The 569,481-nt window shown below is 39.7% G+C and overlaps 6 protein-coding genes, 1 non-coding gene and 1 pseudogene across 9 annotated transcripts; 4 read left to right on the plus strand and 4 right to left on the minus strand.

The window, feature by feature from the left end:
- Nucleotides 1-30,466: 30,466 nt before the first annotated feature.
- Zfp36l2 (ZFP36 ring finger protein like 2) lies at nt 30,467-34,720 on the minus strand. Its single transcript, XM_076833380.2, has 2 exons — nt 34,387-34,720; nt 30,467-33,863 (listed from the first exon to the last, which is right to left on the minus strand). The coding sequence occupies exons 1-2, from the start codon at nt 34,435-34,437 to the stop codon at nt 32,445-32,447; spliced, it is 1,470 nt and encodes a 489-aa protein (XP_076689495.1). The 5' UTR covers nt 34,438-34,720; the 3' UTR covers nt 30,467-32,444.
- Nucleotides 34,721-36,575: 1,855 nt separating this feature from the next.
- On the minus strand, nt 36,576-349,784 carry Thada (THADA armadillo repeat containing). The gene is made up of 38 exons (XM_076833305.2): nt 349,682-349,784; nt 346,670-346,769; nt 346,291-346,385; nt 345,137-345,267; nt 340,803-340,951; nt 340,657-340,689; nt 340,368-340,416; nt 336,863-337,050; nt 334,769-334,863; nt 331,940-332,160; nt 329,859-330,550; nt 327,601-327,752; nt 326,612-326,767; nt 325,558-325,680; nt 321,658-321,781; nt 316,560-316,711; nt 313,124-313,334; nt 309,757-309,892; nt 309,344-309,480; nt 306,711-306,869; nt 304,605-304,762; nt 296,203-296,312; nt 279,104-279,236; nt 275,869-275,982; nt 267,211-267,333; nt 255,718-255,809; nt 204,698-204,787; nt 203,423-203,554; nt 175,339-175,507; nt 133,251-133,366; nt 110,971-111,065; nt 86,720-87,099; nt 85,885-86,003; nt 85,394-85,466; nt 79,630-79,783; nt 76,247-76,378; nt 40,365-40,534; nt 36,576-39,295 (listed from the first exon to the last, which is right to left on the minus strand). Exons 2-38 carry the CDS (start codon nt 346,743-346,745, stop codon nt 38,969-38,971), a joined length of 5,766 nt encoding a protein of 1,921 aa, XP_076689420.2. The 5' UTR covers nt 346,746-346,769; nt 349,682-349,784; the 3' UTR covers nt 36,576-38,968.
- Nucleotides 158,639-158,773, minus strand: LOC143380846 (small nucleolar RNA U109). The gene has a single exon (XR_013088719.1). It is a non-coding gene; the product is annotated as a small nucleolar RNA U109 (small nucleolar RNA).
- LOC143379922 (ATP synthase F(0) complex subunit C2, mitochondrial pseudogene) lies at nt 333,928-334,153 on the plus strand (annotated as a pseudogene).
- Nucleotides 349,785-376,030: 26,246 nt separating the features above from the next.
- On the plus strand, nt 376,031-487,045 carry Plekhh2 (pleckstrin homology, MyTH4 and FERM domain containing H2). The gene is made up of 30 exons (XM_076833037.2): nt 376,031-376,059; nt 383,427-383,556; nt 408,943-409,005; nt 420,724-420,873; nt 421,989-422,072; nt 422,887-422,968; nt 426,763-426,948; nt 428,822-429,777; nt 432,574-432,649; nt 434,123-434,217; nt 434,850-434,994; nt 435,278-435,414; nt 435,506-435,616; nt 435,778-435,864; nt 437,197-437,355; nt 446,661-446,741; nt 451,179-451,358; nt 452,716-452,824; nt 453,758-453,870; nt 460,209-460,388; nt 462,459-462,556; nt 463,867-464,044; nt 464,949-465,104; nt 466,555-466,652; nt 473,369-473,510; nt 477,702-477,847; nt 478,887-479,016; nt 481,567-481,653; nt 484,264-484,401; nt 485,411-487,045. The coding sequence occupies exons 2-30, from the start codon at nt 383,434-383,436 to the stop codon at nt 485,594-485,596; spliced, it is 4,476 nt and encodes a 1,491-aa protein (XP_076689152.2). The 5' UTR covers nt 376,031-376,059; nt 383,427-383,433; the 3' UTR covers nt 485,597-487,045.
- Nucleotides 487,046-491,704: 4,659 nt separating this feature from the next.
- Dync2li1 (dynein cytoplasmic 2 light intermediate chain 1) lies at nt 491,705-521,193 on the plus strand. The gene is made up of 13 exons (XM_076833122.2): nt 491,705-491,813; nt 493,668-493,785; nt 498,109-498,143; nt 501,276-501,345; nt 503,906-503,994; nt 507,829-508,015; nt 509,109-509,177; nt 509,754-509,831; nt 512,357-512,433; nt 512,991-513,061; nt 515,776-515,873; nt 516,300-516,392; nt 520,899-521,193. The coding sequence occupies exons 1-13, from the start codon at nt 491,806-491,808 to the stop codon at nt 520,959-520,961; spliced, it is 1,056 nt and encodes a 351-aa protein (XP_076689237.1). The 5' UTR covers nt 491,705-491,805; the 3' UTR covers nt 520,962-521,193.
- A 2,898-nt stretch (nt 521,194-524,091) lies between these two features.
- On the minus strand, nt 524,092-548,144 carry Abcg5 (ATP binding cassette subfamily G member 5). Of its 2 annotated transcripts, none has more exons than XM_076833653.2 (13): nt 547,999-548,144; nt 547,222-547,343; nt 542,420-542,556; nt 542,254-542,352; nt 539,805-539,937; nt 538,247-538,386; nt 537,348-537,477; nt 536,694-536,907; nt 536,388-536,593; nt 535,321-535,459; nt 529,396-529,581; nt 525,261-525,373; nt 524,092-524,285 (listed from the first exon to the last, which is right to left on the minus strand). In XM_076833653.2, the coding sequence occupies exons 1-13, from the start codon at nt 548,142-548,144 to the stop codon at nt 524,092-524,094; spliced, it is 1,959 nt and encodes a 652-aa protein (XP_076689768.2). The 2 variants fall into 2 exon arrangements, with proteins under 2 accessions (XP_076689768.2, XP_076689769.2); XM_076833654.2 differs by having other exon boundaries at nt 524,092-524,281; nt 525,257-525,373.
- Nucleotides 548,145-548,523: 379 nt separating this feature from the next.
- On the plus strand, nt 548,524-566,862 carry Abcg8 (ATP binding cassette subfamily G member 8). 2 transcript variants are annotated; one of them, XM_076833419.2, is made up of 13 exons: nt 548,524-548,586; nt 553,957-554,061; nt 556,095-556,251; nt 559,166-559,404; nt 559,912-560,044; nt 560,136-560,405; nt 562,682-562,844; nt 562,933-563,016; nt 563,977-564,176; nt 564,642-564,718; nt 565,309-565,576; nt 566,510-566,637; nt 566,725-566,862. In XM_076833419.2, exons 1-13 carry the CDS (start codon nt 548,524-548,526, stop codon nt 566,860-566,862), a joined length of 2,025 nt encoding a protein of 674 aa, XP_076689534.2. The 2 variants fall into 2 exon arrangements, with proteins under 2 accessions (XP_076689534.2, XP_076689535.2); XM_076833420.2 differs by having other exon boundaries at nt 553,960-554,061.
- Nucleotides 566,863-569,481: the final 2,619 nt, after the last annotated feature.

Here is a 569,481-nt window from a genome sequence, read left to right on the forward strand (position 1 = left end):
TCTAAGGGGATCCCAGCTGACATCTATTTGAGGCCCACACCTGGTCACAAGGGCCCAGAGGACCTCCAGCAGGTGGAAGAGGTGAGGCCAGGGCTTTCTGACCCCAAGCGGCAGTGACAGTTCCCACCACCCTGGCAGCTGCTTCTCCCAGTGAGGGGCAGGGCTCTGTGCCTCCCAGGATCCTGGGGATCAGCCTGGGCAGCCCCACCTTGGGAACTGTGGGCGTGAGTGCCTCCAAGGCCCGAAGCCTTCGGGAAGGGGAGTGGGGAAACTGGGAAGGACTGGGTTGCCTCAGATCAAAGCAGGCTCTCCAGCCTTTGATTCCCGACAAGAAGCCTCTTTGGAGCTGAGTGCAGTTTGGGGCTGGCTGGCCTTGGGGCCTGGGGAAAGTGGTGAGAGGCCCTGGCCCGCTCTCCTTTTGCATAACAGCTTGGCTGCCTAACAAAAGGGCCGGCCTTAAAAGGCTGATGGGGCTGTTAAAAGCTTCCGGCAGCAATGGTTTAATTGGGGGCGATTAAAGTGTCCTCCTCAGGAAGGCCTGCCCTTCAAAGGCCAAGAGGGCCAGGCTCCCCTGCCCTCAGCACCTCTCCCCTCGAGGAGGGCCTTCCCCCAGCCTCTCCCCTCCCCCAGACTGGGCCACCCCACTCCCTGCAGACCTAGGAAGCTGGTGGACAGGACCCTTTGGCCAGCCTGTCTGGGGGGATTCTGTCTGGGCTCCTGGACCATCAGCACCATTTGTCCACACAGTTTGGTCTTGTGGCTGAATCTGGTGTGGGCAGGAGAAGAGACTGAGCTAGACACAAACAGGAGCGGGGGCCACTCGGCACTCTGGCTGCCTCTCCCCCAGGACACCCAGACTGGCCCCAGGCCCCTCCCTGAGCTCCTGTCAGCAGCCTTTCTCCCCAGGGCCCAGCCTGTCTGGAACTTCATGGTCACCCTTGGGGGTCCCATCTCCTGCCAGACATGAATCTTCCAGACACCTTCCGAGTGTACCACCTGGGAGGTGTTGGTGATTCAGAGGTAACCAGACGAGGACGGGGCTGTGGGGGATACTGAATGGGCAACAGCGATAGAAGGACGTGGGGCAGATGGGACAGTGCGAGGCTCGGGGAGCAGAGGGGCAGGAGAGAATTTCTGGAAGCAGAAGGAGCCTGGAGTTAGAATGCAGCCACCTCAGTTTGGCCCATTTGCCAACCCTGAGGTTCACAGAAGACCACAGTCAGCTCTGCTAACAGACTCTGTCCACCCAACCAACCTGGGATCCTTGGGAGGGGTAGTGGGCGAGACTTCCCATCCAGTCTGGAAACTGTGGCTCTGTGGACATCTGAATCAGAGACTTCCCAGAGCTCCCAAGGTCTCTCCAGTTCACCTGTTGGCCTAACTGAGGGGCTGCTTAGAGTGCCCCGCCTTCCTGTCTTGTCCACTCAGGTCCAGCCACAGATAGAAAGTCCAGGGCCTTCTTTCTCCCTTCAGGGAGCCATTTCCTGCAGCATGCCCTGCTCTCATCTTCCCACGGGCTTTGTCCAGCGCCCATCTAAGACGGGGATGCTACGGGCAAGGGTCTCTGGGACTTCCACACTCCTGGGTCAGCAGGGAGGGAGGGAAGGGCCATCCTGTTTTCAGGGTGTGGGAGAAAAGCAAGGTGGAAGCCGGCTGGCAGGGAGGCTCAGGCTTGAAGGCCGGCTGCAGCAAGCCTCCCTTCTGAGTCCCCTCTAGGAAGGTGTCCCTGACTCTCCCCGCCACCCTCCCGACAGCTTCCCTATCAGTCTCAGGAATCTACCCTGACCCTCAGAAGCACACGCAGGGCAGGTCCAGGTCAGCAGAAGCCCTGGGAAGAAAAGGGGGAAAGCCCTGCGGCTCAGGTGCCCTGGCTTTGATTTTGAGTGATTCTGCCCCCAGTTTGGCTGCTGGTCACATCTGCAGCATTGGGGCTGCTCACAAACCAGCAAGTGGTGTGGCAGAGCCCTCGCAGGGGTCTGGCTCCCTCACAAGGATGCAAGAGCAGAAGAGCAGGTAGCTGAGGATGGCTGGGAGGCCTGGCCCCACCCACTGACCCTCCAGCCGTGCCAGCCTCACCCTCTAGAGAACAAAAGTCCTCTAGAGAAGGGGATCCTGCAAACTCACCCCCTCCATAGAACCCCTGAGCAGATCCAGGGAAGGAGCCCGTCCTGCTCACAGCTCTCCAGGCCCCTGTCTGCCTCCTTGATTACCCACCCCCAGCTCTATGCCTTTACTCCAAGGGGACCAACTCTCTTTGCCCAGGATCAAGGGGATTCCCGGGACAGAGGACTTTCAGTTTTAAAACCTGGACAGTCCCTGGCACACCATGCTGGTTGCTCAGGACCGCGGGGCTTCCCGGGTTCAGCACTAAAACTGGGAAAGCCCCAGGCAAAGCAGGACAAGTCGCTCACCCTATGGTTACCCCATGGGCTGGCCTCTGCCCCCACTGGTTCCCTGAGAGCGTTCAAAGGCCACGGCCAACCTTAAATGCTCCTCTCTTCCCTGTCCTGTGGGGGTGATGGTAGGGTAGTGGGTGACTGGGGCTCTACCCCGCTGACCTGGAGGGTGTGGCTAGTGGGGAAGGGGACAGAGAAGTCAACCGCAGTCTTGGAACACCACCCCAGCCTGCTCCATTGTCCCACCTCTCTCCAGCCAGTTGCTGGGCCGGTGCGCTTTATCACTCCTGGCGCTATCTGGCCACTGTAGGAACATCCCCTCCTTGCCCACCCAGTTCTGCCCCGACCCAGATAAGCCGAGGGGCCACCCTGGGAAGAAAAGAGGCAAAGTTGTGACCTGGCTCCTCCCCAGCCATGAACTTCCCTGCCTGACCCTTGGCCAGACATTGTCCAGAGAGGGAGCAGGGCATCCTGGACCAGTTCCCCACCACCGGGGGCAAGGATGGGGACCGGCCTTCCTGTGTCCACAGATGAAAACCCGGAGATGGAAAAGGACCTGCCCAAGGTGATGGGCCAAGTGCATAGACTGTCAGGGCAGGTGGGGCCTGGGCAGTCCGCCCAAAGTCTCTACGAAGGGGCTTCGCGAAGGGAGTGCTTGAGACCAGCTAAAGAGACCAGACCACAGAAGATCTAGCGTGCCCCCCTTCCGGCTGGTCCCAGGCCAGTGTCCTGCCCCACCCCCCAGCCCAGAGCTGTGGGGCCCCTCTGGTGCAGGGCTCTGTCCCTGGGGGGATTCTGCCTGGGATGCTCCCTCCAGCGAGGCCTGCTCTCCCTGGGCCCCGATGTCACTGGAGCCCGACTCCCGAGCCCCCAAGGCTTCCCTGCTCCAGGGCAGCTGGCACTCCAAACCCTCCCCCTTCCCAAACACCACCCCATCCTTCAACCAGACAGCGGCTGTGGCCCAACCATGCCTGTCCTTTCCGCCTCTGCTTGCCCTGGCCACTCCACAGGGAAGGTATCCCTTGCCTTCCCCTGGGAACTTTGGGCCCCTGCTGGTGCTTCAAGGGCCAACTCAAATGTCTTTCCCTTCAAGAAGCTCTCTTGAATTGCCCTTCTAACAGTTGTAGTACTGATTATTGGCTGGGTGTCATTGAACCCTCACCACAATCACCAGCAGTGAGGACTTAACTATTATCATCACCATACAGACAAACTAAGGCACAGAGAGGTCAGACAAAAGGTCCAAGGTCACACAGCTGGAAATGGACAGAGGCAAGATTTAGTCTCTAGACTCAGGATTCAGAGTCTGAACTCAAAAGCACCAGTGACCTGCCCTGGTGGTATTTGTACCTTCTTTAGGGACCCTTCACCCTGGGTGATATGCTAGTATTTTATTGCCTGTCCTGGCTACAATAAATTAGAAGATCCCTACAGCGGGGATTGGACATCAGGACTGGCTTGTTGCAGGAGTCTTAGCGCGTACCAAGGGCGCTCACAGAAGTTCCCCAGGCCCCATCCCGCCTGCAGAGGGAGCTGGGGAAGAACTTCTCAGGAGCCACTGCCCGGCTTCTTTTGGCTCTAGGGATCTGGGCCAAGCCTGAGCTTCAGATATTGGTGGGGTCCCCAGAGGAGGGCTGGATGCGAGGGGCTACAATAGCTGCCCAGGAGTTCCCTGTTCTCACATCCCTCCTTTCCAAAGACTACCTCCTGCAAGAAGCCCCCAACAGGGACTGCCCTGTCCTTATGGCATGTCCCCTCCTACCTGCCTCCTGTCCTATCTGGGGCTATGTCTAAGTCGCCAGGTCCACTCTGAGCTTCCTGCCTGCAGCTCCCTCACACCGCACTGGGTCCCAGCTGGAACCTTGGCTGTTTAGGGGTGGACACCACATCTTCTTGACATGTCCCCAAAGACTTCAGGGCCCCAGAAGTCTCCCATCCTCTGTGGGTGTGGGTTTAGCTCAGAAGGTACAGAGCCTGGGCTGGGCTGAGCTATCCCGTCTCGGGGCAGGGTCTGGCGGGGGTGGTGGGTGCACTCAGTTGGTGCTTATGAGTGTCCCCACACTGGGATGACTGTGTGCATTGTGTGTGTGGGTGGCTGGCTGCTTCTAGCGAGTGGAAGTCTGAGTCACATGCGCTCTTACGACAGACCACATATTTGGACAGTCTACTGATATGCTGGACTTCATGTGCACAAACGCCACCCCCAGCCCCGGTACATGTGAACTTGCATGGCACCAGGCCCCCCTCCCGCTCCATGCCCAACTCCTGCTCATCTCTCAGGAACCTCGGCTTGCCCCCCGCACCCTGAAGCCTGCTCTGATCTCCAGCCCACACGGTCCTCCCACCTCTCATCCCGCTGACCCCACAGCCCTGACCTGCCGACCTTCCTATCTTGTTCTGGTTCAGGCCTGGAGCCTGGTCACCCTTGCTCCCTGAGGGCAAGGTTGACTCCTTTTCAAATTACCCCTTTGGCCCAGCTTGGGACTGGAGACCCAGCCTTGTTCATAAACAGTTTACAGAATTAAACTCCATCGAAAAGAACTGCATTTCAGTGAAAGGAAACAGGGTGGCTTCAATTTCTTCTTCTTTCGGGGCTGTCTTACAGTGACTCTGGCTGTACTGTAAGTAGTTTGCTATCTCAATCTTCACTTTAGAAAGTACTTCCTTATACACCCACATCTCATTCAAACCTCATGACGATCCTCCACGCTATAAATAATTGTCCTCATTGCACAGATGAGGAAACTGAGGCTCAGGGAGACTTCGTGATTTGCCCCAGGTCACGTGGCTTAGCAGGAGGGGACCGGAACCCTCATGCCTGAATGGACACCACCCCCAGCCGCTGGCCACCAGTAAGCGCCTCAGGGCTGGAGGGTGATCCTGGGGCCTGGAGGAGATTCTTTCTGATCTCATACTTTCTCCATGTCCTGAGGTCACCATGGGAGAGAGACATACTGCACTAGAGCCCCCAGGACCAGAAGTGACCCCACCCAACCAGTACCCCCAGTCACAGGAGAGGCGATGAGATCTGTGGACATTGTTCCTGGCCTGTGGTTACTGATTTGACAACAGCCCCGTTCCTCCCCAGCCAGCCAGAGAGTTAATGATTAAGGAGGGGATTAAATATTAACCACCTGTCGGGCCATGGCGTAATGTCTCTGTCTGCACCTAAAAATACCTCCCACCTGCTGTGGGCCAGCCCTACACAGGGCCTCTAAGCCCCTTGCTTCTGGCCACCTCCTCTCTGTGCACCCACCTGGGGCCTTGGCCCTGATCTTGGCCCACCTGGTCCATGCTACTGCACTGCCCCCCCATGTCCCTGCACACCCCCAAGGATATTTCCTGCAGCTTGGTGGCTGCAGGCCACACCTCTGGAAGCACTCCTGGTGGGCTCTCAGGAGGAAGACCTAGCTGTTGTGTGTTTCCTGGGACTTAGGGGGTCACATTCTTCGGTGTGAGCAGTTTGTGGGGGTTCTCATTTCTCCTACAGTCATTCTCCACCTGAAGACCCCTCTTGAATCTGCAGGCCCCAGGCCCCAGCACCCCAGGGTTCAGCCACAGGGGGGTTATTTCACTGAAGAATCACAAAGGATCTGCTCATCCCCCAACAAGCCATTCTTTCTTCTGGCTGTTAGGACCTAGGAAGCTTCTGAGATCCACCCGGCCCCAAGCACTTGCAAGATCTCTGCTCCACCAGCTTCTCTGAGCCTGGCAGATTCAGGGCTGCACAGCTGCAGGAAACTGTGTCTGTTAGAATGGTCCTTTGAAGTTCAATTGCTCAGCCCCTGTGGCCTTCGGAAGGCTGGGGGCAGGGAGCACCTTGTCACACCCAAGCCTGTGGCCAGCCTTGGGTGAGCCTGCTGGTACTGGTGGTCAGCTTCCCCACAACAGCCACCGACAGAACCATACAGGGCTCGCTCTGCCTTTTTTTAGAAAAACTGAATTCTTACTCAAGTCCCAACTGTATTTATGCTTTTGTCTCTGCTCTAGGGGAAGCCCCGAGTGACTGAGTTTGGGCCTAAACTGCCCCTCCTACTCTCTTGCTGGACTGCGTTGCTGCTGCAAGCCCAATGACACTCATCATCAGCCCTGTTTGCAGATGGGGGAAACTGAAGCTGGATAAGGTCATAGGACTTGGCCAGTTTCAAACAGCCAGGAAGTGGCAGAGGCTGGTCTGTCTGACCCAAAAGCCATGCACAATTTTAAAGAATAGAATGCTGTCCTTCCCATAGCCACCCCAACTCCAGGCTCAACTCTTTCCTAGCCCTAGCTCCCAAGTGCAAGGGCAGCTCTGGACTGTCATATGAGTTTTTTTTATATGTGTGTGTGTGCTGGGGATTGATCCCAGGGCCTTGGGCATGCAAGACAAGCCCTCTACCAACTGAGCTATATCCCCAGCCCTTCAAACCTTTACTTTTTATTTTGAGACAGGGTCTTGCTAAGTTGCCCAGGCTGGCCTTGAACTTGCAATCCTCCTGCTACATATCCTGAGTCCCTGGGATCACAGGCTTGCACCACCATGCCTGACTTCTGTCACCTCTATTGATTCCTGAACACTCCCTGGTGGGGAGAGGGGACTTCAGTTTTTAGGTAGAGGTGCATCTGTCTCCTCTGCACTGAGCATGTGGCCCAAAGAGACCCAGCGTGGAAATCCAGGGCTCTGGGTGGGGCTTCTAACTTCCCCTAAAGGGAAGCTCATTACTTTCAGACATTTCCTCTAAGCTTCTTGCAGAGACTTCTAGAAGGTCCTGTTGCTTTCCTTCTCCTTGCAGTGTAAATCATCTTAGCAGAACAGGACTGAGCAGAATCAACATTGCACTGTGGTTTCCTCACCCTATCGCTCATGTTTACAGATGAGGAAACCGAGGCCTCTGGAGGTCAAGTGCTTGCTAGCCAGGTGGCTCCCTCCTGAGTTCCTCAGGGCAGTGATGGCACTAAGGAAAGGATGGCCTCCAGATGGCACTGATGGAGGCACCCAGGCTGACATCTAGGATGGCCACAGACCCTTGGCATAGACTCAGAGCTGAACACCCAGCTCGTCCTTGGGCAGGGTTCTTCTGCCGTGGCACCTCTGCTTGGACCACTGCTCCCAGAGTTCAGCTCCCCTCATTTGTGACAGTGACCCCCCCCCAGGTTTCTCAGACCTGGGAGCCCAGTAAACATGTACTTCTTAGATGTAAATACTGTTCAGATCTCCTACCCCCAACCCACTCTGCTCTCAGGACTCCCTGCAGGGAAGAGAGGGCTCTTTCTGTCCCCAACCCACATAGACTCACAAATTCAGGTGAATCAGGCAGAGCAGAGAAGAGGGCAGCAATGCCAAAGCCCATGTTGGTTTTAACAGGGGATGTTGTTCTTATATTTGCATCTCTTAAGCATACATTTGCATGGACTGCTGTGGACGTTTTCCATTTCCCAAAGAGCACTGACAAGTAACGGATTTGTGGGCCCCAGCGCACACCAAGCAAGGCTCAGCAAGGTCTCCCAATGCCCTGGCTGGGTCTCAGGACCTCAGTCCTGGGTTGAGGGAGAGTAGAAAAGGGACAGAGCACTGAGTCCATTTGCAGCAGCCGCTCAGGAGTAAGGGGATGCAGCAGCGCCTGGACTGGGGTCAGCAGAAACCCGGGGGGCCTTGGGCTGCCTTCTTGTGGCAGAGGCCACACTCTGTGCACCCCCACCTGCAGGCAACCACCCAGCCAGGCTGAAAGCAGGGGGCATAAAAGGCCTAGGGCATATCAAGGCACAGCTCCTAGGGGCCTAATGTGGAAGGACCCCCCACCCCCGTGCCCCTCCTAATAGGATGGACCTAAGACAGAGAACCTAAGAGGCACAGAGCCACTAGGTGCCGTGGTGCACACCTGTAACCCCAGCTCCTGGAGAGGAGGAGGCAGGTGGATGACTAGAGCCCAGGAGTTTGAGGCCAGCCCGGGCAACTTAGCAAGGTGCTGCTTCAAAAAAAAAAAAGTGTGTATATGGGGGGGGGGGGCATGGTGCAAATTCAAAGCAACCTCAGCAAATTTAGCAAGGCCCTAAGCAATTTAGTGAGACTGTTTTTATTTTTTAAATAAAATAAATCATTTAAAAATTATTTTATTTAAAAAATAAAAATAAATACAAATGTCTGGGAATGTGATTCAGTGGTAAAGCAGCCCTGGGTTCAATCCCCAGTACCCCCCACCCCACAAAAAAAAGTGGCCAAATAAAGAGACACTGAGGCAAGACCTGAGAAAAAGGGGACCCAGGAGAAGGCCCAGGCCCCGGGATGTGGGGGTCCTGTTCTTTAGGAGAATGACATCAGAGCCCAACACTAGTTGCCTTCTCACCATGTACAGCAATTCTCCAATTGTTTCCATAGAACCTGAGAGAAGATTCTAGAAAGCCAAGGCCCTGGCCTGGTTCCACACCTCTGGCTGGTAACTTGTCCCTCTCTGGGAGTCTTTGCTTCATAACTGGAGAGCAGATGATTTTCATGGGCCCTCCCAGGACTGACATTCTGTGCCACCCTAGCCCAATCTAACTTCCCTGTGGTCAGGAATCTTCAGTGTCTACCTCAAGTTCAAATTCAAGCATTCAGGATCTTTTGGATCTGGTATTATCTAACCTCATCAGTTACCCCTCCTGGTTCCGATAGCCCAGTAGGCCCAGTTCCTCCCTGTCTGAATCCTTGCTCCAGCCTCTTTTCCTGTCCTCACCAATTGCCTCCTTCTGGAACATTTGCCTGCTCCTTCAGGACCAGCTTCATGAACCTGGCCCAAGCCTAGACAGGCCCAATGATTGGTTTAATGCTCTGTTGATTCCATCCTGAAATTTTCTTATTTTTATTTATTTCTTTTATTTTTGGGATGTGTGTGTGTGTGTGTGTGTGTGTTTGTGTGTTTGTGTGTGTGTTGCTTGGGATTTAATCCAGGGCCTTGCATTGCACATGTTAGGTAAACGCTCTACCACTGAGTTACATCCCCAGGTCCCATGCTGAAATTTAAAAAATTTAAGCAAAGAGGCCCAACTTTTCATTTTGTATTGGGCTTTGCAAATTATGCAGGTGGCCCTGCTCTCTCCTTCCGTGAACCCCCTCCTCAACCCACTTTCCCAGAGAGGTCTGCTGGAAGAGGGCCAGCTCTATGGGCCCATGGGGAAAGCACAGAGCCTCTATATATGACAGGGCCCAGGACCTATGTCACCTGGGACAAGGGCATGGGGACTGTCAGGACTGACATTCCCAGAATGCCCTAGTCTAAGGGAGAGGCCAAGAGCTGGCCAGGAAACCCTGGGTCTGTGCCAGGACTCCACAGGGGTGGAGTCAGACCCATGCTTTGGGTCTCACCCTTGGCCTACCTGGGACCCTTCCTGGGAATGGTGGCAGGAGATATGGCTCTCCTGGGGCTGGAGAAGCAGAAATTGGGTACCACTCCCCCAATAAAGTTCCCACTTCTTTGTACTCCCAAAGTCAAGCTTCCCCTCCACACCCCACTTAGGGCAGAGGGGAATGACCTCACTGAGGTGGGATCCACGCCAATGGTTCCCTTTGGCTTGGACCCTGAAGTCCCCTCCCTGCCCTTCCTCCTGGCCCCTGAGGGTATGTGGTCTGGTCTGCCCTGGGGCGGGGCCTGCCTTCTCTGTCAAGTGAATCAGTTCCCCCACCCGCCCCTCCAGGTGGGGCAGTGACCTCAGCCTTTGCTCATCCAAGGAGCCTGACTCAAGGCCTGACAGGGCTAGGCCCGCAGGTGTGCTCCTGCAGACCCCAGGGCCACAGAGGCCTTGGGTCAGTCCTGGACCCCAGGGTTGAAGACCATCCTAACCAGACTTCTGGTTCCTCCTCCCAGCACCTCTGTGACCATAGCCCACCCACGTCAGTACCCACCTGCCTGTGGGCCTCCGCCATTGGGGCACCCTTCCCAGCCTCCTTTGCCAGGCTAACTCCTCTTCCCCTTGAACACCTGCCTGGAGAACGTCTCTCCCCAGGAATCCTCCCCTGACCCCGCCTTCCCATGCCGCCTCCCACGGTAGGCATGAGCGCAGTGTGAGCCACTTCAGGCTTTCTGGTGGCAGGTGGGGCTGTCATCCACGCACCAGGACTCCTGTCAAGTCTGGAGCTGGGATCAGGATTGGGGGTGGGGCAGACAGTGAGAGGCAAGTGGGAGCAGAGGACGTGGCTCAAGTAGGGGGCCTGACTGCCACTTAGAAACTGTGTGTCTGTGAAGCTGGGCCCAGCTGGACAACGTGGCTCACTCCTTCTGCAGATCAGTAAGAAGGTCTGTCTGCGCAGGCTATGGTGGCCAGGGCAGAGGGAGGGGGATGTCCTGGGCCTCTGCTGACGGCAGATGCTTTCTTCGTGGAGGCCAGAGCTGGACAAACTGACCCCTCAAGACCTCCAGGTCTGAGGATTTGAGCATCCAGTGATTAAGCGATTACAAGCTGAGGCTGCCTCCGGCGCCCGGCTTCTCCCTCCCCAGGCTGGCAGCCCCCTGACCCTCGGGTGCTCTCCCTCCCACCAGACCAACTGGCTCCCAGTTCAGTTGCAGAAGCGGCTAAACGCTAAACGTCTCTCTGGAACCCAAACAGGAAGCTGGGTAGAAGGAGGCCAACGGCCTGGGGATCTCTGAGCCTCCCCCAGGAAACTGTGGGATGGGAGGGATCAAAGCTGGACTCTTCTCCTACAGCCCCCATACCCCGAGCCCACCAAGCCTTCTCACTTCCTTATTCTCCAAAGCAAACAAGCACCTCCCAACCCACCTCCCCGGTGGTAGGGACCAGAAAGGGCCCTGGGGAAAGTGTCTAGAGGGGACTCTTTGGAACTCTCCCTCCTGAATTGTTTTTATGACTGTTATATTATAATTTGAGGTGGGGCTGGGGATCGAACCCAGGGCCTTGCACATGCAAGGCAAGCACTTTACCACCAAGTTACATTTTTCAGGCCCATTATTATTATTTTTTAAAAAATAGACATTAATTTTTATAGTTTTAGGTTCACAGCAAAATTGTGAGAAATGAAGAGTTCTCCTACCTCCCTGGCATCAACAGCTCCACCAGAGTGTCCTTTGGTTACAACCGTGAACCTACATTGATGTGTCATTGCCACCCACAGTCCATAGCTTACAGTAGGGTTCAATTTTGGTGGTGCATGTTGTATGAGTTTGGACGAATGGATAAGGACGTGCCACCATTATAGTATCACACAGGCTGATTCACTTCCCTAAAGATCCTCTGTGCCCTACCCATTCCTCCCTCACTGATCTCTAGAAACCAACATTTTACCTCCTTTTCACTGCCTGCATAGCTGACCCTTTTCCATATGTGACTTGGCTGCTATCATATAGTACAGAGCTTTTTCAGACGGGCTTCTTTCACATGATAATAGGCATTGAAGCTCCTGCGCATCAGGTCTTCTCACGGCTTGAGAGCTCATTTCTTTTTAGCACAGAATAATATTCCATTGCCTGGATATACCACAATTAATTTTATACCTTTCACCTAATAAAGGACATCTTGATTGCTTCCAAGTTTTGGCAATTATGAATAAAGTTGCCATAAACTTGTGTAGGCAGGGTTTTGTTTGGTTTGCAGTCTAGGGATGGAACCCAGGAGAGTCCTACCTCTGAGCTATATGCCCAGCCCTGTTTATTTATTTATTGGTTCCAGGAATTGAACCCAGGGGCACTTTACCACTGAGCTACACCCCCAGACCTTTTTATTTTTTATTTTGACTAAGTTGCTGAGGCTGGCCTCAAACTTGCAATCCTGTGATCAATCCTTGCCTCTTGCCTTCAAAATAGCTGGGATTACAGGTGTGCACGAGGGCATCCAGCAGTGGGCAGATCTTTGTATGAGCATGTTTGAATTCATTTTGGTAAATGCAAAGGATTTTTTTTTTTTTTTTTTTGTCATGCTAGGAATGGAACCCAGAGCCTTGCACGTGCTAGGCAAGTACTCTGCCATTGAGCTACATCCCCAGCCTGATTGCTGGATTTTATGATAAGAGTATGTTTCATTTTATAAGAAACGGCTGCTAGGTGTGGTTGTGCACACCTGTAATCCCAGCAACTTGGGAGGCTGAGGCAGGAGGATCACAAGGTTGCTCCCAGCCTCAGCAATTTAGTGAGACCCAAGGCAACCTAGTGAGAACTGATTCGAAATAAAAAATAAAAAGAGCTGGGGACAGGGCTGGGGATGTGGCTCAAGTGGTAATGCGCTCGCCTGGCATGCGTGCAGCCCGGGTTCGATTCTCAGCGCCGTGTACAAAGATGTTGTGTCCGCCGATAACTAGGGAATAAATATCAAAAAAATTCCCTCTCTCTCTCTCTCTCTCTCTCTCTCTCTCCTCTCTCACTCTCTCTTTTAAAAAAAAAAAATACCGAAAACTGAAAAATAAATTAAAAAAAAAAAAAGAGCTGGGGATGTTGCTCAGTGGTTAAGCGCCCCCATCCTGGGTTAAATCCCCAGTACAAAAAAAAAAAAAAAAAAAAGAATAAAGAATCTGCTAAACTATCTTCCCAAAGTAGCTGTATTGTTTTGCATTCCTACTAGCAATCGATTCCTGTTCTTCTATGTCCTTTCCAGAATTTGTGTTGCCATTGTTCTGGATTTTGGTCATTCTAATAGGTGTGTGGTGGCATCTCATTATTATTTTATTATTTATATTTATATTTTGTGGTGCTAGAGATCCAACCCAGGACCTTGTGCATGCTAGTCAAGTGCTCTACCACTGAGCTACATACTTAGCCCTTTGACATCATATGTAACTAGGGAATTGCAAATTAAAATTTAAAACAGAGCTGGAGATGTAGCCCAATGGTAGAGTGCTTGCCTAGTGTGAATAAAGGCCTGAGTTCATCCCCAGCACCCCAGAGCGGAAAAACGCATTAAGAGTTCATACAATATTGATGGGTCACTTTTTGTGGGGATCTGATAATACTGGGAACCAAGCTTGGTCACTTTTTTTGGGGGGGGGTAGCAGGGATTGAACTCAGGGCACTCGACCACTAAGCCACATCCCCAGTCCTATTTCGTATTTTATTTAGAAACAGGGTCTCGAGGGCTTGGACTGGGGCTCAGCAGTAGTGCATTTGCCTGGCGTGATTGAGGCACTGGGTTCCATTCTCAGCACTGCATGTAGATAAATAAAATAAAAGTCTAGGAACAACTAAAAAATAAAAATTTCAAAAAAGAAGAAAAGAAACAGGGTCTCACAGAGTTGCTTAGCGCCAAGCCTCTGCTGAGGCTGACTTTGAACTCGTGATCCTCCTGCCTCAGCCCCCAGAGCCCCTGATATTACAGGTGTACTCCACTGTGCCTGGCAATCTTGATCACTTTTAAGGCAAGTTTTTCCTCAAAGAATCCTGAGATGGTACTAGCTTCATTCCTTCTCAGCCCCTTGGAGGTCATACACCCAGAGGAAGAGATACCCGGATCTAAGGCTCTGTTCTGTAACGGCTCCCCATTGGCCTTAGCAGGTCACTTTTCCCAAATGGGACCTCAGTTTCTCAGCTACAACGTGGAGCTCTCTTCCCACCTACCTACCCACAAGGGAGGAGTCGAGACTTGGCATGGTGGTCAGGAGTTGGTGATCGACAAGAGACAATAGCCTTCTGCATCTGTGCTCTGCCAGCAGCGACTGCAAACCGGGGAATACAAGCAGCCAGGACCGAGGAGAGAGCTGGAGCATCAGCCCCAGGTCCCCCATGACAGGCTAATGGGCTGGGGTTCCTGCCCCATGCCCCTGCCACCGGGAGACAGGAAGGTTCCTGTGAGATAACAGGAGGGTAGGACTCAGGAGAGCACCTGGCCACCATCCTCAGCACCAGCCTGGGGCCAGACATTCAGAAAGCAGGACGGGCAGGACACACAAACTGCAGGCAGACAGATGGGGGTCTGGCTCTTGCCCCCAAATGAGGAGCCAGCTCTCTGGGAGTTCCACTCTTGCAGGAAAGAGGCCTTGAAGCCCATGTCCTGACCTGGCACCCTCAGGGACTTCTCCAGCCTCCCAGTGGGTGCAGTCCCCTTCTGGGGTCCTCTAGCCTCTTGCACCCAGCCAGGCTCTTCCTGCCCTCAATAACAAGACCCCCCGACAGAACCATACCTGGCCCCCCTCACAGGTTTTCATTACCTCTTTCCTTTTTGACATCACAGAAAAAGAACAGAATGGCTCATAATCCCATATAACATCTGTTGACATTTAAAAAACAACAATGATAGATGCACATGTAAGACAGACCAAAGAGAAAGGTGTGAAGTGAAATTACACTTTCCCTCGCCCGTCTCCCCACTTCTCGAAGGTGACTGGCTAACAGTGTCTGGTGTAGCCAACCAGAAGAAAATTGTCCACGCCGGTACACATGCACGTGTGTCTGCTAAGAGGGTGCACAGGCCGAGTCCGTCCTAAGTCCCCCTCACTGCCTAGACAACCCTCTGCCCAGCTCTTCAGACACAGCCATTTCCTGTCCTCTTACCATCGACATTTGACAGACATGCAAGGTGGACTGGTCCCCTGCACACAGGCCTCTGCAGGGTGACTGTCCTCTGCAAGAACGTTTCGTCTCATTTTCTTTTATTGTTTGCGAAAGCATTTTAGATGCTCGCTCACCTCTTTCCTAATCACCCCTGGCCACCTCTGGGCTGGAATTTCTTTGGCCCACTTCATAGTCCAGAAATCAAGTTGCCATTGGCCCAAGGCTGGCAGAGAGAGCCCCAGAGGCAGAGAGGCCTGGTGGCTTTGGGCAGGGCCCAGGCTTTCTTAGAAACTCAGGTTCTGCCTCTGTAACACAGGGTGAGCTTTCCCCCTTAAGGTAGAGATCTTTTTTAACCCCTGCAGCCCCCTACCCCCAGGCTGGGGATCGAATCCAGGGCCTCTAGTCAAGGGCTCTACCATTGAGCTACCACCCCAGGCTGGAGGTAGAGATTTTAAAAAGGCAGAATGGTCTAATAAATGCGCTTCCTGTACCCTTCTAGAACTTGCTGGCCATTTGATGAAATGAGACAAAACTTTCCCACCTGGATCTCCAGAGGACAGGAAAGGTGGGGAATAAGAGATGAGACAGCAAAGGCACAGAGAGATTGAGGAATTTGTGCAAGGTCACACAGCTCAGAAACCCAGGATGGAAGGCAGTCAGTTCCAAAGGCTGCATTCTGGAACGCTGGCTGGCTGGTGATGGCCGTGGGGAGGCACGACCATTCAGGAATGTCCAGAGTCAGAAGGGCCGGGCTGGAGGAAGCTGGGTGAGAAAGGGCAAGGGGTGGATGGGAGCCAAGGGAAGCCAAGGGACCTCCCAAATTGGACAAGGTACACGAGAGCACTATCCACACCCAGCGCAGGGCAAGGGCCCTCAAGTGCCTCAGCTTTCTTCCCGCTCCATGGAGCCCAGCACCAGGAGGTTCTCTGTGGACTCCAACTTTGTTAGAAGTGACCACAGGAAGGTTGGCAGGGACAGTGCCAGTCAGGGACTTAGGGGAGGCCCTGACATTATATAACAACACTGTTCCAGGCCAGGTGTGTTTTCTGTATTTTATGTCATTTAATCCTTGTACTACAGACTATTTTACGGCAAGCCATTGCGGTTCATGGACATGTCTTCCCTTCCCACCCAAGAAGCATGAGGGTAGGACCACATGGGCCCAGAAGGCAGGTGGAGAGGGAACCCTGGGACCCAGAGCCTCTCAGCCCAGCTGGCTACCTCTATCCATCAGGATGCGTGGTCTACCAGTGGGCCCATGGACACAGGGTCAGCCTCAGGCCCCTCTCCGGGGCTCCTCTTCCTGCTGCCCTGTACCTTGTCCCAACCACATCTCTCCCTGGAGTCCTCCTCCCTTTCCAGTTCTCTGGTTTTCACATACCGGCCTGCCTGGTTTGGGTCTCTATGTTAATCTTCTCTCTCCTCCCCTTCTATACACAGGAAACAGCCTGCTTGGTGATAACTTCTTCAAAGTATTCTCAGGGAAGAACCCCAAGGTCAAGGGGATTCTGAACCTTCAGGCCACTTGAAGCCCCCGAGGCAGAGCCTGGGCTTCAGGGTCGCCGGGCCTCACTGGGCCTGAGAAGCCCACCTGGGTTACAAGACACCTCCCACCTCAACCAGGGCTCCCCTGCACAGGCCTGGCTGGAGTCACACTTGGAGCAAAAGACTCTCATGGTCAAAAGAAGAAAGCATAGGCCTCATCTCCTGCCCTGGGGCAAAACTGCTGGATACCAGAGCCCCGCTCCCAGGACCTGGACCGGTCACTCCCGGTCCCTGCAAGCCCACGGCAGCCGGCCCACAGGGTTTTCCTTCTTCCTCTGGAATTGGCTTTGGCCTTGAGAAGGGGAGAATGATAGGGCCTGGCACCGTCTGCATGGGGTGTCAGAGACGAGAGGCTGAGCTGCGGGCAGGTGTAATCTCCGGAGGTTTTCTGTGAGAGCGGGCACGGTTCAGCCCAAGGCCTTGGAGGGCACTCAGCGCAGGGACACACAGGCAGGGGTGAATGTGCAATGGCAGGAGTGTTTGTAAGCACAGAGTCGGGCTCTGCTGAGCCCCTGGAAGGCTGGCTGCGTGGCCCACTTAGTACGGTGAGGTCCCACCTGGATCGCCAGCGCCCAGCACCACAAGAGCAAAAGTATCTGGGACACTGTAAAACAGACCTGGCCTGCCGCCCCCGGCCCTGCAGCTGACATTTTAAGGAAAACAGACAACAAAGACAAATAGGTAAACTGTGTTGCATGTTAGATGGTGACAGTGCCACAGCGCCCTGGGGACAGTAAGAGAGAGAAGGGGTAAAGACAGAAGGGATGGGCAGGCACTGAACGCTGTGGGGCTGCAGAGCCAGGGGTGCGGCCTTCCCCTGGACACCGGGTGTAGAAGCTAGGACTTGACTGTGAGCAGATGTGGGTGAGATGACAGTGACAGAGTGGGGTTTAGGGTGACTTCCCCACAGTGCTGCTCAGGTGGTGGGGTGGCTCTGGGTGCTAAGATGTGTCTGTGGCCCCCAGAGCAGGCATTGGTGGGCCACTGGGGCAGGTCACCCTGAGGGTAGTCTCGGCTTCCCAGAGTCAGCATGGGAGGGAGGCCGTCCAGTGGCACCTCCCCCTGGGAGAGCCAGGCCTGTGGCCCTGTCCCTGCCACCAGAGGGAAACCCAGCATGGAGGGAGATTGGCAGACCTACTGCCCAGCACTCGGAGCCTGTGCCACGGTGGGTGTCATCCTCCTTTAAGGGGACAGAGCTGCCCTGATGCTGCCTCCTCCCAGAAGCTCTCCTGGTTAACCCTTCCCCTTACTGGGGTTGAAAGATGACGGTGCCCCTCTTCTGAGAGGACAGTGCCCAGGTGCTGAGTTTTAGTTTTTTTTTAATTTATTTTTTCCAGTATTGAACCCAGGGGTGCTCTGCCATTGTACTACATCCCTAGCTCTTTTTATTTTATTTTGAGACAAGATCTCAGTAAGAGAACAAGGTTGGTCTAGACTTCACAATCCTCCTGCCTCAGCCTCCCGAATCGTTTGGATTCCAGGTGTGTACCACTGCCCCAGGCTAATCTGAATTTGTCACATTTTATTTTGGTTTTTGGTACAGGGGATTGAACCCAGGAGTGCTTTACCACTGAGCTACATCCCCAGGCCTTTTTTATTTCGAGACAGGATCTCACTAAGTTGCTGAGGGTCTTCCTAAAGTGGCTGGGGCTGGCCTCAAATTTGCCATCCTCCTGCCTCAGCCTCCCAAGTTGCTGGGATCATAGGTGTGCACCAATGAGCCTGGCATCAGAAAATTTTTAAAATCTAGACAGACATTCTCCTTCAATTGACTCCATCACCTTTACCTGCCCTGACTTGGAGAAAAATCCTGGCCTGTGCAGTTAAAAGTTGTAGGCTAAGAATCAACAATCTGCAGTTTCAGTCCAGGCCCACAGGATCTCAGGGAAGCCATTTCTCTGGCCCTCAGTTTCCTCACCTGTAAAATAAGGGTAAATGCTTGCCCTAATCAGACCCTGGAAGGGGCATAGCCACAGCAACTGGCATTTATTGATCCCTAAATGCCTGCTAGGCACTGAACCAAGCCCACCACAAGCACTAAGTCTTGTAACCTCTCAGTAACTTCCTGGGGGAAGATATAGTGGCTATTTCCATTTCACAGACGAGGAAACTGAGGCTCTGAGGGGTCCACGAGTTGCCTAAAGTCATATAGTTGTGACTCCAGAGGCGCCGTTCCTCACATACTACTCTATACTCTTCGTTCACTGAGGTTCTGGTGATCAAATCCAGGGCCTTGCACATGCGAGGCAAGTGCTCCTGGGACTGCAGCCCTGGCCCCATACCCTATTGTTCTGAGTAAAAGATTCCAGTCAATTCTGTTCAGGCAGTTATTCAATTAACTAGCAGTTAAAAGGCAGCAACGACTCAGACTCACCTGGACTCACCTGTGGCTTCCAACTGGCTCTATGCTGGGGAGGGTGGGGCTGGGGTGGGAAGAGGCTCCTGCCTCCAAGAGCCTGGAGGGTGGGGACACAGGGCTTAGCCCTGAGAGGTCATGGACACAGGCTCTGCCAGCAGCCGTATGCAGGGTGTGGCCGTGTGATGTGGGCTTGTGACTGGATGTTCACTCCCGCTCTCTCGCTGGGGCTCTTGCCCACCTAATCGCGGGAAGTGTGTTGGGAGGTCGGTGTGCAGATGACAAGCCAGAATGAAGACATCTCAGGGGACTAGGCTTGGCAGCGTATGCTCCATAAATTGTGGCCATTATTATCCAAATGGATAGCTGGAGAGCAAGGGCTGGCTTGCATGGCCATTTCCAGTTGTGCATCCAGAGGCTCCTCAGGAGGGCCGAGCAGGGAGCCAGGCCTCTGGCCTGCAGTGGAGGGTGGGGCGGGGTTCTTGGAAGAAGCAGCCTCAGGTTCAGGGCTAAAGGGAGTTGGAAGCTGGCTGCAAAGCGGGCACCCGGCTGGGCATGGATGGATGAATGGGAGGTGCAGGAGAGAGAGTGAGAGCAGCTCTGAGCCCCTGCAGAGACAGGTGAGCCTTGAGGGTCACTGCAGGAAGAGGGGCTCCAAATGCCAAGCAGAGGCCTCTGGGACACAGGAGGCCTGGAAGGAGAGGGCCGCTGTGGGTGAGGACGGCGGACACATAGCCCACCCACCGCAGGCCAGGAGAAGTCGGTAGACCATGGCTGGGCCTCCTCTTGGTCCTACCCTGAGCAGGTTCAAGAGCTGTGGACTTGCAGTCCTTGTAGAGTGCTTGTGACCCTGGCCCAGGCCTGAGGGCCTCCTTTGTCACCACCCCAGATGGCCCCTAGGGGCTATGGCCGTGGGCACGGAGGATTAGAAGGGCCTCGGCCTGCCTGAGGTGCAGCAGTAAGGGAGGCCCCGCATGGGCTTACATTTTCCCTCCTTTCCCTTCTGGTGGCCAGGAGGTTACACCATGGTGGTTTGCTGGCCCCGGGGAGCGCTGGCATTACATAACGCCCGGCACGGCCCCCCAAAGCAGGCTTACACTCTCTCTCACATACCACTGTGTGCCAGGTCACAACTGCATACAGTGACACACACAGACTGTTTTGCACGCTTACATACACATTCACACACTTCCTCAACGGGCCCTGCTGTGGTCCCAGGTCAGACAGGTGGTGGCTCTCCCATGGATTCAGCAGGGGCACCTTCCCACCCTCCTCACCTTGGGCCCCAGGATCCCTGAGCCCAGTGGGACTGACCCAGGCCTGTCCCAGGGCTCCCAGGTGACAGCCCCAGACTTTGTGCCAGCCTGGGTGGTGGACAGCTATAGAAGAATCTGAGAACAGGGCGGGGAGGAGGAGAAAGCGCCCTTGCTTATGTGGATTTCAGGAACTCAGAACAGGCACACGGGGGACCAGAGGGTGGACATGTCCTCTGAGGCACAGAAGGTAGGGGGTATTGAGTATAAGACCTTTGGAGGGTTGCTAAGATGGCAGGTTTCAACTTTTAAAGGCATTCACTGGAACACTAGCTTCCCAGAGACCCAGCGATGCTACTCCTAGGGATTCTTCTGATCCTGACCCAGGGGTCTGAGTCTGTGGCTGTCATGCTGGGAGACCCTGGGTGAGTGTCTTCCTCTAAGGTGTCTTTTCCTCATCTGTCAAATGCAAGAGAACAGAGCCCATCCCAGAGGGAGGCTGGTTTTGTTGGGTGAAGTTACTGGGGCCCTGCTAGGTGCCAGGCCTGGGGGCTGAGGGAGCGACTCACTTGCTTTGAAGGAACTTACAGCCAGACAGAGACAGAGCCATAACCAGCCATTAGGACCACGTGATTTGGCCCCCTACAGGCCTGAACAGGGGCCTAAGGTGGGTCTGGTGCGGTGGGGGCGGGGGGCAGCTCTATCTGGGGGTGAGATGCAGCTGGGCTGGAGGCTGAGGGAAGAGGTGGGGAAGGAGGAGCCCACAGGGTGGGGGACAGGGTCGGGATTGTTGGAACTCACGGGCAGGTGAAGAGCAGTGAGCTTGGGCAGGGTGGAAGTCCCTGCCGGCTACCCAGCCCCCACAGCCGTGTTGAATCTTGGATGTGAACCACAGTGAGGGGGGCCTGCATGGTGGGGGCGTGGCCACCTGTTTAGAAGCTCGTCCCAGAGGACCAGCCAGGGCTCCTGGTTTCCCAGGTGTCCAGGTGAGAGCTGGGGAGGCCAGCATGGCAGAGAGGAAGGGGGCAAAGTTAGGAAGCAGAGTTCAGATCATGGCAACCTGTGAGGGAAGGGTGCCAAGGGTGAGAGAAGAGACCAGAGGAGGCAGGTGCGGGCATGGGTGATGGGCAGACGTGGTCTTCTGCCTTGGGAGACTGGGATAGCTGGAGGGGTTGACCTGAGGAGCCTCTAGAAGAGCAGGGTCCCAGGCTGCTGGGCAGGGCTTCGAGGTCCCATCACATGGTGGGTGGCCAGGTGGAGCTCCGTCCCTCCCCTTCCTGTCCCGGGTGCATTCAGTCTGTAGGACAAAGCAGTGGTTTGGAGTATTGTAGATTCTCTTGACTCATCAAAGGCATCATGGGTGTGTCCCAGGGCTTCCTGCAGGAAAGGACAACTCTTCCAGGGGTGGATGATGGGGGCCTCCTTGTAGCAGTTGACATTTTCTTTTTGCAGTGCTGGGGATCAAATCCAGGGCTTGTACACATTACCACTGAGTTATACTCCTAGCCCCCATGCTGTTTGCATTTTTTTGGGGGGGCGGTACCAGGGATTGAACTCAGGGGCACTCCACCACTGAGCCACATCCTGGCCCTATTTTGTATTTGATTTAGAGACAGGGTCTCACTGAGTTGCTTAGCAACTCACTTTTGCTGAGGCTGGCTTTGAACTCACGATCCTCCTGCCTCAGCCTCCCCAGCCACTGGGATTACAGGTGCACACCATTGCGCCTGGCTTGCTGTTTGCATTTTAATAGAACATTCTAGACTTGGCACTTTTTGCCACTCTCCACGAGGACAGAAAAGTTCTGTGCTTTTCCATGCAGTAGCCTCTGGCTGTCTATGGCAACTGAACACTAAGAGTGTAGCTAGCGACCGAGGAAATGAACTTAAAATTTTAATTTTAGTGAATTTAAATAGCCACCTGTGGGAGTTTGTCATGGGACCCTCCTGATGCCCCTCATTGGGTGTGGGGGAAAAACCAAGAAAAACTATGCCACAGTGTCTGTAGGACCGGGTTCTACTCTGACTGCCTGGTTATGATAACCTTCTGAAACAGGCCTCAGCATTCAGGGATGAGCAAATCAAGGCCCAGAGGGCAGTGCCACCTCGCTCATGGTCTTACACCTGGTGGTAGCAGAGCTGGCCGGGACCCCCAGGAGTGGCTCAGGCTGCTAATCACTATGCTAGCCTGCACAAGTTTCTGATGTGGGACCCTCAACTAGGCGCTCTCCGAGACACTTCACGCCCAACATCATATTCTGAATTGCCCCAAGCAATCAGTGAGACCGACCATTTTAAAATAAAAAATAAAAAAGGGCTGGGAATGGGGCTCAGTGGTTAAGTGCCCCTAGGTTCAAACCGTGATGCCAAAAAGAAAGAAAAAAATGGGAATAGTAAGAGGCCCTAGTCTAGAGAACATCCATTAACATAGGTAAACTCTAGGATATAATAGGAACACCATAAAGAGCAGCTATTAGAAATCTGCTTTTATAGGGGAATGAACCCAGGGATGCTTTACCACTGAGCCACATCCCCAGTTCTTTTATTTTGAGACAGGGTCTTGCTTAGTTGCTGTGGCTGGCCTGGAACTTGGGATCCTCCTGCCTCAACCTCCTGAGTATCTGGGATCATCATGCCCAGCTGCAGCCAGTTAACTCTTGCTGACCACTGACTACTTCTAGTACTGATACTTCTACTACTTAATCTTTATAACAACAACAATGGCTTAATCCATTTTTAAAATTAATTTATTTAAATTAGGCATATATGACAGCAGAATGCATTTTGATTCATTGTACACAATCACAGCACAACTTTTCATTTCTCTTGTTGTACCTGATGTAGCATCGCACCTTATGTGCAGTCATACAGGTATTAAGGTAATGATGTCCATCTCATTCCACCATCTTTCCTGCCCCCACGTACCCTCCCCATCCCTCCCTCCTCTTTGCCCAATCACATTTTCCTCATTACCCACCCCGCCCGCCCCATTATGGATCAGCATCCACTTATCAGAGAGAACATTTGGCCTTTGGTTTTTTTTTGTATGATTGGCTTACTTCACTAGTATGATATTCTCCAACTCCATCCATTTACCTGCAAATGCCATAATTTTATTCTTTTAAGGCTGATTTAATATTCCATTGTGTATATATACCACAGTTTCTTTATCCGTTCATCTATTGAAGGGCATCTAGGTTGCTTCCACAGTTTAGCTATTGTGAATTGAGCCGTTATAAACACTGATGTGGCTGTGTTACTATAGTATCGATTTTTCACATGAAGAAACTGAAGCTCAAAGAGGCTGTGGACTGGGGCTGGGATTGTGGCTCAGTGGTAGAGCACTTGCCTGGCATGTGTGAGGCACTGGGTTCGATTCTCAGCAACACATATAAATAAATAAATAAATAAGAGGCTGTGGACTGTGCTCAGTATTGCCCAGTGAATAACAGGCAGGACTTGGGGCCCATCCTCTCTTCTGATTCCAGAGTCCCAGCTCTTCCACTTGTGACAACTTTCTGGGATCTGGGCTATAAGCTCTAAAGGCGACCCCCACCCGGGTGATGGCATTTGAGGGGGAGAGTTTGAATTCCTGGGCTCTAGTGACCTTTCTGCCTCAGTCTCCCAGGTAGCTGGGACTACAGGTGTTCTTGGACACTGCCTGGCTTGAGGGCAATTTTTTTTTTAATTGAAAAATTTAATTTAAAATGTTGAACTAGGGCTGGGGATGTAGCTCAGTGGTGGAGTGCAAGGCCCCAGATCACTATAGGCACCCAAACTACCCATGCAAACAAAACCAAACACCAAAAACAAACAAAAAACAATGTAACTAAAATATTTAGAGTCGGTCAAAAAATAATATAAGAAATCATCAGTGTAAGCCTGAAGTGGTGGCGCTTGACTGAAATCCAAGCGGCCTGGAGGCTGAGGCAAGAGGATTGTGAATTCCAAGCCAGCCTCAGCAACAGTGAGGTGCTAAGCAACTCAGTGAGACCCTGTCTCTAAATAAAATACAAAACAGGGCTGGGGATGTGGCTCAGTGGTCGAGTGCCCCTGAGTTCAATCCCAGTACCAAAAAAAAAAAAAAAAAGAAAGAAAGAAAAGAAAAGATCAGTGTAGAAATCATTAACCCAAGTATATGATGCTCTAGTGGGAGTATTAGTGGGCACAGGGCAGGTGAGAGATCTTGGGGGGCTGGGCCTAGTGCCATCCTGTGCCTTGTGCTCTGCTCTCCACCCCAGACCTCCTCCGTCCCTCTCTGGAACCATCCCTTGCCCCCAGGCCTTTCTACCAGCTGTCCCTTTTGCCTGGAAAGCATTCCCACTGCCCTTTGACCTTCTTCAGAGGATTCCTGATTGTCTCCCTTACTACCCTGTCCTTTCCCATTAGAGCCTGCATTTCAGCTTTTGAGTGTGTTTTTTTGAAAAAATGGAGATAGAATTCACATACCATCACCTTTATCAATTAAAGTATGCAAGTGTACAGATGTTCACATCATCCCAAGGTTGGGTAACTACCACCATGACCTAATTCCAGAACGTTTTCAACAATCCAAAGAGAAACCCTGTATCTATCAGCTGTCATTCTCCATTCTTCCCATCTTCCAGCCCCTAGCAACTGCTAATCTACTTCCTGTTGTTATAGATTGCCCCTTCTGATTGTTTCATATCAGTGGAGTCATATAATATGTGGTCTTTTGTACGTGACTTCTTTCACTGAGCATGACACATTCAAGGTTCACCCATGGTGTAGCACAGGCAGGTGTTTCCTCAGTCTTCATGACTGAATAATATTCCATTGTATGGAGATACCACATTTTGTTTATTTTTAATTTGTTAATGGACATTTGGGCTATTGTGAATAAGTGTACAAGCTTCTTATGGGACATTATAAATCAGATTATGTGGGGGAGATGGTATTAACAACATAATTATAACAACTGACATGTCACTTTGAAAAACAGTATGGTGGTTCCTCAAAAAATTAAACACAGGGCTGTGCCTGTAGCTCAGATGGAGACACAGGCCTAGTATGAGGCCCTGGGTTCAGGGTTCAATTCAGCTTTGAAACACACACACACACACACACATACAAATTTACCATAGGTTTAGCAGCAATTCTACTCCTAGGTATATGCCCCAAAGAACTGAAAGTACATGTTTAGCTGGGCACAGTGGCACATGCCTGTAATCCCAGTGACTCAGAAGGCTGAGGCAGAAGGATTGCAAGACTGAGGCCAGCCTGGGCTATGTAGTGAGACCTGGTCTCAAAATAAAAATTAGAAAGGGCTGAGGATGTGGCTCCATGGTTGAGTGCCTCTTGGGTTCAATCCCCTGTACAACAAAAACAAACAAAGCAAATGTTCACATAAACACTTATACCCAGACGTACACTGGTACACTCTGAAGCAATAGCCAAAAGGAGGGAACAGCCCAAAGGTCCATCAACTGATGAATGGATAAACAGATCGGAGCACATCCGTGCAATGGAATATTACTCTTCAGCCACAGAAAAGAAGGAAGAGCTGACTCCTGCCACATCATGGGTAGATCTTGAGAACATTCAGCGCACTCCACGAAGGGCAGGGATGACATCTGTCAGCCCACCTCTCACCCACTAACCGGGGCATTTACCAGACAATCAGCAGCTATTTGTGGGATGAAGGAAAAGTCCAGCCAGCAGACCCGGCAGTGTGCCCCTATGTGCTCAGTGGGCGGGATCCGCCAGCAAGTCTGAATCACACCATCTCTGGCCCTCTGCAAAGCGTGTCCTGTCTCCGCCCTACAGCATCTCTGATTGCCATCTGCGTAACATGTGGCTTTGGACATATGTCAAGTCCCACCCAACTCTGGGACTTGGTGCTGGCCTGGGCGTCCTGTAGGTAGGTGCTCAGTACAGTCCTGGTACATTGGCCTCCCTGGACCCATAGCTTCAAGGGTAGCCAGGCCAGGGAGCGACACCAGGTAGTGGAGCATTACCAGGTGACACCCCCCAGCCAAGCTCCCCTCCCCTGAAGCGCAGCCTCTCTGCTCAGGTTGTTAGTGCTGTGGGAGGGGGCGGGGTGGGGGAGATAGCAGGTTTCCAATGACCCCGCAGCAGCCCCTTCCCCAGGGGGCAGGACTTACTGGCTGCCAACCCGCCACCAGTCTCCACCAGTCTCCGCTGGGGCAGGCTGGAGAGGGATTTAGAACACAAGACCCAGGCCTGTATTTCAAAGGCCAGGGGCCCCCTGCCCATAAACCCAGCGGCTGAGCCAGTGCTGCCCCACAGCTGGCCTGCCTCCTGCAGAGGGGTCACTGGGAATTCTGGGTTTCATCAAGTATTGCTGGGCTACAGAGTTTTATTTGAAAATAATTTTAATTAGCCGGAAACTAGGAGTTTAATAAATGGAAAACAGAGAACTTTCCAAGGCCACAGCTGGGAAACACTCGCTTTTTAAAAAAAATTCCGCCTGGCTTCCCAGGCCAGCCAAGCACCCTGACAGAGTGCCAGAGGAATCCACAAGGAAAACAAAGCTTATTTTTAGAGAAATATTTTAAACTTGGTTTTGGAGAGCTCAGGAGTTTTCTGGTCTGTCTCGAGTCCTTAATATCTTTCCTTCTATTTCAGAGCTCTTCTCTGGGCACAAGAACTCCTATCTGACGAGAGCTATTTCTGCCCAGATGAAAATGTGTCTAAAAATGTCCCTGTAGACAGCAAGGGCATATGAAGCCTGTCCTTGGCAGGTGTGCCCAGCAATGAAGGTGGGGGGCCTGGGGGCTCCCACTCAGCCCTGTCCTGCCACCACCCAGCAGGAAGTGGAAGGCAGCCTGGCAGTCATTTCCAGTTTTGAAAGCAGTTTTTAAACTTAAAAGAGGCCTGCTCGGAGGGACGACCTTTCCTCTGGAGATGTTGGTAGGTGAACCCACACCCCATACAGATACACCTCCACACCACAACGGACCAGACCCAGACACAGCCTACCAACAGCTCCTCACTCCCCACAGGCTCAATACCTCCCACTGACAGCTACACACAGGCACACCCAAACCCACAGCAACAAACTCACACACGTGCACCTACCCACACATATACACACACCCCTGCATACAGTCCCCAAGCCCCCATCCTCTTTTAATATTTATTTTTTAGTTGGACACAATATCTTTATTTTATTTATTTATTTTTATGTGGTGCTAAGGATCAAACCTAGGGCCTTGCACGTGCTAGATGAGTGCTCTACTTCTGAGCCACAACCCCAATCCCCCCCACTCCTTTTTTTTTTTTTTTTTTTTGATATCAGGGATTGAACCCAGGAGTGCTCTACAACTAAGCCACCCCTGCCCTTTTTATTTTTTATTCTGAGCCAGGGTCTTACTAAGTTGCCCAGGCTGGACTCCAACTTTTGATCCTCCTGCCTCAGTCTCTTCGGTAGCTGGGGATCATAGGTGTGTGGCACTGTGAATGGCTCAACTCCCACATCACAACAAACACACCACACCATGACCCAAACAAATATGAGCACCCACAGACCCCACACCCCAATACCTACTCATACAAGACACACTAATACTCACAGATCCACACACACATCCAGACCCTGAACCCACAGATCCTCACACCACACAGACCCCACGCACATCAACACCTATACACAGAAGCACAGATCCACCCACCATCCTTCCTGCATACACTACACACAACGGGCCACGCAGTGTTTTTCTTGAACACCTGCACACAGCCACACTGCAAACACTGGGCACCCACATGACAAGCACCCAGATACACACAAACACACCTCCCACACAGCCTCCCGCAACAGCCCTCTCCAGAGACACATCCCTGCACACACACACACACACACACACACACACACTAACACACTCGTGCAGGGTCCAGCCTACTGTTGGGAGAGGTTGGTGCAGTGGCTTCCTGCGCCCGCCTCCTTCCTGCAGGTCTCTCCTCCCCGCAGGGCCCGCTTGGGAAAGGCCTGACGGGCCACCAGGCCCTGGCCCCGCCCCGCGCTCCCCGCCTGTCCCCCTCCCCCTGGCCCAGCCAGCCGCTCCGAGCTGCGACTGCCCCATGGCCTCAACTCTGAACGCTTCCCCCACCCCGCCCCGGAGTGGACAAGAAATAAAAATACTGGGAAATGAGGTGACAATGGAGAGTGGTTCTGGGTCCCTGCTGGGAGGTAAGTCTGACCAGCCTCAGCCCTGCAGCTGGGCAGCCTCTAAGGCCTGTGCAGAGACCCAACTTCCGGTTTCTGGTAAGAGTCTACCCTCAAAAGCAAAACTGGAGCACAGCGGGTGCCCGGGACGGTTCCTTTCCAAGTGCGCCCTGGGGCCGGGTGCTTGTTCCTCCTTGCACATGCGCACCCTGCGATCTTTCTGCGACCTCCAGGCCGATTTCAACCCTGAGTGCCCTCGTGCTGGGGCGGAGCTGGCAGGCAGGACCTACGCCTGCTGGCCTTTCCTGCACCCGGAGCCCACCAGGCCTGGCTCTTATCCTGGTTCCTGAGCCACCGCAGGGCTCACAATCCTCCATCTATTCCCATGGGACAGTGCACAGCTTTGGCCTCTCAATGGCTTTTTTGTATTTTTTTTTCTTCCTTTTACACATCTAGCAGGAGATTCAGACAGCGTGAGGGGTGGAAAATATGTACACGCATGCGTCCTTTCTCTGAAATAATTAAGAAGGTGGCGCACACCAATTGGGCAGCTTAAAAAAACACCTTCATCTTCCAACAGCCGGTAGGAAATGCCACTGTGAAGACGCTGACCACCGTCACCTCCTGGGCTCCTTCTCACAAATGACCTGGATCTTGACTCAGCCTTGGAGCCAGTTAGTTTTAGTTCCATTCTCCAGTCCCTGATGGGAATGCTGGTTTGTCCTTACTTGCAAGTTTTACTTCTACTTCCTGAATTTACAAGAAAACTGTCCTGAGGGTGATGAAGCCCTACTGGAGCCGTGTTTGCTGTTAATTCCAGCCGCTGCAGAAGGACAATGACCAGTACCCTCCATTGATATGCAGTGAGAGGAGATTTCTGAATGATCCCCCTAGATTTCCACGCTCCGCTGGGTGAAAATACAAAACTTCAGATGGGCTTTCAAACAGACCAATTTTTAAAAACGAATGGGCCTTAGCCAATAAGAAATCTAACATTGCAGCTCATCAGAAGTACTTGTTCAGAAAAAGAAGCCTGGGAGTGAAGTGGAAACAAGGCCTTTGAAATGTAGCTTGGCCTAAACAGCACCACATTTTAGAAGTTTCCTCCCCATTGCACATTCTTTATGGTGGAGAGGCCAGTGAGCTGCAGGGTCTTCACCCAGTCTGAGCCCTCTTTGGCCCCAGGCTTCCCCTCCCCTCCCCTGCCGCTGAGGCCCAGCATCTGGGAGAACTTTGAAACTGCTCCCCGTCCCCTTTGGCAGCGTGGGCCAAGCACCAAAACGCTCCAGTGAACACCAGCGCCATCATCCTTAACACGAAACAGCTGCCTAGGCCTGGCGCATCCACCAGACGCCCCCACCCCTCCTTGCTCAGCTGTGAGTCACAAGAGACCTTGGCTAGTGCAGAGCCAGCGAGAGGGGATGCACGCCAGAGGGGATTGGTTGATAGACCCCAGCTGTTGATAAGGCATATTGCTAAATGTCTTACCTACTTTGGAAAAAGTGTCTGATTTCTGTGTGCACGCGTGGGGGGGGGGTCCACAAGAAAAAACATGATTTATGAACTTGAGTTTGTTTTTAAAATGATTGTTTTAAAGTGACTAGGAAAAAAAAAAAAAACTGGAGTCACCATAGTAAAAGTTGTGTTCAACTGTTTAGAAAACCAGCAGGAAAACTGATGCAGTCTTTTTTTCTAGAGGCCTGGGTTGAATTTGCTTTCTGGCCTCCTTATAATCATCCAAAGCACAGACACTAATTCCTTTTGCTCATTCCCAGAGGAAGTTGTCTGCATAAACAAACACCATCCAGATAGAAGTTTAACCTGCCTAATCTTCCCTCGCCTCCTCTCTCAACAAGGACACAACTGGGCTTTCCAAAGTCCAGGCAAAGCCTCAGTTCTCCAAGCCAGGCCTAAACTGCACTTCTAGCTCAGCACTCTAAGGCCCTTTGGGCCACCAGCGGGCAGGAGTCCCAGAGAAAAATCAGACCTTCAGCTGCCACTGCACCCATGTGATCCTCAGGGTGACTCACAGGCGGGCCACACCCCTTGAGGTCTCCCGCCAGGCCCTGCCACTAGCCAGTTAGCCAACACTGGGATGCATCTTATTACTAGGGAACAGCTAACTAATGCCCTTGACAGTCCAAATAACGTTTTTTTTTTTTCAGCTGAAAGGACTTGCTATAAAATAAATACACATACAAGTAAATGTAGGCTCTTTGAGCCCTGCCAGCTGCCCACATCCTCTCCCCACCCTCTCCACCTGGGAGACTGCCTGACAAGACCATGAAGCTAGACCCTTCTGTTTAAAAAAGAAAGCTGCTTTACACATTTTTTTCTTTTCCCAAAGATTTTATTGGGGGAAAACTACAAAACATTTACAGTACAATGTTTACAGTCACAATTTGTAGTGAACTGATTCCCCAAAATATATTACAACTCAAGTTGACTTATCTTGTTACATTCAAAAACCTACTTCTGTCAAAGTAGTCCAGAGAGTACATACATAGTGCTCCAACTGTACCTACATACAAACTAAGCTACTACTCATTCATCCGATGTCCAGGAAAGCTTGGGAGACATTCCTGCCTTTCTACACACATTTAAAAAAAAAAAAAAAAAAAAGTACAAGTTTTGGAATTTTCTGTAATTAAACAAGGCATATCATGTACTACATACCATTTCAGCACTAAGAGGTGGCCTCTTCACTTTATAGCTATATAAAAAAGTGGTAAAAATCTTCTCCTTTTGTGCAGTTGAACCCATCCTACATTCAAATTCTCTCAAGCACTAATAAACAAAATACTTATTTGGTTGAGGAAGATTTAAGGCAAGTTTGGGCCCTTCTGAAGGCACTGTGAGACTACCCCCCCATTATTGCTACATGTCTTTATACCCAAGAGTATGTCACAGTAGAACTGGTGGAATCAGCAAATACATTTTTTTTTGCTAGTTTATAAAGTTGGAATTAGAAAAGTATGCCACATGTAAGCCTGATTGCAAAGTATGTGGCCATTCTTTTTTTTTTTTCCTTTAAAGTTGGATAGGCTACAACCATTTTACATTCTAAGAAAACTCATAAGATATTCCTCAAACTACTTCCACAGCATCAAGATAGATTTCTGTAAAGAAATCATGCAATCTTTCGAAATTTACGTAAACAAGGAAAGAAATTAATGAAATAAATATTACATACAATCTCTTAAATTAAGATTTTTTTTACTCATTTACAATAAAATAACCAAGTGAAGTTACAAAAGGCATATATTACTGTGAAAAGAACATACACTCCACATTTTGCCGATTAATAATGGCAATCATAATTTAACATAATAAAAGAATATATATCTATTGCTTTTCATCATACTTGATAAATACAGTATGAACAAAATTTTCAATGTATACTTTTCACAAGATAATAAATAAGTTAAATAGTTTTTTTTTTTTCATATTGAGTTGTGGTGCAGTGGTGCGAATCAACTCAAAACAGCTAAAAATTCAGCAGTTACTCCCCAACAATTACAAACTAAGCTCTGCCCAAGGCTTCCAGAGAGCAGACAAAAATGGTCCTAAACTAAACTTCCACTAAGTGGTGGTAATGAAACCAGTATGAAACTTTGGAATGCAAGGGTTTGTCCCCCTCCCCCAGACATATATCACTTTGTTAAAAACAAAAAGCAAGCAGACAAACAAACCCCTCCCCCAGAAAAACCTATAGGGCTGAGGGCTACTATCAAGGCATATTCTTGGCAGAATATTGAATTCTAAAAGCTTATAGTTTAGCAAGGTGGTGGCTGGCTGGTTTGTTTACACTGGTCTGAGATAATTAAGAACTTCTTTCAAGATAGGAAGTTCCCACATCTGGACTCTAACTAATGCTTTTCAAGTGAAGAGCTGGAATGGTGGTTGATAGCTGCTGGTGCTGGGCTGATTTTTCCTAGAGTCCCAAATTCATTGGAGACCTAAAAATGTTTTAAGTGTTTGGTTTTTTTTTGTTCTTATTCGCATCACAACTGCCCTGTTGTGAATATTTTGTTCATCAATACAAAAAGTTCGTTGGCATTTTTTGCTCAACAAGAATGAAACTCTGTAATAATAATAATAAAAATAATAATAATAAACAAGGGAAAACCGAAAAGGGAGGGGGTCCCTCCCAGCACAGAGTTCGAGTCCAAGTGCTCGGTGGGGCCTGCAAGTCTTCCTGTGGCTTTGTCATCTCACCCCGAGCCCCCACCGGGGGAAAGAGATGGCGAGGGCGCCTCCAACACCCCAGAACGGTCTTTCCCCTCCTCACTGGCGCCCTCTTGCCTCAGTCGTCGGAGATGGAGAGGCGGCTGAAGATGGGCAGCCGGCGGCCCGGGTCGAGGCTGGGAGACTCGGAGCCGCTGAGGCTGCCGGAGCTCAGGGAGCCGCTCAAGTAGCTGTCGCGGTCCGACAGCGAGTCCGGGGGGCTAGGGGGCGCGTCGAACACCGGCGAGTCAGACAGGCGGCGCGGCAGCTGGAAGCTGAAGGGCGGCGAGGGCGGCGCAGCCGCACTGGCAGGGAGGGGCGCGCTGGGCGGCGCCGGGGGCTGCGCGGGGGGCGCCAGGCCCTGCTGCTGGCTCCGGTAGTAGGCGGCGGCCGCGGCGGCGAAGTTGTGGGTCTGGATGGCCAGCGGCGTGATGAGGCTGCTCAGCTCCGGGCCGAAGGCGAAGGCGTTGTTGGCACAGGAAGCCGAGCAGGCGGCGCACGGGGCTCCGGGCGCAAGCAGGTCCTCGGCGCCCCCGGTGCCATAGAGCAGCGCAGCTGCGGCTGCAGCCGCTGCCGAGGCGCAGCACGTCGGGGCGCCGGAGGGCGTGGAGGCCGCAGAGGCAGAGGAGCAGGAGGAGGCGGAGGAAGAGCAGGAGGAGGCAGAAGAGCAGGAGGGCGGCGGAGGCGTGCGCGACGTAGGGCTGTCGAGCAGCAGGGGCGACTCAAGGCCCCCAGGGGGCTGGTGGTGGCCGGATGGGAAGCCAGAGAAGCTGAGGCTGTGGTGCAGCTTGGGCCGCGGCTCCCGCGGGAAGCCCAGGTGCAGCGCCTCGCGGGCACCGAAGGTGCGCAGGTCCCCTGAGGCGCCCCCTGAAGGCGCAGGCCTCCGCTCATCCGCGTTGTGGATGAAGTGGCAGCGCGGCCCGTAGGGGCAGAAGCCGATGGTGTGGAAGGTGCGGCATAGCTCCGTTTTGTACTTGGGGTGCCGTGTCAGGCTGCGCAGCTCGTGGAAACCGTGCGCGAACTGGCACTTCTCCCCATACTTGCACGTGCCGCTCTCCTCGAAGGGTCGGCACAGCTCCGTCTTGTAGCGCGTGGAATTGATCTGTGAACCGCCGCCTCCCTTTTGCTGCTGCTGCAGGTGCAGGAGGTGCTGGCTGCGCTCGCCGTTCTCACTGAACGAGCGGTCCCGGAATTTGTTCTCCTTGTTGAGCAGCGCCGCGCCGCCACCTCCCCCCGACGGCTCCTTGAGGGGGCCGTAGGAGGCCGGGCCGCCCGCTGCCGTGTTGCCGCAGCTGCTGCCGTTAGCGGCGCCCGGGAACTTGGGCGAGCAGCTGCCCGGGCTGGGCGCGGGGTGGGCGAGCGCGTGCAGGTTGCTGGCTGAGTGCCGTCGGAGGAAGCCAGGCGTGAAGCTCGAGCTGGGGGCAGCGGCCACCGGCGTCCCCACGGCCTTCTTGTCCAGCATGTTGTTCAGATTGAGGTTGGCCAGGGATTTCTCCGTCTGCCGGGGGGAGCGGGGAAGGGGTGAAAATCGGAAGAAGTCCTGGGGCTGCAGATTAATTAACTCCCAGCCTGGATTCCTCCCTCCATTCCCCCCCACCCTGCGGATTTCGACCTTGCTTACACCCATACACGCGCAAAAGAAACCAAGTTCACGCTGCGAGGAACGAAGAGTGGAGGACGCCCACCTGGGCTGCGCTGGGTTTCGACATGTGATCCTCGGCCCATGGGCCGCTGGGGTGGGGTGGGCGGCGCAAACACAGTCCGGGAAGCCCTGGGCAGCGTGGCCGCGGCCGGCTCCGGAGAATCTAAACAGCTACAGCCGCTCCCTTCTTCCCTTCCGCCCTCCTTGCGCCTTCTCCCCGCCCACAAGGCGCTAGCACACACTACTGCAAACTCCAGGATTTTTCCCAACCCGAAAAGTCAAGGTGGAAAAGGTCCTCCAAAAGCGGAGGTCGGAAAGCAAAGTCTGGGAACTTGAGGCTCTTCTGCCTGCCTTCCTCCCTCCCCGCTCCCCCGCGTACCTTGCACAAGAAGTCGATATCGTAGAAGGCCGACAGAAGTGTGGTCGACATGTTTCTGGGTCCTGTAATGGTCGGAGCTGCAGGCAGGGTGGTTGGGAGGAGCCCTCGGGGCGGCGCGGCCGAGCTCGAGCCACGACGAATAACGGGCGAGGGGCGGGGAGGGACCGAAAGTTTGTTGGGGTCCGAGAAGAGAGGGAGAAGGAAGCAGCGTGGACTGGGCAGAGGGTGCCCTGGAGTGCGGAGTGGGGGGAAAGGAAAAGAAGCAAAGAGCGCTCCTTGGCGCCCCGGGGTGCCCGGCCCGCCCCCCCGCGCGGAGCCGACGGCAGCTCGCGGACTGCTGGAACTCCGCGGCCCGCGAGCGCGCGCCCTATATAGAGCCCAGGCGTGCAGCAGCGGCGGGGCGGGCGCGCCGGGGGAGGGGACAGAACGATGACCCCGCCGGGGTCTCCAGGCAACGCCGCCCGCCGGCTGGCGGACGTCAAGCGCCTTCCTGGCCTCCCATTGGTCGCCGCCAATTTTTTTCCTCCGAGGGAGGGGGCGGGGAGGCCTCGGGGCGGGGCAGGCTGCCCGGGCGCCGGGGCGGCGTGCAGAGCTCGGCCCATTTGGGTTCTGCTGGGTGGCGGCGGGAAGATACTTCTCTCTCCGCCTCTGGGGTTTCAGTGTTGGAAAGCCCCAGCACGTTCAATGTGGCCGGGGTTCTGCAATTCTGGACGTGTCTTTCCCCGCCCGATCCTGTTAGGCTGACTCGCGCAGCTTTTATCTCGACCCTCGGTTTTGTACTGGGCGCGGGAATTGCAAAACGCAAGAATATTGCAACCGTCCGCCTGGCCTGGCGGGTTGGCAAAGGGTGCCCGGGACAAGGGGCAGGGGCTTTGGGCTTGAGTCCCTTAGGTGGCAGCTCGGGCCTGGCTGCACGTGGAGACTCTGTGGGGGTGGGGGCAGTAGCGGCCACGCGGGCGGCTGCCACAGCAGTCTAGCCCGGAGGAGTCCGGGCCCGTTTCTCCGCCCCTCTCCCCGCCCAAGCTCTGTAAACAGGGCTTGAGAGCCCGGGCCTGCTGGGCTGGGCTGAGTGTCTGAGGACAAGGCGCTGGCTTTGCTAATCACATCACAAGACCTTGAGCCTGGGCCAAAGGCGCGGAGTGGCGCGGGGCGTCCGGGGCGGGGGAGCCTACTCAGAGGACAGGAGGAAAGCCGGGACAGCAGTACAGGCATGGAAGCGACTTCCTCTACCCTTTCAGTCTGCGGGTCGGTTTGGTGTTTCCTAACCCTCTCGGGGATTGGGGTACAGCTGCCGGCCAAGGCTTCCTGCCCAGCGTAGCTTTGACCGGTCGCGCCTTCCAAGTCCTCTCTCTCCCCGGTCGTGGGGGTCACAGTGCTCCGCCTTAGCTCTGTGCGGTCTGCAGAATTCCACAGCGGCAGCTCCGCGGCCCAGGTGGGGGCACCCAGTGTTGCCTACCGCAGCCCAAGAGCTTGCTCTGGGAAATGTGCTTTGCCAATCGGCCCCGATCCAGACCTGAGACGGAGCGGACACCCCCACCTAGCGCCCAGCGAGGCTAAAGCCGCCAATAGCCCTTCTCTGACGATCTGGAGTCTGGTCCAGGGCACTTCTCAGTACCAGCTGCCCCAAAGCTGGAGACTGGCCCATGGATTCACCCACTTAGGCCTAAGCTGAACGGTCCAGGACCTGCCAGGGAAGGAACCTTGACCCACAACCCCTTCCTAAATTGACCTTTCTAGTCTGCTTGTACTGGGTCCATTCTGCCGGTTAGTTATCCTGGGATGGAAGGAGGCCTGTCACTCAAGGAATAGGAGTCCCATGTGCTTGTCCCACCTCTGTAATCCCCTACTGCTCAAGGAGCTGGAGTCCAGGCAGGACTGGGAGGACTTTAGAATCAGAAATGTAGGGTTGGAGTTCAGGCCTTGTCCCTAGTATCCATTGAATGGTCCATTGAATCACATAATCTCTTTGGTACTTAGGTTTCCTTACTTGTAAAACAAAGATAAAAAAGATAAAATTCTTTCTTTACTCATCCCTCACCTTTGTCAAAGTGCAAATGTGATATCTGTAAAGGTGTATAAAAGACTCAGAAGTACAAGCTATCTTATGTATTAAAACAGATGGACAAAGCATGCCAATAGAAAAAGCCAGGCCTTGGCTACCACAAGATGGATGGAGGTCTATAGAAACATGAGTACAGAGCCAGGGGCCACCCAAATCTTGGACCCTAGAGCTCAGCACCAAGAGTAGGAAGTGACAATTGGCAGAGGTGACTTCTTCACTCTTCGCACCCATGCTGCACTGGCCTCCAGACAAGGGTGAGCTGCTTCTTTATTCTTTGTTGAAATGACCACAAGCATAAGAGTTTGAGAGCCCGAGAGCAGTCTTCAAGGTTTCTCTGGGAAATGATCAGGAACGTGTGGAGCAGCCAGTTAATTCCCTAGCTACTGATATCAGGTTAATGACAAGATTTCAGATACAAAACCAGGGGAAACATCTGTCCCTCCAGCCCTCCCAGACTGGCCATAGCCAGCCAAGACAAAAATCTGATAATTCCCAGTCAACAGTGGTGAGAACACCCACTGTGTAGACCTCGTAGGATTCTAGAGATAACATGTAAACATGTTCTGATACATGCTGTGGTACGGAGTACCTGCTAGTGGGAAATATTTTTACTATTACATAACTGCTTTTATTTCATTTCAAATAAGGAAAGGAGGAGTGCTGTCCTCTGCCAACAACCTGGGCTTTGTTGGGTCCCTCTCAGAATTATTCTCCCATGGTCATCACCAAATTACCCCAGCAATCCCTGACTTCAAACCAACTCGGCCTTAGAACAAAAAAGAAGTATTAGGTTGGCAACTCTCCATCAGGTGTGGGCTACATAGATGCCTAACTAGGTAATTAATTCAGGATCACAAAAACCACATTTGGGGCTGAATGGCAGCAAAACCAACCAGGGAATTTCCTGTTCTCTTCAGGATGGAACTTTGGATATGGAATTGACTTCTTTACTCATCTTCCTGCAGAGTCCTTTCTCCATGCTTCTAGCAGGGCTTTTTTTAGGGTTGGATAGTTTTCTCTCAGAGAAACAAATTACACTTGAAAGCGCTGCTCTTCTGCCATAAGAAATGGCCATATTGAACTCTTTCCTCTCTAACCTGTGCCTTTAGACCTTCAATAAAATTCTGTGACGACTTCCCTGAAAAGTATTTTTTTAAAATTCACAGGCCCTAAAAGTTTATATACTATGATTCAAACTAAGGTGGATGGGGCTGTGATCTCAAGATAACTGTGGGTAACACTCTGAAAGTGTAAATTAAAAATGGCAAGCCGATCAAGATACAAGACCAGCAGCAAAATGTATGCAAGAGTGCCACCTGCTGGGTATCTGAGGAAGAGGACTGGGCTGGGCTTGGAAAGGCAGAAAACCTTTAAGGTTTCTAGATTAAATCATTGAAATGGATAGTGTCTGCTGGCATCTTAAATGAGAATCTTGTTACTGCCACCAAGCACATGATGGTAAACAGTGTTAAGCATAAAAATGGAAAAATCATTTGGTTTGGCTCTCCTTTCCCTGTGTTCCTTCTAACAACCAAACTACAGGCTTTCACAGGGTGGCAAAATCAGGTTCCCTAACATTAGCACATATTTTGGGGAGAGATAGAAGGGACTCTCTACGACTCTTTTAATAATTAGGATGGAATGTGTACCACTTCAGGACTTACACGTACAGATAATAAAAATAAATTATTTGCAGGAGGTTGATTCTTAATTCTCTCAGGATCCAACATTTGGAACATCTTTTTGTTTTGCTAAAATGGAATAAAATTTAGAAATCTGACCAAATGGGCTATTTTCCAACTAATCCATCCCTACATACAGTACTCTCCCCCCAAAAAAAAGAAAAAATAAAAAGGAGGAGGGAGTTATGTGTATATTAGAACTCAATTCTATGTAGTCAATTCACATAGAGGGCAGCTATGGCTGGACATTAGCAGTCCTGGGGGACAGAAAAGGCTAATTCAGGCCTGCAGGTGGCCTGCACCTGGGGACAGAATAAATATTCAGTGTGGTAGCCTCACTTCCTACAGTAGCTGCAATAAACTAGGCTGCCTTGAATGAGTGAACTGAAGAAAAATCTCCCCTGTAGGAAATGACAGAAACCTAGACTTACAGCCATGGGGGAGGTATGAAGGGAAAACAGTTGAATTTGTTTGACGTGTTTCTGCAAGCCCAGACTCACAGAAATGGGGCAGGCATGAAGGGAAAATAGTTGAATTCATGTTTGACACGTTTCTTGCAGATTTAGAAGAATATTGGGGATTGAATCTAGGGCCTTATGCGTGCTAGGTAAGCACTTTACACTGAGCTACATACCCCAGCCCTTAAAAAAAAAAAAGTTATTCTTTTATTTTTATTTTGAGATAGGGTCTTGCTAAATTGCTGAGGCTGGCTTCAAACTTGCAATCCTCCTGCCTCTGCCTCCAGAGTGGCTGGGTGAGCACCAATGTACCCAGAGCCAAAAGCTGCTTCTGTTCTTAGTAGTTAGCCGACTGGCTTCTGCAGGAAGGATTGTGGCTCTCAGCACAAGGGGGCTTCTCCTTCCTTTCCTTCCAGAAAGGCCAGCAGCCTCAGGCCAGCTAATGTCCTTTCTTCCTGAATGCGCAGTCTGGTGAACTCCACTGTCTTCAAAAACTCAGCAGTGGGTGGAAGTTCTCTGAAGAGCTGAGAGAGGTGGTGGCGCTGCTCTGACACTGTCCTCTGCAGGTGACATAGCCTCTCAGAGCTAGAGGGAGGCCACCTAGACTTGCAAAGATGGAAGAGGTGTCTGCAGAGGTATTTCACAAAAGTTAGGGTCTCAGCCCAAAAGTTGACTTCTGCTTTTTCAAACAGGTAGTCTTCTTCCTCCTGTATCAAATGAAAACATCCAAAGTCAACCTTAAGGGGAACGTTGATGAATCCCAGTCAGACCAAGCAGTGCCCTGCCAGATGCAAGAGGTATGTCCCTTCTCCCACCCAACAGAGGGCCCACTCCCACCTGTCAACACCCACACCCTCACCACTTGCAGCCTTGAAGGTCACTGTCTATTTTCACTCCTTGTACTTCTCCACCACAGAGGAATTTTCCCCCCAGACTTAACATGACCTTTGATAAAGATGTGTTTGTAGTTCAAAGCCAAGATATTTTGGGGGCCTGATGCTGAAAAGGAGACCTCCACAAGGGAGTAGACCCTAGACCTTAAGGAACATGGAGAAATCAGAAGAGGGAGGAAGGTACCTCTTAGCTGCAGACAAAAGGACAAGGAATTACCAAGCTCAAGACAGCAGCCTCTGAGTATGAGACCTGATTTCTAAAATGCTGCAGATTTTCAAGGTCATTTTATCACAAACACTTTATCACGGTCTCCACATTTCCCGTAAACAGGCTGCTTTTTGAACTCTTGGCCTGCTGTGGATGCCAAATTGGCCAGCAGAGTCAGACACTGGTGTCTGGTGAATCTCCGTTCTCAGGATACTTTCGCTGCGTGGCTGGGTCCTCAGTTTCCCACCTGAATCTGCACCACGCCCCCACACACTAGGTGAATATTTTCTTTAAGCAGCAAGTTCCCTGGAAGGACCCCTAATTCTCTGGAAATGCTTCACCCCTAGATCTAACTGTGGGGAGCCCCACACTAACTCCAAGGCTGACTAATAAGCATGATTCATAATTATACTCTCAGCATCCAAGTAACTTCTTTCAAAGTTCCCTCACCAGCTTTCCAGAAGGCTTGCCACTGGAATGCCAAGAGTGAGTGTGGGAGTGTTCCCAGTGTCCCCAGCAGCACCAGCAGGCAATCTCCAGATCCGTCCCTGCTCTGCATTCAGCATTCAGAAGCACACTTCAGCAGCCAGCTCACTAGGCCCATTGAGCCTCTTAGCGCCAGTGGGTTTAGGACACTCAGGCCCACCTCCCGGTGCCCTCAGTCCCCAGGATTACCTGGTGTGTGCTCTCCACACAGCTCACAAGGTCATCACCCTCTCCTAAAAGCCATCCCAGCAGGATGGGAAGTCCAGGAACCAGCTGGTCCCACTGCTGAAGCAGGTCACACAGGACAGCCAAGGCCAAAGTGAGAGCTATGGAGGCATCCACCTGGCAGAAGGCAAATTCTGCAGAGATGGGAGGAGAGAGCAATGAATGAACTGTTTGGGGCCACCATGGGGGATCTTTCAGGACTCTGAGAAGGGTCTCAGACAAAATCCCTGCCATCAGCTGGGCAAGGGAGTGGGTAGATGTGAATCCCCCCCGAGTCCTACTGTCTACACTGCTAGAATGAGCCATAGCTGTACCCTGGCATCTCATGCCCCTATTCCCATGTGGACAGAATTAGTTCCACCTGCAAAACTAGACATTTCTGTAAACAGATGGCTGTGTTCCAATAAAACTTGTTTATAGACATTGAAATATGAATTTCATGTGTGACAAAATATTATTCTTTTGATCTTTTTCAACCATTTAAAAATGTAAAAACCAGTCAGGTACAGTGATGCATGCCTATAATCCCACCTATTTGGAAGTTGAGGCAGGAAGATAGCAAGTTCAAGGCCAGCACAAGCAACTTAACAAGACCCTGTCTCAAAATAAAAATAAAAAGGGGGCTATATATAGCTCAGTGATGGTAGAGTACCTCTGGGGTCAATTCCTTGTACTATAAAAAAAAAAGAAAGTAAAAACCATATATAGCTCAGGGGCCATTCAAAATCAGGTGATGGGTTTGATTTTGCTCATAGTTTGCTGCTGTCTTGGAGTGAATTTGTGTTTCAGACCCTTGACTTCCTGGTTTCCTGAGGGCGGGTGCTGAAAGAGTAGAATGGGGTGTAGAAGGAGGAAGTGAGGTCCCTTGTGAAAACCATCGCTTACTTCACAGTTTGACCTCAGACAGTCCTAAATATGGAGTTGCAGGAGGCCGAATGTTGACACTTCCTCCAACTCTGCCTCTCCTGTCCCCCACTTGACAGTGGGCTCTGCAGATCCCTCCCACACCAATACCTGCCTTTCAGTCCAGACCTAAGCTCTTCCAGATCCACACTTCCAATCTTAGCACACAGTCCTGCCTCTGACCATCTTGCCTCCAACTAGACCTGCTCAGCACACAGGGAGAAAGCTGAGAGTTGGAGTAGAGAATAGATGAAGGCTTCCCCAGGGTATTGAACCAGGCTTACTGAGGTGGCCCTACCATGGGCCTATGATGTGTCAGGCCCTAATCAAGTGCTTGATCTTCAATCCTTCCATCATCTATGTTGTTTTGTTGGTACTGGAGATTGAACCCAGGGATGCTTGACCAGTGAATGCTAGCTACATCCCTACCCCTTTCTGAAACAAGGTCTTGCCCAGGCTGTCCTCAAACTTGGAATCCTCCTGCCTCAGCCTCCCAATTAGCTGGGATTACAGGTGTGCACTATTGCACGTGTGTGTGTGTGTGTGTGTGTGTGTGTGTGTGAGAGAGAGAGAAAACACAGAGAGAGAGAGAAAGAGAGAGAGAGAGAGAGAGGGAGGGAGGTATGGATATTGAAGCTAGGGCCTTGTGCATGCTAGTCAAGTGTTTACCACTGAGCCACATCACCAGCCCCCAACATCTATAAACTGGGTATTAACATCTTTGCTTCACAGATGAGAAAGCAGGGTTCAGACAGGGTAACCCACTTGTGCAGCCATAGAACGCCAAATGGCTATAAAGAAATCAGAAAGGATAACAAGTTTCATGGAGCATGGAAAGCACAGACTTGGAGGATCCGCATCAACATTCCAGAGATGCAGGTTTTTATGGTGAGATAAACAGAGTGGGTGACCATCAGGCAGGCTCAGGACTACTTAGAAGTCACAGAGCAGAGCCTAGATTCATGGAGGCAGCTAAAAGGATGGATCTCACTGTCCTCAGAGCCTTTTAGTTCTCCACATTTCTTGCTCTGCAGCAATCCTTGGAAACAGGATTTAAACTGGGAAATAGGAAAACAAGAAGAAAAGGAGGGGGTGGGGAAGAGGGGGCAAAAATGCATTTTGGCTATAGGTTTGAGCCATGTGTTGGTCAGCCTTTTCCTACAATCTAATCTCCATTTTGATCTCTAGCTGATGGCCTGTGTAGTTTTCAACTGGTTGAGAATCTGCATGGAGAGGAACTCTTTCAGACCTCTAAAGAACTAAAACTAGAGTTCAATACAGAGCAGATGCTCAAAACATACCTGCTTATGGCTCTGGATACAAGAAAATCTTTTCTTTTTCTTTTTTTGGCACTGGGAGTTGAACCCAGGGGCGCTTAACCATTGAACCACAACCCCAGCCCCTTTTTTATATTTTATTTAGAGGCAGGATCTTGCTGAGTTGCTTAGGGCCTCACTAAGTGGCCAAAGCTGGCTTTGAACTCACGATCCTCCTGCCTCAGCCTCCCAGGCTGCTGGATTACAAGCGTGCGCCATGGCACCTGGCAGGAAATCTTTCCTTTATCCCACTTGATTTAGATTCAGCACTGGCATGGAGACTGGCACAAAGAAGGCATTCAATAAATAGTAACTAGTATTATTCTTGATAATAAGAATGCTTTCCTCCTCCTGGATCTTCACTTGCTTCTACTGCCCCATCCCTATTTAGCCAGGGAGGAAGTGCTGATATGGGCAGGTTGGGAGCAGGTGCAAGTATGTATTGTTGGCGGTAGTGCTGTGTGAATCCACCTCAAGGCACAAACTACCCCTACCTACCCTGCAGGAAGGCGAGGGGAGAGCTGCCCTACCCAAACACGATGAAGGTGTATTTGCCTTGATCACTTTTAGTCGTTAAAAAAAAAAACAGGGGCTGGGGATGTGGCTCAAGCAGTAGCGCACTCGCCTGGCATGTGTGCGGCCTGGGTTCGATCCTCAGCACCACATACAAACAAAGATGTTGTGTCCGCCGAAAACTAAAAAATAAATATTAAAATTCTTTCTCTTTAAAAAAATAAAAAAAAAACAGCCGTCAGCTGGGGGCTGTATTCTGAAAAAAGTCTACAGTATTGTGGAACCAGCAGTAGGTCAGCTGATTTTAAGATCTTCCAGAAAATTCTACCCTCTGACTCACCCCTCCCACGCTTTCCTCCCCCGCGCCCCCCCACCCCTTAAGGCAAAGACTGAAAGCTCTTCAGGGAAAAAAAAAGTTTCACCCACCAGAAAAATCAGTGCCTGCAACTCAGGCGACATTCCCACTGGGTACAGAAGGAACACATAATGGTGACCAGAAATGCCACCAGGAAGGCCAGGCTGCCACGCTAGCCCCTCTTGACAGGACAGACAGTGTTCTTCACCACTTTGTCATAAATCATGTGTCGGGAGGGGCAGGAGAAGGCAGCTGAGGTGATGGTGCTGAAGTGGATTAAAATTAGCCAAGCACAACCATGCAAGAGGAGGAGGGAATGAGGTGGGACTGGTTGGCTTGAGATCACCTGCTTGAAGGGCCAGGTGCATCCCACAAGCTTTCTTGTTTACAGCCTTGCCCAGGACTAAGACAGCTCAGTAGAATAGCCTAGATCTCTATTAGCAAGTGCCCTGAGAAGGGAGGCTGAAAAGGAGGGCGAGGGACTTTCACTTACACATGCACTCCCCCCAGAGAAACAAAACAAGCAGCCAAGCAACACGTGCATTTCAAGAATTGGCTACGGTGGGGCGTGGTGGCACACTCCTGTAATCCTGACGGCTCCGGAGGCTGAGACAAGAGGATCACAAGTTTAGAGCCAGCCTCAGCAAAAGCAAGGCCCTAATCAACTCAGTGAGACCCTGTCTCTAAATAAAATACAAAAAAATGGCTGGGGATGTGGCCCAGTACCCCACCCCATCCTCCCACAAAAAAACCCTCAAAAAAACAAAGAATTGGCTATGTGTCCAAAATAGCCAAAACAATCCAGGAAAAAAATGGAGGCTTCACACATTTCCTGATTTCAAAACTTACCACAAAGCTTTGGGAATCAAGAAAGTATAGTGTTGTTTTTGTTTTGTTTTGTTTCAGTGTGGTGCTGGGAATCAAACCCAGGGTCTTGAGCATTCTAAGCATGCTCTTTACCAGCACCCCAGCTTGCAGTGTGGCACCGGCAGGGGGATGAACAGTACAGATGAACAGAATGGAGAGGACCGACATGTAATGTAGATGAACGGAACAGAGAGTCCAGAAGCAAATTCACATTTACAAATAATGTTTTTTTTTGTTTGTTTTTTTTTTAATTACTGGTGATTTAAAGTGGGCTCAGTTGGTAGAGTGCTTGCCTTGCATGAACAAGGCCCTGGGTTCAATCCTCAGCATCACAAAAAAAGGAAAAAAGGATTAAACCAGGGGCACTCTAGCACTGAGCTACACCCCCCAGCCCTTTGTGAAGTTTTTATTTTGATTCGGGGTCTTGCTAAGTTGCCCAGGTTGGCTTCAAACTTGCAATCTTCCTGTTTCAACCTATCGGCTTGGTCAACTGATTTCTGACAAGGGTGCAAAATGAGTGAATTGGGGGAGAACACTTTTTTTAACCAGTGGTGCTGGGACACTGGATATGTACAAAAAATGATGCTGGGCTGGTGCAATGGCGCACACCTGTAATCCCAGCGACTCAGGAGGCTGAGGCAGGAGGAGTGCAACTGACCTACAGTCCTCCTAGCAAGTTGTCAGTCTCAAAAAATAAAAAGGACAGGAGCACCTCGGGGACAGAGCTCTTGCCCAGTGTGCGTGAGGTCTTGTGTTCAATCCCCAGTACTGCAGGGGAAGAAAGAACACCTGATTCTAAGGACATGTGGAGATGCTCTCAGACTAAGGCCATTGGTCAGGTCTCCTTCCCAATCCTTCCCAAGGGAGGTCAAGTCAGCACAGTCAATGGTGAGAGAGTGGTGATGGGCTGAATCCTCTCTGCCTGCAGCTCTGGAGAATCCCAATTTAGTGGAAAATCCCTCAGCTTCAGGGTCTGGCCAGGGAGTAGGGTGGCTCTGCCAGCACCACGCACCCATCAGTCCAAGCTTTTATCTACCCGCAGTATTTACTGGTCACCTGCTGTGTGGGGATACTGTGAGAAACAGAAGGAAAATCCTGGTCCCTTTCCTCAGAGAGTGAACAATTTAGTCAGAGGCACGCTGACACATAGGAAGTGTCAGGAAACAGTTCAAGATGGTGCGTGACAGAGACTAATTATACCATTAAGAGCGGTAATGAAAGGACAGAAAAGGAAACAAAAACGAAAACAAACTAAAGAAGTGGGAGAGGGAGGAGGCAGTGCTTCATGGAGGGGACACAGCCTGGCAGGGTACTGGAGGCCCAGCACAGCTGGGACAAAAGTGAGGAGCCCAGAGGTCCCACAGCAAGGACACGGGATCTGCACGTGGAGAGGAGTATTTGCGGGCGGGGGTGCAGGCTGGGGGAGCGGACAGGCTGGGGCAGGCCCGGAGGCAATGGGGGATCAAATCTGAGCATCACTCTGCCTGCTTCTTCCTCAGCAGAGTATCTTCGGGTTTCAGTGGGACCTTTCCAGAAGACCGTAATTTCCAGTCTACTCCATAGGCTTTCTCACTCCCCCTGGACAGGGCACAAACTTGCATTTTAATTAGCCATGGAAAACAAGCCTCTATTGGTTCCCCCTCCTAGGGATGTGGAAGCCCTTCTGTCCCCACCTCCCCTGCCCTTCACCCTTGAAGCCCAGGGTTGTCTGCTGGGGTTCTCAGGGCTAAGGTCCAGAGCTGGATTCCCAGGCAGCCCACCAGGGAATGCACTTCATGTCCGAACCATGAAACGCCCATCGCAACCTCAAAAAGAGCTCCCAGATGGCCCAGCCTAGAGACAAATGGCCCAGAAGAAGTTTGGTATCCTCAGTGGAGAAGGGTGGCCCTTCCGGCTTCCAAGAACTCAGCAGAAAGTTGGGGTGGGGGACTGTGTGTGTGGGGGATGGGTATTGGTCTTTGTTCTTTATCTGAATATTTAAAAAATGTCATCAGAGAATGTCTGTGCCAGTCAGAGGTCTCAAGGGCAGCCCCAGTCTCAGCATGCAGTGGGCCAAGTGCCCGGGTGTGCTGTCCGAGGACTAGGCTCACCCACTTGATGCCGAAGTCTGTCCCCTGGACGACAGCAAGCTCTCTCCCACTTCCCTCCTGACTATGGTGTTAAGTGCCCAGGGGACGCAAGACTGGCCCAGGTAGACCCCCTTCCTCCTTCTTTTTGGATTTTAAGCACTGAAATCCACTATTTAAAATAAAGGGCATGAAGAGGCAGAACCCAACCAAACACAGGGTTTCTCAGACCCCCAAGGGACCCATCAGAAGCACGAGGACAGGGCACAATAGAATTGTTTGGTCTTCACACAAGTTTGGAACAGTTCATATGTTTGACTGTTTTCAAAATTAGAAAATTTTTTATAAAAATCCACATTTATATTATTTTTTCTTTCAATTCTGGGAATTGAACCCAGGACCATCCTAGGCAAATGCTCTGCCACTAAGCTACACCTCCAGCCTTCAGCACCTTTTCAAATTTCAGAATGTTAGTCTAGTGTCCCTAGGTCTGTGCAGAACAGAGCAGTGGCCGTGCCCTGCAGCAGGTAGGTGCACATTCAGTCTGGGAGGCCTACTGCTTGCCACCTCATTATATGCAGGTTTGTTCCTTTTCTTGGTCCCTTGGACTTGCGAGTTTGTGACCCCTACTCAAGGGTACTGAGGAAGGTGTCTGCTCTGCACCAGCCCCTTATCTTGATAGAGGAGAACACTAAGACCCTCACCAGGTCCTCCCTGCCAGCCCCTGCCCTCTCCCTCCAACTTTCTGGACTGGTTTATAGGCACCTCACCCCACCCCACCCTACCCCCGTCCAGCACCATAACAGCCCCTTCATTAAAGTCTCTTGCGGTGAGCAGCCTAGCAGGCGGGTGGATGAAACTCAGCATTCCCCAAGAAGGGGAGGCCAGGCCTTCAGCTGGGCCAGATATGGAGAAGCTCATCTCTTTGCCTTCCTTTTCTTGGAAGGTGTCCTGTAGCTCACCCATCCCCAACAGCCCTCTGGGTAGAGAGGTGAGGTGCAGCCACTTCTGCTAAACAGCTTGCTACCGAGCCCTTTCTGCGCAGAGGTGGGAATGTGTTTCCCAGTCTGAGGGAGGAGATTAAAAACACTATCATTTGAAACTTTAAAAATATTTTGGAAAAAAAACCTTTCAACTATTAGGAAATTTGCTTTTTCTTCATTTTCTTAGTTATTTTCAAATGGAACAAATGGCCTAGGTTCTGGAAAGTTCCTGTAGGCCTAGCTCCCAAAGGATGAGATTCCCCACAGATGTGGTTATATGCCATAAAATCTGTGCCTGTCTGATGTCAACATTTTTCCTGATTATGAAAGCAGAACTACCCTAGAAATCCTTTGTTTTTATTTTAAAGACAAGATCATTTAAATTTTTTAAGTTAAAATAACTATAATTCAAAAAATGTGGGTCTACCTCAAATCACTGAGTAAGTAAATATATTTTTTTTCTAACTGATTTAAAAAATGGATACAGCCAATATGAATGAAAACAAATATACACTTCATAGAAGCTAAAAGTGTGCACTTCTTATCCCATAGGGCAATATTTTATGGAAAAGGGACTGATAAATTAAATTACAGCTGGTTAATAGTACACTTGGCTAAAAGCTTATAAAAATACTTCGATTTTTTTCACTTCCAGCCACACTGAGGAACAATGAATGGATTTAAACAACAATCATCCTCAAGTGACATTGCCTGCTAAAAAGCCCAGGTCCTCCCAGGGCTCACTGCCTGCGCAGCTCACCAGCTTTGAGCCCTGTGGGGTACTTCACCCCCCAGTTCTGGGTACACTCATTGCCTGGAACACCAAGCACGGAGCTCTAGGGGGGGCTGCCCAGATCCCCCAACACACTGGAGGGACACGGAGGGTGGTGGGAACGAGGGTCCTAAAGTATAACTGAAAACCAGAAATTTTAATTAGAAACATTCAGGAAGATAATTTTTCTCTCCTGAGGACTTTACCATTACCATCTCCCAGCCTTATATAGAATCCAGAAAGTTCCCTTATAAGTACCACCACGATTTTATAGCTTTAAATAGAATAAACACACTACACGAGTAAACCAAGGTACAGTCATGGGTCCCTTAATAAAATGGACATCTTCTCAGAAACGAATCTCTAGGCAATTCTGTTGCTGTGCAAAATTTATAATGTATTCACAAAAACTAAGATGGCTACAATATCACTAGGTGATATAATCTAAGAGCCACTGTCAGCTGTCACTGTCTGAAACATTGTTATGTGTTTTGTCACAAAGTGATTTTTTTCAGATGTATAAACAGTGCTCAAAATGTTAAGTGCCTGCATTCTCCAAGTTTCTGGGAATTTCTCTTCTCTTTTTGTGCTGGGGACTGAACCTGTGGCCTTGTACATGCTAGGCAAGCACTTTTACCACTGAGGTAAGAAATTTTCTATCTTTATTCCCAGGCCTGTCAAGGCCCTTCCTATCTGTCCCCTGTGACCAACATTCCCCAGTAACTGCTCTGGAATTATAGTCACCTCCCAAAGGCCTGGGAAACCACCTGTGGATATGGCCCAAGGCTGCTGAAAGTGGGGGCTAGGGTGAGGGAAGAGAGTGTGGGGAATACAACACCCCCCCCGCCCCCCCGCTTTTGGGACAGTACTGGGCAGTACTGGGAATTTAACCAGGTCTCATAAAATTGCTGAGCCTGGCCTCGAATTTACAATCCTCCTGCCCCAGCCTCCTGAGTCACTGGAATTATTGGTGGACACCACCACACCTAGCCAAAAACCTCTCTCTCTTTCAAGAACAAGCCATGGAAGAGAGAACAGAGGCTGGAGGGCAGCCAGACTGGGTTTTCAGCCCATTGAACGGGGAAAGAACAAACTGCTGCAGAATGGCTTAAATTGGGTGCTAAGAAGAGCCTGGGTCTTCAGCATTGTCAGGCTCTGTGCCCATCAAGGAGAAAAGCTTTGCTCTCCTAGTACTGTCCTTGGCAGCGTTGAGGCGGGTGGGGTTGGAGGAGGAAAGAAGCAGGTTGTTTTTGACCTTGCCATGAATGTTACTAGTAAAAAATAATCAGCACAAAACTAAACAGACAATGGCAATAGCTCATGATAAAATTCACAATAACCAAAGAAGTCATTTTGTTAATAACACTAAAAATTGCAAATACTGACAACAATACCCAGGTCAAGTGTGACTTGGTGGAAATAAACACACACACAAAAATAAAACTGACAAAGTCTAAAACTGGGCATGGAAAAATTCTTTTTTTTTTTTTTTTTTTTGTCATTGGGGATTAAACCTAGAGGTACTTCATCACTGAGCAACATATCCAGCTTCTTTTAAAAAATTATTTATTTTGACACAGGGCCTCACTAAGTTGCTGAGGCTGATCTTGAACTTGTGATCCTCCTGCCGTAGCCTCCTGAGTTGCTGGGATTACAGGTGAGTGCCACCAGGCCTGGCAGTCAAATTCTTATTGACTAAAAATTTTAGTCAATTCTTTTTTTTAAAAATACTTTTTTAGTTATACATGGATGTATTATCTTTATTTTGTTTATTTATTTTTACGTGGTACTGAGGAGTCGAACCGTGCTCTATCGATGAGCCACAACCCCAGCCCTAAAAATTTTAGTCAATTCTTATTGACCAAAAATAAAATCTTCTTCTTATTAAATTTATACATAAAAGAGTTGCTACTTAAGAAAATAAGGGAGAACCTGAGAAAGGTTTAGCTGCTCCCTTTAGAACATGGATTAAGGAACTAAATTGGCCTGATGGAGTTTCACTGAAAAAGAATTTCTTGATGAAAAGTAGTTGCACCAAAAAAAAAAAAAAAAAAAAAAAGAAGAAAAAGCAAAGTAGTTGCACCACCCTCCAGGTCACAATGGCAAGGTCAGCCACACTGCAGTCATCTTGCAATGTCTGTGGCCTGAAGACAGGAAAGGAGGTGAGCCCCACGTGTGAGTGGCCCATGCTGGAGCAGAAGCCGCCTGTCCCCTCAGCCCTGTCCCTCTCCTCTGGGCTTCCCAGTCCTGCATTCCTTCACCCCTTGGCAGTGGGTGCAGCACCATGGCACTCTCTGGAGCCCTCTGAAGCCTCTGCTACCTTCTGGTTTGCCTTCACCCCTCAGCGGTATCTCCTCCTCTGCCTTCTCTTCTGTGTTCACGGTTCCCTGTCCTGATGACAGAACACCCGACACACTCTCTGCTCCACCCCCATTGCCACTACCTTGGTTCATCCTCTTAATTCTTCCTTTATAAACCACAGTGGCCTCCACAGCAGCCTCCTGGCTTCAAGTCTTGTCTTCCTTGACTCCGAGCTCTCCCCTGCCCTGTGATAAGGGTGGCCTGTGAAAGCAACTCTGACCTGATTGTGCCCCGGTTTAAAAGCCCTCAGTGGCCCCACGAAGCCCAAATACCCTTCCTTTTTAGCATGAAAGCCTCTTTCTGCCTGGTCCCCTGGCCCTTGTTGTCACAGGAATAATTAAGATCATGGTTCTTTGCCAGGCATGGTGGCACACGCCTATAATCCCAGCAGCTCTGGAGGCCAAGGCAGAAGGATCCGAGTTCAAAGCCAGCCTCAGCAACGGTGAGGCACTAAGCAACTCAGTGAGACCCTGTCTCTAAATAAAATACAAAATAGGGTTAGGGATGTAGTTCAGTGGTTGAGTGTCCCTGAATTCAATCCCAAATTAAAAAAAAAAAAAAAAGATCACAGCTCTCTGGAATCAACTCCCCCTTCACTAGTAGACTGCTGTTCTAGCCACGGGCACTTGGGGGTACATATCTTCTTTTCATCCTGGGCTGTTGAGCCCCCCTCTCGCTGAATTTGTACCCCTGCCTCTAGTCAAATCTTTTCTAGTGGCCCCGAATCTTCTCAGTGCTTTCTCACCCATATCCAGATCATGTTTCCACTGATTACGAAGATCTCCTTAGTGACCTTATTCATTTTCAGAGACTCCTGGTAGCTCAGCCTTATTCTTTCAGTTTCTTTCTAGATCTAGCAGAGGATATTCAGGGGTGCAGGGATGGGGTGGTTAGTAAATGCCTGCTATTCCTTGTCAGAACAGATCTAGGGCATAACTTCAGCTCTGCATAGTGGCACACCTGTAATCCCAGCAACTCAGGAGGCTGAGGCAGGAGCATTGCAAGTTCAAGGCCAGCCTGGGGACCACTTATTGAGACTCTCTTTCAAAATAGGAAGGGCTGAGGGGCTATGGTTATGGCTCAGTGGTAGAGCGCTCGACTTGTACGTGCCAGGCTCTGGGTTCGATCCTCAACACCACATTTAAATAAATAAAATAAAGTTATTGTGTCCAACTACAACTACAAAAAATAATTTTTTTTTTTAAATTAGAAAGGGCTGAGAGTGGGCACAGTGGTACATGCCTATAATCTCAGTGACTTGGGAGGCTGAGGCAGGAGGACTGCAAGTTCAAGGCCAGCCTCAGAATTTAGTGAGACCCTAAGCAACTTAGAAACCCTGTATCTCAACATTTTTTTTAAAAAGGGCTGGGGATGACGCTCAGTGTTAAAGTGCTCCTGGGTTCAATCCCTAGTATTCCTTCCTTTCCCCAAAAGGCTGAGGATGTAGCTCTGTGGTAGAGTGCCTGGGTTCAATCCCCAGTACTCCCCAACATGCACACAAGCAAGCTCCCAAAAGACATAGTCCTCAAAGACTAACCCTGAGAAGGAATAGGTGGGTGGAGAGATGAAGGGGTTAAAACAAGAATGAGGGCAGGAGGTACGTGGTACAGCACTTGCTTAGCAGGCATGAGACTCTGGGTTCAATCCCCAGCACTGCAAAAAGATAAAGGAAAAAAAAAAGTGAGGCCTGGGCTCACACAAGGACAAGATGCTGAGGAGGGGGATGACTAGCTGGTCTGTGGGGCCATCGGGTAGGGAACCGCTGCTTCCTATACCTCTTCACGTGCAGTAATAAAGCAGGACAGTTCACTTCTGAAATCACTTGCATGCCAGCCTCGGATGGAAGTAGAACTTGTGAAACAGAGGAGTGTGCAGGGAGCAGAGATGGGATCACGAAGCTGCAGAGAGCAATCTCTTCACCCGAATTGCACAGGCCCACTCATCTGGTTTCCATTTCCTTGCCGAGTCTGTTTTATAGTTGTGCTTTTTCATGAAAGCTTTTAAGGGAGGCTATTCCCTGACATCATGCGAAAAAAATGTTCAAATACAATTGCATTACAGAGCAGCGCTCTTGGAAAAGAAGGCAGCCACGAAGCTGGCTGGTGTCCTGTTTCCTCTCCTTTAAAGCCATTTGTTGCTCTCAGCTCTCAAAGAGAAGTCCCTGATCCCAGCTTTCCTGGTCCCTCTCTCTGTCAGAGGGGCACTGAACTGAGAAATACTGCAGAACGTGTGCTCCCCAGACAGGGGGATGTGGTGGGGCCTTTGGGAAGCTGAGTCCAGCCTGGCACCCGCCCACAGCCCTGAGCCAGCCTGTCGGCCACACATCCTTAAGCCCAAGAGAGGTGTCAGGGTCTCCTTCCATCAGCTTTCTCAGCAGCCGACCCTAAACCCCCTTATAACTTCCCCCTACCTCAGGCCTCATTCAGACTTGTCCTCAGGCTCAGAGGAGAGTTTTTCTTAAAAGCTAGTATGGCCAGGACTATGAAGGGGTTGGGAGTGTGGCTCAGTGACAGAGCACAGGTTTAGCATGTGTGAGGTCCTGGGTTCATCCCTAGCATCCAAAACCCCCAAAACCTATTATGTGAAATAGTTCTTTTCAATCAAAATTTGTTCTTTTGTGAGCATGTTCTTTTTCTTTTCCAACCTTCAAGTGTTTCTTCTTCCTGGTAGAAGCCACCAAGCTCCTGACTTTCCAGTCGAGGCTGTTGCTTGTTGTCCTCAGTCTCTGCCAGGCACAGTCCAGCACACTCCTGTGGCTGACAGCCTCTCCCCTTCACTTGACATTCTCATCCTTTGAAGTCCATCTTAATTTCCCATTCTTGTTTAAGCTGAGCTATAGGTGGGGCCTTCTCAGTGACTCAGTCACCCCCCGCCCCCCGCCGCCCCTGTCAGTGACGTCAACTTCACAAAGACGTCCCTGCCATTATCTGGTTTCACTCTTCTTCAGCCTCAACTCCAACACTCTCCCATCTCCAATTTCGCTCCACTCTCAATAACCATTCTGAGGTCTGAGAACTTGTCATTACTTATAATCATCTTAACTCCAGTTTCCAAATTCTGTTTTGTCATTGCTTTGACGTGAACATCCTCAGCATCACCACTATTTATCGAGCACTTATGTGTGAGGTACGATCGATCATAAGTGCTTCAAGTGTATTAATTACAATGACCTTTTAAAGTAGGTTTTATGAGCCTCATTTTATAAATGAGGCACAACAGAGACGCAGGCTAGGATCTGGGATAGTTTACTCACCATGGCTCCCGCTGCACAGGGCCCCTCTCACATCCCTAACATCACTAACCTTCTGCCCCTTCTACCAAATGCCCCTCCACATGACCCTGACCACATCCTAGACCTCGCTTCTCTCCCTGGCCATTGCTTGTCTCTCTCTACACATCCCGGGCTCCCAGGGCTACGATACTTTTCTTAGCCCCCAAAGCCCTGGTCGGCCTGATCTGCTAGCAGGCTCAGCAGTGCTCTGTCACCACCTGTCCCCATTCCATTCTACTGTTCTATTCACAGTTTAACCTCGGAGGGATTCTTGCTACCCCCTGGCAATTCTATCAGACTCTTCTTGTGTTTTTCAGTGGCTCCTCACTGGACTCTGGAACTGATTCTCCCTGCTCTGGACCCTCGTCCTTAGCGCTCATTGTGACTGGTAAGCTTGTCTTCTACAGAGGACACCCGACAGGAGCTCAAGCTTCCGTCCTTCCTGACTTCAACATGTCTCCAATGATTCCTTTGAAACATTCACTGAAAGGCAGGGCAGCATCTAGGAGGCGCTGTTTTAGGGCAGTTGGGGTGGGGTGGGGCGTGGAGCCTGAAGATACCTGAGAAAAGGGAACTGTGGCTGGACAAAGGCCAGGGGAGGCCGAGGTGCTGCCTGAAGGGTATGCGGAGGCACAGGAGCATCTTTTTACATGTGTGCTGAGGAGGGAGGCTGAGAAGTCAGCTGAGCTAACATGATGGTCTTTTATTTGGGCACCACCTGATTTTATTTATTTACTTATTTTAAAAATACCTTTATTTTACTTATTTCTTTTCTATGTGGTGCTGAGAATTGAACCCAGTGACTCGCACATGCTAGGCAAGCGCTCTACCAACTGAGCCACAAACACAGCCCACCGCCTGCTTTTAAACTCCAGGAAGCTGGCCTCTAACCTGCTCTACCCAATCTTCTCTCAGCTCTCTCTGGGGAACTCTTCTTGGTCCTCATCCTCCGTGACCTGGTTTTTGCCACTACTTGGAACAACTGACCCACCTCCTCCCTTGAGAGTCTTTCCCTTTGTGGGTTTCCAAGAAATGGGACCTCTTGGCTTTCCTGATGGATCTTCATTACTTCTTTTGCTAGCTTCCCTTCCATACCATTCCCATGGCCTACCAAGAATGATCCCCACCCTCCAAACCGTCCACGTATGTCTCTTTTCATTCACTCATTCTATATATTAATTAAGGTCTACCATATGCCAAGCACATGGCAGCTATTAAACTGCAGTTGAATTAATGTTAATGCATAGCTCTGATCATGTTTCTTATTTGTTAAAAAATCTTTATGGGTTCTCGAATGCAAATGATATCCAGATTCTTTGGCCTGGCATTTCAGGTTTTAGCGGACATCTGTTATTTCTGCTGCTGAGCTTCCATTCCCCCTCCTTTGGATAGCTGGACCCACTTTCCCCCTGGAGAAGGTAGCCTCTCCCCACCTTTCAGTCCATGTGTTTTGGTGGGCTAACCCTACTCCCACCCCAGGCATGGGCACCTGCCCCAGGGTTGAGCCTCTGAGATTAGTTCAAGGAATGGGCCTGAAACCCAGCTATAGCCAATAACATGCAATGGCCTTTACCCACACAAGACTTGCATAAATGAAGATGTAAAGGCCAGGGCTGTTGCACCTATCTTGAACTTGATGGGAAATGTGAGCTTATCTGAAAACAGAGTCAACCTAAGAGCAGCAGGGAGAAATGGCAAGAAACCAGGTCTTTGGGATACTATGGGACCCTTGAATTATGCCATGTCTGAAGCCAGCCCTAGTCCAGGATTCTCAGTTACATGCCCCTTTGTGCTGAAGTAGGTTGGGGTGGACTTCCTCCCATTTGTATCTAGGAAAATCCTGCTTGGGGATAGCCCACCCAAAACACATGGACTGAAAGGTGGGGACAGGCTGCCTTCTCCAGGGAGAAGCTGGGTCCAGCTATCCAAGGGAGGGTGAATGGAAGCTCAGCAGCAGAAACCACAGATGTTTACTAAAACCTGAAATGCCAGGCCAAAGAATCTGGATATCATTTGCATTAGAGAACCCATAAAGATTTTAACAAATAAGAAATACAATCAGAGCTATGCATTAACATTAATTCAACTACAGTTTAAAATCCCAGGCCCTCCATTTCCCACCCAGCTTCGTCTCACTCTTTTCTACTCACACACCTAATACTTGTGCCATTCTAATTTACTCCTTTCCTGAAAAGGTCTCAAATTTTCTGCAATGCTCTCATCTTTCCCATGATTGGCCTCTGAAATTCTGCCCATTCTTTAAGGCTTGGCTCTAATGAACTTTCCTCTAGGTGGGCATTCTTCTCCAATGTCCCACCATGCCAAGCGTTTATTGGACAAATGAGCTGAATGAACACAGACACAGTGAACTTTGATCCTGGGTTCCTCCAACCAGATACAGGGGCTTGGGCCTCTGGCACACACGGTCCTCAGGGCCTGGACCTGTGTCTCCATCCTCCCAAAGGTCAAAACCCTTGCTTTCCATCCCACTGGTATCATTTCCCAGACAGCTTTCCTTGGGATGATGGTTTTTAGGCCAGATATTTAAAATAAAACATAAAGTCCCAAACCTCAAAATTAACAAAGGGAAATGAGGGATTTGGCCATTAAATAAGTATGGGTGATTTAGGGTTAAACAAAAGGAGAGGGGAAAAAAAAAAGAAAAGCTCAGGGAGGTGGGGAGAGGGAAATATTATATGTAGCCTTTCTCCAACGCACTCACAAAACAGGCACCACACACAGGGAAGCAGCGCATTCCTCCCTGAAAGCATGTTTAGGTTTAAGGTAGGTGCAGGTTATTTTATATACACATATAAATATCCTATCTTTTGTTCAAGGTGCCTATTTGCTCTCCACAGGGACTATTATGAACACAGAAAACTGTTCATTGTTAAATATGGCATGCTAAGTGGTTTTGCTTTCTGGCAAATCTCCAAACCATAATTATTAGGGGACTAGAGCTGCTGAGGAATTCTTGGGTTACAGGAGGCTTTGATCCTTCCTGCCTTCTTCCCTCCACATGAACTTCCACGGGTGTGGCTGATTCCCATTGTTCTCGCTGCTGTGGTGTTGCTGTGAGGGTGAAGGATTGAAGAGAACTGCAAGGTGACAAGGGGCTTGGGCCCCCCAGCCACAGCTGAGGGAACAGTCTGGCTGAATCTCTCTGCCTTCTGGAGCCCTAAATGGCTGTAACCAAGGGAACACACAATCTCAGTCCAAGTATCAGAGCTGGAATGCTGTGGCCTCTCATACTCAGTTTTCCACATGCTCTGAGAAGCTCAGGTTCTTAGCCCCCCTCATTACCAGTTTCCAGCTGGGGCTAAACCTCTGTACTAACTGGCTGGCAGGACCTCACTGGGCCAAAGGCAAGGGCTCTAGTGGGTGTGGCATGCTGTTTCATTCCCCTCAGAGGTGACAGAGCAGATCCAAATTCTTTAAGCAACTACAGCCATTTGGTAAGCATAGCCCTCAAATTCATGTGGCTACCTCCTTTACAGGTTAAGATACTTCACCTCAGTCACAAACCATTAGGTCAAACTTTTTTTGGGGGGCAGTACTTGGGATTGAATCCAGGGCCTCCTACATACTAGGCAAGTGCTCTATCACTGAGCTACATCCCTAGCCCTTTTGATTCTTCCATGTTATTTTGAGACAGGGTCTTGTTAAGTTGTCCAGGCTGGCCTTAAACTTGCCATTTTCCTCCCTCAATCTCCTGAGTGGCTGGAATTAGACACATGTGCCATCTAGCTAACAGTCTATTTTTTGACATTTGTTTTTATTTCTTATTATAGATATTCTGTGAGATAATTCATTACCCCCATTTTATAGATGACAAGACTGAGACTAAGAGAATGAAACCAACTGGTTCAGGATGAAGGTGACTCCTGGTTGCCAGATCAGTATCCTCTTCTCCATGATAGAAAACACCTCTCTGGCTATGGGTAAAGGTCCCTGTATTGGTGGGAGACAGAGAAACAAAGGCAGAGAAATGGGAGAACAGAGAAACATCAGAATTCCTCAAGGCAGCCATTAGAAACCAGAGGTTCTAATGTAGAGGAAGAGCATAGAATTGTCCAAACCCTACCTGTTTGGAGGAGGGAGCCAGAATGAAGTGTCAGCTGTCATTGGGAAGGGCAGAGACTGAAAGTAGAAGGCCACGGGAGCCCTAGTCCTTGGCCCCAAACCATGCTTCCCTCTATTAGAGCTGCTTCTGGCTGGTGAGTCAGGTGACCAATCATGATGTGGAGAGAGGTGGACGGCCCCGAGTCGGCCTGGTCCAATCCTAACAGGCTAGGCATCGGGCAGTGCAGGAGACTTCTGAGCCCTCTTCTTTGATTGGGTCAATTTAGTGGGATCCCCTTCTGGCCCCCACCTCAATCTACCCTACTCCCCACTTTCTCCAAAGGTGTCTATTCTAGAAAGATGAGCATGAGTTTGTTCCAGATATGGGAGACTTTTCTTCCCACTCAAGGTGAAGGTCAATGAGTCACATGGCTAAAAATGAATTCAAGGTCACGTTTCAAAAAAAAGCAAAATACACACAAAAAGTTAAATTCCCCTGCTATTTAAATTGTGGCAAGGAACACAAAACCTTATTTAGTAATTATAACCAACATTCAAATATGTAAACTTTAATTACATGTTCTGGACCAGTGAGAGCAAAATGAGGAAAAAGGAGGAGAAGTGAGGGTGGGGGAAAGCCACAGACTAACCGAGAACTCCAGAGGCAGGAGGGAGGCCCAAGCTCAGAACCAAGAAGACAAGTGAGGAGGGCAAAGGGCAGGCATGGGGGGCTGGGAGATCCTGGGACTGCGTGCCCCAGTCGTATCCTGGACAGTGCTTATTAGTGAAAAACTACTGCTTACAACTCCTCCTGATCTTTATCCTCAACCTTCAGATGCTCCCAGGGAACAGGAGAGTCAGGACAGCTCACTGGAGAAGGGCTGCTAGGTTAAATGCAAGATGCTGAGTTCCCTTTGAATTTCAGATAAACAGCTAATAACTTTTAGCATAAGTATTCCCAAATACTACCTGGGGCATGCTTACACTAATAAATTATTCAAAAACTTATTCATTGTTTATCTGAGATTCAAATGTAACTAGGTGCCCTGTGAATTTTCCTTTGTTCAGTCTGGCAACCTTACATAGGAGATCAGACCATTCTTTGGACTACAGCCCCAGTGACCAGGCCAAACTCATATGGGGGCTGTGGGGGGTAGGGGAATCAAGTTAAGGTGACTTTTAGAAATAAGAGAAGGAGAACAGAGAATTTGCTAAGTGGGATGGAAAGCAGCAACCAGGGGACAGCAATTCTCATGATTTCCCCCAAGTCAGCTATTCTCTCAGCCTAGACTATTCCGGCCCCCTCTCCCTGCCAAGGGTTACAGAGACTAAAAACAGTAACCACCAAGGCTCAAGTTGGGCCTGTGTGGGACCCTTGGAAAATTCTGGATGTTTTGTGGTAGGAAGTGAGCTTGTGGGAGCATGAAGAAATGTGCAATGCCAAAATGAAACACCGTCCCTAAGTCCTAGGGTGTTTAAAAAAGACTTAAACACAATCTTAACCGCTACAACTTTCTGAAGGACAGGACTGAGTCACTTCACCAGCCACGGTAGAGGGTATGAAGCTGCCCTTAGCTTGCAGCCATGGGTTCCCCCAGCACTGGCTAAGCAGGACCCACAGTGAGATCGACAGATGTCACCACTACTTGCTAAGGGGCCAAAAGAAGCTGACTTGAGGCTGCTGCTCCCAGTCAGTGGAGTTCTGGTCAGTGGATGCTGACTGGGGAAACCTGGCAAGGTTACACACTGCAACAACTGGCCACATCTGAGACTGCATGTGATCATCTGTTCCCAGCCAGTCCCCACTACTGGCTCTGACTGCATGCCCAGCCAGCTCATGTACTTTTGCTCTGCCAGGACCCTGTAGGCAGCAGAAAGTAGAGTGCATAATAAAGCTTTCTAGACGTACAAAAAGTACTATTTATATATAACCTTCATTATGGCTAAAGTAGAATCATTCCAAATATTCTGTTCTACTTTTTTTAGGCAATGATATATCATGAATACCTTTGCACATTTGTTCATATAGATTTTTAAAAAATACTTATTTTTTAGTTGTAGGTGGATATAATATCTTTATTTTATTTTTATGTGGTGCTGAGGATCGAACCCAGTGCCTCACACATGCTAGGCGAGCACTCAACCACTTGAGCCACAACCCCAGCCCTCATATAGATTTAATCCTTTTTTTTAACTGGTGCCTGGTGTGTGGAGGAACGAACATTTCTTAATCTAATCCTTTGATGGACATCTAGGTTGTTCCTTCTTTTTCTGTTCTAAACAATATTGAAATGAATAACTTTATACATATTTCTTTGCCCATGTGCACAAATATTTTTATAGGTGAAATTCCTAGAAGTGGAATTACTGGCTTAGTTGGTGTATACCTTTACAATTTCCATATATAACATTAAACGCTCTCTAACAAAAGACCAATTTAAAGTTCCACCTGGGTCTGATCACATCTGCTCCTCCACAGCTGTCACAATCTGCCAGAGTGCAATCTTTCAATTCTGAGTCAGTAGGATATGAGGAAATGGCAGGGAACTGCTATTCTTCTTGGCATTTCTTTATTAGTAATAAAGATGAGCACTTTTTATATGTGTACCGTTCATGTCTATTTTCCCTGTATAAAGTACTTGGTTTTTTATATTTTGCCTCTTTTCCTATTATCATCATCACTTATTAATTTCTAAAGACTTCTTTGTATATTGTGGTTAACAATTTAACTGTCTAATATGTCACAAATATTTCTTTTGAGGACAGCATCTATTAAATATTTTTATTTTATTTTTTTGAGATGGGGGTCTGGCTGTTGCCCAGGCTCAAACTCCTAGGCGCAAGCCATCTTCCTGCCTCAGTGTCCTCAGTAGCTGGATTGCAGATGTATTCCACTGCACCTAGTTCATCTACTTAAATATACATACATACGTGTGTGTGTGTGTGTGTGTGTGTGTGTGTGTATCTATTTTTTGTACCAGCGATTGAATTCAGGGGTGCTTAACCACTGAGTCACATCCCCAGCCCTTTTTAATATTTTTACTCAGAGAAAGGGCCTCACTAAGTTGCTTAGTCTGGCTTTGAACTCACAATCCTTCTGCTTCAGTCTCCTGAGCATCATTACAGGCATGCACCACAGTGTCCAATTCATTACTTAAATATTGATAGTGTTTTCAATGTTTGGGCTTCAAAGGAGTCTTTAATTTTTGCTTTGTCACTGGCATAATATATTTAGAAAATCGTGCTCACATAGCTAAGTGATATTTTTATTTATTTATTTTTTGTGGTGCTGGGGATGGAACCTAGGGCCTTGCCCATGTAAGGCAAATGCTCTACCACTGAGACAAACCCCTAGTCCTTATTTTTACTTTAAATTTCTAGTGTGCTTGCAGTTTGCTCAAAAGGTGGCCTAGAAAGATTTCTATTTTATGGCATTAAAATTTTCTTGGTGATCTAAAATATGATCAATTTTTGTAAATGTTATGTGCCTATTTGAAATGAATAATTCTATTTTGCTTATAGAGTAAAAGGTTTACACTTCTCCAAGCTTTTAAATAGGATATTCAAATCCTTTGTAACTTTATTTATGGTTGGTCTACTTGATCCTTTAAATTCTGAAAAGGGAAAGTTAAATTATCTTATTATTACTATGATTTCATAATTTTTCCCAATATTTCTTCTAATATTTTGGGGTAAATTTTGAAGTTATTTGGCCTGTTATAGGATTGGGACTCTTACAGCTTCTTTATGGATCATTCCCTCATCACTATTCAATGCTTCCCTTCCTACCCATCTTTATACTTTTTGTCTTACATTTTTGTTTAACTGATATCCCTAGTGCCATCTACTATTATGTAGCACTGGAATGATTTCACACATATAAGTTGCTATATATTTTGGTTTTGGAGTGTCCTTCCTACTGCTTTCCAGAATGAGAGGTACATAGCTTGAGAGCTCATGGGAGGACCTGGAATAAATGTGCACTCCTGTTAGGAATTTGACATTAAACCTTATTGACACCTTTACATGTGAGGTACTGACAATAATTAAAAATTACCACCATGAAAAATTACTAACACACCAAGACCTCATGGGTCATCATATGTCCACTATGGTAGTCAAGCCAGCTTCACTAAAGAACTGCTAGTAGGAAGGGACACCTTAAATTTTTAGACTTCACTTTCCACAGAGTCCTGCTTCCAGCCTAATGGCGCAGTTAGACCTTAATGATTCTGAAACTCACTACATGGCTGATGGATCTTGTCTAGCAAGTGTATTCCCTGTGAGGGTTGTGCATGCTTTTTTCTCCCTTTTATGGGGGGCTGGTGCTGGAGAATTGAATCAAGGGCCTCACATATGCTAGGCAAAACTGTCTATCACTGAGCCAGGCCACTCTCTCTCTCTCTAAGCATTAGGAATCTATGGAGAGTCCTTTTGGTATGGTAAGAAACTGTGACTTGTGAAATCATACTTTAATCATCCCCTTACTTCCTGCCATATGCAATACCATTTCTTCCTTCTTTACGTTTTCATTTGCCTGGAATGGTTTTAAGTGTCTCTTTATTCCCAATGACTGCATATTACGTAAGGTGTATCTCTTGTATCAAAGTGACATACAGCTGGATGTGTCCCTTCAGTCCTTAGCAAGAGCACTGTAGGTAATGTGCCCAGCCCAAAAGACCACATTTCTTTGCACATCCTGCAGCTCAGTATGACCGTGTTATTAAGTGAGAGCTAAATATAGTTTCATGGAACTTGAGAGGGTTAAAGCTCTTTGCTGTTCTCCTTCCTTCTTATCATCAATAAGATGGCACAGCTAATACTTCTGTTGGCCCCCTGGGACCAAGAGGCCACCTTGAAGATGAAACTACATACCAGGACAGTGAGGCACAAAGACAGAAGCAGCCTGGGCCCTCATGACTGAGAGCTACCAGCCAGCCTGGCTCTTCTACTGTGTCTAAATCATGGTTTTACTTTTCTGTTACATGAAGACATCTGGATTCCCAGAAGAGACATCAGATTTTTTAAATTTTAAAACTCAATCTAAAAGTTATTGTCTTCTTTTCTTTTACTTTCCTAAAAAGTATGAATTCCTAATTACAGGTATATTAGTGATTATTTGAAAATGCTAAATAAAGTCAGGCACGGTGGCTTTTTAGTTTTTGTCCCTCCTAGGTTCAATCCCAGTACTAGCAAACAAACATCTATTATGATCACATGAAACTTGAGGGAAAAAAACAAAGCTAAACAAGCATATTTGAACAGTTGTTTCCCAAGAGCATCCTTTAGGATCTTACCACTTCCAGCAGGGTCCCTTGACCGGCTGTATCAGCATTATCTGGGAGTTTGTAAGAAACGCAGAATCTCATGCCCTATTAGGCCCAAGGAGTCAGAATCTCATTTTGACAAGGTTCTCAGGTGATCTGGGTACATTCTCAAGTGTGAAAATTCTTGCTATAGGGGGTGCTCATGTCCCCTCCCTGCCAAGAACCTCTGAAGGCCCCAACAGAGAGGGAAGCTGTTGGTGGGACAGCCTTGGCCTCTGACCGTCTATCTGGCTCTCACCTGTCTAGCGTTTTAGTTTTTGTTCCCCTCACCCCCATTTTCTAGTTTTCACCCTGGACTACTTACAGGTCCCCTAGGAGCCCACCCAACAGCCATACCTTCTTTCCCAGTTTTGTTCTAGGAGCTGATGCACCCAGCTCCAGGCGATGTGTCTGGCCCCATCTCATTATCTGTTGTAGGTCTATTTCCATAGTTCAGGTGGCCACATTCCCTGACATGGTCACAAAGGCATCAGTGATACATGCTGAGGGCTTGGGGGGACATTTTTTATTCCTAGATAAAATGAACCTAATGATTAGAAAAAATATGTCCCTGCCCCTTCCTAATAACTAAAATGTTGGCATGATATCTGAGGTTCAACAGCCACCTTGTAACCATGAGGACAGGCATGAGGTCAAAAAGCCAACATGCAGAGGATGAGAGATGGGGATGGGGAAAAAGGGTGGAGTCCTTGACTGAGTCTGTTTATCTCCCCCCAATTTCTTCTTTCTCTTCCCACCTGCTCCAAATTCACTCTTCCTTCATCTCTCCTTTAGCTGGTGTAACACAGAATTGAGGTACATATCTGGCCCATTAGCTACAATATACTATATTCTTATAGTAACAGCTCAGTTAAGGCTTTCATTATAAATATCACTCTTGTCTTCCCAAATCTCCCTACCCACCAAATCCACCATTCTAAAATAAAACAGTGGGTTTTAGTTCTCTGAGACTCTGAAATTATTTTCCCTCATGGATAAGAGCCAGCTTGCCCGTGACAGGCAAATCCACCCTTGTTTATGTCCCCCCTCTTCAGGTGCCTGGCCCTGAATCCAGTAGGCTATGTCATGGCACCTTGCCTATTGGGGACTAATTTTTAAAAAAATTCCTGTGGTTTCTGGGGAGTGGATGTTGTGAAATGGAGTGAAGAGAACTTGAAGTCTGAAATTTGGTGAACTTTTCCCTACCCCTCACATGTGAATAATGACTTGCTGATAGATGCAGCTTTTTCAAAGATGAAAAACAATCTTAAGATTTATGGACAAGTCTGTTCAAAGAGACCCAGTGCTGTTTGTAGCCAAGGTGGAGAGGGCAGGAGATTCCTAGATCTATTCTGGGCTGGGAGGCAAAGAGGGAAGGGAGGAGCCTGGAGCAAAGAGAAGGCCAGAGGCCCCAGCAGGGGCTGCAGGGGCTGGAGGGGCTGGGAAGGCAGGCAGGAGGACCGGGTTAGATTTCTTAGGCCCATTCCGAGTGCCACAGTAAAGTGAATGTGACAACGACACACCCCCCCACCCCCAGTGGTGGCTGTGAATCAGACAAGGAACCGGCCCTGCAGGCACTATGTTCCCATGCTGTATACACCTGCACAGGTGCTGAGGGAAGGTGGGGGCTGGGGCAATGGTATGTGCAGGGCTGAAGGAACATTTTATCTTAAATTGGGAATTCTGCTTCTAGGAATCCTGAGCCCTCACTGTGTGCTTGGGAAGGCACCAGAAAAATATTCCTGCCAGATTCTCAAGAGTCAAATCTAAAATACTTGGCCAGAAGCCTGCTCACACTCCTGCCCCTCCCTGGAGGGGGGCGGGGCAGGGCAAGGCTGCTGGATGCTGCCTGACACAGCATGTGATGGCCTCCTGGGTCCTGTGGGTGCAGAGCTAACATTTTTTGAGTGTGGATTTTATAACCACACTTTCAAAGTATAAAAATAGAGTGTGAAGAAAAACAAGGCTCACCATCACCACTCTGCTGGAGAGAAAGGTTAGAGAAATAATAAAATCATTTTTATTATTATATTATAAAGTAACCAAGTTGAAAACCTGAAGAGCACCCGCTTTGGCAAGGAGGCTCCAGGGCCAGCATGGAGCAGGGCCTTTCCTTCAGCCCACGACAGCCCAGCCGGGCAGCTCTGCTTCCACCCTTATCGCCTGCCCAGGGAGCTGTTTCTGAGGGAAGCCTCCTGGCCAGTGTGACCATCTGTAACAAGATGGCCCAGGCAGGAGAACTGAGAGAAGCCCACGCAGGCTATGGGCTGAGGTACCACTCAATTCTGCTACCCACGGTGTAACTTGAAACCTGAAAGCAACCTCAATCTTTTTCCACACAGAAACTGAATCTTCTATGTCAGGTTCATGTATTTTCCCAAATGTCATTCCCTGCCTCGACCCACATACCACAGAAGAATCTAATTTTCTTGACGGTAAGTTATTGGGAGTTTTCCTCAAAGGTTCTGTCATTTGGAAGAGATTAAGGGATATAAGGGTGAGAATTTGATTTCTTTCTTTCTTTTAACTTTTGAAAAAAAAAATTAACATCCCTGCGACTCTGAAGCAGAACCCCTATGTTCTATAGCTGGCTTTTCCAAGAACAGGGGAGATTCACTTTCTGGTCTGGATCTGGGAAGCCCTGCCAACCTGTTCTGATCTAAAGGCTTATTGCTGCATCTTCAGGCCCTGGGGCTTGCTGGGAGGCTGGGCAGGGAACCCCAACCCAAGGGGAGCTGCCCACCCCCAAACCCAAGATTCATGTTCAACTTCAAATCAAACCACTGAGCTACAGAAGATATGTGCCAGCCTGATGCGAGTCACTCCAGAATTTACACACCAACTTGGTGGTGCTGGGGGCCTGATCCTAAAAAACCTGCAGTATGGGTGGGAGGATGAGACGCCTGCTCAAGAAACAACCTACGAGCTGCATACGGAGGGTCTGACAAGGGAAAAGGAAAGCCTGGGCCTGAAAGGCTTGGTGGAGAAGGATGGCCTGGGGCTAGGCCTTGAGAATCCGGAAATACTTAGGAGAAATGACCAGCATGGGAAGACAAGTCCTGGGAAGAGATCCAGAGGGATGGGCAAAGCTTACAAAGAAGATGACCTTGGACTCCATTCCCACTTCCCCATTCTTGGTCCCTCCAGTGACTGCCAATTTTCCATTCTTTAGATTCCACTAGGTGCCCCTCCCTCCCATTAGGGTTCTCTTTCTAGTAAGTTCTAGGTATGGGTAATGGAACTACAAGGGTTGTGAGTGAAGCTTTTGCATTTTAGGTCATGTGTGTGGTCCTAAGAAATGGAACAGGGATTACAAAACAAACTAATCAAGTTAGAACTTTTAGATCAAAATTCTTATTATCTATTAATGACTATTTCCTTTTTGTATAAAACTATGTGGTACCTCTGTCCATGTGAGTTGATAAATAAAAAAAACAATTTGGTGCAAGTAAAGGAAAACCTGTAGATTTTAGGTGGTGTAACACCTCAGAAGGCAAACTCCCAGCCGCTTAAGGCCAGAGTCGCTATTTTACTCATCTCTGAGTCCCCGCAGTTAGTGTGTATATAGTCAGCACTTTCAGGAGTTATGTTGTGACAGTCTGAGTCTGAAAATCATGTGTCCAATTCCAATTGGAGGAAGAAGTCTGGAGGTGAATGAACTCAGGCAGGAAAAGGACCAGTTGACTGTGGCTGGAATATTCAGGAAGGGTGCTCCCTTAGGGCTCAGGCTTGGAGTTGGGCCTGGGTAGCAGAGGGCTGCTAGCCAGCAGGCTTCTTTATCATCTTAACCAAATCAGGGGTGCACGAGAATGGGGGCCTCTCTGGTTACCCTTGATGGAGTGGTCACCTAACTCCCTAAACTGGCAATGTTCAAAGAGGAAAACGGCTGCCATAGTGAAAAGAGAGCCCTGCTTCTGGCAGGGCCTGGCTGAGCAGAGGGAAAGCACAGCAGAGGAGCGTGGAGGCTTCGAGCAGGAGAGCGGAGTGACCAACAGGGAAGACAAAACCCTGCAGCACCAGATGGCCTCAGCCCCAGTCTGTGTGTGGGCTTATCGCCGCCCATAGAGGTCAGTCACCTTGGGGCCAAGGAGCTTGGCTTTCAGGCACAGCAAAAGTACAGGCAAAATGATGCAGAAATGACCTGCATTTCCTCGAAAGGAGCCTGTTGTCGTCTCTCTGGAGCTTAAGTCACTGGGAGGCCATGGAAACAATCCTATCACCCCAGCAACAAGGCCCAGCCAGGGTGCTCACTGGTGCTCACAATCTGCTCCCAGATTTCAGATGTGAGCATTAGTCTGCATCTGCTTTTGCACGTCATGGGAACCAGCTGCCAATGACGCACTTGCTGAGATCTAGGTGAAGGTGAGGGGCCCTGGCTCCGTAGGAACAGTGACAGATGGGAAAGGCACTGTGGTGTGTGGCACTGGCACTCCACTGAGACAGCCCATGGCAGCTGGTGGTGGTGGGCAGAGGGCAGGGAATACTGCCTACCTCGACCAAACATCTCTGCTGAGGGAATGAGCGAGGAATCAGGTCACTCGCCCCTGCACAACCACGGTGCCCTCTCACAGGGCAGAGCCAGAGGCTCACTGGCAGTTCTAATTACAATTCCTAACTTCCTGTGCTTCCTCCACTGGAACCCTCCAGATAGTAGAGAGGAATACAGACAGAGGCCCAGGACACACCAAGGCAAGCGAGTCTCAGGGTTAGCCTCAGGATGTGGCTCCTGTGGTTTTACTGCTGGAGATGCTGGCTTCACAGCACACTCTGTCCTCCCATGCGATGCTGCTGGAGTTGCTCCAAGTCCTCTTGGAGGCAATATCTCGTCTGCCCTCCTTGCACCTGAGTTCATTCCTCCCAGGAGCCTGGACTAGTCTCCGTGTGTCGCTCCTTCGATGTGAATCAAGGGTTGGGGCAGTAGAACAAAGTGCTGCACTGGGGCTCTTGGGATCTGTGCTTTAGACCTCATTCTCCACTAATGATGTGACACAGGGGATCCTTGACCTTTATCAGGCTCCAGGCACCATGCCATAGATCAGAGACTCTGATGCTTAGAGGCTTATATGGTTCCCTAACTCCAGGAAAGAACCTAGACAGGAATACAGCAGATTTGTGTAAGAGATGTGCTCGCTCTTGCTATGATGCCTCCTGACAGCTCTGTTCCCAGTTGTTTCAGCTGGGTCCCCACTCCACTTTCCTGGGTCAGACTCAAGAATCTTCCTTCAAACCCAACAGTGGCATTAGAAAACCTCCAGGGTAGTCAGGTGCAGTGGCACACACCTGTAATCCCAGTGACTTGGGAGGCTGAAGCAGGAGATTGCAGGCTCAAGGCCAGCCTCAGCAACTTAGTGAAGCTCCAAACAACTTGGTGAGACTCTGTCTCAAAATAAAAAATAAAAGGGGATGGAGTGGTTAAGTGCCCCTGGATTCAACTCCCAGTGTGAAAGAAAGGAAAGAAGGAAGGAGAAAGGAAGAAAACATACCTCCAGGGTCACCACTGGCTTCTAGTTCCACACCTGGAGGTTAGTTTGCACTTCTCTGTCTTACAAGAGGGGCTGGAAGAGCAAGGTGTCTGTCACCACAGGGACCTGAGCTCCAACTCTGGTGCTGACACTAACTTCCACAGGACCTAGGGCCCATTACTTCGACCCCATCATAAAATAGAGAAAAGCTTAGAACGTCTCATAGAATGCTGTGGGATTACAGGAGGTCTAGTAAGGCAGGAGCATCCAGGTATGGAGAGGATGCATCTGACCCCTGCGCTGCCACTGGCCTGCTCAGAGAGGTTACGAGACTTCAGGCAGAAGCCCCCAGAGGAAGGGGCCACTATTTTCAGAACTGCTGCCATTTCCCCAAGTCTTCCAGATTGACTCATCTGCACTGGCCCCTTTCCCCTGCTGGGGGATTCCCAGCGCAGCCCTGTGCCAGGTGCATGGACCCTCCTGTATGAAACTCTTGCTCAAGAAATTCCATCCTGTGTGAGACAGCATGGCATGACGAGGGAGAGAAGGATTTAGTTTAGGATCTGCCACTTGCCCAGTCTTCGCAGACACTCAGTCAGGTCCTCGCTGAATTACTGTTCCAAGGAAGAGGTAGGGCCTAAGGTAACTGGTAGTAACCTGCTAGAACCAGGATCTACCACCACAGGGCAATTTCATAACAACTCAGACTCCTAACAGCTCCATCCCCATTGTCCCACAAGTCAGTTTTAAAAACACCAATCTCCTTATTGTGTTCAACTACCTTGATTGATACATTCTTCCATTCTTCATTCAACTAATCACCCAACAAGTGATTTTATTTTTTTTTTAAACTGAGCTAGCTATTATATGCCAGGAGCTGAGAATAAAGCAGTGAACAAAATTGACAAAAATCTTACTTTCTTGGAATCTTTATCCTTGCGGCAGAAGTCAAATAACAAATCAACAAGTAAAAACTATGCAAAGAATTAAATCAGCAGGGTGATTGGGGTAGTTACTGTGGTCTGGGTGGTCAATGCGGGTGCTCTATGGAGATGATCCTGAAGTCAGATAGGAATGGTATGAAGGAATCTGCAATGCGACACTAGGAAGAATATTCCAAGCAGAAGGAGCAGCTATGGCAGAGGCCCTGAGGTTGGAATGAGCTTGGTGCACTGGAGAACCTACAGCCTTCTGCGGTTCCCTGAGCAAGAGCAGGGAAAGAGTGAGGCAGGGTCTAGATGGGGTGAGGGCTGGGTGTTATTCTGAGAGCTGGGCTTCTCTCAGTCAGATGGGAAGCCAAGAGAGTGCTGTGAGCAGGGGAACAGCTCCAGCTCCATCTGATTTATCCTCCAGGACAGCCCTCAAGTCATTAGCTCCAAGAATAGTGGAGCAGGCTGGAGGTTTCTGCAAAAATCCAGAGGATACATGGTAGCCTGGACGCCTGCACACAGGTGCTGTGTAAGTTCTTGGTGACTGAATAGGTGAATGAATATGCTCATCAGATCACTGTACTCCACCACTGAGCTACAGGCCCAGCCCCTGATCACTTCTTGCTTTGTGGGGCGAGGGGATCGTGGGTCATCTAGGTGGGAGTGAAAGAAGTCAGGAAACAGTTTAGAATTTAAAAATAGGCACAAAGAATTTTTTTTTTTTTAAAGAGAGAGTGAGGGGGGGGCGGAGAGAGAGAAAATTTTTTTTTTTTTGATATTTATTTTTTAGTTTTTTCGGCGGACACAACATCTTTGTTTGTATGTGGTGCTGAGGATCGAACCCGGGCTGCACGCATGCCAGGTGAGCGCGCTACCGCTTGAGCCATATCCCCAGCCCCAGCACAAAGAATTTATGGAGGTAAATAAGTTTAAATTATTGGAAGAAAGAGGAAGTTAGATCCGATGGGGAGACAGGACACATTCTAGTGGAATGGTTAACTTTTCTGGGCCCCTCTTTAGAGAAAGGTACCTGGTACGTACATAGAACCGAGTCTGGTGCTGAGATCTGGCACTACAGAACAGAGGGGCACTTTAGAGAGTATCTGAGTAGATTAGGAAGAAAGTGATGGCAAGGCAGAGGGAAGAGAGAAGTGGAGATGCTTGGAGAGCTCTCTGGGGCCTGACACTGTGAACTGGCAGGAACAGAACAAAACATGGGGCCTCCTGCAGGTCGGATCTGGTGGGCAGCCTTAGAGGTTCCAGGGTGGAACCATCTGTGACTCAGTACAATTCCTCACAGTCTGGAGGCTTTGCTGATTGAGTTGTCTCATGGTGGGGCCATGTGAAATGTCACAGTGACCCAGCACTCCCTATCTCTTTTCCTAGGCCTCTCTCCCTGATTGCTCAACAGTTGGAGCATGTGAGAAGTGCTCATCATCTCACACTGGATCACAGATGTGTGGGCAACAATGTTGCATGTATGTGTGAGTGTGTATGTGTGTGTGTGTGCGCCCATGCAGCATGCACATAGTGTAGGGGTGTAGGTGGGAGAAATGCACCTGGGGGGAACTGAACAAGCGTTGGTTTTCTTCCCACTTCGCCTTGCTCTGGCCTACTTGTGACTGGACGCAGCCTTTGACACCACCTGCCTTCTGCCCTATTCTCCTACCTCAGAGTTTCATACTGTCCTCTCTGTTGTGTTCACTCACTCTCCACCTCTCTGCTAGGTTTCATCATTGTTCCCGAGCCTCTATGCATCATATCATGCCAAGCCTGGAGGCTCCTTGGATGTCTCCTAGTTAACCCAAGTCCAGGAACCCAGTGGCCCCAGGCTGCCTCCCTGGCTTTGCAGTCTGAGATGTAAACCTGAGAGGTAAAATGAGGAGGGGCCAAACTCTAGAGCTGCAAACTCTTGAACTGACAAGACCCAGACAGTGATCTAGAAAGCCTGCCACGGCAGTGTGCACGGATCCATGCCAGTGGTGCCTCCTGAACTAGTTCTAGCAGGAGCATCTGTCTGCTTGTTCTAGAGCTTTCTTGTTACAAAGGGCATGCTGAGTCTCCTTGGGGACAAGCAACTGGCTGGGGTGAAAGATTAAGTCATCAACACAAATTGTATATCTGCTGTGTACCTAATAGAAGACAGTCTCTATAAGCTCGTGAGCTAGTTAGAGGTAGAAAATGAAATGAAAGAGAAAAATGACAAGTGATTAGGAAAGCAAGGGCTATTTGGGATGACATGATGTCCAGAGTTATGGTGGTTCAGAGAAAGGGGAGATCCTGGAGGGCAGAGGTGTCATGGAGGAGAGGGGATATAATACATCACCACCAAACATTCCTGTGGGGTAGGAGGATGAGCAGAAATTGAGTATGACTAAGGGTCTGCAGGAAGATGGGATCAAAATGACTTGAAGCCTGTACTCCAAAGAAAAAAGCCCCATGTGGTTATATCTGTGTTTGTGTCTCTTTCTTCTCCTTTCCTCTCCATCTTTCTCCAAGTCTTTTATATTTTTTCATAAGAAAGTTTCCATTGTGAAGTCAACCTTCTTGAACCTAAACACTGACACTGGGTATGAAGTCTGCAGCCCTTTAAAATTCCTTTTTAAGTGGCTTCTTCTTTTTATTTTTTAACCTATATCAGAAGTTGTTCCACAGATTTCCCCCCCAAATCTCACAAAGGGAAAGGGAGACATGGAGGAGGCCATCTGGATCGGGTGGCAAACTCTACCTAAGGCTGAGAGGGGAGGAAAGGGAGAGCCAGTGCTGGGGAGGGAGGGGTTCAGGAGGCCGGCCCCTCCCTGCCCCATCACCCACAGCCTCTCCAGCTTCCAGAGACCCTATGCCCACACAGAAATGTCTCCTAAGAGAGAAGAACACACATTTAGTGATTTAAACTTAAGTATTGTCCAGATTGTTTGTTCCCCCCATGAAAGCCCTTGTTCAAACATACTCTGACATTAAACCCCATGTGGCACATAAAACAGGTGTGAGTGAACTGTTTGGGTGGAGAGCATAGCCTCCTCTATTTATTTTTATGTGGTGCCGGGGATCAAACCCAGTTTCTCATGCATGCTAGGCAAGTGCTCTACCACTGAGCCACAACCCCAGCCCCATTCCCCTATTCTTAAGTCCTAGAAAGGCCATTTCTTCTGTCCCCTCTTTGTAGCCTCTGTGACTGTCATAGAGGGAAGAGGTAGGCTGGGAGGGCCTGCTGTGGGTCTCCCTTAACATGACTGCCAAGGCTGAGGGAGCTTCAGATGTGACAGAGTGGTTCACAGGCTGTTATTTTCACACTTCCAGGTGGCCCATGTAGGGTGAAGCATGTACACTACACCAGGAGAACCAGCAGGAAAAAAGAACAACAACACACCCAACACGTCCATCCCCAGGAAGGCCATTTAAGCACTGAGTTATTTTCTTTAAGTCTTCTAGAATCATTAACCAATTCATACTACAAATCTATACCTAGAGCCACTGTGTCCAAAAATATGTGCTAGGCGGTGCAGTGTAAACAGGTGGAGTCAATGTTGGCTCTTCTACAGGTCGTAGCCAGTGCCCACTGGGACCAACTACTAACCCTGGTAAGGAGCAGAGGGGCCCTTGGCTAGCTGGGCTGTGTTCTGGAGAGGACAGGACAGAGCCTGCACACTTTATTCTGTTTACACTACAGATAAAGGTCCCCGTTTGCCCTCTCGATTTCCACTGTGATCTTTCCAAGGCCTAAAGAGTATTTTGTCCCAGAGGCTAGATTGTAGTTCAGTGGTAGAGTGCTTGCCTTGCATGCATGAGGCACTGGGTTCAATCCTTAGCATCACATAAAAATAAATAAAATAAAGATATTATGTCCATCTACAATGAAAAAAAAATTACAAAAAAAAAATAATAATAATACTTTGTCCCAGATCACAATGCCTTATAGCCTGAGTGCCTTTCCTGGTTCCTGGCAATTTCACTTCCTGGAATGCCACAGCTCAACATCAATGCCAGAGGCACAGCCAGGTATTTCCCTGGGTGCCTCCCAGGTTTGAAGGTTTGAAGCCTTGACTCCATCTCATGCTTTCCTTCTCTCTCAACTCCCATGAGCAGCAGTCTGCTGAGTTTCCCCCAATCCTGTCACAAATACATCCTCCCCTCCCCATCCATCACCACTGATGGCAGCTTATGAGGATTGTCAACACCACCTCTCAACTGGTCTCCCTTCCCCTTGATTCCCTTCACTCACCACCAGCCATGATCCATCTTATACCTGGCTCTTAGAGGGAGCTCCTTCAACACATGCATGTTACTCTCCTGTTTAAACCCCCTGCAGCCTCCTGCTGCCTACAGATGAGGTTGCAGCCTAGCATTCAGTTTTTCCTTCCCTCCTAGCTTTACCTCCTGCTCCTCTCCTTCAGCAGGCCCCAGCCAGGCCTCTAACCACACATGTCCACTGGCAGCTGCTCCATCAGCTCCCAAGTCCCCCTAACTCCCAGCCAACTCTAGGTTTGGCGCAGCTTTGCCTTTTGTGTTGTTTTGCTCTCATCTGTGTCCCATTCAAAATTCCTTTCTTTGGACAGCTCCACTCTCCAGACCCTTTCTAGACCCCACAGTGAGAATCACCCCACACCTCTCCCTGGTCCCCAGGCAGGCCATCAGTAGATGTTCAACAGCAAAGCTCTTTCTTTCTGTATCCAGTCCCCATTTACTGTGTGGAGGGCTCCTGGTTTCTTTCTTTGGATGGAAAGTAAGAATTAATTTAATTTTTTCATTGCAATTTTGACTTCTCAAAGAAGACATTAATTATTAACATAATTTAATCATATTGTTTTACCATTGTATGTACCAAATCATTGATCTGTAGGACAAAATAAACAGGTATTTTTATGGTATTCAAGATTTAACAGGATAACTTCCTTGGACTATCAAAGAGAAAAACTATCAGCAGTGCATTCTACAAAATTCTGGTATGCTGAAGGATTGGGGAAGTTACTGTCAGTTGCTTCATACCCTTGAAATGCTAAAACATGACAATACTGCAAATCTGGCAAATCAGCTGGCTAAACCATCAAAAGTCAAAAATCAGGGGTGATTCTCAGTCCTTAGCTATCCTTCTGTCTAAAGCAGAAAGATTCTTTTTTTTTTTCCTTTATTTTATTTACTTTTTCTTTTTTAATGTGGTGCTGAGGATTGAACCCAGTGCTTCACATGTGCTAGGCAACCTCTCTACCACTGGGCCACAACCTCAGCTCTATAGCAGAAAGATTCTATGCTTAAGAAAATCAAGTTGTATTAAGGAACTTGAAAAAACTCTGAATAAAATTATTAGAGTAGTAGGGAAAATATTGCAGGTTAAAGATTAAGAGAGAAATCCACTCTGACTTCACTATGAAATTTACCCTTCCATCTTCAGTGGAAAGGGCCCTAGGGAATGAGTATTATGTTCCACCAACAATTTACTGAGCACTCGCTGAAAGCACTCCAAGGAAAGACTGCAGTGGGAAAGAGGAATGAATGGGGATTAGCAGAATTTTAGATATGGAGGAGGTCCATTAGGGGCTGGGTGGAGGGATATGGCTTACGTTACTGGAAGCACCATCTGAATGCTTTCCTAGCAAGCAGCAAAGCTGGGCCTGCTAAACCTGCCCTGAAGTAGTGTCACTGAGAGATTATGCAAAAACTAGTTTCTTCCTTAGATGCAGAGAAATGCACCTAGGCCATTAAGACCAAGGACTCAGAAGCGGACAAGTTCCCACAGGACCCTCTAGGGAACACGGCCCTGTGTACTGCCTCAGTGAGCAGCCCTTGCCATGAGGACGCAGGGCCCTACAGGGCCCATGAATGGCTTCTTCCTCTCCCATTCAGATGTCCATTAAGGGGAACTTCTTTGTTCAGTTTGTGACCCTTTGCCTCGAATGGTCTGACCTAGCCACCTTTCTGGACATCCAGCCCTAGGCAGAGGGAATCCAAGTCCACCAAAGCAGCCACTTTCCTAGATAGCCACTTCCAAACATGTGACCCTGCTAGTACTCTACCTGCTTCCTGTCCCTTCCACCCAGCAGCCCCTTTCTACCCATGGGCGAGTCCCCTTCTGCTTCTACGGTGTACAGACAAACCCAGACCCAGGGCTGTGACAGCTTATGTTGCAGATATGAGCCCCAAGCTACCCATCAAGGCCACTCTTCTTCCAACTCCCCTCTTCTGCCTCTGGGGTTAATGTTGTTACCAAATCAGGAGCCAAGACACAAAGAGGAAAGCTTAACTTACATGTGTCTGTCACATGTAAAAACTCACGTAGGAATAAAAGGATGGCTCTGTGATTCCTGGGTTATGTAACCACACACGTAATAAAGACCTGGCTTTATTTAAAACAGATGACAATGTAATTAACAAAAGACCAAACATTGCTTATTAAATTTCTACTTTAGGAAACAATTTTTTCTCTAGGATGTTCTAAGCAAGGGTCAGCAAATGATGACTAGCAGATCAAGTCTGGGAAGCTGCCTATTTTTGTAAATAAAGTTTTATTGGAATACAGTTGTACTCGTTTGTTTACCTATTATTCATGGCTATTTCCCCATTAAAGTGGCAGAACTGAGATTGAGACTGAATGGCCAACAATATCTAAAATACTCACTTTCTGGCTCTTTACAGAAAACTCTGTCCTAGAGCAATAAGCAATGAAAAGGATAAGAACGAGGTACCTGTTGACTGGCAGGTGTTTTCTTGTGACATGGCTGTCGTCACGGTCTCTGTGGCTGCATCTCTGATAGCTTGCTCTTCACTCTGCAGGAGGGTGAGGACACACCTCCAGAGAGCAAGTGTGTCCTGCAACTCTAAGGAGATCAGAGGGAATTCAAATTACCTAGAATGCAGCTGGCAAGTAGGTACCAATAAGGCTCAACCCCACGGTGGAGGAGAGTACATGGAATGAGCAACAGCCATTCCTTTTTTTCTGGGGATGGCAAGATAGGAGGACCTGAGAATCGGACTAACACTGGGATACAGAGGGTCCTAATGGAAATGTCTATTTTGGGGGTGGGGGTGGGGCAGGAGTAGGGGCAGGCTTTCTGGAGGCAACTAGTCACAGGTAAGACTCCTGGAAGATACTGCCCGGCTGACAAAGGCTCTAGTCCCAGTTCTCCCCAGTGTCATGATTGTCATGACTTTATGCACGAAAAGTGCTTTGGGGAAACTAGCCCAATGTTGAAATGCATCAATTATGACCACAAAGTGTTAATCGAGATTTTGCTCTGGGCAAGCATGGTGGTGCATGCCTGTAATCCCAGTGATTCAGGAGGCTGAAGTAGGAGGATCACGAGTTTAAGGCAGGCCTTGGTAATTTAGCAAGACTCTGTCTCAAAATAAGAAATAAAAAGGTCGGGGGGAAGGTGTGGGTCAATAGTAGAATAACCCCTGGATTCAATCCCAGTACCTAAAAAAAAAAAAAAAAGATCATGCCTTGGAGAAAGAAAGAAAAAAGTGCAAGGACACAGGAAAAACGCACCAGCCTATGTCACTTGTATGTGGGGCAGGGGGGCGGGGGGGAGGGGGAGTCCTCTTGATGCTGCCATTCCTTGGGGTACTGACTCTGCTGGTCAGCCTGTGCTAAGTGCTGCTACGGATGGTATCTGCCCTTGAACAACAGAAAAGAATATGAAGTCCAGGACACAAGGCCATGAGTAGTCATGGAGGAAACAGGAGGCAGTGACTTGCAATAGGGAAAGATCACAAAGGACTAACTGAACCTGGGACAAACTTCACAAGGACAAGGAGAGGTAGGCAGGCCTCACAGACAGGACCCCTATCCTGTAGGCAGAGCTGTGTGGAGGATCTCAGTGGAGAGCTATGGCAGACCACCTGTCACCTTCTTCCTGCAACAGGAAAGCCCTCCTGTCCCAAGAACTCCTCTTGGTACACCCTCTCTCTCATCTGTCCACAGAGAACCTGCTATCTCAGAGCTGCTGGCACTTTAGTCAAACCAAGAGCACAAACGGCTCCATTTGGGGTTTTGTTCTCTTTCTGTTTCAGATCTGGCTTTAAATTTTACTCAGTCTTTCAGAGTTGAGTAGCTTCCTTTTGGGTGGTATGAGGTTGAACCCAGGCTTGAGCACACTGGGCGAGCACTTTCCCATTGAGTGGCCCCACCAGCCCTTTACTCAGTCTCAGAATCCATCCTCTGTCTGCAGGGTCCCTACCTTATTAACTTTTCCCTCTTTAACATGGCCATCTATATTGCTAAAATCCTCCCCTCTTTAGTCCATTTCAACCTGTCCTCATACACCCTTGGTCTCTCTAATCAGTGCCTGTTTTTCATGTTCTCATATGCCACCAGCTACCACTGATCTCCTTCCTCATTTCTATAATGCTTCACTCCGCATCAGCAATCCATTATGAATCAATAGCTTTTGTCCAGGACTCAATTCCACACAGGAATTCCAGGTTATTCTACACAAATTTGGCTGCTGAGAATCAGGGCTAGAGTAGCCAGTTACCCAGAAAATGTACTGCAAAATGGTATTAATCTTATTGGAGAAACTTGACATCCATGCCCTATTTTTTGTTTAAGAGTTGGGGTCTGGCTATGTTGCCCAGGCTGGCCTTAATCTCCTGGGTATGTCACCTCAGCTTCCTGAGGTGCTGGGACTACAGGTGCATCTCCCACCCCCCACTAAAGTTTATAATCCTTTGTTCATATTCCTCTGGGTCCAATGACTAAATCATTATCACTGAAGGTTCCCTCTTAATCCCCCTTTGGGTATAAGAAAAGTGCCTAGATGTCACTAAGAAGACGGGAAAGGATATTAAATAAAATTTTGTCTCCTAGAGAGATCCAGGGATATGAGACACCTCATTGTTCTGAACTCGAGTGACATTCAAGATTTGAATTTATCATCTAAAAACCAGTTATTTCCTTTTTTCTGGAAATCTTTCTCTGCAACTATACTGAACACTCCTTGGAGGCAGGGGCCATGTCTTACTCTTGAGGGCTGTGCATAGATGCAGCAAAAAAAAAAAGAAAGAAAGAAATTCCACAAAAAGATGGGAAGTACACCAGAGCATGGCAGCATGGCAATACAGGATTAACCACGGCAGGAGAAGACGGGGCGAGGACTGAAGCATGGCTTTCCTCTGACTAAACCCTATGTTTAAAACCAAACCAACATAATTAAAAAGTTAAAACAGAACAAAAAGTCCCTTATGCTTTTCTCCTGATGATTTCCTCAAGTTTGGTTTGCTTCAACAGCGTTTACATGATTATTGCTCTTGAGGCACAGTGGGCAGCAGGGAGGAAAGGGACATGGGGCAGGGGGTGAGAAGGTGGCTACTCACCAGCTAGGACCCATACATCCATTAGATTTCAAAATATCTCCCCTTCCATGTCCCAAGGACACTCCAAGTAAATGCTGTGAAAGAAACTAGCAGCCTATCTAGTGGCTATCTAGTGGAAGTCACCTGGAACCTCCCTAACCTCAACAGCAAGCCCTGGGACTCTACTTCCTGATGGTCTTTGGAGCCTGTCCTCTTCTTCCTTGCTCCACAGCTTCACGCTCACCCTGTTTCTCACCTAATCATGGAAGAGGCTTCCTGGAAGAGGGGATGGTTGGGACGAGTCTTGAAAGACAAAAGCTGGTCAAGCAGTGGTTTGTTGATGGAGAACGGCTGACGCCAAGGGCCTATGTGGGGAGTGGGGACAAGGAGGCAGGAGGGCTAGGCCATGGGCGGCACAGGAAGGCCCGTGGAAGGTGCTTAGATTTTCTCCTGAAGGCAGTGGGAACCCATGGAGGACTGTCAACATTTCTGTTGGCTGGCGTTGACAGAAAGGATCACATTTACACTTCACACAGACCACAGAGGCTCTCCGGACCTCCACGGAGAATGGCTGGGAGGATAAGATTGAAAGAAAGAGGACTAAGAGGCTGTAGGTGAAAAGTGACGAGAGAACAAACGCAGGGGAGGAACACACGGGAAGACGTCAAGGCCTGGATCACGCTGCCACTTGTCACCTTCCCTTCTCTTGTAGCCTGGAGAACCCACCCATGAGTTCATTGAGTCTGGTACAACAGGCACCCTCCTCGACACTTACCAAGGACGGGATGGGGGTTGGTGAGGAAAAGTGGTGCTGTGCTGGTGAGGACCCCAGCAGCGGCCAGCCTTGATGCTGTGGGGAGGCGGTCTCCACAGGACAGGACGACCAGCTGGACCCACTGCTTCAGCTCGGGGGCCATCGAGTTCCTGCTCTGAAAGCACAAAAGGTACCTATCAGCATCCCTGAAGGGGAAATCATGGGCTGACGTGGGAAGAGGGGAGAGCTCCACCAAACTGCTCTGCAAGCACCTCCTACCTCAGTGGAAAGAAGAGTCTTAGTGGTTTTCTCTACCAACCAGGCAGATCTAGACAAACCCAAGGAAGCAAATCTGACTTGTCTTTCAGAAATGTAGAGTCACTCTAAGGAGACAGCAAGTTCCTTGAGTCTTTTCTGACGTATCAGGTTATCACAACACCAGTGTATTAAACAGCTAAAGACCAACCTTGTGAGGAAGACTGCAGCAGCAAAGAGCAGCTTGCTGAACCCAATAACCAGATATCCCTCCTATTTTTAGGAACAGAACCCAGATTTTTGGCTGGGCCTGTGGGCACCCACCCAAACACTGTATTTCCCAGCCTCCCTCATATGTAGAAACAACATGTGACTACATTCTAACTCATGGGATGTCACTGGAAGTGGTGTTTGGGCAGGATGTGCCTTAAGAAATGCCCATGATCTTTGCTTTCTGGGGTTCCCCCTCCTGTTAGCTAAATTGGACAAGATGGTTGGAGCTGGAGGAACCATCTGGAACCATAAGATGGAAGCCACATGTTGAGGACAGAAGAACTTCAAAGTAGAAAGGCTTGGGGCCTAACACTGTCAAGGCGCCATACCTGTTTCTACCTGGGTTAAGCCACAGTGTTTATGAATTTCTGTTATAACATTTGAAAGCACTATCCTAACTGATACTCTGTTTAAACAAAGACCCATTGATGTTAATAGTAACGGCTTTATCGAGATATAATCATATACCATGCAATCTACCCATTTAAAATGAACAGTTCAATGAACTTTGGTACATTTCTGAAATATGTGCAGCCACCACATTCTATTTTATTACTACATGTTTTGATACCTTGGGGTTTTATTGTTGTTGTTTTGGTACTGGGAATTAAACCTAGGGCTTTGTGCATGCTAGGCAAGAGCTCTACCACTGAGCTTTATCCCTAGTCACCTCCCTACTTCTTAAAAAAAACATTTATTTTTTAGTTGTAGTTGACACAATACCTTTATTTTATTTATTTATTTATTTTTATGTGGTGTGAGGTCGAACCTGTTGGGAAAACATAACGGCAGCCGCACCCCAGAGAAAAACCCCAGCATGGCGTCTAACAACTCTCCTTCTCTTCTTTGCTTCTTTCACTGGCGTGAAACGTTCCCACCGGCACCAATGTTCAAACCCTGCAGGTAGGAAGCCTTAGCCCCAATTAGAATTAACTTCTTAGGCCCCAGAACTGACATATGGAAGAGCTTGCCAATAAACCGGCGACCTGTTATCTACCTCAGCCCCTGCTACCTCTCTTAGACCTATATAAACACACAGCCATTTGTAATAAAGTGAGACCTCTTTGGTAATCTGTGTCGTGTGGTGCAGTGTTTTCGAGTCTTACAGAACCCAGGGCCTTGTGTGTGCTAGGCAAGCACTCTACTGCTGAGCCACAATCCCAGCCCCCCCAACGTTTTTATTTTTTTTATTATTATTAGTTGTTCAAAACATTACTCAGTTCTTACATATCATATTTCATACATTTGATTCAAGTGGGTTATGAACTCCCAATTTTACCCCGTATACAGATTGCAGAACCACATCGGTTACACCTCCACGTTTTTACATACTGCAGTACTAGTGTCTGTTGTATTCTGCTGCCTTTCCTATCCTCTGCTATCCCCCCTCCCCTCCCCCTCCCCTCCCCTCCCCTCCCCTCCCCTCCCCCTCCCCTCCCCTCCCCTCTTCTCTCTCTACCCCATCTACTGTAATTCATTTCTCTCCCTTGTTTGATGTTGAGAGCCACAGCCAAGTCGGAATGCGCTTGGCATTGCCAGAAGGAGTGGTTGAGAGGTGATGCCAGCGAGCCATTAAGATGATGATAATTAAGTTAAGCTGGGTATAATTGCTGTGACTGGATGATGCTGGATTGGGGCAGACTGTGTATTCAGTTGTACATTAGACCCCTGCTGTCTGGCCATAGGGTGGCTCCTGCTGCCTTGGGCGCCCGCTTTGAGTTCTTGGCGCTTTGAGTTCTTGGCGGGAGTTTCCCTGTAGAGTTCCCGAACCGCAGGTGGAGTGCTGGTGGAGCTCGGGCAATAAAGGAGTTCCTGTTTGAACCTACAAGTGCCTCATGGCCGCTTGGTTATTCGTGCCCAGCCAGACTGCGGCAGTTTTTTTTTTTCCCTTTCCCCTCACTTCCTCTTATATGTAATTCTGTATAAGAATGAGGGTCTCCTTCCATTTCCATGCAATTTCCCTTCTCTCTCCCTTTCCCTCCCACCTCTTGTCCCTGTTTAATGTTATTCTTCTTCTCATGCTCTTCCTCCCTGCTCTGTTCTTAGTTGCTCTCCTTATATCAAAGAAGACATTTGGCATTTGTTTTTAGGGATTGGCTAGTTTCACTTAGCATAATCTGCTCTAATGCCATCCATTTCCCTGCAAATGTCATGATTTTGTCATTTTTTAGTGCAGAGTAATATTCCATTGTGTATAAATGCCACATTTTTTTTAATCCATTCATTTATTGAAGGGCATTTAGGTTGGTTCCACAGTCTAGCTATTGTGAATTGTGCTGCTATGAACATCGATGTAGCAGTATCCCTATAGTATGCTCTTTTAAGGTCTTTAGGGAATAGTCCGAGAAGGGGAATAGCTGGGTCAAATGGTGGTTCCATTCCCAGCTTTCCAAGGAAACTTTTTAATATTTATTTTTAGTTGTAGTTAGACACAATTTATTTTATTTATTTATTTTTATGTGGTGCTGAGGTTTAAACCCAGGGCCTCACACGTGCTAGGCAAGTGCTCTACCACTGAGCCACAACCCCAGCCCTATCCCTGCCCTTTTTAATTTTATTATTAGACAGGGTCTTGCTAGGTTGCTCAGGCTGGTCTTGAACTTGTGATCCTCCTGCCTCAACCTCCCAAATACCTGGGATTACCTGTTCAAAGCTGTATCTTGCTTTTTAAAAAACAGTTTAAAAGTTTTTAACTGATGCATAAAAATTGTACATGTTATGGGGTACCATGTGATGTTTCAACACATGTATACTTGTGTAATGTTCAAACAGTAAATGTTTCTATCTACTCAATTTTTGTTTCTATCTATTCAGTTTTTGAATGCCTTCATCACCACAAAGACAAACCCTGTGCCCTTTAGCTATCACTCCTCCATCCTCCATCCCTCAGCCCTAAACAGCTACTAGTCCACCTTTGGTTTCTGAATTTGCCTTTTCCAGAGATTTCATGTAAATGGGATCATTCAATGAGTGGTCTTTTGTGACAGGTTTCTTTCACTCAGGTGAATGTTCCAAGGTCCATCCATGCTGTGGGATAGATCAGTACTCCAGTGCTCTTTATGGCCAGGTAATATTCCATTCTGCGTTTATGAACATTTGGATCATTGCCATCTTTTATACTTTGTTTTCTTACTTTTTCTAGAAAGAGAATTGTTGTTCTAGATGTACTGCTTGCTATGGTTTGAACGCTTCCTCTGTAAGTCATGTTGAAATTTAACTGTTGTGGTGACATTATTATAGGAGAGGAGACCTTTGAGACATGACGAGGTCATGAGGGTGGAGTCCTCTAACATGAATGGATAAGTGTTGTCATGTCCAAAGTGGGTTAGTTGTCTCAGGAGTGGCCCTGTTATAAAAGTGAGTTCTCTCTCTCTTATTTAAATACACCCAAATAAACACTCTTTGTCACATGTTCTTTTGCCAAGTGATGCCCTCTGCTATGTTATGAAGCAGTATGAAGGCCCTCACCAGATGCCAGTGCCACATTCTTGAACTTCCTAGCCTCCATAACTATCAAAAATATTTATTTTTATTTTTATTTTTGGTGCTGGGGATTGAATCCAGGGTCTCACATATGCTAGGCAAGTGCTAGACACTGAGCAATATCTCTAGCTATCTTTTTTTTTTAAATAAACTACCCAGCCTTAGGCATTCTGTTACAGTAGCAGAAGACAGTGGACTAAGACATTGCCTCTACTAGCTGAACCTCTTTAAATATTCAAAATGCACCTACTGATTCCTTTGACAACCTGTGGGAACTGTGGGACTAAACTGATGAGCACCTCAGACCCTGAGGAAGCTGCCAACTCCTGGTGCACAGAGAAACTCAGGTTTTCCCAGGATTTTTTTTTTTTTATGTGTTTCTCTATAGTTTTGCCAATTTTTCTCTCCCTAGAAAACTCCCCCAATTTTCATTAAAAAACACTCCATTCAAGTACCAGCCAGGATCTTTAACAACTGGCTAAAGTAGCACAGATAAGAACAAGGTCTCTGCAGACTTGCTAAGCAGTCTGATGACTACTTTCTTAGAATCTGATGTTTTCTTCTTTTAGGCCCTAATTTCTTTAGGGAATCACCTCTTTTCCTACACTCGCCCTACACCTCCTGACATGTTTGTTGGCTTTTTGTACCTCCTGGTGACTTTCATGATGCAGCTCCCTAGCCTGCCTCTGAATGACAGGTCCAGGGAAACTCTTCTCCTGCTCATTAATTCTCATGCTCTGGTTTATCTCTGCCCAGCCCCGGGCTCTCCGAACTTAACAACCTCCTTCTATGAAGTCTTCCTCAGCTCCCAAACTGTCCCTTCCTCTTCTGGGTTCTCACAGCCCTACCTGTGCATTTGATGTGATGACTCAATGCCCTCTGTCTCATTAGACTGCACCTCTAGTCTCTGTCACCCTTGCATCTTCAGCACCTATCTTGGTAGTAGTTTATTGCAGGGACTCAGAATGCAGGGCTATGCCACTCGTATTTCACTGTGGAAATGTGTAATCAAGATTTTTTATTTCCTTTCTTCTTTGAGATGGGTTCTCACTATGTTGTGAGGCTTGCTTTGAACTCCTGGGCTCAAGCCATCCTCCTGCCTCAGTCTCCTGAGAAGCTAAGACTGGGTGGTATGCACCACTGCACTCAGCTATGACTAAGATCTTTAAATGTGTAATTTTATTGCAGTATTGGCCACTATGCGTTCATTATTCTGTGATGGTTACCTTTCCTGTGTGCACCTAAGTATATATACGTTTGTCTTAAAGCATCTTCCCAGGAAGTTGTTTTGCTTAGTTTATTTCTAATTCACCCCCAAAGCACATGTGAAACAGGTGAGGCACACTTGGGCCTCCATCCAGAGCCTGCTAGGCCATGTTCTGGAGGAGCATTTAAGCCTCAACAATTTATTTTCATTCGTAGTTCACTAGATTGCAATTCTAAATATTCTAATTGACTTGCTTATTCTTCTTTAAATGGTCTAGTTACAAAAATGGGGGAAAACAATGGACATGTGTATATTGGGGGAGGCTGTGTTACATTTGTGGACTCTAATAAAAAATACCCAAAACAAGAGAAAAGAAAGGTGGGGATCAAGAAGCCTTCACTAGTAATTCCCCGAGTGAATAATCAACAGGAACAATCTTTTAGTAGAGGCCATGTACACAGGTCACAGTAATTCTTCCTGCTAGAACAGTTGACTTTTACTGCCACCATCCGAGTAATTAAGAGCACAAAAACCCAGGCCCTAGGACCGGCACAGAGTCAGTCTTACCTCCTCACATGTCTGCAAGTGGTAGGCAATCACTTTGGAGGCAAGTCTCAGAGCCACACTCTGTATTTCAGATCTGGAAAGAGTAAGAAAACACACACACACAAATTCAAATCAAATATATTTTATACACCCAGATAATTTCTGCAGATAGTTGTGATCCATGTAAATGTGAACATTGGATATGTCCACCTCCTGGCCATACAAATGCCTCTCGAAGCAATTATTCATTACTTTTTTTGTGGCGGGGGGGGGGGGGGGGGGGCGGTGGTGCTGGGATTGAACCCAGGGACTTGTGCATGTAAGGCAAGCACTCTACCAACTGAGCTATATTGCCAGCCCAACTTTGGTTTTTCACGTAAAACTCTGATATCATTTGTTGCTTGAAGTTTAGAAAGAAAGGCAGGACCTGACCCTTAGGCCAGGAGTGTTAACAGGTTCACCGCATACTGATGGGATCATAACATTGTATCTCCATTGAACAGGGGGCAAACCTCTCGTTGGAAGCAATATCCATTGTCCAGGTCAAGAACTCCTTTGGGGTTAGGTGGACACAGCGCTCTGTCTGGGGAAGCCACTCACTGAGATCCATGCAGTAGAGAATCTTCAGTATCTGTGTGAGCCAAATCCATGGGGGGAAAAGGCAGGGAGGGAAGGGGAGGGTGGGGAGGGAGCGAAAGAGAGAGAGAATATATTCAGGCAAAAGACTCCAGCTGCTAAATAATAACTGCTTGTACCAATAAGGAAGCCTATCTTTCAAAAGGCTCCCAACTGACCTTTTATTTCCCTGTAAAACCTCTGAGGGACTGAGGTTCTATGAAGCAATGACAAACGTCTGGTGACTCATGATCGGTGCTAGATGCCCAGATTGCTAGGCCAGGGCCCTTTACTTTTGGTCATGTTTCCCAGGTGGCCAGCTGCCTCAGTTGGCATGTTAGCAAAGATGACCTCTGATACACTTATAGATACAGGTAATATATAGATATAGCTAGTTTTTTTTCTTTCTTTTTTTAAATATATATTTCAGTTGCAGGTGGACATAATACCTTTATTTTATTTCTATGTGGTGCTGAGGATCGAACTCAGTGCCTCAGGAATGCTAGGCGAGCACTGTACCACTGAGCCCCAGCCCCAGCTATAGCCAATTTTCAATAATCTGTTTTCTAAGCATCCCAGAGGGACTTGTTTTTGGTGTATCTATGCTATCAATACCACCATCATCGACTACATTCTTAGTACCCTTCTATGCATTACCATACGAAGAGTCCAAAGCCATCTTCTTCCTGAAAACGGGGAGTGGAGGGAACACTGGTCCATCAGAGACTTTACCTTACAGAAGCATTCTGGGTGGTTCTCGTTCATTGCCAACAGCAGGAACTTCTCTCCCATACTGCACAGCAAGGATGGCAGTCCCTTTTCTCCTGGTCCAGAGGCTACTGATGAGGACTTTTCCAACAGGGATTCCAATGTCAGCAAGCGAACTTCAGGAAAGGAAGACTCTAGCAGCTGTGAGAAGGTGACAGGAACACCCACTGTCTGCTCTTTGGTCTTGTCCAGCACTGCCCACATTGCACTCAGGGCTAATTTGGTGAGGCTCTGGAGATACTGTGGCAGGCCTGGCACCTTGAAGGTACAAGGGAATCCTGTCACTAGCTCTGATCCCGAGATGATCCGTCTGACTTCCTCCCAGAAGCCAAGACTCTCCAGAACTAAAAAAGCAGAAAAGGAAAGGGAAAGAGGTAATCATCTTATTCAACTTTCCACAAAAGGACACTAGAGAATAGAAGGCTCTCAACCCACTGGGAGGGATGGGATCATGGAATATCCTTCCTAAGTAGATCTCATAGATACTATGTAATAGGCGCCTAGCCCACTAGGATTTGGATTCTGGGCCCAGAAGTGATTTCTACTTAAGTAATTCCCAATTATCCTCCCCAAGGGGACAAAGGCATTACTATCTGAAACTGTGCTTCTGAATCACTCCTTGGCATTCAATAAATATGAACGCAGCAACCTTCTGAATCATTGAGCCTCAAAGATGACTAAAAAGTCCAAACTTTTTCTCAGAGCTCCTCTACAGCACCTCTTTCCAATCTTCTATATTGGGGTTTGGGAGCTTACAGGCAGCTTCTTCCATCACTAGATGGACCTGACATACAGTTCTTTTTGGAATTTCCACTCGTGGCCTGATTCTGCATTCTGAGGCTCCCAAAGAGCACTGTAAGCATCTGATTACAATGATCACGCTCTCCTCTCCTCTTCCTTCCTCCCTGCATGCTGGGGCTCACCCCCTCTCACTATCCAGCTGCATTCCTCTGGACAGGCCTCTCCTCTCTTCAAGTATGACCCACAGAACAGAGTGTGACTCCTGCATGGTCTGTCCAGTGGGACTACTAACTTCCCTTGTTCTGTACACGAGGCCCCTGGTCACACCCTTGACTCGTTCGGAGCATTTAGCCAGCTGGAACCACAGCCCTTCTTGTCTGTGCTCTGCTGAGGCGCTGAGTCACCCTTCTCTCACCTGGCACTCCTGTACATAGGTTGAGACTTGTTTTCTTCATTGGTTTTAATCTCAAGTATATCCCTGTTAAATTTTATCTCCCTGTTAAGTTTTATGGTCTGCCTTTTTGTTGTTGAGAGATTTTTGTATTTTCTGTTCTGATCAAAAAACAGTATCCTGCTTCCTATGTGTTAGGTGCTAAGTAGAATAAGAATGAGATCACAGCCCTCAAGGGGTTTACAGAGAAAGAGAAATGCATGAACAGATGATTCCCATAGGGTGTTAAAAACGATAGCCTGAGTCTCAAGAGGGAAAGAAGAAGAGAATGTGTTGGAACCACCCAAGGCAGAGGAACCTGAGCAAAGGCTCAAAGGCATGAACCAGAAGGGAGCAGGTGGGAATTACAGGTCCCCTGAGAGCACTGAACATACCAAGACGGGGAAGAGCAGGAGATGAGGCTGGAGAAGACACATGAGGCAGGATGCAGAGTTCCTCCTAGACCACTTGAAGGAGCCTGCAGGCAAGGGAATGCTTTCAGCAACAAGGCCAGGTGAGGGGTTCTTACTGCTCAGGGGGCAGTGCAGCAGAGAAACGATGAGGGCCCAGAGGAAGGAAGGTGCTATGCTTTGAATGTCCCTTCCAGAATGCATGTTGAAATTTAACTGCCATGCTAATAGTATTAAGGGGAGAGGGCTTTGAGGAGGTGATTGGCATGAGGGCTCTGTCCTCCTGTTGCAGGAGTGGGCCAGTTATAAATTCACCCATCTCTTACCCTCTCCCTTCCGCCATGTTATGACATAGAAAGATGTAGCTGGATGTAGCCCCTGGGTCTTGGACCTTCCAGCCATTTGACGGGAAAGCTGAATAAATTTCAACTGTTCATATTTTACCCAGTTTATAATATTCTGTACAACAGCAGAAAATGGTCTGAGACAGAATGGAGAGAGAGAAGGAAGATTTAAAGCACTAAAGGAGATAAAATAGGCAGGATTTGTGGCAGTGGCTGACTCAGGAGAGGAGTCTTGGGCAATTCCCAGGACTTGGTTCTTTATATAATGAAGTCATCATCTAACAGAAATTGGGGAAACTTCAATGTCATAGGCATGCGATAAATACCAAAATCAAATTACTAATAATGTTCACTGGGTCTGGTGGAGGACAGAGGCCTGGGTGAGTGTTAGGGCTGGTTCTGTGCCTGCCCCTGCTGCTGACCCCACACTGCAAGCCCTAATCAGTTCATTAACCAGCTCTATTGGTTCCTGTCATTCTCCATTCTCCAATGGTCCCATTCTGCCCTGAGTTTTATCTATAAGAATATTAGGACTGACTTCATCAGTCCTAAAATTTAGATATTTCATCTATAGTATTCTCTGAAAATCCCTAACTTGCAAGTCTATCCCCAAAGTTAATGAGTTTATCCTATAAAGGCTTCCCAGGGAGTGTTTAAGATATAAATTGCTATTTCTATTCATCATCACAGTGTTACTCAGTGAACTCCGCTGACTTTTAGAAAACTATCACAAACACAATAGAATGTAAAAGATGAAGCTAACACTTGGAAAACTTATTTGAAATTTAAAAATTACACAGGCTTGTAGTAACCCAGGAATTTGAAATATATAATAAAAAACATCAAATTTTTTCAAAAAGGAAGTCTAGGAGGCAGAGTGGGGACTAAGGCTGCAATAATGAGGCCCATGGAGGGCACCGTCTGCCACCTGTAGTTGTAGATCTGCCCTCAGTTATTAACTCAGACTCCATAAAGTCCTGGCTGGAGCAGGCGGCAGTCACCCACCAAGCAGCAGGAGTGGGGATCCTGGACCTTCTTGTCATCTTCATATTCAGTGCCTAAAACTCCCAACCCCATTACAATGAAGTCCAGAAAAGAGACTCCCCGTGGTTTCCTGTCCTTCCCACCCACTGCTGCCTGAGGACAATCCTACATTAAAAAGGAATTTCATTTGTTTGGTGAAGAGTCAGGAACATGGCTCAGAGATCTGTTCTTAAAAAGGTAATTAAAACCAGGAAAAACGGTTTAGGCCATTCTGGATGATTTTTAGAGGAAAGTGTTATCTGAAAGACATGTTTTCATGAGGAGTATATAGTCTGCTGTACTCAAGAGCTGCACATCCAGACTCAGGGGCTTCCTTTGGGGTCTTGGAAAGGGAACCACACCAAAGAAAAGCAAAAAAGGGAACAAGCCCAGGAAGGTTTCTTGGACATTTCTTGATCTGCACTGCCTGTGAACCCAGTGTGAACATTAACTGAGCACATGTTATGTACTTTGTGAGATATACAGATTCAGAATGGAGAAAGAATGATCTGTTGTCAAAGAGCTTTAAGACTAAGAGAAGGATAAAAGCCAAGAATAAAATAATAACGAGAAGATAACTATAAAAATTATAAAATGCTTAGTGACCTAAAAGTGTGAGTGACCAAACTTAACATTTGTTGAGTATTTGTGTTGCCATCCATTATTCTGTTATTATAGAATATTGTATACCGTTACTTAATGCAGTGAATAAACATTACTTTAAGAACTGATATTTGTTGGGGCTGGGGTTATAGCTCAGCAGTAGAGCGCTTGCCTTGCACATGTGAGGCACTGGGTTTGATCCCCAGCACCACATAAAAATAAATAAAATCAAGAAAGATATTACGTCCCATCTTTAAAAAAAAGAATTGATATTTGTTGTGTGTTACTCTGAGCACATTATAACTTATTAATAACTAAGTAGGCTTTATTTTTTTTTTTTTCTTCTTCTTCTTCTTTTTTTTTTTTTTTGGTACTAGGGATTGAACCCAGGGGTACTTTGCCATTAAGCTACATCCCCAGCCCTTTTTAGTTTTTATTTTGATATAGGATCTCACTAAGTTGCTGAGGCTGGTCTTGAACTTGGAATCTTCCTGTTTCAGTTTCCCAAGTTGCTGGGATTACAGGTGTGTGTCACACTTCTAGCTATTATTCTCATTATTATTTACCTATTATTCTTTCTTATTCCTATGAGGAAACAGGTTAAATTACTTGACCACGATCATAAAAAGCCTTGTTATGTAAAGTGAATACAAAAACTATGAGAAAGACCGAAATGAATACAATGGGCACTTAATTTCTATTGGAAAGTTTTAAAAAGGGCTTTCAGGGTTGGGTGTGATGGTATAAGCCTATAATAATCCCAGCTACTTGGGAGGCTGAGGCAGGAGGACAGCAAGTTTGAGGTCGGGTCTCAGCATTTGATAACCAAGTCCCTGTCTCAAAATTTAAAAAAAGACTGGGGATATGGCTTAGTGGTAAAATCTCCTGGGTTCAATCCCAGTACAAAAAAATAAAAAAATAAAAAGCAGGGCTTTCAGGAAGGAAATTTCAGATGGGTCCTGAAGGCTGCTGGGCGCCTGGCTGGAGAGCAAAGGACAACTGCTCCTGGGAGAGTTGGGAGAGAACAGACCCAGGGAGACCTTCCAAAGGTTCTGAGGAATTATGTGTCAACAGAGGAGCAGCAGGAGAGGTTAGTCCCGAACTGTAGGGTAGAAAAATTATCAAACAACATTCATTTGGGCACTTTCTCCAAGCTGTGGCTTAGAAAAAATATTCTCTGTTGTGCAACACTCTGACCCAAAGAGATGCCCGAGAGCAGAGCTTCTCAAACTCGAGTGTGCACTGGAATCCCCAGAGGACCTATTAAACCAGACAGCCTGGCGTTTGCCCAGAGTTCTCTCACTTAGGAGGTCGGGGGTGGGGCTGAGAACACACATTGCTTTCTTTTTTTTTGGTTTGAGGCAGAGGATTGAACCAAGAGCAAGTGCTCTACCACTGAACTACAGCCCCAGCCTTCCCTGCCCCATCTTAAACAAAACAAAACAAAAACAAAAACAGACAAGGTCTTGCTAAGTTTCTGAGTCTGGCTTTGACTGCTTCAGCCTCCCAAGTAGCTGGAATTACAGGTGTGTGCTACCATGCCCCACTGGGAACATGCATTTCTAAAGTGTTCACAAAATATCTGCTGCCCCAGGTATTTTACAAACTGCTGTCTCAACCACACAGTCCTGAATCCCACTCTTGTACATTCTGATTCAGTTGGGTGAGACAACGGTCACTTTAAGAAGCTGGCAAGAGGTTCTGGTTTCCACCCAAGCTGGGTACCACAGTCCTGGGGGATAACTTTCTGGGGGAGGGGTGTTGGTGGGTTCATGGTGAGCATGGGGTTGTGGTTCCAAGCAGAGCACTGCTGATTTCAGCCCCGTCTCTCATAGTACAGAAGAACTAGAATTTCACCAAGCACTGTTTTTTCCCACTAATAAAAACGCCAAAGGAGGGATAGTCACCAAGACTGTAGAAGAATGAGCCGGGCGTGGTGGCACACGCCTGTAATCCCAGTGACTCAGGTGGCTGAGGCAGGAGGATCACAAGTCTGAGGCGAGCCTCAGAAACTTAGTGAGAATTTGTTTCAAAATAAAATAAATAAATAGGGTTGGCGGTGTAGTGCCATACTAAAGCACCATTGGGTTCAATGCCTTGTGCCACCAAAAAACAAAACAAAAAATCCAAAGCAAGCAAAAAAGACATTAGAAGGAATGAACAGCACCATAGGGAGTGGCTGGCCACAGGCAGCCATGGGGACGTTGCTCACTAGGTTCTCTCTGAAGTCCTAGAAGTGTCATGAACTAGAAAAACCAGGCTCTGCTCTGGTGGGAACCCCAGAACCATGCCCACCATACCACAGTATGCAGTGTGGGGTCTCTAGGTGGCCAGGAGGCTGGAGGCAGAAATGCCCAACATTTCACCATGAACAGCTGCAATGACTGACAAAAGAAGTCTTGCTCTGTTCTTGTGTAGTGGCTCTCAGCCTGGGGAGCACATTAACTCCATCCAAGGGCTTTAGAAGAGTACTTATGATGGGGGACACTTAATCATATCTCTAGGGTGAGAACACAAGTCTGGTTTTGCTTTTTTTTTTCTTCTTTTTTTCTTTTTTTGTACTAGAGATTAAACCCAGAGGCATTTAACCACTGAGCCACATCCCTAGTCCTTTTTCTTTCTAATTTTGAAGCAGTTGCTGAGGCTGGCTTTGAACTTGAGATCCTCCTGCCTCAGTCTCCTGTGCCATGTGCCCCCATGCCTAGCTGCAAGTCTGGTTTTGATGCAACCTAGGTCATTCTAGTGTGTAGCTGGGACTAAAAGCAACAGTTACTGTTCAGTGACTCTACAGGCAGACTCAACTAGTGGTTTCACAGCCAGGATTTCTCCCTGGTGAAGCAATGTTTGCCTCTGCCATATCAAATACAGTTCAAAGTCTAGATAACAGATGGTACTTATTTTTGTTTCTATGAGTGCCTTTTGTCTGCAGAACACAAAGAAATGACATTAGTTCCTCAGTCTGAAGTTTAGCAGCCTTCTTCTGTAGCAGAGAGTCATTTCTTTTTTTTTTTTTTTTGAATTTTAATATTTATTTTTTAGTTATCGGCAGACACAACATCTTTGTTTTGTATGTGGTGCTGAGGATCGAACCCGGGTCGCATGCATGCCAGGCAAGCGCGCTACCGCTTGAGCCACATCCCCAGCCCCAGAGAGTCATTTCTAAACTGTAACTTTTCCACTTATAATCTCAGCTTTGAATGCTTTGGGTTCCTTCTTTCTTGGGGAGCCAAGGGTTCCACTGAAGGCAGCAAGTTCCTCTTGACTGGCCCCACTGTATTTTTCCTAAGTTAGGATGTTTCTTGCAAAGCCATCCTGGTTGGAGCTGTTTTCAGACCTCCCTGTTGGGAAAGTCTTTTCATGTTCCCACCAGTGCAGTCATCTCAGTCACCCAAGTATGTGTGACTGATTCTAAACATCCAATCTGATTTCATTTTTGGAATTTTTTTTCCCCCTCTTTCCTAGAGCAAGTATATTTCTGGCCTTCAAGGGAATGGCTCAATGGCTGGATTCACATGGGCGGACAATACCTCCTACTGTGTTATGTCCTGGTTCACTGGAGAAATAATTCCCAATAAAATGTCATAAATAATGTGGCAGACATGGATAAGATGCCAACATTTTATTTTGTAAAGTAAGGATTTTAAAACCCGCTATATACTTTCACTAAAGAAAAGCTATCTTACCTCCAAAGCAGGAAATGGAATACAGTATCATCATAAAGGACAATTCTTTTTTGTTTTGTTTTATAGTACTGTGGATAGAACCCAGGTTCTCACACATATTAGGCAAGTACTCTACCACAGAAATTCAACCCTGTTCCCTTACCCCCTTTTTTGGTACTGAGGACTGAACCCAGGAATGCTTAATCACTAAGCCACATCCTCAGTCCTTTTTTATTTTGAGACAGGGTCTTGCTAAGTTGCTTAGGGCCTTGCTAAATGTTCGAGGCCATATCACCTCATAATTATGGATACAGTGAAGTTACCACATTATAGCGGTTTAATTTAGGGTGGATTTAATGAGAGAGTGAGGGGAGGGGAAAGAAGAAGTGGGGAGAGAAACACCAGTTAGAAGAAAAAGGACAATTTCCTCTGGCATTCACATCTTAGCAATGTCCCAGAGAGTGGCTGTGTCGTCACCTCAGACCAGAGGTTCTTGAACTTTACCTGTTCATCCCCAGCGTTTCTGATTCAGTAACTCTGGGGAAAGACACCCGCCCCCACCATCACATTTTCTAACAAATTCTCTTGTTGTGCCGATGCTGCTGGTGCAGGGACCACACACACTACAGAAGGCTTTACCTCAGACCATCTGAGATCATCTGAGCTGCTCAGTACAAACTCCTTGCCGCACTCAGTGTGTGTAATTCTAGTGTCTAATACACCATGGCCCCTAATCACAAACCAACCCTTCATCTAGTGTTCATGCGCAGAGCCTCTGAACCGTATACAGTGCCTGGTCTTCGCTGATACATCACTCACCAAGACAGCCCAGCAGTCTTGTGCTGAACTGGCCAAAATAAAAAGGGCAAGAAGAAAAAGTGTCGGGGTCCAGAGTGACATTTTCTTGGTCCCAGCAGAGATGACTAGGGGCTAGGCTAGGAGTGGAGGGACAAAAGCCCTGGGAATCAGCAAACTTATCGTACTGATTAGCAGCAATCCATGTCTATGAATGAGAAAGAATCCTCCACAGGATTGCAAAGGCCAGCCAAATACAAAAAAACGGTTCCACAGCTATGAAATAAGTCACTTATGAGGATACTGTGCAAATGACAATGATATTGATGATGCCATTCACCTGCCACTGAACTTTAAATCTGTCTGACTTTGAACATGCTGTTCCCTCTGCCTCAAATGGACCAACCAGCAAACACATGAATTCTGTCCTTCAAATACTGTCAAGACTCTGATTCTCTGATGCCAGTAGGTCAAGAAAACTTTGCAGACAATTGTTCCCAAGTTTCCTGTTCTCTCTCTACCAGCACACCGCCCTCCTTGAGAAAGTGGGGTGAGAAAAATCCAAAGCAGATTTCCCTTGAAGCGGGAAGGCCCACTTTTTCTATTTCAAAGAATTGTAGCTCTGGTCATAGAGATCTGTAATCAGATCCAGCAAAAAAGTTCTTATCTGAAATGGTTGATAAACTGGTTCTAAAAATAATCACAGCTGATAATTTGTCCCCTTTGTGAATGTTAATGACTTATTATGCAACTTCTTAGCAAAAAAAAAAAAAAAATTATCTGAGGACAAGAGGAAACCATAGGAACTACAACAACAACAAAAAAACTAACTGATTTAATAAATCTTGGCCTCTCCTTATCGAAGGGAAATTCCATTCTTCTATTTAATCCTCTGCCCTTCCCAGTAAACTGTAATCCTGACCCCAGGGGCCCTTCCAGTTACAAACACGCAGAAGGACCTGGTAGAGGATTCAAACCATTGTCTCCCCTGGAACAAATCCTGGTTGTTTATTTGTTGTCTACTTTTGTTTCTAGTTCTCTGAACCCCTTCACTGTGGCTTACACAGGTGTGGCCCCTGTACACACCCCTTTGAAAACACTCCCTCTTCGCCCAGCTGCTGGAATAATCTCAAAGGCGTGTATTTTCAAGCACTGGATTCCTCATCTGCTGAAGGAGAACATGCATCTGAAAATATTATTTGAAGACTATCTTTTCACTCCATAAAATAAAAGCACAGCCCTTTTGGCTTGGGAGATGGTGATCAAGAGTTCTGAAAAGATTTGGGGAGGCTAAAGATGAGCTCATCACGCACTGGGAGGGACCAACATTTTTTACTTTTTGCCTCTACGCACCACCCTATCTTGGCCTTTGCTCAAATAAGAGGGAAGTCAGGAAATATTGTGGAGAAACACATGACCATACAAAAACACAGACATAAAGTTACTTCTCAGCATTATACAGCTTCTGTTTCTTTTAGTGACTTGCTCTGAAGGGCAGGACTAGATATAAAAAAATTTCCCCACCATGCCCACCTCCCCATTTAATTTAACTTCTTGCCCACAAGACTAGACTTTCTTTGACACCCTCAGATAATCAGATGTAGCATGAAACTAACAGGAAGGCCTCCAGCTGGAGGAAAGGAGTTCTTTGAAATCTTCCTTATTCTACCTAATTTTAAAAGAGGCTAGGACCACTCATCTCAGTCCCTTGCCACTGCTACAGATGACAGTTCTGGGAGTGCATCTGGGCTCTGGGGTCTATACTTGAGAAACAGAATCTAAGAAGGAAGAGGCTTCTGGCACTGCTGGACTGCAAACCAACATTCAGCAGGAGTGATGGGCAGGGTGCAATTACAGACGGTAAGATACAATAGAATCTGGGTGGACTTTTTGTTAGAAGAGAGGAGTTAAATAAATTCTGCACAGTGAGCAATGGTAAGTGTACCCGGTACTATGATTTGAATGTCCCAACCAAAGCTCATGGTGAAACTGAATCCTCGTTATGAGTTATTAAGAGGGGAGAAATTTAATGTGACCCTGGTATTTGGAGGTGGGGGTCTTCGGGAGGCTACTGAGGCCCTAACCCAATGGAATAGTGGCTTTATAAGGAGAAGACCTGATAAAGCAAGGAGAGGCCTGAGTCAGGAGGCTGGGTCTCACCATGTGATGCCCTTGTATGTGATGATATTGCAAGAAGGCCCTCCCAGATGCCAAGCAGATGTTGGTGCCATGGTCTTGAATTTCCCAAACAAGGTAATGGAAGTAATTTGTGCTCTGCTCATGAAGGATTAACCACTACAGGAATTGCCTTCTAATATAAACAATTAGAAAACCGGACATGAGCGGTGTAGGACTGAAGATCCTTGAGAGAAAAAACAAACACAAGCCTTACAACTATCCCAGCCTACTACAGAGAGGCATAGAGAGGAGGAACCCAGAGCCCAAGGTCCAGTTCAGTTGAAATGATAAAATGACAACAAATCAGAATTTGGGAAGAGACAGCTGGAATTGGTGAATAAGGGGACCCTGGACATCTGGACATCTGCAGAGCAAGGAGCCCCTTGACTCTTTCAGCTGGATACTGCTATACATGCTTGGAGTGAAACTCCTTAAGGCTGGGGAAAGAAGAAGAAAGCAGTGGGCTGGACAATTCCTGAAGCTCACACAGCTAGGGTCACTATAGTTTGGTTCTCTGACCCAAAGTACAGAACTTGTAATACATCAAGGGGCATCAGGTAGAGAATTTAATAGGGTCTTATCTTATTAATGGATTTTAAAAGCCTCCTATAAAGATTGAACCCACCTAACAAAACTTAAAAGCACTTCTTGGATGGTTCCAACAGATCCTAAGTAACTGTGTGCCAAAACAAGTCCAACACTTTAAAGTCATAAAACAAAATCCAACATATAAAAACATAATTAAATTAATACTGACATTTAATTAAATATTACCAGTGTGCAAAGAAGTAGAAAAACAGGACCCATAACTTGGAGAAAAATTAACAAAAAGGAATGACCCACCCAGAAATAACAATGATGATGCAATTAGAAACAAGGACATGGAAGCAGCTATTATGAATATGCTACACCTGGTGAAGAATCTAGAGAAAATTAAAAATGAAGAGAAATATAGGAGATATAAAAGAACATAAATGAGACATCTAGAGATGTACAAAATCTTAAATAATAATACACTAGATGAAAATTAGCAGCGCATTAGACAATGCAAAAGAAAAGTGAATTTGAAGATAAAGAAATAGAATTATCAAAATGAAACACAGATTTTAAAAAAGAACAAAAAGAAACCAGGGCATCACTGATCTGTGGGACAAATAAGTTACCTAATTTAAGTCAGGTACATGCCTATAATCCAGGCTGAGGCAGGAGGGGTGTTAGTTCAAGACCAGGCTCGGCAATTTAGTGAGAGCTTATCTCAAAATAAAAAGAGCTGGGGATGTAGCTCAGTGGTAAAGCTCCCCTTGATTTAATCCTCAGTACCAAAACAAAACAAAGAGAGAGAGAGAGAGAGAGAGAGAGAGAGAGAGAAAAGAAAAAAGTTACCTAATATTTATGAATGAAATCCCTGAAACAGAGGAAAGTGGGAACTGGACAGAAGATTATTCAAAGAAATAATGGTGCTGGAACAACTCAATATCTATATGCCAAACGGTGTGTGGGGGGGGGACTTCAAGGATATCTCATGACAACATGAATATTAACTTGAGATATTTCAGAAAATCTAAATGTAAAATCTAAAACTATAGAACTTTAGAAGAAATCATGAGACAACATCTTTGTGACTTTGGGAATAGGCTCAGAAAGACTCATTAACTAGGGCAACAAAACAGCAAATACATACACAAAAAATAGATCAACTGGATTTCAAAATTAAAAATATCTGATCTTCAAAAGATACTATTTAGAAAATGAAAAGGCAAGCTCAAGACAGGTAAAATGTATTTGCAGAATATTTATGTGAGTAAAGAACTCTTACAACTCAATAATTAACAACTCAGTTTAAAAGAGATCTAGTTGGGCATGGTGGTACATGTGTGTAGTCCTAGTGAAGGCTGAAGCAGTAGGTTCTTAAGAAGTATGAGTTCAGCCTGGGCAATTTAGTTAGATCCTGTCTCAAAAAAAAAGAAAGAAAGAAAGAAAGAAAGGCTGGGGATGTAGCTCAGTGGCAGAGTACCCCTGGGTTCAATACCCAATACTGGGGCAGGCGGGAAATACAAAAGATTCAAATAGATATTGAACCAAAAATAGATATATGTAGACAAGTATGGCACATGAAAGATGCTTAACATAATTAGTTATTACGCAAGCGCAACTTAAAATCATGCAACATCGGGGCTGGGAATGTGGCTCAAGCGGTAGCGCGCTCGGCTGGCATGCATGCGGCCCGGGTTCGATCCTCAGCACCACATACAAATAAAGATGTAAATAAATAAATAAATAAATAAATAAATATATAAAGATTTTTAAAAAATCATGCAACATCAGTATGTACCCAGTAGAATAGCCAAAACAAGAGGGATAAGTCCAGGAGAGAAGGTGGAACAATTGGACTTCTGGTTCATTGCTGGTGCAAATGCAAAGTGAAAAGTGCTTTTGCTAAACATTTTGGCAATTTCTAACAATACTGATGTATTCTTACCATATGACCCAGTAATTACCTTCTTAGTTTTTTTTTTTTTTTTTAAATATTTATTCTTTTTTTAGTTTTCGGTGGACACAACATCTTTGTTTGTATGTGGTGCTGAGGATCACACCCGGGCCGCACGCATGCCAGGCGAGCGCGCTACCGCTTGAGCCACATCCCCAGCCCCACCTTCTTAGGTTTTTACTCAAGAGAAATTTAAATGTCTGATCAAAGACTTCTATGTGACTATTCAGAGCTGTATTATTGAAAATCTCCAAAAAACAGAAATAACCCAAACGTCCATCAACTGGCACGTTGTAGTAGTAAACTAAACATATGATGAAATACTATTCGGCAATTAAAATGCCATGATTCATGCCATATGAACAGAATGAAGGACAAAAATCACATGATCACCTCAGTAGACACAGAATAGCACTTATTCAAATTCAATATCCTTTCATAACAAAAAAACCCCCCAACAATCTAGAAATAGAACCTGATAAAGGGCATCTAAGAAAAACCCATTGCTAACATACCTAATGGCGAAAGACTGAAAGTTCTCCCTCTAAGATCAGGAACAAGACAAGGATGTCTGCTTTTGCCAGTTCTATTTAACACTGTAATGGAGATTCCAGCCTGAGCAATTAGGCAAGAAAAATAAATTTAAAACCATCCAGATAGGAAAGGAAAAAGTAAAAATTATCTCTATTGCAAATGACATGATTCCAAATATAGAAAGGGACTCTAAGGAGTCTATAAAAAAAAAACAACAAAATACTATTAAAGCTAATAAACCAGCTCTATAAGGACATAGAATAAAAGATCTATAAATAAAAGATGTGCATGATGTATATAATGAAATCTATAAAACATCATTGAAAGAAATGAAGGAGACTTTTAAATAAGTAGACATCCTGAGATCATGGACCTGAAAACACAATTTTGTTATGATGTCAATACTCCTCAAATTGATCTACACAGTTAACACAATCCCTATTCAAGGAATTCAGCCAGGTGTGGTGGTGCACACCTGTAATCCTAGCAGCTTGAGGCTGAGATGGAGAATAGTGAGTTCAAAGACAGCCTCAGCAAAGGCAAGGTGCTAAGCAGCAGACCCTCTCTCTAAATAATATATAAAACAGGGCTGATTATGTGGCTCAGCGGTTGAGTGCCCCTGAGTTCAATCCCCAGTACCAAAAAGAACAAAGCTGAAGAACTTAGACTAATTTCAAAAGTTACTACAAAACAATGGTAATCAAGACAGTGTGATCCTGGCATATGCACAGACATATAGATCAATGAAACAGAATTAAGAATCTAGAAATAGGGCTGGGATTGCGGCTCAGTGGAGGAGTTGCCTAGCATGTATAAGGAATGAGTTTGATTCTCAGCCCCACATACCAATAAATAAATAAAATTTAAAAATTCGTCAACAACTAATAAAAAAGAATCTAGAAATAAACACATAATTTATGGTTAATCAATTTTTTGACAAGGTGCCAAGACAACTTAATGGGAAAAGAATACTCTTCTGAACACAGAGTGCTAGGACAAATGAACAGTCACATGCAAAGGATGTGGATGGACCTATCATACCAAATATAAAAACTAACCTACAGGGTGTGCAGTGACACGTGTCTATAATCCCAGCTTCTCAGGAGGCTGAGGCAGGGGAATCACAAGTTTAAGGCCAATCTTGGGAATTTAGTGAGTCTCTGTCTCAAAATAAAAAATAAAAAGGTCTGGGGAGGTAGTTTAGTGGTATAGTACTTTATCTGGCATGTACGAGGTCCTGAGTTCCAACCTCTAGACCACAAACAAAAACAAACACAAAACAAAACAAAACAAAAACACTTCAAAACAGATCATAGAACTAGGAGCTAAAACTTTTTAGAAGAAAAATTTTTAGAAGAAAACATGGGTATAAACCTTCATGATTTTGGATTGGGCAATAGCTTCTTAAATATGACATCAAATGCACAGCAACAAAAGAAAAAAACAAATACAATGAATTTCATTACAACTAAAACCTTTTGTCCATCAAAGAACATTATCAAGAAAAGTGACAAGCTGGGCATGATGGTGCATACCTGAAATCCCAGCAATTGGGAGGCTGAGGCAAGAGGATTGCAAGTTGAAAGCCAGCCTCAGCAATTTAGCGAGGCTAAAGCAACTTAGCAAAAAATAAAAAGGGCTGGGGATGTAGCTCAATGGTTAAACGCCTCTGGGTCGATCTCTGGTACCCCCCACCCACCTCCCAAAAAAAGAAAATGACAAACTAGCATGGTAGTGCATACCTATAATCCCAGAGCATACTGGGGATTGAAGCCAGTAGATCTCAATTTTAAAATTTATTTAAATATTTTTGAGATACAGCTGGGCGTGGTGACACACATCTGTAATTCCCAATGACTCAGGAGGCTAAGGCAGGACGGCTTCAAGTTTCAGGACAGCACAGGTAATTTAGAGAGTCCCTGTCTCAGAATACAAATAAGAAGGATTGGGGATGTGGCTCAATGGTAAAATGTCCCTGGCTTCAATCCCCAGTATCTCCCACACACACAAAAGAAGAAAAAAAAAAAGGCAAGACAACTCACATAACAAGAGAAAATATTTACAAATTGTGTCGTTTATAATGGATTAAAATTAGAACACACTAAGAACTTTTATAATTCAAGAATAAAAAAGACAAGACCAATTAAAAAAATGGGCAAAGGACCTGAACAGACATTTCTCTAAAAATTAATAATTAACATTAGAAAAGATGTTCAATATCACTAATCATTAGGAAAATGCAAATAAAAGTACAATGAGATCCACTTTCTTCACATGTTGTTAGTAGGCATACAAGACAGTGCAGTCGCTTTGGGGCCAATTTAGCAATTCCTTAACAAGTTGAAATTAAGAGTTGGCATTTGACTCAACAATTGCACTTCTAGATAAGTATCAAAAAGAACCGAAAGCACAGGTTTCTACAAAAATTTGCCCATGAACATTCACAGCAGGATTATTTATAATAGCCCCCAAATATCCATCAACTGATGCAATGGATAAACAACATGTGATATCTAGAGCCAAGGATATGTAGCTCAGTGGTAGAGCACTTGCCTAGCATGTGGGAATGAGGCTTTGGGCTCACTCCCCAGCACTCCAATAACAACAAAAAGTGACATCTATACAATGGAGTATTATTCAGTCAAAATATTATTATTATAAATATTATTCAGTCAAAAAAGAATCAAGTGCTGGTTCATACAACACCATGGCTGAATCTTGAAAACAGTGTTATGTGAAAGAACCCAGACATGAAAGGCCACAAAGCTACGATTCCATTTATTCAAAATGTTTACAATAGATTTTCAAAAACTACATGGCATGGGCAACTAGTTTCAGATTATCTTTGATGAGGGGCTAGAGTGGGTAGAGGAAGGGACATTCAGAAACACTGAAATCACAAATGTTCTGAGATCCTTGCTGGAGTGGAAATAAGGTTTCAGGACATGGTTCTGTCCCCGATACAGACACTAAGTCCAAGATACTTAGTCCAAGTTAAATGGTCAGTTGGACCAAGAGTCAGGAAAGCTCAGCTTTTTCACTAAACAACGCTGTGACCTTGAGGAAGTCAGTTAATTGCTTGAGTTTCCATCTACATGTGATTAAATGATCTCTAAAATTCCAAGAATTGACAGCCTACATATCCTGCATCATCAGGTCTAGAATTAACAAGCAACAAACACTACATTACCTAGCAAGCTAATAACACCCTATATTATTTGGACTTCCAAAAGATAGCCAGGAATCATCTGCTTATTTTAAGAGCTCACTGTTCCTTGGGTAAGACACTTTTTGACAGAAGTAATAGTTTAGATGGACAGTCCCAATGTTTTGGAGAAAACCAACTAATTTATTGACAACAAAGCTTTTTTAAATTTTCTTTTCTGAAAATTTCATGGCTACAGGCTCAGAAATTTAAGTTCCTAGAAGACTCTCCTTTTTAAAAAATATTTTAAAATTGTAGATGGACACAATACCTTTATTTTATTTACTTATTTTTTATGTGGTTCTGAGGATTGAACCCAGTGCCTCACACATGCTAGGCAAGTGCTCTACCACTGAGCCACAACCCTAGTTCCCACTCAAGAAGACTCTCAAAAATATGTTCTCAATTCCTTTCTATCTCCCACCCAGAGCTGAAAGAATCACACCAACTGTGTCATATTAAACACATCTGCATTCAACACTGATAAAAGTGCATGACTGAGGAACAGATAAGAATTGTTTTCAATTTGTTCAGATGGAATTGGTTAAATTTAACCTAATTAGACCAAATAATCAAAGCAGGTGTTTGTAAGTTGCCAATGTTTTTATTCTCTGTAATTGTTCGGCTCTATTTCCCAAGAACTTAAGTAAAGGAAGTTAATATGTCATAAAAATCACTGACCTTACATTTATTCATGTCACACATATATTATTCATGTTCTAGGCAGTACAAATACAAGGCATTGTTGAATACTTCTCACAGATTTAACCATTTAACCATGAGCAACATCTAAGCTGGCCTGTGGGAGGGATTATGTTACCCAACTTCCATTATATAAATACAAGCAGTAATAAGTGAAAGCCTGTCTTCTAATCTTCTCCTGATCTACAAAGCACACTCACTTGGCGTTTAGACTATTTAGGGATTCTGACTTCACTCTCAAGCTGGTCACTTTTAAGGCATTTAGAGAAAAAATAATAACAATAATAAAAGTTACATTCCAGTTAAAACAAAATGTTTATTGCACTTGGCAGAGTGATGGGATCTGAACTATAAATCCCAACTAACAAAGAAACCACAAAACCAGTCCCCAGCAGCCTGGTCCTGGGAAGTGTTTTGTGTAGTGGCCGTAGGTCTACAATCAAAAGGAAAAAGGGCAGGTGGCTGCCCAGAGCAGCGAGTATTCTCTTTCTAGTAACATACTCCAGTCCCAGCTATGCTTTCGTATTATTCTACACACCCTGGGGATGGGGAACAAACGCAGGCAGGAAAGGCCCCATGATTTATAAACTCCTGTAAAGGGGATCCCTCCCTGAGGCTTGGGGCTTCTATGGCAGGGGCAGAAGCCTGGAAAGCTGGATCCATGAGGAGAGTGACTGGTCTTTCCTGATGTGGCATACTTGGAGAGCTCAAGCTCTGCCACCTTAGTACTCATGTGACAGAGTTCTCTCTGCCTCAGAGTCCTCATGTCCAAAATGAAGGAACACTAGTACCCCCTACTCTTCATTAATGCACATAAATATGTGACATATGTTGAACTTGGTGGTGCTTGGCTCAAAGAATGCTGGCCATTATTATCAACTCCTTCAAGGAGGCTGATATTGAAAACAGTGTGTCCTGCCAGTATGGGGTACATACCTGCAATCTCAACTATCAGGGAGACTGAGGCAGGAGGGATCACAAGTTCGAGGAAACCATGCCAACTTAGAGAGATCCGTCCTCAAAATAACTTTAAAAAATGTTTTTGAAGACTGGGGAGGTAGCTCGGTGATAAAATGCCCCTGGATTTAATCCCCAGTGGGGAGAGGAGACGGCGTGGGGGTAGTTTCCTTGTATAATGCAAATCTTTTTCCAGTTAAAAAAATTTTTTTTGAGGGAGGATACTAGGGATTGAATCCAGGGTTGCTCTACTACTATAATACATACCCAGCTCTTTTTAATTTTATTTTGAGACAGGGTCTCACTAAGTTTCCCAGGCTGGCTTCAAATTTGTGATCCTCCTGCATCAGCCTCCTGCTTCAGTCTCCTGAGTTGTGTGGGCCACCTTGTAAGGTTAGTAAAACATTTCTATGAAATTGTTATGTCATTTCTTCATTTCTTTTGGATTAACAAATCCTCTTCAAGATTCATACTTCAATGTGTCACATATACATATAATTATAAAAGAACTAGGTTGCTTAAAGTTTGGAGCCTTGGAGGAAAAAAAAAACAACCCACTCATAAACTCATCAAGAGAGTTTCAAATGAAAGTCTGAAAGTGTAAGTCAGTATAACATTTGTTTAAATACTTGGTAACTAGCTATGAAAATAGCTATGAAAAACTCAAATTTAAGGGTATGGGCATAGATAGAAAGTCCATCTCTCAGAGTAAAAGAGGTAAATATTTAGTCAAGTCTCAGAGGGTATTTTAGTAGGTAGATATTTCAATGGAAAATTTCCGATCTGGGAGCAAATAACTTAAGATGGATTTAAAATTAGAATGAAAGCTCTCTGTTTCCAGTCCCTGCTCAGGCCTGTAACCCAGCCCGAGCGTCCTGTGGTGGACTTTTTCTCCCTCATTCTCCGACTCCAATTGGAGACTATAATTTTCCTTCCTGCAGGAAACTGATATATACTGGTGACAGCTGGATGCAGAAGAGGAAAAAGAATACAGGGGACAGAAAGTCCTTGTGGGTTTAAATCACTTTTAAACTCCAAACAAACCCCCACATTTGGACTTTTCAAAACCTAGTTAATGGCTGAGGAAACCTCAAATGATTGGGAAGTACTAAGATAAAAGTTTGAATTACACAAAACACATCATTATCGTAAGCTTTTCTAATTATCTTCCCTGCCTTTTCCCTTCACTGTGTTTTCCACTGTTTATGCCCCCAGCCTTCAATGTGGTTCTGAGACACTTTAGAGGTAGGAATAGCCTTCTAAGGTCACTTTCAGATTAAGGTGTGAGAGGCTATGGGCAGATTCTCCTTCATGAAAACAGTTTCCCTGCAATTATTACTTCATTTCTTTGAGAATAACTAGTCCCCTTCTAGATTCATATTTAAATACCTAACATCTAAATGTGTACACACACACACACACACACACACACACACACACACACGAAACAGAATTATTGCATAAAGTTATGAATACAAAAAATAGGAGGAAGTCCTCTATAATCCCACCTATTTTGAGAGGGGTGGGTACTGGGGATTGAACCCAGGGGTGCTTTACCACTGAGCTACATCCCCAGCCCTTTTTATTTTTTACCTTGAGACAGGATTCCCACTAAGTTGCTTAGGGGGCCTCACTAAGTTAGGCTAGCCATGAACCTGTGATCCTTCTACCTCGGGCTCATGAGACACTGGGATAACAGGCATGCGCCACCATGCTGCCCGGCTAGAATCCCACCGTTCTAAACAACTGCTTTTAGCACTGTACTGCCTTTCCTTCTGGTCTAGTCCTCCACTCTCCATGTCCCACCTCCCAGGGCCCCCATACTGGTTATCACAAAGACTGGGTAAATCTCCCCGATAGTTGGTGAATGAATTTTCAGTTATATTAGAGTGCAAGAAGCTATAGGATGAGGGTGGAGAATGAAATGCCACCACCTTGTCTTAAAAACCACATGATCTCACTTTCTGTTTTATATCCTTCAGTAATCTCCTTAGTCTACAGAGTCAACTCCAAGCCCCTTAGACTGTGTCCTGTGAGGCCCTCCAGGAGTGAGTTTCTGCTCCCTAGCCTCACCTCTAATCTCTCTTGCCTGGCATTGAACCTAGCACTCAGACACCCTGTCCTAGTTCTTTGAAGGCTGTGGTGATCTATGCCTTCTGGTCATGCTCCCTACCATCAATAATACCCACCTGCTCCTTGCTCATCTGGTGAATCCCTGCTTATCATCATCGAAATCCGCTCAACCAATTCCTCCTCTAACAGCCTTCTTCTCCTCCCAAGGAGAAATGACTTTTTGCTTTAGTGCCTCAAATGTATCCCACACATGCTTCTTGAACAGCATCTATAATCCCTTACTGTGTTTATTTAAAAGCACAAGACATATTCCTCTCTAGTCCAGACAGGTGCTCAACATATGTTTGATGCTAGCTAGCATATCTCATGAGTGAAAAAATAAACAAGAAAAAAAGAGATCTTTTTCTAGATCAGTTTGAGGGGCAAGGGCATCCCTCATCAAGAGGATTCCAGACAATCTATGCCAGGTGTGCAAGCATTTCTTCTTTCCTGAAGATGCTTAAACTATGAGGAGAACTATAAAGGTGAGGGTTGAACACAGTTTTGCCAGGCTGCAGGGGACTGTATTATACACACAGTTTCCAGCTAATGATAAAGAATAATAAGAGTAGCTATTTTTATTGTGCACTTACTCAGTGCCATGCAAAACTCATTTGTACATAAGGGTTTATGCATATAGTTGAAAACCACCCTAAGATACAGATTCTATTATTATCCCCCATTTACAATGGAGACAAAGTGTCTTAAAGAAGTTCAAAAAGGTCGAAAAATAAATGGCAGATCTGGGATTCAAACCTAGGGATCTGGCTTCAGAGTCTGTGTGTATGCTTCCTACTCTGTGGTGGTAGATATATATGTGATTTATAAACATGCACACAAAATTAATTATCTCATTTGAATTCAGAAAATAAAGTCATATATGATTGATGCATGAGTTTAAATCAAGACTTGTAACTTAATAATAACTGTACAATCCTAAAAACTGAGCAAAATTGCATTTTACCCAATCAGTTACTAACAAACATATTCAGTGAGGGCTTACTATGTGCTTGGTTGGGTAACAAAGACTATAGGACATGGTCCATTCTTCCAAGGAGCTTAATATCATGACATTATTTTGAAAGCATACTAAAATCTACACATCCAGACAAGTGATCATCTGATTTGGGGAGATACTTATCTACTGCTCAAACTGCCTTTGGAAACAATTTATGAGACATACAAGAACAGATTTCACTACTTTAAGGTCACAGCTTATTTTTATCCCAAGGAGTGCTCTCCAACTTAATCACTGACTTACTTGACATTTAGTTAGTTTAAAAATCTAGCCCAAACTCAAAGGATGAAAACTTATTACTACTATTCATGCATCCCATGAATACACACATTCATATAGGTAGATATAGCTTCATGCACACTTATCCTGTAGTATGAGGGCAATTCCCAAAGTCTAGTGCTGTCCAATTCAATATAGTGTAAGCCATATATGTAATTTGAAAATTTATAGTAGCCACGTTTTTCTTCATCAATAATATTACTTTAATGTGACATTTTGGTTTCTGTGATAAGTTATTAACAACTTTTCACATCTTTCCATTTGACAAAGTGAAATTCACATATTTTAACAATAGTTTTGTTTTCCTTATTCTTTTCATTCTAGTAGTAATCACATTTCAGGTGAAATTAATTTTGATTATATATATATATATATATATATATATTTTTTTTTTTAATAGGAGGAAAAGTATATTTGAGGGCTCACAGTTTCAGAGGTCTCAGTCCACAGATGGCTGATTCCATTCCTCAGGACTCATGGTGAGGCTTAAATTTTAAAATTTTAATCTGATGTCTAAACATTATTTCTGTAATATCTAGTCAATATAAAAATTATTGATAAATTTTACACTTTTTTCACACTTGGCCTTGGAAATCTGGAGTGTACTTTGTACTTCCAGAACATCTCAGTTTGGACCAGCTGCATCTCAAGCACTCAAGCGCCACGTGTGGCTAGTGGCTGCCTTGTGGAAAAGTACAGAGCACATTCAGAACTGTGGCTGTCACCTAGAGTCAGGGTCCAAGTGCCCATTCCCGTCACAACTTATTCTGCAAATAAGGAAACTAAGAGGAGCAGCGTGTGCCTGCAAGCTCAATGCTGCTGAGGAATGAAAGACCATTTGTGACCACATTTAACTGGGAATAAACTTCAAATAAGATTAAGAGTTTGGAGGAAAGAACAATTTAAAAAAGCCAAATTTGGGGCTGGGATATAGCTCAGTGGTAGAGCACCTGCCTGGCAGGTATGAGGCACTAGGTTCAATACTCAGCACCATATACAAATAAATAAGTAAAATAAAGGTATTGTGTCCATCTACAAATATATATATATATATATATGTATTTATATATATATGTAAATAAAAGCCAAAGTCATCCCCACAGAGCCCAGCTTATCAGGAAAGGATGGGAAGGTATTTTATAACACTCAAAGGTTCCCTCTTCTAGATAGGAATAAGGTGCTAAATGAGCCAACAAAAACTCAGTTCAAATCAACTAATGATACAGTCAACTACATGACTCTGTCAGGATCCCACTGGATAGATTTGTATGCAGGTCCTTTAGATATGTAAACAGATATGTATTATAAAGCTACATGAAATTTGGACCTGATATATACAAACACCTTACTTGGTAACAGCTGTATAATCTCTTTATAATCTATGGACTGCAGCTAATCAAGTGTACAAGTGGATGCAATAATCTCTTACAGCTAGGGTAACCTATAATTTATTATGCAAACCTGGACCCACTCAAGAATAAAATGGGGACACTATTCATAACTATGCTGGGACAAGAGGCATAAACCAAGACTGGTTTTTTTTTGTTTGTTTGTTTGTTTTGTTTTTTAGATGGAGTCTCACTATGGGATTACAGGTGTATTCACCATGCCCAGATCAACCGGGATTGTTTTATAGCTGTAAAATTATATAATCCTATATTACTGAATAGATACAACAACTGCCCCTATGCAGGGAAGTGCAGCTGAGGAAAGTCTAGTGTGTTCTTATTACCTCTGTATGGCCAAAGGGGCTTTGTGGGCTAACATACATGGATCTCCGTGAGGTGGTTTCACACTCCCACTCCAAACCCCCTATAAAGCATTTTAAATTGGTTTGAATTTGGGAACAGGGTTCCATATGGACAGAGCTGGACTTTGACAGCCTGAATGTATTTACTGAAGACAACAAATCACTGACAGACTCAATGTAACAGAGGAAAGGCCTGGCCTGCTTGTACTCAGAAACTTACTTTGTAATCGAAGCCCCCTTTAGACAGGCCTAATCAATTAGAAGAGGCTGATTTTAACCAGTTGCAGGCTCATTACCCTGCATTCCAGTTTGTGTTGATGAAAATCAGTTTCAGTCTGTGGCCTGGAACTCATGTACAGCACTTCCTGTAGCCTCTTATATAAACACATCAAAAAAATTTATTTGGAATTGCCCTTCTCCCTTAAAAAAAAACACAAAACACTTTGTGAATTGTGATTAAAATAGTACGCTTGCATGTGGGTCTGGAGCACATGCCCAGAAACATACATGACCTAAAATCACAGAGGATTTCAAAGCTTGAGGCAGCAACTGTGACATGCACCAGTGTGTAAGGGTACACTCGAGACAGGAGTGCAAATGTTCTGGCTCCAGCATCAAATGAGCCAGCTCGCTTATCTCCATAGCACGGAACAGAGCGAACAAGTCATTGAAAAGGATAACCTTTCAAAAAAAATGCATAAAACAGGAAAAAGTCAAGGTCTGCGAAACACAGAGGGTATCTGAGTAGAGTTCATACTCTTCTCTGAATGACCAAATAGAAGATATTTAACAGCAAACTTCCAAGTAAACAAGGACAAGTTTCCTTGAGAATCTTCTAGGAGGGAGCCATATGGCACTGGGTTGAATTCTGACGGATGGTTGGTCTTATTGAAGTAGGTGGGAGTGTGTGGTGGAGCTACTCAAACCCAACCCACATTTCAAAGACCTGTGACCATTCCAAAATGATATAACTATGAATCATACCTGGTTGGTTGCCCTTTGTGGCTTTGTCGAGGCAGTATGTCAACAGCAAGATAATGTCAATATATACAGCTCTGGTCACCAAACATGGATTTTGCCTAGAAAGGTAAAGAACAGAAAAAAATTGATATTTTTCTCTCCCTGAGGCCTGAGTCACAGGAATAAGAAAATGGTGTTTTCTCTCAGGTGCATCAGGAGGCTTAGGCAGTCATGGCAAATGCTTAAAATAAGATGGACGACAACACGAGGTAAGCAAATGATCAATTCAGTGAGAGTCCAAGAGCTACGGTGGAAGCTGGGGCTGTGTGTGGACCAAACATATAAAATGCTATGCTCTGGTTCCAAACAAAATAAGTGGAAATCAAGCAAAACCCAAGATCCTAACCTAGTTCGTTGAAAATGAGATGGGGCGGGAGAGATGATATTGTATCATCCCCCTCTTGTTTGAGTGTGAGTGTGGTACTCTACCACTGAGCTACATCTCCAGCACTTTTTAGTTTTTATTTTCAGACAGGGTCTCGTCTCACTAAGTTGCCTAGGCTGGCCTGGAACTTGTGATCCTTCTGTCTTAGCCTCCCAAAGGAACTTTTTTTTTGAGCACAGTGCTTGAAGAGCCCTGGCTCCAAGTTATAGTGATCAAGGAAGGGGCCAAACTCTCTTTGGTGTGCTAAAGATCTGGCAAAGGTGGTGAAAATATCACTAGGTCTGCCACTTGTGTGATGACACCAAAATTGGCACCAGTTAGTGGATTTCCTAAACCCAACCTTCTCATTCTCTGTAAATTAACAGTTTTACCATTACTCTAAAGCTTATTCCCACCTCTATTCTTACCTGCCCACATCCTGGAGCTGGCGTATATTCTGACATGAAGGCCTGAAGCAAAATGGTCAGGTGGGCTCTTTGTTGCTGACCTGCCTGCCCTACCTGAGCCCCAATGACTTGTCCATGTACAGTATCTGCTGGCTTACTGACTCCTAACTCCCCAAACTGCTAGTTTACCTGACACCTCAGGTCTGGCCTAAATACCTATGATTAGCTATTTTTAAAACTTAGTTTTAAAAAATAGGTAACACATGTACACAGTACAAAAAAAAAAAAAATCAAATAGTACAAAAGGGCATGCAGTGAAAATCCAGTCCCTCTTCCATGACTCTCTCCTTTGCCCACAGTCTGTTTCCCTTAGGAAACCACTGTTATTACTTACTGGCTGATCCTTCCAGGCACTTTCTATTCATTTATAACCCACTTGTTTATCTTTACATAAACGGTGGTTTACTACATACTAAGTTCTGAGCATTACTGTTTTTCATTAATATGCTTTGGACACCATCCTGTTAGGGACATAAAGATTTGCCTCATTTTCTTAATGGCAGTAAATACTCCATTTCATGAACTTATCTGTCCCTTTTTGACAGAATTCAGACTAAGATAATCTTCTACTGAATACAGTGTTGTAACAAATATATTTGTTCAATAGTTTTGTGCATATGGATATATCCTCACAGGAAAATTTCCTAGAAATTGCTGAATTGAGGTATCTGCACATTTAAGTTTTTCACTGACTTTAGTAATATGTTTTCTAAAGAGGCTGTACCAATTTACATGTTTGTCAACAGTGTCTAAAAGTTCCAATTTTCCCACAATCTGGCTACCACAGTCCATTATTAAACTTTATGACCTTTGCCAAGATGATAAGTAAAAAACAATTTCTCTTTGTTTTAAATTAGAATTTCATTAAGGGTGATGTTGACTACCTCTTTATATACTACTTCTTTCCCCCTCCCTTTCTTTCTTTTGTTGTATGGGGATCGAACTCAGGGGCTCATGCATGCTAGGCAAGTGCTCTACTGAATTATACCCCCAGTCCTTTTCTTTTTATTTTGAGACAAGGTCTCATTAAGTTGCCCAGGTTGTCCTTGAATTTGGGATCCTCCTGATTCAGCCTTCTGAGTAGCTAGGATTACAGATGTGTACTGCCATGCCTGGTCTTCATATGCTCTTTGTGGTGCTGGGTACTGAACCCAGGACCTCGCACATGTTAGGCAAGTGTTCTACCACTGAGCCAGTCCCCAGTTCTCTCTTCAAATACTTTCAAAAAAAGGATATTTGAAAAAAAATTTTTTTTTTAAATTTAAAAAAAAAAAAGGATATTTGAGGGCTGGGATTGTGGCTCAGCAGTAGAGCACTCACCTAGCACAAATGAGGCCCTGGGTTCAATCCTCAGCACCACCAAAAAAAAAAAAAAAAAAAAAGGATATTTGAACTTCCTTTTCTGTGACTTATATTCAAATCCTTCATTGCTATTTTTTCCTGTAATGATTTGTAGGACCTTTTTGCATATGAAGGATATCTGCACACTTGTCGCATATGTTGCAAATGGTTTTTATAGTTTGTCATGTTTTTATAATTTCTTTACCAATTAAGAAGTATTGTTTTATGTGTCAAACATATTAATATTTTTATATCTTCTGAGTTTTGTTATGACTATAAAGTACAACTTTTCTCTGATATTTACACCACACGCACTTGTGCGCAGACACACGCATTTATATAGATAATTTTTTTTCTTGGTACTGGGGAGTGAAGCCAGGGCCACTTTACCACTGAGTTACATCCCCAGCCCTTTTAATTTTTTATTTTGAGACAGGGCCTCACTAAATTGCTGAGTCTGCCATTTAACTTGTGATTCTCCTGTCTCAGCATCCCAAGTTGCTGGGATTACAGGTGTGCACCACCATGCCCAGCTATATAAAAATTTCTAATGCCCATATTGTCTTCTAGTACTTTATATTTCCACTTAAAAACTATTTGCAACTTCTATGTTTTCTTTTTCTTTTTTTTTTTTTTTTTCAGTTTTCCAATTCTTAGGAACAAGATGGCTGTGAAATTCGCTGCCTTTCTGAAGAAAGCCTGGGCCAAGGAGCCGGTAGTTGTGTCCTTTGCCATTGGAAGTCTCTCTGAGTTCTGCCCCCACTCAGCCCCTACACCAAGTATGCCATCATGATCAACAAGGCCACACCCTACAACTACCCAGTGTCCCTCCAAGATGATGGGAACATGCCTGATGTGCCAGTGAGCACTCCCATTGACAGGGAGGAGGCACCTTAGCCTAATAAAATGTGACCCACCCCCCAATTTTTTTTTTTTCCAATTCTGCCTCTTCCTTTTGTCTCTCTCTAGTTCCCCAGGCTTTTCAATCATAACCTCTTGCTGTCACTCTCCCACCCATTATGGAAAGCCCACCATCTACTAGAAACTTCTTTGATGATATCATTCCCATTACTGGGCCTTCCACTTTTTTTTTTTTTTTTTTTTAGTTGCTCAAAACATTACAATGATCTTGACATATCATACATTTGATTAAAATGGGGTATAAATTCTTATTTTTCCACGTGTACAGATTGCAGGATCACATTGGTTATACAGCCACGTTTTAACAGTTGAGAACTTCCCCTCCAAAGAAAGGGCCACTCAGGGAATAAAACCAAAAAGCAGAGGGCTGGTCCTGGGACAGAGAAATGGTGAGCCACCAGACACCTCACACAGGGCTAAAAACATGGCTCCAGAGAGCAGGTGGAATGCCTCCTGTGCATTCAGCTTTGAGCTGGCTGTGATTAGGAGACACACATGAGATAATTTCTGGCCTGAGAATTTTGTCTACTTAATGGAAAGAGCTTATGAAGATATAATTCCAATTGAGCAGTGTATGATGGGAAGAATTTAGATTGACAAAGTTGATAAAGAAGAGCATTTTGAAAAGGGGCAACCGATGTGGGAAGGAATGCGTTTGGCTTGTCCAGGGACTGATGGACACCAGCCTGGGTGGACTAGAGAATGTGTTGAGCAGGCAGGAATAAGAACAGGGCAGGCTAGGTTCCTAAAAGATGGGCTACTTCACACTGATTGGATGCTCCTCGGTGTTGTTATTTTCTGCCTGCCACCACATGACCTTCCACAGTCAGCTTATTGCTCAGGATGTTTTTCTGTGGAGCCATATGGAATAAAGGAAAGTTTGTGGGAAACTGGTTTGTCTTTCAAGTTTGATGATGAGCCTGGTTTCCATGAGATTTTTAGTTAATATTTAAAAAATGTTTTTTCCTAAATGAATAGAAGAAATAAAAGTAATAAAATCTTTGAAGTCCCCTGTCAGGCTGCAGTGTTCTGCATCTTTCCTAGGTCTGGCACATGCTGGCAACCTCACTAGCCTTGTGGCACACCTCAGGGACCGCTCCATGACTGAGAGGCTTCAGGCCAAGTCTGCTATGATCAAGAGGAACACGGGAGGCTCCCTCACAAAACTGCTGCTCTCGAGCCCAGGAGCCGAGGATCTGGGGCACAGTGGAGTCCATCCATGACTTCGGGATAGCCCAGAGAATAATCTGGCCTATTGCTCACCCATTCAAGGCTCCACCCTCCAGATAACAGGACTGTCTAGAGTCACACAGTTGGGTTTTCTCTGGACTGGCTTCTATGTCAGGAAAATAATTTTTTTCTCTTGCTATTACTTGGTGTTTGTTCTAACTTGGAAACGGTACACTGTGAGTTCAGGGTGAGCCAGAGGTTTGTTCTTGGTCTGTCGAGCCACTTTGATGATGGGAATAAAATCCCGAGAACAGCAAGCCAGCTGGACAGGAAACCAAGCCACAGGGTTTTGGTGGGCTTGGGGATTTTTTTCTTTACCCCCAAATGGAAAAATCCTGGCATGGGGCATAGTATAATGAAGATTTATAGTGCCTGAAAAAAATCAGAAGGCGTTAGGGTCCAACAGACAGGCTGAAAAACAGCATATTAGTGGCTTTAGAGTATGAGGAATCAGGTATGAGGACCAAGTTTATATACATAAAATGGAACGAAGGTCTTTTTAAGAATCTTGATTTCTTCCACTGTTTTTTTTTTTTTTTTTTTTTTTTTTAACATTTGTCTCTTGACAAATATCTACCCAAGAACTTGGTGAATAATTTTGCCCTGGGAAGTCTCTATATTTCATTAAATGTCCCGCCCTCTCTCCTGGAAGTTGGGGGAAGCAGAAAGCAGGGCAGAGGGCAGGCCTCCCAGCCATGGCCACAATGGCCCTAGTGTCTGGAGGGCAGCAGGAGCTCCTGGGAAGTCTGTGATAAATTATTCACTTCTCCTGTCCCTTCCGGAATCCCAGTGGCTGCAGATCTTTTTAAACTGGGGCCTATTCATTCAGAAAACTTTTATTAAGAAGCTACTGAGAGCCAGGAATAGTGCCAGAGTTTGGCAATATAAAGATAAAATGATTCAGGGACAGTAGTCACTGCCCTCAAGGAACTTAGAGTCCTGAATAGTGTTTTTCCAACTGCAGGTTATGATTCATTTAATTAGTTATGAAATCAACTAGTGGGTGGTGACCAGCATAAGAAAGGAAGGAAGAAAGGAAAGGAGGTAGGGAGAGAGAAAGGGAAAAAAGAGGAAAATTAAACCAGTGTAGCAAAGTCCTAGGGGTAAGCACTATTTCATTAATTTATTTGTTACATACAGGGTTTCTATAAAGTCCTTGCCCAGGGTGAATTTTTTAATAAGTTATGTATAAATAACTTTAAACAAGATGTAAATAATTAGTGAAATACAACAATTTTAGGTAAAATTTATTTTTTCTTTTCTAGGTAATAAGTCACATTACACTGGATGGTATCAACAGAGTCATGCTTGGCATCCAACATGATGGTGGATATGCTGAAAGGTAGTATTCCTGAAATTAAATATGATAAACTTGGAGAAATTCCCTCTCTGTTGCAATTTTTTGAAGTTTACATATAGCTATTACTAAAATAGCTACATATAGCTATTATATATAGTTATTACTAAAATCTATATAGCTATTTATATATATATATATATATAGCTATTACTAAAATCTCAAACTGTGTAAGACTTATTTCATGGGACGATATGTGTATTTAAAGAACATAAACACACACATGTTCATCTAGCCATATGTAAAAGGTATTTCAATTGTTGCAAATGGCTGTCAAAAAAACATTGAAAGCCACTAACTAGGTTAGCAAGAGAAGCACATAACCACTCAGGCTAGACTATGCCAGGTGCTCCAAGGAGGAGACAACAGAATAAAACTGAACGATGATGGCAGAGGAGACCATTCTGTTTGTCTAGGGAGTCAGAGGCCCCAGGGCAGATGGAGACTCAGAGGAGCCAGGGAAGCAGGTCACAGGCAGTGACCCCAGCAGTGGAAGCAGCAGGTCTGAAGATTTGGGACATGACAGGTTTGGGGAATAATAGTAAGTGCTAAAGGGATATGGTATGGGGAGAGACAGGAGGAAATGATACAGAATGTGTGAACAGAGGCCCCAAATCAGAGAGCTTCTGAATGATTTTTAAGAGTTCCAAAAGTTCCAAAGGGTTTAAGAGTCTAATAGGGCCTCATCAGCTCAAGTCACATTGGAGTGCTCAGGTGCCTGTTTAATATTGTGAAGGCTTGCCAGAGTGGTGGTACATGCCTGTAATCCCAGGGACTGGGGAGGCTGAGACAGAAGGATTCCAAGTTCGAGGCCAGCTTCAGCAACTCTGTGAGGCCCTAAGCAACTCAACAAGACCCTGTCTCAAAATAAAAAATTAAAAGCATTAAGGATGTAGCTTGGTAGCAAAGCCCTTGGGTTCAATCCCTAGTACCAAAAACAAAAAACAAACAAAATATGTTGTGAAGCCTTTGTGGGCTCCTGGAAGAAACAGATGATTCATTCTGGATACAGCAAACTTCCTGAAGAATTCACTCCCATACTCAGAAGGTCAGACACAGCTGACCTAGACTGCTAGTGTAGACTGCTGTAGACTGCTGGTGTATGTTAAGTTCTAAATAAAGAAACCCAATCTGGACTTCAACAGTCAGGGCCTGGGTCACTCTGGTCCCCAGTAAACTACTCCCCTACAACACTGATTAGAGCCATGATTCACTTTCATCAATCCAGAAACTTAGTGAGAACCCTGAGGTATCATTCTTGAGGTGGGAAACAGAGGAGAGAGCAGGGTTCTGGCCTTGTAGTCTTATGGTTTGAGGGCATGGGGAAGGATGTATGTGGAGGAAAACAAAATATACATAAAGCAATCAGAAGGAATTCCATGGAAAGGTCTAAAGACATGGAAGGATTTGGGCTGATAAGAGGAAGGAGAAGGAATTCTAGATATCAAACAGGTAGCCAATAGGCTAATGGCTTGAAATGACTCTCAGTCTTGAGACTTAATAGGGGCTCATCACAGCCATCTTCTGTAATCAAGGCTCCAACACAGCCCTTAAAGAACCAGAGGCACCAGCAGGGTCTAGCCTGGGCGCCAGCAGAGAGCAAAGGAAGCCATATCCGGGGCTTTCAGAACACCCACAGAGATGGGAGGAAGCCACAGGGAAGAGGGTAAGGGCTGTGGAGTCCGGCTGGGAAGAGGCAGAGTGGGTGCAGGAGGCAGGACGAGGAGAGGGAAAAGTCTAACACATGTTCCTACATGCTGTATGACTCCCCCTACTTGACACATGTCCAGCCACACCATGCCCTGATTTAAAATGCTCCTCAAAGCCTGTCCTCCAGGGAACTTTCCCTGACTAACCAACAAAAACAGTCTCGGAAGACAATCTGAACAGCTGACTTGACCCCAGATATTTCGCTGACCATCCTTTGGTCTCCCAGAGACCCCACAGGCCATCTTTGTAGTGCTGGCAGTTCTGGTCATTGCAATGGTGGCTCTCGACAGAGCAGACGCTGCCTCTCATCCCATTTGGTTATAAAAGGAAGAGCTGCTGTGGTCAGGAGTTAGGAGGTCCTTCTTTGATGCAGGCCACATTAAGTCAAGTAAACGTTGAAGTGTAAATTAAATTTTTAAAAAGCCCCTCCCCTGTTCTGATTTCCATTTTTACCACAGCCCCAGCCAAGTTACCATCATATGGCATTCCCGGAGAAGCAACAGGGTATTTGTTTAAACCAAGATGCCAAATGGTCATGAGTTGTAGAATATGTATTTCCACACAGGCTGTTCCCTCTACCGGAACAGTGGGAATTCAAATCTGTAGGCCGGCCAGCTGGAGGCAGCATGCAGGGTCTGGCAGGCTACCTGGGCCTGCACATTTACCTCGCCCTCACCAGGGGAGGTGTGACGGCAGGGCTGCATTTTTATGCTGGGCTCCAACAACCACCTAGCCTTCCTTGGTCTGGAGCTTTGCCAGTGTTTATACGCCTGCCCTCAGGTACAAGCTGCCCTGCAGCACTCGTACCTGGATTTTCCTTTAATAGTGAAGCCACCCTCCATGCCCTGCTCTGATGGTGGACCAGTTTCCAGGGAATTCTCTATGGTCACCATGCACAAAGAGAGCCACGAGCTGTGAGTTTTTCTAGAAAGAGAGCAAAGGCCTGGTCCATGCACTACAAATGTATGAGCTTCCCTCGAGAAAGCATCTTTCTTTCCAGGGGGTGGGATCCACGGGAGTAGAGGGCCTTCACCCCTTTACCAGACTCACAGGGAGGCATTCTGCAAGTCCCTCAGTCTGCAGAAGGTACCAGGGTCCCTTTCCCAGGGCAGGGCCAAAGCCATGGCCCGCTCTGTATCCCCTAGGAATGCCACTACTGCAGAAGAAGCCCAGAGCCTCAAGCCACAGCTTCTCCTTTTTTCCTTCATAAAGGCTCACCTGCCTTTTCAGAGAACCTCAGGAGCCACCCACACCCCCAGAGGCCCTCATATTTTTCCATCTTTCTATTAGGAATCTTTTTCTCATTAATGCACTAACACTCAAGCTATGTGCAGAGAATGATGAAAAAGAGACCTTGTGTGAGGCTTGGGATTTGTTCAAAGCCCGGGGAAACTGTTTTAGAGGGTGTATGTTTTTTATTCCTTTTATGAGAGATGCATGTTTCCCTCCCTCTGTGACTTGTTTAAAAATAAAGTTTAATATGCTGCCAGAGAAATTGCTAGTTAATAACTTAATAAGCTATGTGCTGGGAATTATGGGGGAAAAGTAGTATCCAAGAAAACTTTTATTTACAGTTTGGGGCTTGGAGGATATATAGCGTCAATTATTACACAGAATGTTAACAGAGGTCCCCTTTCTTTCTAAGAGCATAAAAAGATAAATAGGTGAGGAGAATGGAGCTTCTTGATGTTGCATGAGAAGCCTGGAAACATCAAGGTGAGGATTTCTCACAGCGTGCTCCATAGAACCATGGTAACATGTACTTGGCACATGCTTGGACCTCAGCCCCATCAGTAACAGTAATCATGATCATAATAGTAAACTGCATTTTTTTTTACTAAAAGTCTTATCTTCAAAAATATTTCTATTCTATTTCATTTAATCTTTATAAAATTCTTAAGAGGGAGGGGAAATAGGCAATATCATTCCTATATTCCTTTTTTTTTGCAAATCATCAAAGTTGTTCAGAGAGCTCAAGTGTTCTATCCAGGATCAGCACAAAGCCAAGAACAAAATTAAGGTTTTCTAGACACACAAATTCTATCTTTGTGTCCCCAACACAATCAGATGAAAGGAAGATACTGTGCCACGCAATCACAGCATGTTAGTTTGTACCCACATGCTCTGGTGTTGTGCCTGAGAGCCAATCTGGGGAAAAGCAAGGCTCCAAGCACTGTTGCTCTGGTGATGATCGGCCCGAGGGCCTGTTGCAGCATGCTGATGATGTTGATGACAAATTACTGCCGGGTACAGTTGTGCACACCTGTAATCCCAGCAACTCAGGAGGCTGAGGCAGGAGGATCCCAAGTTCCAGATCATTCTGGGCAACTTGGCAAGACCCTATCTTTAAAAAAAAAAAAAAGATTGTGGGTGGTGGTGTTACTAGGTATTGAACCCAAGGGTACTTTGCCTCTGAGCTATATCCCCAGCCCTTTTTTATTTTCAATTTTGAGGCAAGGTCTCTCTAAGCTGCTCAGGGCCTTGCTAAGTTTCCAAGGTTGGCTTTGAACTTACAATCCCCCTGACTTTGCCTCCAGAGTCACTGGAATTACAGTTGTGTGCCACCATGTCTGGCCCTGTCTCAAACTTTAAAAAAATAAACAGGGCTGGGGCTGTAGTTCAGTGTAGAGCACCTCTGGGTTCAATCCCCAGTACAAAAAACCAAAACTTGGAAACATATACTTTCCATATCTGTGTACTCTTTCATGCTTTTACAGCCATAATTTACTATGTCTTCTCCATCCTCATGTATTTCACACCCACATTTTAGAGCTTTCTATTTTACAGATGAAAACTCAGGACTGAAGACAGATAAGACCACACCATGCTAGTGGGCAACTCAGACCTGCTGACAGCAAGAATACTCTGCCTCTTTCAACGTCAGCACAGAGTTGTTTTCAGACTAGAGGCTTTCCATTCACCAAGCACCTCTAGAAGAGACCCTCTGCATAGTCACTCCAAAATACAGAGCCCACAGGCTGATGGGGGCCCTCTCTGGCTCAGGGAGTCCTGGAATGGCCCCTAAACTTTTGTGGGATGGTGTTACTCCATGAGGCTGCAGGTCCATCCAATCACTCAGGAAGGCTGGGCAGCAGGGGTAGCTGAAGGAGGGAGAGAACAGGGAGCTGAAGAGGGCCCCTCTCCAAGCTGCTCCTTTGGCCCATTCACATAAGAACAGTCCATGTTCCCCACAAGCCCTTCTGAAGGTAGCCTAAAGCCTGACCACTCAGGAAAAACATATTAGGGCTGAGTCAGCTCAAAATGAGGGCAGGGACATGTTCCCACCAGGTCTGCACACCGCCAGAAAGCCTCGGTCAGTTACTAACCTCATCAAATGTACTATCTTCAAAGGATAACTGCTGCAAACAACTGTGCAACCCAGGAGAACTAATTTACTCTCACGTTAGAACTCAGAACCTGTTGGCACAACTAGCTGGTCAGATCCTGTGGTAGTCAGCCATCTGTGAGTGGATTTCTTTTTTTTTTTTTTCCCTAATATTTTTATTTTATTTATTTATTTTTAGGTGGTACTGAAGATCAAACCCAGTGCCTCGCACGTGCTAGGTGACCGCTCTGCTGCTGAGCCCCAGCAACAGCCCCTGTGAGTGGATTGCTAAGGAAAGAGGATCTGGAATAGCTATTTTGATGGCAAAGAAAACTGACGCTGAGTACCCTAGCCAGCAAGGGCAACTACTGAGGGAGGATCCCAGGCAGCTCTGGGGCACAGGGTTGCAGGATTTTCTAAAAGGATGATCAAGAAGCAGAAGAGGGAAGCAAGTCAAACAGCAAAAAAGCAAAGTTGCTATTTACATTCCAATAACTTGAGCCACCTCTTGGGCCAGCCACACCTGCCCCCCCCCCACCCCGTGTCTAATTACCTCTTCTGCAAATATTAGTTTGGATTAGATCTTTTTTTTTTTTTTATTATTAATAGGGAGTTGGAGTGCTTCTCTTAGTCCCTTCTGAGGCTTCCAATGGGAAGGAAGTCATGTAGGTAGGTCTCCTGGCCCCGATCCCAGCTTAAACTGTATTTACCAACTCTACTATCTTCAACATCTCCCATCTTGAATTTCCACAAAAGTTTCTGTTTGAAGAAAGAATTCCACTGGGTTAAGTGACTCTAAATTCCCTTTCCTGCTATAAATTCTAAGGTTCTATGGTCGTATTAGCAAGCTTAGGAAGACAAAAGCGATGTGGTCTCAGGTACATACAAGTGTCTCTATTTCCATGACTAGTGGCCCAAGCAGATGACAAGGACTTCCAGGTGACCAAGACAGGAAGTGGGTAGAATGCTACTAGGGAGCTTCTGGTTGACCACCAGGAAAGAATGAAAATTCTGTTGACCAATGTGGGGCTGGAAAGCCTTAAAGCCTCTCTGGGCAGGTTCCATGTACGCACACACAGCATCCTCTCAGCAGTATCTGCCTGAGCTTAGTACTTCCTCTTCTCCCTTGGCCACACTCCTCTGGCTGACACTTAAGGGCTGACACAACGGGTCTTGTATCAAATCTTGCACTGCTCCCTAAGCACAGCACCTCTTCTTCACCTTTATCTCCCTGCGGCCCACAACAGACCCACGTGCACTGCCTGCAGTATGCCACGCTGCACTTGCTGTATGCTCCCCCTGGGGACCTGCTCTTTCGGCATTGCTTTTGGCATTTCCAAATCAGACCCTTGCTCTAAGGCCCAGCAGCTCAATACTGAGAACTGAGAAAGTCTTCCCCATCTCAGTTCACACTCATTGCCCCACCCCCAAACTCTTGTACTTATTCTATATACTTCTATTTGTGCTTCACTGTTGGTTAATCATTTCATAGGAATAAGCTCTCTTCTCACCTCAAATCTGACAACTGAGGCCCTATTACGGCTCCATTATACATGCCTAATGTGCTGGCTACCAATGCTCAGCTCTATTCCAAGATTCCTTTTTTGTATCTGGGCAATGAGATCTTAGTGCCAGGCTCCATCCCAGCATCACCTTCCTCATTATCCAATCTAAGATTACTTTATCTAATAACTACCTCTCCCCTAGCCTTTAAAGACTTCCCCTGCCTCCTAGAAGACTTCCTGGGCACCTCTGCCCCCACGAGCTGGCACTTATTTCTCCCTTCCCAGCTCCTGTAACACGCTTTGACTCATTCCAATATTTACTAAATTCTTACTTGTTCATAGCTAATTAAATCTGTACCTGTCCTACTCACATGGTTTTTCAAACACAGACGCATTGCTCACCTTTCTACTCCCCACTCTGCCTACTACCTTGCTTTGTTCTGTCTGTGCATCTGAATTGACTTTAGTTCACCAGGAAAGGCTCAATGAAAGTAAGGAATGTGCTGATTTACTCAAAAGATGGAACAAGTTACATGCCAAAGGGAAAAAAGTATCCCACTGCATGAGGGCTTCACACAACATTATGAGAATGTGCTCAGGACACTAAGGCAGCACTTCTTGTGAGCTAGACAATGACAACATTGTCCGAATTTTCCAGCGACAAGACCCCTGTGAGCCAACAGCCCACAAGGGAAGGAAGATGTTTCTGAGCTTTCTATTGAATAAATTAAGATTTCCAGGTTAGGGCTACAGATTTCTATATTTTAAAAAGTTGAGGGCACTATTGGGGGTGAATTCTTGGAGTGCAGTTGTATAAAAGGATTTTGTGTTTCTCGTTGTGATATGAAGAAGATTTGACCTTGAGCAACTTGCTCAAAGTCTCAGTTTAACATATTGATCAGTTTTAACTGATTTTACCCAGACTAGTTTCCATGAGCCCAGGCTGTTGATGGGTGGGGGGTGGTGTGCAGAGAGAGACAGAGAAAGGAAACTAAAAAGCAAAACACAACCACCAGCAATGCCTGGAAACTTGCTGTGTGACTAACCGTCCCTGTTGAGACTTGCTTCCCTGAAAGTTTTGGCAGGGACCACAAATGATAGCCTTACAATGCCACATCATCTGAATATTTTAACAACCCTCCTGGAAGGGATTCTCAGCAGTGGCATGGAAGTGAAACAGCAACCTGTAGCTTGGCAGAGGGCTCAGGCTCTCTTTATTTCAAGTTGTTGCGAAAGAAGGACCTCTTTCTTGGGGAAGGAAAGGGTCTGGGAGGCAGGACAGATTTGGGAAGGTGAAATCAGACCTAAGCCCCAGTATTCTGCCTGGGAAGTGAATCTCTGGTGTGAATAAATCTGGTGGTTAGAAAATAAATGCTGTCTTCAGCTGCTGGAGAGCAAAACAGAATCCTAAACCAGATCTTCTGCAGCTGGCCACAGACCCCTTAGGGAAGAACCAGGATTGCCACACAAAAGCAAGCCTGGCTCTGTCTATAAGCATATTTTCTTTAGGCATTTAAATCCATATGCTCTCAAGGGGCATACCACTCAGCTTGCAGGAACTGGTACGTAACAGAAAAGGGAGAAAAGATGGAAGTGTGGATAAGGGGTGGCCAGGGGAGGAGACCAGAAGGTGGCTGGAAGCACATGTCCTGGGGAGAAGAAATAGATGAGGGGCACAAAGAAGGGTGAGGAGCACTGGGGGAAAGCTCTGAGGAAGTAACTGGATCACACGGTACATACACAGCCTGCAATTTAGAATTAACTTGGGATAGCAAATTAGACTTAATGCAGGGTAGCAAATCATTAGGTCTTTGGCAAACATTAGCTCCCTGCCATCATCTATTCCCTTCATGAACACTATTTTATTCAAACATTTATTCCCAAGCATGCTTTCCTAGTAACCTTGGGACCCATTCTTGTATTCCTGAGAGGCTGTTTTTTCCACCACAGTATCAGACTGTTAGTTTCCAAAATGATAACTGCCCACTGCATGCCAACAACACACTGGTCCTATCCCAGGCACTGAGGCCACAGGGATGGCTACCTGGACCAGGGAATGTGACTTCCCCTTGACAGCACTCATGCCAGGCAGCTCCTCAGTGCAGGTTATCTCAGGTAGGTGAGGAGAGAATGCTGGACGGACCCCTTAAGTAACCTCAGACCTTCTCCTGAGCTCCCAGATGCAGCCCCAATCCCTGAGGAACGAGAGCATAAGGGTGGTAGTATTTCTAACCTCAGGCTGCACCATCAAAGGGGCTGGCCCTTGCTCCTCAAAGTATTTACTGAGTCCCAGGACCAGCGGCAGTGGAGTCAATCACATAGGAACTAGTAAAAAAAAATAAAAAAAAAAAATGCAGGCTCCCAGGCCCCATCGCAGACCTAGTCAATAGGGGTCTTCATTTTAACCAGATCCCCAGGGCATTCATGGGCACTTCTTCTTCTTCTTTTTTTTTTTCCCTGAGAAGTACTGTTCTAGCAGATGCTGAAGTTATTGCCATTCAAAGCCTTAACATAAAAACTGTGGACAGATGAAGGCAGTGTGGTCCAGAGGAGTGAGTCCCACAAAGAGCTGGGAGCTCAGTCCCAACAATACTAGCAGTAGTCAGGAGGATCTTACTCCTGGCCAGCTAGGGGAAATGGACAAGTCCCCAACCTCCATGGCTCCAGTTTTCCACGTGCATAGTACTGGGAGTGGATGACAATAAGCTGCACGGTTCTTTCTAGATCTAAAATTCCAGGTCTATGAGTGTACTTCAGAAAACTCTAATTTTCTGCCCTCTTTACAATGAAGTAGTGGTTTTAATAACCAGGCACAGTGTTTGATATAGCATGGCATATGGCAGGGCTTAAGAAATAGTTTATTGAATGTTACGGTTTAGATATTGGTGTCCCCTGAAAGCTCATGTGTGAGAATGCATGACAGTTTAGAGGTGAATGATAGGATGATAAGAACCTTAAACTAATTAGCAAATTAATCCCCTCATAGAAATTAAATGAGTTGTGGGCTGGTAGGGTGTGGTTGGAGGAGGTGGTTCTTTGGGGACAGACATGCCTTTGGGGTTTGTATCTGGTGAGGAGAGCTGCTCTCTGCTTCCGGGTGCCCTGCCCCAGCTACTTTCCCCTGACATCTGCCTCGCCTAGGGACCCATCTATGGACTGAGACCACAGAAACCGTGAGCCACAAAATAAATTTTCCTCCTCTAATTGTTAGGTGTTTGGGGCACAGCAATGAAAAAGTTGACTAAATCATCGAATAAAGTGACATAGCTATAGTCCCCTCTATTCAAGCTTCACCTGAAAAATGAAAATGTGCGGTGAGCTGCCGGGATAACCACCAAACCAGAGTATCCATCAGGGTTAAATGACACTTCTGAGGGCAAAGGAAGCAACTTAAGATATCTAAATCCAAAACTCTAGCTGGGCATGGTGGCACATGCCTATAATCCCAGAGCTTGGGAGGCTGAGGCAGGAGGATCATGAGTTCAAAGCCAGCCTTAGCAAAGGCTAGGCACTAAGTCAGTGAGACCCTGTCTCTAAATAAAAAATACAAAAAAGGGCTGGGGATGTGGCTCAGCGGTTGAGTGCCACCAAGTCCAATCTCTGGTACACCCAACCCCCAGGAAAAAAAGCTCTCTGGGGTGGGGCCTGGCATAGGTTTAAAAAACTCTATCTAGAAAATTCTAACATGCAGTAAGAATTACTGCCTGGAGTAAAAACTGACCATCAGCCAACCTGGTACTTGATAAATGCCAACACCAATAGTTACAAATTCCTATTTCCAAGGGAGCTCAGCAGGGAGCAATGGTGGGGACAGTGGTAATGCATGAAGAGTATGCTCCATCCAGAGAGCTCTGGCCCACCGAGGCCAGGTGGCAACAAGGGTCTGATGCTGCCAGATCTTCTAGTTTTTCAAAAAAATTGAATATATTGATTTATTGTGAAATTTCTTGATCAGAAGAAAGAAAGAAAAGAAGAAAGGAAGGGAGGGAGGGAGGGAGGGAGGGAGGGAAAGAAAATTAAATCCTGTACAAGCCAAACAAAGTATATGCATGTTCAACGTGATCCAAATGCACTGACAGTTTGACCCCTCTGGCTGAAAGTGCAGTCTGCCCAGTGCTGAGCAGTACCTTGTGCAGAGCCTGGGGGAAGACCCCTTATTGGGCAGATCAAATAAAACACAACACTTCTCAAGTATAGCAGTGACTGTGCTGTGATGCAGGAAGCAAAATTGAAAGAAAAAATTACCCACGCTTGTCTGACTTATCTGTTAACTGAGGACAAGGTGAAAGGCTAATTAAACTGGGTGCTGTATATACAGGGTTTCCTAGGAAAGTTGATTTCTTATACTAAGAAAGTTCTGAGGAGAGTTCTTGAAATAACATATACCAATATCATCATACAGAGAAAAGCAGGCATTCAAAAAGGAAAAGTTTCCTTAACCTAATTTTAAAAATCCTTGTTAAAATTTTAGTGCAGGTCTCCCACAACATTGTTGGTGGAAAGATGAGCTGAAATTTTCCTTCTGGAAAACAATCTAGCAGTGATATCAAGACCTTTCAACATTTTTGTGTCTCCCAATCAACTTATTCCACTTCTGGAAAACAAGCATGAGACAATCACGTTTACATGCACACAATCACCACAAAGATTTTCATTGAAACATTATTTACAACACTAAAATATGGGGCACAAACTAAATGGCCAGCAATAAAATAATGGTCAGGTAAACTTAATGACTGATTATTCAGGTGACAAAAATTTGCTGCCTTCAATGAATGTTTTCAAAGATTTTCTTCACTTGAAAACTGGCAAAATATTTTATTTTAGGGTTGCACAAGGGAATAAAAGCTAAGAATTATCACAAAAAGTCAAAACAATGAAAAGCTTGAAGGAGTGATATGGTAAAAAGGCTTTATGATTTCAATGTTTATCATTCAATTTTTAAAAATTATAACAAAATATAATATAAAAATTGCCATCTTAATAATTTTTAAATGTACAACTCAATGGGGGTAAGTGCATTTATACTGTTGTGCATCCAATCTCTAGAATTCTTTTCATCTGGTAAAACTAAAACTCTACCTCCATTAACTAGAAGCTCCTCATTTTCTCCTCCCCCAGTATCTAGGAACTAACAACCTACTTTCTGTTTCTACGAATGTAACTACTCTAGGTACCTTTTATAAGTGAAATCAGACAATATTTTTTTCTATTGACTACCCTAACCCATGTTGTAGTTTGTTTCAGAGTTCCCTTCCTTTTTCAAGCTGTATAATATTTCATTTTATACATTTATACATACGTGTGTGTGTATACAAACATACATATATATATAATATTCTGTTTAGTCATTTATCATTTGTCAATGAATACCTGAGTTGTCTCCATACTTAGACTACCATGAATAATGTTGCTTATGAACATGGCTATATAGATATCTTTGCTTCCAATTTTTTGGTGTATGTGTCCAGAAGTGGAATTGTTGATTATAGTAATTCTATTTTCAATTTCTATTTTTAGTAAATGCCACCATATTTTCCATAGTAGCTATACCATAGAGTTTTTAGTAATAATAGTAATGGCAAATGCTTTCATGATACTGTCAAGTAAAAGAAGGAAGCTGTAACTTACACATACAGTCTAACCTTAACTATGCAAAAAAAAAAAAAAGATATAGGAAAAAAGATGAAGTAACTACATAAAATTGTTAGCCAATAATAGTGGTTTCCACTGGATTGTGGTCAGGAGCAGATTTCTATTCTCCTTTCCGAATTTTGCACTTATTTTCTGTGTTAAATATATGCTACACTGATGATCAAAAAAAATTGAAAAAAAGTTTAGTAGAAAACTTTTGGTCAACACATCATACACTGTGCTAAGTCAGAATAGTTTGTTCAGTTCACTAAGTTTATTAAAGGGAACACACAACATACACACACACACACACACACACACACACACACGACCTTTTTTTCCCCTTTGATAACCAAAGAAGGAAACACTAGATAATTAAATTCATCTCTCAAAATTTTTAGCCCACTATAATATTAATCCCAGCCCTCAACCGAAGTCAGCCTGTCTTTTCCTCCTCCTAGTCCTACTTGACAGGGCTTTTAAAAGTCTTTCCTGCTCAGGCAGGACCTGTGATCCGGCTGGGACAGCTGACCTGGAATCTGCAAACAGCAAGGCTTGCAGACTGTCTACCTTTGGGGACTGCGCAGAATTCTCTTTCATGGGCCCCCAGCCGCTCTTTCCAGGCCAGTGGCTGACCCTTATTCTCACCGAGTCCCTGGCCTGGGTCAGCTTAGTTTTCTTTCAATAGTTGGTAAATTGCCTTAGCACCAGGGAAGAGACAGTAAACTAGATTGAGGAGGGAGGGATGGAGGAAAATGGGAAGGAAGGGACTTGAAGGATTAATGAGCTGATTTCCATAAAGGCTTTGACATCTTGGGGTGAAAAGCAGCCTGTAAGAGCAGAAATCCAGTCCTTTCCTTAGGCCACGTTGCCAGCTGGCCATTCATCACCCAAATTCCCCAACAGCTCCATGGCTATTGCTCAACCACCTCATATAAATCCTTATTAATCTTGCAAAGTCAAAATACCAAATACACGACAAAAGTCTTTATGTGCCCTCAATTTCAGAGTCAAAATTTAAAAACTGAATTGGTGATCCCATGGCTCCAATGAATTTTTTAAAAACCTTTTCTGGGAATAAAAGGACAAATAAATGACACATCCACTAAAATTTTTGTACTTATTGGACTGAATGAACTGAGGCTAATGATCAAATAAATTTAGGAGGAAAAAGGTGTTGGTGCTAAAATTTAAACGAACATTTTTTTTTTTGCCATAATATCATTTTTTCATAGCTTATATTAAAAAGATACAGAAAATCCTTAGTGGGCTCAAAAGAACATTTATTCTTCTTTCATGTGTAAATTTCAAGGGACATAAAGAAGCAGTGGAATTTGGAATATTCTGCGTTGTAACATCTTCATGGGAAAGGCAGGTGAAGGGAAGATGGGTCTGTTTTCAAAGGGGACCACTAGGACCTGAGTGGGTTATCTGAGCATGGAGCTAAGTGGTGTAGACAAACACCTCCTGAAGCAAGATGCCCTAGGGACATGGCAGGCATGGGGCAGGCTGATGCTTCATCACTTGTCCCCAATTCTATAATTTCCTCTTCAGGATCATCAGGGTTATCCTGTCAATGGTGTAGACAATATTGGAAGACGGATACAAAGCTTTGGAATGCATTGTGCTTTAGCAGCATGTTTTCCTTCCAAACTCTATTCCAGTCTCTAAACACATCCTGACTAATGCTGGTAGAAGTGAGTTGGGGAGCAAGAGGAAGCTGGTGTTAGGAACCATCCAGACCACCCACCAAGTGGAAAGTTCACACTTGGATAATAGAGAGTTGACTGTACTGGAAACAGAAAGTGGCTTTCCTGGATTCTGGGCAAGGAAGGTAGAAACCCAGTGAACTGCAGTGATTCATGCCTTTATTTTCTAGGGCATGGAGAAAAATCAAGAGAAGGGTGGGGGACAGTGATGATGATGATGAGAAGCCCAACTGGAGAGTAATAATAGGGGCCACCGGGAAGGCTTATAAAGAAATTCCCCAGCTGAACAGGAAGCTGGGGTGACTCTGTGAGCCAATGCCTGGTGGGTCACTACTCCTTCTCCATCCCAGGCAACAAGAAAGGCTGGACTCAGGAAGCAGGTGGGCAATGACCTTCTATGAGACCCATGACAGAGTAGCAAGCTAAGGGGCCAGAAACTTCTTCGCTATAGGACTTTTTTTTTTTTATTTTAATATTTATTTTTTAGTTTTTGGCGGACACAACATCTTTGTTTGTATGTGGTGCTGAGAATCGAACCCGGGCCGCACGCATGGCAGGCGAGCGCGCTACCGCTTGAGCCACATTCCCAGCCCTTCGCTATAGGACTTTAAGAACTGGAGAGTTTGGAGGCTTGGGATAGTTCTGGCTGGAAGGAGGGTTAACAGGATGATTTCTGGAGAGCCCCAACTTCCTGATCCCCCCGAAGTAATAGCTAGGAGGATCTGACCTGTTAATAGGTAACCAGCTGAGTACAAATGTGACTACAAGTCCCTGTTCTCCCAGGAAATGTGTTCTGGGGGAGCTAAGAGTCCACTGAAGGCAAATAGGACAAGGCTGAGGGGAAGAGTTTATGGTTAGGCAATTTTTACCCTCTAAATAAAATGGAGAAAACAAAATTTAGATTAAAAATGAGAGATTCAACATAACTTTGTTGGCATTTTAGATGCTAGAGAATTTCCCCATCAACATCCCTGTCCAAAGCTATTGCTGGTCAATCACTAAGGCCTGCTGTGTGGGATATCTGCCAATGGCTCCCCTTCACCCAAGCTTCCTTAAGGAACTTTCACTGTGGCTTCTGCATGTTTCCTCAGCCTTATTCTGTGCCACATGGGAAGGCTAATTTTCTTATACTTCTTCAAACCTACCCTGCCATTTCAAACTGCCATAGTTCTGCTTATGCTATTACTTAAGTCTGGAATTCTCCTCTTTGCCTTGGCCATTTGGCATAAATTTCTTCTCTTTCTTTCTTTCTTTTCTTTTCTTTTTTTCTTTTTTTTTTTTTTTGGTATTGGGGATTGAGCCCAGGGGTGCTTAATCACTGAGCCACATCCCCAGCCCTTCCTTTATTTTTGATTTTGAGACAGGGCCTCACTAAGTTGCTGAAGCTGGCTTTGAACCTGCAATCTTCCTGCCTCAGCCTCTCAAGTCACTGGGATTACAAGGTAATGTCACAGTATGTGGTCAATTTGGCAGAAATTCAAATCATCTCTTGATGGTCAATGTCAGCCCTCCCTGCTTCCTCCTCTGGGCTACTCCTGTACCACATAAATCTGTCACTTAAAAATGTTGAATGAAAATCATCTACTTACATATCTTTTACCTCTGGTGGCCCTTAAAGCCAGAACGACTTCTCTCTGTGTATCCCCACCTCTCCTAAGACAAAAGTTGACCTGTAGCCTTTGCTTAACAATATTTTCTTGGACCAAAATGATCTGTGGGCCTTATGCCACCCATTACTTGATTTGCCATATAAGGTGGGGGACCTAACGAAAGTAAAAAATAAGCACATTTTTTAAAAAAATAAAGAAGAGAGGCTGCTCTCTCAGCAGACTGCAGCATGGAATGTGGTGAGGAAGTGCGTGGGTCTTCTCTGGACCCAGTTGCTGGGTACTTACCGTCCTACCAGTATCAGGTACACCAACATACATTTGAACACAGTGTTACAGACAACACTTCCTGTATATTAAATGCAGAATTCTTTTTATTCCTTCATCTTTCACATACAAAAAGTATTAAGTTCCAAAATAAATGAACAACGGCAAGGATGAAAAAAAGAAGTAGCCCCCTTCTTTGCCTTGCACTGTCAGGCTATCCTAGTGCCCACCTGAAAATGGCGACTTCCCTCTCCTGTTCCTATCCTTGCCCTAGGATATCTCTCTGAGCTTCAGTGCTGCTCAAGTCTGACATCAATCCCACATCTGTGAGCTGCCAGGGTACTTAAGAGTTTGTAGCACATGATTGAGAGAATCACTGTCTTTCACTGTTTATTTCTAACACAGGGCACATAATGGATATTAGCTACTTGGTGGGCAGTAAAAATCCACATTATGGGCTGGGGCTGTAGCTCAGGGGCTGAGGCTGTAGCTCAGTGGTAGAGCGCTTGCCTCACATGTGTGAGGCGTTGGGCTCGATCCTCAGCACCACATAAAAATAAATAAATAAAGATATTAAAGAAAAAAAAAACTACATAGAGTAGTAACTCAGCAATTTTAGAAAAATCGTCAGGAAAATATTTTTCTTCTTTCTTTACTACAACCCAAAGTTCTACAAGGATACATACTCCAGTAAGTTTAGAAAACTCATGCCAATGACTTTTAAAACTCTCCACAAGTAGATAATGGCAACTTTCGAATGTGCTGCTAACCCCAATAACTCCTTGCTAACGTGGGGTTTTAACATACCTCTTTGCCAGCCAGAGTTTGGCTTTGGTACAAACAGTGATGTCAGTCAGCTCCTGAAGAAAGTCTGAATCCGTTCTGTGTTTGGAGTCCGTGTAGGCTTTTAACAAATGAAAAACCTAAGCCAAGAGAGAGAAAAAGCAACATCCTGCTGTGAAAATGTATCTTTCCTAAATGCTCAGTTCCTCCCTTTAGGTTTCCTCCAAATACTCCCCTTGGAGAAAACAGACACCTGCAGAATGTGGTGCTGCTCTCTGCAGAGAAGTATGTTGATTTTGGAGGAGGGAGCAGTGGTGTCAAACCTGCAGCCTTGACCCACAGTTGTGCTCTGTGTCCCTCACACAATTCCAAAAATTGGGACTATTCTGTGACCACACAAAAACTTATTATTAGAAACAATCTATCCATTTATTTCAGCAAAGAAACACAAATATGTCAGTAGTTTTACATGAAAATAAAATGTGCATTTTCAAGTCAGTCTATTTTGAGTGTCCAAACTGGTTTAACACTGTGGGTTCATCAGAATAGTTTTGACTAAAGGAGCAGGCACACCAATGCTTGCCTTTGCAAATATTGAATAATGATGTTTGGAACGAGATTTATGTGTGTGTGTGTGTGTGTGTGTGTATTTTTTAAAGCAGAACTACCCTTAGAGGTCAGAAGTGGGGACAACAATGCAGATGTGTACCCCCCAGCCTTACATGACATTATACACTAGAATTAAACAGAGCAAAGCAGGTCCTGTTGTCTCTCTGGTGCCTATATTTAGAATGATGGCCATAGTTCCAACAGATAAGTGACAAAGGCCAAGTGCAAGTGTGTGTGCTCAATTCACACTCAGCAATGACATCCACGAAGCCTCTGAGAGGAGTACAAATCTGCAGGGAATGAAAGAGAATAAGGGGGTGGGCAAGAGTCTTTGACCTTAGCTAGTGCCAAGGAGAAGGATACAAGTCAGAGAAATCCTTGGTTTCAGCTCCTTTATCTAAATCCAGGGGAAGAGGTGGGTGGAGGAAAGCAAGAAGAGATAAAGGCACCAAGAACTTTGAAGCCTATTTTAATGGTATTTGTTTTCTTTCCCTATTCAGATCCTTTGCTGGAGCTGCAGATGATTTTTTCTAAGTAAACAGAATCAACTTTTTCTTCTTTCCCACCTGCCAACAAGAGGCTGGGCTGACGGTAGTAAAATAATTGAGAGTTCAATATGGAAAGGAGTTACAAGAAATGTGAGAGGCCAAGATAAAATAGATCAGGTCAGGAATAGCGGTACACCCCTGTAACCCCAGGAACTAGGAAGGCTGAAATAGGAGGATCATAAGTTCAAGGCCAGACAGGGCAATTTAAGGAGACCCTATCTCAAAATAGGGATATAGCTCAAAGGTAGAATGCTCCTGGGTTCAATTCTCAGTCCCCCCGCCGCCCCCCCACAAAAAAAAAAAAAAAACCAAAACAACACAACAAACAAATAAAACCCCCCAGAGCTGTCAGAACCTTGCTGGGTGACCTGCCAGGTATTCTGAGATCAGACATCTGCAATCACTACCAAGAAATACATGCTGAGCACATTCTGTTTGGAGAATCAAAGTAAGTTTTGATTACTCTGCTATATGTTACTACTATTTTTTTTTTTTCTGAAACAGAAGTAACTGTATAGAAGAATGCACACAGTCCCAGTGTGGAGACTGGAAATGCTTTCTCTAATAAAGGATCTGTTATTTCAGAAGCAACAGATCAGATGTCGATCCTTCACCACACCCCCGCAGGGACCCAAACCACCCGGCCTGGAGTCTGCAGAAGTGGGTCTGGCTGGGGCTTCTGTTCTTATGTGGTAACTGCCAGAGGGAAAAATACCTCCCTCAGCCTCAACCCCACTGTCCTGAAAGAGCTGGCACAGTCACTGGGCCTTGCTTTCTTTTCTCCACAGCTGCACAAAACCAACCACCAAGGCTTTTCATGGTGTCACAGGATTGTAATTAATCAGCAGACACCAGCAAAATACATGACTTTGGAATTTACTTGTAAAGAAAGCTGTGAGATTTTCAAATGCTTCTCATTTAGAAGCAATCACTTCAAAAATAACTCCTGATGGATGTTTAAACTTAGTCCTATATTTGCTCACCTTGCTTGGCAAAAACAAGACTGTTTTTGAAACGCTTGGTAGCTCTGGTTTAGGAAAATCAGCCTACAGGCCCATCAGTTCTGTTACCCAGGGTACAAACCAGACAACAATTGTGATCCTGGTTATTCATCAGGAAGGGAGAGTGATCTGTTTCCATGGGTCAAATGGAGAGAGAGGTACACTTAGAAGAACTGGCAGAAAGAAGCAAGCAGAGTGACAGAGCAATATAAATGAAGCACAGAATCAGAGCAGTCACAGAGGAAATGGAGTAGAAAGGACAGGGAGAAGAAAAACAGAGGAAGGGGAGAGGGAAGAAAAGTTTTAAAAGCAAATGTATTAAGTAAGTTAGTAATTTTTAGATAATATTTTTTTCTTTAAGAAAATTAATGAAAATATTTGAACACACAACCACCCTCACATGACATTTAGTGTTGGGTTCAAGGAAAAAGAGGCCATCTTTTGGTGTGAGGTCCAGGCATACAGCCAGGCCTCTGGAACTGGGATCTACAGTGAGATCCAGGCATATTAGGTAGCTCCAACCTGAAAGGTCATTTGTCCACCAGCTCTTAAGGCTAGGCAAGGCTACTCCTTCTCCTTTTCCCTCTAGCCTACAGTTCTGATCCAGAAGAACTTCTGGGCTAAGAGCATGGTTGGGCCCAGGCCTGGGATAATTTGCAAACAGCCTGTATCCCATACTGTCCTGAACCAAGCACAGAAAATCCAAAGCTGCTAGATCCAAGGTGGAGGGTGATTAACTGAACACACATGAGAACTCTGAGAAGTTTGGTGGGGTTTGTTGTTGTTTGGTGACACTGGGGACTGAACTTAAGGGGTGCTCTACCACTGAACTATATCCTCAGACCTTTTAATTTTTACTTTGAAACAGCGTCTCACTAAGTTGCCCAGGCTGGCCTCCAACTTTTGCTCCTCCTGTCTCAGCCTTCTAAATTGCTGGTTTGCACAGCTGCATGACCATCACTTTCTCTTTTATTTTATATCTTTTTATTTATTTATTTATTTTTGGTACCAGAGATTAAACCCAGAAGTGCTTATGCACTAAGCTACATTCCCAGCCCTTTTTATATTTTATTTTGAGACACAGTCTTGCTAAATTGCTTAGGGCCTCACCAAACTTGCTAAGGCTGGCTTTAAACTTGTGATCCTCCTACCTCAGCCTCCTGAACCCCTGGGATTACAGGTGCATGCCACTGTGACAAAAAAAGATTTTAAATGGTATCAAAATATCGGCATTGCCAACAGAAAGAGTGAATCTTAACATAAACTATGGACTTTGGTTAATAATGATTATCAATATTGGTTCATTAGCTGTAACGGATGTACCACTCTAATGAAGATATTAATAATAGGAGAAAACTGGGGTGTCCAGGGAGGAGAGGAATATATGGGAACTTCCAATACTATCAATTTGATTTTTTGATAAATCTAAAATTATTCTTGAAAATAGTCTAGTCATTAAAAAACATACATGTTGATTCAGCTTGGGGGACCACCAAGCATCCTGTGTGACAAGAGCACAGCCAGGGTGTGCAGAGGATGGTGGGGTCAGACTGAGAAAGTACTTAAAGGTAACCTGCTGGGATGAGCATTGCCCTGTGGACAGCAGAGGCCTCTTCAGAGAGCACTTCAGTGGGGGAGCTGTGACCTGGAGAGGAAAAGTCAGTGGGTGTGGAGGGCCAGGACCACAGCAAGAGTCTAGACAAGAGATGGGCGCATTGAAACCAGGGCTCAAGGCCAACAGTCTGTGGGCTGAGGCTTTACTTGGCCCCTACAGTACTTTTAAACCAACATTTATGAATTGGGAGATCACATCGAAATCATCCTGATTCCCCAGTTCTTTTGGAAAGTCAAAAGATCTAGCTGTAGCTGGCCCACCTTCTTGCTGGCTGACAGTCACCTGGCTATAGCTGAGCAAAGTGTGGACAGAGAGGGCCATGAGTTTATCCTCACTGCCCGTCTTGGCTCACTTAGCTACCTGGCCTGAGCAGGGCTCTCATTTTGCAACTTTCCCATCTCACCCACCCCATCTCAACTCCAGCAGCAGTGGATTCAGAGGAAAGGATCCATTCTTCTGGGGGCTGCAAGGTAGGGCTTGACAACTGCTGTAGACACGGAGCTGAGGGGCAGCTGGTGAACCAGGGGCATCTTTCAGGACCAGGTTCACAAGAGAATACACAACAGGTCTGAGAATGAGGGAGGGGACTTAGAGTCTGGCTGGGAACATCAAGGTTATGGCTGCTCTAATTAGGGCAAAACCAGGAATTCTTCTGTGAGGAAAGGAAGCTCAATTAATATCAGAACAATAATAATCAGAACAAACAGAGAACAGATAGTTATTACCCCTAGCTACAGCATGCCCCTCGGAGAAGGGTGAGGGGTAGACTTAGAGTTGTCAGCAAAAGAAAACAAAGAAAAGCTTTGTTGCCTTATGCCCAGTCACAAAGAGATCAAAAGTACAGAAGACCAACAGCACTGTCCATGACTATCACAGGCATGGGACGGTCAGCCCTGCCTTGGAAAGGGGTGGTCACTGAAGAAGCAGGAAATGCAGAAGGGGGCCAGAGAATGTGCTGGATTTCTTGCCCCTAAGACACAAGGCTCAATGAAACTCCATGTGGAGAACCTGGAAGTGGTTACCCTCTGTCCCCAACCCTACTCCAACTCTAAACAGAGAGAGCCAGGTGAGCCCCAGGCATCTGTGCAAAGCTCAGGGTCCACTTGGGCAGTACAAAATCTTAAAAGCAACTCCAGAGAGCAAAATATAAGGCTCTCTGAATAAATGCCACAGGCTTAAAAGGAGTCATGAGGCAGTTCCCTGAAAAAACTCACACTGCACCAGTAAAATATGTCTGGTTTATGCTGCTGGACTAAAATAGTGACTTGTGTTAGACAAGATCGAGATGATATATGGCTGTTTGGGAATGCAACGCTGAGATGGGTTTTCCTCTTCACCAAGCATGGCTTCCAGGCAATTTTCCCCCTTATAAAATCAACAGCAGCTGAGCTCCAGAAACCAGCGGGATCCAGCAATAACAGGACAGTGAGACAGGCCATGAAAAAGGCTAATGCCAGTAAGAAAAGAGATTCTTGTTTCAAAGGCTAGATCTCTATGAAGTGAATGAACTAGAACCATTAGCAATCCCAAACTCTTCAAGATCAACCAGTCCCTCCACTTTTGGAACTGTATTTTCTTAAAAGCAAATTCGATCTTTTCCTTTTGCAGCATGCAGACTGTGAGTGCGTACTTCTGACCCTATCACATTCAGCCAAGTATAAAAGTCCTGTCTCTGCCTTTCTGCCTCTTCTCTCTGCTTTGCTCTAACCCCCCAGCTAAGTCAGTGCTGCATTTTTCCAAGCTCAGTGTTTACACAGGGTTTTATTTCGGCTGGTAAAACATCTGTATTTTTTCAGGGACTTAAATAAATGATCTATGCCGGGAATGTACAGTATAGGGTGATGTCAGGCACCCTTTTTTTCTCGACTCACTGGGCAGAACAGGCAAACATTGTTTCAGCCTGTAGTTGGGAATGTGAATATTTATCCCGTCGACTTAATTCATACAAACAGAACTAAAGGCAGGCAGGCAGAAGTATTTTATGGTTGTAAGTCAGATTGCAAGCTGTGGGTGGGGGGAGGTTGAAGGAGGGATCTAAACTTTCTAATTCACAGAAACATGCCTAATCACATAACTGCTGAGAAACGGATACAGCAAAAGTCATTTAAAAGGCAGATCTATGCTTGCACAGATCTGTAAGAGAGAGAAAAGTTGTCTAACCTATATGTCATTTCTAATCATAATAAGGTAGGTTAGGATTTACTTTCTGCTTCAGGCATATCAATCAAATCCCAGCCCAACTGTGTTTTCTCAGGAGCACCCCTCTTGCTACAGACTTCCAAATTCAGGGCAATGCTTGCAAGGCATATGTACCTGCCTATGTCACAAGAACAGAGAGCTCAATGTCCTATTTTTTTATTGACAGACCAACTATTACCAGTCTTGAGGGTCAGTGTGGGCTACAGACAGAACCTTAAGAAACTGGAGCCCCTTGGTCCAGTTATTCCCTAGAAGAAGGACTTAGTGGGCATGTGCCACCCACACTCACCCACCAATTGAACATTTCACCAGGGCAGGCCAGGAAGCATTTCAAGTGGTTGCTCCCTGTCTACCAGATGAGACCACATCCTTAGGAAGGTCTTGGTAAGTTCCAAAAAGATGACTTCACTATATTATGTTGATGCTACCAGGAAGAGGACACTAATTACAAAGTATAATTGCTTCCTACCTGACTCTGGCTGGGGGAAGAGAATTGTAGGAAATAGGCCATAAATATCTTTAAGGCCTAAAATGTACAAAAATACCAACTCTGTGAGAACTGAGCAAATCACTTTGTGTCTCAAATCCACCCCTCCTTTCCAGAACATTCCCACAGTCCTGTTCAGAATCCAAAAGACCTTGTACCTAGATGATGAGAACAATCTAATCTGGCAGGTCTCCCCCTCTCCCACACAGATTTTACACACAGCTGTCAGAAGTTCTAAAGCCAAGCTCAGAGGTATCACTCCCAAGTTCAAAATCTGTCAATGACTTTCAATCTTCTCAAGAACTTACTGGGAATTGAAGATTCAACTAACCTTTCTGGTTTCACTTCCTGTACATTCTCTATTGCATAAAACCTGTTCTAAGGCCACAGGAGATGATTCCCCATTCCTGACAACCTAACAGCTTTAGAGTGAGTATATATTTATCTTGGATCATCTCTGGCCTGATGTTTCAATTTTTCAATACAATTAGGAGTCTTGTCACCCAGCAGTAGTGTCAAAGGCCCCTACACTGACATAAAATTGGTTCTAACCAAAGAATTTCTAATTTCACTTATGAGAAACTATGTATAAAAAATTAAGTTATATTTATTTGCAAAACAAGGCTCTGTTTAGATTCCTTAGGCGAACCCTTTTCTATACTGGCTAATTTATCTTTACTGTCTATCTGGATCTTCAACTATTGAGTTTCCTTAAAGATAGTACTGAGATCTGTAAGGAACTCTTTGATGTAGCAAACTTATTAATTAATGAAAAATAACAATTTGTTCAGTCAAAACACAACACAGAGCTGGGTGCTATGGCTCACGTCTATAATCCCAGTAGCTTGGGAAGCTGAGGCAGGAGGATTTCAAGTTCAAAGCCAGCCTCAGCAATAGCGAGGCACTAAGCAGCTCAGTGAGACCCTGTCCCTAAATAAAATACAAAAAAGGGCTGGGGATATGGTTCAGTGGTCAAGTTCCCCGGGTTCAATCCTCAGTACCCACTCCCCCCAAAAAACAAACAACACAGCAATGCAGGAGGGGGTAAGTGGATAGAAGAATAAATGAAAGGAAATTAGTCAATAATTGATCACTGTTGAAGCTGAGTGATGGATACACAGGGATAATTATATTACTTGTATACACTTAAAGTTTTCTACAATATGAAGTTTAAAATATTCAGAGAGGGAAGAAAAGAAAAAAACAGTAAAATGTATGTAAGATACAAAGATGAAATTAATAAAGAGCTATGATCTTGTGAAGGAAATAAGAAATGTGCATAAATAACTGAAGTTTAAGTGGAAAAAAATATAAGTGCTATAAGATAGAAAATACAAGGTCCAGAGATAAACTTGCTGGAAATTCTGCATATAGAAATAGGATAATGATAAAAATGACATTCAGGCTGTAGAGAAAAGACTGATTTATTCAAGAAAAAAATATTAAAACAACCAACCAGTCCTTTGAGAAATAATATAATTGGAAAACTACCTAAAGCCTTGTACTGAGATAAATTCCAGATAGAAAAAAAAAGAGTCCAATGTAAAAAAGAAACTACAAAAATGCTAGAGAAAAAAATGTTTTACAATCTTCAGGTAAAAAGGGTTTTTATGAAGAAGCTGGGTGTGGTGGCACACCTCTGTAATTCTAGCTACTGGGGAGGCTGAGGCAGGAGGATCACAAGTTCAAGGGCATTGTCAGCAATTTAGAAGACCTTATCTTAAAATACAAAATAAAAAGGGCTGGGGAGTAGCTCAGAGGTAGAGTGACACTAAGTTCAATCCATAGCACTCCACACAGACACACAAAAGAAGAAACCATGATGGATACAAAGGATGTATGGAAGTGTAAAAAGCACTGAGTACTTCTGCACACCAAAATCTACTGTGAATATTCAATAGTGAAGGTAAAAACTGGGGAAAATATTTGCTGATTCCTTATCAATAACAAAAATAAAGTTAAATATGGCAGGGATTCTAAGAGTTTTTCAGTTCATAGCACGTTCAGTACCTCAATAATATTTTCATGGTGCTCTCTTGGCCAAAGGAAATACCTAATAGTTTCATTAAGTAGGTATATCCAAACAACCCAGTAAGTATTTATGCCCTTACAAAGTAATGGTTGTTTAAAAAAATGATACACAAAAGTTAAAAGAACTTATGTGTATTACTTCATTCTTAAATAACCACAATACTTAACTCATGGGACCTGTGTGCCTATTGGATACTTCATAACTGCCCAAGCCTTAGAATCACTAGATTATACCACTTTAATTTCTGTTCCATGTTGATTTCTCGTGGCACTTGCTTTTTATCACAGTAACTATCAAATACTCAGTTTTACTACTATCAAAAGGAATGTAGTATAATTTAGAGTTGTTAACTCTAAATTACTTCAAGTCAGTAGTTCACATATCATCTGACAGATGGCAAGTGTCACTGTGCTTCTCCCCAAAATTTAAAATATCCCAAGCCTTGGCATACACTTTGGGAACTGCAAATATTTAGCAAATAATATAAACAAACAATTCACAGATGAAATACAAATAGCCAATAAACATGAGAAAATGTTTCATTATTGTTTAAAGAAGCACAACAATGTTTTTTTTTTTTCCAACTTATAAATTTGGCACAGAATCTTTTTTTTATTGAATGGGTAAGACCCAATTAATATCTGGATAAGAAAATGAATACTCATTCATCATTGGTGGGAATATAAATAGGCACTGCCTCTTTGGAGGGCAACCAGCAGAGCCATGTTGTTGCATACACAATGTGTCCCCCATGGTACTGGGGCAAAGCAGCAACCCAGAAGTCTAGCAGTTGCCATCAGAATGGAAAACACACTCTTTCTTCAATCTTGCAATATCTACTTCTAGGAGTTTATTTGCAGACATCCTTCCAGGGGCGGACTAAGATACAGATGCTCAAGGATAACCTTCAGCAACACTGGTTGTATCAGGAAAGTTTAGAAATGACCAATACAAAACCAGATGAAAACAATCATGGGATATTCCTACAAGTGGAGCCAAACTAAATAGCCATTCAAAAGAAGTGTTGAAGATATATATGGACAGAACTGGAAATATCCCCAAATCATACTTTTCTTTTTTTGGGTTGTGGAGGAGGAAATGTGCTGGGGATTGAACCCAGGGTTGCTTTACTACTAAGCTACATCTCCAGCCCTTTTTAATTCTTTTATTTTGAGATAGGATCTTGCTAAGTTTCTGAGCATTTTGTTAAGTTGCTGAAATTGGCCTCAAACTTGCAATCCTCCTGCCTTTTACCCTCCTCAATTGCTGGGATTACAGGCATGTTCCACCGTATCAGCTCCAAATCACACTTTTAAGTGAAAAGACAGGCTGTAAGGCACTGTGATCTCATTTTTATTAATAGTGGGGGGTAGGATTCTTATATTCAATGTTTCATATTTTTGTAATTTAGAAAGCTTTTACAATAAGAAAATACATTATTTTAAAATCTTTTCCTTTGAAAGAATTATACTCATTTTATTTGTAAAAACAGTAATCTGTGTACATTTCCTTCAGCTTATTCCAATAGTATAATTCCTTATATTAGTTTATATCAAAATTAGAAAATGAACAGGAACATTACTGTTAACAAGGCTATGTATCTTATTCAGTTTTCACCATTTTTTACACGCATTGTGGCAGGGGATAATTTTATCCAGTGTATGGATTTGTGTAAGTTCTACCACTATCAAGATACAGTGTGGTCCTATCATCACAAAGGAAGAGTATATTACTTTTGGAACAGAAACATTCATATATTTCTTAACTTCATTTTTAGAATGAAAATCCACATACTAATTATTGGGGCAGGTGGCTGTGTGGTATTTTTCACCAAAAGATGGAATTTTCAAAGCATCAGTACAACGAAGATCTCATGATATTGCCAAGGCATCTCCCTGGTGTCCTCCTCTGACATCTCAGTTGCAGCCCTGTGGCCCTGGAAGGGCAGATCAGAGGAGAAGAACATTGAGGGGAGAGAAGGGCTGCCCCTGGTGTGGACACGCAGCAGCATTCTCGAGAGTGGCAGTGAGATTTTCAGCGAACAAGGTCCAAGGACATGTAAAGCTATTAAATTAATTTGCACTTTCCAGAATTTAAGGCAGCTATAAAATTTGCCTTGTAAAGAGTTTTAATTATGGAAAATAGATGAGCATTCAGCATCTGGTCTTCAGGCTGGTAACTCACATTATCTGAGCTGTCCAGAGAAAGGGTTTGGGGCAAAAAAAAATTAAAAACCTGGGCCTGGACTGTGGCAGCCTTGGAGTCTGCGGGCTTCCTGTGTACTGTGGTAATGAACAGACTCCTCTTTTTGAAAAATGAGGATGAAATTTTTTTTTCTTTTACTCTTTCGGTTGCAGCTTATTTCAAAGGTCATCAAAGTAAACAAAAGGAAAAGACTGTGAATCTTTAAAAGTCAAAAAGTGACAACTGTTTATAAAGTGTTTATATTTTCAAATGGAGGAAGGAAAAAAAATTATCCCTCTAAGCCCTCAGAGACAGGATTGGGTGGCCACTCCACCCCCCTCCCTACAGTTTGTTTGTTCATTTGCCACTCAACACCTCCAGCAGCCAGGAGCAGGAACATCTGCTGTGTCCATTTTGTGTGGAATTATAAGTCTACTGGATGGCTGGAGTTTGTGGAATACACCCTTCTGTGTCTCAAGTGAAGGCCTCTTGTCGCTCTTTTATTGATAACTGTACCTCCCACAATCCTGCTGAGCTATGTGACATCCAACATCCCACAGACAAGTTGCAGTAAGGTCTTTCCAAATCCTGAGCCCAGCTTCCTAAGAGGGTATCATTGTTCAGAGAATGGCAACTCTGTAAGATCTAAACGAAGCAAAGGGCCAGTGAAATCAATCCTATGAGCCTCCTTCGATCCCTGAGAGTGATCAAAACCTCTTGACTCAGGAGTGTACTTAGCTGAGCTGACAATGAACTCTGGGCAGTCATCATGAATGAGCTTCTAACTGAACTTTGTAACCGTTACTAGGCATACTGCATGATAACAAACCCCACATGGTATTAAAATAATCACCTAAAAGATACCTTTTACATCAGCATGCTAAGCGAATTAACCAAAGTGCAATTCTCAGTCTACAGCAAAGACTTCATATCATTTCTCCTCGTCCATCAGGGCTCAGCTCCCCAACTCCCTCTGCAAAGTTCTCCCTGACGATTCCAGGTCATGGCAATCTTTCCATCCTCTCATCCCACAGTATTTATTATCTGAACCACTCATTTGGCACCTAAGAAATGTTGCCTTGATTGCTATTTATCTTTTTAAGTAAACCATGCTGTTTTATCTCCTTACATAGCCTTGCCGGAATGCAAAAGTTTGTTGATTTGATTTTAAATTTAAGGCAATTACCTTGCGGGCTGAGATAAACAATACTTGCAAGGCAATAGTTAACTCCATAGTGAAAGTAAACAATGAAACTCCTTGCAAATGGGCTGGTGGACAAGGTAAGATGCCCAATGAATGCAAGTCTTAAGACTGGATATGCTTGTGATAGACCATCTGCCTGTTCCTCCTCACCTACTGACAGGCCATGTGATTTGTGTGAATTTATCATCTCCCAAACTCATTTGAGGAAACTCAGAATCTTTCCTCTAAATCTGCTCCATCGAGAACACTGATGCCTCTATGAAACCATTCTCCCTGGAGCTATTATTTGTTGGACACACAGCTGAGTAAAACAATGATGTCACTACCCACCCACCAATGCTATGAACCTTTTTGGACTTTCCTTTTTCACTATATTGCTGGAAGGTTCTGAGCACCAGGTTTGTAAAGTTCAAAACTGTTACGGATTTTCCCTTTAAACAACACTCCCCCCTCCCCGGGGACTGACAGCAGTGGGACAAGAGGACGTTCTTGGTTTCCACCAGACTCATACTGATAAACTTCAGTCTTTAAGTCAGTAACTGTACCTCTCGGGGATATCTGGCATTGTCCAGAACATTTCTGAGAGTCACAACTGAAAGTGGGAACTACCAGCACATAGTAGAGGCCAAAGATTCTGCTCGACGCTCTACAAGGCACAATACAACATTTCGGAACAAAGAATTATCCAGCCCAAACTGCCACAAGCACTGAGGTGAGGAGCCCAGGACAACTGTCAGGTCACATGCTTTGTAACCAAGAGTAGGCTAGTGACCTTAGAAAATTACTTAACCTTTCTGAGCCTTCATTTTCTCACTTATAAAATGGAGCTAATAAGACAACTCATCTAACAAGGATGCTGTGAAGTGCTTTGTAATTACTCCTTAAGAAATTTGTCTACCGTGTTAATGGATGGTATGCTCTACGTGGGCAATTTGCGGCATCTCTCTGTGTTGGCATCTCTCCTCACTCCTTCTAGCCATCTCTTGGCACTGTTCTTTTAGAATCTTTCCTATGCCTCTGAGTACCTACTCTTCTTGTTTTTTGTTTTTTCTTTCCTTTTTTTGTGGCATGTTCCTTAGCAGCACTTACTTTCCTTAGTGGTCTCTGATGATTTTTCCAGAAACTATGCTTTTTGGCTAATCATCTTACCACACTTCACAACAATGACAGATGTATGGCAAAGGCAAATAATTTTTATCCCTTGGGTGCTTTAAGAAGTATAGTCCTTATTACCAAGTTTGCCCTTTTTGCCTTAAAGCTAATTTTTCAGTGTTTGTGGTTTACATCTAAGAGTAAGTTGTGCTGTTAGATGTCTCAAAAGAATAATTTGGTGATTCTTGAAGGTATTAGCTTTGTTAGTTATGATCCTCCAGAGGTTTATCCTTGATAGTCTCCCAACTGCACATGTTCTATAAATTCCCATCTTCAGAGGTACAGTTTTGAGCTCCTTTGTGTTGCTTTGAGAGGCACACTCTTTTAAAATAGGTGAAGTAATGTAAGCACATTCTTGTTTTCCTAAGTATTTCCCAAGTGACCCAAATCAGGTAACACTTTAACAAATGCTTCAGCTTCCACTTAGGTCATTTCCTGGGTGAATCTGGCCAGTTTGCCCTTGCTTTATTCAAAGGAAGCCAAGTATCTTTCCTATGTACATTAGTCTCAAAGAATGGATAGTTGGATACTTATAAAATGAATTTAGGCTTATGATCACACATTATAGTGTTATTTTTAAGGTGTATGAATATGTATGCATGAACCATGTCTCCACAAAAGGAAGAATCCTGGTTATCATGAAAAAGTTGTTCACTCAAGAAACCTCTGAAGTGGTAGAAGGGAGAGAGAGGGATTTCTAACCTGATCCAGAGGGATGCCTTCAACTTCAGTGGTCAGTGAGCTACTTTATCATCGGGAAAAGAAATGTACAGCAGCTGAGCATTATGAGGAAATGAGCAAGGTGCCCACCAACAAGGGAGTCTTGGTTCATAAGTTTGTGGACTAGGTACGTTTACCCTTCTAGAGAGAAGCATCTCTGAGGTCGAGGGAGGGTGGTTTTCATCAGGAGGATTCCTTTTCCTCATAGTCAAGTAAGCTTTTAATGTAATACAATAGACTTGAAGGCCCAGCAGAGCTATTAAACTGATTTCTTGGGATGGGGATGTAGCTCAGTAGTAGAGTACTTACTTAACATACACAAGATCCTAGGTTCAATTCTCAGTACCAAAAAACCCCACAAGAGTAAAAACCCTGACTTCTCTGAGCTCAACTCTATTAGCCTAAGCAGAGTTTACATACTCAGCAGTACTCACATTTGGGGCTAGATGATGCTTTGCTGTGGGTGTTGTCCTGTGTATTATAGGATGTGAGAATCATTGCACTAAGCACTCTAGCCTGTATGCACCCACACATGACAGCCACTTTGGGAAGGTGGCATTTAGTACAGTTTCTGTCCTTATGAAGCACTCATTCACTCTGCAAGTATCTGTTGACATTTGCTTGCGTGCCTTCTAAGTAGAATGAAGAACAAGTATTGAGGCCCAGGAGCAAGAAAAGGCCTGGGGATTAGAGAAAGGCCTTTGGGATTAGGGTTGAATAAAAGGAGGAAAACAGCAAGGGGCGAGACTGGAGACGTGGGCTGGATCAGGTCTTTTTGGTGCTTATAAACTATTGTAAGAAAGATGATTTTAAGTGTGATGATAAATGACAAAAGGATTTTATACAGGGAATTAAGTTAATCTCACCTGTTTTAAAAAGGCCCTTCTGTTCTATATAGAAAATAGGTTTAAAGGAAGAAAGAACAAGCAGTGAGGTCAGATTTGAGGCAAATGCAACTGTCTGAGGAAAAAGTGAGCATTGGAAAAGAACAGCAGTGTGGAGGTTGAGAGGAGAGAAGTACAGATACTGGTAGATGAGAAACCACGCTAGAGAAAAGGGAGAGATCAAAACGTGATCCCCAGATTTCCTCTTGAGAGGCTGGGTGAATAGTAGTGCTATTTACTGAGGACCAGAAGATCAGTGGAGGGCCAGGTTTGTGGCTGGGCCAGGGGTAGAGTTAGATTACATTTGCTCAGATGGATAGATACTGCCTCCTGACCTAGAGGTGCAAGGAAGATAATCTTATGAATTTATGATTTATTTAAGGAAACAGCATACATCCTACATGGAAAGTAGGGTCTACAGCAGTGACCAAGGTAAATATTATATACAGTTAAAATCAGCACTGAATCATATTCAAGACAGCCAGAGACACTAAAGAGACAGTATAGTCCCAATCTCCCATCTCCTGTTAACTCCAGGGCACATACTTACTGAGAGAGAAGGGAATATTTAAACTGCTAATCCTTTTCTCCCTTTTATTTCTTAATTTAGTGCAGACTGAACTAATTAAATATGTTCTATGCAATCCCAATAAATGCAAAATGAGATTAATTTCACTTAAGAAGTAAAAAATACCAGCAAGCAAAAATTACTGTCCAACAAGTTGAACACAAAACCTCAGGGGTTTCAGTTAGTGAAAGTTCTGAGGAAGGTGAGTGAAGACGGAAAACTCACTACCTAAAGGTCATGGAATTTTATTAGGAAAAAGTCAGACAAGAGAGGACCTAAAATTACATACATATTATTAGTAATTTCCCTTTGTGACCACCTGAATCTCCAGTCTCCAACTACTTCTCCAGATCTTCAAACAATTTAAGTGGAAAATGTAGGAGGTTTAACTGTTTCAATAGGATTGAGATATGAAGGTAGGGCGGAGAGGGGTTGGAATCCACAACACAGTACCAGAGGACAACTGGGAAAGCAAAAGTTTATATATAATACTTCCTAATATTGGAAGAATTGGAGGCCAAGAAGCAAACCACCAGGATTTCAGTGAAGTTACCATCTAAGTAAAACAGGAAATTAAGATTCCCTACGTTTCTATGGACAACAGTATGATGATTCCTAAAAACATTTTAAACAGGATTACCACATGATCTAGCAGAACAGTTTTTGGGAATATATCCAAAAGAACTGAAAACAGGGTCTTGAGAGATAGTTGTACACCCATGTTCATAGCAGCAATGTTCTCGAGAGTCAAAATGTAGAAGCAACCCAAATGTCCCATGACAGATGAACAAAACGTGGCACATACATTCAAAGGAATATTATTCATCCTGAAAAAGGAAGAAAATTCTAACCCATGGTACAACATAGATGAACTCTGAGAATATTTTGTAATATTAAGTAAGACAGTCACAAAAGGACAAACACTCTATGACTTCATTTACACAAGATATTCAAGAGTATACCAGCTCCAAGGCATGGAAGGTGGAATGGTGAGTGTCTATGGCTGAGGGCAGGGAGAAATAGGGAATTGTTTTTTTTGTTTTGTTTTTTAAATTTTTTCCCTAGTTGTAGATGGACACAATATCTTTATTTTTACTTATTTATTTCTATATGGTGCTGAGGATCGAACCCAGGGTTTCACGCATGCGAGGCAAGCACTCCACCACTGAGCCACAACCCCAGCCCAGGGAATTGTTTAATGTGTACAGAGCTTCATTTTTTGCAGGATGAAAAAATTTATGGAGATTGGCTACATAATAATAATATATGATTGCTTTTTCTATTTCTATGAAGAATATCACTGAGATTTTAATAGGAATTGCATTAAATCTGTATAACGTTTTGGTAATATGGCCATTTTGACAATATTAATTCTGCCTATCAAGGAGCATGGGAGATTCTTCATAGAAATAGAAAAATCAATCATGAAATTTATTTGGAAAAATAAGAGATCCATAATAGCTAAAGCAAATCCTTAGCAAGAAAAGTGAAGTGAGAGGCATCCAATACCAGACCTTAAACTATGCTACAGAGCTACAGTAACAAAACAGCATGGTATTGGCACCAAAATAGACTTGTAGACCAATGGTACAGAATAGAGGACACAAAGATAAGCTCACCAAAATATGGTTATCTCATACTAGACAAGGGTGCCAAAAACATTCACTCAAGAAAAGATAGCCTATTCAACAAATAGTGCTGGCAAAACTGGAAATCCATATGTAGCAAAATGAACTTAAACCTCTATCTCTCACCTTGCACAAAAATCAACTCAAAGTGGATCAAAGACTTAGGCACTAGAACACAGACCCTGCATCTAACAGAAGAAAAAATAAGCCCAATTTTTCACCATGTCAGCCTAAGATCTGACTTCCTTAACAAGACTCCTAAAGCATAAGAAGTAAAATCAGAATCAATAAATAGGATGGATTCAAATTAAAAAGCTTCTTTTCAGCAAAGGAAACAATAATATGAAGTGAGAGCTTACAGATTAGGAGAAAATCTTTACCACATGCACTCTTGATAAAGCATTAATCTCTAGGATATATAAATAACTCAAAAAACTTAACACCAAAAAAACAAATAACCCAATCAATAAATGGGCTAAGGAACTGAACAGACACTTTACAGAAGAAGAAATACAACTGATCAACAATGTATGAAAAAGTTTTCAACATCTCTAGCAATTAGAGAAATGCAAATCAAAACTACTAAGATTTCAGTCTCACTCCTGTCAGAATGGTAATCATCAAGAATATAGGCAACAAGGGGTTGGGGTTGTGGCTTAGCAGTAGAGTGCTTGCCTTGCATGTGTGAGGCACTGGGTTTAACCCTCAGCACCACATAAATAGATAGATAGATAGATAGATAGATAGATAGATAGATAGATAGATAAGAATACAGGCAACAATAAATGTTGGCAAGGATGTGGGGAAAAAGGTACACTCAGGAACTGCAAATCGGTGCAACCACTATGGAAAGCAGCATGGAGATTCCTCAGAAAACTGGGAATGGAACTACCAAAGACCGAATGTATTCTCTAATATGCAGATGCTAATTCACAATAAGGTGGGGGGCACTAGGGAAGAATAGCGTTACCTTAGATTAGGTAGAGGAAAGTGATGGGATGGGGAGGGGAAGTGGGGCTAAGAAATATAGTAGAATGAAACAGACATTACTACTGTATGTGACTACATGAGCAATATGGTTCTGCAACATGTACACAGAAAAAATGAAGTTATATCTCATCTATGTATGATATATCAAAGTGCATAAATGCATTCTACTGTCATGTATAATTAAAACAAAAAAATTTAAAAAAATAATATCAATATACTTAACTCTACTGAACCGTAAACCAAAAAATGGCTAAGATGGTAATTTTTTTGTAATATGTACTTTATCACAATTAAACATTCAGAAAGATTTTTTTTTTTTTTTTTTGGTACCAGAAGTGCCCAGGGGTGCTTAACCACTGCACTGAGCCACATCCCCAGTCCATTTATTTTTTTATTTGTTTGTTTTGAGATGGGTTTCACTAAGTTGCTTAGGGCTTTGTGTAGTTGCTGAGGGTGGCTTTGAACTTGTGATCCTCCTGCACAGCCCCCCAAATTGCTGGGATTATAGGCATGCACCACTGTGCCTGGCCATTTAGAAAATTTAAAAAACATTCTCTAGGGACTGGAGTTGTAGATCAGTGGTAGAGCACTTACCTCACAAGTATGAGGTACTGGGTTCGATCCTAGCACCACATAAAACCAAATAAAGGCATTAAGTCCTTAATGCCTTTAAAAAAAATTCCCTATGATTTGATATTATAATACTGTATTTGATATTATTTCTGAGATGTGTTTTGGATTCTGTTTATAGAATTCATCTATTAAAAAGTCTATGGATGAACTACACATTTACTTTAGATTAACCAACTGATACTTTGGTTCCTGAGTTAAAGGCTCTTAGAAGCCCATTTTGATTTTTTTTAATCCCTTACCAAAGAGAAAGAGAGAGAGGAAAGTTGAGAGAGAAAGGCGGGGGGAGAGGACAACAAGTATAAGGTGCTGATTAAAAAAGAGGCAAGCTAGAACTATAACATCTATAACAAGAGGCAAGCTGGAACTATGCAGTAACTGAGGGAGGAATAATTCTCAAGTGATTCTGAGACACTGGAATGTCTGCGTGGACTGAGAAGGCCTGCTCTATTGCTTTTCTAAAATCCATTGTTTCCCACCTCTCTACTACTATATTGGGGGCATGGCATACAGCAAATCTTCAGGAAAGTTTTACTGAAAAGAAAAGGAAAGGTCTCCATTGCAGACTTTAGAAGATGTGGTAGAGACTCTTACGATCAGTATGTCACCTGCATCATGTTAGGGAGATACAAAAGTTTATTCTTACATCACACACTTGTGCTGAACCATCAACTTTTCTTGCCATACAGAATCTGTCTTCTCTCCGCTCCCAGCTAAGAGCCTTCTCAACCTGTTCAGCAGCCTGCCTCCATCATCGCCATCCGCACCACTTGTTACACAGTTGGTAACTTCTCTCCATTGTCTTATGTTGAAGTCTGCTCAAAATTTTACAACTTAACTCACCACCTCCACTCAATATCAAGGCATTTTTTCTGCTCTTCTTTATCCTCCCAACAGTCATGCAACCTAAAATCGTAGGTCAGAAAACCTTGGACTCCAATCCTCTTACTTTCCTTTCTAGTTCACTGTCCACAGCAAAGGCACCTCTTAAAAAGCTAAAACGGAAATAATATTTTCATCCTTTTTCTGTCTCTCAAGATGAAGAAGTCATAGGTCCTGCACTGCTGACCTCCTTGATCCTCAGAAGATGTGTTGTAAGTAATTATAATTATTTTTGTTCTCTTGGTTTCATTTCTCACAACTCTTACTTCATGCCCCTTGATCGTGACCATGAAAGATTATGTTGCTAAACTGTTCACTCTGTCTCCTGCTTCCTCCACTCCTGCCTTGGAGAGTCCTGCCAGCTGCCCTTTAAACTTGGAGGAGTCTCCTCCTTGCAACCGCCAAGCTAATACCAGGAACTATTTCAAAAGCTTCCTCCTTACTCATGTCTTTCCGCCTGCTCTCCACATGAATAACCAGCAGCACACCCTCCCTAGAGCGGGATGGGTTTGGGATAGAAAGTAAGTGATGAAATGAAATCCAGAATACTTTTTGTCCACCAAATTGCTGAAACTTAGAAATGTCAGGATTTTCTTATTTCTCTTTTAACCTCAAAGGAACATTTCTTGCTGATATGTAATACTCATCACTTGGGGATAAACCTGTTATTCCTCGAATTTGACACAAGAATCACTTGTCTCTTATACTCATTTTGCACACTGAGTCCCTCTCTTCCACTCAACTTGCCTGATCACAAGAATCACCTACATTGCCAATGAACAAGGCAGATTCTGAGGTCCAACCTCAGACTGCCACAGTCAAAACCTTAGGAAAGAAGCTTGGGAATCTGTATTTCAAATAATGCCCCAAGTGACTCTTGCATTGGGGAAGTGTGGGCAAAACTGACAACCTATCAAATCTCCTATTTTTTTCAGTGTCCTAAAAACCAGAGGCCTGGATCATTTAGGCCACAAAGATCCTGCCTGTTCCAGTCATGCTGAGTAAAAACTTACAATTAATTTGCACTTGAAACCAATACTTTGTAGCTGTACAGTCTAATTTTTCTATTTAAGGTCTATTGGTTATGTCTCCCCAGTCAAGCTTTAAGGTTCCAGTGATGAATTTATGCTCTTTTATATCCATCTAGTGCCTAATTAGTACAGTCTTGAACATTCACTTGGAACTCAATTAAAATCTTACAGATTGGACAGTAAAGGCACCATCCAACTTTATTTTTATTCTTTTGGCACTGGGGATTGAACCCAGGGGTACTTAACCGTGAGCCACATCCCCAGTCATTTTATTTATTTTATTTTATTTTGAGACAGGATCTCATTAAGTTGCTTAGGGCCCTGCTAAGTTGATGAGGCTGGCTTTGAATTTGTGAACCTTCTGCCTCAGCCTCCTGAGTTGCTGGGATTATAGGTGTGCATCACTACCGCCAGCATACCCATCCAACTTAAAAAAAAAAAAAAAAGATCTAAAAATTCCATATCTTTTTCTTGGTAATGTTGGGGATGGAATCCTGGACTTTGCACATGCCAAGCATTTAATAAGAAGAATGAGAATAAAAACTTAGGGTTTATGTCTTGGCCTGAAAGAATAAGGCAGTTAAGTGGCAATTTGGCCAGATTTCCAGAAACTGTTTTACCTGGTCTACCTAAATTTCTCAGACCAGAGTCAACTTCCTTTCATCCCCATGGATTACTACCTTGACTCCGTGCTCTTCACCATCAGGCTAAACTCGGTTAGCAGTTTGCATCTGATTGAGCATTATGAAAATTTAAGCAGCAGGCCTGTTTTCAAGCAGGGACATACTGGAACATCCTTCTCAGAAACAAAAGTTTCATGTGGAACACTGCAAATGTTCAAGAATACTTGGTTGAGAGTATACTTATTGAAAACATGAAGACTGTTCTAGATTAAACATCAGTGAATTAAATCAAATGAAAAGGAATGTAAAAAGTGAAAGATCATCCTTATGGAATATCCAAAAGATAAAGTTAAACAAATGACAGGAAGTCAATTTAATCAAGAACACTTAAAAACAAACGTTTCAATGGGGGTATATCACAACTATGTTCAATATTACATTTTTCAAAAGGATAAAACCATTCTCTATTAAGCTAAAAGCTTCAAATGTAAATAATGAATAGCCCATTTGATGAGATTCATCCCCGAAACCCAGTAGATTGCAAAATCAATGCACAAACGAGGCTATTAATAAACTCCACTTCCCATCAACCTCAGCACGAGGTGAACGAACAATAACAAGTTAATGTTTTCCAGTAATCTTTACTGTGCCATTTAATTGCCAGCACTCAGGCCAAGGTAAACTCGACAGCACAAAAGAGCTAGCATCACCATCAAAGAACAAGATTAAGGAATACTACATTTCTGCTTTGAAGTGAATGCTGGAAAACATGCCCACAACACATTCTTTTTCAGTTCTGCACTTTCAATTGTGCCAAGTATTCTATGTAGCGATTTGAAGGTAGATTTTGAAAATATTCCTTTGTTTTTAATTCATTATATGCTTTAGTCTTAGAAGAACTTTTAAGATAAAGAACATCCTCTTCATAACTATTATAAAGAATGTAATCCCCCAAATTATCAGAATTCCCTAGCCCTCACCATGATTCCCAAGGTTTTTTAAAACTCAAATACAATTTAAAGTGCCAAATCTGAAATGTACAGCTTGATGAGTTTTAACACTAATTACACTTGCAATAACCCAATAAATAATTCTATTACATAAGATTGTTACATCACGTTTGTTTTTAAAAGGATATTAAACATTCTTTTGAACTGGTGACTAAACAACAGAATTCCCACAGTGGCCCAACATGTTAACCGGAGGTCCTCATTGTTGATAAGATAAGAAATAGCAGTGCTCGCTTTCTGTAAGGAGAGGGAACGAATCTGCCTCTTTATATTAAAAAATATCCAGGAAAAAAAGAAAGTGCTCTTACAAAAATAAAGAAAAAATAATTAAAAATTGTGAATCTTCTGCTACAAATGGGAGAGGTCACAGACTGATCTTCAAACTCTTTTTTTTTTTTTTTTTTGATTCCTTTGTTAATGCATTCCTGAATATATCAACTCTTTGGCAAACAAAATAAACTAAACCTTCACAGTTTCCCTGACTAAAACTGTTTTACTGTCTATGAACTGAATTACATCCGTCTGTTTGCCAAACCTCCACACACAATTTGGCCACTTAATTGCTAAGAGGGTCTGCTATCATTTCCCTTGTCTGGTGTGCTAAGAAATCACTTGTCATTTTGCAGCTATGTTTATGGGTTAACTTTTCCCATTGTTTAAATGTCTACCCTCACACACAAGCCAGCAAAAGATTATAAAACCCAGGCCCAGCACTCGCAATGTATCCTGGATTTCTTTCTGATGTGTTGCGATAACTCCACCCAAAGTGTTGAGCTTTTGTCACCACTCATCCAAACACATTCTCCCATCTTTTGGCCACCTGTTGTCACCCTCACAATATAAACTTCCTTGGTAGGCTACAATGACTATGTGCTCAGCTAAACAAATGTACCCATCAGTGGTAAATATCTAAAAACAGTAACACTTCTGGCTAAAACAAAGTAACAGGGAAGAAAATAAATATGAATGCATGAGAAATCTATTTAACAAAATAAAACTATTAAATCTGTTAAACAAAAATAAGTTTTAAAGAGCCAATAGCTTATTACTTAAATATGGTTGGTAATATAAACTAAAATGAGGGGCTGGAGGTGAAGCTAAGTGGTAGAACATGTGCTTACCATACAGGAGGAGGTCTTGGGTTCAATCCTCAGCACCAAACAAACAAACAAACCGAACACTAAAAAGCCCCAAATGTCTGTCAAGTAATGTTTCTGTTCAGAACCTAAAGACATTTAGAAAATTCACTTATAATGAGTAGCATGGATGAAGGTAAATTTTTAGGCAGTTATAATATCTGAATTACAACACTAAAACAAAATTCTAAAACAGTAAAATTCAAATTAATTAGATTTCTTCTTTAATCCAGAAAAATCTCACTCCTTTTAATGATGTAAGAGCTGAAGAGGCCATTAAACCTGGAGTTCTAAGGTCAGGGGTTTCTACACTTGGAAAACTTGAATTATAGGATGTGAAGGTCCCCAAAGTTCCACCAAATCAACAGCCAACAGAGGGGTCTCTACAACTTGAGTTCTCCTGTTCTGCTCTGCAACATTCCTGTTTCATTTCACCAGAAAGAAAACAGGCTATCTAAACTGTATTTTAAAGTGGTCAAAGCCGGGCATGGGGCACTCACCTGTAATACTAATGGCTTGGGAAGCTGAGGCAGGAGGATCACGAGTTCAAAGCCAGCCTTAGCAACTTAGTGAGGTCCTAAGCAACTCAGTGAGACCCTGTCTCTAAATCAAATACAAAATAGGGCTGGGAATGTGGTTCAGTGGTTGAGTGCCCGAGTTTAATCCCTGGTACCAAAACTAACACAAAACAAAAAAACAAACAGTGGTTGAGAGTTTACTACCAAGAGACAAAAGTAGAGCACTAACCTAATATGTACTTAAACTCCCCATTAGTTTACCCTAGACACACTTATTTCTAACGCTAGAAAAGCAGAGGAAAAGAAGAAAATAGTATCGTATCCTTGAATTACTCAAAATATCATTAATCTATTAATTATAGATTAATGCTATTTTGAGTAATTCACTCACCCAACAATCCTATATTAAGTATTTATGGTTAAATGCCATGTGAACATACAAAGGAATTGTGAGAAGTTCACATAATTTTATTTGGTTAAAAAACCAAATTAGACAATATATAATTCCTAAATTACAAATGATGATTCAAGAATTAAAACAGGATGAGATGACGGGAGTCTGTGGTGCACGCCTATAATCCCATCAGCTCAGGAGGCTGAGGCAGGAGGATTGAGAGTTCAAAGCCAGCCTCAGTAACAACAAAGCACTAAGCAACTCAGTGAGACCCTGTTTGTAAATAAAATACAAAATAGGGCGGAGGATATGGCTCAGTGGTGGAGTGCCCAAGTTCAATCCTTGGTACCGAAAAAAAACCAAAACAGGGTAAGGATATAGCTCAGTTGATAGAGTTGATACCTAACATGCGGTAAGGTTGTGGGTTCAATCTTCAGCAACACACACACACACACACACACACACACACAATTAATTAATTTAAAAAATTAAAAAGCTCAATAGTTTCAGTATTCCTACCAAAATTTTGAACTTCAACAAGATTAATGGGGGCTGGGCATGATAGTACACACCTGTAATTCACAAGATATCTATTTAAACAAAAGAGCAGCTAGTCTTTCCTTGAAGGTTGAAACATTCTTTCCTTGAAGGTTGAAAACAGGTGCTGTGCCTACTTAAAATGTTATTACTTAAACATGGCTGGGCACACAAAACAAAACAAATCAGAAACAACTTGGGAAGCTGAGGCAGGAGGAGTGCAAACTCCAGACTAGTCTAGGGAAGCAGCAGACCCTGTCTCCAAAAAAAAAAAAAAAAAAGAGTGGGGGAGACTTGGGATGTAGCTCAGAGGCAGAAATGTCCCTGGGCTCTAACCCCAGGCCTGCAATAAACAGAATAAAGTAAAAATTAACTAGTTAAATAGATTAATGGGGGGAGGGGCTGGGCAGGTAGCTCAGCAGTACAGTATCTGCCTAGCCCTGGGTTCAATCCCCAGCACCACAAAACAAACAACAGCGTAATAGAACTTTCTCTTTTTTTGGTACTGAGGGACTTGAACCCAGGGATGCTTTACCACTGAGCTACCTCCCTAGCTCTTTTAATTTTTTACTTTGAGATAGGCCTCACTAAGTTTGCTCAGGACTTTGCTAATTTGCTGAGGCTGGCCCCAAACTCGAGATCCTCCTGCCTCAGACTCCCACTTCACTAGGATTACAGGCATGAGCCACCATGCCTGGCCTGCTTAGTCTTTTGATGCAACTCATTATTCACATCCAGTAATTTCTATTTTACATCTAAAATTATCTTTTAGTAACTGATTAGGTTAAAAAGCCTATAATGAATCTCTACTGTGAACACTTTGTTTTTCTTTATGTAGGAGAAATATACTACCACTCAGCCTCTACTGTAAGGCTGGCAGCCCTGAGAACCTCTTTGTTAATGTAGTATGTTATGGATGCATTCCTGCCCCTGAAGGAATGAGGGGCAGACATTTCCACATGCAATATTGTGAACATTTTGGATTATTTCCTTTTAGGCAGTTATCTAGAAAGTTAGGTAAATATTGTATGTGGCTCTATACTGATATTTGTGTATTTAATGCCATAGCATATTTACTACTTAGTTATGTTTTTCAGACATTTTCTTGGCAGTGGAGATATTGAGGATAGAACCCAGAGGAGCTTTACCACAGAACTATCCCCAGCTCTTTTAATTTTTTTATTTTGAGACAGGCTCTTGTTAAGTTGCTTAGGGCCTCATTAATTTGCTGAGGTTGGCCTGGAACTTGTGATTCCCCTGCTTCAGCCTCACAGGTCGCTAAGATTATAGGCACACACCACCATGCCCAGTTCATCATGGAATCACTGACAAAAGGAACATTCCAAAGCACGTTGTGATCCAACTCTCACTGTCTCTTGCAGGGTAGGTGGGTGGGCATTAAACCCTTTTTTAATTTGGAGAAAATTAACATTCAAATCTCTATTAATATTTAGTTCCATCAAAAAAGCTGCAGTATTTTTATTGAGCATCTAAGAGAATCAATGGAAAACAAAGGATCTTTACAAATGATATTATTATAAATAAGGTACAGTCTAATAGAAAAGTTAGGAGTAGAGGCTCTAAAACCCTGAATCTAGCTGTATAACCTTGTACAAGTTATTTAGCCTCTCTGAGCTTCAGTTTAAATAGTAGTATTCACTCTTTAGAATTAGGATGAAGATTCAATAAGCAAATACATATCAGTGCACATAAGTGATTGACATAGAGTGTGATACAAGTGATGACTAATATTATTATAAAGTGAATGCACAGAAGTCAATCATTTTTTAAAAAAAGACAGCACAAGCCACAAGATAAACCCACCAATCACAAGTACCCACTGATAACAAGAAATGTAAAAAGAAATATGCACTCTACATGAAGAAAATTTTAAAATGTAATGCAACTGAGGAACACAAAAGGAGACAAATCTCCTTTCTTAATTAGGACAACATAATAAAGATGTTACATATACTATAAGTTAATACATTAACTTAATCATGCTAACAAAGAAAAATGACAACAGAACTGAGGATCAGGATTAGACAAGTTGATTTAAAGTCCATAAGGTACAAGAAAAGACAAACAATGAGAGAGAATTAATTCCTATCAAATTATAAAACATAAAGCTACTGTGAGCAATCAATACATAAAGAGATAAGCTCACAAAAAAATCTAGAAAACAAGTGCAACTACATATTGAAATTCAGTGTAAGACTATGATAGCTTAAGGTACAAGATTTATTTTCCAATAAATAATCACAGGACTAAAAAACACCCATACAATAGCTGTCCATTGATTTTTTAAAAATTTCTCTCTATATTCAGTAATTTTCATATTGTTATTTTAAATTCATCATTATAACAGTTACCATTTACTAAGAAAATGTACCAAGCCAGCCACTATACTGGGAATTTGTACATATAATAACAAGTCTACTCTTTATAGAAACCCTGCAAATTATGTGTTCCCCTAATTTTGCAGATGGGCAAGGTTCAGCTCAGAGTCTGAATGACTTGCCTGAGGTCAAATATCTAGAAAACGCGGAAGAGAACATCACATCCATGTTTTCCTGGCTCCAAAATCTTTTCCCACTATACTACCTTCTATCCACAAAATAATCCGGTTTGTTGACAAAACTCTTCAATCAGACAAACAAAAACAGTGCCAGATTACAGACTGTACATTCCAAGCAGTTACCATGAAGTAACTGTAATAAAACACAGTATATTCTTTATAGGCTTTTAAATTTTAAAATGGTAAGTATACTTAGGATCCCTATCTGATTTATACTTTATCAGGGTAGCTTCTTGGTATTTCAATTACTGGAAGACATTCCAGATGAACTACTTTATATGAAATTCTTTCCAAAAGAGGAGAGTTAATGTGAAGTCAGCATGAACCTCAACAAAATTTTATACCAGGGAAAATTTTGTAGCTGTTTTCATTTTCTATACACAAGGCCACAATGTGGGAAGCTAAATATCTGTATGCCAAAAGAATATAATGCTGGTTATTCTGACCTTCCCTCTGGTGGGCAGTAAAACTCTTGAACTTCTATTTTTGGAAATTGAGGTGTCCCTTTAATCCTGTTATAGAACTGCTGACAGTGGTAAGAGAGAACAGGCAAATTAGCCCCCAGCCTGTACCAGTAAGGTCTCTAAGAAAATGAAGAAAACAAAGTAAAGCAAGCAAAAAGGCACTCTGCAAGAGAATTTTGTGAAATCAGTGTCAGTGTTCACAACCCAACACAAGAAACACCACCCCACTGTAAGACGTTTAAATCTAAAACGGGCCCCTGAAGCCAGATCAACATGGGAAGCCCCTAGAGCCAATATTTATAGCATAGTTACAATCTAATCGTACCTGTAGAAAACAGAATGGCCCTTCTCTATGTCTATCCTCTCTAGGGATTCCACACATACCCAGCAAACCCTCTCCTGCTTTATTTGGTGTGTAAAGATACACTTCAGAAAGCACACACCTTCCTCCTGTCTTGCTACACATAGACTATTGGGGTACAGGCACTGTTGCATACACCCCAGAAGATGCTCCTCAAGCAGCTGAGACAATGGAGCTAAGATCTAAAACACACGAAAATCATTGCTTTTCTAAAATGGTCTCCAGTTAGCTCAATTCATTTTCAAAGTTCTCTTGATTCTGAAAACAGAATTAATGTCCCATTCCCAAATTAAATTTGGTGTCTGAGATTTACTAGAGCACTCTCAGATGATGATAAAGACCCTTCTAAACATTCAGCTTCAGTTACCGAAGCCTACATGTTACTGAACACAGCCTAATTCTGTCTCAGAAGCAAACAACAATACTTGCTTGGAGTCAACCTCGAGGCCTCTGTGGCTACTTTACTGAGACCTAAATGCCACACTCAAATGAAGAGGCTTTGACCATCTGACACACACAGCATGGTCTTGTACCCTCACCACTCAAAGGGAGAGAGGTCTACAAGTAGGCTATGCTAGAAAAAGAACTTGTCCTAAGAATTAAGATTCATGGATTCTGGCCCCTAACTGCTCATGTGACTTCATATTTAGCAAGTCCCATAGGAGCCCCACTTGTGCCACACACTGTGAATTTAAGTGGTGAGTGGACTACTGTAAGCAGCCTAAAGGAAGTTAGGTCTCCAAAGACCTCTCTCCTCCTTCATGGAGTCCACAGCTGAAAGGCCACCTATGGGTTCAACACTGTGACTAGAGTGGAATCATGTCAAAGACGTGGTCTGTAGTGCTGAGTCAGCGTAGACACAGCATCTCCACCGAGCTACCAGACAGAGGAACTGAAAATGCCTTTGGCAAAACCCTGAACTGTTCAGAACTGTTTAGGGTCTGTGAGTAGTCCTCTCCTATCTGAATATTTAATATGCATTCATATGTGCCACTAACCCAGACTCCGAGGGATTGGAAATTCAGTCAATAATGCTCAACTGAGGTCTTCCCCCCTTGCTTTAAACACAAATAAATAATATGTTTTAAATAGAAAAAAAATTATTAAATATGTACAGCTCAAAAGCAAGAAAGGAAATCTCCAAGTACCAGACACAAAGAAGGAACTCAGAGCCACAGCAAAGAGTGATAAATGAGGTAGAATGACCCATGGGTATTAGATCCTGAGCCGGGAACCCACACAAAGCTTGCAGCCATGAAAAACTGCTCTATTCACTAGAAAATGCCATCAATTGGCCAGGGGCCATAGCAAGGAATCCAGTTACCCTTTGGGGCCAGAGGTGGATAACTGGTTTCTCATGCACAAGCTGAATTCCGGGTTTGAGAGGTGAGTATGCAGTATGAAACAAACTATCAGCCTAACACCGGACTTGACCTGTGAAACCTGCAGGGAAGGCCCTAAAAGATTAAAGGCAGCACCACCTCAGAACTGCCTCCACCTTCCAGTGCACAAGGAAATGCCAACAAAAGCGGCTCCTGGAGATGAGCTAAAAAGCAACTGCAACCCTCAGGAAAGGCAGCAGACAGAACAGGCAGAACTCATGCTCTGGGAACTGCAGGAAACAACTTGGAAAGACTATAAAATCAATGTGTTTAGAATAGTCAAATGATTATGGAAAGAATGAAAGCCATAAGCAAAAAAATGGAATTATCCTGAGGAAATAAGGGGCAGGTTTTGGGGAAAAGTCTAGGCATGGAAAAAAAAATCCCTTCGTTGCAGATAGAAAACTCCATGGTAGTGTGAAACACTCCTGTGTGTCACTAGACACAGACAACTGAAAACTAGAGGACTGTCACAGATCAGAGGACTCTACGGAGACAACCTGAAGATGATCCTGGAATAGGAAAAGAACATTAGATGAAAATCAGTAAAATTTTTAAAAAAATGTGTGGAGTTTAGGTAACAACAAAGTTACCAATTGCTTCTTTTATTGTGACAAATGTTAAATTGTAATATAAGATGGTCACAGTGGGGAAACTGGGTGAGAGATATACAGAAACCTTCTGTACTATCTTTGCAACTTGTTGATACATCTACAACTATTCTAAAGTAAAAAGTTTATTTAAAAAGAGACAGTGACCATCAGATTGTATATAGAAACAAAACCAGATATATGCTGTTTATAAGAGACACTAAAATTAAAACTTAATGAGACAAGAGAAATGAACATAAAAAAGATGAAAAAATATATCAAGAAATATTAAATAGAAGAGTTGGTTTACATATGAATTTTAAAATGACAAGATTCACTGTGACCAATGCAATGGTATCGAAAGTTTAATTTCTGAAATGGATGTGTGGTCGGAAATTGTACATATCCATTCATTCTGGGCATTCCTTCAGGAGCAAGAAAGAGTAAAAATTAGAGAAGCAACAAAGGGAGAAAGTGAGGACCAGGGGAAATTAACAAAGTAAATTATACATTGACCCAGAATAGGCAAGACAATAATCTTAAGACATATAGAATACTAAGGCCCTCCTCCTTTAATCAGGCCACGAAGAGCCCACCACTGCTCAGGAATTACAGGTAGAAAGGGACTGGTATTGATTTTCTCTAGAAATTTTCACATTATGCCCTTTGGATTGGTGGGTGTGGATTATATTACATCACTAAGTCACACTCAGAGTTTCCTTTGAAGAATATGGGCTCACACTTGTAGGACCTTAATCTTATATATACACAAACACAAAACAAAATCATGAATTTTAATATAAATTACTACCTTGTATCTCTGTTCTCTAAATATACATCAGAAAATAAGACCTGATGACTATTTAAATTTCCTCTTAAATAAAGTGGTCAGTGAACACTGCTTTTCAGCCTAAGAATGGTTTTGGTAATTGGACAAGTACGTATAACACATATTTGAAAAAAATCTTTAGAAAGCAGGAAACTGATACTGCATTTCAGAAACACATTAGATTTAAAATTGCTATGTATCCTGTAACCCAAGAAGAAAGGAAAGGCATAAAGCTTACCTGCTATAAATGAACTTAAACTAACATGTAAAACCTGTCTTACTGTCTACAAGTAAAGAATTTTTAAAGGCAGTGAATAAGGGGAGAAAAGTCAAACAGCACATGCCAGAGATCAGTTAATTATACTGATCTCTTTGAAGATTAACAAAGGTGATGGAATTTTCTGGCACTTGTAAACTCTCCAAAGTCACAATAAAAAAACCTGTTAAATCCATTTGACATAAAAAATATCTCCAAGCAAACAATTTTAGACCCCTTTTTAGAAATATGATTCTCAGGAGGTTAATGAAAAATATTCCCTCTCATCAGAAATTTCACTTTACAGTGATTAAAAATGTATCCCAAATAGGAAAATGACTGAGCTCCTCATGAACACAGAATTACCTATTCAATACGAGCACAGTCCAGTATTAAAACATCTGATACCTGTACACACCTAACAACTGCTCCAATCCAAGCATATCACACATATCACATTCATTAATAAGAAAAAAAAAGTGGAGGGTGAAGCAGGAAGGCAACAGTCCACCCTTATCTGGCAAAAAAAAAAAAAAAAAAAATGTGAGCATTTGTGAGGGCAAGTCCTTACCTCGATTATCAACCCAATTTACACGATGTGAAGAGGAACAGGAAATGCATACTACTGACAGCAACTAGAGGAATTCAGGTAAGACTTGATTATTTTTTCTCAAACAAATGTCTTGATCCCAAACAGAAAGATTCCATTGCAATACATGTAGTTATCCCTCTCTTTTAAACAAAGGAAAGCATGCTCAAAAATTATCTGACAATTTCTAAAAGTTGTATAAGGATGTGGCTTTAAAAGCCTTATTTTTTTACATATCGTAACATTTTTGAGAATCAAGTCACAAACTTATTACTGGCTTACAAGACATTTTCAGATATAGCCCATCCAACATTTAGGAATAAAAATAAAATTAATATAATTACAATTGCCACCATGTATTTCTAGATTTATTCTCTAGTTTCCTTTTTGAAGGCTAAATCTGGGAATCTGGAGAAAGCTTTGTATCTAACACAAATTTTGATGTCATGGATTTAGTTTTCAGCAGAGCCTCTGTTCTTAGAGGAGATTCCTCACAGCCTCTGCTCCAACTGGGAAAGGCTCAATGAAATAGACAACAATTGCACCAGGCAACACATTGGTGTCTCAAGTACAAGAAGTGAGAAAATTCTAATTGTGTGTTACTTTCTAAAGTCCCCTAGGTAAACAGAGCCTAGAATTTTTACTATGCTCCTGCAGCCTGGGGAGGGCAGAACGAAATTTCAGCTACGCATTGTGCAAGTGCATCTGAGACAGGCTGGGACAGGACATGAAGCAAACTCCAAGCAGCTATGACTTGAAAAGAAAGCTTACACATTCACAGCACTTGGGTGAGGAGAGCAGCTGGGAAGGGTCAGGAGGGAGAGAGGGACGAAGGAAGAGCGTGACCTCCCTGGAGCAGGAACACCCCCAGGAGAACTCCCTTTGTGATTTCCAGTCTGAGTTTTCTGTTTCCTCCTCTTCTTTTATTTCTGTCCGTAGTTCCTTGAAGCCTGTTGAGCCAAACCCTGTCCCTGGGTCAGGAATGGTTTCCTTCATGACCATGGGTATGTTTTTTAAAAGACTGCATCACACCTCATCCCACAGAATGATGGAGAAGATCAATCCATGGTACCATGGAACAAAGGTTCTCAAGAGGAGGCAATTCTGCCCCACAGAGAACCTGTGGAAATATATGCAGACATTTTGTTGTTGTTGTCACAAAGCAGGGGGTGAGGCTACTACTGTCATCTAGTGGGGAGATGGTACCAAACACACAACACCCAGGGCGGGCCACCCACAACACGAAATGGCAGCAGTGCTAATGTTGAGACACTGCCACAGAAGACATGGTGAAGGGGATGGAGATACAGTAGAGAGAAAAATAAAACTGTCACAAACAATAATATGGTTTAAAATAGGAAAAGAGTTTTATTACTTATTTAAAACTTTCTTTAGGCCCATATGCTCATTTTACTTTGGCCATCTAGGTTACTGCCAAGTTACCTGGCTGCCAATTCCATGGCTACCCTCTACCATAGTACTTTTAAATGGCCAATCAAGTCCTTAATAACTGGAATACACTGGGTGCCCTAAATAAATCCAAGCATTATGGAACAAGCATATACATTTGGAAATCTCAAAAATGCTATACCAGTAAAAACAGTGAGATATTACTTTTTGGCTGATAGATTGGAATATGCTAAAATCATACAATACATAATATTCTGTTATATTTTCACTAGATGGGTAACCATCAAAGAAATTCCATCACACACCATCAGACATTTATTTTATAGGGATTCTAGGAACTGAGAAGACTGGCAGTACAACACGGTGTGATGCTTTATTCTGTTGTGTTTTTAAAGTACATTTTGAATTATCCTGGGTCATAAAAAGCCTCACACCTATAAGAATAAGATGGGTAAGAGGGCATGGAAAGCAAACTTTCTGAAGATGAAAAAGAAACTTGGAAAAGTGCTAGATTAATCTACTCAGGAGGATCCTGTATCTCCTTCTACTTTATGAACTTCAAACTTCCCCCTTGGAATGGTAAAAGAGTCCTTTGTCCAAGACAGTGTGACAGTGTTCCTTTCCTGATTCATCAAGTTTCTGATGGGGTCTGAGGGACAGGATGTAATTCAAAACAAAACAGGTGCAAGGAATAACAATCTGATAGGCAGGAACTCTGCTCTTAAAAACTTGAGCTTATCTTGGCTCTTATGATCTTTAATATGATCTCCAGGAAGGCAAGGAATATGGTGACTCACCAGAGGAACCTCTTTCTGATGCATGTTAACACATAAAGTCAAGTGCTGAAAATTGACTTACCTACTCACACATCAAGAGAAATTCTCATATTTTGCAGTATTATTTTGGTACAACATTAATTTTCCTAAAACATGTTTGTGGCTCACAGAACCCTCCTGAACAGGAGTGAAAGTAGTGATGGTGGTGGTGGAGGCAGTAGCAGTAAGGGGTAATAACAGCAACCAGCATTTGCAGAGCATTTACTATATGATCTTGCTAAGCACAGTACAAGTATTAACTCATTCAATCATCCACCACATGAATGGTTTTGGGTTTTTTTATATTTATTTTTTAGTTGTAGTTGGACTTAATACCTTTATTTTATTTATTTTTATGTAGTGCTGAGGATGGAACCTAGCGTCTCACACCGTTGCTAGGTGAGTACTCTACCACTGAGCCACAATCCCAGCCCCTATGAAGTTTTGTTTTCCATTTACAGAGGAAGAAGTCAAGGCACAGACATTCAGTAACTTACCCAAATGCAGCTAGCTAGTAGCAGAGATGGAATCTATATAAGATGAGCTGATTACAGAATCTGTTCCCCAAAAATGAGCTCTTTGAGCACATGCTCCCAGCACTTAAGCACTTTTTAGTTTAGATATTGTAGACTACTTACCAATAGCCACTTTGTTTTATTTAGCATGTCACTTAACAGTATGAAATTTTAAAAAAGAAAAGAAAGATAATGCTAACATAGTCTTGTCCATACATGAGCATCTTTTGTATCCACTTTCATGCTATGCACCTGCTTTCATGCTATACACCCACAGTCAGGCTGTGTGGCCTGGCCTTTGTAGTCAAGCTGACCTGCACCCACCCTCTAACTGCATATCCTGCTCTCTCCAACACACTCCCAAACCTGATAGACTGGTTTGCTCAGGGCCCCCTACAAACACTTCTTGATGTCCTTTTTTGGGGGAACAGGTACCAGGGATTGAACTCAGGGGAGCTTAACCACTGAGGTCACTCCCAGCCCTTTTTAATATTTTTTTAGAGTCAGGGTCTCATTGTATTGCTTAGGTCCTCAAGCTGCTGGGATTACAGGTGTGCGCCACCGTACCCGGCTCCTGATGTCCTCCTGGTGCTTTACTTCACACCAAGTCCCTTATCTCGGCAACAGGATGTAGTATAAAGGTTTATCCCAGGACCTAATGTCCTCATGAAGCCTTTTCTGATCACCACAGCCCATCCTGGGCTCATTTCTTAGATGTGTGATTGTGGCTGTGTGCTCAGTGTCAAGAGTTAATTTTCTATAGCAGCTCACAAGTTTCTAGAGGGGAGAACATGTTATAAATTAGCTTCTCTTTGTACTCTACATGGCACCTGGCACAGTATTATACACTTCATAACCACCCAGTAAATATTTGCTAAATAAAAACATAAACCACATTTACTCTGCATCTCTCAGATCGAGGTAAAAGAGTTAAGATAAAGTTTATCCTGGAGAGCAGAACAGGTGATGTGGTGGCTACCTCCTTTTCTGCCTGAGCTCATCAGAACCAAGGAAGACTGAACTGACTCACAGTGACCCTAAGGGAAAGACCCTCAGAGAGGCACCAGGAATCTTGGCCCCTGGAGCACTGGGACCACTTTAGAGAGTTCTTGAGTTTAAAAGTAATGGTGTCCTCCCTGGCCTTGTTTAGCCCTACCAGTTGGCACTTCTCTATGGTAAAGACAGTCTCCAATACACACAAGCATACCTGCTCACAGATGTCCATAACCAACCTAATTTCAGGAAAAAAAGATATATATCCTCCCAAAGTTTTCCCCTGTCTTTTGGTGGAATTTTCTCAGAATCAATCTTTTCAACAGTGACCATTCTTCTCCCTCATTTAACTTTGCCATCTGCCCTCTTCTTCCACTTATTCCTGAATCCTCTTACCAACTTACACCTTACACTTGTTCTTGTCCACAGCAATTGTTACTTTACAACAGACTATATAATTTACCTATTATATTTACTATAACAAATTCTAGTGCTTTTTATTATATCATCATTACTTATTGTCTGTCTCTCTGCTGCTGAAATGTCAGCTCCAGGAGAGCAGTGATCTTGAGAGCACGGATCTACCTCTTGTTCTCTGATGTATTCCAAGTAGAATAGTCCTTGGCACACAGCCGGTGTCACCAATAACTGCTGGAAAGTGACTAAACAGAAGATGTCAAATTCCACTCACTCCACACCCCGAAGGCCCCAAGAGAGAGTTACTCTGCCCCGAGAATATTCTTTTCCTCATCCAGAGAAGCAGCATAGTAGAGTGGTCAAGTACACAAGCTTAAGGGCATCAAACAGTCCTGGGAGAAAAATCTCAGCTCTACTTTCTACTGATTATCCTTGAAACTTTGGAGACATCTCACAGATCTTTCATCCTTGTTGTTCACATCAGTGACATGGGAATAGCACCCATCTTCCAGAAGAACTTCTGTAGGTGCTCAATAGTTCATACCCTATGTTGCATGGTGTGCTCTCTCTCTCTCTCTCTCTCTCTCTCTCTCTCTCTCTCTCTTACTCAATAACAGGGAGAAAATATATTCTCTTCTGTCACCATTCAAATTCTAAAGAGTAGCAAAGTCCTGGGGAAACACTGACTGGCCGTCCCCTAGGTTCCACCCTTGCCTGATGCCCTGAGTTCCAAGCATGACAAAACAACAGGAGGGCACTGCCAGTGAACAATGACCATACAGGACAGCCAATGCTTGGGAACTGGCAGCCAAGAGCTGTCTTTAATACCCCAGGAAAGCTCCCTAAGTAACACATGCAGAATAAAAGCTTTTGGATATTTTTAAGGAAGGGATTAATTCATCTTCAAAAGTAGCATTTTAATTAAAAATGACTTTTCTGGGCTTATATCCAGTAAGGACCATATTGCCAAAAGGTAAGATTTAACAAGGTTTGTTCTTTCTTTAATTTTTTTAAGAGCCCAGTGCTTCCCAATCCTTTTCACATCAAGACACACGCAGGAAATAATCTTTCTTGAGCACTCTGGGATAAAATGCATGAGGGTGCTTGGACTGTCTGGTGTCTCCACCCGATAGGCCACACTCAGGCTCCCTGAGAGCTAAAGAACCAAAAAACACCTGGGCACATGAAGTCCACTGCAGAGGCTCTGCCTTGGCCCATCTTGGACTGGGGACTTTCCCAGCAACTTAATATTTTTCTCCTTTCATACTAACTCAAGTCTTCAAAAAGGAAGCGTGAATCTGACCACTAGTGACAAAAGCAAGCATTTCCATTAAATTATGACTCATTCCAAAGGAAAAAAGCAGTGACAAGCAAACCATTTATAACTTACGACATCAGCATAATTTCATGCTTTTTGGTTTTGATTTTCCATTCTGAAATTATATTTTCTGGGCATAAAACAAACAACAATGGACCAAGACCAACATCTAAGTGATCAAATGGAATCCATCAAGTAATGTTCTATTTCTGGACAGCTTGAGCATTTTATTTTGTTTCCCAATTTTGTACTTTGTTACAATGTAAGGTGTCTTCTATGGTTACACTTTTTAAAGATAGAAATAATAATTCTTTTAAATTATACTTCATCACGAGTATGGATGCAACATTAGTAAAAAACTTGTCTTTTTTACAAGTGTGCTTTTGTTTCCTTACTCAAGAGACTCCAGTAAAGTTTACTCTTAAGATTGCTATTCTCACTGATTTTCTGTTTGCTTCTACTATTTGTGTCTGTAGCAGAGAGTGAAGGCTAGGTAGTCCAATCCCTGCTTCATGAACAGGGACTGCCATACACAAGTTGGTCAAATCGTCCTTCCTTTCGTTTTATCCAGGGTTCTGCTTTTCTTTCCATAAAGGTAATATCAAGATCTTTCATTTCAATTCGCATGCTATCTGTTGGCCTAGCACTGCTGTTCCCATATAAAGACCCTCCCTCTAGCCTCACACACAGCTACCAAGGTGTTCCAGACTGAAGCAGAAATGGCCTCAGTTTCAGCCTCCTTTTACATCTGATGCCTTGCCTGGCAGCTTTATCTTTTGCTTCTCCTTCATGTGCTCCCTGGTCACTAGAGCTCCCTTGGCTTCTAACCTGCAGCTCCCTATACTGGAAGGTAAGAGTTTCAACAGCAAGCTCCTTGTGTCTCACCAGCACCTCGAACAGGGTAAGCATGCCCTGTCGGTCAAATGAAATTCAAATTCTATCCAGTTTCTGGTGGCCTCATCAGCTCCCACATCCAGGATCCATAATTCCTATCACTGCCCAAGTTGGAGAGATTTCATCAAGCCCTTGGGATTACAGAAGATGTGGCAGCTTTGGACTTGGCTATAGCCTGGGTGACATGGGAGGATTCTGTATTTCCAGGCTAGGAGTCTTAAATGAAAGAACAAAGAGAAATGAGGACAAGAGCAAGGGGAGGGAGGACACAATGAGTCTTTTCCCAGTTGTAACTCCTCTGGGGGTCTGTCACTTGCAATGTCCATCTCTACAGCACTGATGGACCAACTTTGCTTCCAGTGTTGAGGTGGCATATCACACTGGATTTAAGGAAACCAGTCAAGTGATAAGCGATAAACTAGAGCAGAGAAGTTTGCCTTTACATGGCACCCTCTCATTCTTCTCTCCATTTCTTCATTTAGAGAGACAGAAACAAAGGATTTGATGCCTTTCGTACTACCTTGCAGGACTTCTAAGAAGATGGATAAAATCACATATGTAATTCACTTGAAATACAGCTGCCCAAAATATTAACTTTACTTCTCTCTCTCTCATTTTATTTTTATTTTTCATTTTTTTGGTACTAGGGATTCAACCCAGAAGTGCTTCACTGAGCCACCTCCCCAGCTCTTTTAATTTTTTATTTTGTGACAAGGCCTCACTAAGTTGTTTAGGGCCTTGCCAAGTTGCTGAGACTGGCCTCAAACTTAAGACCTCCTGCCTCAGCTGCCTAGTCATTGGGATAAGAGACATGTGCCACCATGCCTATCTATTTCTCTTAGGGTAAACTTCCCACATGCATGAGCTTTGGTCATCTGAAGTCCATCCATGGCTAATATGGACTGGTAGCCAAGTAGGCAGCATTGTTGCTCAGCTGTACAGGAAAACAGAATCTTTTCAACTCAGAATTCTCAAAGTGCAGAAATCAAGGCTCTAAGTTGAAGAGGGAAGAAAAAAAAAAGAATTCAGTTGTTTAACATGTTCTGTTAGTGAAAACTGAGAAAATGTAATACAAGCATTAGAAGAAAAGTGTAGGTTATGTTTGTACCAGCAAAAGGAAGCATGGCACTGGGAGGACTATTTGGATTAATTGAAGAAAAAGGACTCCTCTTACTCAGCATATCCAGATAAATGCAGAAGTGGTTTTTTATCTGCTTTTCCACAAGCTATCAACTGCATGCTCTACTATGCCCATGATCACCTCTTATGTGCTTAAACCATCAGAAAAATAACCAAAAGAGACAGGAAATGAGTAAACTCAAACTTTTCTATCAAATGTTACACATTTCTTTATGAAACACTAAAATGTGAATTAAATACACAAGAATCAGAATAAATCTTTCTCATGATTATTGACCAAACTCTTTCTCAAAACAAGAGAACTTTCTGAACTCCAATATGATTTCTTGGGAGTGACAACTAACCTAGTAATAATGTCCCTGACATGAAGATTTTGGGCAATGGAAACAGACGGTTAATTCTACTTAAAAGAGAGGGCAGCCCTGCCAGTGTTATTTCCAAATGAGGTAATGTCCATGGCTCTTATCTAGCCTTTATTGAGATTTAATGTCATTTACCCCTGGCTCTTACAAACCTGCTGCATAATCTCACCTTTTCTAATGTGCGTTATTTCCATCCATTTCAACATTGCAATTATGAACCTCTGGTTTTGAAAATGATTAAGAAATGAATCCCACATGTTCTTTTCTTGCATGTCCTATAATTTGAGTCTGTCTTTCATAGTCCCAGAAATTCAGAGATCAGCACATTTCTTGTTTTCAGGGTATACTATAGAAATACTCTGAGGTTTGATATATTTATGTAAACATTTTCAAAGAAGTCAAAATGTATAATTCAAGAAAATGTTCTGTGAAAGAATTTGTTTTCTGATTACAAAATGATTTCCTGCTCTTGAAAAAACAACAATTTTATATTTACTTAGCTGGCTCTGAAGGTCCCATGGAGATGATCATTCCCTTCAGTGCCTAACATCTCTTTTCCAGGTGCAGACATTTACTGGTTTCTAAGGCAGCTACATGGGGAAGGAACACACAGCCAAAGAAAGGAGAGAAAAGAGGCTCCCTGATTTAACCCTTTATGCTTTTCCCATAAAGAACCACAGGCTGAAATAGCTCTTACAACACAGATGTGACACCTGAATGGACACGACAGAAAGACCTGGCACACACCTTTGACTTCCTTTTTTCAACAAATCTCGATAAAGCCAGGAGTCTGTTTGACAAACATGAATACAATAGCTAACACCCATACGGTTGGCTATTTTCTAACAAGCTCCAACATTTAGGAAAAAGGGCAACAGCCACACAACCCCAGATTAGGCAGTCCAGAGACAGGGTGACAGATCACGTTTGGTTGCTGGACAGACTAGTCAAATAGCTAGAATGCTGGGGGTGAGGTGGAGGGGAGACTACTAGGGGAGGAGGCCCATGCATACAACAGTGAAAGAGCAGAGAAGTCGCAACTACACTACTGGCAAAGTTCATCCAAGAATAGTCCTTCAACAAAGAAAGTCTGATGGCTGATCCCCTGGACAATGTGGCCTTTCCCTCTAGCTCTGCTGTGGTATGCACTTTGAAAAGCTTCTTCTGCATCTCTCATTATTGCCAGCCCCTTGTCCTCAAAGAGGCAGCAAAGTATAAGGGACCTAACTTGTAGGACCGAGCAAATGGTGATTTTTGGGTCTCTGTGGCCCGTCTCCACAACTCAATGATTTCCAAGAATATAAAAAAGTCCTGAGATCAATTTAAGAATCACCACCCTTGGATTTCAGTCCTGCCTAAAGGTGCAGTTCTCAGATGGGCAATGATGCTTTCCCTGACTTCCCCATGACAAGTCAGATGGCCCTGCCACAAGCTCCCCCAGCACTTAGCACTCTACACTGTGACTGCCTATTTTCTAGTCTTTTTGTCCTTGTCTCCTTCCAAGCAAGGAAGTCACTGTTCTGTGACAAGGCAGTGTGGAGTGGGCATTCACTAAATACTTACTGAATATGTAAAACATTCACAGAAGACAGGTGAGAAGACAGGTCTGTTTTGCATTTTAATCTAAGTGAAATTAGTTACTAAAAATTTTATTTTTCATTATAGGACAGGCTCTTAAAATTATGATAATAATGATTATCTATATATCTTATTCGTCTTCACAAAGTCCCTATGACGTATATGCTATCATTACCCTAATTTCAGAAAGGAAAGTACAGATGGCCAGGGAGTAAAGGGTGGGTCTCAGATTTAAACCCAGATAGTCTGGCTGCAGAGTCCCATGCTGTGAGCCTCTCTACACACTGGCTTCCATGTTAGCAGTGTTATAGACCTCAGATTTATAACTTGTATTGGGATCTCAAGGTCAATCCTCAATTCTTCTCACAAACTGAAAACATGATTTCAAATTTAAATAGCCCCTACCCTTGCCCTTGTGTGAGTGAACACATGGGTCATGCAACATTGCCTGTCTCCAAGACAGGGTTTAAATAGGACAGTTTCAATAAGAAGTCTATTTCTCATTCATATGTTGTGCTTAAGTTTTTTCCAGAAGAAATCTTAACAGAAATAAATAAGCTTGCATATTTATTCAAAATAAAAAGTTTCTTCTGTAGCATAGAGAAAACAGGAAAGAAAGGATTGATATTTCCAGGTACTATGGCTCTGTGCCACAGGGCAAACTCTCTCTGATGTGCATAACTGTCCCCCGTGACTCTTTGGCTAGCCTGTCTCTCTTAAGGAATGCTCAGTTTCACCCTCAGTAGGGAGTAGTAGCTCAGAATGCTCTGAAGGAATATTTAGTGGAAAAGTATGTTGTAGAAAACAGGGTTTAATTTAATGCAAAAGATAATCTGCCAGAATCACAGTGTAACACTGTATCCATGTTTGGAATGAAAAAAGCATACCGAGAGACAGGTAATCTCTCAATAGAAATAAGTTGTACAGACAGAGTTAAAAAAAATCCTGTATATCAAATCTTCACCTGCTAATGGTATATGAAAAACTAATGTGCACCTTTGGGTACTCAACAGAGGTCACACAAAGTAACTTTACTCACCTGGAGAAGTGCCCCATGAATATGGTTTTGCCGAAAACACTGGTCAGTACAGTTGGGGAGTGTGGCCAACAGAGTTCGGATGGTACTAGGAATCTGGTCTAGCATAACAAACGGGACCAAGGCACGAGCTGCCATTTCACGGGAGCGGTAGATAGGCGAGTGACCACACCTGAGAAGATAAGGAAACACAAGACCATTCAGTGCTCATCTCTACATCTGTGCCTTTGTATATGCCAGTGCTGTACCTAGAACAACCCAGGAAGTGGGTTGGCTGTAGCTGCTCCTTATCCCAAATGATGTTTTTTATATCACACTTATTCCAAATGATGCTTCCTCTGTGTTTGTCTTAGTTTTATGGGTGACTTTGCTTTTGTTCAACACAACTTTAGCATTGTTAGCTAGGACTTGCCATAGTGGACTTCTCTCTCAAACAATTAGTCCTATGATGCTAATAACTGTGTACTTAACAAAAGCAAAGTCATACGGGGTTTAAATGTAGATAGGTTTTAGGGATAAGACAATAAACAGATAGTAGCAAAAAATGGCTTCCTCCTCAATAATGAAAACAATATGTACTGGGCACTTAGTATGAGCAAAAAGCACTCTGGTAAATGCCAATGAAAAATAAGATCACCACCAGTATTTCTGGGGAGCCCATGCTCTGGTTGGTACGATTTGAAAAGCTGACCAAAGCACAAGACAATATGGGAAAATGATAAGCAAGAAATTGTGACGTTATGCCTATAGGAAGTCTGGGGAGGAAGGGCGGGAATCAGGAAAGCATGATTCAAGTAAATGAAAAGAAAACAGGACAGTTGTATAAAGCAAGGGTTGAAATGCCCATAGGTAGATGTGTCTGGCTCAAGTAGAGGCTGATGAATAACAGTGGAAGGCAGGGGTGAGCGGTGGGTCAGGCCACCCTGGGAGTGCCACAAATGCCAGACCCCGTGCTCTGAACTTACTGTTACGAGGACAAGAGATGGACCGCACGTTACTACATCCTTGCCTTAAATCTGGAACAACTGGTACTTTGAGATTCTACAAAGGTCACTGGAAAGACAGGTTGTCTAAGCGCCATTTGACTCTGTAAAGCTTAGAACCTAAGAGGCCATAACCATTTTGCAGAAGCTGTGCACCGAAGAGCCTCCACAGACACAGAATTGATTATTTGAGAGGGGAGTACAATATAGGTCCTAGCTTAAGTAAGTTCTCTCGACTTCGTGATCTTTCATCCAATTAAAAAAAAAAATACAGAAATGTCTTAGATGCCAAGGGCAAGGGTGGGAAAAATCAGAAGGTGGTAGACTCTACAGGGGAAAGGGGTAGATTCTCAACTTTCTTCAAAGGAATTCTCAAGAAATTTTATTCTAAGAAGAAACTAGGAAGAAAGGAAAAGGAGGCACAGGTGGAAAACAGTTTGATTTTTTCCCTGAAAGGGTAGGTGTATCAGGAAGTCCACAGGCAGTTTCAGGGAAGGGAAGCACCAGTCTCACATCATACCATGGGAAGACGCTGAGAGCTAAGGTTCTAGAAGGTAGCTAGAGAGTTCCCACTGGTCTTTGACTAGGTTCTGAACACACACCCATTTTCTCCTTATTTTTCCTTTAAAATGATGAAATGTTTCGTTTGTAATTGGCAAACACAGTAAAATGTTTGCTTTGGCCTATGGGGGAAGAAAACTTCATTTGACAAAGAAAAGAAAATACTCTGAAAATGCTTTGAGATTTAATTAGCAAGTGACCTCACTCAGCACAGCACAGTCATTTGTCAGAAGCTTCCCTGGCTGTCCTTCCCCACCCGTCCCCACCCCTCCAACGCACACACTCTGTGTTATAGTGTGTTTTATGTTACCGAAAGGGCTCTTGTATATAAATGTTTCCTTTCAAATACAAATAACTCTGACATGGTTACAGATGTTTAGTTTCCAATTAGCAGTAACCCTACACTCAAGAATGCCCCTCCTTTTGCTCCTGACCTTTTGCAAATGATGATTTCCCAAAGGAATCTGGCATCCATACTGGAGAAAGAATGGAAAGTGGGAAAAGTGCCAGAACTTTCTGCTTTCAGATACCCTGTACTAGGGTACTCTCTAAACCCCATAACCAGGTTAAAAAACAAAACAAAACTGCTCAAAAGGTAATGTAATTGCCAAAGAAGAAAGAAGCCATTTTTTAAAGTAGTATTTAATTAAATGACATTAATTATAAAGCAATGATTAAATGTAATTTCAAACTTCCTTCTAGTACAAATTGTTTAAATGGAAGGTTAGATGATAGTTGAATTTACACATATATGTATACATAAACACTAAGCAAAAACACATTTCCAGGTTACCATTTTGCAAGCTATTGAGAGGAGGGAGCCGGAGTAGTGAGAAAATTTAGAACCTAGTGACTACCAGGATAAAAATTTAGAACATCTGGGTTTTCACTCTGCTTTGGACACTGAGTTTTTTGAGTTGGCAAGTTCCAGTAACCTCTGAGTCTCAGTCCAGTTGAGAGGGGTACAGTAATCTACATCCAGCTCTCTGATGTGCTCTCCAGGGAGCGCTCCAAGAAGGTGCTTTGGAAACACAAAGTTGTTTCGATGCACTGTGCCCATGGCTTGCCAAGTGCTAGCACACTGCTGAACTGCTGGCCTCTAGGTAGCCCCAAAGAGAGATTTAAGATCATGGAGTAATTCTACACTGTTTTAAAGAGATAAGACAATAAACTGATGACATGAAGACAAACAGGTTCTTTCTTTGGCCTCTATTAACAATGATGAGGAAGAGTTTCCAGCCTCTGTGTGTGCTGCAGTGCTGGGAGTTGAACTCAGGACCTCACACCTGCCAGGCAAGTACCACTGAGCTACATCCCCTGCCCATCTCCAGCCTTTCTGAAAAAAAGGATACTCTCCATCTCCCAGACTCCACTTCTTCTGTAAAGTAAAGCAAACAAATTGAGGTCTTAAAGGTCATATCAACTTTTATCATTGTCTGAAAATCATTTCCTCAATAGCCCTGTGTGTACTCTAAGCCCGTTCTGGGCATCTACAAAGCCTACAAGACATGCAGATACTAATGCCTTTCAACTTCTAGTCTCTCACGCCAATAAATTCATTCCATGTTCACTTTATGTATTTATTTAAGATGTGATTTTGCGATGTTGCCCAGTTTGGCCTTGATCTTCTGGGCTCAAGTGATCCTCTTGCCTCTAGCTGGGAACACTGGCCTGTGCAACCACACCTGGCCCAATGTTCATTTTAATCACATATTTGTTATCCTGACATTGTGTGACAAGAAAAATGATGTATTTTTAATTACAATACTTATATTCTGCAATTGTATAGTTCTTGGCAGTTCATGAGATGCCTGTATACCTGTAATCTCTTTACTATGCAACATTCCTGTAGGACAAGAGGGAATTAACAGGTGAAAAATAAGACAAAACTCAGGAAGGTTAGGTAGACCCCCTGCCAGGATGTGTAAGCAGCAGTGCCCAGGACAGAATTGTGATCCATGGCTCCAAGAAAGAGTTCCTTGGCTACCCCAAACTGTTGTTCACACCAGGAAGTTAAGGAAGCATAAAAGTATCTACCAGATATCAAAACACACGCTCATGCCAGGGGCAGTGGCACTCACTATAAACCCAGCAGCTTGGGAGGCTGAGGCAGGAGGATCCAAGTTCAAAGCCAGCTTCAGCAACAGCATGTAAAACACAATGCCTATCAGACAGGTAGTGATCAAAAAGTGGTAGCTATTATCAAATCTAGTAAGTGGAATAATGTGAAAACTTAAAACCTCCATTAACATATATACACTCTCTCTATTTTTCTCCAGTGTTCTGTCTCAACAACTGTCCAGGAAACAGCCCTGCCTGTACCAAAGAGGCTCTTCATGCTTACTACACCTACCCTTCTCCCACTTCACCAAACAAGCTGCAACAAGGGGCAGGAAGCTGGGGTTTCTTTGGCACCTACTGACTATTCTCTGGGTTCAGGGTCCAAATCTATTTTCTGTTGATTTTGGTGATATTCCACCAGACTTCTTTTTCATGTGGTTTAAATCTTGCAATGAGAAAAGCATGTGCTTTTAAAAGCATGTGTATATACATATACATGTATAAAAAAGAGAAATACTAAAAAAAAAATAAGTTTGTATCTAGTGAATGTGAAAAGGCAGTCATTCTCTGTGTTTTGGTATTATTAACCATGTTGCAATTCCGGGCATCCCTAAAACCATCCTCTGCATTCTTGGAGAATACAACAATGGTCAAGGTTGCCAGATTCTCTACTTGTCCTTCCTAGACCCATTTTCAAGTCATCGAAAGATCTACCACCACCTGAACTACTTGCTCCTTTCCTGTAACTCAAAAAAGTTGCATTTACTGTAATTGTGCACTCTGCACAGCTCATGAATTTCTTTATTTAAATATATTTCTTAGAAAAGCAGTGGGTTCAGGACTTTTCAAGTTTGATTTTCTAAAGTCCTTCATTTGGGTATTAAGGGGAAAGTAAGAACAGTAGAGAGTACTGAGCTAAAAACTGTACATCTCCAGAAGTCTGGGTGGAAAGCCTTCTAGATCTAACAAACAAAATAAAGCAAAAATTATTACGCTTTTGGGGCTGGGATTGTGGCTCAGTGGTAGAGCACTTGCCTAGCACAGGCGGGACCCGGGTTCGATCCCCAGCACCACATAAAAATAAAGGCATTGTGTTGTGTCCATCTACACCTAAAAAAATAAATATTAAAAAACAAAACAAAAACAAAAACAAAAAACCTATTATGCTTTTGAGGTAGAATGTTTAGTTTAAATCCCTGGACCTACCAAGTAGCTCAAAAGTAATACTGCTCTTTAAAAATTAAGACTCTTTATCATGTTAAAACCTTTCTAAAGTATACTTTTATGGCAGTGACATTTTATGCTGACAATAATAAGCCATGATAGAATATTTTAAAACTTCAGTGCATGACCGATTGGGACAAGCTAAACAGCAGCCTGGGCCTTAGCAGATGCATGATTTTGAGGCCACCTTGACTCTGGCTCTCAGTTACCAAGGCTTTTGCCCAGGCTGATCTGCCACAGAATGTAAATTCTAGGCTATGAAAATGGGAGCTGCCAGGAGCTGGGAAGTGGTTTCCATCACCTTGATATCTCTCTTTCATTTTTAAAAATTAATTTATTTATTTCAATTGGGTATATATGACAGAAGAATGCATTTTGATTCATTGTACACAATTGCAACACAACTTCACATTTCTATGGTTATACATAATGTAGCATTACACCATCCTACAAAAACTGGGCACAGCACTCAGCCACATAATGTGGCAAGGACACAAGGTCACAGAGATAATGGCTGCTAGCATTCATGCCATTCCTTTTAGTGCAAGGAAATAAAGTAAGGGAATTTTTCCACCAAAGAAAGGGAAAGGTTTACAGTGTGGTAGTTATTTTAAAAAGCTTTTGGAAGGATGTGCTTTAATTATTTAGAATTACAGCCAGGGGCTGGGGGTGTAGCTCAGGTGGTAGAGCACTTGCCTAGTATGTGCAAGGCCATGGGTTTAATCCCCAGTATGGGGGCTGGGTAAAAAGCCACAAAACAGAATTACAACCAGGTATAGTGAAACATACCTGTAATCCTACCTATTCAGGAGAATTATGCAGGAGGATAGCAAATTCAAGACCAGCTGAGGGAACATAGAGAAACCTGCCTCAAGCTCAGTGGAAGAGCACTTGCCTAGTATGCCAAGGCTCTGGTTTCAACCCAGTACCCACCCCACACTCAGAAAATCAGAATTACTAATATTCCTTCTCCTTCTTCTTCCTTTTTCTTTGTGCAGAATTGGGAATTGAACCCAGGGGCACGCTACCACTGAGCTGCATCCCCAACACTTTTTGTTGTGTTGTTATTGTTGTTTTGCAGTAAGGGGGATTGAACCCAGGTGTGTCTTACCTCTGAGCTACTTCCCTGCCCCTTTTTACTTTATATTTTGAGACAAGATCTCACCAAGTAGCCCAGGTTGGCCTCATACTTGTGAACTTCCCACTTCAATCTCCTGAGATTACAGGCATGCGTCTACCATGATGCCCACTGTGTCAAATATTTCTTAAATAAATGAAAGGATGCATGATTTCTGTATATTAATCCCTTGTTACTCATTCTTATCAAAACAGAGATGAAGTATGAAAATTATGTTTCATTTAAATTTTTCATCATTTTTTGCCTAGATAACAACAAATGCAATTTGAAAATAAATCCATTGGTTATCATGGGGTGATACTTTCAAGTATTTTATCCCACTTTTATATTCAGATAAACCCTATACAACAAGAACACAATATTATATAAATATATGTTGTTTTTTCACTTTAGTGGGAACATGTACAAAATGATGAGTCCAAATAAAACATAACCACAACCAAATAAAAGGCCTTGTACTGATTTCTTTCTGTCATGACTGTGGATGTGGAATCCTTTACAAGCAACTTATCCCACTAATTCCAATGGTTAGAATTCTTGTTTGCAGACCTCACTCACAATGAATTGACAGCCTAAATATGTTTTCTACCAATCTAATTAGTCTTTAACAAAACAAAGCCTTACAGCTTTATAAAGTACTACCTTTTAAAAGGCAAATTAGTCACAGGACTTTGAGCCAAAGGCATCCACCAAATTGTATACTTTCTTCAAAATATAGAACCCATATCATACTGGGCTAGGTTCCACAAAGGATTTGGCAATGTCCCCTGCTGTCCTCTATCATCATTGATCACTTCAGGTCAAATTACCCTTCAGTCACTTGAAATATCAAATTTATTTAGAGAGAAGTTCAAAATGCCTGAATAAAAATCTTTAATATTTCTAATGACAAGCAAAGATAAACATAGGTCAGAATCTTCATGGGCTTAGGAAAAAATAATAAGTCATCAGCTTTAAGGGACTATTTTGGTGAAGTGAAACCTTCTCATGAAGCAGAAACACATGGTTTCCTTTGTGTCTCTTTTAAGTGAGATTACTTTTGCAACATCCTCAAATTAAAATATTAGTATCTAACAATGTAGCCAGAGGCAAGTTACATAATGTCCTCTCATATTCCCTTCTGTAAAAGGTTATTTTAGAAGAAGTGATCTCTACAGTTTCCTTCAATAACAAGACCCTATAAATCAATGGACATTTAAACAGTCCAGGCAGATAGCTATCTTTTTTTTATTCTCACATATCTTTATGGTCTCTCTTGACTTGTTCCATTGCTTAATCTCATAATAATATTGATGCTGATAATAAAAATTTTATGCCTAACACTAACCATACTCAATCTCCCTACCGTTGGAGCCAACATCCTCCAGTTTGGGCAATCTGTGGAGTCGGAGAACAAATGACCAGTGTTTTCTACATACAGGAAAACCCTTCATTAGCTCTACTGGAATCCTGTCATTAAAGCACCCCTGACTCTTCCCATCCAAGGGCCACAACAACCCCAAGTCCTTTAATCACAGAAAACCTCCTCTCTAGAATCTAGTTAATTATTTTACCTCTACAGAGAGTTAAATTAATCTGTCCAATACCGTCAGTAAAAACAATGATTGGTGTTACTGCTGGATGAGAGAAATTTGAGCATTTCTTTTAATATGATTGCTCTGTAGAGATTGCAATTTGTTTTTGCTGAAGTTAATTAATGCCCCTGAATGACCTTCCTCATGTTTCGTAGCAACACTTCAAGCTAAAATCAGAAAGAATGACTTTTTAAAAACCATAAAGTACATGGAAAGTCTTGAAAAATCCCGAGAAATTGCACTTTTTTTTTTGGCCTGGAAAAAATAGCACAAAAGAGCAAGAGATACTAAGATGTTAGCAAGAGACCCATCCCAGGGAAGATATCTTCTCTCAAATGAAAACTTCAGTTAGGTAAACTGAGTCATATTTCTGCATGCCTACAGTATCCCAAATAGACTACAGCCAGCCCTTTTTAAAATAAATCCAGGAAAAGTTTTACATCCTCCTTTGGTTGACCCATGCCCATGTTTAGACTGCCACAGTCAAAAAGTACTTCCTTCTGTGTAAGTAGACTCCTTCTTGCTGTAATTTAATTTTGTTTTTCTGGTTCTACATGCCAGAGAAATAAATGAATCTATGCCTAAAAGACTTGGTCCCAGAATACACTCGAAATAAGAAAACAAACAACCCAGTTAAAAAAAAAATGGGTCAAAGCTCTGAACAGACACTTCAGCAAAGAAGATATATGGATGGCACATAAACACATGTAAAAGATGCTCAACATCCCCAGTTGTTTGGGAAGTTCAAGTTAATACCCCAAGTAGACATAACTACATACTCACTAGAAAGGCTAAAATGAAAAACATCGAGCACACGAAGTGTTGGCTAGGACATGGAACAACTGGAACTCTCATACTCTGTTGGTGGGAATGTAAAATGGTACAATCACCTTGGAAAACAAATTGTTCAGTTTCTTAAAAAGTCAAACATACACCAACCATATAGTTCACCCATTCCACTTCTGTATGATTACTCTAGAGAAATGAAAGCATGTCTAGAATAAGACTTGTACATGAAATCTTCATAGCAACTCATTTATAATGGTCCCAAATTGGATACAACATAAATGTCTAAAATGGTTGAGTACATAAATGAACAGTTGGGTACATAAATAAATATATGGTAGATCAATATGATGGAATTCTATTTGATGATAAAAAGGAAAAAAAATCATGGGTACGAGTAACAAACGGCTGAATCTCAAAATAATTAGGCTGAGTGAAAAAGTCAGACAAAATAGAACGAGCACTGATTGATTTCATTTACATGAAATACAAAGAAGTGCAAGTTAACTTAGAGTGACAGAACCCGGAACAGCCAGTGCCAGCAATGAGGTGGCTGTGTAAGGATTACAAAGGGTGAAGGATATGTTCACTATCTTGACGATGGTGATGGTTTTAGGTTGTACATAAACTTATCAAATTATACATTTTAAACATGTGCAGTTTATGTCAGACCTCACTGAAACTGTTCTTAAAGAAAATCCTATCATATCCACTAGAAAAGTTGAGGTATAATCCTGTCTTGTTTTCTCTTCTCTTCCTCTAGCCCTATCTCTGGAACATCCTGTCTTCTCTCCCTCAGATTAAACAAGCCCAGCTATTTCTTTTAAACTTTTCCAACCAGAATTAACTTTTCTTTGTGCTCTCTTAAAAAATCAAATCAATAAATACTTAAGTCCTAATAATCACATAAGAACTAAAAACCAAAAATGTTTTTAGGACAATGTTCTGAAGCTTCCACATGCTCTCTTCTAGACAATCTCAGAGAGATTAAGTAACTTACCCAAGCTCACAAAGGAAGTGAGTGAACAAGCTGGATTCAAAGTCAGGTGCCTCTAACTCAAAAGCCTACACTAGGGGCTGGGGTTGTGGCTCAGTGGTAGAGCACTTGCCTAGTACATGTGAGGCCCTGGGTTCAATTCTTAGCACCACACAAAAATAAATAAATAAAATAAAGGTATTATGTACAACTAAAGAAAGAAAGAAAGAAAGAAATTAAGAAAGCCTACACTAACTATTGAAACTGATGCACTCCAATTCTAAGGCATTTTTACCATCAAAGAACTGAACAATAATACATATTAAAAGAAATTCAGCTGTATTACTTTTAAGTGTACATACAACTCAAATTATTCAACCAAGAGATGCCAAATCTGATGGACCATCTTCAATAAACTCATCTGCATTTGGTAGTACAATTTTCCATGTGAGCTATTAAGGTAAAACAGATTTTCTCCTCTTCTTGAGTAGATTAAACCAGTTTTATATATAAAATACCCCCCCAAAGTTGCCTTTTCTATAGCAAAAAGGTAACTTTCAATTCAAACCAGTTTGAATCATCCCAAATTCTGAAAAAACCAAGCCAAATCAGTGACTGTCCTCACTGGATATAGTCCAAATGAATGCACAATGGAGACGGCTGTGCAAAGTCCAAAGATGAAACAAAACTGAGCACACACACGTACCCTGTCACTAATTAAAAATATACTAGTGTTACAAGTATACAGTTTCAGTGGTGGTGTTATCTTTGTTCAGAAGCATGGTACATTATTGTAAAGCTGAAGCTATCTAGCATTTAATTAAGTTACTAATTATGGGGAGACTCATATTACCTTCAAGTCTTTTCCTGGATTGTGACCATGCCTTAATGTATTAATTTCATGGTGACTATATTTTAAGATGGGGCACATTTAAATGCAGAGTACTGGTCACATTCTCCAAAATGTCCACATGGTAAGATTTTAGCTATGTATAGTTTGAGACACTTACTAGAAAAAAAAAAAATCACCGTTAATTCTCACTCCTAATTTTAACAGTCAAGAGATATTTTACATTGCATTTTAAGTATAAGTTAGCATTCCACAGTCTTCACCCAAAGTACACATACAAATATCAACAGAAACAAAAAAATCATTAAGTGACATTCTTTATTTCCATTTGTGTCCAATCAACTAATAAATTCAGCCTTAACGCACTATCATCTTACTCCCTAACTCTCCTCTATGCCTATCAGAAATAAAATAAAGTCAGTGATGAGTCATTATTCTTCAGTCATGCCAAGGCCATAACCTTTGACCTAAGATTACAAATAAAGTGCTATGTGTGAAATTCAATACTGTTTAACTTTTGGGTGTTGAGGTCTAATAAATATAACATTTCGGAAGAAAATTAAAACATTCTGGATCAATTCCATTCATTTTCATGATTTCCTCAGTAGATTTCTATGGCTTTGACTAAGTTTGCTAGTGTGCAGATCCGGGATAAACTGATGAAGTTTGGCATCATTTAGTTTATAATCTGTATCACCAGTTAGTACAAGGCACAGAAATGCTCACTCCCCTACGCACTTCAAAGTACTTCATTTATTATCTAAACAGTTATTCTGACAAAACCATTAGTCAAGAAGAAAGTAAAGAGATCTTATTTTTTAAACAACGCAACTTTCACACCAGACTGCTTTAACCACCCATGCTATTTCTGGCAAAGTTTTTATTTCCTAAAGAATACATCCCCTGTCGCCATTCCAATTTTTTCTTACCTATGAGAAGGCCAGGGCTTGTTTTTAATTAGTTTTCACTCAAAGTGAGCTTTTATATATTTCAAGATTTACCTTAACTTTTCCCTAAGTCCCTCATTTTTCTAGCCTCTTCTAAGGAAATACTAAATTTAAATATGAGCAAGCGCCTGCAAAAATCAAATTGACTTTATCAGCTAACTTCAAGTGATGACAGGGATGAACCAGGAGACATGCACACAAGGTAAAAACAAGACACTTTTTACGTTGGAGCTCTGAGCGAGGGCTTTTGCAGTTAATAAGAACTAAGTTTCATGATTTAGAATGAGGTATATTCTCTTATTTGCTTTTTCTTTCTTTTATTCTTCAAATTCGTACTGCAGGTATATTACCAGATAACATGCTTGTAGGATTTTGTCTTATGAAAAACACAATGCTCTGGTCTTCAGAAGCCCACATCACCAGTGAGCTGAGAGGGTGGGTTGAATTATGTCCATAGTCTTGTTAGCAAAGATGGGTTGGGCTGCAGACCAAACCGAATAAGACAACATGAGTTCAGATATGAACTTGTTTAGTAAAGAAACATAACTTTGTCAACCATTTTAGCCATTTTTAGGAATACAGTTCAGTGGCATCAAGTATATTTACTAAAACTACCAAGTAGTATTACTTTAGATTCAACTGGACTCCGGCCTCAATATCTGGATATACAGTCAATCACTGGTTGATGCTCATGGCTTCACAGAGATAAATGCCATTCTATTTCCAGGTAACCTCCTCAATATTCAGAGCCAGAGCTCAATCAGCACAGTAGAGTTGTCTACTGAGGTGAGGAATGGGCTGCCCAAACCAAGCATTTGTCTATTTCCTTCCAGATGGAAGATAGAAACTTTGATCTTCTCTTCCTTGCCATTAAGCAAAGAAGGAACCCACTATTCCCTGACCTTTGGGAGTTTTGCAAACTTCAGACTGCAGTTCAGAACACAGACAAGAAACTGTCCAAGAAAAACATGCCCCAAATGAACAGGATATAAACAAAGCTGTAACGAGGTAATTAATGGTAGGGACTTGACTCCCCTCACTTTGCTTCTCTGATAACAATCTGGCATTTTATCAGCAGCGTCTTTTATCTGGAAGGATTCACTGTGTTCTGCTGCCTGGAACTATTCTGGGAGGGGACAAAGACACGCTTTCATCTTGGAAAGGAAATGGAACTACATCTAGAAGGGGTAAGGAAGAGTCAAAGCCGTAAAAAGACCTCAAAGTCTTTCTTTGCCAGAAGGGAGAGGTAAATGGAAAATAGGATGCCCTGTTTCCCTGAAAGCATAGAAGCAAGTTCTAATGGGAAAGAAGTCACAGAGTCCTCAGCCAGGCCACAAGAGTGATGACTCTGTGCTTCCCACCTTTGTTCCAATTCTGCACCTTCTCCCCATTGTCATCTAATTATCTTTCTTTCAAAACCAAAGAAACTTAAACTAATTTATATCATGGCATAAGTAACTAATAATAACATAAAAGTCATTTACCTCCCACTGTGATGTCCATTTTCTTAGAAGGGATGAAATCCAAATACTAAAAGAATAAAAGTCTACCTGAGTCTTTAAGACCTGGCTTACGACGAAGGCTACATCTGAGATATCTGGGTGGGGAGAGGGCACTGCCTAAGATTTCTCAAGTCATTTCACACAGGTTGTTACTACATTGGGCAGGGTGTGTGATAAAGGTGGCCCTGGTCAATGACTAGAGTGGGTTTGATCTGGCCCCTCTAATGGTTTCACTTCTAAGGGAAAAGGGAACTGCTATGGGAAATTAATTTATAGTAAAGAATGACCCCTGGTTTCCCCTCCAAAACATGGCCTCTCCACTTAAATCTCATAACAAGCAGCCATGGATTGGTTATGGAAGAACTTGGGATAAATAGGGCTTTGAATTCCCTATCCTATTTAGGCCTCAGGAATATTTATTCAAGGTTGAGCCAGGGTATCTGGCCAATTCCAAACCCACAGCCTGGGGTTTCTAAACCAGAGTGTGGATTGCCCAGTGACACTAGTTCCCTTCTGTCAGGCTGAGCAGCAATCCTGTGGAGTCGCCTATGTTCATACTCAGGGCCCTGGTGACAATTCTCAGTGCTTCAGGTAAGGAGTAGGGTATAAAGAAGTGGCTCTGCTGGCTGGCTTTCAACAGGGAGTTCTATCAGGATATGGTATTCTAAGGTTGCCACTTTAGAGATGTGTTCAACCAGGTAGCAGAATGCTGATCCTTCTCTAGTCTTTCTCCTATGTCCAGTTTCAATCTCCTATGAATTAAATTCTTAAATATCTTAAATCATGTAGTTTTTATAAAAAGGTTAAAGAAAATAATTGTATTATATTAATTATATAACACTGAAGCTTAGCAAGAAAACCTGTTTCTCTTCACTAGATTTATACAAGTTATAGAAAGTATAACTTTCTATACATTTATATGTATATATTTATACAAGTTATAGAAAGTAAAACTTTTTGTTTAATCTACACCGAAGTGGAGCTGCACCTTCAACTCTCGTTTCACAAGAAAGAAGGATTCTTTGGGGGAAAATAAATAAATAAGTAGCCCGGCAAGAACCAAACCAATACTACTCACCCATCACCCACACAGACAGCTCAATGGACTCCCTGGATTCCTGTTTGAAAATAGTTTCCGGCCACTGCTTTGAAAATTATTTCTTTTCTGTGTGACACATCCTTCACTAACAATTCAGCTTTTCCTTGGCTACCTAGATATATTTCCATAGTTTGTGCCAAAACAGATGACTTCTTCCTGTACAGTTCTAATAATCAAAAAGGAGCAGATTTATTTATAGAGCAGCACCTTTCATACAAATATATACTTTATTAATGCTCTCACTTTATATACTGAGCAGGAAAATCTCACTAATGGGGTCATGCCTAATTTTGATTCTGAGGCTGAACTAAAATTTCCCTATGGGGACTGGGGTAGTGGCTCTGTAGTAGAGTGCTTGCCTAGTGTGAGGCCCTGGGTTCGATCCTCAGCACCACATATAAACAAAAGCATTGTGTCCATCTACAACTATATATATATGATATTTATATAGACATATAAAGTTTTCCTATGGGTCTAAGAGTTTTCATCTACAGCTGAGAGAAATCTTTGATTTCTTGGAGCTGGTAGTCAGGGCACAAATGGCCTAGCCAAGTGTTCTCCCTGCTGCCAAAAGCCTCAGAGGAGCCTACCTCGCCCTCAGTGTGCCCTCACCTCAGGTTGGTGAAGGAGGAAAGTGGGACTAAGCACAAGGAAAACTCAAAACTAAGGAATCAAAGGAGGTTTTAACCACTTCATAGACCTTACGGTCAGCCAAATGCTCCTGTCATGTATCTGTCAGAGCAGTTCCCCAAAGTTACTACCTGCAATTTGGAGTAACATTAGTAATTTAAACACATCACTGATTCAGATTTGAGTTTTTCCAAATCAGTTCAGAATTACCATATAAGAAAACATGGGCGATTTTAAAAAATTTCATTGATAGCCTTGTGATTCTATTTTCTTTCTAAGAGAATAAAAACAGGGATGAACAGAAAGTTACTTATATGAAAGTACTTTGTAAATTTCAAATTCTACATAAATTTTTGTTACTATTGTTTTTTTCTTTCCTTTTAGCAACTCTGGAGATTCTCAAAAATTATGTAAGATTTCAACAGTGGAAACTTAACATGACACACTGAAGACAGATAGGAAACATTTTCTAATGGTTTAAAAGGTATGCATAAATAGCAACCCACAAATAATCTCATTAAGGTTTTATGCTTCTTAGCCTCAAGCCACATTTTCTATTTACTAAGACACTTATAACTGCAATGACCCATGATTTCCTATACTAAGGAAATTTTCTTTTGTAAGAAATTCTCAGTTATTTCTCAACAATCTCAGAACTTCAGTTAAGCCAGTTTTATTTAGCAACCTGTTACAACCACTTGGACCTAACTGCAACTTTTTCTTCTTTTTCTGTGGATTTCAGATTAGAAAAAGAGACCACTGCCAATGCAATGCCCAAGGGGGCAAGTATTTCAAGAAAGCAAAGTCTAAATATTTGTTATTTAAAACCACAGGTTAACTCTGGCACATGGAGAACTAGCTTGTCTTACATCACAGAGCATCATGGATAGTTAGTGGAAGGACTTGCTATGGGGTGAGGAGTTCGGATAGCCAAGACAATGGCAGATGGGTTCTGGAGTCAGATCACCTGGATTCAAATCCACGCCTTATCATTTACCAGCAGACTGAGGTAGGGCACATTTCTAAATTTTCTTCTGCCCAGCCTTCGCCCTCCCTCAATAATAATAACAATGATAATAGGCTCACAGTGACTTTTGTGATGATTAAATGAGTAAGTATGTGTAAGGTTCTAAAACAGTGCCTGGCCCATGGTAAACATTTGCTAATTGTTATCATTAATCACTAATTAGGATGAAAAAAATCAGAGTACAAAAGATAGGGACAAGAAGTGTCACAGCACATCATGACAGAACCCTGGGTCTGACTCAACACTGCATTTTTCTAGTGCCTGACACTTTGATGTTCCCAATAAATATCTGTTGAGTGAGTGACTCACAGTCCCTGACTCCTTCGACAGTCATTTTTTTACTGTGTACACATTAGATTTATTCCTTCTGGACTCTGGAGTGTCATCTGTTTTTTTCTATCTCCAAAGAAAGTTACCAACGCCTGCCACTTGCTACCTCAAACTGATGATAATCAATATAAGAAAAAAAAAATCATTTCACACTCCCTAAAGGGCTTTGGGAAGAAAATTATATATATATATATATTTAAAGACAAATGCTCCTTTGTTATTGAGTAGGCAGGAGGGCTGGGGGTGTAGCTCAGTGGTAGAGTGCCCCTGAGAGGAACAGTGCCTAGCAGGCATCAGGCCTGGGTTCCATTCCAGCACTAGAGGGACAAAAAAAAAAAATGAAGAAGAGAAAGAAGAAGGAGGAGGAAGAGAAGGAAAGAAAAGAAAACTGAGCAAGCACGAACATCAGTTACGGTGGAGAAGCCTCTGTGAGTCCAGATTCCATCATTTTCTTTGGAGAAGGGAACTTCTGGCCAGGTGGATGGAGTGTGATGTCAGACATTACATGTGATGAGGAGAGGACTGGATGTTCAGCCCTCAGTGTGCCAAGGTAACTGAAACTGCTAACTTATGGGTGCCTGTGGCACAGGCAGAAGAAGCTGTCCAATAGGTGGTACATCACTATAACCCCAGTGATTTGGGAGACTGAGGTAATAGGATTTCAAGTTTGAGGCCAGCCTCAGCAACTTTGTAAGACCCTAAGCAACTCAGTGAGATCCTGTCTCCAGTAAATAAATAAATAGATAGATAAATAAATAAATTAATTAATTAAATAGGGGGGTGGACAAGCTTCATTTGATTTTATGAGTTCCAGATCTAGAATTGACTTATCAGTGTAGGTGTGTGGCAACTCCAGAGTGCATAAGAGCGGAAAAGAAATGGGCTGAGGGCAGGACAAAGAGGTGCATCAATGTCTGAAAGGCAACAGGAGGAAGCAGAAAGAAGTGGCCAGAGAAGGTCACTGAGGAAAGAGTATCATATGAAAGGAAGTTTGCAATAGTGTCAACTCCAGATACAAACCAAAAAAGACAACTGTAAAGCATCCAATTGCTTTTTTAACTAGGAGGTCACTACAATTTCACCTTTCTAGATACAGTTTCAGCGCAGTGGTAGAAGGAGCTGGCTGCAGTAGTCTGAGGAATGATTAGGAGGGGAGGAAGTAGGAGCCTATGAACACAGAACTTTTTCCAACATCTGACCGCAGAAGATGGACTGAGACCTCTCTTCTCTTTCAAACAAGAGATGAGACCCAGGATGTTAGACAAGGGCACAGAACAGGCCCTCAGTAAATATATTTAATGGTGATGAAGAATGGTCAAAAATTCAAATGAGATGAGAACACATGGTAAAACAAATGCATATTAATGCTGACCTGTGTCCATTTACTCTTGTTCTCTCTTTCATGAGAGGGGCCCATCCAATTTCATATATATTTTACACACTTTCATTTCATGTAGTCATGCAATAGTGCAAACATTCTCCAATGCCAATAAATAAACTTCTTGATCATAAACTGTTAGAGTCTGTAAACAAGTCAGGATGGTGCCTGGCATTTTGCCAGAGGGAATGGTTTGTGAAGTAATACCAGCGAGCCATTAAGTGTGGAGATTCCTTATTGGTTGACTGCTGTATCTAGTTTATGTTAATTAGATAAGCTGTGTGGAATATATATACCCCTCCTGTCCTACAATAAACGGCTTCCATTCCTGCTGTATCAATGTACACAAGTTGCTCGTCACCCCCCGGTTAGTCTGCTGCAGCCGGACTGCGGCAATAAACATAAAAAAGAGAACATATACTATAAAAAAGAGGATGTCTGTAACTGGCTTGGAGGGAGACAAGTAGCGGAATGTCTCAATGTTCCAGGTGAGTGAGAAAAATAAGCTAAGGAGGAACAAGCAAAAGCATGCAGGTCACAATGCATCTAGTCCAGCCATGTGACTAATGAAGCTTGTTTTAACTAGATTATAAATGAAGGAGTCCCTGCTTAGCTGAGGTTTTACTTTCTGCAGTTTCAGTTACCCATGGCCCAAAAATACTACGTGGAAAGTTCCAGGAATAAACAACTGATACATTTTAGTTTGTGTACCATTTTGAATAGCATGAATAAATCTCATGCGACCCGGCTCTGTTCCACCAGAGGTGTGAGTCAGCCCTTTGTGCAGCATATCCATACTATAGATGCTACCCACCTGTGAACAGCCAGCCACCTCACTTATCAGACTGACCATGGCAGTAATGAATGCCTGTGTTCAAGTCATAACAACAGTGATGCTCGCAATTCAGATATGCCCAAGATAAGCTGTAAGGTGCTTCCTAAAAAGTAGAAGTTCTCAACTTAATAAGGAAAGAGAATAATCAGGTTGGTGGTAAGATTTATGATAAGAACAAATGAAGTAGTCCCTGTGAAACTGTAAAGAGAGAAAAAAGAAATTCATGGTAGTTTTTCTGCCACAATTCAAGTTACAGCTATAGTGTGTGGTATTATAGTAACAAATACGTAGGATCTGGTACTTTATAGTTTCAGGCACCAGTGGGGGTTTTGAACTTGTCCCCTGAGAATGAGGTTGGGCAGGAGGATCTACTATAGTCTAGCAAGGGTCAAGACTCAGAAGCAGAGTAGAAAAAACTATGCCAATCAGGGAAAGATAACTAAAACATACTATAATGTTATTTTTCCATGTCTTCATTTGAAGCCTACTATAATTAATCTTTGCCTGCCTATTTATTCCCTAATTCATATTCTGTTTGAAAAGAAAAATATACATATATATCTTCTGGACTTAAAATGATCCCTACTACATAGGATAAAAAATCTGCATATTGTTAGCATTTGGAACTTGGTACTGTGAAATCCTTAAGTTAGAATTTAAAATGCCTGCTGAGCACTTTGTCTACTATTTTTGAGAAAATATTTATGGCCAAGAAAATGACAGTTCCTTATGGAAAAATATTGCTAAAACATTTAAAAATTTTAATATTACTAAATTGAAACTTTCCCCCTTTACTATTCAGTATTCCCACAAGAGTAAAATGCCATCTTTGGGGCAAATACTGGTCTTATTCCATATCAACGGTTTCTCCTGTTAAACAACAAGCCATTTATTTTGTGAATTTCTTGGGTCACCCATGGTTCAAGTGGAAGCAAAGCTCTTTATGATGACTTCCAAGTTATGAATCATAAAGCTCTATCACAATCTCCCCCTTGTTGGGCCCCACTGTCTGCAGAGTGCATGGCCTGACTTTGTTCTCACATGAAATTACCATGAGTGACTTCTAAAAGTCCTCGAGATGGCAAGCTGAATTTTCTTTTTTTTCCCTGCTCTGCTACTTGAGGAAGCTTTCTGGACTTTCTGGAACCCACTAAACCTTATCCTTAGGATAGATATCCTATAAGGAAGTGGTTAATATACATGGTCAGGCCTATAGGCTGTTGTTCTATCTCACCAGCTAGACTGGATATTCTTTTGAGGATGAAGACATTTTTCTTTACTTAGCATTTTGCCCAAGACCTAACACCACTAAGTACACAAGGAATGTTTAGCCAACAATCAACTGATTGGATTCTAACTTTTAGAGTGAATGGCAGCAATAGGCCACAGATTATCATCATTGTCAGAAATTTCACCTAAGAATGAGATTGTTTGCAGATCAAATCACTTGTTCTAACATGACCTGAATTGGCCTGTTAAAGTAACAGATAACATTTAAGAAAAGCTGGTCCCTACAAGTTTTGTTTTTCTAGCTTGCTTTGTCAATGCATTCCATAAGAGGTGAACTCCTCATTCCTCTTGCTCAAAGACATACTTAGAAAAAGGTTTTAAAGAGATCTGGCATCAGAGGTGAAATTAGCTGGGCCCTCTCTAGGAACCGAGAGGGAAAAAAAAAATTGGTGACAGACAACAGAGTATATTTTTATGCAAACAACCATAGGATACAAAAAACATGATTTCATTTCACATGCTTGAACCTCAGCTACTGCTACATGGAATTCAGAAGGCCACAAGCACAGCTCTCCAAATAAAAACTAGGCAGAGCCACAGTAAGGAGGCAGAGTAAGCAGTTGCCCAGTGTGATTCCACCAACACTGGGAAAGAACCTTCCAAATGCTGCTTCTATGTCTTCTTTATTTAAGTCCTAAAATGCCATCACAAAGTCTCATGGGTTTATTTCAAATATATGTCCCTGTGATACAATCAGCCTCAAAGAAACTAACACTGGGGTCATTGACATGTCTGTGAAAAAATAAATAAATAAAAGAGTGGGCACAACTTAGTCTATAGGCAAAGAGGAAAAGTGAGCAACTGAAAACCCCTTGAGCAGAAATGAACATCTGCACCTTGACATCTGGCCCAAAGCCTGGCCTGGTGTCACACAGTCACACTACTTAAACCAAGAGGTCAGGGTTTCCAGGCTGATGAGGTAGCAGGTTCCTTCTTTACCAACAACTCTTAGCAAATGAGGATGGTGTAGGGAGACTCATTCCCTGTACCCTGTTTCCCTAAGCCTCCTGGAACTCAATGGTAACCACAGGAAGGGTGGAGTCTGGGAATTCTATGCTGGGTGGAGGAGGATATTCTACATTAACAGTACTGGGAAAGCCCTATTCTTGGGTGTTTCTACTTTTGTAATGGGCAAGGCTTGAGGACTCTGCTACTCTCTCTGCAGGTTATCTCCGTTCAAAAAGTTCCTCTGGTAAGTTTGGACCACAAAGAGTTATCTATTTCAATCAATTCAGAAACGCATCTCTAACTTCTCAAAGACTCAGATGTTTCTTATGCTTCTCAGAAAACAAATGTGGCTTAAGCCAACATCTGGAATAGAGAAAAATATAGCAACCACACACACACACACAAAAAGATAATTAAATTAATAAGGAATGCTTTTCAGACATAACATCACATAGGCCAAAAAAATGTTTTCAGAACAAAGTTATAGAAGTTATTTAGAAGCTAAATTTAGGTGAATTAATTCCTGGAGGGCACCATTTAGGAGCAGATCACCATAACCTTGCAGGTCACGTTAAAAACTGCACCCCTTTCTTTGGGAATCTGAAGATCCATTTAAAAATCTGCAAAAATGCATCAAAAGTTTAAAGGGAGATTCTATCATGTAATTCACTGCCCATTCAGAATCTACTAAATTCCGAGTGGTTCCACTGTTTTGAAATAAGACATCCTAAATAGATGCCTTGGATGGTCATCTAACCCAAATACAGACACACTGCAGAAATCCTTCAGAAAATATTCTCAACGTATGATCAGTTTTCCTCAAACACTATGGACAGCTCAGCATTAGGAAAATTTTTATGTCCTTGATGGAGAAGGCTGACTTTCACAGAACTCTTCTTTATATTAAAAGCTGAAATCTCCAACTATTTTATCGAGAAGGAAAAAAAAAGAAAAAGAAAGAAAGAAATTGTGTGCCTTCTTCCATATGGCGGCCCCCTCAAGTATGTAAAGACAATCATCACGTTGCCTCTAAGTCTTCTCCATTCTAATGATTTCCAGATGTTTAGCTTCCTCCTTATGTTGATCACCTCCCCTGGATAAATATTAGTTTATCAATGACCCTTCTAAAATGGGGATCCCAGAGCAGAATAATAAACAGAATAATATGGGGTTTAGTTTAAGCAACAGAGTTCAGGGGAATTATTGCCTCTGCTATCAAAAAGTGGCAATTGCCACACTACAATTGTCACAGGTCACAAGGAAATCCCATTCCACAAGACTTTTTTGTTGTTTACTTTTCATAAAAACTTCTATGAAGCCAGATATCCCTCATTTTGCATGTGTATGATTTTTAATTGAAAAAAATCAGAATATGATACATCTCTATTAAATGTTATCTTGATAGTCTCAGCCCATCAATCTAAAGCTATTTTGAATATTACTTTTCAATTATGGACTATATCAGACATATAAACAAACAAACAAAAACAACACATCACAAATTAAATGGAAACTAGAGTATATGGCTTCTCAATTGAACCCTTCCCCTCCAGCCACACAGAGGTAACGGCCACAAGGCTGAATTTGTGTTTGTCATGCCTATGCTTGAAAACTATTTTGAATTTCTATTTCCTTGCCTGTAATGTTTACTTCACACACAAATTTGATAAACATGCAATCTAGTCTGTTTTCATTTAAGTAAATCAAATATTAAATAAAGCTGCACTGTCTATATCCACCAGCCTAGTAATCCCATTAACAATGAGGTGACTCAGGCATGACTTATTCTTAGGGAATCCTTACTAGTTCTCAGCAAGTGATACATTTAATGATCCAGTCTGATATCAACACAACTGGTTTGGTCATTAATAAAATATTTCCCTTGCTAGTGAAAAATCCTTCTGTAGGCCTCAGGCATAACATTCCCATCCTATACTTCCCTCAAATTACTGACATGATTCTGGGCTTACTTGCACCTCATTTATCTGGGTACAGGCATGTGGTCTCACTCATAGGCCATGATGTCTCTTTTCTAGCAGTTTACCTATATCTGGCTTCAGGAGTTTCTAGTTTATTAGCAGAGACATGCCAAAGCAGGATGAAAAAGTCTGTTCTCAGATTTTGAATGTTCCCAACACAAAGAAACATAAGGTGGTGGATACGCCACTTACCCTGATCTGATTATTAACTCTGTATACATGTATACATGTATTGAAAGGATACACTGTTGCCCTATGTAAATTACATATACACATTTATCAACTGAATATTGAAGAAATATTTTTAAGAAAGTGTCCTCTCTCTCCATTATACTATCAACCCCTTCCTCTCTCTAAAATTTTTTTTAATAAGCAAACTTAGGAGCACTATTTCATAAGCAGAATTATTTATTCCCATCACACAGATCTATAGCCGGAAGCACACGGGGCTCTCCTGCATGAGTCTTCCATTCAAGCTGCATTAATCTGCGAGGATTTTCCCACCTGTTTTGGCTTACTTATAATTCTATGATTTTAAACAGAAAAAAATACCCCCTTCTCCTACTCTTATCAATCCAGGCTTCTCTCATATGGCTCTAAAACATGCAGCAGGGGACAGAAAGATGGGCTTCCACAGGAGTCCCTAAAAAGCAATCAGGGGAGAGAAGTTTACAGTCCAGGAAGGTCTCAGGTCACAGGCTCATGAGGCCAGAGCAGACCTAGGAAACAACCAGGCCAATATCTTAATTTGACAGAAAAGGAAACAGGGTCAAAGAGGGGAAGTCACAATATAAACAAAATGTCAGAGCTTATATTAGAACATAATACTCCTCAAAAGCCAGGTAAAATATGAAACTTATCAGGGCCTCTTTCCTACATAACTAGTAACCAGTGGGATACAAAATGTGGCTCTAATATAGTAGGACTAGGAATCCCTTGTGTACTTCAGAGATATACAACTGCTCAGACAAAAAGTCACAATTTCAAAATTTGATTCATTACGTGACTCTGTCTAGCTCTGCATCCAAACCTGAACGAAGTATAGAAAGGTACCACAACCCACAAAAAAACACAGAAACCCTACAACTATTTCTGTGTGCAAAGAGATTAAGATTTACTTGAAGAGACTAAGCACTGAGCATGACAGCATGTTACAGTTGTGATGAATGGCAAGAAAAGAGGTTTAATGACAAAGGCTATAGAGGAGAGGAAGTGATCCGGAGCTGAGATGGACAGAAAATGAGGACTTTTCTGACTTCCAGCTCAGCAGTGCTGTAACCACTCTCTGCTTCTTTATTTCTCTGTAAAACAAATCTTGTCCTTTATTTATCTACAAGGATGCTGGGAATATGGTCGATAGAAATGTGATGTGCAATCTTGAAGGAGAGTTTCCAGTGTTACAATCACAAATAGAAGGAGAAGTCAGCTACTGTCTCCTGCAAAAGTCCCAACACACTACCGTGGAAAATGAGCTGTTTCACTTCATAGCCTGGGTAAGGACTAAGGTGATAATCCCTGAATTATATAACTTGCAAAGAAAACAAAACAAGAGTCAATATTATTTCCCAATGCCACAAGCTTAAAAGAATCAACTCTTTTTTTGGGGGGGGGTTGTAATCTTGCAGAGGTTTTGTTTTTTTTTTTTAACCATACGATTCATTTTTATTTTTTTTAGTCATACATGACAGAAGAATGTAATTTGACATATAATACATACATGGAATGTACATACATCAATCATAATGTCTATTCTATTCTGCTGCCCTTCCTATCCCCCCTACTCCTCCCCTCCTCTCCCATCCTTTCTCTCAATTTTTATATTCCCACCTTCCTCTCTTATAAGATTGGTATGATCCAAAGGTTCCATGAAATATTTTTAAAATACATAAAACATGTATTTTTCCATTCTTTGTCAGCTAGATTTTCATACTTCATCTAAACAAGTTTCTACTACATAGGTCCCTATAGGTAATTCCTATACCATGTGTTTAAGACTGTATTGCTATTTGTACTTTATATTTGTCAGAAAACGAGTAGATTTCACTGAAAACTTCTTTAAAAGAACAATGACTAAAATGGATTGTGAAAAAGAGGTGCTGAAAGTCATTTGTAATGAAAATAAGCCCAAAGGTGGAGTGCTGAGGGTGGGAGGGAAGACCTTTTAAAAGCACCCACAAAAGCAAATGAAAGGCAACGACAGAGTTTCTCCACAGATATTAATCAGATGCTGCAATTTCAGTTTTCAGCAACAGAGCCACTTTCCCAACTGCCCCCGCTCCCTCAAACAGATCACCAGGCTGTTGTAGAGAATAAAGAGCTTTGTCCAAGTGTCACAACTAGTAAATGGCAGAACCTGGACAGAACCCAGTCTTTTGAGTCCTGGGTCTTTGCTCTGTTCAAGACTCCAGGATCCTAGGTTTGGGGCATATGTGGTTTCTTACAGTTCTTCAAGGGAAACTTGAAACTTGCCTGTGAAAAGGAATTCAAAGATGCATGTCAGGAGACTTTTTAGTCTCTGAAAAGACTTCTAGTGTCTAGAAAGCCCCAGACAGTGGGCACTAGTGAGCTGTGTCACAAAGCCAGTCACATTTCCTTTGAAAACATGAATTACTATGCTCTGTGGCATTTCAACTGAAGGGTGAATAGTCCTAAATCGGCGTTATCACATTAATATGGTAAAGGACTTCGGACCTGGATCCAGCAAAACATCAGGCACATAAAATACACTGGATTAAAGAAAATTTGTAAACAAGATGTTGGGATTAATATTATTATTTCTACCCTAAGATGTTGTAACAATTATAACTGTGTGCACACATGCACACACACGCAACTAGAAAATCCAAACCAGAGACTTCTAAGATTTCAGTCAACAACAACAAAACCCTTAAGCTTGGATATATTCTTAAATGTGGAACAAAGGACTAAAAATACAAATGGTATTTAGCAATGCAGAGAGGATAGAAATAGCAGGTAAGCATACATAAATCAAGGGAAATAAAAGCTGTTGTTAGGCTTTTATTCATCTTTGCATTGTAGGATTCACTTTAGTAAGGTCAAAGCAACTGTGCAACTCCCACTAGCTGAAAATTTTCTCTTTAGCTAGATTCAGAGTATCCTTGAGTCTAATGAGAGCTCTTCCAAGTACTTATGTTCCCATTAATGATGCTATCAAGATAAAACACCACCTATTTCCTATGTGTACATCCATATTTTCAGCAGCTACCCCAAATCAAAACTGCCCAGTCTTCACCAGAACCACAAACATTGCTTTGGAATAATAGGAATCACAATCAATCTTTTATATTCTTAATGAGTAATGTTCTCTGAGGTCATTAAATCAAATGTGTGCAGTTTTATCAAATTTGCTATTTTTTAAAGATCTACTTATAGTTCATCTCCCCAGTGAATATTTTAGGGTAGCATAGATTGTTGCTATAGCAAATTGATGCTACTCAGAACTGGGTATTCTAATTTTAATCTAGGCTCCTTCCATTTACCACAGTAGATGGTCAAGGGACAAGAATGTATTTGGCCATGGACCACCATCCCACAGACGTGTGTCTGATTACATATGGTTGATCAACCCAATCAACTAACCTTTAGTACTGGAAAAGCAAAATGAGGAGCAATCCCACCAATGGATACACCCTGAAAACGACCTGTATTCAGATGCAGTGACTGGGGACATAGTCTTCAGTGTCTCTTCATTGTATAATATTCAAGCCTCACAGGCACATTCAATGTGGCTTAAGTGCATGGCAACTCAAAAGGGAGCTGGTTATTTTGGTATAATAGAAAGAGTACATATAATACTCCTGACAAAGCCCTGCACTCTTGGGTTCAAATTTCAACTCTGCAACTGGCTTACTCTCTGAACCTCAATTTCCTCGATGGGAAAAATAGGAGTGAAAACTCCTCCTCTAGAAGTCATGGTAAACAAAATGCCCAGTGCCTGGCAAAAAAAAAGCAGGCTTTTTTCTAATGACCTCTCTGCTCAGAATACATCTTTGCTTATTCTACACTCCTGAGTCAAAATCTACTTTTATAAAACTCCTTAAATAGCCTAACCAAGTACATCCAAGTATGACCCTACTCCTGTCTAGTTTATTAAATGTCTCCGTGTACATGACTCTGATGATGTTTAATATCCCAAATGTAATCTTGCTACTCAAAGTGTGGTCCTTAGACCAGCAGTATCATATTACCCGGAAGTCTGTTTGAAAGGCAGATTTTCAGGCCCATCCCAGACTCTACTGAATCAGAATTCATGAGATTCCCAAGTGGTATCTTTATAACTTAAAATCTGAGAAACATTGCTTTATGACACATGTACCCTCGATGAATCCCAGCCTACTGACCAACTAAGGAAGCCATTGCAGAGCTTCTCCTCTGGTGGTGCACTATAAATCTGTATTCAGGCAGAAAGCAACTATTGACTACAACATTTTCATCAGGACAATATGATTAAAAACTTCTTACTTTGTGTCTTTTTAGTTTTTTTTTTTTTAAAAAAACACACTAAGTACAGTAGCTCCAAAGTAGTATTTAAATTTTCTATATTAATGCAATTTTGTTGTATATAATATTTGGTTTGAAGATAATAAATAGTACGTGCATTCTGATTATATGTAAACAAATAAGTTTAGAAAGATATTTTTAACAGTAATTTCTGGCTTCCAGGATCCAACACATCATAGTCTGATATTAAAAAAAAAAAAAAAAAAAAAACTCCTGCAAACAATGTTTTCAACACAGACTGATGACCAAGTTCTATGGCATATTTTTGTTTCTAATGTACACTGGGATTCTCTGCCTTTCCCCGTTACATTAACTTTCTAAAACTATATCTTGGGTTTTTTTTCCCCCAGATAGTCATAAAAGGGAACTTGAAAGTAAAACTGACCACCCAAATTCCTAAAATGAATCACCAAATGCTGGATGAGGGAGACTGGTAACTTTGTGTATCAGGAAACAAAACCAGCTTGAGTGAGTCATCTCTGTGATCAAAGATAACAGAGCCACAGCCAGGGCTTGTTGCAAACAAATGGCCACAGCAATCACACGTCAGAATCTCATGTTTAATGGTTTCTCACATTAAACTGCGTAAGTCAGCTCTGTGAAACCGGAAGTGGAACCCAGAGCACCACATAAATAATAAACACACTCTCTTGAGTTTGGTATTCTTATCCTTCTGCTCCAAGTCCATTTCAATTTTCAGTGGATACCATAAAATGAAGTTGCCGTTTTGTCAAGAAGTAAGCAGAAAGGTAAAAATTAACCAGTACTATAGGCTTCCAGAGTGTTTCTCAAGAAAATGTGAATACTTTTTGAAGGCCTGCTTATTGTGGTGTTTAATCCAAAATGAAAACTGGGGCCACGGGCTCCAGAAGCAGGAAAGCCTGTTTCTGAATTCCATGCATATTCTATGTTCATGTTTCTTTTTCAGGCACTCCAAGCTTGAAGGAGATGAGTGGGAACTTGTACTACATGGCATTGCCATCAACAAGCCAGCCCTGCATGCCCTAGCACATTCCTCCAAGTGAAGAGCCAGGTGTCCTGATGTCCTCTTGAACTGCTAAACAGGGGCTATATGCCAGGAGCAAGTCTGCACCATGCTGGGTGAGCTCAACACAGGGATAATGCAAACACCCAGGCTATGTTTTTCAAAAGAGGTACCTTGTATCAGTACCACACACCCATTAGCAGGCAGGTCTCCAAGGAAAACACTACTTACACAGTGGGTGCACCCATGAGAGAAGAACCTTCCGCTGAAACACTGGAGGGGAGTCTGGGGCGGGGCAATAAGCCTCCTGCTCCTGTCTATACAAGATCCCTCCCAAGGTAAAAAATAAACTAATTAATTAACATCTCTTATTATATAATAATTTCTGAAATAAAAACAAACTAAAATATCCTCACAAAATTCCCACGACCACCCCCACTATTTTCACGTAGAATGATACTACCTCATAATGAAGGGAACAAAAGGTGCCATGCTGAGAGCAGAAGAGGTACCATCCATCGGGGAGGGGTACAGTCTCTCCAGCACCAAAAGTAACAGGAACATGCTTGGGTGACGGTCCAATTGCCCCAGATCACTGGAAAAAAAAAAAAAAGTGGTTGTACACAAAAGATCTGAACTTTAAGAATTGAAGCACTATCTTCAAACACTTTCTCATTAAGTAATTAATTCTGTATATGAAGTGAGACTCTTTTGAGTTTTTCTTTTTTTTTTTTTTTTTCACTTTTTTCTCCATTCATTTCTTATCTTCCTAGTATTCATCAAAAGGGAAAAAACTCCAGGAAAAATCAGGGATTGGGCTTTTGCACATGATTTTCTTCTCAAAGTCAGTCATTTGCTTAAGCAGAGTCTACTGCTCTGAGTATGAAATGTGAAACTTTTGGTGTCCAAATGTATTTAAGGCATGAACATACTAGGGCCAAAGTCTGTCTGCACAAACTACTAATATGAGGAAATGTATCATAAACAGAAGAAAAACTCATTGATATAATTTTATTTTCCTATTACAGACTATTTACATATATTCACACGATACGCAAACACCCCTGGCAGAATACAATGGCACATGTTCTAATGTCCATACTAAAAATCCCACTACCAGGGATAGGGTGTGGTTGAAAGGGCAACGATGAACTTCTCTATCTGCCCTGATGAGACTGGAAGCCCTCTTTTTTGGGGTGGTCTGGGGGGTGGTACTAGGGGTTGAACTCAGGGGCACTGGACCACTGAGCCACATCCCAAGCCCTGTTTTGTATTTTATTTAAAGGCAGGGTCTCACTGAGTTGCTTAGCACCTCACTTTTGCTGAGGCTGGCTTTGAACTCGAAATCCTCCTGCCTCAGTCTCCTGAGCTGCTGGGATTATAGGCCTGTACCACCGTACCTGGCAGAAAATAACTCTTAACAGAAGAAATCATCATGGGCTTCTGAAAAACTAGTTTCTATGTAACACTGAAAGAGGATTCAATTTAAGAAAATTTGACATAAAACAGGGTTTTTAAAATATCAAATATAAAAACAGGATTTTACATAAGTTTTCAGGTACAAATCTACTATCAAGAGCCAGGCAACATGATATAATTATAAAAAAAAAACATTTTTTAAAAAACTTTCATTTATAAGGAAGAAATTCATTAAAAATTATTGCCTAGGAGAAAAATCTTGATTAATAAAGTACTTCACCCCCTAACTTTACTTTGCTGCACCCTTTCATCTTTTTACCTGTCCACTGTACTGGCTACAGCTTCCAGCTGTTTGAGAAGGAAGGGATAGAGTTCTGGGAAACGAGAGAAAAACTCTCTGCCTGTCATTCTGTGGAGAAAGAAAAAAGATCAATTACTATCATGTATTTCCCCTGACCCATTCCCCTTACATACACTTTAAAGAACAATAACAAAGGTCATTTGTTTGGATATTTAATGCAAGTTAAAAACAAAACCTATAGCAACTTAAATTTAACAGAAATGATACATATAATTTTGACTTTGGACATGTCTGGATTTGTGAACTTCTAACTCCAAATTTAAGATCACATTTATTTATTTATTTATTTAGAGAGAGAGAGAGAATTTTTTAATATTTATTTTTCAGTTATCAGCGGACACAACATCTTTGTTTGTATGTGGTGTTGAGGATCGAACCTGGGCCGCATGCATGCCAGGTGAGTGCGCTACCACTTGAGCCACATCCCCAGCCCAGATTACATATATTTATGAAAATTTGATACTAAGTCTGTCAGGAAGAAATACTTAACATGTGAAAATGCCAAGTTTGAGCAATTGATTTGGACTATGTGTACAGTCAAAAATCTGATGGATGCTGACTCAGCTTTGGTGATAAGGGTAGGTTCTAGAACAAGGTTTCCCAACCTTGGTACCAATCATTTTGGACCAAATAACTCTATGTTTTGGTGGGCAGTGGGGGGCAACATCCTGTGCACTGAAGGATATTTATGTCCTGTGCCCTGCAGCCTCTGTGGTCTCTACCAAATAGATGCCAATAGCATGACACTCCTCCTTCCAATCATGACAATCAAAATATTTCCAGACATTGCCAAATGTAGTCAGTGAAATAAAATGGTCCCTGACTGAATGGCAATTATCAAGAATATAAGTAACAATAAATGTTGGTGAAGATATAGAGAAAAAGGTACACTCATACATTGCTGGTGGCACTGCAAATTGGTGCAACCACTATGGAAAACAGTATGGAGATTCCTCAGAAAACTTACAGTGGAGCCACCATTTGACCCAGTCATCCCACTCCTCAGCATATATCCAAAAGACTTAAAATCAGCATACCATAGTGACACAGACATATCAATGTTTACAGAAGCTCAATTCATAATAGCTAAGCTATGGAACCAACCTAGGTGTCCTTCAACAGATGAATGGATAAAGAAAATGTGTTACATATACACAATGGAATATTAGTCATAAAGAAAATGAAATTATGGCATTTGCTGGTAAATGGATAGAAATGGATATTATCATGCTAAGTGAAATAAGCCAATTCACCCAAACCAAATGTCAAATGTTCTCTCTGATATATAGATGCTGACTAACAGTATTCAAGATTTTTGCCCATTTTAAAAACAGGTTGCTTCTTTCCCTTCTTATATAGTCCATAAATATGCACTGCATATACTTTCTCCTAGTTTATAGTTTGCTAACTTATTTTCTTCCTAATATCTTTTGATAAGTAGAGGTTTTTAGATATTTGGTAAAGTCTAATACTTTACCTTCTTTTCCTCCCTTTATGTCTCATGCTTTTCATGGCCTAAGAAATCTCTGCCTACTTCAAAGTAAAACATTTTTTGTTTTCTTCTAGAAGCTTTATGGTTTTAGCTTTTTTGTTGAGGTCTACGATCCATCTAAAATTAACTTTTGTGTATAGGGTGACAGAGAAGTCAGGTTCTTTTTTTTTTCCCCCCTGCACTGGTATATCATGTTTTTAAGGAGATGTTCCTCAAACAGGAGAGGTGTGCTGTGCTCATGGCTTAAAAGATTTAATATTATAAAGATGAAATTCTCCCCAAGTTGATTATAAAGACAATGCAATTCCAATAAAAACAGTAATGTGTGTGTGTGTGTGTGTGTGTGTGTGTGTGTGAGAGAGAGAGAGAGAGAGAGAGAGAGAGAGAGAGAGAGAAAGTGATCTAACAAAAGCAGATTCCAAAATTAATATAGACACACCAAGGGATAAGAATTAAGATAAGCAAAGATAATTTTAAAGAACAAGGTTGGAAGACTCACCAATCAGATAGCCAGAAATATTAGAAAAGTTTAGTAATTAGGACAGTGTGGGGACAATTATTAAGCCAATAAAAAAGGATCAAGAGCACAAGGACAGACACACACACGAAAACTTGATTAACGGAAAAGCTGATACTACAGATTATAGAAAAAGATGGTATGGTAACAGATTATATAACAAAATTAAAATTGGATCCTGCCCTCTTACTATATATAAAATTAAATTCCATTGAATTGAAGACTCAAAAACAGCCATAAAGTAAAATAACAAATAATAAATAAAGTTTTTTCCCTATTTTGGAAATTTATGGCTCTGTCCTGATTATTCCTGGCCTGCTTCTTTTTTTCCAGTAAGGACATCCTGAGACAGCCTAGTTGGTACATCCTCTGCATACTCTAGCCAAACGGTGCCCAGAAGACTCAAACTTCATTCTGTTCAACCACATCTGAATTCTCCCGAGGCTGAGTTCTGTATCATAAGATAATAACCACTTTTTTGAGTACACTGCTGATTCATTCCTTGATCCTTTGGTGGCCCTTGTGGGATAAAGTGGAGTTTTATAAAAGTTTCTTGCCCCTCTTGTACCTGACCATTCCAGACAAAAAGCCTTGCTGCAGTAGAGAATGATGGGGGAAAGGTGAAGCTACGAAGTGGGGCAGTTGATTCTCTGGAGGTAGAGGGAGAACAACTTTGACACCTGGGAGGGGAACATCCCTGACCCTAGAAGATACAACAGAAGGAAGAATGCCAATGTTCTGTGTCATTTGAAACTGCTACAGGAGAAAAAAAATCAGTTTCCAAAAAGAGGAAAAGCAGAAAACAGACATCGTGGAAGAAAAATTTTAAACATAAGCAGCAAAAAGAAGCATCCTCTGTAAAGTCAACTGTGTCACACCATATAAATTCCTTGCTGGATTTAGAGTAGCAGGTACAGACGCAGACTGTAATGAAAAGAAAGTGTAGGATTCTCATGCATATAACTCAGAACACAAACAGAAACTCTGTAGCTGGCACTTATACCTATATTATGCAATCAGGAATAATAAATATCTCTTTTAATTTTTTTTAGTTGTAGTTGGACATAATACCTTTATATTATTTTATTTATTTATTTTTACGTGGTGCTAAGGATCAAACCTGAGCCTCACACGTGCTAGGCGAGTGCCTTAAAGCTGAGCCACAACCCTAGACCATAAATATCTTTAATAATTAAAAAAAAAAAATAAGAAAGAAACTGCCCCTACAGCCTTCCTCACCTAGGAAAATGCTCTGCTATGTTTCTCCCACACTGTTGTGACCACTTTAAATTCACCTGCTGGGTCTGTCATCCTCCATCTGCTCACAATTTGACTTCCTTTCCCCTTAACCTTACTGAAAAATCTATCAAAAACTGTACATAATGGCCCTGCCTCTAATGGCTGACCCTTCTATGCAAAACACCTGTCAAAAACTCCAGATGTCTTCCCCTTTTCTGAGGCCACCACTCAAGCACTGTCTGAGGGAGGTGAATGCCTCTCAGCTGGTGGTATAACAAAACAAGTTAGACATACCACCTACAAGCAGTATCTCCAAATCCAAAGACTAGAATTAATTACTTGGACTCACTTATAAACTCTAAAGTTTTTTGTTGTTAGAGCTTGTTGTTAGGTAATATTGGAAGGATCCTGGAGAGCTACAAAAAGTCCAAATGCTATCTTTTACAGGGGCATCATGCATGTCCTGGGATTGTATTTCTTTTTGAAAGCAGGCATTAACTTGCCTCACTCCTCAAAATATGCATCTTAGGCGCAGTTGTAAAAGACTTTCAAATGTTTAAGGGAATGCCACCAGTTGATCATGTAGCCCTCCAATGATTGTGAAGATGACTTCAAAACAAGGCCATGCTGGTTATTCACAGAAGCTTCCTAAAGATATAAGTCACTCAATTTTTACACATACTACTATGAGAGTTCTCCAATTAAAAAACGTGTTTTTTTAAAAATTAAAAACCAACATATTTGTCATCTGACTTCAACTGAAGTCTTCATTGTACCTCAGCTGAGGTCACTCAGGTTTGCTTCAAATCATGAACAGGGTTCTTATGGATGAAAAACTGTCCTTGACTTCCAATTTACAGGTTAAGACAAACCCTGTGCAATCACTAATACATTTTAAGCTATCTGGATTAATGCCTTGGGTTAAGTGGAAAGGTCAATACAGAAAATTCAAGAGAAAACCAAAGACTCTGTTGGCTTATTAAATTTGTGAAACTGATTGGATCTGAGATGCCGGTAGGCATGGTTGATGTTATACTGAAAGTTGTACTTATCCTGCTGCTTGGAGCCCTGTTGACAGTAACCTAAACTAAATGTTGTATGAGATAAAATGAATGGGCTTAGTCCCAATTTGTCAGTCAAATTAATCAAAAGAGCTGACAGCATGACGTACTCATGGGAAAATTCTGCAAAAATCAAGATAGTATAGAAATGAGGGATGGATAAAATTGAGAGAAAATTCTCCTTACTACACATCTTGAAAAGTAAGGCAATGGCTACTTATGTTTTGGACTCTATTCAAGGATGTTTATGTAATGAATAGCCTTAGGAGACAGAATATCTCCATCTGGAGCAAAGGGCAGACATGTATACTACCCATTATAAAAGATTTTGGTTCCTTAACTCTGAGATTGACTCCTGTGATGCAACCTACTGAGCATGCAGGTATTTCCTGTCTCTCTTCATACTTCCTGTGGTTACTGGAGTTCAGGACACTAACATAAAATTGCTGACCATATGGTTACTAGAGGCTGCTAAGACAGCAACTTAATATTATGGAAGTTAAAATGAAGAAAATTAGTAATTAAAGCACTTTCCTACATTCCCTAAAAAACCTGCATTATATACGAACAAGTAATTGATGAAAAATAGTTCCTTTATAAAAGAATTCTGCCAGGTGCAGTGGCCCATTCCTATATTCCCAGCAACTGAGGCAGGATTTCAATTCCAAAGCCAGCCTGGACAACTTAGTGAGATTCTCCAAAAAAAAAAAAAAAAAAAAAAAAAATGAAAAAGGTCTACAGAAGTAGATCAGTGGTAGAGCACCCAGTACTGGGAGGGTACGGGTAGAGGGGCATCCAGCTAATAAATGTTGAAAGAAAATACAATTATACAATCATCATTTTACAACACCTGATAAAAGAAAAAAAAAACAAACTAATGAGTTTCTAGGCAGAGATTACCGATGGACGCTAAAACTATTAAGTGAAAGGAATTTTGTAAAAAGATCAAGATGACACAATCTGCAATAAATCCACTGATCAACCTCAGCATTACTAAAAATGCCATATGCAACTAAAGGGTTCATGAATTAGGAAGCACACATACTATCTATAAAATATTTTGGGTACAGTGGTGCACATCTGTAATCTAGCTGCTCCTGAGGCTAAGAAAGATCTACAAGTTCAAGGCCATCCTCAGCAATTTATTAAGACCCTGTCTCAAAATAAAAATTTTAAAAAGGCTGGGGATATAGTTTAGTGGTAGAATGCCTCTGGGTTCAAACCCCAGTACAGTGAAGAAAAGAAAAAAATTTTTTTAAAGACTAAAAGTGATGTGTGGAAGTTGTTTTGGTTCCTCCTCATCCCAATAAATCAACTGTAAAAAGATATTTATAGAACAAAAGGGAAATTTTGAATATTAAGGAATAATAATTCTTTGTTAGGCATGATCATGGGATGGTGGTATTTCTTCTTAAACTTCTTTATGACTCATTAATACATAATGAGCAAATTTACAGGAAAAAAAATGACATGGATCTGCAATCTCCTTTATGGGAAGGTAAGAAACGGGGGAAATAAGATTGGCAAAATGTTGCTAACTGCTGAAGCCAAGTGATGAGTATGTAAGGGTCAATTATACTACTCTCTTCATTTTTACATATGTTGAAAATTCTCATAATAAAACTGTTCTTAATTAAAAATAAAAGTCAAGTCACAATTAAGGAGATAATTTATAATAAATGTATCTAAGAGTTACATAATCAATACCCAAAATATATAAAGAACTTTAGGGAATCAATAAGCAAAAGATGAACTCAATGTAAAGATGGACATACCTATCGAAATCACAACTCACAGAAGGATCTCTAAGTGCACTTGCCCAATAGAAACTCTTCATATACAACTAAAAAGGTCAGTGGACATGTCCTCTTGAAGAATCAATTATTAATGTCTAAGGGAATAAGCCACTTCTTAGTTGCCTGGTATCTCTTGATTGAGACAGAAAAATAAGCAATTGTACATGTGCAGATCATATGATTCTAGCATTTTGATTAAGAAAGTGTCCTGATAGGTAACTAGCTCTGTTGAACACAATACTGCCATGAAAAAGGGCTGCAGAACTACTACTGAAGATTGAAGTCATTAAAACAACTAACTCAACTAAAACAGTTGAATTAAAGCTAACTGTCCCAAATAGTAAATTAGTTCATTCAGATACCTTATCAAATATTTACCAACTAGCTTATCTTGGAAGATATATATATATATATATATATATATATATATATATATATATATATATATATAGAGAGAGAGAGAGAGAGAGAGAGAGAGAGAGAGAGAGAGAGAGAGAGAAGGTATATTACTCAAAGGTAAACATTTGGTGGATATTTTAATTATTTTAGAAGCTAAGTAGGATTTTGACTACATTTTTTCAAAAGTACACAGCTGAATCTCAGTATTCATGGTGGGTAGGTTTATTTCAGGACCCCCACAGATCCCAAATGCATAGATGCCTTATATAAAATGGCATAGTATTTGCATATAACCCATGTACATCTTTTTGTATTCTTTAATTCATTTCTAGATGATTAATAATACCTCATACAATATAAATGTTATGTAAATAGTTGTTACACTGTATTGTTTAGGGGCTAATAGGAAGAAAAAGCCTGAACATTTTAGCACAGATGCATTTTTCCCCAAAATATTTTCATTCCATCCTTGGCTGAATACATGAATGCAGACCTTGTATATACAGAGAACCGACTATATACTGTTAAAATCATTGTCACCATGCTAGATGGCATAGGACTTTCAAGAATTAACTATGCACTTATCAGTGTTTAAAGAAAATCAAAATTATTTTCTAAAGTGAATTTTAACTTTACCTGAGCACTCTGAGAACACAGGAGGTGTTCATCAAGGCTACCATTCTTAGGTTCCTCCATCCTGTAAGAAAATGCTGACCCTATTTCTGGTTCAGTTCACTTGAAGGACCAGGATTCCATTTTACTACAAACAAAAGGGCTGAGCTCTGTGTGCTTGCCAGGGAGCATCATCTCAACTCTGCATCTGCCAAAAGCTCCTAAAGACTTGGCTAAATATTTACATACTGTGCTGAAAGATATGTAATATTAACAATTCTTGTGTATTATAAAAAGCCCCAAGAGGTAGAGGACAGGGGGATATTATTATCTAAGGCACTTAATTCAAACTTCACTCATCTATAACTTTCAAATCCAAAAGTCTACAGCACCTTGAATACAGAGCTTAGAATGATAATCTGCTAATAACAGATTCCAAGTAACAATGGCTACATTCGTTTTTATGGCCACACTGAGTGCAAAGTCACTACTTACAATAGTGCTTCTTTGTGGACGTGGTTCAAAGGTTTGGGGGTGTCTATAAGTCTGCTTTTTTTTTTTTTTTTTTTTGAACAAGGATTTAAAACCTAGGAAGATTACCACCAAGGGACATTCCCATCCCCTTTTTATTTTTTACTTTGAGATAAGGTATCACTATGTTATTGAGGCTGTCTACAAACTTGCAATCTTCCTGCCTTATCCTCCCAGAGAAGCTGGAATTATAGGCAGTGTGACCATACCTGGAGACAGGTCTGTAATACAGTCTTACTTTAAAAGGCTAAGATCATGGTACCATTTTAGGTCATATATGAATCTTTCTCCTCTGAATCCTGACTGTTGTTTTTCACTTGCTACTTAATTAAAATTATCATTAGATTGTAATTTTCTCACAAAGGTAGCAAATATTTTTTAAAAGTACCTACAAGCTTCCTATTGAGCACTGTGCTAGATCCTATGGGAGATAACTAACAATATAAGATAGTTACTGCTCTTGGAGCTTAAAATCTGTTTAGAAAACAAGATATATATGTCAGGGTCAAATGAATGATGTTTATAATAAGAGTTCAGAGTTGGAAAACATATCATTGGGGGTGAAAAGGTTAGGGAAAGTTTTGTGGGAAAGAGAGAAAACAAGATGAGCCTTGAAATACTAGTAACAATGAATTAAAAACAAGATAAACAGAGTGGGTAGGCCTAGTTGGATGTAAGACAAAAGGACTTTGTGACAAGAGAAGGTAGAAAAGGTAGACTGGCAAAAGTTTCTTAAAAATGTGAATGCCAACCTAAGCAGCTTCACTTATGTTTTACTGGCTTTGAAAGTTTCCTTTGTAAAAAAAATTCTAGTTGACATAAGAGTTGTACAAATTTTATGGGATACAATGCAATGATTCATTACATGTGTACACTATGTAATGATCAAATCAGGATGATTAGCATATCTATCCATCACTTCAAACAAGTTATTTCTTTATGATGAAACATTCAAATCCTCTCTTCTAGCTATTTTGAAATATGTATACATTATTTTAACTATAGTCATCTTACTGTGAGATCACATACCAGGACTTATTTCTCCTATCTAAATGTAAATCTGTGCCTGGGCTGAAAAGTTTATGAGCAGGACACAGAGAGACAAAGAAGATGGACTAGGCAGGGAGAGAGTAGAAACCTGCTGACCCAACAGTCACTCACTAAATGTTTACCTTGCTACCTCAACTATGGCTGAATTTCTGAAGAAGACTGGAACTCACACTTCCTCACGTCCCTCCTGATACACAATACAATATTACATAAATGCCACTGGGCCAGAAAATATTTTGGCAATAAATGAATAAATAAAATTAGAGAAGAAAAATTTTCTAATATGGTGGATCTCAAACCTATCCTTCAATGCCCTTTTATTTCTCTCAGTGACTGTTACCTACCCAGTTGCCATCTGACTCCCCAAGTCAGAAACGAAACGCCCCATGCACAATTAACCAGGAAATCTTGCTGCTTCTACCTCCAGAGGGTCTGTTGAGTCAACCTCTCTCCCTCCTTTACTGCTGCTGCCCCAGATGCTATAATACCCTTTTTGCTTCCCACCACGGGCTTCAATGTAACTCTGTTGTGATAAAACACTAGGAAGGAAGCCAGAGAATGATTTGGGGGTCATGTTCACTCTTACAACAACTCACTCTTTGGAGAATAACCTTAATCCTTTTTGAGGGCAGTACCCCCAAAGATCTCCCTCTAAGCTCTACCTCTTAAAGGTCCCACCACCTGTAAACACTGCTGCAGTGAGGTCCAAGCTCCCCACACATGAACCCCTAGAGGACATGCTCAAACCATATCCAAACCATAGCATCTGGGTTAGGTACCTGTCCTTGGTTTTGCACTGCAACCTGTGCTCTCCCCATCACAGAACTTGCAGCATATCATACACTGAACTTCCTCTTTTTTTTGTGTATTTATCCCACCAGATGATAAATTGTGCCCAGGCAGAGATTCTAACTAATCTTTTTTCCACAGTCTCTCGGATACTAAGTATGATGTCCAGTTCACAACTGTTTCCAATGCAAACTTACTGCATGAAGCAAACAAAAGGACAGAGTCCTTAAGACAGACCAAGAGAAAGGAATTATGATGAAGATGGGAACAGAATAATTTCATGAAGCTCACCATTAGCCACACCTAATGGCATTCAGAATCATCATTCGAGTTAATAAACTGAGTATCCTGCCAGGGCTTGACATTTTCTTAAACACAAATAGATAAAGCTTGTCTCACTGGTTTATAAACAGTTCAATTTGAGTTCATCCAAATAAGCAAACAGACTGATGTTACCACCACAAGATATAACAAGCCCTGGGGGTGAATTCTACAGTGACAGCCATTTCAAACCTGTTTATTTATATGGTCAAAACTAGTTCAGCAGCTTCATGAAAACAATAGAAGTGATAACCAAAAGGGAAAAGCTAAACCTCTGTAAGTTCAAGCTCCCAGGAAGAGAAAAGACAACCAAAAATTGTAAATGGGATAAACAGGCAGACATAGGTGAAAACACACAAGCCAGGACACAGGGTGAGAATAAGGCAGCTTTAAGTTGAGAATGCCAGACTGTGCAAGAGGTGCACAAACCCCTAACCCCCCAGGGAGGATACACAGGCACAACGGGAGGGAGGACTGCTGGGCCCAGGGAATCCCACCCAAGAGTATGACTATACGTATGAGGACAGATCAGACACCCCACACCAAAAACGCTTCACTGCCATATTTTCATCTGGTTATTCAGAGAAACTACAGTCACAGGAATAACCTTTAAAAAAGCTTTCATAAAATAATTTCTGTCCATAAAGGAAATCTACGTTAGTGAAAGGATCTATTTCAGGAAGAGGGCTGCTCAGAGACAGTTTTTATTACCTGAGACACTGCTGATCTGCACACAAGACAGTCTTTATTCACTATATAATTTCTCTCTCACCTGCTATATTTGTTCCCATCTCCCCAGAATCCCTGATCCCCTGTTCCTCTCTGGAGCTTGGGAAACTTCATAAGTTTCGGGTATCTGGCCCTTCTCCCAGTCTTATATTTTGAGGGACTCTCATATGTATATGCACATAATTAAAACGGCATTTGTCCTGCTAATCTGTCTTATGTCAATTTAATTTATAACCCAGTTAAAGAACCTAGAAGGGTGGCGGTATCCGTTCCTTCCTCCTTTACAGGGCTTGGGGGAGTATGGAAGCTACATACAGAACTCAGCCTGCCTGGCATAAAGTATAAAGTGTAGGGAGCAACAGTGGCTGTGAGCTTCACCTCTATGGCACCCTCCACCTAACCTGTTCACCTGATTCCATAGTGCCTCACTAGGGCCTGGAACAAAGCCAGGAAGGAATAGAGATTCAATGAATCAATGAAAATATGTGCCTGACACCATTTTAATTTAAAAACCATATTAAAATAATTCAAGCCCCATTGTTCACAAAGGGAAAATTAAATAAAGAACACTGCGAAGAAAAATATAAACTCCCCCTAAACTCACCACCCATTAGCCACCAGTCTTATGTTTTGATGTCTGACCATCTACATCCATTTCCTTTTTTATATTGTTCTCTAATATGCTTTTTTCACACTTAAGAATAAATCAAGAATATATTCCATGTCCATCTGAACTTCTTTTTCAGAGTACCCTCTATGTGGTACACTCCAGGTTTCTCCAAGGTTTGCTTCAAGTCTTCACAGGGCATCAACCCCAGATATCAAACCAGGACTCACCCCATCTTGGCTAAGTCATGTATGGAAGGCAGTTCTTACTCTGGCTACATTTAAAACATCCCTTTGCACATGCCACATATAATCTTGGTAAATGCTAAGAGTCTAGTTCTTGAGTTTTATGAAAGCATCTGACACTTGGCCATTTTGTTAGACACTGGATCCAGAATACAGTCTAACAGTCTAAAAATCTTAAATCAAGCTTTGATTTCTTAGAAACCTTAAGATCGGCCATAAACAGAAAAAGTTTAAATGCCAGAGGTATATGCTTCATAACAAAAGCGTTTTTTGATGAAAACAATTATGCAATGAAAAAAACAAAAGAATTTGCAAAATGTGTTAAGGAAAAAGAAGGTATATCCACCCCTAGTCCCTATGTATACATCCCACATCATTCTCAATCATCCCAGGAACCAAGATCAATGGAGCAACTCACAAAGATACAAAAGGAAAAAACTAGAGAAGGCAAACAAAACCCCGCAGGCATGAGGAACTGCTGGGGAACAGCAGCAAAGGCATAGGTGTTGCCCAGCTTTGAAAAGGACAGGACTTATTCACAGGCCATGGAGCAAACACCATAAATCTAGTCATTAGACGGAAACAATGGCTAAAGGCAAAAACCTGGAGCTTTTCAGTTGGTGTTTCAAATGGGAACCAAATAAACTATTAAAACGGAGCAACTCCCTAGATTTGGGCCAATAAAACCAACTCAGAGGACAGAAATCAGCAAAAGGGCCTGTCTCCTTGCCACACTGATTGCTGATAAAATAGCAAGCTCATCTTAAGAAAAACAACATCCCCCAAGTGGAAACAAACCTACAAAGGAAGACAAAGCACACACAAGCATTTCAAAGGATATGATCAAATGCAAAATAATAAAATAGAAACAACTCATAAAAGAGAAATCTGGCTTTGGAACCTCTCCAGGAGGAACATCTCTGACTCTGTTCTTGGAATCCTCTCCCTACCTCTGACTAGGCTAACACCAGCACATATTCCCCAGAGCAGCAATGAGTAAAAGAAGGAGTGAATAACGATTATATAAGAATTTTTTTTTAAATGAAATGAAACTGAAAAGAATAATTAGAAAGAAATCAGGAATCTCACAGTCAGAATCTCATACTCAACAAAGCCCTTGGACTAGAGATATAGCTCAGGAGTAAAGAGTATCACACACAAGGTCCTGGGTTTCAACCCTAGCACCACAAAAGCAAACAAAAAACCAAGTCCTTGTACCCAAGCAGTGGTTCTACCAGGAAGTCCCTTTATTCAGCTATAGGCAAACCATGTAGGAAGCTGAGGAAAGGATCTGCCCCAGAGCCTCTAAGTGCTGACTGATGAGCTGTCCTCCCAGTCTCTTCATTTCCCCTCTAATCCTCTGCAGACGACTGAGAGATTGCTGGACGTGGTGAATGCTTTTGTAACCCTTCCCTTTCAGAAGCTGCTCTCAAGATGGGGAATTTCCAAATGGCTAAACTGGCTATCACAATACCATATCCAGGGAGAAAGTGAAAGGTTTTAGTTCTGGAAGTGCTCTGCCATTTGCCAAGGAAGTAACTGGTCCAGAAGCAGTCCTAGAAACATATTTGCACTCACTTCACTGGTAGCTGTTAATTTTGATACAGGTTCTTGCTAAATTGCTGGGGCTAGCCTCAAACTTTGTAATCCTCCAGACTCAGCCTCCACGTCACAGGGATTACAGGTAAACACCACTGCACCCAGAGAAAACATGCATCTCTTAAATGCCTCATGTGTGCAGGTTTCTATTTAGGCAGTTTCTATGGATTTTTTTCTCACCAGAAATTATTTCTTAGAAAATGTTTCTTGCTGAAGGGGCTGGGGTTATGGCTCAGCGGTAGAGCACTTGCCTCACATGTGCAAGGCCCTGGGTTCGATCCTCACCACCACATAAAAATAAATAAACAAAGAGATAGATAAATAAATAAATAAAGGTATTGTGTCCAACTACCAAAAAATATTTAAAAAAAAAGAAAAAAGAAAGAAAGAAAATATATTTCTTGCTGAAGTCCATTTTCTAAACAGTCTGTTGTATACTTTCTGGAGATAACTGGCAAATTCCTACCTTCCCTTGTATAATCCTCCTTATTTATTTATGTATTATTTTTAATGGTGCTGGGGATTGAACCCAGGGCCTTGGGCATGCGAGGCAAGTACTCTGCCAACTGAGCTATATCCCCAGCCCCACAATCCTCCTTTCTGTATGTTTGTTTCATCCCTGTTCCTCAACTTGGGATGCCTTGTGATCTGCTCTAATCAACAGAAAGCAGCGGAAGTGACACTGTGTTAGTTCTGGCTTAGGACTTAATAAGCATGGTAACTTCCGTGTTTATCCTCTTAAAGCCCTATCAGTCACCAGTCACTGATGCCCCCAATTCCAGTTCCAGCCACATAAGTGTGAAGTCATCTTGGTCTTTCCAACCTTGGTTGAGGTCTCAAATGAATGCAGCTTCTGAGTGATTCCGTAGGTCTTCACACACTGAAGAAACCACCACCACCCCCAGCTGAATCTAGTCAGCCCAGAAAAATATGAGAAATCATAAATTGTTGCTATTTTAAGCCATTAAACTCAGGGATGGTTTGTTATGCAGCAATATGTAAGTGAAAGAGTTATAAAACTGAAAGCATTGAGTTAAACTCCAGGGAAAAGTAATAATAAATAAAAGAAAAGCTGATAATAAGGAACACAACTCCAGAGGCCAGCAGTCTTAAATCGTATCAATGGTATGAAAATCAAGGTGTCAGCATGACACCTTTGGAGGCTCTACTGGAGAATCTTATCTTTACCTCTTCCAGCTTCTAGCATCTGCCAGCATTTTTTGGCTTATAGCTATGTTAGTCAGCTTTCATTCCCTGAACAAAATACCTAACCAGAACAACTTACAAGACAAAACATTTATTTTTGGCTTATGGTTTCAGAGTTTTAGTCCACAGTCAACTCAATTGTTCTGAGCCCAAGGTGAGGCAGAGTATTATGGCAGAGAGGTGTAGCAGAAGGACACTGCTCAGCTGATGGCAGCCAGAAAGTAGGGAGAGAGCAGGAGCCAGGGACAAAATACATAATCCCTAAGGGCACACCTCTAGTGATCCACCCTCTGCAACCACACCCTCTACCTGCCTTTAGCTACCACCTAATAACCCAAATGATTAATCTATTGATTAGTTCACAACTCTCATAATCTGATCATTTTACCTCTGAACATTCTAGGATCACAAGCTTTTGGGGAACACCTCATATCCAAACCATTAGAAGTTGCATTATGAAAGGTAGCAGAATACAACAATACACTAATATGCCATTATGTAAAAAGGTGAGTGTGTAACCGATGTGATTCTGCAATATGTATTTGGGGTAAAAATGGGAGTTCATAATCCAATTGAGTCAAATGTATGAAAGATGATTTATCATGAGCTTTGTAATGTTTTGAACAACCAATAAAAAAAATAAATAAATAAACTAATTAATTAAAAAAAAAAGAAGTTGCATTATTTCAATCTCTGCCTCTGCAATCATGCCATTTTTTCCTCTTCTGTCTCTGAAGACTCCCTCTACCTCATGTCTATAAGTGATTACATTAGGGCCCATCCAAATTATACAAAAGAGTCACCTGCTATGGCTTGGATATAGTTTTAAAATATTACCCTCCAAAGGTTCACGTGTTGGAGATTTGGTCCCAATGTGGCAAGGTGGGAGCTGAGACACTGTTTAAGAGGCGGGGGCCCTAATGGAAGGTCCTAAGGTTATTAATATTAAGTAGCTGCTCCCAGAATTCATAAAACCCTGAACTCTCCTGAGAGTTGTTATAAGAGCAAGCCCAATCTCTATACCCCTAATCACTCTCTGGCTTCCTGTTTGGTGATGTGATCTCTGGCTCCCACACATGCTCCCTACCATTTCATGCTGTCCACCATTAAGTCCTCATCAGAAGCTGAACCAACTGGGCCACCTGAACTTGGACTTTCAGCCTCCCAAATATTAGTCTGCCTTAGGTATTTCTTTATAGTAACAAAAAATAGACTAATACATTACCCTATCTCAAGGCCCTTAAGTTAGTTACATTAACAAACACCCCACCCCATCTATTCCATACAAGGTAACGTTTACAGGTTCCAGGAATTAAGACTTGGTCTCTTTAGGGGCCGTTACTCTGCCTGTCACAACTGCTCAGACAAGAGTTAAGCACAAGAATGAACATACTAGTTTAGTCCAAGGCCGTTGTTTTCTAAAGCTTTAAAGCAATAGACTACTTTACTCAAATATAATCCCAATAGTTAAAAACAAAAATGAAATAATAAAAAAAAAATAAAACTCTTAAAAAAAAATGAAGAGAGGATTCTGGGAAGATAGCTGAGTAAGAAACACCAGGAACTTGTTTCCTCAGACAACAAATGCACTGGCAGAATGTATCTAATGTAAGTATTTTGTAACTCTGGAGTCAACCTTAAGATTTGGAGAGTAGTAAATTTTGGCCAATTTCAGTTCACAGCATTGTAGCACCTGCCTATACACCAGTCTCATGGCAGGCAACTGTAGAACTTCTCTGGGAGAGCCTGCACAAATTTATAGGAAAAGAAGAACTCTGTCCAAAAATTGAGGATCCATACTGATTACTGACAGATAACTACTCTGATTTTAGAGACACAAACCCATGGGCAGGCAACCATTGTTGTAATCCTCCCCCAACTTAATCAAGTTCCTCCTCCTCTGATAGAAGAAAAATCTAGGAGATTTAATGAGCCAGAGACCTTTTTCTTTCTTTTACTAACCTACCCATTCATTTTTTTCTACCCATTCATTTTTCACTTCTTATCCTATTGAAAGTCGGACATTTAAAAAAAGCAACCACATATACAAGGAAATTTAGAAAGTCACCACACACATCCAATAAAAGGTGCAGGTTGAAAAAGAACTGAAAAGAACTTAAGCTTATACTTCAGGCTAATCTCCAGCACAGCAACAATAAAAACAAACAAACAAAAAATCAATACATTCTGGAGAAGAGATAGAATCTAATTTCTAGAGCTACATTATTAGATTTAAATGTCCAGATTTTAAAAAAAAGAAAAATTCCAAGAAACAGGAGAGTGTGGCCCATTCAAAGGAAAACAACATCATCACAACAGAAACTTTCCCTGAGAAAGACCATATAGATGGTGGGTTTGCTAGAAAAACCTTAAAACAACTGACTTAAAGATACTCAAAGAAGGGCTGGAAGTGTAGCTCACAGGCAGAGTACTTGCCTAGCATGTGTGAGGCACTGACTTCGATCCTAAGCACCACATAAAAATAAATAAAGGCATTCTTTCCACCTACAACTACAAAAAAAAAAAAAAAAAAAATTAAAAAGATGCTCAAAGAATCACAATATCCTGCTAAGCGAATTAAGCCAATCCCCAAAAAATCAAAGGCTAAATCTTCTCTCTGATAAGTGTATGCTAATCCATATGGGGGCATGGAAAAAATGGAGAAACTTTGGGTAAAGAGGAGGGAAGGGAGGGGTGGGAAGGAAATATGGGTTGGGAAGGATGGTAGAATGAGATGGACTTTATTATCCTAGGTACATGTGACAATACATCATGTATATATATGTATATACATGATGTGACTATACACACACACACACATATATGTGACAATACATCATGTACAATCAAAAAACTGAAAGTTGTGCTGCAATTGTGTACAATGAATTCTACACAATCAAAATGCAATCTGCTGTCATATATACCTAATTAAAATAAATAAATTTTAAAAATCTTAAAAGGACTGGGAATGTGGCTCAAAAAAAAAAAAAAAAAAAAGATGCTCCAAGAATTAAAGGAAGACATGAGCAAAGATAAGAAAATGATACACTAACAAAATGGAAATATTAACAAAGTTAGGAAGCTAAAAGAAATCCAAAAAGATATTCTAGAGCTAAAAACTATAGTAACCAAAGTGAAAAATACATTACAGGGCTGCAAAGACATATTTGAATAGGAGGAAGAAAGATCAATGAAACTGAAGTTATGACAATTGAAATTATTAAGTCTGAGAAGCAAAAAGAAAAAAGATTTAGGGAATGTTAACAGAACCTCTAGGACCCATTGGATACCATCAAGCAGACCAACATATGGTTTGTGAAAGTTTCAAAAGGAACAGAGAGATAATCTGAGAAAAAAAAATAGCCAAAACTTCCCAAGTTTGATGAAATACAAACATAAAAGAGGCTTGAAAACTCTAGGTAGAATGAACTAAAAGAGAAACATACCAAGACACATTATAATCAAACTGTTGAAAGACAAAGACAAAAAGAGATGCTTAAAAGTAGCAAGGCAAAAGCAACTCTTCACATCACCACGGATCCTCAATAAGATTACCTGCAGATTTCTCATCAGAAACTCTGAAAGCTAGAACACAAGTGAGCTGATGATATATCCATAATAATGGGATAAAAAAACTGTCAATCAGAAATCACATATTTGATAAAACTATCTTTTAAAAGTGAGAGAAAAATTAAGACTTTCCCATATAAACAAAAACTGAGTTAATTTGTTACCACTAGATCTGCGCTAAGAGAAATGATAAAAGTAATCCTGCAGGTTGAAATGAACAGACACTAGACAGGAACTTGAAGCCAATAAAGAAATAAAAATCTCATTTATAAAAGCTAGTATTTTTGTTAGTTTGGATTGTAACTTCACTTTTTATATTCCACATGATTTAAGAGACTAATACATTTTTAAAATATATTATTAGTTTAAAAGTCAGTATTATTCTAACTTTGGTTTGTAACTTCACATTCTGTTTTTCATATAATCTGAGATTAAGGTACACATACACGTACAAAACATCTATGGCTTTGGAAATACAATGTATAAAGATATAAATATGTGATATCAGTAACTAAAAGGTGATGGGACTAGAACTGCATAGAAGCAGAGATTTTGTATGTTTTTTTGTTTGTTGGTTGGTTGGTTGGTTTAAAGGGGGGGGGAGAGAGAGAGAGAGAGAGAGAGAAAATTTTAATATTTATTTTTTTAGTTTTCGGCAGACACAACATCTTTGTTTGTATGTGGTGCTGAGGATCGAACCCGGGCTGCACGCATGCCAGGCGAGTGCGCTACCGCTTGAGCCACATCCCCAGCCCTGTTTTGAAGTTAGCATATAATTTGATATAAATTCATTTTTCTTTCCTTCCTACTTGTTTTCCTTCTTTTTTTTTCTTCTTTTTTTAAACAGTGCCAGGGATTAAACCCTGAGTCTTGTGCATGCCAGGCAAGCACTCTACCACCGAGCTATTGCCCAGTCTAAGGTGGTATAAATTATATTCAAATTAGAATATTACAATTAGAATGTGAAATGTAATCTCTTTGGTAACTACTAGGAAAATAGTCATAGTACATACAAGAATACACAAAAGGAAAGGAAAAGAGAAAGAAAACATTTCACTATAAAAAACACACAAACATGTAAGACAGTAATGTAGGAAATAAGGGACAAAAAAGCTATAAAACATGTAGAAAATAAATAGTCAAATGATACAAATAAGTTCCTCCTTACTAATAATTTACTTTGGGGGGTACTGGGGATTGAACCTAGGGGTGCTTAACCACTGAGCCATTTTTCCAGCCCTTTTTTATTTTTGAGACAGGGTCTTGCTAAGATACTTAGGACTTCACTAAGTTGCTGAGGCTGGTCTTAAACTAGCTATCCTCCTGTCTCAGCCTCCCAAAGCACTAGTATTACAAGTGAGCATGCCTGGCTAGTAATTACTTTAAGTGTACATTGATTAAACTCTCAAACCTAAAGAAAAGAGACCAGAAGAATGGGTTTAAACACATTATCCTATTCCACGTTGTCTATAAGAGATTAACTCTAGAGACACAAACAGATTGTAAGCAAAAGGATGAAAAAAGATATTCCATGCAAGTAGTCAGAAGAAAACAACAGTGGCTATAAATAAGCCAGTCACAAAATGGACAAATACTGTATGATTACACTTACATGAGATTCCTAGAGTAGTCAAATTCACAAAGACAAAAAACAATGTTTGTTACCAATGGGGTTGGGGTGGGTGAAGAGGAAATAGGGAGTTATTGTTTAATGGGGATAGAGTTTCTTTTCACAAGATGAAAAGAGTTCTGGAGATGGATGGTGGTGATGGCTCTACAACAATAAGAAAATAATACCATAGAACTGTGAGTTTAAAAATGGTTGAGATGAAGGGGTGGAGTTGTGGCTCAGCAGTAAAGCACTTGCCTTGCATGTGTGAGGCCCTGGTTTGATCCTCAGCACCACATAAAAATAAATACATAAAATAAAATTATTAAAAAAATGGTTGGGATGGTAAGTTTTCTATTATGCATATTTTACCACAATAAAAAGTATGTGTTAAATTAAAACAAACAAACAAACCAAATCTGTTCTGGTTGAAGCAAGTTTGAGGTAAGCAATCATCAGTTTGTTCTCCCTCTTATTCTTAGCCCTGAAACTCCACCTTGAGCTCCAGAGGCACAGTTTAGAGTCTGAAGGCTTAAAGCAGTCCTTAGCAAGAAGAGTGAAGCAGGACGCATCACTATACCAGACCTTAAACTATACTACAAAGCTAGAGTAATAAAAACAGCATGGTATTGGCACCAAAATAGACATGTACAAAGTACATGTACAATGGTACAGAACAGAAGACACAGAGACAAACCCACATAAATACAGTTATTTTCATACTAGACAATGGTGCCCAAAACATACACTGGCAAAAAGATAGCCTCTTCAACAAATGGTTCTGGGAAAACTGGCAATCCATATGCAGCAAAATGAAATTACACCACTATCTCTCACCATGCACAAAGCTCAACTCAAAGTGGATAAGGGACCTGGGAATTAGACCAGAGACTCTGCTCCCAGTAGAAGAAAAAGTAGGCTCAAATCTTCATCATTTCAGATTAGATCCTGACTTACTTAACAAGACTCCTAAAGTGCAAAAAATAAAATCAAGAATACTAAATGGGATAGACTCAAACTAAAAAGCTTTTTCTCAGCAAAGGAAACAATCAATAACATGAAGAGAGTGCCCACAGAGTAGGAGAACATATTACTACACTCACATCAGATAGAGCACTAATCTCTAGGATATTTAAAGAATTCAAAAAACTTAACACCCAAAAAAAAAAAAAAAATGACCCTTTCAATAAATGGGCTCAGGAACTGAACAGACACTTCTCAGAAGATATACAAGTGATCAATAAATATATGAAAAATGTTCAACTTCTCTAGTAATTAGGGAAATGCAAATCAAAACTACTCTAAGATTTCATCTCACTCCAGTCAGAGTGGCAATTATCAAGAATACAAACAATAATAAGTGTTGGAGAGGATGTGAAGAAAAAATACACGACTGTGAATTTTTCTTCAGTTTCTTTTGTTTTTCAAGATCCTGCCCTAAGCCATATAGGTATTTTCACTAAGGCTAATATTAATTTGTCAATTCACATTTTTTCAAATGAGGGGAGGTATCAGTACAGACTCGGTCTTCAAGGAACATAGTAGAACTAAAAAATCTACTACTCTAACCACTAATCATTAGGAATTAAGTGAGCCTTCTAAGATAAAAATACAGGCTGGAGGGAAGTGCAGGACTAGAACCCAACTCTCCTGTTTCCCAACCCAATCACTGGATGCTTTAGAGTTTCTGTTCCACAGGTAACCCAAATGTCCCTGAGAAAGGAATCTGATTAACAAGCAGAGAACACACTGTGACCCAGACAGGCTAGTTTTCAAAGGAGCTCATGCCCCCATGGTTGGGTCAGATAGCAATCTCTCCACTTCTGTCAATCAGCGTGGTCAAGTCAGAAAAAACTCCCCTACCTGAGCCTTCACTTCCACGCACTGAGCCAGGACCACCCACTGAATTCAAATGCAGAAGATGAGTGGGCAAACTGCCAGTTAAACTAATCTGAAAAAAAAAAAAAAAAATCTACTCATCTGCTCTTACAAAGCATTTTCAGAGATCACTGGACCACAAATAATTCTGTTTGGTCCAATAAGTCTCCTGTCTCTCCTGTATTCAAATTAAGAAAATCTTACTAACACACTAGAATACCTCTAATCACCCTCTGCCTCCCCTCAGCTGTGCAAATCGAACCAGAAAAGAGTGTGTACATTTGTTCTTTTTTGGGCTCAATGCTTCATTTTCCCCAGTGAATATATTTTTTTATAAATCTGGGGATATTCAGGCTGAGGGTATTTACAAGGAAAATAAAAAACAAAAAAACAAGCAGTCACCATGTAAATGTTACACTCCTAATTAATATACAATGTTGTCCAAATCTAGGTATGATGTCATGTCCAGTGTAGATATATTTTCTCAAATTCACAACTAAAAGAAATAAAACTCAGAATATTAAGTGTAATTTTCCTCTGCTACAGACCAGTAGGAAAAAAGTCCCCATTTAGTGGGTGACTATCTCAGACTGTAGGATTTAGTCTTCCCTCTGAACAACTGCCTGGAAGTACTCAAAATATGGGATAATTTTCAACAGACTGGCTGGATCTCCAGACAGAGAGAAAAGCCAGCATTTGGCAGAGCTGTGAAAGGAACATTTTGGACATCTTAGCCATTTGTTTTTTGGAGAGCCAGAAAACTAATCTGGAATAAGTATAACTCATTATTGTTATTATTATTAAAAACCCTAACCTCTGGCTCCTGGGGCTGGCAGCAGGAAGCATGTTGGTTTCTGTATAAATGCAAATAAAATTTATTAAATTAGACATTCCAAAATCAGGGTCTTGAGTTTAGTGTTCTCACGAATACTGGTTTTTTAAAAGTACTCTGAAGTTAGAAGGCTGCCATCCCTTTGCAGACCCTGAAAAGCTATCTGCTTGGCCAAAAAGCAGCCTGTACATTGAGGTCACACAGAGGCAGTCTTTCCACATGACTGGGAGCCATTCCCTTTCATGCATTTTTCTCAGAACAGCCAGATCCAAAATCAAAATCCTTCAAAGGCTGAGGCTGTGTTTGCTACTTCAACTCCCATCTCCTATAGCACCTAGAAGAGGATACAGACACAGTGCACACTAACTACCTTAAAAAAAACAAGTGGAGGAATAAATCAGGTTTCTTCTTTCCTTCTTTTTAGTTATATTCTAGTATTTACAATTAAAATATGCTCACTTAAAAGAGCAAAGCACAATGAATCAAAATGCATTCTGCTGCCATATATACCTAATTTAAATAAATAAATAACAAAAGAGCAAAACACAAACCAGAAGTAAAATAAATCTCACATGTCCATTACGGACCTTTTGTACATGCACATAAAAACATCAAATTATACATATAACACATACTATTGCTTTAGGAGAGGCAAATAAAGGCCAATTGAACATATTATTTGGCAACTTATTTTTTATTAATATTTAGATACTTTCCTCATTTATGTCTCAAAAGTAGAAAGACAAAGGTATCATTTTCCTTGTCCTTAATTTAAATGAAAACTTTATCTTCAAGTTTGGTTTTTCTGAGCATAGAAAAACAGGAAGGAACCCACTTGTATGTCCTTAGAATTTTGAAGGCAATGCTTCATTAATTTCTAAGTCCACTGCTGTTTGATCCTTAATTATCTGGATCAATGTGAATAATTTGGGTTTCTTTCCCCCATCTCTCCAAAATTTTGGAAATTTCATGATGAGATGTCTTGACGTGATTCATTTTTCATTCACTGTAATGGGACTCCTTCAGTTCTAGGAAGTTTTCTTGTGCTATTTCTTTGACAATTTCCTACTCTCACTTTACTCTTTTTTGAATTCCTGTAAGCTGGATGCTGAACTGCCTAAAATAATTTTCTAATTTTTCTCTCCTAATTTTCTCATTTTTTCTCTCTCCCATGCCCCCTCATTCAATCCCTCAAAAGGTACAGAGGCATTCTCAAACCAAATTTAATTTAACCCATATGTTTTATAGTTTCTATAGTTAACTTTGATTTCTTTTGTAATTGGAAAAAATATACACTTTTTTTTCCTTTCCATTCTCCATGGCATACAAAAGATAATGGTTTATAGAGCACTTTCACATCATTTCACTCACTCTTCACAGCAATCCTCTGAGATGAATTATTATTATTCTTGCTTGGGGTTTTTCTTAAGTTAGCATAAAAAGTAAGTTTTACTCTTCCACCAATGTATTAAAATTTTTATTTGGGCTATCGTGTTTTTTAAATCTCCCACACTTCCTAATCTTAGATTGCCGTTTTAAAATTACCAATCTGTCCTATTTCATACAACTAATTTCATCTAATCTGAGAATATTACTTTTTTTTTAAAAAGTTTTCTTCTGGTTCTTAAATGTCTGCTTCTACTTAACTCTTTCTCTTTTAATCACTATTTTCCTTCAATTAGTGATTTATAATGATAATTGATAATCGTAATTTATAATTGTGGCCACAATTTCTTGGTAATTATAGTCTCCTCTCCCACGACCCCCACCCTATGATACAAAGTATAATTCTGTCAGTTAAAAACAGAAACATATTAAGTGCTATAATGTGTCAAAGAAAGGTTAGAAAGCAGACCAACAAGAAGAGGACCCAAATGAAGACCACCTGAATAAGCAATACAGCATAAAGGCATTCATTCAAAGGATAAGTTCTGGTTTATACTTGGCCACACAAGCTTTCTACTATGTGAATCTAAAGAACACTAATCTGAGCACAAAATTAAAAGATTTTCCCCTTCTTTCCAATTCGGCCATGACTCCAAAGAAATGCAGACACAATAGTTACGAAGGAGGCAGGAAATCCTTCTAGCTAACCAACTTTTACATACTGTTCCCCCTGGTCAAAATGTTGACCACGCTGTGGTAACTCTTTCTGACTTTCTGACCTTATTACTAAGACCATCAATTATATTCACTGTTATTTGAGCAGAGGAACTGCTTGAATTCCAAATGTCTACTCCACAGTGGTATTTAACCTTTCCCAACAGAGACTCATTGAACTGGGAGTTTGGTAAAATGTTTTACCTAAGCTTGCAAAGATACTTCCCAGTAAATATTTGAAGTATATAAATACCTCCAAGTAGTCTTAAAAATGTGTAAAACTTACCAATGTTAAGCCAGATACCCATCTTAATTATATAATCATACTTACAGTAACATAACACCATGGGTTCAGACAAAGGTAATAATATGTCACATAAACTAAGGTAGTTCAAATTCTATTTATCTGCCTACATTAAGCCTATTTTAAATGGCAATTTTAAAAACTAATATGCACAGCATTTTATTTTAGAAAAGGCTGCTACTATACCATGGAATAAAATCTAAAACCATGTTCCATTGATTATTTATTCTGTGGTAAAGCAGGAATGAGGAAACACAATGTTGAAAATGAGCAAGGTTTGGAATCAGCCTTACCAGAGGAGTACTACTCAACTGGCAGCATGACCTAAGATGATTTATTCACCCTTGTTAAGTACCTTTCCATATTTTTTTTCCTCTATAAAATGAGAATACTCATGGCTACTTTGTGGAATTACTCTGAGAAATGAGTTAATACATTCACAAATCTAACATTATTCCTTCTCAACAGATTATAAACACATTGTTCTTTGGCCTTGGCTCCTGCTACCCCAATACTTTTTCTTTTCCTCCCCACTTTAAAGAGGAGATGAAAGGAATAGAGAAATTAGTATAAATCCATTAAGGTCAACACATTCTGAGGCTCCAGGACCCAACAGTACCACAGAACATAACTCACTTGTGCTCTTGCAGTACAAATAGCTTTTAAAAATGAGATGCAGGTATTGAAAATAGGATTAAAATGTGGGTTTGGCATAAAAAAATTCACATAGTATTCTGAATAAGTTAACACCTATAATTATCAGGAATCAGAAACTAAAATTGTGTGTATTGGGGGGCGGGGAGAGAATGCGCCAAAGGCCAGGAAGAAAGCTATAAAATAAGATAGACAGCTCTACACTAGTAAAAAACCATGGTTAGAAAATACACACACACACATACACTCACACACTATATGTGAGGTGATTATGAGAGATGAAAATGGTAGTAGGTATACAATGCCGTTTTCACTCACATACTACAAGAAAACAGCATTTACTATTTTTTTTTTTTTTTTCTGCAGAGGGTACTGAGGATTAAACTCAGGGGCACTTGATCACTAAGCCACATCCCCAGACCTATTTTGTATTTTATTTATTAGACATGGTCTGCTGAGTGTGCCTCACCATTGCTGAGGCTGGCTTTGAACTCAATATCCTCCTGTCTCAGCTTCCTGAGCCACTGGGATTACAGACATGCACCCGGCCAGCATTTACTTTTAATGTGCCCACTCTAGCAGTAAAAGTGGACACTTCCATAACTGAGCATACACACAAATAGATGCAAATACTTAAAAAATAAGGATAGTTCATCCTTGAAAAGGAAATCATACTTCTCATAATTATTTGTAATTACAATGGATTGACTAGTGGTTGAGTCTATACTGAAACAATTTGAAGTCACTCTTAGCATTTTTCTAAAAATGTCTTCAAATTTGCCAGAAAACAGGAGCCTACAAAAATGATTGATATAAAGACTAAACAAAAATAACTAATTGGGGGAACAGTTACTAATAGTTTTCACATGCAAATTTTGGCATCCATCTCATTTTAAATTAATTCCATTAAACTGGTGTTTCATAGGTCAGAGGATTTTATGACTATACACCAAAAATGTTGTTTATAAAGCCATTTACAGGGAACTGCCCACAAATATTTTCTAACACATTTTTTCCTTTTGTCCAATTCAAATTGTTATTACTTCATTTTTTCCTTTCTTAAGTCCAATTTTATTCTAATTCCTTTCCACTTCTTTCCTTTGCCCTTCTACAAGGGGTAGACAATTATAGTCCATTCCATTCTTTCTGGAATTTATATAGCACCAAATTACCTTAATCTCCAAGTATACTAGGAAGAGAATGGAAGGAAAAGAAAAAGAAACAAAAATAAAAGAAAGCGGTAATAGGAGATAAATACCCTTACATACACACAAAGCCTCACTCCTCTCTGCCTTCCTCCCAACAAAAACAGAAAAATAAGACAGCCAAGGTTTATTTATAGAAAGCACAGTGTAGTTGAAAATACAGCTGAAGAAGCTTCTCTGAATCCTCTGGCTTAATTTACATAAGGTTACTCAAGTTCGTGGATTGGTAACAAAAGATGTTGCAAGATAAGGATGAATCAACAAAGTCATCATTAAAATATTATTTTAGTTTAAGGACAGGCTATATCCTATGTTTTGACCTAAAAGACATGACTCACAGAGTCCAGGATTCCCTTTCCTTTCTTCCCTGAAATGTGAACAAATTAAAAAATAAATAAATAAATAAAAGGAGAGGGTGCCCCACATCTAGAGTCTAACACCACTTGAACGGTGTTTCAATTCTGCTATTCATCAGGGCTGTGACTTATATAAGTCACCTAAGTTCTGAGTCTGTTTCCTGTCTGTTAAACAGCAATAAGTGTGCTAATGTAACTACCCCTTTAGTAGTATCAGATGAGGTAAGAGACTAGAAGGAACTCTGAAATCAACCAAATTCTGCCAAATCTGCTTTCCATCTTTCAAATTCTATTCATTTCTTCTGGTCCCCACTGTCAACTACACTAATTCCAAACATCATGATGTTTATCCTAACCTACATCACTGGTTTACAAATATCTGGCCACATGTCAGCACCCATTTATGAGGAAAATAGGAAAAACAGGGCAATGTAGTAAATTTTGTATAGAGCTAAAAGTATTTCCACTTGGATACCTAATGTTTATTTGAGACTCAGTAGGGAAGGGGTAAGTTTGTAGGTATAGATAAGTTGTGTCCTTTATTTTGTGAAATGACTGACAGATTTTTTAAAAATATTTATTTTTTAGTTGTAGTTGGACACAATACCTTTATTTTATTTATTTATTTTTATGTGATGCTGAGGATCAAACCCAGGGCCTCACACATGCTAGGCAAGTGATCCACCGCTAAGCCACACCCCCAGCTCTGACTCTGACAGTTTTTACTCTCCTTACTTAACAAAAAAATTGATCTTCAAAATTAAAAAAAAAAAATACTGATGCACAAAATTCCAAAATCTGAGTACCTTACTCAATACTGTTCTAACAAAACCATCCACGTAAACAAATGGATGTCTCCAGTCTTCAGCTTTTACTTCCCATCCAGCTACAGTGTATCATCCATGCAGCCTTCAAAATTATTGTACTAAACAAAGCTAATCCTGTTATACCTGTGCTTTGAAATACTTTCTTTGCTCTCAGCTAGCTGACAAGGTCCTCTGTTCACCTCGGGCTGTCCCTCTTTGCATTGTGCACACCTCGTCCCCAGGCTTTTACACAGAAGCAGTCACCCCCACCTTCACTCTCTTTCCCAGTCAAACATTTCCCGGCCTTCCTCTCTGCCATTATCTACTTCTTTCTCTGGGTGTTTTCCTTGATGCCCCAGACCATTCCCATGTGCTCTAACATCATTCCCACATGCTCTCATGGCAACACTTAAATCCTTCCTTGAAGACCTTCATTCATACATTTGACAAATACTGAACTTCTGCTCTGTGAGACCCGGCCCTTGGTGCTTGAGATACAACAGGGAATAAGACAAAGAACTCCTCCCCGTGGAGCTGATGGCATTCTAGTAAGAGGAAGCAGACTAGAAATTAACGTCAAAATAATAACAAAGAAGCAGAATATCTGGTGATTGCTCATCATTATATCCCAGGAACCTAGGACAATGCCTGGCTCCTAGCCAGTGCTCAAAAAAATACTTACTGAATGAATTAATACAGCAGTGTGAAAAGGTGCTATGTGAATGTGAAGTATTGTCTACTGTATGGCCTATGAAAACCTCTTCTCAGTCTGGTCTAAGCTTTCAGAGGCCTAAAGCATGCTGTGTCAGTCATACCGGGCCATTCACTACTTAGACTTGGTTTTACAGTTGGCAAAAGTCATAATTTTACCAGTAATTTTCAGATCAAATGAGTTAAGCACTGAAGTCTCGAAAGTCCCAACTTGGCATACTGTGCATCTTCCTCAAACTCAAAACACGAAATTAAAAGAAAGCCAATTCCTTATATGATTTGGACACCAGAATGCTGGCTTCATGCTATATATAAAAGGTTAATACTGGAAAAGTCAATAACTACCTTGAACAAGGACCCTGTCAGATCACTGTCAAGGCCTAATCCCACCTAAGTTATCACCTGCTGAAGTAAATTAAAGTCAAGAAAGTAAACATTTAATGAATATTCACTTGCCTTTGGTCCAAGAAAGGTCTTAGAAATAAGCTTTCCTTTAATTAAAAATAAAAATAACCCAGAAAGCTGAAATAAGATCTGAGGAACACTCAACACAGGTCAGCCAGTCAGCATAAGAAAGAGTTGGCAGTGCCCAGGTGAAACTGCTCCAGGATGTGACTGTAACACCATTCTGTTCATGCAAAGATTTGGAAAACAGATTTTCTGGGCAGAACTGGGGCCTAACATCTCCACTACCAAGTTCAAAGCCAAAAAATAAACCTGGTACAAAGGTACCCGTGGTTCTGAAAATAGCTCACTGTCTTTACAGACTGCAAATACATCAAGCCTTGGGACTGAGACACGCACCAATCCATCAACCAACTGACAAGCCAGTATTGTGTACTATGCTAAGTGCTCTGAAGCATAGTCACACATATAAGAAAGACATAATTCTAGGCCTTAAGGAACTTTAAATCAAGTTTACAAAATAAAACAGAAATGAATGGAAAAACAAAAAAATGCAAACCAGATTGAAAGGCTGGCATGCTAAGAGCCAGAGAAGTGGTAGACTGTTGCTCTGGAGGCCAAATCAATTGGGGAGAGCCCAAAGAGGGATGCTCAGCAAGGCTGGTTTCACAAGGACTGGGACTCACCAGGATGTTTACAGACTGAGAAAAGCAGAGAAGAGGCCCTTCCTGTTCTAGGTGCCCTTCAGTCTTAAAGGACAGTTGGGAATCACCTCTCCCTGGGCCATGCAAAGGCTGAAGGAGGAAGAAGAGAATGTGTGGAGAAGGGAGAGCCTGAGAACACTGCTAAGGCAGAGATGTGTAAGGCAGTCAGGGAAGGTGGGGAAGGTTGCAGCAAAAGACTCTGGTGGAGAGCAGGCCAGACTGTGGAGACCTCAAACTCCAAATTAATGAATTATTTCCAATTACTGGTAAGATACTTGATGTTGTGGCCCAGAAGTATCACAATGAACTGTGTTTGGGACTGCCCTAAAGAGTTTCATGTAAGTCTACACTGCCCACACGAAAGAAGTAGAGTGAATTTTTTTTAATGTGTTAAAAGTTGAAAAACCAACATATTTTCATAGATATTTAAATAAAGTCATATCACTGTGACTAAGTTTTAGATCATGCAATAAATCACACATACCTAAATAAGAGCTGTAACTACTGAAAGATCCATTTTAAGCAGCACTAAAAAATGACTTCTGAAAGGCAAATCTAATCCTCCTACACCCACTCCCTCACTTCACCCTCCCCCACAAACCTGACTAGGGTCTTTATTTTCCTTTAAGCATTACAGGTTTCTTTATGTACCTGGAAGGAAGAGCTGTTAGTCATCAATCTGGATGGTGTGGGTTAATAGGGTCTTTGTTCAGAAAATTTAATTATAGGTTTGAACCTTGGATGAATGCAAAAGGAAAACACTGGAGGGGACTCTCAGCTAATCTGACAACTAAGTGGACCCATGCGCCTTCAGGAGCGTCCCTGGGTGCACTGTAGAGGCAGTTTCTTCCCTGTTGTCTGTAGCATGGCCTGCCCTAGTTTACTCCTAATTTGCTTCTCTGGCCTGATCTCTGGCTGTCCTACAACAACCATTTCTGACAAAGGGCTCTGCAACCAATGGTCCAAAGATGCTAAACCATAATTTTGGCAGTTTTATACCCTTTAGAGTTTTATACACCCTTCTGCCTCAATGCAGGCAGTACAACTAAGACTGCGCTCCTGTGCACTGGCTCCAGGCAACCTCAGAGCTTTCCCACCTTTGACCCCAAAGGCTTTGCAGAGGAAACAAGAGTTTAAAACCTGGCTTTAACGCACCTCAACATTCACCAAATACTTTGACTCTGGCAAGTGATTATCTGAGGAAAGCTGCTGAACCAAGGGTATTTGGGGCTGCATTTTATACTTTGTTATCCTAGAGATACCAGTATTTAAAAAATATGAACTAGAAACAAAATAAAATGCAATGACAGTTAAAAGACTTTAGTGTTTGAAAGTTTTCTGAGCAAGAAAGGAGAAAACTGATTAATAAAAAAAACCTGCTTTTTACTTCCACAGGAAATCTAAAGTTGATGCCAGTATCACAAAAGGCTAAAAGTGCTGACCAAAAAATGTCAGCAAAATCAACACAAAATGCATCAAGAGAACCTCCCAAAGTAGTGGAGCACATGGCTCTGAATGCCTGGAAATCTCGTTTCCTCCTAAAGCCCAGATGATAAAATTCCTAGTTTTTTAAAAAAAGTAGGGGAAACTGTTTTAATCAAACTAAAATAATCAAATTAACATGTCCAAACATTCGGATTTCTAAAGAAAAGTAATATGTGAATATACTACATAGGAATTGTTAGGGCTACATTTAATTGAAAGGTGAATAGGTTATTCTGGAATAGGTTATTCTGGAACCAAGAACTCTGGTTTCTCTTCATTTCCATCATTCTTTCATTCACTGACTAATATGTATGGCATTCTGAAGGATTAAAAAAAATGGAATCAAGCATTCAATACACTCAAGTGCTGGAGAAGTCAAAATCAAAAATTTAAAACAACTAATCCAAAGCTCTCCTGTTTTGAAACCTCCCTTAAACATTAAAAGGCATTTCCAGTTCAAAATGCAAAGGTAATGATTCCCACTGAGCAACGATTATTTGGATAGAGACATGTGGTAAACATTTCCTAGGGAAATGAAAAAAGGTCAAAGGTAAAAGTCAACTGAGAAGAGCTGCAACATCTCAGCAAGTTACAAAATTAAGAAAAGCAACAGTTTAAGGGGTAAGGGACACACACAACCTCCATCCATTAGAAGCTGCGATTTAAAAGAAAAGCTGAGGCTTCTCTGGGGTGAATATCATGACATCTGTTCTCTTCTCATAATAGCAACTAAGTTGATTTAAGAAAATATTCTCTCTCTCTTTTCTAGAGCTGTTGGTTCATAATTACATGATTTCTCTTGAGCTTTGGTTTCCTTAAGATGTGTTTATTCTGCACATCTGCTCTCCCCATACCTGATTACACAAAGGTATCATAAAGAGCAAACCAACAGGTATAAAGAGACCAGCCCTCAAAACAGATCAAAGCAAACAGCCCATGGAGTCTTTTGGAAATCTTGGCTGGCAGCTCTTGTAAATAAAAGTGCTTCTAAAGCAGAAAGCATTCAACTACCGTATTTATATAGGGCGTGATTGACAGGTCAGTTATTAACTTCATAAAAACACAGGCAATGTTAACTAGCAAGAATGTTTGTTCTAGCTGTTCTATCTGAAGGAAAATGAAATCCAAGATAGAATGGCTTGCTCTCTGTTTCTTTTAAGTATTTATTTTAGAACCGTGCAGTATAAAAGAATGTTTTTTCAAGTCAGTGAACTTAAGCTATTTTGCTTACTGTTCTGGAATTTAAGTATGTTGTTATAATTCTTTAGAAAACAAATGTTACATTTACTAAAGTCAAATTCCAATGGTGCACCATGATCTTTTCAAGCCCTCAACAAATTTTTACTCTTCTGAATTACTAAAACTAAAGAAATTTACATTAATTCATCTTTCTTCCAGTAACTAATGTGTATCAAATCAGGGAATCAAAGTGCAGGCAGACTTCCTCCCAGTGCTCTGGATGCAAGCATGTGTTCCTTGAACTGCTTATGGCAACAGGTCTAAAATCTGCCAGAAGGAGAAAAGAATAAAGGGTCTGTATTTTATTAATATTATTTTGAGGGCTTATTTTTATCTATACATTCTATCATGTGTGATCACTTATTGTGATATTACAAGGCAGCATATTTTATTTTAAAAATTCTCTCAGAAAATAATGTCAGCTGCAGGTAAATATACAGTCAGGAAATCCTGTAGAAAAACTCGAGTCCACTTCTGCAAGCAATAACTTTTATCTTGAAACTTACTGAACATGGTTAGCGCCCACACCCATCCCAGTGGGTACTGACAAAAAAAAAAAAAAAAAACCAACACATCAGCTAACTTACAAAAATGTTTCTCCAATTTGAAAAGTGACTTCTCTAGTAGTTGTTTTGAGCAACTATATAGCAAGGAAGTCTAAAAAACAGTCTATGCTCTTATTCATTTATATGATGATTTTTTTAAAGTAACAAGGAAAAGTTAGAAGGAAAAACAAGGTTTTGCTTTTTAGAATCAAACAACAAATACTTTTAAGATTGGAGTTACATAAAATTGGCATTTCCTAGCCAAATAAATGCTTATGAAGTGGACTGGTGTTTATGTGCATGTTTGTTTATGTGTGTTTAATATTCTCAAGCCTCAGAGTTTTTCCATGTAAACAAAAGTTTTGTTAAATGCCTCTTGAATTAAATTTAAAAGGCTATTTGTTATCAAAATGTTTCGCTCATAGTAAAGGCTGCCATCATATGAGCTGCACACTAAACACAAGAGCAAACCCCAAATCCCAGAAAAGCTATCGGTGCTCATCAGTACATTTAATGCAGCACAATCCTGATTCCTCCAGAGTTCCTACAAACAACACTCCTTCAGAACACAGAATTCTTATGAAATAAATACTCAGTCTTAGAACATGCCCTGGCCTCCTCCACTACCCACACATCCCCGCCCCTCCTGCAGGACTATATTTTCAAACTAGAATATTTGTTTTGACAGACTTCTGCTTGCTTAATTCTCTGGCAAAGGATTTCTTGTGCACTCCTAGCCAGTAATGAACGTTTTGCCAGAAATATGCAACTCTTAGCATGACAAGAATAAGGGGGTAAAAAACCCTTCCAGCGAGACTTCCAGAATTGAAGATAAAAGCAGGTACACTGGATGAAGAGAATCCTTTCCCCTAACATTATAATTTCCTCTTGTTTTCCCTGCTTCACACCACTGTGAGGAAAACTTTCATTTGGCAGTTTCACGTATCTTCTCTACACTATATAAAGCAAGGAGAAACTATTACTCCAATCTTGCTTTCTAATTAAAGAACTACTTATCCAAATGAAAAATGTAGGTTAACTAATCCTACTCAGGGAGTAAATCTCCAAAACAATTTCTTAATAACAGTTTATCGAGAAAATTAAAATCCATTGAATTCATTTAATCCAGTGGAATACTTACTTCTCTTTCATTATTTCTCCAGTTACATTTAAGGAACCCAACACTCAAAAACTTAACAATGCAAGATGGCTCCACCTTTCCCACTGAATTCAGAAGGGCTGGGTGGGAATCACACTGTGCTCCTTGGCGAGCTTAGGGTGTGGGTGAAGCACCTCCTCCACGACTACCCTGAATCTTGAGAGGGCAAATCCACAGAATAGACTTCCTTCATAGGTGGATTCAGGCACTTTGTAACAAAATAAAACACAACTGATGGATCTTGAAACAGAAAAGCATATCCCAAACAATTTTAGATTATTGAAATGCTCGTGAGCTGACAGATCCTCTTCCTGCACACATCACTTACTTACTGATGTCTCCTGGCGTCTATCCTCACCCCTCTGGTGATCTCATTCACTCCTGGTATGGTATACCATCTCCACACAGATGACTCCTTCATTCTAGCCCAGACTCCACTCACATAGCTAACTGCCAAATGGATACAACCCACTCCACGTGCCTCACCATCTCAAAACACAGTTGCAAAACTGAACTTGAAATCTTCCCTCAACAATCTGTTCTTCTTTCTAAATCTTCACCTTTACAAATGGTCCCAGAAACTATCCAAGCCAAAACTCCACTATCTTTCCTCTTCCCTGGTCCCCTCATTTTCCATCAAGTCCTGTCAAATCGACTATTAGACTCTCTCTTGTAATCAATATCCCTCTCCATCCTCCCTGCCTGCCTCATTTTTTCCCCAAATCACAACTTTCTCTTCTCACCACTTGGTCCATCCAGTTTTCCAAAATGGGTTCTTTAAAACACAGTTCTTTGCAAAATATCCCACAAGAAGAATTCCATGACTCAATATTTTAAATGAGTACTCACATTAAAGTGCTCAAGAAAGCCTGGGTTGAAGATACACATTCACACCAACCCATCTATGCCACACCTGTTCTCCTGGCTCCCTTTCTCCACACAGTTTTTCTTCATCTAGCTAATCTTTACTCATGCTTCAAGCTCAGACCCTGACTCTTACAGGAAGCCTTTCTGAGAGATACCATTAATCTCCATTTCAAGCTGTTAAATTTCTTCTTGCCATCTCTATACCATACTATGGTCATATAGTTTGGAACATAGCTACTCTGCTGGATTCTGAGATGCTTAAGAGCAAAGATTTTCCACTTATGTGCCTTTTAATGCCTAGCACATTGTTGGTACACAGGAGTACGTCAATAAACCTAAATAAGCAAATGAATGCTAACATGCATTTGCTCATGCCAGACGCTCTCTTAATCTCCTAACTTACTCAATCACACAAAAGCCCTATAGGTAGTTTCCCAATTCTGTACATGAAGCAACTAAAGGAGAAAAAAATGGATAAGTTTCATTATTCCTCTAATATGACACTTTTTTTTTTTAATCTCCAGTTGAGGAATTCTACTCAACTTCTCAGGAAAGAGGACATGATTAAACCACTGGAAAACTGCTTGGCAAAACTCTTGTTACTTTTAGAAATACTATATATTATTGAACAAAAAGACTTTGATGTAATGGAAAAATAACTGAGTTAGGAGTCACATTTGAATTCAAACACCAGCTCTGCTTCATACTAGATATGAGGCATGTAGCAAATTAATCATCTAAACTCCAAGTGTGTCATCTAGAATGAGGACAATAAAACTTACCATATCGGACATTCCTATTAGGAATACATAAGATAAGTATAAGAAAGCCCTCTGCAGGCTTTGTTATAAAGTTGGATATGACAATGCTGTTTCCACCTTAAACAATATAATGGAATGATGTTTACCTCCCCATCTAGCAATACTTATGATTGATTACTGTATATTTCTATTTTTACTTCCCTTGACGATAAACTAGTCCAAATAACTGGAAAAGTTTTCAAATCTGCATACCGAAAGTTAAGAAACTTTCTACTAAATTGAACCAATCAAAGCACATCTGCTTTGAGACTTGGAGTATAAACTGGGAAATAGGAAAAACCATTGAGTATTTAAAAAAAAAGTTCAACAAAGTCTTAAAAATTTCAACAAAATCATTACTAGTACAACTGGCTAGACTATCTACACTGCAGAGACTGTCCACACTCTTCTGTCACTAATGGAATCTTATATAATATAGTCAATGCTCCCAGCCCTACAAACTATGAACAGCTCAGTAGATAAATCTCAATAAGCCTCCACATCAAACAGACTGGAAGAAATCAAAAGACCGCTGAGCTAAGCCAGACCAGGCTGATATTTTGGTTTATTGGTTAACTGTTATGCTTGGAAAGGCATAAAGCTTAATTGCAAGGCTTGAGGTGTATGTAAAAAATGCCTGACTTAAGTAGAAATACTGGTCAGAGCATCTGTCACTAGTTAAAATACGTGAAGATCTTTACCCGGGATATTTTTTGTTATATATATTTTAAATAAATGAAAATAGCCAGTTACATGGTGACTAAACATGAATCATTGTTTCAGCTTTTTGAGAATGCTAGGAAATCCCAGGTGTAAATGAGGGAGTAACACTGCCGTTAAACCAAGGCATGTGAAAGTTAAAAGGGGAAAGAATCTGGTTTAGTTTATGGCTTCTTGTGGTATTAACCATAGGTTTCTCACAAATATTAATGAATACAACACTTTGAAACACTATATGGAAAAGTGAAATCCGGTGGTATAATCTGGATCTCTTAAACATTTTCTACTGAGTAACTCCAGTTGGCTGAATAAGCAACAAAAGCTAACATTTTTTTAAAGGCCCTAGGAAAAAGTTCTTCTAGTAAAGGTCTTATAAAAAGCTGAAAACGAGGTCCTCATCACTGCCTTCCTCTAATTTCCACCACTACCAAAGCTACCCAACTACACTCAAGCAGCATAGTGCATTAGGACATGCAAAAGACTTAAAATGCAATCCCTCCCCTTTAGAACCTTGTGTTCATTTGAGAGTCCATAACTAATTTACAAGAAAGAGACAGTACACAGCCTCTAGGGTGGTACAGGAGAGTCCTATGGAACAAAAAAACAACAAATGCTGAGATGACAGGTATATTTGTTCAATTAAAACAATGGGCACTAAAGGAGAGTTTCCTATATACCAAGCACCAGCCTTAGGCCCTCTACAAGCTTTATCACATTTGCTCCTCACAATTGCAGAGGCAGACTCTATTGTCATTCACATTTTATGAGGATGCTGAGACAAAGAAATGGAGGCTCAAGGGACTAAGTCACTTACACCAGAAATCAAATGTAGACATGCCTATTTCTACATTCATCTTCTTTGCCTGCTCCTAGGGCAGAGCCTGAAGAAGGCAGTGTAGACTACTACAGAGCTGCAGCCCCAGAGCCTGCTCTCCAGAAAACCAGTTTTAGGAAGATGATTGGGCTGAACCCAAGGATGGAAATCAGCATAGCTTAAGAAGAAGGGAGAGGCAGGCATTTAGGAGCAGAAAAACCATGAACAAAAGCACTCAGAGTAAAAGCTTAACATTCAAAGGAACAATAGGGAGATTAGCTTGATTAGTGTGTGGGTATATGTTTGGAATGGGAGAAGGTAGTTGGCAGGAGTTTAATAAATATTTGTAAGTTTGAATAATGCGAGATAAGGTGAAAGGGGCCAGTCTAAATTATAGAGGGCCTTGAAAGCAAAGCTGAAGAAAATGCAATTAACCAACAAACAACTTGAGCAAATGTTCAGCCTCCCTAGTGATAAAAGCAATGTAAATTGAAACACCAAGGTCTTTTCCTTCTCACATTCCCTGAAATTTGCATTAAAAAAATACTTATTTCTGGGGCTAGGGTTTTGGCTCAATGGTAGAGTACTCTCCTAGCATGCATGAGGCACTGGGTTTGATCCTCAGTAGCACATAAATATAAAATAAAAATACTGTGTCCACCTAAAACTAAAAAATAAATATTTTTTTAAAATGCTTAATCTTAGTACTAGGAAGATTGCACATGCTGGTAAATGTGTTAATTGGTATCAGTTAAAAGAAACTTGGCTATTAGTTTCATGGAATGTTTATATTCTTCAGTCCAGCATCTCCCTTTCAATAATCATAAAAACATGGACAGGGGCTGGGGTTATGGCTCAGTGGTAGAGTGCTCACCTCACATGTGCGAGGACCGAGGTTCCGTCCTTAGCACCACATAAAGATAAATAAATAAAAGAAAGATATTGTATCTAACTACAACTAAAAAACAATTTTTTTTAAAAAAAAGGACAAAGATAAAATTCATGAGAGAATATTCTTTGCATCACTATCTATAGTGGGGAAAACTCAGATAAAATGCTCAAGATGGTTGATCAAAATAAAAATAAGTCTTTTAAAAAGAAAAAAGGCCAATTAGAGCAATAAACTTTATACTATGTGAAACGGAAAGTGAAACGTGTGACTGGAAGTGAAATGGAACCTGTTTTTTCAAGAAAATTAATTTATTAAGAAATATGACAACATGTGGGTTGGGGTGTGGCTCAGTGGCAGAGCCCTTGTCTAGCACAAGTGAGGCCTTGGGTTTGATCCTTGGCACCACATAAAAAATAAATAAATAATAAAATAAAGAATTCTGAAAAAAAGGAAGAAAGAAAGAAAAGAAAAGAAATATGACAATATGTAAAACCTAACAGTATAGAATGCAACAACAAGTCGTGTCCTGTGACATAGAAATCACTCACAGGAGACTCTACTTGCAGAAAAGAGGCTTATAAATTAAAACACTTTATAAACAAAGATACACATCACTCTGTTAATTTTTTTAAACTAAGGGGAATATAAATTATCAAACAAAAATGAAAAGTGATTCCTACCAGTGAAAAAAGAAGGGTGTGTGTAGAATAACTACAAATACATTTTATAAAAACTAAATACTCATGAATAAAAAAAAAAAAAAAAGGTCCAGAAAACACAGCAAAACGACAACGGCAATTGCAATAGCCTAGGTGAAGACAATAAAACTGCCTAACTTTTCCATATTTTTCTTAATAAGCACATATTACTTTCAACATACAAAGTGAGAAGAAGAGTGAAACAGAACAGTAGGAGTGAAGTCCTGGAAACCACAGCGTCATCTTGCCCCCACCAAGGTTCTGTCCATACTTAACTACCCCATGACAAAGCGACACACTGGCCACAAAGAGGAGAGATGCTAGTTGGAAAGCAAACCTTTTGACTATAAGGAAAGAAAGCTCAGTCATGGCACTGAAACCAGGAAGTACCTGAAGGACTAAAAAACAAGGCTGACTGTTGGAAAAGAAAGAGTGTAGGAAAAGACTTGGGAGTCCAAAGGCCTACTGAAAATGTACCAGTGTTTTCTTTTAAATCACAAATGCACACAGGTCTCTGAAGAGTCAAGATTTTTCTAAGTAAACAGATCAAAAAATACAGAACAAGGAGAAGAGAAAATACTCCGACATATCATTTATTGTTACCCATAGAGAATAAGATCACAGAGTACCTCTGATTATAAAGAATACACACTAGAAATCAGGGAGTCCCTCTGAGAAATCTCCTGTAAAGAGCTGGCCTACCCCTAAACGCTTCCTACCACATGAGCTATAGCATATATACCATAGAGAAAGACAGAAGAATCATTAGATGCTTGCCTCTTGGATTATACCAGAACAATGGTATAATATTTGATTCCTCTCTCTTCTTCTTTATCATTGCTGTCACTTCACAATAAGACTGACCTGTTCCTTGATTGTGTTTTAGTTTATTTCATTGTAAGCACACTATATGTTCCCTGAGAATAGGCTGTTCTTAGATCTTTTTTGGTGTCACCTAGTACTAAGCCCTGTATACAGTTGATAGTTAATACACATTTATTGATAGATATCAGGCTAGGTACTCAAAGTCATTCCAGACTAAGGTAAACTGAGAAACATGATTCCTTCTGCTACTGTGATTTTTTTAAAAAATTCTATGAAGAGTGACCTTACTCCAGGTGTCCCTATACATGACTGTAAGCCCAGCTACTTGGAAGGTTGAGGCAGGAGGATCCCAGCCTTGGCAACTTAACAAGACCTTATCTAAAAAATAAAGAAGGCTGGGGATACAGCTAAGTGGTAGATCACCTGCCTAGCAGGCATGAAGCCCCAGGTGTAGTCCTTAGGACTACCAAAAAAAAAAAAAAAAAAAAAAAAGAAAAGAGAAGAAAGAAAGGAAGAAAGAAAGAAAAGAAGGTTATTACACAGAAGGCCCTGAAAAACCATTAAAAATTCTATTTAATGGGGAACAGGAAGAAACATCCACAGAAAATGCCAGGGATTCCACGGGATTCAATTTTCATGGACAAACCAACCAGTTTGGCAGTGCATGAGGGCACAATTTTAAATGCAGCCAGGGCTGAAAACGGGAAGGATACACACAAAAAAGTATTTAGGGACAGTATGTTCCTTGGTGGAAGGCCACAACTTATATGGCAAACGAAATACATAATGTTATAAATGGTGGCACTGCAGGTAGCCCACAGAAGTTATTTACTTCACCACTGAAACAATATACTTTTATAATGATAAAAAATTGAAAACTAGTTCATTGAAATATTGGAAAGCAATCAAGGAGAACACCACTAAAAAAACTTCTTTTCTCTGAAATACAGAAGCTTCAGGGAAAGTTCTCAATTAAAGCATGAAGGAGTTGGAGATGACCTGTGCTGGGTTTCTGGGGGAAACTAGGCACTTGTGACCCTTAGAAGTCAGTGACACAGTATTTTTAATACACATAATTCCATTTCCAAATGCAGGTAGGGGAGGCAGAGCACCAGCACTGCTTTTCGTTGACCACATTTTCTAGCAGCAATATAAACAAAAGGTGAGGGGAGATTTTCCCACATTAATGGAAGAACTGGAAGAGACACAGGGAGAAAGTGCGTTTAAAAGACATTAGCAAGTCCTCTGCTACAGCCACGTCTGCACAGTGCAGCAGGAGTGAGGAGACGTGAGGAGCGGTGCTTCCACAGTTACCTTCAGCTTCCCACCTTGCTTTATACGTAACTCTACAGTTGAGTCCAAGTCTTGCCTCTCCTCTTCCATTGTTCTTCAAAGATTTGCATCCTATTTTATAAATGTCTGTCATCCCCTCATCCTCTCAGTGCTTGAACCTACCTCGTATACTCGCTGAATGAATGATGAAGAAAAAAAATGTCAGAATGCCTAATCTGGACACCAGTTACACAGAAATGGAACCACATGCATAGGAAAGCTTTGATTAAAGGGGTGACAGAGGGGATCAAGTGAATTAAGGGACAGGAGTATGTAACTGACTGTTAGATGGATCTAAGTCAATTATTCAGATTTGAGAGGTTGTAGAAATATATATAACTAAGATGAAGGTGTCTTAAGAGCAAAAGAAAGGCAAGATGTCATGGAATTGTGCTTATAGAGTAGAAAATTCTAGTCTTCCAAGATTTAGCAACTGGATCAGACGTACTGATCCTTGTCAAATGAAGCTAATCTAACCCTAATTTCTGTCAAGCCCAGCTGGTTTGCCCTGACCCAGACAGCCTCATGTTCCAATTCTATAGAGGCAGTTTGTAGAGAACAAAACAGTTAGAGTTCAGAGGACAGAAAAGAAAGAAACTTGGCAGAAAAAGAAAGAGAGATTATTCAGGACAATTGGCCTAATTTGAGTTCAGAGGCCAAAAAAGTCACATCAAAATACCACATTCAATTGAAATAGAACAGGGATTTTTGACACAGAAACAAAAATAATTAAATGCCAATTCCCATAAATTTAGAAAGATCATTTGACTTTACACCATTTGGCCTTATGATAAGAAAACGTATATTATAATATATGGGTCAAATTCTAAAAGTAAACCAGAGTTTGTGATAACAAACATGTTAACACTGTTAGCTTATTAGAGATTTGCTGTGAACCAGGAAGATAATTCATATTGTCAAAGAGCATTTTCAAGCTTGGATTCAGAATCTCTATTTTAATGTTGTATAAAATTTGGTTCATGTGTGAAGACATACATATACTTTGTTCCTGGGTGCTATGGTTCTGGATATGGTTTGTCCCTCAAAAGGACATATGCTGGAAGATTGGTATCCAATGAAATGATGTTGGAGTAGTCAAACTTTTAAGGGGTAGGGCCTCATGGAAGGTAACTAGGTTACAGGGTTACTTATACCCTCATGAATGAATTAATGATGTCTTGGAATAGGTCAAAACTCATGGGACTGATTTAGTTCTTGATAAACTGGGCTATTGGAAAGCAAAGCCACACCATGCAGTTGGCCCTTCTACGTAGTCCATTGATTTCCTTTCTACTTCCTGACCACGTTGTGATAGCCATGGGTGGCAGGGAGGGAACTTTTCCAGAATACTAACACCATGCTGTTTGGACCACCTTCTACCACCAGAATCATGAGCCAAATAAATCTCTTTTCTTTATGCACTACCTAGCATCAGGTGTTCTGTTATAGCAACATGAAATGGACTAAGAAATTACATGAAATTTTTTAAATGCAAGCTATTTACAAGAATGAATTATAGCCACATCAGTGTTGATCGCAGCTCAATTCAAAATAGCTAAGCTACAGAACCAACCTAGGTACCTTTCAACAGATGAATGGATAAAGAAAATCTGGTGTGTGTGTGTGTGTGTGTATATATATATATATAAAATGGAATGTTAGTCAGCCATAAAGAAGAGTGAAATTATGGCATTAGCTGGTAAATAGATGGAACTGGAGAATGTCGTGCTAAGTGAAATAAGCCAGTGCCCCCCAAAAACAATGGTTGAATGTTATCTCTGATACATGGATGCTAACACACAGTGAGGGAAAGTGGAGAGGAGAAGAATAGAAGTTCAATCGGATTAGATAAAGGAGAATGAAGAGAAGGGAGTGGGGAGGAGAATAAGAAAGACAGTAGAATGAATTGAACATAACTTTCCTATGTTCATATGTGAATACATGACCAGTATAATTCCACATCATGTACAACCACAAGAATGGGATCCTAATTACAATAAGCTATACTCCATGTATGTATAGTGTTAAAATATACTCTACTGTCATATAAAAAGAACAAATAAAAAAATTTAAAAAGAATGAATTATACAGAACCATATATGTAGACACTTTTACTATTTCATATTTCTTTACAACTACATGTAGGAAATATGTAAAGGAAATAAATTCTCATATTAGGCTAAAATATATTTATTATCTTCCTATATTTAAATCACTGTTCCTAATGAAAACATTTTCAATGCTTTTGAGATGACCTTGAACAGTGTAGTAGCAGACATCAATGTAGTAACATACATTGCTTAATTAACACTCTTTCCCCCACCTTGTCCTTCCTTTTAATGGAACTTGAATTTGGGAATTTACCATTCTCAGACTAGTCATGTGCTTCAAGAAGAGCTAACATATATTCCAGGCCCAACTGAAGAACCCTGATTTGTCTAAGCTAATTATGGCAGATCTATTTCCCCCACCCCGGGTTAAGTTGGGACATGTTAAAAATTAATTTTGGTCAATAATATGTGAATAAAAACTTGTAGGATGTGGAGGTGGGGACATAGAAACACACACAGGAGGAGGTGTCATTATTTTCAAAAAGAAATGAGACACAAGGCTTCTAAATATCGTGTTTCAACTCTAACATCTGGAAAATGGCTCCAACATCTATATAATGGCAGCCATCTTGTAACCATCCAGAAAGCCCCCTGGGTCCATGCCTTTACGTCTAGGAAGGCACAATAGAAATACAGAGAAAACCTTGGTGTTTAATGATGCTTCAACCTGAAAGAAATAAATCCCCCTTAAAACTTCCTGGTTATATATGTAATAACTTTTCCCTGTTTAAATTCTGATTTGGGTTTTTTATTAGTTGCATCCAAAAGCATTCTAACTACTATTAAGTCTGAACTATTTCAAACTTACATTTAAATATTTAAAAAGGAGCTATTATTTGAGGGATGAAAAATGACAATGACAAGAGTATGCTACTTAATTTTTTTAACCACATAAATATAAAATAAAGATATTGTGTCCATCTATAGCTACTTAATTTTTTACTAGGACATCTAGCCCAAGGTACAGAACTCAGTACTCCTAGTGAATCCTAAAGTCTATTATATTTCAAAGGTGTTTACTACTCTATTCCCCCCTCACTACTTGCCTGCCCTCCTCCCCCACTTACAAGCAAACATATAGGTACACACACCAGTCTGACAGATTAGGTCCTCAGTCTGCTGACCAGTTCATCATCCAGATTGGCGGTACTACTTTCCCCATATCATGACTTTAGGAAAATGGAAAGTATCTTCTAATAATGGTAAAGACAAACACCAAAAAAGTAATATACTGCTCATGACAGGCTCTGTGTACTGGTGAATAAATGCTCTGTACATGAAAATAATTTATGTTCCAGTCCTGCCACTTTCCGGCTATATGACAGCAGGCAAATAACTAAAATTCACTCCCTTTCGTTTTACTCCATTGTGAGGTGAAGATGATATTTATTACTCACCTTGCAAGGATCTCGTGAAAGTTAAATTAGACACACACAAAAAATTTTATTGATCATATTTTTATCAAAAATAGTTTTGTGTGTAACAACAATAGTTGGAAATTTCTGGAATTTCAAAACTATACGTTACTAAAATCAATAGTTACTAGGACTGAATTCTGAACAAATTATAAATGTCATCTTAAGTTCTAAGGAAACCATTCCCTCTGGCCTTAAGTTCTCTGACTCCATTTTCTCATTTGGAAAACAGCTCTGTGGTGTTTCTCTATAGGTAGTGAATGGGCAACAAATATAGCTTGTAAACTTCCTGATAAATGAATACTTTATCTCATAGCCCTGGAAGCAATCCTGACGTCTTAAATTATGTAATCCTGGTATTACATTATATTAGTCTGGCTCATATAAAATGTAAGCTACAAAAATACCAAAGCTAAGAAAAAATATTTACTCATGCTTTTACTAAGATGCAGAAAGAGGATGCATGCATTGCCAAGATTCCATAGAACAAGCTCAAACGAGAGCAACAATGCCTCAGTTATTAGAGAGGGCAATGGCCTGAAGCAGTCCTTAGGAACAAAGATTACTTGGTCCATGCAAGAGTCAATATTTAAGCATACAATGAGTAATTCCCACTTCAAGTTCATGAACATATTTCTTTTCAAGAACTTCTTTTTGGTTACAAATTTCATTTGTGGTTTTCCTACCTATAATCTATGAACCTATGAATGAACAAAACGTTGAAACAAGAAACTCTCCAGTACACAAAAATGTCAGTACAGACTTAATTCTGACTAGACCATCTCAACAAGGTTACACAAGACTTGTACTTTATTTCTCAGTCTCCAAAAATACTCATTTATCTACCCTGGCTAAAGCAACAGTTTGAATGCTCTACAAAGATCTATGGTAAATGCATGAATGACACTCCAGACTATATCAAATCATGGGGCTCTTAACTTTAAATCATTATTATTTAAAATCCTCTGACAAGTAAAGTGCCTCTTTGGGAAAATGAATCTCATATTCCACATTAGAATCATTTAAATTCAAATGAATATTATTGTTGCTAATAGAAACTTCATTTCTAAATATTTTTTCAAATGTTCTAGTCATGCTATAAGCTAAAAATAACCATTAAATTATATTAATGCTAGCTTTGTGATCTTGAGCAAATCACTTAATTTTCTGCACCTTAATTTTCTTATCTGTAAAATGAAAAATGGGATTGGGTGACTTTTTAGGTCCTTTAGAAAATAAAAACAAATAATAATTGCTATCATTTATGTCATTTTAATTAAAGATCTGAAAAATGTAACCAAAGATTCTGTAAAACATTAAGTCTAAAAGAAACTGAACCACAGCCAAGAATTTTTGTAAACCCCAAATCCTCTCTCGATAGCACCAACAACTGAGTTTTACAGAGTTAACTATGAAAAAGGTAAATTTCTCATTAGTAAAACTGATAATGTCCTGGGCTAATTTAATTCATTCCCTACTTGCCAACCAGAAAAGTACGATTTTTACCTTTCTGGTTTGACAGCATAATGCTAGAAACTTTAAGGCCTACTCTTGCCTCATCTCTTATATACATGAAAACAGTGGGGCTCACTTAAAAAAAGAATACTTATGGGCATTTTCATCCATAGCCTACCTGCCTGCCCCTCTATCGGGTATATTGTATTTTCTCTTGCCTTTGTCTTACTTGCAATAAACAGCTCTAATAACCTCCCCACCAAAAACACAAAATCCACGAACAAAAAAAACTACATAATTCATATTGTCTTCCAACACCCACAGAAAGGGTCTTAGAATCAACTCAAGCAAACTTCGCCCCTACACCCCGCCCCCACAAAAATCAACATACCATATTAAAAATGTGTGATTATTGGTCCACATTCAGACTTTGAATGAAGTGGCTTGTCCCCCACAGTTAGGACAATGTAAAATCTAAAGACATACACCAAAAAAGTAATATACTACTCATGACAGGCTCTGTGTACTGATAAATAAGTGCCCTGTACATGAAAATAATTTGTGTTCCAGTCCTGCTACTTTCTGGCTATACAACAGCAGGCAAATAACTAAAATTCACTCCCTGTGGTTTTACTCCACTGTAAGGTAATGATGATATTACTCACCTTTCAGGGATCTCGTGGAGGCTAAATTAGACACATAAAAATGGCCTGGCACACGCCAACCATGGAACAGGCAAAAGACACTAAAAGACATGCCGCCTTACAAAATTTCTCCCTTCCCTCAACGTAAGTTGAACAGAATCCAATGCAACAGATAGCTGCCATATTTTTCACTGGGCTGTCAGTTCCCCTTAGGCACAGAATATTTCTGATTCATCTCTGCATGCTAGTACCTAGCAGAGGGCCTGGCCGAGAGTAAAAACATAATGAATGTCTGTTCAATGGAGAAAATGAGAATTCTTTGGGTCTGAAGATGTTAATATTATCCCAGCCCCAGTGAAAGAAAATTCCAATTTTCAGTTTGGCCAAATAGGTGTTTACTACAAGCTTCTATGTAGTTCAAAGCAAATAAGCTATTCTGAATTCTAATAATTACATTCTCTAAAATATAAAAAACTCAATTGCCCTAAAGCTCTCAATTTTAGTTTTGAAAAACCAATTCTTTCCTAAACAATGGAGTGGGTAACCACAGAAACTTGTGGAATCTCTTTTCCTAGAAAACGCAAAGAACAGGAAAGAAGCCAGTCAGTCTGGAAATGGCTTCAAAATCTGCTGATAAGCAAGAAGTTAGGCTGAGTTAGATGCCCCTTGAAGGGTTCCTCCAGACCTATGCCACTAAGAAAAATAATTCCAATAATTCTGTCATTTATGTCCAAGAAAATAAAATAAATCTAACATCTCCCAATACAGTCATTGGAAATTATTTTATTTGGATCTAGTGATGCTTTTACAAACCCATTTTCTTCTTAAATTATACTAAACTGTACTAAGCTCTTAATTTGAATATGAGCTCTCCTTAATAATACAGAATAGAGATTGCACTTAACACAGTAAACAAAATTATTTATTCATTTCTCTTTTTCAGTCTATTTCATGACCTTAAATCTACTCATCCCCAAAGCCTTATAAGAAATACTATTTCCTCCAAAATACATCACTTTATGTTTTCCATTTACAGATGTCCAAGGCATTCATTACCCATATCACATTGCGCAGGTGATTAGTATATGATATCTTCTATTTTCATCTGATTCACAAGTAACAATTTATTTCTCCCCAGCTGAATTGTAAGCTCAAAAGCCCAAGTTTTGGAGCCCTCATGTTTAAACTGAATTCAAGGTAGGTACTTATTCATCATTAAGTTCTTATTGGCTCACAGGTTGAGTTTAAGCAAAAGGAAAATGCAAAAGCTATACTATTTAACTCTGCACACTGAGCACCTGTATGAAGTTTTGGCAAAGCAGACACTCCACAAAGTCAAAAACAAAGCTTCTCAGACTACTATATATTGGCAGTTGCCACTTAGCTGCAACTAACATAGTTGAAGGTTAAGACACACATGGGACCCAGAGTTAAAGATGCAATTGGTTTAGCTGCTACCCTGTAAAGAATGAGCAGCTATCAAGGACGGTCCATTCACATACAGATGGCAGCTACTATAGAAAAGCAGAAAGCACAGCACCTTCCCCAGAAAACAGGGCTGTGCATGTTCCAATTTTACATGGAATCCATTATTCATTCTGTCAGACCAAGTCAGTTAAATGGCAACAAACAGAAAGGAAAGGAGTGTTAGAAAATTATAGTGTAATAACATGACTGTAAAACTTGTATTTTCTCATTGTTCATAATCCAAAGAACACATCTAGACCAAGACCAATGGGCTCAAAAGCTCAATCTTAAGTGCATTCCACACACTCATACAGAGAGGCAGATCCCTGCTCCTTTCTCCACATATTAAATGAAAATTTCTTGTCCCTACTATGTGGCAGGTACTGTCTGAGGCATTGGCACTTTATCAAACATGCAATTCTAGTAACATTATATAAAGCCTGAGCTTCATATTTTAGAGGGAAGAGACCTCAGGCCTGGCCCAACCTCCTATTTGACCTCTTATCTTGAGTTTCTTCTCAAGGCATAGAGAGGATAACCTCGTTGGTTATTGTGGCTTTATGAGAACAAAGACAGGAATAGAAAACAAACTTTTTATCCTCCCCCCAGTAATAAAATTTACTTTTTCTAATAAGCAAGTATTTCTATATGCTTCCTACACACCAGACAGCATACAAGGTACCAGATACACAGGATTCTGACCCTGGTGCTGTCCTCAAAAGGCACAGTCTAACAGCAAGGCAACAGACAGAAACAGCAATCCATATCTCTAATTGTTTAGGACTTCAATTTTAAAAAATTAATAATAAAGTTTTAATAGTTTGTTGTAGACTCTTAATAACCCCATGAAGATAAAATCTAGATCTTACTATTCCTATCATATAGATTGAGAAACTGAAGGATGGAGTGAATAAGGGACTCTACTAAGGTCATCTCCAGTGGCAGCAAAATGCCTAGAAACCAAGTTTATTTACTCCAAGATAGACATTCTTTTCACACTAGACAGAAAAAAAGCAGATGTTCTTTTTATGTTCAGTTTCTTTCTGACCAAGAGCACACGGTTGTAAGACTGCATGCAGAACAATCTGTGGTTGTGAAAGCAAATTTAACTGGCCTGTGAGGTGTCATCAGCTGAGGTTAGTTATTTGATGGCTAAGTAACCACCCAACAAGACATTGTAAGTAGCATTCTTAAAGTGCCCTTTATATATACAGTGCCCTTTATATATACAAAGAATAGATGGAAATGGTCCTATCCTTTGGGGAATTAATATGTAGAGAATGGGCATATAAATATTTCAACAAAAAGTGACATAATTAAATAAACTACAAAAGTAGAATAATCACAAACAATTGCAAATTTAACAAACTAAATGTTTTGCAGAACTTAATCTAAAGAGACCTGACAAGAAACTGATAATTCAAGGATTAAATAGAAAAGAGAAGCCTGTATAGGAGATGACACATGCCAGTCTTCAGATTATTGAAATACAGGCTCTTACTAAAAAATTTTCACCACACTTAAGTAAAATATCAACTTCCTAATTCCTTCATTTCACTTTCCACCATTAGTCAAAATAATTATACAAATATTCCATTTCCCTTCTTCTAGGAAAGTTATTAATTTTGTAATCTTCTCTATTCAAAAGAAATGAATTTTCATCAGTGTGACTTTAGCTAAAAGAGTAAACTGGGTGATCTCATCGCCCTTTTATTCTTCTATCCTCTTTCAGTTGCAACCTAAATGAAATTAATGATCATTTTTCTCTGGTGCACAGTAAAATTTATATACACATTCAAGAAGAGCAATTTTAACATTAACTTTAATTGTTACTTAATATCATATTTTATTCATACTACTAACCATAATCATGGTCTCATAAAAAGATACAACTATTTTAAACTTAAGCACATTGTAGAATTATTAACAAATTAGACAAAGTTAAAGAGAAACAAACACTGGTAATTTTCAGTTAATGACAGGAAAAATTACTTTAAGAACGAGCTAAAGGGGCTGGTGTCATGGCTTGATGGTAGAGCACTTGCCTACCATGTGTGAGACACTGAGTTCAATCCTCAGCACCACCTAAAAATAAATAAATAAAGGTATTGTGTCCATCTACAAATAAAAATATTTTTTTTTTAAAAAAAAGAACAGGCTAAAAAGTAAAAATTATAATCATGCTACCAAAGTAGTAATATTTATTTTAAAAATACAACTCAGGGGAGAAAAAAAAATCTCTTAGTATTCCTGCATTTACTCAGGGGATTCAAACTTAGAGTCAGTTACCTTTCTTTGAAATATTTGGTGAATTTTACAGGCTGATAAGTAGCAATTTGAAGCAAAAGCATAGTAACTTGTTTAGGGAAGAGAGAAGCTGGGCCTGAATTCATGTTTAGGTCCTCAAGACAATGACCTGTATGTCAAATTGGATTCTAAAAGTGTAAGGCAGTAATTAAACATGCAGCGACAGTGACATCTAGTGTTAACAGCTGCAAGCCAACTACACTACTATTAAATCCTCAAATGCTGAAGAACTATCCAAAGCTTCTCTTTAAGAACAAACAGAACTTGTGCATTGTATTAAAAAATAATAATAATAATAATGAAAATGGTTCCACAGATTTCCTTCCAGACATTAAAAAGTCTTACTGAAAAAAATAGAATAAATTAAAGACCAAAAAGTAAACGCTTTATTTATTTCACACAGTCAACATCTCCAACTTTCTCCCTTCGTTTAGGAGAGTAATGAATGCACAGGTAGTCTGGAAGGTGTTCTGATAAGAGTTTCACAATCTTTTAAACTTTTGCCTATGTGATTAAAGATACTGCACAGATAGTAATTACTTGATAACACATCAGAAAAAAAGAATGTAGGACATTTCAGGAATACTTGAAGAAGACACAAAGAAAAAAGAATAGTTACTGCAGTGAGAAACAAGTCTATATTTCGGCCCTGGCTTCCTTGCTTTATATTTGTTGCTTTGAAAGGTCAACTTTGTAATCAGTTGATATTTTTGCCCAAGGTTTTAGAATTTGGCAGCACAGATTAATTCATTATACCATTTTTATAGTTTTATGCTACAGATGAATCTGTAAAAGTAAGCAAAATTTCACCAATTATTTTTGGTCAGGACAATTTTGTGTAAAAAGAAAAGTTAGCATTAGATGAAGCTTACTTACCTATTTGTTTTGGAAAGTTCGTCCTTTCCCCTTTTAACTCCAAAAATTCTTGTGATCAAGGAACTAAAGAGAAGAGTGGATGAATTTCTCACCTATTATAAAAATAAACACATAATATGCATCAAGGAATATTTATGGCATGAAATCAACATGTATAATGGTCAACTAGGTATTCCAATCATTATACCATTGGCTAGTGTAGGACTAAAAAAAACATGGTTTGTTTTCACAAAATGAGACAACTTTAAAAAAAAAAAAAAACTTCACAGTAATTGACTCAATGTCCTCTTAAAATAAGCCCTAACTCCAACCACACAATATAGTTATTTCCTATTCTAATATTATCAATTGATTTCATTATGTCCTTGAATTGAATCATCAAACAGTACTTTAAGAAAAAAATTATTTTTTCATATCCTTCCTGACAATGATTATTCTAGACCTCAACTCTTTTCACTTATTTTTCTGTACTTACCTACCTGTGAGAAAATACTTGTACGACTTAATTTCAAAGAATCCATGTAATAAATAGTCAAGAAAATACTTAATATTCCAAATGCCATTAACTTCACAATGCCAATAATATAACCAAGGGATATTAACCCTAAAATTATATGATAGAACTGATTAATAAAAACAAGAGGCAAGAATTAATGTTAATAAACTTGGATCATTCCAAGACACTACAGAGTATATATTTTCCAAGCCAATGCATCAAAATACTTTGGAATTTCACGACAATGTCTTGAATATTCTAGCATTATTGGTCTTCCTCAATCACCTTGCCAAATCAGAGTAGAGAGGTTTAAGTATGTACTGCCTTCCTTATGGTGTGCAAGGCAATATACCAGGACTACAGAGAATATCTAGAAATAGAAGACACACAATTGCTGCCATCATAGAACTTATTTTCTAATTAGGTAAGTGATCATATGGTATGTTAAGTAGCAATATAAGCAGAAAAGTCATTAAAAATAATAATGCAGGCTGGAGCCAGAGCTCAGTGGTAGAGCCCTTGCCTCGCACATGTGAGGCACTGGGTTTGATCCTCAGCACCACACAAAAATAAATTAATAAACAAAGATTTTTTAAAAAAAGGTAATAACTCGAGATTTAGAAAACCGCTTCCTGAAACCATTGCATAAGGGTTACAAACTCAAACGCCCAGAAGAAGCAGGGAGCAACAGAGGCAGCAGTGGACTGTGTCTAATGTAGTCCCTGCTCAGCTTCAGCTGACTAGCTTCCATGAAGGAATGCAAGCCTAATGTTGCCAGATCTTCTGCTTTTTTAACAGAAGCCAGAAACCTGATTTTTATGTGAAAGAAATCTCACTATTTTGAAATGTTGGCAACAAATTAAAGAAAAGGGGTGGTGGAAAAATGATCATAGAGTCCAAATAAAATTCATACCAAAATTGCAATGAAACCCTATCTTGGACAGATCTACTTAGGTCCATTCACTAGTCAGCAAACATTAATGGAGTCCCTACTACATGCCCTGCCTAATATGCCCAAAACTGTAACAAATAGATCCATCCTGTCACTCTCAGTATCACCTCTGCCTAGCTCAGGTCTTGATTATCTTACCCAGTCTCAGAAGGCTTGGTAAGGACATTTAGGACACCATTACCTCCCCCAAATCATAACAATGATAAAACACAAAAAGATGGTTAAAAGTAGGGCTCAGTGATAGAGTGCTTGCCCAGCACCACAAGTAATAACAAAAAAATAAACAAAACACAATAGAAACACAAATTCCATTTTGCCCTAAACCAAACTCTCTGACAAAGGCTGCCAGATGCACTAAAGTTGAACATCTGGAGATGTTGAAAATGTACACTTTAAACAAAACCATAGGGGCCTGTTTCACAAAGTGAACAGGCACGACCCAGAAATAAAATTCTTTTTTTTTTTTTTAATCAATAGACTGAAGGCAGGAGATAGATAATGCATTTTAGTAATACTAATATGGACAAATGAAGCCGGGCGCGGTGACACATGCCTGTAATCCCTTGTGGGGGGACCATAAGTTCAAAGCCAGCCTCAGCAACTTACTGAGGCCTGAGCATCTTAATAAGACCCTGTCTCTAAATTTAAAAAAAAAAAAAAAAAAAGAGGAACCAATGGGTACCAATACTATCAGCTTGATCCATCCTGCATGGGCTGAATGTTTGTGCCCCCTTCCCCAAATACATATGTACAAATCCTAACCTTCAAATTGGTGGCATTGGGAGGTGAGGTACTTAGGATATGATTAGGTTATGAAATCTTTACCCTTATAAATGGGATATTAAATGCTCATATTAAAGAGACCAGAGAGAGAGAGAGAGACCAACCGACCCATTGCCCTTTTTAACCTTTTACAAGTTAAGGCACCTTCTATGAACCAAAAAGCAGGCCCTCATCAGACACTGAATCTGCTGGCACATTCAAATCTTGAATTTCCCAGCCTCCAGAACTATGAGAAATAAATGTTTGCTGCTTATAAGTCATCCCTTCTGTGGCATTTTGTTATAGCAGCTCAAACAGACCAAGAAATCCATTATAAAATTCCCCCATTTAGTAGCCAGTGATGATCAATACCTATTCTGATACATGTAGTAAAATGGTGATACTCTATCAGGACTTCTGCATTAATTACTTAACATTCCCAGAAAAACGTTTTAAAAACTTTCCCTAATCATCTATTTGGTTACCCTGTTCACTCAATACAGAATTATTTGCTTGTATTAACCAATTTTCCACTCAGGGCAGAGCAAACCCCCAAAGTAATCAATTGATGATACCTGGTTTTAATATTTTAAAAATGACTTTCCCTTCTTTGAGATACAATATACATACTGTAAAATTCACCATTTTGAAGTATACAAGTCAGTGGTTTTCACTATATTTCTAAAGTGGGAGACTATCACCACTAAATCAACAATATTTTCATAGCCCTAAAATGAAACGCTGCACACGTTAGTCATCATTTTCCCTCCACCCATAGAAGGAAAGCACTGATCTATTTCTGTCTCTAAAAATTTGCCTATTCCAGACATTTCATATACATAGGATCATGAAACAGGTGGCCTTTTAGGTAAACCTTCTTTCACTCAGCACAATATTCTCAAGATTCACCCATATTCTAGCATTTTTCGGTATGTTCTTCCTTTTTATGGTAAATAATATCCCATAATAGAGATATATCACATTTTTAAACTCTGTTCAGCATTTGATGGACATTTGGCTTGTTTTCCATTTTTTGGCAATTATGGATAATGCTACTGAAAACATTTGTGCACAAGTTTTTGTATCAATATGTTTTCATTTCTCTTAGGTATACATCCAGAAGTAGTATGGTAAGTTATTACAGTAACCCTGCTTGTAGGAACTGCCAAAATGGTGGTACCATTTTATATTCTCATTAGCAATATATTAGGGCTTCAATTACACCAATTCTGTGATTCTGCACATCCTCCTCAATACTTTTATTGTCCATCTTTTTAATCTTAGTAAGTACAAAATGGTATCTCATGTGGCTATGATTTGCATTTCCCTAATGACGCTAAACATCTTTTTATGTACTTACTGGCCATCTGTATATCTTCTTTGGGGAAATATATTCAAATGAATTGTCCATTTTTTAATTGGGTTGTCTTTTTTATTATTATTGAGTTCTAAGAGTTTTCTATATATTCTTAATTTTGATCAAGTCTAATTTACCTATATTTTTCTTCTGTTGCTTGTACCTTAGGTGTTGTATCTAAGACACTCTTAACCCACTCCAAGGTACAAAAACTTACATGAGATTTCTTCTAAAATTTTTATAGCTCTTACATTTAGATTTTTGATCCATTTTTAGTTCCTCGAACATGAAATTCATTCTCTTGCTTTATAGCTATCTAGTGGTACTAGTACTATTGGTTGAAAGAACCATTCTTTCTCCATCGATCTTTGAGCACTATTTTTAAAATTTTGTGTGGAGATTTATTTCTGGACAATCAATCCTATTCCATGATTTATATGTCTATCCTTATGTCAAATCCATAATCAAATTTACTACTGCTTAGTAGTAATTTTTGAAATTGGGGCCTATGAGCCCTTTGACTTTGTTCTTTTTCAAGATTGTTTTGTCTAGTATGGGACCCTTGCATTTTTTTTAACATATTTTAGGACCAACATATTAATTTATGCAAAAAAATATTCAGATGGAATTTTAACAAATATTATGTTGAATCTGTAGATCAATTTGGGGAGTATTACCGTCTTAATGATAGAACGTCTTCTAATAATGAACACGGGATATCTGGTCCTCTTGCATTTCTCTGAATAATGTTTTCAAATTTTCAGTGTGAAAGGTTGCACTTTTTCTGTTAAATTAATTTCCTTTTAAAAAATATTTTATTAGTTATTGATGGGCCTTTATTTATTTGTTTATATGTGGTGCTGAGAATAGAACCCAGTTTCTCACACATGCTGGGCAAGCACTCTACCACTGAGCCACAACCCCAGCCTCATCTTCTGTTAAATTTATTTCTAAAGTATTTTATTCTTCTTTATATTTTTATTAGTGCATTATAGTTATACGTAATAGTGGTATTCTTTGTGACACGTACATACATGCATATATTGTAATTTACTCCATTTCATTCTCTAGACTTCCCCTTTCCCTCCCTTCCTCCTTTCCTGGATCCCCTTTCTCTACTGATCTTTCTTCTATTTATTTTATTACCTTTATTTATTTAATTTCTAATAGGTACATTATAATTATACATAAAAGTGTGATTCATTGTGATATATGCATACAGTACATGGCATAATTTAGTCCATTTCATCTCCCAATACCTTCCTCTTCCTCCACTCCACCCTGCCCTTCAATGACCTTCCTCTATTATACTATTCTCCCTTCTGTTTTCATGAGATTCCCTTTTATTATTCCTTATTTCTCTTCGCTTCCACACAGGAGAGAAAAGATTTGACCCTCATCTCCCTGAGTCTGGCTTATTCACTTAGCATGTTGTTCTCTAGTTCTATACATTTACCAGCAAATGATATAATTTCATTCTTCTTGATGGCCGAGTAGAACTCCACTGTGTACATATGCCATACATTTTCTTCTCTTCTTTTATTCTTTTTTTTTAAATTCTTTTTGAATTCATGTTTGAATTATTCATTGCTCAAGTAAAAATGATTTTTGTACTTTTATCTTGTATTCAGTCACCTCACTGAACTTGTTTATTAGCTCTAATTTATGTGAGTGTGTTCCTTAGGATTTTCTACATAAAAGATCATGGCATCAGAAAATAAAAACAGTTACACCTTCCTTTATTACATCTTATTTTTGCCTGATTGCCCTAGTTAGGAGTTCCAATGTAATGCTGAACATAAGTGGCAAGAGTGTATACCCTTGACCTTTTACTGATCTTAAGAGAGATCTTTCAGTCTTTCACCAGTAAGTATATGCTATGTTTTCCACTGCTTTTCTTGATCAGGTTGAGAAAATTCCATTTCTAGTTCATTCAGTGTTTTTAATCATGAAATGGAATTAGATTATTGTCAAATGCTTTTTCTACATCTGCTTAAACATCATTTAATTTTTGCCCTTTATCCATTACATGTTACATTAGCTGATTTCCTATGCTGAGATGTATACTGTTTAAAACTGTAGAAGTTTAAAAACAGACCACTAAATAGTTATTATAAAGGGTCAGTTGGTCCCATTGTTTTTGAGACTGTGGCAAGGCAAAACATCATGGCAGGCAGCATGTAGTAGAGCACAGCTGTTTACCTCATGGGAGTCAGAAAGCAAAAGAAAAGAGAGGAGGGGTGTAGGTCCCAACAGGATTTTCAAGAGCACGCCTCCATGACCTAACTTCCTCCCACTAGGCCCCACCTCCCAAAGGTTCTACTACTTCCCAATAGTACCACAGGATGGTGATCTAGCCTTTCACACATGGGTCTCTGGGGAAAATCTTAGATCCAAACTATAGCAACAGTAATACAATAAAAGCAAATTCCTTTTGGGAAAAATGAATGAAGGGGTATGCAAGTTAAAAAAAGATTAAAGACAGAATTAGTGGTAAAGTTGAAAATGCAGAGACTAGAACAACTGTCAAGTAATTCTACCTATAAACAATCCTTTTTATCAGGGAAACACCAGAATACTTCCTGCTCGCTACCTCCTTTTCCACTGAGTCTCCAACATATGGTTGGTAGTCAGCTGCAAAGTGACAACTATTACCAAAGTGTTTCTCTTCTATTCATTGAATAGATAATTTTTTTTTCTTTCTTTCTTGGCATAAGAAAGCTTCTATATCGACTTGTATAAGAGATAGAAGAATTTATTAACTCTAATTTATTAGAAAATTAGGTTACACCAGGTTGTATGCGTGTGTACAAGCACATATGTACACTCATTTTTTTTTATTACATAACATATAAACTCCCTTAACAAATATTCAAAAAATATAAAAGGTGAGCCCACCCTGTGCAATTGCTATGTAGCATGATCCCTGATACACCATACACCCCTAGTAGGCAGTCAAGGATAGGATCAAGATACAACATTTTAATATTCTGTCCAGGGTATGTGATACAGGTTTATAGCAGAAAGAGACATTTTTTGAAAAAAATTAAATGAGATTTGAGTTCTAAGCCATGTGACTTTGAAGAAATCCTACACCTATAATCCAGAAAAACCATGCCGGATTTTCTGGGCTTCTAAGGAGAAGACCAGCAATACTTGAGTTCTTGGTAACTGTCCCAAAGCTGTAAGATACTTCTCCCATGAGAGGTTAAAAGTAAAGAAAGGGTTTCCACTAATCCATACAGCATCTATAAGTGAATCAGAAAAAAAGTACCTCTTCCTCTGAGTAAATGAAGCTCCATTCCAATCACATAGCATGATGAGTGGAGCACAGCTGGATTTCAAGACTACACAGCCCTAAGCCTGGAACCTTCATAGCAACTTCACAACTGCCAGAGGGCAGAGTCATTGGTGCCAACAAGACATAAAGTAACCATGGCAGTGCTGCCAGGAAGATCTGAAAGGGTCTTTTTTGCATGTTCCTCTGAAATCCCCTGCATGCTGTGAATCAGAACTGACTTGAGAGAAGCAAGATAAAACTGTACTAGATGAAAATATAACCTCAGGGTGGGTCATAGGAGGACCCTAGTTGGGTTGCTTGGCAAGCTCTATTAGAAAGGGTGAGAGTTGCCTAGGGAAAGGCAATCAGGTGTCCAACAGTCACTAAACATAATGAAGAGAATCAGATGCTATTTTAAAAGAACAACTGCCCAGAAAACTCTCAGGATCTATGCATATGTATATATAAATCATTTTATGTAACTTAAATTTTGACTAAACTAACTTCATCTACAAAATGTACATCAAACATAATCATTTCTTACCATCTTTACTAATATTTCTCTATTCTAAGCCATCATCATCTTTTGGCAGAACTATTATAATAGCTTCCTGATTGGTCTTCCTCCTTCCTTCTTGCCACCTTAGAATCAAATCCCCATTTATCTAGATTAATAAAAAACCCATCATTCCCTGCTATAAAACCCCCTTGTGAAGGATTTTTCAATAGGCTTTTCAATAGCAGAAGGAATAATCACAGTTGCATTTCAAGTGTTTATGCCAACACTTGTCCAAGTTGGGTTAATGCCCCAAGGGGTAAACTCTGACCAACAGGAAACAAGCAATGGGACTCTTCTATGAGGTGGGAGTTTCACATAGTAGAAGACAACCAGCTCAGTTTTCCTGCAAGTTAAGGCCTACTTGGTAGCATCTTTCCTCCTTTCTTGCCTCATTTATTGTTTTCTTTCATTCTTGCTGTTCTGGGTTTGTACCACTCAATAAAACCTTACCTCCAGTTGCTTTCTGAGGACACAGGGCCCAAGCCCTACAAAGCAGCTAAAATGACCTTTTCTGCAGTCCTATCACACACAAAACTGCTTTACCACACTTCAGATTCTGAAGTCAGACAGATAATAGTTGTACATTCTTAGACAAAGGTATTTCACGTCTCTTAGCCTTATTTTATTTATATATAAAATATGAAGTATAATAAAACTTACTGAAATTAAACAATGTAATATAAATGATGCTAGCTAATTATTTATATTAATATTTCCAGTGCTTAATATATCATCTACTACTCTGTAGGTGTGCCTAATGCCTGCAATGTTTACAACAGTACATTTTCTCTATATTTAAAAAATTCCAATTAAGTAGCAAAGATTGAAAGATCTGTAAGGTCTCAATACAAATGGCCAGTAATCTGTAAAAACACATTAAATCTATACATGAATGCTCGGTGAAAAATGCCCCTTTATTGCAAATAATTCACTTTACCTGGGTTTTTGCCTCTCCAACTTATCAGGAAAAACAATTAAGTCAAAAGTACAGATGTAGCCAGCTTTAGGCACAATATATTCCTGAGAGGATGCACACAAATCAAATTTCTGTAAATCAAACCATGTTTCACAAGCACTAGGGGAAAATCACCCTTTAAAATGACTTCAACAAATAATGCTATAGTAAACTGTTACTGTAAAATGAAGGTTTCTTCATAGCCAGTGATTATGTTGACTTATAATTTCATTAGGTTTTCATAAGAAAGGAAATACAGCAATCAGCATATGGCAACATAAACTCCCTCCCACCCCACATGAAGTCCCATGCTTGCTCAGGACTCTACAAGCAAGAAGATCATCACCAGAACTGAACGCAGCCAATGCTATGCCTGGAGTCTGTGAAACTGTGAACTAAATAAACCTTTGTTGTTATAAAGGTAAAAAAAAATTATGGCAACAGTATAGATTGAAACAGCTATGATGTTACTTTGTCTGACAAAGCAAGAACAGCAAATAGAAACAAAATATTCCTATACAACCAGTGTTCAAAAGGAAGATTCCAGTTAATAAAATCATCATAAGCACTTATATTATTGCAAGCTTTTGTGGATATATATATGGATATGGATAGTATTCATGCATAAAACTCACAGGAAAGGAATCATGATATCTCTGTGGTGGCTTAACAGGTAACTTTCATTTTTAAGGTTTCTCTTATGTTTTCCTTTATTTAAAAAAATTTTTCAGGCACATGCATTACTGTTTTTGATCTCACAAATGGACTTCCAAAAAGGAATCATTTGTTTCTGACACTTTTGGCTTTGGCAAAAAGTTGGGAAAATCACCACGTTTCACACTGGTAAAGCCCTTTCACAGAAAATATTTCTTGTATTATCTGAATTAAACTTGAAGAAAACAATATTAATATTGCTGGCAATCAATTTTACCATCTCTAATTTTCCTGATTACACTGACGGTATACAGGTATTGTTCTACTTCCTATAAATGTAAAAGGTAAACACTGTGCCTTCAAGGGCAGTTATGCAATGCTCCTAGACAGAATTCCAAAAGCCTGCATCTCTTACAAGAAGATGCCCAATTGTATAGGCAAATGTTGGCAACCTTGAGGAGTGTTCCTCACACTGGGAGTCTGTGCCTTTGGCAGCCACTGCAACAGACTGAATCTCAATTAGAGGCTTATCATATTGGTACAGAATGGTTTGTACAGCCTACTAATTGGAAAGCCTGCCTTTCTAGTAAATACTCCACTCTGTGGGTTTTGTTTTGTTTGTGGGAGTTGTGGGTGGGGAGTTACGAAGGACCGAACTCAGGGGCACTTAACCACTTGAGCCACATCTCCAGCCCTACTTTGCATTTTATTTAGAGAGAGGGTCTCACTGAGATGCTTATGCCTCACTGTTGCTGAGGCTGGCTTTGAACTCATGATCCTCCTGCCTCAGATCTCCCGAGCTGCTGGGATCACAGACATGCGCCACCACACCCCACCACTCTGTGGGTTTAAGATCTAGCTTCTTTTCTCCTCCCCTCCCCTTTGCCAAGCATTTTTGTAAAGCCACATGTCAAGCGCCTATGAATCGTTGGTTATTTCCTTTACTCTAGAAGATACAATGACATAGGAGAAAAAAAAAAATAAGGGTTTCTCCAAGGAATCATGAAAAAGACACATGAAAGTTTCCTTTCTTAAATCTAAGAAGTACACCAGGTACTGCCCACAGTCTTTATAGAGTTCTAAGTCAAATGGTTTCTGGACAGTGTTATATTGCAAAAAAAAGAAAAGAAAAAATGACTCAATATTTAGACTTCTATTTAATGTTTTGTGCTTGATTTTTCAACTTTTGATAGAATATATTGGTACCATTCACTCAACATATGATATACAGAATCTGCAACATCCAAAAAGAGATACATTAAGATACTAAGAAAGAGTTGGTCTACTTCTAGATCAATATTACTAATCAGTAGGGAAATGCAAAGCAAAACCGTAAAGGAATACCACTTCACACCCATCAGGAAGAACTATCATTTTAAAAAATGAAAATCCTAAGTGAAGACGTAAACAAATTGGAACTCTTGTGCATTGCTGATATGAGCGTAAAATGATACTGTCTCTATGGAAGAGTTTGATGGTTCCTCAAAAAGTTAAACATAGAATTATAATTATATAATTATAATACTATAATTATATAATTATAATACAATATAATAACTATAATACACCCAAATTAACTGAAAGCAGGGACTCAGATAACTTGTATGCTAATGATCACTGCTGAATTACCACAATAAGTAAAATGTGGAAACAATCTATCAACAGATGAGTGGATAAAGAAAATAAAGTACACACATACAATGAAATGTTATGCAGACTTAAAAAGGAATAAAATTCTGACATGTTACAACTTGGTTGAACCTTAAAGACATTATATTAAATGAAATAAGCCAAACATAAATTAATAAATATTGTTATGATTCCACTTATAAGAGATATTAGGTCAGGTAAATTCATGGAATCCAAAGGTATTACAGAGGTTACCGGGGATGAGAAAATACAGGAAGTCAAAACTTAATGAGTATAGATCTTTTGTTGGGGATGACAAAAAGGTTCTGAAAATGTGTAATGTGATGAATACTGTATACATTTGTGCCATGTTAAATGGTGAAAATGGCAAATTTTAAAAAAAAGATAACTGACTTTAAACAAAAGTAATAACAACCTAGGGTAGGCTTACAACATATATATATATATATATATACACATATATATATATATATATATATATAAAACAATAACAGCATCAAGATAGGAAGAAGAAAAAGGAAGCAAAATATTAAGTTCTTATACTTTAAGTGGCACAGCAAAATATCACTCAAGGGTAGACTGTGATAAGTTAAACTTATACCTTACTGCACTAAAATAAAAGACTTAAGTCTAATAAACCAACAAAAGAGATAAAATGAAGCCATAAAACATCAAGAATCAAAATATAGCCTGATCCAAGAATTTATTCCCTAGAGAAATTCCTTGATAAAATGCAATATATATTTTTTTATCATCCAGTGAAAGGTTTATTAAAACTTAATCAGAAGTACAATTAAATCAATGAAAGTAAATGGCAAAAGCACTCACTGCCCAGACTGGTGAGGTAAAACCCAGAATCGCAGCCTTAGCTCCATCAGCAACATACGGAATGATATTTTCTCCTAGACGTGTATCTCTAAACAAGGCTCTGAGGATATTCAAAGCATGAACCTAGGACAAAAAGTTCAAAATTAGCTGTGGGCTAATAACTATGGTGATTCTAAATCTGTATATAAAATTACAAGAAGAAAGTAATAATATGCAAATGAAACAGTAGATTTAATAAAATAATAATTGATAAAAATAATTTTTAGACATTAGTAAGAACAATGTAATAAAAAAACTTGATCCAATGAACCTATGAGGAATCCTGAATCTAACAAACACATTCTTTTCAATGAACATTTATTTTTTAAAATGGCCTCAAACTTAGTCACAATAAAATACCAAATAATTATTATCTTATAGATTATGCTGTCATCACAGTGGAAGTGAGTTATAGTTTTTCAAAAACAATTCTAAAATGGAACTACCATATGACCCAGCTATCCCCCTACCCCTCTGTATATATCCAAAAGATCTAAAATTAGCATGCTACAGTGACGCAGTCACATCAATCAATGTTTACAGCAGCATACTTCACATAGTAAAGCTATGGAACCAACCTAGGTGTCCTTCAATAGATGAATGGATTAAAAAAAGTAGTATATACAAATAATGGAATATTACTCAGCCATAAAGAAGAATGAAATTATGGTATTTGCTGGTAAATGGATGGAACTGGAGACCATCACGCTAAGTGAAATATGCCAGATCCAGAAAGTCAAAGGCTGAATGTTTTCTATGATAGTCAAAACTAGTCCAAGATAAGGGGGTGGGGGGAAGCAGGGACAAAAAAAGAGCGGGGGAGGAAATTCCATCTAAATAGAAGAAGGATCAATGGAGTTGAGGAAGGGGACTGAGGATAGGGAAGAGGGACAGGATAAGGAAAGAACAGTAGAAAGAATCTGACCTAGCTCTACTATGTCAACATATGAATAAATATACCACAGTGAAACTCACCTTTATGTATACCCACAAGGCACTATTTAAAAAAAAAAAAAAAACTGTAACTGAATAGCAGAAAAATCAGTAGAGTAGAGGGAAGAGAATAAGGTGAGGGAGACAGGAAGGGAAAATGGAAATACCGGGAACTGAATTTTTACTTATACATTACATTATATTCCATGTTTTTATAATTATGTCAAAATGAATCCAAATATTATGTATAATTAAAATTTTAAATAATTCTAAAATTGACACATTTAAAACACTGGTCAAAGAAAATTTTTAAACATATTTAGAGATGAACAATAATGAAGTTGCTACATATCAAAACTTATAGGCTGCACCTTAAGTGGAGCTAAAAAACAAACAAACAAACAAAAACAGAAAGAAAGAAAGAAAGAAATGCTTTAAATGTGTACTTTAAATGGTCTGTTTAAAAAAAAAAAAAAAAAAAAAGACCAAAATTGGATGTGCTAAGTCCACTTACAATGACAATTATAATTTTTTACAATAAACTCAAAATCAATTATAATTTTTTACAATAAACTCAAAATAGAAAACGGAAATAAAAAGAACAATAGAAATTTCTTTTAAACAGCACAGATATAATTAAGGGCAAACAAAACCAAAAGCTGATTCTCTGTAACAAACCTCTGAGATTTACCAAGAGAAGGCACAAACACAAAATTATGACTACCAATGAGGACATGACTGCAGACAATGTCGAGAATAAAGCAAAAAACAAAACCAAGACTAATCCTATACTAATCAGTAAAAATAATAATATCATACATACTATATATTACATATCATATATAAAATAAAAAATCTCCTAAAAATAGAATTTATTAAAACAAATAACTGAATACCTAGATACTACCATTAAATAAATAAAATCAATAATTAAAATCCTCCCAGACTTAATTTTAAAAAATCAAATAAATTAACTACAGTAACAAAAAAAGGTATACCCGATTTTACAAATTAATTCTATAAATATTGAAAGAATAAAAAATTGCCATTTTATAAGCTATCAAGAGAAGACTCACAGATTTGAGTCTAACACATCCTGACTATCAAAACAAGGTATAAATAATTACTTTGGTAAAATGATAGTATCTTTTTTTATTTCTAATTTTTTCTTTGTTCTTTTTAGTTACACATGACAATAGAATGTGTTTTGACATATCATACATACATGGAGTATAACATCCCATTTTTGTGGTTGCACATGACATGGAGTTACACTGGTCGTGTATTCATATATGAACACAGGAAAGTTATGTCCAATTTATTCTACTGTCTTTCCCATTCCTAACTCCACTCCCTTCCCACCACTCCTCCCTGTCCAATGCAGTGAACATCCACTCCTCCCTCCGGCAAGCCTACTGAGTCAGCATCTGCATATCAGAGAGAACAAGTCAGACTTTGGCTTTTGGGGATTGGCTTATTTCACTGAAAATGATAGTTTCCAGTTCCACCCATTTACCAACAAATGCCATAATTTCATTCTTCTTTATGGCTGAGTAACATTCCACTATGTATATGTACCACATTTTCTTTATCCATTCATCTGTTGAAGGGCACCTATGTTGGTTCCATAGCTTAGCTATCGTGAATTGAGCTACTACAAACATTGATATGGCCGCAGCACTATTAGTATGCTAATTTTAAGTCATTTAATATGTGCTGAGGAGTGGGATGACAGGGTCAAATGGTGGTTCCATTCCAAGTTTTCTGAGGAATCTCCAAATTGCTTTCCAGAGCAGTTGCACCAATTTGCAGTCCCAGCAGCATTGTATGAGTGTAAATGGTAGTATCTATTAAAGCTGAATATATATGCATATTCAAAAAAAAATACATATGTTCACCACTAAGCATATATGAAAACATATAAAAATGTTCATCAAGAATAGAATGGATAAGCCAAATGCAGTGGCCCACATCTGTAATCCCAGAGGCTCGGGAGATTGAGGCAGGAGGATTGAAAGTTCAAAGCCAGCCTCAGCAAAAGCAAGGCACCAAGAAACCAGTGAGACCCTGTAGCTAAATAAAACAAAAAATAGGGCTGGGGATGTGGCTTAGCAGCCAAGTGCCTCTGAGTTCAATCCCCAGTACCCGTCCCCTCCCACACACAAAAAAGAACAGAATGGATAAATTTTATACTACTAAATAGTAACAAAAATGAATAAATCATAGTATTTATGGATGAATGTCATAAACCTAATCTGAGCAAAAAAAAAAAAAACCATCAAAAGTATGGTTTATAATATAGGATTTCATTTTTATAACATTAACGTAAAAGGTAAAACTAAAGTGTTAGAAATTAGGATCTTGGTTACTGTCAGGGAAAGAGTGCTGATTAGAAGAGAACATGAAGGGGTCTTGGTGTCCTAGAAAAGTTCTGCTTCTTTCTTGTTACACAAATGTGATCACTTTGTGAAGCTGTAATGACTTGCACACTGTATATTATAATTAAATCTAAAAATGCATGTAAAATACAACAGGGACAGCATGAGAAAGGAAGAACATAAGCCAATCTCAATTATGAACCCAGTGAGAAGCATAAATGTATATCCTTTTTAAAGAAAATTTAATAATGTATAAAAACATGTCAAAGTTGAGTTCATTCTCAGTATGCAAATATATTTAAAAATCAGCATAAGTGCTGGGAATGTAGTTCAGTGATGGAGCACTTGCCTAGTGTGTGCAAGGCTCTTCAATCCCCAGCATTGAAAACTACAACAAAAAGAATAACATGTAATTCATGATATTTGAAAATTCTTGGGAAAAACAAAACATATTTATCTCAAATGATGCAGGAAAGCACTCAAGAATTGTTTTTTTTTTTTTTAATCAGATAAAGGACAGATTAAAAATTTCAACAAATAACAACAACATAAAGATGCCTGCTATCTCTATTTCTAGCAAAATTGTGCTACAGGTTCCAGCAGCAAAATAAGATAAGGAAAATTTTTAAAAGACTAAGCATTAGAAAGCTAACAAACTTAGGATTACCTACTAGGGATACAATTATCTATAAAGAAAATCCCAAGAATTCATAGACAAGTCATTAGTTGTTCTATAGCAGTTCAGGTAAGTTGCTAAACATAAGTACAACAATCACCAAAAAATCAATTTCATTCTCACAGAGCAACAACAGATAATATAAAATTTTGAAATATCATTTATAAGAAAAATATATAGAAATAAATCTCACAAAAGGTCCATAAGACTTTTATGAGGAAAAAAAATACATTCTTACCCACAAAGTATAAAAATTTCTGTTGCTTACCAGCACCTTGGTATTATCAGACCTTTACAGTTTTTACTTTTCTGTATGAAGTGGTGTTTACTAGTTTTGTTTTGCATTTCTTTGATTATTAGTTAGCTTTAACATCTTTTCATATATTTACTAATCTTGTGAATTCTGTGAATTACCTGTTCCAGAGATTTTGCCTACTTTTAATTATTTGCCATCTTTTGTAATACTTGTTGTTTTAAATATTTTTATTAGTTATTGATGGACCTTTATTTATTTATTTGCTTATACGTGGTGCCAAGAATCGAACCCAGTGCCTCACACATGCTAGGCGAGCAGTCTACCACTGAGCCACAATCCCAGCCCAAGACTTGTTGTTTTAAAAACTATTTTCCTGATAGTAATTCCTTTTTGGTTATTTGAATTACACATATATTTTCCTCATTGAGGGCTTCTCTTATTTTGCTTATGGTTTTGATTATTGTAGAGAAGTTTTAAAATTTAATTAAGTGGAATATGTCAGCTTTTTCCTTTATGGTTTGTGCATTTGGAACTTATTTAAGAAATCCTTGCATACCCCGAAGTCAGAAAGATATTTTATATTTTCTTTTAAAAGTCTTAAAGTTTTGCTTGTCACACTTCTTTGTTTATGTTACCTGTAATTTGATTTTTTATATAAAATATGAAAATAATTTTGTTTTCCATTTAGAAAAATAACATATAAGCATTTTTGATACAATTTGTTATTTTGTCCTCATTTATACTATTTATACTATCATAATCATGTACTGTTTGCATACACAGACAATTGTTTCTGTCCATTTCATTGATCTGCTGGTCTATCACTGGACTAAACTGATGATTTTAATTACTATACTTTATAATAACTTATAATATCATATAGGATGAATCTCATTTTTTCCCCCAGAATTAACTTGACTATATTCATCCCATTACATTTCCATCTAAATTTTGGAATCACTTTGTTAAGTTCAACAAAATGTCCTCTTGGAATTTTTGTTGGAATTTAAAGTGAAAAATTGGCTTCTTAGGGAAAATAACTTCTTTTTTTGATATTGAATCTTCCATGAGGTATGGGAATGTAGGTCAAGAGAGTGGCTTCCTAGCATGCAATGGGGCCTTGGATTCTATTCCCCTGAACCTTGCCCCCCCCACCCCTGCAAGAATGACAATGATATGGCTTATTTCTCTATTTATACATCTTCCTTAATATTTTTTTTTTTGAAAAATGATATTTAAGCCAGGTGCAGGGGCACGTGCCTATAGTTCCAGCAATTCAGGAGGCTGAGGCAGGAGGATGGTTTGAGCCTAGGAGTTTAGAGATAACCTGGGCAATCCAGTAAGGCTGGGGTTGTGGCTCAATGGTAGAGTGCTCGTCTAGTATGTGTGAGGCACTGGGTTCAATTCTCAGCACCACGTATAAGCAAATAAATAAATAAAGGTCCATCAATAACTAATAAAAATATTTAAAACAACAAGTATTACAAAAGATGGCAAATAATTAAAAGTAGGCAAAATCTCTGGAACAGGTAATTCACAGAATTCACAAGATTAGTTAAGTATATGAAAAGATGTTAAAGCTAACGAATAATCAAAGAAACGTAAAACAAAACTAGTAAACACCATTTCATACAGAAAAGTAAAAACTGTAAAGGTCTAATAATACCAAGGTGCTGGTAAGCAACAGAAATTCTCATACCTTGTGGGTAGGAATGTAAATTCCATCAAACACTTTGGTGACAATGACAGCATCGAAGTTGAATACGTACATATCCTATAACCCTGCAATTCTAATTCTAGGTACACAACCTGTGGCAACACACTATGTGTAAGGAGAAACAAAAGAATGTTTGCACTTGGTTTATAATAGAAGAAAACTGGAAACAATGCAAATAGTGTCCATTCAAAGAAGGTATGAATTGGAATAAGATGCTAAAACACTTTTCAGGAATGAAAATGAAGTGAAATTTACTAATGTTAAAAAATAATGTTGACTGTAAAAACCCAAACTATAAAAAAGATGTGTAGATAATGCCATTTGGGTAAAAGATTTTAACAATCTAGCAAAAATGCATGGAAATGATAAATACTAATTTGGGTCAGTGATCACAACTGAAAGGGAAGAAAAGGGAATGAGATGGGGAGAAATCGACGTATATGCTTGTAAAAATTTTTTTTAATTTTTGTTTTATTTTTTTGGTACTGGGAATAGAACCCAGTAGGCAAGTGCTCTACCATTGAGTTATATCCCCAGCCCTGCAACTGTATCTGTAATATTTAATTTCTTATACTGAATTGGTTTCATAGATGTCCATTATTCACAGCATAAAAAAGTTTATTTTATGCTGACATAGTTTGGAAATACATAGTAAAAATAATAAATAAGCCATGGGAGGGGAGAAAGAAAGAAAATTATCAACTAAAGCCTAGAAGACAAATCACAGACTAAATTTTAAAATTTCACTAATTTCCTAAAAACAATTAAACTGCCATTAATCACCTTGAAATAGAGGACAGCAATAATCATACAGAACAACTTAAAGGAAAACCCCCTTTTTTTTAAATTTTCCTCTAATTATGTTATATACTTTTTAAAAATACTTTGTTTTAATTAGTCATACTCAACAGTAGAATGCACTTATATACTTTGATATATCATACATAGATGGGATATAATTTCTCATTTTTCTGAGTATACATATTGTAGAATCACATTGGTCATACAGTCACATATATACATACAGTAATAATGTCTGTTTCATTCCACTATCTTTCTTATCCCCACATCCTCTGTCTTCCCCTTCTTTCACTTCCCTCTACCTAATCTAAGGTAATGCTATTCTTTTTGTGTGTGTGTGTTATAATTCTTAATACACATATATACCACAATTTTTAATATCTCTGTTTGTATATAAAGTATGTTGACACCCAATTCAAGTCTTCATACATGTACTTTATATAATGATGTCCATCATATTCTACCATCCTTGCTAATCCCCTGCCCCATCCCTTTCCCTCCCACCCCTCTTCCCTATCTAGAATTCATCTATTCCTCCCATGCTCTCCCTCCCAATCCCACTATGAGTCAACCTCCTTATATCAGAGAAAACATTTGGTATTTGTTTTTTGGGGACTGGCTGACTTCACTTAGCATTATCTTCTCCAACACCATCCATTTACCTGCAAATGCCATGGTTTTGTTCTTTTTGAATGCTGAGTAGAATTTCATTGTGTATATGCCACATTTAAACCCCTTTATTTTTAGATGTTCTTACAAAACTAGGAATTTTTAAAATGATAGTATAAGAAAGTATAAACAATTATATTTTTCATATTTCATTGGAAAACATCTTGAAATGATAATTTTTGAAAGGTCTTAATTAACACGTTAAATTTTTAAACAAAGTATCTTACAGTCATTGGTCACTATGTACCACATATTAATAAACACTGTATTTTTCCCCTAGCCCAACTACATTCTGACCCATGGCTTCTTTTTAACACCTCCCACGGGTTCTAAAATAAAAACATAAAAACTGGCTGTACTTGATCATAAACTTTAGCTCTCATTATATTCCCTGACTGAGCATGGGCCTCCTGCAGTTGAGTAGAAACATCCAACTTTGAAGCATTTACTAAGAAAGTGTAGATTACAAGGGTCAAGAATTACAAATTACTACCTAGCATTGCAGTGGAGTTGTGAAGAATGTTTAACACAAGTTCAGACACAGAGGAAGTGACTAAAAAGGGTAAAATATTAGTTAAAATTAAAAAGTCAGATACTACATTTTAGGGAAAGACTCAACTACTTAGTTTCAAAATGTACATTAACTCAAAGAAACAAACATGAATTCTAAAGTAATTGTATATCCACTTTCCAATTTGTAGATGCAATAGTAATTTTATAAAATATCTTTTATCAGTTCTATGTTTACACCAGAGTTTAAAAATAGTTTTTTGTTGTTGTTGTTGTTTGTTTGGTTTGGTTTGGATTTTTTAATAGTACTAGAGATTAAGCCAGGGGCCCTCTATCATGAGCTACATTCCCAGCCCTGTTTCGTTTTGTTTTGTTTTTCTTTCTAACTTTGAGATAGGGTCTCACTAAACAGCCTCGGCTGGCCTCAAACTTGCGTTCCTCCTGCCTCAGCCTCCCGAGTTGCTGAAGATCACAGGCCCGTGACACCACAACAGGCTAAAAATATTTTGACCTACATATCAACTAAAGTAACAGCTTATTTTATGGACAGGAAAGACAGGAAAACAAAATCCAAACTTTAAATGCCTGATCTTTTAGAGTTCTTTATTTTTACCAGATACTTTTAGAAAATAAATATGTAGCAAAGATTTTAGCAGGGTTTATTTATTTTCATTATTACCTGAGGAACTGTGCTTTGTGAGTCACAAGCAGGCCCAGCCAAGGAGATTAATTCTTTCATTGTTATTTTCAACAAATCCATTTTGCCTTTCTTCGGTTCAGATGCCAACAATGCCTATTAAAAAAAATTAAAATGCAGCTATTAATGAGCTCTTATTTTACATACAGCAATTTCTTGCTTTCGTACATCAATAATCAATTCCCATATTCAAAATTCTCTTAAAAACATACAGCTATTTTTTTCCCCCAGTACTGGGTTAGAACCCAGGGGCATTTTACCCAAAGCTGCAGGCCCAGATCTTTTTATTTATTCTGAGACAGGGTCTTACTAAATTGCCCAGGCTGGCCTTGAAAGTGTGATCCTCCTGCCTCAGCTTCCTCCAAGTCACTGGGATTACAGCACACCCAGCTCTTTCTAACTACTCCAGTCCTTAAGAGCCACAATTAGGTGGCATCAGATACAATAAGCAAGTCACTTTGGGTAACAAATTTATCCAAAAAAAAATTCTCTTCGGTTGATTCAACAACAAAACAATAAACCCTCTGGGTTAGAGTTCTTGTAAGGAATTTGAGGCTTCCTAGAGATTGATCAACTTCTTAATTTTTCATAGAAGACTCTATTCCTGGAAGACTAATCAAATCATTGTATTTGAAACTCCCTGGGACAAGAAGGAACACTGCGAATTCCAAAGGGATCTCATATTTGAATTTTGCAGGAGCTGCTTATTCACTTTGTAACAAACACTTCACCAAAATCCAAGAAACATAAAAAAGGAATATCAATCCACTTGAGGCAGTAAAAAGGAATGAAGTGCTGATCCATGTGACAACACAGATAAACCTTGAAACATAATGCTAACTGAAAGAAGCCAGACACAAAGATGTCATATTGTATGATTCCATTTACATGAAATGTCCAGAACAGACCAATCTGTTGAGACAGAAGGTAGATTAGTGGTTGCCTAGGGCTAGGAGCAGCAGCGGTAGAGGGAAATGGGGAGCAACTGCTAATGGGTTTGGAGGTCTTTTCAGGTGATATTCTAAAATTAGATTGGGCTAATGGTTTACAGTTCTGCAAATATACTAAAAATCATTAACTCACACTTGAAATGTACGAATCGTATCATAAGTGAATTATATCTCCCCAAAGCTATTAAAGAAATATCACTTAGTAATCTTCTCAGATTCCCTTCTTCCATAATCTACTTTTCTTAAATTATGTAGCCTCTGGCTCCCCAGAGCAAAAGTTTTAAGCTAATCAACATTTTCTAAGCATTTATAAGCCGGAAAAGAGGAAAATCTAAAATATGCAAGTTTATTTTTATTTTAATTTTTGGGAGTGATGAGGATGAAACCCAGGACCTTGGCCATGTTAGGTAAGCACTCTACCACTAAGCTACACCCTCAGCCCTGAAACTCTAGAACAGAGGGGGACACCCTGATTTGAACCTATTATTGGAGGAGATCCCTGAGAGAGGGACTTTGACCAAGACAAGTGAGGTCCTTGGCACTTACACATGAAGAAAAGAATTGCAGCACACATCAGTCAGAGACACAGGAAGAGGTTATTTGGGAAAGCAGAAACATATTCAAGAGAGAATGCAGGCTAACTCAAGAGTGAGAAGCTTTGGGCTGGGGTTGTGGCTCAGCAGTTCAGCTCGCCTCACACGTGAAAGACCCTGGGTTCGATCCTCAGCACCACATAAATAAATAAAATAGAGATATTGTGTTCAAATACAACTAAGAAAATAAATAAATATTTTAAAAAAGAGTGAGAAGCTTTGCGGATAAAGCAAAAAATACACATTCCAGGGAGAATGTGGGCTATCTCCAGAGGGAGAGACAACCACAAAACAAGTTTAAAAGAAATTTCTCACAGTACACTTATGCTCAGAAAACATATATATTATTTTAATAACTATCAAAAATTTTATATCTATCTAAACAAAAGTAAACTTATAAATTAAGCAGGTAGTTTTTCTCCATAGCTAACACTAGGCAGAAGTTTTCATCAGAACAAAGAATATAATGTTACTGGTAAGTCCTGCTGAGAGAAATAGAGTATCTTTGAATATATTTTTCTAATAATTTAGACTTCACTCAACTAAAAAAAAAAAAAAGAAAGCTACACTCAATTACCAAAATATCTTCTTGGAACCACAGCTTTTTTCCCCCAAAGTACTGGGCAAAGTCATGGCACTTTTACTGAGGCTGGAGTAAAAAGGTACACCTGCTCAGTGCTCTGTCACCAAGATCAATACTTCATACTAGTTGAAAACCACAGAAAGAAAAAGTACAAAGCACAATATGCAGCATGACCTCACTGTCACCTTAACATTTGTCCTGAAATAGATAAATGATGCATAAATACAGGGAGTAGGAAAGAGATACAGTCAAAAGAACCACACAGATTCAAAATGGGTCAGACTGAGGCATTAAAAATAAACCGTGGGTATTCTGATATGCAGCAACCTTTAAAGTATTGTGAAAAAGAACACAGAGCCAACAGTGGCTCTAGTATGTTTTCCTCTGCATTCAGGAACTGTGTGCACACAGACATTTTTGTATCCAGAGGGGATAAGGAGTCAAGTGGTCTGGGCTCACGTTTTGGGGTGTTTTTCGTTTTGTTTTTGAGTTCTTACTATCTCAGTGGCCTTCGGCAAGTCACTTAACACTCCTATGTCCCAGTTTCTTCACCTAGAACATACAGAATGATAACAGTAGCTATCTCATAGGGTTTGGGGAAAGATTACATGAGGAAATGCACAGGAAATAACCATTAATAAATGTTAGCTACTATTAGGATTATGATCACCTTATGGTCAGTCATTTCATGGAAGAATTCAAGAAAACCTATTAACATTGGTTGCCTATAGAAAGTCTTGAGGGTCCTGAAAAGAGAGGAAAACTATTCTTTTGCAATTTGGAAGGTGGGGCAACACATACTTCCTGGAAGTGAGCAATGCATGTGCCACAGTGATGTCTGTCTACTTAATCCACAGGCGGAAATCTATACCACCTTCTGTTTATATTACAAGATTGACCTCTTGGAGGGTTCATTCCAAGAAAGAGCTGTCACAGAACACACTGTCCACACATTAAAACAAAGCCATAAATGCTATGGTGCTAAGGAGACAGAAATGTCCCTTATGCAATAAGCTCACTCAGTGTAGTCAAGGAGGTTAGAATACACTATCAAAAAACAAACAGCCAGCTGTGGTCCTATAGATACATACCTGTATGTAGAAGGGAATTCCAGCACTGCGCCTTGTAGCACAGAGTTTAGATGAAGGATCGCTGCTTTTGATTTCCTCCAAAACATTCCATAACCACTGTTCTGGCAGTTTTTGCAAACTCACATTAGGGCACCTGAAAAGTACATATGAGCAAACATTTGGAATTATCAGGTACCAAGAGATAAAAAGTGCAAATTAGTCCTATATATTAACCCTGTTAGAAAATAATAAATATCTTTGCATTGGGGGCAGAAGGGATGCTATTTAAAAAATGCCTCCCTTGTACTGTTCATTTACTCTCTTCTTTACTATTGGTCTTAGGATTTGAAGCTATTGAAGATTCCACATCTTAGAACTACTATGTACCAATCAAGTGTCTTATCTGCAAACTAAGCTTTAATACAGTCTTGCCTCCATATTCATAATGTTCAAGAGAAGGTTAACGTAAGACTCAAGATTTCCAACAAAGAATATAATTACAGTTTACTGTAATTTATGTTCTATTTTTATAGAGATTACACGCAAAGTAAACATGTTTTAAATTCTGTTTTCAACTCTCTCAAAATGTGGCTTACCACAAATAAAATTTTCAACAGAACCTGTGGTACACTAAGAATCAAAGCTATCTGGGAAGAGGCAAGAACATTTTGAGGTTATTTGAACGTTATATCAGTGGGTTTCTGCCCTTTTACTGTTTTCCTAGAGTACTTAAGATCATTTTTTGTAATTTTTAAACATATACCCTATCAGATTATATAACATTAATCTAAAGAAATAGCATATTCAGTGATAGGTAGACACAATTTTCTTAGAAGTATAATACCTACACATAACTGCAATTAATATGTGAAAATAAACATATAAAAGTCAGAAAAATATACTCTTTTTTAAATTGAGGAAAACAATCTACAGAAATATGACGGGCTTCCGATTTGTATTGAGAATTAGAAACACGTTTGGGATTTTTTTTTCCCCCTTATTCTACAATAGATTATTTCAGTTCCTATTTTTTTTTTTCTTTTTGTGTTTTTGTTATTCCTGGTATTAGGGATGAGCCCAGAGTACTTTACCACTGAGTCACATCCCCAACTCTTTTTAATTTTTCTTTTGAGACAGCATATTACTAAGTTGCTTAGGGCCTTGCTAAATTGACGAGGCTGGCCTTGAATTTGCAATCCTTCTACCTCAGCCTCCCAAGTCACTACGATTACAGGCATGTGCCACCATGGCCAGCAATAACTTCAGTTTCTGACTAATCATTTGCTCTTGGAGATAGACTGAATGCATTCTGAACCATAAGATGCAATATGAGTTTTTGTTGGTCAAGGGCAGAATATTATGGTTTGGATATGAGGTATTCCCCAAACAGCTCATGTGTTAATGTAGGAATGTTTGGAAGTGAAGTGATTCAATTAGTTTATGAAAGCTGTAACCTAATCAGTAGATTAGTACATCTGATGGCTTAATAATCTGAATGGATTACTGGGTGGCAACTAGAGGAAGGTGGGGCAAGGCTTGAGGAATTAGGTCACTAGGGGCGTTACATTTGGGAATTACATTTTGTCCGGGGGCTCCTTACATGTTCTCTCTAATTTCTTGCCACCATGAATTGAGCAGCTTTCCTCCACCATTCCCTTCCACCATGATATTCACCTCACCTCAGGCTCAGAGCAATGGAGTCGGCCAACCAAGGACTAACTGAAACCATGGAACCTAAGTTATTCTTATAGAGTATTTTGGTCACAGTGAAGAAAAACTGTCTAACACACATTCCAAACAGCAGCTTAAATTCAGGCATATGTTTCACATAGAACAGATTATATATAAACAATACTACTTTAAAAGAGTCACTTTAAAAAATTTGACAGGGACTTCAAAAATACTTCGGCCATAGCATTATAATCAAAACCCCCTACTCAGACTCTGTGATTTAAAAGGTTTCCTTCACGTTAGCATGGATTAAAAGCTATCATGTCAATCCTGTTTCTCACAGAATTTTTTTAAAAACACTGAAATCCATCCACCTCAGCCATCAAAACCAGCTCTCTAAAAATCTGAACCACTGAATTAAATCAGATTCAAAGACACAGAACTTAATGCAATGTGAACCCTCTTCAGATCCTGAGTTAAACAAATCAAGTGTAAAAAAAAAAAAAAGATACTGCCAAGAAATAGAGGAAATTTATATAAGTTCCAGATATGAGATGACACCAAGGAATTATTTTTAAGATGTGCCAATGGCAGTATGAATGTGAAAGTGTAAGTAATTTTAGAGGTGCATGCTGGAATGTGTAGGAGTGCAAATCACAAATTGTGATGAACTTTAAAATGCTTCAGCAAACCACAATGCAAAGGAACAGACAAAGCCACATATGGCAAACCTTTGATAGCCAATGAATTTGGGTGATGAACAAAGGCAATTCATTCTATTAGTCTCTCTCCTTTAAACTTATGTTTGTAGGATATACACATATACATGTCTGAACTTTTTCATTATTAAAACATGTTCATACTTTTTACATTTTTGAGGATTGAAATTAAATTATAAACTACTGGATTTTGTATATTTTTAAAATTATGCTTCATGGAATAACTTATTTAGTTTATTACTAACATTGCCAAGTTGGTATAATCCTCAAACCATGGCTCAATCAAAAACTGAAATCCAGGGCTGGGGTTGTGGCTCAGTGGCAGAGCGTTCGCCTAGCGCATGCGAGACCCTGGGTTCGATCTACAGTACCACGTATAAATAAATAAAATAAAGGTATTGTGTCCAACTACAACTAAAACATAAATATTTTTTTAAAACACTGAAATCCAAATGCCTCCAAGCAATTATTTGTTCTAATGATAAAGTTGTAGATTATATAACTGCTTTATTTTGTTCCTTCTTTACTGTCAAAAAAAAAAAAAATAGTGCATTTGGACTAATTTAGTCCATAATGAGTGGGCAAGGAAAAGAAAGAAAGAGAATTAACGCATAAGTCATTTTTGGTGATCTCACCACCTGAGAAAAACCTGGAGTTATACAGGTGATAGATAAAAACTACTGATCTAATATTATCAATGGATTTCATTTACATGTGTTTTCTTCCCCAACACAGGGCTAACTGGAGTACGGGTAATACTGTCATCTAAGGTGACGTCTTGCATGGGATTCACTATGTAGGAAAAACTAAGGGAAAAGGGAACAGCACCAGATGAGGGGTACTTTCCTACTTCCTTTGCTTCTGTTCAGTGCACTGAAATAAGAGTACATCAAATCCTAGTTCAGTGATGATCCTCAACATGTTCAATGAGTCACTCCTGGGCCTGCCTGCCTGGTATACAGAGGTTCTAGAAAGCAGGCAGTTCTGAGTTCAGATTGGGCTGTCTCACCATGCATCTCTCTCCTTTGCATGAACTTACAATGGCTCTTGACTCTTAACCAATCTTGATCTATTTAACTCCTCTTCCAACTTCATGAAATTCTCCTAGTCTGAAAGATCACCAATGATATGAACTCAGTCCTTTTCCTTAAATCAAACCTCAGCTTTTTCAGTTCCTACATAGACTGAAGTAAGATTCTAGTAAGGTTGTTCTCTTTGATGGTTTCCATGCTAACATACAACACAATGTTGGGATGTGCCATATTTCAAGCATTTGTTTTTGCTCTCTACAAATATCCCTCTTCATCCAAATTGATAAAACTTTCTCCAAATAAACTGCATCTCACAAGAACCTTTTCTTTCTATACCCTTCTAATTTATCTACAGCAATTCCTTAGCATAAGGTGTATAGTATCCTAGAAGGGATGGAATCTGAGCTACATTTTGAAGGTTGTGTAAGAATAGTGAAAGTCAAGGCCTCAAAGGCAAGGCCCTGATTTAGATTCCTGGCTATTTTAAGTGTAAACATTTGGCCAGGCCCTTTATTCCCTTGAGTATTGTGCACTAAGCACCAAATGCTCCTTGCTAATTTGGGGACTTTGAAAACAAAAGTCAGAAGAATGTTTTACAAGGTCATAGCTGGCAAAGTGCCCTCAGAAAGAGCCTTCCTTGCCCACTACTGAAAACTAGGAACCTCAGGAATTCTGGGAAATGCTCAAGGCACTACTTCTTACTATCTAGTCCAGACTTTCTTGTTCTGCTCTGGAATTCCCCAGATTCAAATGAGCTTTTCTGCAGAATCCTTGAATTGTTTGGTTTCCAATTTGGACTCTGCCATTGGATCCTATTTTTCTGTTCCTTTCTTTCTAGCTCTATAACTCTTCCAGGCCAGGCCCTCATCCTCCTAGCCATACAGGAGAATTTGGTTCAACAACAGGACTCCCCATGTTTTTCACTAAAATGAAACCTACTATATTTTATGAAACACTAGAACTATATTGCCTGCTACAAAGAAAAGAAAAACATTTATTAAATTCTATTATGACACATCTGGTCAACACCAGGTTTTTTCATATCTGATCTTACTTCATTATTACAAACAACAAATCTGTGAGAAACTTATTATTTTTCCCAACTGACAGATGAGAGAATATGTATCACGATGGTTAGGAATAGCAACCCTAGAGTCAAGTTATCAGGTTTAGATCCTTTCTCTGTCACCTAACATCTATGTGAACCAGGTAAGTTACTAAACCTCTCCACTTCTCACTTTCCTCTTCTATCAAAATGAGGATGGTGGAAGGGTTTAATGACTTGATTCTTGTAAAATGTTTAATAAGTTCTTCTTAACAGTTGTTTTCTAAAAATATGATATCTGATAATGAAAAATGCAAGTTCTAAAGAGTTTCAATGGAATTTGTGATAAAGACTGAAAAGTTAGTTTGTTTCCATTTTAACAAGACACTCCCCACACACACAACACATCCTAGTAATAAATACCCAAAATATACAAATAGAAACACTAAAACCAGATGAGCTGGAAAACAAGATAATCATCTGGGTAACACTGAATGAAAACACAAAGCATTGAGTGTGTTGATGCCAGAGGCTTGCTGGGTGACAGGTTTACAAGCAGCAGTGGTGGCCACAAAGTCCATTTTCATGGTGTAACTTGCCTTTCTCCTGGGAAACAGAGAATTTCAGTGGCATCCTCTCTCATGAAAGGACACTGAAAAAGGGTTACTGCCAAAGCTGCCTGGGGCTGCAGCCGAGGAAAGTCGTGGGCACCAGAAGACCCTGGATCAGGCTGGCTACTAACTCTGACTTGATCTGTGGTATCCCCCGTATCACTGGGGAACAAACTGGAAACAGGGATAGGTGAGCAAAATGCCACCATCTAATATAGTTTCTTAGATAGAGAAACAAGCTCCCAAGAGAAAAATAAGTAAACAAACCAAAAGCCTTCCCATCACAGCAGCAAACCAAAATTCAGATTACAGAAATAAATTTCATATTAAGACAATCTTAAAATCCAGTAATTAGAACATAAATTCACTCCCTATGAAAATGATTTTATGAAGCAGTCTGATAGAGGCTTTCAAATAACTGTGTTGAGTACACTCCTAAGATAAATGAAGGGATAACTTCTATTTAAGAATCAGATGCAAACCAACTAAATGTTCAGTCTCTACCACAATGTTCACTCTTCTATTCACAAACCCTTCCCTGGCTCTCCATTTTACTCAAAGGAGCAGCCAAGTCCTTACACAATGTCTAGTTCCCATTACCTCTCTGATCTCATCGACAACTCCTTCCCTGATGCACGCCACTTCAGTCATATTTACCTGATATTCCTTAAATACCCTAAGTCCATACCTCTCAGGACTTTTGCACCTGACATCTCTCTGTCCTGAATATTCTTCCTCCAGAGACTGACAAGGTGGCCATAAACTCTAGATGACAGTTTTCACTAGACCTTCCAGCATGTTCAACTATTTCACATCCATTTTTATAAATTGGGTAAAAAATTTAAAATCTAAATTGATGGAGGGATGTTAAATATTTGCCCAATGGTATAGAGTGAATAAGTGGCAGAAAGAGAATTAAAATGGAGACTGACACCAAAGCTCTTGCTTAGCAAGAAGGCATGACTTCAAGGAACCTATTATAAATGCTCAGTTATACTTCTGGCTTATCTGTCTTGTGATAAAGATACCATCAACTCTCTATTATTTGCTTCAATGGATTTTATTCTTTCATTTTAAAAAAATGATCTATGATGCACCTAGTACCTATGTTGCACAATCCTATGCCCTAGAAACAGAGCAATAGAATAAAAATGCTGAGCAGCATATAAATCAGGAAGCATTTTCATGTGGCTTTGGGATGTATTATCAGAAAATATTACTTTTAAGAAATTATCTTCCTAACCTTGTTTTATTTAGGTTGTCTTTCAGACTGTTTTCAATCTTTGAACATCTATCAGGGTGGGGTTAAAATGGTTCTAAATTAACTCGGTGATATAGATGGAAAGTTACCAAGAGAATTAGAGTATCTTACAGAAAATCTTCTTGGTGGATAACCCACTTGTGACTGGCATGAAATGAACTGTGTCTCATTCATTTTGGAGGTACTCCAATACCCCTGGGGAACTGGGAAATGCATTTCTGTTAATAAACTGCTTTCTTTTATTAACTGAATGATTCATGGTGGCCTAAAGGAATTATCTCACCTACAAACACAAAGCAACTAATTTCACATTGAAACATGAAGTACATTTAAAGCTAATATATGAAGCAATTTCCCAGAAATGTACCAAGACTCAATTGCTAGGAAATTAATCATGTGTAACCTTATCTGAGTAAAGGCAAAGATGTGCTTATACCTCTGTTTACCAAATCGTTTGCTTACCATGCTGTCATCACTAAAGGCTTTCTACTATGTCAAGAAAAATAAAAATCAACAAAACAGCTATTTATTTGCTGATTATTAATAAATGTTTACTTACAAAGATTCCTTATTTTTCATTTACCAACCATTTAAATAATTCTGAGTTATGCCAAGGAAAGTTCTGGGGACAGAACAAGAATTTGTCCCTATCCTTGATATGAAGTAAAGGATACATATTTACTCAAACTCAATATCATCAGTCATCAACAGCATCATCTGAATGAAAACAATAATTTCAACAATAACAAACTCTAAGACTGGCTACTCACGATAGCACTCTTTTAGATTGTTAAAACACTTCATAATACATTCAGAGTAAATGATACACAGATAACCAAGGGGAGGATAATTGGTAAAGATCTAAGAGTTATTTTCTTCCCTACAGATGAAATCATAAAAAACTGAAAAACACGTATCTATACATTTTTAAAAAGAATCTTTCAGAAAAAGTAAATGGAAAGATAATCTGATAATGTCAGAATCACCTCCAAACTCATATCATATTAATGTTGTCATGCAGAATTTTAATTTTCTCAAACATTTGCCCTAAGTCCAAGATAAAAGCAAAGCTTTTATCTGCCTGTACCATAAAAAAAATGCAGATTATTGATTTTGAACTATGTCGGAGGGTGCCTTTCTACACCCTAACACTTGTAGCAGTACATCTTATAGATTTAGAAGAGAAAAATTATCTTCTATGTAAAAAGATATCTTTGCTTTCATGAGCTACTTGCTTTAAATAGTCTATGTGTCTAAAATCATGTACTAAAGCTGGGGATATAGCTCAGTGTTCGAATACTCACCTAGTATTTACAAGGCCCTGGGGTTCAATCCCCAGCAACACACACACACACACACACACACACACACACACACACACAATCTCCCAATGATACCAAAGCAAATGATCTCAAGTTTAAGAATAGGCAGGCAAAGAGTCAGGAACAAGATATGAACAGCTTAGAAAGGACCAGTGCTAACTTTATCTGCATTTATTTTATACATTAACAAAATTTCTCATTATCCAATCCAATTCCTTCCCATTCATTATAGGCAATTCTGTAACACACATACATACTTTATTTGTTCATAATCTCAAAGGTACTTATGAGAATCCACAACATTATTGTTTGTACAGCTCCCAAGATACCTTTTAATTTTCCACCCATGTGGAATATTTAAAAAAGAAAAATAATTTCCAGGGAGCACAAAATCCAAACTACTTACAGTGGCTCACAAAGCCCTGCACATCTGGACAACCTTATTCTTCTTCACCTCATCCCATTCTGTTCTTTAAATACGCAAAGCACTTTTGCCTAGCTGCTCCCATTGTTTGAAAAGTTCTTCCCCAGAAAGTTGCTGCTTCTCATTACTCAGAATGGTACTTTAGTACAAGAAGAAAAGCTTTATCTTGCCACCAAACCTTTATCACGCCAAAATACCATTGCAATCTGATAGTTTCTTGTGACTATTGCGTGTCCTTCAAAATAAAAACATACACTTTTCTGTTCATTTCTCTATTACCAGCATCTACAATGGGGCCTGGCATCTAACAGAGAACTCAAGAAATATTTTTGAATAAATAAATGAATGGTCTATGATCGACCAACTGCCTTGAGTATGCCATTCTAATAAGCAGGCTGACAAATAAAGAGGCTACGGTAACTAGAGAAGAAAGCAGAAACACGTGTTCTTCAGTGACGGAGTCAGCTGCTTAGCTTCCTAAATCAAGCATAAACACATTCAGCAAATCTCTACATCCCAAGGGGATGGCATTCACATCAGGATGAAATTTTCTACTGAAATCTCCAAGTAGCCTATCAAAATGAACATTATTAGTCTAAATGTTGCCCCAAAAGATATTCTTTTTGTGTTTTTTTCCCCAGAATCCAAAACAAAACCAAGTATAGGGCTCAAAACCAAGGATAGTTCAGGTTCATAAAAAGTGTTGTACAGTTGTTAGTGAGGTAAAAACTATGTTGCAAACCAATATTTCAAGTTTTAGCAATAGATAAAACATTAATCCAAGGTTATAACTTTTTCCCTTCTGTCTTAAGCCTCTTTAGGAGACCTCCTTCCATGCTCATGGCTTCTTCTACTTCTTGTTTGTCTTTCAAATACATAATTCCAGTCAGAGTAACCAACTTTCTTTTTGCCTGGGACTGGGGGCTTTCCTGGACACTGTACTTCAGTACGAAAAAACTGGGGGAGTCTCAGGTCACCATATCTCCAACTCTGACTCCTCTCCCAATTTCCTGACTGGTATTTCCAATCGTCTGTCCTCCTTCTAGGCAGCACCCCAACACCAAATGATGCGTCTAAAGCGCCATTCTGCCTCCCATCGAGCACTTTTTTTCTTGCCTTGCTTTTTGGTTATTAGCATTAATGATTTTCCCCATCACCTGGAATAGCTCAACAAGTGGACCTTTGTCTGAGTCTATAAATTCTCTAGCTCACTTATCTAATTCCCAAGTTTAAAATGCTAGGCTAGAAGTTCCTCTAAGATCAAGGTCTATGTTTTACCAGTACTCTTACCCTCTATATTGCCCACCTGGCACAATCCTGTATATAAAGCAGCTTATCAATTAACTTTTGTTAAATTGCTAATCTCTAAGAAAATTCCAGAAAAATATTTGATTTTAGTACTAGTTCTATCACCTACTTATGTGACTATGAACAAATCACTTCACTTCTCAATGTTTAAAAATGAAATAAAATCACTAAAGAAATGCTTTAAAACTCCAACAAGATGCGATTCCCTGACCTACTGAAGGCAATGACCCTAAAATATACAAGTGCCCAAAGCTCCTGATGAGAATATCACCCAACTATCTTTATCATGGCCCCACATAAGCCTTTGTCCCTAAATTTATACCCTATTAATTATCTCCAGGTTCAGAGTAACTGTCAAAGGAGTTGATCTAACACAATATCTGGCACACAATAGATGTTCCTTCTCTTAAATGGGGTTATTAAGGCCCAACTAGCACTGGTACAGTTGCTGCACATTAGCTGTGCCCCCTGGTAGGTACAAAACTGAAAAGCCAGGTGTGGAAAAGGGGGGCTGGATTTTAAGACTTCTCAATGGTGACAAGTCACTATGCCTTTAAGAATACACTACCATACCAGGTGTGCATTTTCTCAGGAGGCTGAGGCAGGAGGATCACAAGTTCAAAGCCAGCCCTAGCAATTCAGCAAGGCCCTAAGCAATTAAGTGAGACCCTGTCTCTAAATTAAAAATACATAAAATAAAAAGGGCTGGGGATATGGCTCCGTAGTTAAGTGCCTCTGTGTTAAAGCCTTGGTACCAAAAAATAAAACATCATAACATAAAATAAAATAAAATAAAACAAAATGCAATATCCCTCATCTAGAGTTGAGGCCAGTTAATGAACCTTCTGTGTACTCCAAGCAAGGAAAGATGACTTTAAAAGGAAGTGACTGCAAAGCTCTAGTGTTGCTGGTGTTTATGATAATGAAGGAACTGAGAGGTAAAAACAGGCAAGAATCCCAAGAACAATGCAAAAAACCCTTCTTGTTTGTTTTGGTTCTTCATCACACACCCAGGGGTCAGTAAGGAAAAGGGAAAGGTTCCTGAGTAAAGAAGCAGCCCTTGGACCCTTGCCAGCTCTATGCAGTCACCAACCACAGTCCTGGGGAATTCCAAAATCCTGCTTTTGTTAGTGACTGCCTCTCTGCTAAAAGGGCAGACATCCTCTCTGTCTGAAGGCTCTTCTATTTGACTGTCCTTTCAAACTAATACAACACATGCTGTGTCTTTTGCCACAGAGAAAATGGTAAGCTTCTTCCCAGTGCTCTAAGCTTTGTCATTAACAACTCACTAATACCATGTGTTTTGTACATTAATATTATTGTACAAAACATTTCTATGAGATCAGTTTACCAGTTCTAAAAGAAGCTTTCTAAAATGTATCCAGCTTCCCACAATCTTACACACCCCAAATCCCCAGACTTTCCCAAGTGGAAACTGGAAAACAGCACTGTGCAATGAGCAGAATGCCCAAAGGAAGCTTACACAGCCCAACTCGCTTCTCTCATGGTGAGCTGAAACAGAATCCCAGTGAGGGTAAATGTTTCTACTTGTTAACAAGCCAATAGATACATCAACTCACTCAAATTCATAGCTCCAAATTCTTTCATGCAGGTGGGAGACAATCAGAACCACTAATTCTCCTCATCAAAATCAAGAAGGGTCCAAAAATTGGGGTGGGGGAGGAGAATGCTGACAGGAAAAAATGCTGTTTTCCTATGCCAAGTGCTATGGCCTGAGCCCCTACAGAAACACACAGGGCAGGAGCCAGTGCGCAGGCCTTTGAGTTGTCTTCAGCAGATCACTGAAGCAAATTATTATTCTATAAACAGATTAGTCCAACTTCTATCCACAGAGCTATCTCACTCGTAGTGGATAAGTATTCTAAGATAAGAATAAAACCCGCAGACCAAAATCAAATTACATGTGCTGTATACTCCCCTAATTGGTCATTAGATTATTCTATGCTAATAAATCAGATTCTCTGACTACAAAGTGGCTTTCTGATGGCTTCATCCATCCACCTAGGTGGCAACACAGCTATTTTTTGATACTTCCAATTAGTTATATCACTTATGAATTGTTAACTGAGAAATGTTATTATTTCCTTAAACTATTTCAGCATGGTTATTTTTCCTAATTTAGAAATTTTTCCAATCTCCAATTATTTCATAAGCTAAATTCTCCAACTCCATTTATTCTTTGGTCAAGTACCGTGTTTATTATTTCAAGGTTCATGTTTATTATTTCAATTAAACTAAACGCTGACAGATGTGTGCAGGAAGGCTGTGTGTGTGTACAGCTTGTTTTTAAAAGGGAACAGAACCCTGAAGCATGGAGAAACTTAAGCCCGGAAACTGATTTGTCCAAATGAGACCCAGTGAGAAAGCTACATCATCAGCAGGGGCCATCTTAGCCTCCTCACCACAGCCCCACAGCCAAGGTCTACTACAGGCTAAAACCTCAAGGGTGAATCCAAAGTCTCAGTTACAGACACACACAACAGTAACAAGGACAACATCTAAACTGAATTAGCAACCAGAGGGCCATTAAAAGTGGTTGGAAGAAGAACATACAGATAGTTGTTCTCTTAATACAACTTCCCTGAGATCAAGGAGAAAAAAATTAAGTTCTAAAAAACTAGGATAGAGATTTTTCACTGAGAATACGTCCCTCTGCTGTGGCTGAAATGACACAGGATTTTTATGAGGACTTTGAAAACCAGTGTACAAATTTCCAGAAAAAAGATAATATTTGACTCCACTATAGGAGCAGACTTAAAAATAAAAATTAAAGAGTCATTAACAGATCATAAACCAAAGACATAATGATTTAGATGGTGAATATTAAGACATTCTGCTTTTCCCCAGATCGTTTTAATCCATTTCAGAGTAGCAACAGGACTGTTCTTCTATGAAGAATTCATATGGCTCCCCAAAGTGACTCTTAACTTAGTTATTCTTTATTTATTAATAATCAAACAAAATTCACAGGATGTCCAGTGCAAAATAAGAATCCTTTTGACACTTGTACTTAAAAAAAAAAGTGATTAAATTTTAGACAAGACTATATATTCTTTCATTCAGAGTTGAATGACTTTCCCTCCAAAACTCTCATATATTAACATTCAACATTTATTTCTTATTCAATTGCATTTCCTTTAAAGACATAGTCTTTCTATCTCCAGAAAGGTAAAAGAAATTGGGTTTTTTTACTATTATATTTCAATTTTTCATTAAAAGGCTTTCTATTGAATTATAATAACTATGATTAATGAAGTTTAAATACATATTTAAATTACTTCTTTCTGCCATAAGTGTTGATTTCCATGACTCAGCAGAAGTATTTTATGACAAAAACAGCTAAATGCCAGCATTTATATCTTTAAGCTGGCAATGGAAAAATGGTTGCACTGCAACCATCTTATAAACCCTATCAATATTGCAATAAGTGCAATAAGCAGAGCAATTCAAATATACAAAGAATAAGATATTGCCAAGTAGTCACAAACATCCCTTCTAGATTTAGAATTGCAGTCAATAATTTTGTCCACTTATAATTAAGTATTTAATTTATGGCTGGATAAACGAAAACTAGATTCTGCAACTTTACACCCTAGTGTAGGATTCTGGTCATTTCAGTTGAAAGAAAAACTTCAAATACTAAGAAATTTACTATCGTATATAGTAAATAAGCAATTGTGAATTTTATCAAAACTTCAATTTAGAGTTATGATTTTAATGTAGTTAACCATTAATCAACCAAATGTTTAGGCAGGTAATTATGCATGACAGGTAACTGTGTTTTTCAAAGAAAGTTTGATTTTTTTCAAATTCTAAATAGAAATCACTACATAAGAAAATCAGATTATAAAAATTTAACATATTGTTTGTGTATCTTATGTGCACAAGTATTACTTCAAAAAATTTCCCAGAAAAAGAGTGCCCCTCATTATTTATTCCTAGATGATTGTATGACAGTGAGATCAGTTTACATTTGAAGACATTTTAAATAATCCTATTAAAAACCAGTTTAAATGGCATAGCTCGTGTTTACCTCTTTGGGCATGTACCCATTAATCTCTTTAAGTGCTTCCTTCCTTGACGCAGCTATAGTTCAAGAGCTGGCCAGCAGCTGGCCTCCATTTCTGTGGGTTTTCATGAACGCCCAGAATGCTTTTTAGCAAGTTTGAAAAATACTATATGCCTCAACAAATTTTTCATAACTAAAGAGCTTATAAAAAGCTTTCAAAAGGAGTCCAAAAGAAAATTTTCTCTTAAAAATAAAAACCAAACAAAAGAAAGTCACACATACTATAAAGATGTTCTATGTAAAACATTCTGTTTGGCAGATTTGAAACGTCTCCAAAAAGAGAAAGAAGCACATGGTTTGGAAGCAACAGCCAAGAATTCGTAACAGGTGGGTTAAAAGCCACCAGTGACAGCCATGAGGGAGATCTTTGAAGTAGATTAGGGGCCTTTCCTAGTCTCTCCATTCCTTGTATCTGGAACGTCTTCAACTATACCAACACAGTAGTTCAGGAGCCTCTGTACCTGGTCCTCTCTTCTTTTCTCATTTTTGCTCTCCTCTAATAACTTCCATCTTACTAACTATGATGCGTATGGAAACAACTCACAATCTACATCTCTGTTTTTGCTACATCAGCTAAATGAATTCCCTATTTCCAACTGGTAACTTAAATATTTCCACCAGGATATGCCATCATTATCTCACACTTGATCCATACCAAACATACATATTCATCTTTATCAAACCAATTACCTCATTCCTTGAGAACAAAGCCAATTTTTCCTTAATTTGGGCAATATCAATCCCATTTTTCTAGTCACTAGAAACTAAAACCAGAGAAGCAATCACTCCTTGATGACCTCCATCACCCACATTCAATGGTTCAAGCGGCAGATTCATTTTTCAAAGAATGGCTATCACAGTATCTCTTATCCATACATTCTTCTACAACATGATCTTGCCACTTTGCCATCAGAAGGTGAAAATTAATCCAGCCTCATCTAGAGACTTACTAATAACCAAAATTCTGTGAGAATTCCAACGCTAGGTCAGAAAAGATCAGATAGCTTCTGCCTGGTTCTCTTGGATTGTTCTCTGTGAGGAAAGCCTGCTGCCACGTAAGAATTCAGCTACATCAAGACTGCCATGAGGTAGAGAGGGAAGATGGGAGGGGAGGGGAGGGGGGATAGTAGGGGATAGGAAAGGCAGCAGAATACAACAGTTACTAATATGGCATTATGTAAACATTGTGAATGTGTAACTGATGTGATTCTGCAATTTGTATTTGGGGTAAAAATGGAAGTTCATAACTCACTTGAATCAAATGTATGAAAGATGAAAAAAAAATAAAATAAAATAAAATAAAAAGACTGCCATGCTGAGTGAGAGGTCACACATAGTCCCAATTAGGCCCAATCTTCCTGCTGTCCCCATCAAAGAAATGTGTTTAGATCCCTTCCAAACAGTTTATCTGCCAGCTAAATTCTACCCATTGAACTCAGCAAATATCCTGGGGAGAAGAACCCAGTTGAGCCCTGCCCTAATTCCTGGCACACAAATTCATAAAATGTAATAAAATATGTCCAGAGTTTTCTTCTAATCACTCCATCTGTCATATGGAACCATTACTACCTGAGATTATAAATTAACTGAAATGTCACATCTTTGTCTCCACCCTCACAGCCATTGACATAAGACCCAATCACCTGGTTCTATATCATTATAACTGAATCCAGACTCTCCTCACTATTATCTGTCATCACAATCTATCTAACCTAACACCTCCAACCAAAAACTACTTTAATACAACCAGCCCCACAACCAAAACAAATCGCACAGAATCTCACATTTGTAGGAAATTATATAATACGAAGAGTTTTTATAAAATCTATTTTATTTGCTACATACAACCAAAGCCAAAGAGATCTTTCAGGAGGGCAAATATTCTTTTTCTTATTTTAGAGATGAAGAGATAAGAAGCTAAGGAGGTTAACTTTTGTACCAGTTCACTACCAATTAACAGAATGGGTAAACCAAGAACTAAGAGCTTAAGTTACATCCCATCATTGTTTCTCTTGTCTATGACACTATGATCCGACTCAGATCAAAAACAATTGATGTCTCTCCCCATCCCTAACACAGCAAATTTACTTTCAAGGTTGATAAGAATTTGGCCTCAATCTATCTAGCTAATAACTAACCCCAGTAGCAGCAGCAGCAGCAGCAGCACTACAAGAAGACTTAGTTACCTAACAATAAACCATACTGATTCTAGCCTCTGAACAATTTTTCCTGCTTTCTTCTCCTATACATTCAAACCTTACCCAAGCATGAGCACAAATTCTATCTCCTATGAAGACCTACCAGCCTATTCTTATGGTTTTCTCTCTCTGCCATTACAACAGAACGTCAATTTCATATAAAATTTGGCAGTTTCATCTTATTCAAATATGTTGGTCTAACGTTCCAGGCTGCTGTGCAAGCAGCACACACCCATACACACAGAGAGATGGTGGATGCCTATATCCAGTGTCTGTTCTAACCAGTTGGTGCCCAAGGCACACCTTTTTTAAACATTGTAAAGTTCATCCCTGCTTATTTCCCAAATGAAACCATAAACTCTTAACAGAAACCATGTCTTATAAATAAGTAGTATATTCTCCAAAATAAACACAATACCAAGCACACAGCTAACATTCAATATGTATTGGTCAACTGATTTAAAGGAATGGAAAATGTTGCATTGTGAGAAAAAATATTCATAAGTCATATCTACACTGGAAACAAAAGTTTAAAAGATAACAAAATATTTTCAAGATCAGCAGTTTAATGTCAGGGACATTTTAAAAGGATTATTTAAAGATATTCTGTACAGCCCATAACTGCCAAGATGTTTTATAAATGTTTTCACCAGGAGTGTGAAAGAAAAGTTTTTAAAATATTCAAGGAGTAGATGTCTTAACAGCCCAAAATAAAATGTTTGCTGAAGCTACAAGGCTGGCAGAACTCTGCTTCATTTCAAAAAGTTTCCAGGCAAAAGAAATGTTTTCCTGGAAAATACTACCTTTTATTTAGAGAACACTTGCCATGAACACTTAGTCATTAAGTAATTTAAGGTTTCCTCACAGGCTCTTTGGAGGAAATCTATTATATGAATGAATGAAACTACCAACACCTATGTCAAAAATACACATTTGGTTAAACATATGAAATATGCCTAAGTATTTTTCTAGGTAATGTGAAATAATCTTTTCTCCTTTTTGCTCCTTTTAATTTTCTATAAAACAAAATTATGAAGAAAAAGACAAAATCCTTAAGTGTTTTTCTCTGTCTGTAATACATACAAATGCAAAAAACTCCAGAGCTTATTTTATTCCAAATGCCAAGTAATTTTCAAACAGACAAAACATTCAGTTTGTTCAATGAAAAGAAATAGTAATTTCAAAGCTATTTTTAGCAAAAACTTTGAGTTAACTTCAAATCACCTTTCAATGAGAGAGCAACTTGGTATGGACATTTCACTCAATCATCTGCAGTAAATCACACAATGAGACCTAAGAAAACCATTCCTTCCAAGAGTTTTGTAGCCAACTAAGTCTTTATTCTTTTCAACATCAAAAGACAAAACTAAATTATACTCCAAGCACATGGTTTATACGTTTAGTCTTTTAAAAACCTACACAAAAGGATATTTGTTTTACCTGTTTAGTATTTCAGTTAGTTTCACAAAACCAGTGTAAGCCAGTTCAAATGCTCCTCTGTGCCTGGACTGTAAAAGGTGTTGTTTAAAGTAATTTCCTATTTCTTTTACCTTTAAAAAAAAATAAAAAACAAATATTCAATTTATGCTTACATTTATATGTATATAAGTAATGTAACTTAGAACCTATCCCTAGATGTCCATCCATTTAACACTTACTGTGTGACAGATGGTGTTTTAAGCATTTTTTATTATTATCTCATTTAATCCTCACATTCCATGAAATAAATATATTTTTAAAAAATTTTTTTTAGTTGTTAGTGGACACAATGCCTTTATTTCTATTTATTTATTTTCATATGATGCTGAGGATTGAACCCAGTGCCTCACCCACACTAGGCGAGCATTCTATCACTGAGCCACAACCCCAGCCCCAGTACAATTATTATCTCTACTCCACAATGGGGAAACTGAAGTCCAGAAAAGGTAAGTAGCTTACCCAAGGTCACATGGCAAGTAAGTGGTGGAGCCAGGACACACAACCAGGCAGTCTGACTCCAGAATCAGCCATCTTTAAGTGCCACACTAGAACTGCCTTCCTATGCCAGAGTTACAAACGTCACAGTGTGCTCCTGTCATTCAATACCAATATAAAATACACCAAACAACACACTCACATACGTAGGCCTGGATAAAATAATCATGCTTTCTATAAAAGTTTTTTTTTCCCTTTCTTATATCCATAACAAAACTAACCATTTTAATTGTTAATTAAATTATTAATTAGTTATTAATTTCAATTACAATTCAGTGGCATTAAGTACATGTCAGGAACATGTTGTATAACCAAACCCTAAACATCATCCAACTATAGAATTTTTTCACCTTCCCAAACTGAAACAATACACTCAGTAAACAATCACCCCCAATAACTGCCTTCCAGTGATACACTGTTAATGGCAACCCAAGATTTAGTACAAAGGATATCCTAAAAAAATCAACAGTTATCACTGTGATTCAGAATCATGGAATATGCTACAATGCCTGCCAATCACTTTCCAACACACTTATTCCCCATGCAAAATCAAACAAATTTTAAAATGATTATTTAAAGAAAACACAACTGACAATTAGTTGTGATTGTGGCTTTGGTTCTTATGATGTTAAACTGGTAGTCTGATTGGGCTTTCTACCATTATATCTGGTGGCTACTGTATTTAGAAAATCCAGGTTTTGCAAAAAACTCCGAACCAAAGCTGTTATCAGGTATCTCTTGATCCACATCTCCACAGATCTCAGTAGAGTGGAAAGGCAAGTCATCTCAGGATATTTTGATCTGCTTACCCTGAAACAGCCTTCATCTCAGCAGAGTGACAAGATTAGTGTTCTGCATGTATCAGAGGTGATAGGAGGCACAAGGAGTAAAAAAGTGACCACAGGCAGCGTCTCACTTTCCTCATCTACACTCTAGGGATTGTAACAGAAATTACCTCATAAGTTGTTCTGTTAGAATGAATAAATTGCCAAGCCCATAACCTATAATCTAATAAGCCTTCTAGGGTTCTAAACAGAGGGAAAGTATCCACGCTCATAGTGTTACCTGATTATGATGACCTAAGAAGTGATGTCAATAGAGAAAGAAGACTCAGAAACGAGGCCAACAAAGATCCAGAAAAGCAGTATAAAGTTAAATTTTTAAAATTCTAACACTTTCAGATCCCAAAGATTAATATGTCATGTTCTTCAGTTAAAGCTTTCCTATAAACATCTAATGATTCACCTCATATCTCAATGTTACTCCTTTAATATTTTTAAAGGTCACATATTATATGAGGCTAAAGGCCACAAAATAGGTCTTATTTCATCTTCAAAACAGTAATTGCAGAGTATATTTTGAACAAAATTATCAAGACTTAAATCTAAATTCCATCCTCAAAATAGATCTGAAGCTCAATATCTAATCCTACAAAATGGGGACCAGAAGAAACGCCAGTTAGCTAACTCATCACACCCACCATTTCTATTATTAGAGAAATAAAAGATTTCTATGGTGTTTCAAATCAGAGAAAATTAAAACAGGAAATCATAGAGATAGTTTCTTTCTTTCTTAGTTAATTCTGTTTCCCAAAATGTCACAGATATCAAAACATACTTCATGAAAACATAATATTATTAGAAAAGTGCTTCTTTGTGGACTCAGTAATGATTTGCAATCTCCTTAAGCAGTAATTCCACTTTCATTGCTTCCTTTATCCTAACTTCCTCCAAAGGGACCTAAATCAAAAGGCATATAATAAAGACCTTAGCAGGGTGACCAGTCTTAAGATTGGACCTCTGCCTTAGTTAATCCTGGCCTCAGAAATCAGAATGACATTTTAAAGACAAAGGTGAAATACAGTCTTTCCTCATTTTATTCTGCTCTTCATCTCCCAAAAAAAACACACAGATAATAACCAAGCTTATTATGAATTTTTTGCTTTTGTAGGATATATAAAACTACTGTTAATCAGACAACAAGTACTTCTTTGGAACCCTGCAAAATGCTTAGCAGCTTAATGGCTGGGGTAGATAAAGAAGATAAAAACAAATGTCTGTCTTCAGTAGGCTTTCAGTTCAGATTAGCAGAGAAAAATCAATATGTGGAAAGGCACCCAGTTCTAAGAAATCAAAGATCCTTCTGCACTAGAATTAGAAAGGTTTCATGCCCAGACCTTGAACAGGATATACACACTTGGGTGAACCAAAATGGAAAGGCATAATTGACATGAGAAGAGGCTGGGAGGCTAAAATGAATGAATAAACATTTTCTAAGCACCTATTAGATACTGAGCTAGGTCTTTTTATCTAAATGGATGCAACATAAACAAGGCTAAGACTAGCAGACCTGAATGAATGACCTAGAGGTTTCATGCTATAAAACAGTGGATGATGGGGATGCAAGGAAGAGATGAACCCAATTACTGGGATGGAGTAGTGAGCAATGTGGTCTATGAGCAGACATAGAAGGGCCCTCCAGACATCTCCCAGCAGATAGTAGGACTGGAGAACAAATTTTATTCAAACCACTTAAAAAGTAAGAATAGAGGAAGAAAAAAAATTTTTAATTAATTTTTAATTAAAAAGTTATCTGAAAACTCCAACTCAATTGCCTTTCATTAGGTACCACTGAGTTCCTATTTAAAGTCATAAAATCTTGTAATGGCACACACCTCTAATCACAGCCACTTGGGAGGCTGAGGCAGGAGGGTCTCTCAAGTTTGAGAATAGCCTCAGCAACTTAGCAAGACCTTGTCTCAAAATACAAAAAAAAGGGGGGGAGGGAGAATAGTTCAGTGGTAGAGCGCACCTGGCTTAAAAAAAAAAATCCATAAATGCCTTCTTTCTGAATGATGTATTTGTAAAATATTTTTATATAAATAGAATACATCTCAGGATTTTTTAAAAAGAATTACGCTAAAAATGCAGAACAAATGGAAATGATTTCTTTCTTTTTTTTTTTTTTTAATTAAATTCAAGGGGCTGGGGCTGGGGCTGGGGCTGGGGCTCAGCAGTAGAGCACTTGGCTCACATGTGTGGGGCCCTGGGTTAGATCCTCAGCACCACAAATTTAAAAAAGGTATTGCGTCCACCTACAACTAAAATAAAACTTTAAAAAAATTTTTTTAAATAAGATAAAATTAAATTCAAGTGACTATCTTTTAATTTAGCATATTCTGCTTCTAACTTTTTATAAACTTATTTCTGTGGGCAAATTAATACGCTTTTTGTATTTATATCATGTAAATTGCCATAGGGAAACACAGCTACATGCTTGTCTCCAGACATCTACAATTCACCACCAGACAAATCAGGGATGCTAAATGTTCATCTAGAATATAACACCAACAAAAGTCAAATTTAAACTCACTTTTTAAAACTTACCATTTACCTATACAATAAATATAATAGACAAATCAAGACTCATTCCATTCATAAATACATAAACCCAAGAGGATTTAAGTACAGCTGGGACACTTTTATCAAGGGCACATACAGTGGTTAAGATCTGAGACTCTGAAGCCAGGAAGGTGGTGAACTAAAACCTACTTCAGAGGATGATTGTGAGAAATAAATGAGATTAAGCATATAAGCATTTAGTAGAGTACCTGGCACAGCAGCAATCAAGAAATGTCCATTTGAGGCTTTACTTTGTATTTTAAAAAATAAAACTCAATTCAAGACAAAGTCACTCCTTATAACTTTGAGAATGTCAACAGTTGAGTTTCAAATTCCACTTTGGTTAAATGAGATGTTTTACAAAAGTTTATCCTCCAGTAAGATAATTAATGTTTTCAACTATACATTCTCTACTACAGTGATTTCTTCAAAGCTGAAACATTGTTTTCCTGGATAACAACAACAAAGGCCATAGTTTTCTGGTGTTTAGATATATCTTACCAGAATGTTTATTCTTTGCTTTCTAGCAAACTCTTAATCTTGAGCCATTTTAACCATTGCCCTTAGTCTGAATTTTTTTAATGAACTTGTCTTATGCCCCTTACTATACTTCTAAGCTCTCTGAGGTCAGAGAACCACAAATTATTATTTTTTATGTCCCCACCATACCCATATAGTAAGGTAGCCAATAAACAGGAGACTTAAAGATGTGGTTTCATGCTCAACTTCATTTCAAAACTTAAAAATGATAACTTCCAGCTAGGCAAGATGCCACATACCTATAATCCCAGCGAACTGAGAGGCTGAGGCAGGAAGACTGCAAGTTCAAGGCTAGCCTCAACATCTTTGAGAGGCCCTATGCAACTTAGTGAGACCCTGTCTCAAAATTTAAAATAAATTTTTTAAAAAAAGTAACTTCCATGCAGCACAATTCAAATTCTAAAAACTAATCAATCTTGGGCAAAATAAAATACAAAGGCAATTACTTTTAAACTTACAAATGCTTAAAGTATACTCCATTTGTAGCCCATTTCAAAATGGACTACATAATGAAAAACCCAGAGGGAATTTATCAACCCAGTTAGCCCTGTGCATTATGCAAGTTATAATCAAATCTAAAGTAGAAGTTCTTGTGGGCTGGGGATGTGGCTCAAGTGGTAGCGCGCTCGCCTAGCATACATGAGACACTGGGTTCGATTCTCAGCACCACATAAAAATAAATTAAAGATATCGTATCCACCTAAAACTAAAAAATAAATATTAAAAAATAAAATAAAAATAAAGTAGAAGTTCTTCTAATAGTTGGCAATTATTTTTATTCATATGATTTCTATGCCAACAATTACTAGTAAAGGGAAGCAAGAAGGAAAAATTTGCACAGAAGCTTCTTTTTAGGAATATAAGAAAAGATATGTAAATGTATTGCTACTCCAGGTAGAGGAAGTTATTTTAAAAAATCAGTAGGCAACAGGTACCAGATATCCCATGGAAAGAGGACCAAGAAAATGTATCAAGCAAAAGTCTGTATCAGCAAAACATCAAGCTAGAAACCTAGACACACACCAACTATCCAGGAAGCTGTGCGATAAGGCTGTGTGCATTGTCCACTCTAGAAGGGTCTCCACTTACATCCCTCAAAGCTGGTTTTATCTCTGCCTCTTATACAGGGACATTATGAAAGAACCTTTCATTACATGATTACAGTGCAGGAGGAAAGTCAGACATGCCACTGAATGAACACATTTGCCTCGTGGAGCAGCGGGTGAGAGCATACTGCTTCACAAAAAGTGATCTAAGGAAAAGATCATTTGTTAAAAAGTTCAGTAGGAAAGTGTCTTACTGCCTTGCTGCTTGCAAATATTTGCTTGAGTATTAGAAATAAAAAAAAAATTCAACTAAAAGAAAAATTAAATGAGCAGTTCAGAACAAAGGCAGCACTGTGCCATGTGAACATGTCTGTGAAGGAGAAGAATCAGGTTCCTTTCCAGAGCTGCCACAAACCAGCTTTGTGATCTTGGGAGAACCAGGTAACATCCAGGGGTTTCAGCTTCCTCCTGTCCAAAGGAGCTGGAGAATATCATCTCTGTGACCCTTTCCGCTCCAATAGTTTGTGACTACAACACTGAAAACTCGGAATTATAAACAAGCCTCAGTTCTTCTCTTCAAACAGCAATAAAAGCCCTCAAATTGTAATCTTACTTCCTGTTAGCCTTATTATAAGATATACTCACATATGTGGAATTTAAGTGGCCACCCCCTTTAACAAAGGGCCACAAAATCAAGATGGTCTTAAGAAAACTGGGCTACAAAAGAAATCTTCCCTGTCTTCTAGACTCAAGCCATGAAATTTCAAATTATAATAGAATTATATTAGTTTTTCAAAAGTAGAGGGAATAATCAGTATGCTAGTCTATATGAAACAGCATCTTCCATTCATTGATGTAAAAGCTGCCATAGTTGTTATTGCTGGTACTATAAAACCTAGGTTTCACATTCTCCACCATGAGGCTGGAATTCTGCCTGCAAGTCACGTCACAGCCTCAATGTGTCCAGGTCTGTTGGAGTCACATTCACCTAAGGTGTTGACTCTTAAACTGGTAGTTTTGCCACTAGGCACAGCAGATCTAGCTGCAACAGGGCAACCATGCCCTTGGCAAGGTATACCTGAGGTGTGGCCAGCCATTCCAATGTAAATTACATTCTTCTCTGTCATTTATATTTTTAACTCTTAAAGGTATTAAGGACATGAGAGTATTTTTAAAGAAGCAAAAAATTTTGTTTAAAAGCAGTCATGTAACTAATTTCTTGATGACTTTGGATTTTCATGGACCAAATACTCCTAAACTGAGACATTTCTTTAAAATCAGCAAGATCAAGAATAAAGTTTTCCATAGAGAGAAGTATTTCAATGCTAGAACACAATTATCACGTATATTTTTGATCCCTTGTTAAGCCATTAGTTTCTTCTCAAAACTACAGTTATCACAGAACAACGCACTGGAAAAATTGCAGGGCATTACAATGGAAACTAAGATTTGACCAAAAAAAAAAAAAAAAAAAAAAAAAGTCAGAATTCTATTTTTATTCAAGCAAATCACCATTGGAAGTACTCTGTGATTTTTAAGAGCCTGTCTTTTTATTATTGTTAGTCTGTGAGTTTTTTTACACACATCTCTTTCATCTTAATTCAGAATTTTTACATAGTTATCCCACATAAATTCACTTACATTGCATAAAACTTTGGATGCATCAGAAAAGGTGTCAAGGCAAAATAAATTTCATAGGAAGCTCTCAGGTCTGCCTCAGTTATAGTGGAAACAAAATGTTTCCCTTAATTTATTTTTAATACACTCCAACAACCCCCAAAAAACTATATGTTTTAACTTGTCCTTGGAAAGAGAAGATGAGAAATCAAGGCACATGTTTATTTCATAGCAAGATGGTAAACATCAGTGAAGTAATCATTAATCATAACTGATTCCTAAGCAAAGATGTTGGCATTGGCGCTACAGTCAGTTACCAGCAACCACTCCAAATAACTCTAGAACATTAACGCCTATTTGATTTGGAGGAGAATAAGGAACATAATGCTGCCCACAGTGTACTGTTCGCCTTTGCCTCTCTCCTTCCTGGGGCCTTGCAACATCATAGGCCAGCTGTTAACCAGATGCAAGCACATGAGCCACAGAGTGTGAGAATAAAAATATTAGCATTATTTCCATGGAATGAGTCACGTGGTGATTATAGAAATAATGAGCATTAGCATACTACAATATTTGTTTTGTTCTTGAATGTTGTAATACCCTAGGGGAAAAAATTATCTTTATTTGAAAAAGGTTAAAAATGAAAGTATGTGTTATATATCTTTGCTGAAAAACTGTGGGAAATGGATTTGTTGAAACCATATGGAAAGGAAGAGGGAATCAATTAAAAACAGAAATCTAATAAATCTAAAATATTTCCAAATGAAATGCTTGTGGTAAACTAATTTCTTGTAAACACTGCACTCAAGTCCCTTGAACAGTCCCAGATGGTGAACTAACTTTGTGGTCTTAAAATAAAAGTCAGCCAAAAAAACCAAAGTGACTACAACTTTATTATTGAAGTAGTGGAAAACATAAGATCCATAATCAACCAATATGTTACTTTGTATTCCTCTGCAAAATTTAAGAGACTTGGAGAGTTTTACTAGAGAGTTTCAACTAAAATTTAAGTTTATGTATGTTAAATGGAGAAAGAGAATTAAAATAATAATATCGCAGTAAAAAGTAAGGTTAAAAACTATGCTTATATAAAAATATTCCTAAAACGCCATAGTTTTGAAATGTACTACAGATCTAAAATCCTAAGTTATTGTGAACTATTTTTCAGTTGACAGCTGTAAAATTTTATTCAAGAAAAATTCAAAAATTTTTTAAAGTTGGATCATAAATAGAAGCTTGTGATTTACATCTGCTGGAGCCTTACCTGATCCTCTGTTAATAATCCATCAGAAGATTCTGGCATAGACCGCATAGGTAGAAGCTGGCACAGTGTGCCTAAAAGTAAAGCAACTTCCTTCATACTTCTCCAACAACACACCAGCACCATCTGAGCAGTTACATCACATGTTTTTCCTTCTTTACCTTAAGGGGAAAAAAAAAAAAAAAAACTATTGCAACACTAGACACTCGATTACTCACACCCTAGGTTTCTTAGAACAAGCTTGTTCATAATTTCCCCAAGAATAATCCATTTAAACAAACCAATTTGTTATATGTTCTATTTATTCAGGAGAAAAAAATCTAATATTTGTCAAGCATGTGCCATGAGGAGAAATCATGCTAAGTATTTTTTAATTTGTTGTTTTCAAAATCAATTTTTTAAAAAACAAAATATTCCTTCAAAACTTAATATCCATAAAGTATTATATGAAAGACTAATAAATACACTTCTTATTTATTTTGGCAAATATGGCTGTTATATCAGCTGAGTAGAAAAGAACTTTATTTTCTATTTCTACATATTTATTTTTTCTTTTTTTTTAATTTTATTTTGAGACAATCTCTTTTTTTCCTACATATTTATTTTTCTTTCCTTTTGTTTTTTATTTATTAGTTCTAATCAGTTATACATGACAATAGAAAGCTCTTTGATTCATTGTACACAAATGGAGCAGAATTTTTTGCTTCTCTGGTTGTGTATGCAGTAGAGTTACACCATTTATGCAATCATACATGTACCTAGGGTAATGATGTCTGTCTCATTCCACTGTCTTTCCTACCCCTTTGCCCTCTCCCCCCTCCCCTTTGTCCTATCCAAAGGAAAAAGCTAGGTGCACTGGTGCACACCTGTAATCCCAACAATTTGGAAGGCTGAGGCAGGAGGCTCATAAGTTCGAGGCTCAGTAACTTAGCAAGACCATGTCTCAAATAAAAATAAAAAGGGTTGGAGTTGTAGCACAATGGTAGAGCACCCCTGGGTTTGATACCTCTAGTACTGAAGAAGAAAAAATTAAAGAAAAATACAAAATCTCCTTCAAGATATATTTAAATCCCATGGTCAATAAGCTACAATTACCCTGATTTACTACCTTATTCTAGCTTTAGGAGTATTTTAGGAGTGTTTTAGTACTGACATTTTTAAAAATCCAAAATAAACTTTTAAATTAAAAATAAAAATTAACAAAATAATATTTATACTGTAATCCCATGTTTTTTTAAAAAAAATTCCACTAAACATAAATGATAAATGTATATAAATAACATACCATAGGTATAAAAGAACATATACTAAACAGGAAAGTGGAAAAGGAAGTAATAACAGTCAGCTTTAATTTGTTTTTAATTTGTATTTATCTCTATGTTGTGTGAAACTATTACAATAAGCACATAATAGTAGTTTTTGTAATTTTCAAAATATAATTGCAAAGACAATTTTGTAAAACAATATCGCCACCTAGTGGAGAATGCAGAATATGTAATAAATCAAGAAACTACTGCTTCTGATGACTTCACAGTATTACAGAAAATTCAATAGTAACAACTAATGATAAAAACAAGCGGTAGAGACTGAAATTCTGGAGGCCTAGTAAAATAGAGCATCTCACATTTTGATGAGTACTAAAGTTTATTTCCATTAAAAGGCTGTTCTACTTTAAGAACTTGCACAGCAGATACCAATGAACCCCATTGAAGGGAGATGACTGCTGCCCCACTCAGATTCAAGGAGCAACACTGCTTGTACAGCACCTGGCCTGTCAAGAGGATTTTAGCACTAAAAGGCCTTCTGCTATACCACCTTGTATGCTGAACTGGAACACATCACTTACTGGTTTTTAAAGTCTTATAAATTCATTCCTAAAACCAGATCATTTCCAAAACCAATTTTTTTTTTAAAGAAAGACTTCATTTGTTATATAAAAAAACATTCCATATATTTTACTATTACTTAATCACCTGGGACTGAAACTAAAACTAAAAGATAAAGCTGTTACTTGGCATGCATGAGGACCTAGGTTCAATCCCCAGTACCATACAAAAAAAAAAAAAAAAAGAAAAAACAATGATTACATATCAACTTTACATATGTTACCTTTGATTTCTGCAGAAGTATCAATATTTGACACACTGACATTCAAGTCCTCCAAATCAAAACTATCACATTCTTTCAGTATTTTGGCTTGGTTGAAGTAATCATTAGTATCTCGTGGCTGAATCTCTTTGAGAATCACCTGTAAGCGGCTTGCTGACTCTGCAAGAAAGACACGAAACTCCAGTTCCACATCACATGCAGATTCCCTTGGGGGTACCTGCACTCAAAAATTGTGTAATTTTCAACACCTGATAATAACCTCTATTAGAAGAGACAGAGTAGGTAATGTGAAAATTATCTGTATAGAGTCTTCATGATATTTAAGTAGACTTTTTTTTTTTTGGCGGGGGTGCAGTGTTGGGGATTACACCTGAGGCCTTGTGCATGCTAGACAAACGCTCTACCACTGAGCCACATCCCCAGGCCCCTTTAAGTGTATTTTTAAAACATGGCAATTTGGGCTGAAGATATGATAAAAAATACAACCATAACCATCCACAGAACAAAGGCTGCCATTTCATTTACATTGCTTCTGTTTGTCTTAAGAATCTCAAACATGGGGCTGAGGTTGTAGCTCAGCAGTAGAGCGCTTGCCTAGCATGCAAGAGGTGCTGGGTTCAATCCTCAGCAAAATAAAGGTAAGGTGTGCTGGGGTGTGGCTCAGTGGTAAAGCGTTTGCCTCCCCTGTGTGAGGCACTGGGTTCCATCCTCAGCACTACATAAAAGTAAATAAACAAAATAAAGATACTGTGTCCATGTACAACTAAAAATATTTTTTAAATAAATAAAGGTTAAAAAAAAAGAATCTCAAACATGATGCTTATCACGTGATAGAAGTCCAATAAACTTCAATTAATTTTAAGAGGTTGTTACCCTATCTGCAATATAATTTAAAAATATAAATGTTAAAAAATTCTTTAAAATTAACAACCAGTCTTTCATAATATAAGAATATCATGAAGACTCCATATTTGGCTTTAAATACATCATATAATATACTGCTTTCTCAGTGTGGTTTACACTCCTAGTATTACATTAAATTTCATTTTTACTCAATGAGCACTCACTAGATTAGGAGTAAGCTCCATGAATGCAACACTTTGTACACTGCGGAGTACCAGTGCCTAGAACAGAAACTGGTTCATGGCCAAGGTTCAATAACATGGGCTGAACGAATAAATGAATGGCTAGGTAATAAGAAGTTAGCCAAGCTCTAACTTTTTTTTTAATATATACATTTTAGTTGTTGACTAACCTTTATTTTATTTATTTATTTATTTATTTATATGTGGTGCTGATAATCCAACCCAGGACTTCACACATGTTAGGCAAGCACTCCACCACTGAGCCACAACCTCAGCCCCCAAGCTCTGAATACCAACAGGTAATCATGCAGAATAGATGAACAAATCAAAGAACAGGTATTAGCCATACATCTATTATTTATACTTATATTTTAGGTACTGTTGGAAATATAAAGATTCAAACTGCTATCATGAAAATACAACCAATGTGTTATGCTCATTTGTCTCTTCACTGAAATTCTGCCCCAAACAAACTTCAATAGCCATGAAAAAGTAACACTAGCCCAAAAGATACCATACAAAGATGAGGAAAAATCAGAATAAAATTTCAAGGATCCTGTTCATTTATTCTATGGTTCTTGGGAGGTTTTTGCCAAGAAATTCAGAATGCATGACAGATAACATGGGGAAGAAGGAGAAAAAATAAAGACAATCAAAAGATGAGACAGAATTTTTAAAAAGTCTGTGAGCCAAAGATATTTTAAAACTCTCTACACAAAGAATTTTAGCATATCCTATAGGCTCTTTCTACAATAGGTAACTGAAATATTCAAGACCTTTGATCCAGAATAATCTGGTATTTGCCTGATCCAAATATTAGCTATAAGACTACATATGTTTTGGGCTGGGGCTGTGGCTCAGTGGCAGAATGCTTACCTAACATGTGTGAGGCACTGGGTTCAATCCCCAGCACCACATAAAAATAAATAATTTTCAAAAGTTAAAAAAAAAAAAAAGACTACTTTTTTTTCATGTACAAAGAAAGAAAGCTAAAACATTAACCTAAATAAATGTGTCTTAGCATCATGAACCAACACATTATCCAACTTATTATTTTTTTTTTTAAAAGCCAACATTTTCTATGCAAAACACAATGCTCCAGGCCACTTTAAATATCATCCCAAGGTATTTCATTGTATGGACAGCATGTGTTCATAATATACTTAGACTCTTCCTAATAAAAGGTTCTCATCTGCATTACAAAATGCATTCACAAACTTTAACCTGAAATATAAATTTACTTCATTTTAAAGGTACACTTTATGTTTGTGCACATCTTTAATAGCCAATCTTTTTGGACTTGTTCAAGTACCCATGCATGCACAGTAGGACCTCCCAGACACTAAGCTTGGCTCCTATCCTTTCAATAATTGTTCATTCACTGATATATTCATAATCAACAAATATTTACTATTTATCTTCTTCTGCAGGCCTTTCTTATTTTCTCAACTTAGCTTTTATATCTCTTCAAAGATATGATTACCAAAGAAGAGAGACAGATGATATAATAATCAAACAACAGCACTATAGCTCTCTTTGTCTGCTGACCTGAATCAGTGTCCATGGGGATGAGGCCCTCGGGGGAGGAGCTCTGAATGACCGGAGACACCACAGCAGAAAGCCTGTAGGACATGGACAGGAGCTTCTCCACCAAAAGTCTCCACTCACTCACCAACTGCAGGCTGCTGCAACAAGGACATTAGGGACACTTATACCAAAAGCAAAAAACAAATATTAATAATGAAAATTGATACATAAAAGGAGTTTAAAGAATGTGTTTCAAAATTGTGTAATACATGAAATACTTGAAACACAAAAACGTATAAACAGATTTATAAGTCTCATTTTCTATTCTCTTTAAGGCAGCAGACTACGTTCCATTCCCAGGACACACTGATAAAAGGCAAAAGCTGGAGCCTAAGTGTGCTTCTGAGAGGAGAGGCGGCTGGGGATGTTCTTACTTTAGTGGTAACTTCTGCAGGGCTCCTGTTATACAGTGAACTCGCCCATACATTGGAAACGATGCCGCTGCCTGAAGCAAGGAATTTTCAGCTTGAGCTACCTCTTCCTCAAGATTTTCCATCAAGCACTTGATAACTAGAAAAAGCAAAGAGAAAACAATACCCATTTTAAAACACATTTATAGGGGCTGGGGATGTGGCTCAAGCGGTAGCGCGCTCGCCTGGCATGCGTGCGGCCCGGGTTCGATCCTCAGCACCACATACAAAACAAAGATGTTGTGTCCGCCGATAACTAAAAAATAAATATTAAAATTCTCTCTCTCTCTCTCTCTCTCACTCTCTCTTTAAAAAAAAAAAAAAACACATTTATAAATTTATGGACAGCAAAATAGTTCCCACGAAAAACACTCAACTGAACTTCATACTTGAACCAGAAAGAGATTTTTCAAGGTTATCTGGCCCACTGCCCATTTCTAGTTAAAGAACTGAGTGTCTTCCCTAATTGCCTGGATTCATTATGCATTCATTCTGAACCTCCTCTACCTGGGGTATCAAAGCCCAGGTCCATGTGGCATGTGCTAATTGGTCAAGAGATAACTTTTAATAACAGCTTTAGTGACACATATTTCACACACCATGCAATTCACACATTTAAAGCATAAAAGTAAATGGTTTTTAATATAGTCAGAGATATAGGCATATACCACATTCTAGAACATTTTCTTTATCCACCCAAAGACCTTTACCTATTTGCAGTTTCTTCCTCTCTGTACCTCTATCCTTCCTCTGCCCTCAGCAATCATAACCTACATTTTGTTCCTATAGATTTTGCTATTCTGGACATACCACATAAGTGGAATTACACAATAAAAGGTCTTCCATAATTGGCATCTTTCACTTAGCATAACATTTTCCATGTTCACGCTGCCACATATACAGATGCTTCATTCTTTATTGCATATGAATGCATAATAGTTCACTGTATGGCCATACATTTTTATTTATCCATTTATCAGTTGATAGACATGTGAATTATTTCTACTTTTTGGCTACTATAAATAATTCTGCTATGAACATTCCTGTATAATTTTTATTTGGGCATGTTTTCATTTCTCTAGGTATTTGTCTGTTAAGGAATAAATGTTTGTGTCCCTACTCCTAACCCCCAACATACATATAGTATTTCTACTTTTATTTTAGCTACTATGGGAAATATGAAGACTTAGATTGCTATCATGATGATTCAACCAATGTGTTATGCTCATTTGTTGCTTCTCTGAAACAGGACAATAGATTAATAAATTGTGGTAAATCTGTATAACATATACAATGCTTTCAAAATTATGTGAAACCAAATTCATGACAATACATTGGTGGTAAAATTAAAAAGGAAAACAAAATGAAAGATTAAGTAGAATAAAAAAGAGGCTTCTTCTTCTTTTTTTTTTTTTTTTTTTTTTCTTTTTTTAGGAGATGGGTGTCTCCCTGTGTTGCTCAAGGCCTCAGCCTCCTCCTGCCTCAGCCTCCAGAGAAGCTGGGATCCTAGGTATGGGCCACTGCATCCAGCTAAGAAAACTGAGGAGTTGTTTTTTTGTTTGTTTTGGGAGGTTTTTTACTACTGTTATTTTGTTTTGTTTTGTTATTCTGAGATCAAACCTGGCCTTAGGCAGGCTAAGCACATGCTCTACCACTGAGCTCCACCTCTAGCCCTTCTTCTACTTCTTAAGCTGTCATCACCTAACTAGAGAACAAAATTTATGAAGCTTTTCTATTTCTGTTACTTAAACCTTATTTACTCAAGTGTTCTTTGCATGTCTGAAATGAAGTTCTAAAAATCTTAGGCTGGGGTTGTGGCTCAGCGGTAGAGCGCTTGCCTAGCACATGCAGGGCCCTGGGTTCGATTCTCAGCACCACATAAAAATAAGTAAACAAAACAAAATAAAGGTATTGTGTCCAACTACAACTAAAAAAATAAATATTTTAAAAAATAAAAAATAAAATATCTTAAAAGACTTTCTGTGACGCATGCACTCCCCAGCACACCCCAATTGCAGTCCTCTTCCGACCAGGGTCTCCTTTTGAACCTAGCCCTGAAGCAACTAAAGTGGGCAAATGTCGTCTTCTATGATTCTGTCATCTCTCTGCGGACTTAAAGGCCACGTTCCCACCAGAACTACCTATACCTCCTACTTTTCTCCCACTACAGGTTTCATCATGGCCTTTTTTATCATCTTGAGAAAAATAATTTGGAACTTTCTTTCTATATCTGACCTATATCTGAGTTGCAAAATTTGTATCTAGACAGGCACTGTGGCCCATGCCTGTAATCCCAGAAGCTCAGCAGGCAGAGACAGGAGGGATGGCGAGCTCAAACCCAGCCTTAGCAACTCAGTAAAGATCCTGTCTCTAATGAAATATAAAAGGGGACTCAGTGGTTAAAGTGCTTAACTTGGTTCAATACCTGGTACTAAAAAAAAAAAAAAAAAAAAAAAATTGTATCTATTCATATACCCACTACAATTCCAAAATAAAGATTTACTAGTATAAAATTAAGACTATAAATCCCAAACAAATATTTGCTGAAAACCACTAGATCTAACCCATTTCAGAGCCAAGATTTTAGAACAGGCTATATAAAAACATAAAAGGGAAGGGAGCACGACAGTCAATCAGAACATAAACTTCAACAGATAAGGGAACTCTGCTCTGTATAGAAATAATGAAGCTGATCTGTCTATAATGTGGTAAAATTTCTGCAGAATAAAAGAGTAGACATTCGATAGAGAAACAGGTCCTCTTTTAAAAAGTACTTTATTAGGGCTGGGGTTGTGGCTCAGAGGCAGAGTGCTTGCCTAGCATGTGTGAGGCACTGGGTTCGATTCTCAGCACTGCATATATATAAATGAATAAAATAAAGGTTCATCAAAATGTAAAAAATATTTTTTTTAAAAAAGTAATCTATTAATGGACATTTGTATATCAATTTAACAAAAATTCTCTGTTTAGAAACAAATATTATAGCTGAGTTCACTGTTTATTCACAAAAAAAGGAACTGCAGGCACTTATATGCTGGTAAACTCTTAAATAAAAAAACCACAAGTAAGGCTGGGGTTGTGGCTCAGAGGCAGAGCACTTGCCTAGTATGCGTGAGGCACTGGGTTCGAGCCTTAGCACTACATAAAAATAAAATAAAGGTATTGTGTCCACCTACATCTAAAAAATAAATGTTTAAAAAATTATAAAAAAAATAACATAAGTAAATGTTTAACCATGAGATAGTCTAACCAATGAATGGTGAGAAAATAAGATAATGGTTTTGATTACAACAACAAAAAAGGAGCAAAAGGTCATTTCCTCAATACAAACCCATCAATGTGTTCCTTTCCACCATGGCAGCAGATTTTTCTCCATCACCACATGCGTCCTGCTGGGGTGTAGCCACAGAAAGGGACCAGGGCAGAGCATCCTGCCAGATTAAAAAGCTCAGCAGGTAGGAGGCTGTTACACAGTCATAGGGTTTCGTGCTTGTGCTGAGCTCCAGAGCTGCCTGGAATAAGCCTTGCAGTTTCTCAGAATCCTAGAATGAAGTACAGTCTCAGTCTCAGTCACTGCCATGGAAGAGTTCCAAGATTTGATGGAATAACACATAATTAAAACCACAGCCTACCATATAACTAACTCAATATGAAGATTAATTTATTTTCTCCCTGAATATGTTAGTTTTTCTTATAGCAATTGATGATAATTATTATTAGTTCAGAGATGAAGATGCTTAAAATGCTTTCAATTGGAAAATTCAACACTACAAGCTATCATTTATTCATTTATTTATTTATTTAGGTACTAGGGATTGAAATCAAAGGCACTCAACCACTGAGGCACATGCCCAGCCCCATTTTGTATTTTATTTAGAGACAAGGATCTCATTGAGTTGCTTAGCACCTCACTTTTGCTGAGGCTGGCTTTGAACTTGTGATCCTCCTGCCTCAGCCTCTTGAGTGGCTGGGATTACAAGCATGTGCCACCATGCCCAGCAGCTATCATTTTTTTAAAACTGAAGTCTTTCTTCAGCAAAAGTGTACTTTTTCCTATAGAAATTCACTACGGCTACAGTCAGATCACCTTCGTTGTTTCTATAGAATGTAATCTTTTTCCTCACAGTTTATGTTTTACCTGGCCAAATTATATGCTGCCCTTCTTCTCCGTCCCCTTTCCCATAGAGGTAGTTCAATGCAGAAAATTACAAAGCCATAGGGAGGTTATTCATTGTGAAATTCCACATATAAATGTGGGAAATTAAGTAATCAGATCAGCCTCAGAAATCTGCATCTGAGCTCCCACACCTAGATCTCCTATAAATATCCACTCACATAGTCTATCCTAAAGAAGTCAGAACAAAGAATGGTTCACTGCAATAGTCATGAAAGGCCCTAGATGGACAACAGGAGTCATGGGTCCCAGTTCTAACTCAACAGCTGACAGGCCCTGTGCTCACCACTCTGGAAATCAGGGGTTGAATTCTCAATACTATTCTGATTCTACTAGGATTATTCCATAATTGTCTAATACATGAGGAAAAATTTTATAACCTCAATTTTAAGGCTTATTATAGATATTTAAAGATGTCTTATAATTTCAAAATAGTATATATCTAATTGCTGATTTGATTACCAGTTTAAGTTCTTTGTCATTTGATGTTTAATTTTCTATGACCTAAACTTAAAAATAGTGGCCAGCCAGGTGTAGTAGTGCACGCCTATAATTCTAGAAACTCAGGAAGCTGAGGCAGGAGGAGCACAGGTTTGAAGCCAGCCTGGGCAACTCAATAAAACCCTGTCTCTGAATAAATAAAAGGGCTAGGGATTAGCTCAGTGGTAGAGCACCCCTGGGTTCAGTCACCAATACTTTCTAAAAAAAAAAAAAACTCAAATTTAAATAAATATAAAAAGGAACAATTAAGCACACCTAAAACATTTTGACAACTGACAGTAAATCCTTGAATGGTATTAGGCGATTAGTTTAAAAAAAAACAGAACAGAATAAATAGACTTTGAAATCTAAATATCTTTGCTCTACCACCTTAGATCAATCAAAATACAACGTAAAGACCTAAGCTCCACAGAAAGAAGGGCAGTAAACCAAGTGAGTTGTAAAGACATATTTAGAAAGATATGTCATCACAAATATGTATTAAATATAGGGTACTTAGTTAACATTTTTAAAAATCTTGAACACCTATTCAAATGACCAGTTTACCAACATGCAAGCCAGACCAGAGAGAATAAGCAAAAACCTACAGCAAGTCACGTCACGTGTGGCACCAAATTTTCTGAATTTTACATTAGTATCTTTATAACCAAGTGCATTTTTACCAAATTAGAGATGTAGAGGCTCCCTAAAGGCCCTGCATAGCTTACCTAAGAATCAGGTCTTTTACAGATGTGCTACAATATACCTTCTTCACTCCAAAAACTCTCAAAATATTTGCCAGAAAGGAGGCATAGCCTTATATGTGATACAAGGCTACAAGTAAGGGAGTAGGAGCTAATAGAGGAAGAGTCTCTTATATTAAAACTCTATAGGGGGCTGGGGATGTGGCTCAAGCGGTAGCACGCTCGCCTGGCATGTGTGCGGCCAGGGTTCAATCCTCAGCACCACATACAAACAAAGATGTTGTGTCCGCCAAAAACTAAAAAATAAATAAATATTAAAATTCTCTCTCTCTCTCTCTCTCTCTCTCTCTCTTAAAAAAAAAAAAAAAAAAAAAAAAACCCTATAGAGTTAGCAAACTAAGCACCAAAGAACCTTCTGCTCACCAGGGCACCTGGAAGATCACAGGCACAGGTAGACACTGGAGAGCAATTCCCAATTTGGATCCAAATCAGAAAAGATACCCTGAGATCTTGCAATGCCATAAAAGCCACAGAAACAAACACTGTGCTCTCTGGTATGTGCTCCTACAGAATACCACTACACCTATAAGCTGGCAAGCCCTAAATACAGCCTAAGGCCCTGACCATGCAGAACTCAGCAGCAGGCAATCTTGATCTCTACAGCACTCTAACAGAGAGCTATAGTAAAACTCTAGAGCCAGTACTCTGCTGATGACCCCAGCAGACAGCCCCAGAATACACCTCAAGTACCAAGTGAAAAGCGTAGTGAGGGGGTTCATGCAGACCCACCCCATGCTGTGCCTTCACTGCCTTCACTCTGAAGCCCATACTCCAAGACAGGAAGAGCAGGGACTTAAGCTAGGCGGAGGCTAGGGCTGAGGCCAGAGTCAGAGCAGAGCACTTGGGAGAGAATAGTTGCTAACCTCAAATACTCTTTTTGAGTTTCAGTCTCTGTTTAGCTATTGCTTATTGGAAGACCAGAAGCATGTTCTCTACCCTATGTACATTCAGCTTCCCAGGAACAAGAAGATTAACTTAGAAAACTCAAATTACTGTAAGTTATGTGTTTTGATCAAATATTACGTGGCCACGTGAACTATCGTTAACTGAAATCTACTAGTAATCTTATAAATAATAAAACCTACTGCTTCCTATACTACCCCTTTGAACAAAGCAATTTAAAAAGAAAAAGAAGAAGAAGAAACCAGGCTCACTGATTTGGACTTTCTCTTTTGCAATATTTCTACCCCACAACAACAGAGACATTAATGACTGAAAGAAACAGTCAAAGGACATAAGAGGACAGACACAAAGAATCAAGATAATTCTCAGATTGTGTTATCTATGCTAAAATAGTACATTTTCATGCCTATATCATATTTACATTTCCATAGGAAAAGTCCAAATACCTGAAATTGTACAGCTGCTATTGATAATTTCATCAGAAGATCAAATGCTAAAGTTTTCACATCTTCAAAAGTACTGGTAAAACATTCTATTAGTATTTGGAAACGATCAACATCAATATCATGGCTCAGCTGATACACTGTTTGGCCTCTACCTGAAAAAAAAAAAAAAAAAAGTTAAAATGAATTTAAAATTTAAATTTAAAAAAATTTTTTAAAAAATTAAAATGAATTTAAGAAAAAGAAAACAACCTTCTGAAGTTATCAAATTTATAGAAAATTAGTTCAAAAATCCATACTTCATACTTCACTCACGATACTACTTTACTTCATACAATGCCACACTAGCATAAAAACACTTTTCCATTAATTTATTTCTTCATATGACAAAATAAAAAAAATTGGTTTTCCAAATAGGAAATAAGCTTTATAAAGAAATTTAAAACAATTTCATTCTTTTTCAAAAGGTATCATATAAAAGATTCCTAAGTAATTTTTTAAAAATATATAAAACCAAATAAATTTAGGAACATATCTTTTGAAAAATCTTCATAAAACTTCTTGATCTAGTATGCCACAATGAAATCCATCATTCTTTCTAAATAATATGCACCAATAAAACATTTTTTAATTTTTTAAAAACTTGACCTAGAATCCAAAGTCCTACTGTATTTTAGAATGAAATGACACAGAATAATGTTATTTTTATGTTTACCTTTATTTGAGGTTTATTTTAACAGGGCATATTCTTATGTCTTATTATTTTTATATTCACCCCACCATATTCCTGGGATAAAATCCACTTGGTCATAGTATACAATATTTTTAATACACTATTGTGTTTAGTAGTGTTTTGCTGAGAATGTTTCTTCTGTATTCACAGGAATATTGGTCTGCAGTTTTCTTTCAGTATCTTTGTTTGGCTTTGATATCAGGGTAAGGAAAGCCTCACAGAATGAGTTAGTAGGTGATCCCTCTCTAATTTTGTGAGAGGCTAGGAGGGACTGGTGTTATAAATGTTTGGTAGAATTCACCAGGAAAGCCCCTTGGCCTGGACTTTTCTTTGCTGGCAGGCTTTTTGTTGTTGTTGTTCTTTTTAGTTACACATGAGAGTAGCATGTATTTTGACATATCATACACACATGGAATATATCTTCCCATTCTTGTGGTTGTACATGATGTGCTGTTACTCTAGTCATGGGCTGGTAGGCTTCTGATTAACTATTTCAATCTCTTGTTTGTTCAAATTACTATTTCTTCCCAAGTCAGAATTTTTTATGTTTCTAGTGACCTGCTCATTCCAGGAGATTGTTCATTGTATTGACTTATTATCCTTTAATTGCTGTAAGTGTAGAAATGTCCCTACTTTCTTTTTTTTTTTTTTTTTTTTTTTGTGGTGCTGGGGATTGAGCCCAGGGCTTTGTGTATACAAGGCAAGCACTCTACTAACTGAGCTATATCCCCAGTCTGAAATGTCTCTGCTTTCATTGCTGATTTTTAGTTATTTGCAACTTTTTTGTTTTTTCTTAGTCCAGCCTAGCTAAAAATTTTGTCAATTTTGTTGATCTTTAAAAAAAAAACAAGCTAACTTCTGGTTTTGTTGATTCTCTATTGTTTTTTTATTCTGCATTTTATCTATCTCTGTTCTAATCTTTACTATTTCCTTCCTTTTGTTTGAGGTTAAGTTTGTTCTTGTAATTTCTTGAGGCATTAGTTAGGTTACTGACTTGAGACCTTTCTTACTTTTTAATGTAGGAATTTACAGGTACATATTTCCTTATGAGCACGGCTTTTGCTATATTCCATAAGTTTGGGTATGTCATGTTTTCGCTTTCATTGATCTCAAGGTATTTTCTAACTTGCTTCATGATTTTTTTTCTTTGACCAACTGGGTAAGAGACATTCAAATCTGAAGTTTTCTCTTACACTACTGTATGAAAGTGCTAGCACTCCCCACTGTCCCTGGCACTCTCTATCTCCCACTTGTCTTCCTGAAATGTTTTTTTCATAGAACTCATCTCCATCTGAATTTCTACATATTGTTAACTACTGTCCGGCTCACTTCACTAACATACAAACTCCAAAAAAGGAAACACTTGCTTTCATACACTCCATTATCCTTAGCTGTTTGACATATAATAAGCACTAAATTAATACTTCCGGAACAAATCCTCTTAATCTAATTGTAGAATTCAATTTCTCACCTTGAATATTGTGACATTTAATTCTACTTAATGCATGTGGACTATTCTTCATGGTCTAGAATACAATTGAGGAAAGGCAGAAATCATTTTGACTATTACCAAATCATAGTTCTTCTATAAAATAATGTAAAATCCCTACATTAAAGCTCTTATGATGAAGATGAATGATGAATTTGCATTTTCCATCCTATATTTCAAAGTCATGGCTCTTCAGCCTTCTTTAAAAGTTATGGATGTAGTATGGCTTGCTACATTTGCATTATCCCCACATTGTTTAATTAATATAAGTACTTATGACATCAGAAACAGCCTAATTATATATATTATATATAAGTATATAATAAGATACATATAGGGCTAGGGTTGTAGCTCAGTGGTAGAGTGCTTGCCTTGCACTTGCAAGGCACTGGATTCAATCCTCAGCACCACATAAAAATAAATAAAGGTATTGTGTCCATCTACAACTAAAACAAAAAATATTTTTTAAAAAATAAGATACATATAGATATAAAATAAAGTTTCCATATAAGAAACTTTCCATCTTCCATTAGGAAGATGACTTAAGTTGTTCATTTTCAAAGTATACTTAAATATATTAAATTTTTCTCCTGACAGAAAAATACATATCTAATACAGTCTAATATTTTTCTCCATACACTTAGATTTAGTATAAATACATTAAACATGCAAAAAAAATTTTTTGTTGAATGTGTAAAGTAATTGATCACTCTCAGATAAACCTGAAATTCAGTTGTAGCAAGGCTGAAATTCCTTGAACTAATGGATACCCTGGTATTCCCTTTCTGTGGATACTGTAACAAATTTAGTAGTTTAAAAACAACAGAAATCCATTCTCATAGCACTGGGAGCCAGAAGTCCAAAGCCAAAGAGTCAACAGGGCCGCGCTCACTCCACAGGCTCTAAAGGAGCCTCCTCTAGCTTGTGGTAGCTGCCTGCATTCTATGGTTTATAGCTACCTCACCACAACCTCCACCTCCACTGTCACCCTGCCTGCTCTTCAGTGTGCCATATCTTTCTCTGCATCTTTCTTAAGAGAAAACTTTTGATGGCATGTGCAGCCCACCCAGATAATAAATTATCACAATATCCTTAACTTAATCACATCTGTGCAAAAGCCCCTTTTCCATGTAAGGTTCACATTCATAGGTTCTAAGGATTTGACATAGATGCTTTGGGGGACCTTTTCTCAGCCTGTCATCCCTACCTAAGTGAGGTGTTTATCACTGTGAATAATGGAATGAGCCAATTTCACATATCTCCTGCTAGGATGCCCTGAGAACATTGTATCAACTATGTAATATTCCTGCCCAAAATGCATAACTTGAATCAAATCATCAGGAACCAATGAGACAACACTCAACTAAGACATGATCTTCCAAAATGTCAATGGCATTAGATAAGAAACTTTACAGATCAGAGGAAGGTAAAGAGAAGCTTAAGACTGAAACGCAATGTGTGAGCTAGGGCTGCTTCCCAGATCATGGGAAATTTGTTTTTCCTATAATAGGCCATTTGTTGAGACAACTGGCAAAACTTGAACATGGACTACATATTAGATAATAGCACTTATCAACATTAAATTTCCTGAATTTGATCATTATGTGATGGTTATAAAACTAATAAGAGATAACAGATAAAGTAAACATGACAAAATATTAAAAACAAATGAATTTAGAGTAGAAGGTACATGGCTATTCATTAAACTACTACTAAAACTTTGCTGCTGGGATGATTTTTTTTTTTTAAATAAAAACTGGAGAAAAATGTATGTCCTTCAAATGAAGCAAACATGTATTAACAGCAAATAACTCACATTCCCATTAAAAAAAATACTTTGCCTAATAATTTTTTAGAAAAAGAGGGGGAAAAAAGATACAATGTGACATTCTCCAGTCTTCTGGCCATTCCCTGCTAAAGAGCAGCTGAGAAGGGTATTTTCCTACTTGACCAGAGTCAAGGAAGGCTCAGAGCAAACAAGAAATCCACATTAAGCCGGGCGTGTGGTGCATGTCTATAATCCTAGCAGCTTGGAAGCCTGAGGCAAGAGGATTACAAGTTCATAGCCAGCCTCAGCAACTTAGCAAAGCCCTAAAAAACTGAGGGAGACCCTGCCTCTAAATAAAATATAAAAAGGCGGGTGGGGATGTGGCTCAGTGGTCAAGCACCCATGGGTTTAATTCCCAGTACCAAAAAAAAAAAAAGAAACCCATATTAAATTATACATTACACTCATGTACAGGGACAAAGAATCATTTCTTGTCAAAAAGGAAATAAAATGATTCAAAGAGGGAAGCTAAGTGCTTATCCTTTTGAGTACCCCACAGAAGGAAAACAGAATATCACTAAACCAGAATGCCTGGCAATGACATCCTCATAATGTCTTTCCGAAACCAGATTGAGGCATATGAAACAGATAGCATATAGGGGAAACCACATTTTAACCACAAAGACTCACTAAGGAATATTAAATACAAAAGGAACGATTATTATTCTAATTTTTAAAACAGAAAGAACAATGTGAGGCCACAGGTTCAATTACCAATACTGAGGTGGGAGGGTGGGAGGAACAGATTGGGGCCCTTTCTTAAAAAAAAAAAAAAAAAAAAAAAAAAAAAATGAGGGAGGTAAAACACTTCCCTCTTCTCATAATAAGCACAGAAAATTGTAGTGTGGAGTTGGCAAATAATGATCAATGGAAAGGAGGCATAGTTTCTTTCCTTTCTGTCCTTTACTGGCAAATTTGATCTTATACACATAAGAACTGTATAATACAAAGGAATCTAAAGACAAAACAATAAACTGAAACTTTAAGAAAAAAATGTTGAAAAGTATGTGTCTTAAAAGAAAACCTTCCCCAAACATAACTGAAAACTTACCTTCTGAGACAGGAAAAACTTCAGCTATTGAACCTAAAATGGTTAAAGCTGAAAATCTAGTTGAGTAGGATGATCCAGGAAATAATGCTTCAAAAAGACTGTTGCAAATGGATGACATGAAATTCTAAAAAAAAAAATTTACAGTAAGCATAACTGAGTTAACTCACAATAGGTTATCTTTAAGTACCACCTTCAAGAGTGGGTGTTTCTTTCATTTTTAATTAAAAGATTTCTAAAACTAATACTGGTTGTTCATGTCTCTTGATAATTCAGTTTGGCACAAACTATGGTTTGGATACAGCTTGTCACGCAAAGGTTCATGTGCTTCAAGAAAAGCCCCCAATGTAGTGATGTTGAGATGGCAGTACCCCCAAGAGGCAAGGCCTACTCAGGGCTCCACCCTACTGAATGGATTAAAGCTCTCTCCCAAGAATGAGTCAAGTCTTGTAGGACTAAATTAGTTTTTATGAGAATGAGTTTGTTATATACAAATTCAAGTTTCTTGGCTTGCTCTCTTGCTTTCACTCTTTCACACACGTGTTGCTTCTACTCTGTGCAAGCTTTCTGCCATATTGTGACACAGCCAAAGAGTCCTTGCCAGATGTCATTACTGTGATGTTTGAACCTTCCAGCCACCAACCTCTTTTCTTTCTCAAGTATCCAGCCACAAGTAGTATGTTATAGCAAAACAAAACAAACTGAGACAATACCTATGATCATAAGCTATAATATGATGTAATAAACCTATCTTAGCAGAGTCAACAAGAAATACAATTCCTATTATAGCTCAGACTAGTAAAAACATATTTTTTGGTGAAAGAAAGATCTATTGAGCTGTATGAATACTGATTTTCCTAACCAGAGGCATTCAGGTGTCAAAGGTATGAATACTTTTTAATGTTTTAAAATAAACAAAGAAATACCCAATATAGACTACTTGATAAGTTTGGCTATAATATAATTCATTCAGAGATCCAACTATTCATTGTCTTCTTCTGCCTGGCCCTTTGAGACTCCTGCTCTACTATTCTGTTTATACAAATGATTAAAAATGAAAGCTTATAATAAAATGCAATTTTGAAAAAGCAAAGTGGAAAATACTTAGTCCAGGATAAAGTCTTTTTCTCTAATTAAAATAATAATGATAATAGTTTCTACATAAGATAAAGAGAAAAATTATAAAGAATGACTATGAGTCTCAAGCATCCTGTTACTACAGCACCCTGAGCAGCACACAGGCAGCCCTGGTTCCAAATGGCTCAAGACAAGAGTCAAGAATGCAAAAATCCCTGCATTTTTCTGGTGGGCATACAACCTCAAGAATTTATCCTTTAGGCCCTCACGAGCCCTGTTTACTCGCCTATTAATTATTCTGGGTTTCAAAGGAATAGGGTGCTTACCAAAAAATATCCTAGTTAAACTAACTTTAAGTAAAACAGCCTTCACACTAAAGAACCACAAACTCATCTTTTAAGAGTTACCTTACCCTAAATGTATTGTCATTTACATTTTTAGATACAGTTCTTTCCCTCAATCATACTGTAACCATAATGAAGACAGAGACCACATATATACACTAGGATCCCTAGTCCTGAGCACAGCATCCTACATTTCAGGTGGAGCTCAATAGATGCCCTAGTCTCTTTTAATGCTTCCAAGTGAGGCTTCCAAACACCTTGGCTTTCCATGGAAAACTCTCTACGCTCAACTTGATTTTCTAAACTCATTCCCCATTATTCAACTCCTCCATTCCTCCAAATCTTAAGTCATTTACACCATAGAATTCACCATTCCCCAAGTTCTTCCTCTTTTTTCACCGCCATACATTCACTTAAACTAGTCTCATGGAAAAAACTATTGAGATGTTTCAATCAAAAGCAGATCTGAGGGGCTGGGGTTGTGGCTCAGTGGTAGAGTGCTTGCCTAGCATGCACGAGGCATTGGGTTCAATCCTCTGCACACATAAGTGATAAATAATGATATTGTGTCCACCTAGAACTTAAGAATAAATTAAAAAAAAAAAAAAAAGCAGATCTGATTTGGGCCCTAGCTCTACTCACTCACTGGTTGAGGGATGTTGGGCAGGTTACTGAACTTCACTGAGTTTCAGTTTTCTCACTTCTTAAACGGGGATAATGCTTACCCCACAGCCTTTTTTATTAAAGATGAAATGAGAAAATGATATAAAGCATTTTGTAAAATGGGCTAGAGTTGTAGCTCAGTGGTAAAGTGCTTGCCTGGCATGTGTGAGGCACTAGGTTCAATTCTCAGCACTGCACATAAATAAATAAATATAAAGGTCCATCAATATTGAAAATATATTTAAAATTTAGTCATTAATACTAATTATTAAGGTATGAAATCATCTCCATTAGCCTAGAAGGCATTTTTTCAACTAATAGCTTCCTGTCCTCCCCAGCACTTTGTGTACAACAGCCATTGTTATGAGGATGATGACAACAAAGTGCCATGGCCACAGCCTCTAGAAGCCACAGGTGACTACCAGTCAGGAGAAAAGATCATAACCACAAGATTGACTCAGATTAAGTCTCTAAGAACCAATGTTCAGAAAATACATATCCTTAAGCTCAAACCAAGAAACCGTGAATACATTACATTTCAGAACCTCAATACAAAAAACAAGTTGTATGTTTTACATACTTGAGATTTCACAAATGTCATTTTAACCCTTGTGGAAAGAAGCAAAAGAGATGTGTTTTCTTAAATCTAGCAGTTCTGAGAAGCTAACCAAAAACTGTCACACGCACGGCAGGGCTCCACATATACTCTAAGTCATTTTTAATGACTCCCACTGAGGCTTTTTAGAGTGATTTATAGTTTAAAAAGGGCTTTCTCACTTAGTCCTCAAAACCAACCTTTTCAGAGGAGTTACTAATCCCAATTACAGTGGAAGAGACTCAAGGCACTCAGCTAGTAACAGCAGAAGTGGGACTCATCCTACATCCTTAATGTTCAGGCTATGACTTTCTAGTCTTTACTGTTGGGATTTTAAGATGATGAAGCTGATTTCAGCCTTTATATGAGAAAAGCCTCCATTGAATGGGTTTTTATCTTTTAAATGTAAAATTAAAAACCAAGACCATCCATACTAATACTTAGAGTAGGTAGAGGGTATGCCATAGTTCAAATGTATCATTAATTTATTACACCTGTTACCCTAAACAAACTAAAACAGAACCAGATGAGGTCTACCTTCTCTCCCACCACCATTGTTTTTTCTTATTAGCTCTGTCTTTGATTTTAACCTTAGGAGAAAATAAGGGTCTGCTTCTGAAAGGCTAGATTTTCAGTAGAGTAGAATATTCTGCTGAAAATAAATTGAAGATTGTCAAATTGAGCCCTGGTCCAGACCAGAGCTGTTGTACTTGGGACTCCATCCTTCCCATTAACGCTATGCCCTGAACCAGCTCCACTCTCCAAGCTCACTGGAACAAATAGACACAACCTCCTTCCACTGCTGAACAATGGGGAAAGGGGTCAGTAACGTCAAGCTACTGAATGTCATGTCAGCCTCAAGAGGAAGAAGGCTCAGCCACAGTAGCCTCCTACGCTGGGGAGGCCTGGAGAAGTCCAGAGCCAGCAATTACCTGCTTGTTAAAGTACTAATTTCACCTGGCCCACATAAGCTGTAATGTGAGCCTTACTGAGGTGAGCCCATTAATGTCATCCTCTAGCAGTCCTCATGTGCAGCCTGGTCCCCGAGTCATGTGCTACCTTTCCTGGAGTACCAAAGCACCAAAAGAAATATGTAAAACCCAGCTTGAAGGAAAAAGCACAGGAACACAATTCACCAAGAGACTTCCATCTGTTTCCCTCTAATGCTTATGTACAATTATTTTAGGTTTCTTAAAACTCTAAGTCTGGAAAGATATCACCTACCTTATACAATTGTAAGGAAACAGAAGACTCTTCTTTGGCTAACTCATTCTCTGGTTCATGTTTGGAATTACTTTGCTGCAATTTGTAAAGTACTTGGGAACTTTCCTGTATCCTACAAAACAACTTTGGAGACAAAAAATAAAAATAAAAAGCATCTGTGAACCTCACATTAAACTAAACTGTCAGCCCTGGAAGGGAACATCTAAGGCAAACAGAGTACTGGTTTTTAAACTCTCAAAATCTACAGTATTTCTTTTTGACAAAAAATTAACATTTACATTTTAAAACCAAAATCAGTATTAGTGCAACTAGAATACAGCCATTAAACCACAGTTCTTACATTTTCCTTTAAGTCAACATGAATCTAAAGACTATATACTCATTTCTATACCAATTCTTCACCCCATGGATGTGTTGTCTGATAAATTCAAATTCAATTATTCAAAAATGACCATTTTGTGAGGTGCTTAGAGAACTATAAAAATGCAAATGCTTCCTTCCTCCATTTACCAAAGTTTTTTTAAAAGCACCTTACATTCCAAGAGCCCAAACACTAGATTTTTTTCTATCAAAAAAAGAGGACAGGGGCTGGGGATGTGGCTCAAGCGGTAGTGCGCTCGCCTGGCATGCGTGCGGCCCGGGTTCAATCCTCAGCACCACATACAAACAAAGATGCTGTGTCCGCCGAAAACTAAAATATAAATAAAATTTAAAAAAAAAAAAAAAGAGGGCAAGGGGTTGGGTTTTAGCTCAGTGGTATAGCACTTGCCTAGATGTGTGAGGCATTTAGTTCAATCCTCAGCACCACACAAAAGTAAATAAAAGGCTTTAAAAAAAAAAAAAAAAACCTCCAGTTTTGTTACCCCCAAATGAACGGTCTTTTTACTCTAGATTTTAATACCACATGTAAGCTTTACAATATCACAGAGCAAGTAACAGAAGGACCAAGAAGAGGTAGCCCAATCCCATGATCATTCCCACACTCCCAAATCTGGGTTCTTCCTCAAAACAATATCCAGAGCAAAGTTCACCACTTTCTAATGCTCAATTCTACCTTTTTAAGAAGAGAACAAATCTGCTGCCGCACTCCTGGAGACTGGCTGTTAAGATTGTATGTGATAAAGAATTGAATCCACTCCATTTCTTCTGTGGAAACAATTTCTGTGCTCCGATTACTTTCACAAAGCAAGCCTAATGTATCTATCCGTACCTAAAATACCAAGTAATGAAATGTTAATTTTTCATTGAGATAAGCAAAGCCTAAACCACTTGAAATGTCTAATTATTTGTACAGGCCATCAACAAAAATAAAACTAAATTTAACCATATGTAACTTGCAAAAATCCTGTAGCTCTTTTCCATTAATTTATCTTATTGTAAGAATTGGAGATACATAAAAATCAACAATCTCCAGTTTTATTCCATGGTAATGCTCAGCTTCATACTTTCTGTCTCAGTGACCACTATACCCTAGGACCGCCTTACCTCACACTCACACTACTGTCATGCACTTCTAACTAGTCTCCTGGTTTGTTTTTGCTCTCACTCTGGAAACTCATCTCTGTTTCCATTAATGCCACTTCCTTGCTGAAGACAGAGTGGCTGTGGCTGAAAGACTTCATTTAACTGGTGACTGCGAAGTAATGAAGTCATCAGCCTGGCATTGGAGCTGTCATATAAAATAGACAAAACAGTCTCCTTCTGCCAGACAACATCCTTAATTCTCCTCCAGGTCTTGTCTATCTGTCGTTCTGCTCCAATATTTCACTTTTCTTATCAGCCACCTCTGATTAGTCTCTTCTGAGCCTCCTAGATAAGTCCTCATGCATAAGGCATATTTGAATCTATGTTATATTCTCAGATTTCACAAGGCCTTCTTGTTTCTCAACTAGGTAGCTGGAGTACAAGGATGACACTTTTCACTTTCTGTTCATCCTCATTATAGACTCCCTAAAACAGTGCTACGCACAATGTAGGAGCCTCTATATTGGGACTGAAAGAATCAGGGTCCTGTACAAATCCCCAGGTATTTTGTTTCCTTACTTGGCAGTGCTGATGAACTAAACCTTGCTTCACTCTTGCACTAGACACAAGGTTCTTCCAGGCATCAGTAGCAGACTGCAGATGTCCATGAGCTCTAGCTGTTCGCAAGCATGCCATCAAAGCTCCCAAAGCCCCTCTGCTATCACAAGACCCTAAGGATGGAAGAGATTGCTCTTGTCCCAAAAGCACACTAACAAAGACTACGACATTGTTATGCAATGACTACTGCAATTTTCAGTTATTAATGTTCATGTTTCCAATCAAAGTTATGCTTTCAGAAATAAAAATCAAATTTTACATAAATTCTAACATGAATTAAAGTTCCTAAAGTAATCCTTATTTTAAAATCATTTAATTGCTCTTGTGTCAATAATTTCAAAGTAAGCATAATTTTAATACTGTTAACATAAAGAAATCGTAACTTTTTTGCTAATATTTTTACTTTTTCCTTGATACTTAGAAAGTGAACCAGGAAATAAGTCAGGGGAAAAAAGTGAAATACAATAGCAAACTAAAACAATTTTCTGCCAAAAATAGGAAAAACCTTCAGTGACTAAAGGTCATTGTGTCTTTAAAAGCAAACACTGACCTTCTCTGCACATTTCAGATTTACTGTTTCTCACTAATAACGATAAAAGGAAAATCACAAAGAACCTATTGGTATCAGGGGTTAAGACACTGGCCATTACTAAGGGGACAGCAAGTTCTGGCGTACCTTGATATCAAAATAAAGACAACCTTGTTTCAGAACAGATTTAGAGGGTTTTTCTCAAAAAGGCAAGGAGAACTGTTGTTAAAAATTATAAACAGGGCTGGGGATGTGGCTCAAGTGGTAGCGCGCTTGCCTGGCATGCGTGCGGCCCGGGTTCGATTCTCAGCACCACGTACAAGCAAAGATGTTGTGTCCGCCGATAACTAAAAAATAAATATTAAAAAATTCTCTCTCTCTCTCTCTCTCCTCTCTCACTCTCTCTTTAAAAAAAAAAAAAAAAATTATAAACAAATGCACAAGGCCCTGGGTTTGATCCCTAGTACCAAAAAGGAAAAAAAAAAAAGTTTAGACCTAAAGGAAGCCAGGCACAGTGGCACACACCTAGGGTCCCAGCTATTTGGGAAGATTGAGGAAGCATGATGGCTTGAGCCTAGGAGATCAAGGCCAGCCTGAGCAACATGTGAGACCCCATTCCAAAAATTTTTTTAAATTACAAATAATGGCTTATTTTTATATGCAGAAGTCAAAAGTCTTTAACTTTTAGTTGAAAATACTATTTAAATTATGCAGGATATGCTGTTAGAGTATTATAATTTTAAGATTTGTATAATGAACCATGATCATCATTTTCCATATTATTTACTGAAATATGCTTTATTGCAGTATTTCCTTCAGTGTCTGAGTTTTGATGGAATATTTACCCCTATTTTAATGGACTACAAATAGTTCTTTCTTTAGGTTTTGACTCCAAATATTGTCTCTCTCCCAGAGACAAAAACTGCTTCTGCCAATGTACCTATCTTTCAACTTGCCTAAAACAATTTTTAATTACTGTCTCAATCACTTAAATAAGCAAATTATATAAAGCACACCTATTTTTATTCCAATAACAAGAAAAAACTTGGTAAAATAAATTAAAACCTTATAATTAAGGAAACTTATCCGGTTTCTGTAACTAGAATAACTCCTTAATTTGTACAAATGACTTAAGTCAAAAAACTCCATTCAGCATTGTACAGCAATACTCATCTCAACCTAAAATAGCTCTCCTATACTGTTAATAAAGTGGTAATATTTAAATTGGAATATGGTCAACATCTGCCAAGGTGCCTATATTTAAGCATCATAATAAAAATAACTGGGCTGAGGATATGGCTCAAGCGGTAGCACGCTCGCCTGGCATGCGTGCGGCCCGGGTTCGATCCTCAGCACCACATACAAAAAAAAAACACAAAGATGTTGTATCCGCCGATAACTAAAAAATAAATATTAAAAAATTCTCTCTCTCTCTCTCTCCTCTCTCTTTAAAAAAAATAAATAAATAACTAAGACAGGGCTGGGGATGTGGCTCAAGCAGTAGCGCGCTCGCCTGGCATGCGTGCGGCCCAGGTTCAATCCTCAGCACCACATACAAACAAAGATGTTGTGTCCGCCAAGAACTAAAAAATAAATATTAAAATTCTCTCTCTCTCTCTTTAAAAAAAAAAGTTCACAGTTACTGTGACAATATTTAAAAATAACTAAGACAAAAACATATTTTTCTTACCAGTTTTGGCATCAATAGAAGTCTGAAGAATCTTTACCATGTACTTTAAGCTTTCAGGGCTGTAATTCAATAATTTTGGCAAATAATAATCAATCACATAAGATTTTTGATCCAGGCTTCCTTCACATAATATAGAAAGGAGAGGAGAAACCCAAGTCTCATGCCACTGGCCAATCCAAGTGCTGTCAACAGTCTGGGATTTCAAATGACTTCTATGATTTTTAAACATTGTTTCCAAGAGGTCACTTGCATAAGGTACCAATGATTGGTCCCCCATGACCTCTAAGATTTGAAATGGAATAGTTTTGTCTATTGCCAAAATATGTTCAATTCCTATGCACTCTACCAAACACCCCAGGCATATGTACTTTCCTTTAATATGCCATTCCAATAGCAGAACACTCTTAGTCAATTCCAAAAAGAAAGGATCAGTGACTGAGTCTGCCCCTTCCAAAGTTAGTTGGTGCATTTGGAGAAGATTTCTGAATATGATTTTGGTTTGGTGTCTTAGAGCATCCAACGGATGTTCCCAGTGTGTATAGACATATTCCAAAAGTCTCCCAACTATGTTTGAATTCCCATTCAGACTGTCCTTCAGGCTTGGGGAACTTGATTCAAGGATATGTATGGCTGAATTTGTCCAAGATGCTAAGTTTCTAGATAGAAACATTTCCAGTGTTGATTCCTTTATCCTGAAGAAAAATAAAACATGAACCAATTATTATAAAATGGCACATAAAAGTCATTTCATTTTATAAGCATTTAACCATTTAAAATTTTAAATATAAAGAATAAACAGAAAAAAACAGTTATTATTAAATTTACAATTAAAAAAAGTTACAAAGCCAAAACAGATCTCAAATTTGTGTATGAATCTTTTCACCTTCTAAAAAATAATCCAAAATGAATTATTGGAAACTACTGGAGGTGAATGAATCACTGGCTATCTTCATAGCGATGACAGTTTCAAAAGCGTTTTAAAATATAAGGGCCTCAGGCTGGGGAAAGTTAGGGTAAATGGGGTTTAGGGCAATGAAAATATTCTAAAGTTGGCTGCAGTGATGGTTGCACAAATCTGAATATACTAAAAGTCACACACTTTAAATGTGTGACTTGTATAATATGTAGATTATAGCTATGTAAGCAGTTATTTTAAAACATGATCATTTTCTTCTGCTATCCACATGCTCATTATTATCAAGCCATATCTATAGTTTTGACATTTTAAGCACATGAGCACTTTCAGCCATTATGGCAAAAACACACACAAAAGAAAAACACAGAGTGTATTACTGTGAAGTCAGAAGACCTCATACAGTTGCTGGCTTGGGTTTCTTATTAGCAACATACTTAAGAAAGCATTTACTCTTCTAAGCTTTACTTTAACCAATCAACAAATTAGATTTCTTATTCTTTCTATCAAACATATGAAAGTCACATTCGATTATCCATGCTGAAATTCTTCATCAATTCTCTAGCACTGTACATATAAAAATTTTTAGTTTTTTTGTTTTTTGTAGGCATTTTAGTGCTGGAAATTAAACCCACACATGATAAGTGCTCTACCACTGAGCTGCAGTCTCACAGTCCCAAATTTTTGTAGTTTTTAGAAAATGAGAGCGTAGCCAGGCATGGTGGCACACACGTATAATTCCACCAACTTGGGAGTCTAATGCAGGAGGATCACAAGTTCAAGACCAGCCTCAGCAACTTAGCAAGACACTGTCTCAAAATAAAAATAAAAAGGACTGGGGATGTAGGTCAGTGGTGGAGTGACTGGGCTCAATATCCAGTACTACCATCACCCCCTCCACCAAAAATGGTAACAGAGAAACTGAATGTTAAAATTAATTTTAGAAATTAATTACAGGTTAACTGGTACCAATACTCCCTATATATAACTCTTTCCCTTCACCCCATCTTCCCTTTCACGTCCATTTTATTCCCTACACATATTCTACTTTTAATTTAGAATTTATCCTGAGCACTTTTCATGTAATTACTAAGTATACTGGTAGAGTTGCAACTTTTAAATGTCTTATAAGCAAAACAAAATATGAAACAGCAGCATGAAAACTCACTGTGAACTCAAGGTGAACAAAACATGCACAGTGTCCAAAAGCAGGGCCTCTCCACTCAGGCCCATGCTCCCATCCTGCCAGTCCAACATGGCAAGTGTCCCCTGACACAGGAATAAGAGAGCTGACACAGAGATGTCAGCACAACAGAGGCTCCTGCAGCTGTTCATGAACCACTCAGGGATGCTGGTACAGTCTACTGAACGGAGAAGCAAACTGCTAATCTGGAAGAAAAAAAAACAAAACTAATATATATAAAGGTTTAAAACTTTCCAAGAGATACTTCAAAATACAAATCAAAAAATGCTTTCTCCTGAAATATCCCTCGAAAAGTAACTAAACCTAAAATAGCCATAGACATTAAATTATATTAGTATTAAAAGGAAAAATATTAAAACTAGGTATATGAATCATTTTACTGATTTGAATGTACTGGTATAGCACACTACATCACCACCACCTACAGGTGATGAGTTTAACACTTTGAGAGGTGATGTGAGAAAAAAAATTTTTCAATTTTACCTAATGATAATTCCTATGTGATCTCATAGAATAGTATGTGTATATGTGTTTTTTTTTTTTGCACACATAATAAATATAGCAAAAAGTTAAGTAAAACGTCAAAATGAGTTTCTAGATACAGCAAGAAAAAGAACTGCAAGCAGTAAATGTAAGTACTGTGGTCTAAATTATTATGCTTTCCATATAGGTGCAGGGGATGTAGCCCAGTGGTAGATCCTATGCTTAGAAGTCAAAAGGCCCTAGGTTAGTCTCCAGCATAACACAATAAAAATATGTGTGTGTGTGTATGTCTGCGTGTGTGTGTGTGCACAAATATATTTATGTACACACACACACACATGCACACACTCTTTTCCAAATGGATCAAACTCACTTAACAACTGATTGTAGTATGATTCCTACCTAAAGTTCATGATTTAGAGTTATTTCTAGTAAAAAGAATATTTATTTATCATAAGGTTGTACTGTGTATGTATCTAAGTAATTTTCTGCATAATTTTGGTATTACGAGTATTTTTTATGATACTGAGGAGATATAGAACTGAACAAACAGCACCAAAGAAATTAAAAGGTTATATACCAAAAATGTTGATGATTGTAAAATAGACTTATAACAATTGTTACTTTTTTAGTACAGATGAATTTTTCAAGTTCTCTTATTATAAAACAAAAAAGTCATCAGAAAGATAGTCAATGCAAAAGAATTTTTTATTTCACTCTGTTTATTTTTTATTTTGGTACAGGTGATTTAACTCAGGGGCGTTTTTACAATGAGGTATATGCCCAGTTCTCTTTGTTTTTGTTTTCTTTATTTTTTTTTAAATAATTTTAACTTCTAATAATATGGTGATTATTCGACCCAGGGTAAGAAGTATGAGAGACACTACAAATTATCTACTAAACATTCATTCTGTCCTTTATTGTTGATAGCAAATCTAACATGTCCAGCCAAAGGCAGGATACTCACTTCCCCAATTTTTTTTTTTACAACTAAGTGCAGCCAGATGAGAGCGCTCAGACTAATAGGATACAAGCAGAAGTTCTTCAGGTATCTTTGTTTTTCCTAATTAAAGGTACAGGTATAGTGGGCTCTCTTTCTATCTACCACAATCCTAAAGTCATTGTGGTAGATAGACACAATGACTTTATTTTGTTTATTTATTTTTATATAGTGCTGAGAATCGAACCAGTGCCTCACACATGCTAGGCAAACGCTCTGCCACTGAGCCACAACCCCAGCCCTTTATGTTTATTTTGAGACAGGGTCTCGCTAATTTGCTGAGGATCTCATAAGTTGCAAAGGCTGGCATCAAATTTGCAATCCTCTTATCTCAGCTTCCCAAGTCCCTGAGATAACAGGCATGTGCCACCACACATGGCATTTTTTTATTTCACCTTAAAAATATGTTTAGGAAGGTCTTCTCTATACTGGCAGCAGCTCTCTTGCCATGTCTCCTGACCCCATGAAAATGTATGCCTGTTCCAAATTCCTCTCCACCCACTCCTTGGTCAGGAGCACCTCTTAGCTGCTGAGCCAACCACTATCTGCAGTGATGCTGAACAGACCAGAGACACTGACATCTGAGAAACCCTTCTCTAAAGCGTTTCTCCTACCCCATTCTGGGCTTTGCCCTTTCAGGGGCCATAGGGCTCTTTTGCCAGATAGTGGCCTTTCTCATGCTCTTTGCCATGTGAAAGAGCAGTCTCCACCTTGCTTTCTTCCTCCTGTGTCTTATCTGCCTTATATGTTCCTTTTCCTATATCTCCAAAGGCAGCCTGAGAAAGTGGTTGGCTCAGGGTATGACAGAAGGAAAACAAATAAATACTGTATAAATAAGAAAATATTGGGAAGCCAAAGGCAGTAGCACATGCCTATAATTTCAAAACCTGGGAAGCTGTTGCAGAAGGATCACAAATTTAAGGCCAGCTTCCACAACTTAGCAAGATCCTGACTCAAAATAAAAAAGAGCTGGGGCTAAAGCTCAGCACTAAGGCACCCTTGGGTTCAATCACTAGTACCAAAAAAGAAAAAAGAAACTAAGTTTTGTTTTGGGGCTAGGAATATAGCTCATTAGCAGAGCATTTGCTTAGCATACACAGGCCCTGAGTTCAATTACCAGCACTGCAAAAAAAAATAAAATTCTAATTCTGAGTAAAGTAAAATTCTTCTTTTTTTTTCTTTTTGGCAGTGTTGGGAATTGAATAGGTGACAGAGTCTAATGCATTCGAAGCAAGTGCTCCACCACTGAGCCACAGTCCCACTCTCTCAATAGAATAGAATTAATTCTAAAAAGGAGAGGATGCACTTACCAATTCAGGAGTCTTTTCAGATGGATGAAACATTGTCTTAATAAAAAGAATAACAGCTAATCCCGATGTACTCTGAATAGTCTGTAATAGGTCATCTATTTGACAAAAGAAAAGACAACATTGTATTAAATGACAGAATTTCCAGTGCCATGCAAAAAACAAACACTGTAGGGTCAATCCTGGGTAAAGCTTCTAGCTTGACCACTTCTTAGATGAGTAAGTTATTGAACCTCCCAAGAACTCAGCCTTCTCTTCTATAAAATGGGAAAATATAACCTCTGACACATTTTCATAAGGTTTAAAAAGATAAATGAAGAGGCTTTATATATTCAATAAATGTTGATTCCTTTCTCTCTAGAGCATCCACTCTTTCTCTCCACCTACAGGCTCCCAGCATGCCTCATAGCGGTACCACCTGTCCCCTCCCATCCACCAATGCCTCTGTATCCCAACCCACATGCATACACTTTTTCTCAAAGAAATTTCAGGGCTTGTGCAAAAATATCTATATCCACGCTAATCACAAACTTTACTATGACTGGTATTGTATGCTAAGCAACCAAACAATTTTAACTGGATATCTTGTTATTTTATCTTTATTAACTTCTAATAATATGGTGAGTATTCGACCAAGGGTAAGAAGCATGAGAGACACTACAAATTATCCACTAAACATTCATTCTGTCCTTTATTGTTGATAGCAAATCTAACATGTCCAGCCAAAGGCAGGATACTCACTTCCCCAATTGTTTTTTACAACTAAATACAGCTAGATGCGAGGGCTCAGACTAACAGGATACAAGCAGAAGTTCTTCAGGTATCTTTGTTTTTCCTAATTAAAGGTACAGATGTAGTGGGCTTTCTTTCTTCCTGCCTTGAACACAGACATGATGTCTGGAGCTACAGCAATCACAGCAAACATGAGGCAACAAACAACATGGGTGAAAGCCGACATGCTAGAGAAGGAAGGTAGAAAAACATTTGCATCCTACTGTGCCTAGCACAGTTCTGGATCACCTGCTGCTGAACTTGTAAGGGAAGGAAGAGAAGGCACATTTGCTTAAGTTTCTTAAGTTCAGTTTCCGTTACTTGCTACTAAACACTGAATATCAACATGAAGCTTTAAAATCCTGGAAAATAGCTTCTTTCCTTAATAGCCTCTTACAGCCTGGTTTTTGGTTTCTCTAATGTTAGCAATTGTTGATGCTTAATAATGCCTTCATCAAATCACTGGGAGTTTCAAACTGATGATATTCAATCACTTCATTTCTTTTTTTAATTTATTAGATGTATCTTTTTTTTTTTTTTAATGGGAATTAAACCCAACAGCATTCTGCCTCTGTGCTACAACCCTAGCCTTTTGTTATTTCTTGAAATAGGGTCTTGCTAAATTGCCTAGGCTGGCCTTGAACTTGCAATCCTGCTGACTCCGCCTCTTGAGCAGATGGAATTACAGATCTACACCACCAGTCCCAGCTGTTAAAGGACTTTTATAAAGAGAAATTTACAGGGCTGGGGATGTAGCTCAGTGGTAGAACACTAACCCAGCATGCATGAGGACCTAGGTTCAATCCCCAGCACCATAAACAAATAAATAGAAATTTCCTCTCATCTATTTGGTATCCTAGTAGTCAGTTCCTATGGACAGAAGTGACATGTAAGATACAAGAAGGAGTACTGATGAGGCCCACAATCAACAACAACTGTCACTATCTGAAAATAGCTCTTGCTGCTAAGGAGAAATGTAAGTGTCCTTCTCATCTTTCTAAACTTCCCTCAAAATTTGGAAATTTCTTCTATAAAGAATTTTCTTTTGCTACTTAAAGTCTGTAGTTTTTCAACACTAAGATTGTTAGGTTTTCTTCTTTGTATACAATACACACACACTTAGAAAAGTCCTTCAACATTAACCCTTGCTGAATTGGTACATTTGATAGAAAAAAATCATTAAAAACATGTAATCCAGGACTTTTCTCCCACTTTGAGAGGGTGGGAAAGAAGTTCCACATCTCAGTAAAATGTATTGCAGACCATTTTTAGGAAGAATGGACTGACACTCAATTAGAACCATAATTTGTTTGCTGTTACACTTACCATCACTTAAGAACTTGGTGAAAATATTCAGCAAGTCACACATACTTTGCCATATGGGAGAACTGGAAGCCTTCCAGAGATTCCCCTGGAAAGTCTGTGCTTTCTGTATTAACATCATTGAAGCTCTAATGCCTACCAACAAGTCATTCATCAACTGTGTTTGAACAATATGATTTCCAGCAAATTTTCTACAAAGAAGAAAAGACATTATTAAAAAAGGAAATTCAAACACATGTTACCATTTTTATACCTCTCCAAAATAAACACTCCTCAAAGGGCCAAAATTAATTTTAGATTATGCTAGATAAGCCTCTATCTTCCAAACATTCCAATTTTGTAAACTTTCAACACTCTTACCTCAACAGGCATCTCTTTCTTAGCCAATGACTAACCTCACTTCCTATTTTAGGGAAAAGGTAAGAAATCAAGAAAAAAATTCAAGAATTAATAACACAACTTAAACTTGAATACTCCTTCAACCTTGATACCCTTTTTTGAACTGGCTTCCAACATGCTAGGCTCTCCTAGATTTCCTACATCGCTTCTTAAACACTAGAACCAGTCTACCTTTTTCTCCCTAATTGTTTTTGGGGGTTTATTTGGTTTGTTTTGCTTTGATGGTGCTGGGGATTAAACCCAGGATTTCATGCCTGCTAAATAGGCACTCTACCACTTAGCAATGTTCTCAGCCTCTCCCTCTCTTTTTATGCCAGAGTTTGGGTATCTACTAACAATACCCAAACTTTTATTGATTTAGATCTCTTTAATTCCAGATTCATTCACTAACTTCCTATTCAATATCTTCACTTGACTATCTCAAAATAAGTGAACTTATCTTTAACTCCTACTCCATCTGCTGGAATCTCTATCTACAAACACACTGCAATCATTTTCCCTTCCTCCCTTCATTCCATCTATAAGAAAATCCTGTTGGTTCTACCTTCAAAAAATATCTAGAATCTGATGGCCTCCACTGTTACCATCTTGGCCTAAACCTGCTCCTTCTCCACCCCTAAGATTCCTGCAATAGCTTCCAATCAATCTCTCAGTTTCTGTTCTTGCCCTTCCCAGGCTTTTTTTTCCTGGTAGTATTGAGGATTGACCCAGGGCCTTGCACATGCTAGGCAACAGCGCTACCTCTGAGCTATACCCTATCCCCCAGTCTATTTTCAACACAGAAGAACATAGAGTAATCCTATTAAATAATAAGGCAGGCTGGGGTTGTGGCTCAGTGGTAGAGCACTCACCTAGCATGTGTGAGGCCCTGGGTTTGATCTTCAGCATCACATAAAAATAAATAAATAACATAAAGGTATTGTGCCTAAGTACAACTAAAAAATAAATATTTTAAAAAAATCAAAAGACAAGCTAGGCATGGTGGCACATGCCTACAATGTTTTGTAGTCCCAGCCACTCAGAAGCCTGAGGCAGGAGGATCACAAATTCAAGGCCAGCCTCAGCAACTCAGCAAAGCCCTAAGCAACTTAGCAAAAACCTGTCCCAAAATAACAAATAAAAAGAGGTAGGGGATATAGCTGAGTGATAAAGCCCCCCTGGATTCAATCCCCATTATCAAATAAGAAAGAAAAAAAAGTAAGTCAAAAAAAACCACTTGGGGGCCGGGGTTGTGGCTAAGTGGTAGAGACTTGCTTAGCATGTGTGAGGCACTGGGTTTGATCCCTGGCACCACATAAAAATAAAAACAAATAAAATAAAAGGTATTGTGTCCATCTACAACTAAAATTTTAAAAAACTGGCCATTCCTCCAAACATTAAACACAGAATTATCGTATGATCCAGCTATTCTACTTTTAAATATATACCTAAAATAATAGAAAACAGAGACTCAAACATGAACACCAATGTTTAGAGCAGCATTATTTGCAATAGCCAAAAGGTAGAGAAAGTCCAAATGTCCATCAACATACGAATGAATAAACAAAATATGGCATATAGATAGAGACTATTTGTAAATAGGAATAAATTTCAGATACATACTACTGGAGAGATGACTCTTAAAAACATTTTTTAAGTAAAATAAGCCTATTACAAAAAGACAAATATGATTCTCTTTATATGAGTACCTAAAACAGGTAAATTCAAAAAGCTACAAAAAGTAGAATAGAAGTTACTAGTTACTAGGGGCAGTGGAGAGGGAACTCTCTATGGATACATTTAATTTGAGGTACCTGTAAAATATCCAACTTGAGATGTCCAGAAATAAGCCTACCACCCAGAGAAGAGAACTTAGAGTGATAATTTGGGAATCCTGAATATATAGATGGTAGATAATACCAAAAAAAAATGAATGATTCTAAGCAGTCAGAACAAATAAAATAAAAAGAATTGAACCCATATTTAAGAGAAGAGCTGATGAAGAAGAGTCTAAAAAGAGACAGAGAAGGAGCTTCTAGTGTGGCAGAAGGAGACATCAAGTTGAAGGTGGCATACAGGTATTACTTTTGTTCCCTTCCAGAACCTTCCTAAACCAGTAGCCATAGGCTTTAAGACAAAGACACAAATACATAAGGGCAGCAAACAAGACAATCACCATACTTTAAAAGTATGGTGATTCTGAGCCCAAAAAGGCTCAGAGATTGTGGACACTAAGCATTCCTTGAAATGGAGATAAATGCAAAGCTGAAAACAGGAAGAATGGCTACAAGCCTACTTGAGAACTCTGCATCACATTCCCTTGCCAACAGACAACTGTTTTACCTTTAGAGAATATAAACCATCAGGTGTCTGGGAAAAAAAACAGCACACACAATGTCATATTGCAGATAGGAAAATTGTGTAAATGCATGCACAATAGATGCCTACAGCCAAGACCTCAACTTTCTGCCCTCATTCAGCAACCAGAATATTAAGACAATGATCTGACAATTCTTTTATAGTGAATCTACCACTAGATCAACAAAAAAGACCTAAAGATAGTGACATAAAGGGTTCCATCAAGATACAGCCCAGCCAGACCAGCCTAGAATAAAACCTGCAATCAACCCCATTCATATGCACAGAGATGCAAATCAATTTTCAGTGCCCTATTTTTAAATATGAATACCCAAAAGATCACTAGACTTCTGACAGGAAAGTTTCTAGCAGGAAATATAGTGACCAAACCCAGCAAACAGAAAAAAAGCAACTTATAAAAAATAAAAGCATGTAAATATAAGAATACTTGAAGCAAACAAACAAAAAACAACCATCATTAATATCATCAGAGAAATAACGTAAGAAACTTCACCCCATGAAATAAGAACAGTAAATTATGAAAAAGAATCAAAGGTAGGAGAAAGGCTCTTTCACATTTATTCTCATAATTATTTGACTTTAAAAATTAAATATCAAATCTCTATAGAATAAATTTAAATAATCAGGTCTAACATTAAGGGAGAAGGACAGAAAGAACACATTCTGAGAACTTTTGAAAATTTTCTTTGTACAGGGAGAACGTACAACTATAAACATACACACCACAAGCATGTAAATACATAGCACTTGCCTATTTTCTTCTAGGATTTCAATTAAACTCTTCCGCAGAAAATGAAGTACTGAAACAAAAAGAATATAATGACAATACAGAACTTAAAATTGGGAACTTTAACTTCAGTACAAGAACATATTTTAAATTGGTTTTCTAAAATATCATAATAGAGAAGCAAAGATTTTAAAAAGAGCATGATATACTTTAGTGATTTTTTCCTATTGCCAAAAAACTTAAAAGCACCAGTTCCAAAATGACACATAAGCAACAAAATACCCCAAGAACAAAATAAAATAATAGGACTTACCATTTTTAAGAAGATTATTAATACTTGCTTTCCCTATAGGGGGAAAAAATTAATATTAGTAAGGAATTTCACTAAACTTAACATCATTTAAAATAATGACATGACAGGTATTATCCAGAAAAAGTATTACAAAAGTGCTGGCTTACCCAAATTAAAATTCTCCATACAGGAAGATATATTGTCAATTACTTTCCTATATGAGTATAGATCAGTAGTATTTAATTCTTCTTGAAGACGAGAAGTAAAACTGTGTACAGCCTCAGTTAGAAAAAATTTAGGTAGGCCATTTAGTGAGCTAGAAAAAGAATCAAATATTAAAAATCTGACAACTTCGTACCGCCAATATGTGGGGAAGGAGGATAATCATCCAAATGTAGAAATACTGAACTAAACCCTCAAAGTATAGCCAGAAAATTACAACTTCATATCACCATCACTGGAATTCCCTGGTCTATCATTTCTCTTCTGGTTTCCCTGGCTCCATATTGCTTCTCTGACATCTCCTATACCATTCTCAACAGAAAAGCCAGTGTGATAATTCTAAAATGCCATGTGACAGTCCTCCCTCAGTATCCACAGGGAATTGGTTCCAAGATCCCACACAAATACCAAATGTGAGGATGCTCAAGTCTCTTATATAAAATGGCATAGTATTTACATACAATCTGTGTACATCCTCCCATATACTTACGTCATCTCTAGATTACTTAAATACCCAATATAATGTATATGCTATGTAAATAGTTAGTATTCTGTATTGTTTAGAAATGGTAACAAGGAAAATGTCTGTACATGTGTAGCACACAGCAATTTTTTGAATATTTTGATCTATGGTTGGCTGAATGCAAAAGCCACACATATGCAGAGCTGACCTGCCTAAAAGCCTTCAACAACTTCAAAACACATGCATACAAACACAGTTTTCAATGACCTTATACAATCTGCACCATCCACTATTTGCTCTCCAACCTCACTTCCTTGTTCACTTAGCTCTAGTTACATGGCCTTCTGACAACCCTGGCCTCTGACAACCTAACAGTCTTTACTCTTATTATTTCTTCCACCCAGAACATTCTCATCTCAAATACCAAATAACCAAAAATCACCTTATCACATAAGAGCAAAGTTATGTAAAATGGCCACTGTATTTTACACTGAAATCACTACCCCACCTTTGATGTTCTTTCCCCCATCCCTTAGCTCCCATGCCATCTAATATCCTGTAAGTTGTTTATTTTGTCTATTTTCTATCTTCCCCTTGTAATACAAACCCATTCTAGATTATTTGATTCATTATATCTCCAATTCCTAGAAGATTGTTTAAAACATAGTAGGTAGTCGATAAAACTTTACTGAATGGATAAATTAAACTTATGTCAATTTTACCTCAATTAATCTAAATCAAGGGGCTGAGGCTGGGGCTTAGCGGTAGTGCGCTCGCCTGGCATGTATAAGGCACTGGGTTCAATTCTCAGCACCACATATAAATAAATAAAATAAAGGTCTATCAACAATTATATTTTTAAAAAATCTAAATCAAAACCAATAGGTTTTTTTTTTTTTTTTTTTGATTGAACAGCTTTTCTGGAAGAAAAACATTCAAAAATTGGAATATTCTGAAAAAGAAAAGTCAGTAGAAAGGTAACATACAATTACATAATTAAACCACATTATAGAACTACAATAAATAAGACTATGATGACTACATCAATGAACATGCCCAAGTCTAAAATCAATAAAACTCTTGTTTATGTAAGCATATATAACACAATAACGTAGCATCCCTAATATGTGAGGAAAGACAAGACTATTCAAGAGTTTGGTGATTAGTGACTTTTATATGAAAAAGAAAACTAAGTTGAACCTCTACCTCACATTATACTCAGGACTTAATTCCAGATAAATTTTAAAGCTGAACAAAAAAATAATAATAATTATAAGACAAGTAAATAATTCTCTAGTAATCTTGTATTAGAAGGCTGGGAATACAGGTCAGTAGAGAGTGCTTGCCTAAGATGATTCATCATCATAATCATCATCTTCTTAGAGAAAACATATAAGTAAGGCATGAAGTTCATGAATCTATACAAAGAAAAGTATTAATAATGTTAATAACAAAATATTTCTTTAATTTTTATTAAAAGATAACATGAAGAAAACTTAAAACAAGAAAAAGAAATATATATGGCATATAATCTACTCATAGTTCTTACAAATGAAAAAAATTATGAGAAGATATACAAAGGTTATGTAATGATTAAAAAGACAAACTTCACACATTAAAAAATGTTTGACTATGAGCATCTGGGAAATGCAAATTATACAAGAGAGTATTTATCACCCTTAGATTTTAAAGATTTAAAGATTGATATTAACCAGTGCTAGAGAGCTATGAAGAAACAGGCACTCATTTGCTGTTGATGGAAGTACAAACTGGAATAACTTTTGGGGAGTTCAATTTAATAACAGCTATAAAAATTTCAACATGAATAACTTTTGGTCTTAAAAATTCAATTTCTAGGAATTCTCTCATGCATACACATACATGATTATGAACAAGATTAAAAATATTAGCCAGGCAAAGTGGCACAAGCCTGTAATCCCAGAGACTTGGTAGGCTGAGGCAGGAGGATCATGAGTTCAAAGCCAGCCTCAGCAACTGAGCAAGGCCCTAAGCAACTCAGTAAGACCACATCTCTAAATGAAATACAAAAAAAAAAAAAAGGCTGGTGATGTGGCTCAGTGATTAAGCATTCCTGGGTTCAACCCCTGGTGCCCACCCCCCCAAAAAAAAATACTATTGCAAAATTGTTGAAATAAGGAAAGCTGAAAATGAATCAAATATTCATCAATGGAAAAGTGATTAAATAAATTAAGAAATACATTTCTAATATATCCATAATATGGAATATATCTGTAGCTCTTAGAATAAAGACTGTTGGCGGGAATGTAAAATGTTGCATTATAGGAAACAAGATGACAACTCCTCAAAAAACTATAAACAATTACCATATGATCCAGCAAGCCCACTTCTGAGTATATATCCAAAAGAACAAAAAGCAAGATTTCAAAGAGATATTTGAGTATTTATGTCCATAGATACATTAAACAGTCACCAAAAGGTAGAAGCCGCCAAATGTCCATCAATGGATGAATGAACAAAATGAGGCATATAAATATAAACAAATATATTTAGTCCATAAGGAAGAAAATTCTATTACATGCTATAACATGGATGAATCTTGAGGACATTATGTTTAGTGAGATAAGTCAGTCACAAAAAGAAAAATACAAATGTTCCATTTACATGAAGTACCTAAAGTAACCAAATTCCTAAGAACATTCAGTAGAATGGTGGTTGCCAGAAGCTGGGGAAGAAATGGGAAGTTGCTTAATGAGCACAAAGTTTCAGTTTTACAAGATGAAAAGGTTCTGGAGATTTGCTGAGCCGCAGCATGGATTCACTTCACAATACTGAACTGTACACTTAGAAATGGTTAAGAAAGTAAATTTTAAGTTATGTGCTTTTTACTACAGTTTAAAAAAAAAAAAAAAAAACTAGCTGGGCACAGCAGCACAACATGTAATCCCAGCAACCCAGGAAACTAAATAAAGCAGGAAGATCCCCAGTTCAATGGCAGCCTGGGCAACTAAGTGAGACCCTATCTCAAAATTTGAAAAAAAAAAAAAAAAAAAAAAAAAAGCAGGGAGAGGAAATGGGGATGTAGCTCAGCAATATAGCATACCTGGGCTCAATTCCCAATATTAAAAAATAAAAAGGACTATACTGTCTTGGAAATATCTCTAAAATGCTGTTTAGTTAAAATACAAACTCTAGAGCATTATGTAGAATATAATCTCACTTATATAAAAAATTTAAAAAAAAAATACAACACACATATGCTAAACATAAAGAAAAAGTCTAGAAAGATGGATACCAAAATGTTAAGTGATAACCCTTTACTAAGGAAAAGGAGATAGGCCAGAAATGGTGAAGTATTAGCCTAATTTTTTGTGTATTTCTATTCTGCTTGACATTTTTAAATCAAGCATATTGTTCTGTATTGCTGGATTATCCACACTGAAACAGCTGAGACAAATAGAGAAAAAAGTAGCAAGAAGTGGACTGAACCAAGAGTCAGCAAACTATCACCCAGACCAAAGCGGCAATCTGTTCGTTAAGGTCTGTGACCTAAAAAGAAACTGAGATAGACCAAGAGAGAAGAAAGAGAGATTGTATGAATGAAATTTTTAGTGATATATTTGTTTTATTAGAACAGGAAAGGAACTTTGGTTACTTTGGGGTTTTTTTAATACTTTTTAGTTGTAGTTGGACACAATACCTTTATTTATTTTTATGTGGTGCTGAGGATAGAATCCAGGGCCTCACACATGCTAGGCAAACGCTCTACCACTGAGCTACAACCCCAGCCCTGGTTACTTTTTATAATACCCAATTTCCCTTCCTTTTTTTCCTTACCTTGCCAATACTTTCTTCAAGGGATTCTTCAGATTCAAAGAAAAATAAATGCCTGCTAAAATATCCAAACAACTTTGAACAGTGGGATCACACAGGCCATTTTTATCTAACTTCTCCAGTAGAGGCACAATCTATAATCCAAAAAAATTCAAAGTCATTTTTTTCCAATATCAACTATATCAAACTGGTTGAAAAAAGTAATATGGTTGGTTACAAATACTCTTTTAAGTTTCAATTATACTGATTATACTGTGGAATGTTTTTCATATTGTACTAATTTAAATATCTATTTTTAGTATTTATTAACCTTTTCAATATATGCTCCCAAATCCCTCTTCCTACTCCAGACCTACCTCCTTTAAGACTGAAAACAGGAAGACTGGCTACAAGCCTACTTAAGAACTCTGCATCACATTCCCTTGCCAATAGACAACTGGTTTACCTTTAGAGAATATAAACCAGCAAGTGTCTGGGAAAAAAACAGCACACACAATGGCTATTAATGGCTTAAGGTAGAGAAAATTTGCAGCATTCTTAAAATTATGGTAGTATCCATAATGTATTTAATTTCTTTCCAAAGAAATATTATGTAAGCTCAAGTGGTAAATTCAAATAGTAATTGAAATACTAATGAGGACAATCTTTATATTTTATCTTTTAAATGTGCCTGCTGAAAAATTTTGAGGATTCAAATCTACAAAAATTTTTTAAAATATTACTAAAAAGGTAAGTATAATAATTTCCTATTCTAGGGGCTGGGGATGTGGCTCAAGCGGTAGCGCGCTCGCCTGGCATGCGGGCGGCCCGGGTTCGATCCTCAGCACCACATACCAACAAAGATGTTGTGTTCGCCGAGAACTAGAAAATAAAAATATTAAAAATTAAAAAAAAAAAAAAAAAAAAAATTTCCTATTCTATCTATACAGCTCTAATTATAATAGAAATCTGAATATGGCTTCTATTACTGCTATGAATAAATACTATATAAAAAACAGAAGAGATTTTTTTAATCCTATTCTTTAGTTGATAATGAATAATTTCATATTATTCAATAAGTTGACATTGAATAATTTAAGCCAAAAGCTGTCAGTTAATTAAAAGTCTATAATAGCATAACCTTCAGGATACACCCATGAGTAATAATTCGGCCTTACCTGTTTAATATAATGGATTTGTGACACTCCATCTGTGAGTTGCACACAATGTAACAGCAAAGAAGCTAGATTTTTCCCTTCCCCATCAGCAAAAGCTATATAACAAATGCAAAGAAAAGTCAATAATTTGATAATATGTAGATGAGTTTTCCTTTGTTATGAATTCTATAAAATCTTTAAAACCAAAAAAGCAAGAAGACTTTAATATGAAGTCAAAAATTCAAGAAAACCATTTTACATCTAAAACTGGATATAAGAAACATGAAAAATTAAATAGAATTTGAATATTATGTGCTATGGGGTCACAGGAATTAAAACACTCTACTTGCAAACTGGCTGAAAAAAATATATTCAGTAAATGAACTTTGAAATCACCTACATCTCAAAATTTCAAGGTCCTGATGACGAACTGTCAGTGCAGCAACTTGCATTTCTCTCTTCTTCTTTACACCCATTTTAAATAGAATTAACAGCAGTTACTGTAAGAAAAAAGAGTGTTAAGGCCTTGTTCACTGTAGGGCTTCTCAATCTCAACACTACTGACATTTTGGGTGGGATAATTCTTCATTGAGGAATGCTGTCCCCTGCACTGCAGGATGTTTATAGAGTTTCTTTGGCCTCTACCCAGTAGATGCCAGGAGCACCATCCTCTCAACAAGTTGTGATAATCAAGAAGTCTCCCAATATTGGCAGCTGTCCCCTGGGGAGCAAAACGCCCAAGCAGAGAAAAACTGACTTACAGGTTTCTTCCTTGAAACATAAGATTTTTTTTAAGCTCAATAAGAGTTTATTATTTTCTAAAGTTACTTTTACCCATTATAACCCAGTTTCTGTATTTTAAAATACACAAACCTTCATTATAGTAAAATCTAGAGAAACCAGCAGTTTTTCCAAAACAATTAATTGGGCCAAACTAGCCACAAGGTACAGCTATATCTTGTTTTCTGCAAACTATTTTATAAAGAAAATTTTTACATACTATCTTTGTGAATTTGCTTTTAGCTAACAGATCAAGGGATTCATAATGAGCTACAGAACCCTACCCAAGGGCTGGGGTTATAGCTCAGTGGTTGAGTGCTTGCCTCACATGCATGAGGCACTGGGTTCATCAGTGAAAATAAATAAATAAATAAATAAATAAATAAATAAAACAAAGATATTATGTACATCTACAACTAAAAAAAAAAAAAGAACCATACTCAAAGACTACATACTAATAATTTCATGCCATCGGGAAAAAGTCACTAGGGAAATGCCACAAGCCTCTTTTCATAATACAGTTAGCAGTTTTAACATTGTTTGATACAAACACTAGAGGATATAACATAGTGCCTCTGTAAAAGACATAAAACTGGGAGGACATGTTGAGTGATAGAATCGAATGAATAAACTGGAATGATGAACAACATGGAATTTACTAAGATAAAAAAGAAATAAAAGTAAAAATTTGCATTTGAATTAGAAAAAAAAAAACATATACCACAGAAATGCAGGATGGGGAGCCAGAGAGAGGTGAAATGTGACTTGAAACAGTGCAATACATGAGTCAACAACACAACCTGACTGCTAAAAGCCACATTAGAAATTGGCCAGATCAAGAGAGTGCTGATTCCTCAGTCATCCAACCAGGTGAGGTGACATAGGGAGGGTATGTACAGGGATGGTAACATACTTGAAGGTACCACAACAAATAATGGAGCTTACAAGGAAGAAACAGTGGATTATTTTGTTTTGTTTTGTTTTTTGGCTAGAGGATTAATAAGCATGAGCTTCAGGAAGACAGATTCCACAGGAAGAACTCCATGTTCCAACTAAGGAATGGGCTACCTTTCAAGCAGAATTTCCCAGCATGGGAATACCCAAACAGAAACTGACTGATCACAAGTTTCCTGAACACCTAATATGGCCTCTTCTGGTCTCCTCTTTATCCTTGCCTCCAAAAAGAGTCCATTCTTTTAAAAATACTAATCAAATCTAATTGTTGTTTTTCTTAAACCTTTCTTAAAAGCTTCCAATTACACTTAGGACAAAATCCAAACTTGAGAGGCTCTGGCTATGAAAGCCCTAAATAATCAGGCCCTGGTTTCCTCTACTATTCATCTCACATCAACCTACTCTTCACCACCTCAAGAGTCTTTGCACTTCCTGATGTTCTTTTTCACACCTGAGAGTTTTGCATTTCCCAATCTGCCTATTAATATTCATTCTACATCTTTGCAACTTCTTGTTATCACTCAGGTTTCTGCTTGAATAACCACATCCTAAGGGAAGCTTTCTGTGACTGTTTTATCTAAAATGCCACCATACTTAACATTGCTATGACTTTATTTTCTTCACAGCACTTATTAGCTAACTCAAATTCATTATCTTGTTTGCTTCTATATCGTCTGTCTCCCCTAGTGGTAAACTCCTTGAAGGGAGCAACTTTAATCTATTTTATTCAGTTTTTACTTCTCAATTCCTAAAAAGAGTACCTGGCACATAGAAGGTACTCAATAAATATATGGTGAATTAACAAGTATTTGCAGAGGTGTTCTAGAAGGGGTATACACATTTAATGGCAGAAAGGTAGACTACCTGGTATCTACAGCGCATTCGATAACAAAGTGACAGCTAGTCCTGCCACTAAAGAAACTATGGTCCGTTTGGGAAGTAAAGTATCAGTAAGGTATCAGTACCGTAATGGCAGGTGAGGAACCACTTAATCAAAAAGTGTTATAAAAAATGGATGCAGCTAAAGAAGCATTGACAAGTGAGGAATTTGAAAATCTATAAATTAGATTTACATATAAATCTATAATTAGATTTAGGGAAATAAACAATCAGCAACGCAAAGTGCGAAAGATCTTAAGGTAATTGGGGAGACAATTCCCAGATGAAGGATGAGCAAGTCTATAGCATGATTTGATGCTGGAGCCCTCAGGACTATACAAAAATAGGCTCAGGAATTATGCATGCTCAAGTGTTGCCTAAACGTGTATCCTGATGAACTGGACCTCCCCAAAATGGAAAATCCCCGGTTCACCTTAATTACGTAAGTGGCCAAAAGGTGCTCAGCACATTGTACTCAAGGGTCCCACTTACTGCCTCCCTTTTGATCGCTGCTTCCCTCCCATCTACACCTTTCTCGCTGCCTCCCACCAACATTCTCTGGGCGATTTCCCAACCACGTGGAGTCCGGGGAATGACAGGTGAAAAAGTGGTTAAAGGGCTGTCTCCATGGAGACCCAAGCGACCGGAAATGAGTTTCACGGCCGCCAAATGCTGGCGATCCATAAGATGGGAACTGATGTGACTGACTCTCCAGGCGGCCCTAGAAAACTGGCCCGGCCGAGCGGTGGAGATTCCCGCGCTACCGCGGGTCTGGCAACAGAACGCCTCGGAGCCAAACCTCGTGGGAGACTGAGCCGATTCGTCGCGGTCTGGACAAGCCCCGGAAACTGGTCCAGTGTACGTCGTGTCAGCGGCACGCAACGTGGTCTACAGCCGACTACCGGGCCGGGCGGAGAGGGGCAGGGCCGGGACCTGGAGGAGTAATCATCGCGAGAGTGGACCAAATGCAGCCCCTCCAATCAAGAGCTCGGAAACCCGTGACGTCACCGCGGGGAGGCGGTGGCAGGAGAATTTGGTTAGACCGCGACTGTACCGTCTGCGCAGTGACCGGGCTAGCCGAGTTGGCGGGCTCCGTGTCCACTCCATCCCCTTCTGGGCGACCTGGACTGTGGCCTCCACCCTCCTGGGTCTCAACCCCGACTTTATACCCTTTCCCACACCTTTTCTCCAGCGCAGATACCGGGGCAAAACCACTTTGGGCCGCGGAAACGAGATGCCCAGTGACTCTAGTAGGGATTAGGACAGGAACTGAACCGAAGCCACGAGAAGAATTTGGCCTAAAATGAGAAGTATGCCAAAGTGCATTTATTTATTCAGCAACTAGTTAATGTACTCTACTGTTGGAGCGTTGTCAGACTCTAGCCTTGAAAATGGTCCCTAAGGGAAATTGTCACAGGATTCAAAAAAAAAAAATCACAGGATTTAAAGAAAATCACGGAGTGCCGAACACTACTCTTGGAGGCAGGACAGGCCGCAAGCTCAGGAAAAAGATGCTATGCGATCTCGAGGGGCATTAATTAGGGTTATGCGGAAATACATTCCAAGAACCTAAACCTTCATTCAGGTTGAAGACATTGCACTTTTAATCAATTTATCTGAATTTTAAGTCACCTTGCCTTGTTTATCTTTGTAGCTTTGGTACAGGTGTATGATTTTGAGCTTTATTAAATTGTATATGTATTCTCCAGCAATTCAATCTTCAGTATAGTTTTTTGGGATTCACGCACATAAAAAGGTGACTGTAGTTCTTTCCCTCACTATCGTGAGGGGGCAAAATTGCAACATATGCAGTGGAGGGGAGAAATAAAGAATATCCACATGCTTCTGCCCCTTTCAATGTTTTAGTCTCTCAAATTACTCAATACACTTTCACTCTATAGGTTCTTAATCAAGAAAAGGACAATCTTTTAATGCTAGGCACTGTAATAGACACAAACAATTCACAGCAAACAATTCTAAGCACTGCAAAACACACTTAATCATGATAGGCTAATGACAGACATTCCCTCTGCATGATAAGTTCAAAAGTCTTAAGCCTTAGGCTTTGTGTCCAACAGATGCACACTCACTCAGACCGAGATGATTAGGTCTGGAACCAAGGCAGGCTTTTCCTGGCGTGGAGTGGACTATGGGTTGAGGAGAGGGTGGTAGGGAGAAGTTTCAGCTTTCACCAAGGTCCAGACAAGGAGGTAGAGTTTGAGAGTGGTGAGGGTCACGCAGGAACGGCGATAAGTGATGGGATGTCAGGTCCTCATCAGGCTCTCCAGCACAAGTGTATCCTTGTTTCTGCTGGCTAAATCCCTATTCATTTGCTCTATTATTTATACTAAATTTTGGGGGGGAGGGTTGACCCCCCTTTCAATTCTTATCAGCCACCACTGGATTTCTCAGTGACATCATTTACCCTGGGGTCAGAAACATTTGGTCTGGTGGTCTCCACCCTGATCTTCTTGCCTTTTTCTCTTATCAAGTGCCAGGGGCTTCACTATGTTTATCAGGGTGAGGGGCAGTAACTTGTTTGTGGCCATACTGGAGGGCTCTGTGGGTGTGCTTGGTGAAACTGCAGGTTTCAAACTGGAGTTTTTAAAATGGAGTTGCTTAGGCTCAGGCCTAAGGCCATCCTAACACTGTTGCATAATATTCCATTGTTTAATGTGCTACACTTCTTTTAAGTATCCATTTTAGTATCTCTGGACATTTGTATTATTTCTAGCTTACACTCTAATAATGCTGCTGTGGACTATTTTATTCATATCGACTCATCACTATGTGCACAACTTTATAGTAATTGTTTAAAATGTTTTATTGATGAGGACTGATAGTATGGAGTACCTTGTTGTTTAAAAACAAGTAGATTTAAGTACTCACCCATATAACAAAAATTTCTTGAAATATTTGTTACTTTACAAGAGCTCTTAACTTTTCTCTATTTACATTTATGTTTAATTATGATAAAATACACATAACAAAATTTATCATCTGAACCATTTTTAAGGGGGTGTGTTTAAAATGTGTTGTTCCAGGCCCACTAAAATAATTATATAACTCTTAATGATTTCCAACCCTTTTTTTGTTCTGAACGAATCATTTGAAAATAAGGATCAAAAATTGTGACTCTATCACCCACACAAAGGGAGGTGGGCTAGGAGTCAAATATAATAAACATATATGTTAGGAGGTAGTGACTGCTATGGGGAAAAAAAATTGGAGAACAAAAGATGAGCGTGGAAGGGAGATTTGTTGCCATTTTTAATAGGGTGATCAAGTAGGCAACATTGAATAAAGACTCACAAGTGATGTAGACACTTGGGGGAGGAGATAGCTTTTCATATAGAGGGAAGAGCCAGAGGAAAACTCCTGGGGCAGGAGCATGCCTGTTCTAAGACCAGCAAGGAAACTAGGATGGCCAGAGCCAAGTGAGCAAGAGATAAGTAGTACAAAGTGAGACAGGGTGTTCCGATTATGTAAAGCCTTCGGATTACTATAAGGATTTTGATTTTCACTATTAAGTGAAACGAAGAGCCATTTTGAGCAGGAAAGTAATAGGATCTAGTTTAACATTTCAAAATAATCACTGGGCTCCTTTGCTGAGAAGAGACCTTAGTGGATGGATGCAGAAAAAGCAGTGATGAGGCTATTCCTGTAAAGCAAGCAGGCAAACGTTACCTCCTCAATAAAGCCTGATAAGAAGTCCCTCTTCCTCCAGCAAACTTAGATCTTTGTCACAGAACTTTGTTAGTACATATTAGTTAATTTTGTTTTGTCTACTAAGTTAGGAAATTTTCCAAGACAGAAACCATCTTCAGATCCCCAGAACATAGTGCAGTGCTCACTATGGGTAGCAAGGCAAATGTTTATTATTATGCTAGAATAATAGTGCACAGTGCTCCTTTCTTTACCACTATGTGGCAGCAGACTACAGAATTCTTAAGGAGTTCAACCCTCACGAGACAATGTTTTTTTCTGGAAGCAGTATTAGAGGGGGACCTCACTGTCCATGCTGTGTGGTTCCACATTGTTTGAATAATAACATATTGTTATGTGAAATATAGTATTGATACAGAAAAGTACATAAAACAAATACTGATAAAAAAGTTAGCTTATTAACTTCCTACCCAAAAATATGTTAGAATAACTTATCAATTCAGTTTAAAGATGTATGTATTATGAAATATAACTATCAAATAGAAAATTACTTTGTTTGTGAAAATTACTCAATATTGATTTAAAAAATTTATCCATGTCATTGCTCTGCTTTTTACATCAAAATAACAAATATTTAAATTTTAAAAGGTAATTTAGCAATAAAGAAAAAAATAGTTGTAAAATTATATGACCTGAAAATATTAGAATAGAAAATTAAATATACATTAAGTTTATATCTTCATAAAATACAGGTGCTATGAACAACATTTGGAAGAGAATGTATTTGGAACAGAAGTTTGTCAGGTAGGTAAGATTATATGTGAATTGGGTTTTTTTCCCTTCTTAAACTTTAATGTTTCAGCACTGGTTTAATGGTGTGTGTGTGTGTGTGTGTGTGTGTGTGTGTGTGTGTGTTATTGGCGAATGAACTCATGGGCAGGCTACCTCTGAGTTACATCCTCAGCTCTTTCTTTTTTCTTTCTTTCTTTTTTTTTTTTTTTTTTTTTTTTTTTTTTTTTTTTGAGACAAGTTCTGGCTAAGTTGCTCAGGCTGGCCTCAAACTTGCGATCTGATCCTCCTGCCTGAGTCTCTTGAGTCACTCACTGGGATTACAGGCATGGACCATGGAGCCCAACTATACTTATCTTTTACAGGCCTGATTTTAGAGATTATAGAGTTGCTAATTGGAATATCCCCGAATTACCAAAAAGTTGCCCTTTTTAACATTTGAATTATATTACTATTATATTGAAGAAAGGCAGCCATTGTGTTGGGCACAGATAGAAAAAACATATACATTTAAAATGCATAGCACCCTCCTTGGTTAAAAATGCTTTTTTAAAAAAATTTGTGTTGTGAAAAGCAATCTCATTTCTCTACATTATTCTGCCATTCAAATACATTATTATTCTGGAGCTCATGGTCTGAGAGAGACAAATGGGGAATTTGCATTGCCTTGTTCATATGTTATCCCAATTCTCAGCCTTCCCTGTGGGCAGGACTAGGAGATACCTCCTTTCTGTGGGTTATATTTATGAAAGGTACCTAAATAGATCTAAATCCAGATAGATAGCTCAGTGACTAGTTGAGTGTAAGTAATAAGTGAAAGTACAGATGGTAAGCATGGTGGTTACTATCTGAGTTATGATAGTAACTCATCCTCTGGCAGAAGTAGGTGGAGAGCCTGCAGAACAGCTGCTTGGAGTGATTTTAGGTATCAGTTAACATTGTGAACACTCTTGTCCATTTTAAGCAAAGCCCAGTTCACTTCTGTGGACATTCCTGGAAGAAAGTTCACAAAATGGGGCCATTTAACTTTATTTTCCAAAAGCAGTACCTTCTTTGGGCAACTGAATATTCTGCCCCTGTGTCTCCTGGCAGCCCTGTGGCAGCACACTAATTTCAGAGCTACTAGCTGACATCTGCCTACTTTGGTCAGAACTGGTTTAGAGTTGAGTAGGGCTCTGTCTGCCGAAGAAAGGAGGGACTTGAGCCAGGAGGGCCCTGGGAAGATTGGGGCTGGCAGACAGCAACAATAACAGCGGTCACTAATGGAGCAGTACAACATGCCACACCCTATTCTCCACCCCTTACAGATGTCTCTGGCTTAATCCTCACACAAACCCATGAGCTAGTTACTGTGCCCAATTTGCAATAAGAAAACTCATTTTTCTAGAGATTAAGGGAAAGGAGTCAAAAATACCCCAATGTGAACATTTACCACTGACTAGTAAACTTTTTAACCCCTCTGAGCCTCAGTTTTTCATCACTTAAAGAAAAAAGTACTGTAATAACACCTACTTTCCTGCTTTAATGTGAGAATTAAATGAAGTACACATGTAAAGTGCCTACCATAGTTTCTGACACCTAATACCTGTTTGACAAATGGTCTCTTACTTGACTTTTCTCATTCACTTTTGATCCTAGACCATAAAGGTTCTTTTTTGGCTGATTGAAGTCTTCTGAAAGATGCCCATGCAATCATCCCAGGACCTATGAACATGTTCTTGAACATGGTAGAAAGACTTTGCAAATCTAAGTTAAGGATTTTGAAATAAGGAGATTAACCTGTATTATCCAGGTGGGTCCAATGTGATCATTCAAGTCTTTATGAAAATGAGGCAGGAGCATCAGAGTCAAAAAGGAGATGGGATGACAGAAGCAAAAGTTGGAGTAGTGTGCTCTGACGCTGGAGGAAGAGGTCAGGCGTCAAGGAATGCAGGCAGCCTGTAGAAACTAGGAAAGACAAGCAGAGCACTCCCCACCCCAGTATCCAGAAGGAACTCAGACCAGCTGGCATCTTCATTTTTAAGATTAATTTTCTGGCCTCTGACTACCAGGACAATAAATCTATGATTTTTAAAGCCACTCCCTGTGTAGTAATTTTTATGGCATCAAGAGAAAAGTAGCACACCCCCTAAATGAAAAAAGAAGGGGGAAAATCACAACAGACTCCTCAGGCTACAAGCCTCAGTATCCAACCCAGACCGGCTCCAGGGTACTCGCCTGACTGTCTGCCCTCAGCCCATTTCATCAGCTCAGACACCTCAGCGCTGATAACTCTTCTGGCTTTCCTGCTGCTAGCCTCTGCCCTCAGCCAGACATTGATGTGGGAATGAGGTGGGGCGGGGGGTTCAGGCAGTGAGCAGTGTGAAAAACTTGTCCAAACTCTGTTATCAGTCAGGCCCTCAGAGCATACACAAGCAAAGGGACACAAGCTGAAGATTCTTGGGAGATAAAAGCCACGTTATCTGGACTGCAATGCAGGAAACCACTGTGCTGGTCTAAGAGGGGGAACCAACTTCAGGGGACCTCAAGGAATCCACGTGGGCCCAGGAATCTGGCTTAGGTTGGAGTGCACTATCAGGAGCCAGGGTTTCCTGTCTCCAGTCGCCCACCCTGGGAGCCTTGAGAAGTCCACCCCTCCACTCACAAACTTGATCTTGCTGTCCCTCATACCCAGAGCCTTTCTGGGCTACGGAGGAATTTGATCAGGCTCCTTCCCGCAATCCTAATAATTTTCATGTTCCTTACACAGGCCTGTGAAGCATACAGGCTTGGAATTCTCCTTCTTCTTCTTCTTTTTTGATGAAGAAACCAGTTCAAATGGAGCAAGTGGCTGGTATGCAATGATTCTGATGCTCTGTCCGGGGCTCTTTCTGTTATATTCTAAGCTTTTACTTTTTTACATTGCAAAGGAGTCCAATTATGGCAGTGATATTTTCCCACAAAGTGAAACAATGCCATAATTACAAGGGCTTGGGAATTTATGTCCAAATGGGTAATTTGGGTTTAATGTTAAATACCTGAGTAGGCAACCCAGGGCCAGAAAGAGACGTTTCCAAATGTCATCTCTGCCATCTGGTGGTCAAATGACAATATAACTAAATACAACAAATGGGTATTGATACAATCATGTTAAGTCATACATGACCCCGAGGGGCCTGATGAATGATTTTAGTCTGGGCTCTGACTTTTAAGGCCTAAGATGACAAAATAAAATATTAAATACACAAATAAAGGTCAAAGGTTTTCCACAATGTTTCTGCTCAGGATGAAGAACAGCATAGTTTACAATGGAAGAGCTCCTTCATCCATTTTTTTCATCAAGTATTTATTAAACACTGTCTTAGTTGACTTCCCAGGAAACAGATTCCAGGCGGAGATTTGTATGAGGGAGGGTGACTGGGGAGTACCCTTGAGGACAAACCGTGTAAGAACTTGAGGGAAAGGCAACTGTTCAGAAAGGATTGAAGAGGCACAAATTTGCAAAGGAGGCCTCAGCCAATCCTGGGAGCTCTGCACTTCTACTTTCACTAGTCACTGGACCAGCTAGGAGCTGCAGCAGCCAACATGAACCTCATCCAGGGGAGTGAGCACTTTAATCCTAAAGGGCAGTGGAATCTGAGAATCACACCACCAGCATCCACTCAGACACCTATGGTGTTCTGGGCATTGTGCCAAGGCCTAGAGACACAATGTTGAAAGAGATAACATCTCTGCTTTCAAAGGCACCTGGGAGTGCAGTCAGAGAAAATAAACAGGGTTTTAAAAATCAGGAAGTATAATCATAGCCAGACAGTATATTCTATAAGATCAAACAACAAAGAAAAATCTTTGTCTTTTATTGATGGCAATAAAATGGTAGAAAATATTTGGGGTAAAAGCTGAGTTCACTCTTAGATGATATAGAAATTAAAGAAATCCCAGTGGTGTGGGAGGCTGAGGCAGGAGGATCATGTGTTCAAAGCCAGCCTCAGCAAAAGTGAACCGCTAAACAACTCAGTGAGACCGTGTCTCTAAATAATAAAATGGGGCTGGGGATGTGGCTCAGTGGTCGAATGGCCCTGAGTTCAATCCCCATTTACCATACACACACAAAAGAAGGAGGAGGAGGAAGAGGAGGAGGAGGAGGAAGAGGAGAGGAGGGGGAAGAAGAGGAGGAGGGAGGAGGAGAAGGAGGAGGGGGGAGGAAGAGGAGGAGAAAGGAGAGGAGGAGGAGGAGAGCCATTCAGAAATAGCTTACCCAAATCCGTGGGAGATTGATTGCTTTGGCATTCATCTGTAATGGAGTGTGACTCTCTTTAGTTCTACTCAAAAACAGGTGACAGGGTTTTCACTATGTCCTCTGGTGGCAAGTGTTTGCAGCTTTTGGAAAGGAAGGCTGCCTATAGGCAGATGTCACTACTAGGTGTAGTCCAGCTGCTGATCTTGTGCTGTTCTCCCCTCCCCCAGGTAGCAAAGTGGCACCAATCAGAAAACACAGCACCTTGTTACCTGCTTAGGTAGAGCCAGGGAGGTTTTCATGCCAATCCCGCCCCCATCCATTTGGTATCCCTGACCCAATCCTGTTGTTCCTGCCATACCTTCCTCTGAATCTCTCTGTTCTTCCTCCTTCAGAACCTGTGGAATATTTGTTTCCTCTCAGGGAAAAGTACTTGGATCCTTTGTTGTTATCCCCAGCCTGTAACTTATAGCATGACAATGAACTCTGTAATTATAGACACAGGGATTGATTATTTGAAATGTACTATTTCTCCACCACAAGGTTCAAAAACTTCCTTAGGATATTAAATAACCAAAATTGCCTTGCTTGCCCTTGGTCTAGATGTGCCTCTATGTGTGTGTGTGTGTGTGTGTGTGTGTGTGTGTGTGTGTGTGTTGTACTCTACCACTTAGCCATGTCCCCAGCCCTTTTTTATTTTTTAAATATCAAGACAGGATTTTGCTAGATCCTAAGGCTGACCTGGAACTTGCAATCTTCCTGCATCAGTCTCCTGAGTCACTGGGATTATAGGCTCATGCCGCTGTGCCTAGCTGTGGCCTCCATTCTTAAGGCAGGAAGTATGAACTGCCCAGAGGTCTTGGTGGGGCAGAAAACCACAATAGAGGAATCTGTTGACAATTCTAAAATCTCTGTCTTCAGAGCTTCAGATGCGTGCCTTTGAACAAACATCTCCATTTGGATGTCCTCTTTTTTGCCTCCAACAGTTTCTCCTCTTGAATTCTCTATATTAAAATGTGCTCTATTAGGAAAAATTTCTGGGAGTCCTTCTTTGCCTCAAACTCTACTCCCTCCCAGCTAATTAATCATCAAGTTCTAGATTCGTATTTGTTGTCAATGACCCATTTCAAGATATTGTTAACAACTTCCTTGTCCCTAGAGTTTCCTAGTCTCAGCACTATTAACATTTTGGACCAAACAACTTCTTGTTTTGGGATGCTGTTTTGTACATTACAGGATTTTTAGTAGCATCTCTGACCACTTCCCTGTAGATTCTTTTTATTTTTTATTTTTTTATTTTTCAGTTGTGACTGGACACAATATCTTTATTTTATTCATTTCTTTTTATGTGGTGCTGAGGATCAAACCCAGGGCCTTGCTCGTGCTAGGCAAGCGCTCAACCACTGAGCCACAATCTGTAGATTCTAATAGCACCTACCTTGGATCCTGAAACAACAACAACAACAAAAAATTAAACCAAAACATCCTCTCTCATATTTTAAACCACATAGAAAATTTCTACAATAATGACAAAGACTGAATTCAGTCTAATGCCGATATGAAATTTGAAGAAAAAATAAAAAGACATTCAGAAACAGCTTGAGTGAAACTTTGAGGACCCAGTGCAAAATAAAAATACAAGGCCCCTTCTTTAAAAAATTATGAAGAATTTCCAGTGGTGGCAGCGCATTGAACCAAGTGTGGAGCCCTCCTAAGTATGGGGTCCTCGGTGTAACTGCCTGAGTCTCATGAGTTTTTCCCCTGAAACCAACATTATCCAATCTTTTCACTTGCTTTTGTCAATCCTCATAAATCTGCCTGATGGGAAATACAACATCCATTTGGGCCCTGGGAACCCTAGACTGTTCAGAAACAACTGCCTTCTTGCACAATAGCACAGGCGCCTAAAACAAACAACAGCCTGCTTTTATTTACAATATTGAGGTTTTGTTCGTATTGGATTTTTTTGCATTAATTTTAACTTTTAAAAATATTGCAGCTAGGGGCTGGGGGTGTGGCTCAAGCGGTAACGCGCTCGCCTGGCATGCAAGCGGCCCGGGTTCGATCCTCAGCACCACATACCAACAAAGATGTTGTGTCCGCCGAAAACTAAAATAAATATTTTTTTTTTTTTTAAAAATATTGCAGCTAAGCAAACTACTTCACAAAAGAAGAAGTACAAATGGCCAATAAATACATAAAATAATGCTCAACATCATTAGCAATTAGTGAAATGCAACTCAAAACTACATTGAGGGGCTGGGGCTGGGACTCAGCAGTAGAGCGCTTGCCTAGCACGTTCAAGGTGCTGGGTTCGATCCTCAGCACCACATATAAATAAATAAATGGATATAAAAAATTTATTTAAAAAAACTACATTGAGATTTTATTTCACTCCAGTCAGACTGGCATCCATCAAGAATACAAACAACAATAAATGCTGGAGAGGATGTGGAGGAAAAGGAACACTTTTACACTGTTGATAGGGTTGTAAATTAACACAAGCACTATTCAAATCAATATGGAGGTTCCTCCAAGCACTAGGAGTGTAACCACCATATGCCCCAGCTATTCCACTACTTGGTATTTATCTTAAAGAATTAAAGTCATCATGCATCATGCATACCCATGTTTATAGCAGCACAATTCACAATAGCCAAACTATGAAAACATTCTAGGTGTCCATCAACCAATGACTAGATAAAGAAAATGTGGTGTATATACACAGTGAAGTTTTATTCCACCATTAAGAAGAATAAAATTTTATAATTTACAGGAAAATGGCAAGAACTTGAGAACATTATGTGTTTTAGTCAGATTTTTCACTACTGCAACCAAAAGACCTGACAAGAACAATTTCAGAGAAGTTTATTTGGGGGCTCATGGTTTCAGAAGTCTCAGTCCATAGACAGCCAACTCCATTACTTGGGACTCAAAGTGAGGCAGAACATTATGGCAGAAGTGTGTGGCAGAAGAAAGCAGCTCAGAACTTGGAACCAGGAAGCAGAGATAGAGAGCTTCACTCAACAAGGACAAAGTATATATCCCAAAGGCACATTCCCAGTGATCCATCTCCTCAGGTCACAACCGGCCTCCCTACAGTTACCACCCAGTTAATCACTTGTAGAGGAGTAATGCACTGATTAGGTTAAATTCTCATAACCCATCATTTCACCTCTAAACCTTCTTGTATTATCTCACCCATGAACTTTTGGGGGATACCTCATATTTAAATCATGACAGGCCTCTTTGCTTAAAACTCTTTATTGGGTCCCAATGATCTATAGAACACAGCAGACACTGCTTGGTATAACATTCATTACCTTCACAGGCTATCTTTCCAATCTCCCCTTGTGGCGTACACATAAAAGTCCTATGACTGACTTTTACACATCTTTTAAGACTCTAAGTTGTCTTTGCTTCTAGATACTTTTCTTTAAACCCCTAGATTAAGCTAAGTGTCTGTTCTTTGTCCTCCCACAGCACATTGGGTATGCCTCTATTAGTATTGACAACATAGTCATTGAAAAAAAATGTTTATGTGAATGTCTATCCCATCCATTGGCATGAACCTGGGGGATGATACTATCTTTATTCTCCTAGTCCCTGTTATCAATATCTGGCAAACAAGTGCTCCAATAGTGTGTAATGAACCGAGCTGAACTGACCCTTATGCCATTTTGTGAAAATCTGGTAAAAATCCAGAGAGAAATATACAACCTCAAGTAACAGCTAGAGTGTAAGTACAGAGGAATATACAGCTGAGTTCCAAGGTCCTTGAGGTTCAGGGCCTGGCACACTATTTTTGAATTATCTGTATTAGTTTAATGCTTTTTAAAATGCAGAATTAACCCTTAGTATGTTCTAGATGACCTCTAGAGCCTGTTGGTAGCCATATCCATGTAAGCTGTGAAAGAATAGAGGTAGAAAAGAAAAACTGGAAACATCAGTTAAAGTAAAAATGCAGTCAGAAAGAAAGAACAATACATAGAATAGAATGATCTAAGATGACGTGGGCAGGGGAAAAAAAGGAGAAAAATTTTCTTAGATTCAGAGGAAAACTGTTCTCAAATAAAACGTAAATATAAAAGTAAAGTGCTTCTCCGTTTTTTTTTTTTTTTTTTTCAAACAGGGTCTCATTATGTTGCTCAGGCTGGCATCGAACTCCTGTGTTCAAGTGATCCTCCTGCCCCAGCCTCCTAAGTAATTAGGATTACTCCACTGAGTTACATCTCCAGCTGTAGAAAAATTCTTCAATAATTTCTGTTACATGGAAAAGGTTTCAAGAAATCAGTTGACTTAATTGCCTTAAAATAGGTTTGAAGAATCATTTGATATTATAAAAGGAACACACTAAACTTCAAAGTAAAAGGCTACCATATGAATCAGTTTAAGTAAAATTTGTTTGGATAGTCAGCTCCTGATGTCATGGAAAAGGGCTGGAAAAAATGAAATTCAGAGGACAGAGTGATCTGCAATCTGGCATGGAAAATGTTAGATGTCTTATGGGATGAAGTAAACCAAAATTCTGGCATAAAAATATTGTCCATCAAATTTAAAGGAAGCTACATGGCAGTAGTTTTAAATTTCAATATCTCTGAGAAAAAAAATGTATTTGTAGTCTATTTCCAATATACTGATTTTCATCATACATATTTGATGTTTCCCCACACCTTTTAATCTCAAATTTTTTTGTTATTTTCCACACCTTCACAAGTAAACTCCTGTTAGAGAAATTTGAACATAACCGATATCATTGAAATTATGACTTACATGTTTATGGAAAAAGACTGGACTAGATACAGAGATCCTGCTTCAGGGAAGGACTTCTGTTCTTGGCTGCGGAGAATGCGGTGACCAGACTGCCTCCACTGTCAATTCCATCAGGGCTTCTCTGAACTGCTGCCACACCCAAGCACATGCCCTTCCTGGAGGCCTACATACAACTGCTGATGTACTGATGGCATCCTGAGTAAAGGCCTGCCTGTTTCAGGTCACCATGGGACAACTCTGACTGGAGACATATGTGCTTATTTGTAATTCTTTACCTCGATTATTAATCAAGCAAGAGCAAGAATACGGATAAATAGAAGTAGATATACCTACACCTACATCTATACCCATATGTATATTAGTGTTGACCCTTTTAGGCATGTGGCACTTTCTTTCTCTTCTTGACACAGAAAAATTCTAAAATTTTCCAATCCTTACCTGGTAATGGAATCACAAAATTATATTCAGAAGCAGTATTAATTCACTCATTCATTCAGTAAATATTTGGTGAATGTCTATTCTGTGCCAGGCCCCTTGGCTTCCTAGGATCTAAGGATTAAAAGTACATAAGACATACATTCTGTTTTCTAAGGAATCCCACCGACTGTTGAAGAAAAGCATTGCTAAAGGCTGCCATGGAGGAAAACCCTGATTATAGCACTGAAGGAAGTGATTCCTTTGGCTTTTGTGCATAGAGAGAAGCCACAGAGCAAAGGGTTTTTCATACTGTAGAAGTGAGTACTTGGTATACAGGGTGGCACTGCAGCCATTCACCATAGACAGAATAGCACACATGCAAAGACGGGACCCAGGAAAGGAATCAGCACATTTAGGGAGGGATAATCTTTAGGTCTGGTAGCCTTCTCTTGATGCCAGCCTTTCTATAGAGTGTTTGAAACATTCTTGACCCTAATTTTCACCTGGATTAACTCCTTATCCTTCATGTCTTTGTTGGATGTTGATTCCTCCAGGAATTCCAGTTCCTTCAAGATGGAGCTAGGTGAGTCTGGTACATGGTTCCACAACATCTAGATGTATTTCTGCCTATCACAGCATTTATCACATCATGCTATAATTGCCAATTTACTTGTCTGTGTTTCCCTCTGACTAAAACATAGCCTCCTCAAAGGCTGTTGATTAGGAGGTATCAACACAGTATTGAAAGATAATAGGTTCTGCTCATTGAATGAATTAATGAATGCTTCCAAGCAAAGTGGAGTTAGAAAAGCATATTTATTTATTTAAGAAATGTTTATGTGGGGCTGGGGTTGTGTCTCAGTGGTAAAGCACTTGCCTAGCATGTGTGAGGCACTGAGTTCGATTCTCAGCACCCCATAAAAATAAAATAAAGATATCATGTCCATCTACAACTAAAAATATTTAAGAAACGTTTATTCAGTACTATTGTGTGCTAGACATTTCTATGCACTGATCCCAGCTGGAATAGAAACCTCATGGAGTTTACATTCTAACGGAAAGACAGGCAGTAGACAAACTGCTATAAAGAAATATGGGGCAGGATCGGGGAGAAGTTTCTTATTTCATATACAGTGGTCTGGGAAGACCTACTCATAAAGTTATATCTGAGTAAAGACCCAAAGGAAATGAGGGAGTCAGCTATAAATATTTGAAAATAGGGTATTAGTAACATCATCAGAAATACTTAAAAATTTCCCACCAGTGTCAGTTCCATTTCATGTCGGTTCTCTCTCTCCTACTGGGGTTAATGTCATGAAGGATTTTTGCTAAACTCTCACTTTTGTCTTGGTACTCTCTTTAAGTACTAACAAAATATCTCAAGTTCCTTCTAATTCAGTGTCATTTTATAAGTCTCAGTAAGTCTCTTTGTTTCTAAACCATTTTGAAATCACAAACTAAACCAAATAATACATATACCAGTACAAGCATTTTTATCTGTTGTTAACTGACAGGTCTGCCCAAGAGCAATTAATGTGAGCACCTGAAATTATTTAGTTTCTGGAAGAAGCTTAAATCTCAAGAGAAAATTCAAGTTTGATAGCCTAGCCTACTTAGCAATCTTTGATCTTTCTTTTTAACTATGAACTATCACAAAATTAAATCAAGGATACTTAAGGTAGTCTCTAGAGGGTCTTCAAAGGAATGCAAAGTTCCCTGATAGGAGTTAAATAATCACAAGGCTCTCCTTTTTCAGTAAAGGAAGAAAAGTGGCTGGGTGAGCATTGCAGTGATATGGGAAGAGCAAACAACAATATTTCATAAAGGTTAGGTGATGAGCTGAAAAGTCATGAGCATCTTCTATCAACAGAAGAGTCTATGTAGCAGGGGAATCATTATGTTCGATAGAGACCTTAAAACAAAATGACTTGAAGTTTTTTACACATTTTATTATTGCTGGTATATTTTTTGACAAGGTGGCTATTTCTTGGCTACTCAATTAAATTCTGAAATAAGCAATAGACCTGTACAGATCACACCACGTATTATGGATTGGTTTGATTGTGTCTTCCAAGAGTTCATGAACTGGAATTTTGGTCTCTAGTGGTAACCTTTAAGAGGTGGGGCTTAGTGCAAGGTAATTAGGTTATTGGAGGTGTTGCCCTAGGAAGAAATTAATGTAACTAAAGGAGTGAGTTATTGCTTATGAAAGTTAAAAAGTTAATTTAAAAAATAATATTATGAGTAAATGGCAGAAAGATTAATAGAGGAAAGAGAAGGGGATGGGGGAGGGAAGGGGAAGGAGAGGTACTGGGGTCTGAATTAGAACAATATATATTTCATGCTTTTACAAATTATGTCAAAATGGATTCTACTGTCCTGTATAACTAAAAAAGGAAAGTAGTTTGTTACAAAAAGAGCAAAACTGACCTCTCCCTACTCTTTGGCTTTCTGTCTCATCGTGTGATCTCCTCCATGCAAGTCCTGCCATTGTGATGCCATCTATAATTAAGCCCTCACCAGAGTTGAGCAAAGAAGACAACACCATACAGTTGAACCTCCAGAATTGTAAACAAAATAAAACTCTTTACAATTACCAGGTTCTGGATATTTTGTTAGAGCAATGGAAAACTGACCAATACACCCTGTATTTACAATATTACTACGGTGTTTATTCAGGCTTCCTATAAACAAAAAGGAAAATACTGATTATGAGTCCAAAATCTTGGAAAAAATATTTTAAGAGAGAGTTAATGTGGTGCTGGGGTTGTAGCTCAGTGGTAGAGCGCCCGTCTAGCATGCATGAGGCACTGGGTTCAATGCTCAGCACCATATACATTTAAAATAAAGACATTGTGTCCACCTAAAGCTAAAAAATAAACATTAAAAAAAGAGAGAAAGTTAATGTAACAGTTTTCATCCTTATATACAAGAATGCCTTCATTTTAACTTGAAAAATATACAATCATAGAGAGACATTTATATTAACACATTTTACCTAAGTATAATTTGAGTAAAGAAGCAAGTTCCCTTTTTATTGTAGGTTTATTATTATTATTATAAGTTTGGGAAACAAAACAACTCTCGTATAAGTTTTTGAATTAGTTAAACTTTGGAGAATTTTGGACAAACCTAATGTTTTCTTTTTTCTGTTCTTTTGTAGGGTGATAGAGCAGCTCTCTATGTTACCTAATAGACATTTTAAGAAACCATTAGATAGTTTAGGCACAAAAGATATCTTAAGCTTGGTTCAGTGGTGAATGCCCGTAATCTCTCTCTTTTTTTTTTTTTAAAGAGAGAGTGGGGGAGAGAGAGAGAATTTTAATATTTATTTTTTAGTTCTCGGCAGACACAACATCTTTGTTTGTATGTGCCGGGCCGCACGCACACCAGGCGAGCGCGTTACCGCTTGAGCCACAACGCCAACCCAACACCCGGCCCACAATCTCAATGGCTCAGGAAGCTGAGGCAGGAGGATCACAAGTTCAAAGCCAACCTCAGGAATGGTGGGGGAAGCACTAAACAACTCAGTGAGACCCTGTATCTAAATAAAATACAAAAAAGGGTTGGGGATGTGGCTCAGTGATCAAGTGAGTATCCTTGAGTTCAATCCCTGGTACCCCCTACCCCCAAAAAAGACATCTTAATCATTATCTTAAATTTGAGGTCTAATTTTGTAAAGGCAACATCAATAATGGTTAAAAAGACAAGGTTATTCAATAATATCTGGAGACAAAAGAGTTGCTGAGAAACTGTAAAAACACAAAACAATAAACAACAATGGTTATTAAGAATTTAAATTTTTTTAAAAAAAATAAGGATTCTCAAAAAATAATTTTGGACCATGTGAAGAAGCACTAAGAGTTAACAGAACAATTTGGTAACCTCAACTGATATGTGCATGAAATGACTTATACATTGTACAGGAAAAAAATCTAAATTCTAATTTTATTCCTTTGGTATTATTTATATAACAATTTGCAATACAGAACTTACTAATGTGCTTTTATATGATTACATGTCAGCATATATATATAAAATAAATGAATATACAAATAGGGTTAATTTAAAGCTTTTATAGTTTTTAAACTACAATGAATAGTAATATGGCAAATAAAACTAAGGATATATTATACTAAATTTAGCATTTTAATAAACTGTAACTTTCTTAATAACAAATCCTATAAATTATCTTGTATATATATTTATATTAAAAAATTATTATATCTAGTATTATTATTTATATTAATTGTCGTGTGTGTGTGTGTGTTTGTCTTTTCTTTGGTGTTGTTCATGCTAGGCATATACTCTAATACTGAGCTATACATTCGCAGTCTTTAGATGTCATATTTAACTCCAGATACAAAAGAAAATTAGACAATTGAAAATCAATATCTGCTCAGCTACTGTTTTCTCTTTGACATATATTTCACTTAATTCTAACAAATTTGAAGAGGCAGAGATAACTTAAAAATATAGATATAGGCAACATCTTCCAAATGCATTTGCATATTTTGTTAATCTGTTAAGGATAACTTAAAATTATATTCAATGACCAGTGTTTTGTATCTGTTTTGTAGAAAGTGTCTTTGCATTCAAACATTTATTAATTAACTCAATCATTGATCTAAGGTCTTAAAGTTAATTAAATATTTGGAAGTTACAATTTAGACAACACATTAATCCTCACGATTTATAACATTTTAAGAAGTTCATAAAGCAGACATGCATTATCAATTATCAGTTCTTTAAGCAGACATGCATTATCAATTCATTTAGCAAAATACAGGTTTTTTTGTTTTGTTTTCATTTTGGCGGTACTGGGGATTGAACCCAGGGGCGCTCTACCACTGAGTTACAACCCCAGGCCTCTTTCTTTATTTCTTAAATTTTGAGACAGGGTCTCACTAAGTTGCTGAGGCTGGCCTTGAACTTAGGATCCTTCTCCCTCAGCCTCCCAAGTGGCTGGGATTACAGTTATATGCCACCATTAGCTGCTAGTTATTTACAGTTGTATACATGTAATTTTTAATTTAAAGCAGGTTATGGGCACAGTGATAATTTAACTAATTCATAAAACCAGTGTAGGGATTTTAAGAAGTTTGAATCACAAGAAATTTGACCTTACTGGGTGTGGTGGTGCATGCCTATAATTACAGGGGCTCAAGAGGCTGAGGCAGGAGGATCATGAGTTCAAAGCCAGCCTCAGCAACTTAGTGAGGCCTTAGCAACTCAGTGAAATCCTGTCTCTAAAAAACTGTACAAAAAAGGGTTGGAGATGTGGCTCAGTGGTTAAGTGTCCCTGGGTTCAATCCCTGGTATCAAAAAAGAAAAGGAAAGAAAAGAAATTTGACCTTGACTTTGAACAAACTGTTGTGCTGACATTATTTTTACATGGTAAACTAATTTTTACAGACTTTCAGTCATGACAAAAACTCTTTTATCTTAGAATTAAAGCCTTTTCTTCTTATCTCCCAGCTGTTATGTGGGCCATTATGTAAATATGCTTTTTAATGTCAACAAGAAGAAACACAGATTAATAAAACTATTTTCTTCTTTTAGATGGAATTGACTGCTTATCTAGACTATATTCCTAGAGGGAGCATGCAAGTAAACATTTTTTAAAAATTAATTAATCCTTGAAGTTTCTCAAGAGAAAGAAAATGAGAAAAAAAAAGAACAGAAAAAAAAATGCAAGGGAGCCAAGTTCAGACAAATATGAAATTGTTTTCGTAAAAAGCTAATTATATTCCCTTTGCAAGAAAAGGGAAGAAGTTTAGAACTCAAAAAATAAATTCTACATGTATACACACAAAAGAGAGAGAGACATGCAGTTGATTTCGACAAAACTTGAGCCCTTGACAATTTTATCAAGCCATACAATTAAAATGTCAGGTCTTATTAATCCCCAAAGTACAAAAACGAAGGAGGGGTTGTTTCCTAGGTTAAACACAATTTTTGCTCCTTTAGACAAGCAAGACAGATAATCTCCTCAGGAGGATTTCTTCACTCTTTTGTTCTGGTATGCTTCTTGAATGAACAATCTTATTCATGTCAAAATTTCTCCAAATTGGCTTTGGCATTCCACATTTTCCCTGGTAAAATGGTGCCAGTTAAAAAATAAAATGTAGAAGTTATCATACAAGGAAAAGGCAGGAGGGATGAAGGTGTTGGGGCACATTTTCAAACAGAGAAAACGTGTGAGAACACAATGATCTGGAAGGAAGGTGGTTGGCTTCGTGTCTCTGGAAGTTGGCCAAAGGCCAACTGTAGCTAATACAGAGCTGAATAAAATCGTCTAATTTGGTGCAGATGAAATTCAACAGAACAGTTCTCAGGAAAACAAAGACAAAAGCTGAGGGAGAAGTCCTCATAAGGTTTGTAAAGGTGACCCAAGGAGAAGGTTCTGCTAATTGCATGCTGGTCTGTGGAGACCTTTGACCTCCTTAGCCCTTGAGGCTGACTCAAATTTTTAGACTTATGTCATTCTCACCTTACAGTTTTCCTTTTATAGATAAATACTCAAAATGCTAGTTGAGAAGAAGCAGGTGTTACAGGGCTAAAAATAATTTTGTCAAAGAACAATAAAAATCTGGCTAAAAGAAAATTTCTAGCCGGGCTTAGTGATGTATATCTGTAGTCCACACTTCGTATTGATTTGAGGGTATAACAGAACTGCCACACTAAAATTCAAAAGTATAAGGCCACTATATGAATTTGGTTAAGTAAAGAGAAGACTTTAAAAACAATGATGCAAGTAATTACTTTTTTATTTTAATTTTTAATTCAAAATGTTGTTGCCAAGTTATCCTGTGTTACTTTAGGCTCAGAGAGAAATCAACCTCTTCAGTTCAACTAGACATTGACTCTCTTCTGTTCCTATATGCAGCCATATGCAGCTCTTACTCATTTTTACACATTTTTTTTCCTTTATCTGCCAGCTTCTCCTAACCTTCCTGCTGTGTCTCTGCTCAATTTTCTCTGTGTTGAATCTTGCAGCTCAACACCTCAATATTTAACTGTTAGGATTGGAGACCCGCAAGTGACGCCTGACTTCTGGTCAGGATGGCTTAAGGAACAGGTATGTACAAAAGAAATAAAAAAGCACTGGGTAGAACTCTGAGCATCACTTACTTTAAGGCATTTGAAGAGAGGAGAAGAACTATTAAAACAAATAGAGGGATGGATAGTCAGCAGTGGTTAGGTCAGGGCTTGTGAAGTTTAAAAAAAAAAAAAAAGACTGCATATCTAGACTATATTCCTAGAGGGAGCATGCAAGTAATCATTTTTTAAAATGTTGGTCAGAATGGCTTAAGTCTTCCTCTTGGACACCCCCAAACCATTCATTCATTTGTTCATTCACTCACTCTCACAGGCTAGTGCCTCCTGTCATGGGCTGGGCTGGGACTGTCTGCCACTGTCCCTCCCCAACAATACAGTGATCAGTTCCTTCTGATTTACCAAACCTTCTCCAGTTCAGGTCCCCGTTCCTTTCTGAGTATTCCCTGCTTGTCATCACCCAGGTGACCTCAGCTTTCTCCAACATCTTTTGAAAAATCCCATTTCATTTTACAATTATCACACAATATATAAAATTATCTTTTTTTAAAGTTTTTTTTTTTTTAGTTGCCGATGGACCTTTTATTTATTTATATGCAGTGCTGAGAATTGAATCCAGTGCCTCATGCATGCTACTGAGCTATAACCCCAGCCCAATATTATATTTTTACAACATTTCTTTTCTCTATTTTTGTTAGGGAATATTATGGGAAGTTTTACTGTGGTTTTTGTTCCTTTACTTTTGGATTAAACTATCTCATTATGCAAGTGGGCGGGTGGACTTTTAGTTGTCAGGTATAATAAAGTTCTATACCAGAATGGCAGCCTCTGCCAGCTAAGTTCTGATCCCAAACATGATAAATCGTCTATTCGCATTTAACACTTTTATACTGATGGATCACTATCTTCTTTTGTGACTTTCATATGCAGTCTTTTTTATTTTTTAACTTCACAAGCCCTGACCTAACCCCTGCTGACTATCCATCCCTCTATTTGCTTTAATAGTTCTTCTCCTCTTTTCAATTGCCTTAAAGTAAGTGATGCTCTGAGTTCTACCCAGTGCTTTTTTATTTCTTTTGTACATACCTGTTCCTTTCCATAGTCTTACCAATGCCCATTAAACTCTCATGAGCTCCAGCACTCCTGGCCCTGGCCTCGTACCTCTTATGGGCTTTTGTTCACAACCAATCTGTGACAGCAGGGGCCAGCTCACCTGATGAGGTGAGGTTTAAAAGAGTCCTGACTTCAATGTAGACCCAAAGAAGTGAGCAAGTCTTTATGCCTTAGGCACTGGGGATACGCTGCTGCTATAGTGTGGCTATAGTTTGTTCCCTACCCAAGCTTGGCCCCCAGTGTGGTGGTCTGGTGTGGTGGAACCTAGTGGAAGGTTGTAAAGGTAAAATTTTTAAGCTGATTCTAAGTCGCAGAGCCAGAGTTAAAGTGTAAAAGACCGGACATTGTGAAGTTTCTAGGCAACAAGGCTTGGGTTAAAGAGTAAAAGACTAAGTATTGTTACAATTCCTCTGCTACCCCCGGAACCTGTAATCTCTGTAGCTGTTAGGACAATACCCGAACTGCCCAGTAAATATTCTCACTGACTCCTCTGGTTGTCTAATAACCTGGGGTTCTGTGAAGCTGGCACGTAGACATCGCAGGACCTAAAACCAATCAGTTTAAATGTGTACCCCGCTTAGAAGTGACCAATCACCCCTGTCCAATCTGTTCCCGCCAATGAATGTACTAATCAGGTCTCAGAGTTGTTGTTCAATTTTCCCGCGCCTCATGATGATTTGTTCTGATGTATGCAAAGCCCCCCGCCCTCTCCAAAAAGTGTACTTAAGCTCTGCCTGACCTCTGCTCTGGGCTCTGGGCTGCTCTATCTTCCTGAGTGAGCCTGGAGCCTCAGCATGCTGAATCAATAAAACCCCTTCTGCCAATTGCATGGAGCTAGTCTCTTGTGGTCTCTCCCTCCGACGCTTTGCCGGACCCTTACAAGGTAATTAGGTCACGACATACCTGATTTTGTTTGGTTTCTGAAAAATGTACTTCAAAGCTTCAATGGATTCCCATTCTTTTGGAATAATAAATATAATCTTGGTACTCAAAGTGTATCCCTAGGTCTTGTTAGAAATGCAAAATTTTAATTGCCATCCTGGACCTATTGATCCTGAATCTGCATTTTTAACAAGATTTCTATAAAAAGTACAAAAAGCCCTTTCTTATCTTTCTTTCCTTTCTATTTTTTGGTGGTGGTGGGGGGTGCTACCAGGGATTGAACTCAGGGGCACTTGACCAGTGAGCCACATCCCCAGCCCTATTTTGTATTTTATTTGGGACAGGGTCTCACTGAGTTGCTTAGTGCCTTGCAGTTGCTGAGACTGGCTTTGAACTTGTGATCCTCCTACCTCAGCCCTGAGCCATTGGGATCACAGGCACGTGGTGGCACATGGCAGGTGGCACATGGTGAAGATAGTCCTTTCTTCAAGGCCTCCTGTGGTCTGCTCCTCCTTTGCTTGTAGCCTTCTCATGTTGTGCTTCTTCCCTGGCTTATTGTGCCCCTGCCTCTGATGATCTGATGACCTCCATTCTGTCCCCTCATGTTTTATGCTCCTCCTCACCATAGGGTCTGGTCCCTGCAGTTCATACCATCTGGAATGTTCTTCCCATCATCTCCTTGCTTGCTCCTAGTTGATTCTTTCAGACTCTTGCTCAAATGTCATTGGAAGAAAGCTCCTTGACTCCCACTCCGGGGCCAAGACTCCTTATATACTTGCATGATCCCTTTTGCTTTTCCTTTAGAGCACCTAATGTACATTTTGATTATATATTTATTTGTGTCAATATTTAGTGAATGCACATCTCCCTTCCTAGCTTACAAATCCATGAAGACAAAGATGTCTGTTTCAGTAATCCGACAGAAATATCTTTTTGGCATATCTTTGTGTTCCTCATAACTTAGTACAGTGCCTGGAATATAATCAATATTCAAGAAAATGTATTCCTTGCCACCTTGTTCAGGATATACTTACAATGCATATTCATTCAACAAGTGTTTATTGTGTATCTACTATGTGCCAGGCCCTGTGCTAGATGATGGATATATATGAAAGCAAAACCAGACAGTGTTTCTACTCTTGTGACACTTACAGTATAGTGCGATACTATGGTTGTTACCCCTGTTGACCAGTGAGGAGTCCTTGTTTCCCCAATGTTGAAGAATAACACCAGAGAAGCACGACGAGGCAAGGTCAGAGTAGAAATTAGAAGTTTATTAAAGGACAGCAGAAAAGATTTCTCAAGGAGGAAGAAGGGGACCCAAGAGATGGAATCCGTGGAAGTGCGGTTGTGCCTCCGTTTTATAGTTTTCGGTGATGGAATGTTGGTGGGAAGGCCCGAGGGGTGGGACACAGGTGGGCCAAAGAAGTAATCTGGGCAAGAAGGACTTCATTAACACTTCTTTGGGATGGGCTATCTTCAAATCTGCTGGGGGCTGTTTCCTGGACTTCATTAACATTTCAAGAGTTGCTCAACTTTTCCGGGAATTCATCCTCATGGCCTCCATTTTATATTTCACTCGATATTAGACCCCATTTACCTAACTACACTGACTACCTAACTTTAAATCTGGCTTCATGGTTTGGGTCTAGAATGTCCTCCCAAAATCTCATGTTCAAAGTATGGTCTTCAATGCAGCAAAATTCAGAGGTGGGGCTTTTAGGCAATGATTGGGTTATGAAGGTTTTGACTTCATCAGTGGATTAATCCGCTTGGTGGATTATTGCGCTGATAATGGACTACTAAAAGGTAGGACCTAATTAATTGGAGGAAGTTCCTACCTGAGTGCATAGAAAGTGTTTATCTTCTCTTGTGCCCTTTCATTTCTCTCTCTGTCCTTTCTGGCTCCCACTAGCTGATGGCTTTCCTCCTCAATACACTTCTACCATGATATAATACTGCCTTGGAGTCAGAAGAACATGGACTGAATCCTCAGAAACTGTAAGCCAAAATAAATCTTTCCTACTCTAAGTTGTTCTTGTCAAGTATTTTAGTCACAGCAATGAAAGGCTGATTAAAACATGAAAGGAAGAAATCCAATAATAGCGAATAAACTAAGACAAACAGGTATAAAACAAGGGTAGTATCACTGTGAACATTCATGAAATCTGTTCAGAGATATTTTCTTTCCATGGCTACCTAATATAAAACCCAAAATGGACAGGTACTTTTCTTTTTAAAAACATCTTGAGATATAATTCATATAAAATAAAATCCACTCATTTAAATTGTAAATGCCCATAGGTTTTTGTATATTCACAAATTTGTTCAACTATCACTACTAATTTTAGAATTTTTTTTTGCCCCCAAAAGAAAGCTTGCTTCCATTGGCCATCACCCCCATCCTTCCCAGCCACTAACTGACTTTCTGTCTCTCTGGGTTTGCCTCTTCTGGACATTTCATATAAATGGAGTCATAAACTAAATGCTGTTTTGTGATTGGCTTCTTTCATTTAGCCTATTTTTCAACACTTAGCCAATGTGCAACATGTATTAGTACTTTTATTTATTTTTATTGATGAATAATATTCCGTTGTACCATGTATTTTTCTTAGCACAGCCAGAAAAAGGATGCTGGTCCACATTTTTCTCCAGAGCCAACAGATTCAGTTTGTCATGTTTCCAGAAAAAGGTGACAGTAAGTTAATGTTGGCTGAGCCTTACAGGGGTGGCAGCCGTGTTTAGAAAACTGCTTTTCATGAGTGATCTTATTCACTCAGTTCTCTAAGTCTATTTAGTATTTCTGACTCACAAGACGGAAGTGATTCTATTTTAGCATTCTTTCTTTTTCTCCTGCTTGGTCTCTTTTGACTTGCTGTGTTAAATTATGCAAGTCACTTAAACTCTGTTTATTTAACTCCTGCGTGCTCTGTAAAATAAGCCCAGTTCAGCCTGCTTGTTTGCCAAGGCTGTTTGGAGACAATTTTTCATATGATATGCATCATCAGCTCCCACAGAAGGCAAAAGGAATTTGATGTGTGGGGGGTAGTCTGGGATCTAGTCCAAAATTAGTGCTCATCTGGAAGAAATATGGAAGCCTCACTTGCTGGCCTTTTATTTGTTTTCACTTATTGTCTTCCCTTTGAGGAACTTTGTAAATCTGTTTTGTGATTTTTTTTTTCTTTATGAGATCACCTTAAAAAAAAAAAAAAGATTGCAGTGAAAAAAGCCTTCTGAGATTCTCTGTTGACCAACTGTGAATCAAAGGGAGTAATTTGTCTGACCTAGTTTTGTGACCTGGGAAGAATTACCCATAACTTTCAGAATTTGTCCCCCTCCTCTCTCCTCTCCTTTTACCCTGAACTGACCTCAGCTTGGGATGTAAAATCCAGTTAGATTTAAAATACCATTCATGCAATATGCCGGGTACGGGATGCTGCGAAGGATGCAAATCCTTGCTTTCAAAGGCTTGCATAGGGGGTTGTACATAAAACAGATGGAGTAAGTGCCAAGAGGGGCAAAACCCTAGATGTTCAGGGAGCAGAAACAATAGATTTCTGCTAGGTGGAGAGATAGGCATGGTTCTACGGAGATTGTTTTGAACTGTGTCTTAAGGGATAGTTAAAACTTTCAATGGCTACATGCAAAGGAAATAGCTTGTAAATGTTCCCAAGGGGCATCCTTGGGGGTGGGGAGGTGCACAGCAGTGGTCTCAGGTGTAAAGGCAGCTGTGAACAAGAAACCTGAGCAGGTAGAATGGAGTCCTTGAACACTGGACAAGGGAATCTGTTCTTGATAATTTGAGTAAAAGGAAGTCAATGAAGGTTTCTGGCAAGATGTAAAACAAAACTGTCCTTAAGGACAATTAACTCGCCTGGAGCCTGTAGGATGGACTCACAAGAGAGATTTCAGGCTGGGAGACTTAAGCAGGAGGAACTAGAAAGTACGTGACCGACCTCTACAACAAGGTCTGAGGTCTAGATGTAAGGAAGGCTCGGAGTACACGGACAGAACTTCTTGGAAAGGAGACTGGGAAGAGCCAAAGTTATAGACAAGCTCTTCAGTGACGACGGGTGGTCGTCCGTGGTCCCCGATTGGCTATCCCGGCCGCCAGTCCCGGGAAGGGGTGGCGCCCTGTCCCCGCCCGCCGGGGGCTCCTAGAGAGGCGGGCGCGGGCTGAGAGCCGGGAGAGCCCGGGGAGCCCGGGATCTGGCGCAGCCGGCAGGGACACTGGGTGCTGCCACCGGGGACCCGCAGCAGAAGTAAGTAGATGGGAAGTACCCGGAGCCGGGGGGCGACCCCAGCGTCTCAGCCACTCCGGGATCCCCGCCCCCTGGGGAGCGCGCCGTCCGGGGGGCTCATCGAGCCGAGGATGGGGACCGCGGGCCGATCCGGCGGCTGGGATCCGGAGGATGGAGCGGCTGGCGCAGCACTAGACCCCACGTCTCCCGCTGCAGCCCGGGTCTGCCTCCAGGTCTGGGTCTCTTCTGCAGGGGTGGGTTGGGGGCGGTGGCCCGCACCCCTACGTCCCCTGGGCTCCTGTGACGTTTTGTTTGAAAACCCAGAGCCCGGGTTTCTGGCACTGCGCCTGTGGTCCTTGTGGGCACAGCGGGGCCCCGGGTTAGAGATGCCCCCGCAGTTAGGGATGCTGCGGCTTGGCCTCGGCTTCTGGGGAGCCCCACTGTGATCTCCCGGGAGAAACTTCTCAAAACTTTAAAGAGCCATTTTCTACACCTCGAGTTGCCGGGACGTCAAAGTGCCCTAAGGTGACCTACCATGAAACTGCGCTGTCCCCGAAGTCAGTAGACCACTTTTTAAAAGATGGAACATTTTAGCCGTTGTATTCTGAGCGCGAGACACTGTGAGAGGAGAAGTCGAACCATTGGTGCTGTGAAAGCACTAGTGCTGGGCTACCTGCGGGTCACTACTTTCTTTGTGAAAATTCCTGTCTTTGCAAGTCTGGACCGCACCGCTCAGTGCGTGCCTGAGGAGTGTGGGGCGAGGAGCAGGCTGTTTGGGGCAGTGCCACCGAAGGGCAGGCGTGGCCGAAGTGGGGCTAGGTGGTGGCGGTAAGGTTCTTTAAACAAGGCATGTCTCAGTCTGGTCAAGAAAGGCATCTTTTCTGCTAAAAAGAAAAAAAGAAAAGCACAGTTACCTGATCCAGTTAAGCTGTCCCTTAAGAGAAGAGAACTAAAGAATGTGAGAGGTTAACCCTGAACTCCATCAGAGTAAACCAGAGGAGATGAATCTTTCCTTTTGGGGTTTTGTAAGAGAAACAGGAAGTCAGAGATTCAGAGAAAAGAGCATTCATTCCACAATTGTAAACAGTTTATTTTGTGTCAGTATGTATTTTCAAAAGTTATTGAAGGTATTTGGAAAACTCAAGACTTTTTCTTGTCCCCTGCAGAGAAGATAGAGCACTTTCAGATTCAGAATTTATATATATATATATTTTTTTAAAGTAATTGGTTATAGCTCCAAAGTGGTATAGTTCTATAACATCAGTGGTAATATTTATTGTTCATAGAATTCTTAACTATTCAATATGGTGCATTAGTGCAAGCTACTTCTGTACTTTTATACACTGATATTATAGAATGAAATGAGGAAACCAGGTGTCTAGACCTCAGTGTGGACCAATCTGAAGCTTTGAAAAAATTTTTTTCTGGTAGTATTGAAGATTGAATCCAGGACCCACACATGCTGGGGAAGTGTTATAACATGGAGCTACAACCCCAGCCCTTTTAAAAATATATATTTTTATTTCAAGATGGGGGTCTTACCAAGTTGCCCAGGTTGACGTAGAGCTTGGTAATCCTCCTGCCTCCGCCTCCCTAGTAGCTGGGGTAATATTCTGTCTTCACTGCTTCTCCTGCAGTTTTGAATTTTTTTTACTATGACCCAATTAAAATGGAATGCAGATGTTAAGTGCCAATATAATAAAATTCTTAAAGCATTACTACCTCATTGTAAAATACATAATTAGCATAACTGAAAAATAGGTGTGTTTAGATTTGATGTTATTGTGTTGTGTCATTTTTTTCATAGCAAAGTGCTTTAGGTAAGCTATATGCATGATTCTTTTATTTTTGAAGTTAAGTTACCCTTTTTTAAAAAAAACTTTTTTTAGTTGTAGATGGACACAATACCTTTATTTAGCATTTTTTATGTGGTCCTGGGGTTGAACCCAGTGCGTTATGCATGCTAGGCAAGCGCTCTACCATTGAACCACATCCCTGGTCCAACAGTTACCTCTTAATTATTTGAGTTAATGGTGACATTCTTGGAAGAGATAATAATCACATATAATGGATCATTAAATGATCTATTTGTAAATGTGTTTTTAGTGTAAATCCACTTAAACTACTACTTTTTCTTGTTCATAAATTTGTGCTTTTTATCAAGATGTATTTCAGAAACCATAAAATTTACCCTTCTAAAACTGTGCAATTCAGTGATTTTTAGGTATATTTTCAAAGTTGTGCAATCATCACCACATCTAATTCTAGATTATTTTATCACCCCCCAAAAGAAATCCCAGTCCCCATTGACCTTTTATCATAGCCCCTGACAACCACTAACTGCTTTCTGTCTCTCTGTCTGGTTTGTTTCACTTATAATAATGTTTCAAGGTTCATCCATTTTTACATGCTGTAGTGGTATTTAATTTCTTTTTGTATCTGAAAAATATTCCATTCTGTGTTTATGTCACATTTTGTTTATCCATCCACTTGAGGGTGGACACTGGGTTGTTTCCTCTTTTTGGCCTTTATGATTGGATATTATAAATAATTGTGCACAGGTTTTTGTGAGAACCAAGTATTCAATTCCCTTGGCTCTATACTTCATATTGGAGTTACTGGGTCATAAAGTAACTAAACTTTAGAGGAACTGTTAAACTATTTCCAAAGCAGCTGCAATATTTTTGCAATACCACTAGTAATATATGAGGGTTCCAATTTCTTCACATTCTGACCAACAATTGTTAGTATATGTTCTTTTTCATTTTATCTATCCTATTTGGTATGAAATAGAATGTCATTATGACTTTGATTTTTCACTTTCCTGTAGAGTGAAGGATGGTGAACATCTTTTCATGTGCTTATTGGCCATTTTTATTTCCTTTGGAGAAACGTCTAATCATGGCCATTTTTATTTCCTTTGGAGAAATGTCTAATCATGGCCATTTTTCATTTGGGTTGTCTGTTTTTACTGCTGAATTGTATGAGTCCTTTATATCTTCTGGACACAAGCTCCTTATCAAGTACATGATTTGCAAATATTCCCCCCCTCTCCGTTTTGTAAATGTTTTTTCACTTTCTTGATTGTGTCCTTTTAAGCTCCAATTCTTAATTTTTTAAAAAAAATTTAAAAGATATTGATGGATCTTTATTTTACTCATTTATATGTGGTGTTGAGAATCAAACTCAGTGCCTCACACATGCTAGGCAAGTGCTCTCCCACTGAACCACAACCCCAGCCAACAACAGTTCTTAAATTTTGATGAGGTCTAATTTATCTATTTCAGTTATTTTTTGTTTAGAACATATCTAAGAAACTATGTTCTGGTTCAAGCTCCTGAAGATTTATACCTGTTTTCATCAAAGAGTTTTAGAACTTTGGCCCTTACATTTAGCTCTTTGATTCATTTGGGGTTAATTTGTGTATATGGTATGAAGTAGGGAATCAAATTAATTCTTGTGCATTGGGGCATCCAACTGTCTAAGCATCATTTGTTTAAAATACTGTTCTTTCCCCCATTGAGTTGACTTGATACCCTTGCCAAAAGTCAGTTGAGTGTAAAGGTGAAATGTTATTTCTGGATTCAACTTTATTCCATTGACCTATATATATGTCTATCCTTATGCAAGTATCATGAAGTCCTTTGATTTGTGCCTTTGCAGTAAGGTTAGAAAGTTAAGCGTGTGAGTCCTCAAACTTTAAAAAATTATTTTGGCTATTCTATTCTAAATTCCTTGTAAATTTTAGGATTAACTTGTTAGTTCCTGCAAAAGAAATAGTTGCACTTTTTAAAGGGATTGCATTGAATATGCCATCTTCATAGTTTCAGTCTTCCAATCCATGAACATGCAATTTCTTTCATTTATATAGATCTTTATTGGCTTTCATGGGTCTTTTGGAGTTTTCAAAGTACAAGCCTTGCAAATTTAACAAGTTTTATATTTCATTGATTTTGGTGATAGAGTAAAGGGAACAGTTTCTCAATTTAGGTTTTGGATTTTTCCTTGCTAGTATACAGAAAAACAGTTGATTTTTATATATTGATTTGGTTTCCTGAATCTTGCTCAACTCACTATTCCTTAGAAAAGTCTGAGGAATCATGCATGTCATCTGCAAATGGAGATAGTTTTACTTCCTTTCCAACCTGGTTGCTTTTTATTTTGTTTTCTTGCCCTTTCTAGTACAACATTGAAATGTTGAATAGAAGTAATGAAAGCAGACATCCTTGTCTTGTTCATGACTTTATTGGGACAACTTTCAGTCATTTACCAGTGTGTATGATGTGAACCGTGGGATTTTTATAGATGTCCTTTTTCAGGCTGGGGAAATTTCCTTCTTCTTTTTTCTGAGGAGGGGGTGGGCGGTGCTGGGGATTGAACCCAGGGACTTGTGCATGAGAGGCAAGCACTCTACCAACTGTGCTATATTCCTAGCCCCAAGGGAGAAATTTTCTTCTTTTTGCTGGTGTGTTGAATGCCTTTATTATGGGGGCTATGTATTTTCTTAAGCGTTTTTCTGAGTTGTTGAGATGATTGTGTGGTTTTCATATGGTATATTACCTTGCTTCATTTTATTAATTTGCTGAGAAATATATACTCCTTGTGTTATTTTTGACTGTAGGCTGGGAATGTAGCTCAGTGGCAGAGGACTTGCCTTTTATGAGCAAGGACCTGGGTTCTATCCCTAACACTGCAACAAACAAAACAAAATCTGTAGCCATTTTACACTAGAACATAAACAAGGGGGTGTAAATGGAGATCAAAATCTCAGCATGAAATAGATTTCTAGTTGCTTAAGACAGAAAAGTGTCCCTACATTTCTGCACAATTGTATGAATGGCTCAAGAATTAAGGATGGGGCTGGGGATGTGGCTCAAGCGGTAGCGCGCTCGCCTGGCACGCGTGCAGCCCGGGTTCGATCTTCAGCACCACATACAAACAAAGATGTTGTGTCCGCCGAAAACTATAAAATAAATAAATATTAAAAAAAAAAAATAAAGAATAACTTCACAGAAAACAGCCGCCCAGGAAACTTTCAAGAATTAAAGTGAAATGAGCACATTTTAAAAAAAAAAAAAAAAAAAAAAAAGAATTAAGGATGGCTGTTTCATGACTGCTTTTTATTTTTTAATATTTCATCCATATTTTCTTTCCCTGTCTCTTTTAAAGCTAATAATGAGAGAAATCAAATAGCAGAATGATAAAAAGTTTGTGTTTGGCAAATTACATTTCTACTCCTTAAGCATCAATGCTGAAGTGAATCATTAATAGTAAATGCTAATATGGGAAATGAAAAAGATTATTTACAAGGGTAATATTCTAAAAAACAAACAAACAAAACACGGATAAAACAGCGAAGCAAGGATGCTATAGACACAAAGAAACAAGAAGAGAATGATGTTAGCTCTACCATGATGAACTTTCCTTAAACTATAGCTGGGATTGAAAGGTATCTGAAGGCTTTGACATGGTGGGATACTTTTAATAAAAGTTGTAGCCTTCGTAGAACAATTCTGCTTGTATTTATTTGTTTCTAAAAGATTGAGTGATAATGTCAGTATTAATATAAAAAAGTACATTATGCACAAACCAATACTTATGCTAGGAAAATCTTTCAGTGGGATTTTATTAGCACACAGTTTTTTAAAAGTTGGTATAGATTTAGGGAGGGGGATAAATGACACTAAATACTGGGAATAAACTTGGTTGTATTTTTATAAAATAAAAGAATAAAATAACATTTTTCAACTTCAGGACCCTCCAGGGGTAACATGCTCCTCATGTCTGGGGTTTGGCTCTGCAGGAGATCCATTCCTAATGCAAATTTTATCAGTTCATAGCAAGGACAATTCAGAAATACATCATTTAAACCTTTTATTTTAATAACTCAATAAAACATTAACAATGGGCTGAGGAGGTACCTCATTGGTAGAACATTTGCCTAACATGTGTGAGGCTCCGAGTTTGATTCCCAGCACTGAAAAAAAAAAAAAGCAACATTTAAAGTTGCTTTTATGAATCTCAGAGCCAGAAACAATCATGCTTAATGAAGTAACACCTATTTAAAAACCAGTTCCCTGGCCTCTTGTCTTCCTCCCTATCGTGTTTCTCCTCCAAAAGGAAAGTTAATATCATGGAAAATACTGAGTCCAGATTAATGTAGATGATTCCAAATTTCATATTTATAGGTTTTCTCTTCTTACACCAATAAAAATTATGCACACTTGTCAGGATCATAACTTACCTAGATAAATATGCCAAAGAATTTCTGGCTTGAAGGATAGCCTGTCTTGAACAAGTTCAGAGTGGTGCTAAGTAATAATTTTAGAACAAATCTAATATATATTTGTAGTACTGGTATGGTGTTTCTTTTATGTTATTTTATTATGCTACCAATTGAATCAAACTGTGATACTTCTGTAAATTTAAGAGTGTGGTAAAATTATAAGCTATGGATTTTAAAAATCTATCTGTTGGACAGAGTTAAAACAATAATAGTACTCTGTGCTGTGCTATTATACTATCCAGAGTTCTGTTAGAAACAGCAAATATTTAATTTGTTCCTCACAATTTACCAGTGAGGAAGGATAGTTTGTGATTGTTAGCATCTTTCTTTTTCCAGATTGTGTAAACTGAGACACTAAAAGAGAATTAAAATCATGGCATTTGCAGGTAAATGGATGTAGTTGGAGAGTATCATGCTAAGTGAAGTAAGCCAATCCCAAAAAACCAAATGCCAAATGTTTTCTCTGATATGTGGATGTTGATCCATATTGGGGATGTCTGGGGGAGCATGGGACGAATAAAAGAACTTTCCATAGGGCAAAGGGGAGGGAGGGGAAGGGAGGAGGCAGGGGGTAAGAAAGATGGTGGAATGAGATGGACATAATTACTCTAAGTACATGTATGGAGACATGAATGGTGTGACTCTACTTTGTGTTCAACCAGACATGAAAAATTGTGCTCTGTATGTGTACTATGAATTGAAATGCATTCTGCTGTCCTGCATAACAAATTAGAATAAATAAATACATTTTTTTTTTAAAAAAAGAAGCTGAATTTGAGGAGCTGGGGTTGTGGCTCAGTGGTAGAGTTCTTACCTAGCATGTGTGAGTTACTGGGTTCAATTCTTAGCACTGCATATAAATAAATAAAATAAAGGTCCATTGACAACAACTAAAAAAAAAAAAAAAAAGGTAAGTAACACAGTGGGGATTCCACCCCTGGCCTCCTGTCTCACTCAGTTCTTTCCATAAAATACACCAGCTTCTGGAATTTATCTTAGAATTTAAAACTTGTGGCTGGATATCATTAGATGGGTACATTGGGTGATTTAATGGATTATCTTAAGTGCTAATGTTATGCTGTTTGAATGCTTTCTTTTTTAGAATAATTATGGCAGAGCCTTCTGATCCAGAAGGACCAATAGATTGGAAAGAGCGATGCGCAGCTCTGGAGTCTCAGCTTATGAAATTTAGAGTTCAAGCAAGCAAGATACGAGAGCTTTTAGCAGACAAGGTAAGCTTTTCTCTCTAGCCTTTGTTACTAAGTATCAGCTACTCTGGGTCCTTTTCATGTATAACTGAATACACTCAGTACTTTTGGGGTTAAGCCTTTTGTAAAATAGTATAATTTAACTATTTGCCAAGATTTGAAGCTACATTTGGCATATTCTTTCTCCACTGTTAGGGTAAATTGGGCAGTGGATGAAAAACATTTTATTTGCAAATGTTAGTGGAATATGTGAAAATTGTGTATGTTTAATGAATGTGGCATTCATTCATTCTGGAGAGAAAAGTTCATTTGATTTTGCTAGTGAAATTTAATAGCATTTTAAATTGCTAAATATTTAAGAATATCATTTTAAAGTGATTATAGAATACAAATCCCTATTGACAGTAAAATGTGTTTATAATGTATTTGAAAATATGTACCTGTTTGGAAATTTGTGCTTACTAATTGTATATCATTAAACTATTATTGAGACTAGAATTGAGTTTAATATAATTATATGTTTTTCCTAATAGTTCTAATAATGCAATTAGAATTTTGTGTCACAGGAATTTTGTTTTTGAAAATATGTATATAAACCCAGTACATTCATTCACTCAATCATTTGACACATATTTTTTGAAGGCTAGTTATGTGCCAGACATGGTTCTTTATGTCACAATTACATATGTAAACAGGACAGCCTATGTTTTTGATTCCAGGTGATCTGGATTTTAGATCTGTGCTGTCCATATTTGTTCAATATGAAAGTCACTAGCCACGTATGGCCATTGAACATTTCAGATGAGGGTAGTTCACATAGAAATATAAGTACATACCGGATTTCAAGGATTTAGTATGAAAGAAAGTAATTTATCTCAGCAATAATTTTTATATGGATTATGTTGAATACTACATTGGTTATTGGGTTAATTGAACAATATTAATTTAATTTTACCTGTTATTTTACTTTCTAATGTGTGCACTAGAAAATTTTAATTATGCATATGGCTCACATTATATTTCTAGACAGTCCTGGATATATATTTAGATGAATGATATCTGTGGTCAGTCAGAACTCAGCAGAAGAATTTCCAGGTGGTTTCTTAAACCCTAGTCCACATAATCTTTTGGGATAGATACTGGTACCCATATCACATCTCCAAACAAGGTCTTAAATCTTCATTGTTGGTCAAGAATCTCTGAGAAGTAGTTTAATAAAATACAGTGAAACATCATTCCATTTATACTTTCATATATATCTTCTTAAATTTTTGTATTTTAAAATCTTTTCGGTAGAAAGACTAAGGTTATCCTATTCACTTTGGGTTAATGATAATCCAATAATAGTCTTTGAAGAATAAATCCCCAATATCAATGTGCCCTACTGCTATTAGAATAAATTATAGCTCAGAGAAAAAAATCTCAGTTTGAATATCTCCAAATAGGGAAAACTTATCTTAAGTCAAGGTTAAAGACTAATCTTTGTCTTTTGCTCTTTATATATGTCCTCTCCTGTGTTGTGCTGTGATTTATCTAGTATTTTCCACAACCCCAACCATTCATACAATTATTTTGTCTAGATCCACCAATTAAATCCTGCTAGATCTTGTGGACACTTGCCAATTGTTGCCTTGGCCTCTGAGCAGTTGACATTGCTGACCACAACCACCTCAGAATTTTCTTGACTTCTCTACTGTCTTAGTCTACATATGGACTAAATAAAAATTCTGCTCATTTGGGTTTCAATTAGTTGACTTTTAAATTTTGTGGCAACATTTGTTCTGTTCTTTAGAAAGCACATTGCAGCAAGTGTCTCTCTGATTGCCCATCTTTTTATTTTTTAAAATTTTTTAGTTGTCAGTGGATCTTTATTTTATTTATTTATATGTGGTACTGAGAATTCTTTTTTCTTTTTTAAAAATTTTTTTGTAGTTGTAGATGGACAGAATGCCTTTTTAAAAAGTATTTTTTAGTATTTTATTTGCTTATTTATATGTGGTGCTGGGAATCGAACCCAGTGTCTCACACATACTAGGCAAGGGCTCTACCACTGAGCTACAGCCCCAGCCCCTGAGTGTCCATCTTTTAAATTATAAAAGTGGTGTTTTCTCTGTAGGTAAAACCATAAATAGCTTTTTAAAATATTTATTTTTTAGTTGTAGTTGGACTTAACTTTATTTCACTTATTTATTTTCACGTGGTGCTAAGGTTCGAACCCAGGGTCTCACAAGTGCGAGGGGAGCACTCTACCACTGAGCCACAACCCCAGCCCCCATAAATGGCTTTTTAAAAGTATTTTTTTTAGCTGTAGATAGACACAATATTTTTATTTTTATTTTTATTTTATTTTGATGTGGTGTTATGGATTGAAGTGCCTCACGCATGTGAGGCAAGTGCTCAACCTCTGAGCTACAATCCCAGCCTCATAAATAGTTTTCTGATTACCAATCTTTAGGCTATTAGTTTTAATATTTTCTTTGTCAGTAAATGAGTACTCAAGAAGAATATTATTTTAAAATTGCTGTTTTAGTTGTTTCTTTTCTTTCTTTTTTGTCTGTATTTCATATCTGTAACTTGAATCCTTTGACAGATCTAAGAGATGGAATTATTCAGATGCATTTTACATATTGGAAAATGGATATGTATGCCAAGTTTCTCATGGTTTCCTAGTAATATATTCAGCATTAAAATGGGAGTAAGGATTCTCACAATACTTTGTTAAATACCATTATGGAATATTTTCCCAAGTTTAAAATTTCTTTTTAGTATCCACCCATATTTTAAGGAAAATAGCTAATATTTATTGATTTATTATGTACTCAGCACTTTATGGGTTTAATTTACTTAATTTGTCTAATCACTTGTGAGCTAATAAATTTAATTGTCCCCATTTTATAAATTAGGAAACTTATTATTACTTCCTCTGTGCTAGGAATTCTTCTACGTGCCATACACACACACACACACACACACACACACACACACACACACTTAATACTTTCAACAATCTTATGAGGTAGGTACTAACGTTACCTGCATTTACCTAGGAGGAAAATTAGGCTCAGGAAAATTATTTAACTTGTTTGAGTTTACACTGAAAGACAAGTGATGGAACCAAGATTTGAATCTGGCATTTTGTTTTTAAAGCCTAAATGATTAGCTGTCACCTTATATGGCCTCTCTTATCTAGTTTTATTACCACCCTCCTTGCTCTCTCTGATGTTTCTGCCCTCTCATCTATTCTGTCTTCTATTTAGTCATGCATCATATAAATTCATCTCTGGGTGGGGATAGGTATCTATGTGTGTTAGTGTGTGTGTATGTATTTAATAATAAAAATTTATAAAGCATTACATATTTTTCAGAACAACCCTATTGCACTGTTTCTAAGTGCCAACTTGAAGCAAATGTTGCATTCCTGAGACTAGTCTGTTCCCATCCACAACCTTTGTTTTTGTGTTAGGACCAGTCTGCCCCAAGGTTTCTGCTTAATACTCTCTATGCCTTCTCCCAAATGAACATAGCCCCAAGGCTGAAGAGTCATAAGAGAATACTAATTTGATTCTTCAGCTCTTTGCCAGGAATTGGGGCCAGCTTCTTCTTCCTGCAACAATTCTGATTCTGGTTCCATTTTATTGGTGCTGGCTCCAGGCAGCTCATGCCAGGTGCTAGCTATGGCTCCCAAGCCTTTATTACAGCCATTAGCTAGTTTCAACCCCATAGTAACCCTATGAAGCAATTATTATTCTCACAATCTAACAATATTCATGTTAAGACTGAGTGTAATTGATTAGTACGTCCAGCATTACACAGCAGAGCTGTCGTTAAACCGTAGATTTTTCAGATTTATTGTAATGCAGTTAATAGATTACCTGGCACATAGAAATGACTCATTACTTTTTTCTTTCCTTCTTTTTCTTTCTCTTCTTCCCTCTTTCATCCTTCCCTCCTTTTATCTCTTCTCTTTTCTTTCCTTTTCCTTTCCCTCCTCTCTCTTTGGATCAAACCTAGAGCCTTAAGCATACTAGGCAAGCACTCTACCACTAAGCAAACCCACCCCCCCCCAGGCTTTCTTGTACCATTTTGCCTAGGCATGCTGTTTAAGTGTATGAGGAGATAATTTCAATGTAATTACAGATTGATAGGAGACATTTTGAATTTTGTAAGGGAAAAGGTATGAGATTATCTGAGAGTATTTTAGAATTAAAGATGAATTTCTATTTTATATTTTTGTTTTATTTTTGAAGATGGAGTAGAATATAGGAGATTTTTTAGAAAACTATTTTGGCACTTGGTTTTTTTTTTCCCCCCATCACTATTTTCAAGAAAGTTAAAATATTAAAGCTAGTGGAAAAAAGGCCTTATTGAAGTCTTGGGCAAGTGCTGCTGTAAGTGGGAGAGGTCTTTAGAGGAATTTCAGGAATGGTGTTGGAAATATCCTTAGTATGCCAAATATAAACTCTTCAGGGAAGCTGAGTTGTAAGTAGTTTTTCTACCTTATAATATTACTAGTTAATTTTCTGAGTCAGGAAGGGAAAAGGGGAACTTTCTTTATAAGGTGAAGTGCAATGTTATTTCCTATGAGTTAGATTTTCATTGAAAAGGAAAAGGAGAAAAATAAGAATTTTCCCTTTGGGCATCAGCAAGGCCCACATAACCTAAAGCTTGCTGCCTTTACCTGACACAGCATGGCCATCTGGGATTTCCTGCTTTGGTCTTTCTTTCATGAATATGGTTCCCCTGAGGTGGTTCAGGAATGCTTCCTAAGAATAAGGAGTCCCTGGATAGCAGAGCATAAGCTTTCATTCAGCAATCCAACAAAATATCACTGTTAACCTGTTTAAACTGTACATCCTCTCAGTTACTCTGTTGGCTCACCTAATGTTGCACAGTGCCTGATGGAAATTCGACATAGATTACAGTGAAATTTTGCAGACCAACTTGAATGTCATATTTGAGGTTATTGGCTGGTGATATTATCTATCTATCTATTTATCTGATCACCAGGATTGAACTCAGGGGCACTCAACCACTGAGCCACATCCCCAGCACTATTTGGTATTTTTTTAATATTTATTTTTTAGTTATAGGTGGACACAATATCTTTATTTTTTTATTTTTATATGGTGCTAAGGATCGAACCCAGTGCCTCACGCATGCTAGGTGACCACTCTTCCTCTTGAGCCACAACCCCAGCCCCACCCCCCTCCCATTTTGTATTTTATTTAGAGACAGGGTCTCACTGAGTTGTTCAATGCCTTGTTTTTGCTGAGGCTGGCTTTGAACCTACGATCCTCCTACCTCAGCCTCTCAAGCTGCTGGGATTACATGTATGCACTTCCACACCCGGTGATATTATTTTAACAAAATTTATAAAAATATTTGTGATAGGATTGGGGTTGTGGCTCAGTGGTAGAGCACTTGCTTAGCATGTGTGAGGCACTGGGTTCTCATACAAATAAATAAAATAATGGTCCATTGATAACTAAAAAATATTTTTTAAAATGTTATAGATGTGATAGAGTCTTTCATGGTGTCTATGGGGGAAAATTAGGGAAAGAAATTCTTGTGGGGGATTGCTGTTTATATTAGTGAGTAAGAAGGTCCTAAAGATTCTACCTAAATTAGCTAATCCATTGAACAAGTTTATTTGTGCACAATGCCTATAACAATGAGATGATCACTGAGGCATTATGCCCAGTGGTGATATGATCCAAGCTCACTGGCAAATTCCCCTCTGATATTTGTTGCTAAGTTCAGTCTGGTTACAGAAGGCACTTCGTAGTAGTAAATCAAGCATGAGATTTAGAATTTGCTGCTTCATTTTATTATTATGTAAGTGGCCTGTTTATAAAATGCTTACTGTATTTTTGACTAAAATCTGATATGGGGCAGTTGATCATTTCATATTTCTTTTACTGGCTTAGTATGGAACAGTTGTGGACTTGACCCAAGGTTTACATTATAGTTTACATTGTGAGGGTAAAAACTTACATGAATATGTCCTACCATTGCCTTTTTGAGTATTTTGCAAAGTTATTTTCCAGCTTGAATGACTATGAAACAAAATAATCAAAATGAAAGTATTGCCTTTTATTCTACCCCATGATTTTAAAGTGTTCTAAGCCTTACTGGATAATGTATATTTATATTAATGTGATAAGAAGCATTCAGTATTTATGATCTGTAATATAGATGACAAATAGTAGTGGTTTCCTTTTATTGGTGTTTGTACTAGTTTTTAAATTTGGGGGGGAAAGAGTTGAAGCCTTTCTTCCTTTATTCATTTTGCTCTTTTTATTTTATTTGTTCAACAAATATTTTTTGTTTTTGTTAGGTACTATTCATCATTCCAGCCTCTACAATTATTTTATAAGTAATTGTATTACTTAACATATAAAAAGGGAGCATTTAACTACTATTTCCTATCCAGTGGTAGAACTTTCTTAGAATCTCAAACTCAAAATTTAGACATTTTTTGGTTCAATCCCAGGTAACCAGATAAATAAATGAAGAAATTGATAGCTAGATAGATGAATAATGTCACCAGCCAATAACCTCATAACCTCTGATTCTTTTTCTGATAGGTTCTCTAAAAACATGTAATTTAAAGTTGTTGTTATTGTGAATGTTAAAATGTTTATAAGTTACCATTAAAAGATTCCTAAGCTGAAAGAATAGCAAAGGACAGAAATAAAGACCAATGCTTTCCAGCTAAGAATTTTGTGGTTTTATGTATTTGGGAGTGATGTTTATATAGTTTTTTTTTTTTTTTTTTTTTTTTTGTTACTGTACACTGTGTGTGTGGTTTATAAATACTGTAACAACTGTGGTTTTTCTAAAAGAACACTAGGGAATGAGAACATGAAGATTGAAATCTCAGCCATGTTACTGTCTAGGAATATGAATTTGCATAATCTTTATAACAGTTTCCATTTTATGGTATGACTATGAAGTAATGTATTTGAAAGTTCCTGGCTTCTGAGTTCTAATTGGAATTTCTTTTTATTATCATTATATTTTTATTTTTTTCAGTACCAGGTATTTTTTAATTAATTTTTAAAATTTATACATGACAGCAGAATGCATTATAATTCTTATTACACATACAGAGCACGATTTTTCATATCTGGTTGTATACAAAGTATATTCACACCAATTAGTGTCTTCATATATGTACTTTGGATAATAATGACTATCACATTCCACCATCATTTCTAACCCCATGCCCCCTCCCTTCTCCTGTAACCCCTTCCCTATCTAGAGTTCATCTATTCCTCCCATGCTCCCCCTCCCTACCCAACTATGAATCAGCATCCTTATATCAGAGAAAACACTCAGCATTTGGTTTTTGGGGATTGGCTAACTTCACTTAGCATTATCTTCTCTAACTCCATCCATTTACCTGCAAATGCCATGATTTTATTCTCTTTTATTGCTGAGTAATGTTCCATTGTGTATATAGTCTAAATGGAATTTCTAAAAAAAAAAAAGTTATCTTTTATTCTTTGAGTTCTTTTTCTTTCATCTGGGGTTATTTTCCTATTGTTGTCGTTCCGGTAGAAAACTTTTCTCAAATGTCTGATGATCTTTGGTGATTTATTTGTATTTAAGAATGGGACATCTGCAAAGTTGGGTGACAATTGTACACTAATTGTTAGTAACTCGTCAATTTTTGCTTTTGGGAGAGTGGGAAGGAGACTATTTGTTAGATGGCAAGGTCATAAATACTACAATTGCTGGATGAGTGTGCTCCAAACAATTTACTTAATTTTGTAAGAGAAGAACTTTTCAATTTTTTAACAGAAAGTAAATGCTTATTTGCTGGACACTTGGCATCTGGGGGGAGTGAGAAGGTTTAAGGGAATTAGCTTATTTTAAAGGACCACATAATTTCCATTAGTACCCACTATTTTCAGCCTGACACAGCATTTCTCCTATAGGTCTTTACAGGGTTATGCAGGGCACTGGGTCCCCAGCAGGAGGAGAAGCTCAGGACCCTCCACGCCTTATTTTAGCCTGTGCTTTCCATCATTCTGCTTCACCAAAAACAGAGGGGTTGAGTGAATATATGCCTGTGCAATAGTAAACTTATCCTTCACTCCCAACCTCCTCTCACTAGCAGCCAGCCTCTAATCTTTAAGAGGATATTGAAAATCTCTTGGAACTCATTTATGAGTCCAGAAGGAAAGAGATAATGATGCTGACATTAGTGGTTCCCCAACAGAGAATCTAGCCAGATCACTTCGTGTTGAAGTTCATGGTCAGAAAACCCCATATATGTGTTAAAGCCTCTAATCAACCTTTTAGTCCCTCACCCTTAAACTCAAATGGCTTCTCAGGGACAACTGAAAATCCAAAGAAAAGCCTGTAACATGAAAGAGAATGAGCAATCAGAAAAACAACATTGCCCATATAGAGAAAAGGAAGAAAAACAAGATGGGCAAAATCCTATCATTTAATATTTTCAGAAAGAAAGGAAGGGACAGGGCCTCCTTGAAGTAAGGAATATTCAGGAGGAAATAAGGACTCTTCATTAAATCCATGATTAGAAGAAAAGGCAGACTTAATAGAAGGGTTGGAATATAAACTTAAGGAAAGTTGCCGGGAAGTAGAATAAAAAGTTAAAAAAGATGGAAAACAGGAGAAAAGATGAAAAAGTTAGAGGTTCAGTTCAGTATTTGCTAATTAGGGTTTGGAAAGGCACTAACACTATTGGTTAGCCCTGCAATTCAGGTCTGCCCTACTTCTGTTTTCCTGCTGCTCATCAGGAATCAGGGGGTTGAGGTCAGCAGATTGAGCGTACCTAGAGGTTCCGGATCTGCTGTGCTACATGGAGTGGGCTTCTGCAGCAAGCATCCACACCATGCCCAGTCCTGGCTACTGTAGTGACAGATCAGCTCACTCTGGCTCACTTTGGTGCTGGCCTGCCATTGACACAGGGCTGGCTCCTCACAGCTGTCTGAGCTCTCGGCCTCCACTCTGCCCCTCCACTGCTTAACAAGGGCTTCTTGGCAGGGGTTGTTGGGCTGCCTGTGCAGCTCGGCAGCCAGTGGACTATGCCATTTCTCAGCCTGAAGAAGTGCCCCAAACTGCCATTAAGGGAAAGGGCAATGACTACTCTGGCTATTTCAGGCTGAAAAGGGCAGAGGATGGCAGTCAGGGTCCTTCTACTGGCCCTCCTGTAGAAGGGGGTTTGGTTTTGGATTCCATTTGTGAGGCCATTTATAGCTTGAGCATCTCACACATCAGGGCAGTCTGGTTGGTAGGTGATTGGATGAACCATATATAGGGCAGAGATCATATTAAGGCAGCAATAAACAAGATAGTAACATTTTCCATGAACAACTAGCACAAACTCAATTTGTTATTAGCAAGTCCCTGAAAACCATGAAGATCAGTAACTTATTAAAGCTTAAGGTGGGGTTTAACATGACACTGATTTGTGAGTGGAGGTCATTTAAGACTTTAGAAACATTAGCAGAGTTGTTAGAAAAATATTTAGTTTCTATAATGTCTTAGGCATTCTCTTCAGCTATAGTTAAAGATATATAATGCCATTTTTAATATTTATTTTTTAGTTATAGGTGGACACAATATCTTTATTTTTTATGTGGTGCTGAGGATCGAACCCAGTGCCTCACGCGTACCAGGTGAGCGCTCTACCTCTGAGCCACACCCCCAGCCCTATAATGCCATTTGTGTTGTGTGTGTGTGTGTGTGTGTGTGGTGCTGGGGATTGAACCCAGGGCCTTGTGCATGCAAGGCAAGCACTCTACCAACTGAGCTGAATCCCCAAGCCCCTATAATGCCATCTTATTTTTGTAAAACAGCTTTTTCATTAGTGTACCTGTTTGGTTGAGAGATCCCCTGCTTTAGCTATCATGTAGGACTTCCTTGGAAAAGTTGGTTTGGACGTCCATGTGTCATGTTACATCTTTTAAATGTAATATAAATAAATATAGGGGCTAAATAATACCAATGAAAGATACATTGAGCTTATCTATGTAGGAAAAGTTAGGAAGATTTTTAGGTCTCAAGATGACTTAGAATAGATTTGTCACTTTGGCAGGAGTTTTTCAGAATGGTTATCAGGCACTGTTATATAAGAATCCCCTCCTTTATAACCTCCCAGTTTTACTTACTTGAAAGAACTGACATGAGCATATGTCTTAAGTTATAAAACATTGTCTTCCTTATATGACTGCTTTGGTTATACTCTTCTGCTAGGTGTTCAAGACCAAGTTGATCAAAATTGACCTTGTTCATATCTACTGTTAGGAGTCAGCTAAGATTTGTCAGGAGTCAATCTTGGGAACTTGTGAGAAGACTCTTGGCTCCTTTAGCTTTCCTCTACCAATTATGCCATATGCCAGGATAGACTAGAGTTTTGCTGACCATATGTGGCATCCTTTGAAGCATCAGGGACATTTCCCTCTCCAATGACCCTCCTCTTTGCAGAATGTGCATTGATTGGTTTTATTTTCTCTAGGGTCCTCAGGCATTGATTGGTTTTATTTTCTCTAGGGTCCTCAGGAGGTCAGGTGACTCACCAGAGTTGCATGGACCTAAATGAAGTTCCATTGTTTCCCGAGTTCTGGCAAGGGCCAAGATATTGGCTGTTTTTTCCTTATATCTTTTACTGCCTTGACTTTGATCTCCATGGTTTTAAACATCCAGCAGACTAGTTTCACCAGTCTTAAAGTGGGAGTAATGGGTTTTGACTTTGGTACTGGGAAATCAGCATTATATATCCAATCTGTCCTGTAGGTGATGGCTTTTTGTCTTAATTCAGAAGTAGTACTCTTGCAAAACACTAAAGGCAACAGTTATAAAGTTACTCAAAGCAACCAAATGTAAGCCAGGTTTGAAAATGGACAGTGTATAAAAGACAGCACTTATTGGTCTCCTTGCCTATATTAGACCTACATAAGCTCTAATTTTATACATTTCTTACATAACACTTAGACAAATCTCAACCATTTAGTTCTCAGATGTATATATTAATCTCCAGCCACATATATTTAGGGCATCAACTACATCAGAATAACATAAAATATCAGTTACTTACTTAACCAGTCATGGAGTAATTGTTTAAACAACCTTAAAACAGGTACAAATCCTAATTTTTAAGACTTAGGATTTTCCTAACAGACATAAGAAACTTTCTTGATAAATAATAACTGGATGTCTCTTTTAACAGACATTTATGAAGAAATGTTTAGTTAAGAACTTTACATTACCCATGAAGCCAGTATACCACATAAACCTAGTTAACATTTTAAACCAGTTATTCCCACTAAAGAAAAATCCTTTAAAGCAATGGACATCATACTTCAAACATTTTATAGAAACTAACATTTTGTATTGATTGCTCACTAGAAAATTATGAGTTAGTAATTTCAAAGACATTTTTGCTTTTACCAATTTAAATTGACTTTTTGTTGAAGTTTCACATGAACTTTTATGAGTGCTCACATATCTATAAGCCAATTCTGGTACCATGTAAAGAATATATGGATACATGCATATTTGACATACAATACACAGGTATGCATAAATGTACATAAAACAGGAAACAAAGATTTGGTAGCTTTAACCAGGTGTTTTATATTCACAGGTAGGAGACTAAAGAGATTACAGTGCCTATCCGATTTAACCCTTTAGAAATTAAAACAGAGCCTGTCACATATTTTTACATTATGACTTACACATAGGAAGGACCTATGCAATTGGAGACATTAGGAGTAGTCTGTCAGCCATGGTGGACACTGAAATCAAAGGTTCAAATGGCCACTTGTCCTCAGAGGGGGTCACATTCACTTCCACCATCACTACTGTTAAAACAACTCCAGTTAGATGAAACAAGAATGATCAGGAAAAAAAAATAATAATTTAAAGGATGGCTTAGTGGTAGAGCACTTGTCTTGCATGTGTGAGGCTCAGTGCCACCCTAACCAAATAAATAAATAAATGTTACCATGTCTATCTACAACTAAAAAAAAAAAAAAATTTTAAGTATGCAGAACCAAATGTGAATTCACCAGAAAAACTGAGCTCAAATGACAGAAGGTTCTTCTTAAAAATGAAATGACCATAATCACTCTAGTAAAGGAACACATGGAACATCTTTATCAGGTCACAGTGCACATTGGGATCAGAGTCAGTCCTTTCTCTTTGTCTTTTCCTTTCTGTAGCATTTAGATAGGAACTTACTGAGAAAGCAGAATCCCAGAGTACAAGAAAGCTTTATCAGTTTGGACACTATTTTTTTTTTTTTTTTGTCTTAAATTAGTTTGATCAATTACTCATTGCAGATCTAGCTGAAGGTGGTATTAGTTTATGTTTCCCTCAAGGGCCATCTCCTTCATTCCCAATTTGTATGTGGGTCAGACTTGAGAACAGAAAAATATTAGGTATTTCTTCCCAGGGTTGAGGGTTAAAGGACTTGAATGTGTGAGTACTTATGCTAGGTGGAGTATCACCCTTCCGAAAGACAAAGGGTGAAGAAGGTGACACTTGATATCCTTCCAGTGTCTGAACCAGATTGAGGTATCCTTCTATCCCTTGTGGACCTCAAGGCCATTGGTGACCACTCCTTAAGTCCTGCTGGTTGGATTGATCACTCTTAGAAATTCATGACCCAGAATCCCCCTTTTTTTTTTAAATGTCATTTCCCTATTAAAAGGAAAATCCTGTGGTCTTTTTTTTTTTTTTTTTGTACTGTGCTTATCTACAATTATGAAAGCACTATAGACAGGGTTTTGTGTCCTGGAGGAATTTAGTTATTGTACTAAGGGAGAGACATTTCACAAGGGTCATTTGCCCTGAACAAGTTTTATAGTCCTTTCTGATGTTTATGTTTATGGTATTAGTTTGGAAATTTTTTGATACTTACTTGATCATTGTAAATATTTGATCTTAAATTGCTTGAGAGTCTTTGGATTGTATTTGTTTTTTATTTAAATTTTTTTTTTTTAGTTTTTGACGGACTTTTATTTTATTTATTTATATGTGATGCTGAGAATTGAACCCAGTGCCTCACATATGCTAGGCAAGTGCTCTACCACTGAACTACAACCCCAGTGTATTTGTTTTTTTTTTTTTTTTTGTTGTTGTTGTTGTTTGTTTGTTTGTTTGTTGGGTTTTAAAATTATCCAGAGGAAAACTGGAAGAGTTTGGAAACCTAGGGAATGGGACCTTCCTTGTAATAGGAGCTCACAAAGGACAAGGGTGGAGTTTAGGTCTCAAAAGGCACTCAAGGACTCAAAAATTCCCAATAACCTTATCTATGGGTCCTGTTGAAACAATTGGGATTCAGAAGGGCATAAGAAACCTGGGTGTACATGGTTTGTGTGGCACATATGAGAGACAGAGTAAAGAGAATAAGAGACCCCTTGGCTCACACTGTGGGGATTAGTGGGTCACCTCTTTTCCAAAGACCTGGATCAGACTAAGGCTTTTGTCTCAGACACAACAGGTGAGGGCACCCTCCACCATCAGGCTAAGTCAGTCTGAAAGTGAAAGAAGGAAGTGGGTGCTTGAACCCATCTGTCTATGTGGTTTGTGTTACACAGAGATAAGCTGAAGCAGAGCTTGACCACCATTCCTCCATCAGAGATGAAGGGAATGAGCAAGCCTCCTCCAGTGAGCCCACGCCTTCAGACCGGTGGCCCTCACTAACTGCTTTTAACTGGCTGGCAGGTGTCCAGAATTTTTGATAGAGATTTTTCAAAAAGGAGTATAGAACTTCAGGGGGAAAAAAGATGGCTCTGTTGGTCCATTTTACTCACTCTTCCAAAGATCCCCACGTTGGGCACCAAAAGATAAAAATTGAGTTTCTCTGTTTCATTTGGCAGGTGGGGGGGGGGTCTGCATAAACCAAAGGCCTCTGCAGCTCTTAATGGTGGGCTATACCCTCCAGTGCTGCAGCAGACCCTAGCAACTGCCAATTTCTTCTTTCTGGGTTCCTGTCTTGCAAATTCGAAAATGAAATCCACAGATGGGTTGAGTGAGTGTAAGAGTAGGATTTATTAAAGAATAGAAACAGGGACAGTACTCTCAAGAGTGGGAGAGAGACTCCATTGCAGGTTTTCCCCCTGGATTTGCTAGTCTAAGGATTTAATATAATTAGCACTTGGGTCAATGCTATTGGTCCAAATTCATGCTAATCAGGGTTTGAAAAACTACTTATGCTAATTAGAGATTGGAAAGGCACTAACACTATTGGTTAGCCCTGCAATCCCATTCAGGTCTGCCTCACTTCTGTTTTCCTGCTGCTTATCAGAAATTAAGGGGTTGAGGTCAGCAGATTGTGCAGGGATTTAGGGGTTCTGGAGCTGCCGCACTGCATTGAGTGGGCTTCTACAGCAGGCCTCCACACCATGCTCAGGCCTGACTACTGTGGGGTGACAGGTTGGATGGCTCTGGCTCTCCTGGGAGCTGGCCCACTGCCAGCATGGTGGCCTCTGCACAACTGAGGTTCAGCTCTGAAGGACTGAAGTGGGAGCTCCTGGCCTGTGCTCCAGCCAATGCAGACTACTGTGTGCCACTCTACCACTCCATTGTCATTTCTTGGCTGGGATTATTGGGCTGGTTCTGTGGCAGGTGGTCCACATCAATTTTATCATAGTATGATGTCTGATGGGGGAAAGGATAAGAAACCAATAAAGTTAGAAATCTTTTATTAATATTATTTTTAATTTTTTTAGTTGTAGGTGGACACAGTACCTTTTTTTTTTTTTTTTTTTTTTTTAATGTGGTGCTGAGGATCAAACCCAGTGCCTAAACGCTCTACCACTGAGCCACAGTCCCAGCCCAAGTTAGAAATCTTTAAAAGCCAAAACGGCCAAAACTGTTACAATGACGAGCATTCATATTTCTTTTTTTTAATATTTATTTTTTAGTTGTAGTTGGACACAATATCTTTATTTTATTTGTTTATTTTTATGTGGTGCTGAGGATCGAACCTAGGGCCTCACACATGGTAGGCGAGTGCTCTACCACTGAGCCACAACTCCAGGCCTCATTTTTCTTTAGAGAACATTTTTTAGAAACTAAGCTTATTTCTAGAACAAAAGCATATCTTCAATTTAAACTTTGAACTAAACTCTTGGAATTTAGGTAATTATGCAGCTTTAATGGATACTAGAAGATGCTAAATGTTGTGTAAATCCATTATAAACCATAGAATGGAAAAATGTCAGGCAACCAGGACTTCATGGTCCCATCTTACCCTAGAGAGAGAACTGGTGGTTTTTCCAACATTACCACAAAACTACCTACTTTGAAAGCCTGTGGCAGTGGGGGGGAATGGAATAGGATGATATTTTGGGTAGGATGAGTAATGAAATGAAGGACACCTTTCATCTTGGAGAGTAATTCAGCCCTCAACATCTCCTTGGGCTGGCCATGGTTTTGCAATAACAGCAGGCTTCTGATTAATATTAGATGCATTTTCACTAAAAGAAAAATATAAATTCTCTTTCAAAAAAGTCTTTCTTCTAAGGTTAATCCATCATTGTGCCATTAATACTTCATTACATATTTAATCTGGACTGCATCCTAAGTATTTAAATTGATATTTTTAAATCTCAAAGAAAATCTGTGTAATACATTTATTTTGGATATGTTCATACAGTTTGTGAAATGGAAAGTTGGGGAAAGCTCTGCACTTTTCATGATTATGCACCTTGAAGTTGAGACACTAGATTTCTCTATGACATCCAAGAATTGAGAGCAACAAGAAAATACCATTCCTAGACACTCACTGCATGTCAAAATGAGAGATTTTCATTGGAATGATGACCAGAGATGATCAGTGGGTACCATAGAAATAATTACAGTATTATTTTTACAGATCTGTTCTCAACAGGGTAACTTTGGGTTTTAGTTTTCTATGGCTGCATAAAAAAACCACCTCAAAATTTAATGACTTTATTAATTTTTCCATATATATATATATATATATAAATTTCAAATATATATTTAAAACATATATTTAAAAATATCATGTTTTACATGATAAATAGATAATTTTGTCAATTAAAAAACCTAGGGGCTTTAAAACAGCAATCATTTTATTTGTTCACAATTCTGTTGGAAATTCTTTTGACTGTTTGGCATTGAATGCGGTCATTCATATGACCACATTCAATTGTCAAATCAGCTGGAGGATGGGCTCACCGGGGGTGCTGGACAGTTTGATCTGGGATGTCCTGATTTCATTCTTGTATCTGACATCTCAGCTGGAAGTGGTGGAATAGTTAGATACTGTCCAAGATCCACCCACCCCATACCCTTGGTCTCTCCAGCAAAGTAACCAGATCTTTTTTCTATGCTGATTCAAGGATCTAGGAAAGTACAGGTACAAACTGTATATATCTTCAGGCCCAGCCACAAAAGCTACATCACATTCTAATAGTCAGAGTCTGTCACTGGACAACACAGTGTTAAGGAAAGAAGAAATAGTTTCCATCTCTTGAAGAGGGAAGTCACATGATGTTAAGCATCTTGGTATGTACTTCTTGACGTGTGTATTTTTTATAACATGTCTATCTAAATCTTTTGCCCATTTTTAAAATGGCATTGTGTTTGCATTCTTACTATTAACTAGTAAAAAAATCTTTATCCTGGTTAAAAAGTCCTTTATCACAAGTGTTTTGCACATATTTTCTCAATTTATGCCTTGACTTTTCATACATTCATTTACAATTTTTAGGAGGTACATTTTATCAACTTTTTCTTTTATAGTTCATGCTTTTAGTATCTTTTCTAAGAAATCTTTACCTAATCCTAAATTACAAAGATTTTCCCCCTTTGCAGAGGAGGATAGACTTTGAAGATGATGTAAGATTTAGTAGAAAGTTCAGTTTTTCGTGGGCCAGGTGCACACCAATAATCCCAGCGGCTCAGGAGGCTGCGGCAAGAGAATCGAGAGGTCAAAGACAGCCTCAGTAAAAGCGAGGCACTAAGCAATTCAGTGAGACCCCTGTCTCTAAATAAAATACAAAATAGGGCTGGGGATGTGGCTCAATGGTTGAGTGCCCCTGAGTTCATCCCCAGTACCAAAAAAAAAAAAAAAAGTTCATTTTTTTCCCGTGGATATCTGTTGCAGTGCCTTTCCTCCTCTTAATTACCTGGGCTTCCGTTTATTCGTGCAAGCATGGCTGTAGTCAAAGAGATGGGCAATAATAAGCACTGATGGAAAAATTGGAGTCCTCATATATTGGTGGTGGGAATGTAAAATGGTGCAGCCAAACAGTTTGATATTTCCTCCAAAAGTTAAATATAGAGTTGTACTGAGACCCAACCATTCTACTCTTAGATATATATCTGAGAGAATTGAACTATGTGTTCGCACAAAACTGTTCATGAATGGTCATAGCATCATTATTTGTAATAGCCAGAATTGTCCCAAAGCCTATCAGCTGGTGAATGGATAAACAAAATTATGTACATCCATATTGTAGAATTTCATTCAAGCACAAAAAAGAAATGAAGCACTGATACATGCTACAAATGAAACAACAGTGAAAACACTAAGAACTCAGACACAGAAAGTTACATATGATTTTATTCATAAACAGAATAAGTAATTCCATAGAAACTGAAATAATGTATCATGTGCCTGAGAACATTAATCTAGAGTAAGTTTCTTCGAGGCATATTTTAGTAAAAACTTCCGTGTTAAAAAGCATTAGAGTATCTAGGCAAAAACAAATCCATGACTTTTACATAATAAGGGGAATAAAAATTATATTGTTACACTAATAGCTTATTCTCATGCTTTATGCCATGAGAAAATAGAATGCATAATTAAGACATCAAGGGAAGAACATTGGGATCCAAGGATTTTATATCCTGCAAAACTGACTTTCAAGTATAAAGAACACAGAAAGCAGCTGTTAACATGAAAGAACTCAGAAAATATCTTTACCAGGAAATCTCTCTAAGAAATTTAAAGAATGAGGTTCAGGTAACCAAGATAACTAGAGATTATAGATAACAATGGCTATATATATATGATCTGGCAATGAAGATAGAATAAACCAATAACAAAAAAAGGATTAAGGATATGCCTCAGTGGTAGAACACTTAGTGAGCATGAACAAGACCCTGGTTTCCTCACCAGCATTGAAAAAAAAATTTTTGAGATGGGGTTTCACTGTGTTGCCATGAGCTGGCCTTCAATTCAATTCTTGCCTCAGTTTCCTGAGTAACTGGGAATACATATGTGTGCCATTGTGCTAGCTATATTAGATGGTATATTTTAAAGTAGATTTCTGAACTATTCTGTTCTGTTTATCTAGTATGTTTGTTTGATGCAAATGTATTGTCTTGATTACTATTGCTACATAATACATTTTATATTAGATATTATATCTTCTAATTTTGTTCTTTAAGCTGTTTTGTCTGTTTCTATATAAATTTTGGAGTCTGATTAATTTATGCAAAAACTCTGCTAGGATTTTGACTGGGACTAGGTGGAACCTATAGGTCAAACTGGGGAAAGCTGAAATCTTAAAAATATTGAATCTTCTCATTCAAACTCTCCATTTATTCAGGTCTTCTTTGTGGTTTCAGTTTACAAATATTTTACACATTTTGTTAGGTTTACCTCTAAGAATTTTGTGGTTTTGAGGCTGTTGTAAATGGCAGTGTTTTAAATTCCAATTTCAACTGTTTGTTCTTTTATATAGAAATATAACAGACTTTTTATTGACCTTGTATCCTATAACCTTATACACTCATTTATTAATTTTAGTAAAACTAATTTTTAGATTATTTGGTATTTCTCATGTAGACAATCATGTCATCTTTAAATAACTGTTATTTCTTTTTTTTTTTTTTCAGTCTATGCCTTTTAAATTTTTTCTTGGTTATTATCTGGCCAAAAGTAAAATGTTGAGTGGAAGTGGTAAGAGAACATCATTATGGAAGGAAGCATTCATCTTTTGCCATTAAGTGTGATCTTAGTTATAAGTTTTCATAGATGTCTTTTGTTAAGTTTTAGAAGTTCCTTATATTCTTATTTTGCTGAGATTTTTATTGTGAGTGGATGTTCAATTTTGTTAGATGATTTTTCTCCATTTCCTAAAATTATATTTCATTTGGTCTTTTGACATGTGAATTACATTGATTGATTTTTCAAAATTTGAAATAACCTTGCATTCCTAGGATAAACCCCATTTGGTCATGGTATACTATCATTATTGTATATGTTTGGTTTGGATTTGCTGGTATTTTAAGATTTTTGCTTCTATATTCACAATATTATTGGTCTTATGGTTGGCTTTAAAAATTTTGTTGGGATGCATTCCTTCCTTTTATGTTCTGGAAGAATTTTTTGTCGAGTGTATTATTCATTACACCATAAATCTTAGGTGGAATTCATTAGTGAAGCCATCTAGTCCTGGAGATTTAGTAGAAATCTGGTCCTGGAGTTTTCCTGTGTAGGAAGCTTTTTAACTACAATTACAATTTCTTTTATGGATTTTGAACTATTAAGCTAACATTTCCTCTTGAATGAGCTTTGACATTTTATATCTTTAAAAGAGTTTGCTTATTTTACCCAAGTTGTCCAATTATTGTTGTTCGTAATATTCTGTTATTATGCCTTTAGTTTCTGTGGGGTCTGTATTGATGTCCCCATTTATATTGCTGATATTGATAATTTGTATCTTTCTTTTTTTGCTTTATCATTGTAGATGGAGATTTATCAATTGTATTGGTTTTTTTTAAACAGCTTTTGGGTTTACCCGTTTTTCTCTGTTTTTAATTTTGTTGATTTCTCCTCTAATCTTTCTTAATTCTGTGATTTCTGTTATCTTTAAGGTTTAATTTGCTTTAAGTAATTCTTTTAGTTTGCTCATACTCTTGCATCCCAATGAATGCCCTTGCTTTTCACCCCTGCAGCCAATCTCACAAAGGTCACTATGATCTCCTAATTATCAATGACATCATCCCAGTTGTCATTTAGTTAGCTGCTACTTCAGTATTTGAGTCTTTTTTCTATGTACATTCATTTATATCCTAATTCTACAAGGTGTTTGAGAATCTGCTTCTTAATTTTCTATTTGTTCTGAGTGAGCAGAACTAACTTTTCTTGGGATGGGGTACTAGGGACTGAGCCACATCCACAGCCCTACTTTGTATTTTATTTAGAGACAGGGTCTCACTGAGTTGCTTAGCTTTGAACTCAGGATCCTCCTGCCTCAGCTCAGCCTCCTGAGCCACTGGAGCCACCATGCCCAGCCATAATAATAATTATAACTGTTGTTATTGTTGTTGTTGTTATTATTGGTGCTGGGGATTGAATCCAGGGCCTTAGTGCATGGAAAGCAAGCACTCTACTGAGCTCTATCCCCAGCCCCTTAGAATTACTTTTGATTGAGAATTGGCTACTGTTTCCAGTGCAGATTTCTAACACCTTTGTCTTTTTCTTCTTTCCTCAATTCCATAAAGTTCCTCATCATGTATAATGAGGAATTTACCCACAATCCTATCACCCAAAGGTAGGCAAATCATTAGTATATATCATCCCATAAAAACAGACACATATACCCTTTTCCAACAAGAATGTGATTAAAACATTAATTACTGCTTTGTAAACTTTCTCCTAGATATCATCTAGATATATCATCATTCTAAATATAATTTACATTTGTCTTTGAATATATCATATATTTTCATATGTGTGTAAAGGTATGATTATATATATTTATAATTTCTGGAGAGACTTTCAAACATATAGCAATAAGAATATTAATATATAAACCCCCATGTATGTTACTGTCAGCTGTAATGCTTATCAACTCAGGAACTATACTGTTTCTACTCTACACTGATCCACTTCAACCCTCTGCTATATTATATTGAAGTGAAGCCTAGATACAACCTTTCTTACATTTATGTACATTTGTAATGATTGTAAGGTATCTGAGGATGTGACATTATTTATATACTTAGAAAGTCCTTTTTTAAAGATACTTCTAATTTTTCTACTTCCTCCTTTTTAATTTTTAAATATTTTATTATTTACTTATTTTTGGCAGACCTGGGAATTAAACCCAGAGCCCTATTATCCCTGAGCTATGTCCCAACCCTGTTGTTGCCCAGGTCCCATGCTTTCGACAATGGATTCGGGGTCGCTCTGCGTGAATTGGACTGGCGACAAAAGACCACACAAACGCAAAATACCTTTTTCTGGGGTCAGGGACGGCTCTGTGGCCTCAAGGGTCAGCTCCCGCTGAGGCTGCAGGAGGAGCATGGGAGGCAAGAGGCAAGAGAATGAGCGCACCCCGAACCGGGTATTTATTAGGGGAAGGCTTTGGATAGAATATTCCACCCAAATAAGGCAAGGTATTGTGTTTCAACAAACAGGGGGGTGTAACCCGGTTCCACTGGGTGACGCCCAATCCCGAGCTGCATTTCCCTGCCCAGGGAAGGAAAGGCCCGCTTACTTTGCACTGCCTTGGATGCCAGTTCCACACCCCCATTACTCAAGGTTAAGGGGGCGTGCTCAGCTCCTGTTCAGGGAGGTCCCTACACCTAGTGGCTTTTATTTTTATTATTCAAATTATGACACTATAAATGCCACCACCACATTTTTAACTAATGAGGTATCTTTAACTTTCTTACATCACTTTTATGTAATTTCTTATTTTTATTCTTACAACATTCTTTAAGGTAGTAAGAATATATTATATTATTCCCCATTTCATATACAAGAACTTTTGAACCCAGTGGCAAACTATTGGCAAACAGTAGAGTAAGAACTAAAACCTAATTTTTAAAAATCTTGTTTGTTCATTTTAAACTAAGCCATCCAAACTTAATTATTTATAAAAGTAACACATGTATATGGTAGAATAACTGCTTTAAAACACTCTATATAAATACTAATTGACTACCTAATAAGTATCAGACACTGTGCCAGATGCTTTCCTGTTTATTCTTCATATAAATACTGTAAAATAAGTGTCTAATTTTACATACAAGGGATGGAGACTCAAAGAAGTTAAATGGCTTTCTTATCATTATACCACTAATAAATCTGGGTTCTTGCCCCTAAGTTTATTGCTGTTTCCATTTTCTCCTATATTATTATTTCAAGGACTATGCCCTTTTTCTTAAAAAAGCAAAAGTGACTTTTTGAACCTGTGCTTTTAGCCAATTCCTTGTATTCAAAGATATACACATAATTTTCATGCCCAGCAACAGATTTATTTGTAACCTTGTATAACCAAGGTTCTGTGAATTGCTGTTGTGTGTGTATATAGTAAATGCTTTTTAAAAATAGAAAAAAAATCGGTAAAGTTATTTTTTAAATTTTTTTAGTTTTATTTTTTAGTTGTTGATAGACCCTTATTTATATGTGGTGCTGAGAATTGAACCCAATGCCTCACACATGCCAGGCAAGTATGCTACCGCTGACCCACAGACTCAGCCCCTTGGTAAGGTTTTTGATACCTTTTAGAATTTTATTGACTGGAACGTGCAAAGTATGGTGTCCTAATGGATTTAAATGGTATCCCACATGAATTATTTCTAGCAACTTAAAATGAAGTTAGGAAATTTTACAAATTAGGCAGTCAGTGATACAGAAGCAGAAATATTTGGCAGTGATAAAAATAATACTATGGGCTGGGGTTGTGGCTCAGTGGTAGAGCACTTGCCTAGCATGTGTGAGGCACTGGGTTCAATTCTCAGCACCATATATAAATAAATAAGGGCTGGGGATGTAGCTCAGCTGGTAGAGTGCTTGCCTCGCACGAACAGGCCCTGGGTTCAATCTCCAGCAACACACACACACACACACACACACACACACACCAAAATAAATAAATAAATAAATAAAATAAAGGTCCATCAACAATTTTTAAAATATTTTAAAAATACTGTTCTTCACATAGGCATGGTATTTTACAGATAACAGAGAGCTTTGTCATTTCATCAATACTTTGTAATATATTGAGTATCTACTATGTAGAAAGATCTGTTTTAGGTGTATAATAACAGTGAAGCAAACAGATTTCGGCCCTTCCTGCTATCACTAGAAACTAAATACTTAAAAAATCAGACAAGATATTTCCATAGTTCTTTTAAGAAACTATTCATTTTTTTCCCCACTAGCAAAGTTTGACAAAATTTTATTAGCAAATGTTTGTGGATTTTTTTTTTTCTGTTTTTCCTGGAAACCCCAACAATATACAAAAAATCAGTTAAGGATCCAGAAGTACAAAAATTCCTCTGAAAATAGAATGTAGTTATAGGGTAGAGGTGACAAGTATCAGCATATTGCCAGTAGTGGAAGAATGTGGTCTTGGCATTTGTCTGCTGGTAGGTTTTTGATTTAAAGGTTATCCTAAGAACATCCAAGAAACATAATACTTGTCCAAATGTTTCTATACAGTATCTAATAAGTCAGCAAAATGCTTTTAAGCAACATCCTTGCCCATTAGACATTTGATGTATTTTTTTTAAAAGTTCCAGAATGTATTTGGGAAATATCTATTTACATATCCAAATATTTAAAAACTTCTTCCAAAATTTAGATCCCTGTAATAAATTGCCTTTTAAAAAGTGCTGACATGTGGACAGTTAAATTGCCATATATGGTGACAATGGATGTTCTACATTTGTATTACCAAGAAAAATATTAGGTGAATGACACATGTAACCTTTTTCTAATCGGCAAATGAATAAAATGGAAAAGAAACAGATTGTTAATGTTAATAGTCTATTTTATTTAATAAAACATATCCAAAATGTAATTTCAACAAGGAGTTAATATAAAAACTTACTCATTTTTATTTCTTTGTATTGTTTCGCAGTAACACATTATTATTACTGGAGATTGAACACTGGGGCACTCAGCAGCTAAGCCACATATCAGCCCTATTTTGTGTTTAAAAGAGACAGGGTCTCACTGAGTTGCTGAGGGTGGTTTTTGAACTGCCATCCTCCTACCTCGGCCCCCTGAGCCCTTGGGATTACAGGCGTGCACTACGGCACCCGGCTGTTTCCCAGTAAGACATTATTGAATGATGTGTGTATAATATACTTACACCACACCTTAATTAGGACTAGCCACATTTTGAGTGCCTTTGGACAGTACAGTTCTATTACTTGCCAGCCCTCGGTCATTTTGTGAACCACTTGGAAGGCAAGAAAACCAGGCTATCATTGAAATGATGTCCCAGTGCTCCGAGGCGGTACACGCCATACATCATTACTTCCATCTTTTCGGGAATCAGTTCATTAGTACGGTTCAAAAACTCATCTACGGATTCCCCAAGGATGATACAGAAAACATAAATGCTCTCAGTGAGCTTCTGAAATGTTTACTACATCTTTTGTCAGGTGGGCCAAGATGGTGGTGCTCGTGGTGTTGAGATTGACCTCGATGTCGAACGTGGACTTGGTGAAACACAATTATTAAAGCCCAGGAAGTGCTCCCAATCCACACGTCTCAGCAGCGAACACCATTTTCCAGGCGTTGACCCTGCGCCCGGGTCGCGGCCGCCTGGGGTCCGGTCCCGACAGCCCCCGCGGCGCGCAGCTGGCGGCCGCCTGGGGTTGGGCCCCTCTAGCTGCGGGAGGCCGCGGAGGCCGCTTCTCGGTGGTGTGGGAGCTGGCCGGGTCTGACAGCGCGGTCCGCGGGGGTTGGGTCCCAACAGTGGAGGGAGGCGTGGCCAGAGCTCCGGGCGGCCCAGCTCCTGGCCAGCAAGAAGAGTAGAAATGAGCGCGTGCTTGCCACCGACGGCTCTGAAGTTGGCCAGACTTCAACATCGAGAACAAAGAATTTGAAATTGAGTTCTGCTTTTGTATTCAACCCTTGGCACGCATCCCTTATGTTAATTAGATTGGGTCCTTTATAAGGCTTTTAAAATTTTACTTATAATATTCATTTTAGTGTGTGTTTAATCAAAGAGTCTCTTTACTGTTTCCATCAATTTATAAGAATGAAAACTCCCCAGAGCCTTGACTTACACATATCACCTATGGAATTTATGAGAATACACCCTTTTCCCTGATATTACTGCAACTTTTTGGTCAAAACGTCAAATATGACATTTGAAGTCTTTCTTTTCTCTTATACTTATTGTTCTTAATATTGTGTATTAAGACAATATTGACAATGAAGAGTCTATTGGTCTCTATCTAGTCGTATTGATGTACACTCCTATGGAATATTTACATTGTATCAAAACTCTTGGCGTTTTGTTTGATCAATTTTTAACTACGTAAAGAACCTTTCATGTATTAATTGTATGCGACTTATGTATCCAGTGAACTACTTTATATGTTCTTTACAAAATTGATAACATTGAAACCTTTTTTCAAAATCTTTTGAAAAAGGGAAACATGAATTTTTATATTTCATTTTTTCCTCTTACTTTACAGATGCAACAGCTCGAAAGACAAGTTATTGATGCTGAACGGCAAGCAGAGAAAGCTTTTCAACAGGTAGAGTATTATTTTAGTTAAAATTTTTTTCCTGCCTCTCCTCAGATAAAGGTTGCTTTGAAATTTGTCATTCCTCTGCATTTTATCATTTTTACTTTTTGAGCTTGATCCATAAGAGAAAGTGGAAAAATCTAACCCTGTTTTGTCCACTAACAAAGTTTCAAGAGGAGAAAAGGCCTTGATTAGAAATTTTTTATCTCCTGAGAGGCATCAAATGTGACTTTTATGGTAATCCTAACCATAGTTAAATGTTATATAAAAATATGTGTATAACAATTTTATTCATAGTAATGAAGAGTTGTAAATCTCATGAATGCCTTATTATAGAGGAATGAATAAGTGAACTTTATCAACACCATGAGATAATCAAACAGTCATTAAAAATAATGTTACCCTGTAGTATGCTTTTTTTAAGTCCTTTGGTATAGACCGAGGAGAGGGATTGCTGGGTCAAATGGTGGTTCCATTCCCAATTTTCTAAGAAATCTCTATACTGCTTTCCATATAGGCTGCACCAATTTGTAGTCCCACCAGCTGTGTATGAGTGTACCTTTTCCCCCACATCCTTGCCAACACTTATTGTTGTTGGTATGCATAATAGCTGCCATTCTGACTAGAGTGAGATGAAATCTTAGAGTGGTTTTGATTTGCATTTCTCTAATTGCTAGTGATGATGAACATTTTTTCATATGTTTGTTGATTCATTGTACATCATCTTCTGAGAAGTGACTCTTCAGGTCCTTGGCCCATTCATTGATTGGGTTATTTGTTTTGTGGGTGTCTAGTTTTTTGAGTTCTTTATATACCCTAGTGATTAGTGCTTCATCTGATGTGTGAGGGGTAAAGATTTGCTCCCAAGATTTAGGCTCTCTATTCACCTCACAGATTGTTTCTTTTGTGGAGAAGAAATTTTTTAGTTTGAGTCCATCCCATTTATTGATTCTTGATTTTAATTCTTGTGCCACAGGACTCTTATTAAGGAAGTTGGGGCCTAATCCCACATGATGGAGATTAGGGCCTACTTTTTCTTCTATTAGACGCAGGGTCTCTGGTTTTATTCTTAGGTCCTTGATCCATTTTGAGTTGAGTTTTGTGCATGGTGAGAGATAGGGGTTTAATTTCATTTTGTTGCATATGGATTTCCAGTTTTCGCAGCATCATTTGTTGAAGAGGCTATCTTTTCTCCAATGCATGTTTTTGGTGCCTTTGTCTAATATAAGATAATTGTAATTTTGTGGGTTACTCTCTGTGTCCTCTATTCTGTACCATTGGTCTATCAGTCTGTTTTGGTGTCAATATCATTATTGCTCTGTAGTATAGTTTAAGGTCTGGTATAGTGATGCCACCTGCTTCACTCTTCCTGCCAAGGATTGCTTTAGCTATTCTGGGTCTCTTATTTTTTCAGATGAAATTCATAACTTCTTTTTCTATTTCTATGAGGAATGTCATTGGGATTTTGATCAGAATTGCACTAATCTGTCTATTGCTTTTGGAAGTATGGTCATTTTGATAATATTAATTCTGCCTATCCAAGAGCAAGGTAGATCTTTCCATCTTCTTAAGATTTTCTTTCATTTCTTTCTTTAGCATTCTGTAGTTTTCATTGTAGAGGTTTTTCACCTCTTTCATTGATTCCCTAGTATTTTATTTTATTTTTTTAAGGCTATTGTAAATGGGTAGTTTTCCTCATTTCCCTTTCTGAAGATTTGTTACTGATATACAGAAATGCTTTGATTTATGAATGTTGATTTTTATATCCTGCTATATTGCTGAATTCATTTACTAGATCTAGAGGTTTTCTGGTGGAACTACTTGGGTCTTCTAGGTATAATATCATATTGTCTGCAAATAGTGCTAATTTAAGTTCTTCTCTTTCTATATATATATCCCTTTAATTTCTTTCGTCTAATTGCTCTGGCCAGTGTTTCAGGAACTTTGTTAAATAGAAGTGGTGAAAGAGGGCATCCCTGTCTTGTTCCAGTTTTTAGAGGGAATGCCTTCAATTTTTCTCCATTTAGAATGATGTTGGCCTGGGGCTTAGCATAGATAGCCTTTATCATGTTAAGATATGTTCCTGTTATTCCTAGTTTTTCTAGTGTTTTGAACATAAAATGGTGCTGTATTTTGTCAAACGCTTTTTCTGCATCTATTGAGATGATCATATGATTCTTATCTTTAAGTCTATTGATGTGATGAATAACATTTATTGATTTCCATATGTTGAACTAAACTTGCATCCTGGGATGAATCCCACTTGATCATGGTGCATAATCTTTTTGATATGTTTTGTATTCGATTTGCTAGAATTTTATTGAGAATTCTTGCATCTATATTCACTAGAGATATTTTGATGTATCTTTGCCTGGTTTTGGAATCAGGGTGATATTGGCCTCATAGAACAAGTTTGGAAGCACTGCCTCTTTTTCTATTTCCTGAAATAAATTGAAGAATATTGGTATTAGTTCATTTTTAAAGGTCTTGTAGAATTCGGCTGTATATCCATCTGGTCCTGGGCTTTTCTTGGTTGGTAGACTTCTGATGGCACCTTCTATTTTGTTGTTTAAAATTGATCTGTTTAAATTGTGTATATCATCCTGATTCAAATTGGGGAAATCATATGATTCTAGAAATTGAAGACCCTAACTTTTAACAGAAGTTTATTTGAATTGTGGAATTAGGAATAAACTTTTTCTATATTTTTATACTTTCTAGTATTTTTTAGATTATTTTTAATGATGTTTTGATAAGTCGCTTAACCCTTTCTGGACCTTGCCAGCAGTAAAATGAGCACTTTGGATGGGCACATCCAGGTTTGAAGTTTATCTAGTGACCCTAAATCCATAGCTTCTCATTTTATAAAAATATATCTGCTGCATTTAGTTGAATCAAGAATTTCCAAAAGCTTAAATGCAAAATTCTTTCTTCCAAGAAGAGTATATTAAATTTCTTATGCTTCCTCTAAGTTTGTCATGTTTCTTTCTTCAAATCTTAGCACTATCAAATCTCCTTTCTACCTGTTAATTTTATACAATAAAGGCCTGAATTTTTTCTAAGTAAGCCCAATCTAATCTAATCCTTGATTTTCTTAATTATACTTGAAAAGAAACCTTAAGACTTTATTATGCAAAACTTCAGCCATATATAAGAGTAGAGAAAATAATGCAATGAACTCCCATGTCCAACTTCAACAATCAGTTTACACATGGCTTGTTTATATCTCTACCTACTTTCCCCTCCATCCACCTCCACACTGGATATTTTGAAGTAATCCCTCACACATTATATAATTGTATCCATGAATGAAATTTCAGCAACTAATATAAAAGTAAATGCTTTTTAAAAAATCAACCACATCATGTCAAAAAACTTGCCAATAATTCTTTTTTTAATATTTTTTTAGTTGTCAATGAACCTTTATTATTTAATTTATTTATATGTGGTGCTGAGAATCAAACTCAGTGCCTCAACACATGCTAGGCCAGCGCTCTACCACTGAGCCACAACCCCAATAATTCTTCAATACATCTGTCAAATTTTCTTATCATTGCTCCTATGTTTATTTTTAAATGACATACCATAAATTTATTTTTTAAATGACATACCATAGTTCACACACCATAAAATCTACTATTTCAAAGTGAACAATTCAGAGTGTTGTGCAATTATCATTTCTACCTAATTTAAAAATATTTCCATCATCTCAAAGGGAAATCTTGTGCCCATTAAGCATCCATTCTCTTTCCCCCCTCCCTGCCTCAAGGTCCTGGCAACAACCAATCTACTTTCTGTCTCTATGAATCTACCTATTCTGGATATTTCTTATGGATGGATTCATATAATATGTGATGTCTTGTGTCTTGCTTCCTTCCCTTAGCAGGATATTTTTGAAATTCATCCACATTGCAGCATGCATATCACGATTTAGCCCTGCATCTGTTGCCATCAATAGATGGGTTGTTTCAATCTTCTGGCTATTGTGACTAGTGCTGCCATGAACTGCATATACAAGCATTTGTCAAGTACCTGTTTTTAATTCTTTCATTTATATACTATTTTTTATTTTTTAATAGTTGATTTATTTATTCAAATCAGGGTCTGAATTAGATTGACACATTTGATTATTAAACTCTCTATAGGGTTTCCTACCCTTTCTTTTATCTTTCAATTTATTTGTTGAAAAACATGGGTTAATTTGTCCTCTAAAGCTTTCTGCATTCAGAATTTTTTTGACTGCATAATTATTTAATATGTTCCCCTACCTCTGTATCTCTGATAAAATATAGTTAGATCCTAAAATTTTGATACCCCTTCCCTTCCTCTCCCCCCCTTCATCCTCCTCCTCATTCTTCATTTCTCCTGTTCCTCTTCCTCCTTTCCTCTTCTTCCTCTTTTTACTCTTTTTCTTCCTCTTTTCCTCCTCCTTTTCCTAAGTCTTAGGTGATATTGCATACCTCTGTCAGGAGGTATATAATGTAGAGTATATAACATATAGTAAACTCTTCTTTTGATATATTAGTAGCCATTAATGATCCTGCTTTATCAATTATTATTTATCAATTATTTCAACAGGGAGGTAATTGCTTTATAAAAAATCTACTTTATCTTTTAGAGAAGTTTTACATTTACAACAAGATTGAGCAAAAGTACAGAATTTTTTGAGTATCCTCTCCCCGACCGCAACACATACTCCAGCCTTTCCTACCATCAATATCCCCCACCAAGGTGGTACATTTGTTACAGTTGAAGAATTTCATTGACACATCATTATCATCCAAAGTTCATAGTTTATATTAGTGTTCATGCATTGTTTTGACAAATGTATGATATTTATTCACCATGATATTATTATATGGAATAGTTTCACTGCCTAAAATTCTCCTACATTTCAACTTAATCATCTGTCCCTGCTCCCAAGTCCCTACAAATCACTGATCTTTTTATCTTCTCCACAGTTTTACCTTTTCCAGAATGTCATATATGTCATATGTCTAATGAACCATATAGCAAATAGTCTGTTCATACTGACTTTTTTCACTTAGTAATATGTATTCAGGTTCCTCTAAGTTTTTATGACTTGATAGCTCATTTATTTTTAGTGTTGAATAAAATTCCATTGTAAAAATTACTACATCTTCTTTATGGCTGTTGCTTTTTAGAAATTAAGACATAATGGATATAACAAAGCACTCTAACATTAGATCAAGTTATAGAGCACTTTATCATCCGATTCTCTTGTTTTCTTTCTCAGGCAGCAACCCTGTTTACCAAGGTAACCAGTATTCACATGGGTTAGTTTGGCTGTTATTGATATTAGTACTTTTGGTCTTCTTCTTTTTTTCCTTCCTTCCTCTCTCCCCCCTCCCTTCCTCACCCCCTATTTTTCTTTCTCTGTGATGCTAAGGATCAAACCCAGGCCCTTGCACATGCTAGCCAAGTGCCCTACTACTAAACTGTATCTTCCACCCTAAACTGACTTCTTTCGCTCAACATTATGTCTATGTAAGTCACTCATGTTGATATGTATCAGTAGTTTTATTATTGCTGAATAGTATTTTATTGTGACTATATCTCACTTTTAACCATATGGTTCCTTTTCAGCTTGGGGCTCTTATGAAGACTTATATTTGGTGGATGTATGTTTTTAGTTCTCTTAGGTATACACCGAGGAGTAGAATTGCTGGGTTATAAGTTGACAGATCTTTAATCGGTGTTAGCAAATAGTTTCCCTAAGTGAATGTGCCAGGTTGTACTTCTACCGGCAGTGTATGAGAGTTCCGGTTGCTCCACCTTTTTCCAACATTTGGCATGGTTGTACTTTTACTTTTAGCCATTATGGCCAAGTTAATGTTGAAAAGAATGCAACTGTAAATTCTCCTCATTGGCTTAACAAATATGTATACACAAAACATCCCATTTCCATCATTTTGATCTGTCTTGTTTAGACCTTATCTTTTGACATCTAATAATGATCCCTGCCTAGCAAAATCAACAGATTGTTGTTACTTCCCCATTTCTCCTACCAAGATAGGAGAAGATGAATGTAGACTATAATATAAAAGAAAGCCAGTCCAAGACAATGGTAATTGCTCCCCATAAAGACATGGATTAGGCAGATTTCATGTTTAATTTCTAACTTTCTACAGAGTTTCTAGAGTACGTTATTCCCATTTGTACATGATGATTTTCTAAACACATGGAATTAAAGTCCGGTGTTTTCTTTCTTTCTTTTTCTCATTCTTTCTGTTTTTTTAAGAGGAATGAAGAAAAGGGAGGGATATAGGGGCCAGAGGTTGTCAAAGTAAATTCTATACAAAGAAAAATAAAGATAATTTATGTTCTCTGCTTAGGGGATAGACTTAAATTGTTAACTGTGTTTAAATCCAAATTCTACCACTTATCTGACTGGAAAAGTTTCTTAATTTGATTCTTTGTTTTGTCACTCATAAAAAAAGAGCTAACTCATGTTGGCAGAGCTGATAGCCTCTGTGTTGTGTAAAGGTTTATAACATGGTGATTAAGAGCAAAGGCTCTGGAGCCAAACTGCCTGGTTCAAAATCTGCCTCCATCTCTTACCCCTTATTTGACTTGGGCCTCAGCTTCCTCTCTGCAAAGTGTTGTACAATCTATGCCTGTCCCAGAATTTTGTGGAAATTGAATAGGTTGCTATGAGTAAAGTACTTGGAATGTTTCCTGGCACATAGAAGTGCTGTGTAAGTGTTAGCTATTATAAAGATTGAAGCTAATTTAAGGAAAGTGCCTGGCATGCCTTCAGCCCTCAACAGATGGTGGTGGTGGTGGTAACACTATTAGGCTAAAAGTACAAGGGTAAAGATCTATGCTGTCCCTTTTTGTAAATATTATTTAGTTAACGGTATTGATTACTGATATCCACACTTTTAGTAGAGTGAGACAATAATAGTAAAATCATAAAAGGCCACTCAAACTCTATGAGTAAACTTTACTCTCTGTAAAATGCCTTTATCTCTTTCTGTAATGGTGGAGTGGGCCATGTATGTACATTCCTGTTTAGCCCTACAGTTGCAGTAAACATTTGTCAGTTTGTCTATTTCTCTTTCACGTCTCCCTCTCTTTTACTTTCTGACTTTGACCTTTCCTAGTGGCATTTTCTCGACCTCCACACTCATGGCTGTCTCTATATGTCTTTGTTCCACCCTATCTTTCCCTTGCTTTCCTTTTTCTTTTTGATTGCTCACATTATAGGGGAAAAAAAGAGAAAGTAATTGAGGATTGTTTTGTCTGGCCTTTTTAAAATTGGAAATTCTAAATTTATATGTGTGGCAAATTTATTTCTAGAAATTAAACTTAACTAATTTTTATGTGATTTTAAATTAATTTTTCCTCTCAAATGTACTAGATCTAGTGGAGTTTCTTTAAAAAAAAAAAAAAAAAAGAAAGAAACAAGAACTTCATATCCTCAACCCAGGGCAAGGGAATCAAAACATGTAGCCAATCAGGGCAGTTCATAGCCACTGACCTTAATAAGTTTAATAGGAAGAACTTATTTGAAGTTGTCCTTGAAGGTATCAGGTAAAGAGTCATTTAATTCTAGGCTGTACATGTTTAAGCAAGAGCACACTATGATTGGTTATGTTAGACATACTGCCTTAAATTGAAAGGATAGAGAAGAATTGCAAATCTCTCATAATTTCTGTAAGCTAGCAAAATATTTGGATATTCCTCTTTGTCACAACACTCTAAATTTATTAAATGACTATTTTATTTATGCTTCAGAAAGATTTTTTTTCTGTAAATACCTCAATGGATCTAAAAAATTGACAAGAAATATAAACAGAGAGCAGATGAACTCTCATACACTGATTATGTCACCTTTTGGGCCTTTGTGTTAAGTTATAGTAACTGAATCCTTAGCTATCTTTAACACTTTCCCCTGTGGCCTATCTAATGTTTATGTTCCTTGAATTCAGCTTATCTTTTCATTGAACCTAAAACTTAAATGACTGTGTTTATATTACCCAAAGGGAATGTTTCTTGACTAAAAGCAGAAGCCAGCTCAACTCTATACTTTAGCTTCATCCATTTTTCTCTTTATTTATTAATGAATGGCATTATTTCTATAAGCATTAATTAAGTTGTCTGCAGAAGAAAAGATTGCACATTTTGCTAGATAAATCTTGGTGACCCTTGTATTTAACACTGTAATATATCTTTATGGTCGCTTGTGAGTTTTGAAAACAGTATGTATAAACCAACCCAGAACTACTTAAGGTGTAGTCTTGCGAGGCAGTCTTCAGCCCCAGGGCTTCGGAGGCCCCAGCATACTGTTTATCAATCCCAAAGAGAGAATGTGGAGGACTCAGTGGAGAGGTTTTGGGGCATTTTATTACTCACTCCTTGGCAGTGGCAAGTTGAGATACAGTGAAGGGTGGCCCTGTGCCTACAAGCTGGGGGGATATATAGAATAGGTTGCATGCCTACTGCACATGATACTCGCATGTTTTTAGGAGTACATCCCTTTGCTTTACAACCAAGGTCACTCTTCAGATTCTCTCCCAAGAACTGGAATTAAGGGGAGTGGTTAGCTCCCCATTTCCCTCTACCACATTCTTTTAGAGACCTTCTTATCTTACTGCAGATTTTTCTAGGCACTGATTAGTGTTTAACCAATGGGTAGAAAGGCAACAAGCAGCATCTCCTCCCAGGAAACCTCTGTTACTCAGATTTAGTCTCTCCATCCCTTTGTTCCCTGTTAGAGATAATACTGGTAAGTGTGGCCTATGGTCCCAGGCAAACCAAAATAGGTTTTTACCATCGATCACCCTATTAACACCAGCTTTCTGTTGTCACCCAAGACCTCAGGTATAGAAGAGCAGTCTTACCAGTGAAGCCATCCTAGTGGCTTAAAGGTTGTCTCCCAAAAGCCTCTAAGTGGTCTGGTTCTTCAGAATGTACAGGATCTGAGAACTCCAGAGTTTGTTGAATCAACCTTTTTCTGAACAGGAACTTAGGTAATCTCACGACAAGAAGGTTTGCAGGGAACTGATTAAGGAGTGTGCTGAGCGGATGCAGCCAGAGGCATGCCTAGAAATAAAGGAAAGTACTAGAAATATGAAGCATTCCATACTGAAGGGCATACATGTATAGGTGATTTCAAGAATTTACTTAAACCAATTTGAATTCACAGGTGTTTGTTATTGGACAGTCTCTGAGTAGTTAAAATTCTTATATGGTTCAGGTTAAATGAATGGAAAAAGAACTTGGCTATTTTCCATATGCCATGGGAGGATATTTTAAAAGGCTGCTTATTTTTTTTCTGAAAGCTTCTTAGCTTTACTATAGAATTCTTGTTCATACTAATTACCAAGGAAGGCTGGTGAATCCTGTGAAACTTGGTCATAACAGGACCAATTGGGAAGTGGGTTGCCTGTAACTATTTTGTGATCTCTTTTCCCTAAGAAATTTTGCACATTTCCCAATATTTTTCTTGCCTGGGAAAGTTGTTTTTCTAAAAGTAACAATCAAACTAAAAAGTTTAGATGGCAAAGATGCATCCAAGAGTTCAATGGATTAGACAAAGGGGAATGAAAGGAAGGGAGAAGGGGATGTGATTAGGGAAGACAGTAGAAATAAATCAGACATAACTTTCCCATGTTCATGTATGAATACATGTCCAGTGTAACTTCACATCATGTACAATCACAAGAATGGGATGCTAATTTGAATGCTATAATATGTGTATACATAATATGTCAAAATATACTCTACTTCATGTATATACAAAAAGAACAAATAAAAATTTTTTAAAAAAAGATGGATCCAAGGAGCTCTGCAGCATTCATTCATAAAATGAATTCAACTATCAAATCCTAGTCATCATTGTCCAGAACCTAGACTAAAATAGGTTTGACACTTGCCAGTAATAATAGGGAAATTTTATGTGACGACCCAATGTCTGGAGGGTGGCTTGCTCAGACATAATAAAAAGAGACTATAGCTGAGGGTCTGGTAATATTTATTTCTGTTCTTATTCAATTACTTAGGTTTTTCTTGAAGTTCATCTTCTATTATTATGTCCTCAGAGGAGAACAACCATTTTGGACTTGGCTGTACTCTTCTCTCCTTGCTCCAGAGTACCCTATGTACAGCTGGAAATGCATCTTCATATTGACTCTTGGTTTTTATTGTCTTGCTTGGGCTGTTGATCATGACATGGACCTTTGTCTTTGATACAAATCTTAATCCTTCAGCTCAAGCAGAAAACCCACTCTATTATGTTAAAGAATCTAAATTAAAGATAACTGAAATTATCATTTGAATACTAGAATATGTTTTTCCTCCTATTTTTTAATCTGCTTTTATTTTCATAGTTTCTAACCATGCGGGTAGTATTTAAGTAGAATAATTTGGCATCTAATTTGAATTGGCATTTATACTGTGAATCCTCAGATGAAACTTGGTATTCACAGTTAAAAGAATAAAACCAAACCAACCTTTACACCTTTCACCTGAAAAATCTAATTAATCAAATACTTTGAACATTGAGTAAGGATTCATTTTGAATTTTCAGAGATATTAATTTCTCAAATGCTTTCACATTATTGCTAAAATTACATTCTTAGCTATTTGGAATATATGAATAAAACTCTTTAGTACAGTCCTCAATACTTTATTTTCTTTATTGCTATCCTTAACACCTCCCTTTTTTAGATCTTATAAAGTCTGGTGAGACTTCCAATCAAGGAATAGCTCTGTGATTCACAGAAAGGTAAAAGAAAAGAAACAGCTACAAAGTGGTATCAGTAAAATTGAAACTTCCCTATGAATTAGATAGACTTATATAACCCATATGGCCAGCAACAATCAGGTTTGCAGACGTGTCCTAAGACGTCATACTTCTGAATGTGTTTTGTAGAAAATCCAATCAGGGCCAATCTCTTAGATGTTAAAATTGGAGCACTTCCCACCCTCCAAGCCTCATGCCTGTTAATCTTACCAACTCTTCAACTTACTGTATGATTTTTACCTACTTATTACTATTTTTTATCCCTCTTTACCATTAGAATGTAATTTCCATGCAAGATATTTGGGTCTGTTTTATGATTCCTTTCCAGGTACTGAAATAGGCTTGGCACTTGCCAGGTATTCAATGAGCATTGGTGAAGTGAATGAGTCAATAAGCTCTCACTAAGTGCCTTTTCCTACCTATAATTCTTGTTTTTTTTTTAATTTTTAATTTTTTAATGATTTTGTCATTTGAGAGCTCAAAGTTTATCTTGTTTTTCTTTTCTTTTCCACTGAGTATTTCTTTTTCATCTAAGTTTCAGTTTTCCCCAAAATATGTTATACCAGGTCATCTGGTTTGAGTTTTATCTCACTGCTCACATTTTTAATTTATATTCCTACCTTGTTTAAAATATGAAAAAAATGAGGGTTAGAAACTTGTTGCTTCTATGTAAACACTTTTGTGTATTGTCACTGCTCTAGTAAGCGTATACGTTATGTTATAGCAATATTCACATCATCTCCTGTGTATCCTTATGTACCCCAAAAGTACAACTGTCTGACAGAATAGTCTTCATAATTTGTAACTTTTAAGTACATTAACAATTCCTGTTTCATATTTTCATTTTATTATGATACCTTTTAGGAATCTATATAATTTTATAGTAAAATTCTAAGTTTCATATTATGATAAATTAAATTTAATTTTAATTTTAACATTTTATTCTCTCAATTTAGGTACAAGTTATGGAACAGAAATTAAAAGCAGCTAATATTCAAACCAGTGAATCAGAGACAAGGTTATATAAAAAATGTCAAGACCTGGAGTCTCTACTACAGGAAAAAGATGACATCATTCAAAATTTGGAACTGCAATTTGAAGAGCAGGTAGGAAAATTTTAATCATCAAAGACTTATAAATGTGTGTACTCATTTGTGCATAAACACAAAGATTAAAAGGAGTCTAGATTTCTAAATGTGGAGGGGAAAATCTTACTTAAGTCAACCCACAGGATTGTATCACATGTGCTGGTGAAAGGTTAAGGTAAAATGGCATTCGCTTTAAGTCCAGGGTGAGTCCAGGCAAGATCTGGCACTTTTTAGACGGTACAGTGTTCTTTCACATTCAGACTTAGAATTTATGTGTACAGTTTAAGTAGGAAATACTTAGTTATCAGCAGCATTATGTCCATAAAATGTTTGTAATCAGTTTTGTTTTAGATTGTTACAGTGTTGGAAATATTTATAGAACATTGTATTTTATATATTTATGTTTGATACTAATTCTTCTGCTTAGAAATGTATACACTGTTTTAAACCACTTCTATTGAGAACAAGTACAGAAGTTTATTTTAGATTTTTATTACAAAAATTGTGTTAGGGTCGATTACTTAAGTAGTCATTTAATGTAATTTAAATATGACCATTATGACACTGTTTTGTTATGCAAATTAAATTGTTGTTTATTTTCAGCACTTTTAAATTTCTCTGGGGATTAGTATTTCTTTATTAGTGGTTTGCAGCTTTGTAATTTACTTGATAACCATATTCCCCGTAGTTTTGTGATCATAACCAGATTTTAAGGTTGGTGAGGTAGACTTTTTCAGTGTATATTTTTCCTGGGTCTTTTTAAAATTAATGCTTGAGGGAAATCTAGCCATTATAGCAGATTTTTAGTCTCCTCTTCCTAACCTGGTTGACCCTGTTCTACTGTTCCAGAAATGTTTATTTTATTGATATATTCAGTGTATTGACTTTAGTGTGTTGATCATTCAAAGAAAGAGAAGAACAGTTATTAAAACTAGCAATGTTTGCATCTATCTCTGTGGATTCTTATTGTATTTGCTGGATAACTTTTCTCTTTTAAAAATCTGATAATTTGCAGGTAGATGTCCTAAATCTGAGACAGGTTTTTAAGTGGATTTGTCTTGCATATTATCAGGTAACATTTCCAGACCACTGAGTTTATGTTTGAACTAAACAAATTGCAAATGTTATTTCAGAAACAAATAAGAATCCAAGAAGCTAAAATAATAGAAGAGAAAGCAGCTAAGATCAAAGAATGGGTAACAGTTAAGTTAAATGAGGTATTTGTTGCTATATTTTTTCTTTTCTTTTACTTTATTCTTTTTTTTAGTAGGTAAACAATCAGAATATACAATCATCTGAGTGAAACAAAAAATTCAAATCAGTTGATGGTGCTGCTCTCTTTTGGTAAATCTGAGATAGGTAGCTTTTATTTTAACATCCATTGTATTTCAAAAATTAAACAATTGATAGACACCTGATGATCAGTGTAAATAGTCTCACTCTAATTACTTAATTTTAGTTCTAATTAGTTAATTTTAAATAATTATAGAGCATATCTGTATATATTATAAAATTAATATATTTGGTATCTGAAGTACAGATTAAATACTGAAATAGTTTGGTTTCAAATAATTTTACAGTGAAAAAAGCTTAGGGGGGCCAGGCGCGGTGGCACATACCTGTAATCCCAACAGCTCTGGAAGCTGAGGCAGGAGGATCACGAGTTCAAAGCCACCCTCAGCAAAGGCCAGGTGCTAAGCAACTCAGTGAGATTCTGTCTCTAAATAAAATACAAAATCGGGCTGGGGATGTGGCTCAGTGGTTGAGTGCTCCTGAATTCAATCCCCAGTACCAAAAAAAAAAAAAAGCTTAGGGGGTGAAAACTTGCAAAACTCTCGGTTGTGGAAAAATTAATATCGGTGCCATAATTATCTAGTTTGATAGCCTACGATGATAAATTCATATATTTGTATGTCATTTTATTTTACTGCATTTGGAGTAAACATATTAATGTTTTCTAAATATAATTATTTATTAGCATGTTTTAGAAATGTTATTCCTATGTAAGAGAATATCACTGTGTTGTTTTAGCTGGAATTGGAGAATCAGAATCTTCGTTTGATCAACCAAAACCAAACTGAAGAGATAAAAGCACTACAGTCAAAACTACAAGGTATAAACATTTTCACCAAGATAGCCTAGTTGGATTTATTTGGCTATATAGGATTTACTATTTTTTACTTATGATTTAAAATTTTTATTATAAATATAGTATTAGGAATTATTTTCATGAAATGAAGGAATTTCCAAACAAATCAGAACTCAAGTGAATGTATCCAAGTGAATGTTGGCCCTAAATGTGGAAGGTGATGATATACAAGTTTACCAAACTTGTTACTACATAGGTTTAAAAAAACATGGACAAGTAGTAATTTTGCCTTTTTCTATTCTAAAAGGCATTTAATTTGTCCTCATAGTAAGTTGCATAGAGTTGATTTTACTGAAAGTATTATTTATTATGTTAGCCCAGGATGTCAGGGATTATGGACAGTGTATACCAATCTCTAATAATGATGGTGTTTTGATCCTTCCAACCCATGTAGTACTCTATCTCCTGGTTTTCTTGAAAGAACACAGAAGACCTATGAAGCCAGATAGTAGATTATAAATATTTGTATTAGAGGTATGTACTTCAAAAGGCCGAGAATACTTTGGCCTCTGAAAGAAAAGTCTCTTTTAGTGGGGATTAAGGAATCATGGACATGATACACTTGTATTTGCCTGGAGGACTTTGGAGAAAGCTCCTTGGCTTGCTATGTGCCCTGAAAATGACATTAACCTCCAGAGCTCTTTATAACTTTTGATTGTTTACAAATAATTAAACCCAAAGGAATATTGGCTACACTTCAGATAATTCATAACAATATTTTATAGGCTCAAAAGTAACTTTTCGATCTGGGGTTGTGGCTCAGTGGTAGAGTGCTTGCCTAGCATGCTTGAGGCACTGAGTTCGAACCTCAGCACCACATAAATGTAAAATAAAGATATTGTGTTCTCTTAAAACTAAAAAATGAATAAAAAAGTAACTTTTCATAATGTAAAAATTGGGTAATATGGTTAGACCACATATTTCGTCTTTGAGCTATAAATCAGCACTTTTTAATAGAACTTTCTGTGATTTAAGAAATATTCTTTATTGTGCTGTCTAATATGATGACCACGAGCCACATATAACTATTTGAGAGTAAAGAACTTTCATTAGTCATAAAGTATGACTCTTGTGACTGAAGAACTGAATTTTATTTTATTTTTTATTTTTTTTTCAAGTTTTCAATTTTTTTATTTATTTTTTTTTCTTTTTTTTTTTATTGGTTATTCAAAACATTACAAAGATTGCAGAATCACATCGGTTACACATCCACATTTTTACATAATACCATAATAGTAACTGTTGTATAGAACTGAATTTTAAATTTTACTTAATTTGAATTGATTTAAATCACCATATTGAACAGCACAGCTAGACATTAGTGAACAACCTGAAAAGTATAAACTAATTTGAATATTTCATTTCAGGTATATTTGCTTTAAAAATCAGTTGTTATTTTCATTTTGCTTTGTATCCTAGTTTTCAATAGTGATTGAAATTCTTACAACCTGAGTGTTTTGAGCAGAATTTGATGATGTGAATAAATTCTTTGGATTTTCCAATACATGGGGTTACTTGCTTTTAACTTCAAAACCTAAGGTTGGGTAGTGTCACTAGCATTGATTGAGATTTTCTTAGTACACTATTCTGGTGAAAGCCACTCGATTGCACATCAGGTTGAAAAAGAGGTGAATCCAGCAAGGTGTAGTATAATTTACACTTATACTACATGACCTAGTATAGAGGTTTTAAAACTTCGTTTAGCAATGGAATCCTTAAAAGGAGGAAAATTATGTAGAATTTGAGCAGGTAAAAAAGGTAAAAGCAGTGTTGGGTGATGGTCTAGAATTCTGCAAACTTGGCCTTTTCCATGCCTCTTTTTGCATCCTCTGGGTCTCACAAAATGCACTGGGAAAATATTGGTATGGTAGGAAGAATATGGGCTTTGAAGAGAGCTTTAATGCCTTACTACTTAATAACTGTTGTATCTCCAGAACATTTTTTTTACATTAGTAAAATTGCAATTATAATAGTGCCTTCTGATTTCATGTAGGAATATATAGACTTATTGATTACAGGCATTTTGTTATTGCATATTAATATTTACTTGGTATCATTTTCTCTACTTGTATGACCAAAATAAAAAAGTGCCTCCATGTCTGATCCTGGAGTTCCATATTTAGAATTAAAGTTTCAGATTTGTGTGACATTTACCCTTATTGAAATAGATTGAACATACTAGGCCCACTAAAAATTGTTATTTTTTCCGATTTTTATTTTTATTTTTTGGTACCAAGGATTGAACACAGGGATCCTTAACCACTGAGCCATATCCCCAGCCCCTTTTTTATATTTTCTTTAGAGACAGGGCCTCACTGAGCTGCTAAGGCTGACTTTGAACTTCTGATCCTCCTACCTCAGCCTCCCAAGTCACTGGGATTACAGGCTTGTGCCACTGCACCCGGCTCTGATATTCTTGACTTGCAATTTTTTGTCTTCATTGCAGCCTCTTAGATTTTATAGACTAAGAGATACTGATGATTGGAAACTAGGCTTGGAGTGGAGGAAAGATGTATTATATCCTGAATATAAGATGATATTTAAAAAATATAAATGCATGTACATTTGTCCTTCAGTATCCATAAGGGTTTGATCCCAGGATCCCTGTAGATACTGGAATCTGAGAATGCTCAAGTTCCTTATTTAAAATGGCACAGTATTTATATATAGTCTATGCACCTCCTTCTATAATTTTAATCATTTCTGGATTGCTTATAATACCTAATACAATATAAATGTTTGTAAATATTAGTTATACTGTATCATTTAAGGAATAATAAGAAAAACATCTATACGTGTTCACTACAGAGGCAGTCTTTGTTCAGAATATTTTTTAATCTACAGTACATTGAGTCCACAGATATGAAATCCACCGATGCAGAGGATCAAATGTATGCAACCATTACAATCTTATTGTGAATTAGTTCTGTGAGAGATGATCAACACAAAAACATTAAAAGATACATCTAAAAGAACATAATATATAAAGATATCTTTCTTATCCACTGCTTAATTATCAGTTGCTACTTAGCTTATCCCTTTGTCCAGAGAGAAGAATTTCATTTTTGGAAACTCTTCTCTCTAGGATCTCCATGGTTTTGATCTTACAAGCAGGAGTGTTAAAGGTCCTAGAGATGAATTAAATCCCTGATTAGGTGAATTACTGTACGAATTTTCCTAAATTTTATATCTGCCCGTTATTCCCCCTAACAAAGTGATTAGGGTTCTTTATGTTGTGATCACCATGAAGCAAACCCCTCCATCTGCTTCCTTCTCATTATTAACTAAGATAGGCAAAAATCATTACAGTGATCAAGTGATATTTGTACCCATGGTAATCTATATTTCCTTTGGTTGTTTTGTCAGCCAGTACTTCAGACAATGGTATTATCACACAATTTTTAACCAATATTAACAAGTATTTAATAATACTTGACTTTTTAAGAAACTGTAATGCTCTAGTTATTTATAATCAGGTTTTAGTTTGTGTTTCTTGTTTTTATTTGACAACTTCTCTTAAAGGGATTTGTTTTCTCTCTGGAGTCAAGAAAATATTTTTGATATTCGAAATATAAAAAACAGACCCATGATGCTTAACAATGGGGCTCCTGTGTTACTGTGCCTAAATTATGATAAACTTGAGACTTTTTTCCTGATGTAAAGAGTAATTTGTCTTAAAGTTTTTATATGCTTTTTTTCAATGTTTAACAAATTGGCATAAAAAATTCAGATCTTAATTTTCATTAATGACCTTTTAGAAGTTCAAGGTAAGAAGTCATCCATGGTTTCCACACCAAAACTTTCGGAAGGGCAGCGCCTGAGCAATTTGAAGTTTGGGTGCTTTTTATCCCGAGCAAAGAGTCCTCCTCAAGTAGTGAAATCTGAGGAAATGAGCAAGATATCTTCTAAAGAACCTGAGTCCACAGAAGGAAAAAAGACAGAAGGTATTTATGGACCACAGCAAGTTACTTTTGCATTTTTTTTTAAGAAGGAAAAATCATTTATTATGGTTAATTCTAATACAGGTAAATTTTTTTTCTGATAACTTTGATGCTTTATAAGAATATTTCCAATGAGCAATATAGCATTGAATTTTGTATATCTGGTTATTTGTCTTCTGAGGGTTTTAGCCAGGGTGCATAAGAAAAACTCATTTTTCTCATCTTAACATTTTTCCTTGCAGCAGACAGAAGTAATACTTAAAATTTAAAGTTTACAATATTCTCCTCAAGGTACTTGGTTTAGCTGAGTTTCAGATTAGAATACTTTTATTCATTATTTATTGAAAATTACCTAATATTAAACATGAAATTAATTCTGGCCTAGCAAACTTATAAACAAACAAACACTAGGAAATAATAATAAAGTGACTGCTTTGATTTTCCGTTTGTTGCTTCAAAGAGGAAAATATTTGCCTACATGTTTAGACCCAGTGTCTTGTGTGCAGATTTCTACTCCTCCCGGTATTTTACAGCCTCTCTTAATTTTGCTTTGTTGTGCAGCTGCTGGCTTTGACTCTCCCAGTGCAATCATTTTTGTTGGCTTTTTCCAAATATTTTAGCCAGGTTTGATCTCTTTTCAGTTCCAATTATCTTCTTCCAAAGGAGAAAAATTACAGCTCTTACAAGCTGTCCCTCTGCTGGGTTATGACATTTTGAAAACAACATGTTTTTCCAATGAGAAGGCCACTGAGCTACTTATTGTCTCACCCTCCTTGAATTTGTTTTGCTTTCTCCAGAAGCCATTTCCATCTCCTTCCCACTGTCTAGCAGTTGAGCACAGCCAAGGTTGTCTGTACCGAAACTCTGGCCCACAAACTGCCTGATGCAAACTTGCAGGGTGTGTTTGTTCAGCCTCTGGTTCTCTGATTGTGAAGATCATACGTATGTTTTCAAAGCTCCTTTTCTGCTTTTCAGTCTAAAGTTTTAATTCACTGTCCATGAAGATTGTGGTGTATTATGTTAAGTTATAAATAAAAATAAGCTATATCTAAAGACATGTTCAATGAATATTATTATAAAAACATATTTTGTAGTTATGATTAAACAAAGTAAAGCAAACTTTTTTTTTCAAACTTTTTCTGTATATGTTTTCCGCATGATATTACATATTTCATTACTGAAGTTTGGGCACCAAGTTTATTTCTTATAGTTTTGTGTATAGTATGTCTTGATTTACTTTATGATAATTTTGAAATTTAATGGAAAGAGGGTCATCTTTTTTTGCTTCTAAAATGGAAATCATGGTATTCATTGTTTTTTTGGGGGGGTGACTATTTTTGTAGTCAAAATTGCTCTATAATTACATTTTGCTTTTTTTTATTATGTCTGTCAAGTTTGTTCCCCAATATATTCTTTGTAGAGACCAATTTAATCTTAATACAATTATATTGAGTTGTAAGACTCTGTTTTTGTTCGTTTGTAGTACTGGGGATTAAACCCAGGGCTTTGTACATGCTAGGCAAGTGCCCTGCCTCTGAGCTGCATCCTCAGCCCTTTATATTTTATTTTGAGATAGCTTCTCTCAAAATTGCCCAGACTGGCTTTAAATTGAGATCCTCCTGCTTTAGCTTCTCAAGTAGCTGGGATTATACACATGAGCTATCACATCTGCCTCTGGGTTTTATGTTTTATATTAAGCTGGGATTTCAAACTTTTATTTAAAAAAATGACATAAAAAAAGACAAATGGTAATTTAAATTAACCTATTCACATGATATGAAATTACTAGTCTTCAGAGCATAGTTACATAAAGCTACATGTATGGGAAGTTTTTATTATTAAAGGCAGCATACCAATATGTTGTATCCTTTTCTAGAAATGGAAATTCTGGAGAAGTCTGTTGATAACCCAGTTCAAGAAAATGAGAGAGGCCAGAGAACCTTGCATAAAACCCCCTGTGTCTCAGAACAGAATAGGAAAACAAGAGTAAGTTTTGCAATGGATGATAACGTATGCAAGAATTCTGAGGCTCCCGGAAGTGACTGGAGTTCTGATGAGGAAGATGAGAACAAAGAAATGTCCAAGTCCAGGAGCATGTCCAGACTTTCCAGTCACACCTCAGAGGAAGGTGTCCCATGTGGCAGGATAGGGAGCGAAGCGTACTTGACAGCATCTGATGACAGCAGCTCTGTATTTGAAGAAGAAACTTTTGGTGTAAAGAGACCAGAACACAAGAAGCTGTATTCTTGGCAACAGGAGGCCCAATGGAAAGCTCACAATAATCTTCCTGGAAAGGGAAATTCTGAATCAAGTAAAAAGGAGCACGACAGTGATGAACTGAATAAAAAATTTCAATCCCAGCGATTGGATTATTCATCCTCATCAAGTGAGACCAACACCCCAAGCCCTATTTTGACCCCCGCTTTAACGCCAAAGCATTCTAACACACTCACTGGAAAAGGAACACAGTTAGTGTGTTCATCACACCTATCACCCTCAAGGTTAAGGATTCCTAACGTTTTCAGCATAAGTGTAGCACTCACCAAAAGGCACCTAAGCCAACCACAGTTAAGTTCCGACAGGACGTTTGGTACGAACAGAAATGCTATAAGCATGATACGACCCCTGAGACCTCAGGAAACCGATCTGGATCTGGTTGATGGTGACAGCCCGGAAATTTTAGAGAATATGGACACGAGTTGTGAGGATGGATTGTTCTGCTCTGACTCCATGGAATCTACACATCCAGATGAGCAAGAAACCTGTGACTCAGCAAAGAAGGCTGCGGGTGGCAAACCTCCCACTCCTCCCCTGCACCGGTTTCCATCTTGGGTAATTATATTCCCGTGTGCATCCTATACATAGTGGTTTTTTTTTTCCCCCCTCAAAGCACATATTCACATTTTACTTTCTGAATCTTTTCAAACCCAACTTTGCTCTGGGAATTTCTGGTTTTCAAAATACAATTTCTGCTTCTTTCTCTCTTTCTGTTTAATTTTTATTTTCGAGACAGGGGCTCACTAAGTACTTAACCTAAAGCCTCACTAAATTGCTGAAGATGACTTTGAACTTTTGATCCTTCTGCCTCAGCTTCCCAGGTAGCTGGAATTATAGGCATGTCCCACTACACCCAGCTTCAATTTCCCATTTTCTTCCCTCACTTATGTTCTGAACCAAATGAGAAACAAGCAGATAGAGATCAAAATATTACCATATTTACTGATAAGTTAATATTAGAAAATTGATGGGCAAATAAACTTTTCAGTGCTGGACTTTGGAATTTACTAGACTTATTCACCCAGACCCAGGCAGCTCTGGACCATTTCAGGTTTCCTCCAGTGTGTTGGTGCCCTGCTAAGAATAGATGATCTGGAGAAATAGTGCAGGGGTTTGGTTCCTGTGGGAGCTACTTCTCAGGAGAAAGCTGCTGGCTGTGCATGCTAAGGAGAAGGTGAATGGGTAGAGTGACATCAAGGTATTTAATTACTAGAAGTCCTTTCATATAAAAGAAAAAAAATCAGGGGATAGGGAAGAAGGGGTTGCCTTTAAGTGTAATTCTTTTGGGTAGATTCTGAACCAGGACATTGAACTCCAATTGGACAACAGCTTTTTTAACATAATCATTTACTTGATTGGCTCAAGAAAAGTTTCATTTTACTCCCATGAGCTTTTAAATCCATTGCTTTAACCAAAGCGTCTCCCTACATATCTCGAATGGATTGAATCCTCTTCTATTAAGGCATTGACCATTACTACAGTAACTTACCTGTCAATTGTGAGCTACTTCTTAGGAATAGCTATCTGTATTGGTAGATGAAAAAAAATTCTTTCTATATTTGAAACAAAGTGAATTGGTCTATTTTATAGATTTTAGTTGTCCCTTACATATTGGCACAATTTAACCTTTTGCCTCCAGAGAAACATCTGGGTTGTCAGATCTTTTGGTTTATGGAGCCATGTTCTTTTATAATTTAGTAACCACCCCAGTTATGTGCAAATTAGGATAGCCATGTTTTCTCAGTAAAATCCATACCTTGAGATGTATCTGCTTTTATTTGCTTCTAAGAGAACATTTTATTTTGGTATCATGTGAAACATTCTGTAGTATATTACTAAATTCTAGATGGGACGAAAAGAGTAGATGTTAACAGCATGTCATCTCTGGAATGCCAGTTATGTTGCCCTTTAGGTAGTCAGAAATTGAAATTTTGCCACGGAGATTTTCAGGCATTTAGGTTAGTCTTTCAAGTTTGTTTTATTTGGCAAACCATTTTACTACATTTTTGCCCTTCTCCCATCCCCTCCTCTTTGAAGCTATTCATTCAGTCCTGGAGGGATGGGGAGAATAGCATTGCCTTTCAAAAGACTTTCAACAGACTGGCTAAGTTTGAGATTTAATTTCTGTTTCTCAGGTATTTTCAGGCTTCAAGGAAAAGATGTGTTCTAGTTGTCTCTGTAGGAGTTCATTTTAAGGCAATCCCTGTCCTTAGTGAATTGAATATCATTCAAAATGCAGTGGCCACTCTGGTAGGACAACCTGTGATTCAGCAGCCCCTCTGATAGTCAACGCCCTAGAAGGAAGTGCCAGCCGTTGCCCTCTCTGCAGTGGCTCAGCCTGTCCTCTCATCCGCAGTGATTCTCTTTCCACTTTTCTTTCTGCTTACCTACTCTCTCCCACTCTCCTGTGGCCTCTTACTGCCTCCCGTCTCCTGTTTAGTGCCTTATTTGTCTTTCTGACCTGCCTGTTTTGCTGTTAGTCTCTGTAATTGCCTTAGATTCGTTAAGTCAGCTGCTCTTCAATCTAAAGTGCTCCTAAAGATCAGCGATTTTATGCCAATTTCCTCTTGAGCCATTTGCAGGAGGCATTGGTTGCCTGCTAGACGGTGGCCCAGCCAAATGGGTCCAAATTAGATGCATTACAAAATTCAGAATGTGGTGATCCATGCATTAGCAGCCACCTGGGGTCTTTTTTCTCACAGGAGCAGGGCTAATAACCTTTTTGGTAGCAAGTCTAGAGATCTCTCTTAGAGAAGAGGAGAAAACAAAATAACCAACTTTTAGAACAAGGTAATGTTATAAATTCCATTGCAATACTCATTACTTGACCTCAGGTATTTTTGAAATGTATGTTGAAGTAAGAAGATGATGGCATTTAATCCTACTCTAGCTATGCTTTCTGATTTCAAGTTTTTTTCTTTCTTTCACCATGTTCTAGAATGATAGACTAACAAAGAATGTGTTTATGTGTTTTCAATGATTGTGAATAGTTTCTGTTTCATATTATGGCCATTCAAGATTTTTCCTTTTAAAAATGTACCCATTTTCTGAAATGGTAGACTATTAGAGATGGTGTTTACCTATAATGATGAATAAACTTCTCTTACTTGCTCCCTGTATCTTCAAAAGAATTTAAAATGTCAAGCAAGAATTTGGGAACTAATAATGGAGTAACAAAGAGATGGAAACAAATATCTATATTACTATTCACTGTGGCCTGTTTTATTGGTAATAAGTTCTATAATAATTCTGTCTTCTAGTGAATTTTAACAATCAATGAAAAACATATATATTGAAAGTAATCATTTCTTCTTTTTAAACATCCTATTCAAATCTCTTTTTTTACATTAGGAAAGCAGAATTTATGCTGTAGCCAAATCAGGCATTCGAATGTCTGAGGCGTTCAATATGGAAAATGTTAATAAAAGTAAGTGCTTTTGCATGCTATAACATGGGTGAGCCTTGAGGATGTCATGCTAAGTGATTGATAGCGCAATACAAACACATGAGACAGGTGCAGAAAGGTGGATCCTGTAAGATTTCACTCTAGGGAGTTAGCCAGTGTGGAATGGTGGTTACCAAGGGCTAGGAGGGGTGGGGAAAGTAGGTGTGTGGTTTAATGGTTTTAGAATTTCAGATTTGTAAGATGAAGAAGTTCTAGAGGTCTGCTTTACAACAATGTGAATATACTTCACACTATAGTACACTTAAAAATGGTTAAGATGGGGGGCTGCCATTGTGGCTCGAGTTCGCCTAGCATGTGCGAAGCCCTGGGTTCAAACCTCAGCACCACATAAAAATGAATAAATAAAATAAATGTATTGTGTTCAACTACAACTAAAAAATAAATATTAAAAATTATTAAGATGGTAAATTTTATTTGATGTGCTTTTTTAACACAATAAAAAAGTTATTTTTAAAGTTTGTGATTTTGTATTGCTATTTCATAGCCAACAATTTCCCAAATGTCTGTTATCTAAAAATAAATCAAATTATATAAACTTTGAGAAGATGATTTCAAAGGTTGCTGACTTATGTTTTAAAATTTAAATTCATCTTACTTAATATAGAAACCCCAAAACATTCAAATCTGATGTGGAAAGTACCTCTGATGTAGAAATACTTCAGAGACTAAAGTGGAGAAACTGGCATTTCAGCCATTCAGAATCAAAGTTGTAAAAATGTTGTCTCTGTGTCTTTTCTCTTCTTCCTCCCTTCCTCTTTCCCTTCCTTCCTAAAATTATTATAGAACTAATGCATGCCCATTATAAATGAATGAATGAAACCAAATGACATAGAACCATCTGGAATAAAAAGAGAAATGTTCCTGTAGTTCCTTCTATCAGTCCTCCCAGTTCTACCACTTATCCATGTCTTAGAAGTAACCATTGATATTCTGTTTCATTTCAACTATCTTCTGTTGTTACCAAGAAATCATATTCTAACCTTTCAACATTAGATTCACCTGATAAAGGCTTAAGAATGATGATGCTTTTATACCAGGTCAATAACAAGGTTGTGAATAGTTAGAGAACATCTTCATAGGTCCTTCCACTGAGTCTGCCAGTCGGTAATTATCTTACCTAGTTCTGCGCAGCCTGAGCTAAGCATGCATAGAGATGCTGAAGAAATGAAAGCCATGATTCTTGCTCTCAAATAACTTATAGTCTCACTGCAGGGGACTAGCATACATGAGGAAATAATGAGCCATGTAAAAAAGGGGCGTCTATAAAACTGTAAATGCCATGATTCGTAACAGACTACATAATTAATAATCATGTGTTAATCCAATTTCTCTTTAATTGGAAATGATGCTAATCCACATTCATAACAAATAGGTCAATGTGCTTGTTAGAAGTTTTTGTATAAAAAAGAAAATGACATGGTTTTTTTGTTTCAGATTCTGCCACCATGCTGTCCTATACCACATCAGGACTTTATACATCTCTGATATACAAGAATATGACAACCCCAGTGTATACAACTTTGAAAGGGGTAACTCATCCTTGTTACTGTTAAACACATGGTTCTCTTCATGATGCATTGGGAAAATTGTTCAAGTTCCAGATTCCATTCCATTCTACACAGATTCCCCCTTTGTAGAAAGGTCTTAGAAGTTCACATTAATTTATCATTAAAAAAGAAGAAAAGGAAAAGTCTGGAGAAGATATTTATTCTCAGAGCATTAGAGGTCTTCATCCAATTTCATGTGGTACACACACACACACACACACACACACACACACACACAATCCCAGGCTGTTAATTGTTTAAAGGGAACACATTATTAATGATGTAATGGGAACTCCTAATTTAGAAAGATCTTTTTTTTTTTTTTTTTTCAGTGCCAGAGTCCCTTCCTTGCCAAAAGTATCTAATTAAAAATGAGGACTGTCAGATGTTGATAACCTTATGTTTTCAGAAGTTTTCTATAATTGACAAATGCCTTGATAATTAGAATTTGAGGTTGGACAACATGACTTTCATACTGGCAAAATATAATCTAGTAATCCTTAAAAAAAAAAACCCATATTCCATGACTTCTTCTTATAAAACATTCTTTGTCTAAAAAAAAATAATAATAACTTTAGAGATGGATACAGGGAGGCTGTTCTGCTTTTCTTTAGAAGGCGACCCAAATAAGTAGCAGCCCTTTCCTGGACGATTCCTCTGGCTCCGAGGAAGAGGACGGCTCCAGATCCAGCTCACAGACATCAGAGTCGGACTTGCGCAACCGGAGTGGGCCTGGGAGCCCCCGAGCCATGAAGCGAGGTGAGGGGAAAGCCAAGTTAGTAGACTATTGCACATATTTTATTTATTATAATTAGCCGAGGTTGTCATCACAACAAAATATTATTTGCATTCCTGTGACTTCCTTAGAAATTTGCTTGATGGTTCCTATCCCTTAGTTGTTTTCAGCTTTAAAAGTTTTTAATGGCCAAAGGAATGAGAATAGATGTAGTATGGGGACGTTTATGATTCAGGATCTCTCACAACCAGCATTTGGGTCCCCCTGTATTAAATGCTGACTTGATGTATTTCCTTGATCTTCCAGGAGTGTCTGTCTCCTCTGTGGCTTCTGAAAATGACTATGCCATTCCCCCCGATGCCTACTCTGCAGACACAGAGTGCCTACAGCCCGAGCAGAAGCTCCCTAAAACCTGCTCGACTTCCAGTGATAATGGGAAAAATGTAAGCCCTGAATCAGACTTTAAAAAAATTAATGAATCAGTTTGAGCTTCCAAAAGGAAACTTAAAATTTTTTAAAATTTCTTAAAATTAGGAACCACTGGAAAAATCTGGCTATTTACTAAAAATGAGTGGTAAGGTCAAGACTTGGAAGCGGAGGTGGTTCGTTCTCAAAGGTGGAGAATTACTTTACTACAAATCTCCAGTGAGTAGAAAAGGCTTGCTCTTCAGAACTGAATTCCTCAAACTATAAATTAAAATGTTCACTGTTTTTCTTCCCGGTAATGTGACTAATGATGCAAAGCATTTCTTATTATGACTATTACTATTCATCTTTGTTCATTTGGTTTTCTTCCTTTCATACAGAGTGATGTAATAAGAAAACCCCAGGGCCATATTGAACTTAGTGCTTCCTGCAGTATTTTAAGAGGAGACAACAAACAAACAGTTCAGGTACTTTTTAAATATATATATATATATATATATATATATATATATATATATATATATATATCATGCAAAATTCAATTCTCAATGATCCAAGCTAGTGGAAAGGAGATTGGATTATTCACTGTTTCTTATTCACTTTGGAGTTTGATGCCTCAAAGGTATGTTAATACTGTGAGGCTTTTTAGTTAATGTGGTAATGTAAGCTAAATTTCTTTTGGGTAACTCCCACTATACTTTCTTTACCTTTTCTTTCTTTACACTCTTCTTTCCGCATATTTAATGTCCCAGATATTTTTAGCTCTTAATATGTCAAGCTATTTTAGGAAGGGTTAGCTGATAAATGAATTCCCAGAAGATGTTAGTAATACATTATATGATTAAATTCAGGAGTATCTGTATTTTTACAGAATTAGACAATGACTGTTCTTCCATTAACTTACTATAACACATATACAGTTTTTATAACAACTTAACGCTTGGTGAACAGAGGTGCTGTGCTTCCCAGTCACACCAGAGAGGTATTAGCTGCCCATTTTACCTACACATAAGGCCGGTCTTGTCTTAAATCTGTTTAATTTAAATACAGGCTTTTGAGATAGTCTGGTATATGCAATTTAAATTCACTATTTCTGAAATGCTTTCAATAACCATTATTTCTCATCTTGCTCCTTCGGAGGGTGGAAGACAACATTTTCCAGAAAGGTACATTATCAATGTTTCCAGTGGACTGCGAACTACTCAGAGATTTAGAAGGGAGAATTAGGGAAAGCTTTGTCTTGGAGCATGGCTGTTAAGAATCATTTGTAAGCTTCTGAAATATTTGGAAAATTTACAGTGTGATTAATTTGAGACTGGAAAATTGTGAGTTCATAATATCTGATCACATGTTATTTCCAAAAATTTCTCTTCTTATATGCAAGTTCTTCTTGTTTTATTTATAGGTGACTTCCTCATTTCTTTGTATTTCACAATAACATCTCCAGTCATTCTGATTCTCATTTCAACAACCAGGTGCCTGAGGCACCATTTAAGGGAAAAACCAAAAATGGGATGGGTGAAAATGTAAAATCATGATCCCAAAATTTAATATTATGAAAACTTTTAAAGTAAACCAAAGTGAAGAAAACATTTCAACAAAAATTTAATTATTATAATTCTCAAAAGTGACTAAGTATTATACATAATTGTGGAGTCATTTATTTAGAACCTAGGATCCAAGGTTCTGCATGTTTGCTTCCATGTAAAGTAAATGATATTTGAAGAATGGACAAGGACATGCTAAAAATCCTAAATCTTCACAGATGCCTTTCCTACTGCTTTCTCATCCCATTCTAGTTGACCACTGAAAAACACACATACTATCTGACTGCAGATTCTCCCAACATATTGGAAGAATGGATTAAAGTGTTACAGAATGTTCTTCGGATCCAAGCTGCTAACCCACTTTTCCTGCAGCCTGAGGGCAAACCAACAATGAAGGGATTACTCACGAAGGTAGGAACCTCGTGTGCATAGCACTGTCTCAGGCTACTAAGTGGATTTGCCCCGCAAATCAGGAAAAGTGGGTGTCGGGGAATATGAGTATCAAATGTTTATATTGTATTGGGGAGGGGAGTGTGTTTGAAGTTTGATGCCCACAACAAAAACCAGAAAGATGACAAATGAAAATTTGACTACAATACATAAAAATATAAATGCGCTATTAAAAATTCTACAAGCACAATTTATAAAAGATAGATGAAAAACTTTGAAAAGGTATTTAAAAGGTGTGAAAGCTCGTTAATATCCTAAGTATTTAACAAGTTTTTTTCTGATCAGTAGGTAAAGGATGAGGGGGAGGTGAGGGGGGACCAAGGGAGAGAAGTTGAAATAGTAGAGACAAATAAATGCAAGCTATCTTATTGATCATATCGATCAGAAAAAAAAATTTACTATCACCAATCATTTTTTATTAGAAGCATAGATTAAAATAATAGATATCATTTTTTAAATTTGGTGAGAAGAAAAACTTTTTAAAGATATTATGAGATCTATGTTATTCATGTTTTAGAACAAAAAGAAAAAATCCTAAAGTCTTTTCCTCTCAACTGTACCCATTGAGAGGAGGTAAGACTTTATTATTATTATTATTATTATTATTATTATTATTATTATTGGTACTGGGGATTGAACTCAGGGGCACTTGACCACTAAGCAACATCCCCAGCCTTATTTTATATTTTATTCAGAGACAGGGTCTCACTGAGTTGCTTAGTACCTTGCTTTTGCTGAGGCTGGCTTTGAACTGGTGATCCTCCTGCCTCAGCCTCCCTAGCTACTGGGATTACAGGCATGCACCACCACACCTGCCTTATTCTATTTGTGTGTGTGTGTGTGTGTGTGTGTGTGTTGCTGGGAATTGAACCCAGGGCCTTGTGCATGCAAGGCGAGCACTCTACCAACTGTACTATATCCCCAGCCCAAAAATATTTTTAAAAAATTTTGAAACCCAATATTGACACACTTTTAGAGATCTGCTAATTGAGAGTATTATATTACTCTATAAAATAATTTGGCAATGTTTGAGCCCAGTTGTTAACTCAGTATGTATTTTTGGATGAACAAATGAATGAATGAATATCAAATATTTTAAAAACATGTCCTTTGAAAGGATAAGTTTCCTAATTTATAAATTTCCCAGTTTAAAATTAGTATAAATTTCCTATGAAATTTATCCTTAGGAAATAATCTTAACTTACAAAATATTTAACTAAGTATAAAGATTTTTTAAAATGAGGTAAATTAACATAAATTACTCTGAAATGCACAGATATCAAGTATGGTGTTTGATGAATTTTGAAAGATAGTTACTGTTACCCCATTAAAGATTTAGAACATTTTTATTATTCCAGAAAGATTCCTTTCGCAGCATGGTTTATAATAAGGAAACACAGGGATCATCTTAGATGTAGGGTAGAGAATAGCTTAAAGAAATGTTTATACAATCATAATGCTTTTTCTGTGTAGCCTTTTATATGTGGCAGAAGAATATTTAATGCTACAGAAATAAACTGTGATATATTGTTAGATGGTAAGTAGAGTGCAATTATTATATTCTTATTCCATTTTTATTTTATGTATTCATAGAAAATTGGCTGAGGGAGGGCTGGGATTGTAGCTTAGTAGTAGAGCGCTTCCTCACATGCATGAGGCACTGGGTTTGAAATTTAGCACCACATAAAATAAATAAATAAAATAAAAGATATTAAAAAAAAAGAAAATTGTCTGAGGGAAATATACCAAGGTATGTTGGTTATTTCTGTGTAATTATAATATTTTTGCTTAATTGTTTTCTAATTTAAAAAAATGAATAAATATTGACTTTTAAGAATTATTATTATATTTCAGACATTTACTGGATACAAGCACTATTTTTCCTTTTATACTAGATTGTTAGTTCCGAATTAGCTATGCTCTTAGGACTATCAATTGCTATGAAATTAAAAATCGTTCTATGTGTTAAATTCAAATTGAAAATTTCTTGCAGTATATAAATCACTAACAGACCTCTGGGGTAGTCAGCAAATATACTATGTTTATTAAAGTCTCACAAATGGTTTGGCAAACATCCCAGACAACTCCTTTGCTCTGGAACAGCAGTAAAATGGACATGGGGTTGGACCCAAATAAAGATTACAGGAAAGTTCAAACTCAGGGACTAAAGGACATAGCTCATTGCAGGGTTACGGACCAAGCCAATAGCCTTAACATTTTTCCAGTGTCTCTTTAGCATGAATTTTCATCACTGCCCTACCCAAAAGGTATATAAGCCCCCTAGACTATTGAAGTGGAAAACTTGCTATCAGTTCCCCATTCACCTTGTGGAAGTTCTCTTTTCTTCTCACTTATATAAATCCTGCTCCTTTCACTCTTGACAAATGATGATAATAACAAATTTTAAAAAAAGGTCCGGCAAAGTGCACAATACAATGATACCACTGTTAGAAATCACATTGAATTGCTAGAATACAGGAATGTGATTCTCTACATAGAGGACTACAGGATGGGGTAAATATTATAAAGGACAAGATCACTTAATATTATCATAAAATTTTAAGAAATTCTATTGGTTGCTTTTGGGAAAATGCAATAAAACGTTTGCACACACATAATCAGTCATCACTTATGTGCTATGACTGTGTAAGAAGTGAAAAAATGTAGAGGTTAAGAAGCTATACTCTCATGTAATTTATATCTAATAACAATGTGGGAATGTAGGTGGGTGCTATTCAGAAATATTTACAGACTGACTAACTGTAGTGAAAGAAATAATTCACCAGTGCATTTAACAAAGAGATGTACTATTTTGGGGTGGGGTGGGGTACCAGGGATTAAACTCAGAGGCACTCAACCACTGAGCCACAAGCCCAGCCCTATTTTGTATTTTATTTAGAGACAGGGTCTACTGAGTTTCTTAGCGCCTTGCTTTTTGCTGAAACTGGCTTCGGACCGGCAATCCTCCTGCCACAGCCTCCCAAGCCACTGGGATTACAGGCATGTGCCACTGTGCCCAGCAAGAGATGTACTATGTTTTTTCCAAAATATTACATTTCTATAAAAATGTTTTCTCATTTACTGATCGGACATGGAAATCCCTAATATTGTGCAAATACACTTTTTTCCAAGGAACACAGTGCCGCTTTAAGCCACATTCTTACTACAACTCATAATAATGAGCTTTCCTCTTATTTCTCTATCACACCCTGAGTTTAGTAGGACTCCATAGTAAGGGTCTGTTATTTTCCCCACGTTTGTTTTGTTTGTTTGCTTGGTTCCTTTCACTTTATCAGCATGGCATTGTCTGTTTCTGCTCCTGTTACACTTCTGCAATTCTGTTTCCCATTCCATGGCTGCATTTTGGATGAATTTAGGTTGATGTGTTATCAGTGATGGAACCATCAAGGTTTATAGACAGGATTTCTTCCTGCCACTATGAGGACTTGTCCACACCCTCCTTCCATCCCCCAACTTTGTTTTCACCTTCAAAGGGGAAAAAGTTCCCTCAGTTATTCTAAGTAACTTGCTCCAAACCGAGATGCGGGCTACAGTTTGAGATACTGTAGAACAGTATTTGAATACTTAGAGGGAAGGAAGGTTTTTCAAGTGGTCATATTGTTATTATTAAGTACAGAAATACACAGCTAGATATTAAGTACTTGATTGATTTGATTCTGGAAATTCTCTCACATGATTTTTATTTTAATGCTTAAAAAATATTTTCTATATGCAGATTTGTTTCTTTAAATCACAAACAAAAAAAAATTGTTGAGCATTTACCACACACAACACAATAGACTGGAAGTTATTCAAATGAATATTCCACTTTCCCATTCCTCAGATAGCTTCACGATCTAATGAGAAAGAGAGAGACGGAAACATATTTATAATATGTGAAAAATCACAGTTATTGGATTGTACCATAAAGGTCACAGAAAAATGACTTCTCAGAGATGTGCCTGTGCCAAGTCTTTAAGAAAGAGTGGAAATTAGTTACACCAAATGACATGGCAGGGAAGGTTCTCCGGGCAAGGAGGCAGCTTGAATGAGGCATACACTCTTTTTTTTTTTTTTTTTTTTTTTTTTTTATCTTACATACATGACAATAGTGGAGTGCATTACATTCATAAAGGCATACACTCTTGAAGTAGCACCACCTACACTACAAGTCCTTTGGACAAAAGCCAGAGGGGCCCCGTTGTGGAGAGCTGCTTTTGTCTGAAGTGCTTTGGTCTCTTCGTCCTAGAGGATCTGTGGAACCCTTCAGGATTTTTAATAGGGGCGTGGACATATTCCTATTGTTAACAGATTACTCTGCTGAGAGAATGACTAATTTGTGGGAGACAAAGTGGAGATTCTAAGAACAGGAGGAGTGTTGACATGAAGAAGAGGGTGCTCTGAAGGGGTCATGAGGAAAGAGGAGAGGATAAATTTTAATAATGGTGGGAGGTCAAATCTTCAGTTTGATTGAATTGGGGGTTAGTAAGTAGATGAAATAAAGATGCTGGGTGAAAGATGGTGCCAGATAAGAGAGAGCTCAGGAAAGAGGAGCAGTTTTAGGACAATGGAAAGGTTATGTTGGAAGATGTCAATATTTAGATCTTGTAAAGATGCATTAGCTAAGAAGCCCAGCAGGCAGCAGAACACCAGTTTACATCAGAGGAGAGGGCTGGACTGAAGCATTTGTGTGGCAGCTGAAACCATGAAAGTGAGAGAAATCAGCCAGGAAAAATGTGCCGAGTGTGCAGAGCACAGGGCTAAAAGGGGAACACTTGGGTTTCTAAAAGTTAATGGCACACAAGGGGATGAATGAAAGACCCTGAGAGTGAGCATCTTGAAGGCCAGGGAGTGGAACATTTGGCCAGGAGGGAGTGATCTCGGTGTCACATGTGGAGTGCTCAGGGAAGAAAGCACATTGCAGTGGGTTGGAGGGAAAATGGGAGATGAGTAGGTACAATATTTAAGTCTGGAGATCCTTTAAAGCTGGAGGGACCAAGAGGTCAGGAGAGGCATTTTTAAGATGGGATGATTTGAAATCAACATTGTATTATGAGAATTTTAAAACAAGTGAAAGTAAAACAGTAATGACACCTCACATAGTCATCATCCTGTTTCAACAGTTACTAACTGTGGCTAATATGATATCATGTCATAGAATCCCTTGTAACCTTCCCTCTTCTCCCACATTCTTTTTGTTTATTACCAGGGATTAAACCTGGGGACACTTAACCACTGAGCTACATCCCAGCCCTTTTTAATATTTTATTTAGAGACAGAGTCTTGCTGAGGCTTAAGCCTTGCTGAGACTGCCTTTGAGCTTGAGATTCTCCTGCCTCAGCCTACGAGCCACTGGGATTACAGATGTGAACCACTGCACTGAATTATTTAAAGGCAAATGGAGATCAAGTTTTGTTGGGTGGATTTGTTACAAGCATAGAATGCAATTTAATCACAGGTCTTGAATCAAGAATTGTTTGTGATCAAATATGGAATCCCAAGTTGGTAGAGAACGAAGAGCAGCCAGGAAGGAAGTGAGAAGCTGTAATAATAGAGAAAGATCAGATGAATGAGGTTATGAAGTAGCAGTGGTGTGAGTAAGAGAGAGGGAGGCGGAGGAGGCTGTGATCAGGGAGCAGAATGTAAACTGCAGAAGTGGAGCTGTTCACAGTGGGGGTTGTGGGTAACCAGGTGAGGCGCAGGGATGGGGGCAAAAATGGAGGGATGGCAAAGGTTATGGAAATAAAGAGAGCAAGGATGTAGAGGCGGAATGGCAGAGGTTGGGCAGGGGCTTCAGAGCCAGTCTGCTTGTGCACAACTCCTTGGCCACTCATGTGACCTTGAACAAGTTCCTCACAGGCCCTGTGCCTTAGCATCCCCATCAGTAAATGGGGATAATAATAGTGTCCACCTCACACTGTTTTGGGAGGATTAAATAAATTTTTTGAACAGGTGAAGTACATTCAGATAGTACCTGGCACAATCAGGTTGTATTAGGGTTCTCTAGAGGAACAGAATCCACAGGAAGTATGGTTATAAAAAAGGGACTTATTAGGTTTGTTTACCGGAGCAAAAGCTAGATAGTCCTCAGTGGCCGTCTGCAGGCTGGAGAGATGGACCAGGAGTAGCTGCACACTCCAAGGGGCTGAAGCCCCAGAACAAGAGGGATCAATGGTGCTACCCTAGTCTGAGACCTAAGGCTTCTGGAGAATCACTGGCTGAGTCCGATTTGGAAGAGTGAAGAAGCAAGAGTCGGATATCCTCAGAAGATCTCAGCGCAATTAAGACCCCTTTCAAGAAGAATGGAGCTTGTATTAGCTGCTGCTTCCTTCTTCTTCCAACTTGTATTCTATCCAAGCCATCATCCTATTGGATGGTGCTGCCCACGCTTAGGGGGAGGGTCACCATTCAGTTGGCTATCCCAAATGCCAATCATTCCTAGACACACCCTTACTGACACACCCATAAGCCTCTTAATCCAATCAAGTTGACTATTCAAATTAACCATTACAAGGTTGTTCCTGGCACTTGATGAACAGCTCAAAAAAGATGCTAGATGATAATATCATGAGAGTTGCACCTAGATATTGAAGGCAGCAAGGCTGGTGACAGGATTTGTGGTGGGGAATGCTACAAGGATGAGAACACAGAGGGAGATAGGAGACCATGGGTGCTTATGTTGAGAATCACACTCTTAGGAATATTATGTACTATTTGTCTTCAAATTTGACAGAACTGATATGAAGTACCTCTGTTAAGGATACAAGGTAAAAAATTATTCTTTCACTTATTTATCTAAGCCTTGAGATGGCCTTTAAACTTTCATAAAGATTCTTTTGTTATACTCTGTTTATTATAATGTTTTCAGATTAAGTCAGAAGTTTAAGGAATTCTAAGATAATAAGATTTCCATGTGCAGATAGACAGTTTTTGAGGTATAGCCTTTGCAATGAGTTGGCAAGGGTCTGCATTTATTTACAGTTCTCCAAAGATAGCCACTGTTCTATTTTTAAAGATAACTCATTTCAGAAGTTCAGTGTCTATAGCCAGATGTGTTTTACTCCAATTTGGAGGAAACTTCTTTCTGGGGTTGTTTAAAGACAGAGAAAAAAGCACTCCATAATACTATTTGAAAGTGCCAGGGTATTTGTCTGTAAATACATGTTTCTAAATTTAATTAAGCTGAAATATGTCTTGCCCAATGAAACATTTTTTTTTTGTTTTGTTTTGTTTTGCTTTTCTCAAGCAGCATTCTAAACCCATCAAACTGTTAGTGGTGGAGTTATTTGTTTAAACCATAGCTTTGAAAGCCCAAAGGCGGGTTAGGTTTGTGGCTTTAAAAGAAAATGTGTGTTTTGCTTCTTATTCATAGTGAGGAAGGAAGCATTTACTGTGTAACTGCTATTATCCTTTATTTACATTGTCTCCTTTGGTCATCACAACAGCCCAGTGGGGTGTATGATAATCTCATGTTATGACAAAGACACTGTGAGGTTAAGTCAGTTGCCTGGGGATCCATCCAGTACGTGGTAGAGCTGAAGTTTAAGCCTTGGTCCTTCAGGCTTCAAATCCTGGCCTTTCCTACTTTAGTGACTGTTCTACTATTGTGCTGATACTTTGTATTCTTTGATATACTTTGTATATCTTCTCAATGAATTATTACAGTTACTACTTAAATTCCTACTCAATTTAAATATACATCACTACAAACTCCTGCAAGATCCTGCAAGATCCTGCAAAATTGTACACTTCCTTCCCCTTCCTCATATCTCTCCCTTTCCTTGCTGAGCCAGAGACACTCAGGCCTCCTTACAGCTCCTTAGACTCACTAGGCACATCTCTCACCAGACACATCTGTTCTTTCCTCAGAGGACCACATCGCTCCTCTCCCCTACCTCAGGGCCTTCCCAGTGTCACTGAGGCCCTCCCAACCACCATCGTTTTTTAAATTATTGTTGTTTGTTTGCTTGTTTTTGTGATGCGGGAGATCAAACCCAGGGCTTCATGCATGCTAGGCAAGCACTCCCTAGTCCCCATGTTTTAAATTATAACGCTCCCCTCCCTTTCCTGAAGTTTCTCTCCTTCCCTGATTTATTTTTCTCCTTAATTCTTATCATCTTGGGCAAGTGTGACAACAATATTGTGGGCTTTGGGTATACTGGCTAGTCTCTTATATTGCAGGAGAGGGTCTAGCCTCCAGGCGGATGTTGGCAGGGCTGGGTTGGCAGGGCTGGGTTGGCTGGGTTGCCAGGGAAGTAGGATTCCAGGGCAGCCCCAACCAGGACACCACATTCTAGGTCTGGGGGGACAGGGCTTTATCTCAGTCTTACCCATTGGGGGGAATGGGGTTCTTCATGATTTACTAGGATGGAGTACGTAGCCTAGACTGTCTGGTAAAGATCCTGAGGGCCTGTACCTGGGCAGGACTAGAGCAAGGAGGAACCACAGCATGCACCTTCCCAAAGCCACCAAATGATGATAAACCTACAATACCCAATAACATTTTGACAAAATGTCTTCCACAGAATTGTATATAAATGGCACCTCTTTGTATTCTTGATGAAGTCGTATTGTATACTGCTGATTTAATTGTCTGTTTTTCTCACAAAGCTGTGAACTCCTTATAGGAAAAGACCGTCTTGTTCATATCTGTTTCACCAGGACTGAGACCAGTCTCTGACTATTCAAAGTCAAGACCTGTCAAATTCTGTCCTAGCCACTTAATACAGTGCCTGATATGTAGGAGATAATCAGTATAATAATTAACTTTTCATGCTATTTTTTTTATTATTTTTTTATTTTGTATGATTACTTCTGGAGAAGACATCCATGTTTTGAATGAATGAATTTTTTTACATTTAGAAAATCTCTAGAATTCTTTAGATTTTAATCTTAATTCTAACACTATGGTGCTAAAGTATAGAGCCATAGAGTTTGTTGGAAATCCATGAAATATGGAGACCATGGAATATACTCAATAGTGAAATTGGCACCTTTTCTTAAATCCACCTTTGAACGCTCAGTTCCAGGCATCAAACTTGATACATAATAAACATTCATTCAGTGTTGAATGGTGAGCTCCAAAACAAACATGTCATGCTATTCCTGTGACAGGTAAGTTTTAAGCAGCATTTGGACAGTCCAGTTGAAATATCACTTACATTGTAGGCAAACTGGATATAGAACTTCAAATAGAATATATAAGCTATACTCTAAAGTATACATCACTCTGAACTATGTTGTAATTCAATGAAATATGATTTCAGGTAAAACATGGCTACTCCAAGAGAGTCTGGTGTACACTTATAGGAAAGACATTGTATTATTTTCGCAGTCAAGAAGATAAGGTATGTATGTATGTTTAATATGCTAATTAGAGGAAAGTTTTGCTTGTTGTGGCTTTAAATTTTTTCTTTCACCTGTTTCTAGGTAAAACTTGAGAATTTTTGATAAGGATGAAATTTGGTATTAAATTTATTAGAGAGGTAATCACACACCTGTCACCTACAAGAATCTTGATTCTTAATTATAAGCTTTAGTAACTTTTAATTAATGTATTACATAAGACTTAGAAGAGAAAAGCCTTCTTCTGCCTCACCCCAACCATCACTTTCTCAAGATTCCCCCATTTTGACAGACTCAACAAGGTTAAGAGGAGGGAACAGTAAACTAGAAAGAAGATCGGGGAGGAAAAGGAATTCAGTCCTGTCCCCTAAATACCTGGCTACAACTTACCTGTCCATTCATCTGCCTATTTATATCCCGTGTATTCACTTTCAAGTTAATTTCCTCTCCAAAAAGACTTATCTTCAATTTCAGAATAGAAAGATGGTATATCATCCAAAGATGAAATGTTTGCTAAGTCATCATTATGGAGATTATAAAACTTTTGCCAACATGTGCCACAAGTACTTGCATAAAATAATGATGCCCACTCCAGGTAACAGCCTGTGACTGATGATTGTGTTAATGAGACTAGCCTTCCTGGTCCAGTGACCACGTGGGTCCTTTGGTATTTCTATGTTCCCTTTTCACGGCAGCACCCTTGGGTCTTATCAGATGTATTTTTAAAAAATGTTGTTTTCAGTATTGCTGATGGAATGGAATTGATATTCATTACAAAGGATGCCTCTGAAGAAATGTGGGGAAATGCTACCTGAACAAGCACAATACAAACTGTGTACCCAGCGTAGTCCTGACTAACTTCTCAGTCAGGAAAAGAGAAGCCATTCTATGTGTTCATGTATAAAAAGACTTACTGTAAAACTAGGGACATACATATTTTTAGAAAAATTACATAATTTAAATTACATTCAGGAGAGTTGAGGAGATAGAGGTCAGGGGAACTCCACTACAGATCTGAAAAGCCAGGACAATGCCCTGAGGCAGATGGTCCTCAGGAATTCCCTGGAAGCCTCTGTGCATCTCACATCAGCCTAGGCATCTGGCTGCAGTTATCTCAGGAGAGTAACCCCTTATTGCACCCTTAACTTCCAAACCTCATGCAGTTTCTCTCATAGGCAGACTCTAACTTGGAGCCAGGCAGAGAAAGAGATGCTGGCAAATGCCATTCCCAGATGCTCATCTGCTATTATGAGGAGACCTTCCAAGAAGGGTGATTAGGATGCTGAGTTTATAATCCCCAGCCCAGCACCTATGTAAAAATACACATAGTAGCTCCAAAAGAACTATACTCAAATACTGATTGACTTTTGTGATAATAGATTATGGATGATTTTTCTTTTTTTAAAAAAATACCTTTCCATGCTTTTTAAATTTCTATAATTAGTATATGTTTTAATCTACATTGAAAGATAATTTAATAAATATGAATAGTATTGGTCACAGAAGAAACAAGTCAAAAGAATAAAAATAACAACAGAAGTCCACTGTAATTACTGGAAAAGTATTGAGAATACATGTAAATCAGTACAGGCCGCCTTTGTGTTATAAATTGATACAGATGTTTCCAGAATAATTTTGATATCTTGATCAGTGTCTTTTTAAATTAAATCAAAATACTTCAAAGCATTAGTTAAATGAATAACCATATTAAATATAGAAGTGAATGGGACCCAGATTTTCACAGGATTGGTATGTTTAAAGAACACAATAGAATAGTATTGCTTTATATTATAGCAGGCTTAGTTTTCTTCATCACATTTTTAAAATCCGCATTTTATTTATCAATGACCTATTATTTTGCTTCTGTTTTACTCACTTTTTCCAAAAGGTTAGATAATTTTGCATTTTTAATTTTAGAAGAAATTTTCTTCATTCACTGCACATAGAAAATACTGAGTGTATAGTTATTATTAATTTAATGAGGGTAAATCATATTTTGCATGAAAGACAATACACTTAATTACTAATTTTCACTATTAATCAGCTATAGAATAGATAATACTGATTTTATATAAGACATCCAGGCAAGACCTCACTGAGAAGCTGACATTTTAGTTAGGTTCTGAAGGAAATAAAAGAGCAGCCACGTATTTAATGCATGAGCAATCCAGGCAGAGGGGACAGCACGTGAAGAGGACTCAAGGCAGAAGCATGCCTGGTGTGTTTGGGAAATAGCAAGAAGGCTGGAGGCCCTAGACTGGAGTCTGTTAGGAGAGGATACTAGGAGATGACATCAGAGATGGAACAGGGGCAAAATGATATGGGGTTTCATAGGTCAAAGTCAAAACATGGCTTTTTGAGGAAGCAAAATTTTACCTCTGCCCTTGTAGGGTTTCAGTGAACTAAAGAATTAAACTGACATAATAAGATAGATTCTAGGAGAAAAGTGTACGAATTTATTTACTATACATGTCACAGGAGCCTTCGTAAGAAAATGAAGACCCGATGACCTAGAGTCATATTGAACTGGATGGAGAGCAGGAAGTTGGAAAAACATGCCAAGCAAAGGGACAGGCTAGGAGCATTCACAGGGTGAAGCCCTAGTGAATTATGGGCTGGTTTAGCAAGGTCTGGTTGTGCAAGCTTCCCTTGGCCTCAACCCTGAGGAGGAGCAGAGTGTTATTTTTTACAGGGAGGATCTCTTGCATGTGGGAGTTTTATCCTTTGCTTTGAGAAGAAAAGTGTCAGAGTGCCCTTCTTGCATCTGTCTTTTTTTTTTTTTTTTTTAAATGCCTTTAGTTCAAAATAGTCCTTCGCTTGAACAGGTGTCTTTTGAGTGGTGTGTTATGTCACCTTCAGCTTTTACTCAGATGAGAACCCCCATTGGAAGGCTGTGAAAAGCAGGCACATGGTCTTATCCACATCTAGCAGGAACTCTGGCTTCTGTTAGGAATAGACTGAAGGGAATGAAGAAGAAAAGAGTCAGGGGCCATTGTAATAATCCAGGTGGAAGATGATTGCAGGTGAGTCGTGACAATGGAAGTATGAAAAGTGACCAGAATATTCTGAGAGTCTTGCTGACAGGATTTGTCGACCGGAAAGGTGTGAGATACGAGAGAAGGAAAAGGATCAGTGATGGGGTTTTTACTTAAGCAGCTGAAAAGATGAAATTGTCAGTAATTGAGAACAGGGAAGGCTGAGCAGAGCAGGGTGTTGAAGTGGGCTTGCTGAACGCAATTTGAGATGCTGTCAGACACCTATATAAAAGTCATGGGTCTGGAGTTATGCATTTGGAAGTAGTGAAACACATGCTGGGATGAAAGCCAGGAACTTGGATGGGTTCACCCTAGGAATGAGCACAGATGGAAAAAGAGTCCAAGCCCTGGGCCCAGGAACTCGGTGTGAAATGTGCGATGGTAAATGTCTTCACGGTTAGAATGGACTTTTTCAGAACTGCAGTTGCAAACCTAGCCAAATGTTTTAGAAGTCATAAATCTGAAGCACACTCTGGATTTTCCTGAAATAAATATACTTAATTAAAGCAAAATTTTTAAAATAGATATGCTAAACACCCAACATGGCAGATATATTTGTTTGGGTCCATAAAAGGATAGATAAATTCAATGTGCATCAGCTTTAGTAAGGTTTTCTTGCTCTTAAATTAAGGTGGAGGAAATAATTTCATTCTTTTGGAATATATTACATACTTTTAATAAATAGACTTAGGACACTCATCATTTACCTGGGTCTGGGGTGATAGTTAATCTTTGTACCAGATATCTAGCTTGTTCTTTTTTTCCCTGAATAGTATTGAGTCTATGTCTACATTTGTCCTTTTGATCCAGTAGCTTAATCAAATCACTGATCAATTCTTTGGGATAAACAAATCTGAATATTTTGTCTGAATTATTACTAATTACTTCACTAGGCAATGGGTCAGGTTATTTAGAGAATAATCTGAATCATTCTCTCTTATTTGTTCTTCAAAAGTTAAATGTTCAGAATTCCTATTGCAGTTGGACTTTTTGTTGCTACCACATTTGCAACAATGTGGGTAATCAAGTTGCCTCTAGGCATTTGTTTAAAAAAAAAAATCATGCTTTTTTTTTTTTTTGATAATGGGGAGTTCTCAGAGGCACTTAACCACTAAGTCACATCCCCAGCCCCCCCCCTTTTTTTTGTATTTTTTTAAAAAATTTAGAAACAGGATCTCACTGAGTTGCTTAGTGCCTTGCTAAATTACTGAGCCTAGCTTTGAACTTGTGATCCTCCTGCTTCAGCCTCCTGAGCCACTGGGATTACAGGTGTGCACCATAGCGCCCAACTAAGGCATGCTTTTTCTGCCCCCATCCCAGGCATGCTTTTAAAAGATGAAAATCACCATGAAAACTTGTAGACTTAAAAAGTGCCTTCCTTACAATTGCTAACCTTCACTTTAGTTTCCTTTAGGTCAGATCAAACTCTGGGAGGCTAAAGTTGAAGAGGTGGACAGGTCCTGTGATTCAGATGAAGATTATGAAGCTAGTGGACGCAGTCTGTTGTCTACTCATTATACCATTGTTATCCACCCCAAAGACCAAGGTCCAACTTACCTCCTAATTGGATCCAAGCATGAAAAGGTATCTGAAGTCTTGTTGGTTAATTTAAAATGATTCAGACTAATATTATTCAAGTATTGGTAATAATTTTCAAATTAATTTTATGGAACTGAGGAAGAAACTTTTGCTAAAGATTCTCAGCTATATTTTTTTAAATTTATTTTAATTTATTATTATTATTATTTTAATATTAATTTTTTAGTTCTAGTCGGACACAATACCTTTCTTTTTATTTATTTATTTATATGTGGTGCTGAGGATGGAACCCAGGGCCTTGTACTTGCTAGGCCAGCGCTCTACCGCTGAGCCACAACCCCAGCCCTTATTATTATTATTATTAGAACTGCTAGGATCAAACTCAGGGCCCACACATGCTAGCCGAGTTGCCCTACCTCTGAGTTATTTCCTCAGTCCTTTTTAGAGATTTTTTTTACACCTTGGAAATGAGACTTGTTCTAACATGTCATTTTTCAGTCCTATCGATGAAGGTCACCTTTAGACTGAAGCTAGCGCCTGACAGTGGAGGACAAAGGAATCTTATGTTTTAAAATGTAGATATCTCAGACTGTCTTTTTGGTGAATCTAAAGCCTCTACCCTATATTTTCTACTCGTTTTCAATAAAATCTTAGTTTAGATGTAAGTGAAAATGAATTATTATAGGTATTATATGTATATGTAATCATATATGATATATATCACAAACTGATGGGGAAATAATGGATTTTTTGCTTATCTTATGTAGTATTGCTTATCTTATGTAGTTCATTATATATTGGTAAAATTGGCTATTAAGGAAAACATTGTTAACTTTTCTTCTCACACATATAGCAAAAGATTTCTAGATTACAATTGAATGTTATTTTCTTTTTTAAATTTTCTGGATTCCCTAATAATTCTGTATATATTACTTCAGAAGTTATATTTTAAATTTGATATAATTTATTGTATTTCTTAAAATTATTTTAACTGGTTGTTTTATTCTAGTCTCTTAACATGTATTACTCTCCTTAATTTTGTCATACTTTTCTAAGAAACACATATAGAAAATAATAAAAATGTAAACATTAGGAAAAGGAAATATGAGCACAATTTAAGTGAGTCTGCCTCAGATTGGCTAATTGGCTTCTAATTATTATTTATAAATTAAGGAGGACTGGGGCTGTGGCTCAGTAGTAGAGCACTTGCCTAGCATATGTGAGACACTGGGTTCAATCCTCAGCACCACATAAAAATGAATAAAATGAAGGTATAAAAATTAAGCAAAGTGGTTTGTTTTGAGTCTCAGAGTTCCCTACTGTTGCTACAAATTGTTATTTTCCTGAAGCAATCAAAACTGTACCTTGATTAACGTGTTTGTCACTGTGCTCTGATTTTAAGGATACCTGGCTTTATCATCTTACTGTTGCAGCTGGAAGTAACAATGTGAATGTTGGATCTGAGTTTGAACAGCTTGTTTGCAAATTGCTAAATATAGAAGGGGAATCTTGTAAGTTCACAAGCATTTAAGGCTTTACAATTTATGGAATGCACCCCTTAGCTTAAATGGAGTTTTCACTTCATGGGTTCCTGTTTTCCTGCAATGTATCCATCTTGACATTGACTTTGCTTGTCATGAGCCAGAAATCCCACTGGGAAAATGAGGCTCCAGAGACACCATCATTTCCTAGTGTGCTGTGTCCTGTCATACCCGGCTGACCCTGCTCACATTTCTCCCTCTGCTTGGAATACTAGCCTTCCTTGGGATACTCACCAACATAGTGCAATCCTGCCTAGTCTTAGGCTGTCCTCTGTCACTGCACTCCACCTCAGCATCTGGCTCATAAAAGACACTTAATGATGTTAAATCTGTGTCTCAATGTACTTTGCTATTTAACTCTTTTGTAGCATTTGCAGCTCTGCATTAAAATTAGCTTTAATGGGTAAGGATTCCCATTGAGATCTTAGATTCTATCCTATGCCACACATATGAACAGAGACCATGTATTTTATTAGCAGCATCCAGCACAGGAATTTAAGAAACTGATTTTAGGAATGACTTCAAGTTCTTCTTTAAACCTCCTCTTATTTGGCTTCTCTAGAAAGTCCCCAGATCTTCTCATGTATTTGTCATCACTATACCTAGGTCACCACCTATTGGCACAGTTAAACAATGTAGTAGTGCCCCAGTGGACTTGTCATAACCTAGTAAATTAGGACCTAACTCTTCTAAATTACTTCATCTAAAACAGAAACATTAGAGTCACAGTGGCCTGGAAATTGAAATAAAGTAATGTTGCCGAACTTCGTGATGAAAGTTGTAAGCCAGACCTGAATGAGCTAATGCCCAGACCTGAATGAGCTAATTTCTAAAGAGTGGATCTAATGGGAGACAGAAATAAAGAATCATTCCATTTTCTGTTCACTGTTTTTCGGTATGTAGCCTCCCAGATATGGAGACACCCAACTTTGTGTCACAGCAAAGAAGGAATCCTTTCCCCCCTGACCACACTACCTTCTGAAGCTCTGCAGACAGAAGCCATTAAGCTATTCAAGGTAAAATTATTTTAAGTTGGTAAAAAATTAAATTGAATTGAAAAATAATAATAACTTGAGTTATATAGTTTCATTTTCTCAAACTGGAAATGTGATTATTTTAATTAAGAAAATCTATTGAGGGGCTGGGGTTGTAGCTCAGTGGTAGAGCACTTGCCTAGCACTTGTGAGGCACTGGGTTCAATCCTCAGTTACATAAAAAAATAATGACAACAATGTTTATAGGAGCACTATTCACATAGCTAAACTGTGGAACCAACCTAGATGCCCTTCAGTAGATGAATGAATAAAGAAACTGTGTTATATACCCAATGGAATATTATTCAGCATTAAAAGAGAATAAAATCATAGCACTTGCAGTTGGGAAATATAATGCTAAGTGAAGTAAGCCAATCCCCAAAAACCAAATGCTGAATGTTTTCTCTGATTTAAGGATGCTGATTCATAATGGGGTTAGGGGTGGGGGGCACGGGAGATTTAGATGAACTCTAGATAAGACAAAGGGGAGGGAGGGGAAGAGAGGGAGCATGGGGGTAGGAAAGATGGTGGAATGAGATGGACATCACTACCCTAAGTACATGTATGCAAACACGAATGGTGTGAATACTTTGTATACAACCAGAGATATGAAAAATTGTGCTCTATATGTGTAATATTGAATTGTAATGCATTCTGCTTTCATATAAAACAAATTTTAAAATAAATTAGAGGATTCCTCCTCTTGGGTCCCCTTCTTCCTTCAGGAGAAGTCTTTTCTGCTGTCCTTTAATAAAGCTTCTACTTTCCACTCTGAAAAAAATAAATAAATAAAAATAAATTAGAAAATAAATTTTAAAAATAATAAAACAAATAATAATAACAAAATGAAGGTATTGTGTCCATCTATAACTAAAAAAAATTTTAAGACATTTAGAAAAAAATCTATTTGAAATAAAATTAGGTGCATTTAAATGATTTCAGAGGTGAGTATTTGAGATTTACTGAAATAAACTGTGTATGGTTTAATGTCAAACACTTCATATCAGTAGAATCATTTCCCCTGGACTTCTCAAATAGAAAGACTGCTCATGAGAGCAGCCTCATCATGGGGAGAGAGGGCAGCTCCTCCTCTTCATGCTACTTTCAAATTCTTATTCTCCATCTCTATTAGAAATTCCTCACCACTTGAAACTTGCCACTTAACTATGTCACTCTATCCCATCTCTTGTCATCAATCACCTTCTGGTAACTCCTCAAATGGCGTTAAGGATTTGGCTCCTAGCTCATATTCTTCCTCTCTTCTTTCATTCATTTTTTTAAACTTCCATAATAGAATATTTTTAAAAAATCTACCTGTAGAATATGCAAATACCAAAACTAAGAAATACCATACAAATATATTTGAAAATCTGTCTAAGTGATCAATTTTAAAAAGAAATGTTAATGATCAAAATTATTCAACAGATTACCACATTTTATTTGTGATAATTTTAATACTAGTTGGAAATACTTATATTTGGAAATACTAATTTCCAAATATAGAAAAGGAAGAAAATTTCCCCCAATCGATGTTTTCCTTTTTTTTTTTTTTTTTAATTTTTTTGGGGGGAGGGGGTGGGGATACCAGGGATTGAACCCAGGGGCACTTTTCCACTGAGCCACATCCCCAGCTCTTTTTTATGTTTTTTCATTTTGAAATAGGGTCTTACTAAGTTGCTTAGGGCCTTGCTAAGTTGGTGAGATTGGCTTTTAACTTGCAATTCTTTTACCTCAGCCCCACATGCTACTGGGAAGCCACTGTACCTGGCTTCCTTTCGTTTTTTAATTTGGAAATTTTCTAACCTACAGTAGAGAGTATATTATGAGGCCTAAGGTACCCATCACTCAGATCCACAGTCATCAGCATGTGGCCATTTTCCCATCTGCAGTGCTCCCTGACCTTAAATTACTTTGAACCAATCTCCAATCATCATACTACCATATACTTTTTGTGAAGTGTTACTTTGATACCAGTCTCCAGCAAGGATTGTACTAAACAGAGAACATTTCGTGCAAAAACAATCAACTAATTGCAATCACAATCCAACATGGCTGGTCGTGGTGGCATAAGCCTATAATCCTAGTGACTCAGGAGGTGGAGACTCAGGAGGATTGCAAATTCAAGGCCAGCTTCAGCAACTCAGTGAGTCCCTAAGCAACTTAGTGAAACCCTGTCTCAAAACAAAAAATAAATGCATATATCAATAAAAAAAATTGGAGAGGTAGCTCAGTGGTTAAACACCCCTGGGTTTAATCCCCAGTATTCCCCCCAAAAAATCCATCATGGCTAAATATTAGAATATCTATTACCATTATAATTAGGTAATCATCTCTGTAGATGCTAGAAACTCGTTTGAAAAATTCAACATTCATAAAACAGCAATAGATCATTATTATTAACATGATGAAATATATCTGTCTTAGCTGAAAGCAATCATTATACTTTGTGAAGAGATGTTAGAAAATTCCATTAAAATGAGGAATAAGACAAATTTATTTCCCATTATTATTTTTAAACTTTTAATTAAAGCATAAATTATGTAACATTTATCATTCTTCTTATTATTAACATTTTGTTAGGGAACTAGCCTATATAATTATGCAATAAAAACAAACTAGAGCAGATAAGCCAGGAATGAAAATATTTATAGAAGATATAATTGTATACCTGGAAGACTCAAAAAGAACAGGCTAAAAAGTTACTATAAACAAAAAGAGAATTCCAGGCAGCAGAATACAGCAGAATACAACAGACACCAGAATGGCAATATGTAAATCAATGGTTGTGCAACTGATGTGATTCTGCAATCTGTATATGGGGTAAAAATGGGAGTTCATATCCCACTTGAATCAAAGTGTGAAATATAATATATCAAGAACTATGTAATGTTTTGAACAACCTACAATAAAAATTAATTTTAAAAAAAAAGAGAATTCCATAAGATAGTGAGGTACAAAATTAATAAGCATGAACCAAAACCTTTTATAAGTACAAATAACAAACAGAGGATAAAAAGGAAGCACTTCTACTTTTGCTATGATGGAGCAACAGTGCTGGATTTATCTTATTGATGGTTCTTATACGTTGAACAACAGGCACAGTGGTTCTGAGAACACTTGTGTTAAATGCAGTGAAGTCCTATGATTGCCACAGCATAAGGATGCTGTCTAGCGAGAGTCTCCAAATTGCAGTGCAGCAAGGAGCACCCAAATAGAGCTTAGCAGTCTTCCTGAGTTGCAGAGACAGAATTACAGAATTCAGAATTTGAGGCGGTCAGGATGGTTAGGATGCACAAGTTGGGAGAAAAGAACTAGAGCAGGGAGGGGAGGTCTTCAGAGATCTACAGAGTTGTCCCTCTTGAATTTTATTCTGAGAATTGGTAAGCATACACATGTATGAGGAAACTACCCGAGGCTCGGGCAAGAACCACCAGAAAGCAATAGGCAGAAAAACTCCTTGGAGCTCCCTCAGAACTGGATATGGTTTGTTTTCCTATCATCCAGAAGGGACAGGTCTCCCAACACATTGGGCTTCAAGTAGAGTTCTCAGAAGGTTATTGGGCCCAGAGCAGTCCTAGGTTAAAGGTTGTTCCTGTGCACCCTAAGAAAATTTAAAAAGATGACTTGAGAGAATCAAACTGCATCCAAGTAGTTTCTCAAAACAAATTCAAAAACATTTGAAGAATACCAAAAAAATCTAGGACCCAATGATATAAAATACACAATGTCTGCATCCAATCAAAAATCACCAGGCATACAGAGAATTGGATTAAATATGACATACTGATGGAAAAAAGCAATCACAGAAGTATCTTTAGAAATGATGCAGATGACAAGGACATTTCTGTGTTTTACTCATTTTTTTTTTTTACTACATTAAACATTCCTCAACACGTAATGGTTTAAAACAACAAATATTTTGTATTTCACATAATTTGAGAGGATCAGGAATCTGGAAGCATTTAGCTGGGTGGTTCTGGCTCCGGGTCTCATGAAGTAACTGTCAATCTGTCAGCTGGGGCAGCAGTCATCTGAAGGCTTGACTGGGACTCTTGGTGGGAAGGCTGTTTTCCTCACTGTGTGGCCCTCTCCCTGTGATTTTTAGACACATGGCAGCTCTCTTCCCCTAAGAAGGAAACAGAAGCCAAGATGGAAGCCACACCATTTTTATAACCTAAGCCCAAAGATGACACCCCACTTTCATCTGCCCACACAGACCAACCCTGATAAAATAAAGGAGGGCATTGTCTAAGAGTTTGAGTAGCAGAAAGTGGATATCATTGGTAGCCATCCTGGAGACTATTATATTTCATATGTTCAAAAAGATAGAAGGTGGCATGAATATTTTAAGGAGGTTGATGGAAGATATTTAAAAGACTCAAACTTTTAGAGATAAAAATGCAATATTTAAAGTGAATATACTGAATGAGAGGAACACGGATTTTGAAGCTATGTTATTATTTACATAAATGTTTAAAGTTGTTCCGTCCTCCAGATAAACTAGTCCTTTTTATCATTGTAAAACGGCAGAATTCCTTGCTCTGAAATGTACCTTGTCTGCCATTTTTGTAGCCAATCCAGATTACTTCACTTGATCTTAGCCAAAAGACCAAGAAGGGATTCCAGATTTCTTTTGATTAGTGTTGTCATAATATATATTTTCCCATCATTTTAAACAAAAATTATTTCTAAAAGGAGAATCTAGCCAAAACAATCCTCAGCACAAAGAATGAAGCAGAAGGCATCACAATACTAGTTCTTAAACTAAATAGCAGAGCAATTGTAACAAAAATGGCATGGTATTGGTACTAAAATAGACATGTAGACCAATGGTTCAAAATATAAGACACAGAGACAAACCCACATAAATAATTGTTATCTCATACTAGACAAAGGCGCCAAAAACATACATTGGAGAAAAGTTAGCCTCTCCAACAAATGATGCTGGGAAAAGTGGAAATCATATATAGCAAAATGAAATTAAACCTGTATCTTTTTACTCTGCACAAAAATCAACTTAAAGTGTATCAAAGACTTGTCTAAGAACAGAGACCCTACGCTCATAGAAGAAAAAGTAAGCCCAAATCTTCATCATGTTGGCTTATGACTTGACTTCCTGAACAAGACTCCTAAAGCACAAGAAGTAAAATCAAGGATCAATAAATAGGATGGACTTAAACTAAAAAGCTGCTTCTCAGCAAAGGAAGCAATCAATAATGTGATGAGAGAGCCTATAGAATGGAAAAAAATCTTTACCACACACACCTCAGATAGAGCACTAATCTCTAGGATATATAAAGAGCTCAAAAAACTTAACACCAAAGAAACAACCCAATCAACAAATGCGCCAAGGAACTGAACAGACGCTTCTCAAAAGAAGAAATACAATTGATCAACAAACATTTGAAAAAATGTTCATCATCTCTAGCAATTCGAGAAATGCAAATCAAAACTACTCTTAAGATTTCATCTCATTCCAGTCAAAATGGCAATTATCAAGAAAACAAGCAATAATAAGTGTTGGTGAGGATGTGGGGGAAAAGGCACACTCATACATTGCTGGTGGGGCTGCAAATTGGTGCATCCCCCTGGAAAGCAGTATAGAGATTCCTCAGAAAACGTGGAATGGAACCACCATTTGACCAGCTATCCCACTCCTAGGTCTTTAACTAAAGGACTTAAAATCAGTGATGCAGTGACACAACCACAACAATATTTATAGCAGCTCAATTCACAGTAGCTAAACAATTGCAGCTCAATTCACAATAGTTAAACATCTAGGTTGGAACCAACCTAGATGCCCTTCAGCAGATGAATGGATAAAGAAAATGTGGTATATATACACAATGGAATATAACTCAGCCTTAAAGATGAATGAAATTATGGCATTTGCAGGTAAATGATTGGAACTAAAGAATATCACACTAAGTGAAATAAGCCAATTCCAAAAAACAGAAAGCTGAATGTTTTCTCAGATAAGCAGATGCTGATCCATAGTGGGGCAGAGGGATAGGGAAGAATGAAGGAACTTTGGTTTGTGTAAAGGGGAGTAAAGGGAGGGGTGGGGTTGTGGAGATGGGAAGGATGGTAGAATGAGGCAGACATTATTACCCTATATACATGTATGACTACACTACTAGAGTGACTGCACCATGTACATCCAGAGGAATGAGAAGTTGTGCTCCATTTGTGTATAATATGTCAAAATGCATTCTACTTTAACCGAAATAAATAAATAAATAATTTTAGAAAGAGAATCTAATTCATGCAAAATAAATCTAATTATTTCTCACCTTGAGCATATCACTCTTTTAATTCAGACCTGCCAACTTTTTATAAATGCAGCAGTTGACTCCCCTGCAATCGATTACCATATATCCCTAGCCCAGAGTGCTTTACAAATCTGTCTGACACATCCTGAGCTACAGAATGAAATTTGCTGTCAACTTATTAAACAGACAAGACGAAGACAGCCCCAGAATCAACCAGGACCATTGCAGGTATGTATTGATACAGACACATGGAATGTAAAATGGTGTTATTTTTCTGGTGGTAAGAATAGCACACAGTATAAAGATTTGGAAAATACAAAAAAAAAAGTGAAAAAAAATAGCTGTTAGTATTTTGATGTAGATCCTTTTGGTTTATTTATATATCTGTGTGTTTTTATATTAACGTAGATGTATATGTAGGGGTAATACTCACTTTCTCGTATTACTGAAATTACAGTGTGCACATTGCTTTTTTAAAACTATAGAATGTAATAATTCATCCTATATCTTTAAATGTTTTCAAAGCATTGTCATATTAATATCAATCACTGTACATTTATATTTTTTCAGTTATTTTTCTTATAATAAATAGCTCTATAGTAGACATGTTTTCTTGTGTATAAATTCAATGAATTCCTTTGAACACATTTGAAGAGTTTCCCTATGTCTTTAATAATATTCAGTGTAATTCTTTTAAGTTCTTTCCAAGTAAAAACTGATAATCCATTATTAATTTGGGACACATTTATTTGTTAATGCAATTGATTGCATTTTTTAGGTGTTTTGTAGTCATTTGTTTTCAATCTTGATTAAATGCCTATTTTTATCTTTGCATATTTATTCTGAGTTAACCAAAGAATAAAACAGAAATTTTTTATTGCCAGTGTACAGGATTCTCAGGGTTGGATCCAAATTTTGGGAGACTTGAAACTTAGACAATTAAGAAAAAGAGCACAGGGGATGGGGATGTAGCTCAGTGGTGGAGCACTCGCCTACCATGCTCAAGAACCTGGGTTTTATCTCCAGTGCTGAAAAAAATGCACAAAATATATTACTTTCACACATCTTTAAAAACATAATGACCACTTAAACGTGAGTTTTGCAGTGCCTTGGAAAGGGCCTGTGCACCAGAGTGGTTCTGAAGCCAAAGCTCATCATCCGATCCCATTGGCTCCTCTTCCAGCCCCCAGCTCACAGTGAATAAACCACACCCCCAGTTCTTAAAACACGCCTTGCACCTGGCATTATTCCTGTTACCTGGACTCCCCTTCTTCTTTCCCACTTACAAGTCCAGCCAAGCAACATCCTCTGTGTGATCCTTCTCTGACTCACTTAGCAGATGGATATTCTCTCCATTGGTTTTACTTTCAAAAGTTAATATACAGTGTTACTATGTTATATAATTCACTGTGTGCCTATGTAACTGTCTAGTGGACTGTCAGCTTCTCAAGGGCATTCCTCCCTCCTTTTCTATATTGCATTTTAAAAATCACCAAATACAGAAAGGAATGGAGCAAAGGAAAATTTAAAAATCACATGTCATTTGGTTACTTTAAGATAACCTCTATTAAGAATAGAAATACTTTGAATTAGACAAAGGGAAATGAAGGGAAGAGAGGGGGATGGGAGTAGGAAAGATAGTAGAATGAACCAGACATTACTTTCTTTTATGCATATATGAATACACGACCAATGTAATTCCACATCATGTACAACCAGAAGAATGGGAAGTTATACTCTGAATATGTATAATATGTCAAAATACATTCTACTGCCATGTACAACTAATACAAACAATTTTTTAAAAGTATATTCTATAAAAAAGATAACCTCTTAAAAATTTCATACTTGCCTTTTTTATGTGTCTGTGTATATATGTTTGTATGGATAGATAGGTTTTGATTTTAGGTAGATGTGGGTTTTATTTTTTACAATTTTATAATCTGCCTCTCCAAAAGCTGCCTATTTTTAAGTGAGTGAGTAAATACATAAATAGACAAAAAAGAAATAATGTCCCTAATCTTTGAGTCTTATGTGATAAGGGATTACTATGTCCACTTGTGTTTTAGTATCTCAGTTGTAAACAGAAGGTGTATACAACTGGATGGATCATGTGTCTGACCCTATATAAAGCTTTTGTCTTAATGTAGTATAAATGCTCTAAATAATATATATGGGAAGAAGCAAACATGGAGTGGAGACAGTCACCAGCGCGTGGCTCTCCCAAGCTGTCAGCCATAGTCCTCTGATGGCTGTTGGTGGCATGGTATCTAACCTACAGTGCTTCTCTTTGCCCAGGGCTGGCAGCTCTTGGCACTCTGTGTTGGGCTCTTCCTTCCCCATCATCCTTTCCTGTGGCTCCTTGGGCTCCATCTAAAGAGGAACGCAGATTCCAGGTGTGCAGAAAACTAGCCGGCTGAATTATTTATGTGGCTCTGAAAGTCTACAATAAATCATAAGTATTTAAAAACCTGCCAGGTGCCTTTTTAGAATATGTGAACAAAATTTGGTATAGGAAGCCTTTAGTTATTATTTATGTGCAACTTGGAAATATTTCCTTTTCTATGTTACCGATCTTGTGGAAGATTACAATTAAAATATTTTTAAGGGAAAAGTCTATGTGTCATTTCAAGTATGGATGACTTAGCACTAAGGGGTGCTTCTTCAGTGAAACCAAGTGTTTTTTTCTTAGTTTCCCCTTTTATTGGCTGACCATTTAGTTCTTTTATGTCACTATGGTCTTTCCTCCTTTTATAATTGTATGTATTTGAGTTACATCAGAATTTTCACTCCTTTGAAAGAAATATTTAAAATCCTCATAGAATGGGACCCAGGGCACTCAGCTAAGGTTTCCCCAGGATCATTTTGTTCACCAAGAGGTTCATGTTAGGTTGCTTAAATAGACCCTGGGACTAGCACAAATTAACCCAAAAACAAAAAGCAACTTGGAAATAAGAGGAAAATATTCTGCAGTTCATAACGCATTCTAGGGACCCTATGATAAAAATCGTGTGATTTCTGTAGCAGTTATTGAGCCCCCTGGACAGAAGGTGACACCATTGGGTTGTCAGAAAACACCTGACTATAAATATATTTAAAGGTGTTGTCAATCTGCTTTTATAAACAAAATGAAAATTACACATAAATTTTATATTACGTGCAAATGAGGAAAAATAAGATCTTGATTGGACTTTTACATGGTTCACCCTAGTGGTTTTGTTTAGCTTAATATTTTTAAAAGGTAAAGAAGGAAAATATTTTAAAATTTTTGTTAGAAGACATCTTCTTTCTTGTTTAGCAATGTAACATCAACCTTGATGTTCTTCAGAAGAGAACTCTGCTGCATCATGTTTAAATTACCACATACTATTCTTTATACAACTGCTTTCTTTATATTTGTTAATATAATCACTATATATTGACTGTATAGTGACTGGTAGTTTTAAATCCACTTTGTGATTAATACAAAAAAGTTGAAGAATACTTTATAGAGACATTTGAGTTAGTCAGTTGCAAAAATAAAGGAACTGGAATTTGAGAAACATGACACCAATTTAATGTTATCATTGAAAAAGGAAAATTATTGTCAAAATTATTATAATACATAGTAATAATGAACAGGATGGGAAGTTTTCTTGAGGATTCATGGATTAGATTGTCATAATTAAATTTATTCGTAGATTTTATCTTAAGTTTTATATTACAGGACAGAATTTGGGAAATATGCCATTTATTGCCAGCGATGTGTAGAGAGAACACAACAAAATGGAGATCGAGAAGCGAGACCCTCAAGAATGGAAATTCTTTCAACCCTTCTTCGAAACCCGTATCATCATTCCTTGCCTTTCAGTATTCCTGTGCACTTCATGAATGGGATATATCAGGTGTGTTAGCCTTTTTACTATAATAAAAATGTGCTTGATCAAGAAACCTTGGGAAATGAGAATACCTAGCTTGGTCAGTACCTGGCATTGATAAACCTGCAAGTATATTAGATCTTTTATCAAAACAGCTAAGTTTTGAAATAGTTTTGTTAAAAATGATTCATGCTGAAAACAAATCCATATTGAACCAAAAAAGGAATGGATTTCACTGCCATTGTATGTGATGGAAAAAATCAAATACACTTTGGTCAAGATTTTTTTTCCCCTTAAGTATCCCTGGTAGGTAAGGAAATAATTACTAACGTTTGAGCATGCACAATTTTAGTCTCTTTTAATGTCTCCAAATCTCAGGAATTATCTGGGAAAGTTTTCCCAGGCCCTTCCAACTCTCAGATCTGGATGTCACCTATTTATTGAAGGAAACATGCTCTGAAGCCAGCAATTGTATTTGTGGCCATAGCCTTTTATCACTGAACTCAGATACTTAACTGCCTGTTAAAGAAACAAACATTAAATACATGAAAGTGTTCATTTATTTAAAGCATTTCTTATTTATTTTTTTTATTTACTTAAAGATTTCCTTTTGTATTGTACTTTTTGGTTTGCTTCTAACAGGTAAGTACATAATATCTGAAAGGTATTGATAGCTATCAAATGATCTTTCTGTTTTGAATTGTTGGGGCTGTAGCTGAGGTTTCTGAATTCTTACATACAGCAAGCTGACTACTGAGGTAATTTTGTTAATTTTCTCCAGTGGAGCTTTGGGACAAAAACATTAAAACACCTACAGAAATGTGTGCTGTCATTAATCATGCATCAAGCATGACCTGTTCCCTACTCTGACGTCTCTGTTTCAAACACATATGCTCTTTATTAAGAGCACTGCTTTGTTATTTCTGCTCAGGTAGTTGGGTTTGATGCTTCTACCACAGTGGAAGAATTCTTGAATACTTTGAACCAGGACACAGGAATGAGGAAGCCTTTACAGTCTGGATTTGCATTGTTCACTGACGATCCTTCTGGCAGAGACCTAGAGCATTGTCTTCAAGGAAACATAAAGGTGAAACCAAGGGCTTCTAAGGAGCCAGATCTGGCAAGCAACAAAGAAACTATTTGGTCTTTAGTTTGCTTAGGGAAGAACAGATTTATGCACTGATAATCTTAAGCTAGAATTGAAATTGATAAGTGTTTCAAGAGCACTGTGAACTTTGCACTCAGTTTGAAAGATGGGTGGAAAATGAACCTGTGGAAATTTAGAAGAATGGTGTGTGTATGTGTGTGTGTGTGTTGTGTGTGTGTGTGTGTGTGTGTGTGTGTGTGTGAGAGAGAGAGAGAGAGAGAGAGAGACTGGGGATTGAATCCTGGGAAGCACTAGCACTAAGCTACATCCCCAACCCTTTTTATTTTTTATTTTGAGACAAGATCTTGCTAAGTTGCTTAGGGCCTCACTAAGTTGTTGAGGCTGGCCTCAAACTTGTGATCTTCTATCTCAGCTTCCTGATTTGCTGAGATTACATGTGTATGCCACCACTCCCGGTTTAAAGAAAAGGTTTTGTGAAAAATCTTTCTCAGGTTGGGGCTGGGGTTGTGGCTCAGGGTTAGAGTGCTTGCCTAGTATGTGTGAGGCCCTGGTTTCAATCCTAAACACCATATAAAAATAAATGAATAAAACAAAGGTTTTGTGTCCATCTACAACTAAAAAAAAAAATTTTTTTTAAATCTTTCCCAGATCAAAGTAAAATAACTTTAATAAAGTTTCTATCAAGTGATGGCAATGATTAGAAATACAGAATCATAAAACCATAAAGAGCCCTTAGAAAAACATTCCACTTATTCTGCAAATGAGGAAATGGAGGTTTAGAGAGGGAAAAGATTTCTCCCAAATCAAACAGCTAGAATTTTTCCTTGTATTTCAGATTTCTTTGGTTTAACTTAGTTACTCCATTTTTTTCTTTCTTTTTTTCTTTTTCTTTTTTGTCGCACTGGGGTTGAACCCAGGGCACTCTACCACTGAGCTACATCTCCAGTCCCTTTTTCAATTTTATCTTGAGCCAGGGTCTCACTAAGTTGCAAAGGCTGACCTCAAACTTGCAATCCTCCCAAGTGGCTGAGATTAACTGGCATGCCCCACCATACCCATCCCCAGTCATTCCAATCTTTATAAATTCAGAAGGTAGAAAAGTTACTCCTTCAGTGACCAAATCATGAAAAAATCCCTGGAATCTTTTTGTTGCCAGTCTCATGCAGTCCTGCATTAAGATTCCTTTTTGAGTAAAAAATGCATGGCCACAGTCCAAAGTTAATGTGTGTCCAAAAGGATAAGTGGACCAAAAAACAATTATAGTTAAATCCTAAACTTAGAGCTATATAGGAACTGAAAACAAAAATCTTAAACACATTTTTTTTTGGTCATATTAATTGAGAATTTTCAGTCTACAGATATACTTGTTTTCAAAGAATGTTGATTTTTTTAAGGTCTTGTGAATCTCAGTTTTTCAATTCCTTTCTAGATTTGTGACATTATTTCTAAGTGGGAACAGGCATCCAAGGAGCAGCAGCCTGGGAAATGTGAAGGTACAAGAACTGTCCGTCTAACTTATAAAAACAGGTGCGTATCCAAATGCCAGAGTATGTGTACAAAGTTGTCTTCAAGTCTTGCACCTACAGTTTACTTTCCTATTGAGTAGCCTTAAAAGTTATAGTTTATTTGTATATTTATTTTTGTATGGTAACTCTCTTCAACAGGAAGAAACTATCACATAAAATTTGTTTCTAATTCTCATTCTTTCATATATATGTATTTCTCTGTCTCTCTCTCTACATATATATATATTTATTCAGCTTCAACTATAAACCAATCATCTGGCTAGATGCTCTGGATAAAATGGTGATAAAAACAGACATAGACCCAGTGCCTGCTCTTCTGGAGTTTAGAGGTTGGAAAGAAAGACTGGTGTTAATGATGCACTCCCCTCATGAATATGGCATTACATGTTAATCCTCTGAAGGAAGAAGTAGCACTGTCAGAGCACCCAGTGAGGAGCCTCACCTAGACTGGAGCCATCAGGAGGCTGTGATAAAATGATGTTTATGCCCAGCTAGAAGGAGGGGTTGGGAGTGGGTACTTCCAAGTGGGTCCAAAAGGATGTGGCTGTGCAGCTGTTTTCAGGAATTGAGAAGGTGCTAGTAGAGCTGGAGCACGGACCTTCTCAACTGACAAAATCATAGCACACTTTGGCATAGGGTCAGGAACCAGATTTATTTTCTTTCTTTTTAAAAAATCTTTTCATTTCTTCCATGTATTAGCAGAGCATGACACTTAATAAACACTATTAACAGGGCAACTCATATTGACTGTACCAAAATACAGATATTTTTCTGGTTTTATTTGAATCTTCTACCTCATAAATTAAAGGATCTAACAAATGTTGGGCCAGAAGCCTGGTGGGATTTTGGTATAGCACTGAACTCTTTTCAGAAGACTCTCTCTGGAAGATGTCCGTAGACTTGAAATTGGAATGTAAGAAGTAAAGGCACTGTATGGCAAAAAGAGGATAATAGCCTTTGAGCTAGTAATTAGAAAAATAAATTTTTTTAATTATCTGTCCCACAGAAATGCCTACATAAATTAGCGGAGTATTCCAACTGGCCCAATATCTTCTTTGCCATATATATTTTTTTCTGGGTACCAGAGATTAATTTAGGGGAACTTGACCACTGAGCCACATTCCCAACCCTATTTTTTGTATTTTATTTAGAGACAGGGTCTACACTGAGTTGTTTAGTGCCTGGCTTTTTGCTGAGGCTGGCTTTGAACTCGCAATCCCCCCCGTCTCAGTCTCCCAAGCCGCTGGGATTACAGGTGTGCACCACCGCACCTGGCTGCCATATGTATTTTTAACAATGAAAAGTTAGCAGGGGAAACTTGCATATTTATTTAGGATAATGGCGAGCTCACAGTTTGGACTCCACCTCAGTCAGCCACTGAGGGCCACCTTCTGTTTGAACAGACTCCTTTGATCTGAATTAATGGTGGTTGTGAACCATTGGAGCCTCTTTGTTCAGGGGCTCACCAGCTGTGATGACGTTCCAGCATTCTGAGTAGCTTCACCAAGAAGGCAACTGTGAAGCTTTGCTAAGCTTTAAATCCTAGAGCTCCCCATTATTTAGATCATGGGAATTGGATAGGCTGCTCTGTTGGAGGAACCTTCATTGATGGCTGGTTTCATCTTTGGTCAGTGATTGGCAAGAATATTAGGCTGGAAGACGTGGACCTTTCATATGATGGTTTGAGTTCTGTTTAGTGCTGGAGCAGTAGTACTGGAAGTGTGGGCCCTGAACCAACAGCCTCAGGATCACACAGAAAAGTGCTAGAAGTGCAAGTTATGCAATTATTAGGCCTCACTTCAGATTTATTTAGTCATAATTTCAGGGGTTGAATGCCAGGAGTCCATGTTTTAGCATCTCTCCACATCCATGTAATTTTTGCCCATTCTGGTTTCTTGTTGTTTTTTGTTTGTTTGTTTGTTTGGGTACTGGGAATTCAACCCAGGGGCACTTAACTACTTAGCCATATCCTCAGCCCTTTTTTAAAATATATTTTTATTTAGAGACAGAGTCTCACTGAGTTGCTTAGGGCCTCACAGAGTTGCTGAGGCTGGCTTTGAACTCATGCTCCTCCTGCCTCAGCCTCCTGAGTCACTGGGACATTCCGTGCTAAATGTTGACAGGCACCACTCTGAAGGTCCTCAGGATGGCTCTCTCTCACATTGATCTTGCCTTTTGTGGGAGATCATATATTGTTTTGCGGAAGACATTCAGGAATCCTCATTTGGTTTTGGTGGAACCAAATAGAATAACTTCTGTGTGTAAGACTATTTCTGATAATCCACACCTTATGGTTGTTCAGTACGTACTGGTTCTGATTATGGTGGCTACAATTGGAACCAAAATTAAAATTGGATGAAATGGACACAGCCAGTCAAAAAACGAAGACAAAAATAATGCTCTAAGTTTAACACCACTCGGAAGGAACAAAAGAGGTAATGACACATGGTGAAGGTGGCCTTGCTAAAAATAAATAAGTAAATAAAAGACTCATGACAATATCATTGACATAAGAAAGGAAGAAAATAAAAAGCAACCCCACTCAACTAAGAGGTTTAATTTTTAAGAGAAGTCTAAAGTGGCTGAAGAGCCACAGCTGTGAGAAAGTACTTTGTTTTTCTAAAGATGGCCTTGCTTTGCATATGTGTATAAATAGCTTAGACAGCACCCCTAATTTCCAGTGACACAGTTAAAAGGGGAACTGGCTGTGACCTGTCACCCAGCCAAGGTCTTGATTCTTTATCTGCCAAGCAGCACTACAATAAACAAAGCTAAAATACCAATTTTCTTTATCATGAAATAGTTTATTTATATTTAGCATGTTATGGAATTTCAATTATTTAGATTCTGGGGTTAAAGATCTAATTAATGGGTTTTGAACTTGGATTCAGAGATGACCATTTGGAAATTAATGTTTAAGTTTTGTTCACATTAAAAACCTCTTCTTTAATTGGATTTCTTACTATGTATTCAAAACTGCCAAAGTCAAGGCACAATTTTAACAAAACCGGCCAGGGTCCTTCCCAGAGGGAACAACTCTTCTTTTTCTCTCCTTGAAAATGGAAGATTATGTTTAGCAGCGCTTTGCAGTTGTCGTTTTCTGGAGCACAGTTTAACATGCCTATCTCTGCCGCCATTGGCTGGCTGTGTGAGCACCTGTATCCATTGACGTCCAAGTCAAAAAGGTCAACAGGTCACCTCATCTTTCCTTTTGGTTATGTTCACATTTTTAAAAGTCCAGAATGGAGGAACTCTGCTGTGATTCTGAAGACCTCTAGAGAAGAATTCTATTGCTAATAATCACCTACGTTTATGGAGCATTTACCCAACTCTAGGCCTGGGCTGAGCTCTTTATACCATCCTCTCATATAATCCTAGCAATACCCATAGCGGGTAGGTGATTAGATGAGGCAACTGAAACTTTTAGAGTTTGGCCACTTACCCAAGTCTGCAGCAAGGAGTTTCCTTAGCCTTTTTCAGCAAATAATTCCTGTAGTTAGCCATTCTTACATACCATTCATTTGTCCACTCAAGCAGTCTACCAGCGCCAGGCCTTATTTGAAGCCCTGGGAATTCAAAGGCATTCATAGGTGTGGATTATCAGAAATAGTCTTACTCACAGAAGTTATTCCATTTGGTTTTGCCAGAACCAAATGAGCTTTGTTTATTGTAGTGCTGCTTGGCAGATGAAGAATCTTGCAGTATCTTGGGGCAGGCAGATGGGAAGTCTTAGCAATGTGGTTAATGCTGTGGCAGCAGATTAATAGAGCAGGGAGAAACATGGATATGGAGGCAGACTGCTTGGGTTAGCTTCCTGGCTCTACTACTAGCTGTGCAGCCCTGAGTAAGTCATTTAATATCTCTGTGTCTCAGATACCCTCTGTGAAATATGTAGGTTAAAATAGCACCTACCTTGAGAGTTGTCTGAAGGATTAGGTATTGGCCAGGGTAAAGCTCTGGGTCCAGACCCTGCCACCCAGTGAACACGTCCTAGGTATTTGCTGAATGGACCATGAATAATACCATGTCTACATACATGATGTTGTAGGAATATGGAGGAAGGTTTGGCTGACTTTCAAGCAGATGGTTGACATTGTAGCCACAAAGGCCACAAAGGCAGGTAGAAAGCAGGGACGTGTGGGGAGGCTCATAACTGTGGTTTCAGTGAAGGGAAATCAGTAGACTGTGGTGGACTGGGGAGTGAAGGGAGGGTGGAAGGAGGGGACTGGAGGACCTCAGGCTGCTCCCTAGGGGGCTACCCCGAGGATGAGAAGGGCCACAGTTGGACAATAAATGCTGTGAAGAAAGAACGGGGAGCCACCTGAGGGCAAGCGAAAGCATTCCTCTGCAGTGGCGAGAGCCCTGCCCAGCTGTGCTGGTCAGGTAGAGGCGGTTTCCACGGGCCGCATTCAACTTCCTGGGCAAGGAGGCAGGCCTTTGGGTACATGCGGCTGTCCAGTCCCAGCCCCACCTGCCTTAGTAAGTCACACTCCTCTGCTGCCTTTCCTAGTTCAGCTCAGTGGGTTTGATTTTCTGACTGGTCATTTTTCTGATTCTTCTGTGCCTCTCCAAGTGTTGCCCACACTCCTGCAGGGCTGCTGGAGAACAAGCGGTTCACTAGGGGTTTGGGCCAGGTTCCTGCAGATGGTATTCCTCAACCACGCGTGTCCAGGACTGTCTTGCCTTTTTTGCTAAAGGAGCTTCCCTTTCCCTTTTCAGGTTCAATCTTGCAGCATGCCAGAAATGACAGGAAAATGTACTGTAGCTCTGCTTTCCTGTTGTCATTGAAATATTTGGTTCATTATCTCCCCCTGGCTGTGTTACCAGGCAAACTTGTATTAAGAATCTTCCAAGTCGGGTGCGGTGGCACACACTTGTAATCCCAGCAGCTTGGGAGGCTGAGGCAGGAGGATTGCAAGTTCAAAGCCAGCCTCAGCAACTTAGCGAGGACCTAAGTAATTCAGTGAGACCCTGTCCCTATTTAAAAGGGCTGGGGATGTGGCTCAGTGATTAATGCTCCTGGGTTCAACACCTGGTACCCCCCCCCCCAAAAAAAAGAACCTTCCAGTGGTAAAACTTATCTAAATCCTCATGGACTACAGTGATCACTTCAAGTGGGGAAAATAAGCTAGTTATAAAAATGTGACTGTGACAGAAAGGGAGGGCTTTCATCTCAAGCTTCATTCTGTTTTGTATCACTTTGCTGATGTCATTTTAAATGAATTATCTGTTTCTATTATCCAGCTGCATTCTTCTACCAGTTTAAGGATCCTGCATTATTTGTCATCATGCAATCATAGATAAAAAGGGGTGTAGGATTGATTTTTTTTTTTCCAGGAAACTGCTCTGATTTGTAAACTGGGTGTGATAGGAAAAATGATCGGAATCATGGGCTAGGAGGAACATTTCAGAGTACACCCACCATGTTTCCCCAGATGGGGGCTTGCTGCCCTCTCCTTCCCTGACATTTGAAATAATTTTGCGGAAAAATGATGTGTCTGCTCCTTCAAGTATGTAAAGAGAGAAAGATGGAAAATCCACAGTGATAGCCAGTTGCACACACACCTCACTGCTGGACCCAAATCCCTCTTCTCCAACCACTTCGTTGCCATGATAATATTCAGGGGTGTCAAGGTGTTGCTTATTCTCCCCATTACCAAAACATTTGGAACATTCACAGCACCCATACCTCATCTGACTCCAGAGCCCTGTAAGTCTCACATATAAACAGCATAGTGAATAAATAAAAAGGGCCACTGATTTGATGAAGACTCCTAGACAAATAAAAGCCATGTCATAAGCCAGGCATAATGGCTTACACCTGCAGTACCAGCTACTCAGGAAGCTGAGGCAGGAGGATCTTAACTCCAGGAAGAAAGCAAAGACCAGCTTGGGCAATATAGTGAGACCCCATATCAAAACCAACCAACCAACCAACCAACAGAAAATCATGTCATGTTTCAACAAGTAATAATGAATACATGTAAAACTATTTTGAGCCCCTAAATCATCTTATCAGCATTTGGCCAAAAAGTCAAAACACATCTAAATGTACAAATATCACCTTTTGGATTTTCAGAGAAGACCTCGCTTCCCTCACCCATGAATTGATGTTGATTTTGAGTTGAAATCCTCATTTCCTATTCTTTGGTATGTTCATAGCATTTTGAAAATTAGGTTTATACAGCCCATTGAAATGAAGATGACACCATTCGTTCCCTACAAGAGAGAGCAAATTTAATTTTTCGTAATGTCTTATATCCTTCAGGAATACTTAAGGATTTAGTATTTCAGGGAATTAAAAAATAGCTAGAAGAGTCCCTCTACCTTAAAGAAATTTTCTTTTCATTTTGCTGAGAATGTTATATGGAACAGAAAGAGATCATCAATCAATAGTAATGGTCTAAATTCATATAACTTAGAGGCCTATGTTAAAACCACTCCATTTGTCCTCTGGATTTATCTTTACTTTCTTCTTTTGTAAGAATGTCATTGGAGGCTAGGGATGTAGCTCAGTAGTACAGCATTTGCCTAGTATGCACAAGGCCCTGGGTTCATCCCCAGCATGGAAAAAAAAAAAAAAAAAAAAAATATATATATATATATATATATATATATATATATATATATATATATACATACATACATATAGATAAATAGATAGATAGATATGTGTGTGTGTGTCAAATTTAATGAGAATTTTCTTTTTTTTTTCAGACTATATTTCTCAATGCAAGCCCGTGGAGAGACTGATAGAGAGAAGTTGTTGTTAATGTATCAGACAAATGATCAAATAATAAATGGCCTTTTTCCTGTGAGCAAGGATCTGGCACTAGAAATGGCAGCTCTTTTAGCTCAGGTAACTTCCATGTTGAGTAGAATAATATATGGAAATGATAAGATACCAATTTCTTCATGGAATTAAGATGCAGTAAAACAACATACCTTCAGCTGTTCTTTAAATCTACTTTGCTGTGATTTAAGACCTTAAACCCTGCAGGCTTTGTAATTACAGTGTGACTCTCAACTGCCAACAACTGCAATGATGCAGAATGAGACAGTATTCTGTAAAGGGAACCTCATTTCTTATTCTCTTGAAAATTTAGCTCTTAGCCAGGCGCGGTGGTGCACGCCTGTATTCCCAGAGGCTGAGGAGACTGAGGCAGGAGGATCGTGAGTTCAAAGCCAACCTCAGCAATGGTGAGGCACTCAGCAACTCAGTAAGACTCTGTCTCTAAATAAAATACAGAACGGGGCTGGGGCTGGGGCTCAGTGCTTCAGTGCCCCTGAGTTCAATCTCTGGTACCCCCCCAAAAAAAAAAAAGAAGAAGAAGAAAAGAAAATTTAGCTCTAGACCTCTAGACTTGTATTTAATAAAGGAATTTGAGTGTTGCACTGTGGGGCTGAGGATGCTGTGTTGAAATTGTTCTTAATCTAACAGGCATGAGTCCTGAAAACTCTATAGAGCACTTTCTTCATGTACCTATTATATCAATTAGGATTAAGCTGACCTTCTGTAAACATACACACACTCAAATTAATAGTGATGACTTAATTGAATAGACGTATATTTGTCTCTCTATAGAGGTGGGCTTTATCTTGCTCCCCCTTCCAGTCACTCCTGGGGTGTCATCTTTGCAGCCCTGGAGGGCTGCCAGAGTGCCAGCTGTTAGCCAGGGACCCTGGTACAGTGTCACTTTTTCATGGAGATTTATTTATGCAGCACTAATTAATGAGAGGGAAATACAGCAAAAAAAGTGAACATAGCTATAATTTCCTCATTTACATACAAGGACATTCCTGATGTGAGCTCCGCCATCTCCCAGCCTCTGCACTCCCTTAACACTCCCTACCTTGAACTTTACGCTCCAGTGAAGTATAAACTGTGGGTCCATGCACAGTTCCTGGACAGGCATATGGCTCCCTTTTTCCTTCGTGTGCTTCACTGGTGTCTCCTCTGCCTGGGGTGTCTACCCCACTCCTTCACCTGTTAACTTTATCTCAGCCTGTACTTTTCATTGTAGGTGTCACTTATTCCAGGAAACCTTCCCAAATCTGCTCGGGTGGGTTAAGTCCCTCTTGAGGTGTCCATGATGTTCCATGCATGTCCATGTATCGCTGTCCTAACCTCAGTGGTTTATAATTACTTATTGTGTTTCTGCTTTGTACCATTTGCTGTGGCCTCACCAAGAGCCATGACTGTTCCTGTCCCTCTTCCTGTCTAGCACAGCCTTACCCAGGACACTTTCTCTGTGAGCATTCTTGGAAGAATGAGCAGTTGATAATTTAGTTCACTTTTAAAATAATTTGAAGATCATTCACACTTTCAACTTAGGGCTACACTGGGTGTTCTCTTTTGATAAGAGGTCAAAAGCTGAAGAAAAGAGAAACAGGGCCCATGTTCTTGGTGGCAAGATTATTTATAAATGATTTTCTGTCGCTTGCCATCTTAGGTGTTAGTCCTCCAGAGGCACAGATTCTCTGTGAAAATCACCCTCATTTTTACTGATTCAAATTTGTCTTCTTACTTTAGCTTTTCATTTTGTTAAGAAAGCTTCTACAGGGGCTGGGGTTGTGGCTCAGCGGTAGAGCATGCGCCTCTCACGTGTGAGACCCTGGGTTCGATCCTCAGCACCACATAAAAATAAATAAATGAAATAAAGACATTGTGTCCATGTATAACTAAAAAAAAATTTTAAAAAAGAAAGCTTCTATAAAAAATTATAACCTACTTTGAGTATTTATATTTCCCACATTTTTTAGATGAGTCGGAGGAAGAGACAGAGAGGTAAGACCACACACCAAGAAGCACATAACTAACTTTAAAAGTATAATTGTGGGATAAATACAGGAAGCAAGTAATGAGAACTTAGTTCTTACTCCCATTTATATATGGAAAATTAAACAATGTTCCCGATCTACTTTCCTCAGATCAGTTTTCATGAAGATAAATGAGATACACTAATGAAACCTGAACTCTGTAGATGAGTTATTACTATTATAGATTTGAATATCTGTAGGTTCTTATGCTCTGTCTACGTTGGAAAATTCTCAGAACTGACCCCTTGTTGTGGTACTAGTGTCTGGTATGGCATTATGTTCGTGTGAGGAGTGTTGGGAATTATCTGAGTCAATTTTCAGTTATTCCCCAAACATTTCTTGTGTTTATTCTATGCCAAACAGTATGTCAAGCTCCAGGGAGGGAGACGCTGAGCCTGCGCATAACCACCAGACTCCCCTAGGAGGCAGGCTTGCCTACTAGTTTTGTAACTACTGTTTGCCTCCCTGGTGCTAGGTGGCAGCGGTGTCTAATTCCCTCTGGGGAAAGGATTTTGGTGTGGTTGGAGAGCTGGCAGACAGTTTTTAATTGGTTTGAAGACATAGAATGCTTGACTAGGAAGGAGTTGGGGATTGAGAAAAACCAGGAAAAATGAGAAATGGGAGCCCAACAGCAAAGCCACACAGATAACCAATGACTAAGAAACAGGGTCAAAAAACCTAGAAGGGGGCCAGGGTTGTGGCTCAGTGGCAGAGCACTTGCCTAGCATGCATGAGGCACTGGGTTCATTCCCCTGTACCACATAAAAATAAACAAATAAAATAAAGGTATTTTGTCCATCTACAACATATATGTGTGTATGTGTGTGTGTGTATGTCACACACACACACACACACACACACACACACACCCCTAGAACCTTATTTCAATAATAAAATAAAAGAAACCTAGAAGAGTAGGCTATAAGGGTGACACGCAGCTGGAATTAGGGGGGATAAAAGGCTCAGAACCTCAGAAGCTGGTTGTTGAACAGCTAAACTGGAAGCAGGGAGCTTAAGTGGTGACGAGGGGCATTCAATGTGACCATTCTAGGCTTAATGGAATCCTCCATCTGCTTGTTGGGAAGTGATAATGATGAGAATTTTCAGCAGGGCATTCACCTAAATGTCCCCATCCTGTCTTCCTCCTTGAACTCTTTTTGGTACCCTCTACTAAGCATTTAATTCAGTTTACCATGAGTGTTTGTTAACCCTCACTCCCCATCACTAGCTAGTAAACTCTGCATTTGGGGGCTGCTCGGCTTTTCCCTCTCCCCCACCCCTTAGCACAGTGCCTGACTTGCAGTGAGACCCGAGTCCAGGTTTGGATGAATGGAGGGGTACACGTATGGATGGAGAGATGGATAAGTGGGGAGTAGGATGGTCCTAAAGGAGGGTATCTGTGTGGCCTGTTAGTAGAGATGAGGGTTGAACATTCTTTCATCAAGGAAGAGAGGGGAATGAAGGACTATATTCTAGGGAGTAAGAGACTAGTAGAATGAGGGACTAAATACAGTAACGTGTGTGGGATAAATACAGGAAGCAAGTATGAGAACATAGTTCTTGCTCCATTATGTTCAGAAGAAACACTTAAAATAAGTTTGACTAATACTTTTCGGGGGGACTTCTTATAGTTTTGTGAGTTTTTTCCTTTTATTTTATTTTTATTTTGGGTGAAGTTTTTTTTTTTTTTGGTTCCTGGGGATTGAACCCAGAGTGCTTGCTTACCCTCTGAGCCACATCCCCAACTCTTTTTTTGTATTTTATTTAGAGACAAGGTCCCACTAAGTTGCTTAGGGTCTTGCTAAGTTGCTGAGACTCGGTTTGAACTCAAGTTTCTCCTGCCTCAGCCTCCTGAGCCGCTGGGATTACAGGCATGCACTACCACATCCAGCCTTTTTTCATTTTTAACTTCGATTTCACCTTATTATTTGCAATAAAAACAGTGTCTTGAATAAAAATTTTCCTGTGTTATAGGCCTTAGCAAACATTATTTGATGGTGATAGTAACCCAGGAAGATTAATGTAGAAATGGAACTGAAATGTACAAAGAATTCAAATAAAATTTAGCTTTAATAAAACTTATTATGTATTGTTATAAATTTTATAATCAGACAATCATGACACATAGATTTACATGTTATGTGTTAAAAAAATGTTAAGAAAAAAATTAAACTGACTTAAAAAATATTTTCAATATTCTTTATTTTCTCTTTTTTGGACTTCCAATTAGGTGGAGATTGGAGATTTTGAAAGACCTTTCTCAACTCCAGCAGGACAAGTTACCAATCAATGTAAAGCCAACCAAACTCTCAAACAAGTTATAGAGAAATTTTATCCTAAAGGGTACAGAGATGGCTGTTCTGAGGAACAGTTAAGGTAAGGATATATTTTTTACTTTACAGAGGGTAGAATCATGCTACATACAAAGTTTTAAAGGTGGGGAAGAAGTATGACCTTTCTCAAAATTTAAATACTGATAAGCCCCAAGAAGTTATAGCTATTTTCATTCCAGATGTGCTCAAATGCTTTAGACTTTATCTTTAAATTTTTTAAATGGGTAAATAAAAGTGTGTATTTGTCATGTACAGTATGTTTTGAAGTATGTTTACATTGTGAAATAACTAAATATTTTTTCCAATGAAAAAATTACCTTACGTGTGTTTTTCATTTGATGTTATTCATTCTAGTTCAAACTAATAATGATAATGAATAAGAGAAAAAATGGCCTTGAAAAAGTTTAATTTTATGAAATGTTTACCAATTTTTTTTTTAGGATAGTCCATTAAAAGTAAATTGAAAAAAAAATCTTATATAAGACTTTTTCATATAAAATTTAAATTAAATTAATTTAGATTTTCAGTTTTAGAGAATACAAAAGGCTGATTAGATTAAAAATAGAGTCAAATTTGGTTTACCATGAGTTTTCCAAAATAGGAACATTTAAGGTAAGTCTTTTCTGTGTGGTATGAATGATTGCCTTCAGGGTTTGATTTGAAAAGTTTATCCCTGCCTCCAGCATCTCTCTAAGCTAAGAGTTGCAGTACCTAAAATTAGGGATTCATCTTTGGGCTCTGCTTCTTGTACTTTTTTTTTTTTTTAATGAAAATATTCCCAGGAGAAACTACATTTTGAGCTAATTTACACAAAGGTTTGATGCTAGCTGTTCAGATGTTTAAAATTTACAGTCCAAGATACTAGATTATGTTGAGGACACAAAAAGCATGAGAATTTGGTGAGAGAAATGCTCCAAAAAGAAGGAGGGGTGGACACTGGTGACAGAGTCACACAAGAACCACTGTGCCTAGGTGTGCGGAAGTGGCACAGCTGGGCTTGGGTTGGCTCAAGGAGAGCTTCATCTTGGGAAGACGATAATTTGTGTTTCTGTGGTTTTGTGTTTGCCCTTTTCTTTTTTTAGGCAGCTGTACCAGCGACTGTCAACCAGATGGATGGCCCTGCGGGGACACAATGCGGCTGACTGTGTGCGCATTTATTTGACAGTAGCCAGGAAGTGGCCATTCTTTGGTGCCAAGTTGTTTCTTGCAAAAGTAAGAAAGAACGGGAGGGAAATGCATAATGAAAACCTTTTCGGGCACAGTCCACCAGATTTACCCCCTATTTGGTATATTTGGCTTTTTTTTTTTTTTTAATGAGGAAATTCCCAACAATTTACAGAAAACAACAAAGGGACACTAGGGAAAGGGCAGGAAGTTCTTTTTCTTCTCCCCTCTGCTCAACATTTCCCTCTGTTCAGTCTTTCCCCAGACTCCTGAGGCTAATCAGGAGCCGGCAAACAACAGCTGAAATCCCCTGTCCTCTCTTCATCCATCCATCCATCCTCTCATTCATCCTCACACTCATTTGCTCCCATATTTATGAAGTATTGACTGAGTCCTCTTTGGCAGGCCTTGAGCTCTAGGGCTACATGAACCCATGGTTTCTGATGAGTTGGAACAAACTTCCAGGACTGTTGCCCTTAGCTTGGGCCAGTGTTGCAACAGCCCTGTCAACACAGCCCTGCCTGGGAGTGACATGAACAGAGCGACTCAGAAACACCCGGGAAGGAGGCAAAGCCTGCCAGGGAGAGAGCTCCAGCTTTCCCCAGAGAAAAACTGCCTCAACTCCTCTTTCTATTGAACCACGCCACTTGAGCCCTCTTAGGCTGTTAAGATACATCTTGTTTTTGTACTATTTTTTTTTTCCTGTTATGTTGCTTTTATCCTCTCTAAGAAATTGAACATTCCTCCTCCTCTGGTGCCAACCATGATGCTTTGGACATGATTATCACTTAATAAATATTTATTGAATACATGTGCATCTTTGGGCCAGAAAATTGGATCTTAGTTTCCTCTTCTGTTAAAAAACTAGAACAAGTCAAATCTAAGGTATCTTCTAACTCTGTGGGTGATTGTGTTATCATTAGGTAAGAAATTGTTTTTGGAATCTGTATACTAAGTGAAGAGATGACTTTGTTAGTAATCTATAAAAGTAATATATTTGCAGGGAGTGTTTTTTAAATATAAGGAATAGATTTGAACTGTAGAACATTTTTCATGAATTTTAATTCTGACTTCACCATTGGAAGGGCTATTGAATATCCTTTTCTGCTTTGACAACAGTTTTTGTGCTTGCTGGCACAGAATATTAAATAATGATACTGTGCTTCAGAGTGCATGACCAGCTCTTTTTTTTCATTCTTCTTTATAACAGGGAGACACTTCTTTGTTTGCTTTTTGGTGGCCCTTCTGTGTTGTGTATGTGGTTAAATAACCATAACATTAAGTTGACCATCTTAATCAATTTAAGTGGACAGTCCCATGCCATTAATTACCTTCACATTGTGGTGTCAACATCACCACCATCTACTTCCAGAACTTTAACAATCTTTCCGGCCTGAAATTCTATGCCCCCTGAACACTAACTGTCCATTCTTGTTCTTACCACTCAGCTTCTAGCAACCATCTTTATGTCTCTATGAATTTGACCATACTTGGAACCATACACATAAGGAATTTTACCCTATTCATCCATTTGTGGTTAGTTATTTGTTTCACTTGGGGTAATGTCTATCAGATTCATTCATATTGTACCCTGTGTCAAAATTTTCTTTCTTTCTAAGGCTGAATAATATTCCATAATATATGTGTTTGCAAGTGTGTGTGTATATTCACATAAACATTTTGTTTATCCATTCAGCAGTTGATGGATACTTCAATTAAATGGCTTTATTTTTAATGTTTGCTTGCCTTTTGCTAACTGACCCTCAATAGACTGGTAACCCAAGGTTTTTTATGTGTGAAATTCTGTTAAGTTTTACTATACAAATAATGTAAGATTCATCCCAGTTCCTTATCTATAATCTTGATATTGTTTTGTTAGACTTAAAAGAAGTAGTTAAGTTTTGTTAACGGAATAAAACAATCATTGTAAATTGCTCAAAAATATTCCTGGGTTTTAGTTGGATTTTTTCTGGTGAGATTATTTTTGTTGATTCAATTTTATTGCTTTTGCAGTGAAAAATTGGTAGAAACTTTTAGCATTACTCATTTTTTAGCATTACTCATTTCTCATTGCAATTGATCACAGTTATGTATTTTCTTCTTATTTTTTGTTAGACATTGATATTAGATTTAATAAACTTTCAGATAGGTTACATTACTACAGTAATCCTTTTTCATTGTAAGAGTACTTACAATGTACAATTACTATAAAGATTTATAAGAGCACTACATGCCTTATAAAGCACATCAGTCTATTCTGGTTATTATCAACTTTATCAACTCTTAGTCTCTTGAAACAAAAATAAGATCTAAAAATTATAGTTTCCACATGAAAGATAAGGAGATTGAGTCTTGAAGGGATTAATTAGCATATCCAAATGCACAAGTTATTAAGTAGCAGACTTGGGCCTCAATGCCAGTTCTCCTACTATCAAATTCACTGCTTTTTCCAGTAGACCACACAACCTCTTCCCCAAGAGAGATTTTTAGTAATACATTTTTGTTTTTTATAATGCTATATGTTATATGACATTTAGATTGGAAAATATTTTTATGCTTTTGCTTAGCATTTATGACCACATTTTTAACTCTTTGTAGCCCATAACTCCATCCTCACTTGGAAATGCTTTCATGTGGCTGGCTATACATGAGAATGGTTTGAGCATCTTAGAATACAACTCCATGGTAAGATTAAGCCCTAAAGTGTTAATTGAATCCTTTATTTCCATTGCTCAGTGTACCGTAAACAGAAGACAACACACCTTAATCTGATTTTTCTCATGTTTGGATAACATTATTCCTAATGAAGAGTCATTTTAAAAATACAATTATGCTTATACTTTTATCTTTAAACCAAGATAAAATGGTTATCTATTGTGCATGATTAAATTGCAATCTTGGTTATAATGGTGAAAAGAATATTTTTTAAATAATTAAGAAAATCGTGTCCTGTGGAAAACAAAAATATTTAAGATATTATTAAAGTAGAAAGTTTAATGATCAAAGTTTAAGTTCAGTTTCTCTAAGGCTTCTATAACATAATTTCTATAATTTCCAATAATATCACCTCCCAGTTCACATGTACAAATACAAAAACTTAAAGAGATTTTCACATAATTAAAAGTAAAGCCAACCTGTGCTTTTTATATATTCATGTATTTATCTGAAGTTACATTATTTTCTATCACATTTCATGTGTCAGATTACTTAGTTAAAAAAAAATCTGGTGGGCAGGCATTGAAGGTGCAGGTGCAGTGGACTCTGATCACCTTTGACAATAATCAGAGATTGCTTTTTGGAAATCAAACTGCCTTTAATGTTATAGTTACTCTTTTACCCTTTTAAGTACTATAAAAACTTTTTGAAGGAGTTTGTTTTCTGAATACTTTTTAGTTCTATTTTTTAAATTTTTTTGTAGTTGTAGATGGTCAGAATTCCTTTATTTTATTTTTTATTTTTTATTTTTTTTTTAAATGTGGTACAGAGGATTGAACCTAGTACCTCTCTCATGCTAGGCAAGCACTCTGCCATTGAGGTACAGCCTCAGCCTCACTTTTTAGTTCTTGAATGGTTAACTTGTAGACAGATCATACAATCAGTGAATTAAGTCAACAACAACAACAAAAATGTACACCTGTATTGAGTTCTCTTAGTTGAGTAAACTAGTTCTCTAGGCCCCAGGAGGGGATACATAGGTCAGGACATAGATGCTGGCGGGCCACGGCTGCGGGAATGGTCTGCTTAGCTGATCCTTACATATGCAGATCACTTTTAGGCTGTGCACATTTGAATTCTGTCTCTTAAATTGTTTTAGAAATGCATTGGGAAAAAATGTTTGTGGGGCTGGGGTTGTGGCTCAGTGGAAGAGTGCTTGCCTAGCACTTGTGAGGCCCTGGGTTCAATCCTCAGCATCATATAAAAGTAAATAAAATAAAGGTTAGAAAAAAGACAAGTATCTAAAGTTTAAAAGAATGTTGTTTCATATATTACAAAGGTTTGATTCCTCAACATGCACAGATGTCTTATTTATAAGACAATAAAAATATCATAGGGTTGAGGTGTAACTCAGTGGTAGAAGATATGGTCAACATGTGCCAGATCTTGGGTTCAATCCCCACACCAAAATGGGGTGGGGTGGGGAGAAAAGCGAAAGGAAGAAGAATCTTGTGAACATACCAATAGGCCAGTGGCCAACTCAATTCACAAAAGAGTCAATATTCAGTAAATATATTTTAAAATGTTAATTTCACTAGAAATTAAATATGATTTAAAAGAATGATGATATTCAATGTTATTGGAATGTAGTGTTGAGAATATAAATGGTTATAACCTCTCTGAAGGAGATTTTTGGAAAGATTCTCAAAAGTTGTCCTCACTTTTTAAGCTAGCAAGTCTTGGTGTTTGCTTTCATAACCAAAGAAGGGTTATGTGCATTATGAAATATGTCCCCAAATATTACAAGATATAGACAAATACCCTGCAATAAGTGATAAAAGACCGCAGTAGCCTGCTAACTAAAAGGGTGCCTGTGAAGTCATTGCAGTAATGTTAGACAAGTGTATTTGTTGTCATGGAAAGATGTTCACAATATGTTAACTTTGAAAAAGCACAATGCTCACAGTATGTTTAATACTGCTTTTGTTTATATACATAAAAGAATTCACCAATCAGGGTAAAACATAGATTTGCCAGTACAGCATTTGACCATTTTATCCATAAAAGGGTATCAGTTTCTTGTGACTCAATCTCTTGTATAAGGAGATACCTGATAGAACATAGAACATATGAAAATGGCCAGGCATGATGACTCAAGGATCAGGAGGCTGAGGCAGGAGGATCCCAAGTTCAAAGCTAGCCTCAGCAAGGAACTTAGCGAGACCCTGACTCAAAATAAAAAATAAAATAGGCTGGGAATGTGGCTCAGTGGTTAAGCACTCCTGGGTTCAATTCCTGGTTTAAAATATATATATATATATGAAAATAAATTAACAGTGATTTTCCACTGGATGCCAAATATAAGTGTTTTTTTGTTTTCTTCATAGTTTCTAATTTTTCTGAAGTGAATTTTTTCAGCATTTAAATTACCTTAATTATAAAGGTAGATGATGCCTAAATAAACTTAGTACCACTACTATCTATTTTAGATCAAAATAGATTTGATTTTAGAAAATACTTTTTGCATTATGCCATAATTAATTAATATTAGCATTTTAGTGGAGATGGATATATTACTCATTTCTCATCTTTCTCTGAACATAAAAAGCATATAACATTTACTTTTTCTTTTCTTTGAAGAGGTTAATAGTCAGCTATGTGTACAAAAGTCTTATGACCTTTGGAGGTTTTCAAGATGATTTTATGGTAGTCATTAACAATACACATTCAAAAGACAAATCAACAGAGAAATTACTTTTTGCCATGGCAAAACCCAAGGTGAGTAGAACTCTTTCTGCTAACTTTTTTTTACACTAGTTCTTTAGTTCTTTTTGTACTGAAACAGTCATTGAACAAAAATTGTTCCAGTTGGGAAAAACATATATTACTTATAATTTAACCACCATGGGCCCATATCCTGGCTTACTTTTTCTCAGTCTTGGTTTCTTTGTCTAAAAAATAGTATGATACTACTTACATCTTTTAGCTTACATACTTATTGAAGGAGGTTTACAAAGTTGTTAGCCTCGTACCTAGTAAATAGAAGGTTCATAAGAAATGGCCGCAGAGTAAGTGATTGTTGTCAGTTACTTTATACATATTCTCTTACTGGGGATTATTTGCTTTATGGACTCATTAAAAAAAACATCAGAGTTTTATCATTAAAACCTACTTGTTCCTTTACTGTTTAGAACAAATTATATATTTTTAATGTCTCTTAAGTGAAAGCCAGCAAATAAAAGGGCATCATTCTAATGTGCAATTCTGTAGTCCAAAGAATGAGAAATTGGCTTTCATAAACTTTATCTTAAAATCATCAAATAAAAGAGACTTTCTTCAAAATCTGAAGCTTAAAAAAAATGGCAGATCTCTTTCCTGATTAAGACTACTTAAGTGGAAGCAGTTCATGATCAAGTGCCAAAAATTGAAGCATGCTCAGTCATTTAGTTTGAATAAAGCATTAATCTGTATGATGGACTGAATTTCTTGATTCATATATTCACAAATGTGGCTTTAAGTTAATTGAAAGAGTGGTGGCTAACCTTCGCATTTCCGAATATTGCCACTAAACTCGATTGTTTTTTTGAGATTCATTCTGTCTGCTGATTTAAGTAATGGGAACATGGGACGGTGCCTTGATAGTGCTGGACAGGTAAGAACCCCACTGTGTGATCTACAGAGAAGGGGATTCTGGAAGGCTGGGCACTTGCGAATAGCCAACCCTTTACTCCCTTGTCATCCTTGCGAACATCTCAGGGACATAATCATTCTGCTTTTCTTGCTTTAGATTCTTGAAATCACTCTTTTGATCGCCAGTTACATCAACAACTTCCATCAACAGAAGGCAGCGTTTCACCACCTCTCCGCTCCAGCCCTGCTCTCAAGCAGGACCCAGGGACCCCAAGCCAGGGCCATGGGAAGCCAGCTCCTCCTTCCAAGCAGCAGGCCCACCAAAGGCCCCACCCTTTTATGAAGGCTCCGGAGCCTGAACCTTCAGTTCTTGCCTCTATGATGGCTTCACTGGCTGTCAGCAAGCTGATTCACTCCAGCCATGTGGCACCCACACACCAGTATCCAAACTTCAGCAAAAATAGGGGTTACTCTCTCTTATCTGATTCTTAATATTCAAATAGCAATAAAACATGAACATACAATTTGCCAACATGTTCATTTTCTCTTAAATAGGTTAAAACTGGTCATTTCTCCCCGTCTTCCTAGCCATCAGAGGCATCAAGCACTGTAGCTTTTCTTTTATTTTTTTCATTCGAATATTCTGGCCATCTTTAGAAAGAGAGATTCCAAACTCTTACTCTGTGTACCTGTTGAGTAATTGGAAAAGCTCCCTGCCAAAAATGTAAGTACTGTAATTAAATGTGCTCTTTATTAATGAGGTGGTATTTGGAAAGGAACAGGGTGCACAGTGTAAGAAACAGCTGCATGTGATGTGTAGGGGTAAATTTTTAGAGCAAGTGCAATAAATTTTGTGGTTCTGTGAATCATTACATGAAAAAACAGGAATTAGGTAACCAGACCCTCCTGTGTGGTATTAGAAAGTATACCCTGTCGCCTTCGCAGATCACTGGAGTGTAAAGTTTAAAATGAAGCAGTGATTCCTAACATTCCTTGGCTGTCAGCATAGCACAAGTTCACTGGAATATTGCTTGCATTTCCTTGCATTTGGTACGGGGTCAACTTGACCTTGCTTTGTTCAATAATATCTTTGAAAACAAAGATAGTCCTTAAAGCTTACCCCTCACATACTCCTTTCTGAGAGTTTGAAAATATATTCCCAAATATTTGTTGGAAATTTTGAGAAAAGAGAAATAGAAAATAATTCTTCTATCAAAGGAGATAAAATTTTAGTTGAAAGAATATTGAGATGTATGACTTTACTAGGTTAGATAAGTGGCCAGTACATTGCAGTATGTGTCAAAACAATGTAATGAGGATTCATGATAAAAATGAAACTGTGATGAGACATGAAAATTATATTATAGAAATGTTTAACTGTAATAGTAATCACGAGTATACTTAATTTTATTTATGTGTAGAATATTCGTATTTATTTTTGGACGTATTTATCACTTTTGTGTCATTGTTTTTAACCAGTTTGAGAAAAATGTTAGCTGCTGAATTACTTTTCTGGCAGAGCCCTTGTATTTCTTCTTTGCTGCTTTCTCCCCATGGTAATGTACTGTTCTCACACTCAGCCTTCCATCCTTCGAAGGAGCAGAAGCAAGGAATACATTACTTAAGGAATATTGTACTTTATTGGAACAACAAATAGAAGCTTTTAAAGCCTCTGTAGAAATGGATTTCCATTGGCCATTTCCTCTATATCTTTTGAGCCACAACTACTCACTGAATAAATACATTAGTTTTTTTTTTTTTTTTTTTTTTTTTTGAGTAAACTGATTACCAATTTGGGGTGACTCTGAGGAGTCTTTTGGCTGGGATATAGAATTTCTGAGCTCCCAGAAAACAATTTAATAATCATTAGTTGGTGAGCCCGGGGCCTTGACAGAACTGTTACTAAGATGTGAGAACTTTATTCTCAGGCAATAGTTCGTTCATTCACTATCTGGTAAACTCCCCTCTCTTAGCACCCCCCAAATTTTCTAATTTAAAAATAAGTAGTAAAGGCTTAGCTTAAACTATATTACCTTATACTTGGCATTTATTTTTGATAGAGCAGAGATAAAATATTTTGATGGAAAGAAATCAATTTTCTGTAACTGATGATGTGAAAATTTTATTTTCTGAAAAATTACTTACATAGCCATTTAAAAAATTCAAAGTATGTTATTATGATTGGTTACACGAGAATAGTGTTTCATGTTTAATTGTAATATTTGTCTCCTATCATTTTCTTCCCTTTCAATCATAATAAATGATTTACAAAACCCATTTTGAGCATTATCTTTTGAATAATCTTCATGAAATACCTAATGTTTTCATTGTCAAAGCTGAGGTGTTCTACCAGAGAAAATGGTAGTTATTACCTCCTTCTCTTACATTCATGCTTTGTCTTCGATGTTGCTTTGTTTTATACCTATAAAAGGAAACTGTTTTGGCACATTGTAATATTAATAGATATGTATGCATATTGATAAATGAATAGAAATTTTGGTTTTCCCTGATTTCATAATAAACTCTTTAAGGGAGTTTATGTCACTTAGGTGAGTTTAATGGACTGTGCTCTGAACATTTATTTTAAACATTCTGGACTGTGAATGTGTGTCTGTGTGTGTTGTGTTCACGATTGCCCATGTGACCTTCAAATCCAATATTGCCACAGTTTGGAAATGGATTCAACTCTCAATTTAAAAGAGAAGTTAGTCACAACTTATAAAGACACTTTGTTACAGAATATGTTTTTGGAAATTTTTTCCATAAGAAAAAAATATGGTACTAAGTGTGGTGGTATACACCTCTAATCCCAGTGACTCAGGAAGCCAAGGCAGAGGATCCCAAGTTCAAAGCCAGCTTCAGCAACTTAGTGAGGCCCTAAGCAACTTAGCAAGATCCTGTCTCAAAACAAACAAACAAACAAAAGATCCAGGGATATGGCTCAGTGATTGAGCGTTGCTGGGTTCAATTTCTGGTACAAAAAAAAATAAAAAATAAAAAAGTGATCAGATTTCTAGAACATACTTTTGACTCATAATTGAACTTAAGTTTATCTTTTTTTAATGCCCATGCCCAGTGTTTTTGTTACAGTATTGTTTATTTTTATGTGGTGCTAAGGATCTAACCTAGGGCCCACACTGTCAGGCAAGTGCTCTACTACTGAGCCACAGCCCCAGCCCCTGAATTATAATCTTGAAGCACTAACACCATAGACAACCATATTTCTCTAGTTAAATGTCTATGTTTTTCTGGGATGCCAAGAATATGTTCCATACTCCATCCACCTACCTCCCAGCCTCAATGGAATCTGTCCCCCTCAGGGCTGAGGGGGCTGTGGGCTGATTTATCAGGGGAAGAGGTAACGTGGGAATTGGAGAGGGGAGATGAAGAGCAGCAATAAGTTAGTAGGGAGGTTTCTTTGCTATTATATTTGGCAGAAATCACATCTCCTCTCACATTTTCCCACACTCTCTTTTCACAAAAAGAAGGACTTTACTTCAATAAGAGAACTTTTCCCCCTTTAAGTGTAATTAAGGTAGGTCACACATAGATATTTAGGGTGAAGCAAATTTCCCCATTTTTTCAGTGTGACCAAGATGCAGAGTTTTCTTGGGCATTTAAATGGGAAGATCAGTCCTACACTGAAGCGTTGGTGGGTCTGGTAGGAGGCGGGGTGAGGAGATGAGATGTTCACCCACATGCATCTGAACTACTTCCTTCTCAGTGCTTTGCCAACATAATCTGCTAATAACAGGGAGTGGGTGATCTTTTTCTGTAGGTTATATCGAGTTTCTATTACAGTCAGATGACTTCATTAGCAGTGTCTGTGGCAAGAGAAAATGAATCCTCTCTCACTTTGTGGTTCTAATGAATTACCATGAACAGTCTCTAGGAACTGAATGTTGGGTGCTACCATAGAAGATGGCTTAGAAGCTACCAAATTAAATTTCTGGAAAATATTGCAAAGTCCAGAAGAGTTGCCTTTTGTGAGAGAAAAGTTTATAGAAAGTGTATAACTTCTAAAAAGCTGGAGGAGAGTTCTTACTAGGTTTGGATAATGCACAGATGCTGGATAATATCTCAGACTCGCCATGTCCTCTAAGCCTGTTCTCTGCTGTGCCCCCAAGAGTTGGTTAAGAGGATCACCACTGGGCTGTGGGCTGTGGCTCGGTGGTAGAGCATGGGTGAAGCTCTGGATTCAATCCTTAGCACCACATATAAAAAATAAGCAAATAAAATAAAGGCATGCTGTCCATCCACAGCTACAAAAACAAATTTTTTTTTTTAAAAAAAGGATCACCACTTCATCAATGAGAGAAGCAATTGACTTTTCTCTCTTTTCCCAAGCCTCACTCTCTACTGTCTAGTAACTATATATAAGATAGCCTCTTTTTGATGTAAATTCCAAAATTCAACTTGAACTGACTTAGACAAAAATGAAAAACTCATTTTTATCATTCTTATTACAAGGATCCTAGGATGTCTCATATAATCAAAGGGAGAGCTGAACAGTAAATTCATAAGGTCCGGACACAGAAGATCCCTGGAGATAACCAGAGCCATGTCAGGACTTTCTCTTCCTATCCATGAGTATCTGCTTCATGTTCTTTAACAACAAAATAACATCTTCATTTAACAGAATAGGAAGGCTAACTTCCTTCAAAAGGGAATGATTTGCTTTTCTCAATTATATTTTGAAAAATTCCAGGAAATGATTCTGATTAATCCAATCATGTTGTGTTTACTCTGAACCATCTCAAGCTTAACAGTAGAAAAATGCCTAAGTAAATTACGAAAAAAAAAATATATTGCAGAATATTCTACAGCCATCGATATTTTGTTTTAAAAAAATAATATGGGGAAATAAATGTTTAAAAAAGGATATTAATTAACTTTACAGTATAATCTCAACTTAAGAATACAACTAGAATGAAGCACATCAAAATGTTTACTAGCTATTCTGGGGTAGACTCATTTCTTCCTCTTCATTTTTTCTGTGTGCTATTTTTCCCCCCAAAAGGATTATACAACTTTGAGAAAAAATGGGGAAATGTAAAAACTCTGTTAATTTCCCACCTATCCTTAATAGCCTCCACATGGTCTGCTAAATACCGGAAAACATCCTTCACGCAGCTGCAAAAAGTTATCTCATTGAAATTAAGGTGGGGGCTTGGGGCTCGGGTTGTGGCTCAGCAGTAGAACATTCACCTAGCACATGTGAGGCCCTGCATTCAATCCAGGGCCAGGTATTGTGTCCAACTACAACTAAAAAAAAATATTTAAAAAAGAAATTAAGGTCTCATCATGGCACACTCTTTTTAAAAATCTTATTTGCTTTCTCATAACCAACATGGTAAAATCCAGAATGGCAAGATCCTTCACAGTAGCCATGTGATATTGACAAGAACATATATTTACCTTATTTTTTAAAACTCATAATCTTTCCCTGCTTAAAGTATCAGAAATTGAGATTCAGAAAAATTAAGTAATTTACCCATTATGGCAATGTGGTAACTTAGCTAGTATGGCTGAGTCAGGAGTTGAATCTAGGTCCATCTTACTTCAAGTTATGTTCTTGGACATCATATCTTAGAAACTGAGCCAAAATATAAAGGGTTGGAGCAAAAGTATCTCCTTCAAATATTTAGGACATCTTGGGCAAGACAACAGCCTGGATCAAATTCAACATTCAAACAACAGATCAAATACTATCTGGGCCATGAATGTCTCAACAAGTCCTTCAGGCATAATTATCCACTTTTGTTCTCATCTTACATCATTTGCTTCCTTGAGTTATAATTATAATGAGCTCTGTATAACTTTCTGGATGGTCAGGATGTTGTCTTACTCTATTTTCCTTACTCTCTGTAGCACAGGGCCTGCATATAGTAACAATCCAATGTTTACTATTGATCTGGAGATTCCTGGAGCTCTATGAAAAGTCCACTAAGTTCAAATAAAAATAATCTACATTCATAAAGTAAATGATATATGTAGGAGAAGCCCATGCTTAACTCATTAAGTGCTATTGCATAAAACATGATAGAACATTCTGAAAGTTGGAAAATGTTAAAATCACACGCCTTATTTGGGGGTTTAAGGCTTAAATATTCTTTGTTTCTACTAAATTACTTAAAAATAGCTAAAGATATTGTTTCACTTTCTATTCCCAAATCATGTCTATTGGGGACAGAAAAGTAAAAACTAAGAGCAGAGAACCCTGGGATATAGTCGGTAATTAATAGATTTTTTTTTAAAAAAATAAAGCAACATTTCGTGCCCAGAAACCATAGGTTTTAGGTGCCAGATTTGTAACCGCTGTCACCGCATCTTCTCTTACCCCAGGGATCCATGCCAAAAGTGAGGGTTGAAAAAGAGCGCCGAGAACTACATTTCCCGTGATGCTCCATTTTCTTACGCAATCGCGGCCTCGACGTCGCTCCCATGGCAACCCCGGAGCCTGCACACCCCGACTTGTGGCGAAGCTGGCCACCAGCCGAGTTGTAGGCTGGGCCCCAGGCGGAGCGCGCGACTTTTGGTGGCCCAACCACGATGCCCAGGTATTCCTGTAACCCTGCCTGCGCCCGGCCTGCGATCCCCTCGAGAACCTCTCCTCTTCCCTAGCGCAATCTGGAAGGGCCCGGGAGGGAGAGGCCGCTCAGGGTGTATTTGGGGAGAGTCCACCTGGACCTGCTGGTTGGGGATTGTGGGTCTGTCCTGTTTGCCACCTGGAACTGATGGTTAGGGGCCCGTAGGAACTATCCTCGAGCAGACGATTCTGCAGCAAACGGGTAGAATAGTGATGTTGAGTGATCAACTCCATCCATTCCCTGATCCAATTAGTGTCTCGTGGGCCAGGGACTGTTCCAGATGCCGGGTGGGCAGCGGTGAACCAGACCGCCAAGGCTCCTCGCCAGCCCCCTCCCCCTTCTGGTGCCAGGGTCCCAACCACAGAGCCAATGGGAGACTTGCAAGGCACTGAGGAAAGTGTAACACCACGATGGGGTTGGAGGTGGGAGAGAGGTGTGAAACGTTGATGGCCAGTAAAATGCATTTGAGCCCTTTGTGTCTATTTAATCCACCGATATTCAAGACCTAAACCTCTCTGAACAATTTACAAGGACCTCCGGCCAGAGACCGCCCTGAATAAATCTTTTTCATACTTTTTGGATCAGCGGTGGAATCTCTGTTGAGTTTATGAATTTAGGGTGGAGGAAAAAAAAAAAAAAAAAAAAGGTCAGTGTACCATCATTGGTCACAGTTATAAAGCTATGATTACAGCTATAAGTTTCTACAGGTGACCATTTTTCTCTCTGCTGGGCACCTGGAAAACAGATAATCATGATTTCGAAGAATGGTGTGGGACTGGGGAGCAGACAGGCCGAGACGAACTTCCTGGAGGCTTCATCTGGGAAATCAATGTATATGAATTTTAGAGCAAACATGTAGGGACTCCTGTTTTTGACTTTCTTGTTTTGGTTCCTTCTTTATTCCTGGTTCTAGGCTAATAATTATTAAAAGCTCTCAAAAAATTTAAATTTTTTTATAGACCACACCCTAAATGAAATGAATGATCACATTGTAACAATCATGACAACCCTATAATAGTTGGCTATTTTTTTTTTTTTTTTTTACACTTTAGAAATGAAGAAACATACTTGAGCCTAAGGAAGCTTGCATATATTAGGTGCTTAATAAATATTTGTTTAATTAATAAAGAAATGAAGGATGTAGAGACTAAGTAATTTGCCAAAATTCACATACATAGAAAGCTGCAGATTCAGGTTAGGAGCTATCAGGTCTTATCTGTGTTTTTTAGTTCAATATAGTGCTGCATTTTCACTTGGACTTAAAAAGAAAAAAAAAGATACAATCCTATTTAGAGTTTTATATAAAGAGGAATGAAAAGGTGGTTTTCAAAATGTTTACAATTTTAGGTGAATTGTTCCCTTCCATCTTTATACTTTCACATTTTAAAAAAGAAATTTGGGGTCAAAAACATAATTACAAATACAAAAAGAAATGTTTCAAGGAGCGAAGATTATTTAGCACATTGGTTTTGCGTGCTTCCCATATTCCTAGATGACTTACGTGTTGGTGATTCCCAAGTTGTACCTTTCCAAAAGTCCTCATACCTTCATGTGTGTCTGAGAAACTAACACATTACAGTCTTTTACCTTGCTAGAAAGCTCTAAAGTAAGAAAACTTCAAAGCCTGGTGATAAAGGTTCTGCCTATCAATTTCAGTATTAGTTCAAAGGAAAAAAATTACAAATCTGACTAATTCTCAGATATTTTACCAAGTTATTCTCTCCAGAAAAAAGTTTTTTCTTTTATAAATCATACTGAAATAAAATTTTCCTGCGTGGAATAAATAATTAAAATGATCTGTTTGTTTCTCTGCTTCTCATCTAGTGAGACTCTCTGGGAAATTGCAAAAGCTGAAGTAGAAAAAAGAGGAAGTAATGGAAGTGAAGGTGATGGAGTTGAAATTGGAGAAAAATCTGTTTTCTTCATTGGCAGTAAAAATGGGGTAATGCTTTAAATCTTTTTCCAATCATTGAGATGATTTAACCACTAGTGGCAAAATTTATTCGTAATTCTTTAATAGAAATGAATATAATTTCACTGAGTAGCATGCCTGTAATCCCAGCAACTCAGGAGACTGAGGCAGGAGGATCACAAGTTTGAGGCCAGCATCAGCAATTTATTGAGATCCTATCTCACAGTAAAAAATAAAAAAGGGCTGGGGATGTGACTCAGTGGTTAAAGGCCCATGGGTTCAATCCCTTGTAATAAAAAAGGAGGGAAAAAAGTATAGATTTTCACCTCCCTAACCAGATGACAAATGTGGTTTAGAAAGCAATTATTACTAGAAAGCACTTATTAGTAATTTAGGAAAAGTTATAAAAGTAAACAAAACTTTAGAAAGAGATTTTGAACTAATTTTTTTTTTGTAATTTGAAAAATGTTCAGATCTTCTATCTCAAGTATAAAGGCCAGGATTCATTTAAATATCTAAGTCAGCATATAAATCAATAAGTCATTATTTTCATAATATTCATATTTGGATTCAGTTACAGCTTTTAGAAATCACTTTTCAGGAATAATTTAATTGTAGCAATGATGTTTATCAAAGATTTTTTTTTTAAATGTGGGGCAAATAAGGCAGTAATTCTGTTGGACCACTGATTTGTGGGCGAGACCCCCTCCCACTCTCTGTCAAATTTCTTAGCCAAGTATATGGAAACATTTGGAAGTAACCACACAGAGTGGGAAGAGATGCATCATGTTCTCACACAGCTTTGCTTGACACACAGAATTCCCACCTGGGAGGCAGAATGGGTGGTGACACTGTCTAAAATGGGTCAAGGCTTGCCAGACCCAAGATACTAAAATTCAAGTAGCATCATAGCTGGTGTCTTTTTGGAGTTCACCTTACTGTTCAGTTCCTGTGCTTCATGCTTTCAACTTAAGGGCATTGACAAATGGTAAGCTTTTAGAAACTAAACTCTGCAAGGCTCTATGTTCGGCACCTCTCTCATTTCCATCTGTGTATCAGAAGGCCCTCCTTGCACAACCAGACACCCCTCATGTGGGGATATTATCTACACAGATTATATCTGTTGGGGAAATACTTACATAACCATAAAAGGTATTAGTGCTGGATGTAGTGGTGCAAACTTATAATGCCAGCTACTCAGGAAGGTGGGCAACTTAGTGAGACTCTGTCTCAAAATAAAATGGGCTACAGATGTGGCTCAGTGGTAGAGTACTTTCCTAACATGTGTGAGGCCCTAAGTTGAATCTCTAGTACTGAAAAAAAAAGATAATGTTGCCAGTATGAAAGAAAATAATATGAATTGAAAAAAAGTACGTAAATTTTTTATATGATGATCTCAACTATATGAATATGCAAAGACAGAAATTAGAAATATGGATAGTAAAATTTTAATTGTATTTTTATTTTGGTTTTTTTAATTTGTACTTTCTAAAGTTTTCATATTTGGCTCACTTCTTTTATCGGAATTTAACATAAAATTATCATAGGAATCATTTGTTTTTAAATTTTAATCCAATGTAGTATATGAACCACATCTCTAATATATGAGCATTTCATTTCATGAACCTACAATTGATAATATATAACATCATAGAGTGATTTTCATATTGGATATAATAGTTTAACAACTTCCTACATTTTATCCTGCTCCCATGTAGGTATGTGCATACATTAATTTACATAAATGATAACATAACCAGTACTAGTCTTAATCTTACAAATAAATTTTTATTACAAAGAAAAATGTCTGCATAAAGAAGCTACTTCTTTATCCTTGAAGATGGTACTACTCTAGTATACAAATGCTCACACACAAAATGACCCTTCTCTTGGCCTCTATTAATCACTCTCTGTAATAGTTCTCAACTTCTTTGTGTTGTTTGTGAAATCACACTCCTTTTTTTTTAATGTGCAGTTTGTACAATAGCTATGAACAAAGAAACATGATTTAAAATTTTTTTTTTAACTGTTAATAGATCTTTATTTTACTTATTTTTTTTATAAGTGGTGGTGAGAATCAAACCCAGTGCCTCACACATGCCAGGCAAGTGTGCTACCGCTGAGCCCCAGCCCCAGCCCCAGTCCCTGAAACCACACTCCTTTTGATTAATAAAAATACGTGGCATATACAAGCTGTTTTGTTTCTTTTCGTTAATGTAAATTAAAACTGATTATATTTTTGAAGATGTGGGAACTCCCTTGAGATATTTTTTAAAAGTACCTGATTCTGTATTTTAAGCAGAGTATTAATTTATTTTGAAAGATAAAAAAAGGTAAGAAATTAATGCTTGTATTATTTGGCCAGTAGTGGTCTCCTGTTACCAAAGAAGTCAACAGCCTCGCTGCCTCCCATCGCTCCTTCCAATCTTGTATGCATCCATTCAGTAGGGCACTCAGTGAGCACCTTTTTTGTGCTAGGTATCTTGCTTGGCACTGTGGATACAGGAATGAATAAAAGATATTTTCTTTCTTTTTTTAATATTTATTTTTTTGGGGGCTGGGGATGTGGCTCAAGCGGTAGCGCGCTCACCTGGCATGCGTGCAGCCCGGGTTCGATCCTCAGCACCACGTACAAACAAAGATGTTGTGCCCGCCGATAACTAAAAAATAAATATTAAAATTCTCTCTCTCTCTCTCTACCTCTCTCTCTCTAAAAAAAAAAAAAAAAATTATTTTTTTAGTTATAGGTGGACACAATTCCTTTATCTCATTTTTATTGGTGCTGAGGATCGAAACCAGTGCCTCATGCATGCTAGGCGAGTGCTCTACCACTGAGTCACAACCCCAGACTGAAGTACATTTCCTACTGTGAAGGAACTTGGGTACTAAATACTTTCATAGCAATGATAATACCAGGAGACAAATGCTATGGTGAAAAACAGGAAGTACATTACATTTTAGGTAATGTAGTCTTCATTTAAAAATTTTAAAATAAACTACGTATGATACATGTTCAGTTTAGGAAAATCAGAAAATTCTAATTTTCTTTAAAAAATAAATTTCCTGCAAATTCATCAGCTAGGAACAATCATTATTAACATAGTTATGTCCCTCTAAATTGATTTATTTGTGTTTATTTCTCTCAATATGTGTGTGTATCTCTTCCGACATATTGGGAAAAGATTTTTAACTGAAAACAGGGTCATGTTGATTTATTATGCATGCCTTACCATGTAAATATATTTCTACATTGTCATTGCTAACAGCTGCATATTTTCCCAATATGTGAATTACCATAGTCAATTTAGGCAGTCCCCTATTTTGGGACTTCTAAGTTGTTTCTAGCTTTATAGCTGAGTATAATACCGGTCAATAAATACCTTTACATAATATTCTGTGTTGATACTAATCTCAATTCTTTATATATCTCATTAAAAATTGAATTTGAGCAGATTTCACATATAATCTGGAATAATTTATTATTTTTTTGTAAAAATTATAGGCTTTTTGGTTAGAAAAAAAGAAATATATATATATATATATATATATATATATATATATATATATATATATATATATAAATGTACTGGGTTTTTGGCAATCCATGATATTCCAAACTATTTTCCTTGGAGCCCCAGTGTTTCCTCCAGCAGAGCTTTCCCTGCTGTTCCTTTTTTGTCTGTTTTCTTATGAAGGGTCATTTGTTTAAAAAAAAAAATTCTTACTATACACACACACACACACACACACACACACACAGATTTAAATCACTAGCTGGTCTCTGGATAAGATTCAGGTTAAGTTTCATGGTTAGTGGCAAAGATTGGCTAGCACTGACTCCTAAAAAGAATTTAAAATAAGTACATCCTTTAGAATTAAAACAAAGTGTTCTAACCCAGTGTCTGAAATGCCTACTTAGAACATATTTGCAACATGTCCTTTATTTGTATGTTATCTTTTTTTTTTTTATTTCCACTTCAACAATTGGAATGAAAACATTTTAGAAGACACTAATCATCAGCTTAACCAATAATTAGCATTGTTGAGTAGAGAGAAAATTTAAGACAGCTGCCAAGTTGACCACTAAAGTGAGGTATGATTTGCTAATATTTGTCATCTGTGGGGCTTTGTAATTATAATAATAGCAGTGTAGTTACACTGTGATGGAAAGTTGACAGTTAACTTTTTCTACTTATCAAACTATAGAACAATTCTGAAAGTTTCTAGTTTCCAGGTAATTTATCATTCAAGTGATTTTTTAAAAAAAGCTATTTTGAGCTGCAATTATGAATACTAATAAAATTTTACATATGGATGACATTAATACAGTATTCTTTCTTTTTGAATTTCCAGGGGAAGACTACTATTATTCTAAGGTGTCTTGACAGGTAAGTGTTATGTTAACCTTTAGACTACATTTATGCTTATTCTAGTTGTACAAGGCAAATTCAGTTCTAACTTTATACAGAAGGAGAATGATTTTGAAACCCAAACAAAATATTTTTTTTGAGGGGGTGGGTACCAGAGATTAAACTCAAGGGCACTCAACCACTGAACCACCGCAGCCCTACTTTGTATTTTATTTAGAGACAGGGTTCACTGAGTTGCTTAGTGCCTTGCTATTGCTGAGGCTGGCTTTGAACTTGTGATCCTCCTGTCTCAACTTCCTGAGCTGCTGGGAGTACAGGCTTGTGCCACCACGCCAGTACAAAATATTTAATTATTAATGCCTTCTCAGTATAACTTATAAGAGTCCCTTTAGGGATAAAAATGATGACAAGCCAAAAAATATACTATTGATACTAAATTTTCCTATTTGAGGGAGAAATGTTATCATAAATGTTACCTAGCCTACAAAAGTACTTACATTTTTTTTGGCTATGCTGCTTTGGTATTGAAATTATTTTTACTCTACTTAATATATGATTATTTGAACAATAATTGTAATCTCTGAGTTTCTCAGGGATACTTTTTATTATTTTTATTGATTCTTTTTAGGTATACATGAAAATAGAATCCTTTTTTCCTTTTTTTTTTTTGTTCACGTGACAGCAGAATGCATTTTGACACATTGTACACAAATGAGCCAAACTTCTCGTTCCATTTGTCATAGTTAGAAAAGCATGGAATATATCTTGTTCTAATTCAGTCCTCAGTACTTCTCCTTCCTTTCTCCTCCTTCCATCACCTGTTCGCTTCCCTCTATTGATCTTTCTGCCATTTACCAAGAGTTATTTTTTAAATTATTTTCTTGTGGATGTTTATGATGGTGAAATTCACTGTGGTATCTTCATATATATATATACATAGGAATGTTATGTCAGTTTCATTCCACTGTCTTTCCTTATCCCATCTCTCCTCCTTTCTCTTCATTCCCCTTTGTCTTCTCCATAAATGGGGGTGGGTGGTAAAAAAGAAGCTCAGGGATAAATTTTTTTTTTTTTTTTTTTTTGCTTTAAAAGGAAATTTTATTAAACTTATGGGTTAATTTTGTAAATCAACATGTTAACATATTAAATTTGTTATCATATTATAAGGTATATCTTCTCACTTTTTAATAGCTTTTCAAAAATCTACTGTGTAATTTTCATTAAGTACACTATGCATATTTTTCATTAAATATACTCTATTCATTTAAATTTCTCATTTCTCAGTAAGTTCTGTCATTAGGGATAAATTTTGAAACACAATTTTAGTTCTTAAACTATACATTTTTTCCAATTGTTTTATACCCTTCCTAACCTCTTATACTGTAGAAGCATGTCATCAGATTGAGTTTGGGGATTCAGAGTGGTAGAATTGCAGGAAATTGATAAGGAGAAACCTCCCTATCAATTTTAGAAGATATTTTTCTATTCCTTTCAATCTAATGTATGTTTTTTTTCTAACTCTCAAAAAAACATCAAAAGAGATAGGATTTGGTCTTTAGGATCAAGAAACATCATGTGTTTGAAAAATATTATAAATACAAATAGTAGAATCCTGTCTTCAGATAAATCCGATCAAGAAACATCATGTGTTTGAAAAATATTATAAATACAAATAGTAGAATCCTGTCTTCAGATAAATCCTTTCACCAGCAAAATTATTTCTTAGAAGAAGCTGTTCAGACTCACACCTATGTCATCATACAAGGTCCAGGAATCATGATTCTCCTTAGGTCACATTCCTAGATGTTTTTCATAGTAAATAAATCATCTGATACACATTAGTGAAATATTATAAACTACTACATTGAATTGAAAAACATTAATTTTAATTCCTTAATAGAAAAAGGACAATTTTCCAGCTGGGCACTGTGGCACATACCTATAGTCCCAGTGGCTCAGGAGGCTGAGGCAGGAGGATCTAGAGTTCGAAGCCAGCCTCAGCAACTTATCAAGGCACTTAGCAACTAAGTGAGACCCTGTCTCTAAATAAAATATAAAAAGGGCTGGGGATGTGGCCCAGTGGTTAAGCACCCCTGGGTTCAATTCTCAGTACCAAAAAAAGAAAAAAGATATCAGATTTTATAAATTTTGTCTTAAAAGCAGCATTTCTGCTTCATGAAAGGAGATTTCTGCCAGGAAATATAACTAAATATAAAGATATATTTAGTAAATATACAAATCACAAATTTAAAAATTGGATGTTTTTGTTGTTGTTCTCTAAACTAAAAATATATTTTTTATCAATATTGTTCAACCTTGAAGAAGAAAGAAATCCTGCCACATGCTACAACATGGATGAACCTTAAGAACATTTTGCTAAGTGAAATAAGCTAGTCACCTAAAGACAAAAACTATCTGATTTCACTTACATGTGGTATCTAGAGTAGTCAAACTCATAGAAACAGAAAATAGAATGGTGGTTACCAGGGACTCAGGGAGTGACAATGAGAATTGTTGATTTCTGGGTGTGCAGTTTCAGGTTTGCAAGAAGAGACGTTCTGGAGATTGGTTGCACAACAATATGAATATATTTTATATTATTGACTCTTCACTTAAAAATGATAAAGATGATTAATTTTATTTTATGCATTTTAACTCTAATAAAAACTAACTAAATAAAATAATACTATAAAATGGCTTATCAGGCAATATAAACTATAATATAGATAGTTTATCAAATAATATTTTCCAAATCATTTGTTAATATTCATTAAATTGATAGTGACTAGATCCTTTGTTCCCTACACTAAAGCAGTGCTTCCTACATGGCCTAGACATGAAGAGCTTGTGCCCCAACATGACCTTTGACACTGTCAACCCCATTGCCTACTCTGCTTATCTCAACAAGGGCTGCCACAACATTCAGATGTCATTTTTCACTTCTGCAGCTAACACTTAAATCCACAAAGATGATTTTTGAAAGGCTTCTTTATTTCTTATATAAAAATTATTAATTTCTACTTCAATGGTGTTATTCGAGGTAACTATTTATGAAGTTTTTAGGAGGAACCATAAATGAATTAGGTAAGATGATAGCATAAGAAACTAATGCCATCCATTATGGTAATACCATCTGCCTTCATTATGTAGGGATGAGCCAGCAAAACCAACCTTAGCTTTGGAATATACGTACGGAAGAAGAGCAAAAGGACATAACACAGTGAGTATTTTTTTAAGTGACATCACTATGCCATTGGTGGGGAGGAAGAAATGATGCCAATTTGGTTTTATCTTTTCTATCTACAATAAGTAAACATACCTATTTGTATGTGTCCTGGCTATGTACTGTTAAACTTTAAATGTACTTCAGCTGCTGTGAAGCTGGTCCAAACTGAAAATATTTTAGCCTTCTTATTTGTTATGTGTTAAAATGCTAAAATAAAATTTCTTTGCAACTTTATTGTACAGTTCTTTGGCCTACTTGTATTAATGTGTCAATGTGACTTTTTCTTTCTTTGCCTCTCTTTTTTTCTTTCTCTCTACATATGGGGAATTGAACCCAGGGGTGCTTTAACACCTTGCTACTTTCTGGCCCTTTCTTTTTTTACTCTGAGACAGAGTCTCAAATTATTGATTCTGGCTTCTAACCTTTGATCCTCCTACCTCAGCCTCCTGGGGAGCTGGGATTACAAATGTGCTCCTCCATGCCTGGCAAGTTTTTCTGTTTTTCAAATGAGAATAATATTGTGAGTATAAAAATATGCTAAATGATGGGTATGACCCGTGAATTGTTCATGAAATATACTCTTCAAAAATATAAATTATTAGCATTCAAAAACAAATACAGGGTGAGGAATGTAGTTCAATGATAGAAAACTTACCTGGTATGCTGGGTTCAATCCCCAGCACCACCAAAAAAAAAAAAACCAACTTGGCAGTACTATAGGTACTATATAATACCTAATTGATTTTATTGCTATTTTTCACTTCTTTAAAGTGTCTCTTCAGAGGAATGTTACAAACTCATTCAGGATAGAGGGAGAGCTTATAATAATATGTGTTTTGGGGGGAAATTCCTAAGTAGAATCTCTTTTGGAGTTCTCTCATGAAAAAGGGTCACGTCTTAAATAAAGTTAGGTCTATGGAAGAAAAATCTAGAACAGGATCCCACTATTCCCTTAACAAAACTGGATCTAGTCCAAATATTTGCTCATTAGAGCACAAAGAATCAGAACTGTCTGCTATTGCTTCCTGGATCCACCAACAAAAGTTGACTATTAAAACTGAAATTAAAAAAAAAAAAGGGAAAGTAATCTATTGAGATGCAGGAAGACTTGGTTTTTGTGATTTATATGAATTCTAACATGAATGATAAGCCTAGAAATATAATCATCCTTTTCATTGGAAACATTGAAACCACTTTTACAAGCTTAACTTTTGAGAAGAGTTCTAAAAACTCCCTTCATCAAAATTGTGCATCGAAGGAGATTTTCCAATGATAAATTATTTTCTCCACAAACTTTAATGATTCAAATATCAACACAGTAAGACAACTTTAGAGATTATGAATTGAGAATTTATATATATTCATCTAAAACTTGCTTTATTGACCATCTACTCTTCATGGTAGCAGATACATAAAAACCCATAGGATTCTTTTTCACTTTTTGTCCCCCCTCTAAACCTTGTACCATAGTGTGGGACATTTCTGTTTTTATTATGAAAACTTCATGTCTTTCTCAGATTTAATATTCCTCAAGAATTCTAAACAAATGCTCTTTGCCCCTTAAACAGTTTTGATGGCCTGAAGACTCCTCAACTTCAAGGCAGAAACGGAGATGCCATTAGCTAGCAGTTTAGGAAGGTGCTTATATAGTGGAAAGTCTTATTTTCAAATTACTTGGTTGCCCAGCCCTGTCAATCCCCTGCTAGTTTTAAGAGTCCTATGAAAAGCAGAAAAGCTAAACCCTCATCTAGTCCTGCCATCTATAATTGCTGTCATCAGTGGCACTTGTCAGATTCCCCGTGGAAATCAGGCCTAGCCTCTGCTGATGCTTTTGCTCAGGTCATCTTCATCTGCAGGCAAGACAGCCATGTGTCTGTCCCTTTTCCTCAAGTCCTATCTGTATGTGTAATTCATTTTGTGAGATTCTGTCTTCCTAATGAGATATTTCCTATTCAGCTATTTTATTTCTATCTGGAATACCAAATATATTCAACTGGTTAATTTTATTTAAAATTTAAGTGTATATTACATGTGATATTTGCAAAATTGGAGCAGCAAGTATGTCTTCTATTAGGATATTACCAGAATTGGCATTATGAACACATAGACAACTTGTTCTTACTGTTTCATCTTTCTTCTTTGAATTTTTTTTTTTTTTTTTTTGTACTGGGGATTGAACTCAGGGGCACTTGATCATTGAGCCACATCCCCAGCCCTATTTTGTATTTTATTTAGAGACAGGGTCTTACTGAGTGGCTTAGTGCCTTGTTGTTGCTGAGGTTGGCTTTGAATTTCAATCCTTCTGCCCCAGCCTCCCGAGCCACAGGGATTACAGGTGTGTGCCACTGCACCCGCTCATCTTTGTTCTTTAGATAGAAGCTTTGGTGCATTTTGAGGGATGGGATAGAGAAAGGAGAGAGTTTCGATTGCCAAGAAAGGGTTGATTGAGGACTGCAATATTTTGTATTTGTAATTAATACTGGTAGGTGCTAATGAAGTATAAGAAGCACTTAATATTCAAGAAATAAAAAACTTCATTCAAAATTTTTTTCAGCCAAAAGATATTGCTCACTTTTGGGAACTAGGTGGAGGAACCTCTTTATTGGACTTAATCAGCATACCAATCACAAGTGACACCTTACGGTAAGCAAGCCAGCTCCAGGAAGTGTTGTGAGCACACAGGAGTGTCCATAGCATGAATGTGAGTAGGCTTTTGTGAGTCATGATTTTGGGGGACACTTTTATTTTGTTAAAGGATTATGCCTACTTTCTCTTTATGTACTTGAACTGTAATGCTTCCAAAAAAGGTTTTGAAAGAAACAAGGCCCTGGCCTGCGCTGGAGTGAGATGGCTGGCATCCCCACTGGTGCTGTATTTTGCAAGCCTGCTACCAACAACAACAAAAATATGTCAAATAATACTTGGACAATGAATTCATTTGCAAAAATAAATTTGAAAAGCTTAATTCTTTTCATTATTCATCTCAAAGTGAGTTAATTCAGCTCTGAGCTTTTTCTTCCTCTGGTAGTATAAGTGTATCCTGAATGTAACTTGTAACATTGTTGAGCTTCATCTAAAGGAAGACTATTGCAGGAGAAAGTCTCTCTGCTTGCTGACCTTAAAGAACTAGAATCTAGGGGAAAACCTCAAAACTCTTGGTGGTGTTTTCCTGACAATGACTCCCACATGTTGGCCAAATCAGATGTGGAAAATTGTGACATTGCTCACAATGTTCCTGGGAACTGATCTTAGCCAAGAGAAACACATTTTTTAAAAATCTGAAATATCTTATTCTTGTCAGAGATTAACACAAACCATTACTGCTGCCTGGACCAGATACAAAGGGCTTGGAAAGTATTTGTTCCATTTCAGGCATTAAGAGCCTTAGAGTATGGAATTATTTTTTATTAACAGGACAATTGTTTTTCCAGAGCAGCTGGATACAGATAATGTTGACTTTATTTGCCCAGTGATATTTTTCTTTTAGTAAAATATAATTTACTTTCTGTTGCTTATTACAAATGTGATGTATACACATATAGAAAACCTAGAGAAATACTGAAAGATACAAAATAAGAAAACCCAGAATTGCATAGAAAATAACCACTGTTAACATAGTGAGCTATGTCTTCCAGTCTTTTCAGTGTTTGTAAATTTATGTGCGATGCTGAGAATAGAACCCAGTGACTCACACATGCTAGGCAAGCACTCTACCATGGAGCCACAGCTCCCGCTCCTAACTACATTGTTTTTTATTTGCCTTTCTTTCACAGAGTTAGGCAGAGCTTCCAGGGAATTAGAAGAGTTCCTGGAGGCTAAGAAGATGTGGTGAGGGTGGGAATGGGCTGAGCCAACCCAAGCTGCCATTTTGCCTGGCAGAGGTTGAAAGGATGGAAACACAGAGGCCTGCTCTTCCCTGTGTTGTCAGTTGGCTTGGTTCTGACCCCAACTTGTTAAATCACCTCCTCTTCTCTAGACCCGAGACCCTTTCCTGATGGGCTTGTGGAAATTCTGGGTTCTATAGGAAATGAAGTCATTCCACAGCTTCTTTATAATCTCACTTTGTGAGATCTCGACCTTCCTTTCCCTGGAACTCTAGGGCAGCTGGAACCCATTTTAGGAGAGAGAAAGGGTCAGGGTTATATTGAATAGAGGGAAAGGGAATCATAGGCCTGGAACCAAAGTGGGTTGATTAATGGTCAAAGAATTCATAGAAAACATTTCACTCTTAATGTAGTTGCTAATCTCAGAGCATTGTTTGACTGGAATTAGTTTGACACATGATTTCTTTTTATTGGACAGAGCCCAGCAACTTGAGAAAATAATATATTGCCAAATGCTATTAGATACTGTTTATCTTTGAAATAACTGCTCATATAATTATAAATGTATTGAACATTTCCACAGACTTCAGATAATTTATAATAGAACATTTCCTGTGGTCTGATTCCCTGGTTTTTGTTGTTGTTGTTTAAATTTTAGCTGCCATCTGCTATGAAATAGGTTAAAAGTAACATAAGTATTTCCAAAGTAGTGGAAACAAGAATTTTAATCTTGGAAAAAATTGAGCAATCCATTTACCTTTGTTTGAAACAAAGTTATTTTTAATTTAAAAAAAATAACATATGTTTATGTTATATACATTTTACTACAATAAAAAGTGAACTATAGCCAATATTTTTTTCAAATATAACCATACTAAAACCCTGAAAATAAAATTAGTTTTTTACTACTAAAAACTGTGTTTATTATAGTATTTTATCATCACACAAAACTGTGAGCTTATTAAATTGACATAAAAATGATTGGCTGGACAGTATAATAACAGTGATTTTATAGAAAAATTTGATAATTGATGTCTAAGAGACTACTTTCTGAGTTTAGAACAACTGCACAGAATATAGTTATTGTTTTGCACAAATTACACAAAATAACTGGTTTGCTTGACCTAAGCAAAAATAACTAAGTAACATATAATTTCTTGTTATGACTCCTAGAAGAATGTTAGCCATATTGATCAAGAATATGCCTGCATACTTATTATGAGCATTTTCTAAAATACTCCTAGGTTTATGTATGTTTGGTTTTTAATGTGACAAAATATTCATAACATAAAATTTACATTTTAGTCATTTTATGTATATAATTTGGTCATATTATATTTGTTCACATTGTTGTGCAGCCATCACCACCATCCATCTCTAGACATTTTCATCAACCCAAACTGAAGCTATCTATCTATTAAACAATACCTCCCTATTTTCCCCTCCTCCAATCCTTGCAAGCATCATTCTACTTTCTATGATTCGTTCATATTGTATAGCCTGTGTCAGAATTCCTTCCTATTAAAGATTGACTAATATTCCATTTTAGGTATATACTGCATTTTTTTAATCCATTTGTTTAACTTGTTCACTGGAAAATTATAGCAATTTAATAAAACCTCAGTTAGAGCAAAACAAGGAAGAAGATTTCTTATGTCTTCTTGTTAGACATCTGCTGTGATTGTTATGGCATATTACACCACAGACCTTTGGGTTGTTTCTAGTATGTGACAATTGTGGATGATGTTGCTGTGAATATTGGTATCCAAATATTTGTCCAAATTCTAGCTTCCAGTATTTGGATATATACCCAGATGGAATTGCTGAATCATATGCTAATTCTGTTTAATTTTTTGAGGTGCTGCCATTGCTGTTTTCCACATAAGCTACACCATTATATATTCCCACCAGCAATGCTCAAGAGCTCCAGTTTTTCTATATCCTCAGCAATACTTATTATGTTGAGGTTTCTGTATACTCATTGTGGTTTGGGTTTACATTTTCCTAATAATTAATGATATTGAATATCTTTTCAGGTGCTTATTGGCCCATTTCTTAAGTGTGTGTTTTTTGGTTGATTAGTTTAGATTTATATTTCATGGGCATGATAGAATACAAATGTATGCAGTGATGGTGGTGGTCTATCTTGTGGTCACAGGTGTGCTTTCAGAGAGGCAGAATGGTATAGCAGGAAGACATGTAATTTTATATCTATGAATTCATGCCTCAGACTTCAGATCCATAAATGGACATGATAATGTCTTCTAGAAAGGATTGTTGAAAAGATTAAATAAATTGGGTGTTTCCTAGCAAGGCCCATCAATGAATCTATTTCCTTCTTCTTCACCACTCTTAGTCATGTTTTTGCATTCCTTCTTTGGAGCACACAGTAAAATCTGATCTATTGTTGGGTCCAATTGCTGGCAGCATCTCTATTTGCACTTCATGCCACTACCAATTTAACACTGAAATATCATTAGAGAAAAGCATTGGAATTCAGAAGACTAAAACTCATATTTTTTTTGTCTTAGAATAATGCTATTTTTTTCTTCAGCTATAGTATTGTTATTCTTATATAATTTTCAGTACACTAGGATTTCAAATGGTCATTATTTTGAGTCTTTTTTTTTTAAGCATGTTTTTTTTTCTTTAGGACATTTTCTATTGTTCTTGTTTTGGATCTTTCAAAGCCGAATGACCTTTGGCCCACCATGGAAAATCTGCTGAAAGCCACAAAAAGCCATGTTGATAAAGTGATAATGAAATTGGGAAAGACAAATTCTAAAGCAGCTTCGGAATTGAGGCAGAAAATGTGGAGTAATATGCCAAAGGACCATCCAGTGAGTTGCTGTGGGTTTATTCCTGGAATCCTAAGCCCCATAACATAGTGAAGATAGCATCACAAACAACTTCTTTAGATTTTTATGCATGACTTGAAATTCATTTGATGTAAATGAACTTGTTCACTGGAAAATTATAGCAATTTAATAAAACCTCAGTTAGAGCAAAACAAGGAAGAAGATTTCTTATGTCTTCTTGTTAGACATCTGCTGTGATTGTTATGGCATATTACACCAGTCAAAAGAAATAGAGTTTTAAAGTAGTAGTTTGATATTGATTTTATAATCTCTGTAAAGTGAAGATAAAAAACAGACTGTGCAAAAGTCACCTGGCAAAGACTAGGTGGAGCTTCCAATTTAAGCAAGAAGTAGAGTTACAACAGTTTTCATCATCACTCTATACTTTACATTTATTTAGTGTCTGTCACATATTCAGTATCTTTTGATTATCTGACAACCAATTAAATCACAAAGTTGCTATGATGGTAATACAGATTCTCTAAATACAATTCTAAGTATCATCATCTAGAGAACTAGAAGCAGCATTTTCTATTGCTCAGAGTTTATATGCCTGTGTCTTACACAGACAGTATAGGAACAAAACGAATCCGTGCAGTATAAACGCTATTGCAACAGTCAACACAAAATAGAAAAAAGATTCCTAAAGGTGATGTGTTGCATAAGAAAACAAAAGGGCAGAACATGCAGGTGCTGAGGTTGTTGCTCAGCAGTAGAGTGCTCGCCTAGCATGTGCAAAGCCCTGGGTTCGATCCTCAGCACCACAAAAAAATGAATAAATAAAATAAAGGTATTGTGTCCAACTACAACTAAAAAAAATAAAATAAAAATTTTTAAAAGGGCAGAACATGCAAAATAATAAATATCATAGTACTTAAGGGAATTGCTATTTCTCATTTAATTCTTAAGAAATACAGCTTAGTAAGTGAAGATAATATTGGAACAGATTCTATAGCAAGCAAAATGAACATCTATGAAGAAACTGAAAATGGTATTCTTTTGGAAGTCAATTGAAATTTCTGAGCACATAGCAAGTAATATTTATAATGAATTAATCAAATGCATTTATTAACAGGATCGTGAATTAATTGACCCATTTCCAATACCTCTGGTCATAATTGGAAGTAAATATGATATTTTTCAGGTAATCTCTCCCAATTCCAACTATTTGTTGTACACTCAGAGCTGTGCTTGCTTAATGGGGGAGAGGGAAAAATAATGATGAAATAAAAAAAATAGCTCTGGGAGGGGTAGTTTAAGGAGTCATACATCTTAAAGATTTTGGAAAAGAAAATGTAGTTAGAACAGAGAAAATAAATATAGTGGCTAGAATGGGGACACGAAAGATTTAAAAAAATGAGTCTTCAACCCACTGAGGGGATAGGACTACTTTCCAACTTTTAAATTAAAGGAAGTAGAAAATTAGTTTCTTCTTATCTGTGCTTGTCAGAGAATCCTTAGGGTATTGTGCACTATAAAATGTGTGCTTATATCTGAATTCTATTGAGCTAAGTGTTTAAACAAAGAAAAGATCTGATAGCTGTAGCTCTAGAAGGCTGCAGCTGATAGAAACAAATATCAAGGTGAGGAATCCTGCCCCTCAGGGTGGATTTAAAAAAAAAAGAAAGAAAGAATCTGATTTAATAATTTGCTCTTCCTGTTACAGATATTTAGTTCTCTCAACTTGTTTTTTTTTCTTTTTAATAAATGATTTTTATAGGATTTTGACTCTGAGAAGAGAAAAGTAATATGCAAGACACTTCGATTTGTTGCACATTATTATGGAGCATCATTAATGGTTTGTATATTTCCTACCCTTTGGGCTTGAATGGTGTGTATCCAATTTGGAAAAATTAGCACCTTGATACACAGCTATGAACAATAAACACTTTGCCTAAGATACTTCATTCCCTCCCTTCCTCTTGCTACTGCCAAAGACCTCTACATACAGAGTGCTGGGTAGTGTGAGAACACACTCAGCTGTATGGCCTCCCCTCTGTTTGAAGCAAAAGTTCTAAATTGCTTATAGCCATAAATCCCAATAAGTTTTAAGAGATAAATTGACTGTGTGTTTATTCATTTTTAGTTTCCATTAAGAATTAGAATCTCTATGCCCTTTAAAAAAATTTTAGCAATGTTATTTTTTGAGTTAAAAAAAGTGCTGTTTGTTGTAGAAGTTAAAAACATGAACTCTGAAATCATCTAATGTTACCTGGGTTCAAATCTCAAGGTGACCATTTACTAGTCATGTGCTTTTAGGTAAGTCACTTAATTTCACTTAAGCCTCACTTTCCTCTGGGGTAAAATATATAAAAACGTACCTTTTTCATAGAATTCTTGTGAGTATTAACAGAGGGAATACACATGCAATATCTAGCACAAGGTCTGGAACAAAGTATTACTCAATAAGTATTGGTTGTTGTAATTACTGTTATCATTATCTTCCATGGCACAATCAAATTTTGCTGGAAATCTTTTAAAGAAAAGGTCTAGTTGGGGATGTGGCTTGATGGCAGAGCACTTGCCTAACACATCTCTCTTCCCTTCAAATCAAAGTTTTCAGAGCAACTTAGACACCAGGGTCTAGCCCTTTGCTTTCATGGCTAGACTGTTGTGACTGAGAATATATATTTTATTATATTTTATATATATACATATATGTACAATAGACTTTAAATTTTAATTTTTCAGAACATTCCAAATATGTTTTAATAGATGTTTTCTTAAAATCACCTAATGTTTGAACAGTATTTATTTGAATTGTATTTGCTTATTTATTAAGTTGAACAGTATTTGCTTATATCTTAATTGACAGATTAATTTGGAAATGTTTATACTATTTAGGAAAAAATCAGTATAGACAATTTACTCAAAATATGATAGAACTTTCTAATACTTCCATTATCTAAAAATGAAATGAATTGCTTTGGGAAATAATGAGGCTGTTTTAGATAAGGTGATTGATTTAGCAGCTGAAGGAGTTGAGTTAAACTTTTAATTTTCTCCAAATCCTAATCTCTATGAAACATATTTGTGGTTGAGTTTATTCCTCTCCCATAGAATAAATAACATAATTAGAATTGTATTGATTATAATATAATAAAAATAAATATATTCCAACTAAAGTTAATGATTCAATTAACGTTTTCTCTTTATATATATTTTTAAATATTTTTAGTTGTAGATGGACACAACAATACATTTATTTTATTTATTTTTATGTGGTGGTGAGGATTGAACCCAGTGCCTCACATGTACTAGGCAAGCACTCCACCACTGAGCTCAACCCCAGCCCCAATAGTTTTAAACACTTATTAGAAGCATTAAAATTATTCCAGAGCTTTCTTTTAAATAAATATATCAAATCTTATACATTTGTAATACTTTCCTTGGGAGCCTTATACTTATTCCAGAATGGAGGTTATCTTATAGAATTATTAGTAAAAACTAGAAAATTTATGTCCTTGTTTCATAATTATATTTCATTGCAGTTTAAGGTTGTTTCCCCTTTAAGTTTGTTTTCTACTTCTCTGCATCTTAGTCATTCTGGTTTGGCCAGAATGACATTCTGAATGACTTGGTATCTTTTAAAATGAAAAGATTTGTAAGGTAAACATATGTCCTGATTTTCACTCATGTGAGAGCTTAATTATTAATAATATCTATCTCCTTTAATCCTCCAAAAATGTTTTGGTGGTAGTTATCCTGGTTATATACCAGGTTATATACTTAACTTGTTCATTTGGGCAATGCTCTCTCTTATCAGTGACTAGATATAAAACTTGACACCAATGAGAATATCTAGTAGTTTATTTTTCAGGCTCCAAAGGCAATTCAGAAGAGAAGTTTAAAAATCATTTTAGTGAGCTTCAGTGTCATTGGACCGGTCTGCAGCTCCCATGGTGACTGTTTTGAAGGTGGCAATATGCCCTTCTATGTGAAAGTTAATTTTTATATATACCTCTTGTTTTCTAACCAACACAAATGCATGTTGGTAATTTTTTTTTCTTCTAGACCATAATAAGAGTATGTGCACACACACAGACGTGCATTTTAAAAAGTCTTTGACAATAATAGTGATCCATTTGAGTAGCTAAAATGATTAGTGAATTAAAACAAGTCCTTTCCACACCATGTACTCATGAAGTTTGAAGAATGAGTTAAAGTGATCAAGATTTCTTTATTCAAATTTTGTTTTGCCCAGTCATATGTTTTTTGGGCCAATAATTATTTCTGTACTTCTTCAAAGGTTTATTTATTTTACCTGTTTTTGTGATTGAAAGGCAGAGCCTATAATTTATTCTTCTGGATTTTTTTTTTAAGTTTACCAGTAAATCAGAAGCTCTATTACTAAAAATACGTGGCGTTATCAACCAGTTGGCATTTGGCATTGATAAAAGGTACTGTTAAGGTGTTTCTTATATTTCTTATTTTATTTGATATTATTGCCATATCTGATTATATTATTTTTTCCTTGACTGGCAAAATTCCCTGAATAATAGTTCTTAAAGGGACAACTTCATATCATTTCCTGCTTCTTACATTGCTTAACTGTTTCTCAAATTGTACAACTAAATATTTGTTTGAAACTAGAATAAGTTGATACTATTACACTTTTTGTTCTCTTTCCCCCTAATTTAGTAGCCCTCCCTTTGTTATTACTCTTACATTAACTTGAAATAGAATTGAAACTTTTAGTATGTTTCTTTCTTAGCTTTGCCATTTCTCTTGGTTTTGATTTAGGTGGTAATGGGTCTGTCATTTCTTTCCCTTTAAAAGTTTTATTCATGCTATACTTTAATTTTTGAAATTTATTAATTTGAAACTTACTTGTTCATTTGGGCAATGCTCTCTCTCATCAGTGACTAGATATAAAACTTGACTCTGATGTTTACAGTAGAGTGTGGCAGTATATTTGATTGCTAAACTAAATTAGAATCTTTTCTTCTCTCTGTAGTAAATCAATATGTGTGGATCAGAATAAACCACTGTTTATCACAGCAGGATTGGATTCTTTATGTCAAATAGGTTGGTGAACTTATTAAGATTATTCAGTCTTTTTTTAATTACTTATTGATTTTATCCTACACCATGTGTACTTCATCTCCAATGTACCACCATGTCTGGTTTCATTATCATTATGGTTATTTTGAATGTATTTATTCTGTAAACACAATGTTGATGCACCATGTAGCACATTGACATATTTGTGGTAGAAGGAATGTCACCATATAAGAGGCTGATTTCTAATCTTTATTCCATTCAAAAAAAAGAAAAAGAAAAGAAAAAGTAACAAAGAAACACACACACACATACACACACACATTTTTTTTTTCCCTAAGTGATATCCTGATCTTTTACATTTTAGCTTCTTGAGTTTAGAAAAAACCATAAGTATAGGATGGCCAGGAAATTCAAAGCTATGTTCTAAGTAATGAGCAAATAAGAGATTGAAGGGATTGTACCAATTAGTTGTGTCTTAATTTTTCATCATAAAAATAGGTTGCCTTATCTAAAAGCCATATTTCCTAAACTCAGAGATTCCATAGTCTTTTACAAAAAAAGGAACTTGAAGAGTTTATATATCAAGCCCCTTATCTTTAAACAAAAGCTGTTTTCTCCGAAAATATTTGAGCCTTGCAATTCTTTATACTTTGGAGGTGGCATGGTTTGATTTTAACATACTAATAGACACTAGTTCTCTCTTATAATTCCCATCTTCCATGACCTGCACAAGTGAAGATGACTTGACTTCAAATGTAGAGATCTTTGTAATGAGATTATAGACTGAATTGGAATGAAAGGAATAAAGGTGGTTTTGCCCTACGAGCAGTCATGGAGACTGATTTTTATAATTATAATTAATGCCAATTTTAGTAGTACTGAGGATCATTGTGTGTATTGACAGTAGATAATGCTACTATCTAGATAGTCAATGAAATTCTTTTGCCTATGTAAACATTGGAGATCTGAAAAGGGTTGATAATTATTGAAGTTTTTAACCAAGGACTTAGACCTCATCAGACTAAAAACTCTTACTCAATGAAAGGCCATGGAAGAGATGGAAAGACATGCTACAATCTTGGAGAAAATATTTTTGAACCACTTATCTGCCAAAGGACTACTATTTTGACTATTTTTGATATGAAGAACTCAGTTTTTAAAAATCCAAGTAGAAAATGAGTAAAAGAAAACCAGGCATGGTGGCACACAGGAGGATCACAAGTTTGAGACCAGCCTCAGCAACTGTCTCAAAATTTAAAAAATTAGAAAGGGATAGGGATGGGGCTCAGTGGTAAAGCACCTCTGGGTTCAATCCCCAGTACCAAAAAAGAACAAAAGAGGAGGTAAGGGGCAAAAGACATGAGCAGACATTTCACTGAAGAGGACATAAAAAGGTGTTTAATATCACTAGTTGGGAAAATGCAAATTGAAACCACTTACCCAAACTGCTAAAATTAAAAATAGTGATACTACCAAATACTGGTGAGAATACCAAAAACTGATCGCTCACACAAAGCAGATAGAAATATAAAATAGTAGGCCCTCTGAAAACTTCAAAAATTAAGCAAATATGTACCATAAGGTTCAGAAATTGCACTAGTGGACATTTTTCCCAGAGTTATGTTCATGAAAAAATGTATGTGTTCCTAGCAGCTCTATCTGTAAAACTAACCCCAAACTAGAATTAACCCAGAAGTTCTTCAGTAAGTGACTGGCTAAACACAATGAATTGCATCTGTATCATAGAATAGTACTCCACTATTAAAAAAAAAAAAAAAAAAAAAAAAAGAGCAAACTGTCGATACAACCTGGATGAATCTCCAGGGAATCATACTAAATTAGAAAAAGCCTATCAGGGAGGCTTATATACAATGTTACAATTCTACAAAATTTTTGAAATGAAAAAGTTTTAGTGGTTAGATTGGTATGTGTCCTAGGGTAGAAAAAGGACTGTGGGTGGAGAAGTCAGGGGAGGGCTTGGGAGCATGCCTATAAAATGAGCATGTTGAGCATGCCTATAAAATTATGACAAAGTGTTCCTTGAGGTAGTAGAAATATTCAGTGTCTGTACTGTGGACCTGATGATAAAATAGTGTAGAACTTAATAAACACACACATACACAGAGAGAGGAGTACAAGTAATATCTGGAAAAGCTGAATAAGATCAATATATCCTACCAAAGTGGAAAGGAGGTATTGAAAGATCAACAGTTTTGGTAAACATAATGATGAAGACATAGAATTTTAAAAACTCAGGTTATAGATAGAAAATTGCTAGAACATAGCATCAAATTTTATAATTTTTCAAATTAAATTATACAAGCAATATATAAATGCATTCTCCTCATAATAAAGCTAAAATAGTATATATAATACATAAGGATCAAGTTTGTTATATATTTCCAGAGTTTCTATGCATTCACATATATGTGGATATGACATGGAAAAAACTGTTTTACAAGAAAGAAAGAGAGAGGGCGGGGGGAAGAAAGAAAGAAAAGAAAGAAAGAAAGAAGATTTGGTGTATTTGGGATGGGTATAGGGAGTGTAGAAAATGAAAACTGCTGCTTCCTCATCACTTCTCGCCTTCTCTTCTAATAGTAGAATCTTCCAGTGGCTTGTTGGACTGGGTAGGAGTAAATTTTATTGATGACTATATTAGGGAGTTGGGAAATGAGTGATCTAAAATTTGTATTTTTATGAGATGCAGTCATTTGGAGTAAAGATTTCAATTTCAGGGTCTCCTCCTGTTTCTGATAATGACATTGGAAAGCTTCATGCCCACTCACCAATGGAATTGTGGAAAAAGGTGTATGAAAAGCTCTTTCCACCAAAGGTATTTATTTCTAATTTTTTTAAAGCAAGAATTTTTAGCACTATTAAACAGTTACAGGAAATATTACTATTTCCTATAACTTACTATGGTAACTTTGTTTTTATCTCTCATGCTCAAAAATTGAGTGAACATTTATTTTAAAAAATCTATTGTAAATAAGGCTCTGTGGAGGTTGAAATATGAGCCAGACATGGGATCTTCTCTGTTTTCAAACAGAGATTTTTAGCTGTTAGAGCAGAGAACAACAGCATCTGAAAAGGGAAAGAGACAAGACAACCTGGAGGACTTTCAAATGGGCCTCAAATGATGATGAAAACTTGACTTAGAATGGCTTCAATGTCAGGATGAGGGTTGGAGCTTGGTTTGTTAGATGGTAGCCATTAAGGAGTCATGGGTGTGAAATGATTTGGAGAATTGTAATTTCAGAGTATCAACACACTAAAAGATATCAAGGACCCAGCACGAGATCCTCAGTATGCTGAAAGTGAAGTTGATGAGATGAGAATCCAGAAGGATCAGGTATTTATTATCCTAAAGATTTACTTAATTTCCTTTCATTTTATTACAGAATCGGGAATGCCTTGGGAATTCCTTATTTTTTTTCAGTGTATTTACCTGTCATCTTTTTTTACTTTCAATATTATTTAAATATTACATCTGCACTGTAGGAAAAAAATCCTGATATGCATAAAGAAGTAGTTTAAAAATCACCTGTCATTCCACCACCCAGAGATGACTTAATGTTCATGTATCTCTTTTCAGTTTTCTGATTTTTTTAATGTTAAAGATGGGTAGTGATTCTTAGGTAGTGATTCTTACCTGGTTGCTGAGAAACTTTCATAATATTCTTTCTCATGTGATTATCTGAAAGGTTTTGTTTTTCATTAGGACATTCAGACATACCTATACTTTGCTAGTACTAGAAAAAATTATCTTGTCCAGTTAAGGACTTTAGTCTGAAAGCACATAAACCTACCTGACAGAACATAGTATCTATGCTTAAATTTAGAGGCTGCCATTCCATATATGCCTACATAGTCTGTTTTTTAAAATTTTTTTTTTTACTTGGTGATGGACCTTTATTTTATTCATTTATTTATATGTGGTGTTGAGAATTGAACCTAGTGCCTCACACATGCTAGGCACACGCTCTACCACTGAGCCCCAGCCCCAGCCCTTCATAGTCCCATTTTTTTAATTTTATTTTTGCCTTTATACATGTACTTTGAGGTTTTTTTTTTTTTTTTTGCATTACAATTCTTATTACACATATATACCACAATTTTTCATGTCTCTGTTTATATATACAAAGTATGTTGACACCAATTCGAGTTTTCATACATGTACTTTGGATAATGATGTCCGTCACATTCACCGCCCTTGCTAATCCCCTGCCCCTTCCCTTTTCCTCCCACCCCTCTTCCCTATCTAGAATTCATCTAATCCTCCCATGCTCCCCATCCCTATCCCACTATGAGTCAGCCTCCTTATATCAGAGAAAACATTCAGCATTTGTTTTTTTGGGATTGGCTAACTTCACTGAGCGTCATCTTCTCCAACGCCATCCATTTACATAGTCCCATTGTAATATACAAGTCTGATGTAAGAAAACAAGAGTTGGTAAAGTTACTAAGACTAAATAATACATTTAGACTTTTCTCAGATCTCCCCTTAGTTTGATAAAATAAGACACTGCAGAGTCAGCAAGCACTCTAAATTGAAAGCCCTGACAGCCTGTGTGACTCAGGCAGTCACACTGTTGCAAAGGTAACTTGAAGGCAGCTGTCTGCTGGGAGCTGTGACCTGGGTATTTTTCGTAGCACTCTATTTTCACCATAAGGAGTCATAGAAAAGTAAGCAAAAACTTAATTTAAAAGTAGTCTGGAAGACTTTTGAAAATGATGTCATGACTATTTAGAAGGTTTTGTAGCTATAGCAAGGTGAGAAGCATTTGGAGAGACTGTAAAATGACCTCACATAACCCTTGTTATGTACCCTGTTATAACCCTTGTTATTACCCTTATATATGTACCCTGGCTGTAGAGATCTGTTGGAAGTCAACCCTGGATTAATATTTAGGAGTCAATGATTAACTTCCATTATTGATGAGTATCTCTTTATATTGCATAGTGACCACATTTATTTTGTTAACCTGCGTAGGTATTATTCAAGGACAAGGTTATTTCTGAGCATCGTGAGTGTTCACGTTGAAAGCTATCTTCCCTAAGGGAACTGAGAGGCAACCCGGTGGTGCAGGTATCATTCTTCACTTGACTCTGGTACCTCACTGCTATTAGATCAATAATTGTTATAATCTACTTAAAAAATATACATTAGCTAGATTTTTTTAAGCCAACCTGAAAAGTAATAATAATTTTGCCTCTTAGCCAATTTCATTCTTGTTTTGGCAGATGAATTGATTTCATCTTGCACACAGGATTTACATTCCTTAATAAATTTATGCATTTGTTTTAAAAATACTATAATGATTACTATTTAATGCTTTCATTATTTAATTGATATCTAAAATTTGACATTCTGATGTCCAGAATTTTAAATTTTAATACTATTTCATGTGCTTTCAAAGGACTTACAGGACCATAAGTTGTTTCCAATTGTGTGCTGATATACACAGCTGACTTAAGACAATTCTCTAAAGATTAATTTTGGAAGATTCCTATCGATTTCCTTCTAAACATTTAAATATACACTTTCATTTTTATGTAGGCAGTATGGAGTCACTGCTAGTTTTATTGATACAGCCTATAGAAGAAATCGTCCACATTTGGTGAAAGTCTAGCCAATTGTCTATTGCTCTTTCTTCGTATTTCCTTTGGTTTTTTAATATGATTATTGCTACATAAAATTTTTCAGTGAAAGTAGCATTATACTCTTTAGATTTTATTTGATTTGACATTCAGAGCAATGATATTCATTTAAAAGGAAAAAAATGATTTACCTACTTCTAAATTTTAAATACCCATTGTGTTCCAGAATTACATAAAAGTGTATCCCGGCTTTGAAGATACCTGTAAATCAGTCTAGTCTGTGTGTTTTGTGCCTACGTACCTTTAATCCAAACAGTTGCTTCTGATTCTTTTTCTTCTTGGGATGAGGATGGCGCCATATTTCATTAAAATATAATGAAATGACCCATGAGTGAGGACTGGCCCTAGCCTGCAGGAGACCAGATATTATCCTCCTCTTGATACTCCCCCATACCTATGCCCTATTATTAATGGTCTAAATAATTACCAGAAATATAATCAAAATTATTTTCATGGCCTCTAAGTTTTTGCAGTGAAATTAGACTGTACCATTTCTAGGATGGAGAGGCACACTCATGACTTCCATTCAGTTTCTCCAACACTCAAGCCTCCAAAAAAGCCCCAAGTCCTATTGAATCATTAGGCAAAAAAGATGTATCCATATTCTACCCCCAAATAATCTGCCAGTGGAGAGGAGACATCCCATGGCGGTGTTCCTTAATATCTCATTATTGTAAGTCTCTGTAATAAAGTATTTCTTTTATGATTCCTGTTCAGAATCTCTCTTGCTCCTTGTCCCTGCAGATGCATGGAGATCCTCCTGACCTGTGAAACCAGTCCTCACAGGTCAGATTGTAGGAAAACCCCTTTTATCTTTTCTGCAGACCAAGGGTCTCTCCTGATTCTATCTCTGAGGTCTGTCTTTTGCCACATTTCATATGGGCACAAGAAAACACTCCAATATTTTTTAGTTTTTAAAATACCTCTAGTTTTAAAGCATTCTTGATTTTAGGGGATATGAATATGGAAAGCATTTGCTGAACCTTTCTATCCCTTTTCTATATTTTTGTTTAAATTAAAAAAGAGTGGGGGGGGCAGGCACAGTGGTGCAGTCTGTAACCCCAGTAACTCAGGAGGCTGAGGCAGGAGGATTTGCAAGTTTGAGACCAGCCTCAGCAGCTAAGTGAGGCCTTCAGCAACTTAGTGAGACCCTATCTCAAAATAAAAAATAAAAAGTGCTAAGGATGAAGCTTAGTTTATGGTATATCATCTCTGGTTCAATTCTCAATACAAAAACAAACAAACTAACCAAATACATACATATATACATACATACACAGGAGATATCACATGGAAGTATCCTGCCTTCTCCCTAGCTATTTGCTGTTACCAGGTGACATATGTCCACCATTATTTTTGTTGGCTGCTTAGGAAGCCATGTGTGAATGAACACTTGAGGTATTTAATCCTTCTTTATTGGGGGACATCTAAATTGTTTCCAGTGGTGTGCTGAGATATATAAGCAATGAGACACACACTCCCAGCATCTTGGGAGACTGAGGCAGGAGGATTGTGAGTTCAAAGCCAGCCTTAGAAGCATAGCAAGGCTCTAAGAAACTTAGTGAGACCCTGCCCCTAAATAAAATATAAAAAGGGCTGGGGATGTGGCTTAGTGGTTGAGTGCTCCTGGGTTCAACCCCCAGTACCAAAAAAATTTAAATTTAAATTAAAAAAAAAAAAAAATATATATATATATATATATATATATATATATATATATATATATAAATCAATGAGAATTCTTCCATTTATATCCTTGTATACTTCTCTATAACTCTGTATGATAAATTTCTAAAAGTAGAATCACTGGTTCAAAGATTATATACATCTTAAATATTAATATTTTGCTAACTTCAACTTCAGCTTTGAACAGCAAATTAAAATGATATCAATATTTAAAGTTTGACAGATGCTACATTTTATTAGTTAAAAGACAATTTGTATGATATATGAAATATATAATTTTGTATAAAACTAATAAATTCATTTCTGTTTAGATTACACAGAAACTCTGAAGACTATTTCTAGAAAATTAATCTTTAGTACAATCACTTATAAAATAATTATCAACAAGCTTTGAGAATGATAATGCTAGAAAGAACACATTGTTATATCTAAAAATGCTAAGGCAGCTTTAATATGTCTACTTGAATTTATAAAATTGATTTTTCTTAAAAATAATACATTTTTGTTTTAGGAACTGGAACAATACAAGAGAAGCTCTTCAAAGTCTTGGAAACAAATTGATCTTGATTCTTGACTTAATTCAACTATTGTGTATTTATTTCTTCTTTCCCAAATCCAAGTAAGATTATTAAATATTGTGTCAATATGTGACAAAAGTTAAGATGTGTAATTTGTTAGAAGAAAAGAATTTGAATTTCTTGTTCTCTTGCAACTCTCTGGATATTCTAAAATATTTTCAAAGGGGAAAAAATTGTGTGACTACATATAATATATTTTTGAAAAATGAAAGAATCTTTTATTATCTACCTCTAACATGTAAGTAGTATAGACCTAAGTAAGCATGTATACATATCTGCTTATGTTTTTAGGAAAGCAAAAGTATTTGGTCTTAAAAATAAGTTCAAGTGCCCATTTTGGATACGTGGTATATTCAGCTGTAGCTGGTTTTACCCTCAAGAATGAAGAACTATTTAAAATGGACACTCCTGGGTCCTCACATCAAGAGATCCTGAATTAATTGTCTGGAATGGAACATTTTAAATCAGCATTTCTCTGTGAGACTGACTCATTTATTTAAATATCACTTTTTGCAGAATAGGCAAATTTAGGGGAGATAACCTATCAATAAGTAAACCAAAACTTCATTTGTTGGGGATAACCAGGATCATGTCCAAGGTAGTAAGAAGCCTTCCCAGTTCTGTGGATTTGTGTGCTTGCTAGCCAACTTTAAGAATATTTGCTATCATTAATCAGGAAAGTCTTTCTTATTGTTCCATTTCCACATACAAAATACATCGACTCTAATGTGCCCTGCATCCACCTTCAAAAAAGCACATGTACCAGCTCCAAGAACACTCAGGCTGACCAGTGGCATCTGAGTAGATATCTGATTACTGCCAACCAATAGGACCTCACAAACTATTTGCAGCACACATAGTTCTGACACTCTTAAGAACAGGATTTTTAGCATGTTTCTGAAGAATCTCAGTTTTTTGTTTTTTTTTTTTTTTAGTTAATACATAACAGTAGAATATATTTTGACATATATTATACATATATGGAGTACAACTTCCCATTCTTCTGGTTGTACATGATGCAGAATTACGTTGGTCATGATTCATTTATGAACATAGGAGAGTAATGTCCTATTCAAGGAATCTCAGTCTTTTTAAAATATTTTTTAAGTTGACAATGGACTTTACTTTGTTTATTAATATGTGGTGCTGAGAATCAGAACCCAGCGCCTCACATGGTTGAGGCAAGCACTCTACCACTGAGCCACAGTCCCAACCCAAAGAGTCTCAGTCTTAAGAACAGTTAGATTCCCTGCCTTTTTGCAGTCGAGAAAGAGCTCCCTTTAAATTCACAGTGAACAATATGATCTCAGAAATATCACTGACTTGGTGGGAAGAAAAATCCTATTCCCCAATAGTAATAGGAATTTTTATTATATAATTTGATTTTCTTACATATTACTGTCCATTTTTTACTTCAGACACAAACTGTCATATGTTGAAAGCCATTGTGTTTTCCTCCGATGCTATCACTAACATTTAATAGCTTGAAGTCACGTGTGATGTCAATTTTCCAAATGTTTCTGAGCTAGAATGAAATTCATCTGCATATGAATAGCAGAAAATGTTTCCACTTACCTTGTACACCCATATCTTTAGTAAGTTGAAATCAGTGATTTCAAAAGAGATTCCTGTGGGACTCTTTGAACTGCTTTAATAGATTATCATCTCCAGAATTGTCTATAACTGATGTGACATATATAATCTGTAAGGCATTATGTAACTATTATACCATAATCATTGGTGTCAAAGACCTTTTATAAAAATTGACAATACTATTCTGGTAATTTACCAGTGTCTCCAGATCCTTAAATACCGTTCTAAGCAGGAGAATTTTACTGTGGTTTCCTTAATGAAATGATCTTTCCTACTATAACATGAGCCATTTCAAGTGCTATAATTTATCATTCTTTATAAGTTAGGTCACAGTAACTGAACAAGTTCATGTGCTCTCTAGGATATTCTTGCTCCAAGTTTCCATGGTAACATTGAGATAGTTTCATTTCAGACTTGTATGTCAATTACTTGAAGATCGATCAGAAGGATGAAAAATCATTTAGTAAAGAATTCATATTTAGGGCTGGTGCTGTAGCTCAGTGGTAGAGTGCCTGCCTTGAACGTGTGAGGCACTGGGTTTGATTCTCAGCACCACATAAAAATAAATAAAGATATTGTGTTCATCTACAACTAAAAAAATTTTTTAAAGAATCCATATTTAATTGTATTCCATAACTTCATCCCTGTACACATGTAATATAGGTGTCTGTGTTTGTATTCATCAACATTCTTTCTCTTTATCATTCAAGAACATGAATCCCCAGTGTGTAACCCTGTTCTTCTTGCTGAAAATGTGTCAGAGGAGCATTTTTCTACATGGATTTTAAATAATACCTCATCTCCAACCTTAAAGAGGTCATTTGTCAGTGCATACACCTATCTAGTAACTTTTAATTTTTTAAGTAAACTAGACTGAAAGCAAAAAATAGCAAACTCATATTTTAAAACATCACCAGAGGTTTACTATTCAGCCCCTTCCTACAATTTTAAATGTGAAAAAAAAAAAATTCTGGGTACTAGAATCAGTGGCGTTCACTGTCCATCTGTCCAACATCCTCTCAATGTGATCTGGGCAACCCAGACCTCTCATGTGGACAAGAGCAAATGACAGCTAAAGCTTCTTACCCAATTCTGCAGGATCTTTTGCTCCAGTTAGACCTATAAGTCTTTTTTACCTACTATTCCAGTCAGTGATAATTCAAATGTTTTGTTCTTACTTAATTCTTTATCATATACACATAATTTTTAATTGGCTTTTTTTGTGTGTCTAGAACAAAGGAAGCAAATAGTTACACTAATCTCCCATAAGTTTATGAATTTTATTATTTACATTCTTGGACCAGCTCAGTCACTATTTCCAAATACCACATCCCCACAAGTTGGAATAGCAAAGGACTTTGAACCATTTCCATTGCACTCAAGTCCTGTGTGGATCCAAGAGACACAAATGGAGTCTTCATGGTTAAAAGATTGAAAATGTTCTAGTGAAAAAGAAATACACGGCATTCTTATTCCAGTCAAAGCAGTTGTCACATCTAGACTGAAGTCCCATCTTCCCAGCAATGTTCTTTACTATCTGCTAATGAAATAGTCCCGTATTTTAAAGACAATTATTCCTAGGATGACAAGAACTGGGATAAATGAATATAAAATGACAAAGTTTTTTGTGAATCGGGCTGTTGCACCTGGGCATGTTCTCTCGATGAATTGAATTCCTTGAGTGATGGTACATAGTGGATGATACATCATGGAATCATTTAATCTGCCTGCCGAGAAAAAGATTGACAATGTCAGATATGGTGTATTTCAGGTTATTTAATCAACAAGTGTTTACCTACTGCTCACAAAGAGCTTAGCACTCTGCTGAGTACCCTTCTTCATAAAAGATTCATCTTAGAGAGCCTGGAATGCACAATTAGATACAGCAAATGTGAAAGTTCTGGGCCTCGGCTTCATTTGAAGATGGAGATGGATTTGTTTCCATTTGGGTATAGATTCATCACCATATTCCACATAAAAACTATGATCACCCTACACCAAATATCCTAAAGTTACTGACCTTGTCACCTAATTTGAAACAAACCACTAAGTTCTACTATGCTCTTTAGTTGTCTACAGAGTGACCCTCAGATTTCCAGTGGTCATGAGGACCTTGTTATGTTCCCATTGCTCTCTTGTGGGATTGGGGAATCAACTTTTGCCATCAAAAATGGCTTCACTCAGTTATATACTGTGTACATTCTGGGGAACAAAAAGCCACTTCAGAGCCTATCTAAAATATACTAGTGTTTACTTCAGTACGTAAGAGCTGTTGCTTTCTAAAAGCATCAGGTGATTGACAGGAGACTAACTTGATCACTGCCTTTTTTTTGGTGTGGGAGGGCTACTGGAGATGGAACCCAGGGGTGCTTAACCACTAAGCCACATCCCCAACCCTTTTTATTTTTTTATTTTGGGGTGGGGTCTTGCTAAGTTGCTCAGGGCCTCACTAAGTTGCTGTAGCTGACCTTGAACTTGTGCTCCTCCTGCCTCAGCCTCCCAAGTCACTGAGATTACAGGCATGAGCTACCATGGGCTGCCTATTTTATTTTAAATTTTAAAGAAAATTTTGGACTTTATTTCAAAACAAGGTTTTAAGTCAATTTACTATAAAATATAACATTTATTAGAAAATATTTCCCTCAGGAAATTGCTTCCTCAGAGTAATATGTAAAAATAATATTCCAAAATAGATTACTTACCACAAGTGAAATTCTGTCCATAGAACTCATTTACTACAAGAATCTCAGAGCAAAATTTTTGAAATGTAAAATAACTGAAGATTTTAAAAGGAATAGGCATTTCTTCTGTGTTTCTTAAGAAAAGGAAAAGAGACATACTCAGTAGGCTCTGGTAAATAGTTTTACTAAACAAAAAGAGAGGCAATCCTTATTTTATGCTTTCTTACTTAATTTTCCATCTCTATTATAAAAATTATACTCACTACAAAAATCTTCAAATACTGCTGAAAATATAAAGAAATATTACCCAGAAATGACCATTGTTAACATTTTGGTGAAAAAATATTATATATATATATATATATATATATATATATATATATATATATATATAAACATACTTACGTATACATATCTATGTATATATAAAATTTTATACTATTTTATAAAATTTTACACAAATGGAATTAGATGCCTCATGCTCTTTTTTGATTTTTCCTCCCAAACATGTGTCTCAGACATCCTTCCAAGTCAGTCAATGGAGCACTTAGTCATTTTCAATCAAGCTGTGTGGTACAGTATTCCTCTTAGGATCAATGCCTCATTTCTGGCGTAAGCAGCATTGATAGAAACACACACTAAAACGAGACCCCAAGGGAGAAAGGATGAAGAGAGCAAGCAGACATTCGTTGTGAGAAGGAATTCTGTCTCCTCTCCAGTCTATTTCAGGAAGAACTTCATGCTGACACTGGCGTTCTTGGTCCACTATGTAGTTTCTTAAAAGGAACTAGTTCCAAGTGCTTTAGGAATTAAAAAAGAAAAAAAAAAAGTCCTATCTTAAAGAATTCACAATGTAGTTAGAGACACAGACTATGCATCCTTAAGAGAAAAAATGCTCAGTAGTGAGCAACTTGTGTCAAGAAAGTCTAAAAACCCGGCACTACGGGTCCATAGTATTCTTATATTTGGTATTTATGGTTTCACCTAATCTCACATGACCCCCAAACTCCATGAGTTTTGAGTTATTGGCAGTTTTCTTAAGCACAAAATGAATGAACCACATTGAGAGGCTATTCATTGAAAAGAATAGGTGGGAATTTGGGAAGGACTTACAGGAAGAAAAGGGACATTCACAGAAGACAGAGATGACCTGGGCACAGGCCTGTCAAAGTTGCATTTGAGACTGAATGGAACTGAAAGGCTACACAGAGGATTTGAAGTGGGAGCAGTGAGAGGTGAGTTAGAAAGACAGCTGGAAACAAGTGTGGGAGACCTGAAACGAGTTGACATTGCATGACCTTAAGAAAGGTCATATTGAAATCATTATTTTAAGAAAGTTAATGTGGCACCAGCAAATAAGATGGAGCAGAAAAAAAGCAGATTGAGGACAGCAAGAAAGGGAACAGGCTATAGCAGAAGTTCAAGTGTCAGATGATAGACATCCGGAATAGGATGATAGCCAAGAGAGATCGGCTGCCTGGCTGGCTGCCCATTCAAGGTAAGAACCGTGTGCCTCCTCCTCCTCCTGTACTACGTGGGAGGAAACACGAATGCTCCACATGCCTGTGACTTGACATCAGAAAAGAAAACCACGTGAGTTGGTGACTGATCCAGTGTGCGGACAGTCTGAGAGTCATGCATGCAATCTTTCAGTTCAACAAGTAATTTTTGGTTCAAGGCCATAGACTGGCACCTGAGAAAGAATGAGACACAGCTGCTGCCCTTAAGTGGTTGACAATCTATTAAAAGAAAGGGGCACTGGGAGAAAACTCAGGAGCTGTCAGAGCGCTCCTCTAGTCATGGGAAGGTGGGACTGGCTTTGTGCATGTGGCAGAGGAGACAGATGGGCGGGTGAGAGGCACAGAGGAGAAGCAGGCTGTTACAGAAACCCTTGTGCTTTCAAGAGGCAGGAAGCACAGGTCCAAATTAATTGACTTGAGACTGTCCACGATATGTAGCTCGTAGGAAGGAAGTGTGCATATTTCTCATGTTACAAAAAATCTGATCTCGTTTTTATTAAAAGATGTTATTACAGTTTAGCAAGACATGCAACAAAATTGAACTCTGGTGGTAGTACTTCGGGGTTCTTATTTCTTCTTCATGCAGTTCTAGAGTGTATGTTTTTTGCCCTAAAGAATTCGCATTATATAAATAGAAGGAAGAACAAAGCTATTTCCATTCGTGTTTGAGGGAAGAGGGAGCCAGAAGTACAAATGCTACAGGCAGTTTAGTCAGGAAAGATGCACACCTGAGGGACAGACAGAAATGTAGTGACTGGAGCTTAAAGTGGCCTCTAGGAGTGGAGTTTTAATTCTGTGATGGAAGTACAATCTGCTTGAACCCTTGGGATGTGAGAATTTTGGAAAGAACCCCAAAGCATCTAGTAATGTTGGTCACTGCCTTCCTCTCAAGAGCAATTAATCCCTTTTTCCTAAAACCACACAATGAAACACTGCTAGATGGGCACTCTAATGATCCACATAATATAAAAGAGCTTGGGTCTGCACCTTGCCAGCTTGATTCTATAACCTTGTGGTGATTTGATTTGTGCATTTTTCACAGAAGCTATCAATCCATTTAAACAACAGAGACAAATACAATGAATTGTAATTTTTAAAAAAAAATCCTTTCTGATTGAAATCAGGGGCACTCAACCACTGAGTCACAACCCCAGCCCTATTTTGTATTTTATTTAGAGACAGGGTCTCACTGAGTTGCTTAGTGCCTCACCCTTGCTGAGGCTGGCTTTGAACTCGTGATTTTCCTGCTTCAGCCTCCTGAGCCACTGGGATTATAGGTGTGCATCACTGCACCCAGCCTCATTTTGCTTTACAGTATCTCTCTTTTTCTATAACTTGGGATAGCTCACAATGTGTTCTCGTGTTGATAAACTTATTTACTCCTTGTGATCTCTTAAGGTGGGCAGGGCCCAGATAAGAGCCTCCATTTTATAAATGAGGAAACTAATTTAGATAGGAAAGTGACTTGTTCATAGTCATGGGACAGCTAAAGCATCAGAGGAAGTTTCAGAGTCCTAGGGCAGCACTCTCTCCAGGGGCCACGGCATCATGGGTGTCTTCAAGGTGGTAGGACTTGAGCTAAGTCAAGCTTGAACTTAGTTTCCTTACCCAAATTTCTCTGAGAGTTAAACAACTACATAAAGAAAGGAAATTATGTATAATAGATGCTCAGTAGGTTTTTTGTTATTTGATTTTAAAATTTTTTTTTGATTGTTGATGGACCGTTATTTATTCATTTATTTATATGTGATGCTGAGAAATGAACCCAGTGCCTCGCACATGGGAGGCAAGTGCACTACCACTGAGCCACAACCCAGCCCTTGTTATTTGATTTTTAAGCCAAAAGAAACAAAGCCCTCTTTACATTTCCTGGGGGCCCACAGTTTACTTCTTAGATCCCACTCATCACCTGCCTGGAATCATTTTTACCCTTTTAAAATGTTTACCCTTTCCTCTGCTACTTTTTAAAACTCTCTCTCTCTCTCTCTCTCTCTCTCTCTCTGTGTGTGTGTCTGTGTGTCTGTGTGTGTATGCACACGCACATGTAGTGTGCACATGATGCTTGTCCATTATAGAATATTTTAAAAATATAGAAAATATGAAGAAGAATTTAAATACCACCCAGACATAATTACTATAAACATTTGGTGTACATCTTTTAAGTCTTAATACTTTGGGGGGCTATCTTTCATCCTGTAGGCTCTTATCTGACTATTCTTAATTCCCCCCAAAAAACTGGAATTTGGAAACTGGACTAGAGACCCAGCAGTACCAGGTCAGAAGTGAACCAATACACACACCATTTAGCCTACTGTATGGGCTGTGAGTTTTTCTGGAGCATACAGGTTGGGTTTTCTTCTCTCATTTCAATGGCTTATTATATATGAATCATATCAATAGAACACTTACCTTGTCATTTCCTGATTCCCAATAAAAAGACATTTCATTGAACACCTGGTGAAAAGCTCAAGGTCTAAGGCAATAATGATAAGCAAGCAATATAAATAACACCACACTATAAAGTAATATCTTTAGCAAGTGTCCATAGCTCTTCTCTGGGGTTCCTACACTACAATCATTATCAAGTGCTCATTAGTAACATGCCAAGCTAAGTCCTTTGAATCATTATATCTTACCTGAGGAATCCAGATCCAACCAGCACCCCAGTAATGCTGAGCAGAGCTACTACACTGTTGGCGATATTGGGGTTTTGGATCATACCAAGTACAACCAGAGTCAGAAATTCACCAATTAAATGGGGAGCCAAGAGAGCAGCAGAGAAATATCCAAATCTGGCAACCTCAGGATATAAGCCCAGGGTCCTAGAAAAACACAAGTTCTTTAGTTTCCTCTCCAAGCACTCTCGTTTAAGAAAAATACCATGTTTACCTTCTATGAATAATCCTGGGTGGGAGGAGTCAGCAGGGCAAGCCCAGCTCCCCTCTCTAAGGCCTTTGGGAAGAACCAATATTTGAGACGGTTCATTACCACAGTGGGTTCTGTTCAACTCAAAGTCAGTCACCATGACAGCTCCTTCAGCTCTCATGGGAAAATATTAAACTACTTAGACCCGTTAGCTGTCATAAGTAGGGCTGGTGAACTCCCAGGTCTCTTCATAAATAACCGTCTTACTACCTATACTACAAACGACCCTATATCCATACCCTTTTCTCTTATGTTCCTTTTACCAAATTATATCTTACAGGGAGACAGCATGTTTTAATAACCATAGACTTAGTTGCTCTTTATTGAGTTTCTACAGTGGAAAAAGAAACTGGCATTTCTGATACCCACCCACCCTCTAGATCATCCACTCTGCCTCTTGTACAAATCATTGTCTACGCTATCAATTCCCTTCCCCAGTGTAGTCTTGCATCTGTTTTTTATCTTTTATAATTTTGCGACAGTGTCTCACTAAGTGGTCACTCAGGCTGGCTCGAACTCTGAATCCTCTGCCTTAGCCTCCGGAGTAGCTGGGATTAGGGTCATGTGCCACTACACCTGGCTTGTCTTGTGACTTTTCAAACATTCACCTTTGGTGATTTGTCGAATCTGGACAAGGGTCATTGTTTCCCTTCCTATTGCTTTAATTTTCCTCAAGGTCTTTAATCTCCTCGATGAGTCATCAGCATAACCAGGTTGTCTCCTAATTAGCTGATCTCCTTTCAGACGGAACTGGGTCATTTGGCCTGTCTTAGACTTAGCTATCACTCAAAACTGTCTCACTTCCAAGATTCCAGATTCCAAAACACCCTCTCCTATGATGGCCTCTGCCTCCCACTTCCCCAGCCCTCACTCCCTCGGGGCCTTGCTGCCTTCTGTCATCCTTTGCAGGATTAGTCCTCACCTCTGGGAACCCTGCTTGTCATTGAAGCTACTAAAGTGTGTGGAATACAGCATATTGCTGTACTAATTGAAGCCATTCTGCCCCTTTGCTTCAACTGGCTCCCGAACCCATAAGTTCCTCCTAGCATCTTGGATTCCAATGGCATGTCATCATGCTGACATGAACCCCTACTTTAGCCCCCCTCCCCTATTTCTTTTCCAGTGCTCACCTCCCATTTTATGAATTTCTTATTCTCTCTCTCTCTCTCTCTCTCTCTCTCTTTGTCTCTCCCCCCCCCCCATCCATCCCCATCTCTTTCAAGTGTGACCCTATCTCCTGGTATCATGATTCCATGTTATTTGGTCCTCCTGTCCCTACCTTGGTCTACTCTGAAAACTTGATCTATAGCTTAGCAAATTTTATCTGTATTTAAATCCACTTACAATCTGAGTTTTGTTGTGTGTTTGTTTTGCAGTGCTGGGGGCCGAGCTCAGGGCCTTGGGCATGCGGGGAAATGCTCTATCACTGAACTTCACCTCCAGCCCCCTTGTTTTCTATGAGCCTATTTGCCACATCCTAAGCAACCATTCTTTGAGTCCTGTTCCCCTTCACCAAGCTCCCCCAGACAAATCTGCTTCTCCGTCTTGCCCCTTCTTCCCTTGAAAACCTGACTTGCATCCCCGCTGCTCTACCGAGGCTCTCTTCTGGAAGATTGCAGTGAACTCCTCTTCTTATGCTTCACCTCAAATAACCTCTGTCACACCAAAAGGGTTGGCCACACCCACTAGAAGTCCTCTCCCCCTCTGCTCCCCAGTGCTGCTTCTCTCTCTGCCTCCCTGACCACCCCTTTGCCTCCTTCATCGGCTTGCTCTTCTCTTCCCAGTCTCTGTCCCTGTTTTAAGGTTTTGCACTCAGACTGCTTCCTCCCTTCTCTCTGTACTGTCACGGGTCTTTACTCTTGTTTCTCCTACTTTTTCTCAGTACTCCATCTTAACCCAGACCAAAGTGTTCAAAAAACCAAAACCATTCTGTCTCCAGGAAACTTTGGTAAGGATGCTTCATCCTCCCATCCTCTCCTGCTGAAGACCCAAGCATCATCTATGATTTTTCTTTATTCCAACAAATTCATTCCATATCTGAATCCATTTGATTCTACTTTCCCAGAATCTCAAAGTGATTTCCCCTTGCAGGGCATGGTGACGCACGCCTGTGATCCCAGCAGCTCAGGAGGCTGAGGCAGGAGGATCAGGAGTTCAAAACCAGCCAGCCTCAGCAACTTAGCAAGGCCCTAAGCAACTTAGTGAGACCCTATCTCTAAATAAAATATTAAAAAGGGCTGGGGATATTGCTCAGTGGTTAAGTGTGCCCCTGGGTTCAATCCCCACTATCCCCACCCAAAAAAAGGTTTTCCCTTTCTCTTGTCACAGTTACTCTTCATTTGGGGGCTTCTGTCTTTCCCATAGACATTTGCAAAGGCTCCTTACTGGGCCATCCAACAACTCTGTCCTAACTCCAGTCTGCTGTCAAAGTAACTCACCATCCAGAACCCAACACAGAGGGGACACTTCCTGATGCAAAATCCTCTCCTGTGTCCCATTATCAACTATGTGCCAGCCCTTAGTCTCACAGTCAGTGCCTCTCCTAGCAGCCACCAGGGTTTTGTCTCGGTTTCTTCTACTCCTCTGATTCTTCATTTCCCACTGCACTTTGAACCATTTCTCTGAAAAGATCTTATCTGTGTTGCTTCTGAACCTATGTCCTTGCTTTTTTCACCCGGAACGCCCTTGCTCCCTCTCAGGTTCTCCCCCCAAACCCTCTGAGTTCTTCTCCAAAACTTTCAAGAACTCCTCTCCCCTAGATCCCTTCTTCCCACCCAGAAGATGGACTCCTATTGTCCTCTAATATTAACTGTGGATGTGAGATGGGGAACACATCCCATCAGTGTCTCAATTTCCTCATCTACAAACAGGGACAAGTCCAGGACCACCTCACAGGACAGCTGCAAGGATTACGTGAATTAATGCATTTAAAGCTCACAGCATCTGACATAAAGTAAGTGCTCAATATATATTAGCTGCTGTCGTTGTTGTATATCTCAGTGAAGCATTTGTGGTCCTTTATAAGACTAATTTTCATTTCCTTGAATCAAAGTCATCTGGAGATTTGTTCATGGCCACAGTTCATTATCTGAAATGCTTTAAGGCCATATTGTGGGATTTTTTTTTTTCTTTCAGCACTGAGAATTGAACCCAGGGGCATTTTTCTCTGAGTTACATCCCACTTCTTTTTATTATTTATTTTGAGGTTGCTGAGGCTGGCCTCAAACTTTCAATCCTCCTGCCTCAGCCTCCTGAATGGCTGGGAATGCACTTATGTGCCACTACATATGACCAGATGTGTTTTTGAATGTAGAAATTTACCAATTCTAGAAAGGTAGATCATACTTGCTGCAATGGAATCTGAAAACACATCTGTAATAAAGTCCATGAATATTTCTGCTAAGCAGAAATGGAACAAGTCTCAAGAGCCACTTGCTGGTTCCATTCAGTGAGTTCAGGTCAGATCATGCTGCTAAAGAATTACAAAAACACTCTTGGCTCTCAGAGATGTTTTCATTATAGAATCTTTGCAAACTTGATGTTTACTCCTCTTTGAATCTCCTCTAACACCAACCCTGTGCCTGCAATTGGTAGGCATTCAATAAATATTCCTGTCATTTAAATGAAGTATTTGCTACATGGCTACCTATACTAGAAATGATTCTGCATTTTAATGTCTGACCAAAATAGTCATGAACTAGATGATTGCACAGAACCTGGTTTAAAATTATCCTGTTTTCTCAAGTCCAAAAGTATAAATTATTTCTCAGGGTCAGGATCACAAATACTGTACGGTTTTCAAAATCAATGCTTTGTAAATTTTAAAGTTCACATGAATTACTTGGAAGTTCTCATAAATACAGAATCCAATTCAGTAATTCTGGGCCTGTGATTAAGCATTTGAAACAATCACATAACAGTGGCACTGGTCCATGAGCCATTATGAATAGTAAAATTCTAAATTAACAAATCTTCAGTTTTTCACTTGGCCTTATTTTACTAAAAAATTGTCAACTTTAAATACTTTGCCTTGGAGGGGCTGGGGTTGTAGCTCAGTGGTAGAGAGCTTGCCTAAACATGTGTTAGGCACTGGGTTCGATTCTCAGTACCACATATAAATGAATATAATAAAGGTACATCAACAACTTAAAAATATATATTTAAAAAAAAAATCTTTGCCTTAGAGCTGGGAGTGATAGCGTGTGCCTGTAATCCCAGAGGCTTGGGAGGCTGAGGTAGGAGGATCTCGAGTTCAAAGCCAGCCTCAGCAATGGTGAGGCTCTTAGCAACTCGGTGAGATGCTGTCTGTAAATAAAATACAAAATAGGGCTGGGGAGGAGGCTCAGTGTTGAGTGCCCCTGAGTTCAATCCCTGGTACGAAACAAAACAAAACCCTAGCCGTGGGCTGGGGTTGTGGCTCACTGGTGGAGCAGTTGCCTAGCATGTGTGAGGCTCTGGGTTCAATTCTCAGCACCACATATAAATAAATACATAAATAAATAAAATAGAAACTTTGCCTTTAGAGAACATGGAACATGCACTTCTCTGAATTCATGGACCCTGAACAGATGGGACTGTGGTTTGCATCATAAGCCAGAGATTCAGCGTGTTCTGTGTGTCGGAATGTGGAGGTTTCATCAGGGCCAGCAAGGAAGCCACGTAGTTCCTGCCATTGCTCTGGGTGAACTGTCCTCTCTCATCTTGACAGAGGGCAAGTGGCCTTGCCTCTGTCATTCTCCAGAGTAAAACCAACTTCTAAGAGCCATCACCCATACCTCCAAACTCCTTTCAGGAGCTCTCATAACCAAGCCTTGAACTCATACGTCATGCAGTTTATCACAGTGATTCATACTGTGCACCGAGGGTCTTGATACTCGCTTAGTACCAAGGGTTATCAAGATGTGATCAGGAGCGTCTGCCTGTGAACCCAGGCAATGAGGAGAGATAACATCTCAAGAACTGCCTGTAGTTCTCTCCTGGGACAATGAGCTGGGCACCGTTACACTATGAAGTTAGAGAATACCGGGTCATTTCCTCCATGTTTTTCTAAGGCAAAACTGCAGTGATTAGGGAGGCTACATCTCCCCATGTTAGATTTATATTTTTATGAAGTTCTAAGAAATAAAAAGAAGCCATCCACTGAAACCCAACAGCATCCATGCCTCATGGTTTCCGATGCTGTCACTCCTACTCCTCCAGCCCTCTCAGCCCTCCCAGAGTGTGACACCAGGGCCATGAGCGAAGTCTCAGGCAGAGCTGCCCAGACTTAGTTGCTGGAGAACAGTCGCTCACCATGCCTGTTCCTGAGCCTCATCTGGGTCCCAGCTCCTTGAGAGCCCTCTTCCTAGCTTAAGTCCTGCAGGGCACATGGGGCATACTCTTCTGGAACATGTGGTCTTCGTGATTTGCTCTCCAGTCCCATGCAGCCTGTGGCTTTGTGATTTCATTTACAATGAAATAAACATCCTGAAGGACAGGGCCTTGCTCTAGGCACTGAGGGACAAAGTGCCACTCTTCCGCAGCTGAGAACATGGAGTCAGGCACCCGGAGCTCTCTCCAGAGGCCCCACTGGCCCTCTGTGACTTCTTGGCAGGCCTGGCCCAGATGAATTGAATGCCTCCAAAAAACCTTCTTACCAGTAGCTCACGCTGGAGAACAGCAAGGTGGCCATGATGCTGAAGGGAAGGACATGTAGCACATAGGCCAGTAGCATCTGCCATTTCTGGTATAGGCCGTCTTGGCTCTCCTGGTCACTGACGGTTCGCAGCACGGGAACTGTCATGCAAGGCAGGGTCCAGAACAGTCAGTCACACAGAGCTGAGGGAGGGAGGGCTAGCCCAAGCCCAGCTTGAGATCTGTCAAGGCTGGTTGGTGAGGACCAGCTGGGCACATTCCCCAGTCAAGGAAGGAAGGGACCTGCCATCCACAGAACAATAAATACTCCCCACCCCAAAAGTCCACACTCAACCTAAACTGCTCTATGGTTGCACAAGAAAACATAATTATTTTTCTTTAAAGCAGAGGGTTGTCACCAATTCAGAAAAGCACATGTAAAAGGGGCATGAATGAGTGATTTGAGGCACATTGTCCTTTTCTTGTGTAGGATGTTGGTCCTCATAGCAGCCTACATCCTACCTTAACTCTCAGAGGACCAGAAAACCCTGGTAAATGCAGAAACTTCTCATTGCAACCTCATGCCCAATCTCTAGGACCCACTCTGCAAAAGCAATATCCTTCCCTCTTATTCTCTGAACATAGAGTTATATTCTGGAACTCCCCCTAAACATCCATTTTCCTGCATAAACTATAACATCAGACAGCTAGAAGTTGCTTCTGGATTCCCACTGTGCTTGAAAATTAGGTGAGGGCTATTCCAAATTATGACTCAAATTAGGTAAAATGGGCTGTGCATCCTAAAGGCCAAGATGAGATACCAGGAATGATCCCAAACTCTACACCACCAACACCTCATAACTTCATGTTTCCCTGGATCCTTAGAAACTCACAGAAATCAACCTGGTGAGTTAATACACACTGAGGTTGTAGTAACTCAATAGTGATCTTTCCTCAGAGAGAAATCCTGGAAAGAGCCAGGTTTGTCTCAAAGAAGTCCCCTTATAATAGTGAACTTGGGCAAGGTGACTGATGGAGCAGGGAGACGTTTAGACATTTAGACGTTTACCTTCTGGTCACTAGCACTTACACAGAGTCACAGCATTGAGCATGCCGGTGTATGGGGTGGCACCCACAAACTGATAAAGGAGACCCACGCGGTCCTGGACAGCACCCTGTAGCATTTCATTCTGAACCCGCAGAAGGAAGAAAATGAGGAACAATCCCATGATCAGATTCTGAACGAGACGCATAATCACTGCTTGCTTATTTCTCAGTAAGTTTCTCGTCACTCTCCTGAAAACCAAACAACCCCATTTTAATACCTTTTCTTTCATTATTGGTGAATGTCCAAACACCTAAAATGGGTCTTGCTTACATTCCCAAAATTCCTTACCTCAAGAGAACCCACAGTTTAGAGAGAGCTCCAGGAGGATCTTTGGTTTTGAAAGGAATCATTGGTAAAGTTTTCAGGTGTTTTGTTCTTTCAATATTCTCCAAAGTTTTGCGATAGATGTCTGATTCTTTGTAGGCAGATTCAAGCATCTGGACTCTCTTGAAGGTTTCTATTTCCCGTTCTTTGCTTTGGGTATCCACTGATGTCAGGTCCACTACATTTTTCCCCCCAAAGATATAACTCATGTCTTTTTAAATGCATATACAATGGATAATAATAATATCTCCTCATTGATTTGGATATTATTCATCCCATCAGAATCGAACCTGTCATTAATGACCACTTATAAAATCAGAATATTTTAAAGCTCATAAGAATCCCACTGAGACTTCCTAGGAGAATTCAGAAGAATAGAACTTCATTTTTCTCTTGACAAAGTAGGAGTATGGCAACTTATTTGGGAAAGATTTCCCCATCTCATTCTGATAGGTCAATGATGATTAATGGACCTCTGAATTAATTCCTTGAAAAGTAAAAAGCACCAACAAAAAAGCAAAACCAAACCCCTCTAGAGCTTGTGTCATCCTGGCAGAAATCTGAGATGAGGAAGTCCAAAAAATAATTCACTATGGGGAATGTGAAAGAAAAACTTACTATAGAAGTCAAAGGGGTTAGAATGTTCAGGACAAGGGTAACCACAGCCATTGAAGAAATCAAGCATTTCCACCGGTGTACCACAGAAAACCAACTCTCCGTAGGTCAGGATGGCGATTTTGTCGAAGTGCTGATCAGACAACAGATGATGTTAGTGTGTGGTCAGGTCCATGTCCTTATGGGAAATATATTTCCAAGCAGTTAGTCAGTCCTTTGATTACCTTAATCAGTATCCTTAATGGGTCCATTGGAGACACTTGGAGTGCATCCCTAAACTTGCCAGCTGGTTACCTCTGTGGATCATGCTGTGTCCCATCCTGAGCCCCAGCATCACATCTGGGGTAGAGAAGAGCTACCAGGCCTGGGTTTAAGTTCCAGCCATGCCACTGAGAGTGACCTTGGGCAACCTGGGATGTTTTATTTGTTTGTTGTTTGTGTTTGAAATATCGGATCCTCATCTATACAAAGCAAATAATAGCTAACTAAATCGATACTGGGAGGATCGGGTGAGACTTTTCTTTAAAGGAAATCTGTGTGATTCAATGGAAAAACACAGCCTTTGAAACCGTCTCAACCATCAACGCCAATCCCAGCATTTTACTGTGTGATATTGCTCAATTTTGAGTCATTGCTAAGTTTTGCTCTTTTCCTCTGTATGGTGGATGGATATCCTGATGCGGACCTCAGAGGATTGTTTTACTAAATAAATAAGCTAGTGTGCAGAAAGTATTTGGAATGTGGCAGATGCCAAAAAAAGCAAGTTCCCATCCTTTGCTCTTCCCAAATCAGGACTTGGCTCCAGTTGCTCAAGTACACATCATTACCTGCCCCTCCATTCCCAACTCAACACACCATGCACCCACCCTTGAGTTGAGAGAACAAGAGACATGACCCTTTACCTGGAAGAGCTCAGAGCGGGGCTGGTGGATGGTGAGGATCACGATGCGGTCCCTGCGAGCCAGCTCTGCTAGGAGGATGACAATCTGATTTGCAGTCAGGCAGTCCAGGCCTGTGGTTGGCTCATCAAACATCATGACCTCTGCCGGCAAAGAAGGACAGACATCTGAGCCTCTGCCCAGGCCAGGTCCTGGGCTTAAATCTCAGAATTTGGACCAGTCCTTTACTGAAACATGTACCCCATCTAAACAGTGCCCGCTGAGAAGTGGCTGCATACAAACTGGCTTTCAGCCCAAGCCCAGGAGAAAGACCTGACCTAGGAGGGCCCAATTCCCAGCTCTGGAGCATATTTGGGGTTAAGAGAACAACATCAGGCCTCTTACTTGGTGCCATGTTCTCTTTGGGCTCCATCCAGGAGACTCTGACAAGAAACAAGGCCGGCAGGCAAGTGTCAAGATGTTTTGAAAAAGTTGAGAGGAGACTGGCCAAAAAGACATAATCCCACTTCATGTCTGAAGCTTCTTCCAGCACTAACAGGGTCTTTGCACAGCAAAGAAATCTGACTTATGGAACAAGGTCTGAGGTGGGCCAGATATTTGGTTTCTGAAGAGGGTTTAACCATAGGTTATTTCTGCCCCCAAAGTGACAAGGGCTCTTAAGAGCATCTCTCTTCTTTGCCTTCTAGTGACCAAATACCACCAGAAGAACAGGCAGACTTGATCTACCACAGTGTAAATAAAGTACCCTGATGCCATGTGTCCACTTGCAGGTACACATGAGTGGGAAAGTTCGCCCAGGTGGGGAAAGTGACCAAACCAGGCAGGGGGAAGCACTTTCCTGTGGCATGCACAGTTTTCAGCACATCACTTAAATTCCTACTTTGGTTCCTGACATTTCATAAACTCCACTTCTACTACCAGAACTCATTGGCCTTCCCCAGTAGACACTGTGTTAGAAAGAAATAAGGATGCACCAGGAGGGCTCTACTCATGGAAGGTACTAATGGAACACTAAAACGCACATGCAATGCTTCTGAGTCTAAGAGATGTTTTGTTCAGATGCTCCTTGATTTATGATGGGTTACATTCCAAAACCCATGGTAAAGTGAAAATATCATAAGTCAAAAGTGCATCGAATACACCTACAGAACAAAACAGCACACTTAGCGCCACTGTAGAGTGTCAGTCATTTCTTCTTGTGACCGCGTGGCTGAATGGGAGTCATGGCTCACTGCCTCAGTCCAGCATCATGAGAGAATATGGTACCATGTATCACAAGCCCAGGAAAAGATCAAGATTCAAAAACTGAAGTGTGGTTTCCACTGAGTGTGTATTGCTTCCACACCATCCTAAAGTTGAAAAATCATAAATTAAACCTTCATACGTTGGGAACTGTGTATAGTTGGATGGTGGAATAGCATTTGGAAATGAACTACATATAGCACTTCCAAAAACGTTTGGAAACTGTCAGTGATTTCAGTTCTACACAAACCCCTCCCTAAATGAGGAATGTGAAGACACATGGGGAGGCCCAGGCACTGCTGGTCCACGTTGCACTTACTGGGGTCCTGGAGAAGCTGGGCTGCAATGGCGACCCGACGCCGCTCGCCGCTGGAAATGCCCCCAAAATTATAGTTGCCGATCAGTCGGTCTGCGACATGACTCAGGCTCAACTCTGCCATGACTGCCTCCACCTGCAGGAGACACAAAGCCCAGGGTGTTGCCTGTGACTTCGACTTCAGTTCATGGGCTAGAAAAGGCTCAAGAGAGACAACAGCCCTCTAGATTACATGGGCTACTTTCAAATTCACCACTGGGGAAATCAAACCTATTATAGTAAAATCCAATTTGGCTTAAATCACAATATTATACATGTGTCAGATTTAAATAAATAATCTGAATATATTTTTAAAGTCCCTAAAGCAATGAAAAATGTTTATATTGCTTTAGGGAAATTGAAACAACAGATATTTCACCATGAAACAACAGATATTTCACCAAACTCCTCTTCAAATGTCAGTCAGTTTAGCCCTTTCAGAAAAATCTCTCCACGGTATAGTTAAAATATAGTTTGTTTTTGTGTTTGAATTTTGAAACTTTATCATAATAAATGTTTTATATATTTTAAACAATCCAATTTGATTTGAACTGAACCCAGTTTCCCCTGTGTAACCCAAATAAATCCTAGAGTCTCGAGTGGTCCAATCTCATTGTGATTTTGCATCAAAAGAATATAATCTAGCTACCAAAAGTAATTAAAAATAATTCCAATCTTTACTTGAATCTCTTTAAGGACTTTAAAGGGGAACCAATTTATAATCTACAGCCATACTTCTTAAAAACTCCCTCTCTTCAATCTACTTAAACTCAGCAGCTCCCTGAAACCCCTCGCCTTTCTCCACATTCTCAACTCCCCCACAACAATAACTATGAAACCCAATTCCTTACTGACTTTGGAATAAGAAGGCTGGCCTCTTCCCTTCCTCTCCCTCTTTCTTTCCTCAGCTTATCCCGTTCTAGAGACCTGTTGGAAAATTGCTACTTCTATTCCTCCCTTTACTGATTGTCCCCTTCTGCATGAAGCCCTGAGAAACCATATAAGAGGCTGAGAATATGGATATGTTTATGAGTTTGTTGTCTTTGGTCCTTAATGAGATTATGTCATTTATATGATGCAAGAAGAAACAAACACATGGAGTTGAAAAAAAACCAAAATATACTAGATTGGAGTGAAAAGATGATTTATGGAATAAAATTCCAGAGGAATTTGCACCAGACCTACATGGGCTAAATTTGGTGTCATCTTCTGAGACCACAAAGGGACTCAGGGAACATTCTGGAGCTAGAGGGCCTGGGTTCCAGTCCCAACTCTGCCATCCCCTATTGTCTGATCTTAATTCGTTTGGTGTCACTTTGTGGTTCTGCAAGAGGGAGATAATGACTCCCACAGAGGTTGATATCAGAAGGAAAAGAGATATTGTATGTGAACATACAAGACCTGATGAATGACTGCCAGAAACAAGAGTCAAGTATAATCTGGTAAAACAGCAAGAGCCTTGCAATGCTTCAGAGCACACTAAGGCAACCTAAAGTTCAGGCAGGAAACAGGGTCAGGCATTGCTCTGAGAGGTCCTTCTTTTAGGCCAGGCCCCTCTCTAAGGCGCCTCTAGAGTTGTCTAGGAGTTTCAAATGGAAGTATGCTGTTTACTCATCAATGGCCTGGTAACAAAAAGTCCATTTCCAGGGAGCTGTGCCTCTTTGAAGGTGGCACATCAACCTGTCATTGTTCCCTGCATTCTCCCAGGCCTTACAGTCCAGACAGAACTCAATAATGCTTCCAGGTAAGGTCCTGGTAGACTTGCCTCAGCTACTTCCAAAACGGGTACATTTAAGAACCAGATTGGAATCTAAAAGAGTTAGCAATTCAATAGTTTCATTCTTCATTAACTTAATCCAGTTTGGATGAAGCCCATTCAAGCAAAGTCCCTTAAAAAGCAAGTTGAAAAATCTTGGTGGGGAAATAACACATCCATTCAAACACAGACCTAGCAGAACAGCATGGTCCAACAGAGAAGCTAAAGCAAACCACATACAGAGTGGGAATATTTTAAAAGCCAAATTAAAAAAAAAAAAATCACCAGGTGAAATTAATTTTAATAATAATATTCTTTACAGCCAAAACAGTAATTCACTCTCTCATAATTATTTCTTAAAATTCTGAATGAGAGCATTCACATTCTGTTTTTTCAGACGGAGGGTCTGAAATCCAGCGGTTTATTTTACACTTAGAGCAGGTCTGGATCGATCGCATTTCAGGTGTTCAAAAGGTACACGTGCCTGTCACCTTGATGGCGCAGGTGGGGCACAGAAGTCAGGGGCGAAAGCAAAGGGAAGGAAGGGACAAGCAAAGAGGCGGAGGGAAGAAGGTTGCCCAGCCACAGGGACTCGATGGTCTTTCGGGAGTGTGGCCCCGGGAGCAGCTGCAGCCAGCGCCACAAGGCTCCACGCACCTTCCTGTGGAAGAAGTCTCCTGAGCCGCCCCGGATGGCCAGCATCGCCGTGTAGTGCAGCGTCTCTCGCACCGTGAGGCTGCTCAGAAAAGTGTCGCTCTGCAGGAGAGAGGGACGTCAGCGATGCCCCAGCCCGAGGCACCGGGCGGGGTTGGGGCGCGCCCACCTGCTGCACGTAGGAGAAGCAGTCCTGGAACTGGTCCTGATGCAGGGAGCGGCCGTTCACACACACGTCCCCGAGGAGGGTCCCCGTGAGCCGCAGTCTCCCGGATATGGCATCCAGCAGCGTGGTTTTCCCCGAGCCTGGAGGCGTCAAGAGAAGACCCTCAGTGAAGGTAACCACAAAAGAGGAACTTCCTGAGACCCCCCAGTGGAGGCGTGGCCCCTACCTAAGGGCCTGGGTCATACTCTCACCGTCCAAATGAGTGTGGGTTTCCCCACCCCCCAGGACTCTCACCCGGTTCAGATCTGGAGGTGCTTTGTCTACAAATTTGCTTTTCAAGCTGTTTTGGTTGAAAAGGAAAATACAGGAAATATTTGGCTCCTAGGACATCTGGATTTCTTTTTGTGGTCCCCTGGGATCTTCTGGTTACACCTGAGTGTAGGTGGCATTGCCTAGAGCCTTGCTGACAAGGTGTGGTCTGAGGACCAGCATCCTGCACATCCCCTGGGAGCTTGATAGAAAGGCAGAATTTCAGGCCCTACTCTAGACTTGCTGAACTTAATTCTGCTTTGTAACAAGATCCCTGGATGATTCCCATTCGAATTAGAGTTTGAGAAACACCAAGTTAGCAAGTGCTTTGGTGAAACCAAGTTGACCTCAGGCTGCACCCAAACCTTGAGCATAACTAGCTGTTGTCAGTAAAAACATTCTCGCAGAGTTGTTAGGAACTAACTGCCTGGGTTAGAAGCACCTGAAGGAGGATGTTTATCTGGGTGGTTGGTTGGTTTTTTCCAGGTTAGAGATTAGGAGACACCTTAGGATAAGAAACCTGCTGGCCCCTCGCAGTCATACTAGACACTAGCTTAGCCTGCGCACACAAAGTTCCTAGAGTCAGAACAGGTTTCACCAGGCCTTGCCTACCCAAGGCTGCAAAGAAGTTAAACTTAATTATGGAGCATATAGGCAGGAGGTTCTGAACTGTGAGAAGACAGAAGAGAATCTTCCTGAGGATGTCCAAAGCTCAACAAGCTCCTGCAGAGCCGTCTTCTTTCCTAACCCATGACTGACAAGGCTCAGAATCAGCCCCATGAACGATGCCGGTCCTCAGACCACACCTTGTCAGCAAGGCTCTAGGCAATGCCACCTACACTCAGGTGTAACCAGAAGATCCCAGGGGACCACAAAAAGAAATCCAGATGTCCTAGGAGCCAAAGATTTCCTGTATTTTCCTTTTCAACCCAAAACAATTTGAGCTGCAGCCCCAGCTTAGGAGAAGAGCCCCTGCATTGCCTGGCCTGATCCTTGACCTCTTCTAACCAGAACCTCCATGGCCCTACATTTCTAGGATTTAATCTCAACTCTGACAGAACCACTCTATTGAGACTGGCCTCCCCCAGGACAGGAGGGCTACTTTCTTATTGCTGAATCCTACGGATACTTCTCTCTGTGTGTTATTTGGCATTTGCTACTATTGCTTCCCTTCCCTTCAAGACCTGCCCCATAACCTCTTCCATCCCACCAGCCACATCAATGTTTATAGCAGACAATTCACAATAGCTGAACTGTGGAACCGACCTAGATGCCCTTCAGTAGATGAATGGATAAAGAAACTGTGGTACATACACACAATGGAACATTACTCAACATTAAAAGAGAATAAAATCATGGCCTTTGCAGGTCTGTGGATAGAGTTGGAGAATATCATGCTAAGTGAAGTTAGCCAATCCCCAAAAACCAAATGCTTAATGTTTTCTCTGATATAAGGAGGTTGACTCATAATGGGGATTAGGGGGAGCATGAGAAGAATAGATGAATTCTAGATAGGGCAAAGGGGTGGGAGAACAAGGGAGGGGGAATGGGGCTAGAAAAGGCAGTGGAATGAGATGGACATCATTACTCTAAGTACATGTATGAGGACACAAATGGTGTGACTCTATGTTGTATACAACCAGAGATATGAAAAATTGTGCTATGTAGAGTATTATGAATTGAAATGCATTGTGCTGTCATATATAACAAATTAGAATAAATTTTTAAAAATTTAAAATAGAATAAATAAATAAATATTTGATAAATTGCTTGGGATAAGATAGCGATGAAATCATGTCATTTTATTAAACTCTATAAGTACTTTATAGACTTAATTTATATATCTGTTTGTTTAACAAATATTTATTAAGCCCCTATTATGTGACTGACCCTGTTCCAGACCTTAAGGACACAGCAGGAAAAAGACACAAAGTTCCTGCATTAGTGGAATTTGCATTCCAGTTTGCATTCATGTTCAGGATTAGGGATAGGTAGTCATAAAACCGTGATTAGATACAACATCAGAAATCAGTTCACATCACCTATCAAGAACCCCATCCCTTGTCCTGCTGAGGTGTGTCCAGAGCTTGACACTGGCCTGTGGGACATGCTTCTGAGAAGGGCACTATGTACCGCTCTTAATAATTCCACACAAGGAATGCAACAAGTCACAAATTATTATAAAGATAACCCAATTTTTTTTCTTTTTAAAAGAGCACATTACATTTATCAAAAGGAATTTTAGAATGAGGTTGAAATGGTTTAAGAAATGGAAATTGAATTGATAGGAAATCTCAGAAAAGCATAATAGCTTTAGTTAGGGCTATGGTCTAATTGTTTCAAGTGTTGAAGTCTTTACCCCCAAAGTGATGGTATTAGGAAGTGAGTTGTATTAGGAGGTGGTATTGGGAGAGTAGGTTGGGAGAAGAAGTTCTAATGATTGGGATCATGCCCTTACAAAAGAGGCTCAGGACAGAACCCTCCCTCCTTCCACCTTGAGAGATTAGGGTGAGAAGATGGTTGGTTTCAGCCCTCACCAGGTACCACATCAGTCAGCCCTTTGATCTTAGATTTCCCAGCATTTAGGACTGTGAAAAAAAAAAATCCTGTTGCTTATAACCACCCAGTATATGGTATTTTGTTACAGTAGCCCAAATGAACTAAGTCAGTGAATTCTTTTTCATTTTGTCTTAACATACTACTATTGCCATTCAGCTGAACATCTGCTGTGGCAGTGAATGGTCATGGGTTTAGCTCCCTGGGTGTAAAGCTATCTTAGTCCATTTTTTGTTGTTATAGCAAAATGCCTGAGGCTGAATAGTTGGTAAAGAAAAGAAGTTTATTTAACACATAGTTTTGCTGACTTAAACTTCAAAATTGAGTGACTCCCTCTTGGCTCTGGTGATAGACTTCTGGCTACATCACAACATGATAAATGGCCCATAGCAGGATAACATATAAGAGGGAGAGATTGCATGGTGAGATAGGAAGCCAGAGGAATTCAGGGACCAAGCTTGCTCTTTTTATAACAACTTGTCCTGACAGGAACTGGCGAAGTCTTACAAGAACTATATTCCTCGCTTCTGAGGGCCATGCCTCCTGTGGGTAGCCATCTTCCACTAGGGCCCACTGCTTAGGGGTTCCGGCACTTCCCAGCAGTATGAACCTTCAGGAGGACACACTCAAACCAAAATCAACAGTACTACGCCTGGTTTTTACCATAGACTTACATTTCCTCTCTCTATTATAGAGTGTTATACAAATGGAGAAGCGTAATAAATGGCAATGATTTGCAAGCAGCTGCTTCTGTGAAGTCAATTTGTCAGATCCTTAACCTTAAGATATGTGACAAGCACGGGGTGCAGTGGCACATGTCTGTAACCCAGCTGTTCTGGAGGCTGAGGCAGGAGGATCATAACTTCAAAGCCAGCCTCAGCAAAGGTGAGGTGCTAAGCAACTCAGTGAGACCCTGTCTCTAAATAAAATACACAATAGGGCTGGGGATGTGGCTTAGTGGTTGAGTGCCCCTGAGTTCAATCCCCTATTACCCCCCACCAAAAAAAGATAGGTAACAGCCCAGCCCAGCCCAGGGGATACTGTGCTGTCTATAGGACCAATATTCCCATCCCCCAGCTGTGGGAAGATGACCCTGAGGATGATTCACAGCTGTGACCCTCATAGGGAATCACCTGAGCCACAAGGAGCTGCCTATCAAAGGTTATACCCTCCCAGGACAGTCACTGCAGGACTCAAAAGCAAACCTAGAATTCAGGCTCCAGTGTAGTTGCCCCATGTGGAATGGGCATACAGACGGCCTCAGTGCAATCTGTCATGTTTAATTCCTTAAAAAAGATCAGAAGCAAATATGTATTATGGTAAGATTTAATGAGGCCTGGTTTCAATTCCTGAACATTTTTATTCTTCTCTATTCCTGACTGCATGTCTAAAGTACATCATAATGAAATAGGACTTGTGAGATCGAGGATGGAGGTTAAATGGGCATTTTTGTGCCTATTTAATTCCTTTTCCTATCTCCAGGCAGGATCTAGAAAGAGGAGATTGTGTTTGCTGAGCATCCCTATATGCCAGCCACTGTGATAGGGACTTTGTATACTTGGAAATATGAATTCACTTAAAGGGCTAGGGATGTGAATCAGTGGTAGAGCACTTGCCTGGCTGGCATGAGGTCCTGGGTTTGATCCCTAGCCCTGCCCTGCCCCCCCCCCAAAAAAAAGAAAGAGAAGGAAAAAAAAAAACAGGATTCAGATTCACTTACATGTTAGGCAGGACTTTATAACTCTTTCAAAAGTTTTTTCAAATTTTCACATTGGTACCAAGTTCCATTCACAGTGAGACATGTCATTAGGTTTCATTCTGATAGCAAACTTGTGACCTTCTTGCTGTAACTTACTCATTTCTTCAGTGTGGTACTTAAATCAAACCAAAGCCTTGGCCGAGTCCCCCTTGAGAATCAGGACACTCTTTCCCATGCTTACCTGAGGCCCCTAGGATGCACATGATCTGCCCACTCTCAATGTACAAGGAGACATCTTTGAGGATCTGCCTGTTCCACCGCTGCCAGCCAGATGTGAAGTTCCACCAGGGCCCCACTCGATTGCTTTAAAGAAAACCCCACAGGGGCAAAGGCAGCATGGGTCCTAGAAGGAGCCAGACCAGATCCCCGGGCACTGATCCCAGCTCTGCCCCACCCCAGTTGTCTCTGAGCAGGCTCCTGTTTTATCCTCTGGGTCCTCTTCTGTGAACCCTGGCGGGATCGACTACAAGCTGGCTACCACCCTGGAAAGCACCCGCCTAGCAGCTGCTCTGAGTGACAGTTCTCTCTGGCTGCATGTGAGGTGGTGAACAGGACAGTGTTTATTCCTTAAGCTGACCCTGTCTTCCTTCTTCAGGCTTCATTCCGCCTGGTCCTCCCGGCACCCCGACTCCTCACACCCTCTATCCACACAGGGCAGGCGGTAGCCAGGCTGGGGAAGGGGTGTGGGCAATGGGAATGGTAAAGGGCAGTGGCAAGAGACAAAGCACTTTTTTTTTTTTTTTTTTTTTTTTTTTTATGTCCAGGCCTTGCCCTGGACAGGAGAAGGAACCATTCACTTTTGTTGCTCATCTTCCAGTGGCACTGCTACCGGCTCTCTTCCAACCCGATCTACTGAAGAGGCAGCCCATAGCCCCCAGGTACACCCCCAGCCTGTTAGTCAGGACAGGCAAAAGAGCAGGTGAAAGACCAGGCCACCTGCCTGCAGGTGCTGCCTTACCTGATGCTATAGGAGACGTGGAGGACGCCCAGGCTGTTCCGAGGCTCCGAGGCAGCAGCAGCACCCTCCTCGAGGGAGCCCTGGGAACCTCTGTTTACTTGGGGTCCTGAGTCCCCCTCTGGGGTCAGAAAGGGGAACTCACTCATGGCCAACTGGCAGCAAAAACAGTTGAATTTTCTGGTGGCCTGGCCCTTCCTGAAGTGGCTTCAGCTGAGGAGCCAGTGGCAGAGTGCCCTGCCTGCTCTTTGCCCGGTCCTAGAGTCCCTCATGAAGCAGCAGGACAGGAACTTGGCGACGGATGCCATTATCTGATGTACCTTTAGCCACAGCGTTCTTATCTTGACAGTGGGCAGAACACACCGTGTTTGTGGGAGGGTTTTCCAGAGGAACGCTGGGAGAGAGACTGGCCCAGAGGAGGACGGAGTGGCCCTGCTCTAGGAAACAAAGACAGAAAGCTCTGGCCCAGCAGGCAGCAGCCAAGACCCAAAGGAGTTGCACTGAAGGGGCCCAGACCTCGCGGGCCCCATGGCTGAGAAGGCCACAGAGGAGACAGGGCTGTGGAAAGAGGCCTCTCCCCAGGATGCCTCGGTGAGTGACCGGCACCACCTCTGTCGGTGAGAGGGGAGGAACTGGACCTTTCCTTGCTCCTTCAGGAGCTTGGAACAAGCAGAATGAGAATGTAGAGCAGGACTCTATTTCCGGGACGTCAGAGGGTGGTGAGGAGCAGATCTGGAGGCCTGGAGGCCTCTGAGATCACTTCTGGCCCTGAGGCATGCTCCTAGAGGAAAATGAGGTTCTTATGTGAGACTTGGGCTGATTTTGCCTTTTCCAAAATCAAGACTCCACCGCAGAAATGTGCTCATACATACCAGGAACTCTCCGGCTGTCACCTTTGTTCACGCAGCTGTCAGGTCAAGAATCTCAATGGCAGTAAAGTGACAGATGACAGGTGACTTTTGTGGGAACATCAGGTTTATGCTCAAATAATGCAGGCAACTGTAAGATCTGGGAATGGATTGGAAGGAATAAACATCGGCCAAGGGACCTTCCTCTCTCATTTTAACAGAGAAATGTTTACTTGGTAAATGGCCTTTGAGTGGAGAGAGTGGGCGGGATTTGTAGCAGGAGGCTACATTGGAAGAAAGAAGGGAAGCTGGTCCCACCTCTGCTTGACCCTGCCCCACATTTCTGTCAGTCCGGGTGCCCAGAGGAGGACTGAGGTGGCCCCGCTCTCAGAAACAGAAAGCTCTGGCCCAGCACCCAGCAGCTAAGACCCAAAGGAGTTGCACTGAAGGGGCAGGAAGCCACGGGCACCTGGACTGCCCGGCCAGGCAGACGGAGCCCACTTTTCCTACCAGTTCTTCAACCACAGTATTGATCAGCTCTGCTCTCTGAGTTCCTGTGGGGCCAGCCCCTGTGGGGAAATGACCCCTACCAGCCAGGGCAGCAATGGTTACCTCCTGAACAGGACATAAAGTCAGGAGTGGCTTTAAGGACATCTTCTACCCTAAAGGTCACCACCAAAGATTGAGAGGCAGAACTCTACATGCAAAAAATGCATACAGGCCCTTCCGCTGACAATTTCCTTTTCTTCAATTCTGTTACTCTAGGTACCAGGCCACGGTCTGCCCCGCCCACCCCTCCTTTTTTTTTTTTTTTTGGTGCAGGGGATAGAATCCAGGGGCTCCAGCATGCCGGTAAAATGCTGTATCACTGAGCTATAACCCCAACCCCTACCCCTAACATTTGTGGGGCCTGGAACAAAAGGATGGGGACCACATATATGTATGTCTAGGAAAAGCTATCAGTCAAGCCGGGCACAGAGTCGCACACCTGTAATCCCAGCAGCTTTGGAGACTGAGGCAGGAGAATGGCAAACTCAAGGCTAGCCTCAGCAATTTAGAGAGGCCCTAAGCAACTTAGCAAGACCCTGTGTCAAAATAGAATGTAAAAAGGGCTGGGGGGGCTGGGATTGTGGCTCAGCGGTAGAGCGCTCGCCTAGCATGGACGGAGCCTGGGTTCCATCCTCAGCACCACATAAAAAATAAAGGTTTTGTGTTGTGTCCATCTACACCTAAAAAACAAAAATAGATTAAAACATACTTAAAAAGGGGGGCCTGGGGATGTGGCTCAGTTGTTAAGCATCCCTGGGTTCAATCCCTGGTTAAAAAAAAAAAAAGGAGCTATCCATCAAGCAAAGTACTATTAAATAAAATAGTTTGCATCCTCTTACCTTGACATAACTTCCTTACAACCTGAAAGGTCAGGGTGTTACCAAAAGTTTGGTGCTTGTCTCCAGTGCCAATCCAATAACAAGGACACATTTTGACAAAAAGGAAAAAAAGAAGGTTTATTGCTAGCAAAGGAGAAACACAGGGGACTCCTGTCACAGAGGCTGTGATTCTGCCCATCAGCAGAAACAGGGGGCTTTTAAAGAGGGATTCAAAAGCTACATCCCACGTGTTCTCTGTTGAGAACAGAGTCATTTCTGAGATCTTCTGGTGCCATCCCCAAAGTCTGGATTACTTCCTTCCTATGGGGGCGTGTACTCAGGGAAAGATAACTCTGCTTACGTGGGGAAGAAAGATGATCCTGTTTCCCCTGAGATTAGGGAGGAGCAGGGAGAGAGGAAGAGAAAGAAACATGTCCATTTTAAAGATCAGATGCAGTGGCAGAGCAGCAAGGGCTACATTCAAAGCACAAAGTGGGCCACTGTTACAAGGGTTTCTCAGAGGAGCAGCTAGGAGCAGCTAGGATGTGGTGGCATAGGGAGCTGGCTTTTAGCCCAAGCCACGATCTGTCTTCTTCTCTGCCTACCCCTAGCTCCATCCCACTCTATCACCAACTCCTCCAGCCCTGTGGTCACCCCAGCCTCACATTCCATCCATGTCCCCCACAGACAAATGTCCCTCTGGCTTGGGGGATCCACTTGAGTGCTACTGTCAGTGTTCCTGAAGAAGGACCTCGGAACCAGTGAATGCAGGCCCTAGGGATGGGACTGAGGCAGGTTGCACAGGGACATCTGGTGTCAAGTACCTGGAATGACAGGTGCCCATGGCACACCCAGTCCCCACATCAGGAGCAAGAGCAGGGCCAGGGAAGGACAAGAGAGGCCTGGGCTCCAGGCAGAGCTGTGCGACATCTGGTCTTAATGTTTCAATAAAGGCCCAGGAGTGTCCCCGCAGCCAGGAACAAACCCTGCATGTCCCCATCAGCCACAAGTAAGCCCTCACTCAGTGTGTCACCCCTGCAGACGCCACTCCTGAACCAGAACTGTGCTCCGCGCTGAGCTTCCTTCCTGTCTCTGCTTCTGACTCAGGAATTTGATCAGAATTTAATACAAGGAGAAATTACAATGTAGCCCAGCAGGCGCTGAGCTGGTTACCTACAAATAAACCTGCTTTTGCTTTTTTGGGTGTCACCTGTCAGAAATTCAAGTGATGTTCTGACAGTCGTACTGATTAAGATGTCAGCTGAATAGATATTTAAGTATTTGAAAAATACAGAGAGTTTGTCAAAACCTCAGGAAGAGTCTAACAAATCCTTCCTGGGAGCCAAGGAAAATATTTTTAAAAAGAACAGAAGACATCTTCAACCCAGGCGCCAATTTTCTTCCAAAAGCAGAGCTGCCTACGTGGCTCCGGGCAGGCACAGTCCCTCCATAGTCTCAGGGCTGGGGGCCACTGGCACCTTTTAACTTCATCTGTCCTCCATCTTGCTGCCTCTTTCCCTGGGTCCCAGTGCCCTCTCCTCAAATCGTAGCATGCTGGACTTGAGGTCACCTCCCACACATTGCTCCAGAATCCAAATGTCCGGCTTTGTGTCATCAGCAGCTCCTCTGTCCCTAAACCCTACCTGGGAAGCTTTGGGCCTGCAGAAGCAATTTCTGAGTTAATTCATATCTGCTGCCAATTAACTAATAACCCTCCTGTTTGAAAAACAAGATAATAAATAGGGTGCACATTAGCCCAGATGAGTCCTTCAGCAGTTGATACATGTTCTGATAGTTAACACAAGAAACTGGAGCAACTGGGCAGGGTGGTGACAGTGGGAGTGGCCAGAGAAGGCAAGCAGAGTCAACTGGCCAGGAGTCCAGCTGTTTCCTGAACCTCCTTTCTTCTTTCCTCCCACTCCCCTCACCCCTACGTGTGTGTGTGTGTGTGTGTATTTTTTTGCGGGGGGGGGGGCACTGGGGATTGAACCCAGGTGTGCTTTACCACTGAGCTATATCCCCAGAACTTTTCATTTTTTATTTTGAGACAGTATCTTCCTTAATTTGCTGAGGATCTCACTAAACTGCTGAGGCTGGCCTTCAACTTGTGAACCTCCTGTCTCAGCCCCCAGAGGAGCTGGGATCATAGGCTTATGCCACAGCACTCACCCTCCCTCCTGCTTTGAAGCATGGGCTGCAGGGGGGCAAGGTGGGAGTTCTACTCCTAGCCTTGGTCTCTCCATTTGAAAACATATTGTGAAATATCTCAAACATCTGTTTACACAGGGAACTCCTACTCACCCACCGCTGATTTCCAAGCTAAACCCCACTCCATTACCCTTCTCCCCTATATCTGTCCTGGTTCCTCAAATATAACCCCTCTCCTGAGCGAGGTGTCTTATCTTTCCCATGTTTTTACTGGGTAATTTCTTTTTTTGGGGGGGGGTACCAGGGATTGAACTCAGGGCACTCAACTACTGAGCCTCGTCCCCAGCCCTATTTTGTATTTTAGTTAGAGACAGGGTCTCACTGAGTTGCTTAGCACCTCAATTTTGCTGAGGCTGGCTTTGAACTTGCCCTCTCCTGCTTCAACCTTCTGAGTTGCTGGGATCACAGGCACGTGCCTCTGTGCCCAGCTTTGCTGGGTGATTTTTTAAAAATATTTTTTAGTTGTCAATGGATCTTTTATTTGTTTGTTTGTTTATATGTGGTATTGGAGGAGGAATCCAGGCCTCACACATGCCCAAGCAAGTGCTCTACCGCTGAGCCACAACTCCAGCCCTTTACAGGGTAATTTTGATCATAGTTCAACCCTTAAGCTATAAGTAGCTTTGGTCTGCTGTTTTAATACTCTCCTAGGACTCTGGGGGCTGCTCATAGGACACCTGCCACCTGTACTAATCCCCCCACTTCCATTGGTCTGGAGTTTCCTTTTCCAGGACCTCCTACCTCCGCTATTGCAGGAGTAATTTGACAAAGTCATCATCATATTTTTTTGGCCTGAGGCACGTGTGGATGTTGTGTTCGAGGTGAAGACGCACCTAGACCAGAAACTTTTTTTTTTTTTTTTTTCATTTTTAGACCAGAAACTTGAGGTCGGCCTGCCTCTAGGCCTGTCTTTCTCCCTCCTAACACTTGACTTACTAAGCTTACTAAAATCTAAGCTTCTCAGAGATGCCCTTTTTCACTGTCACTTCCCAAGTTCCAAGCCTGAAGTGGATTGGGGACTCCCAGGTGAGGATCTATCGTGTGTTTTGTTGAAGGAACGTGTCAGTGAGAGAAGGGCAGCTCTGAGGGCCAAAGCTCCCGGGAGCTTGTTAATGAGTCCATACTTAATCCTGCTCCAGTGAACCAGAAGGAGAGCACAGGGCACTAGGAGATACCCCGCCAGATCCAGGGTTCCCCAGCTCCCAGCTCAGGTCGTGCCACTCGGCTGTCTCCAGTTGGGAGTCTGGGCGTCATTCATCAGGTGCTGCATGGATTTGAGCCCACATAGGCCTGAAGTTGAGGTTCTTTGGCGGTAAAGGCCATCCTGGGAGAACCCCAAGCTCCTCCTGAAGGAAGGAGATGTGCAAGACTTCATCAAGACTCCTGTTCTCTGGGGTTCCACCTGCACAAACCCATCTCCTGCCAATGTGGACCCTCAACCACATTGACAGCCGCTGCTGTCACCCCTCAGTCACCTTGTGTCCTCTCCTACATCCTCTGCAGTCTCTGAAGGAGTCCCTCCCCTTCATGTCTCCCAGCAGGGTCTCCAGGACAGCTTGTTCTCCTCTGAAAGTGACAATAGCCTGTACTTCACCTACAGCGGCCAGTCCAACACCCTGGAAGTCAGAGACCTCACCTACCAGGTATGGGCACTGGGTTCCTGGGTTGAAGGGAAGAGGAGTGAAAGGGAAGCCACAGAATTCCCCAAGTGGAAGGGAAGGGTGAGCCGGTCCTGCAGGCTTTCTTCTCCCAAGGACAGAGTCCAGTCTATGCTGATGCCTCACTTGTCGGGGTGAGCACCAGGGAGATTTCTCTCATTCATTGCCTACACATGGAACTGGAAATGAGGGGCATGAAGAAGGTTGGAGCCCATTGTAAAAAAAAAAAAAAAATATATATATATATATATATATATATATATATATATATGCGCATGGGGGCGGCTGGGAGGGCTGGGATTGTGGCTCAGTGGTAGAGCACTTGCCTAGAATGCGTGAGGCTCTGAGTTTGATCATTAGCACCACATAAAAATAAATAAAAATGAAGGCATTGTGTCCATCCTTAGAATATATATATATATATATATATATATATATATATATTTTTTTTTTTTTTTTTTTTTTTTTTTTAAATGCATCTGGGGCACTGTACCACTGGGCCGCACTCCAGCCCTTCTTATTATTTACTTAGAGACAGAGTCTCAATGAGTTACCCAGATTGGCCTCAAACTTACAACCCTTCTGCCTCAACCTCCTGAATAGCTGGGATTACAGGCATGCACCACCATGCCTGGCTCTGGATGGCTCTCTCTCCCCATCTCTCTCTCATTAAATTGTGTGTGTGTGTGTGTGTGTGTGTGTGTGTGTGTGTGTATGTATCTCACTTTACCACAGAGCTACATCCTCAGTCCTTTTTATTTTTAATTTTTTATATTTTGAGATAGGGTTTCACTAAGTTGCTGAGGATATTGCTAATTAGTGATCCTCTTGTCTCAGCTTCCTGAATTGCTGGGATTACAGGCATAAGCCACCATGTCTGGCTGCAAATCTTTTTTAACTTTAGATTTTGAAATAAATTTAGACTTTTGAAAAAGTTACAAAAATAATTTGGCATTCCCATGTTCCTTTTGTCCAGCTTCTCTAATGTTAAACTCTTGTATACGTCAATGTAATTATCAAAACTAGGAAATTCTGCTGGGTGCAGTAGCACATGCCTGTAATCCTGTGACTCAGGAAGCGGAGGCAGGAGGATCACAAGTTCCAGGCAAGCCTTGGCAAATTAGGGAGGCAAGACTCTGTCTCAAAAAATAACAAAGTTTGGGGATGTAGTTCAGTGATAGAGTTCAATCCCCATTACCAGAAAATTAAAAATTTAAAAACAAGAAATTCACAATGTGCAATGCTATTTAGTAAATTATATATTTATTCAGATTTCATCTATCTATCTATCTATCTATCTATCTATCTATCTATCATCCCTATATATCTACTTATCTATACTTTTTGGTAAAATATATGGTCCCAAGAGCTAATAAAATAACCAGAACAACCAGAATGCAAAGAGGTTCTAAGGAATGTCTTGGTCAGAATCAAGGGCCCCTATTCCCCCACTTCCCCAGGACAGACCACATGTTTCCCAGATGGAACATGGTGAATCTCAGAGATGGGAGTCTGGCTTCTTGTGAGCATGAATTGAGACAAGCTAATGAGCCACACCATAACCTTTCTCTGCTCTGCCACTTATTAACTGTGTTACCTTGAGCAAGTTACTTAACTGCTCCGAGACTCATCTGTAAAACAGAGATTATTATAGAACATATGCTATAGGTTTGCAATGAAGATTGAAATAAATCATGGATATAAAATGATTAACAAATGTCCTGAACAGTATCATTTTTTTTGTTTTGTTTTGTTTTGTTCTGTTCTGCTATTGCACATGCTTTCCTGTCTCCTTATCCTTGGACTTGGAAGTAACTGTTCAGGTTCTCAGTATGGGTGGGTTCTGCCTCTATTTTTGGCAGACCCTGGGTCAAGGGGTGCCTCAGGTCTGTTGTGTATCAGCAGGGGGGGGTGCCCTGGGAACAGGGGCAAAAGAAGGGACAGGGGAGCTGAACAGAGTCTGCTGAAGCCCTCTAAGCTATTTGGCTTTTTGAGGAACCTTTTGATGTCTCCCACAGGTGGACACGGCCTCCCAGGTGCCTTGGTTCGAGCAGTTGGCTCAGTTCAAAATACCTTGGTTGTCTCACAGCAGCCAAGACTCCCGTGAGCTGGGCATCCAGAACCTGAGCTTCAAAGTCAGAAGTGGGCAGATGCTGGCCATCATAGGGAGCTCAGGTACCACGGAGAGCACCTGGGATGCAGAATGGACCTTCAGACAGAGATGCTTCTCATAAAACCCTTTGCTAGTAACTCCTCTTATTAGCTCTTATTAGATGGTTGCTACTACTATGAATGACGAATGTGCCTCTGGTCTACCTGGAGCTGCAGCCATAGCGTCAGTCTTTAGTTAGCACCTGCATTGAAAGAGGATGATCAGGAAGCTTCAGAACATCAAGTTCTCTTCAGAGACTCCTCCAGCCACAGGGCACTCGCTCAGGTCATTACCCCCATAGTCCGACTCAGGTCATGGTCAGACCGTGACTAGGCAGAGTTCTGCCAAACTCTCCCCCTCCAAAGTCATAGCCAACCTGCAACCTTCTGCAGAGAACTGGACTCTTGAATTGCTTCAAATAGACACTTCTCAAGGCTAAATTAGTAAATTATATATTTTATATTATAGAGCATCAGAGCGACAAGAGGACTTGGATAACAAAGTTCAAGCTGGGACTCTCCTCCTTACCGGCTTTGAAGCATTTTTAGAGAAAGATTTTCAAATTATCTAGTATTCAATACTTCTAGGGTACTTTCTCTTTCTCTCTCTCTCTCTCTCTCTCTCTCTCTCTCTCTCACACACACACACACACACACACACACCCATTTCCCTTAATTTGATTGATGTGGACACTAAATCCAAAGGACACACAAACTAGAACTTAAACTTGATCCCTTGATTCTCAGATCCAGGTGTTTCTTCCAGGGACACCTTACACAGTATAGAGAGAACACTTTATATCTTTTAATTAATCATTTCCAGAGGTAGAGATTACTCAACGTTTTGAACATCTACCCCAAACTTTTACACTCCTCTGATAGAGAAGTTCTGTTTATTGTCTAACCAAAGATCAAATGAGTTACTATGTGCAAATGTACTTTGTAACTAAAACAACATGCACAATCATTAAGCCCCTCCCCCTCTGGCTCTATCCCTATAATTCGGACCTAACCAAGAAAAAAAGCATTGTTTTGATTTTTAACTTCCGATAGTTTTTCTTGTTGTTTTCTGCTTTTTCTTCCTAAACTGAGCATGTGGGCCTTCTGTGGGATCATCCTGGTGAGTACATGGCACATACGACTCTAGCTCAGAGTCTATCTGATTTGTGATTGAGGAAAGGGAAGTTCAGAGAGGCGGAGCAGAAATTACATTGAGTAATCTCTAGGTCTTTTGACTGCAGGTTCAACATTGTTTGGCTTCAGGTTAACTTGGCAGAAATTATTAAAATGATTTCTTAGAAAGGTTTATCCATTGTATTATCTGTGACTTTTAAGATACACGCACACACACAAATGCTGGCCATAATTTTAAAAAATTATATATCAGCTCCAGGCATTTAGCTTCTATAGAATCAGCAATGCCAAAAGTCTTCCAATTAATAAATTTGCTGGTGGGGAGATGCCGGCCATTTTACAAGGGTCTTGAGGGCCCATGAATGTTTTTCTCTGGGTTCAAAGAGGGCGTCCCCAAATGTACCAGGCACCCTCCTTTGAAAAAACTGCCTATGCCTCCAACAAAGTTCTGCATAAGAAATGTGGTCCCCCTGCTCTCTTGCTGGGAATCCATCGTCCCTGTCCTCACTGGCAAAGTCCCCTGTTCTCCCAGAGCCAGCAGCTGATGTCTGAGGCTGAGCAGGAGCAGGACTGAGGCCCCTCTCTTTGCTTCCTCCTCTGGCTATTTTGCTTCCCCCAAATTCTCAGGGATCCTGAATGAGGTACACACAGGGGTAGAGTGCAGGTCCCTTCCACTCAAAGTGCCTGGACAGTAAGCAGGAAGATGACATGGGGAAGCCTCCTAGTTTTTAAATTTTTCATTGAGTGCCTTGGGGCTGCCTGCAGACAACCCACGGCATATGGCAAGGAAGACTTGTCACATGTTGTTTATTGCCACTTTCCTTGTTTTAAAACAACTTGGAAAACTTGCTCTCCAAGAGGGATGTACTTTAGGAAACCAAAACCCACCTGGGGCAGACTGGACAGAGCTCTCTTCCAGCTGGGGCTAATCAGCACTCGGTTTAAACATCTGTTAAAGAAAGAGCCACATCAAATGTTTTTGGAAATTAGATCTAACCTGATGCTCACTTCCCTAAATCAATGGTAGTCTTCATTTCTTTCTTTTTAGTTGTAGATGGACACAATACCTTTATTTTATTTATTTATTTTTATGTGGTACTGAGAATGGAACTCAGGGCCTCACACATGCCAGGCGAGCGCTCTACCAGGAGCCACAACCCCAGCCCCCAATAGTAGTTTTTTTGTCAGATGTGGATGGTGTTAACTTGAGTTTAGGGGTCTTTTTCTTTTTCTTTTTCTTTTTAAGAGTAAAATACACCACTGATGGAAATAAGAGATAAGGGTATAGATACACTATGCTTTAAAATTATTTCCACCTCTATTACTTTTCCACCTTCTTCCTTATGTTTCAAAATAAGTTCTGGTTTTGCATTTTTAAAAGACACCCTATGAATATTCCAAGTTAGTTCTTCCCACAAAGCCAGCTTGTGAGCTAAAGGACAATGAATGGTGAAATCTTGCTGGCATGTTTGTCGGCCAGGAGTGGTTCCGCTTCACAGTGCAATTAACCCCAGCCTTGCTTGGGTTGGAAGAGCATTGGTTGGCAGTGGAAAGTGACAAACATTCCAGGCATGAGCAGGACTCCAGCCTTCTCCTGTCATGCAGCCTCTGGCTGACCTAGCCAAACCCCTGGGATAAATGCGTCTTGACCTCAAGGGTGCCCCAAGTTGACTGCAGAAAACAGGTCCAACCCAGGTCTAGGAGCATGCCACCTTCCCTGGAATTTGCCCACTTCTGTGAGGACAGAGCTGTCCACTGGCCCCTGTAGGAGCTCTGTCCTCAGGGATGTCTGGTTGCTTGGCAGGCTGTGGAAGAGTCTCATTGCTGGATGTGATTACCGGTCGTCACCACGGTGGCAAGATGAAGTCAGGCAGTATCTGGATCAACAGGCAGCGCAGCACCCCTCAGGTCGTGAGGAAGTGCGTGGCCCACGTGCGCCAGCATGACCAGCTGCTGCCCAACCTGACGGTCCGAGAGACCCTGGCCTTCGTTGCCCAGATGCGCCTGCCTAGAAGCTTCTCGAAGGCACAGCGTGACAAAAGGGTAACTAACTGACCCCAGTAGTGACCTCGGGGGTCAGAAAAGACACATATTCTTCCCCTTCCCCACCCTCCCTGGCCTGGACAGGGACCCAACCCAGGTGGAGTTTGAGCAATACAGCTCACCTTCCACCTGCAGGAAAGAGGCCATATGGTCACTCCCCCGCCCCCATCATTCAGTCCTCCTTTAGGACCTCCAGAAGCCATCTCAGCCCCAGTGGGTCCCCTTCATACTCATCCAACGTAGGATCTGTGTATGTTTTCTGGTCCTCTGTGTGGGCAGTCAGCCCAACTGACAGTCTCATGTTCCCAACACACGGCGATGCTCCCTCTTGGTGAACCTCCCAGGACAGGGGACAGGACGGGGGCAGGAACACAGCAACAGAGAAATGCAGAGCTGCAGATGAAGGGCTCCCTCACTTTAACACCTGGGCGGAGGAGCAAGTGTCTCTACACTTTGGGTCCCAACGTGTGCAGCCCTTGTGGGGCTCAGGCTGCGCTCCGCCTGCAGGTGGAGGACGTGATCGCGGAGCTGCGGCTGCGCCAGTGCGCCAACACCCACGTGGGCAACGCGTACGTGCGCGGGGTGTCCGGGGGCGAGCGGAGGCGAGTCAGCATCGGGGTGCAGCTGCTGTGGAACCCAGGTAAGGGCCGGGCATGGGGGGCGCTGAGTCGGCTGCTCTGCCTGGCTCGGGCCAGAGCGGTCACCAGGCTCCTTGCTCTGTCGTTGGGAAGGAATCCTCATCCTGGACGAACCCACCTCCGGGCTCGACAGCTTCACCGCCCACAACCTGGTGAAAACCTTGTCCCGTCTGGCCAAGGGCAACCGGCTGGTGCTCATCTCCCTCCACCAGCCTCGCTCGGACATCTTCAAGCTGTTTGACCTGGTCCTCCTGATGACGTCTGGCACCACCATCTACCTCGGAGCCGCCCAGCACATGGTCCAGTATTTCACGGCTATCGGCTACCCCTGTCCCCGCTACAGCAACCCCGCCGACTTCTATGGTGAGGTAGCAAGGCCAGTGAACCCTGACCTGGTGCACAGGACCCTCCCCACCCTCTCTTCATCTCTTGCTGAAAAGATGCAAGAAAAAATTCTCAAACATCAGGAAAGGAGGAAGGAGTGGGTGGTGGGCAGAGCCAGGTGGAAGATTTTGATCAGTTTGCCAAGGATCAAATGCTAGAAAGAGGATGTGAAAAAAGGTATCCTCTCACAAATAGCCACCCTTCTGTGCAGGACAGATTGGGATGTACAGAGGGGATAGAATCCAAAGGGTTTGGATGATTTCTACAGTTGTGGTCTTTATTCAGACTCTGTTAAGGAAACAGGCTATTTAAGATCCACAAGCCACCAGGGAATCTTGAGTGTGCCCTGATGTCCCCACAGAAGCAGGGAGCCTGCAGGTTAAGTGGGGTGGAGGGGTCCAGGGAAGAGCTAACTCAGGGCCTCGCTGTTGGCCTTGGCCACTGAACCTCTAGTTATGAAAATGGCTCTTTCAGCCTCAGACTGCTGTTCTCCAGGGTCCTGAGCACACAATATTACACATTTGTCAAATATGTGATGAGTTTATGTATTCCTGGGAACCAGTAGCTTTTTCAGGTGCCTGACCTGAAAGCATCCCTCAAGAGCACTGAGAACTAGCATGGCTGCTGGACAGGTGGCATAGTTATGCCAGGGTCAGGGGATGCAGCAGCTGTGGCTGATCTCCGAGGTCGCCTGGAGCTTCAGGTTCTTCCTGAGATGGCAAAGTGTAGAAAAGAGTTCACCAATAAGTCTGACCACCAGACGGACCATATCTTCAAAGGCATACACAAAAGGGCCCAGATTGCCAAGCTCCAGAGGGTCTCGTGTTTGGCCTTCACATCCCTGCCAGGCCAAGGTCATCTCCATCTTTGCAGATGGGAAGACTGGAGCAGAAAGAGCTCAGCCCCTTTTCTGCTGGGGCACAGCTATAAGATCCAGAACACTGATGCGCCCAGTCCCAGGCCTGGACTCTAGTCCTGCTACCCATGTTCTCCTCCCAGCATCCTGGCTACCTTCCATCCCTCCCCCAGGAGGACAGGCCACTCTTCCTGGCCCCTGCTCCTTGCCTCTGTACTTGTGGCCTTGATGACCTCACACAGAGGTCACCCTCCCTTCCAGTGCTCAGGTGCCATTCTGACTTCCTGCCAGTGTATCATTCTCTGGCCAGCCATCCTCAGATAAGAGGGCAGAGGGCACCTGCCAACCTGGTCACTGGGGGCAATTTGATGTAACCTTGGTCACAGATTACCGGAAGTTAAATGCCCGTAGCGGACTGGAAAACTCTTTTGTATCATGATTTGGGAGAAATAGGAGTGGGGGCCCTCACCAGTATGGAGTATGAGAGCCACATAGGGTGGGAGGGTGCCCACAGTTTTGAGCTATCGCCCTGTGCTGAGGGAACAAACAGATGGTGTTTATAAGGCCCCTCTTAGACGAGGTCCTGTCTCAGATGTGTAATGTACACAGGAGGAGGGAAAAGAGAGAAGTGATGGAGACCAGCCACCCAAAGGCTCTGAAGACAGAATGGTAGGGGAGCGAGGGTGTGCTTGGGTCTGGAACCAGGAGGGTGTTGAAGGCCCTGCTAAGACTGGTGGGGTTTCCTTTCCTGGCATTGCAGGGGCACTGGAGGTTAAGGCAGAGCACTGTGAGAGGCGGGCCGTGGCATGGGACTGCCAGGCCTGGTTCAGGGCAGCAACCCTTGGGACCTAGAGGTGGCTGTCCTCTTGGCCTCTCTCCAGCTGGTGGGCGGACTCCTTTCCCTGGGGTCAAAGGAGATGACCAAGGGCAGTGCTCTCTGTAGCAAAGGCTGGTCCCTTGCACCCTCCAAGCAAACATGTTCTTCCCTTGGGCAAGCTGCTTGGGAAGCCAAATGATTGATTAACAGTGAGAGAGTGACCTTCCAGCTAGTCCATGACCAGCCCTCCTTCTCCCAGTGGGCTCAGGCATACCTGCAAGGCTGAGCCCTCATTACCAGCTTCCTGGACAGCTGGATTGGGAGCCAGGGCATAACTGTGGTGCAGACTTTGGCTCCTGGGATGTCCCCATAATGAGCCTAGGTGGTGGGACTGGGGCCAATGCCGCTGTTGTTGACCACTTCCTGGTCCATGTGTTTCTCCTGAGGCCTCGCAGGAGGAGAGACCAGCCATGGGGATCTTTCTGACTCCCTCAGCTCTGACCATCACTTCGTGGTTCCCACTCAGATAGTGGGGAGCTTGTCTTGGAGCTCTATCCATGGCCCTGTGTCCTCTGCTTACAGTGGACTTGACCAGCATCAACAGATGCAGCAGAGAGCAGGAAATGGCCACCCGGGAGAAGGCTCAGTCACTTGCAGCCCTGTTTCTAGAAAAAGTGCGTGGCTTTGATGACTTCCTGTGGAAAGCAGAGACGAAGGAGCTGGGTGTGGGCACCTGTGCAGCCAGGTACAGTGGGCCAGCATCTTGGAGTGGTAAATTCCCTGTGGCGGGTCCCAGTCCCTGACCCAGCCACATACTTACTGTCTCCCAACAGCCAGACCCTCCTGCAAGACTCCGGCCACCTCTCAATTCCCACTGAGCAGCCTGGGGCAGTGCAGCAATTCGCTACCCTGATCCGGTAACTCTCTTTCATTTGTCGCCAGGTCCCCAAAGTCTCTGAGTAGCAAATCAAGCCTTTTCTATCTAATGTGAATTTGGGGCTTCGGGTGGAGCTCAATGGTAGAACACTTGCCTAGCACGTACAGAGTCCTGGATTTGATCCCATTCCCACCCAAGAAAGGGAATTTGAAGGAGGAAGCAAGAGGTAGAACTCTTTGAAAAACAGCATCCTCAGGCCCAGAACCAGCCCTCGGGACATGAGAGACATCTGTTAAAATTCCTTCAAAAAAATTAAAATTTGTTAAACAAAATTAAAATAGTCTTACTGGCCTGGTAGTACTAGAAATAGCATAGTGGTCATTTGGGGAAAATTCAGACACTACTGGAGAATCTGACTTGGAAACAGAAGAGTCCCTGTCACATCAGCCCAGGCTCCTGTGCTCTGCATGTGTCATGCTAATCGTTTCCATATACATAAACATTTCAATACACAAGTCAGATCTGCATATTGTTCCGTGGTCAGCTGTTTTTCTCACTTAGCACCTCTGACTCTCACCTCCGTAGCCTCTCTACCACGTTCAACGTAGCCATTCTTCATTTATTTGTCCAGTTCCTACTGATGATCAGATTTTTTTTTTTTACGCTTTTGCAATTACAATTAATGCTATGGCAGACTTGCCAACTAACACTTGCCCGTCCATCTTTATGGGCCTAATTGATTTTCCCCTCCACAAATTATTTGTAAGTAAAATTGTCAGACTGCTAATAAAAGCCATGATCATTTATTTAGTACTTACAGTGGGGACATATACTCTCATCATTTTTCTGATTTAGTCCTCATAGGAACTCTGTAAGGTGGGTGTCACTATCCCCATTTTACAGATGACAAAAATGAGGCTTCCAGAGGTTATAGGACATTCCCAAGGTCACCCCACAACTATGTTTTCCCCTTGATACAGTTTTCTTTTGTTTTCTTAAGTCGTCAGATTTCCAATGACTTCCGAGACCTGCCGACCCTCTTCATTCATGGGGTGGAGGCCTGTCTGATGTCCCTAATTATAGGGTTCCTCTACTATGGCCATGGGGACATCAAGCTCTCCTTTATGGACACGGCAGCCCTCTTGTTCATGATCGGAGCACTCATCCCTTTCAACGTCATTCTGGATGTCATCTCTAAATGTGAGTGTCACCTGCTGTCCTGAGCAGACCGGGAAGCAGGCAGACATGGGCATCAGCCACTCTCTGAACTAGTCCAAGACTGAACTCTGTGCTCTTCCGAGCTCCTGGGGACAATGGGCTTTGCAGAATAATCGCATCATGATTGTGGAATAAAAGAGAATTGTTTTAAAATTATGCAAATTAATATTAGTGTGCAAACGGAAGCAAATTACCAGTGTCTTAGCCGTGGTGATCCTAACAGGATTTATACTTGAGAGTGGCTTGCAAGCCACAGAACCACAACCCCTAAAGAGCCTCCCCAAACCCCTGAATCAGGGTGGCTTTACTGTGTCTGTTTTTTAAAAACAAACAAACAGAAAAGGTAGGAGCTACAACTACTTTTAGTGGTATTAACAGAGATGCAAAATCACAAACACTGTCAGTTGCTTTCACCATTTCAATCTTTTCTTCCCTGCCCCCCTTTAGGTCACTCAGAGAGGGCAATGCTGTACCATGAACTGGATGACGGACTGTACACAGCTGGTCCATATTTCTTTGCCAAGGTGACTGCAGGGGGAGGGAGCAGCGTGCACTGTGCAGTCATTGCTGGGAGGTTTTGCTGAGCCCAGGAGGATGTGTTGTCTATGATGGCAGATACCACATCCCCCATGTGAATTTCAGAGCCGTGCATGTGTGTGTGTGTGTGTGTGTGTGTGTTTGTGTGTGTGTGCGTGTGTGTGTGTGTGTGTGTGTGTTTGGTAGTACTGGGAATTGAACTCAGGGACACTCTTGAACTTGTGATCCTCCTGCCTCAGCCTCCTGAGTTGCTGGGATTACAGGCATGAACCTCCAAGCCCCATGACTTGATAATTTTTAAATATTCACTAGAAGGTCAGGATCAGGAATAAGACTTTTCTGGTCAGCAGGAACCCCAAAAGGGAAGAAGTGGGAAACACCTAGCACGTTTTAGCTCTCCAGAACCCCAGATCAGGTAACGGAGGTGTTTCCAGGAAGAGGAGGTTCAGAGAGATTGTGTGACTCTACCAAGGCCACACAGCTACTAGATCTGGGAAGGAAGGCTGGGGACTTGAAACCAGGTCTTAGGAGAACAGAGGTGTTGTCCCCATGTCCTTGCAAGGGCTGTCCTTTGCAGGTCCTGGGGGAGCTACCAGAGCACTGTGCCTACGTCATCATCTACGGGATGCCCATCTACTGGCTGGCCAACCTGCGGCCCGGCCTGGAGCGCTTCCTGCTGTACTTCCTGCTGGTGTGGCTGGTGGTCTTCTGCTGCAGGGCCATGGCCCTGGCCGCTGCTGCCATGCTGCCCACTTTTCACATGTCCTCCTTCTTCTGCAATGCTCTCTACAACTCCTTCTACCTTACCGGGGGCTTCATGATCAACCTGGACAACCTGTGGATAGGTGAGGCCTGCTCCCCGTGCCTGGTTAAGCACCCACGGGCCTCGCGTGGCCTGCCTTCATGTGGAGATGGAAAACCATCGCGTAGGTCCCACCCGAGGCTGGCCCTCTGGAAGCAGATGCCTTTGCCAGCTGCCTGCAGGCCATGAGAATGATTAGGGGACACAGGTGACATTTCCTCATAGCCCCCAGCAGACATCCAGAAGTCACCCCAGTCCCCTCCCTCTCCACATTTGCAGTGAGCCAGCTCACATCCACCCTCCTAAATCTTTCTGAAATGTCCCCTTGGCTCTATCCCCAGCTCTAGCCCCCATCATTGGACCCTGGGTCACTGCAACAGTCTGGTCTCTGTGACGTTGGTCCTTCTCAGTGCTCACCCATGTAGAGGGCTTTCTAGGGGACACATTCACGACCCTACTTTCCTTAAAGCCTCTCAGGCTACTGGCTCCCAGCTGCCTCTCCAGCTCTTGTCAGCACACGCACCCTCCCACCTCTGAACCTGTCCTGCCCCTGAGTGGGGGCCACCCCCGCCTTCCGGGGTCTCCTGAAGCCCAGTAGGGATCAGTGTCCTCCCTCCCATAGCGTGACACTCCACAGGGTCAGAGCCACGCACCATCTCTACTGTAGAGCTGCCAAGTGCTCTGTGAACTGAGTATGTACAGGACACCTCATTAAATGACTCTCTAGAATTGTTATGAACCCAACACGTGGGTGACCCTGCAGCCTCTCAGGACCCTCAGCCCCCATCCAGGTTCCCCACTGCCTCCTGCCCCGGGGCCTTCATGCCCTCTCTCCCCTCCTTGCTCCTCAGAGTGCTTACTTCCCTGGGAGACCCGGCCCAGCCCTGCCTTAGACAGGAACACGGTGCAGAGAGGAGGTGGCACCTGGAACAGGGGGCTGAGACCATGTGAATAACCTGGCTCTTGCTGTCCTCAGCTCCCTCGTGGATCGCCAAGGTGTCCTTCCTCCGGTGGTGTTTCGCAGGGCTGATGCAGGTTCAGTTTAATGGATTCCCTTATACCGCACAGATAGGCAACGTCACCTTCTCGGTCCCAGGAGAGACGGTAAGTGACAAAGGCCGTGGATTCTAAATGAACGGACAACCAACTAGACATCTTCTTAATGAGCTTCCTGAATGTCTGTGTCTCCAGATCGTCAGTGCCATGGACCTGAACTCACACCCGCTCTACTCCATCTACCTCATCCTGGTCGGCATCAGCGGGGGCTTCCTGTTCCTGTACTATCTTTCCTTAAGGTTCATCAAACAGAAGTCAAGCCAAGACTGGTGATTCATAGCGGGGCACAGGGTGCACACCTGTAATCCCAGTGACAAGGGAGTCTGCGGCAGGAGATCAAAAGTTTGAGGCCAGCCTTAACAATTTAGCAAGATGCTCAGCAACTGAGTAAGAACCTGGCTCAAAATAAAAAAAAAATAAAAAGAAAGAAAGAAAAAGAAAAAGGACCAGAGATGCAGCTCAGTGGTAAAATGCCCCTGAGTTCAATTCCCAGTACCAACCCCCACCCTGAAAAAATTGGTAATTCATACCTAGACCCCTGCCTGCTGATGGGAAATCTTTGACAACACTCCCTTCCTCCAAAGGAGCCCCTTCCCAGCTAATAATGATGGACATGCTCAGCTACATCCAGCCCATGGCTGCAGTGGCACAGGTCAGCCACAGGATGGCAGTAGAATAAAGACAGTTGAAAGGAATTTCTGATCACTGGCCAGAGTTTGTGATAGTTGGGAGCGAGAAAACCAGGACTTGGTGGCACCTACAATGTTGCTAATTTATTTCTTTTGGATAAGTCTTTACATAGACAACTCACTTTGGATTGAGAGCAAATTAGGCAAGAATTGGGTAGCTGGGCTATGCAGGAATTGCTAGAACCCAAAGGGTACAGTAACATATATTATTTTGCAAAATGTCTTGGTGCATCTTCCAGTGTCTCCATAGCTCTATGTTCAGTAACTCTCAATATGGAAAGTGAGCTAGAACTTGCCATAGAAATGCCATTTCTTTCTGTGTGGAGTCATGGACTCCAAAGCCAAAATGAACAATTGAAGATTTATTGAGCATCTACTCTGTAGCAGGTATGGTACAAAATGCTTTATGTTGATGTCATCATTCACTCTCAGAACAACTCTCTGAGGTAAGTGGTATCCCATTTTATAGGTGAGGACACTGAGATACAGACACACTCAGTTTGCCAGGGTTATATAACTTTAATGCAACAGAGGCCTGTGGGAGTCAGAAAAGCCTTTGAGGCTTTTAAGGGTTAGCAGAAGGTGAGGCCAGAGCCACTGTAAGGCTTGGAAGCCCAGGAAACCTCCAGAAGAGGTTAACAGAGATTGTGTTGGCTCAGCGGTGCCTCAGACTTGCATCTCGCCGGCCCTGGCTCATCTCAGGAGCAACCTTGAACCTTTCACAGTGACCAGGCCCAGGTCATATGTTGCATGCCTGAGTACGGAGGTACATAGGAGCGATTGTTCCCGATGGAAAAGTGATTGTCTGGAACTAAAATAAGCAGTAAGGTGAGTGTTTGGGAGGCAAAGAGCAAATGTCCACAGATGCCCTAGGCCCTTGGTACTTCAAGTGTGGTCCATGGCACCTCCTGGGAGCTGGTTGGACAGGCAGAACCTCAGGCCCCCCAGACACCCTGCGATAGATGCTACATTTTCAGAAGATTGCCCTGGGGATTCGAACGCATATTCAAGTTTAAGAAGCAGCACCTTAACACTGTCATTTTAGAATCTGCCCTTCACGCTCAGGGAATTTACACGGTTACACTGCTACCAGCCAACCCCACTCAAGAGTCACTAAGTGTTGACAGTGTCCTTGCTTCATGGCAGACGGTGTCTTTCATCCAGATCAAGTTTGAATCCAGAGGTCATGTCCCTTTTGCTCCCTTCAGATGCAGAACAGTCCTTCAACTTGCCTGACCTTGACACTCAATGATTTTAGAGGATGTCTCTCAACTTGGGTTCACCTGATGTGTTTTCATGACTAAATCCAGGCTCTACATTTTTGGCAGGAATGTCACAGAAAGTGGCACGTGGTTTCCATTTGTCCCACCTTGATAGTGCTCACTTGGTTGAAGGGGTGTGCCAGGTTTCTCCACAGTCAAGCGACTATTTTCTCTCCTTTTGGAATTAGTAACCATTTTGTAGGGAGATACTAGAAAGCTGTGTAAATTGCCTGTTCTGCAACAACTTTCCATTTATTTATTTATATTGCTACTCATGTAGACTTGTGGTTTTCTATTTTATTCAATGAATTGTGACACTTTACCATCACTAATTTTTTTTTTTTTTTTTTTTTTTTGGTACTGGGGATTGAACCCAGAGGCACTTAACTGCTGACCCACATCCCTAGCCCTTTTTTGTATTTTATTTTGAAACAGGGTTTCACTAAGTTGCTTAGGGCCTTCCTAAGTTGCTGAGGCTGTTTTTGAACTTGCGATCCTCCTGCCTCAGCCTCCTAAGCCCCTGGAATTACAGCGTGTACCACTGCGCCCAGCTACCATCACTAATTTGGATGCTCTAATTGTCCCTGATTTGGCTAGTAAAAGCCCCTTCAAGTTGGCTTCAGCATCCTTCTGACATGTCCCCATCATTCTCTGACAACTTTGTGACACCAGAGAGTGTTTCAGGCTCATCTTGTGTTTCCCACCCAAGCCCTGAAATAGGATATTTCCTAAAGAATCTTGATCCTTTTACTGGACAATGGTAGTTAGAAGCCAAGATCTGAGAAGTCTGCTCACTGCTCTTGGGTATTGCTGCTCCCAAGCCTCTCGATGGACATTTAGGGAATCTGTGTGTGCATGCTCACCTGTACACACAGACTCACTGTGTATATGACTTTATGTCAATCATATCCGGTTCCAGCCCAGCACCAGCCGATTCCAGT

This window comes from Callospermophilus lateralis, chromosome 14, assembly GCF_048772815.1.
Source record: "Callospermophilus lateralis isolate mCalLat2 chromosome 14, mCalLat2.hap1, whole genome shotgun sequence".
Taxonomy (NCBI): Eukaryota; Metazoa; Chordata; class Mammalia; order Rodentia; family Sciuridae; genus Callospermophilus; species Callospermophilus lateralis.

Coding starts and splice junctions, on each gene's coding strand:
- Thada (XM_076833305.2), bottom strand. CDS start 346,745: ATGGGTGTAAAGAAGAAGAGAGAAATGCAAGTTGCTGCACTGACAGTT. Junction 255,810..267,210: donor TTACCTCACCAGTCTGGGCA/GTGAGTGCTTTT, acceptor TTTTTATAATAG/GTGAGAAATTCATCCACTCT. Junction 85,467..85,884: donor GATATTGCTTCCAACGAGAG/GTTTGCCCCCTG, acceptor TACTCTTTCCAG/ATCTGAAATACAGAGTGTGG.
- Dync2li1 (XM_076833122.2), top strand. Junction 509,178..509,753: donor GTAAATATGATATTTTTCAG/GTAATCTCTCCC, acceptor TGATTTTTATAG/GATTTTGACTCTGAGAAGAG. Junction 516,393..520,898: donor TGAGAATCCAGAAGGATCAG/GTATTTATTATC, acceptor TTTTTGTTTTAG/GAACTGGAACAATACAAGAG.
- Abcg5 (XM_076833653.2), bottom strand. CDS start 548,144: ATGAGTGAGTTCCCCTTTCTGACCCCAGAGGGGGACTCAGGACCCCAA. Junction 538,387..539,804: donor CCAGCTTCTCCAGGACCCCA/GTAAGTGCAACG, acceptor CTTTGCCGGCAG/AGGTCATGATGTTTGATGAG. Junction 529,582..535,320: donor TTCTCCAGCGTGAGCTACTG/GTAAGAAGGTTT, acceptor GTGTTTTTCTAG/GACCCTGGGCTTATATCCTG.
- Plekhh2 (XM_076833037.2), top strand. CDS start 383,434: ATGGCAGAGCCTTCTGATCCAGAAGGACCAATAGATTGGAAAGAGCGA. Junction 434,218..434,849: donor TGTATACAACTTTGAAAGGG/GTAACTCATCCT, acceptor GCTTTTCTTTAG/AAGGCGACCCAAATAAGTAG. Junction 473,511..477,701: donor TGGCAGCTCTTTTAGCTCAG/GTAACTTCCATG, acceptor ACTTCCAATTAG/GTGGAGATTGGAGATTTTGA.
- Abcg8 (XM_076833419.2), top strand. CDS start 548,524: ATGGCTGAGAAGGCCACAGAGGAGACAGGGCTGTGGAAAGAGGCCTCT. Junction 556,252..559,165: donor GGCCATCATAGGGAGCTCAG/GTACCACGGAGA, acceptor GTTGCTTGGCAG/GCTGTGGAAGAGTCTCATTG. Junction 560,045..560,135: donor GCAGCTGCTGTGGAACCCAG/GTAAGGGCCGGG, acceptor GTCGTTGGGAAG/GAATCCTCATCCTGGACGAA.
- Zfp36l2 (XM_076833380.2), bottom strand. CDS start 34,437: ATGTCGACCACACTTCTGTCGGCCTTCTACGATATCGACTTCTTGTGC. Junction 33,864..34,386: donor ATATCGACTTCTTGTGCAAG/GTACGCGGGGGA, acceptor TCCCCCCGGCAG/ACGGAGAAATCCCTGGCCAA.